This window comes from Coenobita brevimanus, chromosome 85, assembly GCF_032717465.1.
Source record: "Coenobita brevimanus isolate Jiangsu-jjx chromosome 85, ASM3271746v2, whole genome shotgun sequence".
In the NCBI taxonomy this organism is placed as follows: domain Eukaryota; kingdom Metazoa; phylum Arthropoda; class Malacostraca; order Decapoda; family Coenobitidae; genus Coenobita; species Coenobita brevimanus.
The window spans coordinates 14,664,983-15,209,982 of record NC_137038.1 but is presented as its reverse complement, the minus strand read 5'-3'; the positions used below and the strand labels follow the sequence as shown (position 1 = coordinate 15,209,982).

General features: G+C 41.5%; 1 protein-coding gene and 3 non-coding genes across 4 annotated transcripts; 2 read left to right on the top strand and 2 right to left on the bottom strand.

Moving 5' to 3' along the window:
- Window positions 1-157,618: 157,618 nt before the first annotated feature.
- LOC145410498 (5S ribosomal RNA) lies at window positions 157,619-157,737 on the bottom strand. Its single transcript, XR_013899288.1, has one exon. It is a non-coding gene; the product is annotated as a 5S ribosomal RNA (ribosomal RNA).
- Window positions 157,738-174,146: 16,409 nt separating this feature from the next.
- LOC145410347 (uncharacterized) lies at window positions 174,147-541,616 on the top strand. Its single transcript, XM_080280488.1, has 8 exons — window positions 174,147-174,329; window positions 212,054-212,242; window positions 228,157-228,729; window positions 334,132-334,415; window positions 360,217-360,229; window positions 389,806-389,843; window positions 488,030-488,069; window positions 540,876-541,616. Exons 1-8 carry the CDS (start codon window positions 174,147-174,149, stop codon window positions 541,614-541,616), a joined length of 2,061 nt encoding a protein of 686 aa, XP_080136614.1.
- LOC145410485 (5S ribosomal RNA) lies at window positions 300,536-300,654 on the bottom strand. The gene has a single exon (XR_013899277.1). It is a non-coding gene; the product is annotated as a 5S ribosomal RNA (ribosomal RNA).
- Window positions 512,567-512,685, top strand: LOC145410496 (5S ribosomal RNA). Its single transcript, XR_013899286.1, has one exon. It is a non-coding gene; the product is annotated as a 5S ribosomal RNA (ribosomal RNA).
- Window positions 541,617-545,000: the final 3,384 nt, after the last annotated feature.

Genomic DNA, 545,000 nt, shown 5'->3' with positions numbered 1-545,000 from the left:
ATATATAATTCAAATGACCTCGAGCGGAAACTATTGACTGGAAAGACGTAGCGGTACACATCCTTTTTCTTTGTTTGTTTTTTAATGGAAATTAGGAGGTAACCTGATACTGATTCATTGTCTTGTTATTCCACGGCACAGGTTTCATAGCATGGAGCAAAAAATGACTGTAGTTGGTATCTGCAAATGTCACAATTGTTTTATAATTTTAGTGGTTAACTCCGTCATGGTGGGGACAGTTCTGATTTAACATTTGTTCCAACTAACTCTGTATGATGTTGTTCACCTGAGTCATGGGAGCCTGACTGCCTGTACTCTAACACAGAGGTCGGCAACCTGCGGCTCAGGAGCCCCATGCGGCTCTTCTGAGACACTTTCGCGGCTACAGGAGCTTCACAGATAATCACTTATTCTTTCAGGACGAATGGATTTGCTCTTAAAGTTACCAGAATATGATCTTATAATTTTTATGAATCCAAAGTAGCCTATGTTTTGTACTATTTTATGATTGTCCTATTTATCATTCATACTACAGTACTAACATAATATTACTCTGACTTATGAGTATGCTCATAGATACAGTATATATACTGTATATATATATATATATATATATATATATATATATATATATATATATATATATATATATATATATATATATATGTTAAGGCATACTGAATAAATTACAGAACACATTATTATATTTTGGTTGGCTTTGTGAATATAAGTAGAATGAACAATATCACCGTAATGTTTTGTTTAGATTTAGAAGTACTGTAGATTTGTTTATGAGAATTTTTTGTATTCCGGCTCCGAGAGTACTACATTTTTATGAAATTTTAATATAAATGGCTCTTCTAGCTTTAAGGGTTGCTGACCTCTGCTCTAATATTGTCACCATTAGCCTTCTCATAGTCAAGACAACTCTGGTATTGTCTTCAAGCTAATGGCAGATGATTTTTACTGAGAGAGAGAGAGAGAGAGAGAGAGAGAGAGAGAGCGTTGAAGCCTGAGTGTGTAAACGAGGTTAATAGAAAATATGGGTTAATACTTTTCCTTATTTCATGTGTAAGATTAAATTATTGAAAAATATTTATTGATCATTTTAGTTTGGTACATTTTATTCTTTTTCTTGCATTATGGAAAAAAAAAAAAAAAAAAAAAAAGCTGGGGAGTTTATAGGCGGGTAGCAGGGGGTGGAAAGCATGGCGTCTCTCACCATTCTGAAAAATGTAGCCAGTCATTGACGCCCTAGTTTGTCCATCATTCATTCTGCTGGTTGTCATGTATCCCTGGCCACCGCCATACCCTGCGCCAGTGCACCGTACCAAGGACAAGATTAAGGTCATGTAAGCCACCCATTTTTTTATTTTTGGTTCACTGACATCCCACAAATTTATCAGGCAAGATCACAAGCGAAAATCATGCTGCTGGCTCTTTCTTTGTCTTTCTTTCTTTCTCTCTCTTTCTCTCTCTTTTTTTTTTTACATGTTAGAAACTGTGCACACAGATTTTCCCCCCTAGATTTACTGTTATTAATGTAGGTTTTTATCTGGATTTCTCTTTAACCATAAGCTTGAGGCACTGAGACTCAAAGGATAAGAAAAGCGGAAGGACAGGCGGCTGCTTCACCACAACACACCCAACCATGCAACGCTCGTTACCCAGTTTGGTGGATCAAATAATGTCATTAGTCCAACATTCGTCTCATACATCTGGTTTAGCAACATACCTGTCGGCTGTTCCCCACACGGACGCATGTGATGAAAGGACATTGACATTACTGAAGACATCCAGTGTGGGGCACCAAGTGACCTGAAGAGCATCGAGAGTGAAGAGCCTAACGAAGCTTGTACCTGCGGCAAGGACGCTGAGGCAAGGGTGTGGATGCAGGACGGGAGTACTTTAAAGGGGATGACTGAAGTGTCTAATGTTCAATAACACTGAGCTTGCCAGAAGTTTCTCGTTACACATCATGTCCCTGCAGTTTACATGGTAATGAAAAGAAGAGGCTCTCCTGTGCGGTGTGGTGTGGTAACATGTAATGGTACAAATATAGTCCTCACCCCCACCATCACCCCACCACCACACTGACATTCACCCTCACCCTAACCCTGACCTTCCACTGGCCTCTTGTTTCCCAGTAGGCAACGGTTTAACACTTTTGTCTCTCATTTGTGTAAAGCTGTAACGTGCCTTGAAGGGACGCCCTTTGATGAATGCTGTCGTGTATTATTATCATCACACTTAAACAGTATTCACTATTTTTAACACGGTACAGAATGAGATAAAACTTCACTCAATAATTCACATTTCCTGCTTTGCTCTTCCTTCTGGCGGCTAATACTTCTAAGCTGAGGTAGAGTTTGTTACGTGTCTCTGGCAGTCCTGATCAGTGTAATACGTACGGAAGTGATGGTGTCTTTAAGTACACATAGGGGAGTAGCAGGCAAATTTTGACCATGAGTGCGTGCTGGGGTAAATAATTTATCAACAAATGGAAATGAAACTGTGTAGCGTTTAAGTAATAAAAAATTATTCGAATATAACATTTAACATTGACTAGTGTTTGATAGACAAAACTAACATGAATGTAGTGTATTAGTTTCTCTTTCTCGTGAATGTAGTGGATTAAAAAGTCTCTCTCTCTCTCTCTCTCTCTCTCTCTCTCTCTCTCTCTCTCTCTCTCTCTGTATATCTACTATCAATCATCATCCAATCCTACGTTGCCCCATGAGGAGCGTAGGAGCCCGGGGCTAGGCAGTTGGTCTATTCTATCTACCTATTGCCAGACGCCTCAATCCCGTTGGGGTGGCCACAAACAAATCGCCTCCAAGTCGCCCTGTCCCCCTCCATTTCACTGCCCTGCACCCAACTCACACACCCCTCTCTCATATACCTCTCCACCCCATCCTTCCATTCATTCTCTGCCTCCCCCTCCCTCTTCCCCCCTCCACCTCACTCACATACACTCTCTTCGTCAGTCTTTCACCCTCCATTCTCTCCACATGGCCAAACCACCTCAGTGAGTTCCTCATAACGCTTCCTATCACATCCACATCAACACCACAACGCTCCTTTATATCCTCATTCGTCAGCCTGTCTCTCCATGTGACTCCACAGGCTCCTCTTAAATAACTCATTTCCACTGCTCTCACTCTTGACTTGTGTCCTTCCAAAAACGTCCAAGCTTCACTTCCATACGTTAGAGTTGGTATCACAATACTGTCATGTAGTAACTTTTTCACTTCCATGCTCACTTCCCTGTTTCTTATCACTGCTTTCAAAGAACCAGCAACCTTTCTTCCCTGCTGTTCCCTTTCAAGCACTTCACCCTCCAAACCTCCATCCTTACTCATCACACTACCCAAGTACTTAAACGTACTCACATTTTCCAATTCCTCACCATCCAACCTCGCTGTACATTCACTGACTTCACCCCTCTCAAAGACCATCACTTTACTCTTCCCTACATTCACCTTTAGATTCCGTTTCTTACACATTCTCCCAAACTCATCCACCAAGCCTTGCAGCTCCCCTTCGTCTTCACTCAACAACACAGTATCATCTGCAAACAACAGTACAGGGAGTTTCCAAACACTATCCTCTCTCACCAGGGCCACTCCAACATCCACTACCCTACATTGTACCTCTTTTATTACCCCATCCATGTACAGATTGAACAACCATGGAGACATGACACATCCCTGTTTCAACCCAACTTTCAAAGAGAAAAATTCACTTAGTTCACCATCCACACGCACTGCAGCCTTCTCACCATCGTACATACTCTTCACAGCATTCAACAACTTCCCATCTACTCCATATATTCTTAACACTTTCCACAATCCTTGTCTATCCACCCTGTCATATGCTTTCTCCAAATCAATGAAAGCCGCATACAACTTCTTTCCCTTCTCTAGAAACTTTTCCACTAAAGATCTAAGAATGAATATCTGATCTACACAACCTCTTCCCTTCCTAAAGCCTCCCTGTTCTTCTCCAACTAATTTCTCTGTTCTTTCTCTAACTCTGTCAATAAGTATCCTACCATACACTTTTCCTATTATACTAAGAAGACAAATGCCCCTATGATTACCACACACTTCTTTTTCCCCTTTTCCTTTGTACAAGGGAATAATTATACCTGACTTCCAATCCTCCGGGACTCTACCTTCCTCCCAGGCCAATCTGCACATCTTCCACATCCATTCTACTACTATCTCTCCTCCATGCTTCAGCATTTCACCACACATTCCATCAATTCCTGGGGCTTTTCCCGATTTAACTTTCTTCATTGCTTCCACAACTTCTATCCTACTGATTTCTTCCTGTCTTCTCACCTCCCTCCTTCTCCCAGCCATTCCCCAGCCACTTACACTCGCATTACTTCCATCCTCTATGTTCAACAATTCCTTAAAGTGTTCTCTCCATATGCTCACTTTTTCTCCCTTCTCCACTGGTAATCTACCATTTTTATCTTTCACTCCCCTGCTAACTTCACTTCCACCCTGTCTTACTCTTTTCACCTCTTTCCAGAACATTTTCTTACAGTCCCTCCACTTTACACTCAAATTCCTTCCAAATTCCTCATCCACTTTCTTCTTACTCTCTCTTACTAATCTTTTCACCTTTCTCTTTCTTTCTACATATAACTCTCTCTTCCGTCTCTCAACTTCTTCCACGCCCCTATTTCTCATCCATTCATTGTATGCTTTCTTCTTTTGTGCCACAGCCTGTTTCACCTCTTCATTCCACCACGCTGTTCCTTGCACCCCCCTCCGTCTTCTCTTCCTTCCACACACCACATCACTTGCTGCACATATTTCTTCTGTAAATATTCTACACACACCTTCCACGTCTCCCATCTGCTCCAATTCATATTTCCCCAATCGTTCCTCCACTTCTCTCTTATACTCTGCCTTTTTCTCATCCTCTTGTAACCTTTCCACTCTCCTTGCAACTACTGCTTCCTCTTGTCTTTCCCTTCTTCTATTCCTCCATCTTACTTGAATCCTAATTCTGGCCACCACCAAGTAGTGGTCAGAAAGCCCACTCCCCCAGCCTCTATAAGCTCTTGCATCCATTATACATCTTCGCATCCTTTCATCCACACACACATAATCAATCATTGCCTTCCTTTCATTCAGTTCACCACCCACCCTTCTCATCACTCGCCATGTATACCTGTGGATCATTTTATGCCTGACATTTAAGAGGAGAGTGACCAGCCTCACTCATCCCTGAGTGGCATCACATGAGCAATCAACCCCAACCACACCTTGGATATAAACCTTCACCGGCTCAATCCGACTGGAGCGCAATAACTACCCACTAAACCACCAGGCGCCAAAATTTGGTTATGTAGTTACCACCCAGCGTAGTAAATGGTTTCCTGGTATACAGGAAACCATTTGGTTTGTCACTCAGTGTAGAGTCACCCACAGCCAGAAAGAAGGGGAAAGAATGAAGGAAAGAAAGACAGAAGAAGGAGTGTAAAATCACCCGCAGACAGAAGGATGAGGAAAGACTGAAGGAAAGAAAGACAGAAGAGGATGGAAGGAAAGAAGGATAGAGGAGAGGAAAGGACAGACACCCGAGAGCAGCACTACATCGAGTGAGTGGATGGTGAGCTCCCCCACCTACCACGATCTGTATATATATATATATATATATATATATATATATATATATATATATATATATACTGTGAAATCCGTCATTTCATGAAATGCCTAGTCAGTTCGTGAAATAAATCTAAACTGGGCTGCCTTAGGCTAATTTAGGCAAGGTTAAATTAGGGCACGATTAGGTTAGGCTGGGATTATTCAGGTTAAGTTTAGGTTAGCTTAGGCTGGGTTATTTAGGATGAGCTCGGTTAGGTTAATTTAGATGAACGCATAACATAATGTAGCGTTCTTCTAAATTAGCCTAACATAACGTAACCTAACCTGACCTGACCAAACCTAGACTAACCTAACCCAAACTTAACCTAGAATATCCCAGCCTAACCTAATCGTACCCTAATTTAACCTTGCCTAAATTAAGCCAGACAAATTTACATTTATTTCACCATCTGACTAGGCATTTCATGAAATGACTGATTTCACAGTTTGCTTGTAACATATATATATATATATATATATATATATATATATATATATATATATATATATATATATATATATATATATATATATATATCATCATCATCGTCATCATCCGGACCTCCTTTCCCACCCTACGGCAGGGTGAGGAGTAGCAATGTCCAGACAACCCAAATTTGACCAATCCAATGGGCCACTCTTCCATTCAGTCATCATTCAAGCCCCCGGAATCCTGGCTCTATCGGATATGCCAAAAACATTCACCACATTCTGTAGCTTCACATAATCGTATCTGACAGAGTCAATCCAGACGCTGCCATGATAAAAAGGGGTGCCAAAAATCCCTGATCATGCACTTCTCACAAAATTCATCCACCCAGCTCGATCTCCTGTTAGTTCCCTAGCCTCACCGGCTTTCAAACCTCTCTTCCTCACACACATTCATCCACCATATCTCTCCACCTTCTTCTTGGCCTACTTCGCCTCCTCCCTCCTTCGAATTCGCTCAGATATACCTTTTTCACCACTCTATTGTTATCCATTCATTCCACATGACCATACCATCTCAGTATACTCCATTCAATTCTGGTGTCCACCGACTTCCTTACTCCGCATCTCTCACGAAGCACATTATTTCGTATCCTATTCACCCTCTGTATTCCACATACATTCCTCAGCAGTCCCATCTCCACTGCTCTTACTCTTGACTTTTCATTTTCTTTCCACAGCATAGTCTCACATCCATATGTTAAAGTTGGCACTAACACTCCTTCATGTAAGCCTCGTGCAGCTGCAGCACTCAAGCCTCTGTTTCTCATCAAGGCCTTCATTGCACCAGCTACTTTTCTTCCTTGTGCCACTCTACTTTCAACTTCTTTTGCATATTTTCCTCTCTTTTCTATCACTGTACCCAAGTATTTGAACTCTCTCACCAATTCCAGTCTCTCCCTATTCACTGTTACATTGCACTGGGAGTCACCTTCTCTCTCAATAACCATCACTTTACACTTTTCTACTCTTACTCTCAAGGCACGACGCTTACAGATATCCGCAAAACTCTGCACTAGCCTACCAAGTTCTTCTCCGGTAATTGCAAGCAGTACTGCATTATCAGCATACAACAAATTTGAGATATTCCATCCATCACCATTCATTACCAGTGCCATCCCTCTCTCCATTACTCGTGTTTTTACTTCTCTCATCACCCCATCCATATATATATATATTGAACAACCATGGGGACATCACACAACCTTGTCGCACGCCCACACTGATCGTGAACCATTCAGTTAGATGCCCATTAACCCTTACACATGCTTCACTACCATCACAAAAACTCTTGACGGCACCTACCAGCTTACCAGCTACACCATACAGGCGCAAGACTTTCCACAATCCTTCTCTGTCCACTTTGTCATATGCTTTTTCCAGATCTATGAATGCCATAAATACCTTATGGTCCCTCTCACAAGCCTTCTCTACTATCTGTCTCACTGCAAATATTTGGTCCACACATCCTCTGCCACTCCTAAAGCCACCCTGTTCATCACTCAGTAGGACTTCTGATATCTCTCTTACTTTCTGTATAATAATTCTTCCATATATCTTCCCTACAACACTCAGTAAGCTTATGCCACGAAAATTCTTGCACTCACTTCGCTCACCTTTATTTTTGTACAGGGGTACAATCACAGCCTTTTTCCACTCTGCAGGCACAGTTTCACTCATCCATGCCTTCTTACATATCTCCAACAAGTACTTCATTCCATTCTCTCCACTACACTTAACCATCTCTGCATACACCTCATCAACCCCATCTGCTTTCCCATTTTTCAGCCGCTTCACAGCACTCTTCACCTGTGCGAGTGTCACGTCTCCTGGCACTGAATTCCTTCTCTGCACACCCCCAAAACCAATCATGTTTACAGCTGCTCTGCTCTCTCTATCCCCATTCATCAGGCTTTCAAAATATTCTTTCCATCTGGTCCTTACTTCATCTACATGGGTTAATAATCTACCACCTGCATCCTTCACACCATCACATTTCTTTCCGCTTTCACGTCTACATTTTCGCACCTCTTTCCAGAATAACTTCCTATTTTCAGAGTAGTTCGCATTCATTTTTCTTCTTAGATCCTCATTTACCTCCTCCTTTTTTCTCTCCACTGGTTTCTTTACGTGCTACTTGATTTCAACATATTCAGTTCTTATTTCGACTGAACCCCTGTTCTGTAACCACTTTAGCCACTTCTTCCTCTTTTCCTCTCCCGCTCTTTTTACCTCCTCATCCCACCATGCCGTACCTTTCTTCTTAGTTGTTACTCTTGCCACACCACACACCGTTTTAGCATTCCTAACTAAGCAATCCCTATATGCATTCCACAGTCGGTTCAGATCCATTTCATTCCAATTCAGTAATTCTAACTCCTCTACTTTGGTCCTGTAATCATCTGTCATTTCTCTGATCCTCAGCTTCTCAACTTTGTCACTCAGTGTAGAGTCACCCACAGCCAGAAGGAGGAGGAAAGAATGAAGGAAAGACAGAAGAAGGAGTGTAAAGTCACCCGCAGACAGAAGGAAGAGGAAAGACTGAAGGAAAGAAAGACAGAAGAGGATGGAAGGAAAGAAGGATAGAGGAATAGATAGATAGATAGATAGATATAGCACAAATGTAGGTTAATGCATTGACTGGGTGGGGGGGGGTAGCTTTCCGTCAGCTGAATAAACTCGGCGGCATGAGGGCGACTGAAGGTGTCCCCATTACATAATCTGTAATGTAAGGACAGTGACGGAGACCATGTGGTGTGTAACATAAGGTGACAGGACAGTGTTTATTGTTGATGCCACATGTACCAAGTTCTGTGTATGGTGTATGTCCTGGGATCCGACACAGATGTGGTGTTAACAAGTGCAGTGTGGTGTAGTGCAGTGTGGTGTAATGAACTGAAGTGTGTTGTACTTTGGTCTAGTATGGTGTAGTGCAGCATAGTATAGTGTGGCGGAATATAGTGCCGTGTAGTGTGGTTGGGATATGATTGACGTGTGGGTATAGAGGTGCATGTATGGGTGTATGGTGTGCTCCGGCAAAGGGCTAAAAAGTGTAGTAGCGAGAGTGACCGCAAACGCCTTGGCGCCACTCCAGCCAGCCCCACCACACCCCCACCCCACCCTACCCCACCATACACCACCACACCCCACCACACCCTACCCTACCATACACCACCACACCCCCACCACACCCTACCCCACCATACACCACCACAGCCCACCACACCCTACCCTACCATACACCACCACACCCTACCCCACCATACAGCACCACACCCTACCCTACCATACACCACCACACCACACCCTACCCTACCATACTCCACCACACCACACCCTACCCTACCATACACCTCCACACCCCCACCACCTACCCCACCATACACCACCACACCCCCACCACACCCTACCCTACCATACACCACCACACCACCACACCCTGCCCTACCATACACCACCACACCACACCCTACCCTACCATACACCACCACACCACCACACCCTACCCTACCATACACCCCCACACCCCCACTCCACCCCACCCCACCATACACCACCACACCCTATCCTACCATACACCACCACACCACACCCTACCCTACCATACACCACTACACCCCCACCACCTACCCCACCATACACCACCACACCCCCACCACCTACCCCACCATACACCACCACACCTCCACCACACCCTACCCTACCATACACCACCACACCCCACCACACCCAACCCTACCATACACCATCACACCACACCACACCCAACCCTACCATACACCATCACACCACACCACACCCAACCCTACCATACACCATTCACCCGCACCACACCCTACCCTACCATACACCACCACACCCAACCCTACCATACACCATCACATCCCCACCACACCCAACCCTACCACACACCATCACACCACACCACACCCAACCCTACCACACACCATCACACCCTACCCTACCACATACCATCACACCACACCACACCCTTCCCTACCACACACCATCACACCCAACCCTACCACACACCATCACACCACGCCACATCCAACCCTACCACACACCATCACACCACACCCAACCCTATCACACAGCACCACACCACACCACACCCTACCACACACCATCATACCACACCCAACGCACCACATCTGACCTCTCCCAGCCCTCCCACACCCCATCTCACCCTACCCTACCACACACCATCACACCACACTACACCCCACCACATCCTACCCTACCACACACCATCACACCACACCCAACCCACCACATCATCACCACACCACCCTTACCCCATCAAATCCGACCACACACGCCACACCATACCACACCCACCATACCCCACCACACTCCACCATTCCATCCCCTACCACACCCACATCACACCCCCACCCAACCCACCACACTCCAGCAAAACTCACCCTACCACACCCAATCCTACCACCCGCTCTCACATCCCCACCCACCCCCAGCTCTACCACACCTCAGCACACCCTGTCACACCCCACCACACTCCCACTCAACTCACCAAATACCTCCACTCCCTACCACACCCCACCGCACCCTACTGCACCCCCACCACATCCTAACACACCCTACCTCACCCCATCTTACCACGCTTTGCCACACCCACCCTAGCACCACCCCGTCACACCCCACTCTACCATATCTTACCAACCACGCCCTATTACACCCCACCCTACCACGCCCCACCACACCACACTACCACATCACACCCTACCACACCCCACCCTACCACCCCCTACCACACCACACCCTACCACGCCCCACCACACCACACCCTACCACGCCCCACCACACCACACTCTACCACAACACACTCTTCCACACCCCACCCTACCACCACCATCACATCCTTCCACACCTTGTCTTACCACACTTTAAAACACTCAACCACACCACACTACCACACAGTACCACACCACACCGCCACACTCTATCACACCACACCACACTATTACACCCAGTCCTGAAACACACTACCACACCACAGTACCATACCACTTCCACACCCTACAACACCCTACCACACGCCACATCACACCCTCAGCACACCAGACTTCAACACCCAACCCAAGCACACCCAGGCATGGTGCAGTAGTGTAGTGTGGAAAAGTGAGTGTTTGGTAGGGTGTTGTGTGGTCGGGATGTGGAAGGGTGTGGTAGGGTGTGGTGTGGTTGGATTTGGTATGGTAAGGTGTGGTGTGATCTGGTGTGATGTGATAGGACGTGGTATAGTAGGGTGTGGTGTGGTAGGATGTGTGGTCGGGTGTGGTGTAGTAGCGTGGGGTGTGGTAGGGTGTATTGTGGTTGGGTGTTGTGTGATCGGGTGTGTGTGACAGGGTGTGGTGTAGTAGAGTGTGGTGTGGTAGGGTGTGGTGTGGTCGCGTGTGGTGTGGCAGCGTGGGGTGTGGTAGGGTGTTGTTGTGGTTGGGTGTGGTGTGGTTGGATGTAGAGTGGTAGAATGTGGAGTGGTAGTGTGTGGTGTGGCAGGGTGTGGTGTGGTATGGTGTGATGTGTACGATGTGGTGTGTTTGGGAGAAGTGTGATAGAGCGTTGTGTGGAAGGCATGGTGTGGTGGGGAGTGGTAGGGCGTAACCACATTCTACCACACCTACCCCTACCTCTCCCTATTGCACTCTACCACACTACACCTTACCACACCACACCCAACAACACCACACCCAACAACACAACACCCAACGACACCACACCCAACGGCACCACACCCAACAACACCACACCCAACAACACCACACCCCACCACACCACACCTTACCACATCACACCCTACCACACCACACCCAACAACACCACACCCAACAACACCACACCCAACAACACCACACCCAACAACACCACACCCAACAACACCACACCCAACAACAACACCACCCTACCACACCACACCCAACAACACCACACCCTACCACACCACACCCAACAACACCACACCATCCCACACCACACCCTACCACACCACACCCAACAACACCACGCTCAACAACACCACACCATCCCACACCACACCCCACCACACCACACCCAGCAACACCACACCCTAAAACACCACACCCAACAACACCACACCCTACTACACCACACCCTACTACACCACACCTTACCACATCTACCACATCCTACCCCACCACACATCACATCACACCCTACCACACACCCTACCACATCCCACCACACCTCTACCAAAGTCAACCTTCCCGTGCCACACCACACCACATCGCGCGTCATGTCACTTGTTGACTCCCCACCCCACTCCCACCCTCTCACTCCCTCACTTTCACTCCTCGCTCCCCCGCTCCCTCACTGTCACTCCCTCACTTTCACCCCCTCGCTCCCCCGCTCCCTCACTGTCACTCCCTAACTTTCACCCCTCCCTCCCCCGCTCCCTCACTGTCACTCCCTCACTCCCTCAGTCTCATCCGCTCACTCCCTCACCCCCTCCCTCTCAGTCCCTCACTCCTTCCCTCTTTACTATCCATCTTTCCATTGCTCTCTCTCTCTCTCTCTCTCTCTCTCTCTCTCTCTCTCTTTCTCAGTATCTGCCATTATTTTCCTCTTCCTTCTTTCCTCCCCTCCCTCCCTCCCTGCCTCCCTCCCCTGTAATTTTCCCTTCACCCCGCCCATCTCCCTTCCTCCTTCCCACGCCTCCTTTCTCCACCTTCCTCTTTCCTTGCGTCCTTTCCTCCCTCCTTCACTCCCTTTATCCTTTCCTCCTCCTTTCCCTCCTTCCTTCCCTGCCTTGCTCTCTCTCTCTCCTTCCTTCTCTCTTTCCATCCTTCATTCCCTTCCTTCTTTCCTGCCTCTTCCTTTCCCTCCTCCTTTCCCTTCCCCTTCCCGTCTACTCTTTTTCCCTTCATTCGTCTCCCTCCTTCCCTCCCTCCTTCCCTTCTTTCTTCCCTCCCTCCTCCTCTCCCACCTTCCTTCTCCCTCCTTCTGTACGTTTTCTCTCCTTTCTCTCCTTCCTTCCCCCCCTTCCTTTCTTGTTCCCTCCTTCCTTCCTCATTTCCTCCCTCCTCCTTCCATCCTAACTTCTCCCATTCTCTACTTCCTCTCTCTCTCTCTCTCTCTCTCTCTCTCTCTCTCTCTCTCTCTCTCTCTCTCTCTCTCTCTCTCTCTCTCTCTCTCTCTCTCATATCTTTCACCTCTCTATTTGTTCATTCTTGCTTTCATTCTCATTTTATAACTCCTTACTCTTCTCTCCCTTCCTTCCTTCCTTCCTTCCTTCTTTCCTTCCTTCTTGTCTTCCTTCCTTCATTCATTCATTCTTGTCCTCCTTTCTTCCTTCTTTCCTTCCTTCCTTCCTTCCTTCCTTCCTTCTTTCCTTCCTTCCTTCCTTCCTTCCTTCCTTCACAGCCAGTAAAGCAATTATCTTCAGTAGCATTAACCCTGTGCTGCTGTTGTTGTTGTTGTTATCGCTTTTGTTATTGTTGTTGTTGTTGTTATTGTTGTTGTTGTTGCCCTCCTGGTGTCCATCATCCCCGTTCCGAGAGAAAGAAATATAGGTGAGGGCCATCATGAAAACCAGGCCGGGGAGCCGCCTCGTTATATGGGTGTCACCACGTGAAGGCGTCCCTCTCCACCACCAGACAGCATTGGAGGGTTGATCCGACTAGTAACCAAGGAGACTCATCCCTAAGGTCCATCGCAATCATCATGTAACCACCGTTCATGTACTGTAGGTGTTGTTGTTGTTGTTGTGGCCTCAGGCTTACAATGAATCGTGGATGACTGTACTCCCTCTCTCCTGCAGTCCACCATCGTCCTTTCGGGGGATAGGGAGGTAACTGAGGGACATTTGTGTAAAAAGTTAGTTAAGCCGCCTGGTTGTATCGATGCTACTTGAAGGCGTCTCTCTCTCTCTCTCTCTCTCTCTCTCTCTCTCTCTCTCTCTCTCTCTCTCTCTCTCAGCCATCTCAAGACAATTCTCTGCAGGTCAAGACAGACTTTTCAAGGTGGAGGGGTTGAACAAGACCTTCTTTAACTCATTATGGCTAATCTCGCTATTTTATTTTATTCTTGCTAACTTCACACCATTTTGTTTTGTCCTTGCTGTCTTCACGCTACTTTATTTTGTCCTTGTTAACTTCACGCTATTTTGTCCTTGTTAACTTCACGCTATTTTGTCCTTGCTAACTTCTCGGTATTTTATTTTGTCCATGCTAACTTCACGCTATTTTGTCCTCGCTAACTTCACGCTACTTTATCCAACCTGTAAACAGTGTGTAGCAGTGAAGGGGTTGATGAAGGATGTATGCAACGCCTCATGGTCCGTAACTCACTACTCAGATGATCTATTTTGTTATACATGGTCGCTTTAACTCTTCACTCTAACTTGGCCCTAAACTGACATCTGTCCATTTTGAATTCTTAGTTGTAACAGTAGATTAATGCTATACCATGATGCTAGTCACAAAGAAGTGCTATGGAAAAGAAGTCTGCAGTATTGTTTTACCAGTGAGCTAGGCTATGTGAAATAAGCTGCAAAAGGACGAAAACCTTGGCCAGTGAAGGTGAAAGAACTATACATGTAAAATTGCAGTGTTTCCACCTTGAACGCTGAGCCACAGCAAGAGATTAACACTTGCATACGGTGCTAATCACGAAGAAGTGCTATGGGAAGGATACAAGGCTGGTGTTACATTCAACCACTGAGCTACTAGAGGTAACACGTAAAAGGACGAAACGCTACGCCTGGTTAAATTAAATAAAGAATAATAATGACGATAGATAATAGGTCATCGCAGTGAAAAGGTTGGCTCCCTCACTGGTCAAACTTCTTCGAAAAATTATACAGTATTTGGTGGTAACGGGGAGAATAAGAGATGTTGTTGTTGTTGTTGTTACTATTGCTGGCGTTGTTACTATTGTTGCCGTTGTTGTTATTGTTCTTGTTGTTGTTTTTGTTGTTGTCCCAGGCACATCTGAAACGTGTGCCCGGTGGACTGCAGGAATATATTGCCCTTCTGTAGACCACCATCCTGCTCTTGGTGGACACGGAAGTGGCTGAGGGACGTCTGTATTACCAGGCAGTTAAGCCGCCCACTGTGCCAATACCACCACATGAAGGCGTCCCTCTCCACCACAAGTCATCGTGGTGAAGGGGAGAACCACTTCACTCCGATGACTCTGGCATGGCTGGCTCCCTAACACCCTCTTCATTGGCGATTTACTTATTTCTGTATTTATTTTGCATATTACGCCTTAACACTGTCTCGTATGATATTTATATTGCTTTAATACTGAGCTGATTTCATTAATACCATACAAGAGGGCACTGGGGTTCAATATGCAGAATAAATCGCTTAGGAAGAGGTGTTGCCAAGTCTCCTAAGCATCTCACAATACCAGCCTTAATCCCATCATGTATTTTTTCCCTTATTCTTGTTATCACCAGACGATTTTCCTATATTTGGAAAAAAAGGACGTTCACTAAAGGAAAAATTAATCAAAGCATTGTGCAACATGTATGAAGATGTGGGGATGGCAGTGTGACAAAAACCACTGGAACAAGGTGGAGGCAGTACAAGGACACATCCCATCCCTACACAGTTTTGCCGCTGTTATGTTATGCATTATTTAGTAATAGTCATGCCATAACCATGATACTTGTCTTTCTGGGGCGCACTTAGAACATTATTACACCATCGAGGCATTTACTGGAGGAAAAATGTAGTGCTGGGGTTGTGTCGTGTACTGCCTCCACCTTAGTCCACTGATTTTTCTTCATATTCTTATAAGATAAATTTTTCTACTTATTTCATTGTTTTTTATAATCCTGTGTTATGCAGTGATGAATGTTTTTGTAAGTTATTCACCTTAGAAGAGCATCGTAGTAGTGAAGGGGTTAATGAAGGCTATGACTGCTTCCTTCCCATATGTAAAGTCTCGTGACGTTAATAAAATTGTCTTCAGATAGCAACAAGAAGGAGCACTATGAGAGCACAACACCCGTGCCTTGCAATCAGTCTACAACCAAAATATGACCCTGCCTTGTGACCCTGTCCTTTGAACTATTGTTTTCGTACTTAAAATTATTTCATCTTTATCAGACCAAGAACCCATCCACAGAGTCTCTTCCAAACTATATAGAATGTGTTTAAGCTGGTATTGTCCTATGACACTGGCCCATGACCTATTGTTCTGAATATAATCATTTCATCTTTGGCTAACTTGAAACCCGTCTACCAAGTTTGACCTTTACCTTTGATCGATTGGTCTTAAAACAGGGGCACTCCACTCTTGACTGACCCTCAACCTCTCCACCAAGTTTGGTTGAAATCGGATCGAAACTAAGAGTTACCCATTACCGACCCATTACCTATAACCTTTTCCGGACAATACTTAGCTGTTAAGGCTCAGACAAAGTGGATAATGAAACCCAGGAATATAATAAACCAAGTTGCTGTATGAAGCCACTTTAGACCTGGCCTGTTGTAAGAAAGAAGAAGAAGAAGAAGGTGGATGAATCAGGTTTTTAACAAATTGTATTGTAGCGTTTTAGCGTTGGGTTTTTAGGAACGTTAGGAGTTGTTTTGTTTACAGAAAGGCCTGGGGATTACGGCCCGATGTTGATAAATAGGTAGTCCTTTATGTTTGCGAGTTACGAAGGATTTTGTTTATCAGGGCTTATGGGCGAATCAATATCATCCCTACACAGAGAGGTTACCAACGCTGACATATCCCCCCCAGCACCCAAAGCTTCTCCTGTGTCGAATAAAGCAGTGTGGAGGTAGCAGAAATATAATGCAGACACGAAAGCGAAAAAAGTAAGCGAAAACAAGGGGAAGAAGAGAGGAGATAAACAAGGCAAAGAATACAAGGTGCCAGTGGGGTGCACAGACTTTCAGAAGGGCGAGGGGCTCAGTTGAAAAAAAAAAAAAAAAAAAAAGTAATCCCTTAACATTTTTTGCATGAAATCCACAGTGAAATATAGGATATATATATATGTATACACACAAAGAAAAATATTAAAATTGCATATGGTAAATAATCTTTAATTCTATTAAATTCAATGCATTATTTTTATATTTAAGCAGATTAAAGGAAATAAATGAAAAAATATTGTAAAAAAGGCATGTTTTCAATTGGAAAATGTTCAAAAGATATGGGGATACTGAAATATTGAAGTGTGTTTACATTTATTCAGTGTTTTTACTCGCTCATCATAATTATAAGTCACAGTATTTTTGCGATTCATCATTAAAAGGACATAGCAAAAAATTGTACAAAAAGAGAGGCGACAAAGATATGAAAAAGTTTAGTCTCTAACAGAGCAATTGACCATTGGAATGCACTACCACACCAAAATGAAACTGTGTATTAACACCATTCACGAATTTAAAGATACTGTATGTATGATAAATATAGCTTAGGAAACGTGTCACTACGAGCTTGACTCAAGCATGTAAAAACACACACACACACACACACACACACACACACACACACACACACACACACACACACACACATACACACATACACACACTTGTTATGGTATGGTACCTTGCTCTAAAAGAACTGTGAAATGTGGCCAGACGCGGCTTCAGAATACTGTTTATACTTGGCCAGTAAGTGCTGCAGACCGTAGCGTTCCCAGTCCGCAGATAGGAGGTGGGGTGGACAAGGTGGGGACAAGTCCTATTCTGAGGAGGCCCACTGCTCTACAATGTGTACACGTTAAATAATATGAAATTTCAAATGGGGGCTGGGGTCATTGGTCTGACTGGACGGCCCCACATGGTCATGACACTGGCTGAGGAGGGTTGCCTTCCCGTGGTCGCACCGATGTAACTGGCTGGCTTCACTGGCCATTTATACAAACGTAAATCCAGCTCTCTCCCTGTCCATCGAAGAAGGATGATGAAATGCAGGAAAAGAGAAACATCAGCCTGCAGTCCGCCTGGTTCACATTCGTGAGAGCCTGGGCATACAACAATAACAACAAATTGGTCAGCAAATATTCGTGGGACAACTGCTTCTAAAACATTCCACTAGAAATAAGCTGAGCTCACATTCTCCTATGGTTGAGTTCAAAATGTCACTGAAGACTGGAAAGCCCTAACTTACAAGCCATTATAGGTGGGCATAACCAAGAATTTCGTGCCTTACCCACGGACACAAGAATATCCCTCCAAATCCCAGTTTCCTACTGGCTTATAAATCTTCATCATCATCAGCATCATCATGCCAACTCTAATGCCCTCCTGAAAGAGCAAGTCCGTTACGAACAAAAAAGCATATGCTGTAAGTAAACAATCGAAAAATTAACCATGAGTCATTCAAGCCTTCGAAATACTGGTTTGACTTCACAGGCAATACCATTGCACACATTTTTTAGAGATGCACTTCACATCCACCTGTGACATGGTTATTCTGTGGTCGAGGAGTGGTGCTTACTGTTTACCACTTTGTTTTATACACATTTCACCGCAAATAAATACTAATTTCTTGGGCTTACCTCATTTTACAGATCCAGCAATACGAAAAAATGATGTAGTCTAAAGAAGTAGGGACAAAAATTACAATGGAGACACAAAAATATGATTTTCTTACCTGAAAAGTTGGAGCAGCGTCGTGATATCAACCAGTAAAAAGCCTTTGTTGACGAGGCATGAGCAAGGCCATTTAAATCCGAAAACAATGAAACGTCACCTTACACCCCTAGGATGCCTAAAGTATATTGATGGATATCTACCTGCCGGGTTTCATGCCTTTACGACAGACTGTCTGGCCTGTGACCTTTCTTTGAAGATTTTCAACATGCTGCACATAGCGCGTGTCACGTGCACCGCCTGGGTGTGATGAAAACTGTCAAAAACAAATCTTAAAGAATTGGGCTATAATATGGTGTAAACCACGCAGTGATCGGCCCCGTGGCTGCTGAGATATAAGCTTCTGAATAGCCTTACAATCAGGCCGGGCCAGGCTGGGTCAGGCTGCTCACATGTGAGAAAATGCCACTACTTGACAGAAGACTCGCGAGGGCTTCGCCCTGTCTCGTAATTATAGACCTGTGTCCCTGACCAGCATGTTCGCAAAACTGTGCAAGAAAATCTTGAAAGACAGGTGGATAACATATCTGGAGGAGGTGGACATTTTGGCATAAAGTCAGTCTGGATTCAGAAATGGAAGGTCGTGTGTCTCTAATCTGTCGAGTTTCTACTCAAGAACGATCGGCATGCAACAGGAGACAGATAGATTGGTGGATTATGTGTACTTAGATCTGGACAAAGCCCTTGACAAGGTAGTCTGTAAGCGACTAATGTTGAAATTGGAGCACATAGGAAGGCTGAAGGGGAACCTCTTGGAGTGGATGAGAGACTTCTTGAAAGACAGGCAGATGAGGACAGTAATAAGGAACAGGATGTCAGGGTGAAAGGAAGTAGCAAGTCGAGCCCCACAGGGCTCGGTGTTGGCGCCCGTAATGTTCCTGATTTGCTTAAATGATATGGCAGATGGAACTGAACAGTTATGCAAGTCTTCTTGCAGACAATGCAAACATCATGAGGAGAGTAGAAGTTGAAGAGGATTATAAAATGCTACAGGAAGATCTGGACCGGATTTACGATTGGAGTCGGGTATGGGAAATGAAATTCAGTGCTAAAAAATGCAGTTTTGGAAATGTGTAAAAGTACTAAGAGGCCATTACTGAATGACTCGACGGGAAAGGAACCAATCACAAAAGCGAGAGAAAAGAAGGACCTGGGAATGTTGGTCCAGGATAATCTGTCACCCGAAAAACACATTGACGAGATTGTCAGAGTGACGTACAGTGGTCCCTCGCGTTTAGCGTGTTTCAGGTTAGCAATTTTCGCATTTAGCGATAGGTTAGAATGGTACCAATCCCGCGCATTTAGCGATTGTCTTACACATTTAGCAATGTGAGGTGTGAAATGCCTTGCTCGTCCTCCACCAGACTGCCATTGTTATCATTGTTGTGAGCGTCCGGCGACCTTGGGTGCTTTTTTTTCTCTCAGTGCCAAGCATTTGGCGTTTTTCACTGGTGAGTAGATGTATAACCATACAGTACTGTATCTGTATACTGTATTGTTAATACACTGTGTTTCATTTTCAGCATTTTAAGTAGGCAATCGAGGGTCAAAAGGGTGACATGGAGGATGGGCGCAGACTAATTGATATTTTTCCCGTATAAAGTACTCTTTGCATTTAGCTATTTCACATTTAGCAATGGTTTCGCCAGACTAATTAAATCGTTAAATGCGAGGAACCACTGTATAAGCTCTTGACAATCATAAGAGCGGCATTCCAATACCTGAGGAGATGATGAAAAAACTGATAGTGGCTGTGATCCATCCCAGATTGGAATATGCAGCAGTGGTTTGGTCCCCACATAAAAATAAAGATACAAACAAGATAGAGAAAATAGAGAGAGCAGCAAACAAGATGGTCCCCAGCCTGGCAGATCTATCGTACATGGAAAGACTAGAAAATCTGGGTCTGCCTTCCTTAGAAGAAAGAAAAGAGAGGGGTGACATGATTGCAGTGTTCCGGACCATGATGGGAGTCGACAAAATTGACAAAGATCTGTTTGTATGGGATGGGGAAGCAACAATAGGACATGGAAAGAAATTTAAAAAAAAAAAAAAAAAAAAAGTTGCCTGAAGGATATCAAGTAATACAATTTTCCATAAAGATGCATTGACCTGTGGAATAGCCTGGACAAAGAGTTCGTCCGTTCCAAAAACTTAAATGAGTTTAAAGCAAAGTTTGCCTGGTTGAGACACTGAGACGGGACCCCACGAGCCTAGCTCATTTCTTGTATATCACAACTAGGTAAATGCAACTAGGTAAAATTAATACACCCAGCTGGCTTGGACCAGGCCAGCTGACGAGGCAGACCAGTTATCCTTTATACATGTCTTGGGGAGACTAAGCTGGACGGCTAGTATTCGTCATAAAGTGATTTGTACGCTAAAAATTCACCACTCAGTCTGTATCCTTTAAGAGAAAAACACATAATAAACATGAGTTTACGATAAGATAGTTCGAATTAGTGAAAGATTTTAAAATACAGGGTGAACATAAAGTCCCTGATTTTGACAAAAAAGGCACTCTTCGTTCCCTAAGTATGACTAAAAGGGCACTTTTGATATGAAGAAGAAAAAGGGCAGGGGCTGTAGCACCTCGAACACCACTCCAGTGCACGTCCATGCAAGGTGAGAGAGAGAGAGAGAGAGAGAGAGAGAATGGACTCAAGATCCTAAACAAAAGAAAATACTGGACCAGAAAATAACAAACAACAGAGAAAGAAAACGAGGTGAAAATAAATGGAAAATTAAAAGAAGAACGATAAGTGGTGAGGGAAAGCATGAATAAAACTAATAAGAACACTAAGGAGCAATCACAGAACACAACACCCGCCCCCACCAACTGGTCAAAGGGCCACATATCTGACCTCGTTCTGTGACCTTGATCTCTGACAGATTACTCTTAAAATCGAATAACATTACTCTCGCCTAACCCTTTACACACACACACACACACACACACACACACGCTAATCAGTACGTAACATCCGCTATGCAATCGCGGTATTAGGACGTCCACGGGAGTATACCTGTGACGCATTGGGCCGAAACCCTCATAAAACAGATACCGTAGTCAGGCGTAGTTGATAAGGACATCCTAGGAAGGGCAAATACGTCCGTTGCTCATTTGTATTCCTTTGTGCTTCAACCCCCCCCCTTTCTCTCTCTCTCTCTCTCTCTCTCTCCTTTCCTTCTCTCTTCTCTTCTCTTCTGCCTCTTTAATGTCTCCTTCTTCTTCTCTCCTCCCTTCTTCTGTTTTCCCTTCTTCCTTCCCTTCTCTCTTTTTCTCTCCTTTCGTCTCCCCTCTTTCCCAGTCCTTACCTCCCCCCTCCCCTCCCCTTCCCTCCCCTTCCCCCTCCTCTCCTCCCCCCTCTCCCCTTCCCCCTCCTCCTCCCCTTGTCCATCTCTTCTCTCATCATTTTCTTCCTTCACCTCCCCCCCTTGGGTCCTCCCCATCATCTTTTCTTTCCTCCTCTTCTCTCCTCTCCCCCTCATCCATCATCATCATCATCATCCCCTCTTCATCTCTTTATACCTCCTCCTCCATTCTCTCTTTCTCCTCTTCTCTTCCCCTCCCCTCCTCTCCCCTCTCTCCTCCCCACTCATCTCTTCTTTCCTCCTCGTTCCCCCTCCCCTCCCCTCCCCCTGCCCCTCCCGTGACTCATCCTCCAATGCACCTTTTCCCGATCGTCTTTTGTCTCAAGGGCGCAAGAAAAATACAGTTTAAAAAGTCCGCCCTCCTTTCTTCTCTCAATTTCTCTTCCTCTCCATTGGCCTCACTCTCTCTCTCTCTCTCTCTCTCTCTCTCTCTCTCTCTCTCTTTTCCTCACGTTTTCCCTCCTTCATCCTCTTTTCCTCCTCTCTTTTCCTCTCTTCCTCGCTTTTCTTCCTCCCTTCTCCCCTCTTCCTCTCCGTTCCTCTTTTCTTCCCTTTCATCCCGTCTTCTCGTCTTTTCCTCCTCTTTTTCCTCGGTTCTTCCCTCCTTCATCCTCTTTTCCTCCCTTCTTCCTTTTCCTATTTTCCTCTTGTCCTCCATTCCCGCCTGTCTTCTTCTTCCTCCTATCTTCCTCTCTTTCTCTTTTCCTCTCTTCCCTTTCCTCCTCTTTTTTTTCTTCTTTTTTCTTCTTCTTTCCCTCCCTTTTCATCCTCTTTTCTTCCATTTTCTTGTTTTCCTCCTTCCCTTTCCTCACTTTCCCCTACCCTTCATTTCTGTTCATCTTTACCTTCTTTCCCATCCTCCTGTCCTCCCCTACAGCCTCTTCTTTCCTCTTTCTTCCTCTTTTCCTCTTTCTTCTTTGCCTCCTCTCCTCTCCTCCTCTCTTTTTCTCCTCCATCTTCGCCATTCCCTCTCTTCCTCCAATTTATTCAACTCCTTCACCGCGACGACGGTTTATTTTATTTTGTGTATTTTATTTTATTTATTTATTTATTTATTTATTTTCTTCAATTTGTTCTGCTTCGGAGAGATTTTTTCGAATCGGGGGGGAGGGGGGAGGGGTTACATACGGCCTTCCTCAGTCCCTTCACTACGAGAGGCCTTTGGAAATTTGAATGTGTCTCAAAGTAGTAGCAGTAGTAGTAGTAATAATAAAAGTAGTAGTAGTAGTAATAAAAGTAGTAGTAGTAGTAGTAGTAGTAGTAGTAATAAAAGTAGTAGTAGTAGTAGTAGTAGTAGTAATAAAAGTAGTAGTAGTAGTAATAATAAAAGTAGTAGTAGTAGTAGTAATAATAAAAGTAGTAGTAGTAGTAATAATAAAAGTAGTAGTAGTAGTAGTAGTAGTAGTAATAATAAAAGTAGTAGTAGTAGTAGTAGTAGTAGTAGTAGTAATAATAAAAGTAGTAGTAGCAGTAGTAGTAGTAGTAATAAAAGTAGTAGTAGTAGTAGTAGTAATAAAAGTAGTAGTAGTAGTAGTAGTAATAAAAGTAGTAGTAGTAGTAGTAGTAATAAAAGTAGTAGTAGTAGTAGTAGTAATAAAAGTAGTAGTAGTAGTAGTAGTAATAAAAGTAGTAGTAGTAGTAGTAGTAGTAATAAAAGTAGTAGTAGTAGTAGTAATAATAAAAGTAGTAGTAGTAATAAAAGTAGTAGTAGTAGTAGTAATAATAAAAGTAGTAGTAGTAGTAGTAGTAATAAAAGTAGTAGTAGTAGTAGTAGTAGTAGTAGTAGTAGTAATAAAAGTAGTAGTAGTAGTAGTAGTAGTAGTAATAAAAGTAGTAGTAGTAGTAGTAGTAGTAGTAATAAAAGTAGTAGTAGTAGTGGTAATAAAAGTAGTAGTAGTAGTAGTAGTAGTAGTAGTAGTAGTAATAATAAAAGTAGTAGTAGTAGTAGTAATAAAAGTAGTAGTAGTAGTAGTAGTAGTAGTAGTAATAAAAGTAGTAGTAGTAGTAGTAGTAGTAGTAATAAAAGTAGTAGTAGTAGTAGTAGTAGTAGTAATAAAAGTAGTAGTAGTAGTAGTAGTAGTAGTAATAAAAGTAGTAGTAGTAGTAGTAGTAATAAAAGTAGTAGTAGTAGTAATAAAAGTAGTAGTAGTAGTAGTAGTAGTAGTAGTAATAAAAGTAGTAGTAGTAGTAGTAGTAATAAAAGTAGTAGTAGTAGTAGTAGTAGTAGTAATAAAAGTAGTAATAGTAGTAGTAGTAGTAGTAATAAAAGTAGTAGTAGTAGTGGTAGTGGTAGTAGCGGTGGTGGTGGTGGTGGTAGTAGTAGTAGTAGTAGTAGTAGTAATAAAAGTAGTAGTAGTAGTAGTAGTAATAAAAGTAGTAGTAGTAGTAGTAGTAGTAGTAATAAAAGTAGTAATAGTAGTAGTAGTAGTAGTAATAAAAGTAGTAATAGTAGTAGTAGTAGTAGTAATAAAAGTAGTAGTAGTAGTGGTAGTGGTAGTAGCGGTGGTGGTGGTGGTGGTGGTAGTAGTAGTCGTAGTAGTAGTAGTAGTAGTAGTGGTGATGATGGTGGTGGTGGTGGTGTCGTGGTAGTAGTAGTATAAGTAGTAGTAATAGTAATAATGGTAGTAGTAGTCGTAGTAGTAATAGCAGTAGCAGTAGTAGTAATGAGAATAGTAGTAGTAGTAGTAGTAATAGTAGTAGTAGTAGTAGTAGTGGTGTGGTGGTAGTAATAATAGTAATAGTACCGTAATTGTAGTGGTGGTAGACTGTACTCGAGACTGGATGAAGTTCTTTGTGAGATGCATCAGCCTCAGGGATCTGTTATGGCCTGGATGAGATGTCCACTGGCATTACCCCTCGTACGGTGCCAGTAGTAATAGTAGCAGTAGTAGTGGTGGTAGTAGTAATAGTAGCAGTAGTAGTGGTGGTAGTAGTAATAGTGGCAGTAGTAGTGGTGGTAGTAGTAATAGTAGCAGTAGTAGTGGTGGTAGTAGTAATAGTAGCAGTAGTAGTGGTGGTAGTAGTAATAGTGGCAGTAGTAGTGGTGGTAGTAGTAATAGTAGCAGTAGTAGTGGTGGTAGTAGTAATAGTGGCAGTAGTAGTGGTGGTAGTAGTAATAGTAGCAGTAGTAGTGGTGGTAGTAGTAATAGTAGCAGTAGTAGTGGTGGTAGTAGTAATAGTAGCAGTAGTAGTGGTGGTAGTAGTAATAGTAGCAGTAGTAGTGGTGGTAGTAGTAATAGTAGCAGTAGTAGTGGTGGTAGTAGTAATAGTAGCAGTAGTAGTGATGGTAGTAGTAATAGTGGCAGTAGTAGTGGTGGTGGCAGTGGTAATAGTGGTAGTAGTAATAGTAGTAATGGTAATGGTAGTAGTGGTGGTGGTGGTGGTGGTAGTAGTAGTAGTAGAAGTAGTAGTAGTTGTTGTTGTTGTTGTTGTAGCAGTAGTAGTAGTAGTTGTTGTAGTAATGGTAAGAATAATAATAACAATAAAAATAATAATAATAATAATTATTATTATTATTATTATTATTATTATGATTATTATTATTATCTCCACATAATCTAAATAGATGAACGACACGTTAAAAAGAAAAAAAAAGTCAGTTAACCCCGTCAAAACCCAACAGGATTACTTTTCCTAATTAAAATAATAATAATAATAATAATAATAATAATAATAATAATAAGTAATTAAATGGCCTGGAAGTAGCAACAAAAAGTCAGGATGCGTCACCTGACTCACGGGTTCCGTGATTGTGTTTCCCGCCTGTTTTTGTTGTGCCTTCGTTTTCTTTCGCTTTTTTTTTTTTTTTTTTTTTTTTTTAGGTTAGTTTCTACGCTTTTATTGTTCTGTTGGCTTTCCTTCTTTCTTCCTTTCTTGTTTTTCCCTCCTCCTCCTCCTCCTCCTCCTCCTCTTTCTTTTTCTTTTCTTGTCGTCTGTTTCTTCTTCCTGTGCTTTTACACTTAGCGATTTTTCTCCTTTGCAGCATATTCCCGTATCTCAGAGGCAGGGTGACACTACTGCTGCTGTACGTCCTTTCCATAGCACTTCTTCGTGACTAGCACCATATTCTAGTGTTACTCTTGCATGCACGATGGAGAAATGCAAGTTTTACAGCTAGTTACAATGGACAGAGGATACAGTAGGTACCAGGAAAAACGAGAGAGAGAGAGAGACGTCAGTGGATGTAAGCGTAAGTCACCATTTCCGACGTACTTTTTGCCTATGAAGTCAACATATTACATAAATAAATAAATAAATCGCCTAACCCTTGACAAAGGTTGCCAGACGCAGGGAAATTTCCCTTTTTTTTAGGGAAATTATGTCCACAAAAAAGGATAAAGGGAAGAAACTACTAATTCAACTGGAATGAGGGAAATTTTAATGAAGAACAATATTTTCCAGAGAGGACGGGCCTTCAGAACAGATCCTGTCTGAGAGAGAGAGAGAGAGAGAGGGGGGGGGAGAGGGAGAAAAGGCAGGACATGTTCCACTCCGGAGGTCCTTCCTTGTGTTAACAGGCGTACTATGTGATTACTGAGTCTTTGGACCGGAAGCACAAGAGGCCATTTTCCCTGTGGCAGTGGTGTGCTGTGCCTCTGCTGTTTGTTGCTTTCTACTGCGCCCAGACTCATGGCCAGAGTTACCAATAATCTGGTCATTTAAATTAGAGTTGACCCCGTCCCATTGCATTTTTTTTTATATATCCCGCCACTTTTTAGTGATCTATATAATGAAATGCAGATAGAAGAACCAAAGCTTCACGTCCTTCACACAGCAATCAGGTCAGTTTTGTATACCATCATAGAATATTATATCAGCCAGACACCCTGAAATCAACACCAGTATCCAGCGTACATTTCGGAAACCCTTCCAACTTACTCCCGATGAAAAAAGTCTATCGTGGTGGTCGGGTAACAGCTTTCCTTTATGCCTGTCTTGACCCTGACTGCCAGTTAGTTCATAGTTTCAGATTAAGGTGCTTGAATTTCCATATTGAAGAAGTGACGCAGACAATGAAGAGGTATAAATTATCAGATCCAATCGCACAGACTCGTGATGTCATGGACCCTTCCAGCATCCTGAAAAAGGCTGTCTCTTCTGTCATCCCTCGTGTAACTCACTCTTCAAACATGGTTCCAGTGGAGGATTTAAATGGACTTGACACGCGTTTGCTTCACAACATAGAGTTGGAAGTTGAGGAGGAGGTTTTGGATCAATAGCAACCAAACTAAGGACCCAGCAAAGCACATTAGCACTCGGTGGGGTGCTGCCTGCAAAACCAAAATTGATGATAATACCTGCTGTGATTTAAAGATTTTGTCTACCCATCTCAAGAAGACAACAGCTCAATCTACAAAACTGAGGACTGGAATTATTAGACAAAATTTTGTACTGCACTTGCTGTGATTAATGGAACATTTAAGATGCATAATATATTTCATAACCATATACTTTGCAAAATGTGGAGCTATCAATAATTTACCGAGCTTAAATACACAACTGTCGAATCTATGGAAATTTCAAGACAAAAAAGGGAAATTTCAAGAGTGCAGTAAGGAAAATTTGGCCGAGTACACCTGGCAACACTGCGGCCTTGACTCCGAGTGACGTCAAAATCAGTTAACTCCTGCCGCTGCCAGACGATTTTGTTCATCGTAGGAGAGGGCTGAGGTGCGGAGGGGGTTTATTAGCATTTTATCTAACCCCTCCTGTTGGCAGAGTGTGGCCTAAACGGGGAAAAAATCGTCAGGAGATGGCAAGAGTAATGGACAGGACGTGCCTGGTACCACTTCACTTCCATGACGTAGTATTTGTAAGTCTGTCCATCGCCAGACGCCTTAATACTGTAAGGGGTGGCCACAAACAAATCACCCTCATGTCGCCCTGTCCCCCACTATTTCGCTGCCCTCTCCCCAGCTCACACACCCCTCTCTCATATACCTCTCCATCTCTCCATCTTGTCCTCCATCTCCCCCTCCCTGTGCAACCCTCAGGATGAAATAACGTCGTGGGAGTGAAGTGGTTTATGTTGCATTGTTGCCTGTAAAGTGTGTCGTTTGCACTACCCTGCGGTACAGTCGGCGTGCAACCTGTAATGTTTTAGACACTGCTGACTTGTAGCTAAGATTTCTGTAGACTCAACAAAATGGTATGGTGTTGGGCTACAGTAAAACCAAGGTGTACTGTACCAAAAATAATGATAATTATGATGATGATGATGATGATGATAATAATAATAATAATAATGATAATAATAATAATAATAATAATAATAATAATAATAACAATAATAATAATAATAATAATAATAATACCAACAACAACAACAATAACAAAATAATAATAATAATAATAATAATGATAATAAAAATAATAAAAATAAATAAGTAAAGGTCAAATAAGTATTGAGGGCACCACAGTAGGGAGCTTACCTTGGATGATGCCGTGGCCTTGTATCCTAAAGTACTGGATGAACAAACCACAACAGGATCAAAGACCTAAGTTGGGGCATGAGCACCGAGGATAAGCGCCTCATGTAACAGAGAAAAGGTTACTGGAGATGCACGCTGAAGCCTCAGACTGCTAAAATCATCTCACCTAAACAGAGCATACAATGCCATCCCTCCATCCTCAGTACTGAGCTGTACAAGTAAACTGGTAGTAGAGTATTGTGGCAGCCACGATGAAGTGCTATAGAGAGGATGTCTATGTATGTACCTAGGCTGCTTCCCCCAAAGAAAGGGAGGTAGCCGAGACAGGACGACACATTTCCAGTTTACTCATCGACTCACACACATTCATTGGCAACTTAGCCCCAAGGGAAGAAGGGACATATCTTCACTGCACCACACCGCACGAGGGTCAACTGCGCAGTGCAATCAGCAACATCTGCAGTAGGGCCTGACAGGAGAATTGGTTTACCCCTGACACATCATAATGGGCCCATCCCCTTACTCACACCTGACTCTATCAGATGATCAGACCAAATGCGGGAGAATATCCCCTCATGGCTGTGTCATCATTTATTCATCCACAAATTCTACCTAATCATTCCTATCATACGCAGCCACTCTTCCTTGCTCAACAGACATCCCTATCGTATCTAGTACATACTTTCCATTCATCCTATTCGTGGTCTTGTTCTCAGTCTGACACCTCTCACATCCAATCCAGTTTTCTTTTTCACCAATCGCTCATTATCCATTCTCTCCATATACCCAAACCATCGCAACACCCTCTGCTCAACTCAATCAGCCATCTCCGGCACAACTCCAGTTCTCCTTCGCACTTCATAATTTCTCACTCGATCCATACGCATCACTCCATACGTACTCCTCAGACACCTCATCTCCATTATATTCAAAATTCCTGTCTGCTACGCCCATAAGCCACATTTCAGTCCCATATAACGCAGTCGGTACCACACCCTCATCCAGCCTTCTCTTTACATCCATTCTAAGGTAACGACATCTAAACACTTTTATCATTCCTTCCACACCTTTTCTACTTCATTTATTCTAAACTTCTCTTCTGCATCTATTCTTCCATCCACAGCAACATGTGACCATAAATACTGAAAACACTCTACCTCCTCAAGCAACTCACCATTCAAAACCATATTCATCCTCCTACCATCTACCAACCTCGTACTCTTCATCACTTCACTCTTATATTCATTTACTCTCAATTTCCTCCTTTCACACACCCTTCCAGACTCCTCTACCAACTGTCTCAATCTCTCCTCTGAATCAGCCACCAGTGCAGCATCATCCGTAAGCTGCAGCTGGTTCAGATTCCACTCTCTACCATCAGCATTCACCAGAATCAAACCACCTAACACTCTTGCATTCACCTCCCTCACAACACCATCCATATAAATATTAAACAACTAAGGCGACATCACACATCCCTCCCGCAGCCCCACTCTCACGGGAAACCAGTCACTCACAGTATTTCCCACTCTTACACACGCTGTACTATTTACATAAAAATTCGTCACTCCTTTTAGCAACCTACCACCAAGTCCATACAATCTTAAAACAGTCCACAAAGCCTCCCTATCAATTCCATTAAACACTTTCACTAAATCCATGAACTCCCAAAAACATATCCTTACCTTTCGCTAAAATACTTTTTACACACCAGTCTCACAGCAAACACCTGATCCACGAGTCCCCTCCCTCTCCTGAAGCCACGCTGCTCATCACCAATCACTCCTCCTGTACCCTCTCTAACTCTATTAATTAACACTCTACCACACCTTACCTACAACACTCAACAGACTTATACCCCTGAAGCTAGTACATTCATACCTATCACGTTTACCTTTATACAACAGAACCACACAAGCACTTGCCCAGTTAAATGGCACAATACCTCTCACAAAACACGCATTCAACAATCTTACTAACCAGTCAATAATAGTCGCTCTATCACTTTTCAAGCATTCCACAGCACACCCATCCATACCTGCAGCTTTCCATGTTTTCATCTTTACTGCCTCCTGCACTTCCTCCATCGTGATCAAAGAATCATTCAACTCTTTCAACACATTTATTCCTTGCATCCTTCCATCTGCCACAATCTCAGCCTCCCCTTCCTCCTCTACATTTTACAATCTTTCAAAATACTCCATCCATCTCTTCCTTACTGCATCCATCTCAGTTAACATCCTTCCATCCTATACTTTTACTCGCTCTTCCGTCCCAGACTCTCCCTTTCACACCCTTTTCACCTCCTTCCAAAACATTTTCTTATTCTGCTGAAAATTCACAGTCAACCGCCTACCCCACCTCTCATCTGCTGCCACTTTAGCATCACGCACAGTTAATGAAGAGGATGTAGAGTCGTAATATTGTCTTCTTGTCGCACTGATCTCCGTGAAATATGCTGCACACGGACGAAAACCTGTGTCAAGTTTAGGTGAAAGAATTATAGTACTTATCTCAGCATAAATTCATACACATCACATGCAGCCAAACGGTGTACAAATTGTGGAGACATTATGACAAGTGTGGGAAGAAGCCACAGGCGAAACTAGTCGGGAATAAAACACCTCTATTTCACCCGTGTTTCCCTCCACCTCCTTCCCGGTGTACTAATTCATTTCCTTCTTTCTCTCTATAATTCTTCCTCTTTTTCTTTTGTCCTCTTTATATTTCTTCCTTTTTTCTTTTGTTCTTAATTCTTCCTCTTTTTATTTCGTCCTCTTTATATTTCTTCTCTTTTTCTTTCGTCGTCACAATAATTCTTCGTCGCGTTCGTCCTCTGTATTTCTTCTTTCTTTCTTCCTCGCTTTCTTTCTTCCTCTTTATATCTCTTCCTCGTTTTCTTTCTTCATTATATTTCTTCCTCTTCTTCGTCTTCCATCTCTCGGTGTTTTCCTAATCCGTTTACGCTTTTCCACTTAAACCCTATTTCTTTCCCCCTTTTTCCAACTTCCCTCCATTCCTATACACTTTCCCACTTCAGTTTTTCCTTTTTCCTTACAACTTCTTCCTTCATTGACACAGGCCCTTGTTACTTGCTCTGAACTGCACAAAATCGTTTAATATATTGCAAGAGTTGTATCCATCATGAAAGGGTGAATTGGGGATGGTAGTAACCCCTGTAACCCATGACCTCATTTTTTTTCCTCCAAACTCTCTCTCTCTCTCTCTCTCTCTCTCTCTCTCTCTCTCTCTCTCTCTCTCTCTCTCTCTCTCTCTCTCCATTACTCCGTTCACTTTAACTAGGCCTAAAGCTCCCATCTCTCAGTCTTGAATGTTGAGCGTAACAATCGATTAACCCTAGAATATGATGCTAGTCACGAAGAAGTGCTATAGAAAGGATGCGGGGTCGTAGTATTGTCTTATTGAACCACTGAGCTGCGGGAAATACGCTGCAAAAGGAAAATTTACGCCAAGTTGCTGTGGACAAACTATAGGCAAGTCTGAAGGGGTAACGGGATTTGAAAGTGTGCAGTATTTTCCTAAGCGATTTATTTTGTTTACTACACCTTCCTGTCCTCTTCTGTGTATATATAAATCCTTCAAACATCGCCATATTCTGAATAAATAATGCATAAAACTATATTAATCAGCCATACCAAAAATAAATCGCTAAGGAAGATGTGCTGGGAAGAGGTCTGACTGGCCAGACTAAGGACCCAGTTAACCCCTCACCGCCTGATGCCTCGCCCACAGCTGAATAACCGTCTGAAGAGGACGGGGGTAAAATATCAAACAGGTCATCGCACTGAAGGGGTAACACTTCCTGGTTGCTATGACCCTCTCAGCTGAATAAAATCGTCTACTACAACTACTACCACCACCACAACCATCACCACCTGCCCTATTTACTCTCATTTTCCTTGCTGTTCTTTAGCCACCGTCACATTTCTCAACTGTTCCTTCGTTCATTTAGCATTGTGCCACCTTCAAGTCATTCCCTAACCTATTTTCCTTATTTTTCATTTAATTTCATGTATCAGCTCCATTCTTTCGTTCATGTAGTGTATATCCATCTGAGCGTTTATGATTTTCTATTTAAATCGACAAGTGCATTTCTGATCCATTTTCTTTCGTCCATTTCTTTCTGTCTTTTGGTGACTATTATATTTACATTATTATTTATTTTTATTTATTTTCTTTCATTTACTTTATTTTCCACCGATTCCAACCTATTTCATTTCATTCGTTTCGTTCATTCCCCTTCAAGTGCCTTTCAGTGCGTCATTCATTCATTTACTTCCTTCATCTTCAACGGGATTCTCTTATTCTCACAATCTTACGACATAACGTCTCTCTCTCTCTCTCTCGTGTAATTCACCGGGTCGGTCAGGATCACGTGATGGTTGTGATCATCAGCTTTTTACCCTCCCGGAAGAGAGCTGAGAGCTGATATAGTCCGATCTAAGGGCAAAGCCTTGACCTTGACACATGCACACACCCTTGCTCGAGGGGGTCAGTGACCTCCCGCTTCGTCAGTGAAACTTTTCTCATCCCGAGCAAGGCGCTAACCCCCTTCTTAGCAGATGTGTGTGTGTGTGTGTGTGTGTGTGTGTGTGTGTGTGCTGGAGTCCCTCACATACTTCCTTATCCCCAACAGAAGGCTAGGGAGCTGCAGGAGAAGGGCGACCACAGCCTGTAGTCCACTGCGTTCACATTTCGGATGAGCCTGGAGACGACAACAACAACAGCAACTACTACTACTACTACTACTACTACTGCTACCATCACCACCACTACTACTACTGCTGCTACTACTAATACTACCGCTACCATCACCACCACCACCACTACTACTATTACTGCTACTACTACTACTACTACCATCTCCACTACTATTAGTATTGCTACTACTACTACTACTACAGCTAATAATAATAATAATAATAATAATAATCCATCCATCCATCCATCATCCAATCCTACATTGCCCCATGAGGAGCGTAGGAGCCCGGGGCTAGGCAGTTGGTCCCGACATTGAAGATGAGAGTGACCAGCCTCACTCATCCCTGAGTGGCATTACATGAGCAATCAACCCCAACCACCCCTTGGATATAAAGCTTCACCGGCTCAATCCTATTGGAGCTCAATAACTACCCACTAAGCCACCAGGCGCCAAAATTTGGTTATATGGTTACCACCCAGCGTAGTAAATGGTTTCCTGGTGTTCAGGAAACCATTTGGCTTGTCACTCAGTGTAGAGTCACCCACAGGCAGAAGGAAGAGGAAAGAATGAAGGAAAGAAAGACAGAAGAGGGAGTGTAAAGTCACCCGTAGCCAGAAGGACAAGGAAAGAACGAAGGAAAGAAAGACAGAAGAGGATGGAAGGAAAGAAGGATGGAGAGGAAAGGGCAGACACCCAACAGCAGCACTACATCGAGTGAGTGGATGGTGGGCGCCCCGACCCACCACTAATAATAATAATAATAATAATAATAATAATAATAATATATTTTTTCTTACATATCCCCGTCACTCCCTTTTCTCATCCAGTGTTTGTTTTCCTACGTTATTCTCACCGACAAGGAGAGTTGTTTTCACCCCTGTTTGTTTGTTTGTTTGTCTGTTACAGGATTACTCAAACATTAAGAGCAAAACTTGGAGCAGATTTGTTGGGTAGACAGCCCATGTCCCAGTGAACAATGGAACAACTTGACACCGATCCGAATCGTACTACAGATTCTGGATCCGGAAAACATTTTCTTGTGCAACCCTAATCAGTGATGAGAAACCCTGACCCATTATGAAGAGTGGTTTGGAAATTACCTTGCCCCTGTTGGGGAGAGGCGCTCCACTCAGTGCACCTCTGGTTATCATCTCTCTCTCTCTCTCTCTCTCTCTCTCTCTCTCTCTCTCTCTCTCTCTCTCTCTCTCTCTCTCTCTCTCTCTCCAGTTTTTCCTCCATCAATTTGTCTTTCTTTTTCCTCTTTTTTTTTAATTGCTTCACAATTTATCACTTCTTTATTATCTTGTTTTTTCCATTCACATAGTGCCATTTACCATCACAGTTCTTTATTACATTCATATTTGGCTTTTTCCAGTTGTGTCGTCAGCTTATCATTATACATAGTTCATCCAGCCCACTCGATTTACTTATTTATTTAATAGTCGATGGATTGACCGTCGCAGGTAATGTAAAGCAAAAATATCAATTACTAACACATACATCAATCATGTAATCCTATGTCGCCCCATGACGAGTGTGGCAGTCCGGGGCTAGGCAAGTTGGTCCTGGCATTTAAGATGAGAGTGTCCAGCCTCACACATCCCTGAGTGGCATTACATGAGCAATAAACCCCAACCATCCCTTGGATATAAACCTACACAGGCTCAATCCGACTGGAGCGCCTTAATTACCCACTAAACCACCAGACGCCATAAGTTGGTTACATGGTTACCACGCAGTGTAGTAAATCATTTCCTGGTGTACAGGAAACCATTTGGCTTGTCATGCAGTGTAGAGTCACCCACAGGCAGAAGGAAGAGGAAAGAAGGAAGAGAGGAAAGGGCAGCCACCCGAGAGCATCACTACATCCAGTGAGTGGATGGTGAGCGCCCCCACCTACCACTAAATAATAATAATAATAATAATAATAATAATAATAATACAAAATGTTCAGATAGTTAGTGCTGTGAGGTACAGGCAGGATTCCGATGGCTAGAATGACGTATAAGTGTGTGGCCCATTTTCCTGGGTATGCAGCCGATGGTTCCCCCTCTTTAGTCATTTATCTCTGTGTTATGGCAACCACCTCAGCCCAGCCGTATCTCATAGGTGGGAAGACCAGGAGGAGGAGGAGGAGGAGGAGGAGGAGGAATAATAATAATAATAATAATAATAATAATAATACTGATGATGATGATGATCACAGTAGTGGTAGTAGCAGCTGTAGTAGCGGTAATTGTAGTAGCCTTTACTGATCTACCAGAAGGCCCGCCGACATGTAAAAATACCCCCACTAATACCAATACACCAGTCCTGTATGAGACAGTCCTAGCATGTATCCGGTATGGACGGTGGGTGTTAGCGCCGAAGTGGTGACATGTGGAAATGTGCGGTACGTAGGAGGACTACCGGGCCTTGAAAGCAGGCTGTGAAGCCTATGCCCAGAGTCGGTCACAAAAAAAAAGTTGTATCCAACTGTAGTAGTAGTAGTTGTTGTTGTTGTTGCAGCTGTAATAGTAGTAGTAGTAGTAGCAGTAGAAGCAGTAGTGGTAGTAATTGTAGTAGTAGTAGTGGTGGTAGTAGTAATTGTAGTAGTAGTAGTAGTAGTAGAAGCAGTAGTGGTAGTAATTGTAGTAGTTGTAGTAGTAGTAGTAGTTCATCTTAGTACTTGTCTTATCTGCTACTATCTTCCGTCTTATCCGTTTCCACCGTTGTCAGTTGTTTTAGTTTTTTTTTCCCTCCTGTCTCAAGTGCTTTGCTTATCTTTTTTATTTATGGTGTAACGTTTTTATTATGCCTGAGTGTGTGTGTGTGTGTGTGTGTGTGTGTGTGTGTGTGTAATTTATGCTGCTTTTTTCTTGTACCGTTCTCTGTAAATAATCAGACATAGCGCTTTTTTTTTATGTGTAGCGCTCTATGTCACGCGTATGTGCAGCGATTTTTCTGTAGCGCCTCGTGTTTTGTACTAGGAGCATCTTTTTTGTATCATTTTTGCATTATGTGTAGCAGGTTTTTCATTATTAAACTATAATTTTTTCTATAGTGTAACTTTTTCAAATTAAACCTAGCGATTTTTGTGTTATTTTTATTATGCGTGTTATTATACATACCGATACTTTTTTTCATTATGTGCATGGTTTGTGTGTGTGTGTGTGTGTGTGTGTGTAACGTTTTTTCCCGCGCGTCAGAATGTGCTTGGGTGACGGACCAATGAGGACGCGGCACGGGGGAGGCGGAAGTGACGTCACGTGCTCCTGTACCGCCAGACAGACGCGCTTTACCCTGCATTCACATCGCTCTGTGTTTGTCCCAAGGCATTCAACCTTGCCTTCCCTCTCCCCCCCCCCCCGCCATTTCTCTCTCTCTCTCTCTCAAAAAAAAAAAAAAAAAAATGATTTTGTGATGCATTTTGAAACTTGGACGAAAGCAACAGCGTGTCCTATTTTCTCGCCGGCTTGGTAGGTGTGTAACTCAGCGGTTTTATTTTGCTTACTAAGCTATATTCTCTCGTATGATGCACCACGAACTGTACTTGACTCGTATGTGGTGTGTCTTAAATATCGACAGTGTTTTCATAAATAGCACAGAAGAATATATTAAGTGCCGAAATAAGCCTCCTTAACACTTTTAGCCCGGTGACACTTTGGTGGGTAGTTCTTCCTGCCTGCAGACAATTTTTTTTTTTCTCTCTCTCTCTCTCTCACACACACACAGAGGAGAGTACGTTGATTGGGGTGTCAAGCTGATAATCTTTCTACTATAGCTTGGCTCAAAAGTGCCATCTCGCCATCATGAATGCCGAGTTGCAACTGGACATCAGCACTAGGGTAAGGCGCTTGTCACGACGCATTTGCAGGTACTTTGTGATACTTTAACTCTCAGCCTGCTATGCCTCCCTCCTGACTCAATATAATGGTCTGTACTTAGCTGGAATGCAGTGCTAGGTTTGTCCCGGTCATGAGTGTTCGGAATTCTATATAACACCGCCATAATTAAGGTAAAATGCACAAAATTACCGCCAAATTCCGTTACCAATATATATTTTAAACATCAGAGGAGTATATTGTTTTATATTTACAGTTTTAGTTTTTTAGACGTGGGGACATCTCATAGAGTGTACTGCCTGTCCCTCACTAATGATTTCCGGACGCGAGATTTCACTTGCTAGACTAACTACTTCAGCGAAATCCTATCACAACACCACACCAGACAAAACATATACCGACCTCTCACCCCATCACGCCACGCAACACCCTCCCTCACCACACCACATCAAGGGCATCAGTTGAGGGGCCCGGAAGCTCCCGCATCTACTGCTTCACAACTTGCCTGCTATACATCACCATTTTTCTATCTTGTGCACCGCTGTTAATGAGCGTAACTCCTTCACCCTGAAAACGTCATTACACCTTCTGTTGCGATGCGAGTGTGGGGTATTGGTTTGGCTTTGTCTGTGTGTGTGTGTGTGTGTGTGTGTGTGTGTGTGTGTGTGTGTGAACAATATAACTCAGACGGCTTTTTTCCGGTTTTAACTAAAGTTGGTAGAAGGGTTGAGGGGTCAGTCAGAGAAAACCTATTGTTTGTAGAACATTACTGTAGGTCAAAGGTCAGAGCCACAAGTCAGATCAATCTGACAGCAAAAACAACTTAAATAGTTATCAGATTTAGACCAAAATTGGTGGGAGGGTTGAGGGTAAAGCACGAGTGAAAGGAGTCAGTTTGAGACCAATCAGTCAGGTCAAAGTCACACAACAAGGTCAGAGTAAGACTTATGTGTTTGTGTGTGAACAAAATCATTAAGAGTTGAAATGTTTTGGACCAAACTTGGTGGAAGAGTTGAAGGTTAGCAAGAGATCGACCTATAGTTGTTGAGAACACTAGGTCAAAGGTCAGCATCACATAATAAGGTCAACTTAAAATATTTATAATCAGGTACACCTCATGGAACGCCTCAGGGTAATGCAAAAATGAGAATCAGTTATGAAAACAATTAATCGCCAGGGCCACAGAGGCAGGTGACAGACCAACGCCACACGGCAGGTCAACCAGTACCGATCCGATTTACAGCAAACCGTTTGGGAGGGTTTAGGGCAAAACAACAATGAAGCGATTGGGTTTGGAGAGGAGTCTGTAAAGGTCACGGTCAGAAGGAAGGTCAGATGTGCTCTTTTATGACTCAGTTTTTATTTTATTTATACCAAACTTGGTGGAAGGATTGAGGGACAGCCAAGGATGAAGATATTTTTATTTTCAGAACAATGGGTCAAAGATCAAGGTCACAGGACAAGGTCAGTTCAAGCAATTTTGACTTGATTTTGATCAAAGGTGGTGGACGGGTTAAGGGTCAGGTGAGGGTGAGGTCGTCAGAGTTTTAGATCAATGGGTCGACAGTCAGGGTCACAGGGTAAAGTTAATTATTTGTCCCTTGGGGCCTAGACCACCAGTGGGTACGTGTGTTGCACTCTGTCCGCGCCTTCTTGTTAGTGTTTTGTGTTCTCATTTAAATGTTTTTACTCGGCCAAGGAGAGACGGTTCAAACTGGAGTGGTTAGTTAGCCCACGACCTTGACTAACCCTCATCTCCGCAAGGTGTTATCTGTGCTGCCTAACACCGCCCCAGCGGTAGGAAGATGCTGTTGTACCAGACGTCATGCTAGTGAAGCGGCTAACGGTGCTGAACAGGTTTACAGCAGGATGGAAGGCACTACACAACTGCACATGTATTATGTCTAGGTTGCGTCAGGCTCGTATTGTCTACTCGCTTGGCTTAAAACTCCATCTCTCCAACTTGAATGATTGCTGGGCTTTAACAAGAGACTAACATATGACAAGGTGCTAGTCACGAAAAAGTGGTATGGGAAGGATGAAGAGTTTTTGCATTATCTTGTTCTGCCACTGAGAGGTAACAAGAAAGGAACACTAAATTCAATCGACCTCCACTTGCATAACTCAGAATGACACTGCAGGTGAGGGAAACACTGGGCCTGGGGTGTGTGAATCATACCCTACGCAGCATCACTCCCTCGCCACGCATCCTCCACACAGGGACTCCACCTGATTCATTAATTTACTCTGCCCACCACACAACTCCGGACCCCCACACACTCTCTCACCCTGCTTCTCCACCTCTTTTTCGGCCTCCCTCTCCTTCTCCTCCACCTCCCAACCACACCACTCTCGTTCTCGCTCCTAATATATGATTCACTCTTGTAATGGTGTTAGACGCAATCAGATTTCAACAGGGTACTTGCAGTGCCTTTAGATGGGGTTCTGAGATAGGTTAAAAATATATAAGAAAAGGATATTATGTTTAAAGGTAACAAAAAGTAACTCTGTTTGCCGTAATACGTTTTATTTATTCATGCCCCCGCGGTCACCACAAGCCATGACGTCACTCAGCCGGTGGGTACTGCGTTGCTCTAATGTTATCAGTGGCTCCAGTGTGGGAGGGGGACGGGTGGCAGTGGAACCAACAAAATAGTCATAACCGAGCCCACTGCTAACACAGAATCTAGATACATTCTTCTAGTCATTAAAACATCGCATATCTGCTGTGTCAACAACATATTATCGGGCTGAGTTGGTTTAGCGTGTTTGGGCGTCGGCCGCTGAGTGACGTCATCGCTTCCAACTTTCTTTTAGTTTTTTCCACTGGTTATTATCAAATGTTTATGTTATGTTTTATAGTTTGTTTAGCGCGGAAGATGGTCTTTCTCTTGCATGTCACATCGTGAGGTGATTTTTCAAAACTTATACAGTATGTACGTTTTCACAGAATTATTTTTTTTTATCCGATATTCAGAAATAACCTATGATTAAACACAGTCTGTCGTTACTACTATATAGAAATAATACAAAATAAACTGTAGATGTTCAGCCCCGGAAGCAGAACCAAAGTTTATATTCAGAACTGATTATGATGAAATTAAAGCCAAACCCACCACGGAAAGTGAGCAGCAACAGTATGATGTCTGTTATGTCTGCACCTTTTTTACGCCAGTGATAATCACTTTTCTGTAGCTGACATGTGTTTAAGCCAATAAACCTTAAGATCAAAATATCGATGATAAAAACTGGATATACTGAAGACAAGTCTTTAAAGGGAGGGAAACGAACGAGTGCTATGATAAGGATGTAGACTCGCAGCATTGTCTCATTGTAGGCCATGTGCAGAGAATACAGAATGAGAGACTGGCTAGGAGTGTGAGTGAGGTGGAGGGAGGGGGGGGGGAGTGAAAACAGAGGTTGAGATGAAGCGATAGGGTGGAGAGGCGTAATGAGTGTGAGGTTGTGAACTGGAGATCTGGCAGCCTGATGATGGGAAGGAGAATGATGAAGCGATTCGTTTGTGGCCAACCGTTCCGGAGTTATGGCGTCCGGCTATACGTGTACATCAGTACAAGTTGCCGCGCCTCTCCTGGATTGGTTCGCACTCCATGAACGAGGAAGGTGGTAAGATTTTGTACCTTGCCTTTACTGTACTCCCTGGTGAGGAGGAGGGACGCCTTCACTTGGTGGCATCGATATAACTCAGCGGCTCCTCTGCCCAGTGACACAGGCGTCCCTCAACTCCCTCCCTAACCCCAGAAAGGAGGATAGTGTACAGAAACTGGGCAACCACAGCCTTCACACCAGATGAAATTGCAGATACAACAACAACAACAACAACAACTACTACTACTACTACTACTACTACTACTACTACTATCACCACCACCACCACTACTACTACAACCATCCTTCCTGCAGAAACAAGCACTAGTTACGGGAAGACTATTATCGTCAGTACACCCGTGAATCTCAACCCTGGCGTGGCCTCACTGCAGTTGTGCTATCATCAGGTGGAATTGGACAACTCCCATCACCCCAGGAATGAGTCTCCTTGGTTACTAGTCAAATTAACCCCCACTCTGACCACAGCCGTCCGTAAGAGCTGAAAACGAGGCTAAGGATATTTACCAGGGGAGAATAAACACACTATAGGCAACTTAGGATTTATTTTCTTTTTTTATTATAGTTATTTTTATTATAGTTTTTATTATAGTTACGTTGTTATTTGTTTGTTTGCTTGTTTGTCTGGAAGGAGGAAAAGACGATGTTTGTACAGAAACTTCCGGTCTCTTGTGCCTGCTACGATGATGAATGAGGGAGAGGGAGAGAGAGGGAGGGAGGGAAAGAGGGAGAGAGAGAGAGAGAGAGGTCGTAAACTCTATTCGTAAATCAGGATACAGATACGCAAATTCAGACTTACTATTATTTCTCTCTCTCTCTCTCTCTCTCTCTCTCTCTCTCTCTCTCTCTCTCTCTCTCTCTCTCTCTCTCTCCAGCAAGAAAAAGAAGGAATATGTACAAAGCTTCCCATGCATCCTGATCTTGCACAAAAATCAACTTAGTTACGAAAGAAAATTTGTCTTAAGATTGTTTGACGCCTCTCAGCCAAGGACAATAATTCACGGTGTTGTAATTATCCTTTGTTTTATTTATTTATTTATTTACCGGTATTTATTTTTGCAAGTGACAAAGTACCAGAGTGTAAGATGTGGGAGCTTCATGGCACGTCTGTTAATGTCCTTGGTGTGGTGTGGTGTGGTGTGAAAGGGTGATTGATTATGCGTGGTGTGATGTGGGAGGGTGATTTTGTGTGCTGTGGTGTGAGGGAGTGATTTGGTTTGGTGTGGTGTGAGAGGGTGCTGTAGTGTGGTGTGGTGTGGTGTGGTGTGAAAGGGCGATTATGCGTGGTGTGGTGTGGGAGGATAATTTTGTGTGGTGTGGTGTGAGAGGGTGCTGTAGTGTCGTGTGGTGTGGTGTGGTCAGGTGTAAGAGGGCGATATGATGTGTGACGTGGTATGGCGTGGTGTGGTATAGTCTGGTATGGTGTGGTGTGAGAGGGTGCTAAGATGTGCCACGTGGTATGGTGTGGTGTTGTGTTGGTGGGTGCTGTAGTGTGGTGTGGTGTGAGAGGGTGCTGTAGTGTGGTGTAGTGTGATGTGGTGTGCGAGGGTGCTATGGTGTGTGACGTGGTGAGGTGTGGTGTGATGCGGTGTGAGAGGGTGCTATCATGTGTGACGTGCGATGTGGTGGGGTGTGGTGCGGAGTGAGTGAGCGGTAAGACGTGCTGTGTTATGTGGTGAGAGTGTTAAGGAGTGCTGTGTTTTGTGGTGTGGTGTAGGACAGTGGTATTGTGTGTTGTGTTGTATAGTGTGATGTTAGCGTTGTGTGGTGTGGTGTGGTGTGGTGTGGTGTGGTGTGGCTTCGTTTGTCGTTTACGTCTGTGCGAGTGTAGCATCTCACCCCCGAAAATCATTAGTGAAAGACAAACGGACAGGGGCACTCCTTGATATGCTCTCATCTTCAACGAAGAGGGACAAAAGCTTCCTGTCTCTCTTATCGTAAACAAAAACAAAAAGGGGGGGGAGAAGAATTGGTCGCCAGTGTGTCGTCAGATCAGTATTACGATTTGAGATGGGGTTATTCTGTGTGTGTGTGTGTGTGTGTGAATCATTCCAGTTTTTACACCTCACTTGCTCTTCTTGTTGTTGTTGTTACCCTGGGCTCATTTGCACGTGAACTCGGTGGACTGCAGGCTAAAGTTGCCCTTCTGCATTCAGCATTCTCCTGTCGTGGGATAAGGAAGGGGCTAAAAGACGTTTGTATAACTGGGCAGAAGATCCACTTAGTTACATCGGTGCCAACACGTGAAGGCGCCGCTCTCTAGCATCATAAACCTTAGCTGGGACAGGCCATTGTTAAGCGTTTCTTAATTCGACCCTAGATATCTGAACCTATTTACATGACTTGCTTATTTTGAATCTATTATTATTATTATTATTATTATTATTATTATTATTAATTTTTTCAAAGAAGAGCAAGGAAGGGTGTGTTTAGAATCCTGCCATGCCTTTCATTCTTGCTACAAGGAAGATCTGAGTTACGTATGAGAATTCACAGTAAGTCTGTTAGTGAATCTGCCCAGGACGGTGATTTATTCCTAGTCAAAATTACAATAAAAACTGCGAATTAGCTCTCATGCTGTTACTGATGTGTCTCAGTTACGACATTGTATTAGCCGTAAACTGGTTTGTGAATCCTGTGCCAGACGTATCTAGTACTTTGCGCGCGGAATGCCAAGGTTAGGGTGCGCGGCCACCTGGGAACCGCGTCAGTTCTTAATTTCAAGGGCATGACCAACACACCCGCGCCTCAGAACCACAATATTGGGCCCAGCATTCACAACATTTCCTGAGGCTGAGTTGAGTATTACTTCATTTGTATATCCTTTTATCTCCTTCCATACCGGTTCCTAACGCTGCACAACTCAGCATAATGGGACGAAACAAATCGGTGATATGGAGACTTGTTGATCGTAAAGATTAGTTCAGCTTATTTATAAATCAGCTCCGAAGAACACATTTATATGAATCAGTTGTAACGATAGCGTTATAAAGTCAGTTGTTGCCCAAACCACTGTGTACTGTATGTGTTTATTTATTTATCTATCAATACATCTATCTATATACAGCCAGACGCCATAATTCTGGAAGGAGTAGACAGAAGTCACGCCTCCACGACACCCCGTCCTCCGCCCTCAGCTTGCCCTCTCTCCACCTCACACCCCCTTCTCTCACGTACATCACCCTCTTCCTGCATCTCATCCTCTGTATTTATAATTTTGCACTTTATTTTTCTCTCTAGCCAGGTTATGAAGTAAATAACAGCACAGGCAAATCTTTTACCAATTTAACCCCTTCAGCACGAGAACGTCGTATCTTTTAGGTTCGTATTCTCGTCGGGTAAGGAAGCTCCCTAACACAATTTCCTAAGCTATTTATTTGGGATGTGGCTGGTTGATATCCTTTTGTATGTTATTTATGCAGAGTATGGCGATACTGGAAGGAATTATGGAACGGAAGAGAACAGTAGGGAGTAATAAGGAAAATAATTCGCCTAGGAAAAGATGTGACGGAGCTTCCTCAACCGACGGGAATACGGGCCCGTCTTGCTATCTTCATACGATTTTGTTAAGCATAGGAGTGGGAGGGAGGAGGACACCAAGGATGAGATGGAGGAATAGAGTGGAGGGGTATATGAGTCAAAGGGGTGTGAGTTGGTGACAGGGCAGTGTGATGGCGAAGGACAGTGACATGGAGGCGATTTGTTTGTGCCCATCCTTTCCGGAATTAAGGTGCATGGCTGTAGCTAGATTGATTGATAGATAGATAGACTGACAGAGGGACGGGCAGGCAGGTAAGCAGACAGACAGACAGACAGGTGGATAGATAGATAAGTAGACAGACAGGGAGGGCCATTGTAGTGATAGGGTTAGCAGCAGCCTTCATCAACCCCGCCACAGCCCCAGGTCCTTCCTTCAGCTGCGTGAAATCGTCCGTGGCCGCCAGAACACCACCTCTGCCTGGGCGTGTGTCCTGCCCTCATCACTCCACTGCTGGCCCCCCAGGACGATTGGATTCAGTTGGCCAGAGACTTTTACAGTTGGAGGGGTTGTTTTTGTTGTTTTTATATTGTTTTTCTTGTGTCTCTCCAACACCACAGGCTACATCAACACTCATTAACCCCTTCAGTACGAGAGACCTTTACTTGAACAAAATCGTCTGGAAGGGGAATTATAAAAAAAAAAAAAAAAACTCTAGTACGTTCACTCTAACCTGACAGGACCCCAAACCCCCTGAGGCTCGTTTGATGATTGGAAGAGTGACTAGTAACCAAGGAGACTCATTTCAACCACATAACTAAGAGTCGTATTAAACTTGTGGGATTGGCTTGTTCCATCAGGTGAAGACAAAGCCAGTATAATCCAGTGAGTTATTCTTATTCTTATTATTATTATTATTATTATTATTATTATATGGTAGAATACTCATTGACAGGGTTAGGCATATAACAGAGGAGCTAGTTGGAGAAGAACAAGGGGGATTTAGGAAGGGAAAAGGGTGGGTAGATCAGATATTTGTTCTAAGATGTTTAGTGGAGAAGTATCTAGAGAAGGGAAAGAAAGTGTATGCTGCCTTCATGGAATTGGAGAAAGCTTATGACAGAATAGATAGGCAAGGTATGTGGAAGGTATTAAGAATATATGGAGTGGAGGGGAAATTGTTGAATGCTGTGAAGAGTATGTACGAAGGAGCTAGGGCTACGGTGCGAGTGGATGGTGAGCTGAGTGAGTTCTTTGATCTCAGTGTGGGACTGAAATAAGGTTGTGTGATGTCTCCATGCCTGTTTAATATATACATGGATGGGGTTGTAAAGGAGGTGCAAGGTAGGGCAGTGGATGTGGGGGTGGCTCTAATGGATGAGGGTGAGATTTGGAAGATTCCGGTGTTGCTGTTTGCTGATGATACAGTATTGTTGAGTGAAGATGAATGGGAGTTGCAAAGGTTTGGTGAATGAATTTGGGACAGTGTGTAGGAGGAAGCTGAAAGTTAATGTAAACAAAAGTAAAGTTATGGTGTTTGAGAGGAATGAAGTCACAGAGTGTGCAGTGAGGTTGGTTGGTGAGGATATGGAGAATGTGAGTGCATTCAAGTACTTGGGTAGTGTGATGAGTAAGGATGGAACGTTGGGGGATGAAGTGCGTGAAAGGGTGCAGCAGGGAAGGAAGGTTGTTGGTTCACTGAAAGCAGTGATGAGAAATAGGGAGGTGAGTATGGAAGTCAAGAAGTCGCTGCATGATAGTATTGTGATCCCTACCCTGACGTATGGAAGTGAGGCGTGGACCTTGCAAGAAGGGAACAAGTCAAGAGTGAGAGCAGTGGAAATGAGTTACTTGAGAGGAGCATGTGGAGTGTCATGGAGGGACAGGTTGACGAATGAAGAAGTGAAGAAACGTTGTGGGGTAGATGTGGATGTGGTTGAGAAGATTAGGAGAAATACACGGAGGTGGTTTGGATATGTGGAGAGAATGGAGAATGAAAGACTGACTAAGAGAGTGTATGTAGGTGAGGTGGAGGGAGGGGTAGACCGAGAATGAGGTGGAGGGATGGGGTTGAGAGTTATATGAGGGAGTGGGGGTGAGTTGGGGGGAGGGTAGTCAAATGGTGGGTGACAGAGCGACTTGGAGGAGTTTTGTCTGCGGCCACCCTTTGCGGGATTAGGGCGTCGGGCTATAGACAGATAGATATTATTATAATGCTGCCTCATGGTGATTTTTCGTTTTGAATTATTTCTTTATTTTATTTTCTTCTTTTTATCTTTCTGCTTCAGACTGATATTGGAGGCAGGGGGACAGCATGGATAAAAAACAAAAGCAGAGAAAAACAGGGTGAGGCAAAAGTATGGACAGGGTAGCCTCAGTGTGACGCCCATTACTCTCTCTCCCTCTCTCTCTCTCTCTCTCTCTCTCTCTCTCTCTCTCTCTCTCTCTCTCTATGTGTGTGTGTGTGTGTGTGTGTGTGTGAGAGAGAGAGAGAGAGAGAGAGAGAGGGAGGGAGGGAGGGGAGAGAGAGAACGGAAACAAGGCAGCAAGCAAAGCGAGCGGTTCAAGGACTAAGGTCAATAGCCTCTTAGTGGTGGGTGGGGCAGTACTGAGAGAGAGAGAGAAAGAGAGAGAGAGAGAGAGGGTGGGACTGAAGTATATGGCAGCACTTTAGCGTTGCACGTCGTCATTGTGTCTGCTTCTGCCGTCAGTGTGGCGTGTATGCACTGCCCTGGGATGATGTGCCGCTATACACCAAACACAGGTGGGTGGGGGTGGGGCTGGGGTGAGGGGAGGGTCAGGGTGGGATCAGAGTGGGGTGAGGGTAAGGGTCAGGGTGGGGTTGGCGTGAGGGTGAGAGCGAGGGCGAAGGTGGGGGTGAGGATGGGGTAGGGGTGAAGGTGGGCTAGGAGGTGGGGTTTGGGAGTGGCGGAGTGGGAGTGGGCTGGGGTTGGGGTGGGGGTGGTATGGGGTGGGGATGGAGCTGAGGGCTTTGGTGAAGGTGAGGGTGAGGATGAAGGGGAGAATGAGGTTGGGGAGGAGAACGACAATGAGGGTGAGGAGGGGTGATGGCAGGGGTGAGGGCCGAGTCAGAGTCAGGGTGAGGAAAATAGTGTGGGTGGGGGTGTGGGGGTGGGGGTAAGGGTGATGGGATGGGGGTGAAAGTAAGAATATATATATATATATAATATATATATATATATATATATATATATATATATATATATATATATATATATATATATATATAAATATCGCCAGACGCCACAATACCGTAAGGGGTGGCCATTTGACTATGAGTTATTTGTTTTAAGGAAAGGGGCAATAATATCTAGTATATATGTATCCTGAACATACAGTGAAGCAAACAAATATGAACTCTACTAAAAAGAAAAATGGCTCTGGTGTTATTCACCTCTCACCTCGGCTGCCGCTGCTTTGTTTTCCGGTATGCATAGCATTGGTTTATTATTGTGCGAAAATACATATACTTCATTGATACAGTAAAAAATGCATTACTTCTGTAACAAGGAATATACTTTGTAGTAAAACATAATGTTTGCGCTTATTATAGAAAAAATTTTCCTTCCTGTGGAACAAATCTGTTACACTTGATTATTAGTCAGTCCTAACTTGTATTAAAATGTTCTTGTAATCCATTGGATACCCGTATTTCTCTTACTGTAGCAATGTATATATCACATGTATACATTTGATGTCATGGGTGTAGATAAATCGGCTTCACTAATACAGAAGTATCTCGCTATTACAGAATAATCTTATTTCACTAAAATTGGCACATAAGCCTTACCAATAAAAATAAAATCGCATCATTGATACAAAGTCTGTCTGGTAGTTTTGTATTACCGAGATATTTGCCAGTACAGGGACACAGACCAGGTTCTGTGCTGTGTCACCGATATAGAATAATCTGTTCAACTGGCATAGCAGTGTATTGCATTCCTAGTGAAGGATTGTTTTAGTACTATAGATTGAATGTTCGAGTACAGTGGAATGAAGCTGTACCGGTGATATACTATGATCCATTCACTGCCTTAAAATAATTCTTTGGCAGTAACACAGTAACTCACTGCTTTACACAATATAATTCACTGCTGTAGAATGGAACTGTCTCACTATACGGATAACAGTTCTATTATAGAAATTAATGTTTCATTGCTTTTTACTAGAGCAAAAATTTCTCAACTAAAAAAAATGTTTGTTTCACTGGATATATATATATATATATATATATATATATATATATATATATATATATATATATATATATGCAACTGAATCTCGACTGGCTACATTTTCTTCTCAGTACTATACCAAAAGGTTTGTTGCCATAGTAGACAGTGTCATTACATGGAAGCAGTTCAGTGCAGCATAGAAGTGTTGCTGGTATAGCAATGTTTCATAATCATCAGTTTTGTTTCACTGCTTTTGAAATAAACTTTTCACTAATTGGGTATGTAAAAAATCTCATAGGAAAATATATCAGTGAGAGATTACTTCGGTGGGAAAGTCTTTGATTGCCATAAACGTTTCCGTGTTGTGTACGTAAATCAGACCAATAGAAAGAGCTGTCTGCCGTGGGCTAACATATTTGTTTGGCTGCAGTACAACATCCATTAACTTCACTGCTACAGGAAAAATATGTTTTTAATGCATTACCACATTGGCCTCAGTGCTGCAGATATCGATTGCCTTTGTCACTGTCAAAGTATTTTCACTGGATGAGAAAAACTCGCTGCAGTGAAAGCAAAATGATTCACTGCGGTGACAGGTACAACACACTACACACCGCTCCTCAGTAAACAACCCGCCCTTCCTGCAGCCCAGGCTTGTTTTTTTTTTTTTTTTCCCTACCTCCAGACGATTTTATTGAGCTTGAGAAAACACCCTTGCAGTAGTAGTAGTAGTAATAGCAGTAGTAGTAGTAACAGTAGTAATAGTAACAGTAATAGTAATAGTGGTAGCAAGAGCAGTAGTAGTAGTTGTAGTAGTAGTAGTAGTAATAGTAGCAGAGGTGGTACTAGTAGTAATAGCCCCTGGTTCATCTTAAACGTGAACCTGTGAGCTGTAGATTGAAACTGCCCTTTTCCTGTGGTCTACCATCCCTTGAGAGATAGACAGATAGATATAGAGAGGGGGGGGGATGAGGCTGTCCCCTTGTGTTTAAGTTGAAAGGAGCTCTCAGTCTGTCTAAGCAGAAAGGAACCAACATTACATCTAAGTGGAAAGCTGCCTCCATTTGTACCTAAGTAAAAAGGATCTATGTTTGTGACCTATATTTGTGTCTTAAAAAAAAAAAAAAATCTACATAATTTTCCCTTCAACACGATGAGATTAATTTATTTTTATCATTTTATTTTTGTTTTTCCATTTCCAGACGGTTTATTTCAGAATACTTTTTGGACACACACACACACACACACACACACACACACACACACACACACACACACACACACAAAGGAAAAATCTACATTACTGCCGCGTTGAGTGCCTGGACCCGTACGTAGGCCAAGTCCGGACTGGGGTAAGGCGCGAAAACCGTCTCCGTGATGACAAAAATGGCCGATCATAAGCGTGGGAGTGGAGCATTAAGGGCTGGGACAGGCAGTAAAAGCCTTCTTGGTGCTCGCAGATACTTGTGGGACCGGCAGCGTGAAGAGGGAATGGCGGGCGAGCGTAGGAGTGTACATTTACGATTACTCAGGGTCGGATTTTTGATGAATACTGGCGATGATATGTGGGCGGTGGCGTCTGGTACTGAATCGAGGAGTGCACATTTACGGATTACTAAGACGGGATGATTTTGTGCATTCCTAAACTCTAGTATTTTATTCCCTCTGACATTAGGCGATTTTATTCTCTGCGTGAGTCATAAAAGCCAGAGAGTGTTAATACTGTCAGCATTAATTCTCAAGGACAACAACTATTCAATCGAAGCAAACGTTGGACGACTGTATTCATCCGCGGGACACAAAAGCCTGAGAGCGTTCAAATGTCACCATCAACTCTCTTAGATCAGGACAGTTCTGTCATTTTATCACAGCTGACCGTAGACGATTTCCTTTATTTGAAGGTGAATCGTAAGAGACCGAGAGTGTTAATCTTTGGGTTGTAAATTGGTCGAGAATTACTGATGGCGGAGAGGAAGAAAAATAATCTTTCAGTTGAGAGGAGTTTTAGCCATTTCAATACCTCGGTATTTTTATTTATTAATTTATTTATTACTACCTTCAGGCGAGTGCTGGAGTGGGATCCCTTCACGTAGTGGCACCGGGATGATCGGGCGGTGGAGCTGCCTGGTGATACAAACGTTCCTTACTCCCTCCCTAACCACAGAAAGGAGGACGGTAAGCTGTAGGAAAAAGGCACCTTCAACACACAGGTCAACGGGTTCACCTGTAAAATGATCCTGGAGTTGCAGCTACTACTACTGCTGCTGTTACTACTACTACTACTACTGCTACTACTGCTGCTACTACTGCTACTACCACCACACCACCACCACCACTACTACTACTACTAATAATAATAATAATAATAATAATAATACTGCTACTACTACTACTACTAGTACTACTACTACTACTACTACTACTACTACTACGACTACTACTGCTACTACTACTACTACTACTAATAATAATAATAATAATAGTACTCATCATTCATGCATTCATCATCCAATCCTACATTGCCCCATGAGGAGCGTAGGAGCCCGGGGCTAAGCAGTTGGTCCTGACATTTAAGATGAGAGTGACCAGCCTCACTCATCCCTGAGTGGCAGTACGTGAGCAATAAACCCCAACCACCCATTGGATATAAACCTTCACCGGCTCTAATAATAATAATAATAATAATAATAATAATATCCACATCTACGTTGATGATTCCACCGTTCACCTTTCCATCCACTTTCCACGGCGTCCATCTCAGCAGTCACTTCAATAATGACATAACTAATTAATGACTTGGCTTATATCTCTAACTGGGATAAAAGTAATCTTGTTGTTTTTATGCATCAAAAATTCGGTTCTTACACTTTTCGACCCGTCAAAATCATCCGCAAGAGTATCATCTCATTTTTAACACCATCCAACTAAATCCTGCTTCATCTCTGAACATACTTGAGGCTTCATCCTCTTGAGATTTACCTTGGAAGGATCATAATACCTCTCTTGTGAATTCTGCTTCTAAGAGATTAGGTATGCCAAACCGACTCCATGCCTTCTTTACCCCTGCACAGTTGTTGACGTTATACACGGGATTTATTCGTCCCTGTGTCGAGTACAGCTCTCATGTGTGGGGAGGCTCCCCACATACAGCTATTCTAAACAAGCTGGAGTCAAAGACTTTTCATCTCAATGACTCTCCCCTTATTGGCTCCTTTCAGCCTGTGTCTCTTCGCCGCGCAGTTGCATCTTTATCTCTTCTCTATCTCCACTTCGTTGGTCACTGCTCCTCTGAACTGCCTGCTTGCATCCCTCTATCACTACGGCGGGGTGTAACTCTCATACCTTTTCTGTCCGGCTGTTTAATGCATCAGTTAACCGTTACTCCCGGCTCTTCATGTATGCAACAGGTCAACTCTGGAACTGTCTTTCTCTGTTTATATTTACTACTGTCTATGACCTCCAGTCATTTAAATGCAGCGTGTCCATGCATCTCGGAATGAACGGATCTTGAATTTGGCTGTCTGTTATTTTGTGTTTATTATTTTTCTTGGAGGGGACAGTCTTGCGCTCTCCTGGCCTTTCGTTAATTCTTACTTTCATTAAAAAAAAAAAAAAAAAACTTGCAACGAGTTTATTCAGCTTGTGAGTGACTTGGAACTGGAGGCTGGTGGATACAAGCTGCCAATACTGCACTGGCTGCCATAGATCTTGCCTTATAGTGAATACAGTCATGAGGTACACACACACACACACACACACACACACAACCCAATAAAGTACTGATAGTTTATATTTATTTATTTATATTATTAATGATAACAGCGCTGGCGGATCAAGAGCAGGTGTTGCTTTGAGCTGCGTGTGTGCGTGGGGGGGGGGGGCTGTGGCTGGGTGGGTGTGGGTGTCAACAATAACTCACACTGCTGTCATCCAGTTATGATTATATTTGGTGGAAGGGTTGAAGGTCAGCCATTGAGGGAGCCTATTTTTTTTATAACAATAGGTCAAGGTCACACGGTAAGGTCAGACGTTAAACTTGCAGAGTATCTCAGGCAGTTTTATGTCAAACTTCGGGGAGGGGTTGAGGGACAGGCAAGAATGAAGCGAGTCAGCTTTGAAGACAATCAGTCAAAGGTCATGGCCACAGGACAAGGTCAAAATTCAACAGGTGTGTGTGTGTGTGTGTGTGTGTGTGTGTGTGTGTGTGTGTGTGTGTGTGTGTGGTAACAAAATAACTCTTACAGTTTTGATCCAGTTTTAACCAGATTCCGTGAAACTGCTGAGGGTCAGCCAAGGAGTAAACCTACTTTATATACTGTATATATATATATATATATATATATATATATATATATATATATATATATATATATATATATATATATATATATTGTGTGTGTGTATAGATAGATAGATAGATATAGATACTCTATAGATAGATATAGATGGATAGATAAGTAAAAGGGCAAGGTCAGTTTAAACAGTTATGTCTGATTTAGGTCAGTCTTTTTGAAACGGCTGAGGATAAGACAAGAATAAAAGGATTCGATTTTGACAATAATCGACCTCAAAGGGAATGGTCAAAGGCCAAGATAAGAGAGCAAGGTCGATGGAATCAGGTTTGGTGTGGTTTGGGTCAAAGTTACTGGAAGGGTTCAGGATGGGCAAGTGAAGTAATTCGATTTTGAGAATAAACTATTTGAAGATTAAAGCCACAGAGCAAAGAAAAATACTCCGCCTGTACAACACCTGATGGTCGAGGGGGGTGCACTCTTAAAATGATCACTATTTATCTATTGATTCATTTATTTATTTATGTTTCATTTACTTATATTGTTAAGTTATTAGTTTTTGGTTGCGTTATGCTGGAGACGTAGAGGCATTGGCAAGGCATATTCACCTCTTCAGTCTCGTTCCGTCATTTTATACCTTGTTCCTGCTCTCCCCAAATGATTTTATTACGCTGCACGGAGCCTTTCCAACGTGAGGGGTTACGAACGGCCGCCACAACCCCTTCACTACTACAGGCCCCTCCTAACCTGTACAATGGTCAGGAAGGGGCAAGAACAAAATAAAGGAAATATATGTGTGTGACGGGCGTGAAGGTGTTGATGGCAGAGTTAGTAATATTGTCAGGGCAGAAACACCTCTTAGCTCCTTCAGTACGAGGACGTCTCTTGGTACACTATTGTTCAGCATTTTATTCTTGGTACTATTATTGGTACTGTATTCTTCCTGCTGCCACCAGACGATTTTATTCAGCCAAGGAGGGTACCCTGATGATGGAGGGGGTTATGAAGAATATATATCATGCCCAGTGCAGTTGGAAAAGGTCTTCCCGAATCAAACTAGAATGAAATATTAAATACGTGGTGGGAATGGAGGGGTTAAGGCCAGGCAAGTATATCTGGCCGCATTGTAATGGCGTGGGAGGCTTCGTGACACCTCTCCCGCAGCGATTTATTTTACGCTTTACATATTTTTATCCTCGTGTATGTTACTGTGGCAAACCACGTCGATAATGAAAGTGGGTTACATAGAGACTAGGAAGGTGTAATTTTAATTATAAATCGTTAAGGAAACAATGTTACGGAGGCCTGTGCCACCTAGGATACATTTTCCATGGCTTAAGTGATTCCGTAACTCCCTTCCCTTAGCGATTTATTCTCCACACCACACACACGGTACGCTGCTATTCTCCTCTGTGTTACTGATGCCAACTGCCCATACATGAAGGAGCAGTGAGTACCATAGAGGATAATGTTAAGGTGTGATGTAGAAAATGAACTGCACACACAAGAAGGAACACTAAGAGAGTGGAACACCTGCGCTGTGATATCCGTTTGATCATTTGACCCTACCCTGTGTCCTTGACCTTTGATTGCTCTTACACCTGAACTGCTTTACTCTTTCCTGACCCTCAGCTCATCCACAAAGTTATTTTCAAATTGCATCAGAATCATTTAAGGTGACCCTGACGCCTGCCCTGTGACCTTGACCTTTGGCCCAGTGTTGTGAAAATAGAATCAGCTCATCCTTGCATAACCTTAAATCTTTCCACTGAGTTGGGTCTAAACTGAATGAAAATCATACGAGTTGAAGAGCAGACATTTTTATTTTATCCTGAGACCTTGACCTTTGACCGATTATTCTCAGATCTGAGTGACTTCATCCAGTCCTGTCCTTCAAGCTATCCACCAAATTTGGTCAAGATCGGATGAAATTCTTTGCGTTGCCTTTGCCCTTGACTCACGAGCTGTGACCTTTGTCGGCCAAACTTCAATCACCTGTCCCTCAGATGCTCCCTCATCATTAGGCCAGAGTATATGCAGTTCCAGCCAGTAGGTTTCCACAATCTTGTTGAGACAGGGACAAACAAACAAAGCGAATCAGGTACATGACCCACACGTGTTTCCACGCCTGGGTGTAAAAACATTGCTACAAAGTGTGCCTATAACAGTGCCACAAAGTGTGCCTATAACAGTGCCACAAAGTGTGCTTATAGCCCCGGACAAGGCCCTCCTTAACCCCTGCTGTCCTGCCGGCCAACCGTCCCCAGTGCAGGAGGGTACGTTTTAGGGTATTAACGAAGCTATTATTAGTCACCGTGATAGGATGAGCCACGGATACCGGAGCACTGGAGAGATCTGCCTTCCGCCCTTACCCTCACCCTCACCCTCCATTGCCTCCCTCCTCACCTTACCTGTTTTCCCTTCCTTCCTCCCTTACCCTCTCCCCCCCTCTCTCTCTCCCTCTCCTCCCTCCTCACTTCACTTGTTTTTACCTTTTTCCCTCCCTTACCCATCCCCCACACCCTTCCTTTCCTCCCTCCTCACCTCACCAGGTTCATCTGTTTTACCTTCCTTCCTTCCTTACCCTCGTCCTTCACCCTCCTCACTTCACCTGTTTTCCTCCTTTCCTTCCTTACCCTCCCCCCTCACCCTCCATTTCCTCCCACCTCACCTCACCTGTTTTCCCATCTTTCCTCCCTTATCCTCCTCCTCACCCTCCCTTCCTCACTTCACCTGTTTTCCCTTTTTTCCTCCCTTACCCTCACCCCTTCTTCCTCGGCCACCCTTAATCCTCATAGTTGCCTTCTTTCCCCGACCCATCCCTCCTGTTTATCCTTCCCTCGCGCACTAGACACTTTCCCCTTTTCTTTCCCTCCCTTGCACCTTGCCCTTTCCAAGTAGACAGGATATCTTTTTCTCCCTCTCTCTCTCTTCCCTCTTGCCCCCTCACTCCTTCCCCCTCAAAGTAGATAAAGCTCTCCCATCCTCCCTCCCTCACCCACCCTCCACACCCCGCGAAAACCGTCCCTGGCGCAGGAGTGGACGTAAAAGGGCGGGACAAGAGAGAGAGAGAGAGAGAGAGAGAGAGAGAGAGAAGGGGGAGGAGGAGAGAGGGAGAGAGAAGGGGGGGTGGGGATAGAGAGAGTGGGGGGAACGGCAGGGGGAGGGGGGCGCGGGGCGAGGCCAGCTGGGACCGTCTCAGTGAGTGGCTGGTCGCGGGCCCCACCACACGTTCTCCGCCGAACTCTGCCGCCAAAAATCCGCCAAAAAAAGCAGTGTGACCGATTTCGAACTTTTTTTTCCCCCTGACCATGACCCGCGGTAGACTCTATAGCTACTGTTGATGGCCGCCAGCTGCCGTGACACTCCATCCGTTAGGTTTAAAATCCCCGCGCGCGAAATGCCGTAAACTTTGGGAAACTCTTGAAAAATGCATCGGAAGTTTGATCACCGGAATCAGAATCACTTTTGAGAAGGAACTTTGTAATAATTAAGTTCGTTCCTAAAATTTTGTTAAGTTTTTTGTTTTTTGTAAGGATTGATTGGCCGAATCGGACTTTTCTAGAGATTACTGGTAGAGAGTGCGAGGGAGGGAGGGAGGGAGGGAGGGAGAGACTGAGGAGGAGGGAGGGAGGAGGAGGAGGGAGCAAAGATGAACTGGCACTACGTTAAATGAAGTCTCCACGACGCTAACGTAAGGTAAGTCCTAAATTCAAATTGATGTTATTTAGAGTGTGAAGTGATTTAATGTTAGGGTTGGCGTTAATATGTACCTGTAGGTAGATGAGACTAAGCAAATACGTGGATTTTGATAACGAAACTGGAGGTCGTGCTTTAACGTTTGAGTAGACATTTTAGAAGTGATTTTGTATTCAGGTAACGTTAATATCAAGACATTCGTTTATTTTTAGATTTATTAGGAAAGGTAAGTGAACTTCGTATATAGACAGGTCATTTTAGTTTAGGTATAAATGTTAGTTATCTTTGTAATTAAGTGGATATATTTAATGGAGAAAAATGACGTTTATGTGATTTCAAGGTAAGGATATTTTCAAAGTACAGTATAATTACTGAAACTGATATGCTGCCAGGTGGGATTTAGTGGATGATCAGCGTCTTCATAAAATTTTAATTTATGGAATTTTTGTGTCTTATGTATGTACTGTACCTGTGTGTATGTATGTATGCATGTATTATTATTATTATTATTATTATTATTATTATTATTATTATTATTGTTGTTGTTGTTACGGATATGCTAGTAGGTTTATTGGCAATATAGTAGAAAAATTATTGTATGTTTTATTCCTGTTCTTGTTATTACTGATGACAGGAAAACAACTCATTCAGTCGAAGAACCTCGTTGTTTTATTCTGGCTACCCTCAGACGATTTTGTTCAGCTTACAGGAGGAGTGACCTTAGGACGGTACAAGTTTGACACAGCCATAATTAACACTTGCAGTTGGTGAGATGTTTCCTTAGTGATTTAGTCGAATAACATCGTCTAGAGACAGGAGGAACAACCTAACCCAAGACATCATAGTGCAGTAAATTACCCAGTAGCTTTAATTAGTTAGGACACACTAGTGAATTGATTTATATCTATACTTTTTGTGTGGCTAGGCATTTCTGTCAATATATACAGTACCGGTACTCTTTTCACTTTAACTTGGCCCAAAATTGTTCTCTTTCCATCTTGAATGTTGACTGGTACTGTGACAGTAGATTAACACTATAGTATGATGCTGCCTACAAAGAAGTGCTATGGAATGGGCGTTGACCCGCATTTTTTTCCCCTCTCCCTCGACTGAGCTACGTGAAGTAAGTTGCAAAAGGACAAAATTCTAGGCCAAGTTACGGTGAGAACAGTATAGCAAATTTATCTATTGTATCTTTATGCCGTGTACATGTCGGTCTGTGTATGTCACTTTATACTGACTATTTCCTTCCATTCTGTCTCTACTTTGTACCGGTGTCTAGTCACTCCAGTTCACACAATGCTCTCAGCTAAATTGTCCCCATAGCAGTTTATTGTCGTCAGAAGTATTGCGACTGTTTTTTTTTTACTTTATTTGTACTTTAATATTTGGAAAGTATTTGGTAGTTGTATAAGTGAAATAAAAACAGCAAGCAGTTTTATATACAACTTAGGCTAAACAGTATTTACCCTTTCAGCACTTTTTTTTACTCGGTGACATTATTGCTGTTATTATTATTATTATTATTATTATTATTATTATTATTATTATTATTATTGTAGTTGTTGTTGTTGTTGGTGGTGGTGGTGGTGGTGGTGGTCGTCGTCGTGTTATTATTATTATTATTATTATTATTATTATTATTATTATCATTATTATTGAGGACATACATACTGTAGCCTTCAGCCTTCCCTTGAGGTAACAAGAAGAAACAAAAACACGTCCTCGTGCTGAAGGGGTTATATGTACAGTACAGTATGTCTTGGTCATATTTGTATCTAATTGTTTGTACTGGATCCGTATTTGTCTGTTTGGACGTGTCTATAGCTCTCTCTCTCTCTCTCTCTCTCTCTCTCTCTCTCTCTCTCTCTCTCTCTCTCTCTCTCTCTCTCTCTCTCTCTCTGTGCTGTATAAGGATATTTGTCTGTGTCTGTTGTTACTGTTTGTGTATATATTTCTGCTGTATCTCTGTGGATGTGCATGTATATCTGTTCTTCCTTGTGTATAGCTTTGTTCACAGCATATCCACCTTCCCGCCATAGCTCATCACCACTCCATGCATCCCCGCCTCATACACTCCCGCGGCTCTTTTAAAACAGTGTTAGGGTTTTAATTCCTAAGTGTTTTATCTGCCATGCAAATTAAAGGGGAATATGTCAGAGGGGAGTCAAGAAAGTGTGTGTGTGTGTGTGTGTGTGTGTGTGTGTGTGTGTGTGTGTGTGTGTGTGTGTTTTGGATAGGGGAGGAGCGTATGGTCCCCCTCCCTTTCCCTCCATCCTTCCCTTTCCTCCTTCCCTCCCCGTCCAACTCCCCTCCCTCATACTCCTCTCCTCCCACCCTCTGTCCTCCGTTCCCTCCCTCCCCATTTCCCACCCTCCCTTCCCCCCTCCCTTCCTCCTCCCTCCTTTCTTATCCAGTAGATGGAAGTGTGTGGGGAGGAGAGAGGTCAAAGTGGAGTAAAAATGGAAAGAAGAGTGGAAGGAAGGTGGAGAGGGGAGGAAAGGTGGGAGGGAAGAGGCGGAAAGAACAAAGGGAGATGCGATGACGAAAGGAGAGAGAGAGAGAGAGAGAGAGAAAGAGAAACTCAAGAGAAAAGTGGGTGAGGGAGTGGGTACAAAGGAGATAGGGAGGGAGGGGGAGGGGTGCAAGAAAGATGGGAGGAAGGGAGGAGAGGAGGAAAGGGAGGAGAAAACTTAAAAAGGAGAAAGAGAGATCGGGAGGGGGATGAGGGAGGGGAAGAGAGGATGTGGGGGTGAGAGAGGGGAAGAGAGAGTGTGGGGGTGAGGGAGGGGAAGAGAGAGTGTGGGGGTGAGGGAGGGGAAGAGAGAGTGTGGGGGTGAGGGAGGGGAAGAGAGAGTGTGGGGGTGAGGGAGGGGAAGAGGGAGTGTGGGGATGAGGGAGGGGAAGAGAGGATGTGGGGGTGAGGGAGGGGAAGAGAGAGTGTGGGGGTGAGGGAGGGGAAGAGGGAGTGTGGGGGTGAGGGAGGGGAAGAGAGGGTGTGGGGGTGAGGGAGGGGAAGAGGGAGTGTGGGGGTGAGGGAGGGGAAGAGAGTGTGTGGGGGTGAGGGAGGGGAAGAGAGAGTGTGGGGGTGAGGGAGGGGAAGAGAGAGTGTGGGGGTGAGGGAGGGGAAGAGAGAGTGTGGGGGTGAGGGAGGGGAAGAGAGGGGGTGGGGGTGAGGGAGGGGAAGAGAGGGTGTGGGGGTGAGGGAGGGGAAGAGAGAGTGTGTGTGGGGGGAGAGGTACGATGGAGGGAGGGAGAGAGCAGGGAGGAATGAAGAGAAAGACTGGGGGAGATGGAGAGGGAGGGTAGAGAGGGATGGAAAGACAGAGAAAGAGGGAGGGAGGGAGGGAGGGAGAGAAGGAGGGAGGTTGTCATGGTAGCAGCGTGTGTGTGACGAGAAGCAGAGGTAAGACTCCTTCCTTCCTTCTTTCCCTCCTTCCTTCACGTTTTCCTTCCTACATCCTTCCTTCCCTCCTTCCTTCGCCCTCCTTTCATCATTTCTTCCTTCATTCCTTCCTTTGTTTCTTTACCCTTTCCTTGCTTCTCTCCTTCCTTCCTCCTCTCCCTCCTTCCTTCCTTCCCTCCTTACCCTCCTATTCCTTCCTTCCTTCCCTCCTTACCCATCCTTCCTTCCATCCCTCCTTTACACATTCCTTCATTCCTTTCTACTTTCCTTCCATTCATTCAGTCAGTCCTTTCTGCCACCATTCCTTCAATCATTCATTCACACTTTTATTCCTTCCTTTACTTTTCCATCATTCCTTCTTTCACTCCTTGCCTCATTTCTTTCCTTAATTCGTTCCTTCCTTCCTTCCTTCACTCTCCTTCATTCATTCATTGACGCATCCTTTCCTTCCTTCATTCCATTCTTTCATTTATTCATTCACTCCTTCCTTCTTTCACTCCTCCCTTCATTTTGTCCTTCTCTCCTTGCGTTCCTTCCTTCCTGTATTCCATTATTCCTTTCTTCACTTTCATCATTCATTCATTCACTCCTTTCCATCACTCCTTCCTCCACATCTTTCATTCATCCCTTCACTCCTTTACTTTTTACTTCATTCCTTCTTTCTTTCACTTCTTCCTTCCATAATTCCCTCATTCCTTCCATCATTTCATTCATTCATTCACTGTTTCCTTCTTTCAATTCTTCCGTCACTCCTTCCTTCACTCATTCCTTACTTCCTCACTCATTCACTCCTTCCTTCACTCCATACTTCCTCACTCCTTCACTCTTTCCTTCACTCCATACTTCCTCACTTCTTCACTCCTTCCTTCACTCCTTTCACTGTGCGTCAGTAAGTCCTTCCTCTATTCCTTCACTCCTTCCTTCCTTCCATTGTTCATTCCTTTGCTCATTTCCTTCTCCTTCCTTCATTCCTACTTCCATTCCCTCAGTCCCTCCTTTGTTCAGTTTTTTCATTGTTTCCTTTCTTCACTTCTTTCACTTTCATTCCTTCTGTCACTCCTTCATTCCTTCTTTCGTTCACTTTTTTTCTTATTTTCCTTCCTTCAAACTCATCCTCCGTTCACAGACTCACTTTCACTTCATCCTTCCTTCCTTCCTTCCTTCAGTCCTCTTTTTTCCTTCCTTCATTCCATCCTCACCTCCTTCTTTACTATTCCGTCCTTCACTCCTTACTAATTCCTTCTTAGTTGCTCCTTCCTTCACTCCTCTTTCCACTTCCTCTCCTTCCATCTTTCAATCTTTAAGGCTGCATATTCCTCTTTATTCATTTTTCCTTCCTTCCTTCCTTCCTTCACTCCTTGCAGTTTTTAATACTCTCATCCTTCCTTCATTCCTTCCTTCAGTTATTTTTTCCTTTCCTTGAATTTGCTTTCAGTTCCTTTCTTTATTTCTGGTCCTTCCTTCCTTCACTCCTTTCTCTGCTCCTTTGTTCCTTCCTTCACTTCTTTGTTCCTTCCTTCCCTCCTTTCTTATTTCTTCATTCATTGCTTCACTATTTCCTTGTTGCATCATTCCTTCCTTCTGTTTCTTCCTTTATTCCTTCCTTTGTCCTTCACTCCTTGCTCTACTTCTTTCATGTTCCATCATTCCTTGCTTCACTCCTTTCTTCATTCCTTGCTTCATTGTTTCCTTGATCCTTCATTCATTCCTTTACTTCTTCCGTATTCCTTCATTCCTTCCTTCACCCCTTGTTGCTTCTTTCCTTCCTTCACTTCTTCCTTGTTCCTTCCATCCTTCCTTCATTTCTTCCTTGTTGCTTCATTCCTTCCTTCACTTCATCTTTGTTGCTTCATTCCTTCCTTCACTTCATCTTTGTTGCTTCATTCCTTCTTTCACTTCATCTTTGTTGCTTCATTCCTTCCTTCACTTCATCTTTGTTGCTTCATTCCTTCCTTCACTTCATCTTTGTTGCTTCATTCCTTCTTTCACTTCATCTTTGTTGCTTCATTCCTTCCTTCACCCCTTCCTTGTTGCTTCATTCCTTCCTTCTCTCCTGTGTTCCTTCATTCCTTGCTTTCCCCCTTCCTTTCTCCTTCATTCTTTGTTTCCCTCCTTCCTTTTTCCTTCATTCCTTGCTTCCCTCCTTCCTTTCTTCCTTATTCCTTCATTCCTTGCTTCTCTCCTTTATCCTTCATTCTTTGCTTCCCTCCTTACTTTTTCCTTCATTCCTTGCTTCTATCCTTCCTTTCATTCTTATTCCCTCATTCCTTGCTTTCCTCTTTCCTTTCTTCATTTTTCCTTCATTCCTTGCTTCCCTCCTTCCTTTCTTCCTGTTTCCTTCATTCCTTGCTTTCCTCCTTCCTTACTTCTCTTTTCCTTCATTCCTTGCTACGTTCCTTCCTTACTTCTCTTTTCCTTCATTCCTTGTTTCCCTCCTTCCTTTTTTCCTTTTTCCTTCATTCTTTGCTTCTCTCCTTCCTTTCTTCCTTATTCCTTCTGCTTTGTTTTCCTCCTTCCTTTCTTCCTTCTTCCTTCACTCCTTGCTTCCCTCCTTCCCCTGTTCCTGGTTCCTTCATTCTTCGCTTCACTCGTTGTTGCTTCCTTAATTCGCTCATCCCTTCAGCCGTCCAGTCTTTCATTCACTCATCTCTTGATTCATTTATTCACAGATTCATTTATTTATTACACCCGAGCTCGCGATGTTAACTCAGGGGCGCATGCGTGTGTGTGTATGTGTGTGCGTGTATGTATGTATGTGTGTGTGTGTGTGTTTTCACAAAATAACTCAGTTTTTATATGATTTTAGCCAAACTTGGAGGAAGAATTTTTTTTTTTATTACAATAGGTCAAAGGGCAAGATCACAGGACTAGGTCAGACATTGTTAGGGAAATTAACTTATACATTCTTTACCCATTTTTGACCAACCGTGTGGCAAGGGTTGAGGGTAAAAAAAAAAAAATGAAGCAATTCAGTTTTCAGAACAGTCAAAGTCAAGGTCACAGGACAAGATCAACATTGGACCTGTGTGTGTGTGTGTGTGTGTGTGTGTGTGTGTGTGTGTGTGTGTGTGTGTGTGTGTGTGTGTGTGTGTGTACAAAATAACAAACTGTTTCTTTAATTTAATTGTTAGCACACATGGTGGAGGTGTTGAGAGTGTACCAAGTAGTAAGCGTGTTGTTTCCAGAACAGTAGGTTACTTGGCAAGGTCAAGGTAAACAGTTTTAAACCGATTTGGACCAAACTTTGTGGAAGAGTTGAGGGTAAGGCAAATATAACAGAATTCGATTTTCAAAAAAAAAGAATCATAGATCAAGGTACTAGGGAAAGATCAAATGCCAAGATCGCAGGGCAAGATAAACTCAATTTTGATCTGATTTAAACCAAACTGGGTGGACAGGATGAGGGTTAGTTTAGAATGAAGTACTGTAATTCGGTTTTGAGAGCTCTCGGTTCAAACTCAAGGTCACAAACAGTCAAATGAGGAGGTGCGCGGGTGTGGTACTCTCCATGCCCCTTGTTCAGTAACTACTAATGCGTTCATTCACTATTTCATTCATTCATTAATTCACTCCATCCCCACTTCATTCACCCATTCCCTTTTCATTGTCACTTATTTCATTCACTCATTATTTCATTCACTCTTCATTCCTTTCATTCACTGGCTCACTCCTCGTTTCATCCATTTCTCCTTCCACCTTTCATTCATATCCTCATTCTTGTTGTTGTTCCTTTATTTCATTCACTCATTCCTGTCAGTCATTCACTCATGCCTTTTTTCTTTCACTAATATCTTTATTCATTCACTGATGCCATTTTTTTCACCAGTACATTAATTCATTCACTCCTGCCTTCATTCATTCACTCATACAATAGTTCATTCACTCATGCCTTCCTTCCTTCCTTCATTCATTCATTCCATTCAGTCAGTTAGTCAGTCAGCATTTTCATTCAGTCATTCAGTCTTTTTTTCATTCACTCATAACTCACATTCACTAATTCCCTATTCACTCAGTCATTCCTCCATTCATTCACTCATTCATTCATTTATTAATTCTTTCATTTATTCATTCGTTTATTCATTCCTTTCATGTATTCACTTATATCTTATTCCATTCATTCCCTAATTCATTCATTCATTCACTGCTTCATTATTGTTTTTCATTCACTCATCCCTTCCTTTCCTTCATTCATTCATTCTTTATCTCATTTCTTCCCTTCACTGATTAGTCCTTCTGTCATTCATTCCTTTCACCTGTTCATTTCGTGTCATTAATTAATTCATTCATTCATTTTCACTCCATTCATTTGTTCACTCTTTTATTCACCCATTTATCCTTTATTCATTCCCCTCTTCATTCTTTTTTTATTCTGTCATTCATTCAGTCATTCATTCATTCACTAATTCTTTCATTCATTCGCTCCTTCATTCCTTTATATTCTCATTCTTTTTTTTACTCATTCATTCCCTTGTTCATTCACTCCTACCTCTGTTTATTCATTCATCAATTCCTTCTTTCATTAATTTACTGATTCTTCCATTCATTCATTCATTCATTCACTTATCTGTTCACTCATTTTTTTTTTTTCATATTGGCACTGTTCATTTTCACTTTCATTTTTCACCCATTCACTTATTCATTCGATTGTTCAGCTGTATTGTCACTGGGTTATTCACGTTTCCATCCATTAGGTAATTTATTTATTCATACTGTCACTTGTTTACTGACTCCCTTGTTCATTCATTCGTTCATTCATTCATACATTCATATTATCGTTTATTTTGCGTTTTCAGTTTCTCATTCATTCATTCATTCGTTCGTTCGTTCAGCCATTCATTTATTCATTCATATTTCCATAACATTTATTCACATCAGTTCACTCATTCACTTTTTCAGTTATTCATTCACCCATTCGTTTATTCACTCATATTAATCATTTATTCACTTCTGAATCATTTATTCACCCATTCATTCATTTCATTCATCCTTCCATTCATTTATTCATTCATATTTCCATACGTTTATTTTCTTTTTCATTCATTTATTAACCTATTCATTTATTCATTCATTAGTTTCATTCATATAGCCAGTCGTTTATTCATCGTCATTTGCTTATTTGTTTGTTTATTTTATTCACCATTTCCGTCCGTCTTTTCCTCTGTCCTTCCTTCATCCTGTCACTGATTTATTCACCTTTTTGTTTATTCATTACTTACTCATTCAGCCACCCATTCATTCATTCATCTAGTCATCTGTTCTTTCATTGTCACTCGTTTATTCAAATTGTTATACATACGGTATATATATATATATATATATATATATATATATATATATATATATATATATATATATATATATATATATATATATATATATATATATTTATTTATTTATTTATTCACCTCTTGCTTCATTCATTCTTTCACTCATTGAATCATGTGACCATTAATTGGCATTTTCAGGTCATTAAAATATTCTCTTTCCCTTCCTCACTCATTCATTCATTCATTCACTCTGGCCAGGTCTTATTCATTTAGTCATTACCTCTTTCCCTTCCTCATTCATACATTCATTCATTCACTGGGTGTGGCCGGGTCTTATTCATTTAGTCATTACCTATTTCCCTTCCTCGCTCATACATTCACTGGGTGTGACCGGGTCTTATTCATTTAGTCATTACCTCTTTCCCTTCCTCACTCATTCATTCACTGGGTCTGGCCGGGTCTTATTCATTTAGGCTCACCATTCATTGTTCCTCACGTGCAGTGGCGGACAAAAATATCGTTCCACTCTTTGGTCAGACTTGTGAAATTCTTACGTAATATTCCGAAAAGTCCGCTTGGCTCCGGGTATCGCTTCACTGAATTTCAAGTCAATGCTCAAGTTGTTATTATTACAGCCCCATGGTCATCTACAGCAGGGGTGGGAACCTTTCTCCTATTTTTTTTATCATTCACGGGCCATACAAAATTATCAACTTAAAATCAACTGTAACCCAGTACATTATATATATATATATATATATAAATATATATATATAGATACATATATATACATAAATATATAGAGATATATATATATATAAATATCTATCTATCTATCTATCTATCTATCTATATATATATATACTGTATATTCGATCATGAGTTTATGAAATTGCATTTATGAATTGCGTCGCGGGCCTGATCAAATGGTCATGCGGGCCTTATACGGCCCGGAGGCCGGACTTTCCCCACCCCTGATCTACAGCGTGAACACAGTGGACTGCAGGTTGATACTGCCCCTCTTCTGCAACCAAACATCCTCTGTTTGTGGGCTGGGAGTTGAAGGAAGTTTGAATGGCCAGTAGCTCCATCACAGGGTTATATCGGTGCCACCTTGTGAAGGTGTCCTTCTCCAGCTCCAGGTTAAGAGGTAAATACACCATAATGGAGGCGGCTTATGTTAAATGTGTATATCCAGATACATTTACCTGAGAACATTAGGGCAAAGGAGGGAAGGAAGAATAGGAAGGGAAACGGCAGGGAAGAAAGGAGGAAGGGAATGGATGGAGTCAGTGAGAAAAAGAAGGAAAAACAGTAAATGAATGAAAAAAGATGGAATGAAAGAGGTAAAGGAAATATGGAAGGAGTGAAGGAAAGAATGAGTGGAGAAAGCAAGGAGTGAAGGGGAAAAAAAAAAGAATCAGAGAAGGAAAATGAGTAAAAAGGAGAAGGAAAAAAATAAAATGAAAGAAAGACAGAGGAAATGAAGGGAAGAATCAATAGATGAAGGAAGGAAAGTAGAAAGAAATGAAAGAATTTAGATACCATCGATCACCGGAGAAGAAACTTTTTGCCGCAAGTGTACCTTCGTGTTTATGTTTTGCTGTAGTTGCCATCCGTTTACTTCTTCTCTTTTTTTCCTTTTTTTTTTTTTACACTAGGACTCAAGTGTGCTTACTCGTACATACATGTCATCATCATCATTATTATTATCATCAGCATCATCGTCATCATCATTACCGTCATCATCGTTATCATCATCATCATGACCTTTTTCCTCTCTAACCAGTTCCATCCAGTTTCCATACACGAATAGCCTACTTTTTATTGATGAGCACGTCAACACACACACACACACACACACACACACACACACACACACACACACACACACATTTGAACTCGCACACTCACACACTAGTACACACATAAACATTTATACACACACACACACACACACACACACACACACACACACACACACATTTGAACATGCACATTATTTTGAACATGCATACTGACAAACTTTCACACACACATTTATCCACACACACACACACACACACACACACACACACACACACACACACACACACACACACACACACACACACACACACTAATACGGTATAACTGACACATATGAGTAAAGTCATTCAGTCCTGTGACATTTTTCTTCTTTATTCTTGGTACTTCCAGACGATTTTATTCAGCTTAGCACAAACCTCTCGTGATAAAGAGGTTGAAGGAGGCTCTATGTAACGCCTCCAGTTTGATTCTCCCCTGAACTGAATGAAATCGTCTGGGGAGAGATGGAATAAGAGACAAAATACCTCCTTGGAGTGAAGGGGTTGTCCTTTTGATGCCATAGTGTGTTTGTTCTCACCTTCCAAAGATCCCTCGCCCCGTCTCAGCCCAGGTGATGGCTGAGTGTAGAGTGGAGGGTTGATTTGACCAGTAACCAAGGAGACTCATTACTGCCTCATAACTGTCTCATTAAATTTCAGGCAGCCGCAATCTAGTGTTAAGAGTTTTGGTAGTGTCCCTTTTCCGTCAGGTGAAAGCCAGCCGAGCATAGTAACCAGTGACATTAAATATTTCTTGCTCATAACTAGACCTTATCAGATTCATACAGCCACGACATAGTATTCAAGCTGCAATAGTGGCCCAGTTCCATCAGATGAAAACAATGTAGCAGTAGTGTGTGCTGCTTGCTACATGACCTTCAGCATTGGTCTTAATATGTGCATAATTACTCTCATTTTAACTAACTTTCTTACTTACTCCTTCTAGACAGGGAGGAGGCATTACATCTTGCTTTGGCCACATCAGAACACTTAGTACCGTAATGTTATGGTGGGAGAAGAATTTAGTGCTGGTGATCATCATGGTCACATTTTACCTTCAGTTCAGTGAAGAAAATCTGACTGGTAGTTAGGAGCATGCGCCTGACTATAAGCTGGTTGTCAAAAATTAAAGGCATTGTAGGTACTATTGACTGGAATCCCTTTGTTCGAACCACTGATATAAATGATGCATGGGAAGTATTCACAGAAATTCTCAGAAAAGCAGTCACGTTAGCTGTTCCAACGTGCAACAGATGACCTGCTTAAAATTTTAAGCCAAAATAGTAAAACACTGATAGTATGCATTACCTGTTAGGAAAAATATATATATGATGCCACAAAGAATCAAAGTGTCTTAAAATGAATAATTTATTATGCCTTCATCGGAAAGCAAAGCAACTAATAAAACAAAGTAAGAAAAACTTTGAAGCTCACATTGCTAGTATCAGTAAATAAAAGGCAACAGAATATTCAGACATTAAAAACAAGAAGGTAACAGCACCAACTAGAGGAGCACTCAGTGGAGCGCACCTCTTCGACAAGGGCAACATAATTTCCAAACCACTCCTCATAATAGTTTAGGTCTTCTCATATTTGATTAGGATTTCACAAAAAAGGTTTTCTGGATCCAGAGTCTGTAGTACGATCCGGATCGACCCCAAAAGTTAATCAATTGTTCCCTGGGACATGGGCTACCTACCCACCAAATTTGGTCCAAATCTCTCTTTTAGTTTTTGAGTAATCCTGCTAACAAACAAACAAACAAACAAACAGGGGTGAAAACATACTCTCCTTGCCGGAGAGAACAATGGGCTCACTACCGTGGTTACAAACAATTAGCATACTGACGATAAAACTAATATGGTTAACATTCTTAGCTTTTTCTTTGCATCCATATTTACAGTAGAAAATACCGTTCCAAGTACTGAAGCCTCTCCTATTCTTTTGGAAGAGGGTAATATAAATAGCATCATTACCGGTACTATAAGTGAGAAAGAGATACAACCTGCAGTCAGTAAACTTAAAGTGAGTATAGCACCAGAACCAGATAAAATATCTCCATGCATGTTGAAGGAAGTAAAGAATTAAACATCAGAGCCTTTAGCTGAATTATTCAATAATTAAAAAGTCACAAAAGTACTTCATGAGTGAACTTGAGTGGAAACTAGGAAATGTAACCTCAGTATTTTAAAAAGGCAGCCAATCACAACCAGATAATTACCCTCCAGTATGCTAACATCTGTGGTTTGCAGTGAAAGCTGTTTTCAGAGACAAATTTGTAGTCACTTTGAAATTCATAGTCTCAGCTAAAATTCACAACATGGTTATCGATATAATCACTGTTGTCTTACAAATATCTTGTATATTCAGTCATATATGATGAGACCAAATCTGGTGGCATTTTCTGTCTCAGTTTTTAAAGAGCACAAAAGATTTCTTCAGAAGCAATAGGTTCATGGGTTCAGAGGCATCGTGCTTGGGTGCACTCATAACTGGCATACAGGATATAAACATACGGTCAAAATAAATGGAAAAGAATCAGACTGGAAAGATGTTACAAGTGGAGTTCCACTGCGTTTACTGTTGGGTCCCAGTTTGTTTTATTGTATACTACTGTAGCAGGGATACCCGGTGTTGTGAGGCCAAAAAGGCGAACACTCTAATCCTATTTGTTCTAGTTCAATCATTCTTTCTACTCCAGACAGACCATGTACAGTGGCGTTCACGAGTCCCGATACACATGTAGTCGTGTTGTCTACTGTTGTGTCCACCACAGTAAAGATGTTGAACTATTTCACTTGCTACCCAGCCAGATTATGTTCAGTGTATCAGGCTGTAAGCGCAAATGTTCCATATTCAGAAATCAGTGGGCACTACAATAGACAACACACCCACATATGTCAGGACTCATGAATGTGACTGTGCCTCTTATGTTTCTGAAGAGGTATTATAAGAGGTCCAGGAACTTTCTATTTCAGCTTTCACAGACTAACGCACAGTATTTATGCACACATGTTTACTATTACCGGTGACCTCAAATGACCTCGGAGGTCAACCTCACATAGCCTATGTTCGAACTGGAGGTCATGTGAGTCTCCGTGCCAAAAATTGGGCTGCTGAGTCCAGTCGTTTGAACGTGTATTACCGGTGACCTCAAATGACCTCGGAGGTCAATTTCTCGTAGCCTATGTCCAAACTGGAGGTCATGCGAGTCTCCATGCCAAAAATTGGGTTGCAGAGGTACCTGGTGTTGCAGGGCCAAAAAGGCAAACAGTTTACCGGTGACCCCAAATGACCCAGATCTGAATTTTGTCCCCTCTAAAACCATCCTTGGGTCACTCTGATTCAGAATGTATATGGGTCTGGGAGTCTCCGGCAGTTGGTTTGGACGTGACTGAAGGACAAACAATCAAACAAATAAACTAACAATGCGGCTCTTTTATATATATAGATAAGTGACTGTGATGAGTGTTTATTTTGTAGAATATCTAGATTTGCTGATGATACTAAAACTGGTAGCAGAACAAAGACATCTTTATAGAGGCAGGTAATTGTGCATAATTTCGATTGACTCCCTGACTGGACCCAAACACGGCAGATGGACTGTATGAGGAGTGAGCGCACAGTGTTATGCACTGGAGGTAGAAACGAAAAAGTCATTTACAGTGTGAATAATATTTAACTTGATGATGTAAACCAGAAAAGAAATTAGGAACTGTATGTACATATGATCTGAACCAAACAGATTCTGTGCAGAGGCTGTTAAGAAAGCCAGGAAATTAATTGCACTTATTAGTTGAACAGTCGAATGTAGTGTAAACAGGAAAATATCCTTACCATGTATAACTCACTCTACTATTTTTTTCTAATGGGCCTGAAATAGCCATCTCTCCATCTTGAATGCTGAGTTGCCACAATTGACTGACTCTAGAGTATGATACTAGCCACGAGGAAGTGCCCTGGAAAGGATGTGGAGCCGCAGAATTTTTTTTTTTCTGCTAGTAAAATTAGTTATATAGGGACGAAAACCTGGGCTGAATGAAGGTGAAAGAACTATAGTACTTCTACACTTTAAAGTACTGTGTTCAATCATGGTCTGTTTATTACAAAAAAGAAAAAAAAAATGCGTACTAAAAAGAAAAAAAAAATGAGAGTACAGTGAAAGGTGACAAAAATGACGCCGTGAGAAATAAAGCATAGACTATGGATTGCTTGGAAGCGCTGACTCTACCCAAACTAAGTGCATGGTACGAGGAGATTTAATTCAGTTATTCAGAATATTCAAAGGACATGATAATATGGCTCTCAAAAAATACTTGACAATAGATCTGTCGAGATATACCGGTACTACAGTTACAGTAGTGTTCATAAAATCATTAGCAAAAGGTTCCAGTCAGATGCAGCCATGCATTTCATGTTCATAAGTGTGAATGTATGGAACGAAGTGCCCTACATTGTGGTAAACTGTGATTCGGTACTAACCTTTAAAAATCGCTCGGGGAAGTATTTATCCTCTAATCCTCAGCTAAATATGTTCACTCTTGAGCAATATTTTTTTTTTTTTTTTTTTTTTTTTTTACAGCTTAGAGCTTGGAGAACACAACCACAGAACAACGTCGATGCATACTGCACATATCAACTTAATGCTACTTTCCCTCCAGGTTATAATAGTGTAGAATATAAATTCCATTCCATCTTTCTCATGAAACTTCCTTGTAGCTTTTCTGTGCCGCTTGATGGTCCTTCTTACAATTTCCTGCTGGTTCGGCTGTAGGATTTGGTGGGCGGGGGGCCCTTCCTACTCTTCAATCCTTGTTCTTAACTCAGAGAATGGATTTGTTAGTTATAACTTTCCCTACAACAAACAACCACGAAGCCATCCACAGAATTGTCGCTGTTTGCTTTGCTCTGCATTGATACTTTCCCCCTCAGCCAGTACTACTCCCTCTCTCCTTCCCTCATCCCCTATCACTCCCTCCCTCACTCCCTCCCTCACCCCCTATCACTCCCTCCCTCACTCCCTCCCTCACCCCCTATCACTCCCTCCCTCACTCCCTCCCTCACCCCCTATCACTTCCTCACCCCCTATCACTCCCTCCCTCATCCCTTATCACTCCCTCACCCCCTATCACTCCCTCCCTCACCCCCTATCACTCCCTCCCTCACCCCCTATCACTCCCTCACCCCCTATCACTCCCTCCCTCACCCCCTATCACTCCCTCACCCCCTATCACTCCCTCCCTCACCCCCTATCACTCCGACCCCCCATCACTCCCTCCCTCATCCCTATCACTCCCTCACCCCCTATCACTCCCTCCCTCACCCCTATCACTCCCTCACCCTCTATCACTCCCTCCCTCACCCCCTATCACTCCTTTACATCCTCTCCCTCCCTCCCTCACCACTTATCACTTCTTCACCCCCTGTCACACCCTCACATCCTGTCACTTCCCCCTCACCCCATATCACTCCCTCACCCCATATCGCTCCTTCCTTCACTCCCTATCATTCCCTCACCCTCTCTCACTCCCTCACCCCGTCACTCCTTCATCCCTTCTAATCCGTCAGCATTGTACAAATTGACCCTAAGTGACCTTGACCTTTCACCTCTGCCGTAATTTGAGAGAGAGAGAGAGAGAGAGAGAGAGAGAGAGAGAATATTGTTTTCCTTAGAGATATTCATTGTTGCAGTAATAAAGATAATAATAAAAATGTGCCAGTAGGTCAGTAACTTAATAAGAATATATATATATCACTACAACCCTGGCGTGCAGCAAAGTGACACATCAAACGACAGGTTTTGCTGGATTACCCATCGTTGATATAAGGCTAAGATCAGTGTAACTTTCCTGTGTCCATTCACGCCACTGCATGATTCTAAACGATATCTGGTTTGTTCTCTAAGGTGGCCCCAAACTATCATCCCATGCTGCATACCGTAACGAGAGTCTAACGCTGGACTATGGCGCAAGTCACGAAGAAGTGCCGTGGGAAGAATGTAAAGCTGTAGCACTGTTTATTTCGTCCCACGTGGTACGTGAAATAAGCCGCAAGTAGTACAAATCAGGTTCGAGTTAGTATAAAAGAACGATAGTCTGTGGCATGTAATACACCTTGACGCCCATTACCTACTGATATGACTGGATTGTTAGTAGCAGCCCCGTTGCCCCTCCCTCCCCCTAATACTTGTTTTGACTCTGCACTACAAGGAGGCTAGTGATTATGTGACGATGCTAGAAATGTCAATATAATTATAATAATGTTTAGTACATTAATGATAACAATAAGTAATGGTTTATAAGGAAAATATTGGCCTTGACACAAGTTCTGGATCTTTTTTTTTTTTTTTTTTTTTTTCAAGAATCGGCTAAATGAAACTATTTTTTTTTTTAGTCGTTCAGAAATTCAGTTCCTGTCTCTTTCAACTACAGTCTTCCGCATGGCCCCGCCCGCATCCTCCACAACACACATTCATCTTGTCTGTGTGTCTTCGGAGCGTCTTTTCGCGTGACGTAATCAGGAATAATCACGTGACGTTTTCAAAAGCCAGCTTCTCACAGGTTGTGTGTACTGAGCCGACTCCGTGCCGCCTTTGACAGTAGCTACTCAGTTGTCCACTCTGTACAGCTGTCTTTTATCGCCCGTTTTGAGTACAGTTGTCCATTGTGTGTCGGGGGGGGGGGAGGGGGAGCTTCGGTACTTAGTATATTCAGTACATTTAAGCTCCAGTAACTCACACGGCTGAATGAAATCGTTTGGAATTGGTGGAAGTAAAATGCTTGAGCTAAACGTCCGGACCATGAGAGTTAATGTTGACAGTAGTAATTCTCAGGCTGCTGTGACTCAATTTTATTTGAAACTGTCTGAAGCTAGAATGCATCGTGTAATGTAAGTTAGAATGTAACGAGTAATTGTAGAGTTGTCCCTGCCGTGTGAGGGTATACAGCACTTCTAAACAGGGTGGAAATCAAAGGCCCATCGTCTTGTCAGCGTCCCGCCTTCCACTGACTCTCACTCTTTCTCTCATCACCGTAATGCTGCATCTGTCCTGTCGCAATTTCACTGGTCACTGCTCCTCGGAGCCCATTGCTTGCATCCCATTCCCATTTCGGCAGACATGCAGTACCCGTCTAGGCACACACTGTCACGTCTTTCCTCTCCAGGCGGGCTTACTAGTGCAAGAGTTAACTGGTACGGTATTCTGAGCTCTTCATGTCCACTGGTAGTCACCTCAGAGGCACCTTTCACTCTCCCTACGACCTTCAGCCTCTTGAGCGAAGTGTCCAGGCCTCTCAGCATGAATCTGTCTTTATTTTAGTGATATTTTCTTGTTTCCTTACAGAGACACAACTTTCCCTGGATGGCAGCTTCTACTTCTTGATTTATTGATTATTTTTACCATTACGTAAACAAATGCAATACGTTCAGTATAACAGTGCAACTGCCACTACTCCAACAAGTACTCCTGTCTCCTGCTATTACTGCTACCGCGACCATTATTGATTATAATTATAGGAATAAATGATGATAAAATAATAATAATAATAATAATAATGATAATAATAATAATAATTTCTCTTCGTCTTTGTTTTCATTCCCGTTATACTCTATTTGGAAACAGGGAGTGGCCGGGGAAGGGGGAGAGGAGGGCATGATGAGAGAGGGAGGGAGGCAGGGAGGGATTGGGGAGAGAGGGAGGAAGGGGGAGGGAGAGGGGAAAGAAGGAGGAAAGGGGAGAGAGAGGGAAGCAGGAGAGGAAGAGAAAGGGAGGAGGAGAGTGGGGGAGGAAGTTGTGTGTGAGGGAGCAAGGAAGGGGGAGAGGGAGAGAGGTCGTGTGTGTGAGGGAGGATGAGAAGAAGAGGGAGTAACAGGGAGAGGGAGATGAGGGGACAACGGAGAGAGAGAGAGAGAGAGAGAGAGAGAGAGAGAAAGAGAGAGAGAGCCCTGATCGCCTAAACTCAGCTAATCCGACTGTGTATTTTATTGGCTCGCTCCTGCTTCCACTAGAGGGTTTTATTGATTTTAGGGAAGGACTTTTTAAACAGCAGGGGCGACACAGCAGCATCATAACCCTCTCTTACGCCGAATACAATCTTCTGCAGAACACACTACAGAAAGATACACCATCGAAATGTCAACAAAGGCAGGATTGGTCAGATTTACTCACGATCTCGTAGCTCCTGTAAATAGTTTGGTTTTGGTAGGACGAGTAGTAGCAGTAGGGTTGAAGATGGTGAGCAGCTGGTAGTAGTAGTAGTAGTAGTCGCAACCCCAGGCTCATCTGAACGTGAACCCGGTGGTCTGTTGGCTTGAAGTTGCTCTCCTCCTGCAGTTCACCATCCTCGTTTTGAAGGACAGGGAGCTGAGGGACGTCTATAACCGGGCAGTGGAGCAGCTCGTCTATATCGGTGCCAGAACATGTAGGCGTCCCTCTTCAGCACTTTTTTTTTTTTTAGGAAGAGGAAGAGAGATAATTAAGTTTATGCACCGTCTAGTCCTTGTCTATCCTTTAAGACCAAATCATACAGACAACAGAAAACTGATCGAAACTAAGGGTTGTACAGGAGGGACAAGGTTAGCTATTTCTCCTCTCTCTCTTCCTTGTCTCTCTTCCTTGTCCTTCCCGCCCAGACAAATCTTACCAAATGTTTCTCAAGTAGGATTGTTTGTAGCTGGGGTGATCTGGGTAGCCTGTCTTGGAGCCCTAAGCCCGTCATCTTGGGCACTCTTCACCAGCGCCTTATTAACCCTTTCAGTTCGGTGATGTATTTTTAGGTCTCAACAAGGTAGTGAGGAGGCGATGTCCTTGCTCAGTTTCTTTCTTTCTTCCTTCCTCCCTTCAGCTTCCTTCCTCCTTCCTTCCTTCCTTTCCTTCTTTCTTTCTTTCTTTCTTTCTTTCTTTCTTTCTTCCTCCTCCTCCTCCTCCTCCTCCTTTAATTCTTTCTTGCTGACACTTCAGTTTGATGTCTTTCCATTATTTCTCCACCAGATCACTTTCAACTCAGTACAATGATTCCTTGGCCAGTTACCACCAGACACCTTTTCCATTGGTTTTGGTTTTGGTTTGTTTTTTAGGTTTTTATTGGGCTCTGTGGGGTCAAAGGTTAATCCACATCAACGCAAAAGTTGGGATCCCGTGTTCTTGTATGTTCACTAGATCATTATGGCAGTTTGCACAGAGGTATGTGGGTGTGTGGTTGCTGCCTACGTCTGGTAATCTTGTAGGCTTCAGGTGTACTCTGTTCTTGTTATAGCCAGACGTCTTTCTTTAGAGGGGATCTGCTGTAACGACGGGGTTCAGCTAGGCTGTATCCATCCCTTTGTTAGCAAAGACTCTCGCTGTATATATTGGTATGCAAAGAGCAGGAATCTTAATCACGGGATTGAAGGGATGAACGAAAAATATGAACTGTTATTTTCATACGGTATTTTCATTTTCTTATTGGCATAGACTGCATTAAAAACAAAAAAAAATGTGCTAGTAAGGAAGAAGTGCTAGAGGTGAGGAGAAGACGGGCCGTTGAGCCGTATTGTCGTCAGCAAAGAAGGTACCGATATGGCTGCGCTGCTTCACTACCTGGTTATATACACGTCCTTCAACTCCCATCACCCGAGAGGAGGATGGTTGGCTGCAGCAGGAGGGCACCTCAAGTCTGCAGTCCAACAGATTTCACATTCAGAGGAGCTTGGGGTTGCTACAACAACAACAACAACAACTACTACTACTGCTACTACTACTGTTATAATTATTATTACTATTACTTTTACTACTACTAGTACTACTAGTACTACTACTACTACTACTACTACTACTACTACTGCTACTACTACTAATACTAATACTATACTACTACTACGGGGGTTGTAACAGCTCTTCTTACTACTACTACTACTACAACCACCACCACCACCACTACTACGGGGGTTATAACAGCTCTTCTTTACCGTCAAACAAGTTAACATTCTTTGATATGTTCTTTATGCAATGTACGCACGTATTAAAAACATGCACACCATACAGGAGAGTGGTAAGGTATACCAGGCAAAATAAATCACCAAGGAAAAGGTGCAACGAAGCCTAAGCCCGCGAGAATACTGGCCCATATATTTTTTTTAACTGAGGACGCCATTTTGAATTCGTTTTGGTATTGCTCGTCGAACTTTTCTCTAGGATATAGTTTTCGACGGGGGGGGGGGTAGACACGGCCGCCACGTCTCCCTTCATCCTACAGGGCTCTTGTGATTGATTAGCATCGTTTGTTGGCTCCGGGAATAAAATAAGTAATGACGTCATGGGATGCAGGAGGTTGAGCCCTACCTTTGTTTACCTGTTTTACCTGTTTAACCGGTGCTGGAGAGGGACGCCTTCACCTGGTGGCACTGATATGACTGGGCGGCTTCACTGCCAGGTTATACAAACGTCCCTCAGCTCCAGGATGGTAGACTGCAGGACCCACCGGGTGTGTTTCAGATGAACCTGGGTTTGGAACTACTACTACTACTAATACTAATACTACTACTACCACTACTACTACTACTACTTCTACTACTACTTCTACTGCTGCTGCTGCTGCTGCTGCTTTAACCTGTTTAACCGTGGACGTCCTTTAAATATTCTTGCTGCATTCAGACGATTCAATTCATCCCAACCCCTCCAGTACTATAAAGTCTAGATCATAATACTCTTGTTTCCTTCAGACGGTTTCAGTCAGCTGAGAGAATCCGTCCTTCAGTGAACGAAACCCTTTGAAACCGAGTGACGGACTGTTTTGTTTGGGTATATTCCTGCTGCTGCCAGACGATTTTATTCAACTACGAAAAAGCGTCTGGAAGTGGAAGGACAGCGATTTTAATGCCATATCTAACTCTCCCACTGGAAAACGCCTCACTGCAACTGAATAAAATCGTCAGCAGACACCAAGAATGAAGTGAGTAGTATGTGTCCCGTATCACTGTGTTTGCGGTAGTCATGGTGGTAGTCGTAGCCCCAGGCTCATTGACATGTTCACCTGGTGTACTGCAGGCTGAAGTTGCCCCCTCACCCATCCTGCAGCTCACCATCCTCTATCCGGGGATAGGAAGGGGCGAGGGATGTGTGTAAAACCAGGCAGTTTCACCTCCCGGTTGTATTAATGCCACCACGTGAAGGCGTCCTACTCCGATCCTTCAGAGCGTTTGTAAGATATAAAGAACGTGACCTCCAGTTCGAAAAGTGTCGTGTGAACGGACCCCCACTCCCTGCTGTAGTTAGTTCGCCCTAACTCCACCCTGACTTACGTCCGATTGTAACTTATCTCACGTAGCTCAGTGGCAGAAGAAGGTGGTGCTGTAGCAATTCTTCCCAATAGCACTTTTTCGCCACTAGCTTCGTATTCTGCTTTTAATCTCTTGTTACACCCCGGCATTCAAGATGGAGAGACGGCAGTTTTAGGCCAACTTAAAGTGCAAGGAGTATACAAGCAGAAATAATACGAAATGCAGCCATCTACTGTATATTATTTTATTCTTTCAACCTCCATACGGCTTTATTAAGTTTGGAGGAGACACGTGGAAGTGCAGGGGATGGACACAGCTGCATTAACCCTTTCACGACTGTTGCCTGTTTGTTACCACCTGACACTGACTCATCACCCATTGGAGGCTTAGTCTGTGGCGCTGGAGTCGGATGGGAGGGCAAATTTGACCATACTCTTTGTTTTTTTTTTTTTTTTAACTCTAACTTGGCCTAAGATTTCCACGTCCATCCCGAAGGCGAACTTAACACTAGGGTATGATGCTAGTCACGAATCAGTGCTGCAGACATGATGTAGAGTTGTAGCACTGACTTTTTCATGCCACTGAGCCGTATGAAATAAACTATAAGAGGACGAAAATTTGGGCCAGGTCAAGGTGAATCATGCGTAGTAACCAAGCAGACTCATCCATACTTCAAGACCAGAATTTATCAAACATCGTGGCACTGGTCCTTACTGTGTTGGGTTGTGGGAGTGGCTCAGTTGGCTCACACGAAAACCCCTGCTGATGGCTCCCCTGGCCTGAATAATATCGTGTGGGGGAAGCAAGTCTAACCCACACAAGACGCCCTGTGCTTGATGGCCCTAGCTCCTTTGCCCCTAAATGTAGTAGAACTTCAACTTCAGCCTTCAGTACACTGAGTTCACATTCTACATGGACCTACGGCTAAAACTACTACTACTACTACTACTAATTACCTCTTCTTCTTCTTCTTCTGTTTCAACTTTTTCTAATGCTGCCGCTGCTTTAGATGATAATGAAAATGATATTTAATAATAATGATAATGATGATAATAATAACTACTAATATTAATAATAATAATAATAATAATAATAATAATAATAATAATAATAATGATAATAATAATCATCCATCCATCCATCCACCCACCATCCAGTCCTATGTCGCCCCATGAGGAGCGTAGGAACCCGGGGCTAGGAAAGTTGGTCTTGACATTTAAGATGAGAGTGACCAGCCTCACTCATCCCTGAATGGCATTACGTGGGCAATAAACCCCAACCATCCCCTGGATATAAACCTATACGAGCTGAATCCAACTGGAGCACCTTAATTTCCCACTAAACCACCAGGGGCCATAATTTGGTTATATGGTTACCACCCAGCGTAGTAAATGGTTTCCTGGTGTACAGGAAATAATAATAATAATAATAATAATAATAATAACAATAATAATAATAATACTAACAATAATAAGTAGTAGTAGTAGTAGCAGCAGCAGCAGTAGTAGTAGTAGCCATTCATTCATTCATTCATTTCATTTCATTTCGTAATGTAATTACATATTTTGATATCATTCTATAAGGTAACAATCTGTATGTAACAAAGTATATCCTTCACAGCATCCTTTACACCGTCATCATTGTTTCAGTCTACACTTATTATTCATTTCCTTCTCTACAAAGACATGTAACCCATGTACGCACAAGCGGAAGCTGTCTGGCAATTGTTAAAAATATTCAGTAAAAAATAATATCAAAAGAAAAACAACAACAAAAAACAGAAATGCCCAATAAAAAGACAACTATTTTTTTAATCACTCCACACATGATAAAAATAATACCAAAAATGTTTAATTTTAAAAAATGATCCCAAAACCAACATATGCTTTCAAAATATTGTACCCATTTCATTAAAACTTTGCTTAAAAGAAAAAAGAAGAAAGTTTTTTAAAAATAAGTCATGTATTAAAAACCAATAAAATAATAAAAGATAATAAAATTAATAAAAAATAATAAAAACATTATAAAGTTCCATGACAGGTAGAATATATATATAAAAAAATAAATAAACAAAAACATATGGTTAAAATATTTTTAAAATGTCTCTAATAAATAAAAACTTAATTTAAAAAAGATAAATGAATTAAAATCTACATCAATCCCACACCCATATGACAAGTGCACTAAAATCCATAGAATATACAGTGTCCCCTCCTATCCTCATGTCTTTGTACCACATTATGCGAGAGGTTATAGCATCCAAACTTTCTCCAGGAACATCCAGTTCATACTCATTTCTGAACAGGGAAACAACACTGTTAACAAGTACGCCATTCGATCAATGTGGAATGTGAAATCTGATAAGCGGGTTGTGATTTTTCTGTAGTGTCTTGATGTACCTGGCTTGGGTCCGAGCCGTGTGGTGTTTAAGTAGCGTCTGACTGCAGTTATTAGCTGTTATATGGCTACTAGCATGAACAGCAACACCACACCTGTTTTTCACAGCCTTACTGTATGCCAGTTCAAAACATTTAAAAATATTTGTTTTAAAACTTTTTGCATTCCATAGAGGAAGACCATACTGTGGAACACAATATGAATTAAATAAGAATGAAAAGGTATCAATATTTACATGACTAAAATCCCTAAAGATAGTGTTAAAAGAGGCATAAAAGTTATTCAGCCTAAACTCTATATCATTAAAACCACAAAAATTATATAAAATATAATGTCCCAAATATTTATAGCAGTTTACCACTTCGGTGTGGTCACTGTTCAAATTTAAACTATCACTTATAAAAACTGACTTTTGTTTGAAATGAATACATTTAGTTTTTTCTTTATTAATAGTAGTAGTGGTGGTGGTAGTAGTAGTAGTAGTAGTAGTAGTAGTAGTGCTGTTGTTGTTGTTATGGTATCATTATTTAAGCCCAGGGACGCGGTTTTATGATTTTATTCTTGCCTTCGGACGATCTGTTTCATCTAACGATTGACATTTCGAACTGGAAGGGTTAGGTATATTCGTAATGAGCGCCTTCAGTACGAGACGCCTTCCCCAAGCTGACTAAACTCCTCTGGTGTCAACAAGAACATGCTAAAATAAACTTCGCTCGGGCTGAAGGGGTTACTTTCGCCACCACCACACGGTTACATGCAGCTTAACTCTTCACAATCAGGACGCTTTTTTTTTGTTTGTTTGTTTGTTCTTGCTACCATTACATAGTTTTATAAGGAGACCATACTGTATTTGCTCGCTTCCTTCTTTTCCTTCTTTCTTTTCTTTCTTTCTTTCTTTCGTTCATCTTCTCCTCCTCCTCCTTCTTCATCTTCTCTCAGTTCCATTCTTTTGTTCTCTCTGTTTTCTTTCCTTCTTTTTCTTTTTCTTCCTTTATTTCTTTCAAACTTCACTTTGATGCCAGTCCTTCATATCAGCAGTTTGCTTCAGACTTGGTACAATTGTTCAGTGGGCAAATACCCCCAGACGCCTTTTTCATTCTGTGAATTGTGGCTTTTTAAAAGGATTTTATGAGGTCAAAGTTCAACACATATTTAATGAAATGGCAACACGACTCCGTAGAGTTTACCAACTTTTGCGAGAAGTGTTGTACTGTTGCTGTGTGGGGGTCATTCTACATTCCCCTGGCAATGTTGGCAATCTATCCTTCTACTTTACTACTTCACCACGAAGGCGTCTTTTATATAATTTTTGCTATATACAGAAAATTTCATTTAATTTAAGGAACATTTGTCCACCTGGAGGGGTTTGATCAAGCCTTGTACTAGCTTTGTCTGATACTGTACTCCTGTGATGTAAATAAAATCGTCTTGGGATGTGGCAGGAAATTAATACCAAAACACCTCTTTATAGTTATTGTTTAATCCCTTCAGTTCCATGATGTACTGTGTATTTTGTTACTGCTGTTTTGTAGTGGCTGATGCATACCATCCACTCATTGGTTGTATTGCTGCATCTAGATGGTTCTACACTGTAACCCAGATAATCACATATTCCGTTGGGTAGTAACCATATAACCAAATGGACCCATGGTGGTTTAGTGGGTTATGTCGCTCTAAGTGATGGAGCATGTAAAGGTTTACATCCGAGGGACGGGTTAACTGCTCACATAATGCCACTCAGGGATGAACGAGACTGGTCACATACCGCTTTAAATGTCCAGGTCCCTACGCTCCTGATGACAGAAACGGATTGCATGACAGATAGAGAGATAGATAGAAAGAAAGATAGATAGACAAACATAAGAGTACAGTTTCATTTAGCTTATGAGTGTCTTTTGGAGCCACAGGTGCTAGATACGGGCTTCACTACCCCTTGCCTGCCAGCCATTATTCGTGTGAAGGCTGCAAGAATCTAATAACAATAATGTCATGGTAATGTACTTGTTAAAATTCCCTCACTGCCCGTCACGCCTGGCCATGGAATACAAAATAAATATGTGTTGCAATTTATTCCCGTCACCACCAGGTAATTATACGCAGGTTAGGTGAGGCGCCATGTAGCGAAGCGGTAGGTGAAGGCTGTCTAATCCATCCAGCTCAAAAAGTCTTTCCTAAACTGTCAGATCTGCCGGATGCACCAGTAATGAACTAGATTAATACAGGTTGGTCCAAATGTCATGCATCCCAACTGACGTATGTCGCGGGAACGACTCTCACCAAACCAATGTCGACCCTGCATCATTGCCTACCTCCCATGACATTTTTTATACTTTGCAATGTCTGCTTTTTACGTTGAATAATTGCATGATTGATTACTAATTTCACAAGACAGCCACAGTATCTGGGCTTCTCACACCAGCAGACAGCCGTCCCCGCAACACACGAGAATTGAGGTGGTGTATGTCTGACCCCCCTGCCTATCATGGCGGTGGATTCATCAGCCTCTCATCACCAGTCACCCCACCTGTCTCGGTAATACAAAACTAATTAGCGCTGTCTGCTCACCCACCAAAAATGCATTGGTCTGTCAGTTTTAGTATTTTTCCCCCCAACTCTTTTCGCGGAAACTGTGTCCAGTTTTTAGTACCCAGATTAACAGTGAGCTACGTGACTTAAAAGCGATATGGCTATTGCAAGATACGAATGCACTCACCTTCTGATGTATTCATATTTAGACAATGAGCTGTGTGTAGGCTTTCTTCTAGGGAGTTATGTGTGGTGAACTCTTTATGGAGAGAGAGAGAGAGAGAGAGAGAGAGAGAGAGAACATCTCCGTGCATACTTCAGAAACCATCCCTTTCTGCCCTCTGTTAATTCTTTTGTTTCTTGAACCACCATACTTTGCTCACTGACACATTCACATGCATTCTTCATTCAGCTTCGTGGTTTTGCAGGCCTCCTCCTACCCTCAGTCTCAACCGTATAAGCTCCTCTCACCACCCGTCAAACCCCTCCTCTCCATATGACCATACCATCTAAGCACACTTTTTTTTTTTCTGCCATTTGATTAGCTGACTTCTTTACTCCACTTGCGTTACAAATCTATACAATTGTTATCGATGCTGGTGAGGGACGCCTTCTCGTGGTGTCACTGATATGGCCGGGCAACCTCCCTGCCCAGAAATACAGACATCCCTCAGCTCCCTGCCTATGCCCGAAAGTAAGATGATGGACGGCAGGAAAATGGCAACTTCAGCCTACAGTCGAATTGTTCGCGTCCAGTGGGCGGGGGTTGCAGCTACTATTATATCATTGTCTACTGTACCCGGCCATCGCCTCTCTCCTACACACCTTAACAGTGCTATTATCCAGCTGTGGAACAACGAAGTCCAGGTGAAGGATGCTGTCAACTAGCCTAACGATTCCCAAAGGTTGTGTTACCGGTATTTATATCTTGTGGTGTGTTGTAAATGATGGAATTGTAAGGATTATTCGATAAGGGAGTCAGTGGCAGAGATATTTGGAAGGATGAAGGAGTGGTGGGGAGTACAGGAGTCATAGGGAAGGAGCGAGGGAGTGAAGGGGTGAGGGAGTCGTAGGGAATGAGGGAAGGAATCATAAGGAGCGTCGGACGGAGTGATAGGGAGTGAGGGAGGGAGGGTGGGATTGGGGGTGAGGGAGGGAGGGAAGGGGAGTGAGGGAGGGAGTGCGTTGACCGGCCTCTGTAAATGGTGAAGGGTGTGGAGATGTGCCACCCACGCCCCCTCCCCCCATCCCCTCTCCTCTCTTCCTCCCTCCCTCCCTTCTCTTCACTCCCTCCTTCTCCTCCTCCTTCCTTCTCTCCACTCCCTTCCTCTTCCTCTCCCTCCTTCTCTCCACTCCCTCCCTCTCCTTTTCTCCATTCCCTTCCCCTCCCCTTCCCTCCATTCCCTTCCCCTCCCCTTCCCTCCATTCCCTTCCCCTCCCCTTCCCTCCATTCCCTTCTCCTCCCCTTCCCTCCATTCCCTTCTCCTCCCCTTCCCTCCATTCCCTTCTCCTCCCCTTCCCTCCTTCTCTCCATTCCCTCCCTCTCCTCCTCCTTCCTTCTCTCCAATCCCGTCCTCTCCCTTCCCCCCTTCTCTCCACTCCCTCCTTCTCTTTCCTCCTGTCCATGCTTACCTACCTTGCTCTATGAACCTTCTCTCTCTCTCTCTCTCTCTCTCTCTCTCTCTCTCTCTCTGCAGATTAATCACGGTCTTACTTTCCATTATCTCTTATTATTACACCCACCCTTGCAAAGGAAGTCGTATGTTTTGCCCTGGCGTGTGTCTTTCTGACTGTCTACCTGTCTGTGCGTCAATAAAATAACCCAGTTTTTGTCATTTTAATCAAAATTAGTGGAAGACTTGAGGGTCAGCCTAAAGTTAATCTATTTTTTAAAATAACAGGTTAAACGTCAAGGTCACAATTTACATCACAGTTTGGCCTTGCAAGGTCAACTTTCATCGTTTCTCTCTCATTAAGACCGAACTTCGGGGAAGGTGTCAGAGTAAGGCAAGAAGGAAGTGCTCCAATTTAGAGAACTGTTGTGCAAAGGTCAAAGTCACAGACTAAGGCCAAAGTTCGACTCGTATGTCTGTGTGTGAACAAAATATCTAAAACAGTTTTAATCTGATTTGAACCAAACTTGGTGGAAGAGTTGAGGATCACCTGAGATGTTGACTTTATATATATATATATATATATATATATATATATATATATATATATATATATATATATATATATATATATATAGAGAGAGAGAGAGAGAGAGAGAGAGAGAGAGAGAGAGAATGACAGGACAGAGGGCTTGATCAGATGGCAAGATCGTCGTAAACAATTTTAAACGAATTCTAACCAAACTTTGTGGACTGCCTCAGGGTAAGACAAGGATACAGCAATTCGATTTTGAGAACAATCAGTCAAAATTCAAAGTCACAGTGAAAGGTCAACTGTCGAGGGCATGGAGTAAGGTCAGATAAAGCATTTCTTATCCGACATGGATCAAACTTAGTGGAAGGGTTAGGGGTTTCACAAGGATGAAGTAATTCGATTTTGAGAGCAATCGGCCGAAGGTCAAAGACACAGAATAATGTCAAATGTTAGCCCTCAGGCCAACAGGTGGGCGTGGCTGTTGCACTCTTTGAATGCTCTTTCTTGTCTTTATTAATTACATTTGTTTATTTTAGTTTCTCTCTCTCTCTCTCTCTCTCTCTCTCTCTCTCTCTCTCTCTCTCTCTCTCTCTCTCTCTCTCTCTCTCTCTCTCTCCTACTACTTCTACTTGACCTTCCCCCCTTCTCCCCCCCTCCCCACTCCAACTCCCTTCCCTCCCTGTGACTCACAACCTACCCTGTTTCTCTCCCTCCCACTCCTTCAGTGCTTCCTTCCTACCTACTCTTACCTCTCTCTCTCTCTCTCTCTCTCTCTCTCTCTCTCTCTCTCTCTCTCCCACATACACACAGCTTCCGTCCTCGCTCAATCCTTCCTTCCCTTCTTTGCTTTCCGTCCTTCTGCCCTCTTCCTCTTCTCTCCTTCCCTGTTTCTCTCTCTCTCTCTCTCTCTCTCTCTCTCTCTCTCTCTCTCTCTCTCCTCATTCATCATCTTCCTCCCCATGTTTCTTACCTCCCCTTCCCTCCCTCCCTCCCTCCCTTCCTTCCCTCCCACTCCTCCACCCTCCCTCTCCCGTAAAGGTAGTGAAGCTTTGGGTACTACCAGCCACACCTACCACAACTACCAACACAACCACAACTACCAACATTACTACAACTACCCACGTTACCAAACTACCAACATTACCACAGCTGACAACATTGCCACAACTACCAACATTACCACAACTACCAATATTACCACAACTACCAACATTACCACAACTACCAACATTACCATAGCTACCAACATTACCACAGGTACCAACATTACCACAGCTACCAACATTACCACAACTACCAACATTACCACAACTACCAACATTACCACAGCTACCAACATTACCACAGCTACCAACATTACCACAGCTACCAACATTACCACAACTACCAACATTACCACAACTACCAACATTACCACAGCTACCAACATTACCATAACTACCAACATTACCACAACTACCAACATTACCACACCTACCAGAACTTTGACCATCACTACAACTACCAGCGTTAACACAGTTACCTTAAGTACCAATATTACCTCAGTCACCACCGGTACCAACATTACCACAACTACCAACATTACCACAACTACCAACATTACCACAACTACCAGCCAAAACTCCCAAAACTGACAACTGTTAACATAGCCACAGCTACAAGCATTACCACAGCTACCAGAACTTTGACCATCACTACAACTACCAGCGTCAACACAGTTACCTTAAGTACCAATATTACCTCAGTCACCACCGCTACCAACATTACCACAACTACCAACATTACAACTAACGAACAGCATTATTACAGCTATAATACCACCATTACAACAATCAGCATTACTACAGTTACCACAACTACCAGTATTACCACAATAACCAACATTAGCACAGCTACCAACATTAGCACAACTACCAGCATTGCCACCGTTACCAACATTAGCGCAGGTTTTCCAGTACCATTACTATACCTGCCACCATTACTACTACAACCAATGTTACTACAGTTACCAATATTGCCATAGTTACCAACAGTGCCACAACTACCATTGTTATCACATACCAACATTACCACACCTACCAACATTACAACAACCATAAGTACCCACATTACAACAGCCAACATTACCACAACTACCAACAATACCACACCCACCAGCAATACCACACAACCTCCACTACAAAAATAAAAATCATCACAACTAGACACTACCACAATCACCTACATTAACCACGGACTTCATAAAACTACCACTACTGTCACGGCTACAACAGCCACCACAGCTACCACCACTATCACTGCAGCCTGTTTCACTCACGTTGCTCTATGGTCTCAGCCATCCTTTTCAGTATATATATATATATATATATATATATATATATATATATATATATATATATATATATATATATATATATGAATTTTTCCTATTTTTGTTCGACCTGCCACACCTGTCACAGGTACCACATCCACTCTTACCATCAACACCAACCACCGTTACCACCCACACCATCACCACCACCATTACCACATACCAGCTCCACCTACCAAACCACCAACCCCACCATTTACACCAGGCACCACTACCCCTATCCCATCCGCACCACCACCCCCGCTTAACACACAGCAGATAATATACACACGATTCCCGTTGTTTCTCCCATTCCTATAGAAGAGGACAACATAATCACTGGCATTACAATTAGTGATCGCGACGTACTACTTGCAATTAGCAAATTAAGATAATAAAAGACCGGGACCGGACAAAATATCTCCACGTGTTTTGAAGGAACTACAGAATGAAATATCAAAGTCCTTATCTAAACTTTTTATCTTATCACTTAAGAGCAGTAAGGTGCCACATGAATGGAAACTTGCTAACGTAACCCCAATATTAAAAAAAGACAACAGAGCACAGCCAGAAAACTACCGCCCAATTAGTTTAACATCAGTGATTTGCAAAGTGCTTGAAATTATTATCAGAGACAAGTTTGTGAAACACTTAGAACCAAACAGTCTCATCAAAGATTCTCAACATGGTTTTTGTAATAATCACTCTTGCCTCACGAATCTGCTGCACCTTTTCAATGATATACTGAGCATGTATGACGACACTAAATCAGTTGATGTTGTTTACCATGATTTTCAAAGTGCTTTTGACAAAGTTCCACACAAAAGATTCCTTCAAAAGCTACAGGCACATGGTTTCAGCAGCGAGGTCCTTGGATGGGTTGAAGATTGGCTCACCGATCGAAAGCAAATAGTTGTAATAAACAGAAAAGTCAGACTGGATAACTGTTACAAGTGGAGTGCCGCAGGGTTCAGTGTTAGGTCCTATTCTTTTCTTAATATATATCAGTGATACTGATGAAGGATTATGTTGTAAAATTTCAAAATTTGGTAACGATACTAAAATAGGTAACAGAGCAGATACATCACTGCAAGGACAGGCAATTCAGAGAGATCTTGATCAACTGTTTAACTGGGCGCAAGTTTGGCAAATGGATTTCAATATTAATAAATGCAAAGTGCTAAACACTGGCAGTAGAAATGTAAGAGCTAGTTATAGCATGAATAATGTCCAACTTGATAGGGTAAACTATGAAAAAGACTTAGGAGTTATAATAACGAACGATTTGAAACCAAGCAAACAATGCACAGAAGCTGTGAAAAAAGCCAATATTATTGATTGGATTCATAGGTAGGTCATTTGAATATAAATCCAATAATATTGTCCTCACTTTGTATAATTCCTTAGTACGCCCGCACTTGGAGTATTGCGTTCAGTTTTGGTCACCGTATTATAAAAAGGATATGGAAAAGCTTGACAGAGTGCAGCGAAGGATGACAAAGATGATACCTAGATTGAGAAATAAACCGTACGAGGAACGTTTAGAAGCCCTGAATTTATTTACCCTAACAAAACGGAGGTTACAAGGAGCTCTAATTCAAGTGTTCAAAATATTCCAAGGACATGATAACATGGCTGTTGATAAATACTTCACAGCTGATCACTCGAATTATACTAGAGGCAATGGGTATAAAATAACTGTCAAACGATTCCAGTCGCAATAGAGTTGTAAATATATGAAATAAATTGCCCTACAATGTAGTAAATTCTATTACAGTACTGACCTGTAAAGGTCGCCACGATAAGTATTTGTTGACTAACCCCCAGCTTAATATGTTTACTTCTGCATAAAACACTTGTGTATGTACAATTTATTTATTTATTTATTTTATTTTTTTAGAGCCTGGATCAATTTATGAATCCAAATATAGTATATGCACAGACTAGGATATGCACAGATAGCCCTGAGTTAACGGTCACTACTCATACTTTCGACCTGTGATGGGCTGTGGATCACTGAGGGTCCCTGTTAGTTAAGTGACCACCATCGGGATTTTTTTAATGTACTAGGGGTCTCTGCTTCAGGAGGTGACTTGTGTGCGTGTCCCGCGTGGGAAAGCTCCTAGTCTCAGTGGAATGAACGGAGCTGGGTCCTGGTTGATTGCTGCCTACCTTAATAGCGCCAGGCAAGGCTGCCTCACCACCCCTGAACATCCACACTGTGCACTGTGCAATTTCCACACTGTGTCCACAGACGCCCCGTTAACTCAACTTACCCGTACATATTGTCATGTGTTATTTATTATTCGATTATTCATTTTGCTTTACTACTTTTTCTTTCAGTTATTCATACCTGTAGCTTATAGATAAAGTATTATAGAAAGTAACTTTTCCATTGCAGTCTTTCCTATGAAAATTCCATGTCAGATTTCCATGCTGCATGGTGTTTTTCTCACTTTTTCTTACTAATTTTAACTGGAGGGTTTGGAGGTGGGGGGAGCCTTCTTGCTTTACTATCCATATCCTTCGGCATGTAGAGTTAAATCTTGTAGTCATAGTCTACTTTGTAACAAACAGCCTCGAAAGGACCATAAGGTCTGTTGCTGTTTGCTTTCCTTTGTACTCCTTTGTACTTTGTACCACTACTAACCCACACCATCACCAACCACACCTACCACACCACCACCACCACTCGCTCCTACTACACCACCACCACCCTCGCCTACCACACCACCACCACCACCACCAACCCCACCTACCACACCACCACCACTTCCTCCTACCATAGCACCACGACCACCAACCTCACCTACCACACCACCATCACCCCCTCCTACCACATCACCACCAACCTCACCTACCACACCACCACCACCCCCTCCTACCACACCACCACCTCCAACAACCCCACCTACCACACCACCATCACCCCCTCCTACCACACCACCACCAACCTTACTTACCACACCACCACCACCCCTGCCTACCACACCACCACCACCACCCCTACCACCTCACACCACCACCACCACCACTACCACCCCCACCACCACCATCGCCACCACTACCACCCCACACCACCACTATCACCCCCACCACCACCATCACCACCACTACCACCCACACCATCACCATTACCACCCCCACCACCACCATCACCACCACTACCACCCACACCACCCCCACCACCACCGCCACTACCACCCACACCACCACCACTACCACCCACACCACCACCACTACCACCGCCACTACCACCCACACCACCACCACCACCACTACCACCCACACCACCACCACCACCACCGCCACTACCACCCACACCACCACCACCACCACTACCACCCACACTACCACCACCACCACCGCCACTACCACCCACACCACCATCACCACCACTACCACCGCCACTACCACCCACACCACCATCACCACCACTACCACCCAGACCACCACCATCACCATTACCACCCCCAACACCACCGCCACTACCACCCACACCACCATCACCACCACTGCCACCCACACCACCACCACTACCATCCACACCACCACTACCAGCCACATAACCAACACCAACCTCCACTGCCACCCACACCACCATCACTACCACAACAAGAATAACTCTGAAAAACACCACCACTAACTTATCTACCACCACCACCATCAGCACAGTTACCACCACTACTAGAGTCACCACCATCACCACAATTGGAAACGCCACCACCACAAGTACCAAATATCTACCACCTTCGCCTCAACGTACCACCTCCACGATATACAGTATAGTACCACTGTCACCACAATCACCGCATCAAACACACTTGTACCACCATCACCACCACTCATTTACTAGCTTCCCCACCACAACCACCACACATCTACCACCATCACCAGCATCGCCATAGATGTAAGGGTTGACTTGGTGGTAGCACTGGTATAATCAAACGGCGGTGATGTCCGTGTTATACAAAATCCTACAGCTGCTTCCCTGTCTTGTGCAAGGACAATGATGGATTGCAGGAAAAATCAGCTTCAAAGTTCAGTACAACATTCCCATTCAGGTGACTAGAGTTATAACCACCACACACGTACCACCACCACCACTCACCTACTACCATCACAACCACCTATACCCAGACTCTCACCGCCTTAGGACGCAAAGCACCACTTCCTGACCATATTATTTTAGCATTAGACACCTAAATAGTTTCTTATATCTTATTTACGCGCTTGAGTGTATGTGATATTACAAAATCATCACCACCACACAGGAGAGTAGTAAGGTATAGTATGCAAAATAATTGACAAAGGAACAGGAGTTCATAAGATTCCTAACCCTGAGAGAAGACGGGCCTTAGGCTGACCACCACCACCATGAATTACCACACCCACCACCACCACCACCATACATTAACCATACCCACCACCACCACCACCATACATTAACCATACCCACCACCACCACCACCATACATTAACCATACCAACCACCACCACCACCATACATTAACCATACCCACCACCACCACCACCATACATTAACCATACCCACCACCACCACCACCATACATTAACCATACCCACCACCACCACCACCACCACCACCATACATTAACCATACCCACCACCACCACCACCATACATTAACCATACCCACCACCACCACCACCACCATACATTAACCATACCCACCACCACCATACATTAACCATACCCACCACCACCACCACCACACATTAACCATACCCACCACCACCACCACCATACATTAACCATACCCACCACCACCACCACCATACATTAACCATACCCACCACCACCACCACCATGCATTAACCATACCCACCACCACCATACATTAACCATACCCACCACCACCACCACAATACATTAGCCATACCCACCACCACCACCACCACCACCATACATTAACCATACCCACCACCACCACCACCATACATTAACCATACCCACCACCACCATACATTAACCATACCCACCACCACCATACATTAACCATACCCACCACCACCATACATTAACCATACCCACCACCACCACCATACATTAACCATACCCACCACCACCACCATACATTAACCATACCCACCACCACCACCACCATACATTAACCATACCCACCACCACCACCACCATACATTAACCATACCCACCACCACCACCACCATACATTAACCATACCCACCACCACCACCACCACCACCATACATTAACCATACCCACCACCACCATACATTAACCATACCCACCACCACCACCACCACCACCATACATTAACCATACCCACCACCACCATACATTAACCATACCCACCACCACCACCACCACCACCATACATTAACCATACCCACCACCACCATACATTAACCATACCCACCACCACCACCACCACCACCATACATTAACCATACCCACCACCACCATACATTAACCATACCCACCACCACCACCACCACCACCATACATTAACCATACCCACCACCACCACCACCATACATTAACCATACCCACCACCACCACCACCATACATTAACCATACCCACCACCACCACCACCATACATTAACCATACCCACCACCACCACCACCATACATTAACCATACCCACCACCACCACCACCATACATTAACCATACCCACCACCACCATACATTAACCATACCCACCACCACCATACATTAACCATACCCACCACCACCATACATTAACCATACCCACCACCACCATACATTAACCATACCCACCACCACCACCACCATACATTAACCATACCCACCACCACCACCACCATACATTAACCATACCCACCACCACCATACATTAACCATACCCACCACCACCTTACATTAACCATACCCACCACCACCATCACCACCACCACCATACATTAACCATACCCACCACCACCATCACCACCACCACCATACATTAACCACACCCACCACCACCATACATTAACCATACCTACCACCACCACCACCACCACCACCATACATTAACCATACCCACCACCACCACCACCATACATTAACCATACCCACCACCACCATCACCACCATCATACACCAACCACCACCACCATAACCTGAATCACTACCACAGTTACCACCACAACCTCACAGCCACCACCCATCAACTACCACCAACCATCAACCACCACCACCTCCACCATAACCAGAATCACTCACTACCAGTTATTACCACACGTCTACCAAACCCACCACCACCACCACCCATCCACCACACCATCACGGTACCCCTACATACTTAATCTTGGTCTAGTATTGCCATCTCTGTGCCTTGAATCCAGGTCGGGAAGGAGAGATTAACCCTTTCAGTCCAGTGACGCACTATCTTGATTTACTGTTTTTGCCGATAGTCGAAGGTGTTCATCTTAGGACATACCCCTACTAGGACATAACCCTACTAGGACATACCCCTACTAGGACATAACCCTATTAGGACATACCCCTGCTAGGGCATAACCCTACTAGGACATAACCCTACTAGGACATAACCCTACTAGGACATAACCCTGCTAGGCCATAACCCTACTAGGACATAACCCTACTAGGACATAACCCTACCAGGACATACCCCTACTAGGACATAACCCTACTAGGACATAACCCTACTAAGACAACCTTACTAAGACATAACCTTACTAGGACATAACCTTACTAGGATATACCCCTACTAGGACATAACCCTACTAGGACATACCCCTGCTAGGACATACCCCTACTGCTAGGACATGCCTCTGCTGGGATAGATCAATTCCTCCCGTTTCATAAGCAACTTTCAAGTTTAAGAAAATGGTCTCGTGGTAGCAAGTATAAAATGTTATCATCGTCACCGGCCTGTTGGGGTTAATAGAAGAATATTGTGCTCATCACGAAGAAGTGCTGTGGAAAGACTGTAGGGCCATAGTAACGCAATATTCCGCCACTGAGCTTCGTAAAGCAAGCTGCAATAGGCCAGTAATCTGTGCTAGGTTAAGGTAATCAAACAGCTACCATCACCACTACTGCAGATTGTGGCGATGATTAAGTATTCTACGGATAAAGCAATATCTATATAACAATAGTTCAGTCACTTTAACCTGGTCCAGGTTTTCGTCCTTTTACAGCATTTCACGTAGTGCAGATGGTAGAATGATCTAATGCTATGGCTCTTCCATAGCACTTTACCGTGATAATACTCTTCCCTTTAACTTGCCCTAAAACTGCCGTCGCTCCGTCTTCAATACTGAACTGTCACAGTAGATTAATCCTAGACTATGGTGCTAGTCACGAAGAAGTGTTATGGTAACGGTCTACAGCCATAGCATTGCCTTTTTCCGCCATTAAGCCACGTGAAATAAGCTTGGAAAGGATGAAAATCTGGGCCAGGTTAAGGTGAAAGAGGTACAGCATGGTATTTTAGTGCTAATTGATATCTTGTTACATCTCACACTGAGGATGCACAGGTGACAAATTTGTGGCAAGTTTAAGTGAAGAGAGTATAGCAAAATCGGTCCCTTCTGGCCTCGAAAATAGGTTTATTTAATTCTTTCTGCTTTATTTTAGTTCATTATATATTATTTATTAGTCTGTCTGTTTACAAATGAGTTCAAATGATTTTAAAGGGTTTGTGGGAAGGAGGAAAAAGGATGAGGGTAGAAAGGAGGAAATGTATGACGGGAGGGAGGGGAAAATATGATGGAAGGGAAAGTATGGTTTATAGCAGGGAAGGAGGCATAGTATGAAGGAAAGAAGGGAGGGAAAACATAATGAAGGGGAGGGATGGAAGGGAGGGAGGGATAGTATGATGGAAGGGAGGGAGAGGTATGATGGGAGGGAGAGATAGTATGATGGGGAGGGAGAAGTATGATGGGAGGGAGGGATAGTATGATGGGACGGAGGGAGAAGTATGATGGGAGGGAGGGATAGTATGATGGGAGGGAGGGAGAGGTATGATGGGAGGGAGAGATAGTATGATGGGAGGGAGAAGTATGATGGGAGGGAGGGATAGTATGATGGGAGGGAGGGAGAAGTATGATGGGAGGGAGGGATAGTATGATGGGAGGGAGGGAGAAGTATGATGGGAGGGAGGGATAGTATGATGGGAGGGAGAAGTATGATGGGAGGGAGGGATAGTATGATGGGAGGGAGAAGTATGATGGGAGGGAGGGATAGTATGATGGGAGGGAGGGAGAGGTATGATGGGAGGGAGAGATAGTATGATGGGAAGGAGAAGTATGATGGGAGGGAGAGGTATGATGGGAGGGAGAGATAGTATGATGGGGAGGGAGAAGTATGATGGGAGGGAGGGATAGTATGATAGGAGGGAGGGAGAAGTATGATGGGACGGAGGGATAGTATGATGGGAGGGAGGGAGAAGTATGATGGGAGGGAGGGAGATGTAAGATGAGAGAGAGGGAAGAAAAGTATGAATGGAGGGAGGAAGGGAGAAATACCTGTCTACTGAATGGAGGGGGGGGGGATGGGGAAGGCTTAAATTATGGAGAGAGAGAGAGAGAGAGAGAGAGAGAGAGAGAGAGAGAGAGGTGAAACTTAAGAAATGTCAAAGTAATGAGGAGATAATGAAGGAATGGAGAGATGGAAGGAAGTTGAAGGAGAATGAGGGACTGAGGGAAAGAAGTATGAACGTTAAAAGTAACAAAGAACGAACAGACGGAAGGAAGGGATGCCGGAAAGGAAAGTAATACATACAGAATGAATAAGACACCGGGAAAGAAGGAATAAAAAAAAACACTTCAATTACGAGAAACAAGAAGACGAAGAGAAACGAGTGAAGGAGAGAGAATAGAAAGGAATAACGAAGAAAGAGAAAGAAGTGATGAAAAAGTTAGAAATACAGACTGGAAGTTGTAAGAAATACAGACTGGACTGAAAGACGCTAGGGAAAAGGAATGAAAAGCACCGAAAATAGGAAAAATCATATCAAAGTAAGACGAAGACACTGAACGAAAGAGAGAGAAAAGAAACGATGGAAGAAGAGGGAGGGAGGGGAAGAAAAAGGAGGGAGGAGGAAAGTCGCACCCGTTTCCGTGGAGTCCCGCCAGTTTCCATGACAACTCCATGTGCTACACAATCTCGGCTCCTGCGCCTCAGCCCGAGATATATTGTCCGATTAGTTCCTTAACCTTCACTTTGGCTCTAATTCACTCCTGCCTCGTGACACATTCCTAGATATTTTCCTGTGGTTCGGGAAAGTAGGTACCATCAGCATTAAGCCGAATCCATAATGCATCCGATTGTTTTTGTTTATACTTAGGGATCGTGTATTGAACTGGAATGAAATGGGATAAGAAAAAACGCAGATAATTATACACGAACAGAGACAATGACAGCAAACTCTGCCTTGGAAGGCAGAATAAAGATACAGGAAAATTATGGAGAAAGAGGAAGTACATGATTGTTTGGTAACGGGGTTTATGATTAAAGTTGATAGAAGAGAGAGAGAGAGAGAGAGAGAGAGAGAGAGAGAGAGAGAGAGAGAGAGAGAGAGACTAAACTATAAGTCGATAGATGAGCGCAAATGGAAAGAGAGAGAGAGAGAGAGAGAGAGAGAGAGAGAGAGAGAGAGAGAGAGAATTGTACAGCCAGACAACTAGTCAGACGCTCAGACAGAAAAGCACTCAGACAGGTCACCAAGAATGACGCCACATTCAAAAGTTATTCGTGTTCCGAAGCAAAGCATTTAATTGTTTTTGTTTCACCATTATCATTTTAGAAAATGGTATTTATTGGTTAAAGTTTCAATTAAAGTATCGACATATGTATTATTTCTGACTTAGAAGGCTACCGTACTGTTAAAACTAAATTAATAATTAAAAAAATACAATCCATTGATATTCAGAAACTTCTTTATCACGTTAGTTTGTATTTTTTGCGAACTTTCTGTTCGCATTATTTCGAGTCCGTCTTTGCTGCTGTGTTTTTTTAGTGAGTTTTCCTGGTGACGTGGACAGGTACTATGAAGAAGCCAGCTATTCAGTACTATAGAAAATCATGCCTTTGAGTGAGCTCTCAATTTTTCCCCTTTAAATTATCACCATTCCCGTCTCTAAGCAGGCTAGATCAATGGCGATTATGCACAAACTCCCAGTGGCTATAGTCGTCAACGATTTCTGGCTTTGTGCATTGCGCATGCGTTCGTCAGGTGTCTATATTAATGTATATTTTAAAAGTAAGTTAAAGGCAGCTCAATCCTCCCTCCCTCCCAGCATCCCTGTTCGCGTTCGTTTTCCTGCTCTCGACTCTGGCTTCAAGCCTTCTAATCTGCTGTTACCAAATGTCATCAACATCTTATTCCCCTCAGTGATTATTCAGACTAATAGAAAAATATGCCTGGTCTCCCAGCATGATTTCGATTTAGTTCATCAATGTTTGGTAAAAAGTAATTGCAATGATCATTGGAAATGATTGTGTCGGGACGAAATATTTCTGTCTGGAATGATGCTACCAGACTTGAGCCAGACAGTCGAGTTGCCTTTTGATGTATTTCACTTAAATTTTCAACATAAGCGGCGAGGCAGGATTAATGTGCATGTCAGGGCTGGAAGGACACGACTGTAACTAAACGTTATTTTACCGATGACATTACTATCACTGACACCGTTAATCATTCAGTGTATCGCCAGGCAGGGTAATCAAGGATTCGTGCTAAAATGCTAAAATTAGTTTTCGTTTCCTAGAAGTGTATAAGAAAGTGCACGAAAATGCGCACTGCTCAACAATGCATACCAACGATCATTAAAGGGGTAACCCGTGTACTTTTCCCTACCGGTCATAGAAGAAACCATGTGTACAAGATATAAGACTACATGTACTTCGATTACAGCTGGTATGCTATATAGGCGATGCTAAGTTATCAGTTGTCTACTTTTGGGAAGCGGATTTTTATAAATTCAGACACCTAATCCTGACTTACAGGCAATCGCTAAATTTCCATCTGCCTCATTGCCACCTTCACTGTTGTCCTAGCTATCCAGAAATTTACTTATGAAGTCCAGCAATACGTTTTTCGCATTTATTTATGACGGGAAAGTTGGATTCTTGTGCACCTGTCATAATTGCCTCGGGCTTATCCAGGTGAGCACGGAGTCAGGCGTGCCAGTCCTCATGTTTCCCGAGTCACCGCGGAATGACAAATAAACTTGTAATAACGGTTCAACACACGTAATATCTATGTTACAGTTACTGTCAAGTAAAGAAACACAAGTGTCTAATATTTTGATGGAAAGCGATGGGTGTTACGAAGGTGTTTTCTGGGGAGATAGCACGAGATAGGTTGGCAGCCATGGAAACACAGAGTTCCCGGATGTTGGGGTCGGCCAAGGGAGGAGGGAAGAGATGTGTCCGCCCAGTTGAGTCTCTATTTCACCGTCTACACCCTTCTCTTGCACGCGTTATGGGCACACAAACTAAGAGGAGGCAGTGACAGTGAGACTACCAGCCAGGGAGAGGGAGCCGGGCGGAAGAGAACGATATAAAAGTAAGTTTCTCCGTAGCATGTCACAGCACACGTCTCCTGGCCACTTATTGTCAAAACATCCAAGGACAGACGGAGGCTAATGTCAATGTTTCCCCGGCAATTTATCGAGTGTCTGCCCATTTTAAGAGTAGTTTGGGCATCAGATATGGGGTTGAGAGTGTGTGAAAGGGTGGGATAGGGTGCGAGGGGGAGGGTGTGTGTGGGCAAGGGTACAAGTCCTGCCCAACCCACTTTTTATTCACTTTGCTAGTACCGGCCCCTCCTACCTACCCGCCTCCCTCTTTGTAAGCTTCTCCCTCATATTTTCCCTCCGTTCTGTATCCCCCAAACCGCTAAATTCCCCTCGGGTGGTCTGATAAGTTGGTGGAGTGGGAAATTCACATGAGGAAAATTTAGCTATGTGCTAAGTGACAGGTCTGCTTGTGTGGTAATTTGGAATAAATATATATATATATATATATATATATATATATATATATATATATATATATGTATATATATATGTATATATATATATATATATATATATATATATATATATATACAGTATATACAGTATATACTTTCTAAAGAGAGAGGTGCCAAACTAGCTGGATGTTTGTAGTACAGTATGAATCTCCAGTGGGATTTTGTAAACGAGGATGTGTTATTATTGTCCTACTATGTGATAGAAAGTTGTACTAAAGTTATAATCGTTATTATTGGGTCTAAGTGAATAGTACAGTGTATTATTCCCAGATTTTTCTGTTGCTATCTGAGTAGATTAAAACCCTCAGTGAGAAGTAGCTTAATATGACATTTAATGGAGGTAAGTAGAGATTATTAAATGCAGTAACAGTTTGTGATACATATACTGTACATAGTGATGTAAGGAGACACACAGCTTGTAATGTGTGGTGGAATGAAGTAGAAGGTATTGAATGCTATAACAGTTTATGATTCACAGTGGAGATGGAAAAAGGTTAAAAGCTGGTTGAAAAGTGTCAGGCTTATATTTAAGGTTGTCACTCCTTGGCAATTTTCTTTAGAACTTTTCCTTCACAACCACCACCTAAAGGCATGAAGGAAGTGTTACAGATGGAGCAGATCAATCTTTAGTCTCAGATTATTAATAGTAATAATGAAATAAGAATTGTTTGATATGGAATACAGTAACATACGGGAGCTAGTTGATACAGTAGAGCTGATTTTATGTTAGTGACGAGATTACGAGTTGTTAAGGCTGTCAGTCCCGTGGCATATTATTTATTCATTCTTGCTATGATGAAGTGATTTTATTCAGCTTAGGAAGGATTTCTGTTACTGAAGTCTAACAAAGGCTGTGTCAAACCCCAGTAAGTTGACAAGTCTTTTTTAAGGTGAATAAAATTATGATGGCACTAACAAAACAAATTGGAGGTAACAGTGCAGGAATCCAATCAAGGATAAATCAACAAGTCCATGAAGGTGTATTATCATTTTCTAAAGTGGTACATTTTGTGGCTGTAGTAATCCTTGTAGAGGGCATGACTATGATGAATACTGTATTGGGTAAAACACAGTGGCAGTGCAGCAGTGTGTAGATGGGGCGTGAATATTGGGTAACGCATAGTGGTAGTGCAGCAGTGTGTAGATGGGGCTTGAATATTGGGTAAAACACAGTGGCAGTGCAGCAGTGTGTAGATGGGCTTGAATATTGGGTAAAACACAGTGGCAGTGCAGCAGTGTGTAGATGGGGCTTGAATATTGGGTAAAACACAGTGGCAGTGCAGCAGTGTGTAGATGGGGCTTGAATATTGGGTTAAAACACCATGGCAGTGCAGCAGTGTGTAGATGGGGCTTGAATATTGGGTAACGCATAGTGGCAGTGCAGCAGTGTGTAGATGGGGCTTGAATGTTGGGTAAAACAATGTGGCAGTGCAGCAGTGTGTAGATGGAGCTTCAAGGTTATTCTGCTCAGACACAACTGTCATCCTTCAGTCAATAATGTGTGTATACTTAGTACAAACCTACTTTAATGGCTTCCTAATTTAGGATAGGTTAGGGATAGTTTCAGTTGCTGTCCTTCAACAAGGTTGAGAATCTTTAGGCTGAAAGGGTTAAAATTCTATCAATCTGTCTATTGCCAGACGCCTTAATCCTGTAAGGGGTGGCCACGAACAAATCGCCTCCATGTCGCCCTGTCCCCTGCTATTTCACTGCCCTGCTCGCAGCTTGCACCCCCCTCTTTCATGTACCTCTCCACCCCATCTCACCATCTCATCCTTGGCCACCTCCTCCACCTCACTCACATACACACTCCTCATCAGTCTCTCACTCTCTGTCCACTCCACATGGCCAAACCTCCTAATGTTTACTGTCACATCCTCGTCCACACCACAAGGCTTCTTCACTTCCTCATTTGTCAGTCTGTCTCTCCATGTGACTCCATATGCTCATCTCAGATAACTTATTTCTGCTGCTCTCATTCTTAACTTGTGTCCCTCCAACAAGGTTCAAGCTTCACTTCTGTATGTTAGAGTTGGTGTCACAATACTGTCATGTAGTAACTTTTTCACTTCCATGCTCACTTCCCTGTTTCTTATCACTGCTTTCAAAGAACCAGCAACCTTTCTTCTGTGTTGCACTCTTTCAAACACTTCAGCCTCCAAACTTCCATCCTTACTCATCACATTACCCAAGTACTCAAACGTACTCATAGTTTCCTTTCCTCATCCAACCTCACTGTACAGTCAGTGACTTCATTTCTCTCGAAGACCATAACTTTTCTCTTCTCTACATTAACCTGTAGATTCCATTTCTTACACACCCTCCCAGACTTATCCACCAAGCCTTGCAGCTCCCCTTCATCCTCACACAACAACACAGTATCATCTGCAAACAACAATACAGGGAGTTTCCACACACAGCCCTCTCTCATTAGGGCTGCTCCAGCGTCCACTGTCCTACCTTGTACAGGCATGCCCCAGTTTATCAGTGCAATTTGTTAAGTAAAAACCCATCACTAGGCGGGGTATCGTGTCTCTGGGTAGATTTAAATGTGAAGTGTAAGGATGCGTTTTTGTGCCTTGGGTTCCCCCAGCCAAGTCTTGAATCCACCCAAATGATGAGTCCAAAAACAAGTTTAAAGCCAATCTAAATGGCTTAACAGCTGTAAAAGAAGTTGACCTAAGCCTAAAACCAATGCCCGTTTCGCTTGTACCCAGTCAAGGTCAATGGAGAATGCGATCTCTGACTCTTATTCAAACTCAGTAGAGATGAAGCAGCAGCGTTGTATACAGTCCCACCACCAGACAGTCCTGGGCAATTAAAGAAACATCTCTTGTGCTTGATAATGTATGAATGACGCAGAATTGTGCAAGTTGCGATTGTTGTGACGGAGAATCGTTGAAGGTTTGATGAGGAAATCACTTGATGGGGAATGCAATTGATGATGTGATCGGGTTAACCTTTTCAACGACCCCTCTTTATGTCATTTTTGTTACTGTTCTGGTTGCTGAGCTCCTTTATTTTCTTCTTTCTCATTTTTCATCTTTTATTTAGAAATTCCTTTCTAATTTCAAAGCATTTTCCTTTGAACAGCCTGAATGTAAACACATGATGTATCAGTCAATGATACAATCGGGATAGCCTTTTCAACAGTCCCACTTTATGTCGTTCTAGCTACTGTTCCAGTTGCTGAGCTCCGTTATTTTCCTTCTCTTATTTTTCAACATTTGTTTAGAAATTCATTTATATTTTCAAAGCATTTTCCCTTGAACATCCTGAATGTAACGCATGATTTATCGATCGATGATGCGATCTGGATAGCCTTTTCAGTGGTCCCTGTTTGTGTCGTTTGAGCTATTGTTCTGGTTCCTGAGCTCCTGTATTTTCTTCGTCCATATTTTCCAGTATTTGTTTAGAAGCTCCTTTGTATTTTCAAGGTGGTTTCCTTGAACAGCCTGAATGTGAACACATGATTTATCGATGTCACAGTTTTCATCAGAGTTTTCGTCAGTGCATGAAATACTCTCTAAGGATTTTATAATTATTAATATTTATTTAAATTATTGTGATGGTGGTAGAGGGGGGGGGGTGCTCACCAGCCACTTAGTCAAGGTAGTGCTGCTTTGGGTGTCTGCCCTTTCCTCTCTTCCATCATTCCTCTTCTGTCCTTCATTCTTTCCTCTTCCTTCTGCTTATGGGTGACTTTACACTCCCTCTTCTGTCTTTCTTTCCTTCATTCTTTCCTCTTCCTTCTGTCTGTAGGTGACTCTACACTGAGTGACAAGCCAAATGGTTTCCTGCTCACCAGGAAACCATTTACTATGGTGGGTGTTAACCATAACACCAGATTATGGCTCCTGGTGTTTTATTGGGTAACTAAGGCGCTCCAATCAGATTGAACTGATGCAGGTTTATATCCAAAGGGTGGTTCGGATTTACTGCTCACTTAATGCCACTCAGGAATGAGTGAGACTGGTCACGCTCATCTTAAATGTCTGGACCAGTTTGCCTAGTCCTGGGCTCCTACTCTTCTCATGGGGCAGCATAGGATTGGATGATAGATAGATTGATAGATAGATATGTATTCCATGATAGGTTAGGTGACAGTGCAATGGTCAAACATGAAATATTCCTTGTTGAATTGCCTAGTTGTCCACAGTGTTTTGCACCTTGTCTGATGGGCGAGAATCCTCCTATGACTAAAAGTCATTAATCTAAGTCTAAAAACAGTTTATAAATCAACCTAAACACAAAATTTAGTCTAAAATATCATTAAAATCCGTAAAAAAAAATTAGATCCCATTGCAAAACCGGGGGTAGGCCTACGATAGGCGGGGTAGGATTGTATTTCTACCCCCATCACTATTCTTGGGGATCGCACCTAAGGGTATCATAAATTGGGGTTTGCCTATATCCCTTTTATAACCCCATCCATTTACAGATTGAACAACCATGGGGACATGACACATCACTTTATCAATCCAACCTTCAAATAGAAAATTTCACTCTGTTCACTGTCCATACGCATGGCAGCCTTAGCACCCTCATACATACGGTACTCTTCCTGGCATTCAACAACTTCCCATTTATTCCAAATACTGTATTCTTACTAATTTCCACAGTCCTTGTCTATCCACTCTGTTATATGCTTTCTCCAAATCCATGAAGGCCGCATACAACTTCTTTCCCTTCTCTAGAAATTTTTCCACTAAAGACCTAAGAATGAATATGATCTACACAACCTCTTCCCTTCCTAAAACCTCCTGTTCTTCTCCAACCAATTACTCTGTTATTTCTCCAACTCTGTCAATAAGTATCCTACCATGAACTCTTCCTTTTACACTGAGAAGATAGATGCCTCTATGATTACCACACCTTTCTTTTTCCTCTTGTCTTTTCTACAGGGGAATAATTATACCTGACTTCCAATCCTCCAGGACTCCACCTTCCACTGAGGCCAGTCTGCACATCTTCCACATCCTTTCTACAACTATCTCACCCCCATGCTGCAGCATTTCACCACACAGTCCATCAATTCCTTTGGCTTTGCTCATTTTGACTTTCTTCACTGCTTCCTTAACTTCCATCCTACTGATTTCTTCCTCTCTTCTCACATCCCTCCTTCTACCACCCATTCGTCATCCACTTATACTCACATTACTTTCATTCTCTATGTTCAACAGTTCCTTAAAGTGTTCTCTCCATCTGCTCTCTTTTTCTCCCCTCTCCACTATTAATTACCATTTTTATCTATCACTCCCTGCCTAATTTCTTTAACACCCTGTGTAACTCTCTTTACCTCTTTCCAGAACATTTGCCTACATTCCCTCCACTTTACATGCAAATTCCTTCCAAATTCCTCATCCACTCTCTTCTTTCTCTTACTACCCTTATCAGCTATCTCTTTCTCTCTACATATAACTCTCTCTTCCTTCTCAACTTCCTCAACACCCCTGTTTCTCATCCACTCTGTATGCTTTTTTCTTTTGTACCACAGCCTCTCACCTCTTCATTCCATCACTGTTCCTTGCACACCCTTTCGTCTTCTCTTCACCCCACACACCACCTCACATGCTGCATAGATTTTTTTCTGTGAATATATTGCACATACTTTCCACGTCCCCCATCTGCTCCAGATCATATTTACCCATTCCACTTTTCTCATATATTCTGCCATTTTTCCATCCTCTTGTAACCTTTCCACTCTCCTTGTGTGAACTACTTCCTACTGTCCTTCCCTTCATCTATTCCTCCATTTCATTTGAACCTTGACTTTCACCACGACCAAGTGGTGGTCAGAAAGTCCACTCCTCCAACCTCAGTATGCTCTTGCTTCCATTACACACCTTCTCATTGTGTCATCCACACACACGCATAATCAGTCATTGCCTTCCGTTCATTCAGTTCACCACCCATCCTTCTCATCACTTGCCATGTATACCTGTGGATCATTTTGTGTCTTAGGAGGATATTGGCTATAACCATCCCCCTCTTGGCACAAATGTCCACTAGAGCACTGCCTTTCTCATCCACTTCTTCAGGCACTTCCCATTCACCAACCACTCCATCCACCTTCACATTCCCTACTTTTCCATTCATATCTCCTATCAAAAACACCCTCTCATTCCTTTCAAACTTTTCCATGCACACTCCACATTTGTCCAGAACTCTTCTTTCACTCTGCTTGCACAATCTTGTGTTGGCGCGTGCGCACACACACACACACACACACACACACACACACACACACACACACACACACACACACACACACACACACATTTGTTGCCCAACTTTCAGTCTGACCCACAGAATCCTTGAGCCTACTGGTCTATACTCTCTTATAGTCTTCTTCCATCTCTTTCACACACACTTTCGTTCTCACCCACTTCCGTGTTATACCCCATCCATACTCCCATTCACTCACAGTCTCACATCTCCATTGAGTTTCAGTTAATCCACATACATCCACTTTTGCACCCTCAAGCACCTGGACAATCTGTCTTTCGCCTTATCATTTGCACCTCTTATATTCCATGTTGCAATCCATACCATGTCCTTCGTTTGGTTCTTAGTCGTCACCTGTTGGTCAGTCCTGGTCCGAGGCTTCGTGTTCATATTTTTAGCAGCAAATTTCTGAGACAGAGTTTAGGGAAAGAATATCATTAGAAAGAGTAGTTTACAAAGCTTTATGTTGTTTTCCTTGTATCCGGTAAATAGGGTTGCAAAGGGTGAGAAAGTTTCTGGGAAAATGGAAACTTTCCAGGGAATCTTTCCGGGAATTTTCAGGGCCCGGGAATTTTGGGAATTTTCAGGAATATTCACATTTTTCACAAAACTTTCTGTGTATTAATAAGTAAAGCAATTTAGGGTAATATATATATTAATTAGATACAGTCTTCAACTTTTTCCTCTAAGCAAAAACTCATCTCTTAAACTTCCAACTAAAACAAGGTGGGGAGGCATAGTCCTGATGTTGAACAGTCTAACTGAAGGGAAAGAGGTCGTGCAGGAGTTGGTCATCATGGAAAGTCTCAGTGTAGATAAGAACATACGCAAGTTGATTTTAGACAACGAAGTTTTCTGGGTGCATGTAAGTAGCTCACTGGCCATTCTAGAGCCTATTGCCTCTGCTATCCAGGAAGTAGAAAAGATGATGCAGTGCTCTCAGATGTACCACGTCTCTTTGCTGGACTGAAGCAGAAAATAACTGCAGCTCTTCCTTCATCACCTTTACTCCAATCAGAAGAGGCATCTGTGACAACATATATTGAGAACCGAATGCAGTTTTGCATAAAGCCAATACATGCAGCTGCAAACATCCTTGATCCTGTGGCCAAGGACAAGACATTGATGAAGAACAAGTTGGCAGTGCATATTCTGTCATATCATCTATGGCCATTCATATGAATCTTGACGTTGGTGAAGTGATGGGAAGCCTGACAAAATTTCGTGCCAAAGATGGTATTTGGAAATCAGATGGTGTCTGGAAGTCAGCTGTGCATGTTTCAAAAGCAACTTGGTGGAAAGGGCTCTGCAGCTCGGAACCAGTATCATCAATAGCAAGTATTCTTTCACAGATATCGCCGACATCCGCTTCGTGAGAGAGAAACTGGTCTATGTATGGAAATACACACACCAAACTGCGAAACAGATGTACCAATGATCGAGTGGAAAAGTTGGTGGCCATTCGTGCTAATCTCAAACTGTTTGAAGATGACTTGGACGAGAAAAATTTAACCATCTGCACCAGTTAAATGGATTCAGACAATGAAGTGATGGAAGATTCAGTGTCATCTGATTCAGAGGAAACCGAAGTTACCGAACAACAAAGTGAGAAATAAATGTAGTGAAAAATTGAGACAATCTGCTCTATTGTTTTAACTTGCATGGCATAGCCAGTGATAATTAATGATAAGTTTGCTTTCTTATTCTGCTTACATATTACTGTAAGGTACCAGTTTTGAGTAAAATTTTAGTTTACAAACAAGGTTTTCAGCTTACATACTGAATAACGCCACACATTTTGAGATAAAGTTATCTAAAGCTTAGGAAGTTATATTTGGATTGAAATAAACATTTTTCTTTACACATGACTTTTAATTCTCCTCAGACATAAGGGGCCACCTCTTTTCTTTTATAATTTTTAAGGCGTTCAAAACCTTCTGAAAGTTCCCGAATATTCCCAACATTTCCAATAAATTCCCAAAATTCCCCTGGAAAGTTTCCGAGTTCAAAATTCCCGGGAATTTTACAACCCTGGCGGTAAACCATTTTTAAGCCTGGGGATGTCTTTTAGTTTTATTGAGCTTTGAATAGACTTTTTAGTGTAGGAGAGTTAGATATAGCATTAATAGATCCCTTCAAAAAATGTGCTCTTTATAAAGTTGAACATAATTATCTGGAACTCACTTTTTAGCTTAATTCCTCCCCCACTCCCCCTCCAACTTCTACTGACAGTTAGTCTTGCTGTAACAGAATTTTATTAAAGGAGGATGCCTGTAATATGGTATAATAAATATATATACATATATATATATATATATATATATATATATATATATATATATGTATATATATATATTTATATCTATCTGTCTATCTATCTATCTATCTGTCTATATACCCGTATATATATATATATATATATATATATATATATATATATATATATATATATATATATATATATATATATATATATATATATATATATATATATATGGGTCTGGTTAGTACTTGGATGGGTGACCGCCTGGGAACACCAGATGCTGTTGGCATAACGTTCTCCCTACGTGTCAAGTGGGGTTGGTGGAGGATTAGTGCCCCTCCCTGTAAAACAATTAACTCTAAGCCATTGGCCACCCCGTTTGGGATACATGGCGTCTGGCAATGAATGAATGAATATCCTTACTCATCATCTTTGGGGGGGGGGAAAGGCTAAAAAAGCCAACACCTGGATTCAAGGGATTAATTCGTACAGCCTAACAATACTGTATGTTGCCTGAACCCAGTAAAATCATGTGATGTTGGGGAGAATAAATTATGAAAGACATACTCAGGCTGAAGGGGTTATTGATATGGTTTCTTACCCTGCAGTGTGGAGACTTCTTGCCTTTGCTAAGTACTGTATAATTTTTGGGTGTTAGCAAAAACAGAATTTTAAAAGACATTCCTGGCCTGAAGGGTTAATATGTTTTCTTCTGTACTCAAAACCTAGCATTTTTCCCTTGTCTTCACAGGTTTAATCACTGTTACTTTGGTGTGATATACTTTGTAGTTGCACAGTATTGACAAGAATGTGAAAGAGTTCCCAAAATCTGTCTCTCTATTGCCAGAAGCCTTAATCCCATAAGGGATGGCCACAAACAAATCACCTCCATGTCACCCTGTCCCCTGCCATTTCACTGCCCTTGCACCAGCTCACCCCCCCCCATCTCTCATATACCTCTCAACTCCATCCCTCTATCTCATCCTCAGCCTCTCCCCCCCCCTCCACTTCACTCACATACACTCTTCTTGTTAGTCTTTCGCTCTCCATCCTTTCCACATGATCAAACACCTCAGTGCGTTTCTCCTAATGCTTTCTATCATGTCCACATCCACACCACAACACTCCTTCATTTCCTCATTTGCCAGTCTGTCTCTCCATGTACAGTAAATACTTAATTATCCGGCATGATTCAGCCGAGCCCTACAGCAGTTAAAGCAAAACTCCAGATATTGCATGGTACCTCCCATCAGTCAGTATTCACCATCGAGCCGGATATTGCATTGTTGTCTGTCTCGAACCTCAATCATAAACACTTTCCCTTGAGTAAAAGATGAAAATTAAGCATTAGATACAATAAAACGAACATTAGTACAGCACTGGTTGGTTACTGTTTACGAGCCAGTTGACACACCTCAACACAGGATATTGCGTAGAACCACCAGGTATGTCCTGTTTAGGCGCTGGATAATGCATAATTTCATCAGATATTTAATAGAGCCAAGCCAGCAGCTCCGGATATTGTGTTGGACCAGATATTGTGATGATGGATAGGCTGACTGAGAGTTTACTGTAATGTAACATGCTCCTCCCATGTTACTTATTTCCACTGCTCTCACTCCAGGCTTGTGTCCTTCCAGCAGGGTCCAAGCTTTGCATCCATACGTCAGAGTTGGTAACACAATCCTATCATGCAGTGACTTTTTTGCTTCCATGCCCACTTCCCTATTTCTTATCACTGCTTTCAAAGAACCAGCAACCTTTCTTCCTTGTTTTACCCTTTCAAGCACTTGATCCTCCAAGCTTCCATCCTTACTCATCACATTACTCGAGTACATAAATACACTCACATTTTCCATTTCCCCCTCATCCAACTTCACTGTACATTCATTGACTTCATTACTTTCGAAGACTATAACTTTACTCCTCCCTGCATTCACCTTTAGATTCTGTTTCTTACACACTATCCGAAACTCATTCACCAAGCCTTGCAGTTCCCCTTCGTCATCACTTAACAGTACAGTATCATCTGCAAACAATAGCACAGGGAGCTTCCAAATGGAGCCCTCACCTATTAGGGCCACTCCAACATGCACTGCCCTCCCTTGTGTCTTGTTTATAACCTCATCCACATACAGATTGACCAACCATGCGGACATGACACATCCCTGTTTCAGTCCAACATTCTTATAGAAAAATTCACCTGGTTCACCGTCCACACGCACTGCAGCCGTAGCCTCCTTATACATACTCTTCAGTGTTCAACAGCTTCCCGTTTACTCCATATATTCTTAATATTTTCCACATTCCTTGTCTGTCCACTATGTCATATGCTTTCTCCAAATCCATGAAGAACATGTACAACTTCTTCCTTTCACTAGAGACTTTTCTGTTAAAGACCTAAGTATGAATATCTGGTCTACACAACCTCTTCCCTTCCTATATCCTCCTTGTTCTTCTCCAACTAATTCCTCTATTATTTCCCTAACTCTGTCAATAAATATCCTACCATATACTTTTCCCTTTACACTAAGATGACAGATGCCCATATGATTCCCCAAGATAATAATAATTAAAACCTTTTAAATTTATAAAGATGGACTTACAGTATCTTGCAGTTTGATAACTCCTTCAATCCACTGATTTATTTTCATTTCATTCCTGCTGTCCCCACGTACTTTTATTTTAGCTTAGGCAGGACTTCGAGCTGGGGAGGTTATGTATAGCCTTCTTTTTCTCCTTCGCTACTATGGGTTCTTTTAGAGCTGAATAAATCATCAGGGAATAGCAAAAATAAAATAAAAAATTTGTCTTTGGATTGAAGAGTTTGTTGAGTCCCCAAGCTCATCTGGGCATGCACCTGATGGATTGCAGGCTGAATGGGTTAAATACTATTCTGTAGATATATCATGCCTCTAGTACACTTCGTTGAGCATTTGTCTGGAAGTGACAGGCACCTGCCACACAGTGTAGTGAGCAATTTCAGAACCAGTTATGTATCTTATCTGCTGAGCTCTTTCAGATTCTGTGACATTTCCGCGTTTTAATCATATTGCTTCCCAGGTCATTTGCTTCAACTTAAGGAAGGACTCTCACACTGAAAGAGTTTGTTAAGACTGTATCTAACCCCTCCACATATGGAATTCTAAAAATTATTCCTAAGCTGAATAAAATAATTAATGGATGGCAAGAATGATATAATGACATCCCAAGCTTGATGTTTAATTCCATCAGTCCGGATACTGGATGTACTGGTTTATTTTTAGATTAATCTTGCACTCTCCAGATTACTTATTTTCCAAAGAGACTGCAAAAGAAAGGTAACATACATTTCATGGCAATTCCTTCAATTACTAAGTTAAATCATCCATAGTTACATACAAATTTGTTAAAGCCGCTATACAGTATATAAATGGTGTCATGCAAATGAAGCCAGTAACCTTAGCACCACTGTGGAAGTGTTGATCAGCATACCACACATATGTTTCTACCTCCCCCATATCCCAGTGAGGGATGAGTTTTTTTTTGTTTTCCCTCCCTCTGATGTGCCGTAATTTTTCGTCATTAGATTTATATTCCTCTTGTCTTTAAACTACTGTAGGCTGCAGTAATTTGGGTAAAGATGGTGAAGGTGGTAAGACTTAAGAAAATGCAAGCACAAAAGTTGTGGTGTTAATTATAATGTAACAGTTTATTTCCTACCCTGTGTATGAGTCATGGTCCATACATAACGATTTAGGAGTTTACAGTGCATTGCACCCAAACTTTTTTTTTTTTTTTCTTTGTTTAGCTGTAAGATGGTCCATGATAACTATTAAAACATGATACATACACAGTATATTCAAATATAGGTTTTGAAGTGAACTAAAATGCCGAATAAAATCTACAGGGGAAGGGACAAAAGAGAATTAAATTGTATGGTTTTACAGAATATTTGATCAGTGAATTGAGGCAGAAAAAAAAATGAAAAAGAAACATTATCCTGTTAACTGCTCTGTACAGCCTGGGCTGTTCCGAGTGCGACTGCTCAATACAGCCCTGGCTGCGCAGGTGAATTTGGAATATAGTGCCATGGTGACCAAGGCCGACCCATGCAAGCATGTTTGAGCCTTCAAAACCAAAACCAAACCCAAAAAAGAAAACGAAAACCATACATCCCAATGGGGAATCAGACACTTCGATGTTCATCCATGGCTTTACCAAGGTAAATATTGAGCTAATGTTTCGTTACTATATACTTTGGCATGTGTTCTCTCAGTTCCTGTGACAAAATTTGGCCTTTGGGATATTTCATTTTTACCCCTATGTCTGTGCACCAGACACCTCCAAAAAACCGCCCTGAGCAGTTAACGGGGTAAATAATTTTCCGTTTTATTATTATTATTTTTTTTCATCCTGTCTTCTAAGAAATTAGCACAACTACTGTAGGAAACAATTTCCTTAATTTATGGGTCTGTATGCATGTTCAATATTATTTTGGTGATGCCTCAGTGTCATGTGGTAGGTGGAGACGCTCACTAGCTGCTCACTCGATGTCATGCATCTTTGGGTGTCTGCCCTTTCCTTTCTTCCTTTCTTCCTCTTCTGTCTTACTTTCCTTCATTCGTTCCTCATCCTTCTGCCTAAGGGTAGCTTTACACTTCCTCTTCTGTCTTTCTTTCCTTCATTCTTTCCTCCTTTTCCTGCCTATTGGTAACTCTACACTGAGTGACAAGCCAAATGGTTTCCTTTACACCAGGAAACCATTTCTTATGCTGGGCAGTAACCATATAACCAAAGTATGGCGCCTGGTGGTTTAGTGGTTAATTAAGGTGCTCCAATCGGATTGAATGTAGGTCCAAGGGTGGTTGGGGTTTATTGCTCAAGTAATGCCACTCAGGGATGAGTGAGGCTGGTCCCTCTCATCTTAAATGTCAGGACTAGTTTGCCTAGCCCCATGCTTCTGCACTCCTTACAGAACAACATAGGATTGGATGATGGATGGATGGATGGCCTCTGAGTCTACATGAATTATCACTTTTGAGTGATGGTAGCCTACATGCAAAATCCACCCTTTTTTGTTTTTGTCTTTTTCAGTATGTTACAAATATTGCATGTACCACAACTATAGCTCTAAAAGGGGCAATAATTAGTTTCAATGACATTTTTTTAAGAAGTATTTTTCAGAGCATATACAATTATATTTCCACTACTACTGTGGTCTAAGGCATCTCCACCCTATGCACTACTCCTGCTGTGATCTAAATCAACTCCACTCTGTCTCCTAGGGATGGTGGTAGCCATCCACCTAGATACACAAAGCTTTTTTTTAAACCTTTGTCTATGCCCATGTAATTAGTCATACTTCACAGTTACAAAGAGTACTTGCTTATATTTAATGTTACACTCCTTTGTGCCGACAGTGACACCATTGGCTGTGATATTTCATGTAGTGCCTGGTGTTGAGAAACCTTGATGAGGACATGGTTGGATTAGAAGGGTTTAAGCTGCTTCAAAATTACTTCATTGAAACTTAACTATATTTGATACTGCGTCTAAGTAGTTCAGTTATGTCTGATATGCCCCCCCTCAGAGTGATGTTTCAGTTATGTTTGATATACCAGTACAATACAGTATACTGTACAGTATTTGTAGTAGCCTTAGCCCAGGCATCATTTATATTATTTAACTGTTTCTTTCCAGTGGTTTTGTGTGTGTGTGTGTGTGTGTGTGTGTGTGTGTGTGTGTGTGTGTGTGTGTATGCACATGAGTGTGCACATTTATGTATGCATGCTTGTATGCATATCCATCTATCCATCAGTCAGTCTGTCCATTTGTCCATCCTTTTGCCAGGTTTTCCTTCATCATGGAAGTTAAGATCAAAAACATGTTGCGGCAAACAACTAAAGAAAACTCAGTGGATGCATGTGTGAGTCGAGAGTCTGTGCGACTAGACATGGCATGTGCTGGAACAGATTCATTCCAGACAAATCAGTGTTAAATTTACTTGGCCAGGAGGTGTACGCAAATAACGATAATGAAATATACAGTAATATTCCCATTATTCGGCATCTATGGGACCAGGATGATGCCGAGATGTTGGATTTACCGAATAATCAAAAACCTACCCACTCAGTACCTTAAATATATTGGTGAACACTGTCATCACCACTTATGGTATTACAACTGTTTGGAGAGAGTATACTGTACAATACTGCAATCAATACAGTACTGTACCTGAATCTGAAAAATATATATATATACTGTATATATATATATATATATATATAAATTAGTGAACTTATACAAGTGTAATGACACAGTAGGCATACAAGTCAGATAACACTTCCTGGATGGCCGAAATGATACATAATATTACCTACCAGCTCAGTACATCACTTGTATTGGTGAACTCATCACTACTTATGTTATTACAGTACAAATATGTTTGGAGTGAGTGCTGTATACAGTATTTTTTCCAAACACAAAATAAAATAGTCTGAAAATTGCATAAAATAAAGTGAAGGAATATGAATTGGTAAGGTCTTTCTGATGAAAATTAATCGTTCATTTAGCATTCATTCTTTTCTTCGTTTATTTTGTTTACATGTGAAAGGGAGAGTATTGATGGAAACAGTAATGTATTCCATTAACCCCTTAATAACCTCCGGCATTGAACAACCCATTACAGTAAAAAACTGTGAACAGTTATGGGAAGGGAACGAAGGTCACTGGCATGTTTACACGACTCTACGATACTATTCCAAGCAGTCAGAGGGTCAGTTAATCTCAGATGTTTTCGCCCATTTGGTAAATGCACAGTAACTTTGTAACTTCTCCCGTGAATCATAGCATGGGTTTAGGAAACTAAATAACACATTGTTAGGTGCGCCAGATGATTATCTTCACATCTTTAAGAAAATGGAAGAAATTTAATCCCTCTGAGTACGTAGAGTAAGTTTCTTCCATTCTTCTGTCAATTTGTTTTTCTTAAAGACGTGAAGATAATTGTCTGGCTCACCTAGCAATGTTATTTAGCTTTCCAAACCCATGCTATGATTCGCTATGAGTCACGGAAAAACTTATAAAGTTACAGGGCATTTACCAAATGGGCGAAAACATCAGAGATTAATCGACTGCCTGACTGCTTGGAATCCTAGCATAGAGTCGTGTAAACGTACCAGTGACCTTCGTTCCCTCCCCATAATTGTTCAATTTTCTTTATAGCTCACACTGACTTGATATCACTGACATCGGTACTGTAAAGGGTTGTTCAGTGCCGGAGGTTATTAAGGGGTTAATGGGATATATTACTGTTTGCATCAGTACTTTCTTTCACATTAAACACAAAAACGAACAAAAGAATGAGCGCTAAATGTACGTTTAACTTGCATCAGAGAGACCTTAGCAATTCATATTCCTCCAGTTTATTTTTAAGTATTTTTCTGACTTTAGGTTAGGTTAGGTATGGTTAAATTATTAGGTACAGTTAAACTCAGTTAGATTAGGTTTAGTTAAACAGGACAGTCCCTTCCTCCATTATGCTGAGAAATAAAAATACTAGAGCTGTCACAGCCGTACAGCTAAAAACAATGGGGAAACTAATTTAACAAGCACCATTATTTATGGGTAATGCATTACAGTATCAGTGGTTCATGGGCTACGCAATTACCAGTAAATGACACTTTCAGGAATGCGTCAAGAATGAACGAATTTCAAGAATTAGCGAGGGGGCTTGGAACGTAACCCTCGCTAATTTGGAGGGGGTGGTTGCTGTACTGTATGATACTATCCAATATTGTAATCAGTATAATACTATACCTGAGTCTGAAAAAATATAGAAATTAGTGAACATACAGAAGTGTAATGAAACATTAGGCCTACAAGTCACAGATAACACTTCCTTGATTGCTGAGATGATTCCGGACATCTGCCGAACAATCAAAGATTTTCGTAAATGGGACTATTTCTCAAAACTGCCGAAATGTCAGATCTACCGAATAATCAGCTGCTGAATAATGGGACTTTTACTGTAATAGACTTGTAGTGTGTGTTGCATGACAGCTAGTTTTGATCTATCTATCTATCTATTGCCAGATGCCATAATCCCATAAGGGGTGGGCATTTGTCTTTGAGTTATTTGTTTTACGGGGAGGGGCACTAACCCTCCACCAACCCACTTGTTGACACGTAGGGAGCACGTATGGGTTGGTTATATGGTTATCACCCAGCGTTGTAAATGGTTTCTTGGCTTACAGGAAACCATTTGGCTTGTCACTCAGTGTAAAGCTACCTGTAAAGGAAAGAAAAGCAATAAGAAGTGACAGGAAAGATGGGAGAAATAGGAAGAGAGGAGGGCAGGCACAGAAAAAGAATGATAAAGGCTAAGGAAGAAGTAGGCAGCACTACATCAAGTGAGTGGATTATGGTGAGAAATCGGAAGAGAGGGGACAAAAAAAAAAAAAAAAATAGTTTTGATGCCTGTATATATTACAGCTACATTTTATCGTGAAACTTGTATGCATTTTTTTTTTTTTTTTTTTCACACACACACACACACACACAGAGGAGATATTCAAGTGTGACTTTAGGTATCTCCCATGTATATGAGAGGTTAGGAGAGGTTGCAAGTGTTAGGAATCTTCTGAGAGGAATGGGTGGCTGTAGGGTGATTTTATTTTATTTTATTTTCTGTTCTAATATTTATTTTATGTATCCACTCACTTGATGCAGTGCTGCTTTTGGGTGACTGTCCTTTCCTGTTTTCCTTCCTTCCTTTTCTGTCATTCTTTTCTTCATTCTTTCCTCTTCCTTCTGTCTACAGGTGACTCTACACTGAGTGACAAGCCTGTACACCAGGAAACCTTTTACTACTGTGGCTGGTAACCTTATAACGAAATTATGGTGCCTGGTGGTTTAGTGGGTAATTAAGGTGCTCCAGTAGGATTGAGCTGGTGCAGGTTCATATCCAAGGGGTGGTTGGGGTTTATTGCTCCTGTAATGCCACTCAGGGATGGATGAAGTTGGTCACTCTCATCTTAAATGTCAGGACCAGCTTGCCAAGCCCTGGGCCCCTACGCTTCTCATGGGGCAACATTGGATGAGATGATGAATGAAGTTATTTTTTTATTACAGTATTTTATTTTCTGAAGGCTGGAGTCAAGTTTTATGTTATTTTATTTTCTGAAGGCAGGAATCTGTGTTAGATGTAGCAGGTGCGTGGTTACTATTGACCCTGGGAGGTATTTCCATGATATATGTCTACATATTTGGTATTTCTCACTCATAGTCAGAAAACATTTAGCAACAAGCACTGTCACTCAGTGATATTATTTCTGAGTGTCTGTAAAGTCCAGGTCCAAAACTGAAGCACTCACATTTTTACAAATTTTATTACATATCTTAAATTATTTTCCCAACAGCTTTCAGCAACTGATGGGAAGTAATTAGCTAGTTTTGGTACTTGGTTTAGCTTGTGCTTCATAAAAAATATTAGCTAAAACATGAACTGTATCATGGCCAACCCAAATATGGGGATTCCTAAATGGAATGCATCATGTCATTTTTATGGTAATGATTTGGTGCTAACACCTCCGATTGACCTGGCAACATTGATGAATCAGTAGTATTAATGGTGCCACATTCAAACGGGCCACTGAAACAGCCTCTACCTGTCAGGAATAATTTTTATCCCTTACATATCCCATTTTTCCCACGTTTTGTTTTTCGTTTCATTTTTGTTTCATTTCGTTTTTAAAGGCTCCAACATGCTTGCATGTGTCAGCCTTGGTCACCTAATGGCGGTTCTCCACGCTGCACGATCCATTGCAGCCTCCCTGTTCAGTCTCTTAACCCTAAGTTCACACTTAATGACCTCATCCCATGTCTTTCTCGGTCTACCCCTCATAACCCCACCCCCAATATTAACACTTCTCACCTTCCTCACCCAATTATCATGCCCCATCCTCTCCACATGTCTAAACCACCTCATTCTACCTCTCCTCATCACAACACCAATACACTCCAGTCCCATCCTACCTCTCAACTCTTCCATTGTAAACCTAGCCCCTACAGGCCTTGGAAGCAGGGAATCACTGCACATCCACCTAATCATTGTCATTTCTGTATGTCTGAGCCGGCGAATGTATTCCTCCTTCACTGCCCAGGTCTCACTGCCATACAGCATTACACTCCTAACACATGCTGCATACAAAGACCCCTTAGCACGTAGGGAGAGCCCTCTCAATGTCAGGAGAGGCAAGAGCTCCCTGAACTTCTTCCAACCACTTCTCACCCTAGCCACACAGCTAGCTCCAGCCCCACCTCCAGCACACAACATGTCTCCCAAATAACAAAACTTTTCCACACACTCAAGAGATTCACCAGCAAGTTCAATCCTTTCACGTCTGACGATCTCCACCTGCTCACCCTGGCACCCCGTACACATAAAATCAGCATTATCTTGCAGTCTACCTCTGATACCACTACATCTCTTATGCACCCATTTATCACACACACCGCACAAGATGGAATTACTTCCCACGCCCTTGTGGCAAACTGCACATGGCCACTCTCCCTCGTCTTTGACAGTACCGCCACCAACCCTAGATATCATCACTTTTGTTTTATCTGCATTTACCCTTAAACCCTTTTGCTCCATACCATCTCTCCACTTCCTAAACCTTTCCTCCGCCTCCCTTTCATTCTCTGCAATCAACACCAAATCATCAGCATACAACAACTCCCACGGGAGTCCGTTTCTAAAGTCACGTGAAAGGGCTTCAGGTACCATGATAAACAACATGGGACTCAAGACTGACCCCTGATGCACACCAACATTCACGGAAAACTCATCACTCAAATCTCCATTCACTCTCACCTGGGTGTGAGCATCCACATACATGGCCATAACCACCCTAACCAGCCACTCCTCCAAGCCAAGCTTTCTCATTGCCCACTTCACCACCTCTCTAGGGACTCTGTCAAAGGCCTTTTCCAAATCAACAAAAACAAAATAAAGATCCCTTCTCCTACCAATATATTTTTCCTGAAGCTGTCGAACAATGAATATGTCATCAGTGGTCCCCCTACCTGGCATAAACCCAAACTGCATCTCATCAATATTCACTCTTTCTCTAATCATACCTTCTAAAACTCTCTCCATTACCTTCATTATCTGATCTAAAAGCTTTATACCTCTATAATTTCCTCTTTCCAGGGCATCACCCTTCCCTTTATACACATTTACAATTACACTCTTCAGCCAATCATCTGGGACAACACTCTCATAAATAATCCTATTTATCAGGTCAGTGACTAAACTCACCCTTATATCGCCTGAGGCCTTCAACATTTCGGCAGTCAACCCAGACACACCTGCTGCCCTCCCCACCCTCATCCTGCCTATTGCCTCACTCACAGTAGCAATATCAATCAAAGGCCAAGGGCCAGACACTGGATCTGCTGGCTCCAAACCTTCCCTGTCCCAGTCAAACTCCTCATTCAACAACCGGTTATAATGCTCTCTCCATGCATCTTTAATATCCTCGCTGTTCACCACTACCCTTCCTTCATCATTCTTCACACACTGCTCACTTATGATATCCCGATTATCCCTCTTCACCTGACCTGCCACCCTAAATATCATATTTTTCCTTTCCCCATGATTTAGGTTATCAAGTAATTGTCTCTGTGACTCAGACTTTGCCCTGTATACCTCTCTCCTAGCCCTACGCTTGGCAGCCAAATATTCCTCTTTGCTACCACCCTTCTTCCATTCCCGGAAAAGCCTTCTTTTCTCCTAAATTGCAGCTTCTACACCCTCATCCCACCACCAAGTTACTTTATGTCTTGGTGCTCCTCTTGTCCAGCCGCATGTTACATCAGTAACTCTCAAGAAATTGTTCTTGAGGGCTCTGTACTGTTCATTAACGCCTCTGTCTACAGCTCCCTGTTCAGCCACCACTCTCCTCAACTCGCTATAGAAGGCACCCCATACTACTTGGTTTTTCAGCTTCCATATTTTCCTCCTGGGTACATATGTCCTCTTTTTCATCACTTGTTCTTTAAGCACCATATCACAAATCAATAGTTTGTGCTGCTGCACACACTCCTCACTTCCTATAACTTTAACATCCCTCACTAACCTCCTATCGGCCCTCCTAACCAGAAAATAATCTATCTGACTGCTATTTCCCCCAGACTCATTCATCACTATTCTTTTACTCATCTTTCCATGCAGTTTCATATTTTTGAAGGGGATTTACACTCCTTATACTCACAAACCTTTCATGTACTACTTTTGCCACATCCCAAGGGGATGGTCAGATCCAGTGTGTGTCCCTGGCTGTGTAAAGAGTAGGACATAGCACTGGGGGGGTTGTATCTAGGGTATGGCTGATTGTGTATCAAGGACTTGTGGTGTGCATCTAGTTGGCTGTGTACTTGCATCACTGGAATAGCTTTCAATATAACAGAGAGGGGTGGGGCAGGGCAGGGCAAAACATTGAGCACTTTGCTATACAGGGATGGCATAGGAGCCACAATGGTGTCATGCAGTTCCCTAGCTATGGTAGTATATTATTCCATAGTGTACTGCAGGGGTGGTTGTGGCTATCAGAGGTGTCCTTTGTCATGTTTTCATACAATTAGTTCATTCACCTTAACTTGGCCTGGATTTTCATTGTTTTGCAGCTTATTTATGTAGCTCAGTGACACAAAAAGACAATACCTTAGCTCTACATCCTTTCTGTAGTACTGTGCTTGTTCTTGACTAGCATTGTATTCTAGTGTTAATCCGTTGTTATAACTCAACATTCAAGATGGAGTGATGGCAGTTTTAGGCCAAGGTTCAGTGAATAGAGTATAGTACTTTTTTTTTTTTAATGCATATTACTACCAGTTCATCTCCATTTTTTTCATTGAAAATCCTTCCAGCCACTTCTTTATTTTCTTACTCAGACTTTCACTCACATGCAGTAATCACAACACAGCTTTCACAGTCTCTTCAAACTCTGTAGTCCCAAAAAAAAGCCTTCCAAATTATCCCCATTCTTGGAGAATTGGATGGAGGAGGGTCATTTCTTCACAGACAGAAAGTGGTGTCCTTTGACCCTTCACACCAGTTTCCCTTTAGGACCCATAAAACACCAGTTACACATGTACAGTATAGTAAGAGCTGCCTGTCCATATTAGGCCTGTGCTAGCTGGCCACTGTAATGTATATATGCAAATATACATACCTCATCCACTGCTTTTTGTGTCCACATCCCAGCTGACTGTTCCTTGCAACACACACACACACACACACACACACACACACACACACACACACACACACAACCTCTTCAGCTTTACTCATCAGATTTTCATACCCATTTGCTCGTGCTTCATTAACCCTATGCCTCCTCTGTCTTTCGCATCTTTCTCATTATTTTTTTTTAACTTATACAGTATTCTTTTATTCACTGCACAACCTTTCCACCCATTTTCTGACAAACACTCCTTAATTTCACCTTACTCAGTGTACTACGGTACACATTCACATTATTAGATGGTTCTCCACACACACTTTCAACCTTCGCGTTAGTAATACCGTACACCCATATATCCTCCTTTCTCCAGGCACATACCATATTCAGTCTAGCAACTATCAGCTCTCATTTTGGCCTATAGCGTATATGTATTTTAGATACCATGTCATGAATTAGTGTGATTTGTACAGACCTATTTTTTTACTGATACTTTTCCTGAACCCTTTAAATCCAGTGATGTATTTTTAAATATCCTTATGTTATGTCCAGGTGATTTTGTTCAATTTAGGAAAGGCCTTTGTTGAAGGGATTAATGAAGACTGTCTCTAACTCATCCAGTTTAAAATACTAAGCTAGATAAAATCATCTGGAGATTAAAAATAAGTAGTGGCTTATTGCAGTTGGGTGGCTAAGTAGACTTCCTTTATAATTTTCATCTGGCTTACCAAAGTGACGATGTTGTGTTGGGCGGCATATACCCAGCCCTCCATGTCCCCAGGGTGACTCGAGGCATTGTCAGCCAGCAGAAGGAAATGGTTTGCCATGTACACCACTCTGATATTATCCACCCAGTCCTCCATGGCCTCAGGGTGGCTCAGGGCATTGTCAACCAGCAGTTCCCCCCCCCCCCCCAACTCTGGGCATATGCTTCACAGCCTGTTCCCAGTGCGCTGACACCCACCGTCCATATTGAATACATGCTAGGGCTGTCTCATACAGGACTGGTGTATTGGTATTAGCGGGATATTTTTACATGTCGACGGGTCTTCTGGTAGATCAGTAAAGTCTGCTTTTCTGAAATTCAAATCCTTAAACTGTTCCATGCCCTAGCCGGGATTTGAACCTGGGTCCATTAGGACTGCACAGTTAGGACTGCAGGCCTCCTGTCTACTGATTCAGCCACTGCCTCCCCCTTGCCAGATTGCTTTGACTGGCATAGTCATGCAGGTGTGGGGAAGGTATCCTGCCAAGTAAGAGCAGCAGAGTGCGGAGTTCAGTCAAGCCCTGGAGTTGCTTGTCCAAATAACCCCAGAGTTCTTTTTCACATAGCCTGCCAGTGCCCCGGGGTTCTCCCAGTGATGAACAAGGAGGGGTTGAGCTTAAGTTCCCCCTCTGAATTCACACCAGTGAGGAGGGCGAGGTGGTCCTTGGCTGCCATAAACCCTGGCATACATCATTCTTCCTTGTTTATATAAGTCTTCTGAGAGATACATATCCAGAGCAGGCCTGTGTCATCAGATTTAATTATCTGTTTTAGGGAGTAACCCATTTCCTCTGCAGTTGTCTTCAGCTTTACACGGAAGGCCTCAGCTGCCTTATGGTCAGCGCTGTTAGCTTCGCCATGCATGGTCACATGTCGAATAAGGCCAGCACAGGTGTTAAACCGCTCAAACCAACCCATGTTGGCCCCGATCTCCTCGTTGGCCTCTGTTCATTGCTTTTCTCAGAGATTCTGTAACAGATCAAGAGCCTTAGTGCAGATAAAACAACGTTGCAGGGACTGCTTCGCTTGATTAATTTCATTAACTCACAGATCTAGGAGATGCTCCATCTCCTCCATTATTGGCTCTCCTGTTCTGGTTAGCCATTTAGCAGTCAGAGTAGGGACATTCTGTGACACCGTTAGTACAGGATCTGCTTTCCTTGTTACCATACAGACTGTGAAGTGGGACAGCTTTAGGGCCTTGGCAATGTTGCTCACTCATTACCTCGCATTATGGCTCTTAATAATGTCCAGAGTCCTGGGCGGTAAAGGAAGAGGATATTTGTAGGCTCAGATGTACAGAAATGACAGTGATTAGATGACTGTGCTGTGTGTCCGTGTATGTGATGCCCAGGGGGCTAGGATTATAATTGAAGAGTTGAGAGGAGGCATGGGACTGGAATATATTAGTGTAGTGATGAGGAGGGGTAGATTTATAGGTTTAGGCATGTTGAGGGGATGGAAGGTGATAGTTGGGTGCGGAAGGTGAGGGGTGTGAATGTCAGGAGTAGGATTGTGAGAGGGAGATCGAAAAAAGACTTGGGACGAGGTCATAGAGTGTGACCTTAGGGATAAGGGACTGAATAGGGAGGCTGCCAGAGATTGAGCAGCGTGGAGAACCACCATTAGGTGAGCAAGGTCAGTGCATGCCAACATGTTGGAACCATTATAAATGACGAGAAAGCTGCAGTGATTTCAAATCAAGGGAAAGGCTGTGTTTTACCCTTTTAGTCTTATCCTCAGCAGCATCAGTAGCACCACACTTTCCGCTGGGGTAATACCAAACATGATTTCTGAGTTACGAGTTTCAGTTATTTCACACACAGAAAGCCATCTCTCGATTTACTATCACATGCAGCACCTTTCATTGCATACTTGCACTGTTACTTGGTGATTGCAGTAGAGTTTCGATGGCCATACACACGTGAGCAGGTTATGTAACTCAGAGAACACAAGGGAAACGATCACAGGTGTGGGATGTGAGCTGTTGGACAAGCGAGATGGGGTCTTCAGAGTGCCTGAGAAGGGGGTTGTTCACCTGTAGACAGTGGGCAGTCATCATGGGTCAAATATATGACTATTAACTTGCGTGCATCACCATATTCGCATAGCATTGTTGTAAGCAGCCATCACAAGTATCATTCCGACAAATTTCAGTATCGTTATCACGAAACTGGATCTGACTTTTAGTTCATCATTCTATCAGTTTATCACATAACGAGCAAGCATATTACAAGGCCTGACTGTGTTCAGGTCTTCTGTAAACAGTATATACTTGAACACGGTGCAGGCAGGGCCACACCTGTTATATTTACTAAATAAACAAATTTTACATATGTGGCTGTAAGTCTGCCCCAAGTATGAAAGTAGTGTTTTAGACTCAGATGGGGCTGTGTTACAGTGAGGGCATACTGGATTGTTTGTAAGTTGTATTTTGTGTTGCTTTTGAATCAGGGAAGGGTGATGACCACATTGTAGTTTGACAAGGCTAGGTGCTCTTGTAGCTCTTAGAAGCGCAGTTTTTGTGGGAAGGCTGTCATTTTGGGGACATATCAAGATGGTATGGTATTCATGGTACAATGGGAGTAGTGCACTGATGGTAGCATGGGCTCATTAACTATCTTTCCTGCTTAATGCATAACAGGAATTTCAGTATGGGTATCCATAACTGTGTACTCTTTCCACTTTAACTTGTCTTAAAATTATCATTCTCCATCCTCAGTGCTGAGTTTAACAAGGGATTAATGCTAGAATGTGGTGCTGATCATAAGTACTGTGCAAATAGTAAAGAGTCATAGTATTGTCTTATCTGCCATTGAGAGGTAATGAAGAAGTGCTATGGAAAGACTGTAGAGCTGCAGTATTGTCTTCCTATGCCTGTGAACAATGAGAAATGAGTTGCAAATAGGCAAAAGTTTCCTCCATGTTAAGGCGGAGAAACTGTTGCAGTGAAGACCCTACCATCATATGCTAAGTAGGCCTCAACAGTGATAGGTATTAGTGGCTATAATATGGAATGTCAAAGTTTGTTGATAAAATAAAAAAATATCATAGTACTTGCATTTTATTGAGCTATATCATAGTGTTCATCGCTGTGTACTTCTTCCTTTAACCCCTTCAATCTGAATACTTATTATTGCATTTCATTCCTGCTACTACCAGATGATTTCATTCAATTTAGGGGAGACTTGTTGCAGTGAAAGGGTTATTGAAGACCAATGCCTCAAGTTCGAGAAGTCCTTCCTTAGTTAAATAAAAGTGTGTGGAATTAGCAAAAGTAGATTTTAAATATTCATCCCATACTTGAAGAAGGTAATTTAGATGGATGAGGAGAGTTGGCTATTATCCCTTTCAATATAAAACTTCAATAGTGGTAATGAACTGTATACCCAGTGTCTAGATACAGTCGTCCTTCCTGTAATGCGACTGATATAGACTGCCAGCACGCCTCAGTACAGTATGCTGTACTTGTCCATGTTATACGTTCCATATGTTTCCATTATAAAGGGGTAGACTGGACATTTTCCAGAGTCATCCTTTTCACTCAGAATCCCACCCAAATCCTCCAATAGCAACCTACTGACATTCACTCTGGTACTTATATACAGGAAGTTATTAAAAATATGTAAGAAAAGTTCCAGGACATTAATAAAAAAGGTTTAGGTCAATAATCTGACTGGCTTTGCTGGCCACAATGTTGGTAACAATGCTCTGTACCATAGGAGTACTGTAGCCACCTCAGACGCAGGCACGAGGTGGGAGACCACGAAAAAACAATGGAGGACACCCCCAGTGGAGGGTGGGGGTATATATGGATGTGACATCATGCGACCAGTCACAGTGCACCACTTGTCTGACATCATCACGCGCGACATTTGACTTTCAGCAGGCCGTCTGAGCTCTGACGCCCAACAGCTCGCCGTGGTGTATCTGTTTGTGACCGCTGTATGTATTTTTTGGTCACACTATAGGTGACTGCATAAGTACAAAACCGTGGTGTACGATACCACATTATACGAGGGATGACTATACGTACTTTTTTTTTTCTAAATACTTGCCGCCATCAGTACACGAAATTTAACCATAACCTGCCTCAGCTGAATTAGTCTAATTCTCTCTAAAGCATTTTACTGATATTTTTTCCAGGGTGTGAGTAAAGTTTACTAATTCATAATAAAAAGTTTTATTGTTTACTGTGTTTAGGAATTTAGTTGTCCTGCACTCATTCCCCTCCCCCAAAGTTTGTCTCTCTTAACAGCCAGATGCTTCAATCCTATAAGAAGAGGTCACAAACAAATCCCCAAAATGCCACCTTTTCCTATACCATTTGGCTACCCACCCTCCAACTTACTTGTATACCCCCCATCTCTCATATCATTCATATACTCTCACAGTCAGTCTCTCATTTCCCATCCTATCCACATGGCCAAACCATTGTTGAATATTTCTCTCTGTGCTTTGAGTCACATCCACATCAACACCAGAACACTCCTTCATTTCCTCATTTATCTATTTGTGTCTCTCCATGTAGCCCCACATGCTCCTCACCGATAACTCATTTCCACTGCTGTCACTTAACTTTCAACAGGGTCCAAGTTTCATTGCAGTAAGCTGGAGTGGGGGGGTCACTGTTTATTTATTTATTTTTTTTTTATTTATTTATTTTTTTTTTAAGGCTATGTCCCCATTTTTCTATAAGGGTTAAGGTGTTGCCCCTGGGTAGACAACTTTGGTTTTGTAGCATGTAGGACTTCCGACTTTTATGACCGGATGCCCCTCCTGATGTCTACTAGTGACCCTTTGGTGGACGCGAACCTCCGACCCTTTGGTCAGAGCACTCTGACCCACTGAGCCACGGCTGCTACATCGTTTTGTTTCGTTTTCGTTTTTAAAGGCTCCAACATGCTTGCATGTGTCGGCCTTGGTCACCTAATGGCGGCTCTCCACGCTGCATGATCCATTGCAGCCTCCCTGTTCAGTCCCTTAACCCTAAAGTCACACTTAATGACCTGCTACATTTCTGCAACATTCGCGGCCTTTCATCTAACTTTCGCTCTGTTGAGCACCACCTCTCCTCCTCTAAACCTCACCTTCTTTTTCTAACGGAGACTCAGCTGTCTGAGGCAACTGACAGCAAACCCTTTTCTGTATCCTCCTACTTTCTCTATACTCATTTCAAAGCCAAAGGTGGCTGTTGTGTATACATACGCAACGACTTATCTTGCTCTCGTGTTCCTGAACTTGATTCTTCTGAATTCTCCACTCTCTGGCTTCGGCTTTCCTGTCATTCTCTGACTAAATATATCTGTGCTGTTTACTTATCCCCTAATTCTACTGACTATCAAAAATTCTTCGACTATCTTACTTCTACGATGGAACACATTCTGTCCATTTCTCCTTTCTCTGAAATCTCCATTCTTGGAGATTTCAATGTTCATCACCACCTTTGGCTCTCCTCTCCTTTCACGGATCCACCTGGTGAACAAGCCTACATCTTTTCTATCCTTAATGACCTAGAGCAGCTTGTACAGCACCCTACCCGTATCCCTGACCGCCTTGGAGAGAGCTCCAACATACTTGACCTCTTCCTCACAACTAATCCTTCTGCTTACTCTGTTAATCTTTTCTCTCCGTTGGGCTCCTCCGTTCACAACCTTATTACCTTAACCTGTCCTATCGCTCCAGTACGGCCTGCGGACCCTCCAGGGAAACGTTGTCTCTGGCATTTTGGAGCTGCGGACTGGGAGGCCCTCAGGCAGTACTTCTTTGATTTTCCCTGGAATGATTATTGCTTCCATGGCTGTGAGCCATCTGAGTGTGCCTTGCGCATTACGGAGGTTATTCTCTCGGGCATGGAAGCATACATTCCTTTCTCATATCCTTTGACTAACGCAAGAAAGCCTTGGTTTAATCACGCTTGTTCTAATGCTGTTCGCAACAAGGAGAGGGCCTACAAAAGGTACCGGAGCCAACCCACCCCTGAATCACATAATCTTTACGTTTCTGCCCGGAATCGTGCTAAGTCTGTTCTTCGCTCTACTAAAAATAATTTCATCCATACTAAATGCTCTCAACTCTCCAACTCGAATTCTTCTCGCTCCTTCTGGCACCTTGCCAAAAATCTTTCTAACAACTTTACCTCATCATCCTTCCCTCCTCTTTTCTACTCTGATGGTTCTGTAGCTATTTCTTCTACTGACAAAGCAGATCTCTTCGCACAGACTTTCTCCTCCAATTCCACCTTAGACGATTCCGGTGCTGTTCCTCCATCACTTCCCCCCTCTGACTTCCTCATGGCTGACATTAAAATTTCTTCAGTTGATGTATTTTCTGCCATTACTGGCCTCAGTACTAACAAGGCATATGGGCCTGATGGAGTCCCTCCTGTTGTTCTCAAAAACTGTGCTTCTGTGCTTACACCCTGCCTAGGCAAACTGTTTCGCCTTTGTCTGTCAACTTGTACCTTTCCTTCTTGCTGGAAGTTTGCTCTCATTCAGCCAGTCCCAAAGAAGGGTGACCACTCCCAACCCTCCAACTATCGTCCAATTGCTTTAACGTCCTGTATTTCAAAAGTTTTCGAGTCAATTCTTAATAAAAAAATTTTAAGGCATCTTTCCTATCACAACCTTCTTTCCGATCGTCAGTATGGGTTCCGTCAGGGACGCTCCACTGGCGATCTTCTCACCTACCTTTCAGACTCCTGGTCATCCTCCTTTCGGGACTTTGGCGAAAGCTTTGCCACTGCACTTGACATCTCAAAGGCTTTCGATCGAGTCTGGCATAAATCTTTAATTTCCAAACTGCCCTCCTACGGTTTCTATCCTTCTATCTGTGCCTTCATCGCTAGCTTCCTTTCTGGTCGTTCTATAGCCGCTGTCGTAGACGGCCATCGTTCTTCTCCTAGATCTATCAACAGTGGTGTTCCTCAGGGCTCTGTCCTATCACCAACTCTCTTCCTTTTATTCATCAGTGATCTTCTAAGCTGTACATCTAACCCTGTCCACTCATACGCTGATGACTCCACCCTTCATCTTTCCATTCGGTTCCCGCAACGCCCATCTCAACAGTTACTTCAAGAAACAAGGGATGAGGCTATGGCACACCTAATGTCTGACTTGGCTCATATCTCTGACTGGGGTAAAAATAATATGGTTGTCTTTAATGCATCTAAGACTCAGTTCTTACACCTATCAACCCGACAAAATCTTCCACAGGTATACCCACTAATGTTTAATAATATTCAGATTAATCCTGCATCATCCTTGAACATGCTTGGGGTTTCATTTACTCGGGACTTATCTTGGAAAGATCATATTACATCTCTTGTAAAATCTGCTTCCAAGAGATTGGGTGTGCTAAGCCGACTCCGCTCTTTCTTTACCCCTGCACAATTGTTGACTCTATACAGGGGTTTTATCCGCCCCTGTGTGGAGTACAACTCTCATGTGTGGGGAGGCTCCCCACATACAGCTCTTCTCAATAGGGTGGAGTCAAAGGCTTTTCGTCTCATTAACTCTCCTCCTCTTACTGACTCCCTTCAACCTCTGTCTCTTCGCCGCACTGTTGCATCTTCATCTCTTTTCTATCGCTACTTTAATGGTCACTGCTCCTCTGAACTGTCTGCTTGCATTCCTCCACCTCTACGATGGGCGCGTAGCACCCGTCTGGCAGCAAACTCTCATCCCTTTTCTGTCCAACTCTCTAATGCAAGAGTTAACCGTTACTCCCAGTCTTTCATTTATGCAACAGGTCAGCTCTGGAACTGTCTCCCTCTGTCTGTATTTCCTCCTGCCTATGATCTCCAGTCTTTCAAACGTAGTGTGTCCAGGCATCTCAAAATGATCGGATCTTGAATTTGGCTCTCTATTGTATTTTGTTTTTCTCTTGGAGGGAACTGTTACTGCGGGCTCATGGCCTTTGGTTCCTTCTTCCTCGCATTAAAAAAAAAAAAAAAAAAAATGTGGTGACTTTTTTTTTTTTTTTTTACTTCCATGCTCTCTTCCTTGTTCCTAGTCATTGCTTTCAGTGAACCAGCAACCTTCCTTCCCAGCTGTACCCTTGTATGCACTTTATCCTCTAAACCTCCAGCCTTACTCACCACACTGTCTAAACATGTACTGTAAATGCACTCACATGCAGTACTCCATTTCCTGCCCGTCTAGCCTTATTGTACATCAGGGCTATTGAACCGGCTTCCTGTGGACCAAATCCAGCCCTTGAGTGGTTTTTGTTTGGCCCTTTGACTGACTCAGAAGAATGAAAATAAACAAATAAACAAGCATAAAACAAGGTTTTTCATTTTTCTTTTTATTTATGTATTTTAGCAGAAAATGTAAACACGAATAATATATTTCTTGTTTCTGTGTGTCAGTGTTTTAGATAAAAGGAAATAAATACAGGTAAAATAATGTATGGTCCTTTTGTTAATCAGAGCTTCATAATTCGGCCCTACTTCTAGAGGAGCTGAATAGTCCTATTGTACAGTCTGTGACTTCAAACTTTACTTGTAGCTACATTCATTTTAAGATTACATTTCTTACATACACTCACAAACACAATGATCAAGCCTTGCAGCTCTCTTTCATCTTTACTTAGTAATACATTTGTTGTTGTCGATGAACCTCAGTCTGTCTATCTGGTTGAGCAGACCCATCAACCACAAGCAAGCAACCACCCCTACAGGGCTATCCTGTGCAGTGAACCACTGCCTCCTTGTGATTGACCACTATGTGTGGAGGTTTGGTTCCTGGATGGACACTGCATTAACATCTTTCCACCCAGTTAATAGGGACACCATTTTAGGTTCCACTTAATACTGTGTTCTCGTGATATGGTTGCCACTCTGTTGTAAATGATTTCCTGGAGTACAGGAAACCATTAGGTCTGTCACTTAAGTGTAGAGCCACCTGAAGTGGAAAAAAAGAGTAATAAAAGGTTATGGGAAGGGAAAAGATAAGTAGGAAAAGAGAGGGGTCAGACACAGAAATAGAATGATAAAGGTGAAGGAAAAAGTAAGCAGCACTACATGAAATGAATGAATGATGGTTGCCATCTCCTACTTATTTACAGTGTTATCAGCAAACAATAGTTCAGACAGTATATCCAAACCCAAGCCTCTCTCACTAAGAACACTCCAACATGCACTACCTGCCCTGAACCTGTTTCAGGACTCCATCCATATATTTATTGAATAGCCTTGGAGACATGGCACATTCTTGTTTTCGGTCCAACATTCAGATCAGAGAATTCACCTAGTTCACTTTCCAGCTCACGGCATTCCTAGTGCCCTCATATATTATTACAGCAGCATGTAGTGACTTCCCATCAACATATGTTCTCAGTCCCATCCTTATTCCTTGTCATATGTTTTTTCTAAATCCTTGAAGGCACCAGACAGCATCTTTCCATTATCTTGATACTTTTCAGTAAGCATCTTTGAATATCTAATATGATTTCTATACACTTCTTTTTCTCTTCTTCCTTTGAATAGGGTTACTATTATTCTGTATCTGACTGCCAAGCCACTCAGGCCACCCTGCACATCTTCTGTATCCATTCTATCATTAGTGTATTATGGTACTCCCCCACATTTCAACATTTTGCCACACATTCCATCAATTCCTGGGGCTTTCCCCATTTTGATTTTCTTCATTGCTTCAACTACTTCTCTCCTACTGATGCCATCCTCCCTTCTCGTCTCTCTTCTCTCGGCCATTCCCAGCCACTTGTACTTTCATGACTTTTGTTCTGTATATTGAACACATCCTTAAAATGTTCTCTCCTTTTGTTCACTTTCTCTCCCTTTTCCACTAGCATTCTGCCATTTTTATCTTTCATCCATTAACTTCCTTCCATATTACCTTGTCATACTTTCTTGAACCTTTTCCAAAACAGTTTCTTACCATTCTTTATCACCATTTTGCAGTTAGATTTCTTCCAAACTCCTCATTCCACTGTGCTGTTCCATTCTCCCCCTTATGCATTCTCTTTAGAGTAACATGCCTTACATTCATCCAGCATCCCACCCATCCTTCTTATCACTCACTGTGTATGCCCATGGATCAACTTATGCCTAAAGAAGATAGTGTCTATTACCAAGCCCCTCCCCACACAAATGTCCACCAGAGCACTAACATTCCCATCCACTTTAGTGGGGGCACCTTACTAACCAACCACTCCATCAGCACTGACATTCTCCATTTTTCCGTTCATATCTCCATTCAGAAACACTCTCTCACTTCTCACTAACTTCTTTTTTATTTTTTAACTACTGTGTTATTTATTTCACAATTTTGTTGACTTTCTTCAGAAAACTCGGCTTTGACACTTATCACAATTTTTCTTTCCCACCATACTGTATGTTATTTATTTCACAACGTTTGTTGCGTTTCTTCAAGAAACTCGACTTCAATCTCTTTAACCCCATGATTTTTTTTTTTTTTTTTTTTTTTTCCAGGTTTCAGCTTTATGAAATTTTTTAAGCTTGAGAAATTGGATAATGCTTTCATTAACTCATCCAATAAGAGAGGCTTTTCCTTTGAAAAATAAAGTTCTTTGAAGGCAGTAAGAATAAGCAGAAGTAGAAGGCAACATTGGCAAGCAGATGTGTGCGGTTACCCAAAGTTCACATCTAATATCTAATATGTATGAACAGTATGTGTATTTGCTTGCATGTGTAGTTCATGTGAAAAAATATATCAAAGCAGGGTACAGGGTGATGTAGTGCTGCCTACTTCTTCCTTAGCCTTTATCATTCTTTTTCTGTGCCTCCCCTCCTCTCTTCTTATTTCTCGCATCTTTCCTTTCACTTCTTATTGCTTTTCTTTCCTTTACAGGTGGCTTTACATTGAGTGACAAGCCAAATGGTTTCCTGTAAGCCAAGAAACCATTTACAACGCTGGGTGGTAACCATATAGCCAAACCATACGTGCTCCCTACGTGTGAACAAGTGGGTTGGTGGAGGGTTAGTGCCCCTCCCCTTAAAACAAATAACTCAAAGTCAAATGGCCACCCCTTAAGGGATTATGGTGTCTGGCAATAGATAGATAGATAGATAGATAGGTTACAGGGTGCATTCAAATCAAACTTGCCTTATACTGCAACCCTGTTTGAAGCCTTGTAGAACATACAGCCACACCCTGGTATGCTGTGGGTTTACGTCAAGTGAGAACGGATTGCATTCCTAGAGATCGCATATTAAGGTCGACACAGCATGAGATCTTTGGGGATAATTAGCAGCACTGCATCAAGAGCCACATGATCTAAATTCTCAAAATATATTTCTGCCACCCACCTGAAGTACAGTACAGTATGTCCAAGGTTGGTTTGAGTCATCACCAAGGGATCTCCCCAAGGCTGAGGAAAAGTGATGTGGTGTTTTCCAAGTCACGAGTTTGAGTATTTCACACACAGACAAGTTATATCTTCTCATGATAAAACACACTGCACTATTCGTCGTAAAACGGTGATGTTTCAGTTCGTTTTGTTTTGTTTTGTTTCTGAAAGCTCCAGCATGCTTGCATGCGTCGGCTTTGGTCACCTAAAGAAGGCTTTCCATGCTGCTCTATCTCTGACAGCCTCTCTGTTCAGTCCCTTAACCCTGAGACCACACTTAATGACCTCATCCCAGGTTTTTTGTTTTGGTCTGCCCCTCGCAGTCCCACCCCTAATATTAACACATCTCACTTTTTGCACCCATTTATCATCTCCCATCCTCTTCACATGCCCAGACCACCTCAATCTACCTCTACTCATCACAACACCAATACATTCCAGTCCCATCCTACCTCTCAACTTTTCCATCATAAACCTAGCTCCCTCAGGCCTTGCACTCAAGGAAGCAGCACATCCACCTAATCAGTGTCATTTTGTTACGTTTGAGTTTGTGAATATCCTCTTCCTTTGCTGCCCAGGTCTCACTACCATACGACGTTACACTCCTAACACATGCTGCATATAAAGATCCCTTGGCAAGGAAGGAGAACCCTCTCAGTGCCAGGAGAGGCAACATCTCCTTGAACTTCTTACAACCATTCCTCACTCCAGCCACAGAGCTAGCTCCAGCCCCACCTCCAGCACATGACATGTCTCCCAAATAACAAAACTCTTCCATGCACTCAAGAGACTCACCATTAAGTTCAGTCCTTTCCCGCCTGACAATGTCCACCTGCTCTCCCTGACACATCGCACACATAAAATCAGCATTATCTTACAGTCTACCTCTAATACCATTACATCTGTTATGCACCCACTTATCACAAACACTGCATAAGATGGAATTACAGTACTGTACTTCCGACGCCCCTGTGGCAAATCGCACATGACCACTCTCCCTCTTCTTTGACAGTACCACCACCAACCCTAGATATCATCACTTGTTTTATCTGCATTTTCACCTAAGCCCTTGTACCCCATACCATTTCTTCACTTCCTAAATCTTTCCTCCACCTCCTTTTCGTTCTCTGCAATCAACACCAAATCATCAGCATACAACATTTCCCATGGGAGTCCATTTCTGAAGTCACGTGAGAGGACTTCAGGTACCATGATAAACAACAAGGGCCTCAAAACTGACCCCTGATGCACACCATCATTCATGGAAAACTCATCACTCAGATCTCCATTCACTCTTACTTGGGTGCACATACATGGACATCCACCCTAACCAGCCACTCCTTGATCCCAAGCTTTCTTATTGCCCACTTCACTGCCTCTCTAGGGACTTTGCCAAAGGCCTTCTCGAAATCAACAAAATCAAGGTACAGTTCCCTTTCCCCCCCCCTCATATATTTTTCCTGAAGCTGTCGAACAATGAATATGGCATCAGTGGTCCCCCTGCCTGTCATAAACCCAAACTGCATCTCATCAATATTCACTCTTTCTCCAGTCACACCTAGAACTCTCTCCATTACCTTCATTATCTGATCTAAAAGCTTTACACCTCCTTGAGTTCTTCTTTCCTGGGCATGTATAAACACTGGGCAACCATCTTAGCTCAAACAGACGACTGTTGACTTGTGTGGGTGGCATGTGTATGCAAGGGATCATCATTCATTGCCATCAAAAAATTCTTGTCGGTGATTTTTGCTGTCGTCAATGCAAAACTGGATGTAAATTTTTATCAATCATTGTCAGTTGATATCATAGTCAACCATTACACACTGAGGTGCAATATTATGTCTTTCTTGAGATGGTTGTTTTGGCATCTAAGAGGTCCACACCCAAGTTTTGGTAGTCAGGCTTTTTTTTTTTTTTTTTTTTTTTTTTTTTTTTTAAGATCTTAGAAACGTGTCTCAAGATATTAGGGCCCAGATATGGTAGCTCCAAAAAGTATCATGCAGGTGGAAAATGATATCTTCCATCAACATAATAGCTTATGATGTCCCAAGGAGTTTAATCTCCATTCTAGGAGATTTCAATGCTCACCACCACCTTTGGCTCTCCTCTCCTTTTACTGATCCTCCTGGTGAACAAACCTACATCTTTTCTATCCATAATGACCTAGAGCAGCTTGTACAGTACCCTAACCGTACTCCTGACCGCCATGGAGAGAGCTCCAACATAACTGACCTCCTCCTTACAGCAACTCCTTCTGCTTGCACTGTTAATCTTTCCTCTCTGTTAGGCTGCTCCGATCACAACCTTATTACCTAAACCTGTCTTATCGCTCTGGTACGGCCTGTGGACCCTCCCAAAAAATGTCAATTGTGGCACTTCAGAGCTGCAGATTGGGAGGCCCTCAGGTGGTACTTCTTTAATTTTCCCTGGAATGATTATTGCTTCTATGGCCAGGAGCCATCTGAGTGTGTTTGCGCATTACGGAGGTTATTCTCTTGGTCATGGAAGCATACATTCCCTTCCTATATCCCTTGACTAATGCAAGAAAGCCTTGATTTAATCACACTTGTTCTAATGCTGTCCACAACAAAGAGACGGCCTATAAAAGGTAACAGAGCCAAACCACCCCCTGAATCACATCTTATTTATGTTTCTGCCCGGAATTGTGCAGTTTGTTCTTCGCTCTGCTAAAAATAATTACATCTATGCTCTCAGCTCTCCAACTCGAATTCTTCCCACTCCTTCTGGCACCTTGCCAAAAGCTTTTCTAACAACTCTACCTCATCATCCTTCCCTCCTCTTTTCTACTTTGATGGCTTTGTAGCTATTTCTTGTACTGATAAAGCAGATAAAGCAGGGTGTGTAGATCAGATATTTGTTCTAAGATGTTTAGTGGAGAAGTATCTAGAGAAGGGAAGGAAAGTGTACGCTGCCTTCATGGACTTGGAGAAAGCTTATGACAGAATAGATAGGAAAGGTATGTGGAAGGTATTAAGAATATATGGAGTGGAGGGGAAATTGTTGAGTGCTGTGAAGAGTATGTACGAGGGAGCTAGGGCTACGGTGCGAGTGGATGGTGAGCTGAGTGAGTTCTTTGATCTCAATGTGGGACTGAAACAGGGGTGTGTAATGTCTCCTTGGCTGTTTAATATATATATGGATGGGGTCGTAAAGGAGGTACAAGGTAGGGCAGTGGATGTGGGGGTGGCCTTAATGAATGAGGGTGAGATTTGGAAGCTTCCGGTGTTGCTGTTTGCTGATGATACAGTATTGTTGAGTGAAGATGAATGGGAGTTGCAAGGTTTGGTGAATGAATTTGGGACAGTGTGTAGGAGGAGGAAGCTGAAAGTTAATGTAAACAAAAGTAAAGTTATGGTGTTTGAGAGGAATGAAGTTACAGAGTGTGCAGTGAGGTTGGATGGTGAGGATATGGAGAATGTGAGTGCATTCAAGTACTTGGGTAGTGTGATGAGTAAGGATGGAACTTTGGGGGATGAAGTACGTGAAAGGGTACAGCAGGGAAGGAAGGTTGTTGGCACACTGAAAGCAGTGATGAGAAATAGGGAGGTGAGTATGGAAGTTAAGAAGTCACTGCATGATGGTATTGTGATCCCTACCCTGACGTATGGAAGCGAGGCGTGGACCTTGCAAGAGGGGAACAAGTCAAGAGTGAGAGCAGTGGAAATGAGTTACTTGAGAGGAGCATGTGGAGTGACATGGAGGGACAGGTTGACGAATGAAGAAGTGAAGGAACGTTGTGGGGTAGATGTGGATGTGGTTGAAAAGATTAGGAGAAATACACTGAGGTGGTTTGGACATGTGGAGAGGATGGAGAATGAAAGACTGACTAAGAGGGTGTATGTAGGTGAGGTGGAGGGAGGGAGAGGGAGGGGTAGACCAAGGATGAGGTGGAGGGATGGAGTTGAGAGGTATATGAGGGAGGGGGGGGTGAGTTGGGGGGAGGGGAGTCAAATGGTGGGTGACAGAGTGACTTGGAGGCGTTTTGTCTGCGGCCACCCTTTGCGGGATTAGGGCGTCGGGCTATAGATAGATAGATAGATAGATAAAGCAGATCTCTTCACTCAGACTTTCTCTTCCAGTTCTACCTTAGACGATTCCAGTACTGTTCCTCCATCACTTCCCCCCTAGGACTTCCTCATGGCAGACATTAAAATTTCTTCAACTGATGTGTTTTCTGCCATCACTGGCTGCAGTACTAATAAGGCATATGGGCCTGATGGAGTCCCTTATGTTGTCCTCAAGAAGTGTGCTTCTGTGCTTACACCTTGCCTAGGTAAACTCTTTCACCTTTGTATATCAACTTGTACCTCTCCTTCTTGCTGAAAGTTTGCTCTCATTCAGCCAGTCCCAAAGAAGGGTGACCATTCCCAACCTTCTAACTATCCTCCAATTGCTTTAACATCTTGTGTCTCAAAAGTTTTCGAGTCTTAGTTCATAAAAGTAAAATTTTAAAGCATCTTTCCTATCACAAACTTCTTTCCGATTGTCAGTATGGGTTCCGTTAGGGACGCTTCACTGGTGATCTTCTCACCTACCTTTTAGACTCCTGGTCATCTTCCTTTCGGGACTTTGGAGAAAGCTTTGCCATTGCACTTGACATCTCAAAGGCTTTCCATCGAGCCTGGCATAAATCTTTAATTTCCAAACTGCCGTCTTACGGTTTCTATCCTTCTCTCTGTGCCTTCATCTATAGCTTCCTTTCCGGTCATTCTCTAGCTGCTGTTGTAGACGGCCATCATTCTTCTACTAGATCTATCAACAGTGGTGTTCCTCAGGGCTCTGTCCTATCACCAACTCTCTTCCTTTAATTCATCAATGACCTTCTAAGCTCTACATCTAACCCTATCCACTCATACACTGATGATTCCATCCTTCACCTTTCCATTCGGTTCCCACAACGTTCTCGCCGAATGTGCTCGCAATTATACACGGTTAGTGCTGGGATACATATAAGACAACGTAAGATTAAAGAACCATTATGAAAACTATAAATTTACGCAAGAGAGGCCATTGAAAGGCCAAATCCTCGAACATCAGCTGAGCACACACGGTTTGTTTTGATCACGTGATGTGATTCGCTGTACTGCTTTTTCTCAGTGCTGTATTTGTAAGTTAAATATTTACAGTACTGTTCTGGTAAGTTTATGCGCAAGTTAAAGTATTATTAAATAACGTTCAAGCAAGAAATAAAGTCTTATAACCAGTTTTCTGATAGGCGTCAGAATATTACCTTTTTCTATCTATCTATCTATTGCCAGACGCCTCAATCCCGTTTCGGGTGGCCACAAACAAATCGCCTCCAAGTCGCCCTGTCCCCCGCCATTTCACTCCCCTGCTCCCAACTCACACCCCCCTCTCTCATATACCTCTCCACCCCATCTCTCCATCTCATCCTCGGCCTCCCCCTCCCTCTTTCCCCCTCCACCTCACTCACATACACTCTCTTCGTCAGTCTTTCACCCTCCATCCTCTCCACATGGCCAAACCACCTCAGTGTGTTCCTCATAACGCTTCCAATCACATCCACATCAACACCACAACGCTCCTTTATATCCTCATTCGTCAGCCTGTCTCTCCATGTGACTCCACAGGCTCCTCTTAAATAACTCATTTCCACTGCTCTCACTCGACTTGTGTCCTTCCAACAATGTCCAAGCTTCACTTCCGTACGTTAGAGTTGGTATCACAATACTGTCATGTAGTAACTTTTTCACTTCCATGCTCACTTCCCTGTTTCTTATCACTGCTTTCAAAGAACCAGCAACCTTTCTTCCCTGCTGTACTCTTTCAAGCACTTCACCCTCCAAACCTCCATCCTTACTCATCACACTACCCAAGTACTTAAACGTACTCACATTTTCCAATTCCTCACCATCCAACCTCGCTGTACATTCACTGACTTCACCTCTCTCAAAGACCATCACTTTACTCTTCCCTACATTCACCTTTAGATTCCGTTTCTTACACACTCTCTCAAACTCATCCACCAAGCCTTACAGCTCCCCTTCGTCCTCACTCAATAACACAGTATCATCTGCAAACAACAGTACAGGGAGTTTCCAAACACTATCTTCTCTCACCAGGGCCACTCCAACATCCACTACCCTACCTTGTACCTCTTTTATTACCCCATCCATGTACAGATTGAACAACCATGGAGACATGACACATCCCTGTTTCAACCCAACTTTCAAAGAGAAAAATTCACTTAGTTCACCATCCACACGCACTGCAGCCTTCGCACCATCGTACATACTCTTCACAGCATTCAACAACTTCCCATCTACTCCATATATTCTTAACACTTTCCACAATCCTAGTCTATCCACCCTGTCATATGCTTTCTCCAAATCCATGAAAGCTGCATACAACTTCTTTCCCTTCTCTAGAAACTTTTCCACTAAAGATCTGAGAATGAATATCTGATCGACACAACCTCTTCCCTTCCTAAAGCCTCCCTGTTCTTCTCCAACTAATTTCTCTGTTCTTGCTCTAACTCTGTCAATAAGTATCCTACCATACACTTTTCCTATTATACTAAGAAGACAAATGCCCCTATGATTACCACACACTTCTTTTTCCCCTTTTCCTTTGTACAAGGGAATAATTATACCTGACTTCCAATCCTCCGGGACTCTACCTTCCTCCCAGGCCAATCTGCACATCTTCCACATCCATTCTACTACTATCTCTCCCCCATGCTTCAGCATTTCACCACACACTCCGTCAATTCCTGGGGCTTTCCCTGATTTAACTTTCTTCATTGCTTCCACAACTTCTATCCTACTGATTTCTTCCTGTCTTCTCACCTCTCTCCTTCTCCCAGCCATTCCCCAGCCACTTATACTCGCATTACTTCCATCCTCCACGTTCAACAATTCCTTAAAGTGTTCTCTCCATCTGCTCACTTTTTCTCCCTTCTCCACTAATAATCTACCATTTTTATCTTTCACTCCCCTGCTAACTTCACTTCCACCCTGTCTTACTGTTTTCACCTCTTTCCAGAACATTTTCTTACAGTCCCTCCACTTTACACTCAAATTCCTTCCAAATTCCTCATCCACTCTCTTCTTACTCTCTCTTACTAATCTTTTCATCTCTCTCTTTCTTTCTACATATAACTCTCTCTTCCGCCTCTCAACTTCTTCCACACCCCTATTTCTCATCCATTCATTGTATGCTTTCTTCTTTTGTGCCACAGCCCGTTTCACCTCTTCAGTCCACCACACTGTTCCTTGCACCCCCCTCCGTCTTCTCTTCCTTCCACACACCACATCACATGCTGCACATATTTCTTCTGTAAATATTCTACACACACCTTCCACGTCCCCCATCTGCTCCAATTCATATTTGCCCAATCGTTCCTCCACTTCTCTCTTATACTCTGCCTTTTTCTCATCCTCTTGTAACCTTTCCACTCTCCTTGCAACTACTCCTTCCTCTCGTCTTTCCCTTCTTCTATTCTTCCATCTTACTTGAACTTTAATTCTGGCCACCACCAAGTAGTGGTCAGAAAGTCCACTCCCCCAACCTCTATAAACTCTTGCATCCAATATACATCTTCGCATCGTTTCATCCACACACACATAATCAATCATTGCCTTCCTTTCACTCAGTTCACCTCCCACCCTTCTCATCACTCGCCATGTATACCTGTGGATCATTTTATGCCTGAAGAGGGTATTGGCTATCACCAACCCCCTCCCAGCACAAATGTCCACTAACGCACTCCCATTCTCATCTACCTCAGCAGGCACACCCCACTCACCAACTATTCCATCCACCTTCACATTCCCAACTTTACCATTCATATCACCAATCAAAAACACTCTCTCATTCCTTCCAAACTTTTCCATGCACACTTCTACATTTATCCAGAACTCTTCTCTCACTCTTCTAGCACGATCTTGCGTTGGCGCATACACACACACAGTCGCCCACATTTGTATTCCAACTTTCAACTTTACCCACACAATCCTTGATCCAACTGATCCATACTGTCTTATGCTCCTCTTCCATCTTTTACTCACAACTATACATACTCCTTCCTTTGCCCTCTCATTCTCACCTACTCCTGCACATATACCCCATCCATACTCCCATTCTCTCACACTTTCTCCTCTCCATTTTGTTTCAGTTATTCCACATACATCCACTTTCACATCCTCAAGCACCTTTTTCATTTGTGTTAAATATTTGCTGTACTGCTTTTCCACGGTACTGTAATTGTAAGTTAAATATTTACTATTCTGGTATGCACTTGTATGTTAAAGCACTTAAAGAAAGTTAAAGCATTAAATAAAGCCTTGTAACCAGTTAACCTGATTTATAGATTACACACGATCAGTGGGTTCCAAGACAATTCGCCATCATGTCAATTCCCTGTCAGGACAATTCGCACCCTGGATGATTCCCGTCATTCTGTAATTATACTCATATTAATTAATCAGTACTTCAATAAATATACTTTTTATTAATTAATCAATACTTTAATAACTGTATTTCAGGGGGATCCATCGAAGTCTATGTTGTCTTGTTATTGTTGTGACGGCGAACTGGCTTGACAGCGAATAATCCCGAAACCATTTTGCTCCCTAGACTCCCTAAATGTGGTATTTTGCTGTTATCTGCCATTGGTAATCAATATGAAGCACTTTAAGTGGTTAGAAGGTGTATTTAATGTTATAACTTACAAATACAGTACTGCAAAGCAAAACTTCAACATACAAATATGTAAACACAAGGCAACATTCCGACGCCGATTGGTTTCAGCATCGGAATGTTGCCTTGTGTTTACGTATTTGTATGTTGAAGTTTTGCTGTACAGTACTGTATTTGTAAGTTATAACATTAAATAAACCTTCTAACCACTTAAAGTGCTTCATATTGATTACCAATGGCAGATAACAGCAAAAGACCACGTTTAGGAGACCTAGGGAGCAAAATAAGGAGTAGTTGAAACTTACGCGGTTTCGCGCCGAACACGCCACGTTAGGAACGAAACACATGCGTTGGGGGCGAGCTTGCTGTACTGGGAGTTATGAAAGTGAAAGTGAAAGTGACAGATTCGTTCTCAACGCTAGTATACAGGATGAGAAAGTGAATGCTACGTATTTCACTGAAAGAGAAATTGAATGTCTACAGTGACAATAAACTACTATTACTGAAGGAAACTTATGGATAAAGACTGCAGATATATATAAGTGTTATATAGTAATAGAAATATAAAGTGTGAGTGTTTTTATAATAAATGACAGACCACCAGCGGCGAACGAGCGCAAGTGAGAAGGTCATACGCGCTAGTAAATTCATTGCTTTCACGATTTTTTTTTTTTTTTTTTTTTTGGAGTATGGATTCCAAACTATTTGAAAATCATAGAATAGTGTTTCTAGTGATAATATCAGGCTGTGGTAATCATATTACGAGTTGTCGGGAAGTGTAAAGTGGAGACTTTGTTACCCAACTTCAGAGGTCTCCACAAGACCTACGGTACTCGATGAAGGCTCAACAAACATCCCAGGAGAAATAACTGATTTTTGGCAAATATTTTTAGAGAGTCTGTTGGAGTGTGAATATGCCTGCGAGACACGCAAGTCAAGCCAAAACAATCTCGCGGTTTAGGGGTTAATAATATCTAGCTCAGTCCTGCATCACCCTTGAACATGCTTGGGATTTCATTCACTTGGGACTTATCTTGGAAAGATCATATTACAATTCTTGTAAAATCTGCTTCCAAGAGATTAGGTGTGCTAAACCGACTCCATACCTTCTTTACCCCTGCACAGTTGTTGACTTTATACATGGGTTTTATTCATCCCTGTGTAGAGTACAACTCTTGTGTGTGAGGAGGCTCCCCACATACAGCTGTTCTCAATAGGGTGGAATCAAAGGCTTTTTGTCATATTCAGACTCCTCCACATACTGGCTTCCTGCAACATCTGTCTCTTCACCACACTGTTGCATCTTTGTCTCTTTTCTATTGCTACTTCAGTGGTCACTGCTCCTCTGAACTGTCTGCTTACATCCCACCACCTCTATGATGGGCACGTAGCACCCGTCTAGCAGCAAACTCTCATCTCTTTTCTGTCCAGCTCTCTAATGCAAGAGTTAACCTTTACTCCCAGTCCTTCATTTATGCAACAGGTCATCTCTGGAACTGACTTCCTCTGTCTGTATTTCCTACTTTCTGTGATCTGTCTTTCAAACCCAGGCATCTCAAAATGAACGGATCTTGAGTTTGGCCCTCTTTTGTATTGTTGTTGTTCTTTTTTTCTTGGAATGGTTTGTGGGCTTATGGCCTTTGGTTCCTTCTTCTTTGCATTAAGAAAAATATATATATGTATATGAATAGGAAGCATTACCAGCAAGCAGTGTAAGGTATCTGAATTAAAGGTTTATCGATGTGGAGTAGAATAGTCGGGCATTTTGCAATAGCCATCATTCTCACATGAAATGTGCACCAGTAGTTTTAGGAGCAAGGGCACATTCCTAGTATTTATCTGGTAAATCAGACCAAAAATAAAGTTATGAGGCCTGAGCATTGGTAAGAAGAACGAGAACAAGAAACAAAAGAAAGAGCTAAACCTTTTCCCTTTGGGAAATGTAAATCACATAGCTGGATTCAAGGGGTTAATTCATCCATGTACAGCTGCTGCAAATTGACTTAGGACCTCCCCCCACAAGGTATTAAAAAACACAGGTATTATAGTGTATCACAATGATTGTTAATGAAATGCCATTCATTAATATGAAATCATGTTTCCCTTGTTTTTCAGGACCAGTTGGATGCATTTTGGCATGGAATCACTTAGATCTCTCAAGTAATCGAAGGACATTTCTTTGCACCAAACGTTTGTCAGTTTAGTCATGAGGTTGTCCTGATTGGGTGTTTTCTTTTCTGCCATGATTTTCTTCATTTTTGCCCAGCAGTTTTCTATCGGGTTTAGATCCAGACTGTTGCAAGGCCAGTGGAGGAACTCAATCTGATTATCCTGGAGCCATTCTTTCACCTTTCTTGTCTTGTGACATGGAGCTGAATCGTGCATGAAAAGTCACACCCATGAATAGCAAAATAGTTTAACAAATGATCTTTCAGAATTTGAATGTACCAGCCACCATTATCATCAAGTTCTTAGGAAGAAAGTAGAGGCCTCCCCTTCCCATTTCACCTGAGAAACACCTCCATACCATTACTGATTGTGGGTGCTTAACAGTTGGCACTGTGTAAGCAGGGTCATATCAACTACGGGAGGCAGAGCGACGAATCTTGGCAGAATGCACCTGGAACACTTGAAATGTGCTTTCATCGGAAAACATAACTTTTCTCCACTCGTATAATGTCCAATGTGCATACTTCTTGGCAAACTGAATGTGCTGCCTCTTCATGTGGTCAGTGAGAAGCAGTTTCTTGGCTGCGGTGCGGCTTGGCATACCCAACTCCTTCTGCAGGCGGTGTTGGATAGTTCGAATTGAGAGATCTTGTAATAGCTGGGGATGCATTCTCTTCAATTCTGCTGCTGTCATTGGAGGATTCTTGATTACTTTCCTCTTCAGAAGCATATCTGTACCTCTGGAAGTTGTCCTCTTCTTTCCACCACCATACTTGTGCTCTGGTATGACATCAGGTGGCAGGTCGCGTGCTGCAGGAATAATCTTCATGATGGTCGACTTTGTGCGTCCGGTACGTTCACAAATCGTGTTGATACGTACATTATCCTGCCTCCATGCAATGATATGGACCCTCTCATCCCTTGAGCAGTACTTTCCAGGCCTGGCAACTCGACTCTAGGAAAATAACAGGGCAAACAGTAATGAATACGAAAAAAGAGGGAGGTGCAAGCTCGGAGCGATGGGAACATATTTGTACTCCCACTCTCGCTTCTGGGCAAGCACTGACATGCTGAGTGTTTCACCACCTTCTGCCAACACCAGAGGAGTTGCCAGTTACTTCTTGCCCAAAAAATTCACTTAGTAGAGGTGGAAACACAAGCAAAGACAGACAACTCTCCCATAGCAATTCTGTGTGTAGGTCCTAAGTCAGTTTGCGGTGGGTGTACATATCTGGTTTAAGTACTTGGGTAGTGTGATGAGTAAGGATGGAAGTTTAGAGGGTGAAGTGCATGAAAGGGTACAACAAGGAAGAAAGGTTGCTGGCTCCTTGAAAGCAGTGATAAGAAACTGGGAAGTGAGCATGGAAGTGAAAAAGTTACTCTATGACAGTCTTGTGATAACAACTCTAATGTATGGAAGTGAGGCTTGGACCTTGTTGGAGGGACAGAAGTCAAGAGTGAGAGCAGTGGAAATGAATTATTTGAGGGGAGCATGTGGAGTCACATGGAGAGACAGACTGACAAATGAGGAAGTGAAGGAGCATTGTGGTGTGGATGTGGGTGTGATAGGAAACGTTAGGAGAAACTCACTGAGATGGTTTGGCCATGTGGGGACGATGGAGAGCGAGAGACTGACGAGGAGAGTGTATGTGAGTGAGGTGGAGGGGTGGAGAGGGAGGGGGAGGCCAAGGATGAGATGGAGGGATGGAGTGGAGAGGTATATAAGAGAGGGGGATGTGAGCTGGGAGCAGGGCAGTGAAATGGCGGGGGCAGGGCGACATGGAGGTGATTTGTTTGTAGCCACCCCATATGGGATTAAGGAGTTTGGCAATGGATAGATAGATAGACATATCTGGTCTAGCCATTCTGTCTTGCATATCAATATTTTTTAAGTACTCAAGACAGTTTATGCTGACACTTATTTTTTTCTTCGAGTTATTTTTTCCCGTAGGATATTTATCCTGTCCTTTCTCATTTTACTTCACTAGGTGGGGTGTGAACTTTCCATCTTAGATATTAATCCTTCCATCCTGATTTCAGTGTCTTATTCATCCTGAGGTCTTATTCATAAACTTTTTTTAACTTGTGTATAAGAGTGTTAATGCTTTTATCATAACTCACACAGCTACCAAGCACTTCAGAATCAAATGAGTGAATAATGATAATAACAAAAAGCAAAATAAATCAATCACAGCTAATACCTGTACATTATTTAACCCGATGACTAGTAGCAAATCTCCGGATAATATTAGTAGCCAAGTGCAGGAGACTTTTCAAAGTGGAGGGATTTGATAGCCTTCATAATCCTTTCCACTGACAGATGTCCTTAATATCTGGAGGTAGTAGGAGTAGAATAAGATAAAAATGTCATTGGCTTGAAGGGGTTAACTGTTGTGGTGGCTTGTTCATCTTAAATATTGTCGTGGGGCCCTTTATGAATATAACACTGCCTGTCTTATCCTGTGTCATTTAACTAAACACATGTCTTGTTTTTTTCTCTTTTTATCCGATTTTCCCGTCTTTTTCCATTTCGTTGCCCCAGTACCTACAGGAAATTACCAGCTTAGATTTTTTTAACCCCTTCAATATGTTGAACTTTTATTTTTTTTCCTTGCTGTTGCCAGTTGCTTTTATCTGCTAGAGGAAGGACCTACAGTAATGAAGGTTTTAATGCAGCCTATATTTGACTCATCCAGTTTCAAATGGCTGTCCTATGGTGAATAAAATATTCTGACGATAACAAGACAAAATACTCCATGAAACTAGTGGGTTACTTCCATGCAAGTTTTGCCTCCAGTCATGTTATCCCATGTCGTTTTATCCAGCTGTTTACAGTACACAGAAGAGTCTAGCTGCAGTTCCCAGGCCTTGAACTCTGGCATTTCAGAGACGAAGGGTAACATTACAGTGCCTTTTTGTTGACAGACCAAGTTTAGTTATCAACAAGGGCAGTAGGCCAAGGGGCAGTCTGAGGGCAGCCATAATTACTGTATATGTTCAGAGGAATCACTGTCAACATCAAGGTTTGGTTGGGCGCTGCAAGAAGAGAAAAATTATGAATTAGAGGCCAAAGAGAGATTATGGAGTTTTTAGTAAGATGGTGAAGGAAATGAAATACAGCTCAGTAACTCCTTATTGTGTGTGTGTATATATATATATATATATATATATATATATATATATATATATATATATATATATATATATATATACACACACACACACACACACACACACTTAAACCTCGATTTAAGGGACTGAATGGGGAATCAACTTGTCCCTTACTTGAAAATGTCCATTGTTTTACCACATATAAAGACAATCTTATTATGAAATGCAATGATTGTTTCACTTACCTTACTTATTTGTATGATTATGAATATTATTTTACAGGTACTGTATAAAGAAACATATTAATGTTTCAAGCAGTGGACTTTTTGAATGGTCCTGTCTGTTTGTCAGGTAGAATATGGATTCCCTTAAATCCGAAATCCCTTAAATGGAGGTTTGAGTGTATATGTATGGTACTGGTAAACCTAGATATACGATACCCCTAGACGCGATACTTCGGCTTAACGATTCGGGTGGAAATAGCACCATACCCTGCCTAATGATGGCCAAACCCCAGTTTAACGATGGTTTTTTATTATGTTTTACCAATTTTGATGATGTTTTAGACTAAAGTGGTGTGTTTAGGTTTATTTATGAACTTTTTAGACTTAGATGAATGTGTTTTAGCCATAGGTGGGGTGAACATTGTCATTTTGGGATACAATTTACTAAGCTTGATTTTTTCCAGACTTATATTTGATGATTTTCAGATTTTATTTGTTGGTGTTAGTGATTTATGTACAGGTGTTAAACTTAGGTTAGCTTCTTTTACAGCTGTTAGGCCATTTAGATTGACTTTAAACTTGTTTGGGGGCTAATTTGGGTAAACTTGTTTTGAGGCTCATTTGGGTGGGTTTAGGACTTGGTTGGGGGGGGGAACTCAAGCCTGAAAAACGCATCCCATTACTTTACACGTTAAATTTACCCCAATGTACGATATCCCACCTAACGATGGGTTTTTACGTAACCAATTGCATCGTTAAACCGGGGTATGCCTGTGTATATAGATAGATAGATAGACGTAGATATATACAGTAAACCCGTCATAAGCTGAACTATATGGAGCTCTAGGGTAGTTTGACTTAGTGGATTTTTCGACTAGCCGGGAAGTTCACTTGACCCTTGATTTCCTGTACCCCTGTTTCCTGGTTCTCGGATTTCATGGACACAGGCTGAGTCTGGACAGTACAGTATTATCAAATGCCGGACAGATGCCCGTACAAGTCCAGGATTCTCACAAAAGTCCAGCCATTATTCTCTCATATAAAACTATAAGCAATCTGCAGCATAACACAGTGTAATTTTAGCAAGGTTTTGACCTGATGAAGTTCATTTGTAACACACACTAGAAGATATTTTCACACATGAAATGCATCTTGGCCACCAACCTGCATCACCCCACCAGTTCCTTTTAACTCGTGGCAAATCCCATTTGCCTCTTACCTTTCTCAAATGCCACTATATATACTGTAGTTTATTTTTTTAACAGTAAAATTTAAGGAAGGCTTGGACACAGTGAAACTCATAAGTAATAAAAAAAAAATTTCTTACGGACAAAGTCAATGGGATCCATTCCTACTCACATAGCTGACCCGACTTGGTGCTACTGAATACCGAATCAGCACTTTTCATAGGAAAATATTTTAATTTTTTTCACCACAGTGGCTCATACACATGTAATTATCTGAAATCCACTAAAAAAATTGTACTTAGTATAACTTGATTAAAAAATTAGGTGTCAGAGCTAAAATGTGCCAATGTTAGCAGATATTTTCCCTTCAGATCATCAGCACATCATGACAGACTTAAAATTCTTATTTTGAGTACAAAAAAATGTATCTGCATTATAAATCGATATTTATACAAAAGTCCGTCAAGGCAAGTTGTTAGGCTAGAGGCAAAACACTTATGCTAACTTTAAGAAATTTATGCTCTGAATCCTGATTTTCTATTAATAATTAAATCAAGCATAAATTTTTGACTGAATTTCAAACAATTAGGTGTGCAAATCTATATGATGATAAAGATTGAAATATTTTTCAATTAAAATTGCCAATTCGGTCCAAGATCTAGATCATATTTGATGACTGCATGCTTGTATCTCAGTCAGCTGATGATTGTTTGGCTCTCCTTGTGATGTTCCGTTCCTCGTTCATTTTCCTCGGTTTTCTGATCTTCTTCTATCATACCCTCCACATTCTCATCAACAACTGTCTAACCACCCATTCTTAGGGTTGTAGCTAGCAAAATACCACTATTGTGTCAGTTATTATTGTTGTTGTTGTTGTTGTCACTTATTATTTTATGTACTGTGTATGTTAGTTATGTTGGTATAGGTAGCCTACATTCCAGAATGCTCTAGAATATCGGAATTATTGCCGGACAGTATTGGGGAATTCAAACAAAGTATGGTAATAGTCCTGGGAATTGTATGTGCAGTTGGACTTTTGTGATTCCTGGACTTTTGGAGTTCCCGGACTGGTCTCCCCCCCCTTTTTAGTCCGGGAAATTGAGAGTCGACTGTAATTGCAAAAAAACCTACATTACCCCTTACAATAGTCGCAAATTATATGTGATTACTTGTTTATTAACACTAAACTAAAGAAACATAAAGCAATAAAAATAAACAATAAAAACAATTTGGTGCATTCCATAGGCTAGGCTAGGATAGGAGGTTGCATAGCCTAGTCTCGGTTAGGTTAGGCTGGACAGATAGAGTTGGGAAAGTACAGGCAAATCCCAAGTTATGATACACCAAGATGCGATACCCCAGAATAGCGATGGGGGCAGAAATACCACCCAAACCTGCCTGTTGTAGGTCTACACCTGGTTTTGCAATGGGTTTTGATTTTTTTTTTTTTCACTGATTTTGATGATATTTTAGACCTAAGTTTTGTGTTTAGGTTTGATATTTAAACTGTTCTTAGACTTAATGTGTTTTAGTCATAACGTGGAATGAACACTGTCATTTGGGGGTACTGATTCTCGCCCATCAGATGAGGTACAAAACAGTGTGGACAACTAGGCGACTCAACAAAGAATATTTCGTGTTTGACCATTGAAGAGTCATCTGACCTATCATGAAATACATAATAATAATTTTAAATAAATGTTGATAATTATGAAAACCTTAGAGAGTAAATATTTCATGCTTTGTTGTAAACTGACATCGATATATCATGTGTTCACATTTGGGCTGTTCAAGGAAAATTGCTTTGAAAATACAAAGGAATTTCTAAATAAATGTTGGAAAATAAGAGATAAGAAAATATAGGAGCTCAGGAACCAGAACATTAACTAAAGACATATCTAGGGACCTTTGAACAGGCTATCCCAATTGCGTCATCATCATCAATCAATAAATCATGTATTTTACATTCACGTTGTTCAAGGGAAAATGCTTTGAAAATACAAAGGAATTTCTAAATTAATGTTGGAAAATAAGAGAGAGGAAAATAAAGGAGCACAGCAACCAGAACAGTAACTAAAGGCATAAGGAGGGGCCTTTGAACAGGCTGTCCCGATTGCATCATCGATCGATAAATCATGTGTTTACATTCAGGCTGTTTGAGGGAAAACACTTTGGAAGTACAAAGGAATTTCTGAATAAATTTTGGAATCTAAGAGAGAAGAAAATTATGGAACTCAGCAACCAGAACAGTAACAAAAACAACATAAAGAGGGTCCGTTGAAAAGGATATCCCGATCTCATCATCGACCGCATTCCCCGTCAAGGGAATTCCCCATCAAAACATCAGTGATTCTCCGTCACAACAATTCGCACCTTTGATGATTCTGCGTTATTCATGCATTATTATTATTATGCATAGCAGATGCTTATTTAATTGTCCCGGGACCGTCTGATGGTGGGATTGCATACAGTGCTGCTGCTTCTTCTGTACCGAGTTTGAATACAAGTCAGAGATCACATTCTCCATTGACCTTGACTGGGTGCAAGCAAGATGCACACTGGTTTTTAGGCTTAGGTTAGCATCTTGTATGGCTGTTAGATGATTTAGATTGGCCTTAAACTTTTTTTTGGACTCATTTAGGTGGGTTCAGGAGTGGGTTGAGGGGGAAACTCAAGGCTCGGAAATGCATCCCCATACTTTACGTGTTAAATCTACCCCGAGATACGATACCCCGCCTAGCGATGGATTTTTACTTAACCAAGTGCATCATCAAACCGGGGTACACCTGTACTGTATTGTATTGTATGTGAATCTTTGAACACAAACCGAAAGTGTAGGCTATTAGCATGTATGAAGCAATAAAAATAAACAATGGAAAACAATTTATTGCATTTAATTTCTTAAATTGGTGGTTGTCTGTGCAAAGAGCTTTTGTAGGTTGGGCAGCTGGTGTTAGAGATGGAGGTAGAGGGGCTCAGTAATTACGTAAAGCTTTGCACTTCTTTTTTCAGTCAGTTGAACTAAAATGTAACACTAGGAATATAATAACTAAAATGCAAAAGTGAAGCAGTCCAAATAGGTGACAGTGCAAGAGTGGTGCAACGTCACCCGATAATGGTCAGAGGCAGTCTGACTGTGTGTTTGCCTTTGACTGGCTACCATCCCTGAGTGTCGGGGCAGCGTTGCCAGGCATATTTTCACACAAAATTCCCACAAAAGATGAAATATCCACAAAAGTTCCCACATGGGTATAAAATTCCTACAAAAATTTCCCACAGATTTCAAAGCTGAAATGTCCTCTCACAAAAGTTCCTACAAAAGACGAATTCTCCCACAGATTTGTGGGAAATTCCCACAAAGTGGCAAGGCTCGATCTGAGTTCAACTTACTGGAAATTCCACCTTTTGCAGGGTCAACATAACAAGGTTTTACTGTGTGTGTGTGTATATATATATATATATATATATATATATATATATACAGCAAGCTCGCCCCCAACGCATGGGTTTCGTTCCTAACGTGGCGCGTTCAGCTCGAAACCGCGTAAGTTTTAACTACTTATTTTGCTCCCTAGACTCCCTGATTGTGGTATTTTGCTGTTATCTGCCATTGTTAATCAATATGAAGCACTTTAAGTGGTTAGAAGGTTTATTTAATGTTATAACTTACAAATACAGTACTGCACAGCAAAACTTCAACGTACAAATACATAAACACAAGGCAACATTCCGACGCCGAAACCAGTCGGTGTCAGAATGTTGCCTTGTGTTTACGTACAGTAAACCCTCGATAAATGGACTTCAGCAGACTGGAATTCGCTTCTATCGGACTCGAGGAGCTACCGGATTAAATTCCTACATATCGGAGAAAGTCCGATAAAGCCATTGGCAGTCCGGACTGCCTGACCACTTCAGCTATGTTCACCACAATCAGGAAAATAAAAGACATTTTTATCAGTGTACAGTACAGTATTATTATATATATATTATACCATTTGATTAATGTAGTGAAGTTATAACACAGTACAGTACCGCAGTGGTAGTCAAAACACTTTAAAAACCGTTTATGTGATCCGGACTAATGTCTGATATGTCGGAAAAAGTCCGGATTAGCAGGGGGTAGTTCGGGTGTGGCTTTTATCAGAATTTTGCATTTTTCGGAATGGTCTGGGCCCCAAGTAGTCCGTTATAGTGAGGTCTTATTGTATTTGTATGTTGAAGTTTTGCTGTGCAGTACTGTATTTGTAAGTTATAACATTAAATAAACCTTCTAACCACTTAAAGTGCTTTATATTGATTAATTACCGGTGGCAGATAACAGCAAAAGACCACGTTTAGGGAGTCTAGGGAGCAAAATGGTTTCAGGACTATTCGCCGTCAAGTCAGTTCACCGTCACAACAATAACAAGACAATTCACTGTCATTAATGAAGACAGCTATGGGTGATGCTAGGAATTGATGGAGTGTGTGGTGAAATGCTTAGGTATGGGGGTGAGATTGTTGTGGAGTGGATATGGAAGTTGGCTTGGGAAGAGGGAAGGGTTCCAGAGGACTGGAAATCAGGTATAATTGTTACTCTGTACAAAGGAAAAGGGGAGAGCAAAGTATGTGGTAACCATAGGGGTATTTGCCTTCTTAGTGTGACTGGTAAAATATATGGTAGAATACTCATTGATAGGGTTAGGCATATGACAGAGGAGCTAGTTGGAGAAGAACAAGGGGGATTTAGGAAGGGAAAAGGGTGTGTAGATCAGATATTTGTTCTAAGATGTTTAGTGGAGAAGTATCTAGAGAAGGGAAGGAAAGTGTATGCTGCCTTCATGGACTTGGAGAAAGCTTATGACAGAATAGATAGGCAAGGTATGTGGAAGGTATTAAGAATATATGGAGTGGAGGGGAAATTGTTGAGTGCTGTGAAGAGTATGTACGAGGGAGCTAGGGCTACGGTGCGAGTGGATGGTGAGCTGAGTGAGTTCTTTGATCTCAGTGTGGGACTGAAACAGGGGTGTGTGATGTCTCCATGGCTGTTTAATATATATATGGATGGGGTTGTAAAGGAGGTGCAAGGTAGGGCAGTGGATGTGGGGGTGACCCTAATGAATGAGGGTGAGATTTGGAAGCTTCCGGTGTTGCTGTTTGCTGATGATACAGTATTGTTGAGTGAAGATGAATGGGAGTTGCAAGGTTTGGTGAATGAATTTGGGACAGTGTGTAGGAGGAGGAATCTGAAAGTTAATGTAAACAAAAGTAAAGTTATGGTGTTTGAGAGGAATGAAGTCACAGAGTGTGCAGTGAGGTTGGATGGTGAGGATATGGAGAATGTGAGTGCATTCAAGTACTTGGGTAGTGTGATGAGTAAGGATGGAACTTTGGGGGATGAAGTGCGTGAAAGGGTACAGCAGGGAAGAAAGGTTGTTGGTACACTGAAAGCAGTGATGAGAAATAGAGAGGTGAGTATGGAAGTTAAGAAGTCACTGCATGATGGTATTGTGATCCCTACCCTGACGTATGGAAGCGAGGCGTGGACCTTGCAAGAGGGGAACAAGTCAAGAGTGAGAGCAGTGGAAATGAGTTACTTGAGAGGAGCATGTGGAGTGACGTGGAGGGACAGGTTGACGAATGAAGAAGTGAAGGAACGTTGTGGGGTAGATGTGGATGTGGTTGAAAAGATTAGGAGAAATACACTGAGGTGGTTTGGACATGTGGAGAGAATGGAGAATGAAAGACTGACTAAGAGAGTGTATGTAGGTGAGTTGGAGGGAGGGAGAGGGAGGGGTAGACCGAGGATGAGGTGGAGGGATGGAGTTGAGAGGTATATGAGGGAGGGGGGGGTGAGTTGGGGGGAGGGTAGTCAAATGGTGGGTGACAGAGTGACTTGGAGGCGTTTTGTCTGCGGCCACCCTTTGCGGGATTAGGGCGTCGGGCTATAGATAGATAGATAGATAGACTACAGTGAAGAAGAAACAAGTTAATTATTGACCTAAGGTGCAACTAGTAAATAATATCCAAAGGCTACACTATTGAACATAGACTTTGATGGATCCCCATGAAATATAGTTATTAAAGTATTGATTAATTAAAAATAAATATATTTACAAAAGTATTGATTAATTGAAATGAGTACATTTATAGAATGATGGGGAAGCGTCCAGGGTGCGAATTGTCCTGACGGGGAATCGTCCATGTTTTGACGGGGAATTGTCTGGTGAATTGACATGACGGCAAATTGTCTCGGAACCCACCGATCATGGGTAATCATATAAATCAGGTTAACTGGTTACAAGGCATTATTTAATGCTTTAACTTTACTTAATGCTTTAACTTTCTTTAAGTGCTTTAACTTACAAGTGCACACCAGAATAGTAAATATTTAACAAACAAATAAAAAAGGTAATGTTCTGATGCATATCAGATAAACTGGTTATGAGAGTTTATTTCTTGCTTGAACGTTATTTAATAGTACTTTAACTTGCACATAAACTTACCAGAACAGTACTGAAAATACTGTATTTAACATACAAATACAGTACTGTGGAAAAGCAGTACGGCGAATCACATCACGTGATCAAAACAAACTGTGCGTGCTGCGCTGATGTTCAAGAATTTGGCCTTGCAAAGGCCAGTCTTGCGTAAATTTATAGTTTTCATAATACAGTAGTTCTTAATCTTACGTTGTCTTATGTGTATCCCAGCACTTACCGCGTATAATACCGAGTGCATTTGGCTAGAACGTGTTCGGGGCGAGCTTACTGTGTATATATATATATATTTATCTATCTATCTATCTATCTATTCCCAGACGCCTCAATCCCGTTTGGGGTGGCCACAAACAAATCGCCTCCAAGTCGCCCTGTCCCCCGCCATTTCACTGCCCTGCTCCCAACTCATACCCCCCTCTCTAATATACCTCTCCACCCCATCCCTCCATCTCATCCTCGGCCTCCTCCTCCCTCTTCCCCCCTCCACCTCACTCACATACACTCTCTTCGTCAGTCTTTCACCCTCCATCCTCTCCACATGGCTAAACCACCTCAGTGTGTTCCTCATAACACTTCCTATCACATCCACATCCACACCACAACGCTCCTTTATATCCTCATTCGTCAGCCTGTCTCTCCATGTGACTCCACAGGCTCCTCTTAAATAACTCATTTCCACTGCTCTCACTCTTGACTTGTGTCCTTCCAACAACGTCCAAGCTTCACTTCCATACGTTAGAGTTGGTATCACAATACTGTCATGTAGTAACTTTTTCACTTCCATGCTCACTTCCCTGTTTCTTATCACTGCTTTCAAAGAACCAGCAACCTTTCTTCCCTGCTGTACCCTTTCAAGCACTTCACCCTCCAAACCTCCATCCTTACTCATCACACTACCCAAGTACTTACACATACTCACATTTTCCAATTCCTCACCATCCAACCTCGCTGTACATTCACTGACTTCACCTTTCTCAAAGACCATCATTTTACTCTTCCCTACATTCACCTTTAGATTCCGTTTCTTACACTCTCCCAAACTCATTCACCAAGCCTTGCAGCTCCCCTTCGTCTTCACTCAACAACACAGTATCATCTGCAAACAACAGTACAGGGAGTTTCCAAACACTATCTTCTCTCACCAGGGCCACTCCAGCATCCACTACCCTACCTTTTACCTCATGGATTACCCCATCCATGTACAGATTGAACAACCATGGAGACATGACACATCCCTGTTTCAACGCAACTTTCAAAGAGAAAAATTCACTTAGTTCAACATCCACACGCACTGCAGCCTTCGCACCATCGTACATACTCTTCACAGCATTCAACAACTTCCCATCTACTCCATATATTCTTAACACTTTCCACAGTCCTTGTCTATCCACCCTGTCATAGCTTTCCCCAAATCCATGAAAGCCGCATGCAATTTCTTTCCCTTCTCTAGAAACTTTTCCACTAAAGATCTAAGAATGAATGTCTGATCTACACAACCTCTTCCCATCCTAAAGCCTCCCTGTTCTTCTCCAACTAATTTCTCTGTTCTTTCTCTAACTCTGTCAATAAGTATCCTACCATACACTTTTCCTATTATACTAAGAAGACAAATGCCCCTATGATTACCACACTTCTTTTTCCCCTTTTCCTTTGTACAAGGGAATAATTATACCTGACTTCCAATCCTCCGGGACTCTACCTTCCTCCCAGGCCAATCTGCACATCTTCCACATCCATTCTACTACTATCTCTCCCCCATGCTTCAGCATTACACCACACACTCCATCAATTCCTGGGGCTTTCCCCGATTTAACTTTCTTCATTGCTTCCACAACTTCTATCCTACTGATTTCTTCCTGTTTTCTTCCTGTTTTCTCACCTCCCTCCTTCTCCCAGCCATTCCCCAGCCACTTATACTCGCATTACTTCCATCCTCTATGTTCAACAATTCCTTATAGTGTTCTCTCCATCTGCTCACTTTTTCTCCCTTCTCCACTAGTAATCTACCATTTTTATCTTTCACTCCCCAGCTAACTTCACTTCCACCCTGTCTTACTGTTTTCACCTCTTTCCAGAACATTTTCTTACAGTCCCTCCACTTTACACTCAAATTCCTTCCAAATTCCTCATCCACTCTCTTCTTACTCTCTCTTACTAATCTTTTCATCTCTCTCTTTCTTTCTACATATAACTCTCTCTTCCGCCTCTCAACTTCTTCCACGCCCCTATTTCTCATCCATTCATTGCCAGACGCCATGTATCCTAGACGGGGTGGCCAATGGCTTAGAGTTAATTGTTTTACAGGGAGGGGCACTAATCCTCCACCAACCCCACTTGACACGTAGGGATGCCAACAGCATCTGGTGTTCCCAGGCGGTCACCCATCCAAGTACTAACCAGACCCAACGTTGCTTAACTTCGCTGATCGGACGGGAAGCGGTGTACTCAACGTGGTATGGCCGTTATGATGTTTATTTCGTGAATACCAAGTTGTTATACTGCCAATACGTCCATAACAAGATGAGGAATGAAACAAACAAGCAAGAAGAGATGAAGGAAATTGCCGAAAATGTGAGCAGTAGCGAGGAGGAGAGGGAGGATCCTCCCCTCACCACCTCCCCTGACTCGACCCCTGCCGTCCTCCACTGCCCCACCTGACTCACCAGCCGCCTCCCCACCTTCACAGCCCCACCTGACTCACCTGCTTCACCTGGCATACCTGCAACCCCCACCAGAATGACTGTTGCTGCATTCTGGAAGAAATGTAACATTCAACAGGCCATAAATTTCTTCGTCAAAGCCTGGAATAATACAACATTGGTAACTGTTAAACAAGCTGAATGCTTTCTTCTTTTGTGCCACAGCCTGTCTCACCTCTTCAGTCCACCACGCTGTTCCTTGCACCCCCCTCCATCTTCTCTTCCTTCCACACACCACATCACATGCTGCACATATTTCTTCTGTAAATATCCTACACACACCTTCCACGTCTCCCATCTGTTCCAATTCATATTTGCCCAATCGTTCCTCCACTTCTCTCTTATACTCTGCCTTTTTCTCATCCTCTTGTAACCTTTCCACTCTCCTTGCAACTACTCCTTCCTCTCGTCTTTCCCTTCTTCTATTCCTCCATCTTACTTGAATTTTAATTCTGGCCACCAGCAAGTAGTGGTCAGAAAGTCCACTCCCCCAACCTCTATAAGCTCTTGCATCCATTACACATCTTCGCATCGTTTCATCCACACACACATAATCAATCATTGCCTTCCTTTCATTCAGTTCACCACCCACCCTTCTCATCACTCGCCATGTATACCTGTGGATCATTTTATGCCTAAAGAGGGTATTGGCTATCACCAACCCCCTCCCAGCACAAATGTCCACTAATGCACTCCCATTCTCATCTATCTCAGCAGGCACACCCCACTCACCAACTATTCCATCCACCTTCACATTCCCAACTTTACCATTCATATCACCGATCAAAAACACTCTCTCATTCCTTCCAAACTTTTCCATGCACACTTCTACATTTGTCCAGAACTCTTCTCTCACTCTTCTAGCACGATCTTGCGTTGGCGCATACACACACACAATCGCCCACATTTGTATTCCAACTTTCAACTTTACCCACACAATCCTTGACCCAACTGATCCATACTGTCTTATGCTCTTCTTCCATCTTTTACTCACAACTATACATACTCCTTCCTTTGCCCTCTCATTCTCACCTACTCCTGCACATATACCCCATCCATACTCCCATTCTCTCACACTTTCTCCTGTCTATTTTGTTTCAATTAATCCACATACATCCACTTTCACACCCTCAAGCACCTGGACAATCTCTCTCTCGCTTCATCATTCGCTCCTCTTACATTCCATGTACCCATTACCAAGTCCTTTGTCCGGTCCTGGGTCGTCATCGTTTGGTCAGTCCTTGTCCGAGGCTTCTTGTTTTTTTTTTTTAGTTAGTTGTTTTCCGGGGAGGGGCACTAACCCTCTGCCAACCCTTTTAGTCGCCTTTTACGACAAGCAGGGATACTGGGGGAGTAGTTGGTGGCAACCATCATCCACTCACTTGATGTAGTGCTGCCTACTTCTTCCTTAGCCTTTATCATTCTTTTCCTGTGCCTGCCCTCGTCTCTTCCTATTTCTCCCATCTTTCCTGTCACTTCTTTTTGCTTTTCTTTCCTTTACAGGTGGTTTTACATTGAGTGACAAGCCAAATGGAAATGGTTTCCTGTAAGACCAGAAGCCATTTACAGGGCTGGTCGATAACCATATAACCAAACCATACGTGCTTCCTACGTGTCAACAAGTGGGTTGGTAGAGGGTTAGTGCTCCTCCCTGTAAAACAAATAACTCAAAGTCAAATGGCCACCCCTTATGGGATTATGGCGTCTGGCAGTAGATAGATGGATAGATAGATAGATAGATGGATAGATAGGTAGGTAGATATAGATATAAATATAAATGTAAATACAGTAATCCTTCCACTGTCCGATGTAATAGAGCCAAAGGCATGTCCGGAAAGTGGTCCTGTCCGGATAGTGGGCCCTAGCCTCCTGGACTTGTACTTATGGACCCTAACTCAGAAAAACACCTATACAACTCCCTCTGGACATGCATAGCATCTATTTAAGACCCAAATCACACCAATAAGGGACATAAAAGACCGAAATAAATGCAAAAGAACCACAAAATGAGGTTTTAGAGGTGAGTTTATACAATATTAAACATTCTGGGTACTTACAACAAGTCCCTGGCTCCTGGACTGGTACTTATGGACCCTAACCCAGCCTAATATTGAAAGCCACCTAAATAACTCCCTACCGGACATGCATAGCACATACAGTATTTAATCCTATTTAAGACCCTATTCACACCAATAATGGACATAAAGCTCGATATAAATGAAAAGGAACCAAAGAATGAGGAATTAGAAGTGACTACCTCATCCAGGGTAATTACAGCATGTTTGTGGCTGCCTTTTGTAAGGTTTTGGCAGTGGTGAAAATGCTCTTGAAACACATACAGTAATCCAGTGTTGTGCTGCACTTACAGTATTTCTTTGCACTGTGAATTATAATTGTTTAACACTGCACATTGTTAATTGCACCAGGCCACTTCCAACCGCCATTTGCACTCCACAGTTAATCCTTTGCACTCTAAATTCCAATTTCTTAATGCTGCACAACATTGTAAATTCCCGTGTGGTCTAGTGGCGAGGTATTGCGGTTTATTCATTGTTTATTCACAAAAAAATGAGCATGTGTGGCTCCCATTACAACATGCTACCACTCGCGATCGAAGTTAGGCAATAACTGTTTCGGTGTTGGTGTGTGAGGGGGAAACAGAGTTGCCAGAACGCACTGGCCACATTACCTAACTCCTCAATTTCCATTACCAAATTTAACTTTTCATTACCAAATTCGTAATCTATCTATCTATCTATCTATTGCCAGACGCCTCAATCCCGTTTGGGGTGGCCACAAACAAATCGCCTCCAAGTCGCCCTGTCCCCTGCCATTTCACTGCCCTGCTCCCAACTCACACCCCCCTCTCTCATATACCTCTCCACCCCATCCCTCCATCTCATCCTCGGCCTCCCCCTCCCTCTTCCCCCCTCCACCTCACTCACATACACTCTCTTTGTCAGTCTTTCACCCTCCATCCTCTCCACATGGCCAAACCACCTCAGTGTGTTCCTCATAACGCTTCCTATCACATCCACATCCACACCACAGCGCTCCATTATATCCTCATTCGTCAGCCTGTCTCTCCATGTGACTCCACAGGCTCCTCTTAATTAACTCATTTCCACTGCTCTCACTCTTGACTTGTGTCCTTCCAACAATGTCCAAGCTTCACTTCCGTACGTTAGAGTTGGTATCACAATACTGTCATGTAGTAACTTTTTCACTTCCATGCTCACTTCCCTGTTTCTTATCACTGCTTTCAAAGAACCAGCAACCTTTCTTCCCTGCTGTACCCTTTCAGGCACTTCACCCTCCAAACCTCCATCCTTACTCATCACACTACCCAAATACTTAAACGTACTCACATTTTCCAATTCCTCACCATCTAACCTCGCTGTACATTCGCCAACTTCACCTCTCTCAAAGACCATCACTTTACTCTTCCCTACATTCACCTTTAGGTTCCGTTTCTTACACACTCTCTCAAACTCATCCACCAAGCCTTGCAGCTCCCCTTCGTCTTCACTCAACAACACAGTATCATCTGCAAACAACAGTACAGGGAGTTTCCAAACACTATCCTCTCTCACCAGGGCCACTCCAACATCCACTACCCTACCTCGTACCTCTTTTATTACCCCATCCATGTACAGATTGAACAACCATGGAGACATGACACATCCCTGTTTCAACCCAACTTTCAAAGAGAAAAATTCACTTAGTTCACCATCCACACGCACTGCAGCCTTCGCACCATCGTACATACTCTTCACAGCATTCAACAACTTCCCATCTACTCCATATATTCTTAACACTTTCCACAATCCTTGTCTATCCACCCTGTCATATGCTTTCTCCAAATCCATGAAAGCCGCATACAACTTCTTTCCCTTCTCTAGAAACTTTTCCACTAAAGATCTAAGAATGAATATCTGATCTACACAACCTCTTCCCTTCCTAAAGCCTCCCTGTTCTTCTCCAACTAATTTCTCTGTTCTTTCTCTAACTTTGTCTATAAGTATCCTACCATACACTTTTCCTATGATACTAAGAAGACAAATGCCCCTATGATTACCACACACTTCTTTTTCCCCTTTTCCTTTGTACAAGGGAATAATTATACCTGACTTCCAATCCTCTGGGACTCTACCTTCCTCCCAGGCCAATCTGCACATCTTCCACATCCATTCTACTACTATCTCTCCCCCATGCTTCAGCATTTCACCACACACTCCATCAATTCCTGGGGCTTTCCCCAATTTAACTTTCTTCATTGCTTCCACAACTTCTATCCTACTGATTTCTTCCTGTCTTCTCACCTCCCTCCTTCTCCCAGCCATTCCCCAGCCACTTATACTCGCATTACTTCCATCCTCTACGTTCAACAATTCCTTAAAGTGTTCTCTCCATCTGCTCACTTTTTCTCCCTTCTCCACTAGTAATCTACCATTTTTATCTTTCACTCCCCTGCTAACTTCACTTCCACCCTGTCTTACTCTTTTCACTTCTCTCCAGAACATTTTCTTACAGTCCCTCCACTTTACACTCAAATTCCTTCCAAATTCCTCATCCACTCTCTTCTTACTCTCTCTTACTAATCTTTTCACCTCTCTCTTCCTTTCCACATATAACTCTCTCTTCCGCCTCTCAACTTCTTCCACGCCCCTATTTCTCATCCATTCATTGTATGCTTTCTTCTTTTGTGCCACAGCCTGTTTCACCTCTTCAGTCCACCACGCTGTTCCTTGCACCCCCCTGCGTCTTCTCTTCCTTCCACACACCACATCACATGCTGCACATATTTCTTCTGTAAATATCATACACACACCTTCTTCACTAATTATATATACAAGTGGAAATACATGTAATCACTCTTTGTATAATTAACAGCATGTTGGTTATTTTCACGTTATGTACGTTACCGGATTAATCAGAGAGAGCAAACAATCCATCTCCATCCTGTGTATCCTCATACATATGAAAAATCCGTTTGGTAATGCATTACTCTGATTCATTACCAAACGAATTTTTCATGACCAAATTGGCCCACATTTGGTAATGAAAAATACCAAATGGCACACCTGACAGGGAAGGGGGGAGGAAGGAGGGAGTGAGGGTCTGTGGTGTAACAGCTGTTCGGCACCGCGCGGCAATTTCGAATTACGGGTGGGAAAAAATTAGGATTTTGGGGGGATTTTTTTCTTTTTTTTTTTTTTGGCCATTTTTGGGTTCCGAGGGTCCAGGCCCACAATGTCTGGTAAGTGGGGATGTCCAGAAAGTGGGCGTCTGGATAGTACGGGGATTACTGTATATATACATATACAGTGAACCCTCGATATGACGAACTAATTTGCTGGAAGTGTGGGTTGTTATATTCGAAAGTTTGCTATATCCGATGGTTGTTATTCACCTAGGGATTTCCAAGCCAAGATCGCTATATCCGTGGAGTCATTCGGTCCTACGTGTGCAGCCACAATGCACTCTGTGAAGTTTCACATGGAGAATTCAATGGTTTATGTAGTTATACAGTACATGTACAGTAAATACCATCCTGTATGAAGTTGTACATATAAATACGATGCCTATAATGTAGTACTGTTACAGTAAACTTACCATGCCAGGGAGTGATCTTCCATCGAATATAGAAACTTTTGGTTGCTATATCCGGCAGAAGTTCGCTCTGGAAATGGTGGGTCGTTATATCCGAAGTTTGCTGTAAAAGGGTTCGTTTTATCAAGGCTTTACTGTATACACTCAACCCCCTGCTATCGCGCCTAATTGGTCACAGGAAACGTGCATGATAGCTGAATACGCGATAGCTGAAATGAACAATCAATGGGAAAATGTCTAATTGGTTTTTCGGTGGCCCATTTTTCTAACTTTTAACCACTTTATTCCTACAGTTTCCTGCCAGTCTCTCCTCTAACAGGAAATAAAGCATTATTATATTAATAATAACAGTATAATGAATAAATAAACAATATAAAAGGCCATCAAACTTTTATAAGGATTACGGCTTGGGTGGTTTGATGGGTTCCGAGGCTTGGGAGTGGCTTAGTTGCCGCCAGATCTCTTTGGCTGTCTCCATTTCTTTAGTGTCCTCAGCTAAAGGGGGTATCATGTGGTACCTTATATCAGGAATGGCTGAGGAACATTTAAGTGGAACAAAACTTGGACGCTATTACACACATTCCTCACACTGTCGTCAGAGCCCCGTCTCAGTTGTAAACACGTGATTACTTTATCGACATCACAGTTTTTTCGGCATAAGAAATATTAACTCTTTATAAGGGTTTCAAAACGATTGATATTTATTCTAAAATACAATATTAATCCCTAAAGCGCGGCCATCGACAGCCGATCCACCCCCTGTGGCGGGGTTGTATCGCGATCTGAGTACCTGTAGGAAAATATTTGCCAAAAAGATTAACCCTAGAACATTATGATTTTTATGGCAGATAGTACTTACATTCAGCTTTCTCCTGAGACAGGTGTTGAGCCTTCGTGGACTACCCAAGGACTTGTGGAGACTTGCAAAGTTGGGTAACAAAATCTTCACTTTCACACCTCCAGCAACTTGGTTTCCCCTCTATCACAGCCTCAATCTGTCACAGTACACTTTATACTACAACGTACAGGTAGTTTGGAATCCGTATTTGTACAATAAGCACTGAAAATAAGGCTACAATCAACGGAGCGTACGCCCGACATGCAGTGCGGCGGTGGTCTTCCCGTCATTGAACAAACATTTCCCTTTTCACAGCTAAAAACATGTATACTACATTATTTTCCTTCATAGCACTTCCCAAAGGCTCGCATGGCACTATTACGGTCATAAAAATCACTGTCACTGCCAGTATTGTGAAGCGGGAATGAGAAAAACCACCGTGGCGTGATTTTATTCTGCCTTACGCCAGTCACGTTATTCTCACTCCTGTCGGCCGCTCGCACTTCATTTCTATCGCTCACTTTCACTCTCGCTGTCAGTTTAGTGCCTTATTCATCAGTGTCACTGTCATTACTTATAAAGATAATATTTTCTACGCACCAAACTGTCACTGTCATAACATAGAATAGAAAAATGTGCTTTCAACTTCTTACACTGGAGTTACTGTCACTCTCAATACTTATATTATTACTATGTACAATAATTTACACTGAAATCACTGTCACTGTCAGTGCTTTTACAACTACATACACTAATTTACACTCAACAGACTGTCACTGTCAGTATGTACAAGAAAACTAAACACTAGTATCACTGTCACTCTCAGTATTATTTACATATTTTCACCCTTATTTTCAATATCTACTCAGGCTGTGGTAGTCAAAGAAACACGGGTAAGCGCACAGGGGAATCTGACACTCTTTGCACTGCAAGGAGGTGCGTCTAAAAGTTCGTTCTTGCCGGTTTGTATGGCTGCAAACATGGCACCTCCTCAGTGCTTTCCCCCTCTTGGCAGTGCTTGGCAGTGGCTCCAAGCGGTGTCGCTGAAGGTAGTCTTGGCACTGTAGGCGGTCTGGAGGTGTCTGTGAGTGGCGCCTGGGACCTGATGGCAGTACCTGCCCAACATCTGAAGCAGCTGGTAGACACAAGTCTTTGAAAACCGCCTGAGAGAGTAGTTAGCTGGCTTCCTGTTCTTGATCTTATACAGGATGAAGGCGTTCAGCATGCACACATCCAGCAAGTGCAAGAACCTGTACCAGCGACGGTTCCTCCTCAGGCAGTCAATCTCTCCAATCATCATATCGGAGTTGTCCACCAGCCGCATATTGATGTTGTAGTCAATTACAGCATCAGGCTTGATCACAGGATCGCCAGTCCTTCTGTCGACCTTCCCTGTGGCTTGCATTTCCCCCTTGTGGACTGTGGTGAGCATATTGACGATCCTTTTGTCGTGCCACCGTATCGCCAGCATCTTGTCGGATTTCTTCAGGTGCACGTCTCCCCGCTTTGATCTTTCAGCCTCGGGGAAGGCAGGGTAGTGTGCCCTATTGCTCCTGACTGCCACAGGATCCGACGCCGTGCTCTGAAAGGTACTTGGCGAGTTTGGGAGCTGTATAATAATTGTCCGTATACAGGACAATTCCCACCAAAGTACTTTTCCAGAAGCACTTTCACCACAGAGCCAGAGAATCCAAGGGAGTCAGTCTTGTCTAAGTCCACACTGCTGGCGGTGTAGATAACGAAGTCTAGGATGAACCCCGTCTTGCAGTCGCACAGCACGAAAAACTTTATTCCAAAGTGGTGGCATTTGCTTGGAATATACTGCACGAACCAAAGACGGCCCCTGAACAAAACCAAGGACTCGTCGATCGCTACTTTCTTGAAGGACCGAAGGAACGTCATAAACTTGTCCTTGATCATGTCTAGGATTTCCCTCACTTTCCATAGGGGGTCAGTCTGGGAAGTCTTATCGTTGTTGGCAAAGTGAAGGTACGTCATGAGTTGCCTGAAACAATCCTGAGTCATGTACTTGTTGAAGATGGGTGTGGGGCAAAGATCGTCAGCACTCCAGTACTCCTCGAGCTTGTGCTTCCAGTTATGTGGCATCAGAAGCATCAAGCCGATGAATACAAATAGTTCCCGGATCGTCACAGGAACCCATGCTGCCATCCGCGACGTGGATGGCATTGCACCTTCACCTTGACGAACTGCAGCACATTGTCCTTCGTACCTGTTCGTCTCAGTACAAATCTGCTCCATGACTTCGTTATCCAGGAAGACCAACAGGTAGTCCAAGCATTCACCACCCTCGGGGACAGGGAAGTCAGCCTGGATCCCACACCCAGTGGAATCAAAGGGCAGATCCTCTGGCACAAAATCAGAGCCCTCAGACCACACGAAGGTGTCCAGAGTGCCCTGCCTAGGTTGGGAGTGGGTGGGTGCGGCAGGGGGTGGGGCAGGCCGTGTGGCAGTGGGTGAGGCAGGCCATGTGGCAGTGGGTGAGTTAGGTCGGGCCTGTGTGGTGGTGGTGGTGTGGTGAGGAGAGTGGGAGAAGGTTCAAGGTCACTCGCAGTAGGCTGGGTGGTGAGTTGCTTAGTGCGGTAAACCTTACCACTAATTTTAGCACTAGTAGACACTTTCCTACTCATGCCAGCACGAACACGGGGCCTACGGAAACCTCTACGAATACCAGACTGCTTACTTCCCTTCCGAGGTGGTGAAGGAGACTCCGAAGACTCAGGAGAAAGCACAGCAGACGAAGATGACGAGAGAATGGGGCTGGGGGTGCGAGGCGGTATGGCGGCGGCGTGACCTAGGGTTGGGGACAATGGCCGGCCTGAGGAGAACAATGGCTGGGAACCGGGGTCACCACTTCGCTTCCTCTTGGCCCCCTTGCCATATGCCACTCCCTTCTGCACTGGAGCCTTGCCTGACGAGGTGCTAGGCACAGGAATTGTCTCTTCCTGCACCTCAGACTCAGCACTCGATAAAGTGTCTGATTCAGCAAGGCTCGATAACACCGCAACGTCACTACCGTAGTCCATAGAGGCTTTCAGTAATTCTAGGCCTATAGCAGACTCACTCAGGCCCTTTGCACTCCCTAGTGAGGGTTTTGACGGGGTAGAGGTCACAAAGCCCTTTTTCGGAGGGCTTGAAGGCACTGACTCGAAAGGGCTAGAATTGGACATGGTGTCACCTTGAAAGACCGCGGTAAACTGACACTAAACAGGGGCAAACCGCGCGAAAAAAAGCTAGTGCGACAACTGGGGAAACAAGCGTTTCCAATTAGCATAAAGTGCTTGCGAGAGGAAGGCGCAGATTGACATTTCTGAGCAGTCCGCGTGCTGCCATATATCACGGCGAGGGTGGCCGGGCCGCGGTGCGTGGGTGGGTAAAAAAAAAGATACTTGGCAACAATGGAGGTCAGTGGTACAAAGGTCAAGTGTGCTAATAGTAGCTAAAGGGTGGCGGTACTGATAGACAATACCAGCTTGAAGCTGCTTGCCCGCGGTTATTCAAAATTAACTAGAATTGCAAACGCGACGATCCGCCGTTATGTCCTTTTCGGCGAGCGTCGCAAACGCAACGCCCCACATTTAAGGGGTTAATAAGTATTCAGTGTTAGGCTAAATTTCAATGCTGTAGTACAATATATTCTTTCGAGCCGAATGGGTTTTGGTCACTGTTTTGCGCTTCGTGTCCTCGGCAGGAATCCATTCAGATGCATTCCAAATGCCCGTGCTGTAATCGGGAATTTTACCGCGTTACCGTTCTGATTAACCATCGTATCCTCTGGAAACCTCGTATGAAGTGCCATGTGAATAAGTTTTGCTTGGCCTGTCTTCAAACTCGACGCGTGATAGCGGGCTTGGGGTGCGTGATAGCATGTATGGTTGTGCATTTGATGTGTGCGTGACAGCTGAACGCGTGATAGCAGGGGGTTGAGTGTATATATATGTACGGTATATATATATATATATATATATATATATATATATACACACACACATATATATATATATACAGTGGAATCTCAAATTTCGACAGTTTATAATTCAATTAATCAAATTTCGATGCATTTTGGAGTGGTCTGCCTACCATACTTTTCGATGCAAATTCGCGTATTTCGATGCTCTCAGGGCCAGACTCCAACCAAAACAAAGAATGATAATTTTTTTTATGCGAACCAAAATGCTAGAAGTGAAGAAAAATGATAAGAAAAAGTATGAACCTAACCTAATATCGTATGTGACATGTGCTATCAGGGCCAGACTCCAACCAAAACAAGCAAAGATAATATTGTTATGAAGGGGGATTTGCCAGTTAGGTGCTCGAGAAGTTTCTCGGCGTTTCGTGTACGGTAGTTCCCTTATCTGTACGAGTCAGAATTGCCAGTTAGCCTCCTGTTTGTGAGCGTAGTTACTTCTTAAGTTGTGCATTAATTTAATGTGCTTATTCTCAATAATGTTTTATTTAAATGACTGCTTGTTAAATTATGTAGTTTAAGTTCATTTGGTAAATGATTTAGAGAGTTATGTAATGTGAGACAACTCTGCATGTTTTGATGTGTCAGAGTTGGCAACTGTTGCCTGTTGAGAGTATACTCGTAAAATGTAGACGTTTCCAGAGTAATGCAAGCCTATATAAGATGGAGTCGAGATTATTACAAGTTTAGTCGGGTGTCAAGTTAGTCTGTGTGAAGTGCAATCAGTTTGGTACTTTTGATACTTGTAAAAACAGTGGCAAACAGTGACGAGTTTTTGAAGTTTGTATATCATTGGAACTTAAGAAGACAGTGAAGTGTATTAAGTGTAATTACTGTCAGTGAAGATTATTTTTAGTACTTGTGTAATAAGTGAAGTGTTGGTAAGCATTAAGTGTACTAGCAGTGAAGTGTTGTTAAGCATTAAGTATAATAGCAGTTAGTAAAGTGTGTATAGCTCCAATGCTTGTGAGAAGAGTGAAATTGAAAAGCATGAAGTGGAATTACTTGGAAAATAAAGACAGTGAACTTTAAAGAGCCAGTGTTTATTTTCTCCTCAGCTGATCTTGTGTACTGTACACTTAAGGCTGACCATAGGAAGAACAACTCACTGGGCAATATCCTTCCTGTACTGTACTACTGATGTTGCAGCCTGTGGCAGTGTGGGAACAGGGACGTAACAATATTTTTTATGTGAACCAAAATGCTAGAAGTGAAGGAAAATTATAAGAAAAAGTATGAGCCTAACCTAATATTGTATGTGACGTGTGCTCTCAGGGCCAGGCTCCAACCAAAACAAGCAAAGATAATGTTTTTGATGCAAACTGAAATACTAGAAGTGAAGGAAAATTATAAGAAAAAGTATGAGCCTAACCTAATATCATATGTGACGTGTCAAGAAGAGAATGAAAATCAACATCATTTATCCATACAGTACATGAAGCATACGATGATATGGTTTCGAGACAATTCACTGTCAGGTCAATTCGCCCGTCAGATAATTCCCTGTCAAAACATGGACGATTTCCCGTCATGACAATTCACACCCTGGACGATTCCCCGTCATTTTATAAATATACTTATTATTAATTAATCATGACTTTAATAACTCAAAGATATAACAAGAGAAATTAGAGGAAGAGAACCAATAATAGAAATACTAAAACAAAATGAATTACAGGTGGTACCAAATACTGTACAGTAGGCAGAATACTGAAACGAAGAGAAGTACGGTAATTATGAATATAAGGAGCAATATAGAAATGAACAGTAGAGACAGAAAAAAAAAAAAAGTCATGTTGTTTAAGGACAAGAGCTCCCAGATGGGAGTAGGCAACACCACCAGCAAGCCACGTGCAAGGTGATGCTGTATCGTCAGCAGCCATCTTGCGACTGTCCTTCCAGCAGCCAGCCCTCTACAGCCAAGTGCTGCACTTTCAGCCTGTATCTTCCATTTGTGAACATGCATTTCACTGCAGTTTAGTTGTATGTATTTTCTTTGTATTTTCGGTGCAACTTACCTGTTTCAAGATGGCAAGCAAGAGTGGTTCTTCGGATAGCAGTGGTAATGGACGAGAGCAGCTTGGCACCTCTAAATCTTCGCAGCCAAAGGAGAAATGGCAATGCAGGAAAGGGCAGAAATACACCAAGTATACACTTGCTTACAGTATGGCAATACAATGCAGAACTGCAGTTACTTAACTACAATTATAGTTCATAAAGTTTACAGGGGGTGTGGGCAAAAAATCATGATTTTAGGTAGTTAGGTTCGGAGGCCCTGAACCCAAACTAATTTTTCCCATAAGAAGTTCAGTTTAGATATCGATGTTTTCAATTTCGATTCGGTTTTGTGGTACATATCCCCATCTAAATTTGAGAATCCACTGTATATATATACAGTAAAACCTCTCTCATTCGGACTATATGGGGGGAAGGGTTGTCCGAATTAGTAGATTGTCCGGACCATCAGGGTAATCTCCAGTTCATACCAAAAACTATCTGCATATGGTATGTTTGTTAATTATTAACATATGTGGCATATGTCAACCCTACGTAACTGCAAAAGATGAAAGGATACTAAAATAACCAAACTAATCATGTACGATAGTTTTGTATTGCATAATTTACAGCTAAGGCCATGACAAGAAACTAGCCTACATTTTAAATTGTAGTAAGTGACTAAGGCCTGTGTAGGCAAAAAAATAAATTAATTAATTAACTGTATTCATTAATTAACTTAATTCATCATGAATGATGATGAATTAACTGTAATATTTGGAGTAAAAATAAAACTTATGTAGGCAAAAAAGTACATTGTCATCTTTGGCATATTGATAATGCCCATATGGGCAAGAAGCTAATGTTTGTTGTACTGTACATGTAAAGCACATTTAAGTACAAAAAATAACCTACAGTAATCATTAAACACTGCAGAATATTCTGACCCATTTTTGTGTAAGCAAACTCCCCTTTAAACACCTTTATTCATTGCAGAAGCTACACTTGAATTAAGGAGCATGGTAAGGAGGATTAACTTTAGGAATACAGCATAAAAATATAAATGGTTGGTGAACTAGTTGATGGAACGAATGCTAGCATGTGTTTAAACAGGCGCCCATGTTGCTACCTAGCGTGATCCGAGACTAAACGAATGACTATCGCTTTCCGTGCTGATACTGAAAATGACTTTAGAATTACTTTCAACATATTTTTGGAGATTATTATTTTTAAATTTTGTCCGAATTAACAGAAGTCCGGATCAAAGGGGTCCAGACCAAAGAGGTTCTACTGTATATATATATATATATATATATATATATACACATTTGAAGGGAGTGTTTATGGATGAGATGAGTTCTAATCATCTCCCAGGAAATGTAGACTGTACACTGTACTAAGATTTAATTTGTACCTTTATATGGAGTCAGGATGTGGGTTAGGTCAGGAGGCATCCATTGACTCACCTCTTCCTACATCTCACACACTTGTAATAAATGTCTCACTCACAGTAGTTTAGATCCAGTCATCCATGCATTTTTCTCTTGTGTGGGCAGTTCTTGTTGTATATATATCAGGGATGTATTCCAAAATATTACAGCTTTTTGCATTGACAGGTAATAAAAAGAACTTTGACAGACAATTTCCTGTAATTTGCTGTGTACTTTAGTGAGTAGCTAAAGTAACTTAATAAAAATGGCTACGTAAAGCTAAAGCTAATGAGAACTCACTGTTTAAGCCATGTGATTTGTTGTGATTCTGATGTACTTAAATTACAGGTTCAGTGTTAGGCTGAGTATATTTAATAGTATCATGTAAATCTGAGGGCTGTGTTGCTCTTTATCGTAGAGTTCACTCTAATTTATCACTTAGTGTATTGCTGCATCTTGGACATTTTGGGGGTTGTATTTTTTTGTTATTTTTTATTTTTATTTTTATTTTTATTTTTTTTTTTATGTAGTCCAAATCAAAGAATCCACAGATGATGTTCTGTTTTACTTTATGTTTGACAGTCTGCATGTTTCCTCTCATATCTTGCAAGATATATCATAAATCATGTATAAGCAACCTGCATTGAGTTTTAACATATAACAGCATTTTACAAACATCTGCCATTGTAAAGTGGTGGAAACTGGCAAGCAAACGTCATAAGAAGCAGTTGAGTTTTAGTAGGCACCTTTTCGTAAAATGTCTGGATTTTGTTGGGAAAAAAAAAAAAAGTAAGTTAATGTTACTGTACATGGTGAATGAGTTTGATATACTCTACACCAGCCAACTTATCCAGTGCATTACACCTAATTATCACCTGTAACTGGTTAAGGTAGTAATCTTCCCGTTGATCAGATGTTGATGTATCACACAGTATATTCATATTTGTTGTAAATTTCACCCTAACCTTCCATGGGTTTTATATGATGGGTGAGAGGATGTTGCACTGTGAACACGTTGACTGGTGTGTGTAAGAATTGAAAGTGCTTGTAGCAAAGAATAAAGTTATGGTCTTGAGAAGAATGAAGTTATGGAGTGCATAATGTGGCTGATTGGTCTGGAAAAGGAGAATGTGACTGCCTTCAGATATTTTGGTAATACGATGAGGAAGGATAGAATTTTGGAGGAAGTGAAAGAAGGTTTCAGGCACACTAAGGGCAGTGAAAAGGAATAGCGAAGTGAGCATTGCATTACAGTACAATATTGCAATCTAATATAAGAAAATGAGGCTTGGATTCTGTTGGAGGATACAAGTCAGAGTGAGAGGAATGAAAATGAGTTACCTGTATTTGAGAGGGGCACGAGGAGTTACAGGGAGAGAAAAATAAATGAGGAAGTGATGGAGTATTGTAGTGTTAGTGTGGATGTGCTGGAAAGTGTTATAGGTACCTGAGATGGTTTGATCATGTAAAGATAACGTTCAGTAATAGATGACTAGGAAAGTGTATGTGAGTGAGGTGGAGGGGGAACTGAGGATAAGGCGAAGAGGTAAAGGAATAAAGGTGATGTGAGTTTGAGGGAGGGCAGTACACAGCGATGATAGATGACAGATGACATCCAACATGCTTTCCTGCATTGGCTTTAATCACCTAATGGCAGCTCTTCATGCTGCTTGATCGCTGGCAGTCTCCTTAATCAGTTCCATATTCTTGTGACAGTACTCTGGATCCTCATCCCAGGTCTTCTGTGGTCAGCCTTTCACGACCTAACCCACAAATGTTCACACCTCTCACCTCCACACCCAGTTGTCTTCTTCCATCCTTTCAACTGTGCTCCAGCCACCTAAATCTGCCCCTCCTCATCATAACACTGATACTTTCCAGACCCGGCTTTTCATCATAACTTTTCATTTGCAATGCAACTTCCATGGCCTTTCCTTCAAAGATGCACTTCACATTCCTCTAATCATCATTTCAGTACATTTGAGCTTACAAATATCCTTTCCCATTACTACCCAGGTCTCACTACTGTACAACATTATACTCCTAACACATGCTGCATACTGTGAGGTGGAACCAGAGTTCCAGAAATATGAATGTTGTGTAAGGTAGAGTCTGGCTTATTTCACTTAACAGGTTATAGATAGTTCTCCCTCTTTAATGCTTTCTCTTTTCTTGTTTTCTTGACTTGGTCTCACTCCATCCTTAGGAAGAAAAGAAGTAAGGATGATGATAGTGATGACCACATAAGTGGAGCATAGTATGTAACATGAATCACTAGAGCTAGTACAGTACTGACCCTCTATAATATTCTGCCAGATGGTGGAGCAACACTTCTGCCTGCGGTGGAACAACTACCGCACCAACATCACGGCGGAGTTTGAGACACTGCGGGAAGGTGAGCACTTTGTGGATGTGACGCTGGCATGTGATGGCCGCCAGCTCAAGGCTCACAAGGTTGTCCTCTCTGCTTGCAGTCCATACTTCAAGGAGCTTCTGCAGGTAAGGAAACATGTATACTTTAGTCTGTATTAGGTTAGGGTAGGAGAAATCAGGATCTCACTTAACCTCTGTGCTATGATGGCATATTTATCATAATTGATTCCTGCTCTTTTCTCACTGTTTGGCTCAGCTTGTGAGAGACTGTTCAAACAGGTGAGGTTAGATATAGCCTTCAGTTATCCCGTCAGTACAAGAGGTCTACCCAGACTGAGTAGAATCATCTGGAGATAGTAAGAATTAAATTAAATTACATCACTAGATTAAAGGAGTAAGTCTTAGAAGGGTATAGGAAAATTCTGCTTTAAATGAAGCAGTTTTAACCCTGTAAGACTAGGGATGCAGCTTTCATTTACTTCTTGTTTACTTCTTGCCATATCTTGATTTTATTTAGCTTTGAAGGGACTTTTTGAACTGGTAGGGTTAGATAGCCTTGATAAACCACTTCAGTAAGAGAGTCCTTTTGTAAGTTCAATAAAATCATAGGGTAGCAGCAAGAACAAAGTAATAAAGGATGTTGCCTGGATTTAAGCAGTTAAGTGAGACATGCTTGTGGTACATGAGGTAGGAGTTATAAGCACAAAAAACACAATGTACGTAAATCAGTGCCAAAATGATCATGCTGTCACAGTGAGTCAAATGCAGTTTACCATGTCTTAAGGATGTTGAGCTATGATTATACAGTATGTAGGTGACACTGATGGCAGAGAGGAGCTAAAATGTAGTTCACACAGAGGAAGTATACACTGCTATACTCTTTCTCCTTGCAATCTTCACACAGTACATCATCTTTATACAGTATCTTCTTATGTTATCCTGCTAGTATTCTGAAGGGATGTGACTGAATAATAGAGGGAAAAGAGAAGAACATCTCATAGGGAGAGAGTTAGTAGTTATCTGTCGTATTTCCCACAAATAGTTCACTTCACTCTTACCAGTACATTTTAACATCTCTGCATGTACAATCTTTTTCCAAGTTACACAGTTAATGTATTAACCCTGGATACATTGTACAATAATTCACTTAACTCAGACACATGAAACACTGTATAAATGCTAACATGTTTACCTCATCTTAAGCCTGGCCTCCACTTCCCACCCTAAGACCATTGTATAGCCACACATATACTGATATGCTTTCTGAAGGCATACTTCACTGCAGTTAACTCACAATTATTTGTCATCACAATATCCGTCCCAGCGTAGTATCCGGCGCAGTTGTCTTGGCTCTATTAAAGCAATATCTGGTGATTTTTATGCAACATCCAGCACTGAAATGGGACTTAACCGGTGGTCCAGTGCAATATCCAGCGTTGAGGGGTCTCGACTGGTTTATTAGCAGTAGCCAACTGGCACCATGGGAAATCCCGACATTCGAAAGCCAATGAAAACGCCTGCTGCTCACCAGCCAATCAGAATCTGCTGTGGGCGTGGCTTATCCCACGCACCAAGAACACTGCTGCTTTCTCATTCTTGCCCGTGGGTGTCGTAGAGTCAAGACTTGCCTGTGTGCTCCCGCTCTTCTGACCATGCAGTCGGCAAACTGTGGTGCTTTGACTAACTGTGTGGCATCCTGTGTTCAAGCTACTGTACTGTATTGTATTGCAAAGCTAATAGCTTGTCATTGCTCAAGTCCCAGTGCTCTGTTGTGATTGTTAAACTACTCCTGTGCTGAATTGTGTACTGTTCTATTTACAAGTGTAAACCCCTAGTACTGTTTCTTCCCATTGATGCCAGCACTTAGTGAGTATGTACATTGCATACAGTAGTATGATATGTACAGTACTGTATTACTGTACTTGATCGTCACTGTATTGTTTTTATATGCTTAGTTTTCATCATTTACTCATGGTAAAGTTTTCAGGATAGAGGTTCGAGACGGATAGAATCACATTATCCGGCTCAAAGCTGAATGTTGCGCTGGATGTGAATATCCAGCGTTTTGCTTTAACCAGCATAAGCTTGGCTGAATTACAGTGGATAATTTAGAGTTTTCTGTATTCAGAGGCAAAACAGCCATAAAGCAGTGACATTGGAAAAGTCATAAAGCAACAAATTGTGACACTCCCTAACAGATGACAACAGGCATGGTGTTGAGGGGAGAATGTGAGACCGAGAAGTTGAGACTGAGTCTGTTTCTGCAACTTTAATGGGGAGTGGAGGCAGCAGGAAACTCCTTAGATTGTTTTGTTGTTACATTTTGCCCTTCTGATATCACTGCATTTTTATCTGTTTTTTCATGGGTTGAGGCTCATGCACCGTGATGCCATCATTCTCAGATTTGAAGTATCAGGATTTTACCCTAGGCTTAGGCAGCATAACTTCTGAGAATTTGCAGATTGGATTGGAACCATGCTTTTTGTCTCCACATGATTCATATCTGTGATGCACAACCATGTAACTGAGGACAGTTACTGCATTGACACTTGCTGTCTTTCCTTTCTTCATCTTGCTCATAGCATTCTTCAAAGGTACCATTGTGATCTTCTTGGGCATCATACATCTTATTTGTGTACCACCAAATCCAGTCATGTTTACCTTACTCATCTCATTATTCCCATTCATCAGTTTTTCAGAATAGTTTCTCGATCTCCTTCTTGTACACCTTACATTTGAGTTCATCCACTTTCACCTCTTATAACACTTTTTTTCCCACATTCCATAATTTTTGCCTCTCTTCTAAAATCTATCTATCTATCTATTGCCAGACGCCTCAATCCCGTTTGGGGTGGCCACAAACAAATCGCCTCCAAGTCGCCCTGTCCCCCGCCATTTCACTGCCCCAGTCCCAACTCACACCCCCCTCTCTCATATACCTCTCCACCCCATCCCTCCATCTCATCCTCGGCCTCCCCCTCCCTCTTCCCCCTCCACCTCATTCACATACATTCTATTCGTCAGTCTTTCACCCTCCATCCTCTCCACATGGCTGAACCACCTCAATGTGTTCCTCATAACGCTTCCTATCACATCCACATCCACACCACAACGCTCCATTATATCCTCATTCGTCAGCCTGTCTCTCCATGTGACTCCACAGGCTCCTCTTAAATAACTCATTTCCACTGCACTCACTCTTGACTTGTGTCCTTCCAACAATGTCCAAGCTTCACTTCCATACGTTAGAGTTGGTATCACAATACTGTCATGTAGTAACTTTTTCACTTCCATGCTCACTTCCCTGTTTCTTATCACTGCTTTCAAGGAACCAGCAACCTTTCTTCCCTGCTGTACCCTTTCAAGCACTTCTCCCTCCAAACCTCCATCCTTACTCATCACACTACCCAAGTACTTAAACGTACTCACATTTTCCAATTCCTCACCATCCAACCTTGCTGTACATTCACCAACTTCACCTCTCTCAAAGACCATCACTTTACTCTTCCCTACTTTCACCTTTAGGTTCCGTTTCTTACACACTCTCCCAAACTCATCCACCAAGCCTTACAGCTCCCTTCGTCTTTACTCAACAACACAGTATCATCTGCAAACAACAGTACAGGGAGTTTCCAAACACTATCCTCTCTCACCAGGGCCACTCCAACATCCACTACCCTACCTCGTACCTCTTTTATTACCCCATCCATGTACAGATTGAACAACCATGGAGACATGACACATCCCTGTTTCAACCCAACTTTCAAAGAGAAAAATTCACTTAGTTCACCATCCACTTGCACTGCAGCCTTCACACCATCGTACATACTCTTCACAGCATTCAACAACTTCCCATCTACTCCATATATTCTTAACACTTTCCACAATCCTTGTCTATCCACCCTGTCATATGCTTTCTCCAAATCCATGAAAGCCGCATACAACTTCTTTCCCTTCTCTAGAAAGTTTTCCACTAAAGATCTAAGAATGAATATCTGATCTACTCAACCTCTTCCCTTCCTAAAGCCTCCCTGTTCTTCTCCAACTAATTTCTCTTGTTCTTTCTCTAACTCTGTCAATAAGTATCCTACCATATACTTTTCCTATTATACTAAGAAGACAAATGCCCTTATGATTACCACACACTTCTTTTTCCCCTTTTCCTTTGTACAAGGGAATAATTATACCTGACTTCCAATCCTCTGGGACTCTACCTTCCTCCCAGGCCAATCTGCTCATCTTCCACATCCATTCTACTACTATCTCTCCCTCATGCATCAGCATTTCACCACACACTCCATCAATTCCTGGGGCTTTCCCCGATTTAACTTTCTTCATTGCTTCCACAACTTCTATCCTACTGATTTCTTCCTGTCTTCTCACCTCCCTCCTTCTCCCAACCATTCCCCAGTTACTTATACTCGCATTACTTCCATCCTCTATGTTCAACAATTCCTTAAAGTGTTCTCTCCATCTGCTCACTTATTCTCCCTTCTCCACTAGTTATCTACCATTTTTATCTTTCACTCCCCAGCTAACTTCACTTCCACCCTGTCTTACTCTTTTCACCTCTTTCCAGAACATTTTCTTACAGTCCCTCCACTTTACACTCAAATTCCTTCCAAATTCCTCATCCAATCTCTTCTTACTCTCTCTTACTAATCTTTTCACCTCTCTCTTTCTTTCTACATATAACTCTCTCTTCCGCCTCTCAACTTCTTCCACGCCCCTATTTCTCATCCATTCATTGTATGAGAATTCTGCAAGTTAGAAATAACTTGATGTTATGGGGAAAATTACGTATGGGTATGTCATTTCAGAAAAGTTCCCCAAACCAACATCAAATTGATCACCAGTGAACACTAACAATCTTCATGCTTGGCATGGTAGGGAAGCACTGTGATTGGCTTATAGTAAGTACTGTGCCTGAATATGATTGGTTAAGTAATTGTCATGCTTGACTATGAGTGGGTTACGCCCAGCTAGACATGCAGACTCGAGGTAATGGTGGCACATATTACACAAGGCGTCAAAAAAGCGCCCATTTTGATGGCTGCATTCTTGAATTTCATGTACTATCTGAAATTTAGTGATACTGCGAGCCTGCATGATGTTGCCACGTACAGTGAGTCTTCAAAATATGAAAACCCGAAGTACGAATTTTCGATGGTATGAAAGCAATTAATAAAGTACAATCCCTGCTATCCGGTATCCAGACAAATGGAATACTCAGAAAAACGGGAAAATTCAAGGGCTGGTAAAAATGTTAGTAAGTTGTAACTTTGCGCCAATTTGAATGGACCGCCAAACCTCCGTTTTATCGTGTCACGCAAGGCTGGGTGAAGTCGGACTAAGCGAGGTGAAAGCATCTCTGGCTAATGTAAATCCCTAGTAAATCCTCTTAACCAGCCCTCCTCTTCCCTCTTTCCCCTACTTGAATTCAGTCATCCTCCACAATTTCCACAAATCACCAGACTGCTTTTTACCACCAGACAGTAAACAAGCTCTCTTGCTGTTGTGTTGCTCTGATGGACAGTAATTTCAGCACTCCAAAATGCCTAAAAGAGCAAACTAAACGCAAGCGTGTCATGCTTACCTTGAAACAGAAGCTGGACATATGCAATAGATTTGAAAAAGGCGAACATTATAAAACACTGATGACTGAATATAATGTAGGAAATTTAACGATTTATGATATCAAGGCGTAAGCATCCAAGCTCAATGAATTTTTCATGAAAAGCGAGACAAGTAAGTCCATTGAAAAAAGGCATACTCTTCATCGTTCAAGTGGTTTTGCTTAGAAAGATCTAGGGGAGCACCTATTTCTGGTCCTCTTATATAAGAAAAAGCAAGAGAGTTTCGCAGTAAAATGAATATAGAAGTCGAGTGTGATTTCAGTATTGGACGGTTAAATCGTTTCAAAGACAGGCATGGAATTTGTAAACCAGACATCTCGGGAGAGAGCAAATCAACAAACGGCAAACGCCGGTGTTTTTCTTCCTAACGGACCAACTCTAACTTGCACCACATACTGTAAATTCATCTTAGAACGCATGTGTGTTGGCAGAAATGAAAAAAAAAATGGTAATAGGAATGTAGGTTTACTTTGTTGGAAAAAAAAAAATAATAATAATGATAATGTGCTTGCACTTCATATGTAAATCATGTACTGTATTTTATTTTGTACAAAACAGCTGATTGGCGGGTGAGGGGTGGAATGGTGGCGGTCAGTCGGGGCCGGGACCGTAAACAAAGCTTGTGTGGAAGCACAGGGGTTGTGATAATTCTACAGTGCAGTCTTAACATCAGTTCACCAAAATGTTCAGGATTTTATTTCTTTATTTTTCCACTTTTATGAGTATAGTATATACAATGAATACTTCGGTAGTTAACAGAATGGTGCAAAACAGATGAGTGGCGGAATGGTGGCAGTCAGTTGGGGCCGGGACCGTAAACAAAGCTCATGTGGGGACACAGGTGTTGTGATAATTCATCAATAAATATTCAGGATTTTATTTCTTTGGTTTTCCATTTTTATGAGTACAGTACATACAACAAATTATTCGGTAGTTATGAGAATGGACTTGTGCATTTTGCAGTACTGCAAGGCATTGCATGCACGTGCATTATGACCATGGTGTGTATTTACCAGGCAATTTTTTAGGTGGAATCTTTTAGTGTGGCCCCTGATGTGAGTGATGAGTAACTGAATTGTATTTACTGCTGTGATAATTTCGCCTTTGTATAGATTTGAATATCAGAACTACGGGAAAAATCTGTAACCGGGAAGGTAAATTCCCCAAGCCGCCTTGTTAACTGGGATTGTACTGTATAGGACAAATTCCACAATACGAAAATATCTGTCTCAGTGATAGGAAAATCGATATGAAAGGAAATACAGAGATAGCCTTATTATCCAGACTTTATGGTGTGAAGAGGTGCCTGAATAGTCTGAAATCACGATTAATCTGGCGGAAACAAAACACAATTACTGTTCTATCTATCTATCTATCTATCTATTGCCAGACGCCTCAATCCCGTTTGGGGTGGCCACAAACAAATCGCCTCCAAGTCGCCCTGTCCCCCGCCATTTCACTCCCCTGCTCCCAACTCACACCCCCCTCTCTCATATACCTCTCCACCCCATCTCTCCATCTCATCCTCGGCCTCCTCCTCCCTCTTTCCCCCTCCACCTCACTCACATACACTCTCTTCATCAGTCTCCGACCCTCCATCCTCTCCACATGGCCAAACCACCTCAGTGTGTTCCTCATAACGCTTCCTATCACATCCACATCAACACCACAACGCTCCTTTATATCCTCATTCGTCAGCCTGTCTCTCCATGTGACTCCACAGGCTCCTCTTAAATAACTCATTTCCACGGCTCTCACTCTTGACTTGTGTCCTTCCAACAACGTCCAAGCTTCACTTCCGTACGTTAGAGTTGGTATCACAATACTGTCATGTAGTAACTTTTTCACTTCCATGCTCACTTCCCTGTTTCTTATCACTGCTTTCAAAGAACCAGCAACCTTTCTTCCCTGCTGTACCCTTTCAAGCACTTCACCCTCCAAACCTCCATCCTTACTCATCACACTACCCAAGTACTTAAACGTACTCACATTTTCCAATTCCTCACCATCCAACCTCGCTGTACATTCACTGACTTCACCTCTCTCAAAGACCATCACTTTACTCTTCCCTACATTCACCTTTAGATTCCGTTTCTTACACACTCTCTCAAACTCATCCACCAAGCCTTGCAGCTCCCCTTCGTCTTCACTCAACAACACGGTATCATCTGCAAACAACAGTACAGGGAGTTTCCAAACACTATCCTCTCTCACCAGGGCCACTCCAACATCCACTACCCTACCTTGTACCTCTTTTATTACCCCATCCATGTACAGATTGAACAACCATGGAGACATGACACATCCCTGTTTCAACCCAACTTTCAAAGAGAAAAATTCACTTAGTTCACCATCCACACGCACTGCAGCCTTCGCACCATCGTACATACTCTTCACAGCATTCAACAACTTCCCATCTATTCCATATATTCTTAACACTTTCCACAATCCTAGTCTATCCACCCTGTCATATGCTTTCTCCAAATCCATGAAAGCCGCATACAACTTCTTTCCCTTCTCTAGAAACTTTTCCACTAAAGATCTGAGAATGAATATCTGATCTACACAACCTCTTCCCTTCCTAAAGCCTCCCTGTTCTTCTCCAACTAATTTCTCTGTTCTTTCTCTAACTCTGTCAATAAGTATCCTACCATATACTTTTCCTATTATACTAAGAAGACAAATGCCCCTATGATTACCACACACTTCTTTTTCCCCTTTTCCTTTGTACAAGGGAATAATTATACCTGACTTCCAATCCTCCGGGACTCTACCTTCCTCCCAGGCCAATCTGCACATCTTCCACATCCATTCAACTACTATCTCTCCCCCATGCTTCAGCATTTCACCACACACTCCATCAATTCCTGGGGCTTTCCCCGATTTAACTTTCTTCATTGCTTCCACAACTTCTATCCTACTGATTTCTTCCTGTCTTCTCACCTCCCTCCTTCTTCCAGCCATTCCCCAGCCACTTATACTCGCATTACTTCCATCCTCCACGTTCAACAATTCCTTAAAGTGTTCTCTCCATCTGCTCACTTTTACTGTTAAATTGATTTATTTACTGGTAAATGTTCAATGAAAGACACAGCTATCTTCCCAGTTCCATCTGAACAAAATTTACACCAGGCGAAATACAATGAAAACCCTGTTTCTACTAGTGCGTGTTCCAAATGGTTTGATTTTTCCACCCTATTTTTCGTCAGACTTTGGGAAGATACTTGTGTCTTTCATTGTACACTTGAAGCAGCAGAAAGACCTTACCAATTCAATTCATAATCTTCCAGCTTGTTTCTGTAATTTTCTGACAACTTTCAGTCTGGGAAATTACTTTCTTTTGCTGAAAAATTTCCTCCCTGTTATTATCGTCACTTTCCCCTACGATCATTTCCAGCGCAGTGGAAGAAACTCATCGTGTTGAAAGGTGGATATTGTTTCCCAATTTCCCAACTGGAGGTTAGGTTAGGTTAAAATTATTAGGTACAGATAAGCTCGGTTAGGCCAGGTGTAGTTAAACACTTAGGGAAGAACAGTCCTTTCCGTCATTATGTTAACGAAATAAACAAGAGTTGTCGTACTAGAACAGCTAAAAACGACGGGGAAACAGATTTAACAAGAAAAGATTAATGTATTTACCAGCCCAGAAATAATAAAAAAAATATAGCCTAACAGACTATCAGGAAGAACTGATGTGGTTAGGTGCTTTTACTGCTTAAAGTAAAGCGTATGTTTAGCCCCCTCAGTGGCTGTGGGTTCAGAAATTTGCGTGCTCCCGTGGTCGGCCTTGGGACCATTTTTTCAAAATTCTAAAATCAATTTCTTTTTCATACATATGTAAAAAGACTCGTCTGGCGCACCTGGCTTGTTTTTTTTTCTTTTATTATTATTTTTTTCCCCTAAACCCATCCTGTGATTTGCTATGATTCGTGTACGAATTAATAAAATTAGGATGTGTGTTACATTAGCATGTAAACATCGGCGAAAACATCTGGGATGAAGTGAACTGTGCATGCCTTGACTGCTTGGGATGGTGGAGTAGAGTTGTGTAAACACACCAGTGACCTTCGTTCCCTTCCTATAATTGCTCGCAATTTTTTATAGCTCACCCTAACTCAGTGTCGCTGACACCAGTACAGTAAGACGTTGTTCAGGACCAGCAGCTATGAAGGCGATAATGGAATACATTATTGTTTGTATCAGTCCTCTCTCTTTCACACATACACAGAAGAATTTACAAAAGAATGAGCAGTAAATGTACAATACCTTTAAGGAGCAGAAATAACTGTTCTCAGTCAGTCCGAAATATATTGGGAAAAGCAATACTGAACGGAGAATGTGGAACTGAATTCTGATGTACGAGATCATGTGGGACGAAAGAGTTTTATCTGATTAGCAAACATTTTTGTTCCATATCGTCTCTTAAAATTGTAAAACCCATAATCTTTTGTGTAAGCATGCTGCCTAAAGACCTTACCAATTCAATTCATATTCCTCTAGTTTGTCTTCTGTACAGTATATTTCTGACTATTTTGAGGGTGGTAAATTATGTTTTGCTGAGAGAAACTTACTCAAAATTAGGGCACATGTAACATTAGCATGTAAACATCGGCAAATACATCTGAAGTGAAGAGAACACCTGACTGCTTGGGGTAAACACACCAGTGACCTTCGTTCCCTTCCCATAATTGTTTGCAGTTTTTTATAGGACGCTCTAACTCAATGTCACAGACACCGAAACAGTAAAGTGTTGTTCAGGTCTGACAGCTATGAAGGGTTTAATGGAACAAAATGGGCACTGTGCACAGCTCGCTTGCCGAGAGAAAACGAACTAACCCCTCTCTGTTAAACAAATTTTTGCGCGCTTCTCAGTTGAGTCCATGAATCCACGTCCCTCCTCTCCTCGCAGTTTGGCTATACGTGAGGATATTTTCGCAGCTCTTCACCTTTTCGTATTTCACCATGCCTCCCAAGTGCCCTGCTTCATCTCCAGCATTGGGGGAGCCCACTGTAAAGAGGCAACAGCACCGTACTCTGCCTCTGGAAAGGCAATTGGAAACCATAAGACCCCATGAGGAGGGGCAGGGACTCTCGGAGATTGGGCGTGGTTTAGGCCTTGCAGCTTCTGCTGTTGGGACTGTGACAAAGAAGTAGGAGATGTACAAGAATATGGCCACCTCCTTTGCTACAATTGTATACAGATATTGCTTACTTCAAAATGGGGATGGGGGTAAAGTTTAGGTGGGGGGTCTGAGGGGGTCCTAGGATGCATCCCCCCCGTTTATATGTATATTTCAGTGGGGAAAATCGTTCTGATACACGAAATTTCGAATTATGAAAGTTTTTTTTTGGTCCTTATCCCTTTTGTGTATCGAAGACTCACTGTATTATGATCTGCCATGAAGAAACATGCAATTTTGGAGATTCCACTGTACTTCCTACTCCAAATATATATCAGTTTTCATTCATTACGCCACATGGTCTGTTTTCCTTCTGCTGATCTCAACTTCCACATCCCACCAAGCTGTTCCCCTCTTGACTAGTCTACAGGCTTTCACCATCATACATAATTCTAGCATCAACCAAGCACTGTCAGTGTTCAATAGATTTGTAAATCTAATTGTTCCTACTTCATTGAGCCCAACCCTTCCACATTGGTACCTTTCATTCACACCGATCTGCCAGTAACTGGTATGTTAGCTTATCCCACTTTCTGTACAGTAATCCCTCAATTATCCAACGTGATTGAGTTAAAGGCATGTCCGGAAAGTGGATCCGTCCGGATAATAGACTTCTCCCCGGGCCCCCCTTCATACATATCGTTTTTGTTTGTTTTCGTTTTTGAAGGCTCCAACATGCTTGCATGCGTCGGTCTTGGTCACCTAATGGCAGCTCTCCATGCTGCACGATCCATTGCAGCCTCCCTGTTCAGTCCCTTAACCCTGAGGTCACACTTAATGACCTCGGCCCATGTCTTTCTCGGTCTGCCCCTTGTAACCCCACCCTCAATATTAACATTTCTCACCTTCCTAACCCAGTTATCATCCCCCATCCTCTCCTCATATCCAAACCATCTCAATCTACCTCTCTTCATCACAACACTAATACACTCCAGTCCCATCCTACCTCTCAACTCTTCCATCGTGAGCCCAGACCCCCCAGACCTTGGACACAGGGACGCACTACACATCTACCTAATCATTGTCATTTCTGTACGTCTGAGCCGACGAATATCCTCCTCCTTCACTGCCCAGGTCTCACTACCATACAACATTACACTCCTAACACATGCTGCATACAAGGATCCCTTAGCATGTAGGGAGAGTCCTCTCAATGTCAGGAGAGGCAAGAGCTCCCTGAACTTCTTCCAACCACTTCTCATCCTAGTCACAGAGCTAGCTCCAGCCCCACCTCCAGCACACAACATGTCTCCCAAATAACAAAACTCTTCCACACACTCAAGAGATTCACCAGCAAGTTCAATGCTTTCACGTCTGACAATCTCCACCTGCTCTCCCCAACACGCGCACACATAAAATCAGCAATATCTTGCAGTCTACCTCTGATACCACTACATCTCTTATGCACCCATTTATCACAAACACCGCACAAGATGGAATTACTTCCCACGCCCTTGTGGCAGACTGCACATGGCCACTTTCCCTCGTCTTTGACAGTACCGCCACCAACCCTAGATATCATCACTTTTGTTTTATCTGCATTTACCCTTAAGCCCTTGTGCCCAATACCATCTCTCCACTTCCTAAACCTTTCCTTCGCCTCCCTTTTGTTCTCTTCAATCAACACCAAATCATCAGCATACAACAACTCCCATGGGAGTCCGTTTCTAAAGTCACGTGAAAGGGCTTCAAGTACCTTGATAAACAACATGGGACTCAAAACCGACCCCTGATGCACACCAACATTCACAGAAAACCCGTAACTCAAATCTCCATTCACTCTTACCTGGGTGTGAGCACCCACATACATAGCCATAACCACCCTAACCAGCCACTCCTCCAAGCCAAGCTTTCTCATTGCCCACTTCACCACCTCTCTAGGGATTCTGTCAAAGGCCTTTTCCAGATCAACAAAAACAAAATAAAGATCCCTTCTCCTACCAATATATTTTTCCTGAAGCTGTCGAACATGAATATGGCATCAGTGGTCCCCCTACCTGGCATAAACCCAAACTGCATCTCATCAATATTCACTCTTTCTCTAATCATACCTTCTAAAACTATCTCCATTACCTTCATTATCTGATCTAAAAGCTTTATACCTCTATAATTTCCTCTTTCCAAGGCATCACCCTTCCCTTTATACACATTTACAGTTACACTCTTCAGCCAATCATCTGGGACAACACACTCATAAATAATCCTATTTATCAGTACAGTGACTAACTTCACCCCTATATCACCTGAGGCCTTCAACATTTCGGCAGTCAACCCAGACACACCTGCTGCCTTCCCCACCTTCATCCTGCCTATTGTCTCACTCACAGTAGCAGCATCAATCAAAGGCCAAGGGCCAGACACTGGATCTGCTGGCTCCAAACCTTCTCTGTCCCAGTCAAACTCCTTATTCAACAACCGGTTATAATGCTCTCTCCATGCATCTTTAATATCCTCACTGTTCACCGCTACCCTTCCTTCATCATTCTTCATACACTGCTCACCTATAATAACCTGATTATCCCTCTTCACTTGACCTGCCACCCTAAATATTATATTTTTCCTTTCCCCATGATTTAGGTTATCAAGTAAAAGTCTCTGTGACTCAGACTTTGCCCTGTATACCTCTCTTCTAGCCCTACGCTTGGCAGCCAAATATTCCTCTTTGCTACCACCCTTCTTCCACTCCCAGAAAAGCCTTCTTTTCTCCTTAACTGCAGCTTCTACATCCTCATCCCACCACCAAGTTACTTTATGTCTTGGTGGTCCTCTTATCCAACCGCATGTTACATCAGTAACTCTCAAGAGATTGTTCTTGATGGCTGTGTACTGTTCATTAACGCCTCTGTCAACAGCTCCCTGTTCAGCCACCACTCTCCTCAACTCACTATAGAAGGCATCCCTTACTACTTGGTTTTTCAGCTTCCATATTTTCCTCCAAGGTACATAAGTTCTCTTTTTCATCACTCGTTCTTTAAGCACCATATCACAAATCAGTAGTTTGTGCTGCTGCACACACTCCTCATTTCCTATAACTTTAACATCCCTCACTAACCTTCTATCGGCCTTCCTAACCAGAAAATAATCTATCTGACTGCTATTTCCCCCAGACTCATACGTAATTAACCTAGTGTCTCTTTTCCTAAAATATGTGTTGCACACAATCATGTCCGTTGCCTCCCCAAACTCGAGTATCCTTTCCCCTTCTGCATTCCCTATACCATACGCACATCCCCCATGCACTCCTTCATAACCTTGTGCTGCTTCACCTACATGACCATTTAAATCCCCTCCCAAAACCACTATCTCATCATCCCGCATACCACCCACTACATGTATTAAATCATCCCAAAATCTATCTTTCTCTGCGTCATCCAATCCTGCCTGTGGAACATATGCCTATATAATCACAGCAATCCTTCTACCGAACAGAATTTTCGCTACCAATATCCTATCGCTTACTCTCATAACATTCATTACATATTCCACCCATTTCTCCTCAACCATCACACCAACACCTCCATATCCATCTGTCCCCCCTTGCCAAGACAACTTATAGCAACAGTCCTTCCCAACAATCTTTCTGGCTGATCCACCCCTGTACCAGACTTCCTGCAAACACGCCACATCCACCCACCTTCTCCTGTATGCCTCAACGACTTCCCCCGCTCTTCCCCTCAAACTTCCCACATTCCATGAACCCACCCTCATCCCCCTGAGTGATTTACTGTCCTCAGGCTTGCTTTGAAACTTTGAAAGCCAGTGTACAAGGCCACTACAGTACGTCGTCCAACACTTGTCCCTGTTGTTTAGTACCACTCTGTCTAGTCAAGCTGGCCTGTAAACCACAGCCAAGCAATTATCATGGTCAAACAGACAAGCAGACAAGCAATCACCACTGCAGGATCATACCCTGCAGTGATATGAAAAAGCATGATAAAAACAGCTACACAAGAAATATGCAGTGGGCACAAAAAACAGTGGTAAAATGGAATAAAATCATGGTAAAATAGAATACAGTACAGTAATATCATTACTCAGTACAGTAAGCTAGAATAAAATCAACATCAACACTCATGATTCCTCGCAGGGTGTCTTGCTGAATAACCTGCTAGCTCCTTGACTCTCACTGTTGCACTGCAGCTTGTGAAACTGTTGCACTGCACGGTACATCCCGTGTGGTCTAGTGGCATACCCTGATGAGCCTGAAGAAGGTAGGGAACAACCACAAAAGCCACCACATGTGCCGCCATAACTGTCTGAGAGGAGCTGTTCAATACATGGTTGCCAGGCAGGAACTGGGAATGCCTGAGGGAGTCTCTAACAGACACTTGGCTAACTGGCGAGTCAAACAGCTTGGCACCACCGGGCTATTCCTGTCTGGGCAGGCGAAAATGTTCACGCGGCCATAATTTCCACCCAGACACAAGCATTTTGTCTGGCTAAAATTTAAAAATACTGTATACGTATAATGGTCTAGTGCAGTCAGATCACAGCATCTGGGTATTAGATCATTTGGATAATGGACGTCTGGATAATTGAGTGATTGCTGTATTTCACTCAGAACGCTTGTCACACTCATTAACCTTCATGCTTCCATCATTTTCATGTTGTTGCTGTTGCCCTGGAGTCATCTGAATGTGAATCAGGTAGACACCAGGAAGCTGGTCACTGTAGCTGGGTATTCCCAGTGATGTTTTGTAGAAATTATGTTGAAGGATTATGTGTGTTGTAAGAGTGGGGCGTATGATGTCAGTAGGTATGTTGTTCTGTGTGGGGCTGCATTGCATTAACCCATTCCGTGCCGTGTCCGTATATATACGGACAAACCAGTTGTGTCAAAATTGCCGAGTCTGTATATATTGGACTAACTCATAGCACCCTAAAGTGCCGAGTCCATGTATATACGGACACGGTTTTCCTCACATTTGCGTGAAATTATTTGAGTCTGTCCTTACTTTGTGACAGAAAATGGGATGACAGACCCCCCCCACCTCCCTTCCCATGCCATTAAAAAAAAGAAGAAGAATGCGAAACTACAAAAAATTAGCATGGAACTCCAACTTCTCATCACCATAGTTTCAACTGTGTCTGCATTACATACACCAGGTTGCATTTCCGTGCTACAAGTACTCAGTACATCCACCCACTCCACACCAAAATGGACTATCTGTCCACATCAGCCACTGACAATATCTGAAAGTAGCCATCTGACGCAAATCTGGGTTTTGCTGCACTACCAAAGATACTGTGCATACTCCAGACTTCCAGTCAAAGTTGGAGAACTTTCAAGTGTTGAACTAACTGATGCATAAATAGTGTATATAATGAAAGTAATGTAAGTAAATGTAAGCAAAAATCAAGTATTGTAAGGAAAATAACGTAAGAAATGTGTGATTTACCGTAACTAGTGTGACTGTCTGCAGCATGAGTGTTTATTGTTCCTTATGCGAGTGTTTATAGTGCCATATACCAGTATAATTAAAAGAAATGAATATGAAAATACTTAAAATTTGCATGGAACCCCAACTTCCCATCATCATAATTTTGACTGTGGCTCCATTATGTAAACCAGGTTGTGTTTTCATACTACAAGTACAACACGAATCCACCTACTCCACACCAAATTGGACTATCTATCCACATCAGCCGCTGGCGGTACTGTATCTGAAAGTAGCCATATGATGCAAATCTGGGCATGCTGGACCAAAACACCTGTTTTGGGGTGAAAAACAGTCAAAGTGAGCACTTTTACTATCACCAGACTTGACCACTTTCAAGGTCTATTCATGGGGAAAAAAAGGCAAATTGTAAATGGCCGTCCCTGTGTCACTTAGCCTCCCAAACCCTCGGCACTGGGAGCCAAAAAGCCGACAAAGGCTCTGGCACGGAATGGATTAAAGGTGTACTTTACTGTTTGTGAATTGTAGTTTGTGTATGTACTTCAGCAGAGAAGGATGATAATCACATAATATGACTAAGTGAACTTATGTCTCAAGGAAGGGCAGTTTCCATGGGCAGCTTCCTTCTGTTTGACATCGTACACTACTTGCAGAGAGTATTCTTTCTTTCACTTCAACATTACAAGTAGGCTTGGAGGAGGACCACATTTCAAAACGGACAGCATATGTGGCAGTACAGTAGAACTGAGGTTGTATTCTTGTTTAACAGGCTTTTAGCATCTCATCTCTACTGGAGGATTGGAAGTCAGGTATAATTATTCCCTTATACAAAGGAAAAGGGGAAAAAGAAGTGTGTGGTAATCATAGGGGCATTTGTCTTCCTAGTATAATAGGAAAAGTGTATGATAGGATACTTATTGACAGAGTTAGAGAAAGAACAGAAGAATTAGTTGGAGAAGAACAGGGAGGCTTTAGGAAGGGAAGAGGTTGTGTAGATCAGATATTCATTCTTAGATCTTTAGTGGAAAACTTTCTAGAGAAGAGAAAGAAGTTGTATGTGGCTTTCATGGATTTGGAGAAAGCATATGACAGGGTGGATAGACAAGGATTGTGGAAAGTATTAAGAATTTATGGAGTAGATGGGAAGTTGTTGAATGCTGTGAAGAGTATGTATGTTGCTGCTAAGGCTGCAGTGCATGTGGATGTTGAACTAAGTGAATTTTTCTCTTTGAAGGTTGGGTTGAAACAGGGATGTGTCATGTCTCCATGGTTGTTCAATCTGTACATGGATGGGGTAATAAAAGAGGTACAAGGTAGGGTAGTGGATGTTGGAGTGGCCCTGGTGAGAGAGGGAAGTGTTTGGAAATTCCCTGTACTGTTGTTTGCAGATGATGCTGTGTTGTTGAGTGACGACGAAGGGGAGCTGCAAGGCTATGTGGATGAGTTTAGGAGAGTGTGTAAGAAATAGAATCTAAAGGTGAATGTAGGGAAGAGTAAAGTGATGGTCTTTGAGAGAGGTGAAGTCAGTGAATGTACAACGAGGTTGGATGGTGAGGAATTGGAAAATGTGAGTACATTTAAGTGCTTAGGTAGTGTGATGAGTAAGGATGGAGGTTTGGAGGGTGAAGTGCTTGAAAGGGTACAGCAGGGAAGAAAAATTGCTGGTTCCTTGAAAGCAGTGATAAGAAACAGGGAAGTGAGCATGGAAGTGAAAAAGTTACTACATGACAGTATTGTGATACCAACTCTAACGTATGGAAGTGAAGCTTGGACGTTGTTGGAAGGACACAAGTCAAGAGTGAGAGCCGTGGAAATGAGTTATTTAAGAGGAGTCTGTGGAGTCACATGGAGAGACAGACTGACGAATGAGGATTAAAAGGAGCGTTGTGGTGTGGATGTGGATGTGATAGGAAGCGTTATGAGGAACACACTGAGGTGGTTTGGCCATGTGGAGAGGATGGAGGGTGAAAGACTGATGAAAAGAGTGTATGTGAGTGAGATGGAGGGGGGAAGAGGGAGGGGGAGGCCGAGGATGAGATGGAGGGATGGGGTGGAGAGGTATATGAGAGAGGAGAGTGTGAGTTGGGAGCAGGGCAGTGAAATGTCTGGGGACAGGGCGACTTGGAGGCGATTTGTTTGTGGCCACCCCAAACGGGATTGAGGTGTCTGGCAATAGATAGATCGATTGATCTCTACCAGTTTATTTTATGCATCAGGTAATTTATGGCAATATATTCTTTTGATATTTATGTAATATAAGTAATGCCTGTATTAAATATATATAGGTAATGTTCACAAGAAAGCATATAATTATATAGTGAGTGGATGAGAAACAGGCATGGAAGAAGTTGAGAGATGAAAGAGAGAGTTATATGTAGAAAGGAAGAGAGAGGTGAAAAGATTAGTAAGAGGAAGTAAGAAGAGAGTGGATGAAGAATTTGGAAGGAATTTGAGTGTAAAGTGGAGGGAATGTAAGAAAATGTTCTGGAAAGAGGAAAAGAGTGTTAGACAGGGTGGCAAAGAAGTTAGTTGGGGCGTGAATGTTAAAAATGTTAGATTACTAGTGGAGAAGAGAGAAAAAGTGGGCAGATGGAGTGAACACTTTAAGGAATTGTTGAATATACAGAATGATAGTAATCCGAGTGTAAGTGGCTGAGGAATTACTGGAAGACGGAGGAATGTGAGAAGAGAGGAAGAAATCAGTAAGATGGAAGTTGTGAAGCTATAAAGTTAAAATGGGGAAAGGCCCAAGTATTGATGGAGTGTGTGGTGAAATGCTGAAGCATGGGGGAGATAGAGTGATAGAATGGATGTGAAAAATGTACAGATTGGGTTGGGAGGAAACTAGAGTCCCGGGGGATTGGAAGTCAGGTATAATTATTCCCCTGTACAAAGGAAAAAGGGAAAAAGAAGTATGTGGTAATCATAGGGGCACTTGTCTTCTTAGTGTAATAGGAAAAGTATATGGTAGGATACTTATTTGACATAGAGGAATAACAGAGGAATTAGTTGGAGAAGAACAGGGAGGTTTTAGAAAGGGAAGAGGTTGTGTAGATCACATATTCATTCTTAGATCTTTAGTGGAAAAGATTGTAGAGAAGGGAAAGAAGTTGTATGCAGCCTTCATGGATTTGGAGAGAGCATATGACAGGGTGGATAGACAAGGGATGTGGAAAGTATTAAGAATTTATGGAGTAGATGGGAAGGTGCTGATCGTCGTGAAGAGTATGCATGAGGGTGCTAAAGCTGCAGTGCATGTGAATAGTGAACTGAGTGAATTTTTCTATTTGAAGGTTGGATTGAAACAGGTGTGTGTCATGTCTCCATGGTTGGTCAGTCCATAAATGGATAGGGTTATAAAAGAGATACAAGGTAGGGCAGTGGATGTCGGAGCAGCCCTAGTGAGAGAGGGCAGTGTTTGGATACTCCCTGTACTGTTGTTTGCAGATGATATGGTGTTGTTAAGTGAAGATGAAGAGGAGGTGCAAGGCTTGGTGGTTGAGTTTGGGAGTGTGTGTAAGAAACGAAATCTAAAGGTGAATGTAGGGAAGAGTAAAGTCATGGTTTTCGAGAGAAGTGATGTCAGTAAATTTTCAGTGAGGTTGGATGAGGAGGAAATGGAAAATGTAAGTGCGTTTAATTACATGGATAGCATGATGAGTAAGGATGGTAGTTTCAATGATGAAGTGCTTGAAAGGGTACAACAAGGAAGAAAGGATGCAGTGATAAGAAACAGGGAAGTGAGCATGGAAGTGAAAAAGTTACTGCATGACAGTATTGTGATACCAACTCTAATGTATGGAAGTGAAGCTTGGACCATGTTGGTGGGACAGAAGTCAAGAGTGAGAGCAGTGGAAATGAGTTACTTGAGAGAAGCATGTGGAGTCACATGGAGAGACAGACTGACAAATGAGGAGGTGAAGGAGCATTGTGGTGTGGATGTGGATATGACAGGAAGCGTTTGGAGAAACACATTGAGTTTGTTTTTTTTTTTTTTTTTTTTTTTTTTTAATGTGAGGAAGAAGGAACCAAAGGCCATGAGCCCGCAGTAACAGTTCCCTCCAAGAGAAAAACAAAATACAATAGAGAGCCAAATTCAAGATCCGATCATTTTGAGATGCCTGGACACACTACGTTTGAAAGACTGGAGATCATAGGCAGAAGGAAATACAGACAGAGGGAGACAGTTCCAGAGCTGACCTGTTGCATAAATGAAAGACTGGGAGTAACAGTTAACTCTTGCATTAGAGAGTTGGACAGAAAAGGGATGAGAGTTTGCTGCCAGACGGGTGCTACGCGCCCGTCGTAGAGGTGGAGGAATGCAAGCAGACAGTTCAGAGGAGCAGTGACCATTAAAGTAGCGATAGAAAAGAGATAAAGATGCAACAGTGCGGCGAAGAGACAGAGGTTGAAGGGAGTCAGTAAGAGGAGGAGAGTTAATGAGACGAAAAGCCTTTGACTCCACCCTATTGAGAAGAGCTGTATGTGGGGAGCCTCCCCACACATGAGAGTTGTACTCCACACAGGGGCGGATAAAACCCCTGTATAGAGTCAACAATTGTGCAGGGGTAAAGAAAGAGCGGAGTCGGCTTAGCACACCCAATCTCTTGGAAGCAGATTTTACAAGAGATGTAATATGATCTTTCCAAGATAAGTCCCGAGTAAATGAAACCCCAAGCATGTTCAAGGATGATGCAGGATTAATCTGAATATTATTAAACATTAGTGGGTATACCTGTGGAAGATTTTGTCGGGTTGATAGGTGTAAGAACTGAGTCTTAGATGCATTAAAGACAACCATATTATTTTTACCCCAGTCAGAGATATGAGCCAAGTCAGACATTAGGTGTACCATAGCCTCATCCCTTGTTTCTTGAAGTAACTGTTGAGATGGGCGTTGCGGGAACCGAATGGAAAGGTGAAGGGTGGAGTCATCAGCGTATGAGTGGATAGGGTTAGATGTACAGCTTAGAAGATCATTGATGGATAAAAGGAAGAGAGTTGGTGATAGGACAGAGCCCTGAGGAACACCACTGTTGATAGATCTAGGAGAAGAACGATGGCCGTCTACGACAGCAGCTATAGAACGACCAGAAAGGAAGCTAGCAATGAAGGCACAGATAGAAGGATAGAAACCGTAGGAGGGCAGTTTGGAAATTAAAGATTTATGCCAGACTCGATCGAAAGCCTTTGAGATGTCAAGTGCAATGGCAAAGCTTTCGCCAAAGTCCCGAAAGGAGGATGACCAGGAGTCTGAAAGGTAGGTGAGAAGATCGCCAGTGGAGCGTCCCTGACGGAACCCATACTGACGATCGGAAAGAAGGTTGTGATAGGAAAGATGCTTTAAAATTTTTCTATTAAGAATTGACTTGAAAACTTTTGAAATACAGGACGTTAAAGCAATTGGACGATAGTTGGAGGGTTGGGAGTGGTCACCTTTCTTTGGGACTGGCTGAATGAGAGCAAACTTCCAGCAAGAAGGAAAGGTACAAGTTGACAGACAAAGGCGAAATAGTTTGCCTAGGCAGGGTGTAAGCACAGAAGCACAGTTCTTTAGAACAACAGGAGGGACCCCATCAGGCCCATATGCCTTGTTAGTACTGAGGCCAGTAATGGCAGAAAATACATCAACTGAAGAAATTTTAATGTCAGCCATGAGGAAGTCAGAGGGGGGAAGTGATGGAGGAACAGCACCGGAATCGTCTAAGGTGGAATTGGAGGAGAAAGTCTGTGCGAAGAGATCTGCTTTATCAGTAGAAGAAATAGCTACAGAACCATCAGAGTAGAAAAGAGGAGGGAAGGATGATGAGGTAAAGTTGTTAGAAAGATTTTTGGCAAGGTGCCAGAAGGAGCGGGAAGAATTCGAGTTGGAGAGTTGAGAGCATTTAGTATGGATGAAATTATTTTTAGTAGAGCGAAGAACAGACTTAGCACGATTCCGGGCAGAAACGTAAATATGATGTGATTCAGGGGTGGGTTGGCTCCGGTACCTTTTGTAGGCCTTCTCCTTGTTGTGGACAGCATTAGAACAAGCGTGATTAAACCAAGGCTTTCTTGCGTTAGTCAAAGGATATGAGAAAGGAATGTATGCTTCCATGCCCGAGAGAATTACCTCCGTAATTCGCAAGGCACACTCAGATGGCTCACGGCCATGGAAGCAATAATCATTCCAGGGAAAATCAAAGAAGTACTGCCTGAGGGCCTCCCAGTCCGCGGCTCCAAAATGCCAGAGACGACGTTTCCCTGGAGGGTCCGCAGGCCGTACTGGAGCGATAGGACAGGTTAAGGTAATAAGGTTGTGATCGGAGGAGCCCAACGGAGAGAAAAGATTAACAGAGTAAGCAGAAGGATTAGTTGTGAGGAAGAGGTCAAGTATGTTGGAGCTCTCTCCAAGGCGGTCAGGGATACGGGTAGGGTGCTGTACAAGCTGCTTTAGGTCATTAAGGATAGAAAAGATGTAGGCTTGTTCACCAGGTGGATCCGTGAAAGGAGAGGAGAGCCAAAGGTGGTGGTGAACATTGAAATCTCCAAGAATGGAGATTTCAGAGAAAGGAGAAATGGACAGAATGTGTTCCATCGTAGAAGTAAGATAGTTGAAGAATTTTTGATAGTCAGTAGAATTAGGGGATAAGTAAACAGCACAGATATATTTAGTCAGAGAATGACAGGAAAGCCGAAGCCAGAGAGTGGAGAATTCAGAAGAATCAAGTTCAGGAACACGAGAGCAAGATAAGTCGTTGCGTATGTATACACAACAGCCACCTTTGGCTTTGAAATGAGTATAGAGAAAGTAGGAGGATACAGAAAAGGGTTTGCTGTCAGTTGCCTCAGACAGCTGAGTCTCCGTTAGAAAAAGAAGGTGAGGTTTAGAGTAGGAGAGGTGGTGCTCAACAGAGCGAAAGTTAGATGAAAGGCCGCGAATGTTGCAGAAATGAAGAAGAAGAGAGTCAGACAGTGGTTCCAGGCACCTCGAGTCGTCACCGGGAGAGGGGCAGATGGCGGGGGCATTTATGGTCCCCCCCCCCTGGGGACTCCGAGGCTGGGTGAATTGACGCCATTTTGGTGAATTTTGAATAGGAAGTGTAGTGAGTACTGTGCATGTAGTTTGGTGAACATAGATGGAGAAATTTGTACTGGAGAGCATGCTGGCCTACTCTCTGTGTAACTGAGACACTGAAAAAGTTCAGCAAAGGGGGATGGTCAGGAACTAGTCCTGAGGGCTGATGAAACGGGAGCTCCAGCACTCCCTGTCATCAGCTTTCCATCCACCTCGGGAGTACTGCCCTGCTCGACTGGTGCTACAGTCTACTCCTGGTTTGGCCATGTTGAGAGGATGGAGAGTGAGAGACTGATGAAAAGAGTGTATGTGAGTGAGGTGGAGGGGGGGGGAGGGAAGGAGAGGCCAAGGATGAGATGGAGGGATGGAGTGGAGAAGTATATGAGGGAGGGAGGTGTTAGCTGGGAGTAGGGCAGTGAAATGGCAGGGCATAGGGCGACATGGAGGCGATTTGTTTGTGGCCACCCCTCATGGGATTTAGGCATCTGGCAAATGATAGATACACATGAATAATAAGCTGTAATTTGAATAATAAGTTGTTGAAGAAAATGTGGTAGAAAGCCACCTAAGCTGATGAGAATATGGCTTCTGGAATCATTGGTTAAGAAAATGGTGACTGAGGCAGATTCTGACTTGAAATGCATGCCTGGAGGAAATACATAGTACAGTAGTTTTCTTCAGCTAGGTGAAGATAAAATTGCTTGGATAGAATTTTCACATACTCGGGGCAAATACTTCAGAGAGCATAGCCTTGCTCACCTTCTGACTACACCCACTGGAGTGCCCCCATGTAAGCCTCCTTGCAGTGTCTCATCCACCGTTTCTTCTTGAGAAGAAGGGTCGACTTGCTTCAGCCGTGTGTTTTGTGGCCTGCCCCTAAGGCAGTATAATATCACGCTAGTATGTACTTTCCTTGGTGAATCTCATTCCACATAGAAGCTTTCAGAAACTAGGTACAGGCCTTATCACACTACTTTGTTCCTCACTCCTCAAATCCTGACTGTGATGCCTTGTCTTCTGTGCTGAGTGGGCCTTCAGTTACCAACCAACAGACATAACATACTTATGATCCCAAAGACTAGAGAATGGCCTCACTTTTGCTCTCAATGAATATTTTGCCTCTATGTAATCCGAGTACAAGCCATTGTATCTTCACTGCTGTACCAGGTCGCCAGTAATGTAAGGTGAAGGATGCTAGGTGCTTCATCTTATCTGTCTTGTCTGCCCTGAATTTTTGCTTTCCGATGCAAGTAATGATTTGTAAGCATCACAGTTTTCAGTATTTCATAACAGTGCATGAAAAATCCATTTGTTTAAGATGTCATAATTAGTAATATTAACAATATACCGATGTATACTCTTCATTAAAAATGTTATTTTATATAGTTTTGTTACCTGGTTTGATAGATGGGAACACGAGCAGCCCAAGCTCACTCTTGCTGAAGTTGGCCTCGGTGGGACACAAGATAAGCAAGTTACACTTGTTTCTTCTGGAAATCTGATTAATTTAAGGATACACTACTTGTGTGGTAGCCTCTTTAGTCTCCTCAACCTGAGAATGACTTCCAGATATGAAGATCAGCCATTGGGAAACATGTCACTTATAACAGAAGTTGGCATTTAATGCAGGTATTCCTGTAGGCCTTGATTCAGTCTCACTACACACCCAGTCATACTAGTGATACCCCTTGATTGTGCTAAGGCACTTAAACCAAAGAATTCAATTTGCTGCTCCAAAGCATTGTTAAGTGTCCGTATCTCACAGTCGCAAGTAAGATAGAGAGAATGAGTGCCTTGAAGATGCAGATTTTCATCCTGCTACTTAAATATGAACGGCATCAAACACTTGAAATGATTGAGTCCGTGATACGACAGGCTAGGTCAGTGCCAAAAGATCTAACTGCCTAACCAATCATTGTTATGGAGTACACATTTTGATATGCTGATCTCTGTAAGACTTCTGTATCACCCACAAGCCAGAACAGACTGTAGTGCCTCATCCAACAAGTCACCTAATACATGGACCTTGGTCTTGACCCTGGAGACCTTTATTCCCAGTGGTTTTGCCCACTTATGAAGTGCCCAAAGGGCATGCAGGTGTATTTCCATTGGCTCAGCTTAGATAACTGCATCATGAGGAAAGTCAGGGTCATTAATTTGAATCTCAGTAATAATCCAGTAACATGTTTTTAATTCTGTTAATACAGGCTTCAGACAGTTTCATTCAACCAGGTGAAAAGTAATCAGGTTGTGAAGGTTTATTGGAAACTGTTTCAAAAGCCATTGTTACAAATGGATTCTCCAAAACTAACAAAATTCTTTGGAGATAGCAAGAAAAATGTCTTTAAAATGTGTCACTAGAGCAGAAAGATTAAAATTACTAGTGACTTCAATCCACACTCCAGCCCAGTACCCAGTCCCTACATATGTTGAAAGTGGGGGAGACAAGGACACATCCCTATTTCATTCAGCATACTGAAAAGAAAATGAATTTTCTTCCTCCATACTTGACAGCACGCTCAGTGTTTGAGTGCAAGCTCTGAGGCAGGTAGTCCTTACAGCGATCCATGAATGCAAGCTGTGAGCCATATAATTCCTACAGGGATCTTTGAATGCAAACTGTGAGCCAGTTAATTCTTGCAGCAATCCCATTGAGTCCCAGGAGTTTCCATGGTTCCTCCCTCTTGACTGAAGTAGATACTTTCTTGATACCAACATCAGCTGCTCGCAGTCTCTTCAGAGATTCGTGATGGTGCTTCATGAGACCTAAAGTGATAGGATCTGATCAGCTGTAGATTTCTTGGACATGAATCCGGATTGCTCAGGCCTCAGAAACTTCGGCAAATGACCTTCGATATGCATCAGGTGAGCAAGAATCATGCCTGGCACACTGAACACTGTAACACAGTGGTAGCTATTGCAGTCGTGAAGATCTCTCCCTTTTCAGACATTAATGACAAAATTCCTTGTCCAGTCATGGGGAATCATACCAGTCCGCCAAACAGATTCCATGATTGGACGTTATTCTTGGATCATAACTTTACGTCCAGCTTTGATAAGTTCCATAGGGATGCCACTGATACCAGGTACCCTACCATCTTTCAGCCGAACCATTGCCATACTGATTTCATTTAGGGAATGCATAGCATTGTCAGTTGGTGGGATAACTGCCATTGGTTGCACATCAGCCAGCATTCCCTAAGATTTATCAGTATCGGCCTTTCTGTTTAAGTCTCTGGAAAAATTACTGCGCCCTGGAGTTCCAAGGCTTGAAGGACTTGTCAGTCTGTTTGGGTAATTGCAGTTGACTGCATACCAGTAATTGCCCTTGCTGTACAGTGGAGGACAAAGTTCACCAGATATTTCACCCCTTTAATGTGTAACTTTTCTCTGCTTGTTATTGCTGCATTCTTATGCAGAAAGGGGCTTGGTACATGTCTCTTCCTGTGGATGATATTGTCTGATATGATGTGTCAGGGAAGAAGATTGACAGACATACAGTAAGCATGAAGTACCGTAGATGCAATGGAATAGTCAGTCCATTGTACCAGCTTCCAAAACTGCACATGCAGTGGATGACTGGTTTCCACTGTATCATAATTTATTTAGTTTTGTGGGACCTAGTCCCACATTCTACCCAACCACTACTGAAGTTCAAGTTTCAGTCCTCTCAGTTCGTGTTTCCATTGATGGCATGAGGCTGGAAAGAGAAGTATATATTTTCAGGCAAGGAGGTGAGTTGTGGGGCAGTGATGTATACTGGACTGCATACATCCATAACCAAGCACGAGACCTGAAGGGGCTCTGTTCTCTTATCCATATGTATCAGTAAACAGAACACTAATAGGGTCCACTAGTGATATATACTGTATAAATGTGCTGATCAGTGGGGAGTTGCTTATTGATTCCACTCCATATCATATAAAACTTCCTTTAACGTGCTGACCACTTCCAGGTAGTGAAAGTACTGTATAGGGTTGTGCTCAACCAGAACACTGAACCCTAGTGTTTCCTCATGTTTGAAAGTTGTGAAGATGCATTACCTGGCATCCTAACCAGTTGGCAGTGTGGCCCACCTTCCTTTTGCTAACTTCATAAATATGTGAGCACACGTAGCATTTTGTAGTGGGGTTCAGGCAGGGTTGGTTACCAAGCAAGATCATGCAAAGGTGTGAGTAATTTAGGTATGGCTTTCCAACTCATGCTACTGATCTTTGAAACTTCAGGGCGAATTTCAAATATGGTAGCAGGGCAGGCTTTACAGGCACAGTGGAGACAGTGTACAGCACCTGTCTCCTCAACCCTGGCATTGTCAGGCAAAGCCCCTCACTCTCAGTGAATTTCAGTATGATGGAATGACAAAGGGATTGCCCATCTTTCCTGAATCCCTTGACTTCTCAAGTCGGAGTGGTTAGATTTCACTAGCAGGGGATATCATAAGCAGAATAAAAGTCTGTGGTAGCATTAGGAATGAAACAAAATGGCATCCCCTGGCCATTGAGGTTCATGTGTCTCCACAACTGTCTCCTGGTGTAAAAATGTGTCTTTAGCTCTGGGCTAAGCAGAACAGAATCTCAGCAAGGGGGAATTATACTTGGCAGTGAATAACTCGGACAAGACATGAAGGTCACCTGTCTGTTACTTTATTCCCTCTACAGCACATAGTTGTAGTGCTTGGTCACATTTCTGTATAATGTTAAATCTTTCCTTAAGTGAGCAGTGGGAATGGTTTTGGTTGAGGCAGTGATATGTAAGGTGTTGCTGTGCATGGTGCACAAGATGTTGTAGTGGGTGTTAGATAGGCTGGGGAGGCATAGAACATAACCATTTGTGGAGCAGGGAGAGTGTTTCCTTTTGTTGACCATAGTCTGTCCTTGTAAGTGCCCTGAGTGGGTTGGATGTGGGGTGCACTTCCTCTTGATGTCTTGTATTTGGTCCTTGAAGATGATTTCAGTGTCATATGTCACTCCAGAGTTCTTAGTGGAAGGTGTGTGTGGCATAGGCACATTGTTAAGTCAGATGTCAGGGAGTACCTGTGCTCTTGCATGCTGCTAGCAATTATTGTCATGGTGGATTTGGTTAGCACAATCATCAGCCTGTTGTCCTCAATCTCTGTGTGAAGTATGTTGAGGTAGTCTTGTTGCAGTGTGCAGGCTGTGCCTATGATGTGACATTTGTTATGGAAATATCATCTGCTTTTGAGGCAATGTTTGTGGATGGTTGGGGTGTTGGATTGTCATGCATGTATAGGTTAAAAAGTGTAGATAAAAGAATGGGACCCTGTGGAACTGATAAGAAAGTTGCATGTTCTTGACAGCTTCCTCAGAAGCATAACAGATAAGTAGTTGGCAGTCAACATTAGGTTTATTCCTCCATGTTTGTGTTGTAGTTTGTAGTGACTTTTTCTGTTGGAGGATGGCATCAAAAGGCTTTATTAATATGTATTATTGTGAGAGGTGGATGGTATGTGTGTGTGTGTGTCTGTGTGTGTGTGTTTTTTTTATGTGTCCGACTCTGGGCAAAGGCTTCAGGGCCTATTCCCAAGTCCCAGTAGTCCTCCTACATCGCCACATGTCACCATTTCAGTGCTGACACCCACCATCCATGTTGAATACATGGTAGGGCTGTCTCATACGGGACTGGTGGACTAGTATTAGCAGGGGCACTTTTATGACATGTCGGTGGGTCATCTGGTAGATCAGAAAAGTCTGCTTTTATGAAATTCATATCCTTAAACTGTTGCCTGCCCCAGCCAGGATATGAACCTGGGTCCATTAGGACTGCAGGTCGCCTCTCTACTGATTCTGCTCTGTCTCCCTCAGATGCCCATTGTGTGAGGTGTGTTATTAAGGTGTTTCCAGAGCGTAGTATTTAGTTATGTTGTGAGGGAGCGAGGGTGACATTAGGCACTTGGTTATAAGGATCGCATTCAGAGTATTGGTATACAGGAAGGAGGGTGTGTTGGGTCTTTGTTTCATTTAAGGATAGTGATGATATTTCCCTGTTTCCAGATGTTAGGAATACACTTCAGTTTGTGTATGAGTACAGTAGTTACTCATGTTTGCAAGGACTTGATGCTATTTGGTCCTGCGTGTTTCAGGTGTTGGTTGCCGATTCCATCCGACTGTGTGCTTATCGAGTTCTTTATTTCTTTGATAATGTTAGATGTCTGATTTGGAGTAAAAGAAGCTGTGTTGTGGTCAGGTAAAAAGGACTTTTTGTCTTTATTTTCTTGACAGTGCAAAGTGTGTGATCTGGAGTTGAGGGGGGCTGTGATGTTCAGTGGAAAGGACTTCTTGTTTTTCCCACTCACTGCATGTTGATGTAAGATGACATGTTTGCAAAGTGGTTTATGAGTATGTCTGCCTATTCCTTTTAAGAAGGGATGTACTGGATGTTGGTAGTGATGGTGGTGAGGGCCATGGAGATGCTTGTTTGTAATTTAGTACTGCAGGTAAAAGGATTGTAGATCCGAGACAGTCTGAGGAGTGGTTGAATGTTGTTAGTGGTGCCCTTCCCCCCTTTTTTTATTTTTATTTTTTGTTTTATTTATTATTTATCTGATTATTATTATTATTATTATTATTATTGCTGGAGCCTTGTAATGGTGTCATGTGTGTGAGAGAGAGAAAAGTTGTTTGTGGAATATGGTGCATGTCAGCATTAAATATAACCCTGCTAACTCTCATAATATGCCTGTTAGTGTTGGTGATGGGTGTGTTGTTTATTGTGCAGGTGGTCCCCTACTTACCATCAGGTTACATTCCGAGAAACTGATTGTAAGCGGAATTTTTCGTAAGTCAAAAATGCGTTTAATACATCAAACCCACCAAACATCATACCCTAGCCAAGCCCACCTTAAACATGCTTAGAACACATACATTAGCCTACAGTTGGGCAAAGTCAGCAGCACAAAGCCTATTTTATAATAAAGTGTTGAATATCTCATGGAATTTATTGAATACTGTACTGAGATCGTCAGCTGCAAAAGTCCAAGTTCACGTGTGATGGTCATCACGGGCTCGGTCCTGGTCGTTTCGGCCATAAGTCATTTACAGTGCTCGTCAGAAATATCGAGCGCCCATGGCCGGGCGCACAATACTTATGGCCAAAAAAGAATCATCCATTTTTGTGGGTAAAAATTGAGCCACACGTTTGCGGCGCTAGCATGACGTCACAGTAGCCTGAGGCCTTCCGACGCGCTGGTTGGTTCCCGCCTCAGTTGCCCACGGTCTGCCTGAGAGAGAGGAACTCCGCCGCATCTCCCTCTCTTTTTGCGCCCTTTTTTACCGAGTGTCCCGCAGTGTTTTGGCTTTCGCCACTTTGTTATGGCACCTACCTGTGAACTATCGAGTCAGATCATATCCCAGATCATTGCTCTAAAGGGGGCAGGCCACCAGACAAAGGAAATTAGTGAATTGGTTGGTGTGGCTCGATCGACAGTGCGTCGGTGGTGCGCGCGGTTTCGAGTGAAAAACAGAGGTGCAGTTCCCACAAAGAAACCGTGGTCTGGTAGGGCTAGGAAAACTTCCCCAAGGTCTGTTAATGTTTTAAAACATGCAGTGGAGTCTAATCTTCGTGTGGGTGCAAGGAAAATAAAGGAGAGCAACCCGGAAGTGTTTGGTGAGGTGTCTGTGAGAACAGTGTCTCGTAGGGTCCATGAACTTGGTTACACAAGTCACAGGCCTATGGGAAAGCCTCTTCTCACAAAAAAACAGCGACTTCGTAGGCTTGCCTTTGCTAACAAATATCTTAACTGGGGTGAGGAGCAATGGTTGTCAGTGTTGTGGTCTGATGAGACAACGTTTAGTGTCACCTGTAACATAGGAGCACGTGTGTACCGACACAAAGGTAGTGACCCACTTGACCCACGGTATGTAGAAAGCACAGTTAAACATCCTGATTCACTCATGGTATGGGGTTGTTTCTCAGGGAAGGGTTTGGGGAAGCTTGTTGTACTTCCCAAGAACCTTAGAGTGAATCAGGATGTTTACCTGGAGCTTCTGTGTGATCATTTACCAGACTCCTTCGAGCTAACAGGTGCATGAGTGTTTCAGCAGGACGGTGCACCTGCTCACAAGGCCAGATCAGTCACCAATTCGCTTCATGACTGTGAGGTATCATTCATGAAAGACTGGCCAGGAAATAGCCCAGACCTCAACCCGATTGAAAACCTCTGGTACCTCGTAAAGAAGAGTCTCCAAGGGAAGGACATGAGCTCTCTGCCTAAGCTGGAAGCCGCCATTCGTGACTCCTGGGACAAATACCCCTCCAGCACCTCAGGAGCCTCACCCTTTTACTTCCAAGACATCTCAGGTCCGTGAAGAAGCGTAAAGGATACCCTACGAAGCACTAAAGGCAAATAAAATGCATTATTTATATGTTTTTTCAATGTTGAAAGGTTTGTTTCATAGGAGGGACGCAGGGCGCTCGATACTTCTGACGAGCACTGTAGGCCATAATGTCTAGATAGGTTAGGTTAGGTTACTTAAGCCATTAGGAAATTTGGCCATTTACCAGATTGGACGTTATGGCCTGAATGAATTACGGCCAAAATGATCAGGACTCTGTGCGCTTGCAGCCATCATGCTGGGCATTATCTTGAGTTTCACCACAAGAATAATTGCCTTCCTCTTCCTCTCATCAGCTGCAGGAGAGACAGATGGGCATATCATAGACATGATGGATGCACAAAACACAACACAGGTGCAGGGGGGTATCCAAAAAAATAATGCTGGCAACACAGAACACTGTGGAACATTGGAGCATCAATTGTTTACACTAATGACAACCCAGGCTGACTGGGACTCTGCTTACTGCTGCTGCCCAGTATCACGAAAGGGTATCGTATTGCATATTGCCAGCCCAGGAAAAGATCAAAATTCAGATTTTGAAATACGGTTTCTACCGTCATAAAGTCGAAAATTCTTAAGTCGACTGTTCGTAAAACGGTGACTTCCTGTGCTGGAGTGATGTTTAGTTTCATTGATAAATTTCATCCCGTCTGCTTTCATGTGTTTTGTGTAAATAATGTGTGTTAACTGTGGTTTAGAGAGTATTCTTGTGGTGATGATGTTGTGGAGGTGATCTAAAGAGATTTTACGTTCCTTCCACTCTGTGGTGATGTGTGAAAGTGTGAGAAACAGAATACGATGTCTGTGGAGGAGGGAGAGCAGAGTGTTTGATGAGGTATGTAGGTGTATTGTGAGGTGTGTTGAGAATATACAGTCAGCATCAGAAGTTCTGTTAACTCTCCTGTTTTTCTTTCGTTGAACTTTAAGAATCTTTGTGGTGAATCCACAGCAGTGGACACTGATGACACAGATCTGTGGCAGAATTAAGTCCTCAGTGTCAGTTGGTGTGGATTCACCACACCGATTTTGAAAGTCCTCGGAGAGAAAAGGAGGAGAAATAGCATAACCTTTGATGCCGACTGTACATGTTGTTGAACTGTGTTGCAGTGTCGAGGCCTTGGTAGTTGTCTTACATTCTTAAAAGGCAGTGTTTATAACATTAAAGTCCCCAACAATGACAGAATTAGGTGTCTGTGTTAGGAGGAGGAGCGGAGAGTTATTTTGCACTAGTACAGTGTATAGGTGTCAGAGGGAATGTTAAAAATTTTTATTTCTGTTTGTGACCAGAGTTGATACATAGTGACAGTATTTATAATCTAGTGTTATTTTGAAAGAGCAATTGTGTTGTCTGTGTTGTGTTGGGTTGAGAATGGATGTGTAAATGCAAATGATGAGACATTCTCCATGGCCATCAGGTTAGTCAGTGCAGCATCTGATGTTTGGAGTCGTGTGCGTGTGTGTGGTGTGTGTGTGAGCTTTGTTTCTCGTAGGAGTGCAGTGTGTATGTTGTGTTTGTGAAGAAAAACTTCAGTTTGTGGTACTTTGAAGTGGAGGTTGACATTGAATTCTGGTATGTTTAAGTCACATGCTTGAAGTGTTGCACATCTAGTTTGGGTCTGTGCTGTAGTAGTGTTTGTTCACAGGGCTGAGTTATAACAGCAGTGGTTGTGTGAGTAGGGGGGTTGCTAGAGGAGGTGGGGAGAATTAAGATTGGTTTCACAGGAGAGTGTTTTTGGAGGTGTTGAACCTGTCACATACCAATGTGCTGTGGTGTTGTCTGGCATGTTAGTGTAGTGCATATGTTGTGGATTCATTCTATGCAAGAGATACACCAAATAGATCCATGCATTCATCTGTTGCTTGTGATGTGTAGGAGTAAGCTGGGCAGATTTATTGCATTTGAGGCCCAGGATTTCTCAGTGAATGGCTATTGTGAGGAGCAGGAAAGTCACCCCACCGGGCTGGGCCAGGGTCCTGAGCAGAGGGCATACTGCAGGATGAGGAAGTTCTATTCCCAGGAAAGGTTGCATCTGCATATCACAGTGCAGGGAAAAGGCAGCACTATTTGAAGGTTCCTATCCATCGCCACCATTGCTACCCATAAAACTGATTTGCCAGTTTTCAGAATTTACAGTAACATTTATACAGAAATTTTATATATTGGAACACTTCACAGACGTATGCAGTAATGAGAACTTCGTGTACTCTCATTTGCAGCCTTCTCCTTCCTGTATAACTGGAGCTTTCATCAAGATTTTGGTTAGTGGGTTGCCATATTCTAATACCAATACAAGGAGGGATGATGAAAGCTCTGCTCTCACCTATTTCAGTTGCCATTTATGATGTATATATACAAGACATGTAGGTAGAGTTCTTTCCCTTTCCCAAATCATAGAATTTATTATGTCTTTATGTCTAACAGAAGGCTGTACAGGTCTGTATTTTGTTGTCCCTTTAAGTCAGCTATCCATGTTCATATGGAATTAGAAGATCTAGAGCACTCTAATATCTCAGGACATGAATCAGAAGGAAGGAATTTCCACCTCAGGGAGAAAAGTTCACCTACTACTTTACATGTAGGGCATGTCTGTCACATCCTTCTTGACCCATCACAGAAGCATACTAGGTTCTCCTTGATGAGGAATATTAGCCAGCAGAGGAAGGTGAGAAGCAGAATAGATAAAGTATTAGATGAATTTTTGTTCCTAATTGTAGTCTCCCCACCCCTTCCTATGTTATAGAAGCTGTGAGGTGCCTCCAACATAGGTGCTGAGCAATAGAATTACTTAATTTCTAAGCTAGTTATGAAAAGTCATTTCACAACTTTTTTTTTTTTTTTTTTTTCCCACATGAGTACATTGTACCGATATTTTGTGCAGTATTTTGCCTTCTTGAATCCCTACCAGACATTTGTCCTACAGATTTTACTCTTCAGAGAAAAAGCAGCCAGACCCACTGTGGCTATGACCCTTCCCAGATTCAGTACCAGCACAAAATAAACTTGGAATCTACCAACCATTATGCCTTTGCTGTAATGTAGCCCCTTACACCACAGCACACACTCACCACATACATCTCACTTTTATAACACATACAGTTCTTCAACATTTGCACAACAGATCTCTGGGAGTACCTATCTGAAGTCATTGGTTTTTTGCAGTCAGCTAGATTCTTGTCCAGATAAACAGGGACCACAGCAAAAACACAACTGTTGTTTTAAACCATACAGTGCTCGTCAGAAGTATGGGGCGCCCTGCGTCCCTCCTGAGAAACAAACCTTTCAACATTGAAAAAACATATAAATAATGCATTTTATTTACGTTTAGTGCTTCGTAGGGTAGCCTTTACGTTTCTTCACGGACCTGAGACATCTTGGAAATGAAAGGACGAGGCTCCTGAGGTGCTGGAGGGGTATTTTGTCCCAGGAGTCACGAATGGCGGCTTCCAGCTTAGGCAGAGAGCTCACGTCCTTCCCTTGGAGACTCTTCTTTACGACGTACCAAAGGTTTTCAATCGGGTTGAGGTCTGGGCTATTTCCTGGGCAGTCTGTCATGAATGATACCTCGCAGTCACGAAGTCAATTGGTGACCGATTTGGCCTTGTGAGCAGGTGCACTGTCCTGCTGAAACACTCGTGCACCTGTTAGCTCGAAGGAGTCTGGTAAATGATCACACAGAAGCTCCAGGTAAACATCCTGATTCACTCTGAGGTTCTTGGGAAGTACAACAAGCTTCCCCAAACCCTTCCCTGAGAAACAACCCCATACCATGAGTGAATCAGGATGTTTAACTGTGCTTTCTACATACCGTGGGTCAAGTGGGTCACTACCTTTGCATGCTCCTCTGTTACAGGTAACACTAAATGTTGCCTCATCAGACCACAACACTGACAACCATTGCTCCTCACCTCAATTTAGATATTTATTAGCAAAGGCAAGCCTACGAATTCTCTGGCTGCTAGAGAGAAGAGGCTTTTTCACAGGCCTGTGACTTGTGTAACCAAGCTCATGCACCCTACGAGACACTGTTCTCACTGACACCTCACCAAACACTTCCGGGTTGCTCTCCTTAATTTTCCTTGCACTCACACAAGGATTAAACTCCACTGCACGTTTTAAAACATTAACAGACCTTGGGGAAGTTTTCCAAGGCCTACCAGACCTCGGTTTCTTTGTGGGAACTTCGCCACTGTTTTCCTCCCAAAACCGCGCACACCAACGACGCACTGTCGATCGTGCCACACCAACCAATTCACTAATTTCCTTTGTGTGGTGGCCTGCCTCCTTTAGAGCAATGATCTGGGATATGATTTCACTCGATAGTTCACGGGTAGGTGCCATAACAAAGTTTTGAAGGCCAAAACACTGCGGGACACTCGGTAAAAAATGGCGCAATTTGAGAGGGACACTCTGCGGAGTTCCTCTCTCTCAGGCAGCCCGTGGGCGACTGAGGCGGGAACCAACCAGCGCGTCAGAAGGCCTCAGGCTACCGTGACGTCATGCTCGGAGCTCAAACTTATGGCTCAATTCTTACCCCCAAAAATGGGTGATTCTTTTTGGGCCATAAGTATTGCGCGCCCGGCGGACAACGCTGAATACTTCTGACGAGCACTGTACTTAGTCTTTCTCTCTACCAAACAGCCATAAAAGGACAAGTAGTTCTGTTGCTATTTCCTTCCTTTGTACTGGAAGTTCATATGATATGTCACCTCTTTTGTGATTTTTTTTGTCATCAATTCTTTTGTAAATTACAGAAATACAGCAGACCTGCATTATGCAATGAATTGCTCATACAATGGCGAAAAAGTTAGGACCTTTTTTTGATGTATGATAGAGTTTTTGCTTATACAATACAGTGATTATTATCCTATATGAAGCCATGCTGGTTAATGTACGATCACTGTTTTCACTTATACAGCTGCCGCCACGCAAGTCTGCTCATTTTTTTATTCAAAGATATCCTGTGCACATGTCACTATTGTCACAGTTGGGTGTATTAGTAAGTGATAGAAGTGTGGTGGTTAAGTGAAGTAACTACCAGTTTAGGTGAGTTGGAAGCTTGTTTTTGGACTTTTGGTAATAAGCAGGAAGTGAAGTGCAGTGAAGAGAAATAGCAACCACTTTAGGTGAGTTGGAAGCTTGTTTTTAGACTTATTTTTGGTAGTAAGCAGGAAGGGAAGTGCAGTGAAGTAGAAATAGCAAACACTAGGTGAACTGGTAGCTTGTTTGTAGACTTTATTGGGTGGGTGACTTTTGGCCAAAAATGTATCCCCATTGAACCCATGTTGTAAATGACATGATATCTATCTATCTATCTATTGCCAGACGCCTCAATCCCGTTTGGGGTGGCCACAAACAAATCGCCTCCAAGTCGCCCTGTCCCCCGCCATTTCACTACCCTGCTCCTAACTCACACCCCCCTCTCTCATATACCTCTCCACCCCATCCCTCCATCTCATCCTCGGTCTCCCCCTCCCTCTTCCACCCTCCACCTCGCTCACATACACTCTCTTCGTCAGTCTTTCACCCTCCATCCTCTCCACATGGCCAAACCACCTCAGTGTGTTCCTCACAACGCTTCCTATCACATCCACATCAACACCACAACGCTCCTTTATATCCTCATTCGTCAGCCTGTCTCTCCACGTGACTCCACAAGCTCCTCTTAAATAACTCATTTCCACTGCTCTCACTCTTGACTTGTGTCCTTCCAACAACGTCCAAGCTTCACTTCCGTACGTTAGAGTTGGTATCACAATACTGTCATGTAGTAACTTTTTTACTTCCATGCTCACTTCCCTGTTTCTTATCACTGCTTTCAAGGAACCAGCAACCTTTCTTCCCTGCTGTACCCTTTCAAGCACTTCACCCTCCAAACCTCCATCCTTACTCATCACACTACCCAAATACTTAAACGTACTCACATTTTCCAATTCCTCACCATCCAACCTCGCTATACATTCACTGACTTCACCTCTCTCAAATGATATAATATGTTAAATTGCCATGCAAAGTCCTCCCCCCTCACTCCCAAATGCATGTTCATCATCAAACAAGGGTGTGCTTTATTGCCACTTATAGCTGTCACTTCCCCTAATTTACAACACCAAATATATGATAAAGTTCTGATATTTTGGAACACACCCCTGAATTATAACGATGACCCACCTGTACCTCCTCGAACTCCCCTGCGTACACATATTGATGGTCTATTTTTCCCCCACAGGGCAACCCTTGCAGCCACCCCATCATCATCCTGCGGGACGTGGCATACACTCATATGCGCAGCCTCCTGGAGTTCATGTATGCAGGGGAGGTCAATATCTCACAAGTGCAACTGGCAAACTTCCTCCACACAGCTGAGGCGCTCAAGATCCGTGGCCTTGCTGAGTCCTCAGACGAACGCAAGGACCAGGTGTGTTTTTATGTAGTGTGTGTGTGTGTGTGTGTGTGTGTGTGTGTGTTCTTACCTAATTGTATCTTTACAGGGATGAGTCAGGCTCATACACTCCCGTGTATTAAACCATTTTTATCATACATATCCTTAAATTTATTAATAGTTTTGGCACACACTATTTCATTCGGTTGTGCATTCCACTGATCAGTTGCCCTATTTGGGAAACTGAACTTCCGTACATCCTCCTGCTGATGCTTCCTCATAGGTTATATACTGTATTCATTTATGTCTATTTTCTCCTTCCCCGAGATGCATTTATATAGCATAATCATGTGTCTTTTCTTTCTCTCCTGTAGTGTTGGTAGATTCAGTTTTTTTAGTTATTGTTTGTAGCTTAGATCCCATAAGCATGGTACTCATCTTGTAGCAGCCCTTTGTACTTTTTCAGTCTTATCTATGTGTTTTTTGAGATGAGGATTCCAGACTGCTGATGCATACTCCAGGGTTGGTCTGGTGGATGATATTGTCTTTCTCAGCATGTCTTTATTTATATATGTAAATGCTGTTCTCATATTAGCAAGCAGCGTATACATGTTACGTATCTTCTCACTGATGTGGTCAGCTGGAGACAGTCTGTTATTGATAATCACTCCTAGGTCCATCTCCCTTTCTGATATGTATAGGGCTGATCTTCCGAACTTATAATCCCAATCTGGTCTTTTCTCACTTTTACCTATCTATCTATCTATAGCCCGACGCCCTAATCCTGCAAAGGGTGGCCGTAGACAAAACGCCTCCAAGTCGCTCTGTCACCCACCATTTGACTACCCTCCCCCCAACTCACCCCCCCCTCCCTCATATACCTCTCAACTCCATCCCTCCACCTATCCTCGGTCTACCTCTCCCTCTCCCTCCTTTCACCTCACCTACATACACCCTCTTTGTCAGTCTTTCATTTTCCATTCTCCTCACATGTCCAGACCACCTCAGTGTATTTCTCCTAATCTTCTCAACCACATCCACATCCACCCCACAGGGTTCCTTCACTTCTTCATTCGTCAACCTGTCCCTCCACATCACTCCACATGCTCCTCTCAAGTAACTCATTTCCACTGCTCTCACTCTTGACTTGTTCCCCTCTTGCAAGGTCCATGCCTCGCTTCCATACGTCAGGGTAGGGATCACAATACTATCATGCAGTGACTTCTTAACTTCCATACTCACCTCCCTATTTCTCATCACTGCTTTCAGTGTACCAACAACCTTCCTTCCCTGCTGTACCCTTTCACACACTTCATCCCCCAAAGTTCCATCCCTACTCATCACATTACACAAGTACTTGAATGCACTCACATTCTCCATATCCTCACCATCCAACCTCACTGCACACTCTGTGACTTCATTCCTCTCAAACACCATAACTTTACTTTTGTTTACATTAACTTTCAGATTCCTCCTCCTACACACTGTCCCAAATTCATTCACCAAACCTTGCAACTCCCATTCATCTTCACTCAACAGTACTGTATCATCAGCAAACAGCAACACCGGAAGCTTCCAAATCTCACCCTCATTCATTAGAGCCACCCCCACATCCACTGCCCTACCCTGCGCCTCCTTTACAACCCCATCCATGTATATATTAAACAGCCATGGAGACATCACACAACCCTGTTTCAGTCCCACATTGAGATCAAAGAACTCACTCAGCTCACCATCCACTCGCACCGCAGCCCTAGCTCCCTCATACATACTCTTCACAGCACTCAACAATTTCCCCTCCACTCCATATATTCTTAATATCTTCCACATACCTTGCCTATCTATTCTGCCATAAGCTTTCTCCAAGTCCATGAAGGCAGCATACACTTTCCTTCCCTTCTCTAGATACTTCTCCACTAAACATCTTAGAACAAATATCTGATCTACACACCCTTTTCCCTTCCTAAATCCCCCTTGTTCTTCTCCAACTAGCTCCTCTGTCATATGCCTAACCCTATCAGTGAGTATTCTACCATATATTTTACCAGTCACAGTAAGTAGGCAAATACCCCTATGGTTACCACATACTTCTCTCTCCCCTTTTCCTTTTTACAGAGGAACAATGATACCTGATTTCCAGTCCTCTGGAACCCTTCCCTCTTCCCAAGCCAATCTACACAACTTCCATATCCACTCCACAACAATCTCACCCCCATACCTAAGCATTTCACCACACACTTCATCAATTCCTGGGGCCTTTCCCAACTTAATCTTCTTCATCGCTTCCACTACTTCCGCCCTACTGATCTCTTCCTCCCTCCTCTCATCTCTTCTTCTCCCAGCCATTCCCCAACCACTTATACTCACACTGCTCTCACTCTCTACATTCAACAAATCCTGAAAGTGCTCCTTCCATCTCCTCAGTTTCTCTCTCTTCTCCACCAACAATCTATTATTCCTATCTTTCACTCCCCTACTATTTCCCCTTTCACACTGCCTTACTTTCTTTACCTCCTTCCAAAACAATTTCTTACTCTCCCTCCATTTCACACTCAGATTCCTCCCAAACTCTTCATCCACTTTCTTTTTACTCTCCTTCACCTGTCTCTTAACCTCCCTTCTCCTGCTCACATATACCTCTCTCTTCCCTCTCTCATCTTCTCCCCTACCTCTACTCGCTAACCATTCACTATATGCCTTCTTCTTTTGTTCCACAGCTCGTTTCACCTCATCATTCCACCATGCTGTCCCTTGCACACCCTTGCATCGCCTCCTCACTCCACAAACCGCCTCACATGCTGTGCCTATCTCTTCCGTGAATATCTTACATACGTCTTCCACCCCTTCCATCTGCTCTAGCTCATACCTTCCCAATCTTTCTTCCACTATGCTCTTATACTCTGTCATTTTCTCACTATCTCTTCTCACAGGAGTTGCTTCCTTCTGTCTTCCCCTTCGTCTCCTCAGCCACTTTCTTTGCATCTTTACCTTGGCCATCACTAAGTGATGGTCCGAGACTCCATTCCCCCACCCTCTCCACACTCTTGCATCCAATACTTGTCTTCTCATTCGTTCATCCACACACATGTGGTCTATCATTGCCTTTCGTTCAACAAGTTCACCATCCATCCTACTCATTACTCTCCATGTGTACAGGTGGATCATCTTATGCCGAAAGTAGGTGTTGGCTATTGCCAACCCCTTTCCAGCACAGATGTCCACCAAAGCACTTCCATTCCCATCTACGTCAGTTGGCACGCCCCACTGACCAACCACTCCATCCACTCGTACATTCCCAACTTTGCCATTCATGTCTCCAATCAACAGCACTCTCTCGCTCCTCTCAAACTTGTCCATACACGCTTCTACACTCGCCCAAAACTCATCTTTCACTGTTGCCACTCGGTCCTCTATCGGGGCATACACACATACAGTCGCCCACGCTTGTATACCTACTTTCATCCTCACCCATACAATCCTTGCACCCACTGTTCCATACTCTCTTATATTCTCCTTCCACTTCTTGCTTATCATCAGACATACTCCCTCTCTTGCCCTCTCATTTTCATTAACTCCCGCACATTTTCCTAAACCATATTCCCATTCTCTCACCCTTTCACCTTTCCATTTAGTTTCAGTCAATCCACATATATCCACTTTTGCATCCTCAAGCACCTGAACAATCTCTCTCTCTTTCACTTCATCATTCACTCCTCTCACATTCCACGTTCCCACCCTAAGTTTTACCAAACTTAATTATTTGACACTTGTCCACATTTGCCATTTGTTGCTCCATTCATGAAGCTTGTTTAATTCTAGTTGCAGCGGTTTGCAAGAGTCTCTGTTAGTAATTTTCCTCTGTATTTTTGCATCATCCACAAACATATTTAGATAGCTTCCATTTCCAGTGTTACTGTCTGTGTCATTTATGTATGCTAAAAACATAATTGGTGCCAGCACTGAACCCTGTGGAACTCCGCTAGTCACTTCCCTCCATGATGAGCTATTTCCCCTTAATACTGTTTTCATTTCCCTTTATCTGAGAAAATCCTGCATCCAACACTACAGATTGCCTTGGATACCTCGTTGATGGTACAGTTTCCTTAAAAGTATTTGGTGTAGTATTCTGTCAAATGTGTTCTTGAAATCTAAATAGATACCGGTACTGTCCGTCCATCCTTCTCTTTTCTGTAATTCTATCATAGTAGCTTAATAGAGTAGTAACACATGATTTTCCCTTTCTAAAATCAAACTGCCTTTATGTTATCATACTGTGTTCTTGTAGATGGTTTACCCAAACTTTTTTTTATCGGCTTTTCTAGTATCTTATTACAACACTGGTCAGTGATACTGGTCGGTAGTTGAGTGGATTCTATCAATTCCCTTTATTGAATAGGGGAACAATGCTTTCTTCCAAATATCAGGTAGTCTACCATGGCGTGAGGATTCCTTGAATACTAAATACAATGGTCTGTTTAACTCTTATGCACATTCCTGTAGCACCCAACCTGAAATTTCGTCAGGACCATTTTGCTTTTCCTTTGTCTGATTTACTTAACTCTTCCTGTACTTTTTCTGATATTTGTATATTTGATAGTATGTATGGGCATGTATGTTCCATATTGTCTCCTTCAAAATTATTTTCGTTTGTAGAAACTGATTGGAAGTTTTTATTTAGTACTTCACAAATATCTTTCTCTTGTTTGTAGATGATCCCCTCATCTGTATTTGACTATATTTTATCTTTAGTTTTGTTCCAGATGTAGCTGTAAAATAGCATTGGTTGATCACTACTTTTATTTATATTGTCTTCTTCAAACTGTCTGTGAGCCTCCCTCCTTATCTTTTTATAATCATTTTTTGTCTGTTTATAGTTGTTATATGGCCTCTCACTATTGTGTCATCTGTATCTAATCCACAGGAAGTCTCTTTTTTCCATTGAATTTTTACATTCTGTATTAACCATTTCTTTATTTTCATTTCTGTTTCTTTGTGCTGAGGGATGTAATTTTGGACTCCTATTTCATAAAAATCACAGAAGTTTCTATATGTAATATTTACATCTTGTCCTCTAAGCTCCTTTTCCAAATCTGTTGCTAAGAAAAAATTCTTCAGGTAATGATATTTACCTTTTTTATAGTTTAGACTCTTTTTGTAACTCTCATTACTGCATGGTCGCTTTTGCCAAATGAAGGGTGATACTTTATATTGTCAGTTTCATTTTCTTACCTAGTAAATATAAGATTTAGTACTGATGGATCATCAAGTCCACTTTTTGTGGTGTTTTCCATTAAATGCTGTGTTGGGAAAAACTCCTGCACGAGATCTAGGAGTTTTGATCCCAACAGCTTTCATGGCATTTTACATCTGGAGTATTCCAATTTATATTTGTATTAAAATCTCCAGTTATTGTAATTCTTTCAGATTTCTCTTCCATTGTATGTAGTAGTAGTCTTAATCTCATATTTGGCTCTTTCCCAGTGTTTGTTTTGGGTGGCATGTATAAATTTGCCACAATTAATTTCCCTTCAGATGTGTTAATCTCCAATGCAATCAGTTCTACTTGTGAGGGTATATCTAGTTTTATTTCGTAGACTATTAGACTTTTGTTTGTTAATATTGTTATTCCTCCTCCCTTTCTTAAATTTCTGTCTCGTCTCCATATATTTTATTCCTCTGAGTTTAGGATATTATTTAATATCTTTCGGGTTAATTTTGTTTCAGTCAGGCAAATAATATGTGGTTCCTCTTCTTTGGTATAGTCTTCTATCTCTAATAATTTAGAAACCGTTCCATCTGCATTTGAGTACATCAACTTAATCATTTTGTTTACATACTTTTCATAACTTGAGTCTACTACCTTCCTCATTTTTATTCCCTGTTGGTTATGTACCACTTTCGTACCTGCTGTCCAATTACTTTTGTAAAAGAATGTACTCTTCCATTCCTCTGATCTTCCGTCGTCTTTTTTTTTTTTTTGCTCCCTCTTCTCTTTTAGTATTCCCAATTCCTTGTGAGTTAGACATCTTTTTATCTCTTCCATTCCTCTGATCTTCCGTCGTCTTTTTTTTTTTTTGCTCCCTCTTCTCTTTTAGTATTCCCAATTCCTTGTGAGTTAGACATCTTTTTATCCATACTTTTTTAAATTCTTCTTTTTCCATGAGTTTGTTTGCTATACTTTTTTAAATGCCTCTTTTTCCATGAGTTTGTTTGCTTTTGTTAGTATTTCCTCCACAGTGTTGACACTCTGGAAGGTTACTTTCAGAGGCCTTGACTTATTTTGCTCATATTTCCCCAGCCTTTTGTGTTCCTCTATGTCTTTATTACAGATTTCGCCTGATACGTCTCTCAGTATGCTCATTATATTTGCCATCTTCTTTTTGTCTCTTGAAATTTTATTTTTTATTTCTTCCTCATCTATACCAGTGATTACTATAGATTTGTTGATATCTGCTGAATCTTTGACCAGTTTGGATTGTTTTTGCACTGTTTTGGATTAATTTTTTTTTTTACTTCTGGGGGTAGGAGTTTTTTTCAAGAATACTCCCCCAGTATCCCTGCTTGTCGTAAAAGGCGACTAAAAGGGTTGGCGGAGGGTTAGTGCCCCTCCCCGGAAAACAACTAACTAAAAAAACAAACAAGAGAGATAGACTAATGCTTTTTTCTTCGACTCTTGTTTCTAAGTCTTTCTTTACTTTCACCATTTCAGCATTTGTAGTTTCCACATCATCTTTGTACTATGTACTTGATAACCTAAATCATGGGGAAAGGAAAAATATGATATTCAGGGTGGCAAGTCAAGTGAAGAGGGATAATCAGGATATTATAGGTGAGCAGTGTGTGAAGAATGATGAAGGAAGGATAGTGGTGAACAGTGAGGATATTGAAGATGCATGGAGAGAGCATTATAACCGGTTGTTGAATGAGGAGTTTAAATGGTACAGGGAAGGTTTGGAGCCAGCAGATCCAGTGTCTGGCCCTTGGCCTTTGATTGATGCTGCTACTGTGAGTGAGGCAATAGGCAGGATGAAGGTGGGGAAGGCAGCAGGTGTGTCTGGGTTGACTGCTGAAATGTTGAAGGGCTCAGGCAATATAGGGGTGAGGTTAGTCACTGACCTGATAAATAGGATTATTTATGAATGTGTTGTCCCAGATGATTGGCTGAAGAGTGTAATTGTAAATGTGTATAAAGGGAAGGGTGATGCCTTGGAAAGAGGAAATTATAGAGGTATAAAGCTTTTAGATCAGATAATGAAGGTAATGGAGAGAGTTTTAGAAGGTATGATTAGAGAAAGAGTGAATACTGATGAGATGCAGTTTGGGTTTATGTAAGGTAACCAGAGCCCCCCTTTTAGGCGGGACAGTCCCGCTTTTTGGACGTCTGTCCTGCTTTTTAAATTGTGACTAAAATGTACCACTTTTTAAACAAAATATCTTAAATGTCCCGCTTTTAGAAAATTACTATTACATTAGATTTATAATGACCTTCTTTTATGAAATTATGATGAATCTGTAGAATTATGCCTAATCCAAACCAAATGAAATACCGAATTGTTAATATATGTGATACTCACTAACCGGTAACTTTGGTCGGCCCATTCATGTTCGCATTGTTCGTTTGAGACGTTAGTGTTTGATTATATATAAAATATATATATATATATATATATATATATATATATATACGGTATATATACCCCCTGGGGGTAGGGGGGTTTCAAGAATACTCCCCCAGTATCCCTGCTTGTCGTACGAGGCGACTAAAAGGGTTGGTGGTGGGTTAGTGCCCCACCCCGTAAAAAGAACTAACTAAAAAAGCAAATAAAGCGCCTCGGACCCGGACGGACCATACGTTGATGACTAAGGAACGGACAAAGGACATTCTGAGAGTAGGAACGTGGAATGTGAGAGGAGTGAATGATGAAGTGAAAGAGAGAGAGATTGTCCAGGTGCTTGAGGATGCAAAAGTGGATATATGTGGATTGACTGAAACTAAATGGAAAGGTGAAAGGATGAGAGAATGGGAATACGGTGTAGGTATATGTGCGGGAGTCAGTGAGAATGAGAGGGCAAGAGAGGGAGTATGTCTGATGATAAGCAAGAAGTGGAAGGAGAATATAAGAGAGTATGGAACAGTGGGTGCAAGGATTGTATGGGTGAGGATGAAAGTAGGTATACAAGCATGGGCGATTGTATGTGTATATGCTCCAACAGAGGATAGAGTGGCAAGAGTGAAAGATGAGTTTTGGGCGAGAGTAGAAGCATGTATGGACAAGTTTGAGAGGAGCGAGAGAGTGCTGTTGATTGGAGACATGAATGGCAAAGTCGGGAATGTACGAGTGGATGGAGTGGTTGGTCAGTGGGGTGTGCCAGCTGAAGTAGATGAAAATGTAGTGCTTTGGTGGACATCTGTGCTGGTAAGGGGTTGGCAATAGCCAACACCTACTTTCGTCATAAGATGATCCACCGGTATACATGGAGAGTAATGAGGAGGATGGATGGTGAACTTGTTGAACGAAAGGCAATGATAGACTACGTGTGTGTGGATGAGCGAATGAGAAGACAAGTGTTGGATGCAAGGGTGTGGAGAGGGTGGGGGAATGGAGTCTCGGACCATCACTTAGTGATGGCCAAGGTAGAGCTGCAAAGAAAGTGGTTGAGGAGGCGAAGGGGAAGACAGGAGGAAGCAGCTCCTGTGAGAAGAGTGGAGAAATTGCAAGATAGTGAGAAGAGGACAGAGTATAAGAGCATAGTGGAAGAAAGATTGGGAAGGTATGAGCTAGAGCAGATGGAAGGGGTGGAAGACGTATGTAAGATATTCACGGAAGAGATAAGCACAGCGTGTGAGGCGGTTTGTGGAGTGAGGAGGAGATGCAAGGGTGTGCAAGGGACAGCATGGTGGAATGATGAGGTGAAACGAGCTGTGGAACAAAAGAAGAAGGCATATGGTGAATGGTTGGCGAGTAGAGGTAGGGGAGAAGATGAGAGAGGGAAGAGAGAAGTATATGTGAGCAGGAGAAGGGAGGTTAAGAGACTGGTGAAGGAGAGTAAGAAGAAAGTGGATGAAGAGTTTGGGAGGAATCTGAGTGTGAAATGGAGGGAGAGTAAGAAATTGTTTTGGAAGGAGGTAAAGAAAGTAAGGCAGTGTGAAAGGGGAAATAGTAGGGGAGTGAAAGATAGGAATAATAGATTGTTGGTGGAGAAGAGAGAGAAATTGAGGAGATGGAAGGAGCACTTTGAGGATTTGTTGAATGTGGAGAGTGAGAGCAGTGTGAGTATAAGTGGTTGGGGAATGGCTGGGAGAAGAAGAGATGAGAGGAGGGAGGAAGAGATCAGTAGGTCGGAAGTAGTGGAAGCGATGAAGAAGATTAAGCTGGGAAAGGCCCCAGGAATTGATGGAGTGTGTGGTGAAATGCTTAGGTATGGGGGTGAGATTGTTGTGGAGTGGATATGGAAGTTGTGTAGATTGGCTTGGGAAGAGGGAAGGGTTCCAGAGGACTGGAAATCAGGTATAATTGTTCCTCTGTACAAAGGAAAAGGGGAGAGAGAAGTATGTGGTAACCATAGGGGTATTTGCCTTCTTAGTGTGACTGGTAAAATATATGGTAGAATACTCATTGATAGGGTTAGGCATATGACAGAGGAGCTAGTTGGAGAAGAACAAGGGGGATTTAGGAAGGGAAAAGGGTGTGTAGATCAGATATTTGTTCTAAGATGTTTAGTGGAGAAGTATCTAGAGAAGGGAAGGAAAGTGTACGCTGCCTTCATGGACTTGGAGAAAGCTTATGACAGAATAGATAGGAAAGGTATGTGGAAGGTATTAAGAATATATGGAGTGGAGGGGAAATTGTTGAGTGCTGTGAAGAGTATGTACGAGGGAGCTAGGGCTACGGTGCGAGTGGATGGTGAGCTGAGTGAGTTCTTTGATCTCAATGTGGGACTGAAACAGGGGTGTGTAATGTCTCCTTGGCTGTTTAATATATATATGGATGGGGTCGTAAAGGAGGTACAAGGTAGGGCAGTGGATGTGGGGGTGGCCTTAATGAATGAGGGTGAGATTTGGAAGCTTCCGGTGTTGCTGTTTGCTGATGATACAGTATTGTTGAGTGAAGATGAATGGGAGTTGCAAGGTTTGGTGAATGAATTTGGGACAGTGTGTAGGAGGAGGAAGCTGAAAGTTAATGTAAACAAAAGTAAAGTTATGGTGTTTGAGAGGAATGAAGTCACAGAGTGTGCAGTGAGGTTGGATGGTGAGGATATGGAGAATGTGAGTGCATTCAAGTACTTGGGTAGTGTGATGAGTAAGGATGGAACTTTGGGGGATGAAGTACGTGAAAGGGTACAGCAGGGAAGGAAGGTTGTTGGCACACTGAAAGCAGTGATGAGAAATAGGGAGGTGAGTATGGAAGTTAAGAAGTCACTGCATGATGGTATTGTGATCCCTACCCTGACGTATGGAAGCGAGGCGTGGACCTTGCAAGAGGGGAACAAGTCAAGAGTGAGAGCAGTGGAAATGAGTTACTTGAGAGGAGCATGTGGAGTGACATGGAGGGACAGGTTGACGAATGAAGAAGTGAAGGAACGTTGTGGGGTAGATGTGGATGTGGTTGAAAAGATTAGGAGAAATACACTGAGGTGGTTTGGACATGTGGAGAGGATGGAGAATGAAAGACTGACTAAGAGGGTGTATGTAGGTGAGGTGGAGGGAGGGAGAGGGAGGGGTAGACCGAGGATGAGGTGGAGGGATGGAGTTGAGAGGTATATGAGGGAGGGGGGGGTGAGTTGGGGGGAGGGGAGTCAAATGGTGGGTGACAGAGTGACTTGGAGGCGTTTTGTCTGCGGCCACCCTTTGCGGGATTAGGGCGTCGGACTATAGATAGATAGATAGATATATACATTTACACGCATGATAATGTCCCGCTTTTAGCTCCAGTAAACCTGGTCACCGTAGGTTTATGCCAGGTAGGGGGACCACTGATGCCATATTCATTGTTCGACAGCTTCAGGAAAAATATATTGGTAGGAGAAGGGATCTTTATTTTGTTTTTGTTGATTTGGAAAAGGCCTTTGACAGAGTCCCTAGAGTGGTGGTGAGTGGGCAATGAGAAAGCTTGGCTTGGAGGAGTACCTGGTTAGGGTGGTTATGGCTATGTATGTGGGTGCTCACACCCAGGTAAAAGTGAATGGAGATTCGAGTGATGAGTTTTACATGAATGTTGGTGTGCATCAGGGGTCAGTTTTGAGTTCCATGTTGTTTATCATAGTACTTGAAGCCCTTTCATGTGACTTTAGAAACGAACTCCCATGGGAATTGTTGTATGCTGATGATTTAGTGTTGATTGCAGTGAGCAAAAGGGAGGCAGAGGAAAGGTTTAGGAAGTGGAGAGATGGTATGGGGCATAAAGACTTAAGGGTAAATGCAGATAAAACAAAAGTGATGATATCTAGGGTTGGTGGTGATACTGTCAAAGACGAGGGAGAGTGGCCATGTGCAGTTTGCCACAAGGGCATGGGAAGTAATTCCATCTTGTGTGGTGTTTGTGATAAATGGGTGCATAAGAGATGTAGTGGTATCAGAGGTAGACTGTGAGATAATGCTGATTTTATGTGTACAGCATGTCGGGGAGAGCAGGTGGAGATTGTCAGACGTGAAAGGATTGAACTTGCTGGTGAATCTCTTGAGTGTTTGGAAGAGTTTTGTTATTTGGGAGACATGTTGTGTGCTGGAGGTGGGGCTGGAGCTAGCTCTGTGGCTAGGATGAGAAGTGGTTTGAAGAATTTCAGGGAGCTCTTGCCTTTCCTGACATTGAGAGGACTCTCCCTATGTGCTAAGGGGTCTTTGTATGCAGCATGTGTTAGGAGTGTAATGCTGTATGGTAGTGAGACCTGGGCAGTGAAGGAGGAGGATATTCGTTGGCTCAGACGTACAGAAATGACAGTGATTAGGTGGATGTGTAGTGCGTCCCTGCATCCAAGGTCTGGAGGGGCTGGGTTTATGATGGAAGAGTTGAGAGGTAGGATGGGACTGGAGTGTATTGGTTTTGTGATGAGGAGAGGTAGATTGAGATGGTTTGGACATGTGGAGAGGATGGGGGATGATAATTGGGTGAGGAAGGTGAGAAGTGTTAATATTGGGGGTCGGATTATGAGGGGTAGACCGAGAAAGACATGGGACGAGGTCATTAAGTGTGACCTCAGGGTTAAGGGACTGAATAGGGAGGCTGCAATGGATCGTGCACCATGGAGAGCTGCCATTAGGTGACCAAGGCCAACGCATGCAAGCATGTTGGAGCCTTTAAAAATGAAACGAAACAAACTTTGCATCACTTCATTCACTGGGATTATCTTTTCTTCAGTACCACTGCTTTGGTCTGTCAGACTGCTTGCTTGCCTAATTGTCTCTGTATCATTTCTGGACCCCTCCTTAGTACTCTCATGGTTGACAACTGTACTTGCCATTTCGCTAATCTTCCTTCTAAGTGAACCCACCTCAACTGACAGCTTATCTATTGTTGTGTCCTTCTTGTTTAATTCTTTTACTAATTTTTAATTTTTTTTCCTTCTGCATGCTCAGTTGCTTCTTAATTTCATCCATTTCACTCTGAAATGCCTTCTCCAATTTGTACATCCTCTCTGCTTGTTTGTTATGTGTTTCCATTTCAACTAGTTCATGGTAGAAATCATCATCCTGTTTTCTACCTTTATCCCTTTTCTGAACTCCTTCCATATTCGCTTTGCTAAAGATAGTGGTCATCTTGTGGTATTACTGAGAAAAAAATTCTACTTACAAGTATGCATCACCTTGTTACTCGCCTGAGGTAGACGAAACAGCATGAAGCTTGATCAGCGCATTCCTGCGCTGATTGGCTGTATTCTGTTATTTGGGCAACATTTTTTTATTATACTTGTCCTATTATATTAGAACACCATTTAGTTTAACCTAGTATAGAGCTTGACTCATATGAAGATACTATTTAGGTATGGCCAGTTGTAGCCAAGGGTGGCCAGCACAGAGCGAGGTGATATTGTGTGTTCTCTCTCTGACCCCTCAACTGTGTGTGTGTGTGTGTGTGTACAGTATATATATATATATATATAGCACACACACAGACACACTGTGTGTCTGTCCCTCCAATAAGGTCCAAGCTTCACTTCCATATGTTAGAGTTGGTATCACACTACTGTACTGTCATGCAGTGACTTTTTTTACTTCCATGCCTTCTTCCCTGTTTCTTATCAACCTTTCAAAGAACCAGCAACCTTTTTTCCCTCTTTTAAACTTTCAAGCACTTCATCCTCCAAACTTCCATCCTCATTCATCATACTACCCAAGTACTTAAATGCAATCACATTTTCCATTTCCTTATCATCCAACCTTACTGTGCAACCAGTGACTTCATTTCTTTCAAAGATGATAACTGTACTCTTCCATACATTCACCTTAAGATTCTGTTTTTTACATTCTTCCAAACTCATTCACCAAGCCTTGCAATTTTCCTCCATCTTCACTTAACAATACAGTATAATCTTCAAATAGCAGTACAGGGAGTTTCCAGAAGCTGCCCTCACTCATTAGTGATGCTTCAACATCCACTACCCTACCTTGTATCTCTTTTGTAACCCCATCCATATACCGATTGAACAGGCAATGTGTCATGGAGACAGAACACATCACTGTTTCAGTCCAACATTCAGATTCAAAAATTCACTCAATTCATTATCCACATGCACTGGAGCCTTAGCCCCCTCATAGATACACTTCACAGCATTCAACAGCTTCCCATTTACTCCATAAATTAACAGTATTTTCCTCCTTGATTATCCACCGAATCTTATGCTTTCTCCAAATCCATGAAGGCCTATACAACTTCTTTCCCTTCTCTAGAAACTTTTCCACTAGAGACCTAAGAATGAATATCTGATCTATGTAACGTCTTTCTTCCTAAAACCTCCCTGTTCTTCACCAATTAATTCCTCTGTTATTTCCCTAACTCTGTTAGTAAGTATCCTACCTTACACTTTTCCTGTTACACTAAGAAGACCAATGCCTCAATGAATACCTCACACCTCTTTTTCCCCTCTTCCTTTGTACAGGGGAATAATTATACATGACTTCTAATCCTCTGGGATTCTACTGTCCTCCTAGGCCAATCTGTACATCTTCCATATCCATTCCACTACAATCTCTCCCCCATGCTTCAACATTTCACCACACACTCCATCTATTCCTCAGGCTTTCCCCATTTTGACAACAAGTCATTAGATGTAAATACTGCTGATATATCTGGTTTCTTTATTACAGTAATGTTTGTGAAAGATGTGGAGTAAGGAAGTTTGACGATGCTAGAGAAAAAGAAGAGTTGCTTACATGTAATATGGAGAAAGATCTAGATAGGACAGTGAGAAGAGAATATGTGAGTGGGGTAAAGGTTGGAACAGGCATGGTAGCCCATGAAGTTGGATGGATATAGTAAATGAATCTTTAAGAAAGCAAGGTCTGGATGGTGATGTGGCTAGGGAATAGAATGAGGAAAGAATTTGTTGGATGAGTTACATACAAATTACATACAGAGGAGCATTTGATGAGTTGTACATAGTAGACCCTCGCTGTAATGGACTGATGGAGGGGAGGCCAGGTTTGTTAAATCCAAAAGTTTGTTAAATTTGAGGGTCCCCCCCTCAGGTGGGAATTCAAGCACATGTTTAAAAATAAATGAGTACAGTATCATATTCTAGTGCTAAAAATGAAATGTATACCCATTTTACACCAACTTCTCTCATAATTTTGCCCTTTTGCATCTTATTTCACATCCTTGTCATAGCACTAAATTCATGACTATACTGAAATCTCTTCTTACAACCCGGTAATCAGGATGGGGGAGAGTAATTTCAGACCAGATTGGAGTAAAAAAGTGTGGGAAACATGTTTTGCTACCCATTGCCCCTCATTGAATGACCATTGTTTGTTATAGTCAACAAACGTTCGGTGGGCTCTGAAATCCAAAATCTGGTATATCGAGGTTCATTATAGTCGGAGTCTACTTGTGTGTGTGTGTGTGTGTGTGTGTGTGTGTGTGTGTGTGTGTGTGTTTACTACTATAACTACCAAAGAATATTTTTAACTCATAGACCCCTTGTCTTAAAGTAGTGAAGTGTAATTACAGTATACTAAATTATTGTTACATGTCACGGATATGTTTCAGAATATTCAAAATTTCGTTTTCTGTATTCGGTACTGCCTAGTGGGTGATTTTCCTATAAGTACAGCTACACCAGATGCAATGAGCAGGGAGACTTGAGCGGGGAGGGACAAGGCGACATGATAAAACTTACGAAACCCAATGTGGGTGGCCACACTGATTGAGTGGGGAGGTTTGTCGTTCCGCTTACCCTCCATGTGTGTTGCTACGCAATGCAGCATGTTCCAAAATGTTGTGCACTTCTTAGCAACATCCCCAGACATGTCTGTACTGATAAACAGCTTCTGACTATCTGTTGCTCGTGAGGTTGCCGCTTCCTCTTTGGACAGGCATCACGTCTGATGTGGCCGTACCCTAAGTCAGTAGCAATGGCACTTTAATAAGGAGTCTGTTTGCAATGTACTGTGAATTTGATAGCAAAAGAACATAAAAAAGTGACACCTGGTGCTTTAGTAGGTAATTGAGGCACTTCAGTTGGATTGAGCCCTTGTAGGTTTATATCCAAGGGATGGTTGGGGTTCATTACTCATGTAATGCCACTCAGGGATGAGTGAGGCTGGTCACTCTGATCTTAAATGTCAGGACCAACTCGCGTAGCCTTGGTTCCTACACTCCTTATGGGGCAACACAGGATTAGATGATGATGATATGGATTATATTTGTGTGATCTTTAATAGTACTGTATATAAATTATATTTGTGTGAGTTTTAATAGTACTGTATATGAAATATATTTGTGTGATCATTGCAGGGTGGAGTGAACAGCATGTCTCCACTCTCGGCTCTCAAGTCCTCACTGGGTGGCCTGGGTACACTGGGCCTTGGGGGTCTGGCGGGCCCGTCCATACTGGAGCGCCCCCTTGTGCCCCAGCTGCTGCCTCACCACCCTAACCCTGACAAACCCGGGGTGACACCACTGACTCCCCAGCATCACCTGCCCCCCCACATGGTGCCCCCACCTCTCACCACTCTGCCTGCTCCACCCCCTGGCCCACCCAGTACCAGCAGTAGTGGCAGCACCAGTTCCCTCACCCTGGCCACACCCCCACTGCCACTTGGAGTGGTGGTCGGGGCGGGGGAACAGCGCACTCCCCGCCCCGATCCCCCACCAGACCGTACGCCCTCCCCAACTCCACCCCTCCCACCTTCCAAACGGCTGCGTAAGAGTCTGGCCGAGCAGCCCCCTCCCCCATCCCACCCACCGCTGGAAAGCCACGGGGATGGAAATGATGCCCCGGCCCCGCCCACCTCAACACCCTTGCCCACCACCACTGCCACAATTACCATCCTGCCACCAGAGGACCTCACAAACCCTGTCCTCAAGGTCAGTAGATACTCATAGACCACATTTTATATATGTACAATACACTAAGTCCTTGTTATATGTCAGTAATGTGCCCCAAAGTATCATGACTTTTTCAGTGCAACTGACACTGTCAGTTTGGTGGAACTAGCAGATCAGATTTATAGGTAGCAGTTGAACTTTAACAGGCAGTTTTTCTGTAAATTATTGTAGACTTCTTTACAGAAAACAAAGTGTCTCATATGAGGATTTTTTGCATATTGTACAGTTGCAGGCATAACAGTTCAGCCAGACTGGAACTGCTATTGATCTGTTTCATTATAAATATTGAGATACAATTATAATCAGTGACTTAATACTCTGTGATGCGGTCTTTGAACTTGAATCGATGTTTTAGTTTGACTTCATAATTATTCAGGTAACAAGTGGAGAGATGTTGACAGCTCCATATTTACATCCAAATGTAGCAAGTTGGATGACTGCATTGCTGTGCTAGAACAAAGCCAGGGATTAAGTTGCCGGACTAACCCTTGTTTATAAGCTGCCCTGCTGAATCTACAGCATACTGAAATATGCCTTTGCCCTATGTAACAAGTTTGGTGACTGCATTGTTGTGGTAGGACAATGCCAGGGATTAAGTTGCTGGAATAAGCTTTGTTTTTTTATGCCGTTCTGCTGAATCTACAGCATGCTGAAATATATCATCATCATCATCATCATCAACCAGACCTCCTTTCCCACCCTAGGGCAGGGTGAGGAATGGCAATGTCCAGACAGCCCAGATTTGCCCAGTCCAGTGGGCCATGCTTCCATTCACTCATCATTCAAGCCCCTGGAATCCTGGCTCTATTGGATATGCCAAAAATGTTCATCACATTCTGTAGCTTCATATAAACATATCTGATAGAGTCAGTCAGGATGTTGTCACGTTAAAAGGGGTGCCAAATCCCTGATCATGGACTTCTCCTCACAACATTCATCCAGCCAGCTCGATCTCTTCTCAATTTCTTAGCCACACCTACTACCAAATCTCTTTTCCTCACACATTCATCCACCATATCTCTTCATCATCTCCTTGGTCTACCTCGCCTCCTGCCTTCTTCAAATTTGCTCAGATATACCTTTTTCAACACTATTTTTATCTATTCTCTCCTCATGACCATGCCATCTCAGTACGCTCTCTTAGATTCTGGGGTCAACAGACTTCCTCACTCCACAACTTTCATGAATCACATTGTTTTGTATCCTATCCACTCGCTTTATTCCACATACATTCCTCAGCAGTCCCATCTCCACTGCTTTCACTCTTGACTTTTCATTTTCATGTCACACCATAGTCTCGCATCCATATGTTAAAGTTGCACTAACACTCCTTCATATAAGCCTCTTGCAGCTGCAGCACTCAAGCCTCTGTTTCTTATGAAGGCCTTCATTGCATCAGCTACATTCCTTCCTTGTGTCACTCTACTTTCAACTTCTATTCCACATTTTCCTCTCTCTTCTGTCACTGTACCCATCTGTCACTGCACTCAGGTATTTGAACTCTCAGCAATTCCAGTCTCTCTCCATTCAGTGTAACATCGTGCTGGGAGTCACCTTCTCTCTCAAAACCCATCACTTTACTCTTTTCTACATTTACTCTCAAGGCACGATGCTCACAGACATCAGCAAAACTCTGCACTACCGCCATTGTGGTAGTTGGGGGCACTCACCTCCTACTTACTCGATGTAGTGCTACTTCGGATGTCTGCCCTTTCCTCTCTTCTTTCCCTCCTCCTCTGTCTTTCTTTCCTTCATTCTTTCCTCTTCCTTCTGCTTACAGATGACTTTGCACTCCCTCTTCTGTCATTCTTTCCTTCACTCTTTCCTCATCCTTATGCCTATTGGTGACTCTACACTGAGTGACAAGCCAAATGGTTTCCTGTACACCAGGAAACCAGTTAATACACTTGGTGGTAACCATATAACCAAATTATGGCACCTGGTGATTTAGTGTGTAATTACGGCACTCTAGTTGGATTGAACTGGTGCAGGTTTATATCCAAGGGGTGGTTGGGATTTATTGCTCACATAATGCCACTCAGGGATGAGTGAGGCTGATTGCTCTCATCTTAAATGTCAAGACCAACTTGCCTAGCCCTGGGCTCCTACACTCCTCATGGGGTGGCATAGGATTAGATGATGGATGGATGAAAAGTTGCCATCCAAAGCTGTTCTTGAGTGCTGATAAATATTAACTAATCTATTTAATATTGAAGTAAATTTTCATGAAATTTGAGGTGTTATGTATTTTGGAGCCAAAGTGCCCCCATTTTCTAGGACTGTAAAACAAATTACATCCATGGACCTTTAGGCATTAACCTTTTCCATATGGTGATGTATTTTTCATTATAATCAAACTACCACCAGATTGTTGTATTCAGCTTCAGAAAAAACTAATATTTCAATGGTTACGGGAGGCAGAATGTAATCCCTCTTGTTGGAAGTGTCTTTTTTTTCTCGGGTTAACAAGGTTACTATAAAAGAGAAGCCAACAAAGTGAAGCAGTTAAGTCCATGACCCTGGAATGTTTTTTCTACAGTGGTTGGATTGTGATCGTATGCCAGTTGTTACAGAAAAATATTCATTGTCATGGGGAGGCAGTTTGCTGATAGAGCTTCTGGGGATTCCCCCCCCCCCTCTTTTTCTTTCTCTCTCTCTCTCTTTCTCTCTCTTACAGAGGGGAAGTTAAGATGGAAAAACTTGACTGTAGTCTATTCAGTCTTATTTGAGAAGAGAAGAGCCTTAAGCTTTTGAAAGCTGGCAGTTGATTGGTTGTTGGAGTGCATTCACTATTAGTGACATATTTAAAAGTATTTTTATTATAAGGGTTACCATGACCATTTGATGATAAGGTCACCCAAATGAATTATTATATATAGTTATTTGTGTAGATTACTTTAAAAATAGGGCCTTACACAGTTTATGAGATGGCCAAGATATATGTGAAATTTTGAATTCTCAGGACAAATCAAAACTTGTCCAGGTAAAGTTTTTCAGGTACAGGCAAACCCCATTTAACAATGTAATTGGTTTAGTAAAACCCATAGCTAGGTGGGGTATTGTAAATCAGTTTTTTTTTTTTTTTTTTTTTTTTTTTTTTTTTTTTTTAATGCAAGGAAGAAGGAGCCAAAGGCCAGGGGCCTGTAAACTGCTCCCTCCAAGGGAAAAAAAAAAAAAATGACTACAGAGAGCCAAATTCAAGATCACTTCATTTCGAGATGCCTAGACACTGCATTTGAAAGACTGGAGATCGTAGGCAGTAGGAAAAACAGACAGAGGGAAACTGTTCCAGAGTTGACCTGTAAAGTATAGGGATGCATTTTTGAGCCTTTGGTTCCCCCCCATCTAAGTCCTAAACCCACCCAAATGAGTCCAAAAAAAGAGTTTAAAGCCAGTCTAAATAGCCTGGCAGCTGTAAAAGAAGCTAACCTAAGCCTAACACCTGTAAATAACCCACTAAAACCAACAAGTAAAATCATAAAATCATAAAAAATAGGTCAAAATATCAGACACCTCTCTTCATTTCCTGTAAGTCCATGTCCGGTCCTGGTCGTCATCCTTGCTATCTCCCCTAAGGCGAAGGGACATGGTGGCCGCTTGACACCCCGACTAGGGTCACCACTAACACCACTACTTTCATCACGTGCAGCACCCTTATCAGACATGATCACACTTATTTAGGTCAACATTCACACAAAATATCACTCCACACATGATTAGTATCACTGCCCTACTCACAACACTGCTGGGAGATGCACCCAATAGTGGCTTGCGTAATGTTGGTGATGCAACATGATGCTGAGTAGGCAAGCTTAAGAGAGTTCCTTACTCAGAGACGGCCAGTGCGAGAAGAACAATATGGGTGCACACGGGGTGAGTGATGGGTCCGGGGGCTGCGCGAGCATTTCTGCGCATCCTGGCAGGCGGATGGGCTCAGCTGGCCGTGGAAACTGTGATTCAGACTTTTGGCCCATCATTCCTGGACTAAACATCAGAGGGCTTATCATTAAACCCGGGCTTAACCATTGTTAGGCTGGGTAGGGTGGTATTTCTACCCCTATCACTAATCCGGGTTTTGCCTGTACTGTACTGTGATTTTTCTCACATATTCAGGGAAATTAAGGTAAATTATGCCATTACAGTCACATCATGTAAAATCAAACCTAGTATAACATCGGAATTGCAGTGAAATTTAACTTATTCCTTGAATTTTGATGAAGGGAGTAAGAGGGGGGTGGGGGGCATTGCTCGTGGAATATCCCATTTGACTAAGTAGATGAATATTCTAATTTACTTGAGAGAATATAAGAGAGAAGTGGAGGAATGATTAGATGAATATGAATTTGAGCAGATGGGGGACGTGGAAGGTGTGTGTGTGCAGGATATTCACAGAAGAAATATGTGCAGCATGTGATGTGGTGTGTAGGGTGAAGACGGAGGGGGGTGCAAGGAACAGCGTGGTGGAATGAAGAGGTGAGATAGGCTGTGGCACAAAAGAAGAAAGCATACAATGAATGGATGAGAAATAGGGGTGTGGAGGAAGTTGAGAGGCAGAAGAGAGAGTTATATGTAGAAAGGAAGAGAGGGGTGAAAAGATTAGTAAGAGAGAGTAAGAAGAGAGTGGATGAAGAATTTGGAAGGAATTTGAGTGTAAACTGGAGGGACTGTAAGAAAATGTTCTGGAAGGAGGTGAAGAGAGTAAGACAGGGTGGCAGTGAAGTTAGCAGGGGAGTGAAAGATAAAAATGTTAGATTACTAATGGAGAAGGGAGAAAATGTGAGCAGGTGGAGAGAACACTTTGAGGAATTGTTGAACGTAAGAGGATGGAAGTAATGCGAGTACAAGTTGCTGGGCAATGGCTGGGAGAAGGAGGGAGGTAAGAAGACAGGAAGAAATTATTGGGATAGAAGTTGTGGAAGCAATGAAGAAAGTTAAATTGGGGAAAACCCCAGGAATTGATGGAGTGTGTGGTGAAATGCTGAAGCATGGGGGAGTGATAGTAGTGGAATGGATGTGGAAGATGTGCAGACTGGCCTGGGAGGAAGATAGGGTCCCGGAGGATTGGAAGTCAGGTATAATTATTCCCTTGTACAAAGGAAAAGGGGAAAAAGAAGTGTGTGGTAATCATAGGGGCATTTGTCTTCTTAGTGTAATAGGAAAAGTGTATGGTAGGATACTTATTGACAAGAGTTAGGGAAAAAACAGAGGAATTAGTTGGAGAAGAACAGGGAGGCTTTAGGAAGGGAATAGGTTGTGTAGATCAGATATTCATTCTTAGATCTTTAGTGGAAAAGTTTCTAGAGAAGGGAAAGAAGTTGTATGCGGCTTTCATGGATTTGGAGAAAGCATATGACAGGGTGGATAGACAAGGATTGTGGAAAGTATTAAGAATATATGGAGTAGATGGGAAGTTGAATGCTGTGAAGAGTATGTATGATGGTGCTAAAGCTGCAGTGTGTGTGGATGGTGAACTGAGTGAATTTTTCTCTTTGAAGGTTGGGTTGAAACAGGAATGTGTCATGTCTACATGGTTGTTCAATCTGTACATGGATAGGGGTAATAAAAGAGGTACAAGGTATGGCAGTGGATGTTGGATTGGCCCTGGTGAGAGAGGGAAGTGTTTGGAAACTCCCTGTACTGTTGTTTGCAGATGATACTGTGTTGTTGAGTGAAGACGAAGGAGAGCTGCAAGGCTTGGTGGATGAGTTTGGGAGAGTGTGTAAGAAACGGAATCTAAAGGTGAATGTAGGGAAGAGTAAAGCGATGGTCTTTTCGAGGGGTGAAGTCAGTGAATGTACAGTGAGGTTTGGATGGTGAGGAAATGGAAGATGTGAGTACATTTAAGTACTTGGGTAGTGTGATGAGTGAGGATGGAAGTTTGGAGGATGAAGTGCTTGAAAGGGTAAAACAAGGAAGAAAGGTTGCTGGTTCCTTGAAAGCAGTGATAAGAAACAGGGAAGTGAGCATGGAAGTGAAAAAGTTACTACATGACAGTATTGTGATACCAACTCTAACGTATGGAAGTGAAGCTTGGACGTTGTTGGAGGGACACAAGTCAAGAGTGAGAGCAGTGGAAATGAGTTATTTAAGAGGAGCCTGTGGAGTCACATGGAGAGACAGCCTGACAAATGAGGATATAAAAGAGCGTTGTGGTGTGGATGTGGATGTGATAGGAAGCGTTAGGAGGAACACACTGAGGTGGTTTGGCCATGTGGAGAGGATGGAGGGTGAGAGACTGACAAGGGAAGTGTATGTGAGTGACGTGGAGGGGGGGAGATGGAGGGGGAGACCAAGGATGAGATGGAGGGATGGAGTGGATAGGTATTTGAGAGAGGGGGGTGTGAGTTTGGAACAGGGCAGTGAAATGGCATGGGACAGGGCGACATGGAGGCGATTTGTTTGTGGCCACCCTGTACGGGATTGAGGCGTCTGGCAATAGATAGATAGACTTCAGAGTGTTTTGCTGCCACATCAGTTTGCATTATGCTTTCTGCTTTTGCATCATCAGTAAGTTTTCAGTCTTTTTAGCATCAAATATCTAATTTTAACTTAGAGCTGTAACAAGGTAAGGGCTGCGAGATGTTTAACCCCTTATGGGCAGGCAACTTATCTAGTATACTCCCATGTAGGACGTTATATTTTCAGATAAATATTGTATCAAGGTATAAATAGATGGAAATGGATGAAAAACGAAGGTAAGAGGTGTTACATAAACAACATGACGGCTGGCTATGCAAGCTGGAGCAGAGTAGTTCTTGTGGCTACTTGTCACCAGAGACGAGGCTGGTGGACTTCCCACACACTCAGTTTCTTCACCACTTAACACTGACTTTATCGTTTATGCATTATTTGCAGTATTGTGTTCATTGTCTTCATTTTGTATTTTGCACACTGCACATTGTATATAGGTGTACAGTTTTTCTAATCTTACATACGTGTTTTCCATTTTACTATCTATTGCCAGATGCCTCAATCCTGTTTGGGGTGGCCACAAACAAATCACCTCCACGTCACCCTGTCCCCCACCATTTCACTGCCCCACTCCCAACTCACACTCTCCTCTTATATACCTCTCCACCCCATCCCTCCATCTCATCCTCGGCCTCCCCCTCCCTCTTCCCCCCTCCACCTCACTCACATACACTTTCTTCATCAGTCTTTCACCCTCCATCCTCTCCACATAGCCAAACCACCTCAGTGTATTCCTCCTAACGCTTCCTATCACATCCACATCCACACCATAACGCTCCTTTATATCCTCATTTGTTAGCCTCTCTCTCCATGTGAATCTACAGGCTCCTCGTAAATAACTCATTTCCACTGCTCTCACTCTTGACTTGTGTCCTTCCAACAACGTCCAAGCTTCACTTCCATACGTTAGAGTTGGTATCACAATACTGTCATGTAGTAACTTTTTCACTTCCATGCTCACTTCCTTATTTCTTATCATTGCTTTCAAGGAACCAGCAACCTTTCTTCCCTGCTGTACCCTTTCAAGCACTTCACCCTCCAAACCTGCATCTTTACTCATCACACTACCCAAGTACTTAAATGTACTCACATTTTCCAATTCCTCACCATCCAACCTCGCTGTACATTCACTAACTTCACCCCTGTCAAAGACCATCGCTTTACTCTTCCCTACATTCACCTTTAGATTCCGTTTCTTACACACTCTCCCAAACTCATCCACCAAGCCTTGCAGCTCTCCTTCGTCTTCACTCAACAACACAGTATCATCTGCAAACAACAGTACAGGGAGTTTCCAAACACTACCCTCTCTCACCAGGGCCACTCCAACATCCACTACCCTACCTTGTACCTCTTTTATTACCCCATCCATGTACAGATTGAACAACCATGGAGACATGACAGATTCCTGTTTCAACCCAACATTAAAAGAGAAAAATTCACTCAGTTCACCATCCACATGCACTGCAGCCTTAGCACCATCATACATACGCTTCGCAGCATTCAACAACTTCCCATCTACTCCATATATTCTTAATACTTTCCACAATCCTTGTCTATCCATCTTGTCATATGCTTTCTCCAAATCCATGAAAGCCACATACAACCTCTTTCCCTTCTCTAGAAACTTTTCCACTAAAGATCTAAGAATGAATATCTGATCTACACAGTCTCTTCCCTTCCTAAAGCCTCCCCGTTCTTCTCCAACTAATTCCTCTGTTCTTTCCCTAACTCTGTCAATAAGTATCCTACCATACACTTTTCCTGTTATACTAAGAAGACAAGTGCCCCTATGATTACCACACACTTCTTTTTCCCCTTTTCCTTTGTATAAGGGAATAATTATACCTGACTTCCAGTCCTCCTGGACTCTACTTTCCTCCCAGGCCAATCTGCACATTTTCCACATCCATTCTACTCCTATCTCTCCCCCATGCTTCAGCATTTCACCACACACTCCATCAATTCCTGGGGCTTTCCCCAATTTAACTTTCTTCATTGCTTCCACAACTTCTCTACTACTGATTTCTTCCTGTCTTCTCACCTCCCTCCTTCTCCCATCCATTCCCCAGCCACTTATACTCGCATTACTTCCATCCTCTATGTTCAACAATTCCTTAAAGTGTTCGCTCCATTTTACTTGAACTTTTATCACTGAAACATACATTTATTTACAACTGTTTGCTTATTATTTACTTAATATTTCATGAGTGTGTGATAGTCTCAGAAGCATATTGCCCAATTTAACCAATGAATTATGACAAAAAATGGCCAAACATCATGTAACATTGCCAGCCTTCTCATGTACGAACGTTGCGTAACGGTATTTGCCTTCTAGGGGTTAAAGGTGACAGTAACATACAGTCATTTCCCAATATTCACTATGATGGCCTTGATGACAAACAGAGGCTTGTGTTGCATCTTCACAAGGCCTACAGGAAGGAGTGTTAGTGTCAGCTTTGACATTCGTATGTGAGTCTATGGTGTGGCATAAGAATGAAAAATCAGGAGTAAGAGCAGTGGAGATTGGATTGCTGAGGAATGTATGTGGAATACAGAGAGTGGATAGGATACAGATTAATGTGATGTGTGAAACATGTGGAGTGAGGAAGTCTGTGGTGTCAAGAATTGAAGAGAGAGTACTAAGAAGGTTTGGTCTGATGAAGAGAATGGTTAACAATAGAGTGGTGAAAAAGGTATATCTGAGTGAATTTGAAGGAGGGAGGAGGGGAGGTAGGCCAAGAAGAAGGTGGAGGGATATGGTGGATGAGTGTGTGTGAGGAAGGGAGGTATGGAAGTGGTGAGGCTAAGGGACTGACAAGAGACCAAGCTGGATAGATGAAATTTGTCCAGAGAAGCACATAACTAGGGATTTGGCACCCCTTTCTAATGTGACATCGTTCGGATTGGCAGTATCAGATAGGTATATGTGAAGCTACAGAACATGGTGAAATTTTTTTGGCCTATTTGATGGAGCCAGGATTTTGAAGGCTTGAATGATAAAGGAATGGAAGCGTGGCCCATTGAACTGGGCAAACTTTGGCTGTCTAGACATTACTGCTACTCATCCTGTCCTAGGGTGGGAAAGGAGGTCCGGATGATGATGATGATGATGATGTTATGTACCAGAATACCCTGTGAATATTAAATTCCAAAAATATCCCAAACATACTGCAGAAGTCACTGATTTTAATGTTTTACCTATTGCTGTTTCCTACAAACCCACTATAACACCTGTAAAGACATTTTAAGGCACATTAATACATCCTAATAAGACATTGCATGATTATACACAAGCTATCTGGGTACAGCACAGTATGGTGTACTGTATTGTATGGGGTACTCACCCGTGATGACGATGATGACTTTGAGAGTTTGCCATGCAGTATGTGAATGATGACAAATGATGAATGTTCTGTCCTACATGGCAGGATGAGCTCTAGTTGAGCTCTGGAGAAGCACTGGGTGAGAGAGCAGCATGCCCAGGACCCATATTTTCACAGGGTTAGTGGATAGAGTAGTAGTATTACAGTAAACACAGCCACCAAACACACACACTGAATGCACATGATTGCTCAACCCATGAGAGGAACTGAGGGAATGAGTGCAGCAGAATATGCCTAGGTCCCTCCATTGTCCAACCAATAGGATATGGAGAAAGGTCATACTAGGCAGATGCTTTCCCTAGGAGCCAATCATAAGCAAGCTCTCACTGTGAGAGTAGAGTTGGAGATCTGTACTACAGCATGATTCAGTACCTAGAGAGGAGGGGGGGAGATCTGAATGAAGAAATACCGAATGCGTCTGTTGCCGTGTGCTGAATAGCACATACCTATAGTAACTGTACAGTATGTACAGTACAACTGTATAGGACTATATTTGTCACTGAAAACATGCAGAAAATCACATATGAACCTCTAGGAGAGAAGAGCGGGAGATTTGTGCTGCTGATGCCCTGTGCTGATCAGCACATGTCTATACACAAGTAAACGCACAACTGTATAGGACAGTATTTCTCATGGAAAACATGCAAAACGCTCAGTTATGAACTGTTAGGAACAGCTGATGCTGTGGGAAGAACAGGAAATATCTTCCTATGCATTTTCAAAATAATTCCCCAGAAATCCACAAATATTTGAACCTGCAAGTAGCGATCCCACAGATAGTGGGGGCAGACTGCATAGCTTTTTCACTTGTATCTGCCAGTCATTCATTGGAATTCCGATGTTATGCTAGGCTAAATTTCCAAAATGTTGCAGTAATATCATAATTTACCATGATTTGCCTGGACAGGGGGGGGAAAAATCAAGGCACTGGTAAAACTCTACCTGGATGTGTTTTGATTTGTCCCGAGAAATTGGAATTTAACACATGCCTAGGCCATCTAATAAACTGTGTAAGGCCCCATTTTGAAACTAACTTATGTAAATAATTATATATAATACGGTACTCATCATCCACTCACTGAGTGTATTGCAGCTCTCGGGTAACTGTCCTTTTCTCTCTCCCTTCTTTCCTTCCTTCTTCTTCTGTCTTTTATTCCTTCATTTTTTCCTCTTCCTTCTGCCTGTGGGTGATTCTACACAACATAACAAGCCAATGGTTTCCTGTACGCCAGGAAACCATTTACTGCACTTGGTGGTAACCATATAACCAAATTATGGCACCTGGTAGTTTAGTGGGTAATTAAGGCGCTCCAACCGGATTGGGCTGGTGCAGGTTTATATCCAAGAGGTTGTTGGGGTTTATTGCTCATGTATTGTCACTCGGGGATGAATGAGGCTGGTCATTCTGATTTTAAATGTCAGGACCAACTTGCCTAGCCCCAGGCATCTGCGCTCCTCATGATTAGATGATGATGATGATGATGATGATGATTTTATTTGGGCAAGCACATCGTCAAACCATGCTTCTGGGAGGAAAAGAGGTACAGCTGATGATGACAGATACATAGATGTTTGAAATGAAGGTAACATCAAATAAATTAGCAATGTAGGAAAGACATACATTATTAGTGGGATGGAGCAAGGTTGTAATTGTGCCCTTCTACAAATATAAAAGTAATGAAAGCAAGTGCAAAGACTTTCGATATAAGTCTGTTGAGTGCTGTAGGAAAAGAGTATGGAAGAATGTATCTTATAGAAAATACAGAATATATCAGAAGGCCAGATGAATATCAAGCAGAATAGCTTTAGGATTGACAGTGGTGGTGTGAATCAGGTATGTAGTGAGACACACAATGAAGAAAGCTTTTGGAAAGAACTGTAAGGTGTTTATGACATTTATGGATCTGGAGAAAGTGTGGGACAGGTAAACAGGCATAGTGGAAGCTTTTGTGTATGATGCGGATGGAAAGCTGTTGAACTACAAGTTTCATGATGGTAGTGAAGTCTGTGAAAGGATAAGTGTGTGTTTAAGTGACTGGTTTCATATCAGTGTTGGAATGAGACTAGGATGTGTGATGTTCCCATGGCTATTCAGAGTACAGGCCTACCCTGATATCCGGCAGTGTTGCATACCAGTGGGAGTGTTTGGTCTGCAAGTATGTTGGATGTCAAAGTAGTTTTCCCCATAATATGCTGAAGAAAGCCAGAGATGCATTCCAGGCCCAAATCCAGAGTCTCATATACCTTACTCAATCAGTAGAGACTGACACAGAAACACCATAGGTAATGTTATTATCCTCATAAATAATGCTGTTGCTAAAAATTGAGACATCAAACATTACACGCAGGAAAGTAAAGTGGATGGGATGTGTTGTATGAGATGCTTCAGGGTGACTGGTAAGCAGGCAGCTGGCAGCGCGCCAAGTGGGGGTGGGGAAGGGTGGGGGAATGAGGAGGTAGACAAGCAGGGGTTGGGGAGGGCAGGGCAACTGGAGGGAGATTAGCTGGGGTGAGGGAGAGTGGGGGGACAGGGAGGGAGACAAGCAGGGATGGAGGAGGGAGGGGGGGAGGGGGAGGGAAACAAGCAGAGGTGGGGGAGGGAGAGAAGTGGGGGTGGGGGGAGGGGGAGACAAGCAGGGATAGGAGACAGTGAGGGGACCAGGAGGGAGACAAGAAAGTCAAACTGCCCTACTCCCTCCCCCCCCTTCAGTATCACACACACACACACACACACACACACACACACACACACACGGAAGACACATATGGGAGACAAGCGAGTGTGAGGGAGGGTGGAGGGATGGAGAGGGAGACATATCTGCTAGTGCTGAGTGTAGCAGGGATGGAAGAGGGACTGGGGGTGGGGAGAGAAGAAAGAGGATGGAGGGAGGACCATGAGAGTCTCATGCACCACCACATACTCGTTCAGACACACTTGTTTCAAACTTAGGGAGGGGTCGGGTGTTTGGACTAGGGACAGTTATTCAGATTGTGGGAATGTGCCCCCACTTCTTTTGTTCAGCCCAGCGAATCATTGGTTAACGATGTGCCGGATCTCAGCGTATGCCTGTATGGATGAAGCTCAGAGATGTATGGAAAGAAGGATGAAGATATAGTCACCGCAAATAATCCCAGGACTACCACTTTTAGCAAAAAATCTTAAGACTGATTCAATAAAAAGAATTGAAAAGATTGAAATAAAACACCCAATTTACACAGATAAACTGTTTATTCAGTACTCTACTTTGATATTCTTTCTTTATTGTTCAATACATTTTGATTGTGCTTCAGCTTAGAATAAGCCAAATCAATAAACTATTGCTTGTCCAACTCGACACACCAAAGTTGCTTGATGGCCCTTCCTCACAGACCCACATGGACGTCTAACCTTCTTGCTGGCACACTTTCTTATATAGAAGCATGATTCATTGCTGAAAACTACAGAGTCCCTGTCCTCTTCTGTCCACAGTTTGTATTTCTTGCATAATTCAAGCTGCTGCTTTTTCATGGCAAAGGTAAGGAGCGACTTCTTGGCCACAGTGTGGCAGTGAAGTCCAAGCGTCGTTTGTAGCCGATGTTGGATCATCCTTGTAGACATGTTGGCAAGCACATCTGGGTTTTCAGCTTTCAGTTGCTTACTTGTTATTGATGGCTGATTCATTTCCATCCTTTTGAGCAGGTTATCCAACTTTTCAGTTGTTTTCCTTGGTCGTCCAGATCCTTTCTTTTCCACCAATGCTGTTTTGAGATCCCCGTGTTGGGCATGATTTCACCAGACTGAAACGATGTTTTTAGAAACTACTAGCTTCATCACTATATGAGTTATAGACTTCTATCTATCTATCTGTCTATTGCCAGATGCCATAATCCTGTAAGGGGTGGCCATTTGACTCTTGAGTTATTTGTTTTACAGGGAGGGGCACTAACCCTCCACCAACCCACTTGTTGACATGTAGGGAGCACGTATGGCTCGGTTATATTGTTACCACCCAGCGTTGTAAATGTTTTTTTGGCTTACAGGAAACCATTTGGCCTGTCACTCAATGTAAAGCCACCTGTAATGGAAAGAAAAGCAATAAGAAGTGACAGGAAAGATGGGAGAAATAGGAAGAGGAGGGCAGGCACAGAAAAAGAATGATAAAGGCTAAGGAAGAAGTAGGCAGCACTACATCAAGTGAGTGGATGATGGTCACCACCACCCACCACAATTTGCCTCCTTTATATATGGTGACAATCTGGGTCTTCTTGACAGTGGATAATGATTTACCTGACATAATGCTCCTGAGTCACATGGAAGGGCATATAGCTACGTGGGTAAAAGTGCAGTAATGAGCAGGGGCGAACAAAACACAGCACCTCTCCCTTGCATGGCTACATTAACAAAGTGAGTTGAGTGAGTCTGTGGTCTCATTCAGGTAGCCACTGAGTTACCAAATGTACGAGAACCTTGGAAAAATTCATTCGGTCTTACTTAGAATAGCAAAATCTGTTATGACGTGCTTTCTGGGGGTAGGGGGTTTCAAGAATACTCCCCCAGTATCCCTGCTTGTCATACAAGGCAACTAAAAGGGTTGGTGGTGGATTAGTGCCCCACCCCGTAAAAAGAACTAGCTAAACAAGCGAATAAAGCGTCTCGGACCATACGTTGACGATTAAGGAACGGACAAAGGACATTCTGAGGGTGGAAACATGGAGTGTGAGAGGAGTGAATGATGAAGTGAAAGAGAGAGAGATTGTTCAGGTGCTTGAGGATGCAAGAGTGGATATATGTGGATTGACTGAAACTAAATGGAAAGGTGAAAGGGTGAGAGAATGGGAATATGGTGTAGGTATATGTGCGGGAGTTAATGAGAACGAGAGGACAAGAGAGGGAGTATGTCTGATGATAAGCAAGAAGTGGAAGGAGAATATAAGAGAGTATGGAATAGTGAGTGCAAGGATTGTATGGGTGAGGATGAAAGTAGGTATACAGGCGTAGGCGATTGTATGTGTGTATGCTCCAACAGAGGACCGAGTGGCAAGAGTGAAAGATGAGTTTTGGGTGAGAGTAGAAGCATGTATGGACAAATTTGAGAGGAGCGAGAGAGTGCTTTTGATTGGAGACATGAATGGCAAAATTGGAAATGTACGAGTAGATGGAGTGGTTGGTCAGTGGGGTGTGCCAGCTGAAGTAGATGAAAATGTAGTGCTTTGGTGGACATCTGTGCTGGTAAGGGGTTGGCAATAGCCAACACCTACTTTCGGCATAAGATGATCCACTGGTATTCATGGAGAGTAATGAGGAGGATGGATGCTGAACTTGTTGAACGAAAGGCAATGATAGACTACGTGTTTGTGGATGAGCGAATGAGAAGACAAGTGTTGGATGCAAGAGTGTGGGGAGGGTGGGGGAATGGAGTTTTGGACCATCACTTAGTGATGGCCAAGGTAAAGCTGCAAAGAAAATGGTTGAGGAGATGAAGGGGAAAACAGGAGGAAACAGCTCCTGTGAGAAGAGTGGAGAATTTGCAAGATAGTGAGAAAATGGCAGAGTATAAGAGTATAGTGGAAAAAAGATTGGGAAGGTATGAGCTAGAGCAGATGGAAGGGGTGGAAGGCGTATGTAAGGTATTCATGGAAGAGATAGGCGCAACATGTGAGGTGGTTTGTGGAGTGAGGAGGAGATGCAAGGGTGTGCAAGGGACAGCATGGTGGAATGATGAGGTGAAACGAGCTGTGGAACAAAAGAAGAAGGCATATAGTGAATGGTTAGCAAGTAGAGGTAGGGGAGAAGAGAGAGGTATATGTGAGCAGGAGAAGGGAGGTGAAGAGACTGGTGAAGGAGAGTAAGAAGAAAGTGGATGAAGAGTTTGGGAGGAATCTGAGTGTGAAATGGAGGGAGAGTAAGAAATTGTTTTGGAAGGCGGTAAAGAAAGTAAGGCAGCGTGAAAGGGGAAATAGTAGGGGAGCGAAAGATCGGAATAATAGATTGTTGGTGGAGAAGAGAGAGAAACTGAGGAGATGGAAGGAGCACGTCAAGGATTTGTTGAATGTAGAGAGTGAGAGCAGTGCGAGTATAAGTGGTTGGGGAATGGCTGGGAGAAGAAGAGATGAGAGGAGGGAGGAAGAGATCAGTAGGGCGGAAGTAGTGGAAGCAGTGAAGATAACTAAGTAGGGAAAGGCCCCAGGAATTGATGGAGTGTGTGGTGAAATGCTGAGGTATTGGGGTGAGATTGTTATGGAGTGGATATGGAAGTTGTGTAGATTGGCTTGGGAAGAGGGAAGGGTTCCAGAGGACTGGAAATCAGGTATAATTGTTCCTTTATACAAAGGAAAAGGGGAGAGAGAAGTATGTGGTAACCATAGGGGTATTTGCCTTCTTAGTGTGACTGGTAAAATATATGGTAGAATACTCATTGATAGGGTTAGGCATATGACAGAGAAGCTAGTTGGAGAACAAGGGGGATTTAGGAAGGGAAAAGGATGTGTAGATCAGATATTTGTTCTAAGATGTTTAGTGTAGAAGTATCTAGAGAAGGGAAGGAAAGTGAATGCTGCCTTCATAGTCTTGGAGAAAGCTAATGACAGAATAGATAGGCAGGGTATCTGGAGGGTATTAAGAATATATGGAGTGGAGGGGAAATTGTTGAGTGCTGTGAAGAGTATGTACAAAGGAGCTAGGGCTATGGTGCAAGTGGATGGTGAGTTGCGTGAGTTCTTTGATCTCAATGTGGGACTGAAACAGGGTTGTGTGATGTCTCCATGGCTGTTTGATATATACATGGATGGGGTTGTAAAGGAGGTGCAAGGCAGGGCAGTGGATGTGGGGGTGGCTCTAATGGATGAGGGTGAGATTTGGAAGATTCCGGTGTTGCTGGTTGCTGATGATACAGTATTGTTGAGTGAAGATGAATGGGAGTTACAAAGGTTTGGTGAATGAATTTGGGACAGTGTGTAGGAGGAAGCTGAAAGTTAATGTAAACAAAAGTAAAGTTATGGTGTTAGAGAGGAATGAAGTCACAGAATGTACAGTGAGGTTGGATGGTGAGGATATGGAGAATGTGAGTGCATTGAAGTACTGTACTTGGGTAGTGTGATGAGTAAGGATGGATCTTTGGGGGATGAAGTGCATGAAAGGGTACAACAGGGAAGGAAGGTTGTTGGTTCACTGAAAGCAGTGATGAGAAATGGGGAGGTGAGTATGGAAGTTAAGAAGTCACTGCATGATGGTATTGTGATCCCTACCCTGACGTATGGAAGCGAGGCGTGGACCTTGCAAGAGGGGAACAAGTCAAGCGTGAGAGCAGTGGAAATGAGTTACTTGAGAGGAACATGTGGAGTGACGTGGAGGGACAGGTTGACAAATGAAGAAGTGAAGGAACGTTGTGAGGTGGATGTGGATGTGGTTGAGAAGATTAGGAGAAATACACTGAGGTGGTTTGGACATGTGGAGAGAATGGAGAATGAAAGACTGACTAAGCGGGTGTATGTAGGTGAGGTGGAGGGAGGGAGAGGGAGGGGTAGATCGAGGACGAGGTGGAAGGATGAAGTTGAGAGGTATATGAGGGAGGGGGGGATGAGTTGGTGGGACGGTAGTCAAATGGTGGGTGACAGAGCGACTTGGAGGCGTTTTGTCTGCAGCCACCCTTTGCGGGATTAGGACGTCGGGCTATAGATAGATAGATAGATATTTATTTATTTTTTGCATCCTAGTTTGTGTGTGTGTGTGTGTGTGACTAGTAATGAATGGTGATGGGTAGAGTATCTCATATCAGTTATATACAGATGATACAGTGTTAATGTACTTGCTGATAGTGAACAAGAGCTTTGCAGACAGGTGCAAAGTTCTGTTGATGTCTGTGAGCATTGTGCTCAGAAAGTGAGTGTGGATAAGAGTAGACTGATATACTTTGTCCAAGCTGGTTTGAAGGTAAGTCCTCCGCCTCTGGGATTTGACGGAAAAATCGCTTCACCTACAGTCCACTATGATTGGCTGATGGGGTGACAGGCACACACACACACACACACACACACACACACACACACACACACACACACACACTGGAGAGAATGTTAAGAGAGATATGGCGGTAGTGTATGTTCTCCCAAAGACGAGAGCATGGAAGGATGACGAATACCATGAGATGTTGTCAGATATGGCTATCTATTTTGCAAAAAATAATTGAGAAAAGCAATAATATACTTTTGGTGGGTGACTTTAACTGTAAAGAGGTGAACTGGGAGGAATGGTACTCGGGAGGCGGCGAGGATTCGTGGGGCACTATGTTATTAAATATAATAATGAATAATGTGATGACGCAATGGGTCAAAAAAGAGACACGGTTTCGAGGTGAGGACACACCAGCAAGGTTAGATTTACTGTTCACCAAAGAACCCGATGTAATAGAATCATTGGAATATCTCTGTCCATTGGGAAAAAGTGATCATGTGGTCATTGAGTTCCAGATGTTAATAGGGAATGTCGAGCCAAGAGACGAGCTTCATAGACAGGGAAGATACAACTTTGGGAAAGCAAATTTTACAGGATTGAGGAAATTTTTTGAAAATGCGGATTGGAGAAAATTCAGAGGAACAAGAAAGATACAGAGGAAGTGGGATATCTTTCTAGACATCTATAATTTGGGAGTGGAAAAATTTGTACCAAGAGTAAGAGAGAAAGAAAACAGGAAAAAGGAGTGGTTTAATAGAAGGTGTATGATAGCAAAAAAAGAGAGATATAAGGCATGGAACAATTGGAGAAAGAGAGGTAACAACAGAACAAAGGAAGAATATAAAAGAACAAGAAGTGAATACACAAGAATACGTAGAGAAGAAGAAAGGAATTTTGAAAAAGGTATAATAGACAAATGCAAGGATGAACCCAAACTGTTTTATAGATTTGTTAATGGCAAACTGAAACAAAAGGAAGGAATCACCAAACTGTAAGTAGAAGGAGAGGTCTTTAAGGATGCGGCAATGCAAGCAGAAATAATGAACAAACGTTTCCAGTCAGTTTTCACTAAAGAAAAGGAGCTTGTGGAAGGGGAGGGAGTGATTAGAAATGTTCCAGTGATGAAAGATATAAAAGTGGAGGTACAGGAAGTGTATAAATTACTGGAAACTCAAGATTTAAGGAAAGCCCCAGGACCTGATGGAATTTCTAATTGGGTACTGAAGGAATGCAGAGAACAAGTGGCGGATAAAATCCACAGTTTAATCGTATGCTCACTGGAAGAGGGGAAAGTGCCACAAGAATGGAAGAGGGCAAGTGTGGTGCCAGTTTACAAGGGAGGAAACAGGGATGAACCCCTGAATTATAGACCATTGTCTCTAACCAGCATGGTCGCAAAATTGTGTGAGAGAATCCTGAAAGACAGATGGATAGAATATTTGGAAGAGATGAATATTTTGGCTGAATGTCAGTTTGGATTCAGAAGTGGAAGGTCATGTGTTTCTAACTTGTTGAGTTTTTACTCAAGAGCGATTGATGTGGTACAGGAGAGAGATGGTTGGGTGGATTGTGTGTACTTAGAGAAGGCCTTTGACAAGGTACCTCATAAGAGACTAATGTGGAAACTAGAATATATAGGAGGACTGAAGGGGAAACATCTGGAATGGATGAGTACATTTGAGCCTACGAATATCCTCTTCCTCAACTGCCCAGGTCTCAGTACCATACAGCATTATACTCTTAACGCATGCCACATACAAAGATCCCTTAGCACGAAGGGAGAGCCCTCTCAGTGTCAGGAAAGGCAACAGCTCCCAGAACTTCTTCCAACCACCCCTCACTCTAGCTCCAGCCTCCCAAGTTTCCACACACTCAAGAGACTCACCAGCAAGATCAGTCCTTTCACACAAATTATGTTGTTGTGCTGGCCATCAGTAAGTGAGATATCTGATAACAGGTTCCAATATTTATAAATACTGTATGTGACTGATCAATTGTGGAAGTAAATTTAGATAAAAGTAAACTTGGTTGTTAAGAGAGGGTGACTCACAGTGTGATGTGCTGGTGAATGTAGAGAGACTTAAGATTTTACAGTAGACCCTCACTATACCGAATGAAATGGGGGGAAGCACAATTTGAAAAGCCAATAATCCAATATAGCTGATGGTCCACCCCCGATGAAGTTGGATTTCAAGCACTTAATGGAAAATAAATGAGTAAAATAGCATATTCCAGTACTAAAAATGAAAACCATATCCATTTTACACTAATTTGACCTGTAACCATTATTTCACACCCTTGTCATAACGCTTCTTCATGACCTGTATAGTATTGCTATAATCTTTTATAACAACTCACCATCTCAGCAGTTACTTCAACAAACAAGGGATGAGGCTGTGGCACACCTAATGTCTGACTTGGCTCGTATCTCTGACTGGGGTAAAAATAATCTTGTTGTTTTTAATGCATCTAAGACTCAGTTCTTACACCTATCAACCCAACAAAATCTTCCACAGGTATACCAGTAATGTTTAATAATTTTCAGCTTAATCCTGCATCATCCTTGAACATGCTTGGGGTTTCATTAGCCGGGACTTATCTTGGAAAGATCACATGACATCTCTTGTAAAATCTGCTTCCAAGAGATTAGGTATGCTAAGCCGACTCCATTCTTTCTTTACCCCTGCACAATTGTTGACTCTATATAGGGGTTTTATGCGCCCCTGTGTGGAGTACAACTCTCATGTGTGGGCTCCCCACCTACAGCTCTTCTCATTAGGGTGGAGTCAAAGGCTTTTCGTCTCATTAACTCTCCTCCTCTTACTGACTCCCTTCGACCTCTGTCTCTTCGCCGCACTGTTGCATCTATATCTCTTTTCTATCGCTACTTCAATGGTCACTGCTCCTCTGAACTGTCTGCTTGCATTCCTCCACCTCTACGACAGACGCGTAGCACCCGTCTAGCAACAAACTCTCATCCCTTTTCTGTCCAACTTTCTAATGCAAGAGTTAACCGTTACTCCCAGTCCATCATTCATGCAACAGGTCAACTCTGGAACTGTCTCCCTCTGTCTGTATTTCCTGCTTCCTATGATCTCCAGTCTTTCAAACGCAGTGTGTCCAGGCATCTCGAAATGATCAGATCTTGAATTTGGCTCTCTCTTGTATTTTGTTTTTCTCCTGGAGGGAACTGTTATTGTGGGCTCATGGCCTTTGGTTCCTTCTTCCACACATTAAAAAAAAAAAAAAGTTAGGAGGGGGGGAGGGCCAGGTTTGGGTAAAACGTGTTGGAAATTTATGTATTGTACACTGTACCTATGTAGATAGATGGAGACTGCTTACATTCCCACTCTGCACATATACTGTAGACTGAGTTAACTGTCATCCATTGTCACAGTTGGCAAAGTGGTCTGTTAGCAAACTGTTGTTTAGGTGATGGGCTGGTCTTTTCTCCATGAGGAGTGACAAAATTTTGAGTGTGTGAAGGTTGGTTTGAATGGATGTATGGTAAATTTTCCTGGTCCTCTTTTCATTGTCTCTCACTTTATTGCTTTCCTTTTTCTTCTCTTTTTGTGTTGTACCACCCAGTTTAGTATTAGAAAATAGGAATGGATGATGACAATGGTTATAGTGATAATTTTTCCAAATACTAAAGATACTGGTTTATTTTAATGCCAGTGGTGTTTGTGTATGGGGATAACAGACAGAATTTTTAAGTGCAGAGTTGTTTGTACTGTTGCCACACTTAACAGTTTTTTGTTCTTTTCAGGTATGTTACAGGATTAGAGGTAAGCTCAAGTTAATTCAAGCCATTGATTATTGGGATAGTTCATGCCAATATTTCCATTATTAATGAACAGATTTATGTGAAATTTGGGGCTTACATTCCTAACTTTGTAACAGTTTATTCAGGCTAGGATCAAATATTGAAAGTGGTCTTCAGTGTTCAGACTTAAAACTCAATTTTCACTATTAGTGAATGTTTACTGTAGTGCAACATATTAGGCCAGGAGCATTAGCTCAGATTCAAAGGGAATCTGGGGAAAAAAATGAGAATGCTGTTTTTTTTTTCTCCCAGAAAAGCTACTTGGAAGCATGCTAATTCGAAATCCACAAACATTCTAAACATTCCACATGAGCTAACTGTGAGGGACAGAAATCCAAGATGGCCACCAAGGGCATGGGCCACTTATATAGCTTTAGAACCAAAAATCACAGATTGTCATGTAATACCTCTTTTTATGGGTTTTTGAATATGAGAAACCCATTTTTACCATTATTTCAATGACTTATTGATGTGTATTGAAGATGTGATCAAAGTAGTGTGTTATTTAAACAAGATGGTAAATTCATCACAAAATCAACAACCTGCACTAACTTTTGCCAGCAGCAGTTGTTGAACTACTTCTCAATAAAACATTTTTTAGTATCATAACTAGTTACGGTCACAGTTATAACATGGGAATCTGTATCTTCTCCATTAGTTGGGCATGAATTTGCACGAGATTGGCCAATACACGAGGAACACGTGGGTGTACAATAGAGTCCTGCTTTCCGACATTTACATCTCTTGCCACGCATTTGTTTACACCCACATGTCATAGTGAGAAGAACATGCTCTGTTGCTACTGGTCTGTCAGTCAAAATGGGATTGAGCATTCCACCTTGAAGCTCCCAGCCTCGGTCAGTAGGATTTAGATCTTGAAGATTGCCTAACCACTCCTGAACTGCGAAGTAGGCTGAATATAGGGGTACAGTACTTTGCAGCTCAGGATGTGGGAGGTAGGCTCTGAGGTTGGGAGCTGCTGGATGCTTTGCTCATCCTCTGCCTGTATAGCACAAATCTCAGCTTATCAAGTGTTGCACATGTTGGATTGGCATGATATAACTTCAGTAAGAATATTTCCCCCACTATGGCTACTTCTTCATGGCTGGCATCACTCTTTTTAAACACAGCCAACATCCTTCAATCCTTGTTTTCCGAGACTGTCATGGCCTTCTTTTTGCTAATGCCATATAAGGCAAAGACTGTGTCACATCCAGTGATAGCATGTGCAATCATTATGTGTTGTTGGGTGTGTGGAAGCACAGCCTGCTGGATGCTGTGTATGCTATAAAAAAAGTCTCCTACATACTGCATGTAGATACTGTCTGTTGTGGCCCTATCAACCAACATGACAAGCAGATCTGTATCCTTTGCCTTCAAATGTAATCCGGTCCTTCAGCCTACTGATTAATCGTGACTTGTTGTAATGATCTGCTAAAATGTAGTGTTGATTACCCATGACTGATGTGCTGAACTTAAACAGTATGTCAGCAGGGACATCTGGATCAATGCGGCAGTTCTGTTTAGCTACCTTGGACACAGGGTAAGATTTGTGTAGCCATCAAAGCAGACTGTGTATTCTTTGCCATAGTTATTGATAATGTGATTCACATAGCTGTCACACACATCGCCACATGTGCAGTCCATAGGCCATGTAACATTTTGCATTAAATGTCCTCCATCCACCACATACTATGGATTCTTAAGAGTTTCAGTGGATATTGGAACTACTGGAGTTTTCAGCACCTTGGCAAGACCACTTTTGTTGATTTTGTAGATTGTACCCATGCCAAATAGTGCTGGTGGCTGTTTGCCTAACTCATGTTTAAGGTGATTCTCTATATCTGATTGGTTCTTTATCACACATGTGACCTGCATGAAGAGTACTGTGGGGTCGACCTCAGTGTCTTTTGCCATGGACAGGGGCAGTACAGATTGCATCACCAATAGATATAACCTTGTCGCATCTATTGAGATTAACATCAGCATAGTTCAGGCCAGTGATACGTGCAGCTGCCTCCTCACCTGATTTGACTGCACAATCTGCATTAGCACAAATAGATGCCACGGCTCCAGTATCAATGCAGACCAGTCTGTCGTTGTATTCACCTATGTAGGCAAATGGCTAATGATGTTATAGGTAATTCTGAAAGGTGAGAAGGTGTCTGCTGTCATACGCAGTTGTGGATTCCTGGAGGTCTGTGTGTTTTCTGTTGTTGACTGACCCTGAAGGCCTCCTCCTGGGTTTCCCCTGAAGCCCTCGCCCATCATGAAAATGGATTTGACAGTCATGGTGGTACTTGGGCCTCAGTTGCCATAAGATCACCAGCATTTTGAATGCGTGTATATACAGACTCTCCCTGACTCTCAACTAGCTCCATTGCCTTGGCTGCAACAGATGATAATAGTTCAGTTGTTGCTGCTTTATGAGTTGTCTCACATTGGTCCTTTGGTTGTTTGGGCAGTGTTACTGTAGTCCACATATTTCCCACAGTACAGACAGTCTTGTTGCATATTAACCCTCTCAAACTCTTTTGATATAACCTGCATCCAAGCACTTCTGAGTACTTCATGACCCCATGGGCAGACCCAGACCATACACACCACACACCCCTCACTCAGCAATGTGCACAACTTCGGAAAATGTTTCCATTCAACTTTTTCCCTGGCCCTTATTTACAACTGTATTGTTATGAAATTGCTGCATGTTATAAATGAATAAATGATCTTCAAAAAAAAAAAAAAAAAAAAAGTTTATCGGTCACTGATTTATTCATCTGTGATTTGTCACATATACATTTTGTCAGTGCTTATTAAAAGCTGTAAAGCAATTATTTGTGATGATTTTCATTTAAAAATGACACCTCTAGCTCTATTAGAAAGATTTTTATGACATACGGAACAGAAATATCGTACAGTCTTTGGCCATACCTGTCTGCTCTAGTAGTGGCTGGCTCAGCGTCGTAAAATGTTTCCAGTCATTTCCTTCCCCTGCCCTTATTTGTAACTGCATTGTTACGAAATAACTACATGTTATAAGTGAATAAGTGATCTTCCAAATGAAAGAAGAAGATAGAAAAAATAATTTTCTCGTTTCACTCAGTTATTCACTGCTGATTTTTTAGAGATATCTAACATTTCATCAGTTCTTGCTGAATGCTCTACAACTTTTCTCAACAAGCATTGACAAAATGTTTATAGATCTGTGAGAAATCAGCATTGAATAAATGGGTGAATGATAAAATATGGTAATTCATTTATTTCTATTTTTATTTTTTTCTTTCATTTGAAGGATCATTTACTCATTTATAACATATAGCAGTTTCATAACAATACAGTTATAAATAAGAGCAGGGGAGTAAGTTGTATGATGCAGCTGAAAATTGTGGCGAAAAAATACCACAATGTATATGGTTGGACGCAACCGGAATTGAAAAAGTGTGAACGGTTGGATTTCACTTGGCTGCAACCTGCATCAAAAAAGTGCGAGTGGTTGGATTATTTACTGAGCCCTTGTGTATGAGAGGGTTAAAGACAGCGGCCTGTGAATGGCACTTGTCACCCCGATTCTTTTGACTCCCTTTTCGTGTATTTATGCACAATGGCATGATGTTATGTTTTTTGCACCATTTATGAGCCAGGACTGGCTCTTTAGATAATAGCTTTTCATCAAGTCCATCCCTCAGATCAGCACTAATGTTCAGTATGCTTGGTGGCCTGTTTCTGTGACAGGACTTCAGTCAGAGGTGATTGGCGTATCACAAGTATCACACTGTTCTTTTGCTGCCATCTTGTTCCAGTCACACTGTCTTCTGTCCATTTATGTACTTCTGCCTCTGCACTTCAATCTGTATCCAACCTGAAAAATAAAAACATCTGATGAAGTATACTCTAGTTTTTAAATTCTTAGCAAAATTATCAGTACAGATTTCCAATGTTTTGCATTTGGCTTGCATTTTCAGTGTATATCATTGACATAGAATTCTTATAATAATAGCAGAAATGGATTTATCACTCTGCAAAACCCATAAAAGTTGGTATTGCATGACCAAGTATGAATTTTAGTCATCAAGCTATACTGAATACACACCCCATGCTGATGGTGGCCATCTTGATTTTTCATCCCGTACAGTTAACTTATGTGGAATGTTTGGAATGTTTGTTGATTTTGACGTAGGAGGCTACCATGTAGCCTTCCTGAAAAAAATCATCTTTCTTGAATTTTATACCAGGTGTATCCTTAATGCTCCTGGGCTATATCCTCTGGACTGGGGGCAGCCCCTTTAAAAATGTTTTCTATTAGCACATAGAATGTGTCTGGTGTCTTTTGCAGTATTTTTTCTATACATTGGCCCTAGAGAGTAAAAATTTGGAATTGATGAGGGAAATCAAGAATATGAACACATTTACCGAGTATTACATTGTCACTGGATGTGTGCAGTAGGCCAGCTGTTGTGGAGAGCCACTCAGCAATGTGGTGCTGGGAGTGCAGCAGTTTCTTTCATTGGGATGTATTTAAATTCTCAGGCATTTTCAAATACACTGCAGTATGTGATTGACAGAATTAAGTGGGTAAGAAATGTAAGAATAGATTTTCATTTAATATGTTCTTTAATAATGGAGATACAGTATTGGCATTGTTCTGGGGCCTCAGAGTAGCAAATCATACTGTATTATGTGATGTTGTTTCCTGTCTTATTTATCCTGTCCCACTCTTGTGTTTTAAGCTTATTTTGCCTACCATTGTCCATTGTTTATACTGTTTCTCCTTGTCACATGATCATCACTGTGGCTACCTACAATGTACTTCGCACAGTTGAGGACAAAATTCGCCAAACACTTCACCATTTCTATTGCATATTTTTTTTCTTGCTAATGCTCCCAGGATGAGAGAGTTTTGTTATGTTTCTTTGCTCATAGATGATTCTTTTTAAGGTGATGCGTCATGGAGGAAAGTGATGGGCAATCTGTTAGTGTTAAGTAGACGCAGTAGAATACAGTAGTAGGGAAACTTAGATCCTTGATTGCATTGTTCATCATATCCATTTTAACCATTTATTGTTTACTTGGAACATGTTTATCAAGGAGCTTTGCTTTGCAATGTTGTTACAGGCCACCACTCTATATGTGGTGATTTGAAGGGAATGGAAAAATATTTTTGTACAGTACGGTAGAGTTACCGTACAACACGAGATAGTTTATGTAAATGGCCGTACTGAGTTGTGAGTTAAAGATGTCAAACTTTGAAAATGGGTGTTTAAGTGTGAATGAACTGTGGAGTGTTGAGCCAATCGCATATTAGTGGATGGGATTATGAGTGACAGATGAGAGATTATTAATGTGAATTAGGAATAGGGTTGGAGCCAAAACTGGTCCTTGTGGCATGCTGGCATTAATTGGGTGTAAATTGGAATACACATCATCTGCAGTACTTTCATCTTTCTGTAACTGAGGTTTGAGGAAATCAGAGGAACAAAAGACATTAGTCCATAGCAAGGGAATTTGGATAGCAGGGAATGTTGCCATACAGTACTCTGTCAAATGCTTTAAAAATATCAAAGGCTACTGCATGAGTTTCTCAACGTTGGTCATTTGATTGATGGATGGTATGAGTCAGGAGATTGAATATATCAGTGGTAGATCTTTCGTGCAGAAAGTCATTCTGTCTGACACTAATTAATTTGAAGGATTCAAGATGTTTAACTGCAATAATCCCTAATTTATCCAGACATGCAGTGTCTGGACTTGTTCATTATCCAGATACTGGACCTTTGCTGTATTAAACCATTATCAGAATTTACTTGCTATTATCCAGAGGTAAAAGTCCCCGACAACTTCTGCCGGCCAGCCGACATGTTCAGACATTTGGTATCGTGGCCATTGGACTCGAGCTGAGAGCAGGAAATAGGCCATAACCCACAACCAGAGCTAAAATTTCTGTGTCCCCTTGTACTGAATGGTCAAAGTCGCATGCTGGTCTGATCATTCCTAGTGAACCTCCAGCACCCAAGTAATACGACTGTAACACACAAGTGGTGTCAAAATGTACAGTAGACATCCTCACCGAATGTCCATAGTTGCACAGCCACTGGGCTGAGTTTTTCCCACCTGCCACCACGCGTCGAAAACAGACCACTAGCCACGAGTACGTGTTTGGTGGCAGCAGTTGTCTGCCTCTCTACCGAATGTCCAAAGTCGCCCAATCATCAGAGTTATGTTTCTGAATGGCCACCGACCGGGCTAATATATGGCCCGAGCCTCCCAAAAGGCGAGGCAATCTATAACAACAAACAACAACCACGCGTCTTAACAGACCACAAGCCACAAGCAAATGTATGGTAAGGGAGCCCGTGTGCCTTGTGGCAGAATGGTGAAAATCTAGCCCACAGCCTCACTTCTCCCCCCATCCTGTCCCTCCTCCATACCCTCCTGGCTCCCCCTTCACATCCTCACTCCTTCCCCTCCTTTGTGCTGATAGCACTGACTTGTGAATTTTTTATTTATTATTATTATTAATATTTTTTTTGTGATTTATTCGAATACTATTTCGTATCAAAATTTCGAAGTGACCACGAGATAGCTCATGGAATTCTGCATCTAGACATATGTTTACTCTTGGAAGGTGCTGGCAAAATTTTACACTAGGATGGTGGAAAGTTATATGAAAAGTTTCTAGAGAAGGGAAAGAAGTTGTATGCGGCTTTCATGGATTTGGAGAAAGCATATGACATGGTGGATAGACAAGGATTGTGGAAAGTGTTAAGAATATATGGAGTAGATGGGAAGTTGTTGAATGCTGTGAAGAGTATGTACAATGGTGCGAAGGCTGCAGTGCGTGTGGATGGTGAACTAAGTGAATATTTCTCTTTGAAAGTTGGGTTGAAACAGGGATGTGTCATGTCTCCATGGTTGTTCAATCTGCACATGGATGGGGTAATAAAAGAGGTACAAGGTAGGGTAGTGGATGTTGGAGTGGCCCTGGTGAGAGAGGATAATGTTTGGGAACTCCCTGTACTGTTGTTTGCAGATGATACTGTGTTGTTGAGTGAAGACGAAGGGGAGCTGCAAGGCTTGGTGGATGAGTTTGGGAGAGTGTGTAAGAAACGAAATCTAAAGGTGAATGTAGGGAAGAGTAAAGTGATGGTCTTTGAGAGAGGTGAAGTCAGTGAATGTACAGCGAGGTTGGATGGTGAGGAATTGGAAAATGTGTGTACGTTTAAGTACTTGGATAGTGTGATGAGTAAGGATGGAGGTTTGGAGGGTGAAGTGCTTGAAAGGGTACAGCAGGGAAGAAAGGTTGCTGGTTCTTTGAAAGCAGTGATAAGAAACAGGGAAGTGAACATGAAAGTGAAAAAGTTACTACATGACAGTATTGTGATACCAACTCTAACGTATGGAAGTGAAGCTTGGACGTTGTTGGAAGGACACAAGTCAAGAGTGAGAGCAGTGGAAATGAGTTATTTAAGAGGAGCCTGTGGAGTCACATGGAGAGACAGGCTGACGAATGAGGATATAAAGGAGCGTTGTGGTGTGGATGTGGATGTAATAGGAAGCGTTATGAGGAGCACACTGAGGTGGTTTGGCCATGTGGAGAGGATGAAGGGTGAAAGACTGACGAAGAGAGTGTATGTGAGTGAGGTGGAGAGGGGAAGAGGGAGGGGGAGGCCGATGATGAGATGGAGGGATGGGGTGGAGAGGTATATGAGAGAGGGGTGTGTGAGTTGGGAGCAGGTCAGTGAAATGGCGGAGGACAGGGTGACTTGGAGGCGATTTGTTTGTGGCCACCCCAAACGGGATTGAGGCGTCTGGCAATAGATAGATAGATAGAAGTGTTACTCTTGAACACTATATATCTCACTGCATTTCTGTACTTTTACTCATCAGTTTTCTGTGTTTTTATTAGCTTATCTTTTAGTGTAAACACCAGCGAAGATGGTGGTGTACCATTTATACCAATTTAACCAATTTCTGGTGGCATATTTGGCCGTGGAATATTTTTGTGGCCCTGGAGTAGCTATCACTGGTGTCAGATAACTGATTTTCTAACCGTCCTGAGGCTTTTTGTGGGTGTTTGTTGTTTATGCAATGTTTCCTTCATGTTTAGCTTTAATATAGATTATCCATGTGTGTTTTGATATCTCAATATGCCAGATTGACCTGAAACCAGTACCAAAATTAGGAGGGGTACTGCACATACAGTGGTGCATAGGTAGGGTGTTTTTTGGTTTTCATTGTTTTTTTCTTCATGGTTTTCTTGGTGTTTACATTACTATGTATATTCCTGTGTGTTTTGATGTCTAAGTATGGGAGATTGACCTGAAAACAGTGCCAAAATTAGGAGGGGTACTGTAAATACAGTAGTGTATAATTAGTGTTTTTTTTTTTTTTTTTTTTTTTTTTTTTTTTTTTTTAAATGGTTCCCTTGGTGTTAAAAATTGATTTTGATATTCCTGTGTGTGTTTTGATATCTACATATGCCTGAATGACTGGAAAACAGTGCCAAAGTAAGCAGAGGTACTGTACAAACAGGTTAGATATAGGTTGGAGGTTGGGTACAGTATAGGTAGGGTCTGGATATAGTAGGGGGGATATTGTTCATTGTCCAGACATTTCCACTACCCGGACATGCCTTTGGCTCTATTACATTGAATAATTCAGGGACTATTGTATGTGCTCATTAATTACAATCTCATATACTGTACTTCATCAAGATATGATGTGATAGTTATTGATCTGTAATCATAGGGGTCACAGAAACGTCCTTTCTTCAGAATTGGGCGGATATTGGGATTTTTCCAAGAATTAGGGAATGAAGAAGTACAGTTACCTCCACTTCTAACGAGCACAGCTGGTTGTGTGTTTGGTGAAATGTGGCACCATTGTGTTTGTTTAAAGCACAGTAATAGTAAGTGAATGGGCAGACCCGGCAGGGCTTCCCCTCTGCTGCGGTATCTAGTACCAACAGAAACAATGTTCTATCAATTCATACTCTGTCTGCAAATACTAGCGTAATAGTGTTTGCCACGTACGTATAGTGGAAGGTAGAGAGAAAAATAGTAATGCCATTGGATCCCATTGTTTCTCTGACAGGAGATAACTGTGAGGCGAGGTGGAATGGAGTGGGGGGAGGGGGGGAAGGTGGTGGGGATGCATATATCGAAACCTTGTCGTGTTTCGTTTAGAAAGATGAATTGTGTGATTATACAGATGTTCTGAGGTGATCTGTAACTCCGTATGCAATAACATGTATTGGATCAATGTTGGAGTCTTGATGTTCGTCATACAATGTGGTGAACAACTGTAGTTGAGCATAAATGTTAGAACGTGTGATGTCTGGTGTCTCGTAACATGGTTCACCTGAATCAAGTAAGTGTGCGACACAACTGCTGTAACATTTTTGCAGTGGTGGGCATTAACGCGTTAATTGTTAATCCGTTATTAACGAAGCTAATGTTTTTGTTAACGAGCAAAGCGTTAGTTTATTTTTTAACTTAACGGATTAGTGGTAACTTCCATTAACATTTCCGTTGACCCGTTAATCCATTAATCATATCCTAAAACAGGTCACTTTAGGTCAGAAACGCTTCAAATCGATATTTAATTCATCAAATTGATAGTGTCAGAGTTAGTGGTGAGTGATACCGTGACTCAGAAATCGATATGAATTTGTGTGTGTGTCAGATTTAAGTTCATAGAAGTTATATGAACTTAGATCTGAAGTTGTGAACCATCTGTTATATGATAAAACAGATGGTTCACAACTTCACACAGGTTTCATAAAGGCATACTTAAATCATGTTGCTGGAGAAAGACAAAATTAGCAGCAGCTCATGGGATGGTGAAAAATCAAATAAATTCCCATACTGAATATTTCTGCTACTGTCATATCACTCACTATCCGAAAATTCCATGCGTACCGTACATGTACTGACACTGTACTCATTAACCCCTTAAACGCAGCCGTGAACAGTCGACCCCCCCCCCCCCCTCCCCGAGTGGCAGGGTTGTATCGCGTTCTGAGTACCTGTAGGAAAATATTAGCCAAAAATCAGAGATTAACCCTAGAACATTATACTTGGTATGGCAGATAGTACTTACATTCAGCTTTCTCCAGAGACAGGTGTTGAGCCTTCGTGGACTACCCAAGGACTTGTGGAGACTTGCAAAGTTGGGTAACCAAATCTTCACTTTCACACCTCCAGCAACCCGGTTTCCCCTCTACCACAGCCTCATTCTGTCACAGTGAACTTTATACTACAACGTAAAGGTAGTTTGGAATCCGTATTTGTACAATAAGCACTGAAAATAAGGCTAAAATCAACGGAGCGTACGTCCAACATGCACCGTGGCGGCGGTCTTCCCGTCACTCAACAAACATTTCCATTTTCACAGCTAAAAACATGTATACTACATTATTTTCAATCATATTACTTCCCAAAAGATCACCACGGCGCGCCTTTTATTCTGCCTTACGCCCGCCACTTTATTCTCGTTCCTGTCGGCCGCTTGCACTGACTGGGAAGAGCTAGAACTCGCCATAATGTCACTTTGAAAGCTTGCAGTAAACTGACGCTAAACAGGGGCAAACCGTGAGAAAAAAAGCTAGTGTTACAACTGGGGAAACAAGCGTTTCCTATTAGCATAAACTGCTTGTGAGAGGAGAGCGCAGATTTACAGTTCTGAGCGCTCAGAGCGCTGCCATGTATCACAGCCAGGCTGGCCGGGCCGTGGTGGGGGGGGGACGGGGGAAAAACGTGATACTTGGCAACAACTGAGGTCAGTAGTACAAAGGTAAAGTATGCTAGTTGTAGCTAAAGGGTGGTGGTGCTGATAGACAATACCAGCTGGAGCCTGCTTGCCCGCGGTTATTCAAAATTTACTAGAATCGCAAATGCGACGATCCGCCGTTATGTCCTTTTTGCCGAGCGTCGCAAACGAGACGATCCGCGTTTAAGGGGTTAACACTCGATACTCAAACATGGTATTGATACTGCGGGATTTAAGCATGGTGTTGGTAGTATTGACTCTAAGCCAACAGAAATTTGGAGTTTGGACTGTGGAGGGATCATACTCATAGATTCAGTTTCATAGTTGTGGCGTCTCAGTCCAGCATGAGTGCCTTTTATTGAGGAAAATCGAGTTTCATATGTAAAACTAGCAGATTAACAGTTAACTTCCATTAACTTTTGGTAGAATTAACCGATTAACTTTAACGAAGCAAATTATCTGATTAACGGATTAACAGTTAACAAAGCTCACGTTTTTCATTAACTTGCCCACCTCTGCATTTTTGTGGCTGAACCAGGGTGGCCATGAATGATTCATGGCTATGCATGTCACAGTACAGTCATGCAGTGTTGTGCATCATCCAGTCTGTTTTATTGCTAGGAAAAACAATCATTATATTCGCAAACCATGGTATAAGTAGATGTCCTGTTGCATAGATCATAGCTACTTCGAGTGTTGGACAGCTCTTGGCTTGTTGTGCGAAAATGCCATCATATTGATGTCATCTTGCTAATGGATCACATGGAGGTAATGAGATACCGTAATTGCATATTGAATGCACATCATGTATTATAATAATTGGAATAACGGTGTTATGTGTGTCCAGTCCACATGTGATGTCGCTTTCTTCGAGGTGCTATTTCATTAGTCTAGATAATTGTGACACAATATCCACAAACATTGATCATCATTTACTCTGTTCTCTTGTCTAGCAACAAACTTTCATCCCTTTTCTGTCCAACTCTTTAATGCAAAAGTTAACCTTTACTCCCAGTCCTTCATTTATGCAACAGGTCAACTCTGGAACTGTCTCCCTTTGTCTGTATTTTTTTACTTCCTATGATCTCCAGTCTTTCAAACGCAGTGTGTCCTGGCATCTCGAAATGAAAGGATATTGAATTTGGCTCTCTTTTGTATTTTTTTTCTGTTGGAATGAACGGTTTGAGGGCTCCTGTCCTTTGGTTCCTTCTTCATTGCATGAAACACATTCATACATTAGTTTTCATACAAGTATTACACATTCAGGCCCTTCTTACCTCCAGACGCATTATACTATTCAATCGTGTGTCTACACTCACACAATGTTCATCTAGAGGGAGCAATATTTCCTTTACAATGCTTGTCTGCCATTGTAGCACAAGGTTTTAGTATGTGGCCACAGCTACACAAAATGTATCGGGCCCCAGTCATACTGCAGGTATGACTTATCGTAAACCACCCACGACCTGCAAGTCGTGGGTGGTTTTGATGAGGTTTACGACTAGTCTTCATATGTCTCGGTCTAGCCGAAGGCCACCATGGCGACCAAAAAATCGTCGCGAGGTTTTTCGTGCTGCACGAAAAACCTCCCTGCGACCACCGATGTCGTGGCATGGAAGCCGCCCAGGGGGCGGCTGGACTGCGTCTGGCCAGCTTACGGACTGCGACTGGTCAGCGACACCTGATTTTTAAGTGGTGGTTGCCATCCGGACGGAGGTCGGTCACCGCCCGCTCTGTGCAGTGGCCGTCCGCACTCCGTCAAGACGACGACTGGACTGTGGTGGCCTCTGTCCACAAACCTCTTGTCCGGGGTGGTGGTTGAAGTCCGTCCACCGTCCAGCCGGCTACTGGTCGAGCGATAGGTGGTGCTCTGGACCAAGACCAGCCACCGGCCAATCTGTGGCTGATGTCGGTCTAGTGGTCGCGGTCTAAACTGCAACAGGACACATACTGGCCAGCCACCCATCGGTGTCTTGACCTGTGTGTACCTGGCCATGGTTGCCATTCTGCCGCCCACTGGACGGCCACCGGTAGCCGATTGGTGGCACGACTGCTCGGAGACCTTATGGTCGGGGACTGGTGTCATGATATTCAGGTTTGCGACAAGTCGTACCTGCAATGTGACTGGGGCTTCGGTGGCGTGGTGCTGCTGGGAGAGTGTAAAATTGGGCATAGTCTACATGTATGTGTGCAGGGAGTCTGGTAATACACTTCACCGACTTATTCTCACTTATGCCAAGATAGCAGCCAAATTCGCGGTTTTGGTGACTGTACTGACTGACCACTGAACACACTTTCACCTCCCAGCAGTCTGAAAGAGGTCCTGTTTTCAACGAAAAGCTACATTAAGTAATAAAATTAACAGTGTGGTTTTATATGTGAAGTATGGAGTGCTTTATGCACCGTGTCATCATACAGGCATATGCAGTATAACACAGCCAAGGATAAGCTGGACCTACAGTAGGATAAAGGTTGAGTGCTGCTGGAGCATTGAAGTAAACGTTAGCAACATTGGTGCACCAGCACCTGGATGGCAAAACTCAACCGTCACACTTTAGGCAAAATGCCCACGCGTTCTGCAGCATCCCCACGTCATCCAGTAGATTTACACATGATTGTGTTGTAGCAACATGTAACATCACCATGAATGCATAAGTCTGTCTGAGTGTCTCTCTCTCTCTCTCACACACACACACACACACACACACGGGACAGTACGAGCTTGACTCATTCCTGTAAAGATACAATTAGGTAAGAACACACACACAAAATTCCGGCCCTTCCTCGTATAATGGGTATCGAGACCTGATTTTGACATCCTCATCATATCGCGTCACTACGACGAGATTGCAACCTTATAAGTGACCTTGTGTAAATCTACTGGATGAGGTGGGGCAGCTTAAGAACCCGGGGTATTTTGCCTAAAGCACAGTGGTTGGGTTTTGCCATCCAGGTACTGGTGCACCAATGTTGCTTAGGTTTGCTTAGACGCTCCAACAGCACTCAACCTTTATCCTACCGTAGGTCCAGCTTATCCTTGGCTGCATTATACTGTAGAAGCCTGTATGGTGACATGGTGCATAAAACACTCCTTACTTTACATGTAAAACTGCATTGTTCACTGTATCACAAATGTTTCTATTGGTTGAAAACAGGATCTCATTGTGACGGCTGGAAGGTGAACGATTGTTCAATGGTCAGTCAGTATTGTCACCAAAACCGAGACTAAAGCTGCTATTTTGGCAGGAATGTGAATAAGTCGGTGAAGTGTATTACCAGACTCCTTGCACAAGCACATGTAGACTATACCCAATTTTACACTCCCAGCAGCATCACACCACCGATATATTTTGTGTAGCCGTGGCCACATACTAAAACTTTGTTATAATGGGAGACAGTGGACTGACATGCATGGTAAAGGAAATATTGCTCCCCCTGGATGAACCGTGTGTGAGGGTAGACACACAATTAAATAGTACAGTATTATTCGTTTGGAGCTAAAGAGGGCCTGAATGTGTAATACTTGTATGAAAACTAATGTATGAATGTTTTAAAAGAGTATAATATATGATGATCAATGTTTGTGGATGTTGTGTCACAGACGAAGCAGGAGAAAACGGCCCCTCCCTATGACCAAAACGCCCCCACCCTATGACCAAACGGCCCCACCCTGTGACCTAAATTTACAACTCATTTACCGCAGATTTTCATATATATGCCCCGTCATTGACAAGTTCAGACCACAGGGCCAATTTGATCTCACAGATATGATCTGCTATTATTAGGTTAGGTTAGGTTAGGTTTTGGTTTAAGTGGCAACACTGCAGTACGCACAAAATACGAATACAAGGAGAGGTCATAGGTTGGGGCGTTTTGGACACAGGGTGGGGTCGTTTTGGTTTAAGTGGGGCCGTTTTGGTGAAGGCTGTTTTCAACTGGGGCCGTCATCTCTCGATACCGTCACAACTATCCATGCTAATGAAACAGCACCTCGAAAAAAGACATCATTTGTGGACTGAACACACATAACACCGTTATTTCAATTATTATAATACATTATATGCATTCATTATGCAAATGGAGTATATCATTACCTCTATGTGATCCATCAGCATGATGACTGCACAACATTTTCACACAACAAGCCAATAGCTGTCCAACACTCAAAGTAGTTCTAATGCTATGAAACAGGACATCTACTTATACCATGGTTTGCTAATATAATGACTGTTTTTCCTCACAATAAAACAGACTGGATGATGCACAACATTGCATGATCATTGTGTGATATGCATATTTTCACAGCCCTTCACCTTTTCGTATTGTTTCGCCATGCCTTCCAAGCCCCCTGCATCATCTCCAGCATTGAGGGAGCCCACTGCAAAGAAGCAGCAGCACCGTACTCTAATTCTGAAAAGGAAATTGGAAATTATAAGATCCCATGAGGAGGGGCAGGGAGTCTTAGAGATCGGGCATGCTTTAGGCCTTGCTGTTTCCACCATTGGAACTGTGACAAAGAAAAAGGAGATGTACAAGAATATGGCCACCTTCTCTACAATTGTATACAGGTATTACTTACTTCTTAATAGCGGGGGGTGAAGTTTAGGTGTTTAGGTGGGGGTCCGAGGGGGTCCTGGGACGCATCCTTCCATTGATATGTGTATTTCAGTGGGGAAAATCATTCCGATTTACGAAATTTTGAATTACGAAAGTTTTTTTTGGTCCCTATCCCTTTTGTATATCAAGGACTCACTTCATATATATATATATATATATATATATATATATATATATATATATATATAACAAAATTCAAAATTTAATAGCACAGGGCTTCCAAAAGTAGCCCAGTTCGCTACTTGAAGCACAATCTGGCTACTTCAAGAGGTATGAGAAGATGAGACTTGAATTTCACAATACATACTTAATTTTGTTAAAATTAATTCGGAATAAAAAAAAAACTTGAAATTACTTGGCATAAAATATATTTTTACTATATTTTCATTATAAACAACTCGCCGAGTGTGAGATTTCTGTCGCCAAATTAGAGTATTCTGTACAATCCCATCCCATTGCCAAAAGTGAATTCGCCAAATAAAAACTCGCCAAATGTGAGATTTCACTGTATATATATATAGTATATATACATGCAGTATACATATATACGGTATATATACACCCTGGTTCCAATTAGCGTGTGATCAAATTGCACGATTCCCAAATAGTGCGAGTTGTATCTTAATATCCACAGCGTCTTAAGTTAACAATGCTGGTGAAGCATCCACAACGGAAGATGTGATTACTGCAGCATCTATCGAGGACACATTACAGGAGGTGAGACAGGAGGAGGTTACACCGATGCTAACAACACCAGAAACTCCAGGAGAGCTCTCCATGATGCAGATCAGCCGAATCTTGGCTGCTGGAGATGCCTTAACCCTTTGACTGTGGCAGTAATGACGACAACCTACTGAAAGTGCTGAGTGTGGAGAAATAAGGAAAAATGGTGTGTTTTCAACTTGAGTTTTAACCCACTTATCCTTAATCTTAAGAGTTAAAGTTTTTGTCGGACAGAGTTCAATCTTTCTACTATCATTTGCAACAAACTGCATGTCTGTAGGCACTCCCAGCCCAGAGGACGATTTGAGAGAATATAAGGTGTGTTTTCACCATCTGATGCGGGAAATTGCCCAGCAAGGCGGTAATTTCCACCAAACCACAAGATTTTTTCCATACAAAATAGGGTTACTGCCATGTTACCTCATCACAATAATTACAATAATAATGAAAATTAAAAAATAACACACTCATTTCTAGCCAGCCTCGTATGATTTTATTACGTTATTCCACAGTGTTTACGCTAGACTTTAGCAAAACAGTAGCGATGTGAGGAAAATCATTACAAACTTTTTTAAACTTCATGAATTTATTACCACTTACTTTTTTAAAACTTACTAATATTATGTAATGACTCATTTCGTAGCATAGCTGCATAGTTTGCAACCGCAAAAATGTTCACTAGCTGCTGTGCATAGCATATGACTTCACTGATTATTGCAAAAATATCACTGAATCACCTGTTTTTTATCACAGTAATTCACAATGTAATATAAAATAACATTTTCAGACACTCTTGTATGATTTCATTACGATTTGAGTGAGTACGTGTATTACTTTGTATTATTTACGAGAGAGAGAAAGAAAGAGAGAGAGAGCAAACTGGTTTAGAACACAGCTCATGGAGGGTATGTGTACATGTGTGCATGTATGTACATATACTGTTATTAAGTACAAGGGTAATTATCAGTGTTTAAAAGTTTAACTTCTAAAGTTGGAGTCACTCATCCACCAAATGAATTTTTCCCATGAGTTATGTGTATCAGTATGATATCAAATAACCGCACGCTCGTGCATCCACCATATAGGTGCGTTACTTGGGACCAAGGTGTGTGTATATATTATATATATATATATATATATATATATATATATATATATGTATATATATATATATATATTACAGTAATCCCCCCAATATCCGATGTAATAGAGCCAAAGGCACGTCCAGAAAGTGGTCCTGTCTGGATAGTGGGCCCCAGTCTCCTGGACTTGTACTTACGGACCACACCTATACAACTCCCTCTGGACATGCACTGCACCTATTTAAGACCCAAATCACACCAATAAGGGACATAAAAGACTGAAATAAATGCAAAAGAACCATAAAATGAGGTTTCAGAGGTGAGTTTATTCAATATTAAACATTCTGGGTACTTACAAGAAGTCCCTGGCTCCTGGACTGGTAGTTATGGACCCTAACCCAGCCTAACTCAGAAAAACACCTCCTTACTGCACATGCATAGCACCTGAGACCTTATTCACACCAATAAGGGACATAAAAGAGTGAAATGAGGTGTTAGAGGTAAGTACAGTATGGAAAATACAGTACAATATGAAACAGTCTGGGTACTTGCAGCAAGTCCCTGGCCATCTCAGTGAATAACCCGCCTCCTTTCAGACTCTGACAGTAAGAAGGAGTTCCTGAAGCACTTGCAGTACACTGTTCATGAAGTCTTGCACTGAACTTAGTCATTTGCACTCAGAATTCCATTCTCTTAACACTGCGCACTCTTGTCTTACTTGCGCTCCATTGTACCTTAATGAAATAAGTGCTGCACTCTGCACTTAAAGTGTTTCCACTCATAAAACCATTTTCTAAACATAACACACTTTAGTTAATTTATGTTACATTGAAAATCAATTAAATCTTTTTCTTTTCACTCAGAATTCTAATTTCTTAACACTATGCACTGTTTTTTTTCACTGCACAACACTGGGCGTGGAAGAAGTTGAGAGGCGGAAGAGAGAGTTATATGTGGAAAGAAAGAGAGAGGTGAAAAGATTAGTAAGAGAGAGTAAGAAGAGAGTGGATGAGGAATTTGGAAGGAATTTGAGTGTAAAGTGGAGGGACTGTAACAGAAAATGTTCTGGAGAGAAGTGAAAAGAGTAAGACAGGGTGGAAGTGAAGTTAGCAGGGGAGTGAAAGATAAAAATGGTAGATTACTAGTGGAGAAGGGAGAAAAAGTGAACAGATGGAGAGAACACTTTAAGGAATTGTTGAACGTGGAGGATGGAAGTAATACGAGTATAAGTGGCTGGGGAATGGCTGGGAGAAGGAGGGAGGTGAGAAGACAGGAAGAAATCAGTAGGATAGAAGTTGTGGAAGCAGTGAAGAAAGTTAAATCGGGGAAAGCCCCAGGAATTGATGGAGTGTGTGGTGAAATGCTGAAGCATGGGGGAGAGATAGTAGTAGAATGGATGTGGAAGATGTGCAGATTGGCCTGGGAGGAAGGTAGAGTCCCGGAGGATTGGAAGTCAGGTATAAGTATCCCCTTGTACAAAGGAAAAGGGGAAAAAGAAGTGTGTGGTAATCATAGGGGCATTTGTCTTCTTAGTATAATAGGAAAAGTGTATGGTAGGATACTTATAGACAGAGTTAGAGAAAGAACAGAGAAATTAGTTGGAGAAGAACAGGGAGGCTTTAGGAAGGGACGAGGTTGTGTACATCAGATATTCATTCTTAGATCTTTAGTGGAAAAGGTTCTAGAGAAGGGAAAGAAGTTGTATGCGTCTTTCATGGATTTGGAGAAAGCATATGACAGGGTGGATAGACAAGGATTGTGGAAAGTGTTAAGAATATATGGAGTAGATGGGAAGTTGTTGAATGCTGTGAAGAGTATGTACGATGGTGCGAAGGCTGCAGTGCGTGTAGATGGTGAACTAAGTGAATTTTTCTCTTTGAAAGTTGGTTTGAAACAGGGATGTGTCATGTCTCCTTAGTTGTGCAATCTGTACATGGATGGGGTAATAAAAGAGGTACAAGGTAGGGTAATGGATGTTGGAGTGGCCCTGATGAGAGAGGATAGTGTTTGGAAACTCCCTGTACTGTTGTTTGCAGATGATACTGTGTTGTTGAGTGAAGATGAAGGGGAGCTGCAAGGCTTGGTGGATGAGTTTGAGAGAGTCTGTAAGAAACGGAATCTAAAGGTGAATGTAGGGAAGAGTAAAGTGATGGTCTTTGAGAGAGGTGAAGTTAGTGAATGTACAGTGAGGTTGGATGGTGTGGAATTGGAAAATGTGAGTACGTTTAAGTATTTGGGTAGTGTGATGAGTAAGGATGGAGGTTTGGAGGGTGAAGTGCTTTAAAGGGTACAGCAGGGAAGAAAGGTTGCTGGTTCTTTGAAAGCAGTGATAAGAAACAGGGAAGTGAGCATGGAAGTGAAAAAGTTACTACATGACAGTATTGTGATACCAACTCCAACGTACGGAAGTGAAGCTTGGACATTGTTGGAAGGACACAAGTCAAGAGTGAGAGCAGTGGAAATGAGTTATTTAAGAGGAGCCTGTGGAGTCAAGTGGAGAGACAGGTTGATGAATGAGGATATAAAGGAGCGTTGTGGTGTGGATGTGGATATAATAGGAAGCGTCATGAGGAACACACTGAGGTGGTTTGGCCATGTGGAGAGGATGGAGGGTGAAAGACTGACGAAGAGAGTGTATGTGAGTGAGGTGGAGGGGGGAAGAGGGAGGGGGAGGCCGAGGATGAGATGGAGGGATGGGGTGGAGAGGTATATGAGAGAGGGGTGTGTGAGTTGGGAGCAGGGGAGTGAAATAGCGGGGGACAGGGCGACTTGGAGGCGATTCGTTTGTGGCCGCCCCAAATGGGATTGAGGCGTCTGGCAATAGATAGATAGATAGACAACACTGTAAATTCCCATATGGTCTAGTGGAGAAGTTCTTGCCATTTAATCACTGTCAGAGTCTGAGAGTAACTCTTGCAGGTGACCTAGGGGTGCAACCCTGGGTCGTGGTGATGGAGTACCCATTGCAGACGACTCTGAAGAGAGGCGCAAACTCACTTCGAGTGGTGATGCCACCATGCCTGATGTGCTGGGCTGTGGCTCGGAGCATGAGGGCCTGTCTTGGGGAGGCATTGGAGTGGAGCCAGGGCTGGGCACAGTGGGGGTCACGGGCCTGAAAAAGCTGTCAATCGTTGATTGACGCAAGGAACGATGATTCTGACAATTAATGATGCGCTGCCTGAAAGCGCACACTTCCTCCACAATTCCCAAGGGCCCCATCTCCCTGTCATAGTCCGGGTGCTCCAGGTAGTCCAGAATGAACTCTAGGTGTTCCCGGAGTGCGCTCAGCTTGGGGCTGGCTGGAGTAGTGTCACGCTGAGAGGAGTCTGTATCATCGTCGCCGTCCTCGTCGGAATCTTCAAGCTGGGTACTGACACCTGCAACTGAAGATGCGATCTCGATATCAGACATGGTCTGATACCCAGGATCACCCTCGTCGTCATCCAACCACTCATGCACTTCGTCCACATCAACATCGTCCCCATGCGCACGTAGACGTGCATGGAAGTCATCCACATCAAAACCTAGGAAATCGTGCTCCACATCCGTTCCGAGAAGCAGACGAGACCAGCCATTTTCTAGAGTCTTGACAGGGACTTCCTTCCATGCACTGGCCCAGTTGTAGATGGTAGACTTGATGTTGTAGCGGCGAAGGTTTTCCAAAGTCCGCTGGCCTCGCGTGTCCTGTCCCTCCCTGTGCTCATCCTCGTCCTCGAGAACAACCTTCACCTCATCCAGGAACTTCCTTCGGTACAGCCCCTTTGTTGCCACAATCACTCCTTGGTCCATTGGTTGGATGAGAGCAGTAGTATTAGGTGGCAGAAACATGCACATAATGCGGCCATTCTTAGCCACGAAGTCCTTGTTGCACGGGTGAGCAGGTGCATTATCGAGGAGAAGGAGGGCCTTTACCTGGTTGTGTGGGATTCCTGGTTTCTCCATCTGGTAATGGATGACCTCTTTGACGAAATGGCGGTGGAACCAGTCTTTGAAGATGTGGGCAGTGAACCATGCCTTCAAGGAATGGTACCAGACGACAGGGAGGACATCCATCACCCCACGAAGACACCGAGGCTGCTTTGCACGGCCAACAATAACGGGCTTAAGCCGGAGCATGCCATTAGCATTGGCACAACACAAAGCAGATATCCATTGCTTGGAGATCTTGCAGCCAGGTACATGCTTCTCTGTCTCCTCAGCTAGAGTGTTCATAGGCAAAGAGCGGTAGAATAAACCAGTTTCGTCAGCGTTGTAGACTTGACCGAGAGTGAGGCCCTCCGTGTTGAACAAGTGCGTCACCTTGTGCTGAAACTCCTCTACTCCATCCTTATTGGCGTCCAAAGCTTCGCCATGAGACACGGTTGGTAAGGCCATATCATAACTTGAACACGAAGAGCCAACCCTCGGATGCCTTGAAGTCTAGGGCGTCATGAAGCCTTGCGAACTTCTCAGCAGCAGCCTTCAGCTTCGTGGCTTGCACCAGCACACCAGGAGCACATTGTTATTGATACCAAATGAACGTGGAGCAGTCGACTTCAGCATACTTGGGAGTAAACATCATCTTCCTCTCCACGTTTGCTTTTGCTTTTCGACGAGAAGTCTGCCGTGTACTGCATGAGTTTGTCTCGAGATCTCTTAATATCGAACAAAGTAGATCGGGCCAGGTTGAACTCACGAAGGATGCGTGAGGAAGACCATCCCGCAGCCACCTTCTCCAATATCTCCCTCTTCTTCTCCAGAGTCAAAACCACTCTCTTCCTCTTCTCAGGCAGCAGGGTCATCATCACACACACGAAGAAGAAGCGTGAGAACAGCAGGAGAGCTTGCAGCAGGTAAGGCACTACCACAAAAACAAGCACATGGGCAGCCATGATCACGAGCGTGCACTTACAACAAGAGATGGGCGGTAAGTGATGAGGATGCAGGGGCGCTCTAGCGGAGGCGGCAAAACGACACACCAAAACACAGCTGGCCCGCGCCGTGCACGCCAGGTTCAAATTACGGGCAGAAAAAAGTCAGATTTTTTTCAAATTTTTTGCGGTTCTTGGCCCATTTTGGGAATATTGGATCCCAGGACCAAAATATCCAGTAAGTGGGGATGTCCGGAAAGTGGGCTTCCAGATAGTACCTGGATTACTGTATATATATATATATATATATATATATATATATATATATATATATATATATATATATATTGACAGTAATCCCTCTAATTTCCGGACGCCCACTTTCCGGACATCCCCACTCACCGGACATAATCGTCCCGGGATCCAATTTTCCCAAAATGGTCCGAAAACCGCCAAAAAATTGAAAAAAAAATCGATTTTTTCCCGCCCGTAACTTGAACCTGGTGCGCGCGGCGCGGGACAGCTTTGCTGTGGTGCGTCATGCCTCTGACATCTGCTAGAGCGCCTCTGCATCCTGCCCACTTTCCACCTGTCTCTTGTGAGTGAACGCTCATCGTCATGGCTGCCCACATGCTCGCTTTTGTGGTGGTGCCTTACCAGCTGCAGGCACTCCTGCTGCTCTCGTGCCTCTCCTTCGTGTGTATGATGATGGCCCCGCCACCTGAGAAGAGGAAGAGGGTGGTTCTGATTCTGGAGAAGAAGCGGGAGATATTGGAGAAAGTAGATGCGGGATGGTCTTCGTCACGCATCTCCGTGAGTTCAACCTGGCCCGATCTACTTAGTTTGATATTAAGAGATCCCAAGACAAACTCATGCAGTACACGGCTGACTTCTCGTCGAAAAGCAAAAGCAAACGTGGAGAGGAAGATGATGTTTACTCCCAAGTTTGCTGAAGTCGACTGCTCCACGTTGATTTGGTATCGACAGCAACATGCTGCTGGTGTGATGGTACTTGGTACGGAACTGAAGGCTGCTGCTGAGAAGTTCGCAAGGCTTCACAACGCCCTAGACTTCAAGGCATCTGAAGGTTGGCTCTTCGTGTTCAAGTTATGACATGGCCTTACCAACTGTAAGTCTCATGGCGAAGCTTTGGACGCCAATGAGGATGGAGTAGAGGAGTTTTGGCACAAGGTGAAGGGCTTGATCGATAGGGAGGGCCTCACTCTCGGTCAAGTCTACAATGCTGACGAAACTGGTTTATTCTATCGCTCTTTGCCTACGAACACTCTAGCTGAGGAGACGGAGAAGCGTGTACCTGGCCGCAAGATCTCCAAGCAACGGATATCTGCTTTGTGTTGCGCTAATGCTAACGGCATGCACCAGCTTAAGCCCATTATTGTTGGCCATGCAAAGCAGCCTCAGTGTCTTCGTGGGGTGATGGATGTCCTCCCTGTCGTCTTGTACCATTGCTTGAAGGCATGGTTCACAGCCCACATCTTCAAAGACTGGTTCCACTGCCATTTCGTCAAGGAGGTCATACATTACCAGCCGGAGAAACTGGGAACCCCTTGCGACCAGGTAAAGGCCCTCCTCCTCGACAATGCACCTGCCCACCCGTGCGACAAGGACTTGGTGGCTGAGAATGGCTGCATTAGGTGCATGTTTCTGCCACCTAATACTACTGTTCTCATCCAACCAATGGACCAAGGAGTGATCGTGGCAACGAAACGGCTATACCGACGGAAGTTCCTGGACGAGGTGATGGTTGTTCTCAAGGACGAGGACGAGCGCAGGGAGGGACGGGACACGCGAGGCCAGCAGACTTTGGAAAACCTTCGCCACTACAACATCAAGTCTGCCATTTACAACCGGGCCAGTGCATGGAAGGAAATCCCTGTCAAGACTTTAGAAAATGGTTGGTCTCGTCTGCTTCTCGGAACGGATGTGGAGTACGATTTCCTAGATTTCGACGTGGATGACTTCCGTGCACATCTACATGCGCTCGGCGACGATGTTGATGTGGACAAAGTGCGTGAGTGGTTGGATAATGACGAGGGCAATCCTGGGTATCAGACCCTGTCTGATATCGAGATCACATCTTCAGTTGCAGGTGTCAGTACCCAGCTTGAAGGTTCCGACGAGGACAGCAACAATGATGTGGACTCCTCTCAGCATGACACTACTCCAGCCATCCCCAAGCTGAGCGCACTCCGGGAACACCTAGAGTTCGTTCTAGACTACCTGGAACACCCTGACTGCGACAGGGAGATGGGGCCCTTGGGACTCGTTGAGGAAGTGCGTTCTTTCAGGCAGTGCATCATTAATCATCAGAATCGTCGTTCCTTGCGTCAACCAACGATTGACAGCTTTTTCAGGCCCGTGACCCCTGCTGTGCCCAGCCCTGGCTCCACTCCGTTGCCTCCCCAAGACAGGCCCTCATGCTCCGAGCCACAGCCCAGCACATCAGCCACAGTGGAGTCACCGCTTGACGTGAGTTTGCGTCTATCTTCAGAGTCGTCTCCAGTGGGTACGCCATCACCACGATCCAGCGACACACCCCTAGGTCACCTCCCAGCGATACTCTCAGACTCTGACAGTGATTAAGCGGCAAGAACTTCTCCACTGGACCACACGGGAATTCAGTGTTGTGCAGTGAAAGAAAAACTGCATTCAGTATTGTTAAGAAATTAGAAATTTGAGTGAAAAAACAAACAATTTTTGGACAAAATTTAACGTAAATAAACTTGTGATTTGTTTTGAAAGTGGCTTTTTGAGTGGAAAGACTTAAAGTGCAGAGTGCAACACTTATTAAGTTACAATGGAGCATAAGTAAGACAAGAGTGCGCAGTGTAAAGAGAATGGACTTCTGAGTGCGAATGACCAAGTTCAGTGCAAGACTTCATGAACAGTGTACTGCAAGTGCTTCAGGAAATCCTTCTTACTGTCAGAGTCTGAGAGGAGGCGGTTATTCATTGAGATGGCCATGGACTTGCTGTAAGTAGGCAGAATGTTTCATACTGTATTGTACTGTATTTTCCATACTATACTTACCTCAAACACCTCATTTCACTTTTTTATGTCCCTTATTGGTGTGAATATGTAGTGTCTTAAGTGCTATGCATGTGCAGTAGGGAGGTGTTTTTCTGAGTTAGGCTAGATTAGGGTCCATAACTACCAGTCCAGGAGCCAGGGACTTGTAAGTACCCAGAATGTTTAATATTGTATAAACCTACCTCAAAAACCTCATTTTATGGTTCTTTTGCATTTATTTCAGTCTTTTATGTCCCTTATTGATGTGATTTGGGTCTTAAATATGTGCTATGCATGTCTAGAGGGAGTTGTATAGGTGTTTTTCTGAGTTAGGGTCCATAAGTACACGTCCAGGAGGCTATTGCCCACTATCCGGACAGGATCACTTTCCGGACATGCCTTTGGCTCTATTATGTCAGATAGTGGAGGGACTACTGTATATACATATATATATATATATATATATATATATATATATATATATACACAGTCAAGTCGCCTAAGGTGCGGGTAATTGGTTCTGGAACAATCTCCCGCCATAGAGGACGGTGCCATAGAAATAACAAAACTTATGGGATAAATGGAATTTGGTTCTGGACATTCACCCAAAGTCCCCCTTCTTACCCCACTTTTCCCCATTTGCCCCCACTTTACACAGGCAAACAATCAAGCAATCAGTCAATGCATGTATTACACATAAGAACAGGCACAGAAAACCGGAGGGTGATCAGCCTTGTGTCTGCTTGGGCATAATACAACCGTTTGTAAAACTGGTATGAACTGGTTCATGACAAAGCACCTATCTCTGAGCTAAGATTAAGTATATTGGCTCCCGTCATCATCATCACATACTGTATACTTTAAAAGAATGATTATTTTTTGTTCAGCTGACTGACCAAAACATTAAAGATGGCAGAGGCTTCCTGGTCCAGCACTGATTGAGGAAGTTTACTTGATGAAGTTTGTATGCTCAAGTGTCAACAAAACTCATATTTAGCACATTAATAATCATTCTTATACAGTACGTGATGATGATGATGGGAGGCATTACACTTTGTATTAGCTCAGAGATTGGTGTTTCGTCACTAACCCATTCATAGCGGTTTTACCAACAAACCTATAAACTAGTCACAGTATCCAAAGAATCTTTAATGTTTCATTACTTAGCACAATGAATTTGGTGAAGTTTAACCTCCTCATAGGAGAGAAAAAAGTCCACAGTTGGAGCACTTGTAGTATGGAGCTGAAGTGGTCGTCAACTTCTTTATTTACAAACAGGGGAGTGCGCCGACCACCAGGGGAATTTGCCCGGGCTTTTCAAACCTTGCTGTGCCCCCGCACCATAAGTATTTTATGCGCACTTTTTTTTTTTTTTTTTTTTTTTTTTTTTTTTTTTTTTTTAAATAGAAAACTGCAGCATGGAAGTCCGTGCCATGGGCGACTTGACTGTACATATATATATATATATATATATATATATATATACACACAGTCGGAGCAATGGAAGTCTGGACCCTCTATTCCTCACCATATATTTGGTAGGGTCCAAGAAATATTGTAGGAAAATTTTTTTAGTCGGTGGATTTTTTTTCTGGTGGCTTCTAGCAACTTTACAGGCTTAACACCACATGCTGTGAGTTTATGAGCTCAGTGCCTGCCTGACTTTGGATGGAAAAGCACGTCAGATTTTCATGTCCTGCCTGGCCCTTGTTAATTTCAAAGCTTTTGTTTTCACACTCTCCTTTAGTGAATCATTGGAGATGGGTCCCAAGCCACTAACTGATGTAGAAAAAGCCCGAATTTTAACTATGAGAGAGGAAAATGTAAAAATTAAGGAGAGGCTTCAGTGCAGCAGTACGACTGGGGATCTTGAAGTCTTTCTGATGTTGATGCTGTATGGTTCTTTCAGACACATCTTTCAGCAATTCTGGGTACATATCTTTCAGTTGTCTAGCAGTCAAATGTGGGTCTTTTAACACAGCTTGCTTCAGTAACCTGTCTGTAGTTGGTGATGTCTTTCTTTTAGGTCCTAGCCTGTCTTTATGTTGGGGAATTGTGTTTTTTGGCAGATGGCGGGCAGCAGTGAGGAGTGCCATAACGGTAGATTTTCCTCGCCCAGTTCGAATACAAATAACCTTAATTTTTACATTTTCCTCTCTCATAGTTAAAATTCGGGCTTTTTCTACATCAGTTAGTGGCTTGGGAGTGGCTTGGGACCCATCTCCAATGATTCACTAAGGCAGAGGTGGGTGTGAAAACGAGAGCTTTGAAATTAACAAGGGCCAGGCAGGACAAGAAAATATGATGTGCTTTCCCATCCAAAGTCAGGCAGGCACTGATCTCATAAACTCACAGCATGTGGTGTGAAGTCTGTAAACTTGCTAGAAGCCACCAGAAAAAAAAATCCGCCGACTACAGGAATTTTCCTACAATATTTCTTGGACCCTATCAAATATATGGTGCGAATTAGAGGGTCCAGACTTCCGTTGCGCCGACTATATATAGTGTAATGCTGTATGGCAGTGAAGGAGGAGGATATTCGTTGGCTCAGACGTACAGAAATGACAGTGATTAGGTGGATGTGTAGTGCGTCCCTGCGTCCAAGGTCTGGAGGGGCTGGGTTTATGATGGAAGAGTTGAGAGGTAGGATGGGGCTGGAGTGTATTGGTGTTGTGATGAGGAGAGGTAGATTGAGATGGTTTGGACATGTGGAGAGGATGGGGGATGATAATTGGGTGAGGAAGGTGAAAAGTGTTAATATTGGGGGTGGGGTTATGAGGGGTAGACCGAGAAAGACATGGGACGAGGTCATTAAGTGTCCTCAGGGTTAAGGGACTGAACAGGGAGGCTGCAATGGATTGCGCAGCACGGAGAGCCACCATTAGGTGACCAAGGCCGACGCATGCAAGCATGTTGGAACCTTTAAAAAAAAAAAAAAAAGTGTTTTACATCTGAAGTTCAATATAGCGAGGCTGTTTGGGAACAGGGTATGCAGCAGTGTCGACTCTTTCTCACTAAATCGCTTCCTCACTCTTACCTATGCATGCCTTACAAAACCAGCAATTAACCCTTCAATGGCCGCCGACGTCAAATGACGTTTAGCTGATAAATGGCCGCAGGCGTCATTTGAGCGCGGCCTATAAAAAACTGCAAAAATTTTTGGGAAGTGAAATGAATGTTCTGAACGTCTTCAGACTGACTTACACTACACTCCCATACACCTCATCAAGCAGTTCAGAATTCAGAGCCTGCTGCTGTGATGAGTGGATTTTCAATTTTTTCGCTCCTGGCCATGCCTACACAAGCACAGCTACAGCCATTATCTCGACCCAGGCAGAAAATATCATCCTTGTCCTCTGCAAAACACACACGACCACCTGTTTACGATTTTGAATTAATACAGGCACAAACAAAAAAGACATAGTAATAAGTGAAAAATGCATTTTTGTCTTGGTATCTTTATCAGTTTGCTCAGGTTTGTTGTACTGGTTTGGATCTTTCGATGCAGTGTGACTTGTAGAAAACTGTGAAAACTTTCAGGAAGTGAACGACATCTGGGACATGAGGCTGACTTTCACACTCTCACACATCTGTCACTGTCAGTTCGCCACCTGCTGCTGTGACAAGTGGATGTACAATATTTTTGCTCGTGGCCATGCCTAACCACACATAGTTACACCCATTATCTCGACCCAGACAGAAGATATCATATTTTTCCTCCCTTGCAAAACACACACAACCACCCAGTTTACGATTATAAATAAACGTAGGCATAAACAAAAAGGACATGAAAATAAAATAAAAGTTCATTTTTTCTTAGTATCTTTACCAATTTACTCAGGTTTGTTGCACTGTTTTGGATCATTTTACATATTCTTTGCCTTTTACAAGCATAACAGGATAGTTTTCTGTGTTCATGTGTTGCTTTCGTGGGTTAAAAGAACTTCCTTCCCTTCCCGCTAATCAGCTCGTGTGAGGTGCAAATGGCAGGTTGACTCGCAATTCTGACGGTGTAAAGTGTTGGAAACATCCAGCTGTACCCTTTTTTCTTACCCAGGCAGAAAATATCATACTTTCCCACACTCACAACAGACAGGCAGCAACATATATTGCGAAAATATCAAGGTAAAATGATAGAGAAAAGTGAACATGATATTATGGAAAAAACACTTTTACCCCCATCTGTAAATGTATTTATTTCTGCTTTGTCTCTATATTCGTAATAATTAGACATTCGTAGTTTTGAAACTACATTACGATTCTATTTTTAGCCATGCACGTGGTGTGGGAGCGGCAAGTTGTGCCTCAACTTCCTATTGCTAATCGGATCTGACTCTCTACGTTCATCACCCTTGGGAGAGCCTAGCCTTGAGGGACGGGCAATTTTCTCATTTACGACTGAAAATTCAACCCTTTTCCTCTCCTTTCCAGGCATGGGTGCAATGATAACATAAAAAATAACTCAACACTACCATAAACATATTTTATATCAAAAAGGTGAAAAAATATTCATAATTTTTTTTTTTCAAACCAATCCTAACATGTACTTCACATTCCATATCATCATATCTAATATATGCGCAACATTTCAGCACCATTCACATTGTTTTGGGGGATAAAAAAAAATAACAACACGTGCGATGCTGCAGTGCGGCAGCACCTCTCGGCGGCAAGTATCGGTTGCTGATATTTCTGCAACTTTCGCACTTCATTGCAAGCCACAGAATGGGTCTAGGAAGCTGGGATTTGCACTGTTAGGTGCATCTGAACTTTCTCTTCAATATGGCAAGAAAACAAAAAAAATTCAAAACCTCAGAAAATGGCCCTGGCATTGGCCTGGGGTGCACATAAAATTCTGGACCCACGGCCATGGAGGGGTTAAAAAAACATACTTAAGTGTTCAGAATTTACTAAAAACTGTCATTCACCTCAAAGCATATTGAGTATAGTGAAAACATCCACTGTTATGCCATAGTAACACTGCTGCCTCCCAGGTGCTACACACACACACACACACACACACACACACATTTGGAACTACTTAGACGAAGAGGTGTGCATGAGAAAAACATTCATGTGTGTAAAGGTAGACTTGATAAATGTGGATTTGGAGACAGGACAACATGAGCATTGCTCAATTCCTGTATACTACAAATAGATAAATACAAATAGGTAAATACAGACAAGAATGGGCCTAGAAGTTAGGAAGTTCACCCCTACACACATCAGTAAAGGAAAAGGATTTAGGAGTGATTGTCAATAACAGACTTATCACTAGCTGACCACAAATGAAAAGGTGAGGAACATGTACACACTGCATGCTATTATGAGGGTAGTATTCACATACATAAATGAAGACATGATGAGAAAGAAATAACATCATTCATTAGACCAACTTTGGAATATGCATCAGTAGTATGGAAACCACATCTCAAAAAACACAGAGATAAGAATGAAATTATACAAAGGGCCACTACAAGATGGGCACCAAGCTTATGGGATCAAAGCTATGAAGAAAGACACAAAATTTTAACCTACCAACATTACAGGAGAGAAGGAAAAGGGGAGACATGATTATGTTATATAAATGTATCACAGGAAAAGAGAAAATAGACATAAATGAGTATATAATTTATGAGGAAGCAACATCAAGAGAACACTGCAAAAAAAAAAATGGACAAAGAGAGGTGATAAAGACCAAAGAAAATTCAGTTTCCCAAATAGAGCCAATGATCAGTGGAATGCACTACCAAATGTAATAGTGTGCGCCAAAACTGTTCATGAATTTAAAGTTACGTATGATCAAAATGTTTCAAAACATGGGACAATACGAGCTTGACTCATTCCTGTAAAGATTCAGTTAGGTAAGAACACACACACAAACACACACACAGGTCGTTGACAGAGACAGAGCTCTTCCTAGATCGTGGGGAAATAATCGCTTAATCAGCAATGAAAAGAAGACCAACCTTTTTGCGATTATGTAAATGAATGCATGAGTGGTGGTCCCATTAGACAGTAGTTAAAAAATCGCAGTTTCATTCATAAAAACAAGATATAGTGAAAATAGATAGTCTCCATATGGTTGATTCATGGCAGAAAGGGACGGTGCAATGTTTACAAGTGGCAAGAGAGAGTCCGAGGGCTTCTCTGAAGAGGACGTGGGAAATGGAAGTATTAAATTGAACCAAACAAGAATAGCAGGTGTAGAGAAAACAGCGGAGAGGAATGTCCAGGAGATAAAAAAGGTATGGGCAGAAATTAAAGAGTTACAGGAATGGACCATACTGCAGGAAAACGCGATCAGAAGTCTGCGAAATGAACTGGAAAATATTTGTACACGTAGTGGCGAACAAGAAAGAGAAGTTACTGAATTAAAAGTGAGCAATGAATCAGCCTCAAATGAAATAAAACACCTTAAGAGGGAGAATAAGAGGTTGGAAAAAGAAAGAGACAGGATGAAAATCAAACTAGATGATTATGAATCCAAATCAAGAATACAGGACGAGCACATTAAAGAAATCAAGGAGCAACATAAGGGGTGGAAGAAAATTCAGGAAGAGGGAAATGTAAATTTGAAAGAGATTGTAGAACAACAAAGCAAAGAAAAGGTGGAGAGAGACGTGGTTAGGTGCTGAGAAGTAGAGAATCTTTAGTTAGGGATGTAGCAGATAAGAAAAAATGTGGAATAATTTCAGGAGTTGAAGAAAAATGAGTTATTTAAGAGGAGCCTGTGGAGTCACATGGAGAGACAGGCTGACGAATGAGGATATAAAGGAACATTGTGGTGTTGATGTGGATGTGATAGGAAGCATTATGAGGAACACACTGAGGTGGTTTGGCCATGTGGAGAGGATGGAGGGTCAAAGACTGACGAAGAGAGTGTATGTGAGTGAGGTGGAGGGGGGAAGAGGGAGGGGGAGGCCGAGGATGAGATGGAGGGATGGGGTGGAGAGGTATATGAGAGAGGGGGGTGTGAGTTGGGAGCAGGGCAGTGAAATGGCGGAGGACAGGGCGACTTGGAGGCGATTTGTTTGTGGCTACCCCAAACGGGATTGAGGCGTCTGGCAATAGATAGATAGATAGATAGAATAAAAATGTATGACAATAAGATCAGAAAGAGAAAGAGAAGAACTGAGTAAGGTTAACCCTTTAGCCGCAGGCTTGTTTTGCTTTTTCTTGCGGCCCCCGCGGGGATATTCGCGCTCCGACAAACTCCCTAAAAATATTTGCCAAAAATCAGTTATTAGTCCTAGAATATTAAAATCACAAATGCTTATGGCACATATATATACTCGTATTCTTTTAATACTACTCATTTACATTTCTATTTACGCTCTCTATTTTATTTACATTATTTACATTTCTATTTTATTTACACTGTTATGCACTGTCACTTGAAGTAACTTATAAAACTATTTTCCACTGTTCACGTATATTTACATTCATTGCTTTCACTTGCTGTTTACACATTATTTACACATCATTTACAATTCCACTTGCACTGTTTTACTCGATAGAAAGATAGTAGTCACTCTTTATCAATTGTCAGCCTTTTACCTCTTTCCACACGAGGTTTAGTAGGGGGTAAAGGTCACAGGGCCCTTTGCATGGGGCTAAAAAGCGGCGGAAGTTAGCAGGAGCGAATCAGATGTACTTTCACCTTGAAAGACGACAGTGAACTGATAGTGGTGGCCTCCTGCCGCCTGGCTAGGGTGAGTGCAATACTACCAACTTCAGCCTTGTGAGACCAGCTAATATATAGCAATGAAATGATTGGCAGGAAACCAAGACAATACATAATAAATTAGGTAGTTCCAGGTGAATGTAAATATCACTTAGGCTTCTCCCTTCCCTCCTTTTATGTATATTTATTACGAAAATAGATTATACGGCATATTTCAAGGGGAAATAAACAGCGAAAATTAGTGAACAAGTGCACGTGAGGTGTTGTCAGGTGATAATCAGCCAATTCTAGGTGTATGGCACTATCACTTATTACTTTTTTGTATATATTATTTGGTATAAGAATAGGACATAGGGCTTATTTCAATGGATGAAATCAGTGGAAAATTCCAGGGAAGATTTACTTAGCATAGAATACAGTGTGGTGGCCTGCAATAATTAGGTAGTTCCAGGTGAATGTAAATATCACTTAGGCTTCTCCCTTCCTTTCTTATATTTTTATTACGAAAATATATTATACGGCATATTTCAAGGGGAAATAAGCAGCGAAAATTAGCAAACGAATGCACGTGAGGTGTTGTCAGGTGATAATTAGCCAATTCTAGGTGTATGGCACTCTCACTTACCTTATTTCTTTCTTGTATATATTATTTCATGGATTTGGAGAAAGCATATGACAGGGTGGATAGACAAGGATTGTGGAAAGTGTTAAGAATGTATGGAGTAGATGGGAAGTTGTTGAATGCTGTGAAGAGTATGTACCATGGTGCGAAGGCTGCAGTGCGTGTGGATGGTGAACTAAGTGAATTTTTCTCTTTGTAAGTTGGGTTGAAACAGGGATGTGTCATGTCTCCATGGTTGTTCAGTCTGTACATGGATGGGGTAATGAAAGAGTACAAGGTAGGGTAGTGGATGTTGGAGTGGCCCTGGTGAGAGAGGATAGTGTTTGGAAACTCCCTGTACTGTTGTTTGCAGATGATACTGTGTTGTTGAGTGAAGACGAAGGGGAGCTGCAAGGCTTGGTGGATGAGTTTGGGAGAGTGTGTAAGAAACGGAATCTAAAGATGAATGTAGGGAAGAGTAAAGTGATGGTCTTTGAGAGAGGTGAAGTCAGTGAATGTACAGCGAGGTTGGATGGTGAGGAATTGGAAAATGTGAGTACGTGTAAGTACTTGGGTAGTGTGATGAGTAAGGATGGAGGTTTGGAGGGTGAAGTGCTTGAAAGGGTACAGCAGGGAAGAAAGGTTGCTGGTTCTTTGAAAGCAGTGATAAGAAACAGGGAAGTGAGCATGGAAGTGAAAAAGTTACTACATGACAGTATTGTGATACCAACTCTAACGTACGGAAGTGAAGCTTGGACGTTGTTGGAAGGACACAAGTCAAGAGTGAGAGCAGTGGAAATGAGTTATTTAAGTGAAGCCTGTGGAGTCACATGGAGAGACAGCCTGACAAATGAGGATATAAAAGAGCGTTGTGGTGTGGGTGTGGATGTGATAGGAAGTGTTATGAGGAACACACTGAGGTGGTTTGGCCATGTGGAGAGGATGGAGGGTGAACGACTGATGAAGAGAGTGTATGTGAGTGAGGTGGAGGGGGGTAGAGGGAGGGGGAGGCTGAGGATGAGATGGAGGGATGGGGTGGAGAGGTATATGAGAGAGGGTGGTGTGAGTTGGGAGTGGGGCAGTGAAATGTCTGGGGACAGGGCGACTTGGAGGCGATTTGTTTGTGGCCACCCCAAACGGGATTGAGGCGTCTGGCTATAGATAGATAGATATATTATTTGGTATAAGAATAGGGCATAGGGCTTATTTCAATGGATGAAATCAGTGAAAAATTCCAGGGAAGATTTACTTAGCGTAGCACGGCCGGTTAGGCGAGAGGATAGGGTAATGGAGGGGAGTTAGGGAGGGGAGTCAAGAATGGGGAGAACTGGCTTTAATTGTCAACAATGGATGGGAGTACAGATGAGATTAGGAGTGCTGACTAGTGTTGGACATTGGCAGTACTGATAGATGATATAAGTCACCACTTGAAGCCCGGGCGAATTCAAAATAACACAGAATCACAAAACTGACGCTCCGCAGTATGATACCTTGCTCCCAAGCGTCACGAAAGTGACGCCCCGCGGTTAAGAGGTAAAAGAAATAATATCAGTAGTCATGGAGGAAAACAACGAAGCTCAAGAAGAGACTGAAAAGGTATTTAGGTTAGGAAAGTACGAGGAAGGAGGGGCAAGGCCATTAAAGATAAAGTTTAAGTCTCAGGCAACAGTAAACAAAATTATCAGTAGAACATGGAAATTATCAGACAAGGAAGGGTTCAAAAATATTTGGATAAGGAGAGATGCAAATGAGGAGGAAAGAGCTAAAATAAAGGAGTTAGTAAAGGAAGCAAAGGTTAAAAATGAGCAGAGAACGGAGGAAGAGAAGACAGTGTTTAATTGGAGAGTCATGGATCAGAAATTAAGGAAGTGGTACCAGCAGAGAGAAGAAGAAAAGAGGGTATAAAAAACATCAAAAATAATGTGAAGGTGGCATATTCTAATGTTGATGGTTTAATATCGGCAAGGCTAGAAATCAACGATTTTTTGAGGGTACATGAACTTGATGAGATGGTAAATACAAACTGTGGAGAAGAGACAGAAAAGAAAAAGCGGGAGGAGGAGTGATGATAGCAGTGAAGAATAACATGAATGTAGATACCATGGAAATGGGAGAAGGCAGGGCCAAAGTGATCAATATGAAATTTGGAACTGGAGAGAATAGCAAGAGAGATACGGCTGTAGTGTATGTTCCCCCTAAGACAGGAGAATGGAGTGATGATGAATACCAGGAAATGTTGTCAGACATGGCTAGTTATTTACAGAAAATGATTGAGAAGAGTAACAACATAATTTTAATGGGTGACTTCAATTGTAAAGAGGTGAACTGGGAGGATTAGGACTCAGGAGGCAGTGAAGATTCGTGGGGCACTACATTATTAAATATAGCAATGAACAATGTAATGACACAATGGGGTCAAAGACAAGACACGGTTCCGAGATGAGGACACACCAGCAAGACTAGACTTACTGTTTACCAAAGAACCCAATGTAATAGAATCATTGGAATATCTGTGTCCTATTGGAAAAAGTGATCATATGGTCGTTGAGTTCCAGATGACAACAGGGAACGTGGAGCCAAGAGACGAGCTTTATAGGCAGGGAAAATACAACTTTGGGAAAGCAGACCACAGGTTTGAGAAAATTTTTCGAAAATGCAGATTGGAGAAAATTCAGAGAATCAAGAGAGATACAGAAGTGGGATATTTGTCTAGACCTCTATAATTCAGGTGTGGAAAAATTAGTGCCAAGAGTAAGAGGGAAAGAAAACAGGAAAAAGGAGTGGTTTAATAGAAGGTGTGTGATAGCAAAGAAAGAGAGAGACACGGCGTGGAACAATTGGAGAAAGAGAGGTAACAACAGAACAAAGGAAGAATATAAAAGAACTAGAAATGAATACACAAGAATACGTAGAGAAGAAGAAAGGAATTTTGAAAAAGATATAATAGACAAATGTAAGGATGAACCCAAACTGTTTTATAGATATGTCAATGGCAAATTGAAACAAAAGGAAGGAATCACCAAACTGAAAGTAGAAGGAGAGGCCTATAAAGATTCAGCAATGCAAGCAGAAATAATGAACAAATGTTTCCTATCAGTTTTCACAAATGAAAAGGAGTTTGTGGAAGGGGCGGGAGTGACTAGAAATGTAATGATAAAAGATATAAAAGTGGAAGTACAGGAAGTGTATAAATTACTGGAAACCCAAGATGTAAGGAAAGACCCAGGACCAGATGGAATCTCTAATTGGGTACTGAAGGAATGCAGAAATCAACTGGCGGATAAAATTCACAGCTTAATTGTGTGTTCTCTGGAAGAGGGGAAAGTGCCACAGGAATGGAAGAGTGCAAATGTGGTACCAATTTATAAGGGAGGAAACAGGGAAGAACCCCTGAATTATAGACCAGTGTCCCTAACCAGCATGGTCACAAAATTGTGCGAAAGAATTCTGAAAGATAGATGGATAAAATATCTGGAAGAGATGAATATCTTTGCTGATAGTCAGTTTGGATTTAGAAGTGGAAGGTCATGTGTTTGCAACTTGTTGAGTTTTTACTTAAGAGCGATTGACGTGCTACAGGAGAGAGATGGTTGGATGAATTGTTTGTATTAAGATTTGGAGAAGGCCTTCGACGAGGTACCTCATAGGAGACTAATGTGGAAACTAGAGCATATAGGAGGACTGAAGGGGAACCTCCTGGAATGGATGAGAGACTTTTTGCGAGACAGACAAATGAGGACAGTAATAAAGGATAGGATGTCTGGATGGAGGGAAGTAACAAATGGAGTCCCACAGGGCTCGGTTTTGGCACCAGTACGGTAATGTTCCTGATTTACGTAAATGATATGGTAGATGGAGTGAACAGTTATGCAAGTCTGTTTGCTGATGATGCAAAGATCTTGAGGAAGGTAGAAGTCGAGGAGGATTGTAAAATGCTGCTGCAAGATCTGAATAGGATACACGATTGGAGCCGTATGTGGAAAATGAAATTTAATGCGAAGAAGTGTAAAATATTGGAAATGGGTAAAAGTACCAAGAGGCCATCATTGAAATATTTGATGGGTAATGAACCAATCACAAAAGTGAAAGAAGAGAAAGATATGGGAGTGCTGGTCCAGGACAGTCTGTCACCTGAAAAACACATTAACAAGGTAGTTAGAGAGACATATAAACTCCTGACTAATATAAGAGCAGCTTTTCATTATATGGATGAGGAGGTGATGAAAAAATTGATAGTGGCCATGATTCGCCTCAGGTTAGAATATGCATGAGTAGTGTGGTCCCCACACAGAAAGATATATAAACGAGATTGAGAGAATACAAGGAACAGCAACCAAAATGGTCCCCAGTCTTGCACATTTGTCGTACAGAGAGAGGCTGGAAAAGCTGGATTTGCCTTCCTTAGAGGAAAGGAGAAGGAGGGGAGACATGATTGCAGTGTTCAGGACCATGGTGGGAGTTGATAAAATTGACGAAGAAGATCTGTTTTTATGGGGTACGAAAGTAACAAGAGGACACGGAATGAAACTGAGGAAACCAAGCTGCTTGAAGGATTCCAACAAATATAGTTTTCCTTATAGATGTATAGACCTGTGGAATTGCCTTGACAATGAGATCGTCCAGTCAAAAAACTTAAACGAGTTTAAAGCTAAATTTGACATACTGAGAAACAGAAACGGGACCCCACGAGCTTAGCTCATTTCCTGTATATCACAATTAGGTAAACACACACACACACACACACACACACACACACACACACACACACAGATCGCCAACAGAGACGGAGCTCTTTGTGGATCGTGGGGAAACTATTTCCCAGTCACCGTTGAAAAGGAGGCCAGCCTGTTGTGGTTACGTGAATGAATATGTGAGTGGTGGTCCCATCGGGTATTAGCGAAAATCCACAGATTTCGGTCATAAGAAGAGTACAAGACACAGTGGAATTACAAATTTTCTGTATGGTTGCATTATGGCGGAAAGGGATAGTTCATTGTTTACATCTGGTGGTGATTAATTTGCGGGCTTCTCCAATGAAGGTAAGGATAAAGGAAGTACTAAACTGAACCAAACAAGAGTAGCAGGAATGGAGAAAATGGCGGAGAGGAATGTCCAGGAGTTAGAGAAGGAATGGTCAATAATTAGAGAGTCGCAGGAACGGACCTTAGAACAGGAGAAAAAGATCAAAGTAATGTAGAGTAAGTTGGGAAAAGTATGCACATGCAGTGCTGAACAAGAAAGAGAAGCTACAGAATTAAAAATAAGTAATGAATGTGCCTCAAATGAAATAAAACAGCTCAAGAAGGAAAATAAGAGATTGGAAGAAAAAGAGATAGGATGAAAAGTAAACTAGATGAGCATGAATCAAAATCAAGGATGCAAGATGAACACATTAAGGAAATCAAGGAGCAACACAAGGGGTGGAAGAAAATTCAAGAGGAAGGAAATATAAATTTGAAAGTGATTATAGTATAACAAAGCAAGGAAAAGGTGGAGAAGGAAGTGGTTTGGGTACTATGAATTAGAGAATCCTTAGTCAGGGATGTAGCAGACAAGAAAAAGTGCATGAAATTTCAGGAGTAACTAAAAGAAAAATTTATGACAGTAGGATCAGAAAGAGAAAGAGACAAACTGAGTAAGGTTAAAGAGATACTATCAGTAGTTATGGAGGGTAATAACAAAGATTGAAGAAGTGTTTAAGTTAGGAAAGTACGAGGAAGGAGGGGTGAGGCCACTAAAAGTATAAGTCTCAGGTAATGGCAAATGAAGTCATCAACAGAACATGGAAATTATCAGACAAAGAGGGGTTCAAGAATGTTTGGATAAGGAGAGATGCAAATGAGGAAGGAAGAGCTAAAATAAAGGAGTTAGTAAAGGAAGCAAGGGCAAAAAACAAACAGTGAACAGAGTAAGAGGAGACAGTGTTCTATTGGAGAGTTATGGATCAGATATTGAGGAAATGGTGCCGACAGAGACAGGGAGAGAAGAGGGAATAAAAAACAACGAAAAAAGTTGAAAGTGGCATATACAGTAATCCCTCTAAGATCCGACATAATAGAGCCAAAGACATGTCTGGGACTTGGGAAATATGCCCCAGGACAGGTACTTATAGACCCGAACCCAACCTAACTTTGAAAGCCACCTAAATAACTCCCTACTGGACCTGCACAGCACCTATTTAAGACCCTGTGCACACAGACAGGGGACAAAAACCGTGAAATAGATGAAAAGAAACCAGAGAATTAGAAATTAAAAGTGAGTATGGAAAATAATTAACAGTGTGCAGGGTACTTATGACACGTCTGTGGCCGTTGCAAAGATTAACCCGCCTTCTCTATGGCTCTGACAGTGGTAAAGGTGCACTTGAAGCACGTACAGTAATCCAGTATTGTGCTGCACTGAATCCTTTGCACTGTGAATCATAATTTTTTGACACTGCACATTCAGTTCTTACTTGTCCCATGCCAGATGCAGCATGCCAGTGTTGCACTCTGCACTTAATCCTTTGCACTTTGAATTCTAATTTCTTAGCACTGCACAACACTGTAAAATCCCATGTGGTCTAGTGGCGAGTTTTTGCAGTTTATTCACTGTTTATTTACAAGAGTGAGCATGCAGGCAGTAGGATGTTTAGCACTTACAGGGGAGAAAAAAAAAAATTTGGATATGTAAGTGGGCAAAGTATGCAATCGATTCCATTTTATAAACAAAGCATTCAAGCAAAAATTTGTGTTTTTTTATCAAAGCAAAGTCGTACCTCACTATGCCTGTATTCTGTAAATCTAACAGATCTGAGTATGTGAAGGGTATGGTGAAGCAAGGTAAAAAGAACAATATGGTAAAAAAAAAAAAAAAAAAAAAAAAAAAAAATTTTGAGCTATGCAACAAGCATAATCAGTTTATTACATGTGGGATTTTTTGGTCGAGTCATAGAGGGCTCTGTGGTGCTGCACAACGTGGAAGATCAGCTGTCGTTCTTCTTCATTCTTCATCGACCACTGTTGTAGTCCATTACCAGTTTGACTGCCTGCTCAGCAGCGTCATTGACCACTTTGAAGTGGGCCATGACATCAGGAATGGGGCAGAGGTCATTGATGCTTGTCGGAGTATCCAGCTTCAAACTCTGGAAGAAGTTTTTCGACTTGTGGGTGACAAACTTAGAGATTTTCAGATCTGATGCCATATCAATTGTCTTCATGTTCAAACGGCGCAGACCCTTCCTCGGCAGTGCTGTGGTCATACTTTTCAGCATTTCCTGCTTTTCCTCAACAGAGACTGTCAGAATACATGGCTAGTGGAGCCAGGTACTCACTGAGGTACCAGAGGTGGCTGTTGACTTTGTCCAGTGCCATCTTTGCTACAACGGGATCCACCTCTTTTAATTCTTCAGTCTTCTTCAGGAGATTGAGGTCATTGATTGGAACGTCGACAGCTTTTGAGGCTTCAAACCAGTGCATCACACAGATGGTGACGAGGAAGACACAGATGCGTTTGATGGTCTCCTTTTGATGCCATGTGAAGGGGAAGGAGGCTGCATCCTTCAGTTGATTTTTGAAAAGGAAGATCTTGAGGCAATAAAGGCCCTTGGCCATCCAATGTGCATTCTGATAGGCACCTGGACGACAAAACCATCCATCCTGGCTTGTTACCAAGGAAAGCCAAAGACAGCTGGAGGAGCTCAAGGTAGTCATCACAGGGTTGCCCACAATCCATGCGACTGAGTATGAAGTGTTCGTTGTCCTCAGCTCTGTTGGCAATCCACGACTGAGATTTTTCATCTAGGTCATCATCATAGGGATGGAAGGAATCTATGTCAATTTGGTCAAGAACTCTGAATTGACCGAAGAGAAGAATTTCAGGACCAGAAGAAGAGAAAAAGGTCAAAGATCCCTGCCACTATGAGTTCACACATGTGGTGCCTGCATGCCAAGAACAACAGTGGGACTTGGAGACCTCTTTCAGTGACAAAGCAAACTCTGCTGTGAACCCTGGAGTTAGACGCTGTAGTATCAAAACAGAGCCCTGCAATCCAGGGTGTCACTTCTGGCCGTTCATCTAGAGTCCATAGCACTGCTGCTCTCATTGCTTCGCCCGTTCCAGCAGGGATCTTAGGGATCTCCAGGATCTTCTCCATACCAATCCCCGTAACAACAATTGCCAGGCGATCGCTGCGGCCGCTACCATCGATGTTGGGCAAGATCTTTCCATCAAAATGGAGAATCAAGAGTGTTTGTGGCTGGAATTCTTTTTTTGATCTTTTCTGTGATCTCAGTCCTTGATTCCCTTCGAACAGAGTGGAGAGATCCAACAGACAACATGAGTTCCCCCCACATCAAGCCCTGCTGCAGTCAAGGCGGGAGTTACCTTTTGCAATGCAACTTGCGTTGAAATGAGGCATGGGTTTGAGAAGGCCAAAGAAAAATTGCAAAGTATGGTGTAGTTACCACGAGTAGTGGAACTGAATAAGCCCTTCAAGTTCCTGAAGGTTCGATTTTTCTGGACACCCTAGACTAGGCTGCCATGGGGACAAGTGTGCAGTGACGACGGTAGGTAGGCGGGAAGTGGGGAGGTTGCAGGGGGCTCTAGCAGACGTCGCTGGAACTACGCACCAAAATACAGTGTTCGTCACCGTGTGGCAAATTTATTTTTATATATTTATACATATATATATATATATATATATATATATGTATATGTATATGTACACACATACAGTAATCCCTATACTATCTGGATACCCCACTTACCGGGCATTGTGGGCTTGGACCTTCAGAACCTAAAAATGGCCAAGAAGAGAAAAAAATCCCCCCAAAATCTAATTTTTTTCCCCTCCCATAATTTGAAATTGCCGTGCAGCGCCAAACAGCTGCTTACACCACGGCCTCTTCACCCATTCCTTCCTCCCCCCTCTCCTCTCCCCTGTCAGGGTTGCCATTTGGTATTTTTCATTACCAAATGTGGACCAATTTGGCAATGAAAAATTCGTTTGGTAATGAATCAGAATAATGCATTACCAATCGGATTTTTCACATGTATGAGGATACACAGGATGAAGATGATGGATTGTCTGCTCTCTCTGATTAATCTGCTAGCCTACATAGCGTGAAAATAATCAACGTGCTGTTCATTATAAGGAGAGTGATTACGTGTATTTCCACTTGTATGTATAATTAGTGATGAATAAATGCTAGCTTTACAAATTTGATAATGAAAAGTTAAATTTGATAATGAAAATAGAGGAGTTTGGTAATGTGGCCATCTGATCTGGCAACTCTGTTTCCCTGTCACCAGCAGTCACTGCCTAACTTCGATCACGAGTAGATGCTTATCACAGTGGATGCCACATGTGCTTGTTTTTTGTGAATAAACAGTGAATAAACTGCAATACCTCGCCAGTAGACCACACGGGACTTTACAGTGTTGTTAAGAAATTAGAATTTAGAGTGTAAAGGATTAACTGTGGAGTGCAAACTGGCAGTTGAGACTGGTGTGGTACAGTTAACAATGTGCAGTGTTAAACAATTATAACTCACAGTGCAAAGAATTGCTGCAAGTGCAGCACAACACTGGATTACTGTATGTGCCTCAAGAGGATTTTCACCATTGCCAAAGCCGAAGAGAAGGCAGCCACAGATGAGCTGTAAGTACCCTGGCTGAGGTACAGTCACTTCTAATTCCTCGTTCTTTGGTTCCTTTTCTTTTATTTCATGCATTATGTCCATTATTGGTGTGAATAGGGTCTTAAATATGTGCTATGCATGTCCGGCAGGGAGTTATTTAGGTGGCTTTCAAAGTTAGGCTGGGTTAGGGTCCTTAAGTACCAGTCCAGGAGCGAGGGACTTGTTGTAAGTACCCAGAATGTTTAATACTGTATAAACTCACCTCTAAAACCTCATTCTCTTGTTCTTTTGCATTTATTTCAGTCTTTTATGTCCCTTATTGGTGTGATTTGGGTCTTAAATAGATGCTATGCATGTCCAGTAGGGAGTTGTATAGGTGTTTTTCTGAATCGGGGTAAGTTAGGGTCCATAAGTACAAGTCCAGGAGGCTGGGGCCCACTTTCCAGACGGGACCACTTTCTGGACATGCTTTTGGCACTATGACATCGGAAAGTGGAGGGATTACTGTACATATATATATATATATATATATATATATATATATATATATATATACAGTATATATAATTTATATATATATATATATATATATATATATATACTGTATACATATATACTGTATATATATACAGTGGGCTCGCATAGTGTGTGAGAGATTGGGCGGTGCACGAGCTCACGCACTGGGAATTCGCGTACTAGGAATACATAATCTTATGGGAATAATTACATATGGGCGGTACCCCCTCATACCTGGACATTTTTTGGCCCTTAGAGACATAATGAAGGTCATATGTTTCAGACATTGTACTAAAGCTATAGCTACAATAACAAAAATATGGGTAGTCACCTTAACAACAGTAGACAACAGGCCTGATGACCTTAACCCCTAAAACACGGATCGTCGCGTTTGCGATGCTTGGCCACAAGGACAGGACGGCAGGTCGTTGCGTTTGCGATTTTAGTAAATTTTGAATAACCGCGGGCAAGCAGGCTCCAGCTGGTATTGTCTATCAGTACCACCACCCTCTAGCTACAACTAGCATACTATACCTTTGTACTACTGACCTCAGTTGTTGCCAAATATCGCGTTTCCCCCCCCCCCCCACCATGGCCCGGCCAGCCTGGCTGTGATACATAGCAGCGCTCTGAGCGCTCAGAACTGTAAATCTGCGATCTCCTCTCACAAGCAGTTTATGCTACTAGGAAACGCTTGTTTCCCCAGTTGTAACACTAGCTTTTTTTCTCACGGTTTGCCTCTGTTTAGCGTCAGTTTACTGCAGGCTTTCAAAGTGACATTATGGCGAGTTCTAGCTCTTCCCAGTCAGTGCAAACGGCCGACAGGAACGAGAATAAAGTGGTGGACGTAAGGCAGAATAAAAAGCGCGCCGTGGTGATCTTTTGGGAAGTAATATGATTGAAAATAATGTAGTATACATGTTTTTAGCTGTGAAAATGGAAATGTTTGTTGAGTGACGGGAAGACCGCCGCCACAGTGCATGTCGGCCGTACGCTCCGTTGATTTTAGCCTTATTTTCAGTGCTTATTGTACAAATACGGATTCGTAACTAACTTTACGTTGTAGTATAAAGTTTACTGTGACAGAATGAGGCTGTGGTAGAGGGAAAACCGGGTTGCTGGAGGTGTGAAAGTGAAGATTTGGTTACCCAACTTTGCAAGTCTCCACAAGTCCTTGGGTAGTCCACGAAGGCTCAACACCTGTCTCTGGAGAAAGCTGAATGTAAGTACTATCTGCCATACCAAGTATAATGTTCTAGGGTTAATCTCTGATTTTTGGCGAATATTTTCCTACAGGTACTCAGACCGCGATACAACCCCGCCACTCGGGGGGGAACGACTGTACACAGCCGCGTTTTAGGGGTTAAATAACAGGGGTTCTGAGGCACGGCAACACTTACAGCGCCGCACTCCCCACTGCACCTCCCACCGCACCAACACTTCCCTCCGCAGACTCCTCTTGATCACCTTCCCCAGGAGCATCCAAGTCACTCACTTCGGCCATAAACCCTTCAAAGTCCAATGCTGACATTCTGACATTGCATCCTCTTCATCCTCAACAGGATCAGGAGCAGACGATGTTGATGGTTCCGCTATTTCACCAACTTGAGCCCGCTATGTGTAGCTTGTTATGAGTGTCTGTCTTCTGTTTATTTCTTCCCTGTGCCTGTCTGTGTAGAAACGGAAGAGTTTGTTGATACCAACCAGAAGTTCCTCCGTTCTTAGGCTGCTCACTTCCTGTGCCTTCACCTCTTCCTTGAGCTTATCCACGGCAGCAAGGATCTTGCTAATGTTTGACATACACAGCTCAGTCCTGCCTTCCATCACACTAGGCTGCTCAACTTGACTCTGTCTGGCATTGGGCTTTGCTTCAGCCTCGTCCATCTGTTGCAACACTTCCTCGGGAGGCTGTTCCTCAGTAGCAGTGTGCACTTCTTGTATGTACGCCAATGTAATGTCCTCGAAACCTGGTACAGCTTGTGCTGCTGTCAGTGTTGCTGCCTCAGCATCGGCCAGTGGTTGAATGGCCGTCTTCTGGGTGATGCACAGGTGAGGCACGAGCATTCGCCACGCATGGTTCACCGTTGCAGGTGTAATCTGGTGCCAGGCTTTTAGGAGAAATTCAACTGCGTCCTTCACTGTAAAGTTATGCCAAAATGCCTCAACAGTCATGGCATCTGTGGTAGGTCGGGATAGAGGTGCTGGTGGAGATGGAACAGGAGCAGATGCCTCATCAAGGTCTTCGTCGTGATCTTGTAGGGCATGAAGCTCCTCTTGTGTGTCGGTCTTCCTGCGTAGGTAGTCGTACACTTCTTTATGGTAGAAATGCTTCACTGTGGCGATTAGTTCTTGATCGAGTGGCTGTATTAGTGACGTTGTGCTGGGCGGCAGAAACACAACATGACAATCCTTGTGAAGATCTTCCAGGTATGGAGGATGACATGGTGCGTTATCAAGCACAAGGAGCATCTTAAATGGAATCCCCAGTTCCCGACACTTGCCTCTCGCATCAGGGACACACCGCCTCGTTAACCAATCTGCCATAATGTTCCTGGTCATCCAACCATTTGCGGACTTATACCAATACACGCCACTTGCATCCATGTTCGTGAGGTTTTTGTAGCACCTTGGATGTGAAGCTGTGTGTACAACAACTGGCCTCATCTTGTGGCTCCCAGACAGGTTTACAGCGAACATTACCGTCATCTTACACTTCTGGAGCTTGCGACCAGGGGATTGTTTCTGTCTTTTAGCAATGTAAGTTGATTTTGGCATGGCCCTGTAATATAAGGACGTTTCATCGATGTTGTAGATCTGGTCCTTGGTGTACTGTCCCTCTTCAATAATTGTTTTAAATATTGCAGGATAGTCTCTCGTGCCAGCTCATCGGCAGAGGCACGTTCACCAGACAGTTTCACGTAATGGAGTTCCTTGCGCTTGAGAAAACGGTCCAGCCATCCAACCGATGCCCTGAACGGTTTTTCCACTTTTAACCTTCGAGATGCAGCCTTGTAAAAGGGCTGGGCTTGGTTCTGAATAAATCTTCCATTCAGTGGAACACCTTCCTTTTCTTTCCGCATTATGAAGGTGGCAAGATAGCGCTCCATTAATATCATAGCACGATTTCCCACCCGCAAACGGCCGTCTAGGTCAGAGGCACCGTACGTCTTCACTACAGCCTTTATGGCTTCACGGTTCTTCCACACAGTTCTCACTGTAGATTCATCCAGTCCCAGGGTTCTGCCGATAGCCGTGTTTCCTTGACCCTCCTCCTTCATCTTGATTATCTTTAACTTGGTGGCGTGCGTCAGAAGTTTCTTTACACTTGGGGTTGGAGCCATGGTGCAGCAAAGTACAGGCAGCACAAAAAACACCACACGTTGTACACGACAGGTTAGCTGTAGAGAGCGGATTCGCACAGTGCACGAGCCAGGACTGTTATGGCGCCCCAGCTCCCTTGTACCCCAAGCTGCGCAGTAGAATGCCCAGGAATTTCTGTGCATCAACATGACGACACGTGACACGCTGTGTGAGGGGTGGTCGCGCACTAGTAGAAAATGGCATTTTTGAGCCACTCCTTGCCTCTGCCTCGCATTCTGTGTGGTAAACTCGCGCATTAAAGGGTTTTTGGTTATGATATTTGGTCACTCGTGCACAAGGTGAATCGCGCACTGCGGTGACGCGCACTGTGCAAGCCCACTGTATATATATATATATATATATATATATATATATATTTTTAACCCAAGCCCAAAATGCCAGGGACTTGGGTGTCCAGGACTTGGCCGTCGAGGTCTTAAGGGCTTACTGTACTAATATTGATGGTTTAATATCGGCAAAGTTAGAAACTAACGATTTCTTCAGGGTACATGAACCTGGTGTTATGTGCTTTGTAGAGACCAAGTTAAGAGAAGATATTGATATCCATATGGAAGATGGAAATACAAACTGTGGAGAAGAGATAGAAAAATAACAGGAGGAGGAGTGATGATAGCAGTGAAGAATAACATAAATGTGGATACTGTGGAAATGGGAGAGGATAGGGCTAAAGTGATCAATATGTAATTAGAAACTGGAGAGAAAGGCAAGAGAGACATGGCAGTAGTATATGTTCCCCCAAAGACAAGGGCATGGAATGGTGATGAATACCAGGAGATGTCAGACATGGTTAATTATCTACAGAAAGTGATTGAGTAAAGCAGCAACATAATTCTGATGGGTGATTTTCATTGTAAAGAGGTGAACTAGGAGGAATGGGACTCAGGAAGCAGTGAAGATTCGTGGGGCTTTATATTGTTAAATATAGTAGTGAATAATGTAATGACCCATTGGGTCAAAGAAGAAACAAGATTTAGTGGTGATAACACACCAGCAAGACTAGATTTACTGCTAACCAAAGAACCTGACATAATTGAATCTTTGAAATATCTGTGTCCCATAGGGAAAATTGATCATGTGGTCATTGAGTTCCAAATGATAACAGAGATCGTGGTGACAAGATATGAGCTTTATAGGCAGGGCAGATACAACTTTTGGAAAGCAAACTTTACAGGATTGAGAAAATTTTTTGAACATGCAGATTGGAGAAAATTCAGAGAAACAAGAGAGATACAGAGGAAGTGGGATGCCTTTCTAGATTATTCAGGAGTGGAAAATTTATGCCAAGAGTAGGTGGGAAAGAAACCAGGGAAAAAAAAAGATTGATTTAATAGAAAGTGTACGATACCAAAAAAGAGAGGGACTTGACATGGAACAACCGGAGAAAGAGAAGTAATTATAGAACAAAGGGAGATATAGAAGAACTAAAAATGAATATACAAGAATATGTAGAGAGGAAGAAAGGAACTTTGAAAAGGTATAATTGACAGATGGAAGGAAGAGCCCAGATTGTTTTATAGATTTGGCAATGGCAGATTGAAACAAATGGAAGGAATCACCAAACTGAAAGTAGGAGCCGTCTATAAGGATCAGCATTGCAAGCAGAAATAATGAACAAATGTTTCCAATCAGTTTTCACTAAAGAAGGGGATTTTGTGGAGGGGGAGGGAGTGACGAAAAACGTAGTGATAAACAATATAAAAGTGGAAGTGCAGGAAGTGTATAAATTACTGGAAACTCAAGATGTAAGGAAAGCCCCAGGACCAGATGGAATCTCTAATTGGATACTGAAGGAATGCAGAGAACAACTGGCAGATAAGATTCACAGTTTAATTGTGTGTTCTCTGGAAGAGGGGAGAGTGCCTCAGGTATGGAAGAGGACAAATGTGATACCACTTTATAAGGGAGGAAACAAGGAAGAACCCCTGAATTATAGACTAGTGTCCCTGACCAGCATGGTCGCAAAATTGTGCAAGAGAATCCTGAAAGACAGATGGATAAAATATCTGGAGGAGATGAACATTTTGGCTGAAAGTCAGTTTGAATTCAGAAGTGGAATGTCGTGTGTTTCCAACTTGTTGAGCTTTTTCTCAAGAGCGATTGACATGCTACAGGAGAGAGACGGTTGGGTGGATTGTGTGTACTGTAGTTAGATTTGGAGAAACCTTTGACAAGGTACCCCACAAGCTATTAATCTGGAAATTGGATCACATAGGAGGACTGAAGGGAAACCACTTGGAGTCGATGAGAGCTTTTTTGAGATACAGACAAATCAGGACAGTAATAAAGGACAGAATGTCTGGATGGAGGGAAGTAACAAGTGGAGTCCCACAGGGCTCGGTGTTAGCGCCAGTAATGTTCCTGATTTACGTAAACGATATGGTAGATGGAATGAACAGTTACGCAAGTCTGTTTGCTGATGATGCAAAGATCTTGAGGAAAGTAGATGTTGAGGAAGACTGTAAAATGAGGACCGTAGCATATATGATTGGAGCCAGATGTGGGAAATGAAATTCAATGCAAAAAAATTTAAAATATTGGAAATGGGTAAAAGTACCATGAGGCCATCACTGAATTATTTGATGGGTAAGGAACCAATCTCAAAAGCAAGAGGAGAGAAAGGTTTGGGAGTTCTGGTCCTGGATAGTTTGTCACCTGAAAAACACATTAACCAGACAGTTAGAGAGACATATAAACTCTTGACTAACATAAGAGTAGCATTTCATTACATGGATAAGGAGATGATGAAAAAATTGATAGTGGCCATGATCTGACCCAGGTTAGAATATGCAGCATTATTGTGGTCCCCACACAAAAAGAAAGATATAAACAAGATCAAGAGAATACAAAGAACAGCAACCAAGATGGTCCCAGTCTGGCAGATCTGTCGTACAGAGAGAAGCTGGAAAAGCTGGATCTGTCTTCCTTAGAGGAAAGGAGAGAAAGGGGCGACATGATTGCAGTGTTCAAGGCCGTGATAGGAGTAGACAAAATTGACAGAGAAGATTTGTTTGTATGGGATAGGAGAGAAACAAGGGGACATAGAATGAAACTGAAAAAGCCAAGCTGCTTGAAGGATATCAAGAAATAAAGTTTTCCTTATAGATATATAGACCTCTGGAATAGCATGGGGAAAGAGATCGTCCAGTGTAAAAATTTAAACAAGTTCAAAGGAAAATTTCCATCCATCCATCCATTGCCAGACGACATGTATCCCAAATGGGGTGGCCAAGGGCTTAGAGTTAACTGTTTTACAGGGAGGGGCACTAATCCTCCACCAACCCCACTTGACACGTAGGGATGCCAACAGCATCTGGTGTTCCCAGGCGGTCACCCATCCAGGTACTAACCAGACCCAACGTTGCTTAACTTCGCTGATCGGACGAGAAGCGGTGTACTCAACGTGGTATGGCCGTTGGCGAGGAAAATTGACTTACTGAAAAACAGAGATGGGACCCCGCGAGCGGACCCCACGAGCATAGCTCATTCCCTGTATATCATAACTAGGTAAATATATACACACACACACACACTCAATTCTGATGGGTGATTCTGATTGTAAAGAGGTACACACACAATTCTGATGGGTGATTCTAATTGTAAAGAGGTGAACTGGGAGGAATGTGACTCAGGAAGCAGTGAAGATTTGTGGGGCACTGTATCGTTAAATATAGCAATGAATAATGTAATGACCCAGTGGGTCAAAGAAGAGACAAGATTCAGAGGTGATGACACATCACCAAGACTAGATTTACTGCTAGCCAAAGAACCTGACATAATTGAATCTTTGAAATATTTGTGTCCAATACAAAAAAGTGATCATGTGGTCATTGAGTTCCAGATGATTAAAGGGAACGTGGTGCCAAGAGATTTAGCTTTATAGGCAGGAAAGATACAACTTTGGGAAAGCAAGCTTTACAGGATTAAGGAATTTTTTCGAATATGCGGATTGGAGAAAATGCACAGAAACAAGAGAGATACAGAGGAAAAGGGATATCATTCTAAACCTCTATAATTCGGGAGTGGAAAATTTTGTGTCAAGAGTGAGTGGGAAAAAAAACAGGAAAAAGAATTTTTTTAACAGAAGATGTATGAAGGCAAAAAAAAAGAGAAGGACATTTCATGGAACAACTGGAGAAAGAGGAATAATAATAGAGCAAAGGAAGAACATAGAAGAACTAGAAATGAATATACAAGAATACGTAGAGAGGAAGAAAGGAACTTTGAAAAAGGTATAAATGTAAGGAAGAACCCAAATTGTTTTATAAATTTGTCAATGGCAAATTGAAACAAAAGGAAGGAATCACCAAACTGAAAGTAGGAGAGGTCTCTAAGGATGTGGTAATGCAAGCTGAAGTAATGAATGAATATAAAGAACGAATGTTTCCAGTCAGTTTTCACTTAAGAAAGGGATTTTGTGGAGGGGGAGGGAGTGACTAGAAATGTAGTGATAAAATATATAAAAGTGGAAGTGCAAGAAGTGTATAAATTACTGGAAACTCAAGATGTAAGGAAAGCCCCAGGACCAGAGGGAATCTCTAATTCCCGATGTCACTAACCAAGAGAAAACTGCCACTCTTCACCAGATTATTTAATTTTCGACATCAAAGTCGGTCAACTAAACCCCGTTCATTTTATGTGCCCTCTTTGTCACTAAAGGGAAGGGAGAAATCATAACAACATTATTTTACTCACTGCTACAAGGAAGAGAGGCTGTAATATAGTCAAATAGAATAAAAAATTGGTGGGCTGAGTCTACCATCTCTGAAATGAGATTGTTATTATTATTCTCTTCCATAAATATCGATAAGCATTATTTTATTTTATGTATTTGTCCATCAAAACAAAAATAGATAGTGTTACGAGAAACATGTAACGATTCTTCTTTAAGAAATAGTAGCATGACACGACTGATGATCATACGTTACGGATCATAAACAATAACAAACTCACGTGTGTCTACTTCCCCGCAGGACCTGCTGTATAAAGATCATGGAAAACCTTTGCATAAAAAAAATGGACAGTGTCTAGACTGAAGTTTTTCCTCAAGTCTACAGGAATACCCTGTTCGGGGTACACAAAACCCCAGTTGGTTAGACTTTTTGTAAGGTATTTTGGAGCCCTCAGCATCGTCGGATATCAGCTGGCGGTCTCGTCTCTGCAAGATTTCGGCTTTAAACATTGTACAGTTTTCGTATGAAAAACTTGACAGATTTTCTTCAGCATTTTGGAGATAAAGTATTGTTCTTTTAGAAAAGTAAATTATATGGTCTTCAAACCAAACATGCAGCTAGAGACTTGTAAATATGTGATGAATGCTGACACTCCCAGTGTTCTTTCACGGCTTCTATAGTAACGTTTTCCTGCATTTATCGCATCAAAGCATATCAAGGAAATTAGTGCAACTGCTAAAGAATAATATCATGAAGAGCTTACGTACGGTATATCAATAACCAAGGCCTAAAGATTACCAGGTTGAACTGCGCGCAGGTGGCGCGACGTCATGTGGCCTACCTGTCCCTCTCCCCCTCTCTTTGCTACTCTTACTTCTCCTGTCTTCTCCATTTTCTGTGGTGTACACACTCCCAAGCCTTCACTGACAGCTCCATTTTCTCTCTCTCTCTCTCTCTCTCTCTTAGTGAATATTTATATAATATGTTGCTACATGTGGATATACAATATATTTCTTGCAATAAATTTTCTATAGAAGCCTATGTATGTATTTCTCTATTTTTCTCTCTGATATACTGAATTTGCTGTATATTCTATATTCTTATATACAGTGCTCGTCAGAAGCATCGAGCGCCTATGGCAGGGCGCGCAATACTTTTGGCAAAAAAAAGAATCCCCCTTTTTTCCTAAAAAATGAGCCAGATGTTTGGGGCACTAGCATGACGTCACGGGAGCTTGAGGCCTTACTGCACACTGGTTGGCTCCCGCCTCAGTTGCCTACGGGCTGCATGAGAGAGAGGAACTCCGCCGCATCTCCTCTTCTTGCGCCATTTTTTACCTAGTGTCCCGCAGTGTTTTGGCTTTCGCCACTTTGTTATGGCCCCTACCCGTGAACTTTCGAGTGAAATCATATCCCAGATCATTGCTCTAAAGGAGGCAGGCCACCCCATGAAGGAAATTAGTGAATTGGTTGGTGTGGCTCAATCGACAGTGCATAGGTGGTGCACCCGTTTTCATGTGGAAAATAGTGGTGACGTTCCCACAAACAAACTGTGGTGTGGTAGGCCCAGGAAAACTTGCCCGAGGTCTGTTAATGTTTTAAAACATGCGGTGGAGTCTAATCCTCGTGAGTACAAGGAAAATTAAGGAGAGCAACCCGGAAGTGTTTGGTGAGGTTTCTGAGCGCACGGTCTCGAAGAGTCCATGAACTTGGTTACACAAGTCACAGGCCTGTGAGAATGCCTCTTCTTACACGTTACGAGCGACTTCGTAGGCTTGCCTTTGCTAACAAGTACCTTAACTGGGGTGAGGAGCAATGGTTGTCAGTGTTGTGGTCTGATGAGGCAACGTTTAGTGTTACCTGTAATTGAGGAGCATGGGTGTACCGGCACAAAGGTAGTGACCCGCTTGACCCCCGTTACGTGGAGAGCACAGTTAAACACCCAGATTCACTCATGGTATGGGGTTGTTTTTCTGATAAAGGTTTGGGGAAGCTTGTTGTGCTTCCCAAGAACTGCAGAGTGAATCAGGACGTTTATCTTGAGCTTCTTTGTGATCATTTACCTGAGTCCTTCAAGCTCACAGGTGCACGAGTGTTTCAGCAGGACGGTGCACCTGCTCATAAAGCCAAATCGATCACCAATTGGCTTCGTGACTGCGAGGTATCATTCATGAAAGACTGGCCAGGCAATAGCCCAGACCTCTACCTGATAGAAAACTTCTGGTACCTCGTAAAGAAGAATCTCCAAGGGAAGGACGTGAGCTCTCTGCCTAAGCTGGAAGCAGCCATTCGTGACTCCTGGGAGAAGATACCACTCCAGCACCTCAGGAACCTCATCCTTTCACTTCCACGACGTCTCAGGTCCGTGAAGAAGCGTAAAGGATACCCTACCAAGCATTAAAGGTAAATAAAATGCATTATTCATATGTTTTTTCAATGTTGAAAGGTTTGTTTCGTAGGAGGGACGCAGGGCGCTCGATACTTCTGACGAGCACTGTATATATGTACAGGTAACTCGCACGGAACACGATCTCACGGAACGCGCTCGCAATTATACACGGTAAGGGCTGGGATACATATAAGACAGCGTAAGATTAAAAAACCATTATGAAAACTACAAATTAACGCAGGAGAGGCCTTTGAAAGATCAAATCCTCGAACGTCACCACAGCACGCGGTTTGTTTTGATTACGTGACGATCTAGGCGGGAAATTATTCAGTGAGTGAGACATTCCCGAGTACAGTAGCACAGTATTTGTAAGTTAAATATTTACAGTACTGTACTGTTCTGGTAAGTTTATGTGCAACTTAAAGTACTATTAAATAACGTTAAAGCAAGAAATAAAGTCTTATAATCAGTTTACCTGATAGGTGTCAGAATATTGCCTTTTTTACTTGTTCGTTTTTTCCACAGTGCTGTTCAGTATTTGTAAGTTAAATATTTACTGTTCTCGTATGTACTGTACTTGTAAGCACTTAAATAAAGTTAAATCATTAAATAAAGCCTTGTAACCAGTTAACCCGAATTATATGATTACCCATGATCGGCGTCGGAATATTGCCTTTTTTGTTTCTTCATTAAACTCTTACTGTACTCCTTTTCTACAGTACTGTATTTGTAAGTTAAATATTTACTGTTCTGGTATGTACTTGTAAGCAATTAAAGCATTAAATAAAGCCTTGTAACCAGTCAGCCTGATTTATATGATTACCCATGATCGACGTCGGAATATTGCCTTTTTTTTGTTTGTTCGTTAAAGACTTATAATAAGAGAAAAATACATTTTTGTCTTGGTATCTTTACCTATTTGCTCAGGTTTGCTGTAATGGTTTGCAACTTGTAGAAAACTGTGAAAACTTTCGAGAAGTGAACGAAAATCTGGGACATGACCTTGACTTCACCGTCTCATGTATCATCTGTCAGTTCACCACCGGCTATCGTGACGGGTGGATGTACGATTTTTTCGCTCGTGGCCATGCCTAACCACACATAGTTGCACCCATTATCTCGACCCAGACAGAAAATACAACCTTTTTCCTCCCTTGCAAAACACAAACAACCACCCTGTTTACGAGACAGCAATATATATATTGCGAAAATAACAAGGTAAAATGATAAAGATGAACGTAAAATGATAGAGAAAGATGAACATGTTATGACGGAAGAAATACGTTTTCCCTGTCTGTAAACGTATTTATTTCTGCTTTGTATCTGTATTCGTAATAATTAGACTTATTGTTAGTTCTGAAACTGCATTACAATTCTATCTTTAGCCATTCTCGTGGTGTGGGAGCTGGAAGTTGTGACACAACTTCCTTATTGCTAATCGGACTGACCCTCCACTTTATTCTCCCGTGGCAGAGTCTAGCCTTGGAGGACGTGCAGTTTTCTCATTTAGGACTGAAAATTCAACTCTTTCGCTCCCTTTTCCAAGCATGGGCACAACGATAACTTAAAAAATAACTCGAAACTACCCCCTGGGGGTAGGGGGGTTTGTCAAGAATACTCCCCCAGTATCCCTGCTTGTCGTAAAAGGCGACTAAAAGGGTTGGCGGAGGGTTGGTGCCCCTCCCCGGAAAACAACTAACTAAAAAAACAAACAATAAGCCTTGGACAAGGACTGACCAAACGTTGACGACCAAGGACCGGACAAAGGACATTGCAATTGGAACGTGGAATGTAAGGGGAGCAAATGATGAGGTGAAAGAGAGAGAGATTGTCCAGGTGCTTGAGGATGCGAAAGTGGATGTATGCGGAATAACTGAAACAAAATGGAGAGGAGAAAGTGTGAGAGAATGGGAGTATGGATGGGGTATATGTGCAGGAGTAGGTGAGAATGAGAGGGCAAAGGAAGGAGTATGTATAGTTGTGAGTAAAAGATGGAAGAGGAGCATAAGACAGTATGGATCAGTTGGATCAAGGATTGTGTGGGTAAAGTTGAAAGTTGGAATACAAATGTGGGCGATTGTGTGTGTGTATGCGCCAACGCAAGATCGTGCTAGAAGAGTGAGAGAAGAGTTCTGGACAAATGTAGAACTGTGCATGGAAAAGTTTGGAAGGAATGATAGTGTTTTTGATTGGTGATATGAATGGTAAAGTTGGGAATGTGAAGGTGGATGGAATAGTTGGTGAGTGGGGTGTGCCTGCTGAGATAGATGAGAATGGGAGTGCGTTAGTGGACATTTGTGCTGGGAGGGGGTTGGTGATAGCCAATACCCTCTTCAGGCATAAAATGATCCACAGGTATACATGGCGAGTGATGAGAAGGGTGGGTGGTGAATTGAGTGAAAGGAAGGCAATGATTGATTATGTGTGTGTGGATGAAAGGATGCGAAGATGTATATTGGATGCAAGAGTTTATAGAGGTTGGGGGAGTGGACTTTCTGACCACTACTTGGTGGTGGCCAGAGTTAAAGTTCAAGTAAGATGGAAGAATAGAAGAAGGGAAAGACGAGAGGAAGGAGTAGTTGCAAGGAGAGTGGAAAGGTTACAAGAGGATGAGAAAAAGGCAGAGTATAAGAGAGAAGTGGAGGAACGATTGGGCAAATATGAGTTGGAGCAGATGGGGGATGTGGAAGGTGTGTGTAGAATATTTACAGAAGAAATATGTGCAGCATGTGATGTGGTGTGTGGAAGGAAGAGAAGACGGAGGGGGGTGCAAGGAACAGCGTGGTGGACTGAAGAGGTGAAACGGGCTGTGGCACAAAAGAAGAAAGCATACAATGAATGGATGAGAAATAGGGGCGTGGAAGAAGTTGAGAGGCGGAAGAGAGAGTTATATGTAGAAAGAAAGAGAGAGGTGAAAAGATTAGTAAGAGAGAGTAAGAAGAGAGTGGATGAGGAATTTGGAAGGAATTTGAGTGTAAAGTGGAGGGACTGTAAGAAAATGTTCTGGAAAGAGGTGAAAAGAGTAAGACAGGGTGGAAGTGAAGTTAGCAGGGGAGTGAAAGAGAAAAATGGTAAATTACTAGTGGAGAAAGGAGAAAAAGTGAGCAGATGGAGAGAACACTTTAAGGAATTGTTGAACGTGGAGGATGGAAGTAATGCGAGTATAAGTGGCTGGGGAATGGCTGGAAGAAGGAGGGAGGTGAGAAGACAGGAAGAAATCAGTAGGATAGAAGTTGTGCAAGCAATGAAGAAAGTTAAATCAGGGAAAGCCCCAGGAATTGATGGAGTGTGTGGTGAAATGCTGAAGCATGGGGGAGAGATAGTAGTAGAATGGATGTGGAAGATGTGCAGATTGGCCTGGGAGGAAGGTAGAGTCCCGGGGGATTGGAAGTCAGGTATAATTATTCCCTTGTACAAAGGAAAAGGGGAAAAAGAAGTGTGTGGTAATCATAGGGGCATTTGTCTTCTTAGTATAATAGGAGAAGTATATGGTAGGATACTTATCGACAGAGTCAGAGAAAGAACAGAGAAATTAGTTGGAGAAGAACAGGGAGGCTTTAGGAAGGGAAGAGGTTGTGTAGATCAGATATTCATTCTCAGATCTTTAGTGGAAAAGGTTCTAGAGAAGGGAAAGAAGTTGTATGCGTCTTTCATGGATTTGGAGAAAGCATATGACAGGGTGGATAGACTAGGATTGTGGAAAGTGTTAAGAATATATGGAATAGATGGGAAGTTGTTGAATGCTGTGAAGAGTATGTACGATGGTGCGAAGGCTGCAGTGCGTGTGGATGGTGAACTAAGTGAATTTTTCTCTTTGAAAGTTGGGTTGAAACAGGGATGTGTCATGTCTCCATGGTTGTTCAATCTGTACATGGATGGGGTAATAAAAGAGGTACAAGGTAGGGTAGTGGATGTTGGAGTGGCCCTGGTGAGAGAGGATAGTGTTTGGAAACTCCCTGTACTGTTGTTTGCAGATGATACCGTGTTGTTGAGTGAAGACGAAGGGGAGCTGCAAGGCTTGGTGGATGAGTTTGAGAGAGTGTGTAAGAAACGGAATCTAAAGGTGAATGTAGGGAAGAGTAAAGTGATGGTCTTTGAGAGAGGTGAAGTCAGTGAATGTACAGCGAGGTTGGATGGTGAAGAATTGGAAAATGTGAGTACGTTTAAGTACTTGGGTAGTGTGATGAGTAAGGATGGAGGTTTGGAGGGTGAAGTGCTTGAAAGGGTACAGCAGGGCAGAAAGGTTGCTGGTTCTTTGAAAGCAGTGATAAGAAACAGGGAAGTGGGCATGGAAGTGAAAAAGTTACTACATGACAGTATTGTGATACCAACTCTAACGTACGGAAGTGAAGCTTGGACGTTGTTGGAAGGACACAAGTCAAGAGTGAGAGCCGTGGAAATGAGTTATTTAAGAGGAGCCTGTGGAGTCACATGGAGAGACAGGCTGACGAATGAGGATATAAAGGAGCGTTGTGGTGTTGATGTGGATGTGATAGGAAGCGTTATGAGGAACACACTGAGGTGGTTTGGCCATGTGGAGAGGATGGAGGGTCAAAGACTGACGAAGAGAGTGTATGTGAGTGAGGTGGAGGGGGAAAGAGGGAGGGGGAGGCTGAGGATGAGATGGAGAGATGGGGTGGAGAGGTATATGAGAGAGGGGGGTGTGAGTTGGGAGCAGGGGAGTGAAATGGCGGGGACTGGGCGACTTGGAGGCGATTTGTTTGTGGCCACCCCAAACGGGATTGAGGCGTCTGGCAATAGATAGATAGATAGAAAAAGGTGAAAATGTATTCATAACATTATTTTTTTTTTCCAGCCATTCCTAACAGATTATGTACTGAAATCATTCGATATCACAGTACTGCATTTCTAAGTTAAATATGTACTGTTCTGGTATGTACTTGTAAGTTAAAGCACTGGTACCAGTTAACCTGATTTATATGATTACCTATGATCGGCGTCGGAATGTTTCCTTGTGTTTACGTACAGTATTTGTGTGTTGAAGTTTTGCTCAGAAGTACTGTATTTGTGAGTTATAACATTAAATAAACCTTCTAACCACTTAAAGTGCTTTCTAGTGACAGATAACAGCAAAACAACACATTTGGGGGGTCTAGGGAGCAAAATACGGAGTAGTTTAAATATACGCGATTTCGCACCTAACACGGCACGGTAGGAACGAAACCCACGTGTTCCGTGCAAGTTACCTGTACATATATATAGAGAGAGAGAGAGAGAGCAATCCCTCTAATATCCGAATGCTCAATATCCAAACATCTCCACTAACCGGACATAATCATCCTGGGATCCAATATTCCCAAAACGGGCCAAAAAACGCAAAAAATTCGAAAAAAATCTGACTTTTTTCCCACCCGTAATTTGAAATTGCCGCCTGGCGCCGAACAGCTGTTACACCATGGTCCCTTCACCCCTTCCTTCCTCCCCCCTCCCCTCTCCCTTGTCAGGGTTGCCATTTGGTATTTTTCATTACCAAGTGTGGGCCAATTTGGTAATGAAAAATTCGTTTGGTAATGAATCAGAATAATGCATTACCAAATGGATTTCTCACATGTATGAGGATACACAGGATGGAGATGGTGGATTGTTTGCTCTCTCTGATTAATCTGCTAGCCTACATAGCGTGAAAATAATCAACATGGTGTTAATTATAAGGAGAGTGATTACATGTATTTCCACTTGTATATATAATTAGTGAAGAATAAATGCTAGCTTTATGAATTTGGTAATGAAAAGTTAAATTTGGTAATGAAAGTTGAGGAGATTGATAATGTGGCCGTTGCGATCTGGCAACTCTGTTACCTCGCCATCATCAACAGTCACAGCTTAACTCCAATTGAGAGCAGATGCTCATAGCAGTGCAAGCCACAGGTGCTTGTTTTTTATGAATAAACAGTGAATAAACTGCAATACCTCGCCACTAAAACACACAAGAATGTACAGTGTTGTGCAGTGTTAAGAAATTAGAATTTAGAGTGCAGAGGATTAACTGTGGACTGCAAACTGGTGGTTCAAACCAGTCCAGGAGCAAGGGACTTGTAAGTACCCAGAATGTTTAATATTGTATAAACTCACCTCTAAAACCTCATTTTATGGATCTTTTGCATTTATTTCAGTCTTTTATGTCTCTTATTGGTGTGATTTGGGTCTTAAATAGGTGCTATGCATGTCCAGAGGGAGTTGTATAGGTGTTTCTCGGAGTTAGGGTCCATAAGTACAAGTCCATAAGCTGGGGCCCAATATCCGGACAGGACCACTATCCGGACCTGCCTATGGCCCTCTTACGTCGGATATTGGAGGGATTACTATACAGTAAGGTCCCGGGTTACGTCAGAGTTCCGTTCCTGAGACATGACGTAAGCCGATTTTGAACGTAACTCGAGTTTTATACAGTACGTCGTATGATTATGCTTACCGCAATGCATCTTACAGATTTTTCAACCATACATTGCATACTATACATGTAATAATCTTATAACAGGTATGTATAAGAAACATAGTCTTTTGAACTGATGATATTTATTGAATAAAATATAAGTTGTACTAGCTAAGAGTCTTCGTCACAGTACCGCACTCGCTGCGGTAACAGCACTTCTCATCGTCATGGCAGCAGAGTTACGCCACCACTGCCTCACCCACAACTGAGTCTGGCTGCCGCTCCCTCACTCTCCCGTCCTTACACACGTGCACACTGCCAACACACATTTTATTCCTATATTCAAGCACTTTTCATACTTCATCATACAATAAAGTTTACTGTAAATTACTGCCGTAAAATATGAAATAACATCATTACCAGCACGATAATGTAAGCATTTCTAACATCAAGTTTGATGGCTTTTTTTTTTTTTCTCACTCGGACAGCAAAATTATTTCAGTGATAAAATGACCGATTACTGTATGGTACTGTAATAAAAGATGCATACTATGTGTCACTACATACCTTCTGACATCAACTTGACTCGTTACTGGGGTTGCGATGTGGAAGGCACTGCATCAGGGGAGTCAGGGACCGGAGCAGGGGAGTCCAGGGCTGAAGCAGGGGAGTCCGGGGCTGAAGCAGGGGAGTCAGGGGCTGAAGATAGGGAGTCAGGGGTTGACGATGAGGATGAGGTAGCAACTGGTGGTGAAGTTGTGGCTCGGTGTTCAGTTCGCTTGAAACACTGGAGAATTGAAGACTGCTTGGCGGCATATTTCTTTTCGTCATAGATTTGACGATAACAGGACACTGCATCCTCAATTCCCCTGTACACTTTGGCAAACCTCTCTGCATTTGGGTCCTGATCTTCAAATGCAGCCATTGCTTTTTCTAGGAAGTCGAAAGCATTTGCCATTTCCTTAATCTTAAACTGTCTTAGCGGTTCTGCCTCATCACTTTTTTCATCATTTTCCATTTGCTTTCCTAGGTATAGCAAGTCTTCATTACTCAGCTCTTGATCATGTGAATCAACAAGTTCATGTACATCACTCTCGTCTATGTCCAGATTTAAATCGTTTCCAATTTTCACACAGTTGCGCTTGACTTCGTTTATACTGTCTTCATCAAATCCTTTAAAGTCATTTACGAGGTTAGGGCACACTTTTTTCCACACTCCGTGCATATTTGTCTCAGTCACTTCAGCCCAACATTCTCCAATATTTTTAACTGCCTTATAGATGTTGAAATCTTTCCAGAATTCTTTGAGTGTTACTTTACCATTTTCTGTTGCTCGTATTGCCTGTCTGAATGTTTTTCTCAGGTAGTAAGCCTTGAAAGCTCTTATTACACCTTGGTCCATGGGTTGTAGGATTGATGTTGTGTTTGGTGGCATAAACACAACTTTTACATTAGGGTGCAACTCTGTCAGGCTCGAAGGATGACCAGAAGCATTATCAATAATGAGAAGAGCTTTGAATGGCAGATTCTTCATAGCACAATACCGTTCAACCTCTGGCACGAAACACTTTGAAAACCAGTCAATGAAAATTGCACTAGTCACCCAAGCCTTTAAATTACTTTTCCAATGAACTGGTAGGCTAGCTTTAAGGATCCCCTTAAGAGCTCTTGGATTTTCAGAGTGGTACACGAGTAGCGGTTTGAGCTTGAAATCGCCTGCACAGTTTCCCCCCAAAAGTAGCGTTAGGCGCTCTTTGGATGCTTTGTGACCTGGCATGGTTTTTTCTTCTTTAGCAATATAGGTTCTGTTAGGCATTCGTTTCCAGTTTAGTCCCGTTTCATCAACATTAAATATAAGTTCTGGAATGTAGCCTTCCTTCTCAATCAACTCCTCCAACTCTTTAACGAATGTTTTTGCTGCATCGTCATCTGCACTGGCTGCTTCTCCGAAAATTCTTTTGCTGGTTAGGTTTGCTCGAGCCCTGAAACGAGTAAATGAACCTTTTGATGCCACAAATGTCTCGTTGGTCTCACTTTCCTCACTTTTTTCTTTCTTAAGGTCTTGGTAGAGTGTGCGTGCTTTTTCACAGATTAACTGTTCACTCAGAGGCATGCACCGTTGATTATTGTCCTCAATCCACAGCATTAGCATCCGTTCCATCTCAATCAACAGTCCCGATCTTTGCTTGGTAATCACAGTTGATTGCATGGGAGTTGCACCTTTAACGTGAGTCAAGATACGTTCCTTGTCTTTGAGGATGGTAGCTACGGTAGTACGGCTCATCCCAAGCGCACGCCCGATTGCTGATGCCTTTTCTCCTTTCTCATTACGCTTAATAATATCGACTTTTTCACGTAATGTGATGGTCTTGCGTTTCTTGGAGTCGTTATGGTCACCAGGAAGCTGTCTCTTAGGCATCTTGGAATCAGGATGGCGAAAAACACAAGAAAATGACGGTATCACTGTATCAGGCGGTGGTAGCAGTGAGACAGAGCGATTGTTGGTAGTCAAGAGTGAGGCGGGAAAACGCCAGAGACATCTCGCGGTACTTAGCAACACTTCAAAACCCACTCTTTACGTATTTTTTCTTTATTTTCTTATATTTTAAAATTTCCACTCACGGACCGACTGTCGTAACCTTGAATTGACGTAAGTCGATACTGACGTAACCCGGGACCTTACTGTATATATATATATATATATATATATATATATATACACCTAAATACAGTAATCCCCGAACTATCCAGACGCCCACTTTCCGGACATCCCTACTTACCGGACAATATCGTCCCAGGATCCAATACAGTATTCCCAAAATGGTCCGAAAACCGCAAAAAATTAGAAAAAAATCCGACTTTTTCTCGCCCGTAATTTGAACTTCGCGTTCGTGGCACGGGACAGCTTTGTTTTGGTTCGTCATTCCTCTGACGTCCACTAGAGCGCCCCTGCATCCTCCCCACTTGCTACCTGTCTCTTGTCATGAGTGCACGCTCGTTGTCATGGCTGTCCACATGCTCGCTTTTGTGGTGGTGCCTTACATGCTGCAGGCTCTCCTGCTGCTCTTGTGCCTCTTCTTCGTGTGTGTGATGATGGCCCCGCCGCCTGAGAAGAGGAAGAGAGTGGTTTTGACTTTGAAGAAGAAGCGGGAGATATTAGAGAAAGTGGATGCAGGATGGTCTTCATCACACATCCTTTGTGAGTTCAACCTGGCCCGATCTACTTTGTTTGATATTAAGAGATCCCGAGACAAACTCATGCAGTACACGGCTGACTTCTCGTCGAAAAGCAAACTCAACATGGAAAGGAAGATGATGTTTACTCCCAAGTATGCTGAAGTCGACCGCTCCACGTTGAATTGGTATCAACAGCAACATGCTGCTGGTGTGATGGTGCGTGGCACGGAGCTGAAGGCTGCTGCTAAGTTCGCAAGGCTTTACGACACCCTAGACTTCAAGGCATCCGAAGGTTGGCTCTTTGCGTTCAAGTTACCACTTGGCCTTACCAACTGTAAGTCTCATGGCGAAGCTTTGAACGCTAACGAGGATGGAGTAGAGGAGTTTCGGCACAAGGTGAAGGGCTTGATCGACAGGGAGAGCCTCACTCTCGGTCAAGTCTACAACGCTGACGAAACTGGTTTATTCTATCGCTCTTTGCCTACGAACACTCTAGCCGTGGAGACGGAGAAGCGTGTACCTGGCTGCAAGCTCTCCAAGCAAAGGATATCTGCTTTGTGTTGTGCTAATGCTAACAGCATGCACCAGCTTAAGCCTGTTATTGTTGACCATGCAAAGCAGCCTCGGTGTCTTCGTGGGGTGATGGATGTCCTTCCTATCGTTTGGTACCATTCCTTGAAGGCATGGTTCACAGCCCACATCTTCAGACTGGTTCCACCGCCATTTCGTCAAGGAGGTCATACATTACCAGACAGAGAAACTGGGAATCCCACGCGACCAGGTAAAGGTCCTCCTCCTTGACAATGCACCTGCCCACCCGTGTGACAAGGACTTGGTGGCTGAGAATGGCTGCATTATGTGCATGTTTCTGCCACCTAATACTACTGCTCTCAACCAACCAATGGACCAAGGAGTGATCGTGGCAACGAAGCGGCTATACCGACGGAAGTTCCTGGACGAGGTGATGGTTGTTCTCGAGGATGAGGACGAGTGCAGGGAGGGACAGGACACGCGAGGCCACCGGACTTTGGAAAACCTTCACCGTTACAACATCAAGTCTGCCATTTATAACAGGGTCAGTGCATGGAAGGAAGTCCCTGTCGAGACTCTAGAAAATGGTTGGTCTTCTCTGCTTCTTGGAACGGATGTGGAGCACGATTTCCTAGGTTTCAACGTGGATGACTTCCAGGCACATCTACCCAGCTTGAAGATTCCGACGAGGATGGCGACGACGATGCAGACTCCTCTCAGCATGACACTACTCCAGCCATCCCCGAGCTGAGCGCACTCTGGGAACACCTAGAGTTCGTTCTGGACTACCTGGAACACCCGGACTGTGACAGGGAGATGGGGCCCTTGGGACTTGTGGAGGAAGTGCATGCTTTTAGGCAGCGCATCATTAATTGTCAGAATCATAGTTCCTTGTGTCAGTCAACGATTGACAGCTTTTTCAGGCCCGTGACCCCTACTGTGCCCAGCCCTGGCTCCACTCCGTTTCCTCCCCAAGACAGGCCCTCATGCTCCGAGTCACAGGCCAGCACATCAGCCACGTTGGAGTCACCGCTCAACGTGAGTTTGCGCCTATCTCCAGAGTCGTCTGCAGTGGGTAAGCCATCACCACAACCCAGCGACGCACCCCTAGGTCACCTCCATGTGCTACTCTCAGACTCTGACAGTGATTAAACGGCAAGAACTTCTCCAGTGGACCACATGGGAATTTAGTGTTGTGCAGTGAAAGAAAAACTGTGCATATCGTTAAGAAATTAGAATGCTGAGTGAATAGAGACTGATTTAATAGACTTTCAATGTAGCTAAGATTAACTAGTGTGTGTTATGTTAAGAAAATGGATTTATGAGTGCAAAGACTTTAAGTGCAGAGTGCAGCACTTATTTCATAAAGTTACAATGGAGCATAATTATGTAAGACAAGAGTGCGCAGTGTAAAGAGAATGGACTTCTGAGCGCAAATGACTAAGTTCAGTGCAAGACTTCATGAACAGTGTACTGCAAGTGCTTCAGGAAATCCTTCTTACTGTCAGAGTCTGAGAGGAGGCGGTTATTCATCAAGATGGCCAGGGACTTGCTGTAAGTACCCAGAATGTTTCATATTGTACTGTACTGTATTTTCCATACTGTACTTACCACTAACACCTCATTTCCCTCTTTTATGTCCCTTATTGGTGTGAATAGGGTATTAGGTGCTATGCATGTGCAGTAGGGAGGTATTTCTCTGAGTTAGGGTCCATAAGTACCAGTCCAGGAGCCAGGGACTTGTTGTAAGTACCCAGAATGTTTAATATTGTACAAACTCACCTCTAAAACCTAATTTTATGGTTCTTTTGCATTTATTTCAGTCTTTTATGTCCCTTATTGGTTTGATTTGGGTCTTAACCCCTTTAACGCGGATCGTCGCATTTGCGACGGTCGGCCCAAAGGACATAACGGCGGATCGTCGCGTTTGCGATTTGAGTAAATTTTGAATAACCGCAGGCAAGCAGGCTCCAGCTGGTATTGTCTATCAGTACCACCACCCTCTAGCTACAACTAGCATACTTTACCTTTGTACTACTGACCTCAGTTGTTGCCAAATATCGCGTTTTCCCCCCGTCCCCCCCCCACCACGGCCCGGCCAGCCTGGTTGTGATACATGGCAGCGCTCTGAGCATTCAGAACTGTAAATCTGCTCTCTCCTCTCACAAGCAGTTTATGCTACTAGGAAACGCTTGTTTCCCCAGTTGTAACGCTAGCTTTTTTTCTCACGGTTTGCCCCTGTTTAGCGTCAGTTTACTGCAGGCTTTCAAAGTGAGATTATGGCGAGTTCTAGCTCTTCCCAGTCAGTGCAAGCGGCCGACAGGAACGAGAATAAAGTGGCAGACGTAAGGCAGAATAAAAAGCGCGCCGTGGTGATCTTTTGGGAAGTAATATGATTGAAAATAATGTAGTATACATGTTTTTAGCTGTGAAAATGGAAATGTTTGTTGAGTGACGGGAAGACCGCCGTCACAGTGCATGTCGGCCGTACGCTCCGTTGATTTTAGCCTTATTTTCAGTGCTTATTGTACAAATACGGAATCCTAACTACCTTTACGTTGTAGTATAAAGTTTACTGTGACAGAATGAGGCTGTGGTAGAGGGGAAACCGGGTTGCTGGAGGTGTGAAAGTGAAGATTTGGTTACCCAACTTTGCAAGTCTCCACAAGTCCTTGGGTAGTCCACGAAGGCTCAACACCTGTCTCTGGAGAAAGCTGAATGTAAGTACTATCTGCCATACCAAGTATAATGTTCTAGGGTTAATCTCTGATTTTTGGCGAATATTTTCCTACAGGTACTCAGACCGCGATTCAACCTCGCCACTCGGGGGGGAACGACTGTACACAGCCGCGTTTAAGGGGTTAAATAGGTGCTATGCATGTCCAGAGGGAGTTGTATAGGTGTTTTTCTGAGTTAGGGTCCATAAGTACAAGACCAGGAGGCTGGTGCCCACTATCCGGACAGGACCACTTTCCGGACATGCCTTTGGCTCTGTTACGTTGGATAGTGGAGGGATTACTGTATATATACATATATATATATATATATATATATATATATATATAAATATATATATATGAGGCCCTCCGTATAAGAAGGGCGAAACACGCCACCCCCCTCAAAGTGCGTTTTATGTGGTATAGCACTGTACTGAGGTGTCTACTTTTACGTGGAAGTGGACAAAAGTCCATTCTCCCAGTGGAAATATGGTAGAAAATCACATAAAACCAAGTGATACTCTCGACCATCAGTGCAGCAGGCACTCCGTGCTGAGTGAGAAAATCCCAATAAGAGAGGCTTTTCGTACCGTCAGAATAGTGGCGCCAGCCACGCCGAGTCGCCTATCTTATTGGGGACTTCCCTGGGGCAACCACCCGGATTACAATGGCGGGGTATCCTGTGTGCGTTCGTCCTGTGGCGCGGGGGCTGTATCAGCCAATGAGAACCTCCGCTTACCATCACGTGACTGCCTGCAGCCAATGGGAGCCCAGTATGCGGGCGGCCATGACAGTCCCTTTTGTTTTGTTCCCGGCTGCGGAGCTAGCACGGACGCTCTTAGCTTTTTTGTTTTTTTCCCTTGACATACTAGTGCAACTTCATTCAAACTGTGCCAAAAATGTCAGGAAAGCAGCTGGATCATGAGGAAAGTGTTCAAGGGCCATCACGTCCTCGGGAAGAAAGTGATACGAGTGGTGATGAAGGTCATACCCTAAGCAAGCACTCGTTCTATGGGATAGTGGATTATGGAATGGATTAATGGAATGCCTCTTCTGTTGATGACCTGGAACTGTTTATGCATCATGCATAACACAATCATGAACTTCAGCCTTCACCCATTACTGGTGAGTGTTAAATTGTTATAATAATAATAATCGTAATAGCAGTACTTATTATTACTGTATTATTAATAATACTTACTGTTATTATTATTATTATTGTTATTATTATTATTATTATTACTATCATTAGTATTATCACAGCCATAACATTTTACTAGTATTACTGTACAATACAGGTAATGATATTCAAGCCCTAGTAAGAGTAATAATAATAAGAATAAGAATAATACAGGTAATAATAGTTATGATGCTGTTATTATTATTGTTACTGATGCCTTCTGTAAGACTGGTTTACTCATGCAGTACTAAAGTGTATTCCGTGTTATTACTCGTGGGTAGGTTCAGTCAGCTACAACACTATTAATAATAGTATTTCTGGATTAGTATCATTAATAATATTGGTGTATTACGACAGGCAGTAGTACTTTGGAACAGTAACCAGTGGGTTCTTAACACATGCGGATTGTCTTGCCTCTTGGCGTCATTATTATTATTAGTAGTAGTAGTAGTAGTAGTAATAGTACTCGTAGTGTCATTATTAGTACTATTATTACTTAAGTTTTTACCCAAATTATTAGTATTACTATTAGAAAGAAGGAAACGTAAGTGAAGTGACGTTGAGAATGAATATTGGCGGGAAGCACGTATTATTATTATTAGTAGTAGTAGTAATAGTACTAGTAGTGTCATTATTAGTAATTATTATTATTATGACTTGAGTTTTGGCCATACTTTTAAAAGTATTACAATAAGAAAGAAGGAAACTTTAGTGACATTGAGAATGATGTTCTGGCAGCGCGTACTCAGCGCGTATTTATAGCGATCGCTCTCGGAGCGTTTGTGACGTGAGTCGGCCCAAATGTCCCTTCTTATTTCATCATCATTATTCACTATTGTGGGAAGTCTATTGAGGTTATGCTTACTTTTTTTTTTGGTTTTTATCATTAATAGTGATGGAACATCAATACTTTATACATTACAAGCAGAAAATGCAGTTAAACTTCCCTCTAACTTCCAAAACCATAACAGATGATGCTAACAAAACGTAATATTTCTCTTTCCTGTTCTTAATAGTTACATTCAACCGAAACAAAAATACCAGTGTCATGATCGGCAATGATTCACGCTCATTTTAAGACTAAAAGCAATGTTCTATCTTAGTATATAACGAAGTTATGGTTATTGGAAGTTGAGCGAAGTTTGACTGCGTTTTCTGACGTTTTTTATTTTGGCGCGTTTCACCCTTCTTATTCGGAGCGCCTCATATACACACACACACACACACACACACACACACACACACACACTCAATCCTCGTAAATCGTGGTAATTTGGGTCTGAACCACAGCCGTGATTTATGATTAATAACTCTTATGCGAAAAATTAATTTGGGTCTGGACTTCATCCAACTTGCCTCCAGAGCACCCTACCTACGCATATCTAGGCACCATCAAGCACAAACATACAAATTTAGGAATATTCATTGCATGTATTAAATAGAAATAAGCGATGTTAAGGGATCTCACCCTAATCCTATAACAAAATTGCGTAAGTGAATGGAGTGGGGTGGTGTTGGGAAGAACTTGGAACCTCTAAGCACTTGTTCTTCCCAAACTCTTTCGCCAGCTTTGAAAACTTCTCTCCCTTCTCAACATGACGAATGAGTCCAAACGTTGACTGTATGTCAACGGTTGCAGCTTCTTGTTGCCATACTGCTTAGAGCGCTTCATCGGGGGGTCAGGAGGGACCATGACAGGTAGGAGGCAGGGGGAAGTTGCACAAAAAAGGCAGGTAACTCTCGTACTCCACGGTGACGGTCTGTAGTGTGCGGACCCTGTAAATACAGTACAGGGTTCAGTCTCTCTCTCTCTCTCTCTCTCATTACAGAATTTGTATACAGTATAAAATCAGTACGGTGAGTCCTTGATATACGAAAGGGATAGGGAGCAAAAAAAACTTTCGTAATTCGAAATTTCGTATATTGGAACGATTTTCCCCATTGAAATACACATATAAGTGGGGGGATGTGTCCCAGGACCCCCTCGGACCCCCACCTAAACTTCACCCCCCGCTATTAAGAAGTAAGCAATACCTGTATACAATTGTAGAGAAGGTGGCTATATTCTTGTACATCTCCTTTTTCTTCGTCACAGTTCCAGTGGTGGAAACAGTAAGGCCTAAAGCACACCCAATCTCCGAGACTCCCTGCCCCTCCTCATGGGGTCTTATAATTTCCAATTTCCTTTTCAGAATTAGAGTACGGTGCTGCTGCTCCTTTGCAGTGGGCCACCCCAATGCTGGAGATGATGCAGGGCACTTGGGAGGCATGGCGAAACAATACGAAAAGGTGAAGGGCTGCAAAAATATCCTCACCTACAATGAGGCTTGAGGGGGACGTGGACTACACTGAGAAGCGCGTGAAAAAATGTTTACCAGAGAGGGGTTAGTTCGTTTTCTCTCGGCAAGCGAGTGAGGCGCTATGCACCGCGCCCATTTTGAATTTTTCATACAGTATTTCATGAACTCCCTCGTAGTTGCTGGCCTTGAGCATCACTTCACTGTTTCGGTGTGAATGACGTTGAGTTAGGGCATTATAAAAAACTGCGAACAATTACAGGAAGGGAACAAAGGTCACTGGTGTGTGTACATGACCCTACTCTACCATCCCATCAGTCAGGCGTTCTCTCCACTCCACGCCGATGTTTACATGCTTATGTTACATGCGCCCTAATTTTGAGTAAGTTTCTTTCGGCAAGAGAACATAATTTACCTCCCTTAAAATAGTCAGAAAAATATAGAAGACAAACTAGAGGAATATGAACTGAATTGGTATGGTCTTTAGGCTGTATGCTTACACGAAAGATTATGGGTTTTACAATTTTAAGAGACAATATGGAACAAAAGTATTTGCCAATCAGAAAAAATTACTCTTTCGTCCCACATGTTCTCGTAGGTTAGCATTCAGTTCCACATTCTTCGTTCGGTATCACTCTTCCCAATATATTTCGGACCGACTGAGCAGTTATTTCTGCTCCTTAGAGTTAGTGTACATTTACTTCTCATTCTTTTGTTTGTTCTTTTGTGTATGAGTGAAAGAGAGAGGACTGATACAAACAATAATGTATTCCATTATCGCTTTCATAGCTGCTGGCCCTGAACAACGTCCTACTGTACTGGTCCCACATGTTTTCGTAGGTTAGCATTCAGTTCCACATTCTTCATTCGGTATCATTCTTCCCAATATATTTCGGACCGACTGAGCACAGTTATTTCTGCTCCTTTTGTTAGTGTACATTTACTGCTCATTCTTTTGTTTGTTCTTATGTGTATGAGTGAAAGAGAGAGGACTGATACAAACAATAATGTATTCCATTATCGCTTTCATAGCTGCTGGCCCTGAGCAACGTCTTACTGTACTGGTGTCAGTGACGCTGAGTTAGGGTGAGCTAAAAAACACTGCGAGCAATTATTGGAAGGGAATGAGGCTCACTTGTGTGTTTACACGACCCTACTCCACCACCTCAAGCAGTCTGGCGTTCACAGTTCACTTCGTCCCAGATGTTTTCGGCCGATGTATACATGCTGATGGAACACGCATCCTAATTTTATTAATTCTTACACGAATCATAGCAAATCACAGGATGGGTTTAGGGGAAAAAAAATAAAAATAAAAAAATAAGCCAGGTGTGCCAGACGAGTCTTTTCACATATGTAAGAAAAAGAAATTTATTTCAGAACTTTGAAAAAATGGTCCTAAGGCCGACCATGGGAGCACGCAAATATCTGAACCCACAGCCACTGAGGGGGTAAACATACATTTTTCTTTAAGCAGTAAAAGCACCTTACCAAATCAGTTCTCCTGATAGTCTGTTATATTTTTCAGATTATTACTGGGTTGGTAAATACAGTAAACGTTTCTTATTAAATGTTTCCCCGTTATTTTTAGCTGTTCTGGTGTGACAACTCTTGTTTATTTCGTTAACATAATGACGGAAAGGACTGTTCTTCCCTAAGTGTTTAACTAAACCTGGCCTAACCGAGCTTATCTGTACCTAATAATTTTAACCCAACCTAACCTCCAGTTGGGAAATTGGGAAACGATATCCACCTTTGAGCACGTTGAGTTTCTTCCACTGCGCTGGAAATGATCGTTGGGGAAAGTGACGATAATAACGAGGAGGTAATTTTTCAGCAAGAAAAAGTAATTTACCAAACTGAAAGTTGTCAGAAAATTACAGAAACATGCTGTAGGATTATGCATTGAATTGGTAAGGTCTTTCTGCTGCTTCAAGTGTACAATGAAAGACACAAGTATCTTCCCAAAGTCTGACAAATATAGTGTGGAAAAATTGAACCATTTGAAACGCGCTAGTAGAAACAGGGTTTTCACTGTATTTTGCCAGGTGTAAATTTTCTTCAGACTGAACTGGGAAGATAGTTGTGTCTTTCATTGTACATTTACCAGTAAATAAATAAATTTAACTACTGCATTTCCAATTTCCTCTCAAGAATGACAGTACAATGGTGTTTCTTCTTTGCACCTGGATCCCTGGATGTTGGAGATGATGCAGGGCGCTGGGGAGGCATGGTGAAAATATGAAAAGGTGAAGAACATCGAAAAACAGCGTAACTTACAGCGAAGCTGAGAGGAGAGGACAGACGTGACTCGACTGGAAAGCACGAAAAATTGTGTTTACCAGAGAGGGGTTAGTTCATTTTCTTGCTGCTAGCGAGCGCGGTGCTGTGCAGTGCGCCCATTTTGAATTTTTCGTATTTCCTCTCGTATCGTTTTTCGTACCATCGAGACAGATACTTTCGTATTGTGGAATTTGTCCTACATTTATCGTTGTTGTACCATCGGAAATTCGTACTTCGAGTTTTCGTATTTCAGGGACTTACTGTATGAATTTCATAGATAGATAGATAGACAGACAAAAAGGCTTGTATGGAGTAGTTATTGCAAGAAAAATGTAGTGAATATTTATTAACCCCCTTTATATATACGATTTCCTATATTGTACAGTAGGATATCACCAATAACGATTTTGACAGTAACGTTTTCGGCAATAACAGTAAGTTAGAATAGATACCCAGTTTCTATAATAACGTTTGGATTCACTTGAATAACGGTTATTTCGTGAATGCCAAGTTGTTATAGTGCATATATGTCCATATAAAGATGAGGAATGAAACAGACAAACAAGGAAAGATGAAGGAAATCGCCAAAAATGTGAGCAGTAGCGAGGAGGAGATGGAGGATCCTCCCCTCACCACCTCCCCTGACTCGCCCACTGCCATCCCCTCCACCTCCACTGCCCTACCTGACTCACAATCTGCCTCCCCCTCCACCTCCACAGCCCCACATGACTCACCTGCTCCACCTGGCATACCTGCAACCCCTAACATAATGACTGTTGCTGCATTCTGGAAGAAATATAACATTCAACAGGCCGTAAATTTCTTCGTCAATGCCTGGAATAATCCAACATTGGCAACCATTAAACATGCCTGGTCGGCACTCCAGCCACAACTCAAGTCTGCTGAGACAGAGAGAACAGCCATCAGAATTAATGACTAATGATTGGACTTGTAAATCAGATTTCAAGAAAATACCGGAAACAGTATCACGATCAAGTGAATGCCTGCCATCAGTCACTCATCACTCACTTTCATTCACAAAGCTAGCCAGCCAAGGAAGAACAACAGAGAAGGGTTGAGTAGATGATGACACTGGGGACTTTTCTGAAGATTTTGACTTTATGGGGTTTGATGAAGTGTTGGTGGAAGTGGGTGACCCTGGTGTGAGAGGCAGGAGTGGCGACGAGGCCAGCAAGAGGTCAGGGGGTACGATGCAGTAGCATCCATTCACAATCCTCGAAACAATCATCATACCAAACACCTCATAACTCCATTAAGTGAGTTTTATATTACTCATGGTGCTTTAATAACTAATCTTATTATTTCAGCTAAAAAAAAATAGTGATAGGAGGACTTCAGGTGGGAAAAGTGGATAAAAGTCCTGGAGTGGTTTATACATGTATTTTAATGTCACGCAAATAACATTTTCGCTAATAACGGCATTTTTGTGGCACCAATTAGGCGTTATTGGTGAGATCCTACTATCTATCTATCTATTGCCAGACGCCTCAATCCCATTTGAGGTGGCCACAAACAAATCGCCTCCAAGTCGCCCTGTCCCCCGCCAGTTCACTGCCCTGCTCCCAACTCACACCCCCCTCTCTCATATACCTCTCCACCCCATCCCTCCATCTCATCCTCGGCCTCCCCCTCCCTCTTCCCCCCTCCACCTCACTCAGATACACTCTCTTCGTCAGTCTTTCACCCTCCATCCTCTCCACATGGCCAAACCACCTCAGTGTGTTCCTCATAACGCTTCCTATCACATCCACATCCACACTACAACGCTCCTTTATATCCTCATTCGTCAGCCTGTCTCTCCATGTGACTCCACAGGCTCCTCTTAAATAACTCATTTCCACTGCTCTCATTCTTGACTTGTGTCCTTCCAACAACGTCCAAGCTTCACTTCCGTACGTTAGAGTTGGTATCACAATACTGTCATGTAGTAACTGTTTCACTTCCATGCTCACTTCCCTGTTTCTTATCACTGCTTTCAAAGAACCAGCAACCTTTCTTCCCTGCTGTACCCTTTCAAGCACTTCACCCTCCAAACCTCCATCCTTACTCATCACACTACCCAAGTACTTAAACGTACTCACATTTTCCAATTCCTCACCATCCAACCTCGCTGTACATTCACTGACTTCACCTCTCTCAAAGACCATCACTTTACTCTTCCCTACATTCACCTTTAGATTTCGTTTCTTACACACTCTCCATCCCTTTTCCTTTGTACAAGGGAATAATTATACCTGACTTCCAATCCTCCTGGACTCTACCTTCCTCCCAGGCCAATCTGCACATCTTCCACATCCATTCTATTACTATCTCTCCCCCATGCTTCAGCATTTCACCACACACTCCATCAATTCCTGGGGCTTTCCCCGATTTAACTTTCTTCATTGCTTCCACAACTTCTATCCTACTGATTTTTTCCTGTCTTCTCACCTCCCTCCTTCTCCCAGCCATTCCCCAGCTACTTATACTCGCATTACTTCCATCCTCTATATTCAACAATTCCTTAAAGTGTTCTCTCCATCTGCTCACTTTTTCTCTCTTCTCCACTAGTAATCTACCATTTCTATCTTTCACTTTCCTGCTAACTTCACTTCCACCCTGTCTTACTCTTTTCACCTCTTTCCAGAACATTTTCTTACAGTCCCTCCACTTTACACTCAAATTCCTTCCAAATTCCTCATCCACTCTATTCTTACTCTCTTACTAATCTTTTCACCTCTCTTTCTCTCTACATATAACTCTCTCTTCCGCCTCTCAACTTCTTCCACGCCCCTATTTCTCATCCATTCATTGTATGCTTTCTTCTTTTGTGCCACAGCCTGCCTCACCTTTTCAGTCCACCACGCTGTTCCTTGCACCCCCCTTCATCTTCTCTTCCTTCCACACACCACATCACATGCTGCACATATTTCTTCTGTAAATATCCTACACACACCTTCCACGTCTCCCATCTGCTCCAATTCATATTTTCCCAATCGTTCCTCCACTTCTCTCTTATACTCTGCCTTTTTCTCATCCTCTTGTAACCTTTCCACTCTCCTTGCAACTACTCCTTCCTCTCGTCTTTCCCTTCTTCTATTCCTCCATCTTACTTGCATTCTAATTCTGGCCACCACCAAGTAGTGGTCAGAAAGTCCACTCCCCCAACCTCTATAAACTCTTGCATCCATTACACATCTTCACACTCTTTCATCCACACACACATAATCAGTCATTGCCTTCCTTTCATTCAGTTCACCACCCACCCTTCTCATCACTCGCCATGTATACCTGTGGATCATTTTATGCCTGAAGAGGGTATTTGCTATCACCAACCCTCTCCCAGCACAAATGTCCACTAACGCACTCCCATTCTCATCTATCTCAACAGGCACACCCCACTCACCAACTATTCCATCCACCTTCACATTCCCAACTTATCATTCATATCACCAATCAAAAACACTCTCTCATTCCTTCCAAACTTTTCCATGCACACTTCTACATTTGTCCAGAACTCTTCTCTCACTCTTCTAGCACGATCTTGCGTTGGCGCATACACACGCACAATCACCCACATTTGTATTCCAACTTTCAACTTTACCCACACAGTCCTTGACCCAACTGATCCATACTGTCTTATGCTCTTCTTCCATCTTTTACTCACAACTATACATACTCCTTCCTTTGCCCTCTCATTCTCACCTACTCCTGCACATATACCCCATCCATACTCCCATTCTCTCAGACTTTCTCCTCTCCATTTTGTTTCAGTTATTCCACATACATCTACTTTCGCACCCTCAAGCACCTGGACAATCTCTCTCTCTTTCACCTCATCATTCGCTCCCCTTACATTCCACGTTCCGATAACCATGTCCTTTGTCCGGTCTTTGGTCGTCATCGTCTGATCAGTCCTTGTCCGAGGCTTATTGTTTGTTTTTTAGTTAGTTGTTTTCCGGGGAGGGGCACTAACCCTCTACCAACCCTTTTAGTCGCCTTTTACGACAAGCAGGGATACCGGGGGAGTATTCTTGAAAAAAAAACCCTACCCCCAGGGGGTACTGTATATCCATATATATGTCTACATAACATTGTATACATGTTGATATATAATAGAGAGAGAGAGAGAGAGGTGGTGTAATTGAGGTGTTCCTCCGAACCTCATTCAGTATAAATTCAGTATATATTAGACAGAGGGATAGGTAGATAAATAGATAGATAGATTTGTATAGAAGAGTTATTGCAAGAGGAACGTAGTGAATATGTCCCCTCATGTGATATTTTCATGGGTAATGTTGAAAAGTATCTTTGAAAAATATCCCTTTGTGTTTCTTTTTTTTTAGTTGTGAGTCACATTCTTGGCTTTAGAATTTGGTAAAATCAGTGTTGGAAGTGCATCATCCTCTAGTCTTCTTTGACTTGGAGGTATTGGTATGTCCAGCAGTTCATATCTGAGTGACCTTTTAAACACTATTTGCTCAAAATGACGACTGCATACTCACGCTATGTCTGGATTAAAAATGTCTTTTCTTTTACCCAAATGTATCCACTTTTGAAGAACTTCTTCATTTCTTGGTAATCTAAAGAAGCTGACACCCTTAACCTTCTTTCCAGAGTCTTCATAACACCCGAATACTGCACAATTAGTACGCATTAAATAGTTGTGAACAGCACGGTGACCTTGAGAGAACTGAGCAGCTCACACCACTGCTGGCCATGTAGTGTCATGTGCAAAGATAGGTGCGTTTTCGTCCGGCCGAGGTTTGACCTGTTGTATTCTTTAGGCCTTGTCAATACCCATCACGGGAGAGATTTTTAAAGATACGCGACTTCAGTAGTCTTTATATGAGTAGTCCGACTTCCATATTGACCTAGCTGGCGATCAGTGGGAACTCATGAGTTAGTGACGGTGGGAATTGGGTAGCTACTGAAGGATTACAGAGAACAACTGGCAGATAAGATTCACTGTATAATTGTATATTCTCTGAAAGAAGGAAAAGTACCTCGGGAATGGAAGAGGGCCAATATAATGCCAGTTTACAAGGGAAGACACAAGGAAGAACCCCTGAATTAAAGACCTTTGTCCCTGACCAGCATGGTCGCAAAATTGTGCAAGAGAATCCTGATAGACATATGGATAAAATATCTGGACAAGATGAACATTTTGGCTGAAAGTCAGTTTGGATTCAGAAATGGAAGGTCATGTGTTTCCAACTTGTTGAACTTTTACTCAAAAGTGATTGACATGCTACAGGAGAGAGATGGTTGGGTGGATTGTGTGTATTTAGATTTGGAGAAAGCCTTTGACAAGACACCCCACAAGCTACTAAGGTGGAAATTGGAGCACATAGGAGGACTGAAGGGCAACCTCCTGAAGTGGATGAGAGACTTTTTGAGAGACAGACAAATGAGGACAGTAATAAAGGACAGGATGTCTGGATGGAGGGAAGTAACAAATGGCGTCCCACAAGGCTCGGTGTTAGCGCCAGTAATGTTCCTGATTTACGAAAACATTATGGTAGATGGAATGAACAGCTATGCAAATCCGTTTGCCGATGATGCAAAGATCTTGAGGAGAGCAGAAGTTGGGGAACATTGTAAAATGCTGCATGATGACCTGGATAGGATTCATGATTGGAGCCTGATGTGGGAAATGAAATTCAATGCAAAAAAATATAAAATCTTGGAAATGGGTAAAAGTACCAAGAGGCCATAACTGAATTATTTGATGGGTAATGAACCAATCACAAAAGCGAGAAGAGAGAAAGATTTGGGAGTGCTGGTCCAGGATAATTTGTCACCTGAAAAACACTTTACCATAACAAGACAGCTAGAGAGATGTATACTGTCTTGACTAACATAAGAGTAGCACGTGGATGAGATGATGAAAAAATTGATAGTGGCCATGATCTGCCCCAGGTTGGAATATGCAGCATTATTGTGGCCCCCACAAAAAGAAAGATATAAAGAAGATCGAGAGAATACAAAGAACAGCAACCAAGATGGTCCCTAGTCTGGCAGATGTATTGTATGGAGAGAGGCTGGAAAAGCTGGATCTTCCTTCCTTAGCAGAAAGGAGAGAGAGGGGGGCGACATGATTGCAGTGTTCAGGACCAGGGTGGGAGTAGATAAAATTGACAGAAAATATCTGTTTGTGTTGGATGGAAGAGTAACAAGAGGATACGGAATGAAACTGACAACGCCAAGTTCGTCGAAGGATATCAAGAAATATACAGCTACAGCAAATTGACTTAGGACCTCCCCCCACAAGGTATTAAAAAACACAGAAATCGTAGTATATATCAATGTTTGTTCATGAAATGCCATTCATTAATATGAAATCACGTTTCCCTTGTTTTTCAGGACCAGTTGGATGAGTTTTGGCATAGAATTACTTAGATCTCTAAAGTAATCTAAGGACATTTCTTTGCACCAAACAATTGTCATTTTAGTCTTGAGGTTGTCCTGATTGGGTGTCTTCTTCTCTGCCATGATTTTCTTCATCTTTGCCCAGCAGTTTTCTGTCGGATTTAGATCCGGAGTGTTGCCAGGCCAGTTGAGGACCTCAGCCCGATTATCCTGAAGCCATTTTGTAACCTTCATTACTTGTGACATGGAGCTGAATCGTGCATGAAAAAGTCGCACCCATGAATAACAAAAAAGTTTAACAAATGATCTTTCAGAACTTCAGTGTACCAGCCACCATTCATATCAAGTTCTTACGAAGAAAGTAGAGGCCTCCCCTTCCCATTTCACCTGAGAAACACCCCCATACCATTACTGATTGTGGGTGCTTAAGAGTCGGCACCGTGTAAGCAGGGTCATATGCTGTAAAATAAGGTACAGTACCCTTGCGTCCAACACGGTAATATTGTCATGCATGAGTCCCGTGTTGGACCAAAAACGTGTTGGACAAGCAACAGAGCTTATGGGGAAAAATGAATTATGTCAGCAACCTTAGGAAAAGTCAACCTGAATACCTACCATATACCTATACATATATTGGTGCTACTATAATTATAATAAATGATACTGTACTATGAATGATAACAAACCTTTTAGGATAGTGTTGGTGGGCTGCTGGGAATGGAAGGTGATATCCGAGGCTGTAGGTAGTCCTACTGAGTCCCTGGAGGATGGCTGCTGGCATCACTAGCGGATAATAGCTGCTGCTCCTCCTCAACCTCCCTCATAAATCCTTTGAAATTCCAGTCCCCTTTCTTCTGCCTCTCGATGAATTCTAGCTTGGTGGCCTGAGGGAGGTGCCACCGCTTCTTGGGCTTCTCATAAGGCTTCCAAGGCATCGTGAGCAGGGTAAAATGCAGTAGCAAGGGCAGAAAATGCAGCAAGAAAAAAGCACCGTCCAATGTGAATTATGTGACTGAGTGGCGCTGTGGCAGGAGAAATTTAAACAAAACATCACGTGAGAGCAGAAGCGTTTTTCATTGGGTGACATCACAATTACGTCACGATAGCGGGCGGGGGAGGCTATTTGTTCAGAAGTTTTGATTGGCTGTCAGCGTCACAGGAACATCCAGTATGACCGTGTTGGACCAGGGGTGATCGTGCTAGAGGCGAACTCTGCGGATTTTGCCCACTTCTCGGAGCTCCGTCAGTGTTATGCTTACGCACCCGTTTTACAGTACTGTACTTAAATCGTACTAATTTTTTGCTCTCTGTGCTGGACGCGAATCGTGCTGGACAAACGCGTGTTGAACGCGAGGGTACTGTATATGTAATCTTATTACCAGCAAATGGTTTTATTCGCCTTCAAAAAGAGAGGCCATTTCTTAAGTTCAAAAAAAGTTATCTGGAGGTAGCAAGAATAGATCATTGAAACGTATTCTTGGTGGGCTTAATGCATTGATTGCTGTATGACATAATAAGAGGGGGGGGGGAGAATAATGATATGATGATGATGTACAGATAGTCCATATTGCCACATTTATGTTGATTTTTTGCTCTTCAAGTTTATGAGAAATCACAAAAAGATTACCTTGTAAAGTTTCTTTGCTGCCCATAAAGTTGATTTGCCAGTTCTTCCAGGCTACAGTACCATTTATAAGAAAAAGTTGTGATGACTTGGAAAGCTCTTCTGACGGATCTCAAGGACTTTCTGCACTTGATTCGGTGGAAGAGGTTAAGAGTGGCTGACTCTACATTTCCTTGGTTGCTGCATGACTGTTTATGAGAGTTTTTGTTGTTGTTTTTGTAGCATCAGGTTCATCTAGACTTAAGCCAAGTAGAATTGAAAGAAGTACTGTATGAGGAACTTTAATCAGGCATTCTCTGAGATATTTTGTTGTGGGCATGTTAAAGGATTGTTAAACCCTTAAGTCCTAATCGCATCAATTGACGCGATTTGAGTTTTATGCCAAAATGCCTAATCGTATCAATTTAACATGGCCTGTAAAAAACTGCGGAGCGCTTGCTCCACCGCGATTATGACGTACTTGGCTTCAGGCCAATGAAAACTCGCCCCTGATGTTGTGTGAAGGGGGATCGGACCAACCCGGGCGGTGGGGGGACACCCCCCTCTCGGCCACCTCCATGCCACCCTCTACTCCACTCCCTCACACCCTCCTTGTCCCCCATCACTCTCCCACCTGTCCACGCAACTGCATTTCTCTTCCCACAGCAAGCTGCGTCCCTTCCCACCCTCTCTTGCTCCTCCTCCCTTCCAGCTAGCCTCATCCCCCCCCCCAAACCCCACCCCATCTCTCCCTTCTTGTCCCTCACTACCCTTCCAACTGCCAACAGGCCCCCAAGTGTTTGGCCTGATGAACATACCTGTTTGATGTTATTTCTACTTCTTACCAAATTTTTACACCTCACTCTGTTCATTTCTCACTTCGTACCTACCAGTTTGAGAATGCTGCATGTTGTACTACATACGACGCATCCCATTATTATTTTTTTCATTCTCCCTGCCTGCCCAGATTAGCACCTCAGAGTAGTCTGTCTGTATTAGTTTTCGAAAGACTATGAGGCCTTGTAGGGCCGCTCCCTTCGCCTGTTTCATCTCCCCACACATACAAACACACCTGTTTTCATGGCTGGTGTGATAAATTCCAATGAAATGGAGAGTTTCCACAAGAGAATTTGGTTGTTGCCGAAAGTGTATTAATAAGTGTGATGAAGTGTGATGATAATGTGATAATTGTAATGGTGTGATAAATGTGTAACGAGAAGTTGGCAGCGTAAAAAGAGAAATCGGAAACAAATTATTGCTTTTTTCCCCCTTTCTTATGCATGCATTTATAGCATAATTCAACGTTATTTTGATATCCTTGATGGTTATAAATATTTATATGCATCTGTGTTAATTTTGGAATGCCTCTGAGGCCTTGTAGGGCTTCTCCTCCCACCTGTTTTTATCTCCCCACACCTACCTACACACCTGTTTTTATGGCTGGTATGACAAATCCCATTGAAATGGAGGGTTTCCACAAGAGAATTTGGTTGTTGCCAAAATTATTCTCCCCAAGTACCACCAAGGCCTTGTTGGCCTGCTGCCCACACTAATTATCTCCTCACACCTACATACACACCTGTTTTCATGGTAGATGTTACAAACACACTGAAGTGCTTTCATTTCATGTGAAATGCTGGTTATTTCCAACCCCTGTACCTATAGGCCTACTCTCCACAGCCTACTTTATCTCCCCATGGGCTAGTAATCTCCCCACACCTACATACACCTGTTTTCATGGTCAGTGTGACAAAACAATTTGAAATAACCTGTTTCAATAAGAAAAATAGGTAGTTACCAGAATTGTCATGTTTTCGATTGTTTTGGAGGGGTAACTATCATAAACTTTTTTTTAACTTTGACGCGCAATTGTGTGGTAACCATTAGGCCAACGGGGGTACATATTGAGTTGTCAGGTGTGTAAATTCTTTCTCTTTAGCCAGAACACGGTCATTTTGCTCTTGGTGAAAGTCGCCAAGACACCCCCGAATTCCGGTTGTGGGAGGTACCCTGCCTGAAACAATTGCAGTCTTAAGGGGTTAAGAGATACATGAGATATGTGTTGTGTAGAAGGCTGCATGACAGTGAGGGTATATTGGATGGTTTGTGTGTTTTTTTTTTTTTTTTCCTTTTTTTAAATGAAGTAATAAAAGAGGTACATGGTAGGGTAGTGGATGTTGGAGTGGCCATGGTGAGAGAGGATAGTGTTTGGAAACTCTCTGTACTGTTGTTTGCAGATGATACTGTGTTGTTGAGTGAAGACGAAGGGGAGCTGCAAGGCTTGGTGGATGAGTTTGAGAGTGTGTGTAAGAAACGGAATCTAAAGGTGAATGTAGGGAAGAGTAAAGTGATGGTCTTTGAGAGAGGTGAAGTCAGTGAATGTACAGCAAGGTTGGATGGTGAGGAATTGGAAAATGTGAGTACGTTTAAGTACTTGGGTAGTGTGATGAGTAAGGATGGAGGTTTGGAGGGTGAAGTGCTTGAGAGGGTACAGCAGGGAAGAAAGGTTGCTGGTTCCTTGAAAGCAGTGATAAGAAACAGGGAAGTGAGTATGGAAGTGAAAAAGTTACTACATGACAGTATTGTGATACCAACTCTAATGTACGGAAGTGAAGCTTGGACGTTGTTGGAAGGACACAAGAGTGAGAGCAGTGGAAATGAGTTATTTAAGAGGAGCCTGTGGAGTCACATGGAGAGACAGGCTGACGAATGAGGATATAAAGGAGCGTTGTGGTGTTGATGTGGATGTGATAGGAAGCGTTATGAGGAACACACTGAGGTGGTTTGGCCATGTGGAGAGGATGGAGGGTGAAAGACTGACGAAGAGAGTGTATGTGAGTGAGGTGGAGGGGGAAAGAGGGAGGGGGAGGCCGAGGATGAGATGGAGGGATGGGGTGGAGAGGTATATGAGAGAGGGGGGTGTGAGCTGGGAGCAGGGGAGTGAAATGGCAGGGGACAGGGCGACTTGGAGGCGATTTGTTTGTGGCCACCCCAAACAGGATTGAGGCGTCTGGCAATAGATAGATAGATAGATGAAGTTCACAGTAAATTACCAAAAGATTGCCTATTTAATTTTCATTACTGCCTTTACAGTTGATTTCCCAGTTTCCCCTGTTGTACAGTACCCAGTGTATGATAAAATTTTGTAATGGTTTAGGATACATCACTAATATATAGCAAGAATTTACTGTATTTTGTGTTGGTAATGAGTGAAAAGCCAGTAAGCTATGATGATGTAGTTATTAGTGTTGACTAATGTTGTTTTGTTTTGGGGGTATTCAGACTGAACCAGTTGAGAGCGGTGGGTCTGACATGGAGGGTGGCGGGTCTTGGTGCTCCCCTGATGATGGAGGAGAGCCCGGTGGTGGTGGTGGCGGCGGTGGTGGAGGTGGCGGGGGTGGTGGTGGCGGTGGTAGTGGTGGTGGGAGTCTAGAGCCGACAGCAACCCGCACTCCCCCTGGCCCCACACCCCCGGGAGACACCCCCCCACCCCAGCATCCAGCCACCACGGACAACACTAGTCACCTCCTACAGGCACTTAGCTCGGAATCTCACCTACAGGGTAAGTACCATGATCTCACTCCACCTCCCGACAACCCAGTGATTACCATTTTATTATATTGGTTGTGATTTTTGGACCCATTGCTGACCGTTCTACACTCTCACCTTCCCACCTGCCTACCTTACATACCTCTCTCTACCCCATATAGCCCTTATCTATTCCTGTAATTCCATTCCTCATCTCCTCATCCAGTTCTTCTGTACCTAACGGGAAGCTGTCCTTCAGTCTGTGACCTTTATCCTAGTTACCTCTTCAGCTGTATGTGTTCTTAACCTCTTCAGCTTGATGATGTGTTTTAGATATTATGCTTCCTACCCCCAGACAGATTTATTCAACCTTTTGTAGGACCTCTAAAGTAAAGGTGTTGAGAATCTCTTTATCAAATCCCTCCATTTCAGAAAGTCTCTATTAAAGCTGCATATAATTGTGTGGAGGTAGCAAGATGCCAATAATATAGGTCATCTGATTCTAGTGGTTAATGTGTCATCAATTTCTATCCATGACAGTCTGTATTTATAACTGTACCACTCTCCATGCCCCTAGCCTCATACTCCACCCATCATTAATTTGTCCCTCTGCTGTAAACTCTCCCTGGCATATCAGTATCTTTGTTTCCTGCTGTCCATCATCTGTCTTTACTTTTATGATTTATCTCTCAGTCCCTGCCCCTGATTTGTTGCTGTCTTTCCTACTGACCAGTCACCCTTTTCATGCTCATACCCTATCACCCTTCCCATGCATGTCCCTACCCCCTACCCTGCCACCTTTCCCCTGTCCTTGCGCTGTCACCCATCCCTTGTCCCTACACGGTCACCTTTCCCATGTCCATACCCTGTTACTCTATCTTTCTCCCTATACCTTGTCACCCAACCATCTCCCTGTCCAATTATCCTACCCATATTCCTATCCTTTCACCCTGTCCTTGTCAACCCTGCCACCCTACCCAAGTCCCTACCCATTCTTCCTGTCCATGTCCGTCACCAATCACCTTACGTGTGACCATATCATCATTCAGCTCACATCTCCACCCACATCCCTCACCTTTCACACTTCCCACAGTACGATGATGTATTTTTCAATTTATTCCTGCTGCCACCAAATGATTTTATTCAGCTTTGGGTAATCCTTCCAAAGCAAAATGGGTAACTGGACTTTGATGTGTATCCCATTCATTACCAGTTGTATCTCATGAACTGAATCAAATTGTTGGTAGCAAGCAGAAATGGTAAAAGACATCATTATGTTGAAAAGGTTAACCTTCCATGCTTTTCAAATACATTCCATTCTGCTCTTCCCAGATTCTTGTTTTCTTGATTTATTTTCCTCCTCCTCCTCCTCCTTTTCCTCCTCCTCCTCCTCCTCCTTTTCCTCCTCCTCCTCCTTCTCCTCCTCCTCCTCCTCCTCCTCCTCCTCCGAGATTTTTTTTTTTTTTTTTTTTTTTTTTTTTTTTAGGAGGAGGAGGAGGAGGAGGAAAAAAAAATCCCAATCCTTTCCTTGTCTTTTCCATTCTTTTGATGCTATTCCCAAAAGGTTTATGCAATACAGTATATAATTTAAAACAATAATTAGTGCCAGCACTTTATGCATGGACATTACCAAATTCCCCCTTCCTCCAAACATCCCAACATTCCTTCCTCCCCCCTTCCTGATTGATTGGTTGAACCCTTGGTTGTGGGATTCTGGTGAAGATGAAACAGGTGGTTAATCATTATTTGTTTTTGAACTAATCCAGCGTGGATCCATAAAATATAAAATTTTACATGTAAGCTGGTTGTGTGGTGGTGGCCAGAGGAATTATATATTTATTGTATATCTGTTTTTATTTGGGAACCAGTCAGAAATCAGGAATCATGCATGAATTTAATTGTACACCACGTATTTATCCAGTACCTGTATATATATATATATATATATATATATATATATATATATATATATATATATATACATATACATATATATATATATATATATATATATATATATATATATATTTATGTGCCATAGAAAGTATTTTATGTAGCATTCCTCAAAGATATTACTTAGTCTGCATTTTCTCCTCAGAAGTGGAGATCTGTGGAAAGTTAAAGGAAAGATACAGGATGGTGTATGCCTTCTTGTAGGTGATAAGCATTCGTTTACTGTCTTGGGGTTACTCAGTGTCGTTAACAAAAACAAAATAAGTATCTTCACCTGATTCGAGTGCAAACACTTTTATGTCAGCCTCCCATGGTTGCCTGCCAAGGATGTCTTTGCCTGGTATTGAGTTATTCCCACTTATATATCTTGGTCTGGTCTGAATCATGGTACAGGTACCTGTTTAGTCATGGCCAGTGCATAGAATGTAGGGTAGATATCTTGGCAAAATTTGATACACCTATGATGCATTTTGGTGGTTTTGTATATGGAATGCATTAATGTTTTTTGCAGTCATTATTTCACATCCAAAATTAGGATTTTTTTTTTTTTTTTTCCCAGCATATGTTGTGTTAAACTTTTTTTTTTTTCTTTTCCGTTAGACATGATGCAGTTTCAGGTAGGAATTCTTGTATAGCTCTTAGTAACACCTTTTACTTTTTTATTTTTAATAGTTTTATTATGTAGGCCTACACCTAATACTCAACTGCTGCTAGGTACAGAACAGAATGTGAAAGTAACTTTTCTATTATTTTCCAAGACATTCTTCTTTAGCGTGCAAATCTAATCCAGTGTCCTTGCACAGTACTGTATCATTTACCATATGCATACAATTCAGCATATATATATATATATAAATATATATTCACTCAATCCTCGTAAATCGCGTGTTCATAAATCACGGGTTTGTAAATCACGGCTAAGTGGCCGTCAGACTGCCGGCAACCTTAAATCACTGTTAAGTCACGAAAATCGCAGACCTAGGCACCCAAGTGGGCCTTTTCCGAGGAGAACTGTAAGCCGCGGCATTCAAACTGAAAATCGTGACCCAACAACCAATCACAGCACATCCCTTGTGGCAAGTGTGCATACTAATGCTGCCATGTTGTTGTTGTTCTTGTCCTGCCAGTCCACACACTACAGACCATCGCCGTGGAGTACGAGAGCTACCTGCCTTATTTGTGCAACTTCCCCCCGCCTCGTACCGGCCATGGCCCCTCCCGACCCCCCGATGATGCGCTTTAAGCAGTATGGCATCAAGAAGCTTCCGCTGTTGTCGTACAGTCAACATTTGGGCTCATTCATTGTGTTGAGAAGGGAGAGAAGTTTTCAAGGCTTGTGAAAGAGTTTGGGAAGAACGAGTGAGAGGTTCTAAGTTCTTTCCAACATCACCCCACTCCATTCACTTAAGCAGTTTCCTGATAGGATTAAGGTGAGATCCCTTAACATTGCTTATTTCTATTTAATACATACATGCAATGAATATTCCTAAATTTGTATGTTTGTGTTTGATGGTGCCTAGATAGGCGTAGGTAGGGTGCTGTGGGGGCGGGTTGGCCAAAGTCCAGACCCAAATTAATTTTTCACATAAGAGTTATTATTCATAAATCACGGAATTTGTAAATCACGGCAGTGGTCCAGACCCAAATTGCCGCAATTTACGAGGATTGAGTGTCTATATATATATATATATATATATATATATATATAGTGGTAGGTGGTGCTGACTATCATCCACACACATGTGTAGTGCTGCCTACTTCTTCCATTACCTTTATCATCCATTGCTGTCTGCCCTCCTTTCCTACTTTTCCTCCCATCATTCCTCGCACATTTTATTGCTCTTCCTTCCACTTCAGGCAGCACTACATTGAGTGTAACCCAGGAAACCTTTCACAATGCTGCATGGTAACAGTGTACCCAAATAATGGGGTGATGTGGACCCTAGTATAGCATCCCTGTTAACTGGATGGAGAGAGACAAGTGTGGCATTCATCCAGGAGCCAAACCTCCACACTCTTTCCCATGCCTCGCTGTGGCGAGGTGCTATTCACTACAAGGGAACATCGATTTACTGCATGGGATGGCCCTGCTGAGGTGGTTGCTTGCTTGTGGTTGATGGGTCTGCCCAGCCAGACACCACGGTTACTCAATAACAACAGCAACATTCTTGTTTAAGTCATTAAACCTGAGATATTTAGGTTAATGTTGTGACTGTTTTACTTGTGGTGGAAGATACTAAAGTAGGTGCTCCATGGGAATATATATGTTTTTTTAATACATACTGTGTGATTCTTCCTGCAGTCTGTTACAAGTTTTCTTGCTGCTGCTGTTATTCTGCAGTGGCAGTGTACCTGAACTATTCTTGTATTCTTTGCATCTTTTCCCTATTTGCTTAACTGAGATATCGACAGTATAGTGAACCAAACACACAGATAGGGTGAATGAGTGGTGGGCATGTGGAATTGACAGATATCCTTTTAATCAACTTCATTTTTATTTGAGATCAACACCTTTTTGAAGGTCATTGTATTTATGCTTCTGCAAGAGTTGTAAATTCAAACTGGCTGCTCATTTTGCTAACTGTTTCTGTTTGTCAGATGATACAATGAATAGCTGTAATCTGATAAATTGGCTTTCCATACCACTTAGAATGTCAGCCAGTCAGCAACTTCATTAGAATTGCTTCCAGATGGTAGAGAAAGTATCTGTAAAGGGTCCAGTCCAGTATACAGGATAAACAAGTCTCCATAACAGTTAACTGTTATCACAAATTTTTTTCATTTTCATATGTTGTCACTTTAATATTTACCCTGATTAGTGAAATGTTGGATAGCAGTGTGAATGATGACAAACATACAGTCAGTCTTTTATACATCATATAAGCTTAGAAGTTTATAGATATGGCTGTATATATTTAAGTAATTAACCCTCATGGTACCATTTGATGCATTTTTTTTTTTTTTTTTTTTTTTTTTTTTTTTAGACAGTGAATGGAGGAAGGAAAAACAAAGGAAATTAAAAAAAAAAAAAAGTCCATGTGCTTAAAGGCATCCCCCATTCATAAAATATTTGTGACAACTGGATTTAAATAAAAGTGGATTAAATGTTTGTGGGAAGCAACTCCCAGGAAGTGAATTCTAGAGAGCAGTATTTTGGGGATAAAAGGATTTCGATAAGCAGAGGTTCTGCATTGCGGGGGAGAGAGTGAGAGTTCATGGGCGATCCCGGCTGCCCGAGCATTTTGGGAGAAAATGTGAAGGGTAGGCACAATTGAAGCAAGTTCGCCAGAGCGCATACAGTAAAAATATCGGTAAAATACTGTAATGCTAAAGAAGCAACATCTCTACGTACTGATAATGGAGGAAGGTCTTGTGTAATGGCAGGATTATTGATTAATCTAATGGCTTTATTTTAAATTTTTCCAACTGCCTCAGTGCAACTGCTCCACATCCACTCCACAGTGGCGAACAGTATTCAAACTGAAAATGCGCATGACTTTTGTTTATTGTGGCCAACTGCTCGTCAGTGAAGAATTCACGAACTCTGTACATGTCCCAGTTTTTTAGAAGCATATTTAGCAAGGGATTTAACATCAGCTTTTCAGCTTAGGTTGGTGTTTAGTGTGACTCCTAGGATATCAGTTATAGTGGATATGGGAATATTGACATCATTTAAAATTGTGGGAGTCTGAGAGATTCTTTCTGTTGGAGAAATTAATGTACAGTCATCCCTTAACATCCGTGTTCTTTACAGACGGTTTTAAATATCTGCAGGTGGATATAACATGAACGGTTTTAAATATCCGCAGGTGAATACAGTACCGGGTCCGGATTCAGTAAAGCATTTTATCTCGTTGAACTCGGCTGACACTGTTCACTGCAAATGTAACATTATCCCAGGCACAGTTCATGGCTGTTTTAGTGATGGCATTTTCCAGTGAATCAAATATATCACACTTCCTTTTGGTCACTTCGTTTATTAATGCCACTAATTCATCAGGGGAAAAGTTAGGATGGGCTGGGAGTATTTCTTTTCTTCCACGTACCCTTGATGAGCTGGTCTAAACTGTTTTGCTGCCTTCCCCACTCTCTCTCTCTCTCTCTCTCTCTCATACCCCTCGATGAGCTGGTCTAATCCGGTTTGCCCCCCCCGGTCATAAATAATACAAAGCAATACGCACCCAAATCGCACTGAAATCATACGAGCGTGGTTGAAAGTGTTATTTTATATTATATTGTGCATTACTGTGATAAAATACAAGTGATATAATGATAAAATACAAGTGATATAATGATGTTTTTGTGATAATCAGAGAAGTCATGATGCCATGCACATTAGCAAGCGAACATTTTTCCAATTGCAGACTGTGCAGCAATGCTATGAAATGACTCATGACATTATATCAATAAGCTTTATAAAAGTACTGTAAGTGGTAAAAGTCATTCATGAAGCTTGATAAAGTTTGTAATGAGTTTCCTCACATCATTAGTTTTGCTAAAGTCCAACGTAAACACTGGAATATCTTAACAAAATCTTAGGAGACTGACTAGAAGTGTTTTATTTTTATTATTATTGCAATTACTGTGATCAGGTAATGTGGCTGTAACCTTGTTTTCTGTGGAAAAAATATTGTGGTTTGGTGGAAATTTCCACCTTCGTGGGCTATTTCTTGCGGCAGATAATCAAAACACACCTTGTATTCTCTCAAATCGTTCTCCATGCTTGGAGTGCCGACGGACATGCAGTTTTTGCAAACGATAGTAGGAAGATTGACATTTGTCTGACAACAGTTTTAGCTCTCAAGATTATCAATAAGTGGGTTAAAACACGAGTTGAAAACAATTTTTTTCCCATTTCTCCGCAGTCAGCACAGTTAGTGTAATGATAAGAATTTTTATCCCACCGGTATTCACCAGTGTAAAGCTGTAAATGTTTATCCCACCGGTTGTCACCCAGTGTGATGCTATAAGTGGTTTAGTAATCTTACTTGTTGTTGGCACTGATCAACTCATCCATGGATAATATAAGTGGTACTCGACTTAGTATAGTAGAAGGTAAATATTTATGAAAAGAAAGAATTGTGGTAGCGTTTGTAGTTTTTGGCCGAGCTTAGATTTAGTCAGTACCACAGGTGGTCGTCGTTCCCTCAGCGAAGGAATCTTGAATTGGAAGGGGAGTGAATTTGGCTTGAGGACATAATTTCCTTGATTAGGTATACTAATAAAGAAAAGGAAATAATATATACTGTACTCTAATAACTTGAAGCTAGTTACCACAAAACATTTTATAATTACATAACCCTTTTTTAGTATGAGAGAAGATTGTACATGTTACCAAGGTTTTGGATGACCATTCCTCTAACATTATTACCAGACGAAACAATTTGATACATTCAAGCGATGTATGAAGTCATTGTATCACATTTTCTTTTGTCAGTTACTCTTGGGCTCGACAATAGCCTCAAGACAGGGACCTTTTACGAGCATGGGTTATCTATTCGGGCTGACATAGCCTCGAACCAATAAGAATGATTACTTGTGTTCATTTTTCATCCATATTATATATTCTCATGTAATTTTCTAGAATCCAGTATCAATTCAGTACTATTTACAGTTCATAATCATCATTGCTATATAGTCACTAGAAATATATAATCACTCGGGCTTGTCTAGCCTCGAGGAATAATTAAGAAAAGAAATATAATCACTAAGAATACGTAATCACTCGGGCTTATCTAGCCTCGAGGCACTACTCAAACATTGTACAATCACCAAGAATACACAATCACTCGGGCTTGTTTAGCCTCGAGGTTCATTTCAAAATTACATCATTGTTCACAGTCACTAAGTTCCCTTCCACGCTCCTAACTTCCTTAGTTACAAGAAAGAAAACGGTTAATGGTTTGAATTACGCTCTTCCGTTACCAGATTACATCACTTTCAAATTTCTATTTCTTATTTACAAAAAAATAATATTCACTTGATAGATCAGTAATACTAATACATTTGGTTGTATAATAATAATTCATGGATAGTGTAATGTGTGTATGCTCAAGTCCTTGGGGCAATACTATGGGAAAAACATCGTGCTCACACGGACGTCGCCAGTGTCTGGGGGACTGAACAAACGTCCATTAGATACGACGTCTGGGGCTCGAGTGACTACGTTAAACTCTCAACAATATTACTTCATATAGTCCAAAGCAAGTAAGGATTAAACAAAGAAAAAGGGGGGGAGGAAGAAGAAATGTGGACGGCTCACCTGAACAAACGTCCATTAGATACGACGTCTGGGGCTCGAGTGACTACGTTGGGCAGCCACTGCTTAGTCAAATGAGATGGTGTTTTTGAAATATGGTGGGTTTCAATTCTCTTTACAATTTATTTAGCAGTGTACCCATGACGCCAAGACTTTTGATTGAATTGGGGAAAATTTGGGATTTATTCCTTACTTAATTTAGATACTGATTCTGTCACTATCTCAATTTGAATCTGAGAGCAGCTCATGCCATCTAGTGACGGCCAAGATAAACGGGACTTTAAATCCTCACAAATGACATTATTTAGGCCTTTTGGACTGCTAATCTTACATATTTGGGTTCTAACAGCTTCATTAGTAACATTTCACAACTAGGTTACGGAAAGAATTGTATATTCATTATTCTGTTTAAGGTTTAAACTTGGCGCCCAACAACGACGCACAAAGGAAGGGGACAAGCTGCGCGCATATGTCTTTCATTACTCGGCCAGATGGGGAATTCCCATAGCTCAACATCCACAATTACATCACCCACTGCATAGATACAGAGATACATACATGTAAAAAATAAAGTTAACCCTACATTAATCATTAACATATGAATTACTACTTAGGGTAGGAACTTATAAACTAATATTCAGGTTACACCCTATCTAACTTAAAAAATACAGTACTACTAAACACATACATGAATATCAAATATGTGGCACTACATTAGTACGTTGTCATTGCATCCGCTGCAACCAAAGGGTTAAGGGGGGTCCAGGGGTGTTTTTAAGGGAGGCAGCAGATATCTGCGGATTTTTAACATGGGTGTATATGTTACTTAACCCCCGTGGATGTTAAGGGAGCACTGTATTTAGTTTTCTGAGCATTAAATGAGACCAAATTTGTTTGTCCCCATTGATTAATTTTAGAAAGGTCCTGGTGCAGAGAAATTGCTGTGTTTATTTGGGAATTTATAATAACAGATTGTGTAAAGGAGGTACTAAATATGAAAGAACTATGAAATGTTGAGCCATCAGCATAAGAGAGTGTTGGGTTGTGAGTGACAGATAGGAGGTCATGTATGTGAATGAGAAAGAGGGTTGGGGGCCAAAACTGATCACTGAGGTATGCCATCATTTATGGGATGAAATTGGGAATAAATTCCATCTACCATGACCCATAGTTTTATATTATGAAGGTAAGAAGAAATTAGAGGAACGAGTGATGCAAGGCCATAGTGTGAAATCTTAGACAATATGGGCCAGTGCCATACTTTGCCAAATGCTTTTGAAATATCAAGTGCTATTGTGTGTGTTTCACCATGTTGGTCTATTGTTTTGTTAATCTGATGGGTAAGAAGGCAAAGAATGTTTACAGATGAACGTTCTTGTCTAAATCCATACTGCCGATCATTGATTAATTTATTGATTTCTAGGTGCTTGACTATGTGTGTGTTTATTAGTGTCTCAAAAATTTTACCGAGAATGGAAGTTATAGCGATTGGTCTGTAGTTTGATGAAACAGAAATGGTCCCCATTTTAGGAACAGAATGGATATTTGTGTCTTTCCAAGAGGCTGCGTCCTACCACGAATGAGTACTCAGGAGGCGGGCTTGGGACCCCACGGCCATACACTGAGAAAGAGACCACCCCCCCTTTGTCACAGCACAATTCCCGTGCATTCAGTAGTTCATAAACAATTTATCCTCACACCCTTACTTATGCTTTGATAATCATAATTTTTTTTTTTTTTCTCCCCATCATAATCCCCTGTGCAAACTTACACATGGTGCTAGGCAAAGACGGGCAGAAAGAGATTATTTTCTTTTCACCAGATGATGCTCTGGATGTTTATGTTGAAGTTTATAATAAACAAAAACAAAACAACAAAATTTTTTGTTTCATTTTTTCACTACTCCTGTACATAAACTTACACATGGTCCTATGCAAAGACAGAGAGAGAAATTTTTTTTTTCGTTTCACCAGATGATGCCTTGGATGTTTATCTTCGAGTTTATAATAATCTATCTATCTATCTATCTATAGCCCGACGCCCTAATCCCGCAAAGGGTGGCCACAGACAAAACGCCTCCAAGTCACTCTGTCACCCACCATTTGACTCCCCTCCCCCCAACTCACCCCCCCCCCCTCCCTCATATACCTCTCAACTCCATCCCTCCACCTCATCCTCGGTCTACCCCTCCCTCTCCCTCCCTCCACCTCACCTACATACACCCTCTTAGTCAGTCTTTCATTCTCCATTCCTTTGTTTTTTATGTACCACGGGGTGGGATAAGAAAAGGTAATTGTGCAATCCATGGGTTAAACCAGGGTGCGGCCAGTGTCAGACAGTGTATGGTGGTATTTCTTCCCCCATCGCTAAACCAAAGTATCGCATCTAGGGGTATCGTACTTCAGGGTATACCTGTATACAGCTTTACTCGGACTTCTCAGCCAGTCATAATATAGTTGGTAAATGTCTTAAAGAGCACAATACCAACAACAGAAATCATATAATGTGAAGTAACACTAAAGTAATAACTGGATATATGACCTAAATATTGGCCATCATTGCCACCACCACAGAATGCCATAGCATTGGCAGCTTAGCATTTAGTAGCAATCACTTCAATTTAGCAAACATGGGTGTCTGGAGGGGGGGCAAAGGGGGGCAGTTGCCCCCTTTGGAATTCCAAAGTGTGTTTGGAACTTTCCCGGTCCCCCCCTCCGGACGCCCATTTCCGCACATATATGTATAATTTCTTTTATTTTGCCCCCCCCTTACCAAAAAATCCTGCGGATGCCCCTGTTAGCAAAAATATTTCACACCTGTTAGCAAGAAATCTATTGCTGGTATGGAGATTTTTACAAAATGGCAAGAAATCTAGCGGTATTATGGAGATAGTGTTGGAAATTTATTGAGATCTTGTACGGTCACGACTTGCTGTACAATAGGGTTACTTCGAGTGAAAACCTATTGCTGAATGACTTATCATAGGAGGTAGATATAACATGAGTTCAGTGGGGATAAGGAGGGTGCCCTTGACCACGATATCTTTAAAAAAAAAAAAAAAAAAAAAAAAAGAAGCCTTGCCCTCATTGCCCCTCTGAAGTACAATGGTTTCCACTAGGGGCAGCATTTTTGCAAGACATGATTTCCAAGTCACAAGTTTTAGTATTTCACACACAAAATTGTTACCACTTCCCTTAATATCACACACTGCACTATCTGTTGTGCACCACTCTATTTGGCAATAGCAGTAGTGTTTCGGTGACCTTTCATGGACAGAATGGAATGAATGGCAGATGATCACAGTGAATGTACACATAAACACCAGACGGCCATCCAGGCTCAGTCAGCTTACTGGGAGACACCATTAAGCAGTGAACATTCGGTAGATATGATGTCCAGGTCACAAGTTTCCGCTTTTCACACAAAAAAACTCACTAATTATCGCACACTGCACTGTTTGTTAAGCAGTTGCACTGTAATTTGGTGATAGCCATGGTTTTCAATGGCCTTTCATGCACAAAATGGAATGAAGGGCTGACGATCATGGCAAAGGTAAACACTAAGAGGCCATGTTAGCTCAGACAGCTGACTGTTGGCTTGCATGCATCACTGCATCCTCACAAGATTCTGTGAGGCGCCCATGACAATGACAACAATATTTTATCATTTATTCCAAAAGAAGATTCAGCCTCTAAATTATCGTCGTAGTGATTCATCAGATAAACTGATGCACACTGTACTGTTTTCAGGTTAGGAAACATTTTTCTTAGCAGTGTTCAGGAGAGTTATGTATTTTGCTACATTCTGATGGTTTTTGAAAGCGTGTTTAGTGGTATTTGTAGCTTGATACTGGCAGCCTGCTCTGCCGTAAGGGTCAGTTGCATATGAAACTTCATATTGGGAACTTGGGTAGTTGGGAATACTTTCTCATATAACAAAATATGGTGCAAGAAATAATTAGGATAAACAAGAATTTGGATATTGGCAGTTCAGAAGCTGGAGTTTTCTATACTGAATTGCTTACCATGTGTATGTAAGTTCAGTCCTTTGCTCATTTGTTTTTCAAGGCTCCAACTTGCTTGCATGCGTCGCCCTTGGTCACCTAATGGCAGCCCTCCATACTGCTTGATTTCCGGCATCTTCCCTATTCAGTCCCTTATCTCTGAGGTCACATTCATTGATCTCGTCCCAGGTCTTTTTCTGTTTACATCTCGCAACCCTACCCCTAGCATCAACACTTCTTACTTTTTGCACCCAGTTACCATCCCCCATCCTCTCCACATGCCCAAACCACCTCAATCTACCTCTCCTCATCACAACACCAATACACTCCAGTCCCATCCTACCCCTCAACTCTTTCACCATAAACCTAGCCCCCCCAGGCCTCACACTCAGGGATACACCTCACATCCACCTAGTCATTGTCATGTCTGTATGTTTGAGCCTGCAAATATCCTCTTCGTTTACTGCCCAAGTCTCACCATCATACAGCATTACATTCATTACTCATGCTGCATACGAAGATCCCATAACATAGAGGGAGAGCCCTCTCAGTGTCAGGAGAGGCAACAGCTCTGAACTTCTTCAAACCACTCCACACTCTAGCCACAGAGCTAGCTCCAGCCCTACCTCCAGCACATAACATGTCTCTCAAATAACAAAACTGTCCTGCACACTTAAGAGACTCACCAGCAATTCAATCCTTTCACGCCTGACAATCTCCACCTGCTCTCCCTGACACACCGCACACATGAAATCAGCATTATCTTGCAGTTTGCCTCTAACACCACTACATCTCGTATGCACCCACTTACCACAGACACTGCACAAGATGGAATTACTTCCCAAGCTCTTGTGGCAAATCGCACATGGCCACTCTTCCTCTTCCTCAACAGTACTGCTTCTAACCCTAGATCCCATCACATTTGCTTTATCTGCATTTACTCTTAAGCCCTTATGTCCCATACCATCTCTCCACTTCCTAGATCTTTCCTCTGCCTTCCTTTCATTCTCTGCAATCAACACCAAATCCTCAGCATACAAAATCTCCCACGGGAGTCCATTTCTTAAGTCATGTGAGAGGGCTTCAGGTACCATGATGAACAAGAAGGGGCTCAATACTAACCCCTGATACACACCAGCATTCATGAAAAACTCATCACTCAAATCTTCATTCACCCTTACCTGGGTGCGAGCACCCACATACATGGTCATAACCACTCTAACCAGCCACTCCTTGATCCCAAGCTTTCTCTTTGTCCACTCCACCACCTCTCTAGGGACTCTGTCAAACGCCTTCTCCAAGTCAATAAAAACAAAGTACAGTTCCCCTTTCCTTCCTCTATATTTTTCCTGAAGCTGTTGAACAGTGAATATAACATCAGTTAGTTATGATTTTGGTCACACACACAATGTGATTCGCGCATTCTGAGCTCGCGCAGTAGGTGAGCCCACTGTATATATATATATATATATATATATATATATATTTATATATATACATACATATATATACATACATATATATATACATACATATATAGAGCCTCTGTGGTACAATGGTAGAGTGTGCGTTTCGCACGCTGGTGAACGAGGGTTCGCCTCCCGCCAGAGTTGTAAAAACTTTGGGAATCGTTCACTGAGCCACTTGCTACTTTGGCAGACATACGGGGTGCTGTGGTTAAACCAGTGTCGCATACTAGTATGCTTGCACTCAGTCGGCTTAAGGCGGGCCAATTACACTTGGTTCACAGACTACACACACATCTAAAGCCACTACAACACTACAGTTACACTTACAAGCACTTCTTACCCTACATACGGTCTCTACCAGACAGCCTAAGCCACTGGGCAGAGATACATTGGCTTGTATCGTCCCTGCTTCGGTAGGGATAGGCCAGTCCTGCAGTGGACCTCAACGAATGATGATGATGATGATATATATATATATATATATTTATAAGTACGAAAACTTAAGTAAAAAAATGAAGTAAAACACCATGTCTGTGATAAAAATACAAATGAAGAATTATTGTGATATGATGAGGAAATAAATCATTCATAGCTAACATTGGTGGGATGCTCCTAAGTATAAGGGGAAAAAAAAACATGTAATAAGACGATACATAAGTCAAACCTTAAAAACAGAAAAGGGGCGTGGAGCAGTCGTGTGTGCCCACCGTGGGCTGTAGTTGGTGAGTGAGGAGTGATTCAGCCAGGAGGTGTGTTACCTCGTCACGACAAGCATGAACAACAGTAAAATCGGATTTGCTTTTGGGGTGGCCTAAGGCTTCACAGCAATTTCGGATGGCAGAGAAAAGTGGCTTAGCCATAGGTAGACCGGTTCTATATGACCATCCGTGATGTTCTGCAACTCTCACTCGTAATTGCCTTTTAGTCTGTCCAATATAAGACACATTACAGCGACTACATTTATAATTATAGACAACAGAGGATTGCAGAGCGTCAGGGATTCGGTCTTTATGTTTGAACCATTGTCCGATGGTGTTGCTGGGTTTTAAAATTGTTCTAAGACATATTTGAGGATAAAATTCCCTTACTAAACTAAATACCTGTATATTATTACGTATGGAAAAACTTTTTGGACCTAAAAATGGCAAGATACAATACACAGGTGATATGTTTGCTGTGAGTTTAGGAGTAGGTGGGTTACGGATCTTAGTTAGTTGTCTTCCCATATGGGTTTGTGTGAAAGAAATTGGGAAACCATTAGAGAACAATGTTTTCGTAAGAAAACTCAGTTCTGAATGTAAGCGGAATAGGATGAACAAATATTATAAGCTTTGGTCAGCAGGGTTGACACCAAATTGCGTTTAACCGGAATTGAGATTGCTGAGTTGAATTTCGTGGTTAATCCTGTGAAATGGGTTTACGGTATAGAGTGGTGAAAGAATTAGTAGTTTTTTGAACTAGTGTATCAAGAAAGGGAAGTTTGTTGTTTTCTTCAATATCAGAAGTGAAATGAATGTTAGGATGCCTCGAGTTTAAATAGTTTAGAAAGGGGGGGATGTGGTCTGGAGAAGTAAACCATAAAAGTGTATCATCAATATATCTACGGTAAAGGAGAGGTTTGAAATGGGAGGGACATTGCTGTAGCCAGTTTGTCTCATGGTGACACTAAAATGCGTGTGCTAAGCAGGGACCTAGGGGATTTCCCATCGCTACTCCATCAATTTGCTTATGAGTTTTTCTGTTGAAAAGGAAAAGACAATCTTTAGAAGCGAGAGACAGCAGTTTACGGAACTGGTTCATATTAAATCCATCTATTATTTTCTCATGTTAAAACACTTCATCAGTGCAAATGTCTATAGTTTCATAAAGAGGAATGTTAGTGAACGGGGACTTTATATTGAAAGAGGCCATAGTACAGCGGTCAACATCGTAGTTACAAATCTCCATAGCGAAAGTAAATGAATCTTTAACCGTATAGCAATTTTTAGTAATGGGGTAATCATAGGTACAAGAAATTTACTTAGCCATGGTTAAATATGAGGAAAAGCGGGAAGAATGTGGAGAAGTACTGAGAATCAGCTGAGCGGTGTTTACATTTGTGATCCAACAGCAGCAGGTTGGAAGGGGGCAACACTGCTCCCGACCATTGTTGAGACGAAGTCAACCTGAAGGGTCCCAGTTGGAATTTGATGATGTCACAATGTCGGATTTTGTCCTCGCCTGGACAAGAAAATGGCGCCAAGTCAACATGATGACGTAACAAGTCAACAGAAGTAAATTTTGGTTGACTTTTAATTCTCGTGAAATCACGGCATAGGTTAGGTTCATACTTTTTCTTATAATTTTCCTTCACTTCTAGCATTTTGTTTCACATCAGAAATATTATCTTTGCTTGTTTTGGTTTGAGTCTGGCCCTGAAAGCATCAAAATACGTGACTTTGCATCAAAAAGTAAGGTTGGCAGACCACTCCAAAATGCATCGAAATTTGATTCATCGAATTCTAAACTGTCAAAATTTGAGATTTCACTGTATATATATATATATATATATATATATATATACACTCATACAGTATGTACATAGTGATCCCATGGTAATAGCAGTTTTTGTTATTATTGCAAGATGAAAATAGAAGAAGTGAAGGACGGGAAGAAGGAGTATTTGTAAGGAGAGTGGAAAGGTTACAAGAGGATGAGAAAAAGGCAGAGTATAAGAGAGAAGTGGAGGAATGATTGGGCAAATATGAATTGGAGCAGATGGGGGATGTGGAAGGTGTGTGCAGGATATTCACAGAAGAAATATGTGCAGCATGTGATGTGGTGTGTGGGATGAAGAGAAGACGGAGGGGTGTGCAAGGAACAGCGTGGTGGAATGAAGAGGTGAGACAGGCTGTGGCACAAAAGAAGAAAGCATACAATGAATGGATGAGAAATAGGGGCGTGGAAGAAGTTGAGAGGCGGATGAGAGAGTTATATGTAGAAAGAAAAAGTGAGGTGACAAGATTAGTAAGAGAGAGTAAGAAGAGAGCGGATGAGGAATTTGGAAGGAACTTGAGTGCAAAGTGAAGGGAATGTAAGATAATGTTCTGGAAAGAGGTGAAAAGAGTAAGACAGGGTGGAAGTGAAGTTAGCAGGGGAGTGAAAGATAAAAATGGTAGATTACTAGTGGAGAAGGGAGAAAAAGTGAGCAGATGGAGAGAACACTTTAAGGAATTGTTGAACATAGAGGATGGAAGTAATGCGAGTATAAGCGGCTGGGGAATGGTTGGGAGAAGGAGGGAGGTGAGAAGACAGGAAGAAATCAGTAGGATAGAAGTTGTGGAAGCAAAGAAGAAAGTTAAATTGGGGAAAGCCCAGGAATTGATGGAGTGTGTGGTGAAATGCTGAAGCATGGGGGAGAGATAGTAGTGGAATGGATGTGGAAGATGTGCAAACTGGCCTGGGAGGAAGGTAGAGTCCAGGAGGATTGGAAGTCAGGTATAATTATTCCCTTGTACAAAGAAAAAGGGGGAAAAAGAAGTGTGTGGTAATCATAGGGGCATTAGTCTTCTTAGTATAATGGGAAAAGTGTATTGTAGGATACTTATTGACAGAGTTAGAGAAAGAACAGAGGAATTAGTTGGAGAAGAAGAGGGAGGCTTTAGGAAGGGAAGAGGTTGTGTAGATCAGATATTCATTCTTAGATCTTTAGTGGAAAAGTTTCTAGAGAAGGGAAAGAAGTTGTATGCAGCCTTCATGGATTTGGAGAAAGCATCTGACAAGGTGGATAGACAAAGATTGTGGAAAGTATGAAGAATATATGGAGTAGATGGGAAGTTGTTGAATGCTGTGAAGAGTATGCATGATGGTGCTAAGGCTGCAGTGCGTATGGATGGTGAACTGAGTGTATTTTTCTCTTTGAAGGTTGGGTTGAAACAGGGATGTGTCATGTCTCCATGGTTGTTCAGTCTGTACATGGATGGGGTAATAAAAGAGGTACAAGGTAGGGTAGTGGATGTTGGAGTGGCCCTGGTGAGAGAGGATAGTGTTTGGAAACTTCCTGTAATGTTGTTTGCAGATGATACTGTGTTGTTGAGTGATGACGAAGGAGAGCTGCAAGGCTTGGTGGATGAGTTTGGGAGAGTGTGTAAGAAACGGAATCTAAAGGTGAATGTAGGGAAGAGTAAAGTGATGGTCTTTGAGAGAGGTGAAGTCAGTGAATGTACAGCGAGGTTGGATGGTGAGGAATTGGAAAATGTGAGTATGTTTATGTACTTGGGTAGTGTGATGAGTAAGGATGGAGGTTTGGAGGGTGAAGTGCTTGAGAGGGTACAGCAGGGAAGAAAGGTTGCTGGTTCCTTGAATGCAGTGATAAGAAACAAGGAAGTGAGCATGGAAGTGAAAAAGTTACTACATGACAGTATTGTGATACCAACTCTAACTTATGGAAGTGAGGCTTGGACGTTGCTGGAAGGACACAAGTCAAGAGTGAGAGCCGTGGAAATGAGTTATTTAAGAGGAGCCTGTGAAGTCACATGGAGAGACAGATTGACAAATGAGGATATAAAGGAGCGTTGTGGTGTGGATGTGGATGTGATAGGAAGCGTTAGGAGGAATACACTGAGGTGGTTTGGCCATGTGGAGAGGATGGAGGGTGAAAGACTGACAAAGAGAGTGTATGTGAGTGAGATGGAGGGGGGAAGAGGGAGGGGGAGGCCGAGGATGAGATGGAGGGATGGGGTGGAGAAGTATATGAGAGAGGGGGGTGTGAGTTGGGAGTGGGGCAGTGAAATGGCGGGGGACAGGGCAGCGTGGAGGCGATTTGTTTGTGGCCACCCCGAACGGGATTGAGGCATCTGACAATAGATAGATAGATAGAAAATCTGTACTCCTGCTGTTATCACACATTTTTCTACTTAAAAAAAAAAAAAAACTCTAGAAGCCATCTCATGATGGGATCTCACCACCCGCACAGCCGGAAAGTTTTTCCTCGGCATATAATGTTGCACCTCCATTTCTGATTTAATGCAAATTCAGGATGTAAAACACACACAAACAAAGCCAGCCAGCCAACCTCGCAACTGAAAATGTTACCTCCCCTCTTTGCTTCACAACACAGGTGGTAAGTGAGTGGAATGGTAATGTTTTCAGTTGTGAGGTTGGCTGGCTGGCTTTGTGTGTGGGTAAACAGGATACAGTATCTCATGAGCGGTCTGAGCTCTCACCATGAAACTTTCATGGTATCAAGGTATGGCCTTGGATGAGTTCAAAAATGGGCTCTCAGGATCAAGGCAAAGGTCATCAAAGGTCAACTAATTTAATCTTTGAGAGCCATTTTGGTGACCTTGACCCTGAGTGCCCATTTTTGAACTTCAAGATTTTGGCTATACCTTGATACCCTGAAAGTTTCTTGTTGATAGCTCAAGCCGTTAATGAGATATCTTGTTCACCCACACACAAACAAAGCCAGCTGGCCAACCACACAACTGACAACATTACCACTCCTCTCGCTTTGCAACATGAGTGATAAAAATAATTTTTGCCCATCTGAGCTGGCTTCTGCTGACACTGATGGTGCATTACAGGCATATCCAGATACCTGATGGGTATGCCTACCTATGACAGTTGTCAGATATCAGGTTTGTCAGATTTCTAGCAGTTTTCTATGTAGGTTTCTTAAGAAATAGTGAAAATGCATTTCAGCCCCCACTCAAAATTCATAAATTTGTAATCTTCCATAAAAAGGACATATAATAAAACTACTGATGTTCATAACAAGCACAATAAGTGTCTAAATGATTTATTTATTCTAGAAATACTTTACTTTTGCATTCATACAAGAACCAGTTTGGGCAGTTGTTTGTTAACCAGTACACAGCCAGTCCTGCGGACTTAGGGATATATATATTTTTTTCCATTGTAAAACCTCACATTGAAAGACCACAGTTTTTCCATCTCTCCTCACCCTGTCTTTATTTTTCTCCCACTATTCCTCTTCACTCCTTTCTAAATCCCATTCCTCTTTCTGTTACTTCTGTCCCTCTCTCTTATTAGTTTTTGAGTCACATCTAAAGGTTAGAAAAGAAAAAAATAAAAGAAAAATCAGTAAAAGAGAAAGTGCACAAGACATCTGCATTTCTTATCCTCTTATCTCTTTCCTAGACAGTGCTGACACAAGCCCACGCTGGCAGTTACTCCCCCCCCCCTCTCTCTCTCTCTCTCTCTCTCTCTCTTTCTCTCGTATGTGTTTCTTCCTTATTGTGCCCTTTTCATCACTTTCTTTTAACCTTGCCATGGCAGTGTATGTTTCTGATGCTTACATTAGCAGTATGTATGTACTGGTATGTATTTAGTGGGTATAAATTAAAGTAAAAGGGAAAATTTGGGTTTGTTAGCGGGATGCCCATTAGCAATTATGGTAAATCTCATAGGCCGTGTGCGTTCATTACCGCACAATTTTGTTATCATGCACTAGGCTTGGTACCAATTATTTATGATAACCAAGGGTTCACTGGATATATACAGTAACCTCTCAAATAATGCGAAGGTTAGGTTCCTGGAGAGGTTGCGTTAGTTAAACATAATTTTCCCATAAGAAAGAACGGTAATATTGGGGGTTACGTTCCAGGACTCTGGGAAAGTCTACCCATTTGGGGAGTTATGCTACTCAGAACTTAAAAGCAACAATATTAATTTGAAAGAAAATCCACATAAAAAACAAAAGGAGTATATCTGGGGAGAATACACAACATTTGAGCCCTAGTTGCGCCAAAGCGCTGCTTACATCTCCCCAAATACATATACTGTTTTCTTTTTTTGTGGATTTTCTTTCAATTCTGCTTCATTCATGGCATTGTGAAAGTTCCTCAACATTATTAATGTATTAATAGGTCATAAAAACACTACAGTAAAAGCAATATTATCATTATAGTAAGTAGGTCACAAACAATAACAACACACAGCCTCACTTCATCTATGCATCACTCGTCGTCTGCTGCTGTCCCTCCTCACCCCACTACCCACCTCCCACTGCTCCCCACCCTAAATTTGTTGTCCCTCCTCGATCTCACTCTGCTGTCCTTCCTCTTCCTCTGACTTCCATGCTACTGGTGATGAAGATAACTCCCTTAAGTTTTCTGTCTTCTTCATAAAGAACTGCTCTATCTTGGTCTGAGTGGTTTTCTTCTTTCCGTTCTGCAGCATCAAGTTGTAACAATTTAGATGTGCCATCACTTTCCTGGCCAAATTTTGTCCAAAAATGAGCCAAATTGCTCAGAATGCAGCCAAACATCATTGTCGAATATTATAGTTCGAATAAAACCAGTTTAAGCAACAGGCAAATCAAAAATTGTATTTATGCATAAACTGTCACACACGCTCTATCAGCTCAGGGCTATCCAAGGTGTGCGCGGCTAATTTGAAACCATCACATATGTGTAAGGTCGCGTTAAATCGAGAAACCCTTGTTAGTTAAACATATCTCCTTAAATATTTGCTCATGTTAAGATGAAAATGCGTTTTTTAAACTCGCGTTAGTTGAGAGGTTACTGTATATACATATATATATATATATATATATGTATATATGGAGGGGGGGGAGTGAGAGAGGGAGGAAGAGATATTTCAAGCAACCATGGAGAAGACACATTTCAATCCAGTATTAAAAAAAAAAAAAAAAAAAAAAAAAAAACTTTCCACACACACTGTTGTCGTTATGCCCTCTTAGATACTTCTGACACCATTCAACACACTTTCATCAACTTATATTTTCAGTACCATTCACATTCCTTTTTTATCAATTCTGTTAAACAGCATGTGCTCCCCAGAACTATGAAGGCAGCATACTTCTCTCCCTTCTCAGAATACTTTTCCATTCAACATCTGTGAGCAAATTTGTGCCTTGAGCGTCCTCAGCCCTTCTTATAACCATATTGTTTCTCTTTAACTAATTACATGTTTTCTCCCTAATCCTGTCATTATGTGTCCTACCATGTAATTCCAATTACATAGGAGTCAGTTACCTCTGTGGTTTCCACACATTTCTCTTTCCATCTTCCATGATACATAGGAAATATAATACTGTACCAGACTTCCATTTCTCTGGAACTCTTCCTTCTTTCTAAGCCAGTCTGCATATCTACCATACCATTTCAGCCATAATCTCCCTTGTATTTCATCATTTAACTACACAGTCCGACACTTCCTGGCATTCCCCATTTTCACCTTCTTCATTACCTCACACACTTCCATCCTTTTGATCTCATCCTACTTTTTTTTTTTTTTTTTTTTTTTTTTTTTTTTTTTTTTTAAAGCCATTTCCGAGCTGCTTATACTTGCACTACATTTTTTCTTTTTATTCAACAGCACCTTCAGATATTCTCTCATATGATCACTTCACCACCAGAATTCTACCCTTTTTATCTTTCACACCTCTACTAGTTCACTTACCACCCTATCTTACTCTCTTGACCTTTCACTGACAACCAGACGAAGCACATCATTAACAACCTCAAGCACTCATCTGCCTGTGGACCAGACAACATAAGCAACATTCACCTTAAACACCTAGGACCACAAGGCATACAAGCACTCACCAACATATCAAACTACAGCTACTCACACGACATAATACCCAACATCTGGAATCATGGCAATATCATCACTATCCCTAAACCCAACAAGGACCCCACGTTACCCTCCTCACATCGCCCCATCACACTCCTCTGCACCCCCTCTGAAGTCACTGAATGACTGGTACTACAACTAGTCACACCTCACATTCCCCTAGCCCAGTCACAACATAGGCTTTAGGCCACTACACTCCACAAACACCCTTCTTACAGACCTTACGCAGAGAGTTTTCGATGGCATGAATTCAGCTAGGCCACCACACAGAACAATCCTAATCACACTAGACATTAGCAAAGCTTTTGATGCTATCCCCCGCCACAACCTCACAAACAAAATACTCAACACAAACATGCACAATAACACAAAAAGATGGCTGGCAAACTACTTAGCAGGCAGATGTGCACATGTAACATTTGCCGGTCAGTCTTCTAACATCAGAAACTTCACAAACGGCGTCCCCCATGGATCTGTTTTGTCCCCTGCACTCTTTAACCTATACATGCACTGCGTACCCACACCCCACACACCACAGATACACTTAGCTTCCTATGCAGATGATATAACACTTACATGTACGCACCAAAACACAAACACAGCTGCACACATCATTCAACCTTACCTCAACACACTATACGAATGGTTCACCGCAAACAGGCTCAAAATAGCCCCACCCAAATCTACAGTGACTCTTCTCACAAACTGGACAGCAGAACACAGTCACATCCCACACTTCACCATAAACAACACTCCCCTACCACACACACACACACCCAAAATCCTTGGTGTAACATACAATACATCAATGTCATTTAAACAACACATCACAGACATTAAAGATAAAATAACACCAAGACTTAATGCTTTGAGGTCACTTGCCCATACAACATTCGGACACAACAAAGAAACCACCACCACAGTATACAAACGATACATACGTTCAGTGATGAATTATGCAAGCCCTGCCTGGGCTTCTAACCTGACCAAAACACATTACAACACACTACAGACCATACAGAACAAGGCCCTAAAAATAATCACAGGCTGCACAGCTACTACACCCACAGACCACCTACATCAAGAAACCAAAGTCCTCAAAGTCAAGGATCACCTAGACATGAGAGGCACCCAGTTTCTTGCTGCAGCCTCCACAAACCCACAACATCCACTACAGTACATGGCAGCAAATCCACCCACACCAAGGAACATCAAAACAACACCCAGCACACGATACCATACACAAATACTGTCATCTGTCCTCCCTCTCCCACCTCAGACCAGCTTCCAGAAGCATACCCACACTCAGATCACTCGCCGCTCCATTCAGTCACTTAAAGACAACACACAGCTGCATGCACTTCCTCCTGACATCCACGCTTCTGGATCCTATCTTCCTCGTGAGGACAGGGTCCACCTGGCTAGGCTGAGATGTGGGCACCATCCAGCCCTCTTAAGCTACCAGGAGGGGTGGATGACTCCGTCACTGATGCCTGTCCAGGATGCAACACAGCACCCCATACTATTAAGCACATTATGGAAGACTGCATTGCACACAATCAGCTACGCCAGCAACACAACATACACTCTTTGAGAGGTCTGTGGGAAAGCCCGGTCTCGGCCATGGCCTTCCTAAGGGGCTCGGGGCTGTTCGGCCAGACTGCCTAGGGAACAACTACTACTACTACTACTACTCTCTTGACCTCCTTCCAAAACAGTTTCTCACATTCCCTCCAGTTTACGCACACATTTATTCCAAACTCCTCATCCACTCTTATATTTCACCCCCTTACACCATGTCCTCACAGTGCACACTGCATTACATGCTGCACAGATTTATTCTATGAACACCATACACATATCTTTTGCTTTCTCCATCTTCTCCAGATCATATGTACTCTCTTATTACACTTCTTTCTTTACTCCACCTTTTTTTCTTCTCCTCCAGCCTGTCTGCTGTCTTTGTAGCAAGTATTGCCTCCACCTCTGATCGACCAATGCTTTTGTACCACAGTCTTTGATACGACTGTGTAGTGATGAGACAGTCCATGCCTCAAACCTCTGTACATGTTACTGCCAAGCACCAATCTTCTCATTTGATCATACACGTGTCCATAGTCAGTCATTGCCTTACATTCATCCAGTTCACTTCCCATCATCCTTATCACTTGCCATGTACACCTGTGGATCATCTTATGCCTGAAAAAGGTACTTACTATTGTGAACACTTTCCCCACATAAATGTCTACCAGGGCACTTGCATTTCTACCAGCGTCATTGGGTACACTCCATTGTTCAATCATTACATCTATTCTAGCATTACCCACTTTCTGTTTATATCCTGAATCAGAAGCACTCTCATGCCGCACAGACTGCTCCATGCATGCTTCTACATTCACTCACAACTCATCATTCACTCTTGCCATTTGGTCCTTTGTTGGAACATGCATTCATACAGTCACCCATGCTTGTATTTCAGCTTTTAATGTTACCCATACAATTCCTCTTACCAGTACAATCCTTATTAATAATATAATGCAGTATGTAAACACTTAAGGTATTGTAGTGTAGCCAACAAAGTAAAGTGGCAAAGTATTGTATGTGGACGAAATTGACAACAGAACATCGAATTTAACAAGCTGTTGGCCTGAACGACTCACTGTTCTCCACAGTTACTTATAATTTATGGGAGGGTTTCATAATTGTTAGTTTACTGGCTTGTCATATGCTGGTACATTTAGTAAGTTCTCATTTGAAGTTGATTACAGAAATATTGCCACCTGTACAGTTGATTGGCCAGTTCCCTAAAGTTGCAGTAACAATTGTAGAGAGATTGGTTGAGATTATGGAGCACATCTCATACTTCTAAAGAGGATTGCCTGTACAAAGAAGTTGAAAAACAATATTTGCAGCAGTCTGTCAAGCATTGATTTAAGGAATGCAGTCTTTCAGTCTTGCCATGAATGTTTTTAACTCTCAGTAACTACATTGATCCCATGGTTGTAACAGATTTCATTACCACTGTGAGATGAAAATTCATACTTCAGCAATTATAATGCATTTTTCAGCTGAAAAAGCACTGTTATCGTGCACTTGAGCAGTGTCAGGCCTTTTTCTTCTTCTGGGTATATAGGGCCACGGCCGAGGACACGACCAACTGCCCCTCCTCAGCCGACAGTGCTGAGTCTTAGATCAGAGACGGATAAACTGCCCTGATGATTACAGGAATCCATACAGCAGGCACATACTTCTAGATGGGTATCAGGGTCACCAGCGCCACTACCAAGTAGGAGAGGGAGGATATCCGAGGATAACCCAGTGGTTTCAGAGGACCATCCAGTGGGAATGAAATCTGGGACACCACAAGAGAAGTGCTGAATGGTCTCTTCAGTAAGGGGACACCAGGGACACGACAGGGATTGTATAATACCTAGTCGATGTAAACAGCCATTCAGATCAGTGTGGCCAATGTGCAGGTGAGTGAGGGCAACATCCAATTGGCGGCAGGGATGACGGGCCCAGTGGTGAGCTGCTGCATTAACACAGACAAGGCCTAGAGAGGTTGCAACTAGATCAAGGGAGAGGGATGGCTCCCAAAGAGATCTGCAGGCCTGGCAGATTTGGAAGCAGAGAACAGCAGAATTGGGATCTAGATGAACGAAATGTTGGGAGTGGAGGGCATGCTGAGCTGCACAGTCCTTGATTTCGTTGCCACGAATGCCAGTATGTGAAGGGACCTACTGAAGGTGCACAACCCACTGGTTGGGGGGGGGGATAAAAAAAAAGATGAGGAGGGAGTGAACCGCATGGACTGGTTGCACATGGGAGGATGGCCACCCAGAGAGGAGGAGGTGCAGTGATGATTGGGAGTCAGTGTACAGCACCACTGGTTGGGGGGGGCAGGGAGCATTTTACAAGTCAGTGCATGGAGGATGGCGTAGAGTTCTGTGGTGAGAACAGAGTGGGATCCAGATAGGGTCCAGGTCTGGCAAAGGGAGAGGTCTTCAAAGTGCACTGCTGAGGCAAAGGAAGCAGGAGGGGAGTATGAACCATTGGTGAAGACCTGAAAAAAGCCACCGTAGGGAGAAGTATCCATAAGGTGGAATAACTGTTGGGCCATCAAAGCATCAGAGGACTTCCAAATTGGGACAGAGGTCTTGGGAAACCATGGGAGAAAGATCAACCCATGGAGGGACAGGGGAGATAGAGGATATGGGAACAGAAGACAGAGGAGGAATAGATAAAGTATGGCAGGCCTGTAGGCCGCAAAAAATGAAGGATGGGTTTGCCCGGGGCCACCGAGGGGGATGACTGACTAGAGGGACACGGGAATATAGGGCAGAGAGCAGGTGTTGTGGGGGGTGTCCAAGACGGTGTAGGAGGTGACAGTCAAGACCGACACGCAGCATAGAAAGGGAGAGCATTTCTGATTCTGTGTGAAGGGATACAATTGGGGATTACTTGAAGGCCCCTAGGGTTATATGGAGGGCAGTATTCTGGATTACGTCCAGCCCCTGCAGATGTGTACAGGAGGCAGAGCCATATACTGTTGATCCATAGGAGAGTCAGCTCAGGATGAATGCAGAATAAAGGTGGAGCAGCATCTCCCTGGTAGCACCCCAGTGCACTCAGGCGATGCTACGCATGATGTGTAGTCGTTGGAGGCAGGAGGACTGCAGGTAGTCAGTGTGACATTTCCTAGACAGTCTGGGGCCATCCAATCACAGTCCATGAAAGGTGTGCCTGGATTGTAGTGGTACAGGAGAGTCATTGATTCGAATTTGCGGAAGGGCTGGAAGTCTGCGGCGAGTGAAGCACATCTGAGAGCTTTTGCTGGCTCTCACTGACAATCCCTGTGCCACAGCCCAGGCAGCGAAGACATTTACTGCCTGCTTTAGGCTAGACTGAGCATCATCTAGTTTATCAGCGCTACAGAGTAAAGAGACATCGTTTGCATTGACAAGGAGGGAGACTCCTGGGACTCGGGGGATGTCTGACAGCAAGACATTAAAAGTAGGGGCTAAGAACAGAGCCCTGTGGCACACCTTTGTGGATCACAGAGCAAGAGGACTGTATACTCCGTAGGGATACTGCAAATGTGCGGCCAGTAAGGAAACTGTACCCAGGCCAGGGCTGAACCTCTCACTCCCATGGTGCTGGGTTTATAAAGTATCCCAGCATGACGGGCTGAGTCAAACACTCTGTGGATGTCAACACAAGTTGCCAGGAGGTAATGGCGGAGGCAGTATTTGGTGCGAATGTGATGTTCAATCTGGAGAAGGGTGTCCACAGTGCTCCGACCTGGTCTGAAGCCACATCGGTCCTCCCGAAGGAGACCATGGTGTTCCAGCCACCACATAAGTCGCTTGTAAACAATGCGTTCAAGCATCTTGCCGACGTTGGACAACAGGGCAGTAGGTCAATGGGAAGAAGGCAGGGAGGAGTCCTGTCCAGGTTTGAGGAAGGGAAGAAGAAGGGACTCCTTCCATGAGGAAGGGTAAGTGCCCAAGAGACAGCTGTGATTGAACAGGCAAAGGGAAGAGGCAAGGAGGGGAGGTGGGAGGAAATTCATTTGGGACCAAGTCAGGGCCACAAGCTTTTCCATTCCTGATGGAACGCAGTGCGTGATGGAGTTCTAGAGGGGAGATTGGAGAGGAAAGGCCCTCCTGCGAGGGGGATGAGATCCCATCCTGGATGACCAGCTGGAGGCGGTCAGAAATTGCCATAGGGGCGGGGACGCCAAGCTGTGACTGGAAGAATTGGGCCAGGAGCTCCGCTTTGTAATGGAGGGTGAGGAGATTGGCACCATCCTGGACCAGGGGGTATGAGTGTGAAATGGGGACAAATTTCATGTTCTGGATGTGGAGCTAGAAAAAGACAGAAAGAAGCAGAAGGTTGACCAGGCTGTGCGTTGTGCTAATGATGTGGTGTGTTTGCATTCTGCCTCCTGGCAGCAATGTTGAATCTTGAGACTGGAACAGGGGTTGCATCTCCAGGCATTCCAGGCAGAGCGTCGAGCACAAACAGAGTGGGTGCAGTCATCAGACCACCATGACACTGTCGGGCGGGTCGTACCCCGATGTGACGAGAGTAGGAAAACAATGCAACCAGCTTCCATGAGGGACTAGAAGGCAGCCGCCTGGTCTTCAAGGGACGAATCTGGCTGGGAAGGAGGGATATCAAGGGCTGCACTGAAATGTGACCACCGATCTGGGCCAGCTGCCAACGGGTGCTTAGGGCATATTCAGCTGAGGGCGGTAGGTCTGTGATGTTTAAGAGAGCAGGGAGGTGGTCACTCCTGAGAAAAGGGCCAGTTGTCACAGATGCATTTTGAAAGAGTGGGCCACCCACTCACGCACACACAGATCTAGGGTGGACAGGCAACCAGTCCGTGGGGCAAAGCGAATCTGGAGGCCCATAGGAGTGAGGAGGGTGAAGCGGGAACTCTCAAGGAGGAGACTAATAATAGATCTGCCTGATCAATTCAAAGAGCCATGGAGTACAGCCAGGTTCCAGTGAGGATGATGGGCACTAACGTCCGCCTTGAGGAGGCATGGGGGTTGGAGATGGTCTTGGTAATACCAGAGCTCTTCCAGGGTCACGTCCTGACAGGGGTTATATGCTACAGCCATCACGATGCAGCCCATAGAGAGACAAAGACGGATGGCAAGAAGTTCCATGACACCTTGGGGAAGTCTGGGAAAGGCAAACTCTGAGCAGGGGATGGAGTCCCAGACCAAAATCACAACGCCACCTCCAACCCCTTGGCGATCTGTGCAGAAGACATGATATCCCCGGGTGGACAGATGGAGGTTAGGGGAAAGCCAGGTCTCGTAATTGCCATCGACCTCAGGGGAAAGGGTCGTTGCTGTTTGTTTCAGTTCATGTGTCTTACGCAGGAGGTAATGGGCATTCCAAAAGAGGAAATGGCTGAGGTGTAGGGGTGCCATTATTGTTGTGTGAGGAGGGAGAGCTAAGCAGAAGAAGCCTGGTACAGGTATACCCTGGTTTAGTGATGCAATTGGTTAGGTAAAAACACATCATTAGGTGGGGTATCTTATATCGGGGTAGTTTTATCATGTAAAGTAATGGGATGCATTTTTCACCCTTGGGTTCCCCCCCCCCCCAGCCAAGCCCTAAACCCACCCAAATGAGGCCAAAAACAAGTTTAAAGCCAATCTAAATGGCCTAACAGCTGCAAAAGAAGCTTACCTAAGCCTAAGACCTGTAAATAACTCACTAAAACCAACAAATAAAGTCTGAAACTCATCAAATACAAGTCTGGAAAAATCAAACTTAGTAAACTGTACCCCAGAATGACAATGTTCACTCCACCAGTGGCTAAAACACATTAATCTAAGTCTAAAACCTGTCTGTAAATGAACCTAAACACACAGTTTCAATTTATCATCAAAATCATTAAAAAAATCAAAACCCATCTTTAAACCTGTGTTTGGCCATTGTTAGGCGGGGTATGGTGGTATTTCTACCCCCATCATTAAGCTGGGGTATCGTGTATAGGGGTATTACTGTATAAATATCCAGGAACGGCAGACCACCTTGGTATAAAGAGATTGCATCTGTCAGGATGCAGAGAAAAGAATCAGTCACTGGTGCTTGTTGGGAGTTAGAGGGTGACAAAGAGTCATCTAGATGAGGAAGCAATGCAGATGGGCGAGTGGCAGGACGAGGAACTGAGGGGGATGGTCACTGTGAGGGTCATCTGGATCAACAAACTGAGGATTGGGTGGATCAGAGACTGGCCTAACGCTGGGAGTGGGTTGAGGACATTTACGATGAGGCTTTGGAGCTGTAGTGGGATGGGTCACTATCTTGGGGGGTGAGGAAAGGTGGATGGTCGTGTCTACTTTCCTGATGGTGATGTCTTCCTCTGGTAGTCGCAGATCCTGTAGGGCAGAGAAACGATTGGGGGTGACCGCAGCAAAACCAAGACCCTGTTGCACTGGGCAGCTAGGTGGGCAAGAGGAGATGAATGGCATTGAATGATTGGGGTGATTGGGTGTGGGAGTGCATGGTTCCGGGTTGAGGGAACGGAGCTTGGTGTTCATGGACTGCAGGGAGGATGGGTCATCACTAGCTGTCGCATGTATGGCAAGGGCTTGTCAATATACTGGGGGAGATTGCTATGTGATAGTGTGGTCATCACCACAGAAAAAGCAGTAAGGGTCCTCTGCAAGGCACCTCGGTGGTGGAGCAGCAGGGATGAAAGTGGCTACAGCGTGCACATCAGACCTTTTGCAACGGGAGAGGGATCCGTGTCCGAACTGGTGGCAAGTAAAGCAGTGTAACAGTGGGAAGGTGTTGGCACCTACCGTGTAACAGGAATATCCCAGTAAAACCTTCTCTGGCAGGGGGCCCTCGAACTTGAGACGGATGACTCGAGACTGGACCTGTTGCCCGTCCCGTCCTCATCAGGAAGTGAGGCATGAGACCTCCACAGGGTGGCTGCCTCCTGACCTGAGACAGGGAAGCTGAAAGAGAATATCTTCAGTGGACAGGTCAAACGACACAGGGCTGATTTTCACGAAGGTGTAAACACTATCATCGGGTGAGGTGGCCTTCCAGCACTTTACCTTCCATTCTCCCAGGGAAGTGAGGGATTCAGGAGGGGTAGGCAGCTTGTCGAGACTCGCACCTGCTATGCAGAAGCGAAAGTCAGCCCCTCGTCCCAATACTCGAAGTTTGGTCTCCACATTATATTTGCACCAGGAGCAAGCATTGATGGCCTTGGTCAGTGCCTTGGGGTTTGAAAAAGCCACACTACCATCCAAAATACGTACTAAGAAGGTAATCAAGTGCTCACCTGTGGTGTTGTTAGTAGGTGTTGTTGGCTTGAAAGTCTTCCCTGAGTGGGCCATGTTGTCTTGTCCACCACCCTCCTCTTCATCTTGGGGTGGCTGTCACCCTTGCTTGCCATGGCTAGGCCCGGCTTGCAGCATACCCTTGTCATCCATGGGCACAACTGGAACCGGCCAGGTGGCCAGTGGCGCCGCCACCGTGGCGTCATGCACCTCGACCATGCATAGACACAGCAGAAGAGCAGTAGCAGCAACACCGAAGGTAACCACAAAAAAACACATGATAAGGGAAAACATAAAGAGCACTGGGTGGGAAGGGGAATGAGAAAGACACAGGAAGGGATGGGAGGAAGGCAGGAAAGAGAGCCATCCTACCCTAACTAAGTGTGCGAAGAAAGTCCTTGTGTTGTACCTGAGACTCACAAACATTGGCCCAACACATCAGTCCCTGACATCATCACATGAGTGAGCTGGTTTCATTGGCCAAGGCATTTTAGTCATGAATACTTACTTTTCAATGGCCCACATTTTCACAGGTGGGGTAGAAGGTGAGTTTCACGTAGCAATAATTAGGATCAAATGCATGTTAATATTTTCATTTATACAAATAACAGTTCTCATTTTTGTGCTGGTAAACTCATAACATTTTAAAAGCATTACAGATAAAATAATCAGATAATATTTAAAGCATAGGAGTAACATAAAATGGGTGTTGGTTTGACTCACTTTTGTTTACAACCAAACCCTGTTCTCAAGGTCACAGACTTCCTCATGTTGGTGTAAGCAGCAGAAATACCCAACTGATTCACTGCTTGTCCCAGGTTTATATTTTTCTAATAATTTTTACAGAGGTAAATGATTGTTTACTAGTGATTTGTTTTCCCAGTTATTTTTATCAGTGTTCATCCCGATCACTCGTGTTTCTCAACCATAATAGCAGACTTCTAAAACCTACTCAAATCTACTGAAATTTATTATTACAAGTCTGGCCCTGCATAAGCCTTACCGGACCTAAACTGTCTAACCTACCAAACAAAACAATACAACCTAACCCAACCAAAAATAACCTAACCTAACCACACTCAGCCAGACCAAACCTAACCACACCTAACCTAACCAGACCATACCTAACCCAGTCTAAACTAACTTTTCTTAACCATAACCCAACCCAGTCTAACCTAACCTAGGTTAGGAGAATAATAAATTATTTATAATTTTGCTTTAATTTATTTAATGTGGAAATGAATGTACAAATATTTACCATCATCTTACATTCGGTAGCAGGCGATGCGCTGACTGTTTGCAATATATCAATGCTCTTAGCATAGTGCAGTCACTCAGAGTTCCATGTCTGTTCATATCTAACCGACAGAATGCTTAGTTTACTGTTTATTTATGATGCATTTTTTGATAATATGCGCTCATCTAAGTCTGCATTATTGAAATTTTAATTACTGTAATAATTATTAAGACCATTGAGTGATTTGCTCTTGGCGGATTGTGACCTTCCTACCAGTTACCACAACTCATAAATCTATCCCAAACCATGACCCTCATGATACAATGCAGAGGGTGATTTATGAGGCAAAAATTTTTTAGAGGAAAGTGTGCATTATGTGGTGAGAAATACGATAGGCTGGGTTAAGTTACGAAAATTTAGGATAGGTTTGGATAAATCAGCACTGGGGTAGTTATGTGCCAATAATAGTGTTTTAAGATGGTAACTGTCTGCCTTTGGCGCACCACAAGATGGCGGCCATGTGTCTTCAGTACTGTTGGGAATTGTAAACATCGTTTTGTAATCTTTTACCACCATGAAAATAATAAGAAAAATGTGGAAAAGAAAACTCCAAGAAGTGAACTGGTAAGGTTTTGCTGCAGATTAAACTAAACTGTACACTTACCTCAAAAAGTTTGCAATTAGCTGCAAGGTGAGAGGCTGGTCAAGGGTTTGAGGAGGTATGTGAACTGAATAACAAATGAAATACTCTCCCCTATTGTGCCCTTGTCATAATTTTCTGTTCACCTAACCATGCCTGTGTTTGTTTATGGTACTTAACATAAAGCACTAGGTTTATCTACCTATCTATCTGTTGCCAGACACCCTAATCCCGTAAGGGGTGGCTACAAACAAATCACTTCCATGTCGCCTTTCCCCCATCATTTCACTGCCCTGCTTCCAGCTCACACCTTCCTCTCTCATATACGTCTCCACTCCATCCTTCCATCTGATCCTTGGCCTCCCCTTTCGTCTCTCCCCTCCACTTCACTCTCCTCGTCAGTCTCTTGCTCTCCATCATCTCCACATGGCCAGACCACCTCAGTGTGTTTCTCCTAACGCTTCCTATCACATCCACATCCACACCACAACGCTCCATCACTAAATTTAGTGAGTCCAAATTGTTGGAAAAGGGAAAACTGGGGTTTTGTGCTTGAGGTACCTTGGACCAATTAAGATAGATTTTCTATGCATTTGTTGTTGTACAGTTCCATTATCATGTGCCATGTTTGGTACCACTTATGCATGATGACCAAGAGATCACTGTATATAACAGAACCAGAACCTGTATTTGAGTTTACTTGTCCAAGAACTGTATTCATGCTTGTTTATATGATTGAAGGGAGGTATATGAGGAAGAAGTAGGCTTTAGGCAGTTCTTTCATGGCCATCTCCTCTTGGGTATTTGGGATGTTCATAATGAAGAAAAAGAAAATGTAGTTACCACTATATCATTTTCACACACATGTCATTGCTTTTAAGTCAGTTTCTTTTACTTTGCAGTTTAAAATATTTATTACCCTTGTGAGAGAGAAGGAGTTTCTGTTAACCAAATTAAATTAATAACCAAAATGCAACACTGTACTCATTAAGTCTTGAGGCCACTGCCCCCAGAGAACATGTACTTCTTGCACATAACCTGTACTCTACAATACATTGAAGGATCCTAAGGCAGTTTTATCATATTAGTGCAGACATTGATGCACTTAATCCTCTTGCAACAGTTTATGTAATATTCATAAGATTTTTAAGTACAGATATCAAGAACATTTGAGGAAAGCTCTGGATTATACACTCTCCTGCCAGTTCAGACCTTTAAATGTGAGACGAAAGCAAATGAAGCACTAACCAGAAACTTGACTAGGCCTGTCTGGTAACTGTGTATGAGAGGGATGAGGTTTTGGGTCTCCTCTCACACACAACCATGAGAGTACTGGTTGCTGCATCACAAGCACAAGTCTCATGTTCAGTGGTTTGAAGTGGTCGGTAAGTGTATAACAAGGAACTTTCTTAAAGGGTGTCTGTAACTGTACAGGTGTAAAGTGTCCTCATTAACAACCACATTCATATGAATCACCCAGTTGAATGAAGCCTTCGAGCTTTAGCTGGAATAGAATACAGTACATTTATGTATGTCAGTAGTGTGTTCCAAAATATGGATTTTCCCTACAACTGGTACCATTAATTGAAGGAAACTCACAAATCAGTTTAATTAGTAACAGTTTAGGTTTGATGGGTAATGCTGTATAATATCTGAATTTACTACAGATTCAGTAACAGAGATACTGAATAAAAAGCAACATATAACAAGGACTTGGTGCACTGTAACTGCTTCTGTTATAAAAGGATTAATGATAACAGTTTACACATAGTTTTGTGGCTCTTTTGGCTGAATGAAATCATCTGGTTTTAACCCCAGTGACTTGGGAAGGTAAACTATCTTACAGAGACTCAGTGCAGCAGAGGTTAAGTGGAATTCAGTACCTGTACAAAAAATATTTTTTGCCATGAGTCTTTTCCATTTCATCTGACACCTCAAAGATTTCTGTCATTCCGGTTGTGCCCTGTTTTTTATTTAAGATTATTTTTTGGTCTTTGTATAGCTGCTGTTGTAGGCCACTGTTCATTTGAAGCCATCAGTATTGATGTTCCTCGGGGTTCAGTCCTTTCACCAACTCTCTTCCTCCTATTCATCAGTGGTCTGAACTGCACAGTTAACCTTATCCATTCATAAACTGATGACTCCACCCTTTCATTTTCAACCCTCTTCTCACAATATACATCACAGTAATTAATTCAGCAGTTACAGGATGAGGCTTTGACACAGCATGCATCAGACATGTCTGTTATTTGTCATTGGGGTGACAGAAACATTGTTATTTCCTCGTGCATCAGAAACTCAGTTCGCCCATCTTTGAGCCTGCCAAACTCTTCCACAAGAATGTCAATAACATTCAGCAGTACACAACTCAGTTTTTCATCATCTGTCAGTGTCTTTGGGGTGTCTTTCTGTCAGGGCCAGGCATTGAAAATGCACATTACTTCTCTCACAATATCTGCATTCCAGAGATTGGGTGTACTGTACAAACTGTACTTTCTTTACATCTGCACAATTCTTGACTTTGTACAGAGGCTGTATATACTCATATTGTATCGAGTACAGTACAGTACAGCTCTTATGAACGAAGGGAGTCACAGCTCTTCTAAACAGGCTGGAAGTAAAAGAATTTTGTCTCATCTACCCCCTTTTTATGGATTCCCCTCAACCTCTCTTTTCTTTGGTGTTGCATCTGTATCCTTCTGTCTGTTTCAGTAATCACTGCTTTTCTGAACTGTCTGCTTGTATCCCACCACTGTTACAGAGGGCATGCACCACCTGTTTAACAACTCACTTTTACCCCTCTTCTGTCAAATATTCTGTGTCAAGACTTAACTGATACTCTCAGTCCTTCATGTATGCAACTGGAACTGTCATCCTCATTGTTTATTTACCTATGTCTATGACCTACAGTCATTTAAATGCTATGTGTCCAGGTATCTAAAAGTGAATGGATAATGACTGGTTCTGGTTTCTTTAATTTTTCATTGAAAGGTTTTTGTTAATGAGAGAGTTAATTTTTCACTCAGTTAAGAATTGAGTTCTAAGACAGTAAGACTTATTTCATATGGTTTTCCCTCTAATTCATGCAGTGTTGTAGAGCTTCCATAATGGAGGATATCCAAAGAACCTCCATTTAAATGAAAGGCTAACTGTAGTACTTTTAAAGGATTTTTATTTATTTGTTTATTTTTTTACCGTGTATTGTCAGTTTTTTTTTTTTTTAAATGTGCATGATATGCGAGTATTTTACATGGATTCATTCAAAGCATCATTAAGAATTTTTCCCTTAATAATTATGGGAGAAATGGTTCTAGTTCTGCCTCATGAAATTTTCCATGTGTCCACTTCGTTATTCCCTCCATTATTTTTTTGTTATGCTTTATGTAGCATAGATTTTAGCCTTGCAGATATTGGAAACAAAACTGCCTACATACTACTTGTCTGTTGCAAAGAGACCTTGAAAGAGAGAGAGGGAGAGAGCGTTACTAGGAAAAGTTAATATCTCAAAGACCATACAGCTCATACTAAGGAGTTACTTCATTGCTTGGGAATACATTTTCAGTTTGCAATCATTCTAGTGTATGTAAGATCCAATAGAGGTTTCTTTTAAACTGCTCCACTGTAGTGGTGTTAACAACATTCTTGGGGAATCTGTTCCCGTGGAGCAGATCTTGTACGTGAATAAGTTTTCACATATGCTGGTGTTAAGCTTTTCAGTTTCAGCTTCCAACCATGGTTTTGTGTTGAGTTCCTCTTAATACTAAACAACTTCCTGTGGCCATAATTGTCAAACTTAGTCAGGATTTTATATACTAAAATGAATTGACCGCGTAGTCTGCAAGTTTTTAACAAAACCAGTCCTTGAGTCTTCAGGTGATCCTGATAATTCAGTCACTTGATGGATGAAGACATAAGTTTTGTTGCTCTAACTTGAACTCCTTCAAGTAGATCTAGGTCTTTCCTAAGTGCAGATGACCAGAATTACACAGTGTACTCCAGAAGTGGTTGTATTAAGGAGTTATAGAGTGTAAGAACGGTCCCTCTTAATATTATAACAAAACTTCCTGTGTACATAGCCTAGCAATGTCTGGGCTTTTCCTCTACTTCAGTGCACTGTTTGGAAAACTTTAGGTTACACCTAAATTTTTTTTCCAAGTCAAGCATCCTTAGAGTTCTCCAGAATGAATAGTCTTACCCAGGATTTGCATGGCCAGTATGCGTCATTTTGTTTCCTCATGTTAAATGGCATTTGCCACGACTCAGACCATTCCCCTAACCTACACAAGTCTGCCTGGAGTTTTTCAGGCTCTTCAGGGCTGCTCACATTTTCTCCAAGTTTGATGTCATCCGCAAGTTTTGAGATCACACTTAACAAGCCAACATCTATATCATTGATATGAATGATGAACAGGAGTGCACCAATGATTGACCCCAGCAGAACTCCAGAAATGACTGAAACCCAGTCAGAGGAAAGTTCATTGATCACTTCTGTGTTTCCTATCCATTAACCAGTTTTCTATCCAGAGTGTAACCTCCCTATTAATGCCAAGTGCACACAGTTTTGACATTGATCTGAGGTGAGGCACTTTTTAACCCATCGCGTCTGGGTGACATGTATACTTGACACACTGGGGATGTCCAGATGACACATACACATGATCTAGTGTTTCACGGCATTGTTTGAATATTCCGCAGGTTATTTTCACCACTCGCAGCCACTGGCAACCATCCTGCATGCATCTGAGTCATGCTTCAGTTACCTGCGTACTTCTGTAATGGATAGACCTACGCAAAAAGTTTTCCCCGTGTCCAGATCCTTGGTTGAGGGCCCGCAGATGTTGACTTAACACCAATGAAGTCCGAAGGCCAGAAAAGAAAAGGCCTTAGTGATACTGCGATAGGGAGAGAACTCAAAGTGACATTATCGCCAGTTGTGAGTGGAGAAAGTGACTCTTCCCCTCAGGAAAGCAACTGCCATAATGAGTGTCAATAATTATGCATCGTGTGAGGAGGGTGGAGGACGTGAGTCCTCCACTGTGCACCCATTGTTTCCCCCTGTACATTCATCGGCTGTTTCCGATAATGGGAATGGTTCAGAGGATATTATCGATCCTGGAGAGGGGGATACTGGCATGGATGAGGAGATGAAAGAGTAGGTAGGGAGTGGAGAAAGGGAGGGAGGAGGAAACGCGGTGCGTCAAGCCTCACACCACCTCTCTCTCTATTTATGTGAATACAATAATCCCTCCACTATCCGATGTAATATAGCCAAAGGCATGTCTGGAAAGTGGTCCTCTCCGGATAGTGGGCACCAGCCTCCTGGACTTGTACTTATGGACCCTAACTCAGAAAAACACCTATACAACTCCCTCTGGACATGCATAGCACCTATTTAAGACCCAAATCACACCAATAAGGGACATAAAAGACTGAAGTAAATGCAAAAGAACCATAAAATGAGGTTTTTGAGGTAGGTTTATACAATATTAAACATTCTGGGTACTTACAAGTCCCTGGCTCCTGGACTGGTAGTTATGGACCCTAACCTAGTCTAACCCAGAAAAACACCTCCCTACTGCACATGCATAGCAACTAAGACACTACATATTCACACCAATAAGGGACATAAAAGGGTGAAATGAGGTGTTAGAGGTTAGTACAGTAAGGAAAATACAGTACAGTACAGTATGAAACATTCTGCGTACTTACAGCAAGTCCCTGGCCATCTTGATGAATAACTGCCTCCTCTCAGACTCTGACAGTAAGAAGGATTTCCTGAAGCACTTGCAGTACACTGTTCATGAAGTCTTGCACTTAACTTAGTCATTCGCACTCAGAAGTCCATTCTCTTTACACTGCGCACTCTTGTCTTACTTATGCTCCATTGTAACTTAATAAGTGTTGCACTCTGCACTTTTAAGTCTTTCCACTCATAAAACCATTTTCTAAACAAAACACACTCAAGTTAATTTATGTTAAATTTACAGTCCAAAAATTATTTGTCTTTTCACTCAGATTTCTAATTTCTTAACAATACTGTATGCACTGTTTTTCTTTCACTGCACAACACTAACTTCCCGTGTGGTCTAGTGGAGAAGTTCTTGCCATTTAATCACTGTCAGAGTCTGAGAGTAGCACAGGGAGATGACCTAGGGGTGCGTCGCTGGGTCGTGGTGATGGCGTACCGACTGCAGACGACTCTGAAGATAGGCGCAAACTCACATCGAGCGGTGACTCCACCGTGGCTGATGTGCTGGGCTGTGACTCAGAGCATGAGGGCCTGTCTTGGGGAGGCAACGGACTGGAGCCAGGGCTGGGCACAGCGGGGGTCACGGGCCTGAAAAAGCTGTCAATCGTTGATTGACACAAGGAACGACGATTCTGACGATAAATGATGCGCTGCCTGAAAGCATGCACTTCCTCCACAAGTCCCAAGGGCCCCATCTCCCTGTCACAGTCCGGGTGTTCCAGGAAGTTGAGAACGAACTCTAGGTGTTCCCGGAGTGCGCTCAGCTTGGGGATGGCTGGAGTAGTGTCATGCTGAGAGGAGTCCGCATCATCGTTGCCGTCCGTGTCGGAATCTTCAAGCTGGGTACTGACACCTGCAACTGAAGATGCGATCTCGATATCAGACAGGGTCTGATACCCAGGATCGCCCTCGTCGTCATCCAACCACTCATGCACTTCGTCCACATCAACATCATCCCCATGCACACGTAGACATGCATGGAAGTCATCCACATCGAAACCTAGAAAATCGTTCTCCACATCCGTTCCGAGAAGCAGACGAGACCAACCATTTTCTAGAGTCTTGACAGGGTCTTCCTTCCATGCACTGGCCCAGTTGTAAATGGCAGACTTGATGTTGTAGCATCGAAGGTTTTCCAAAGTCCGCTGGCCTCGCGTGTCCCGTCCCTCCCTGCGCTTGTCCTCGTCCTCGAGAACAACCATCACCTCGTCCAGGAACTTCCGTCGGTATAGCCGCTTCGTTGCCACGATCACTCCTTGGTCCATTGGTTGGATGAGAGCAGTAGTATTAGGTGGCAGAAACATGCACCTAATCCGGCCATTCTCAGCCACCAAGTCCTTGGCGCACGGGTGGGCAGGTGCGTTGTCGAGGAGAAGGAGGGCCTTTACCTGGTCGCGTGGGATTCCCAGTTTCTCCATCTGGTAATGTATGACCTCCTTGACGAAATGGCGGTGGAACCAGTCTTTGAAGATGTGGCCTGTGAACCATGCCTTCAAGGAATGGTACTAGACAACAAGAAGGACATCCATCACCCCATGAAGACACCGAGGCTGCTTTGCACAGCCAACAATAACGGGCTTAAGCCGGTGCATGCCGTTAGCATTAGCACAACACAAAGCAGGTATCCTTTGCTTGGAGAGCTTGCGACCAGGTACACGCTTCTCCATCTCCTCGGCTAGAGTGTTCATAGGCAAAGAGCGAGAGAATAAACCAGTTTCATCAGCGTTGTAGACTTGACCGAGAGTGGGGCTCTCCCTGTCGATCAAGCCCTTCACCTTGTGCCGAAACTCCTCTACTCCATCCTCGTTAGCGTCCAAAGCTTTGCCATGAGACTTACGGTTGGTAAGGCCATGTCGTAACTTGAACGCGAAGAGCCAACCCTCGGATGCCTTGAAGTCTAGGGCGTTGTGAAGCCTTGTGAACTTCTCAGCAGCAGCCTTCAGCTCCGTACCATGTACCATCACACCAGCAGCACATTGCTGTCGATACCAAATCAACGTGGAGCAGTCGACTTCAGCAAACTTGGGAGTAAACATCATCTTCCTCTCCACGTTGAGTTTGCTTTTCGACGAGAAGTCAGCCGTATACTGCATGAGTTTGTCTCGGGATCTCTTGATATCAAACAAAGTAGATCAGGCCAGGTTGAACTCATGAAGGATGCGTGACGAAGACCATCCCGCATCTACTTTCTCCAATATCTCCCTCTTCTTCTCCAGAGTCAAAACCACTCTCTTCCTCTTCTCAGGCAGCAGGGCCATCATCACACACATGAAGGAGAGGCACAAGAGCAGCAGGAGAGCCTGCAGCAGGTAAGGCACCACCATAAAAGCGAGCATGTGGGCAGCCATGACGATGAGCGTACACTCATGACAAGAGACAGGCGGAAAGTGGGGAGGATGCAGGGGTGCTCTAGCGGACGTCGGAGGAATGACACACCAAAACAAAGTTGTCCCTCGCTGCGTGCGCCAAGTTCAAATTATGGGCGGGAAAAAGTCGGATTTTTCTCTAATTTTTTGCGGTTTTCGGTCCATTTTGGGAATATTGGATCCCGGGACGATTATGTCCGGTAAGTGGGCGTCCAGATAGTACAGGGATTACTGTAATGGAAGCAGAAAGTTTGTTTCATGATGAAATCAGTGCCTTATTTTTTGTTGAAAGTTTTCACGTGTCTGTGTTAGGATGAAAAAGTACAAATCACAGGAAAGAATTGTTATAGTGCAAAATATAGTGGAATGGAGAAAGAGAGGAGGGAGGAGGAAATGCGGTGCCTCACTCCACCGCTCTGTTTACGTGAATAATGGAAGCAGAAAGTTTGTTTCATGATGAAATCAGTGCCTTATTTTTTATTGAAAGTTTTTGTGTGTGTATATTTATCATGTTGAAAAAGTCTAAATCACAGGAAGAAAATTCAGTTATAGTGGAAATTACTATACAGTATTTTCGATTATGGACAGTACGTGAATAACTATTTTCTTCACAATATTTTCTTTTAGGTTTTATGTAGTAGTAGTGGTAGTAGTACTGTAATATTAATTGTAGTAGTGGTACTTGTAGTAGTAGTAGTTGTAGTAGTGGCAGTTGTAGAATTAGTAGTAATTGTAGTAGTGGTAGTTGTAGTATTAGTAGTAGTTGTAGTTGTGGTAGTTGTAGTAGCAGTAGTAGTAGTAATAATAATAGCATTTGTATCAGTTGTCAGACCCAGACTTCTAGTTGCACAGCGGTGCCAGAATCGAGCGACAATGCAATCCAAACATACCTCTTCGTGTGTGTATTTATCTAATTGTGATATACGGGAAATGAGCTACGCTCGTGGGGTCCCGTCTCTGTTTCTCAATAAGTCAAATTTAGCTTTAAACTCGTTTAAGTTTTTAGACTGGACGATCTCTTTGTCCAGGTTATTCCACAGGTCTGTACATCTATAAGGAAAACTATACTTCTTGATATCTTTCAAACAGCTTGGCTTCTTCAGTTTCATTCCGTGTCCTCCTGTTACTCTCTTATCCCATAAAAACAGATCTTTGTCAGTTTTATCTACTCCCACCATGGTCCCGAACACTGCAATCATGTCGCCTCTCTTTCTCCTTTCTGCTAAGGAAGGCAAATCCATCTTTTCCAGCCTCTCTCTGTACGACTGATCTGCCAGACTGGGGACCATTTTGGTTGCTGTTCTTTGTATTCTGTCAGTCTTGTTTATATATTACTTTTTGTGTGGGGACCACACTACTGCTGCATACTCTAACCTGGGGCGAATCTTGGCCACTATCAATTTCTTCATCATCTCATCCATATAATGAAATGCTGCTCTTATATTAGTCAGGAGTTTATATGTCTCTCTAAGTGTCTTGTTAATGTGCTATTCAGGTGACAAACACTCCTGGACCAGCACTCCCAAATCTTTCTTTTCTCTCACTTTTGTGATTGGTTCATTACCCATCAAGTAATTCAGTGATGGCCTGTTGGTACTTTTTCCCATTTCCAAAATTTTACATTTTCTTGCATTGAATTTCATTTCCCAAATCCGGCTCCATTTGTGTATCCTATCCAGATCCTCCTGCAGCATATTACAATCTCCCTCAACCTCTACCTTCCTCAAGATCTTTGCATCATCAGCAAACAGACTTGCATAACTGTTCACTCCATCTACCATATCATTTATGTAAATCAGGAACATTACTGGCGCCAACACTGAGCCTTGAGGGACTCCATTTGTTACTTCCCTCTATCCAGACATCCTATTCTTTATTATTGTCCTCATTTGTCTGTCTCTCAAAAAGTCTCTCATCCCCTTCAGTCCTCCTATATATTCTAGTTTCCACATTAGTCTCTTATGAGGTACCTTGTCAAAGGCCTTCTCTAAGTACACAATCCACCCAACCATCTCTCTCCTGTACCACGTCAATCGCTCTTGAGTAAAAGCTCAACAAGTTAGAAACACATGACCTTCCACTTCTGAATCCAAACTGACATTCAGCCAAAATATTCATCTCTTCTAGATATTTTATCCATCTGTCTTTCAGGATTCTCTCGCACAATTTTGCGACCATGCTGGTTAGAGACACTGGTCTATAATTCAGGGGTTCTTCCCTGTTTCCTCCCTTATAAATTGGTACCACATTTGCCCTCTTCCATTCTTGTGGCACTTTCCCTTCTTCCAGAGAACACACGATTAAACTGTGAATTTTATCCGCCAGTTTTTGTCTGCATTCCTTCAGTAACCAATTAGAAATTCCATCAGGTCCTGGGGCTTTCCTTACATCTTGGGTTTCCAGTAATTTATACACTTCCTTTATCTCCACTTTTATATCTTTTATCACCGGTACATTTCTAATCACTCCCTTCCCTTCCACAAACTCTTTTTCATTGGTGAAAACCGATTGGAAACATTTGTTCATTATTTCAGCTTGCATTGCTGCATCTTTATAGACCTCTCCTTTTACTTAGTTTGGTGATTCCTTCCTTTTGTTTCAGTTTGCCATTAACAAATCTATAAAACAGTTTGGGTTCATCCTTTCATTTGTCTATTATACCTTTTTCAAAATTCCTTTCTTCTTCTCTACGTATTCTTGTGTATTCATTTCTAGTTCTTTTATATTCTTCCTTTGTTCTGTTGTTACCTCTCTTTCTCCATTTGTTCCACGCCTTATCTCTCTCTTTTTTTGCTGACATACACCTTCTATTAAAGCACTCCATTTTCCTGTTTTCTTTCCCTCTTACTCTTGGTACAAATTTTTCCACTCCCAAATTATAGAGGTCTAGAAAGATATCCCACTTCCTTTGTATCTCTCTTGTTTCTCTGAATTTTCTCCAGTCTGTGTTTTCAAAAAATTTTCTCAATCCTGTGAAATTTGCTTTCCCAAAGTTGTATCTTCCATGCCTATAAAGCTCGTCTCTTGGCTCGACTTTCCCTATTATCATCTGGAACACAGTGACCACATGATCACTTTTTTCTATAGGATAGAAATATTTCAATGATTCTATTACATCGGGGTCTTTGGTAAACGGTAAATCTAACCTTGCTGGTGTGTCCTTACCTCGGAACCGTGCCTCTTCTGTGACCCATTGCTTCATCACATTATTCATTATTATATTTAATAATATAGTGCCCCACGAATCCTTGCTGCCTCCTGTGTGTGTGTGTGTGTGTGTGTGTGTGTGTGTGTGTGTGTGTCTGTCTGTCTGTCTGTCTGTCTGTCTGTCTGTAAGGCAGTGTGGTGGTGAGGCGAGAAGGTAGCCTGCCTCAAAGTCGTTGTTATGGTTACCAGCCTCCCAGCAGCAAGTAAGCCCAATTATGGAAAATTTTTCTTGTAAATAGTGTTTGTGGTGGATTGTGGTCTTCTGGAAGTGTTAATGAAATGTTATTTTTGTGGAGGGCTAGTCTAAGCCTTAGTTGTGTCACTGAACCTCTGCCATGCGTACAGACTCCGGCAAGAAAACAACAAAAATTGCCCCCTTTCCCCACTCACTCACTCTCCCTACATGCACTTCACAGACCATCTGATGCAATCAGCTTGAATTCGAAGGATTGGTGAGTATTATGACACTTTATTTAGTTAAATATTAACAGAGATATGAAGGTTTAAAAATATACGATTTTCTCAGGAGTGCCTGGCTGTGGGAAGGGTTCATGGGAATATGTGCTGGATGCGATGGTTTAACCTTCCGCATGCCAGTGCCGTTTTAAAACGGATTAAAATTAAAACATTCACTGTGACCACATTTTTCAAGATTTGCAGGTAAAAATTGGCAGGCACGTATGTTAACTGTTCCTCTATCATGCCCCAGGTGGTCAAGGCCATACACCTACTCACTTTCCCCCTCACACTCGCTCTGCTGACTCTGCCTGTGTGCCTCATCTGGTGCTGTACATAGTGAAGGCATGTTGTAAATATTTTCACATAAGTGAAGGGACTACACATAGTGAAATCAAGTTGTAAATATTTTCTTGTAAGTGTAAGAACTGTACATAGTGATTTCAAGCAGTAAATATCTTCTTGTAAGTCCCAGGACTGTTCATAGTGAAGTCAGGATGTACCTATCTTCAAGCAAGTGAAAGACAATGCATTCACAGTGAGAGACACAGATTGTGACAGATGTTGAAGTAATAAGTAATCAGAAAAGTGTACTGAACATTGCTATACCTTCCCAACATAAATACTTGAGTTTACCTTACGTAGAAAATGGCTTTCTCTCACCTACATCACAAGCATGAGAGAACAGAAATATCTGTATACGAGTATGCGGGAGTCAATAAAACCCATTTCTGAGCTTTGGCAAGTATTTTAATGGTGAAATTCATTGTTTTCACATCAAAATTTATCATTTTAGCCAATAAAAAAAAGGTAAAAAAATGGCCGGCACGGGGGTGACCAATAGGGCTAAAAATAGTTGGCACGCGACGGGCTAAAGTCTAAGTGAAGGGTGCATACTGTTTTGTTTGTATCCTCAACTCAACATTTTGTGGAAAAATTCAAACAAGTTGGTTAGGCATGATCTGTCTGAACCCATGCTGAGAGTCCAAAATCAGGTTGTGATTTTTCCAGGTGTTCAACTATCCTGTCTGTAATCATTCCCTCAGACATTTTATGATGATATTGATCCCCTCACTTAAAGATTGCAGTCACATCTGCTAGTGTCCAGTCTTCTGGTACTTCCCCTGTTTCCTGGGACTTATTGAAGATTTCAGCAGTAAAACAGCTACTTGGTCACACACCTTTTTAAGAACTCTTGGAAGAATTTTATGTGGACCAGGTGACTTTTAAAGTTGTGGTAGATGGTGGCAGCCATCATCCATTCACTTGATGTAGTGCTGCCTACTTCTTCCTTAGCTTTTATCATTCTTTTTCTGTGCCTCCCCTCCTCTTTTCCTATTTCTTCCATCTTTCCTGTCACTTCTTATTGTTTTTCTTTCCTTTACGGGTGGCTTTACATTGAGTGACAAGCCAAATGGTTTCCTGTAAGCCAAGTAACATTTACAACGCTGGGTGGTAACCATATAACCAAACCATACATGCTCCCTACGTGTCAACAAGTGGGTTGGTGTTGGGTTAGAGCCCCTCCCCGTAAAACAACTAACTGAATGTCAAATGGCCACCCCTTACGGGATTATGGCGTCTGGCAATAGATAGATAGATTCTTCTTGCCACCTCTTCAGGTGTACATCTGAGAATGATAAAATCTTCACTTTCAAGGGCCAGTACTGGTCTTGCCGTCATGAGTAGCTTCTAATGTAAAGAGTGAAAGAAAGTAGTTATTTAGAATGTTGGCCATATATAAGTCTGAGATTTGCATTACACTTGACTGATCCTTAAGTTGTCCAGTACTACCTTTGAAAGGTTTCCTGCTATACATGGCTGAACTCTTTGGGGCTGTCTGTGCATTGTGATGCCCTCCTGATTTCTTCATTTCTTTCAGCCAGCTAACAGAAATTTCACTCTCCTTCATACAGTCTTAAAGGAACCCAAATCATTCTACTCCTGGCTGCTTTTTGCCCACTTATATGCTTCCTCTCTTTCTTTTATTGATGTGGCTATTTTATTACTATACCAGTTTGATCTAGAAGGTATGAATGCAGCCTATCATATTGAAAATTATTCTTTAAATGAGTGATACATTGCATTTGCATACAGGCAAACCCTGAATTACAATATCCATGGATGCGATACTCCGGAATAGTGATGGAGTAGAAATACCACCCTACCCTGCCTATCAAATATTATAGGCCTACCCCCAGTTTTGCGATGGGTTTTGCTTTTTAAAACCGATTTTGATGATCTTTTAGACCTAAATTTTGTGTTTAGGTTGATTTATAAACTGTTTTTAGAATTAGATTAATGTGTTTTAGTCATAGGTGGAGTGAACATTGTCATTTGGGGTACAGATTCTTGCCCATCAGGCAAGGTACAAAACAGTATGGACAGCTAGGTGATTCAACAAAGAATTTTTTGGGTTTGACCATTGAACTGTCACCTAACCCATTATGGAATACATAATTGTACTTTTAAGTATCTGTCTATCTATCTATTGCCAGACGCCATAATCCTGCAAGGGGTGGCCATTTGACTTTGAGTTATTTGTTTTACAGGGAGGGGCACTAACCCTCCACCAACCCACTTGTTGACACGTAGGGAGCTATTAATAATTATGAAAGCCTTAGAGAGTAAATATTTCATGCATTGATGAAAACTGTGACATCGATAAATCATGTGTTTACATTCCGGCTGTTTAAGGAAAAACTCTTTGAAAATACAAAGGAATTTTAAATAAAATGTTGGAAAATAAGAGAACCAGAACAGTAGGTAAAACAACATAAAGAGGGGCCATTGAAAAAACTATCCCGATCACATCACTGATCAATAAATCATGTTTACATTCGGGTTGTTCAAGGGAAAACGCTTTGAAAATACAAAGGAATTTCTAAATAAATGGTGGAAATTAAGAGAGAAGAAAATAAAGGAGCTCAGCAACCAGAATAATAGCTAAAATGGCGTTAAGAGGGACCATTGAATAGGCTATCCCGATCACATCATTGATTGCATTACCCATCAAGAGAATTCCCCGTCAAAACATCAGTGATTCTCTGTCACAACAGTTCTCACCTTGGACAATTCTACGTCATTCATACATTATTATTATGCACAACAAATGTTTAGTTAATTGTCTGAGGATTGTCTGATGGTGGGGTTGTATACAGTGCTGCTGCTGCTTCTCTACAGAGTTTGAATACGAGTCAGAGATTGCATTCTCCAGTGACCTTGACTAAGTACAAGCGAGAAACTTAGGTTATCTTCTTTTACAGCTGTTAGGCTATTTAGATTGGCTTTAAACTTGTTTTTTTTTTCCCTCATTTGAGTGGGTTTAGGACATGGGGGGGGAGGAGCAAACCCAAAGCTCAAAAACGCATCCCTATACTTTGCATGTTAAATCTACTCCGAGATACGATGCTCCGCCAAGCAATGGGCTTTTACCTAACCAACTGCATATTAAACTGGGGTATGTCTGTATTGCCTTTAAGTCCAACCCTCATAAGACTATCTAAAGTCTGCAGAGTCAGCTTGAAGAAGGTCTGCGTTTTCTTTTATGAGGTCCAGTTGATCTTTCACAACAAATACAGTATGTAGGGAGAACCAGATTAGGTTGTGACCACGACCTCCCAGTTATCCACCAACAGTCAGATTTTTTTTGCCACTAATGGTGTTGCTCAAACTTCTGTACACATATTCATCATTGTCAGTGAGCTGATGTGGTGGCCTGTTAACAAGAACTAGCTTATATACAGTTTTGAGTAGATTAAGGTCTGACCTAATTTTACAGTTGACAGGATTTAAGTTGTTACTGACATTTCAAAATCCTATCCCCTTTTCGTGTAGTATGTTCTTTATGAAACCTTTTGTAACCCGAACCAGGAATTTTGAATTCTCCAACAAAATCTCTGCAATAGCTATTAATCCATGACTGTAATGGCCACAATATTGAAATGTTTTGTAGCCATGAATGCCATTAGTTCAGGCAATTTGTTTCTAGCTGACATAGTATTGGACTATCAAAAAGGGCTGCAGCCTTTTCCTGGAACCCCTTAGCTGTCCCCATTTCCCAGAGGCATTGGTGTATCTGGAGGTTGTTCTTTCTCACTTGGGCCAGATTACTGCTTGCCATCAGAGGAAGCTTTCACCAACTGTAGTTCTCCCACCTGAGGAGCACATTTGCTTTTGTGGGGTTGAGAGTCTGCTTGGAGTCCTCCTGTGACAGTCACTTTTCTTTCCAGGGAGGGGGGAGGGTTCTACTAACTGTGGTGGAGAGCCTCCAGGACATTCTGAGAAAGGAATTATCTTTCTGAGGCTGTGTTTTTGTTTGTATGTTTTTTTAAGGGGAATCTGTTGATGTCTGGTGTGTCTCTGCGGGACTGCTTGCCATCACATCATGGCTTGACCTTAGCAGGCTGAAGAGATGCTGATTGAGAATGTCACCAAAGTAAGCCTTCCCGTTGTCACTTAACCAGTTAACTGTGAAGTGCTCCCACAGCTGTTCTAAGGTGCATTGCAACATACAACTCCAGTTACATTGTTGCTTTAAGAGCACCTTCAAATCAAAGAAAATATTCAGGCTTTTTATGGCTAAAGCACAGTAGACATTGGCCTGCAAATTTGCACAGACATTCTGCAACATGCTGTCTGTAATATTGTTCACCATAAAAGTGGTCTGGAAAAAATGTTAATTTCTTTTGTGGCCCAAGATTACCAAATTTCAAAACACTGTAGGGGCTAAACTGTGGTATATCAGCCTGAAAATTGGTATATACTTTATCACATCCTCTCTCATTCAGAAAGACAAGAAATCAGTTATGAGAAACTTTAATATTTTGTCTTTTTTTTGCACATGGGGTGCACTGCAGATTTCTGCTTCCGCAGTTTATGGGTTAAATGTACACCGTCACAAAGGTCAAATTTTTGTCGCACATTGGACTTGTTGAATAGGTCAACAAGCTTCACTCCTTCCCAGGTGCACAAGTTAGCTGACCTGGAAAATATGCCTATTGCTTTATCGATGGGATAAGAGAGAGAGATAGAGAGGTCAAAGATTGGAATTTCTTTTATCTCCCCCCTCCTCCACTTTGTATTGACAACTCCACTGTCTAGCACTTTGTTGCATAATCAGGTCTCACTATACATTTGTTCTCTATGTGATAAGTTGCAAAAGTGATGAACCAAAAGTTATATCCAGTTTTGCTATAATAGTGGCAAAATGATCCCAAATTCGTTAGAATGATGCCAACCAATCACTTGTTTGATCCAAGATGGCCACCCAGTGTTTACATTCACTGTTCGTCTTCCCTTTGTTCCATTTTGTCAGTGAAAGGCCATTGAAACAACATGTCTATCACCAAATAGCAGTGCAAGTGCATAACAAATTGTGCAGTTTGTGACATTAAGTGTTACGGTAATTTTTTTTTCTGTGTAATGAAGAAACGTGTAACTTGGAAGTCGTGTCTTCTGTGTGTACATAGTGCCTCCCAGTCACCTGTTTGAGCGATGATGGCCATCCAGTGTTTACGTTCACCGTGATCATCTCTCTTTTGTTCCATTATGTGCACAAAATGTCATTGAAACCATTGTTATTACCAAATACCAATGCAGGTGCATAACAAATAGTGCAGTGTGCAATATTAAGTGAAGTGATAGCTTTTTATGTGTACGATATTGAAATTTGTGACTCCTAACATGTTGCGTTCGGCGCGAAACCGCATAAGTTTTAACTACTCCTTATTTTGCTCCCTAGATCTCCCAAATGTGGTCCCCCGCTGCCATCTGCCACTGGTAATCAATATGAAGCACCCCAAGTGGTCAGAAGGCCCATCCAATGTCACAACCCACAAACACAGCACTGCACAGCAAAACTCCGACACACAAACACAAGGCAACATTCCGATGCCGAAACCAGTCGGCGTCGGAATGTTGCCCTGTGCCCATGCACCTGCACGTCGAAGCCTTGCTGTGCAGCACTGTACTTGCAAGTCACAACACCAAATGAACCCTCCAACCACCCAAAGTGCCTCATATTGATCACCAATGGCAGACAACAGGAAAACACCACGCCTAGGGAGTCTAGGGAGCAAAATGGTTTCTGGACCATTCGCTGTCAAGCCAGTTCGCCATCACAACAATAACAAGACAACATAGACTTTGATGGATCCCCCTGAAATGTAGTTATTAAAGTATTGATTAATTAATAATAAGTATATTTATAAAAGTATTGATTAATAAATATATTTATAGAATGACGGGGAATCATACAGGGTGCGAATTGTCCTGATGGGGAATCATTCATGTTTTGACGGGGAATTGACATGATGGCGAATTGTCTTGGAACCCACCGATCGTGTGTAATCTATAACTGGTTACAAGGCTTTATTTAATGCTTTAACTTTCTTTAAGTGCTTTAACTTACAGGTGCATACCAGAATAGTAAATATTTAACTTACAAATACAGTACTGTGGAAAAGCAGTTCAGCAAATATTTAACAAACAAATAAAAAAGGTAATATTCTGATGCCTATCAGAAAACTGGTTATAAGACTTTATTTCTTGCTTGAATGTTATTTAATAATACTTTAACTTGCACATAAACTCACCAGAACAGTACTGTAAATATTTAACTTACAAATACAGCACTGAGGAAAAGCAGTACAGCGAATCACATCACGTGATCAAAACAAACCATGCGTGCTGAGCTGATGTTCGAGGATTTGGCCTGGCAAGGCCTCTCTTGCGTAAATATATAGTTTTCGTAATGGTTCTTTAATCTTACGTTATCTTATACATATCCCAGCACTAATCGTGTATAATTGCGAGCTCGTTCGGCAAGAACGTGTTCCGGGCGAGTTTGCTGTATATATATATATATATATATATATATATATATATATATATATTGTATATATATACAGTGTATATATATATATATATATATATATATATGTATGTATGTATATATGCACTGTATATATATATATATATATATATATATATATATATATATATATATATATATATAATATTTTTTTTTTGGTAATGCCTTTTTGTGCAATAGGGAGATTTCATGGTTAAATAATTGTCCCAGTGAATTTAGACCAATTTATTATAGAAGATATGTAGATGACTTATTTCTAATTTTCAATAATGAAGAGGCTCATCAAAAGTTTTTATATTATATTAACAAACAACATAAAAATATAAGGTTCACATGTGAATTAGAAAACAATGGGAGTATATCATTTTTAGATATAAATATTGCTAAAAGTAATGAACGACTAGTAACAGGGGTACATAGAAAACCAACTTCTACAGGTCAAGGCTTAAATTGGTACAGTTTTTGTCCGATGATATACAAAATTAATTCAATTAGAACTTTACTAAATCGAGCATACAATGTTTGTTCGAATTATATAACTTTGCATGAAGAATTTCTTAACCCACGCCGTCCCGGCGACGTGAATTAACGCGGCAACAGTTCAAGGTCCCTAATTTGCACAATTTTCAATTTTCACGAGTGATTTCGCGAGTGATTTTTTGGCACATATACATGGGACACCTTCCTCTATTCCTCTACATGATGCCAAGCAGGAACAATGCCTTACACCGCATAACCTCCCCCCCCCCCTGCACGCCATTGTCTCAGCAATTCACCTGTTACCAGTGACCTGGCCAATAAAGACATTCAGGGCCAGAGTGATTCCCCAATCGATGACAATGTGGAGGACAATGTTTACATAGCATTAGAGGAAGAAACAGTCAGAAATGATGATCAGGTAATGTGGGAAAAAAAAGGTCATGAATGGTGATGAGTTAGTGAGTGAAACAATGCTTATAATGCCTATATTACTGTTTGAAAACCAATATACTCTTGTACTACATATAAATTCGTACCAAGTAAATAAATAAATACTGTTTATGAGTGGATTAAATAGTTACCCTCCCATAGAACTCATTTTCTTTGGTGCCAGCCTGTTAGAAAACCCAGTCAGGTAAGGAAGGACTTGTACCTAAATCGGGTATTTTAAACCTCAGGTGAGCGATTTCTCTATGAATTTTCGATGTTTCTCACCAAAAGCGGATGTTTGAGCCAAAAAAAAAAAAAAGGTCCAAAAACGTCGGGATGGGGCGGGTTAAACTTAAGGATTATTTTCTGAACAATAATTATCAGATACACATATATGATAAGTATTTGAAGTCTTTCCTCTATACTAAACTAACAAGTAAATCTGTATGTTTTGAGGTGAAAAAATTAGTTAAATATGTTAAAATGCCTTTTTATGGAAAAATCAGTTATCAGTTTCACAATCTGGTACTTAAAGAATTAAAAAACAGTTTTCCTTCTGTAAATTTTAGGATTATATTTACTAATGACTTTAAGATAAAGAATTTTTTCAGTCACAAAGATAGAGTGCCTACTTCTCTGTGTTCAGATGTTGTTTACAAATTTACATGTCCTGGTTGTAAGGCTGGGTTCATTCAAAATAAGAATATCTGAACATACGGGAAAGAGCTACAGGACAGGGCAATATTTACATCAGATGGCTTTTTCAGCTATTAGAAAGCATTCATTAACCCATGACCACCCTTTCTCTTACAATGATTTTCAGATAGTAGCTAAATTCAGTAATTCGGCTGATGCTTTACTAGGAGAAAAATTACTAATAGAAAAGTATAGACCTGAAATCAATGTAGCTAATAGTACTTAATGGTCTGTTCGAATCTATAGGTGGGTTTGGTTTGTTTGCTTCAGTTTGGGAGGGGTTTGAGTTTAGTGTTCGAACAGACGAATGATGTTTCAGTTCTTGGTTTGAGTAGTTTTCTTTGTGGTCTTCTCTGAGTGATTCTTGGCATTTCTGTTTGAGCTTTTATACTGGGAGGAGGGTTGATTTTACTTGCTTTTTTACTTGTTTATTACTTGTTTTTTAGTTTTATGGTTCAATAAAATTCTGTTATTTTCATCAAGTCTGAGCTGACTGTATAGAACAATTGTAATACCTGATGATGGCCTGAGGTGGGCCGAAAATTCAAATTATGTTCAGTGTTTACTGCATTAATTTTACTACTGTTCTGGAAGTTTGCAATGTCCAAGATCGCCTGCAGATATCTTACTTGGGTATATATATATACAGTATATATATATATATATATATATATATATATATATATATATATACACACACACACTCAAACCTCAAGTACCGCGGGCAATAGGGACTGGACAAGGACCGTGGTACTCAAATCCGCGTCACTCAGGCAATATGTTTATGTGTATTATTGTACAATGTGTTCTGGCGACTTTTCATAACTCACTTTTACCCCTTTTTACAACCTAATCCCATGTATATTACCCTCACTTGTACCCACCATCAGGTAAAACAGTGAGATATAACTATTGTAATTTAAAGAATCAGTGGTATTAAAAATAGCATTAACAAAAACAGAAGTTGGGCTGGGTACCCTTTAATTGATACGTATCACCACGGTATTTTCCTCCCACCCCCCAACCCCAATGTTGTTGTCAAAGTTTCGCCTTGTATCGTGGCATCATGTGGCCTTCAGGAGAGACCTTAGGCCGTATGGTTAAACAAAAATTTATGGGTTTGATGGTTGTAGGGGACGAAACAGAACGAAAATTTGTGCTAATCAAAAAAAATTATGTTCATCCTTGTGTTCCCGTGAGGTAGCGTTCTGTTTCACATTCTTCGTTTGATATCGCGCTTCCTTACACATTTCAGACAGACTGAGCATATGGCTAAACTGCTCAGTCAGTCCGAAATGTGTTGGGAAAAGCGATAACGAACGAAGAACGTGAAACGGAATGCTAACTCACAAGAGCACATGGATGAAAGTACTTTCTTCTTTTTTTTTTTTTTTTCAAACATTTTCATTCCATTTCGTCCCCTAGAACTGCCAGACCTATAAATTTTAGTCTAACCATACAGTCTAACGTCTCTCCCGAAGGCCACATGATATGAGCAGGCGAAACTTTGACAACATTATTGGTGGGGGGTGGAGGATGAGTGCCAGGAAGCTATGTATCAACATGAGGGTACCCAGCCCGACTTTTTTGTTAATGCTATTTTTAATATCACTGGTGCTCTTAATTACAATGATTATATCTCACTGTTTTACCTGATAGTGCGTATAAGTGGGGGTAATTTACGTAGGGTAAGGTGGTAAGGAGTAAAAATGAGAATTTCTCTGACACTCCACATAACGCCCTATAGGCCTAAGCTTCTCAGTCAGCTTCAGGACAAATATAAACTTTCAGTGCTACGAGGTTCGCATCACTTCCTTCGCACGATCTTTATCTTCTGGTCCTTCCAAATCGTTATGATGGTGCTTTCATTTACTCCACACTTTTTTGCCATTTCGGTAAACGTACGCTTTACTTAGTAGTAGAAGGGCCTTACCAATTCAATTCATATTCCTCCAGTTTGTTTTTGGTGTTTTTCTGACAATTTTAAGGGTGATAAATTACAACTTCCTGCAGAAAAACTTCCCACTTTTTATTATCACGTTCCTTAAGCCTTTCCTATGATTGTCTTGACATATTCAAAGGTGGTTCTCGTCTCCCAATTTCCCAACTGGATGCTAGGTTAGATTAGGTTAAATTATTAGGTATAGTTAGGCTAGGTTAGGTCAATTGTGGTTAAACATTTAGGACAGGCCCTTTCGCTGTAACCCTGACGAGTCAAACGAGTTGACACAGTGGAACACAGCTAAAAACAACGGGGAAACAGATTTAGTATGAAACATTCATTTACCTCCCATAAGTAATCCAAAAAATATAAGACTATCAGGAAGATGATCAAAGAATGTGGAACTGAACGCTAACTTGTGAGAGAACATGGATAGAAGAAATTTTTTTTTCTGGTTAGAATACATTTTCGTTCAGTTTCGTCCCCTAAAACTGCGAAACCCATATGACTGTGAGGTCAAGTCGGTGAGATGCGAGAAGGGACTTTATAGCCGTATGCTCAGTCGGTTCAAAATGTGTAGGGAAGCACGAATTCGAACGAAAATGTGGAACTGAACACTAACTTACGAGAACACATGGATGAAAGCATTTTTTTTTTTATTAGGAAACATTTTCGTTCCATTTCGTCCCCTATAACTGTGAAACCCATTATGAGTGTGGGGTAGAATTAAGCGCGGCACGAGAAAGGACTGATAACCGTATGCTGAGTTAGTTGGAAATGTGTTGGGAATCACTAAATCAAATGAAGAATGTAGAACTGAACGCAAATTTACAAGAACACATGGATAAAAGAGTAACTTTTTGTCTAATCAGCAAACATTTTCATTCCATTTCATTCCTTAAAACTGCAAAACCCATCATGAGTGGGTAAGAACTAGTGAGGCATGAGAAAGGACTGATAACCATGTGCCCAGTTGTCCAAAATGTGTTGGGAAGCATGAAATTGAACGAAGAATATGGAACTGACCCTAACTCACGAGAACACATGGATTTTTTTTTTTCCTGATTAGCATATATTTTCATCCCATTTTGTCCCCTGAAATTGTGAAACCCATAAATTTCATCTAACCATTTGGCCTTCAGTGTGCCCATGAAGCATATTTCCATTCTGTATGCGTGTTCATCTCACCACCGTGAACCCTCAGCCAGGAACGATGCTTGCCCAGCCGTTTCAAAACTAACCATAGGTTTTTCTCGAAAATATGCTCAGTGTGTTTCCCAGGCAAAATTTTCTCAATCTAACACCTAACCTGGTGTGGTATTGAGATAAATACCCATAAAGAATGGAACTATGTGCCCAGGAAAGGTACCCTGAGTTTAGAGGGTGACGTCATTGTGCTCGACTTTCAAATTTAGTCGCCAGGCCAGCAGACTTCCCGCGTGAGCTCGAGTTTTTCCGCGTATTGACATGACTTGTCTCATTATGCTGATCGCGTTAGAACAAAAATGTGTTACTCAACCATATGTTACTCAAGGATTGAGTGTGTATATATATATATATATATATATCATCATCAGCCATTTGAGTGTCCGCTGCGGGACCGGCCCATCCTGACCAAAGTGGGGACGATACAGCCGATGTATCTACTAAGTGGAATGGGCATCTGATAGAGATTCTATGTAGGGTGAGAAGTGGTTGTAAGTGTGATTGTAGTGTTAGAGTGGCTTTGGATGTGTGTGTAGTCTGTGAACCAAGTGTAATCGGCCTGCGCAAGTCGACTGGATGCAAGCATTCTTTATAATATGCGACACTGGTTCAACCATAGCACCCCTTATGTCCGCCAAAGCAGTATGTGCCAGGAGAACTCTCCAAAAGTTTCTTACCCTGGCGGGGCACAAACCCTGGTTCTCCTGTGTACAAAAACGCACACTTTACCACTGTACCACAAAGTCTTAGAGAGAGAGAGATACATATACGTATATAAATATATATATAGATAGATTGATACAGATATAGATATCTATATATCTATCTATATCCATCTATCTATCTATCTGTATAGATAGATAGATTGATATACAGTATATATATATATATATATATATATATATATATATATATATATATATATATATATATATATATATATATGTATTATATATATATACAGTATATATATATATATAGATAGATAGGTATATGTATACAGTATATCTATATCTATCTATCTATCTATCTATATATATATATATATATATATATATACATACTGAGCATTGGAATAACTGAGTATTTGTGGACATTCAGAATATAGGTTTAACTGACAGCTCTAAGTTTATGAAATGCTATACCACTATCAAGGTTTGGGTGAAAAGGAAACTTTGAAACAATAAAAAAGGTAAACTGCTTCAAAATCGTGTGTTTTTTAATTGGTCAAGTGGTTGCAGTTTTGTATAGCAGTTGAATATACTGTACTTTTGTGAGATTGGTAAGTACAGTATAACATTGCATCCTTGCAAACCACTTTCATAGTCCCCAACAACTACTATATAATATTAATCAAAGGCGTTAAGTTTTAAGAAATTTGCAAATGGTGATTAACCCCTTCACTCTGCAGATATATTTATTCTGATATTCATGTTACCACTTGATGATTTTATATCATTGTAGGGAATATGTCTTGCAGTGAAGGGGTAGTGGAGGCCACATCTAACCCCTTTAGTTTGAAAAGTCTGTTCTAAGGTGATGATATCATTTGGAGATAGCAAGAAGAAATTGAATATTGTGTTTTTGGTTTGAAAAGGCTAAATATGAGTTTTGGAGGTATACTTAGGTTGCATCTTTTTTTCTCTCAAATTATTGTGAAACAGTTACAGAATATGTTACACTTTTTTGTGTACAAAACATTGTGTAAGCTTTGAGTTAGTGTTCTTTTATATTTCACTCTGACCCTTGTAAACTGTCATTCTAACCTCTTACTCACTTTTATAGCCAGGTCTCATTATATTTTGCATCCCATTTGGGTTATATATCTGACCATGTAGGATATCCTTCAAAGAAAAATCATATTTTGATTTTTTTTTTTTTTTTTTTTTTTTTTTTCCACATTGTTTGTGTGAAGCTTTGTCTGTTCTATCAAACATTGTCTGTCTCACTTACACTTTATGCCTGTGCAGATTTATACACTTTTTGTAGCTTCTTCATAATTTTTTCATCATACAGTATATACATATATACAGTATATATATTTTTAACCAGTTTATTATATATACATACTTATTTATTGCCATTATTATTATTATTATTATTATTATTATTATTATTATTAATAGTACTGTATTATTGTTGTTGTTATTACTGATGCAACTGAGTTACTTGCATGGGTTGGGGCCAGTCCGGTGCACCTGCCAACAGCATTTACTGTATTGTCTGTTGTTACTATTATTATTTTTATTATTATTATTATTATTATTATTATTATTATTATTACTCTTGTGTATGTTAATGAGCACCATCTTACCTGGCTGCCACACCTGTAACCTTGTGCTGGTGGGGCGGGATTGCCTGCACTGCACAACTCACACACAAAGGGTAGAGGATAGATGCAGAGTTTGTTCCTGTTCTGTAATGTGAGAGTCTTTTCTTTGTTGGTTCCAGAAAATATGACTGCCTTCTCAGACTTGTTCCAAAAAAATGCATATGCACTCCTATAGCCTAGCCTTGGGCCCCTATGCTCTGAAGGGGGTAATATGGGAGTGATTGTTACCATCTTACCTCCCCAGTTACCCCATTACTGTAAATGTTTCCCACTGTTATATGTGTGCGCCCATGATTATTCCAGTAAATGGAAAATCCTATGTGGATGATAATTATCATTTATATATACAATATATGAATTTCAGCTCCCCATTTTTACCTAGTAATACTATACGCACTTGCCCACACTTTTTGTTATGGTGTTTTGTGTTCTGTTATTGGGAGGTTGTTAAAATGACAGTGATAGTGGATGTCAGTGAAGTGTTTCAACTACATTTATAAATCTCAAATCATATCTAGCTGTCATATTATTTATTTGGAACCTTTGTACATGGAGCCATACTTTTGTCCTCACAGTTTGCATGTTGATAAGTAGCAAGTTTCTTTTTCCAATTGGAGATTAAGTGTATATTTGCAGTAATTAATTTCCATAAATTTATTTCCTGGAAAGTTCTGAGAACATTGCAAAGAAGAATGGAGTTTAGTAAGAAGACCATCAGATGGTAATGTAAGAAACTTTAGAAGACAATATTTTAAGTTGGTGTTTGACCTATTAATAATGATTTAGTGTCTCTGGTAATGACAGTGTGGCACAAAGGACAATTGAAACCTCAAGGAAATCCAGGTAGGATCATTTTTGCTGCAGTTTTTGAGTGATGGATGGTGAATGTTGCGTTTAGAAAATGTAAACACTGAAAAGGCAGAGGAAGCACCGAAGTGAAGATTGAAAGCAAACTCTTAACTCAAAATGCAGTTGAAAGTGAACTAACTTGTACCACAAAGGTGACCCCCTAACTTCCTGTCCTATAACTATTGCAACGATAAAAGTACAGTAGTTGTTTACTGGTGGCAGGTATCCACCATTTTGTATTCTCACCCCACCTCCTCCCTGTGTGTCTGTATGTTGGTTTCAGAGTGGTAATGGGATGACAGTTACTCCCTCCCAATACATCCCCTCCACTGTGACCTTTCTTGAAGATTCAGGTCCCTCTCAAGTTCACACAAGATCTAGCCAGATAACTCAAGATTAAACAAGGTCATACAAGGCCAGACAAGGTCGTCTGGCCAAAGTTACTCTTTGACCCAAGGGCACATGAGGTCATTCAAGGTGTGAAGCAAGGTCCAGGCGAGGTCAGGAATATGGCAAATGAGGTCACTGAAGGTGGCATACACACACCCCTCACCCCCCCTCCTAGTTCCGTGTAGGTACGTAGGGCACACCAGCCTCACCTTGTCGTTACTTGCCTCTGCTCAGTAGTTCAGCCCTATAGATTGTTTGTACATGTTCATTTGGTTTACATAGGAATTGACCTGCCTTTTTTTTTTTTTTTTTTTTTTTTTTTTTTTAATCGGTAAGTTGTACTGTCTGAGTCAAAAGTTCGTCTAATATTTCCTTTGTTTTGCTTCTCACTGCACTCTGCAGGTTGATGTTAAGCTGGGATAGGCTTGGTTTGTTTCTCTGCACATAGATGACTCTTTGATATGATGCATCAGGGAGGAAGGTGAAGTAGAAGCAGTGGAGTATATGGAGAACTTATGTCTCTGACAGTATCTAGAAGCTATTTATTTATTTATTTATTTATTTTTGTTAAAGCGGGTTAGAACTAGAGACCTTACTTGTAACAAAAGTTTGATAACTCAACCACCTTGACTCTGAATCCATCAACCTTGCACCCAGTTATGAAAATTAATATGACCTTAGGTAGTAACACAGAGTATGTGGATCTAGAGTCTGATTGGAGAGTTATCTTGTCTCTATTACACTAGTACAGGTTCTGGTAATAACTGTATGTTGTCTTATTAATGAAACAGCAAAGGTTGGAATTTCTTTTTTGTTTTACAATGGCTAAAGCAGAATGTTTAAACATTCTCCTTTTTATGTAGGGTAGTAAATTTTGTTCTGTAGGTAGGATTGCCTATATGCTTCCATGAATGTTCGCAAGGACAGGACCACCTTGGTTTTTTGTCAAGCAGTACTGGCCCATTTTAGTTTTCATTGTTCATGTTATAGTACATTATGCCGTCATTGTTTTTTGCATCATAGTTGTTGTCATTAATTGGTTGTTCTTGTGTTAGGAGACAATGCAGTCAGTGTTACTAAAAGTGCATGAATTCTTTCTGTTTTCTTGTAGGCTAGATTTATATGTTTTTTTATAACTTTCATCTAGCTCTATTAGACAGTGGTTTCACTGAGTAATTTATTTTATTTATTTTTATTTATTTGCCTTATATATATATATATATATATATATATATATATATATATATATATATATATTAGCTCTAGCATATGTAAAAGGTGGTATGTTGATAAAAACAAAGGACAAAGATGGATATGAAGAGGAGAATTTTACGGGAATCCCTTTGCAAGTTGCCATTTATTCTGGAAATGTTTTATTTATTTTTTTTTTTCCATCCCCCTCATACCCATAGTTTGACATAACACATTATCATTTAACTTAACGTTTATGTTGCTTGTTGCATGATATCCCTCACCAGTGCATCTTTCCTGCATGTAAAGTTTGAGTGTGATTGGTGGTGGTGGTGGTGGTGGCAGTGGTGGTGGTGATGGTGGTGGTGGTAATGGTGTGGGAACTAAATGCATGATCTGTTATTATAATTACTCCTTTAAGCTTCCTACTGCTTAAGGCCGGGTCAATTAATAATGTCTTATAATTTTGTGACTTGAATTGTAGTGCTGAAGAATCAGTTACAATTTCTCTGAGCAGGAAGATGACAAGATGGTGCAAAGCAAGGCTGAAAATTTGCATAGTTGCTCAAAATTGTAGCTTATCTTTTTGCATACAAAGTCAAGTTACATAACTCCTAAGCTGATCAAAGTCCTTCACTGTGCATTGGTAATTGGGTGTTATTTTTAATCATTGTTTTGATTATAGCTTATATTGTTTTAATGCTCCATTGTTCTCCTCTGTCTAGTATTCAAAGAAAATTCCTTTCACTTAATTTTGTTTGCTTAAAGTTACCAGGCTTCATTGTTGATTTTTAAGATCAGACCAAAAGTAAAACCTAATGGTTAATATTACATTATGAGTTAAGTTTGAAAGATTAAGATATAGTCAAGAGCTATAACACTAGTCTCTGCCATATTAGTCATAACAGAGCTTTTTTTAATTATCATAGAATAGATTAAGCTTTACTCTTTTTCATATTGAGCTGTAAGTTGTGCACCTGCCATCAAGAAGTCCTATAAAATGAAAACAGTCCTATAAAAGCAGACGAATGTTACCATTCTCAGATGATTTCAGTATACATTATTGTTAATGTTCAAGGATTGCTTGGAATTTGAATTGTTGTAATGTAGATTTCAATTGGGCTAATTTCAGTGAGAAACATTCTTGATATTTGGTAATTACTTGATATGGGCTAAGATATTACTTGATATGGACTAAGATAATGACACAGTGACTAGTACTTGAGGTGCACAAATTAGAGCTCGGTTTCCTACCAGCAGCACATACCAACAGCAGTACAAGGGTCGTAGAGTCAGACTGGCAGTACCAAATTGGCTGTGCTCAACCAAACACTAATGTTATGCAACAATTGGAAGATAAACATGAGAGTATAAAGATTTCCCCCAATGAACTCTGCAATTAATTTTGTAAATGCTTTTATCCAAATTTGGTTCAAATCATCTTAAAAGAATCACAGATTTAGTTTTTTATGATTTACTATAGTATGTTTTAGATCATTCCCTTTTTCAAAATCAGAAAGGGTATAATCCCCCCACCTGCTTATGAAGGTCATTCCTGAGAGGTGGCATGGGTGTTGCCAGTTTGTGCGGAGACCCAGCCAGGGAGGCTTCAATTGCTTGTGAGGTGGCCCGCTCTCACCCCCGTCCACCCTGCCACCACACTTCACCCTCACTCTAGTCTCACTCTCACACTCTCCCTTGGGGCAAAAAAAAGAGATGCAGTTCATTAAGAAACAGACCTCATTGTTATGAAAACAAATGCTTTTTTAAATAATGATTTGTGTCCCCATGAACGTACATTTGTGGGAAGACCGAAAAAAGTAAATGTTGTGTCTAAGTTATGGAGAGAGAGAAAAAAAGAAGCCCAGTGAACCAAAACTGCTGTTGGTGTGTGCTGCATGGGGGAGAGGGTAAGCCTCCCCCACTCCACCTGCCGCTGCTGCTGCCGCTGCTGCAACACCAGGGCTGACGGCTCTTTTTTTCTCTTCTCTCCACCCCAGGGATCATGCGCAGCTTTGAGCCTCTGCCGTGCCCCATCTGCCAGCGCACCTATAGCTCCCCCGGCAACTTGAAGCAACACCTGGAAAATATTCACATGTCCAGCAACGAGCTCAACTTTGAGTGTCGCATCTGTGGAAATAAATTCAAGAGCAAGTGGTACCTCCACAAACATCTCCACCGTGCCCACCACATACGAGGCCGCAAGGAGACTTAGGTTAACTGTAGTTGTGTAGGCCCTTCAGAAAATGTCCCTGAAGTGGTATAGGATGGAATGGGGAACAGGTGATGTCTTAGTTATTTAGGCCTCACATGAAATTGGAGGAGGAAAGAGAAGTTGAATGAGGCCCTGTTTAGCTGTTTAGGTCTTTGGAGATTATTTTGCAAGTGTTGTAGGGAGTCACGAAGAGTAAAACGTAATACCCCTTGTTGACTAGTGTTCACTTAGAAATAACCGAAGGTGGTGCAGGGAGTGAGGGAAACTTACGCGACCTCTCCTAGTTGTCTAATTTCTCCAGGAGAAAAGAAGATAATGAGAAATGGCACTTGAGGGGGTAGATAGAGGGGAAGAGTAGGTTGGTGTTTTATGAGCTCTTCACGTAGAAACTGCGAGGCACTTTCACTGTGCCTCCACTTGCACAGCCTCAGGCAAACAGTAGCCCATATTTTGGGTGTCAAATTCTGCTCATGGTTTATTATATTTCTTTGCCGTTTTAGTCCTACTGGTCGTTATAGTACATTTGTTAGAGAAACTATTGGCCTGCGCTGATGTTGGTTCTGTGTTTCTTACAAATGAAGCATCATGAAATTGGAGAGAGTAGGTGAAATAAAAAACTCAGTTTTTCAATTGTACTGTCTGAATCAAAGTCATCAGGAGATAGTTAAGGTCTTAATGTATTTGCTTGTTGAGAAGTTCTTTATTTATTGGGAGGTATAATAATATCTTCCAGAATTTTTGGCTCCAGTGCTCAGTATCTTCAGAATTCTCCAGATTTTCTCCCAAAGATATGATTAAGTTGCAGTTTTAGTTTTTCTCCTAAACTGGTCATTTTCTGGAACGAATGGGTTTGATTGGTCAGAGTAAGGATTATGCAAAACTTTTTGAAAGGTGTCATACTTTCCTTTTACGTATTATTTTTATTTTATTTTATTATTGTTATTTTATATTTATTTGTTAATTTTAGCTTCAAGGACCATTACTCAGCATATCTACCATGCTTTAACTGCTGTGAACGAAGTATTATGTTGGTTGGTCACTCTTGGTTATTCAGCGATTAGTATAGTTAAGTTTATAATGAAGACAATTGTTATACTGTACAGTACTGTACAATATTAAACAAGTTATTTCAGGTATTAAATACATCACTCATTTGTTAGCTGTTGCATTTCCAGCAAGCTGAAATCACTGACTGGATAGTAATAGGTGGAGCAAGCTGGAGTAATGTACTTCTTTGTATTTGTTAATTGTTATTTTCCAGGAAGTGTTTTAAATATTTGACTGGCTGATGTACTTTGCTTCATCTGTGAACTATTTTGCAGTGCCTCTCATGCTTACAGTCTTGATGCTTCATGCGATTTTCTCTCTCTCTCTCTCTCGCTCTCTCTCTCTCTCTCGCTCTCTTTTTCTATATCTGTCTATCTATCTATCTATCTGTCTCATTTTTCAAGCTTCATGGCTTCTGCAAAGTTATATAAGTTGGATTCCTTTCCTTGTGCTGCAGTTTTGTCTCTTATATTGTTATCTTTTCACGTCTCCTATTTGTTTACCATCTGCAAAGAATAGAGTGCAGTTTTATGTAGTGCAATTTGTTGTTCTTTTTGCACAGGGTATTGCAAATAGAATATGATAATTAGAATATATTAACAGGTTACAGTTCAAGGCATTTCAGAAATCCTGAGTCAGAATAAAAAGGAGCAAGTCACTGGTTGGGAGCTGGGGGGGAATGGAAAGTAAGCAGCAAGTAAACAAGTAATCACAAAGAAAGAGTGATTGTTAAAAAGCAGATTACAGTGCTGTAGTGCTCAACTTATTTTTTAACACTTTGTGGGTAGTTTTGAGGAGTTGACAAAAATTGTTCATTATAAGCTGGAGTAAAATATGGCATGATTTATTCCCATGCAGAATGTTACCTGTGATAGTTTTGAACATTTATGGCATGCTTAGATATCTCTTGAACTTACTTGTCATTCTTGTCCAGAAATAACATGCAGAGTAGTTATTTTGCTATTTGACAAGTCTTGCTCTGTCTTTCTGACCCCACACTGTCCCTGTTTTCCTTGTGTATAAGAGGGAATTCATTCATTCATTCATTCATCATCCACTCCTACATTGCCCCCTGAGAAATGTAGGAGCCCTGGACTAGGCAGGTTGGTCCTGACATTGAAGATGAGTGACCAGACTCACTCATCCCTGAGTGGCATTATGTGAGCAATAAACCCCAACCATCTCTCGGATATAAACCTTCACCGACTCAATCCAATTGGAGTGCGGTAATTACTCGCTAAACCACCAGGCACCAAAATTTAGTTATATGGTTACCACCCAGTGTAGTAAATGGTTTCCTGGTGTACAGGAAACCATTTGGCTTGTCACTCAGTGTAGAGTCACCCACAGGCAGAAGGAAGAGGAAAGAATGAAGGAATGAAAAACAGAAGAGGGAGTGTAAAGTCGCCCGTAGGCAGAAGGACGATGAAAGAATGAAGGAAAGACAGAAGAGGATGGAAGAAGAGAAGGATGGAGTTCCCTGTGTGTCAAAAAAGAAGACTGAGGAGTAGCAGCTGTGGGCTACCTGCAGGGTACCAGTAGCAACCAGTTGACAGTAATGATAGACCATAGTTCTTACAAAGTTATTCAGGTTGAGAGTGTGGGCAGTGGATACAGATTGGGCTAAGTTTTAGTGTCATGTCTATGAGAGGGTGGATAGGTGAATGGGTTACTGAGGATTTAAGCATGGACATTAATCATGATGATGATGGTTGCTCTTAACAGGATCGGACATGGAGCAATATGTTGATTGGTGAATAGGGTAGGGAAGTACAGATAGAAGGGAAATGACAGGATAAGTGGTGCAGAGAAGTATGAAAGAGTAAAGTAAGAAAGTCATGAATTATGAAGGAATGCCACAGTGAAAGAAATATGTTAACGGAAAATGAATAATTTTGTTTTATAATGGAGAAGAAAATATTAGAAAAAAGGGAGATATAACCAAAGAAAAAAGTACATGGTAAGATGTTAGGAGAAGAAGAAGTAAGAAACAATATTGATGAGAAGGCTTGGGGAAAGGAAGTTAATAATTGTTTACTGTATGAAGAAGAGCTGTGAAAGGATAAGAAGGAATTTATTGTGAGATGTGACAGTGAAATCAGATGATGAACTTTCAGTGGTATAGATAAGGAAATGAGCCTTATGCTGTGGTTTCTTGAATTAGTCATTTTATTAAATTGAAAACCAATCACCTAATAGAAACCGTGTCAGTCAGGTCAAAATAATTGTCTTGAGCAATTCATTTCCTTCAGTTTGATATTTTGTATAGTATGAAGAGATCCTAACAGTCAGAAGATTGTTGTTGCTGTGGCCCTAGGGTCTTGGACACAAAACCTGGTGGCCTGCAGAAAAGTAGCCACTTCATGTAGGTGCTTCCAGAAACCTTTTGTTGAGGTCTGCACAGTGTTGTAAAAAGTCAGAGGTTACATACACACACACACACACACACACACACACACACACACACACACACACACACACACACACACACACACACACACATTTGTGTCCTATTGGAAAAAGTGATCATGTGGTCATTGTGTTCCAGATGATAATAGGGAAAGTCGAGCCAAGAGATAAGCTTCATAGGCAGGGAAGATATAATTTTGGGAAAGCAAATTTCACAGGATTGAGAAAATTTTTTGAAAATGCGGACTGGAGAAAATTAAGGGAAACAAGAGAGATACAAAGGAAGTGGGATATCTTTCTAGACGTCTATAATTTGGGAGTGGAAAAATTTGTACCAAGAGTAAGTGGGAAAGAAAACAGGAAAAAGGAGTGGTTTAATAGAAGGTGTATGATAGCAAAAAAAGAGAGAGATAAGGCGTGGAACAACTGGAGAAAGAGAGGTAACAACAGAACAAAGGAAGAATATAAAAGAACTAGAAATGAATACACAAGAATACGTAGAGAAGAAGAAAGGAATTTTGAAAAAAGGTATAATAGACAAATGCAATGATGAACCCAAGCTGTTTTATAGCTTTGTTAATGGCAAACTGAAACAAAAGGAAGGAATCACCAAACTGAAAGTAAAAGGAGAGGTCTATAAAGATGCAGCAATGCAAGCTGAAATAATGAACAAATGTTTTCAATTGGTTTTCACTAATGAAAAAGAGTTTGTGGAAGGGGAAGGAGTGATCAGAAATGTTCCATTGATAAAAGATATAAAAGTGGAGGTACAGGAAGTGTATAAATTACTGGAAACCCAAGATGTAAGGAAAGCCCCAGGACCTGATGGAATTTCTGATTGGGTACTGAAGGAATGCAGAGAACAACTGGCGGATAAAATTCACAGTTTAATCGTGTGTTCTCTGGAAGAGGGAAAGTGCCACAAGAATGGAAGAGGGCAAATGTGGTACCAATTTATAAGAGAGGAAACAAGGAAGAACCCCTGAATTATAGACCAGTGTCTCTAACCAGCATGGTCACAAAATTGTGTGAGAGAATCCTGAAAGACAGATGGATAAAATATCTAGAAAAGATGAATATTTTGGTTGAATATCAGTTTGGATTCAGAAGTGGAAGGTCATGTGTTTCTAACTTGTTGAGCTATTACTCAAGAGCGATTGACGTGGTACGGGAGAGAGATGGTTGGGTGGATTGTGTGTACTTAGACTTAGAGAAGGCCTTTTACAAGTTACCTCGTAAGAGACTAATGTGGAAACTAGAATATATAGGAGGACTGAAGGGGAAACTCCTGGAATGGATGAGAGACATTTTGAGAGACAGACAAATGAGGACAGTAATAAAGGATAGGATGTCTGGATGGAGGGAAGTAACAAGTGGAGTCCCTCAGGGCTCAGTGTTGGCGCCAGTAATGTTCCCGATTTACGTAAATGATATGGTAGATGGAGTGAACAGTTATGCAAGTCTGTTTGCTGATGATGTAAAGATCTTGAGGAAGGTAGAGGTTGAGGAGGATTGTAAAATGCTGCAGGAGGATCTGGATAGGATACATGATTGGAGCCGGACGTGGGAAATGAAATTTAATGTAAAGAAATGTAAAATATTGGAAATGGGTAAAAGTACCAGGAGGCCATCACTGAATTATTTGTTGGGTAATGGTTTAATTACAAAAATGAGAGAAGAGAGAGATTTGGGAGTGCTGGTCCAAGATAGTTTGTCACCTGAAAAGCACATTAACAAGTTAGTTAGAGAGACTTATAAACTCTTGACTAACATAAGAGTAACATTTCATTATATGGATGAGGAGATGATGAAAAAATTGATAGTGGCCATGATCTGCCCCAGGTTAGAATATGCAGCGGTAGTGTGGTTCCCACACAAAAAGAAAGATATAAACAAGATTGAGAGAATACAAAGAAAGCAACCAAGATGGTCCCCAGTCTGGCAGATCTGTCGTACAGAGAGAGGCTGGAAAAGCTGGATTTGCCTTCCTTAGAGGAAAGGAGAAAGAGGGGAGACATGATTGCAGTGTTCAGGACCATGGTGGGAGTAGATAAAATTGACCGAGAAGATCTGTTTTTATGGGATAAGAGAACAACAAGAGGACATGGAATGAAATTGAAAAAGTCAAGCTGCTTGAAGGGTATAAAGAAATATAGCTTTCCTTACAGAAGTATAGACTTATGGAATAGCCTGGACAAAGAGATCGTCCAGTCTAATAACTTAAACGAGTTTAAAGCTAACTTTGACTTACTGAGATACAGCGATGGGAACCCACGAGCATAGCATATTTTGTGTGTATCACAATTAGGTATATTAGGTAAATACATAAGTATTTGGAACGACTTAGACGAAAAGGTGGTGCAGGAGAAAAACATTCATGTGTGTAAAGGTAGACTAGATAAATGTGGATATGGAGACAGGACAACACGAGCATCGCTCAATTCCTGTATAGTACAAATAGGTAAATACACACACACACACAGACACACACACGAAAGAGAAGAGGAAATGTGTAACATAATGAATGCAGTCATTATTTGCAACAGAGGAGGAATTCCTAGAACCTGTAACAGAGATGCAGCCCTTGAAATTTGAAACAGTAGTAGTTGAGAGAAATGAGTTACTTCAGTTGATGTTGGATACAGATGTGAGAAAGGCAGTGGGACTGGATGAAGTAGCTGGTTGGATCTTGAAAAAATGTGCAGGCCAGTTAGTGAGGCCTATCTATGATATTATAAGGTTTTCCATGGAAAGTAGGGAGCTACCTACTGAATGGGAAAAAGCAAATATTCTGTAGTTCCAATTTATGAAGGTGGTGACAGGGAGGACCCGCTTAACCCATGGGTAGCGCAATTACCTTTTTTTATCCCATCCCTTGGTTTGCAAAAAAATGAAATTTATTTATTTATTTTTTTTAGTTTTTTATTATAGACTTGAAGATAAACATCCAGGGCATCATCTGGTGGGAAAACAAATCTCTCTCCATCTTTGCGTAGGCCATGCATAAGTTTGCGTAGGGGAGTAGTGATTTTTTTTTCATTATTATTATAAACTTGAAGACAAACATCCAGGGCATCATCTGGTTTATAAAAAAAAAAAAAAAAAAAAAAAAATTGCACAGTTCCATGCGGAAGTTTGCATAGGGGTGGAGTAGTTAGCAGTGATGCAGCCAGCACAGCCTGAACTGTGGCTCGCAGTCCACGGGTTAACTGTAGACTGGTCTCCCTCACTATTGTAGTCTGCAAACTATATGAAAATGGCATCAGAAAAAGATGGATAAAATTCCGTGAATGGCGTATGGTAATAATGCTCAAGCAATTTGGATTTAGAGAAGGGTTGTCATGTATTTACCTATTTGTATTTACGTATTTGTAGTATACAGGAATTGAGCAATGCTCGTGTTGTCCTGTCTCCATATCCACATTTATCCAGTCTGCCTTTACACACATGAATATTTTTCTTCTACCCCACCTTTTCGTCTAAGTCGTTCCAAATACTAATGTATTTACCCAATATACCTATTTTGTGATACACACAGAATGTGCTATGCTCTCGGGTTCCCATCGCTGTTTCTCAGTGAGTCAAATTTAGCTTTAAACTCATTTAAGTTTTTAGACTGGACGATCTCTTTGTCCAGGCTATTCCATAAGTCTATACTTCTGTAAGGAAATGTTCCCGACTTGTTGAGCTTCTGTAGTAGAGTGATAGACATTGTTTAAGAAAGGGAAGGATGGGTAGACTGTATTTACCTGGATTTAAAGATGGCTTTCGATAAAGTGCCACACACAAGATTATTATGGGAATTGGAAACCTTTGGAGGTGTACATGGGAATTTGTTGAAATGGATGGAAATTATTTAATAGAAAGACAAATGAGAACTGTAATAAGAGACTAGTTTTCTCAGTTTGAAAAGGTGACTAGTGGAGTGCCTCAGGGTTATGTATTGGCCCCAGTTATGATTTTGATATATATAAATGACGTACCTGAAGGGTTGAATACTTATATGAGTTTATTTGCTGATGATTCAAAGATCATGAAATGTATTAAAAGAGTAAATTGTTGTAAGGAATTGCAAAAAGATCTAGATAAACTCTACAAGTGGAGTCACTTGTGGAAAATGGAATACAGCACTAATAAGTGTCATATATTGGAAATGGGAGTCATTGATAAAGAGACCAAGGTATGTGTACAAGATGGGAGATGAAATACATTAATAGGGAAGGCAGAAGAAGAAAAGGACTTTGGTGTGACTAATAAGGATTACCTATCACCAGAAAAACATATAAACAGGATTACTTGAGGAACTTACGGGCTGTTGACTAACATGAGAGTAGCATTTAATTTTATGGATGAAGAAGTGCTGAAAGAGTTAATAGTGACTATGATAAGACTGATACTGGAATATGCAGCAGTGATATTGTCACCACACTTGAAAGTGCATACAGTAAACTAGAAAGAATACAAAGGAGAGCCACAAAATTGACACCAAACTGGAGGGAGTTGTCCTATGAGGAGAGATTGGAAAAGATGAAATTGCCAACCCTGAGAGAGAGAAGAGAGAGGGGAGATTTGATTGCAGTGTTCAGAGGAGTAAAAGCAATAGAATGTGTGGACAGAGAGGACCTCTTTGTGAAAGATGATGGAAGAACAAGAGGACATTAATTCAGTCCGAAGAGTTGATGCCTCATTGATGTAAAAAAAATTTAGTTTTCCAAACAGAACTAAAGACGATTGGAATAATTTAGCAGGAGAGGCAGTGCAAGCAGAGAGCATCCAAGAGTTTAAATCTAAATTAGATAATAAATATTTGTAGAAAAGAGACAGGACAACATAAGCTTAGCTTAGATCCTGTATAATGTAATTAGGTAAAGACTTTGATAACACACACACACACACACACACACACACACACACACACACACACACACACACACACACACACACACACACACACACACACACACACACACACACACACACCGCTTACTAGCTCAGTGGTAACGCTCTTGCTTGCCATCTGGTAGACAAGGGTTCGTGCCTCGCTTGGGTTGCGAAAAGTTTCACTGACAGAGTGGGTGGTTACTGTCCCCCTTGAGCAAGAGGGTGTATGTGTGTGTGTGTGTGTGTGTGTGTGTGTGTGTGTGTGAAGGTCACAAGCCTTGCCCTTGGATTGGACTATATGAGCTGGCAGCACTCTTCCGGGAGGGTAAAAGCTGATGATCACGCCCCCATCCAGTGATCCTGACCAACCCGGTGAATTACACACACACACACACACACACACACACACACACACACACACACACACATGGAAAAATGGACTTGTGGAGCAAATGTGTGGTACGCGGAAGTGAATGGTTTGGTGTGACTGGAGGCAGTAGCAGTGGGTTGTGATTATCTTGGGGGGGGGGGGGGACTTTTTTCATAGCCATGCTGACTGAACTTTGTTGCTAGATGTGTTAACTTAGATACGGTGATAGAAAGGGATGCCTGCAGAGTCTAGTGGGTCAAGGCACTGCAACTGGATGTGGCCTTTCTGAGTTTACAGCAGAAGGCTATTTGGGGTTGATTGTGTACATAATGCCATTCAGGTTAACAAGTCATTTCTGTCACCTTAAATGAGTAACCTCATCCAGGTCCTGTGGTCCAGCAAACAAGGAACAGTAAAAGATTGAGGGATGGATGGATGGACGGATAAAAGAGGAAAAGCAAGGATATGGTCAAATAAAGCTAGTCAGAGCTTACTGTACAGAGGAGCAGTTTATTAGGCCATAAGATCTGGAAGAGTATAGATTAGGAGAAATAGAGGAAAGGGACACAGAGCAATGAATGCTTCAGTTTGGGTCAATTTCAAGTACATATAGATTTGAGTATGACCTTAATTAACTTCTGCTGAACTTAATTCATGCATAATATTGAGATTGAAGAGGCTGTTTTGAAGTCATCCATTCAGCAATACATTTTGTTGCTGTGCCTGTTTATCTGGTGTATTCAGTTTGGTTTACAATCATTAATTCCATTAATCTGGTGATATAATTTTTATTATATTTTTGCTACCACCAGATGATTTTTTCAAATTAGAACATATCTCTAATAGTGATGGGGTCAGTAAAAACTGTATCTAATGACTTCATGTTTTTCTCTAGAGCTGAATAAAATTGTCTTGTGGTAGCAGTAATAGAATAGAATACAGTAATCCCTCAATTATCCAATGTGATAGAGCCAAAGGCATGTTTGGACAGTGGATCTGTCTGGAAAATGGACTTCTACCCTGGTCTCCCTTCATACATACCCTAACTTTGAAAGCCATTGTGAAAGGCCACCACAGTACATTGTACAACACTTATTCCTGGTGTTTTACATTACTCCATCTGGTCAAGCAGACATATAAACCACAGCCAAGCAGTTACCATGGTCAAGGGCCCATCAACCACAGACAAACAGTCACCATTGCAGGGCCATACACTGCAGTGACATTAAAAAAAGAGAGAGAGAGAGAGAGAGTCTTGCCAGGGCAAAAATGTTTGCCTGGCCATAATTTCCACACGGACTCAAGCATTTTGTCTGGATAAAATGGAGAACTGTATGAGTAATGGTTTTGAAGACCCAGATCACAGCGTCTGGATAATGGATTGTTCAGATAATGGTCATCCAGATAATTGAGGGATTATTTAAATTCAACATCAGATTGATGGAGTTGAAATGTCTAGTGAGGGCTGAACTGCCATTTTGTCATTATAACAAATCCAGGGCATTCCATTTCACAAGTTACCATTATTTGCATGTTTCCAATGTGCCATAAGATGAACAAGGTGTGTTGCCTTGATGATGGTGATGTAATTTCCAGTGTGTAAATTATCTCGTTCTTCGGCCCTCCAGTGTGTAACTTATCTCATTCTTCTGCCCTCCTGGTTACCCATTTTTTCATTTTCTTTCTTCCCTCAAGTCTCAACCCACAGCCATGACTCAGAACACCCTATTGCCCAAATGTGTTCAGTTATCCCAGTGATATGCTTGCCATCTGTTATTATTATTTTTATCTCTATCAAAACATCATTTTTGTTTTTTACTGTTTTATCAATATTTTCTTTATTTATATCTTCATAGGTATGAAATTATTTTATGCTGCAGTAAGTTTTTATCATATTATGGCTCCTTAAGGTTTTATGTATGTTTTGAAAATATTTCAGAGATAGGATCATATCAGACATCAGACTTTCTGGGTTTGGCAGCATTGCTGATGCCTTGCCACATTTACTGCATTGTTGCGTTGTCTTAAGGTCACATACTTTAGCCTTAAATTGCCAAGTGGACTGCAAACTCCCAGTGTGTGTCATTAATTTTGAAGCATGTGACAAAACTGGTACATATTTGGCCTCCCTATATTGTTGCTGACTTCACACTGTAATGCTGGATGCAGGCTGACCATACCTATTTACCACAGACATTCCATAAGTGACTATAAAAAATTAGGGGATTGCTTTCCACTTCATGTATGCATTACTGTCATGCTGGCATCCCAGAGAAGCAACACATCAGGGCTATAACTTCTCCTTGGACTGCGTAACATATCAAGAAATCTGCATATCTCCTGTTGTTTGTCGTCTTTTGCCATGGTGGCCCCTTTTTTTTTTTTTTTTTTTTTTTTTTTTTTTTTTTTAAATAAATCTTGATGTACAAATTTGTGGCCATGTACAGTTGTATCTTTTAGGTGATTATGTGATCTGTTACAGACACTAACACAGTTATTATTTATATTTTTAAGCACCAGATATATAATTATTAATGTTTGTATCAGGAACAAATGTTTGAGTATTATATTAGCTGTATTTTTTTTTACCACTAGGTTAACCAGATTTGCTTGTGTGTGGTGCTTGATTGTACTGCATTCCATTTAAAAGCTTTTATATTACAGAAATGAAATTATTATTATATTATGTGTACTCACAACTAATACCTTATATATTTGATGTATTAACCTCATGTTTTGCTTTAATAGGACATTCCAGTTTTGTGTTTCCATGGTGTGTTAGGTTGTAAGTGCTAAGTTTAGCGGTAACACCAGTTTGCCGCTGCAGCCACTCTAAATTTGCCCTAGTGTACATAATCGTGTACCTTGGTAACAACTGATAACAAGCTAAAGGTTGTTCTTGAACTCCATATCAAAAGATATTCATTGTCCATGTATGTACACGCTTGTACAGAGTTGTCCACATAATATTGTTTTATACATGCCTATAGTTTATACTGGTATATTGATGTGTACTTTGCATATTTATGCCTTGCTACTCTTTGGAGCAGTGGCTTTTATTTTGTCTCATTTTTGTTTATGATCTTTGACCCATACCTCATTTGTGGAATGTTCTGAAATGTTTCATGGTGTTGAGCATTCAAGAAGGAGGCACATCACAGTTGTACCATACTTTAATAGCTGCCCAGGAGCATGCAGTGTCTTATTTCCATCTTGAACTGTAGCAATCCCAACAAATTCTTGTTGTCTAATAGTGGTACATTTCAGTCCACTTTAGTTTTGGGAAGGTTATATTTCATGTATGAGCATATCCTACCATCCTGAATCATCCAAAACTGGAATCTGGTGAGTGTGCATTGGAAAACCTATAATTTTAGGATAAATAGTTACCAAATATGAACTGTATTTATTGTTCATTGAGCATACAGTCAGAGCTCAGCTTTCATTAATTTGGATGTGTAAGTCCAAGTCTGTTCCCTCAGTACAACTCACAGTAATTGCTGTTATGTCCAGCTAGATGTGGTAACCCAGGCATCACCTGCACATTTGCAATACTGAAATGCAGATGAGTTTAATCCAATTGTTTTACTTGTGTGGAAAGTGTGCACTGTATACCATTTCTTACATTCAAATGTGGCAGGGAAAATTACTGTACTGAATCCAATATGTTTTTTACTTTTTTTTACTCTTTACATTAAATAATATGCTATGATGCATATCTCAATGATGAACATCGTATAAGTGAAGTAATTTTGATAGTGCAAAAATTTATGATTAATATTGGTTGAAGCAATTGATAAAGGAAAGGTTATCTCTTATCTTAATTTCTTGTGATGTATAGATGCCATATATATATGGAGATTCATAGCAAAGGGGTTTCATCTTCTTTTTAACTTGTTATTGATAGATAACACTGAATGCTGTTCAGAAGTTGTATGAAGGTGCAAGAGTTTGTGTGTGTGTGTGTGTATTTACATAGTTGTGATATACAGGAAATGAGTTACGCTCGTGGGGTCCCGTCTCCATTTCTCAGTAAGTCAAATTTTGCTTTTAACTCATTTAAAGACTGGATAATATCTTTGTCTATGCTATTCCACAAGACTATGCATCTATATGGAAAACTATATTTCTTGCTATCCTTCAAGCAGCTTGGCTTTTTAAGTTTCATTCTGTGTCCTCTTATTAATGTCCTATCCCATACAGACAGGTCTCTTTCAGTTTTTTCTACTCCCATCCTGGCCCTGAACACTGCAATCATGTCATCCCTCTCTCTTCTTTCTTCTGTGGTAGGCAGATGTAGCTTTTCCAGCCTTTCTATCTATGACAGATCTGCCAGGCTAAGGACCATCTTGGTTGCTGTTCTTTGTATTCTCTCGATCTTGTTTGTATCTTTCTTTTTATGTGGGGACCACACTATTGCCACATATTCCAACCTGGAGCAGATCATGGCCACTATCAATTTTTTCATCATCTCCTCATCCATGTAATGAAATAAAACTGTTATGTTAGTCAAGAGATTATATGTCTCTATCTATCTTGTTAATATGTTTTTCTTGTGACAAATTATCCAGGACCAACACTCCTAAGTCCTTCTCTTATCTTGCTTTTGTGATTGGTTCATTTGCCCATCAAATAATTCAGTGGCGGTCTTTTGGTACTTTTACTGATTTCCAGTATTGTACATTTTTTTTGCTTTCAATTTCGTTTCCTACATCTGGCTCCATTCATGAATCCTATCCAGTCCTCCTGCAGCATTTTACAGTCTTTTCAACTTATACTTTCCTCATGATCTTTGCATCATCAGCAAACAGACTTGCATAACTGTTAACTCCATCTACCATATCGTTTACATAAATCAGGAATATTACAAGCACTAACACCAATCCCTGTGGGACTCCACTTATCACTTCCCTCCATCCAGATATCCTGTCCCTTATTACTGTCCTCATTTGTCTGTCTCTCAAGAAGTCTCTCATCCACTCCAAGCAGTCCTCCTATGTGTTCCAGTTTTCACATTAGTCACTTATGGGGCCCCATGTCTCCAGATCTAAAAAACACAATCCACCCAACTATCTCCCCCTTGCATCAAGTTAATTGCCCTTGAGTAGAAGCTCAGCAAGTTGGAAGCACATGACCTTCCACTTCAGAATCCAACTGACTTTCTTCCAAAGTGTCCATCTCCTCCAGATATGTCATCCATCCGCCTTTCAGGATTCTCTTGCACAATTTTGCAACCATGCTGGTCTGTAATTCAGCGGTTCTTCCTTGTTCCTTCCTTTATGAATTGGTACCACATTGGCCCTCTTCCATTCCTGAGGCACTTTCCCTTCTTCCAGGGGACATACAATAAAACCATGAATCTTATCTGCAAGTTGTTCTCTGCATTCCTTTAGTATCCAAGTAGAGATCCTGTCAGGTCCTGGGGCCTTCTTCACATATTGAGTTGCCAGTAATTTGTACACTTCTTTCACATCAACTTTTACATCTCTTAACATTACATTTCTAGTCCCTCTTTCCTCCACAAAATCACTTTCTCTAGTGAAGACTGATTGGAAGCATTTGTTCATTATTTTGGCTTGCATAACAGCATCTTTATAGACATTTTGTACTACTTTCAGCTTGATTCCATCCTTTTGTTTCAGCTTGCCATTAACAAACCTGTAAAACAGTTTAGGTTTTTCCTTACATTTGTCAATTATACTTTTTTTGAAGTTTCTTTCTTCCTCTTTATGTATTTTTGTACAGTACCCTTGCATCCAAGATGGGTTTGTCCAAGATGTTTCGCATCCAAGACAGAGACCATAAATAATAATACAATATATTGCTGTTATACGGTTGCATACATCCAATATGGAACCAACAGTTCAAAACAGCCCAAATCCATGGAGAATACAGCTATGACGGTCTCACCCAGTCCAACACGGTTCCTGCGCCCGGGAGAATGATGTGGTTGTGATGTTTTCCAATAAAATACACTACTGTACTGTACAGTCTCCGTACAACACAAGGTTATGCAGAACCTCATGCAAAATCAATTTCTCACTAAAACATGACATATATTTACATGTAAAACAAGGGGTTAGGTTCTAGGAGCCCCATATTGTTTATTAAAAATATATTGAAAGATAGGTTATTAAAAAAATGTCTGCCTTAAGACACCCAAGACAGTGTGTTTACATACAATCTCGTCAACTGGACACATCAATGCATACTAACCTAACCTAACTAACTAATTTTGCCCCCTAAGGATCCCTATAGAAATTTTAACCACCAAGGATTGCCACTAAGCCTCTGGAAAGTTCTCATTACTAATCAAGCAAAAAGCTTCTGACCTAATCAAATGTGAAAATTGGCCGCTCACCACCACGCTTATTTTGCCAGGAATCACTTTCAGCACTCTTATTAAAGAAAAAAAATTTTGAAACTGTTTTGGAAAGTCAGTGGTCATCAACAATAAAGGAAAAAAAAACTTCTGAAGCCGTCAGCATGGAGTGATTGCGTACTTTTCACTGCTCAGATACACACAAATGCAGTAATTGTGAATAATAAACAAGTTAGCCAGGCAGCATAATTTGTGTGACAGTATAATTCACAAGAACTGAACTCCCATAATTATCTTACCTAACTATTTACGTCAGGACGTCGTGCCTTCATGTACCGTAAGAGCCGAATTTTCTCGACCAAAGACGATCAGTTCATAACAAAGATTGGGCACAGTCTCCCCCCCCCCCCCCACATTGCGCTTAAGGTGAAAACATGAATTTTACTGTTCCTTCATCATTAATGTTTTTTTTTCCAACAAAGCAACCATCAATATTGTAAACACATCCAACTCATTTTAACTGTGTGATTGTTTGCATTTGAACTCCCACACTACATGCTACTTCGTCCAAGAATTTTACATTTTCCTTTGGAATAAATGCTTTTCTTGTGTTCATAGCACTTTCAGGGTGCTTAGGCATAACTAAAGTTAGTTTGGAACCATGTCCTAAGAGTTCTGAGAGGAAATGAGGAGCGAAGCAATAAGCAAATAAATGCTTTTAATCACAGCGATTGTCCACACAACACTGAGGCAGGCAGTGGCAGGTGGTATGGCACATGGGTCATGTGGGTCAGGTCAGGGAAGCCAATCAGCAACCGACAAAAGCATAACACATGAGTTGTAAACAAACGCAGTCATCTGGAAAGCCAATACCTAAATGCACCCTCTTGCCACACAGTTTCTCGTGTAGTTGATTGATATCACCACTCTATTAAGTAATTATTGGAGAAATTAAATGCCCGTGTTATTGTAAGATTGTTGTTTCTTTTTGTCTTAAATTGCTACTTTACTGTATTGGCATCTGGGCACATGATGAGCAGGTGGGGTTTGCTTTTGTCTCCCACACCAGAGCATCATGGACACACTTACCGCATGTTGCACTCAGCGTTTGCTCCTAGGTTAATGCCTGTCCCTATGTAACCAAGCCTGGGAAACTGCTAACCCCCTGAAGCACAGAAACACTTTGAAGGTGAAGAAATTTGTTTTGGTGCCAAAATAGGTCCTGGTTGAAGTTTTTAGGGACACTTTTTGAAAATTTTGTGACAATATTTTTTCCATAAGGTCATGTGTTGGTCCAAGACGTTTCTCGTCCAAGACAGGACCCTCAGGCGACAATATTACCGTCTTGGACGCCAGGGTACTGTATATTCGTTCCTAGTTCTTATATATTCTTCCTTTGCTCTATCATTACCCTTCTTTCTCCTTTGTTCCATGCCATATCCCTTTCTTCTTTTGCTATCATACACTTTTTGTTGAACCAGTCATTTCTCCATTACTCTTTCCCACTAACTTTTGGCACATACTTTTCCTCACTCCTATTATAAAAGTCTAGAAAGATATCTCACTTCTTCTGTATCTCTCTTGCTTCCCTGAATTCTCGCCAGTCCCCTTCTTCGAAAAATTTTCTCCATCCTGTAAAGTTTGCTTTCCTAAAGTTGTATCTTCGATGCCTGTATAGCTCATCTCTTGTCTCCCTATTTCCTTCTATCGTTTGGAGCTCTGTCACTACATGATCACTTTTTTCTACAGGACACAGATATTTCAGAGATTCAGTTACATCTGGTTCTTTGGTTAGAATTAAATCTACTAGTAGTCGTGCTGGTGTGTCATCACAACTAAATCATGTCTTGTGGTTTGACCCACTGGGTCTTTACATTATCCATTGCTACATTTAACAGTATACTGCTCCACAAATCTTCACTACTTCCTGGGTCCCACTCCTCACAGTTTATCTCTTTACAAATAAAGTCACCCATCAGGATTATGTTGTTACTTTTCTCGATCACATTCTTTAGATATTTAGCCATGTCTGAAAACATCTCCTGTTATTCCTCTTCATTCCATGCCCTTGTCTTGGGGGGAACATATGCTACTGCAATGTCCGTCTTGCCTTTCCCTCTGGTTCTAATATCATATTTATCACTTCAACCCTACCCACTCCCATTTTCACATTATCCATATTTATGTTCTTCACTGCTATCATCACTCCTCCCAATTTTTCTTTTTTATCTCTTCTCCATAGTTTGTATTTCCTATCTCCCATGTGTGTGTGTGTGTGTGTGTGTGTGTGTGTGTGTGTGTGTGTGTGTGTGTGTGTGTGTGTGTGTGTGTTCTTCCCTAATTGTTCTTATCTGATTGTATCTTTACTGGAATGAGTGAAGCTCGTACTCTCCCGTGTATTAATCCATTTTTATCATACACATCCTTAAATTTATGAATAGCTTTGGCACACACTATTTCATTTGGTAGTGCATTCCACTGATCAGTTGCTCTATTTGGGAAATGAATTTTCTTACGTCTTTATCACGTCTCGTTTTATGTTTTTTTTTTTTTTTTTTTTTTTTTTTTTTTTTTTCTCTCCCCTCCAGTGTCCTGTTGTTGATGCTTGCCCATAGGTTACATACTCATTTATGTCTATTTTCTCTTTCCCAGAGATGCATTTATATAGCATAATCGTGTGTCTTCTTTTCCTTCTTTCCTGTAGTGTTGGTAGATTCAGTTTTTATAGTCTGTCTTTGTAGCTTTGATCCCTTAAACTTTCTCTGTCTTATCTATGGATTTTTTTAGATGAGGATTCCAGACTACTGATGGATACTCCAGGGTTGATCTGATGAATTATGTTATTATCTTTCTCAGCATATCTTCATTTATATATGTGAATGCTATTCTCATATTAGCAAGCAGTGTATACATGTTCTGTACCTTCTTATAGATGTGGTCAGCTGGAGATAGTCTGTTATTGATAATCACTCCTTGGTCCTTCTGATATGTGTAGGGTTGAACTTCCTAACTTATAATCCCAGTCTGATCTTTTTCCACTTTTACCAAACTTAATTATGTGACACTTGTCCACATTGAATTCCATTTGCCATCAGTTGCTTCATTCATGAAGCTTATTTTCTTCTTCTTGTAGCTCTGTGCAAGAGTCTTTATTAATAATTCTCCTTTGTATGTTTGCATCATCAGCAAACATATTTAGATAACTTTCATCTTCACTGTTACTGTCTGTGTCATTTATATATACTGTGGAACTCCGCTAGTCACTTCCCTCCATGATGAGTAATTACCCCTTAGTACTGTTCTCATTTCCCTTCTCTGAGAAAATCTTGCATCCAACACTACAGGTTGCCTTGGATTCCTCCTTGATGGTACAGTTTCCATAAAAGTCTTTGGTGCAGTACTCTGTCAAATGCTTTCTTGAAATCTAGATAGATACTGTTCACCCATCCTTATTTTGTCTGTAATGTTTCAGCAACTCTATCTTAGTAGCTTAATAGATAAGTAGCACATGATTTTCCCTTTCTAGAACCGAACTGCCTTTCTGTTATCATACTGTGTTCTTCTAGATAGTTTACCCAAACTTTTCTTATCAGCTTTTCTAGTGTCTTACAACAATGGTCAGTGATACTGGTCAGTAGTAGAGTGGATCCTGTCTATTCCCTTTCTTGAAATGGGGAACAATATTTGCTTTCTTCCAAATATCAGGTAGCTTACCTTGACCTAAGGATTTGTTGAATGTTAAATATAATGGTCTACTTAACTCTTTTGCACAGTCATGTAGCACCCAACCTGAAATTTCATCAGGACCATTTGCTTTTCCTTTGACTAATTTACTTAACTCTTCCTGTACTTCTTTTTCTGATATTTGTATATCTGGCATTATGTGCGGGCATGCGTGTTTCATATAATCTCCCTCAGAATTATTTTCTTCTGTAAAAACTGATTGGAAATTTTATTTAGTGCTTCACAAATATCTTTCTCTTGTGTATAGATGATTCCCTCTACCGCAGTGGACTGTATTTTATCTTTAACTTTGGTTTTGCTTTGGATATAGCTGTAAAACAGCTTAGGTTGATCGCTACTTTTATTTATAGTGTCGTCCTCAAACTGTCTTTGAGCGTCTCTCCTTATCCTTGTATAATTGTTCCTTTCCTGTTTATAGTTGTTATAATTATGCCCTCTAACTGTTGTGTCTTCTGTATCAATTCCACAGCAAATTTTTTTTTTTTTTTTTTTTTTTTTTTTTTTTTAACATTCTGTGTTGAATAATTTCTTTATTTTCACTTCTGTTTCTTTGTGCTGTGGGATGTAATTTTGGACTCCTGTTTCATAAAATTCACAGAATTTTTTGTATATAACATTTAAATCTTATCTTTTTCCCAATCTAGTTCTAAGAAGTATTTCTTAAGGTCATGGTAGTTGCCCTTTTTGTAGTTTAGACCCTTTTTGTAACTCATTACTGTTAACTATGTCATGTGCAATCCTGAAGATGCAATTTGATACTGCATGGTCACTTTTGCCGAATGGAAGGTGATACATTATATTGTCAGTATCATATTCTTGCTTAGTAGATATAAGGTTTAGTACTGATGGACCATCAAGTCCTCTTTAACTGGTGTTTTTCTTTACATGGTTTGTTAGGAAAAACTCCTGCACAAGCTCCATGAGCTTTTGATCCCAACAGCTTTCATGGCTTCTTACATCTAGAGTATTCCAATTTATATCTGAATTGAAATCTCCAGTTAATATGATTCTTTTAGATTCCTCTTCCATTCTATGTAGTAATGTTCTTAAACTCTGAATTGTTCTTTCTGCCAGGTCTTCATATTTGCCTCTTTCTCAACTGTTTGTTTTGAGTGGCATGTATAATTTTGCCACAGTTAATATCCCTTCAGATGTGTTAATCTCCAGTGCAATCAGTTCTACTTGTGAGGGTATATCTAGTTCTATTTCTTTGGCTTGTAGATTTTTCTTTGTTAATATTATAATTCCTCCTCCCTTTCTTAAATTTATGTCTCTTCTCCATATATTGTATTCCTCTAAGTTCATGGTATCGTTTAAATCTTTGGGGTTAATTTTGTTTCAGTTATGCAAATAATATGTGGTTCCTTTTCTTTGGTATAGTTTCATCTCTAATAATTTAGATACCATTCCATCTACATTTGAGTACATCACCTTAATCATCTTGTTTGCATACTTGCCGTAGCTTGAGTCTGCTACTTCCTTCTTTTTATTCCCTGTTGGTTATGTACCACTTTCGTACATGCAATCCAATTACTTTGTAAAAAAATTTTCTCTTCCTCTGATCTTTCGTCGTTCTTTGTTTTCGCTTCCTCCCCTTCTCCTTTAGTACAGGTCTCCCTCGTTTTATGATTGGTATGCCTTTCTAGAAAGGCAATCGTAAACCGAAAAATCGTAAAGCGAAATTAAGGTTTAATGGGATAAATAGGGATGTGTTCCTGGACTCGTGTATAAGGAACCCAAGACCCATACAAGTGATCTGATATGCAATAATAATGATGATGTTTTATGTATTGTAGAGTCATCCTTGTCTCCCCAGCTTTCTTGATGTTGACAGCATGCTTGATAACAGTCGATACAGTCGACTGTGCAAGACTCATGGAACGAGCAATGGAGTTTGCCCCCTCACCTGCTTCGTGCTGCTTCACAATATTAAGCTTAGACTCCAGGGTTAAGGACGTTCTTGGTTTCTTTGGCTTCATATCACCAGCACCAGATGTTGCAGGGCGTTTACAAGAAATCACGGTGTGGGCACTAAGGGTGCAAAATAGGAAGAACAGGAGAAATAGTAATATCATGGGCACTGATGCACACAGATGCACAGAGGTTGTATGCTGAACAGCACGCGGGTGAGACTGGCAGAAGCGCGGGAAACTGTGTGGGTGGGGCGGGTATGCCACGCATCTCTCAGCTGATCTGCCTGTGAGTGCAGGATTTCCACATGCCCAATCGTAAATGCGAGGGGGCTAAATCGTTAAATGAACACTTGGTACTAAAGAAGAAGGATCGTAAATGTGAAATATCGTAAAACGATACAACGTAAAACGAGGGAGGCCTGTATTCCTAATTCCTCTTTAGTTAGGCATCTTTTTATCCCTACTTTTTTCAGTTCTTATTTTTCCATGAGTTTGTTGGTATTTTTTAGTATTTCCTGAACAGTGTTTGCACTCTGGAAGGTTACTTTCAGGGGCATTGACTTACTTCCCTCATATTTCCCAAGTCATTTATGTTCTTCTATATCTTTATCACAGATATCCTCTGATACTTCAGTATGTTCATTTTATTTTCCATCTCCTTTTTGTCCCGAGAGATTTAGTGTTGTATTTCATCTTCACGTATGCCAATGGTTACTATAGATTTGTTAATCTCTACAGCTTCCTTGACTAGTTTGGGGTGTGTTTTATGATTTCTTTCACTTCCTTTCGTACACTTTTTTCTTCGACCTTTGTATCTAAATCATTCTTTACTTTAACCATTTCAGCATATGTAGTTTGTACCTCATCTTTGTAATTTCTAACCATTTCATTTAACTATGTTATTTTCTCTTCAGTATTACTGCTTTGGTCTATCAGAGTGCTTGCTTGCCAGATTTTCTCCGTATCATTTCTGAAATCATCCCTAATTCTCTCATGGTTGACAACTGTACATCTCATTTCACTAGCCTTCGTTCTCAGTGAATTTACCTCAGCAGATAGTTCATCTATTGTTATGGCTTTTCTGTTTTTTCCTTTATTAATTCTTCATCTTTCTGTTTGCATAGCTCATTCTTGATTTCATTGATTTCCATTTGAAAAGTTCTCTCTAGTATATTTACTTTTTCAACAAACTTATTGTAAGTTTCCTTTTCAAACAGTTCTGGGTAGAAGTCATCATCCTGTTTTTTACCTTTGTCCCTTCTCATAGCACCGTCTAAAGGCATCTATCCAAAATATGAAGCTATCGTAAAGAAAAGATAATCTCTATTTACAGTAGTTGCATCACAGCACTTGCCTTGGTGTTGTCTAGCTGATGTAAGGAAACTCAGCACATTCCTAGACACTAATTTATAGATGTTTACATACTTTAGGCTGCACTTTCTTTGCTGTTACTTGTTGTACTATGTTGGATCATCACATAAATTAGCCTAAATGAGCTTCATCCATAAATAGACACAACTTATGTATCCCCTGAGTGGAGCTCAGTGATATACATCCAACTTGTGTTTGTGTGTGTGTATGTATATGTGTGTGTGTGTGTGTGTGTGTGTGTGTGTGTGTGTGTGTGTGTGTGTGTGTGTGTGTGTATTTACCTAGTTTTACCTAGTTGTGATAAACAGGCAATGAGTTATTCTCGTGGGGTCCCATCTCCGTTTCTCAAGAAGTCAAATTTTGCTTTGGACTTGTTTAAGTTTTTAGACTGAACAATCTCTGTCCAGGCTATTCTACAGATCAATGCACCTATATGGAAAACTATATTTCTTGGTATTCTTCAAGCAACTTGGCTATTTCAGTTTCATTCCATGTCCTCGTGTTACTCTCCCATCCCATATACACAGATCTTCTCTGTCAATTTTTTCTACTCCCATCCTGGCCCAAAACACTGCAATCATGTCGTCCCTCTCTCTCCTCTCTTCTAAGGAAGGCAGGTCTAGTTTTTCTAGTCTTTCCCTGCACGACAGATCTGCCAGGCTAGGGACCATCATGGTTGCTGTTCTTTGTATTCTCTATATCTTGTTTATATCTTTCTTTTTATGTGGGGACCATTCTGCTTCCACATATTCCAACCTGGGGCAGATCATAGTCACTGTCAGTTTTTTCATCATCTCCCCATCCATGTAATGAAATGCAGCTCTTATGTTAGTCAAGAGATTGTACATCTCTTCAACTATCTTGTTAATGTGTTTTTCCATGTGACAAATTATCCTGGACCAGCACTCCCAAGTCCTTCTCATCTCTTGCTTTTGTGATTGGTTCATTGCCTATCAAATGATTCAGTGATGGTCATTGGTACTTTTACTCATTTTCAATATATTGCATATTTTTTTGTTGAATATCATTTCCCACATCCGGCTCCACTCATGAACCCTATCCAGGTCCTCTTGCATCATTTTACTGTCTTCTTCAACTTCTACATTCCTCATGATATTTGCATTGTCAGCAGACATGCATAACCATTCATTCCATCTACCATGTCGTTTACGTAAATCAGGAACATTCCAGGCTCTAACACTGATCCCTGTGGGACTCCACTTGCTATTTCCCTCCATTCAGACATCCTACCATTTATTACTGTCCTCATTTGTCTGTCTCTCAAGAAGTCTCTCATCCTCTCTAAGAGGTTCCTCTTCAGTCCTCCTATGTGTTCCAGTTTCCACATTAGTCGCTTGTGGAGTACCTTGTCAAAGGCTTTCTTCAAATCTAAATACATATAATCCACCCCACTATCTCTCTCCTGTAGCATGTCTGTTGCCCTTGAGTAGAAGCTCAACAAGTTGGAAACACATGACCTTCCACTTCTGAATCCAAACTGACTTTCTGCCAAAATGTCCATCTCCTCCAGAAGATATATCCCGGTTTAACGATGCAATTGGTTAGGTAAAAACCCATCGCTCAGGGTATCACATGTCAGGGTACATGTAAAGTATATGGATGTGCTTTTCAGCCTTGGGTTTCCCCCCCAACCAAGTCGTAAACCCACCCAAATAAGTCCAGAAACAAGTTTAAAGCTAATCTAAATGGTCTAACAGCTGTAAAAGAAGCTAACCTAAGCTTAACACCTGTAAATAACTCACTAAAACCATCAAATAAAATCTGAAAATCATCAAATATAAGTCTGAAAAAAATCAACTTAGTAAACTACCTCAAAATGACAATGTTCATCTCATCTATGACTAAAACACATTAATCTAAGTCTAAAAACAGCTTATAAATCAACCTAAACACACAGTTTTTGCCTAGAATATCATCAAAATTGGTAAAAAAAAAATAATTGTTAAATTGGGGTTTTGCCATCGTTAGGTGGGGTATGGTGGTATTTCTACCCCCATTGCAGAGCCGGGGTATCGCATCTAGGGGTATCGTATATCGAGGTATACCTGTATTTTATCCACCTGTCTTTTAGGATTCTTTCGCACAATTTTGCGACCAAGCTGGTCAGGGACATTGGTTTAAAATTCAGGGATTCCTCCGTGTTCTCTCCCTTATAAACTGGTACACAAGATAAAAAAAAGTAGCGGTGCACATTTAGCCTGCAACAATTTGACGCCATGGATGATGGACTCTAGAAATGTTTTATGCTTTTTCCCCCTTGTTGTCAAACATGCTTGCATAAATATGTCATAGAGGGGTTTCTTATCACAATTTATGGTTGATATTGTTACTAGATGCATGTTCAGATGATAATCAATCAATTTCCCAAGCACTACACAAGCAATATTGATCATTTCGGATATCATCGAACCCCTCCCGCACGATACTTTTTTTTACCTTGTGTACCACATTGGCCTTCTTCCATTCCTGAGGCGCTTTCCCTTCTTCCACGGAACACACGATTAGACCATGAATCTTACCCACCAGTTGTCTTTTGCATTCCTTTAGTATCCAAGTAGAGATCCTGTCAGGTCCTGGGTCCTTCCTCACATCTTGAGTTTCCAGTAATTTGTATACTTCTTACACTTCAGCTTTTACATCTTTTAACACTACATTTTTTGTCACTCCCTCTTCCTCCACAAAATCACTTTCTCTAGGGAAGATTGATTGGAAGCATTTGTTCATTATTTTGGCATGCATTACCACATCTTTATAGACATTTCCTTCTACTTTCAACATGTTGATTCCTTCCTTTTGTTTCAATTTGCCATTAACAAACCTGTGAAACAATTTAGGTTCTTCTGTACATTTGTCATTTATATCTTTTTCAAAGTTTCTTTCTTCCACTCTACATATTCGGTTAATACTGTATATTTGAAGAGGAAGATCACTTTATAGTGCTACTTGCAAAACGGGATGAATGCTGAAGATAGCTCCAGCTCTGTGAATTTAATCCTTGTGACAGCATTATAGGAATTCCTCTTTTAACATATTTTCACTTAACAAACATGTTTTTCACCAAAAGGCTGCAAATTATTATAGGAACACTTTCCACAGTACACATTGTTTACTGTTAAGCAGCCAAGTTATGCTGTGAAAGTTTGAGTTGTTACAGTTCATACAAGCATTTGACTTGATGTATCTCATAATTTCTAAATTGCCTACAGTAGGGCATCAGTTTTCGTGGCATCCAGTTTGATGAAATGTACTTTCACGGCAGCCATCTGGTATTTGCTTGATTGAGCATTCACGACAAAAAATGCATTTTTGTGCCTTCTGGCACCACAAGTTTCAAATTCTCCCCACAGTAACGTCAGCACCAATACTTACTTTTGGCCGTCCCTCATGTGTTCGGTTTGTCCAAAAGTTGAGTGTTACACCCTCGCGTTCTTGATTAGCATTTGACAGAAATATGTCATCATGTGCCTCAAGTGGAGCCGGAGGTGGACCGTGTGATAGTGGAAGTGGTGTAAGAAGGCATGAGCCTGGAACAACAGGCAGTAAAAGGAAAGCCAAGCAACTACCACTGCAGTGGGGTGAAAAAATACAAGTATGGTGAGTTAAAAACAGAAAGTGTGGCAGAAATGGAGAAAGGTGCTTGTATCTCTGAAATATGCAAAATGTATTATGTGCCAAGGTCAACTGTGGGTAGTTTGAGAACACAGCAGAGTGAACTTAAAGCCAATCAGTATTCAGATATCCTGTACTTTGATCTGCTAATTTAAATGTATTTTTACTGAATTTGTGTTGGTCCAGTGATCAAGAAAAAACATTATTTTGTTGTGCAATTTATATTTTTTATATTTATACCGAATTCTATTTCTTGTCAAAATTTGCTGGGTGGTAGTCACTGAGTGCGATGATTTCCCTATGGCTGCCCCCCCAAAATGTTTAGGTTAGGTTAGGTTAATGTAATTTCTAACCTAACCTGACCTGACCTAATCATTTTTTTCAGTGGCCATAGGGTAAAGGTCGCACTCCATGACCTCCACCCTGAAAAGTTCGACAAGAAATAGAATTCGTTGTAAAAATAAAAAATATAAATTGCACAACAAAATTTTATTGTTTTCTTATTCACTGGACCAATATAACTTTAGGAAAAGTAACGTTCTCCCTACGTGTCAAGTGGGGTTGGTGGAGGATTAGTGCCCCTCCCTGTAAAACAATTAACTCTAAGCCCTTGGCCACCCCGTCTGGGATACATGGCGTCTGGCAGTGAATGAATGAATGAACATTAAACTGGCAGATCGGTACAGGACATCCAAATATTAACCGCCAATCTAGCCCTTGCAAAGAAGTATTTTGAACCAGGTGCTGGTTGAATAGGAGGACTTGGGAAGACGTTAGTGTGTCAGAGCCTGAAATTCAAGACTAGGCCCGCCTGTTTTATGATGCATTTGCAAAGGAACGTAATATTGTGTCAACCCCAGAGGTCACTGCTCCATGGGAATGGCTACTCGTACAGAGGTTCAAAGACAGGTTAATAGCAACATTTCAGGTAACTTTACAGTGTATTTAAAGTAGGAAATACACTAGGGGGGATGAGTTTTCTTATGGACCTACTCTCTATTAGCTTATTTCCCATAAGGTCAGTGCCCCAACTTTTGCGGAATCAACACTGGCGGCACTTCACAGTCCCTGTTAGGCGCAAAGCCTGGTGCCCTGCTGTATTGATTTTAACAGTTGGAACACTCAGTCCATTTTTGTACCTATTTGCAACCTTGAATGCAGTATGCCCCCCACCCCCACCCCAGAACATAACCCTCACTAAAGCAATGTTCACATTAACACAGTAGTTTTGAGGAACACATTCATTGTTAGGTAAGGAATTACTGTACAGTGACCCCACATCCAATATGATAATTTAGACAACACTGCCATATTGGACTAATTCTGGACTGGACAAATGATAATTCGTATGGAAAATTATATAGATCAGACAAGACTATTTTAAGAATTCCTTGAATATCGTAAACAATGATAGGAAAACATGCCAGTCTGCACTTAGGCGAGGTGAATAAGGGCAGGTAGCAAAAAAAAATAATTGTTACTGCTCAACACCTTATTATGGTGTTAACATGCTGCCTAGCACAAGGAGACTGACACTGAGTGACATCACCCAATGTTTGTTCTCATTGTTCTGTGGCTCCTTTCAACTTCCTAGAATAATGCCTCCTCTTCCCTCCCCCTAACTCTTCAGATTTTATGCAAATTTGTGGAAGCATAGTGTACTTAGGTAAGTTTTCCGTACTAAACTACCGGTAATTTCTCTTTTTACTGAAACTTTTGAGCGTCTGCTGTACTAAAGGCGACTCATAGAAAGAAACGTGTGTTGGATGTGAGGCCACTGGACTTGCTTTGTATTTTTATTAGTGTGAGGTCCATGCCTAACCATTTTTGCAGTATCAAAAATGTAAAGTTTGATTACTGGAATTTGCAGTGACCTTAAATAATTATGTTGCACTTCATGAATCAGTAAGGTTAATTTTTTATTTTCAGTTGCTAGGATTAATAAATTCCATTAATATGACCAACTTAGGCTTGTAAAAGGCTTGTTGGTTATAATTTATGTTTAATATTAATTACAGTAATAGTTAAAAAAAAATGAATCCTTTAAATAAGTTGCTTGAGATGGAAAGTGCTTCAGAATATTGTATCTAAGTCATGCCTGGTGTAGGTTAGGTGATATTTTCATTGCTTACTGGAGAAGATATTTAATGTATAGAAGTCCAAGGGTCGGTTGAGGTTTATTGCTCATAGAGTGCTGCTCAGGGGCATGTACTTTGTCACCCACACCTTAAATATCTGGAGAATTAGCAAATGGCCCTTGATTGGGCAATACAGGATAAGATGATGGATGGATGGATTGAAAAGATACATGCATGTCACTTATGCTTTGAGGTCCTGTGGTGGGCTGCAGGGACAGGAAGGAAATGGACACTGTGCTTTTGTTTGTAAGTTTTGCACCACGGATTGTCAGCTGGAAATTTAAATGTTAAGGTTTCCTGTTTTGTCATATATTAAGTGAAGATTTATATGTAGCTCATAGTTTGTAGAGAAGTAAGAGTTTGTTTTGTATGTAAGCCAAGATTTATGAACCATTAATTTCAGTTAGGGTTATTTTGTTTGATGAATGGTTATAGATTATATAAGCTTATACATTTTAATAGCAAGAGCTTGCTCTATATTTATATATATGTAATGTATATTTGAAATTATGCAAGATTTTTAGACAAGTCATATATCTGAAAAAATTTTACAATGTGGTACCAGTAACATTGTTTATATATAATATAATGAAAGATTTTATAAAACTAATTTTCAAAAATATAAACATGTACTATGTAAAGAATTTTTAAATTGGCTAAGTTAGGTCTCAAGATATATAATTAATGACTTCACTGTCTTGGGTCTGGTTGATGTTTTAGCTGAAAGCTGGTCAGTGAGTGTGCCCACTGAGAATGTGTTGGTATTGGGAACAGCACTTATGCAAGATCTTGCTCACTTTTCCCCTCATTTTTGTTGTACAGTATTGTACTGTACTGTCTTGTAGGTATAGACCCATCATCTTGTAGTGCTTCCTGCAGGTAGTATGGTGGCCACTCAACACTGGCTATTCTTCAGCTGTAACTGAGGAGAGTAGTGTTTGTAGCAGCACATGTGTGCCTTTTGGTTTGGGAAGTCAACAAACACCTTTAGCTGTATGACAGCGTGGTGTGCAGATATTTGTGACTATCAAAGGTTTCAGTCAGATACTGAAAATTGAAAAGGGTATTAGGTTTTGCTGTATTTTGTTCATAAAGTGTGTATAATTTTATGATAGTAATGTTTTTGTGAAGAAGTTATCATTAAATTCTGCTGCTGTCCGTACTTTGACTTTTTTTATGAGTAACTTACTGTAACTATTTACAGTAGATTTTGAACACATTAACCTGTTAAGTTTAGTTATGCTTTTGCAGTAATGATATCAGGGCCTAGGATAGTCACAAAGCTGCTTCATTGTCCGTAATGTAGTGCATGGTAAGTGGCCATGTGGAAAAATTGTATCTGGAGATGAGTATGTTTTTACATAGTGTTGCCATAAGTTACCAAGTTGCCATTTATGTTCAGTGCCAAGTATTCTTTCTGATGTAGGATATAGTTTGTATATTTATTTTATTTTCATACCTCCTAAGGCAGAAATTTATATATACTGTATATGGTTCTTTGTTTATTTCATGTTTAAGTGAACTTTACATCAGGTGTCTTGTGTCACAACAGTGTGTTTGTGTTTGTTTGTGTGTTTGTGATGTCAGATGCTAGCCACTTTGGCAGTTGATTGGATTTGTTAAATGAGTATGTTTTGTTTTATTGTTTTTACAACAAAGAGTATATGGAAAAGCAAGAAACATCTGTGCCTTTGGCAAGTTAGGAGAGTATAAAAAATATATCTATATATTTCATAACATGAAAATATGGTACAGAAGTGAGTGAATGACAGTCATAATTTGACCCAGTTTCTTGTTTCCTTAGCTTTTGAAGTAACACTTTTCCTGGCACAAGAAAACTTCCCCAAACATTTTCCAGGAAAGTGACATGATAGTTTACCAGTGTTAATGCTCAGTTACATGCTGAAAACTATATAAGGCACCACAACCTCTGTTAAGTGTACAGTACCATATGAAGGCTTATAGAAGACAGTGTTTCTTGAACCTTGCACAAGTCTTCATTAGGTTAGCAGTTAGAAAGGCAAAACTTTGTATTAAAGGCTTGTGGTTGAATTATGAATACAGAAGTTTGTAAAGAAAGGTGATATTAAGGATAGTTGCATGGAAAGAGCAGTGGTGATAGCTAACATGAGTACAATGGATTGTGTGTGCAGTCGTATATGCAGATTATGAGTTATGGTGGTGTAAACTATTGCTTATAGGATTGTTAAATATTTACATGTGGTTGAGTTTTGCTGTTTCCCTCAGGCTAAACAGAAGCATTATATATATATATATATATATATATATATATATATGAACAACAAAAGAGATTTCCCATTTATAGCTTAAAAAAGCTACAGTTGTGCACAGAATTAGGCAATAGATAAATAATAAGTTCAAATTATTAAAATACCGGGCAATTAGGATGCATATCTTCAAGGAATACTGTAGGCTTATAAAATCGTCATTGAGGTTGCGTTTATATTATTAGTTATTGATTCAGTAAATCAGTTTAAATTTAGATAAGTAGAATAAAAAATGTTACTCTTGATGAAGATTAAAGCATTAGTACTGATAGCAGTAGGTGGCTTTTCTGAATGTAAACCTAACTGTTGGTATGGTTACAAATTTATCGCAGTGCTTCATTTAACAATACAGGAATTTTTTTATTTAGATCCGGTAACTTGTATAGCCATGACCATACAAGATGAAAATGTTTACCTGTGTTTGCTCAGATGTATACATTGGTAATCATGACAGAGTTTAGCATAACTATATATTGATAATGTGACCTTCAAGGGACCAGCAGGCAAGCTATTGATATAAACATATCACCTTCTCTTTGTCTCTTGCATGCCATGGAAATATCCATCTCACATGTACATTCCATAATGTTGAACTCTCATCGTTTATTCATTTAGTTGGACTTGATGTTGTATAGGTGATTGTTGTTGTTATTCTTGGTGTCACTAATTGTTTTATGAGAAATTCAAACCATAGGTAACCATTTCCAAGCCATTCCTCTGTACATTTTCCATGGCTCGAGAAAAGTAAGAAATAATTAGATTGAGAGTTCACCTAGTAGTTGTAGATCTCTGAGGGCCATTCCTCCTGCATCTCAGATATACAGTACTGCAGTTTCTGTCAAGTAAAAGATATTGAACATAAAGTGGGAAGGGAACAGATATACACCTTTTAGCTGTAATTATTACTGCCCCTCTTGCCCCTCTTTCTCAGGCTGCCCAGGTGATACATTCTTATAATTCTCCATGTGATACTAAGATATTAAAAAGCCAGTCTTCTTGAAAGTAAAGGTTTCAAACTTGTTATTTTAAAACCTTCTTGATTAAGCAGGAAAATACAGTCCAAGAGCTTAATTGATTGATTCTTTGTTGAAGAATAAAGAAAATCTGCTCCTTTACTTTAAAAGGGTAAGTTTTACTATTTAAATATGGCAAATGTATATTGTGAGGGCCAGTTTGTAGAAGTCTCCAATCACAGACAACTGTGAATAACCTTAATGTACTTTGGTTTGAATCCAAGAGGTAGTTCATCTATCATGTAGGTACATTTAGGGTTATAGGTTGGTCTGTCATAACTAAAATAATCTAGACTAGAGTAATCTAGCTCCAAAAGGGGAAGAACAGAATTTTATGTATTGTGTAAAATACAGTACAAACTTCCAAATCTAATAGTTCAGTTTTAAAAAATCACCACTTTCTAAAGTATTTTTCGTTCAAATTCCCATACAACATTATCTGTTAGAATCATCACTAAACTTCCGAGGTAACCACTACATTTTTGTGGCACTACAGTCAGTCACCTATAATGACCAGCTGTATGGTGAAGGCATTGCTCATCATTTCTAAACCTCAGGTCTCATTCAGTTGATCCCTTCTTGTCTGTAGTTGATATTATTTTTCCATCAAAATATCTTTAGATACAAAAGTTAGGTGTAACAGAGTGCATCAGTACCAAGAAATATATATATATATATATATATATATATATATATAAGACAGTATGGATCAGTTGGGTCAAGGATTGTGTGGATAAAGTTGAAAGTCGGAATACAAATGTGGGCGATTGTGTGTGTGTGTATGCGTCAACGCAAGATCGTTCTAGCAGAGTGAGAGAAGAGTTCTGGACAAATGTGGAAGTGTACATGGAAAAGTTTGGAAGGAGTGAGAGAGTGTTTTTGATCGGTGATATGAATGGTAAAGTAGGGAATGTGAAGGTGGATGGAATAGTTGGTGAGTGGGGTGTGCCTGCTGAGATAGATGAGAATGGCAGTGCGTTAGTGGACATTTGTGCTGGAAGGGGGTTGGTGATAGCCAATACCCTCTTCAGGCATAAAATGATCCACAGATATATATGGCGAATGATGAGAAGGGTGGGTGGTGAACTGAATGAAAGGAAGGCAATGATTGATTATGTGTGTGTGGATGAATAGATGCGAAGATGTGTAATGGATGCAAGAGCTTATAGAGGCTGGGGGAGTGGACTTTCTGACCACTACTTGGTGGTGGCCGGAATTAGGATCCAAGTAAGATGGAGCAATAGAAGAAGGGAAAGACGAGAGGAAGGAGTAGTTGCAAGGAGAGTGGAAAGGTTACAAGAGGATGAGAAAAAGGCAGAGTATAAGAGAGAAGTTGAGCAAGTATTGGGCAAATATGAATTGGGGCAGATGGGAGACGTGGAAGGTGTGTGCAGGATATATACAGAAGAAATATGTGCAGCATGTGATCTGGTGTGTGGAAGGAAGAGAAGACGGAGGGGGGTGCAAGGAACAGCGTGGTGGAATGAAGAGGTGAGACAGGCTGTGGCACAGAAGAAGAAAGCTTACAGTGAATGGATGAGAAATAGGGGCGCGGAAGAAGTTGAGAGGTGGAAGAGAGAGTTATATGTAGAAAGAAAGAGAGAGGTGAAAAAATTAGTAAGAGAGAATAAGAAGAGAGTGGATGAGGAATTTGGAAGGAATTTGAGTGTAAAGTGGAGGGACTGTAAGAAAATGTTCTGGAAAGAGGTGAAGAGAGTAAGACAGGGTGGAAGTGAGGTTAGCAGAGGAGTGAAAGATAAAAATGGTAGATTACTAGTTGAGAAGGGAGAAAAAGTGAGCAGATGGAGAGAACACTTTAAGGAATTGTTGAACATAGAGGATGGAAGTAATGCGAGTATAAGTGGCTGAGAGAAGGAGGGAGGTGAGAAGACAGGAAGAAATCAGTAGGATAGAAGTTGTGGAAGCAATGAAGAAAGTTAAAATGGGGAAAGCCCCAGGAATTGATGGAGAGTGTGGTGAAATGCTGAAGCATGAGGGAGAGATAGTAGTAGAATGGATGTGGAAGATGTGTAGATTGGCCTGGGAGGAGGGTGGAGTCCCGGAGGATTGGAAGTCGGGTATAATTATTCCCTTGTACAAAGGAAAACGGGAAAAAGAAGTGTGTGGTAATCATAGGGGCATTTGTCTTCTTAGTATAATAGGAAAAGTTTATGGTAGGATACTTATTGACAGAGTTAGAGAAAGAACAGAGGAATTAGTTGGAAAAGAACAGGGAGGCTTTAGGAAGGGAAGAGGTTGTGTAGATCAAATATTCATTCTTAGATCTTTAGTGGAAAACTTTCTAGAGAACGGAAAGAACTTGTATGCGGCTTTCATGGATTTGGAGAAAGCATACGACAAGGTGGATAGACAAGGATTGTGGAAAGTATTAAGAATTTATGGAGTAGATGGGAAGTTGTTGAATGCTGTGAAGAGTATGTATGATGGTGCTAAGGCTGCAGTGCATGTGGGTGGTGAACTAAGTGAATTTTTCTCTTTGAAAGTTGGGTTGAAACAGGGATGTGTCATGTCTCCATGGCTGTTCAATCTGTACATGGATGGGGTAATAAAAGAGGTACAATGTAGGGTAGTGGATGTTGGAGTGGCCCTGGTGAGAGAGGATAGTGTTTGGAAACTCCCTGTACAGTTGTTTGCAGATGATACTGTGTTGTTGAGTGAAGATGATGGGGAGCTGCAAGGTTTGGTGGATGGGTTTGGGAGAGTGTGTAAGAAACAGAATCTAAAGGTGAATGTAGGGAAGAGTAAAGTGATGGTATTTGAGTGAGGTGAAGTCTGTGAATGTACAGCGAGGTTGGATGGTGAGGAAGTGGAAAATGTGAGTACGTTTATAGTACTTGGGTAGTGTGATGAGTAAGGATGGAGGTTTGGAGGGTGAAGTGCTTGAAAGGGTACAGCAGGGAAGAAAGGTTGCTGGTTCTTTGAAAGCAGTGATAAGAAACAGGGAAGTGAGCATGGAAGTGAAAAACTTACTACATGACAGTATTGTGATACCAACTCTTAACGTATGGAAGTGAAGCTTGGACGTTGTTGGAAGGACGCAAGTCAAGAGTGAGAGCAGTGGAAATGAATTATTTAAGAGGAGCCTGTGGAGTCACATGTAGAGACAGGCTGACGAATGAGGATATAAAAGAGCGTTGTGGTGTGGATGTGGATGTGATAAGAAGCGTTATGAGGAACACACTGAGGTGGTTTGGCCATGTGGAGAGGATGGAGGGTGAGAGACTGACGAAGAGAGAGTATGTGAGTGAGGTGGAGGGGGGAAGAGGGAGGGGGAGGCCGAGGATGAGGTGGAGGGATGGGGTGGAGAGGTATATGAGAGAGGGGGGTGTGAGTTGGGAGCAGGGCAGTGAAATGGTGGTGGACAGGGCGACGTGGAGGCGATTTGTTTGTGGCCACCCCAAACGGGATTGAGGCGTCTGGCAATAGATATATATATATATATATATATATATATATATATATATATATATATACACACACACACACACACACACACACACACACACAATTAGGTAAGAACAAACCTTGATTTAAGGGACTATTTGGGGAATCAACTTGTTCCTTACTTGAAAATGTCCATTGTTTTACTACATATAAAGACAATCTTTTTATGAAATACAATATATAAAATATATATTTATGTACAATATATAAAATATATATTTGTATATATATATATATATATATATATATATATATATATATATATATATATATATATATATACACACACACACACACACACACACACACACACACACTGTATACACTCGACCCTCGTTTTGCCAGACTAAAAAGGGGGTAGACCAGTCCGGGAATGGCAAAAGTCCGGCCCCACATACCATTCCCCGGACTATTACCATACCTTGTCCGAATTCTCCACTATTGTCCAGCAATTATTCCAATAATCTAGAGCATTCCGGAATGTAGGCTGCCTATACCAACTTAGGTAACATACACAATACATAAAATAATAACGCTAATGCAATAACAGTAATAATAACTGACACAATAGCTGTATTTTGCTAGCTATAACCCTAAGAATGGTTGTTTAGACAGTTGTTGACGTGAATGTGGAGGGTATGATAGAAGAAGATCAGAAAGCTGCGGAAAAAGAGGAAACTGAGTAAGGAATGGAGCACCACAAGATCAGCCAACCACTAATCAGCTGACCGAGATACAAACATGCAATCTTGGACCAAATCAGCAGTTTTAATTGGAAAATATTTTAATATTTATCACCATGTGGGTTCACACACCTAATTATTTGAAATTTGGTCAAAAATTTGGGCTTAATTTAATTATTAATAGAAAATCAGGATTCAGAGCGAAACGTAAGTGTTTTGCCTCTAGCCCAACAACTTGCGTTGACGGACTTTTATTTTGTAATAAATTTCAATTTACAATGCAGATACCTTTTTTGTACTCAAAATAAATATGCAAAACAGAAGTCTGTCAAGGCATCCTGATGATCTGAAGGGGAAATATGTGCTAACATTGGCCAACCACTAATCAGCTGATCGAGATGCAGTCATCGAATGTGATCTCGATCTTGGACAGAATCGGCAATTTCGATTGGAAAATATTTTAATCTTTATCACCGTATAGGTTTGCACACCTAATTATTTGAAATTCAGTCAAAAGTTTGTGCTTAATTTGATTATTAATAGAAAATCAGGATTCAGAGTGAAAATTTCTTAAAGATAGCAGAAGTGTTTTGATTCTAACCTAACAGCTCACCCTGATGGACTTTTGTTTTGGATAAATACCGATTTACAATGGAGATACATTTTTTTTGTACTCAGAATCAATATTTATGCAAAACAGAAGTCTGTCAAGGTATGCTGACGATCTGAAGGGGAAATATCTGTTAACATTGGCCAACCACTCATCAGCTGACAGAGATATACACTGACTATCTGAGGGGGAAATATCTGCTAACATTCGTTCATTTTAGCTCTGAAACCTAATTTTTTTTATAAAGTTATATTAAGTAAAATTTTTAAAGTAGATTTCAGATAATTAGGTGTGTATGAGCCACTGTGGCAAAAAAAATTTAAATATTTTCCAGTGAAAAGTGCTGATTCAGTATTTAGTCACACCGAGTCAGGTGAGCTAAGTGAGTAGGAATGGATCCCATTGGCTTTGTCCGTAAGAAAATATTTTTCTATGAATAGTATTGTGTCCAAGCCTTCCTTAAACTTTACTGTGTTATGCAATAAACTAATTATAGTGGCATTTGAGAAGGGTAAGAACCAAATGGAATATTGCCACGTGTTAGGAACTGGTTGCGTGAAGCAGGTTGGTGGCCAAGATGTGTTTCATGTATGAAAATAACTTCTTGTATGTGTTACAAATGGCCTTTGTCAAGTCAAAACCTTGCTAAATTTATTCTGTGTTGTGCAGCAGACTGCTTGTAGTTTTATATGAGAATAATGGCTGGACTTTTGTTGAGAATCCTGGACTTGTACAGGCATTTGTCTGGCATTTGATAATATTGTCTGGCCTCAGCCCGTGTCCAGGAAATCCGAAATCCAGGAAATTGGGGTCCGCCAAATCGAGGGTCGAGTGTATATATACAGTACATATATATATATATATATATATATATATATATACACTACTACTGCCAGACGCTATAAACCCGTAAGGGGTGGCCATTTGACTTTGAGTTAGTTGTTTTACGAGGAGGGACACTAACCCTCCACCAACCCACTTGTTGACATGTAGGGAGCACGTATGGTTTGGTTATATGGTTACCACCCAGCGTTGTAAATGGTTTCTCGGCTTACAGGAAACCATTAGGCTTGTCACTCAATGTAAAGCCACCTGTAAAGAAAAGAAAAGCAATAAGAAGTGACAGGAAAGATGGGAGAAATAGGAAGAGAGGAGGACAGGCACAGAAAAAGAATGATACAGGCTACAGAAGAAGTAGGCAGCACTACATCAAGTGAGTGGATGATGGTCGCCACCACCTACCACAATATATACACACAGTATATATATACATATACAGGGTGAGTCAAAGTAGTGCCTGATTTCTGTTTTTATGGCTGTCAGTTGATTGTTTGTTTCCCATTTGTATTACAGTGTACAGGAAGATAGAAATCAGTGAAAGTCATGTTTATCTAACCATTTATTCGAGGGAAAATTATTAAGGAACTGTACCAAGCTGTTTTTAATAATCTACAGGACAAATATTAACAACATGGCTTCCCAGAGTCTGGGCACTACTTGTGTATATATATATATATATATATATATATATATATATATATATAGTATAAAACAAAGTGGCAGTGTTCCAAATATTTGATAAAAAATCCAAGTGTTACCAAGATATGATAAGTATGGTATAGGAATGATGACCACTCTGTATGACAAGAGAAGCAACATGAGAAGTTACTAAGGTTAACAGCCTGGACAAATTTTTTGTCAAAATTTTCAAAGCAGCCTAAGGTAGATTTGAAAGTGCATGTGTATGTGGACCACTAATCTGTGAAGAGCCAAACATTTCCACATTAATCTGAAAATTTCTTCCGTTATGGCAGTTTTATAATGGCTGGATTCAGAAATTTAAAGGTGTGGCACAACATCTATTGTTTTACTCCGAATATGGTTTGGTGACGTATTTTTTTTTTCATTTTTGCCAGCTTCAGACAATTTTCATAAGTGTAGAACAGACCTTCCAAACCGAAGGTGTTAGACAAAGCTTTCACTAGCCCCAGCCTCTCACAGATATTCTTACTAACTCCAGATTATTTTATTATGTTTAGGGCAGACTTTTTGTACTGAAGGTGTTAGACATAAAGTATGCTTCATTGGCCACAGATTTTCTTAAGTTGAATAAAATGTCTTTAGGTTGCAACATGAAAATACATTGGAAAAGATTAATAATTGCAGTGGTCTGCTAGTGATATTAGCATCCTTCATAAACCATCAGCTGATTCCTACTGAATATTACTTAACATATTTCACTTCCCTATCTCTCTTCAAATTAGCAGCTAAAGAAAGTAAAAAAAGAACACTCAGTAGCATCATCATTATTTTGTACTACATATTAAATATGGAAATATGTAAGCATTAGATTTTGGTAACCACAGGTGTTATGGCAATCAGCCAGTGAGACTCAGAAAGAGAGATAGGACACTTTTGTCATTCTTAGTCTTGAAGCATCAGTTTATTGCAGCTTGTGATATCTGTCCAAATGGTTTGAAGCTGGATTTTGCCATTGGTTTACCCAAAGTGGATAGATACTCAGTTTTCTCTTGACAAAATCTCAGACCAGGATTCCAGTTCCCACCCAGCATTAGTAACTCCCCATACTCTTGCATAATCTTCTTCATATGGTTGACTACGGATAAAATAAGGAATTACAGTGAACTGAATCTGTCCATATTTTTCATAGTTATTACTGCATCAAAGTCAGTAAATAGCACTTAACATAGTGGCTTTGTCAGTATTGACAGTACAAGTCGCTCATATGTGAGTAGAAAGTTTTATGCAGTGGGATGGACATGGGAATGTTGATACCACATCTCAAAAGAACCAGTGATACATGATGTTACAAGGTACATCATTATGCCTACTGTTGATGGTACAGTATTTATTATAGTATTTTCTTACATACATTGTGTCTACATTCCAAAATTTTCCATTTTCCAAATGATCCTTGGATCCAAACATTTAGGATTTGGGAGTTTGTACTGTACAGCACTATAGTTGTGTGTTATGTGGACCTGATGAGTTTACCCAGTCACTGATTCCTTGGAAAGGTAGTCCACATCACTGATGAATAGCAATAGATAACACACTGGGAAAGAAAAAAAGTTTTTGCATGAAATTCCTTGTGATAATTAGAAAAAAGTGGCAGGAGATGCATTTCTTTACTCACTTGTATATAACAGTCAAGTTACTTTTGGATATTTTGTGATAGAGGGAGAGAGGGGTGGTTATTAGTGATTGTAAACAAGCCCTCCAAATTGAGTGCCTGGTAGCTTAGCCTCACCTCACAGCCTTATAGATGTAGGACACAGTTGGCCTTAGAAGAGAGTTGTGTCAGTGTGTGCTTGTATATACTGACTTTGTGTGTTCATTTGGGTGTGTGCCTATTTGTTGTGTGTGTGTGTGTGTGTGTGTGTGCAAGCATTTGTATGGGGTTGATGTTTTGGGTAGTGTACAACATTATGAACATGTGCATTTGTGTATTTTGCATATTTCATGCTGTTATAGTTTTTTTTTTTTTTTTTTTTTTTTTTTTTTTTTTTTGCTCCAGTGTATGTGTGTTTAGATTCTTTGAATATACAGTGTATTATTTGTACTTTCCTGTCACCATAAGTTGTTCAGTCAATCTTTATTGTCAATCTCTCATTGTGAATGCCAGTCACAAAACACTGCACTGACTGTAAATAGGAAAGCTGCACACCATCACATTTTCTTCTTGTGTATAGAAAATGTACACTTGAAGGTTAATTGTATTTTATGTACAGAATGAATGTGTACAATGTGTGTATATATGTATGTAGCCTTGCAGTGCACTGCCATATATTCACCCCCCCCCCCCACCCAAAATTTCTTCACCTCATCTCTCCACTCCTTCAGTATGTCACAGTCTGTTGCCAAAATTGGAAATGTGAGGAAGGCACTGCTCAACAGATACAGCATCCCCAAATTGTGTTGATGCTTGTGTTTGCATGTACCATCCAACTTTTTATTTTCTTTCAAATTGATCTTGAAATTGTAAGTGCACAGGTAGTGTGCTTACAGCTAAGTATATACTACACATATATGTACATACATATTTAAGAGAAAACATGAACTAAATAGGATGTAATAATATGAAGTACCCGGTAATTGAAAACTTGGAGCATTTTAGTTTGGTTAGAATCAGTTATGCTTTCCTAATGTTTATAAAACATGGCCCAGTGTTAGTTCTCTCACAGCAAGAAATTTTAATCTGAAATTAGTGTAAATACTGAGGAGATATATTCTGTAGAGGTATGTAACTACTTAAGCTTCTGCATATTTGGGAGTGCTACAGAATTTGACATCATGAAGAAAGAAGCACAGTGGTGAGTCTTAGTTTCTGCATACCCTGCAATCCTATCTCTGACCGGAGGAAAGTCATCACCAGGGTTTCACACTGAACAAAGACCTGTTGTTCATTATTAAAACAGAGTTCAAACAACAGTTAGACTGCACAAGCAATAGTTCATGGTAATGGTTTTACTCATTCACCTGAGAAAATCTTCCAGCAGTTGGCAGCTGGTCTTTGTTGAGTGTGAAACCTTGTCTGTGACTTCCTTTCTGCCAATGGTAGAGGCAGACAGTGCTCAGAAACTATGGCTTGTGTCTACACTTAATCCATTAATTGCAATAGGCAGCCATAGTGATTCTGAGGTTCACTGCGACATACAGTTCCAGCTACATTTTTGCTTAAGTCTCACCTTCAAAATAAAGACATTATCCAAACTCTATGGCCAAACTATGGTAGCCATTGACCTGAAAATTTGCTCACCATTGTGCAACGTGTTCTCTTCAGTATAATACGTATAAAACTGGCCTTTGGAAAAAGTAAAATGTATGCGTATTTTTTTTGGTGGTCCCATTTTAATGGACTTCAAAACACAGTAGCAGCTAAACTATGGCATATACTGAGCCAAAAAGTGATATACCTATACTTTATCACATCCTCTATCAATCAGAAGGACAAGAAAACATACGAGAAAAAAAAAATTGCATGGAAGCACTTCGGATATCCAGTCTATACCCACAGTATTTGGGTTAAATTGTTGATATGTTACCAAAATTCATAGTAGGCTATAGTAGAAATTGTCAATAAGCTCTTTAATTTGAGAATATCATTTAATTTCATTCTTGCTGCTACCAGACATTTGTATTAATGTTAGGGGTGACATAAAGCAGGAGGCATTAGAAATAGCCATCTTTTATCCCTTTAGTATGAGTAGGCTTTCATAAGTTAAATAAAAGAGTCAAGGTAGCAAGAAAAAGGGGGTTAAACCTGGTATTGGCACATAATGTTTTCACCATGTATGAATGTTTCCAGTTATACTGTGTGGCTTCCATTAAGTACATGAAACTTATGCATGCATGAGTTTTTTTTTTTTTTTTTTTTTTTTTTTTTTTTTTTACATTCTTCTGTTTTGTTGATTTTTCTATAGTCTGTCTGTACTGTATATACCAGTCAAGTGGAATTTGGCTGTAAGCAGTTTCATTTTCCTCAGAATTTATAGGCCATAATTTCTCATATATGTATTTTTGTTTTGTTGCTTGCCAGAAATGAGTTATTGAGGCTCTACTGTACAGTTTATAGTTTTAAAACAAAGTGTCATTGAAGTCTTAACATGTTATCCTGGAAAACAGTGAATAGTTTATCACCAATAATGCAGAAGCTTTTTCAGTAGCATGTCTTTTCAGAATCATTATTGGAGTAAATGGATAGTGTGATGAACCTGTTATTGAGTGATATTGGGTAATTTCTTTATGTAATATCTCAGGTCTGATATTTTACAAGTATCTTTGGTTGATTTTGTAGTACAGTATTTGAAATATTCAGTGATCGCATTGTACTGGCATTTACTGAATAATTGCCTTTGGAAGATGTCCACGTAATACATCAGTATACTGTCATCTCCCAGGTTAAGCAGTTAATATGTCAGCATAGGGGATCATGTAACAGAATCATGTATATTGGGACATTGAAATCAATTTTATAATGGCTAATGTGTTGGCTACATTTTGAGCCTAATCCCCATGTCCCTCCTAACACCCTTATATGACTCAACCTGCATACTCATACATTCTAAAGATACACCTAAATATTCGGAGGTTAAACAGGCATGAACAGTAAGAGAAAAGACATGAAGCAAAATATTTGGGCAGTCAGCTTGACAGCCAATGATGGCTAGCTTAATACTGAGGGAGGAGTTGAGACCATTGCTGGCTTCCAAGTCCTCTGCATCTCCATTACTTGGTGGAGATTTTATGTCTGTTACTAAGTTGAGACTCGCTTGTCATGACCACTGTGCACCAAATTTTAAGTGTTTGGGGGGAGGGGGACTTTTCCACTGGTCCCAGCTCATGTAACTTAATTTAAAGCCATGCAACTTAGTTTGCGGTCATGATTTTGGTCACCGTGTAACTTGGATCTCTGTCTTGGAACCAAGTAACCTGGGGGATGACTGTGCATTTTCTTGTTTGTGTTGATAAACCAGAGTTCTAGAAAATTGTTGCCCTAATATTGGTTTATGGATGTTGGTATTTGTTTCCGTAGCCACAAGGATGGTAGGAACAGCAGTTTATCAGTTTATCCTAAGTTATGACAAATATATACTGGTAGTTACAGCATATGGAAAAAAATAAATAAATAAATAACCCTTACTTTCTTATTGGGTGGGGGGGTATAGATTTTGATGTATTATACTGGCAAGGTAATGTCAGTTTTTGGTGAGATGGTACCTCTATGAAATGCTTTTTCTGAAGGTGAAAGCCCATCATATTTTATACAGTGAAACTGTATATGCGGTCACTCAACGGGTATTTCTTATACTGGTTTATCAGGTGGATGTGTTTATTGCTGTTTTATATTTAATTTGTTGTTTGTCGTTGTGGTTTGTGTATGTTTGCACATCAGGGAAGGTTTCAACACTAAGCAGTATGTTTTGAATGTACTGTTTTGCATGTCTCAGGATTTGTGTGGGTTAATATATATTAGACAGCGACCTTTTGTAGCTTAATAATGTATCATGTTTTCATTGCCATACAGTTTCAGCTTCAGTGCCACTTTGTGTAAGCATGATTTAAGTGCCATATTTGCAGACACTCAAGTTGTAACCAAAGCAGCTATTTACATATACAACAGATGCTTACCTCACTTTAGGAAACCTTATTGTATTAAACCTTGCTAAAATACTTTAACTTTTTGAGTCCAGTGGCATATTTTTTTAGCTTCCTTCTGCAGCCTCTAGACAATTTTATTCAGTTTAAGAGAGAGTTTTGTCTGGTGGGGTGTGATATATTTTTTGGTAACCCCTTCACTACAGGAGGCATATCCTAAACTGATAAAAATTGTTTGAAGACAGCAAGAGTAAAATGAAAAGAAGAGTTTACCAACTCCCTTTGTTTATACCTCACTTTTCTGTCTGATTAAACTATCTTACTGTGCCCAGCAACTTGTGACAATTGTTTAGCTCACTTAATCTTGCAGTATAGAAGTTGATCATACCTAGCTGTACTTACTGCAGTCTTAACTGGCCCACTAACAGCTTGCTACCTTGCCCAGCCTGATCCTGTCTGGCAGAACATTAACTGTTTCATACCACAGCTGCTCAAGCCTTTGCCAAAAGCATTGGTGGTATAATAAGTTAGGCAGTTCAAGTTTTAGTAACCCTTTGGCCTTGCATTTAGTTATTTTACTCTGGCTACCACAAGACTTTTATTCAGTTTATCGGAATGTAGTAGTGAGAGGCTTGAAACTATTTTGAGTAGTCTTTGAACTACTATAAATTCCTCTAAGTGAATAAAAGTAATTTAGTCTGGATGTAGACTGAATAAAATACTCAAGTGCTTCATGACAGCAAAAGATTTAATACCATCACGTTACAGTACGGTACTTTTATTTTACAAAGCACACTTGTCCTGTATGGACGTGGGCCAATGACATAAAACATGGAGTAACCTCATTTTAAAATAAACATAGCTCTCGAAGTTGTGCAAATACTGTAGCATTTGAACTGTTCTTATCAACAGGTTGGCTTTGTGCTTAGCCAGTGGGCTGCCTGATGGCAAGTGAAAGTAAATTCCAGCAATAAATGTTCAGTGCATTTCCCGCATTACTGTCCAGAGAACATATATTTTGGCTTGAGTAATATATATGTTTATACTATACTGTGTTATGTCTAATACACAGCTTGTTATGACGATTGCCAGAGAGTGTGAAAGAGTAGGAACATGATGACTGCAGACAGACAGATGGAGTGAGTGTTATAGTAGCTACTCAGTAAGCCAATATTTATAGCTTTTAAATAGGATTGAGTCAGGGATAATGATATATGATCTTTGTTAATTTTTAAGTCATGACAGTGCATGTTGGGTGGAGCTGCTCTGAATTATTTTTTGTATTTTGTGGGAGAAACTTTGTTCATCATCAAAATTCAAAATTTTTGCCTGCAAAATTCTTTGGTGTACACACCCACTGGAAGTGCAGGTGTGTATGTCTTAGAGGCTTATTGATATTTGTAATATTAGGGGTGCTGTTATGTCTATTAAATAGAATGGTGCAAAACCATGATTGTGTTTAGTTAATTTTATACAAAAAAGGCATTATGTAATACCTATTTAGTCTGCCATTTACTTTATGCAAATATATAGTTTTTTTTTTTTCTCTCTCTCTCACATTCTCTTTCTTACCTCCATCAGAGCAGCATAAAAAAAAAAAAAAAATGTTACAGTCACATATAATTTCAGGGACAAGAAGTTTGTCAACATGGAAATGGGAATTTTTTTTATTTTATTCCCACATCTATGTTGCTCTCACCAGATAAATATATAAATTTACATAAATATAGTTATATATATATATATATATATATATATATATATATATATATATATATATATATATATATACAGTATATATATATTATATGAATACATGTTTGGAGAACTGAAGAGTGCACGAATGAAGCGGATATATTGGGTTGTGTGAATGGCCAAGTAGTGAAGCAAATATTAGATTACAGATATTAAGTGTTTTCTGAGCCTCATTTAGAAAACATTGGGAATTCACTATAATACCTCTTGATCAGATTTTGTGAATGTGCATGGATGTGTATGTTGGCATTGCAGATTTAATAGAATTTCACAGTCCACCATGTATACAGTTGTTGTAGGCGACTAGCAGAGCAAACGTTCAAAATACAGTGTACAAATTGTTATGCAAATGTAGAAAACTGTCTATGGTATTTAGATTACTATTCGTTGTGTCAAAAAATATACTTTAAAATCAATATTCGCTTGTTTGATTTTAGTCCTCATGTGGTTAAAGTCTGGAAAATATGTTTGCTTGATATTCAGTACAATAATTTGCAGTACAATACATTCACTCTGGTGACAGATTTCTTATTTTATTCTTGCAATCCCCATATGCTAGTGAGGGATACCTTCATGTAGTGGCATCATATAGCCGGGCAGCTCTGCTGCTCAGTTAACCAATGTTCCTCAGTTCCTTCTCCCCAAAAAGGGGGATAGTGGACTCCCAGAGAAGAGCAGCTTTAGTCTGCAGCCCATTTTGTTCACTTTTCAGATGAACTATGACTACTAATAATCCTCAGATGATTTTACTTGCATTAGGAGTTTGATATAGCCTGTATTAGCCTCTCTCAGTGTTCTGATTCGCCTCTGCTTATCTTCCAACCTCCTGCCTTCTAGTTCTTTGCATCCAGGAAGGGCTGTTCCATATATCTATTCACTAAATTAGTACAGTTTTGTTGGGTGCCCAAGCATATTGATATATAACAAGCAGGTTGATCTAGCTTGCTCTGCTGTTATAGTGAGTGTGCTTCCCATTCTCTTCCAGCCTCCAATATCATACCCTCTTTGTCTTCCTTTCTTGTGCATAGATGGCAGTCATGTTGGTCTTCCAGCACTGCAGTAGACAGCACTGGCTCATTTTCAAATTAGCCACTCCAGACTTACCAACTCAAATTTGATTTTGGGTGGGCTGCCCCCTCTTTGTTCCCATTGTAGCACAAAGATATCCAACTGTCTTCTTTTCTTTTGAGTGTCCATTGTATGGTGTTCAGTGGTACCATGCCTTTCCTTTCTTGTCCCTCAATAATAATCCTTGTGTTTGTGAACTTCTCGTGAATCCTCTCGTACTCCAGTGGTCCATATCTTATGGTGTTCTTGCCTCTGTTATTTGCCTTCCCCCCCAAAAGAAGAAAAACAATATATAAGTCCTCTTTTTAGTAATCTCATTTATATGTCAAAGTATTTCTTTTTCTGCCATTTTATACTCGTGTTTCTTTTTATGATGTAGCCCCATATGGCCTCTGTTGCCTGCTAGGAGTTTATTGTTCAGCCCAATTCAGCTCAGTTCCTTCATTGTCAAAGGTATATCTGCAATTGAATAAAACAATCAGCAGATAGCAGGAATTAAACAAAATGTATGTTGTTGAACTAAAGAGGTTAGCATGACATATATCCCTTTTGTAGCTGTGACATTTTTATTGTATTCTTGCAGATGATGGGTGATTTAAATGAGTTATGGAGGCTTCCCTAGTATTTAAGGATATACTGAAGGTTGTTTGTAACCCCTACAATTAGAAAAGTCCCACCAAAGCTGTATAAAATAATCAGGAGAGCACAAGAATAAAATAGACATGACCGTATTGAAGAGGTTTAATCCCTAAAGTCAGTCCCTGTTCTGGAACGTGTGTCATGGGGATGTCGGTCCCTGTTCCAAAACAGTTAGGTACTCTAACGTTCTCAGCCACTGCTCCACAATATATAATCGTAGGACATTGGAACATCATTCATTTTAAAGCTAATGAGTTGTACTTTGCTAGGTGAAAAGATTTTTATGATAGGTTTAATAATTTTCATAGGAGAGATTTTTGAAAAATCACCTTTTTGTGTGTGTGTGTGTGTGTGTGTGTGTGTGTGAAAAATGCCTGCTCCTGACGGTTGGTTTTAAAAACAATGCCCGACCCCAAGGGGTTAAGCTGAGAAGAATGGCTGTTGGTACTGACAGTTTTACATCATCTTTTCAGTTCAATAATGTAGAGTTTGATAATGTTGTTTACATGGTGCTCTTTTCCTGTAGATGTAGATAATATGTAGTATTGTATATGTAGAGAGTTCAGTGTTTTGCGTGTGTAATCATTAGTTTATTGAGACATGGGCAGGAAAAGGGGTCAGGAAGAGGAAGGTGATGATGATGCAAATAGCTGATATGTGTTGAGGATACTTTATGATGTTCATATGAACACATGCTTATGTATCAAGAATTAGGATGAGAATACCAGGTTATGATGGTGCTTTCCAGGCGTTATATAGTTACAGTTACATTACGTAATACCTTAATCCGTTGAATCTGGGGATGTTCATTTCATTTTCATTCATTGCCAGATGCCATGTATCCCAAATGGGGTGGCCAAGGGCTTAGAGTTAATTGTTTTACAGGGAGGGGCACTAATCCTCCACCAACCCCACTTGACACGTAGGGATGCCAACAGCATCTGGTGTTCCCCGGCGGTCACCCATCCAAGTACTAACCAGACCCAACGTTTATTCATTTTAATCTTGTTATATCCTGAGAGTATTGTTTTTTAATTGGAGGTTTAGATATAGCCATCATTAACACAGTCGCTACGTAACATCCTCTCAAAAGCTGAATATAATATTCTGGTTATGAACCTGTTGGATTGCAGTTTGAGGTTACCCTTTTCCTACAGTTCATCACCACCTTTCAGTGGATGGCAAGGGAGCTGAGGGATATTTGTATAGCTGGGCTGTGGAGGTGTTCAGTTGTATCAGAGCCACTATTGGAAGGCCTCCCTCTCCAACACCAGTTTGGCTGAAAAAAGAATAAACACACATGCACACACACACACACATACACACACACAAATGAACAAGTAAGAAATGGAAGAAAATGTAGTGAAAATACTGAAGAAAAAAGAGAAAATAGTGAGAGAAACTGTAGAAAGGAACAGATGTGTGGTAGTATTTGGAAACAGGGAAGAGGAAGAAAAGGTTAGGTTCGCAAGACTCGAGAAAGACACGAACATGGTGAGAGGAATATTAGGCAAGATTGACCCCGAAGGAGACAAGTGGGTAAAAGAAATTGAGGAAGTAAGGAGGATAGGGCCTTATAAGAAAGGGGAAACAAGACCAATGAGAGTCAAGTTTACATCAGAAAGTGTAATAAATGAGATACTTAAAGTGACCTGGAAATTAAGCAAAGAGGCGGGGATGGAAAATATTATAATAAGAAAAGATCTGAATGAAGAAGAAAGAGAAGTTTTAAAATCATTAAAGGAAGAAGTAAAGGAAAAAAATGATAAGAGGACAGAGGAAGAACGTAATACTTTTTTTTGGAGAGTATTGGATATGAAAGTAAGGAAATGGTATTTAAGGAAATAGAAGTGAAGGAAACTAGGGGGGATGGTTGTGAAAGATCAGAAGTTGAAGAAGTGATACGGACAGAGAGTAGGAGAGAAGAGGGTATTAATAATTTCAAAAATAATTTGAAGGTGATATATACTAATGTTGATGATTTCATATCGACAAGGATCGAAATTAATGATTTCTTGAGAGAACATAAACCTGATGTCATGTGCCTTGTAGAGACCAAATTAAGAGAAGATATTGATGTTCATTTGGGAGATGGTAAATACAAACTGTGGAGAAAAGACAGGAAAGAAAAAAAGGGAGGAGGAGTGATGATAGCAGTGAAGAACAACATAAATGTAGATACTGTGGAAATGGGAGAAGGCAGGGCTGAAGTGATATATATGAAATTAGAAACTGGAGAGAATGTTAAGAGAGATATGGCGGTAGTGTATGTTCCCTCAAAGACGAGAGCATGGAAGGATGACGAATACCATGAGATGTTGTCAGATATGGCTAGCTACTTGCAAAAAATAATTGAGAAAAGCAATAATATAATTTTGGTGGGTGACTTTAATTGTAAAGAGGTGAACTGGGAGGAATGGTACTCGGGAGGCGGCGAGGATTCGTGGGGTACTATGTTATTAAATATAATAATGAATAATGTGATGACGCAGTGGGTCAAAGAAGAGACACGGTTTCGAGGTGAGGACACACCAGCAAGGTTAGATTTACTGTTCACCAAAGAACCCGATGTAATAGAATCATTGGAATATCTCTGTCCTTTAGGAAAAAGTGATCACGTGGTCATTGAGTTCCAGATGTTAATAGGAAACGTCGAGCCAAGAGACGAGCTTCATAGACAGGGAAGATACAACTTTGGCAAAGCAAATTTTACAGGATTGAGAAACTTTTTTGAAAACGCGGATTGGAGAAAATTCAGAGAAACAAGAGAGATACAGAGGAAGTGGGATATCTTTCTAGACCTCTATAATTTGGGAGTGGAAAAATTTGTACCAAGAGTAAGAGGGAAAGAAAACAGGAAAAAGGAGTGGTTTAATAGAAGGTGTATGATAGCCAAAAAAGAGAGAGATAAGGCATGGAACAATTGGAGAAAGAGAGGTAACGACAGAACAAAGGAAGAATATAAAAGAACAAGAAACGAATACACAAGAATACGTAGGGAAGAAGAAAGGAATTTTGAAAAAGGTATAATTGACAAATGCAAGGATGAACCCAAACTGTTTTATAGATTTGTTAATGGCAAACTGAAACAAAAGGAAGGAATCACCAAGCTGAAAGTAGATGGAGAGGTCTTTAAGGATGCGGCAATGCAAGCAGAAATAATGAACAAACGTTTCCAGTCAGTTTTCACTAAAGAAAAGGAGCTTGTGGAAGGGGAGGGAGTGATTAGAAATGTTCCGGTGATGAAAGATATAAAAGTGGAGGTGCAGGAAGTGTATAAATTACTGGAAACTCAAGATGTAAGGAAAGCCCCAGGACCTGATGGAATTTCTAATTGGGTACTGAAGGAATGCAGAGAACAACTGGCGGATAAAATTCACAGCTTAATTGTATGCTCACTGGAAGAGGGGAAAGTGCCAAAAGAATGGAAGAGGGCAAATGTGGTACCAATTTATAAGGGAGGAAACAGGGAAGAACCCCTGAATTATAGACCAGTGTCTCTAACCAGCATGGTCGCAAAATTGTGTGAGAGAATCCTGAAAGACAGATGGATAAAATATCTGGAAGAGATGAATATTTTGGCTGAATGTCAGTTTGGATTCAGAAGTGGAAGGTCATGTGTTTCAAACTTGTTGAGCTTTTACTCAAGAGCGATTGATGTGGTACAGGAGAGAGATGGTTGGGTGGATTGTGTGTACTTAGACTTAGAGAAGGCCTTTGACAAGGTACCTCATAAGAGACTAATGTGGAAACTAGAATATATAGGAGGACTAAAGGGGAAACTTCTGGAATGGATGAGAGACTTTTTGAGAGACAGACAAATGAGGACAGTAATAAAGGAAAAGATGTCTGGATGGAGGGAAGTAACAAGTGGAGTCCCTCAAGGCTCAGTGTTGGCACCAGTAATGTTCCTGATTTACGTAAATGATATGGTAGATGGAGTGAACAGTTATGCGAGTCTGTTTGCTGATGATGTAAAGATCTTGAGGAAGATAGAGGTTGAGGAGGATTGTAAAATACTGCAGGAGGATTTGGATAGGATACACAATTGGAGCCGGACGTGGGAAATGAAATTTAATGTAAAGAAATGTAAAATATTGGAAATGGGTAAAAGTACCAGGAGACCATCACTGAATTATTTTTTGGGTAATGAATTAATCACAAAAAGGAGAGAAGAGAAAGATTTGGGAGTGCTGGTCCAAGATAGTTTGTCACCAGAAAAGCACATTAACAAGATAGTTGGAGAGACTTATAAGCTCTTGACTAACATAAGAGTAGCATTTCATTATATGAATTGATAGTGGCCATGATCCGCCCCAGGTTAGAATATGCAGCGGTAGTGTGGTCCCCACACAAAAAGAAAGATATAAACAAGATTGAGAGAATACAAAGAACAGCAACCAAGATGGTCCCCAGTCTGACAGACCTGTCATACAGAGAGAGGCTAGAAAAACTGGATTTGCCTTCGTTAGAGGAAAGGAGAAAGAGGGGAGACATGATTGCAGTGTTCAGGACCATGGTGGGAGTAGATAAAATTGACAAAGAAGATCTGTTTGTATGGGATAAGAGAGCAACAAGAGGACATGGAATGAAATTGAAAAAGTCAAGCTGCTTGAAGGATATCAAGAAATATAGCTTTCCTTGCAGAAGTATAGACTTATGGAATAGCCTGGACAAAGAGATCTTCCAGTCTAAAAACTTAAACGAGTTTAAAGTTAAATTCGACTTATTGAGAAACAGCGACGGAAACCCACGAGCATAGTACATTCCGTGTATATCACAATTAGGTATATTCTTAAATATTTGAAACGACTTAGACAAAGAGGTGGTGCATGAGAAAAACATTCATGTGTGTAAAGGTAGACTTGATAAATGTGGATATGGAGACAGGACAACACGAGCATTGCTCAATTCCTGTATACTACAAATAGGTAAATACAAATAGGTAAATACACACACACACACACACACACACACACACGCACACACACAAACACACACACGGAGAAACAGCCGGAGAGAGCAGACATCCCAGCCATCGCTGCTAACCTTAAGTAGTTTCAGGAATTTTGTCTGTCCTGTCTCCTAAGGTCTTGTTTTAAAATTGAAATAATGAAAGTTAATAGACAACCAAAAATGTAAAGATTTATTGGCTGGAGTATACATGAATTTTTGTAGTTTTTTTTCGGTAACAGCTGTTTTGGTACTTAACCAACATCAAACATGGCCAAAAATGCAAACAATGAGAGACTCGAATTCCAAGGATTTGATACAAATGCCAATGTCATGGACCTGGTTAAAACATTAATTATGAGGACTAGTGAACTTGAAAAGAAAGTAGAGAATCAAGTGATAAAGGATGTGTCTGAAAATACGGATACTACCATACAGAGTCTGATCCAATCCAATGAAACAGCGAATGAAGAGATTAGAAATTTGAAGCGTGAAAATGTTGAATTGGGGAGGAAACTAGAAGAGAGTACTAATAAAACGGAGAAGGTGAGTAGTGTATTAGAAGAGCATAAGGCAAAGTGGGCACACATAGAAGAAGAACAGAAAGAAGTGGTCAGCTTAAGAGAGATCATCCAGGAAGAAAGGGAAATGAACAAGGAAAAAATGGAAGAAAATGTAGTGAAAATACTGAAGAAAAAAGAGAAAATAGTGAAAGAAACTGTAGAAAGGAACAGATGTGTGGTAGTATTTGGAAACAGGGAAGAGGAAGAAAAGGTTAGGTTCGTAAGACTTGAGAGAGACACGAACCTGATGAGAGGAATATTAGGCAAGATTGACCCCGAAGGGGACAAGTGGGTAAAAGAAATTGAGGAAGTAAGGAGGATAGGGCCTTGTAAGAAAGGGGAAACAAGACCAATGAGAGTCGAGTTTACATCAGAAAGTGTAATAAATGAGATACTTAAAGTGACCTGGAAATTAAGCAAAGAGGCAGGGATGGAAAATATTATAATAAGAAAAGATCTGAATGAAGAAGAAAGAGAAGTTGTAAAATCACTAAAGGAAGAAGTAAAGGAAAAAAATTATAAGAGGACAGAGGAAGAATGTAATACTTTTTTTTGGAGAGTATTGGATATGAAAGCAGGGAAGTGGTATTTAAGGAAGTAGAAGTGAAGGAAACTAAGGGGGATGGCTGTGAAAGATCAGAAGTTGAGGAAGTGGTACGGACAGAGAGTAGGAGAGAAGAGGGTATTAAAAACGTCAAAAATAATTTGAAGGTGATATATACTAATGTTGATGGTTTCATGTCGACAAGGATCGAAATTAACGATTTCTTGATAGAACATGAACCTGATGTCATGTGCTTTGTAGAGACCAAATTAAGAGAAGATATTGATGTTCATTTGGGAGATGGTAAATACAAACTGTGGAGAAAAGACAGAAAAGAAAAAAAAGGGAGGAGGAGTGATGATAGCAGTGAAGAACAACATAAACATAGATACTGTGGAAATGGGAGAAGGCAGAGCTGAAGTGATATACAGTATATGGAATTAGAAACTAGAGAGAATGTTAAGAGAAATATGGCGGTAGTGTATGTTCCCTCAAAGATGAGAACATGGAATGATGACGAATACAATGAGATGTTGGCAGATATGGCTAGCTATTTGCAAAAAATAATTGAGAAAAGCAATAATATAATTTTGGTGGTTCACTTTATCTGTAAAGAGGTGAACTGGGAGGAATGGTACTTGGGAGGCGGCGAGGATTCGTGGGGCACTATGTTATTAAATATAATAATGAATAATGTGATGACACAATGGGTCAAAGAAGAGACACGGTTTCGAGGTGAGGACACACCAGCAAGGTTAGATTTACTGTTCACCAAAGAACCCGATGTAATAGAATCATTGAAATATCTCTGTCCTTTAGGAAAAAGTGATCTTGTGGTCATTGAGTTCCAGATGTTATTAGGGAACGTCGAGCCAAGAGACGAGCTTCATAGACAGGGAAGATACAACTTTGGGAAAGCAAATTTTACAGGATTGAGAAACTTTTTTCAAAATGTGGATTGGAGAAAATTCAGAGAAACAGGAGAGATACAGAGGAAGTGGGATATCTTTCTAGACCTCTATAATATGGGAGTGGAAAAATTTGTACCAAGAGTAAGAGGGAAAGAAAACAGGAAAAGGAGTGGTTTAATAGAAGGTGTATGATAGCAAAAAAGAGAGAGATAAGGCGTGGAACACTTGCGGAAAGAGAGGTAACAACAGAACAAAAGAAGAATATAAAAGAACAAGAAGTGAATACACAAGAATATGTAGAGAAGAAGAAAGGAATTTTGAAAAAGGTATAATAGACAAATGCAAGGATGAACCCAAACTGTTTTATAGATTTGTTAATGGCAAACTGAAACAAAAGGAAGGAATCACCAAATTGAAAGTAGAAGGAGAGGTCTTTAAGGATGCGGCAATGCAAACAGAAATAACGAACAAACGTTTCCAGTCAGTTTTCACTAAAGAAAAGGAGCTTGTGGATAGGGAGGGAGTGATTAGAAATGTTCCAGTGATAAAAGATATAAAAGTGGAGGTACAGGAAGTGTATAAATTACTGGAAACTCAAGATGTAAGGAAAGCCCCAGGACCTGATGGAATTTCTAATTGGGTACTGAAGGAATGCAGAGAACAACTGGCGGATAAAATTCACAGTTTAATCGTATGCTCACTGGAAGAGGGGAAAGTGCCACAAGAATGGAAGAGGGCAAATGTGGTACCAATTTATAAGGGAGGAAACAGGGAAGAACCCCTGAATTATAGACCAGTGTCCCTAACCAGCATGGTCGCAAAATTGTGTGAGAGAATCCTGAAAGACAGATGGATAAAATATCTGGAAGAGATGAATATTTTGGCTGAATGTCAGTTTGGATTCAGAAGTGGAAGGTCATGTGTTTCTAACTTGTTGAGCTTTTACTCAAGAGCGATTGACGTGGTACAGGAGAGAGATGGTTGGGTGGATTGTGTGTACTTAGAGAAGGCCTTTGACAAGGTACCTCATAAGACACTAATGTGGAAACTAGAATATATAGGAGGACTGAAGGGGAAACTTCTGGAATGGATGAGAGACTTTTTGAGAGACAGACAAATGAGGACAGTAATAAAGGATAGGATGTCTGGATGGAGGGAAGTAACAAGTGGAATCCCTCAAGGCTTGGTGTTGGCGCCAGCAATGTTCCTGATTTACGTAAATGATATGGTAGATAGAGTGAACAGTTATGCAAGTCTGTTTGCTGATGATGTAAAGATCTTGAGGAAGGTAGAGGTTGAGGAGGATTGTAAAATACTGCAAGAGGATTTGGATAGGATACACAATTGGAGCCGGACGTGGGAAATGAAATTTAATGTAAAGAAATGTAAAATATTGGAAATGGGTACAAGCATCAGGAGGCCATCACTGAATTATTTGTTGGGTAATGAATTAATCACAAAAAGGAGAGAAGAGAAAGATTTAGGAGTGCTGGTCCAAGATAGTTTGTCATCAGAAAAGCACATTAACAAGATAGTTGGAGAGACTTATAAACTCTTGACTAACATAAGAGTAGCATTTCATTATATGGATGAGGAGATGATGAAAAAATTGATAGTGGCCATGATCCGCCCCAGGTTAGAATATGCAGCGGTAGTGTGGTCCCCACACAAAAAGAAAGATATAAACAAGATTGAGAGAATACAAAGAACAGCAACCAAGATGGTCCCCAGTCTGACAGACCTGTCATACAGAGAGTGGCTGGAAAAACTGGATTTGCCTTCCTTAGAGGAAAGAAGAAAAAGGGGAGACATGATTGCAGTGTTCAGGACCATGGTGGGAGTAGATAAAATTGACAAAGAAGATCTGTTTGTATGGGATAACAGTGCAACAAGAGGACACGGAATGAAATTGAAAAAGCCAAGCTGCTTGAAGGATTTCAAGAAATATAGCTTTCCTTACAGAAGTATAGACTTATGGAATAGCCCGGACAAAGAGATCGTCCAATCTAAAAACTTAAACGAGTTTAAAGCTAAATTTGACTTACTGAGAAACAGCGACGGAAACCCACGAGCGTAGTACATTCCATGTATATCATAATTAGGTATATTAGGTAAATACTTAAATATTTGGAACGACTTAGACAAAGAGGTGGTGCATGAGAAAAACATTCATGTGTGTAAAGGTAGACTTGATAAATGTGGATATGGAGACAGGACAACACGAGCATTGCTCAATTCCTGTATACTACAAATAGGTAAATACACACACACACACACACAAGACCAATGAGAGTCAAGTTGTCATCAGAAAGTGCAATAAATGATATACTTAGTGTGACCTGGAAACTAAGCAAAGTGGCAGGGATGGAAAATATTATAATAAGAAAAGATTTGAATGAAGAAGAAAGAGAAGTTGTAAAATCATTGAAGGTAGAAGTAAAGGAAAAAAATAATAAGAGGACAGAGGAAGAATGTAAAACCTTTTTTTGGAGAGTCATGGATATGAAAGTAAGGAAGTGGTATGTGAGGAAATAGAAGTGAAGGAAACTAAGGTGGATGGCTATGAAAGATCAGAAATTGAGGAAGTGGTACCGATGTAGAGAAGAGGGTGTAAAAAACATAAAAAATAATTTGAAGGTGGTATATACTAATGATGATGGTTTAATATCGGCAAGGCTTGAAATTAACGATTTCTTGAGGGAACATGAACCTGATGTCATGTGCTTTGTAGAGACCAAGTTAAGAGAAGATATTGATGTTCATTTGGGAGATGGTGAATACAAACTGTGGAGAAGAGACAGAAATGAAAAAACGGGAGGAGGAGTGATCATAGCAGTGAAGAACAACATAAATTTAGATACCGTGGAAATGGTAGAAGGCAGGGCTGAATTGATATATATGAAATTAGAAACTGGAGAGAATGGCAAGAGAGATACGGTGGTAGTGTAATTCACCGGGTCGGTCAGGATCACTTGATGGTCGTGATCGTCAGCTTTTTACCCTCCCGGAAGGGAGCTGAGAGCTCATATAGTCTGATCTAAGGGCAAGGCTGTGACCTTCACACGCGCACACACCCGTCCCCTTGCTCCAGGGGGACAGTAACCACCCACTTCGTCAGTGAAACTTTTCGCAACCTGAGCGAGGCGCGAACTCCCGTCCACCAGTTGGCAAGCAAGAGCGTTACCACTGCACCAGCGAGCGGTGTTGTGTGTGTGTGTGTGTGTGTGTGTGTGTGTGTGTGTGTCATTCCCCCTAAGATGAGAGCATGGAAGGATGATGAATACCAGGAGATGTTGTCAGATATGGCTAGTTATTTACAAAAAATAATTGAGAAAAGCAACAATATAATTTTAATGGGTGATTTTAACTGTAAAGAGGTGAACTGGGAGGAATGGGACTCAGGACGCAGCGAAGATTCGTGGGGCACTATATTATTAAATATAATAATGAATAATGTGATGACGCAATGGGTCAAAGAAGAGACACGGTTCCGTGGTGGGGACGCATCAGCAAGGTTAGACTTACTGTTCACCAAAGAACCCGATGTAATAGAATCATTGAAATATTTCTGTCCTATAGGAAAAAGTGATCATGTGGTCGAGTTCCAGATGATAATAGGAAACGTCGAGCCAAGACATGAGCTTTACAGGCAAGGAAGATACAACCTTGGGAAAGCAAATTTTACAGGATTAAGAAAATTTTTCAAAAATGCGGATTGAAGAAAATTCAGAGAAACGAGAGATACAAAGGAAGTGGAATATCTTTCTAGACCTCCATAATGTGGGAGTGGAAAAATTTGTACCAAGAGTAAGGAGGATAGAAAACATGAAAAAGGAGTGGCTTAATAGAAGGTGTATGATAGCAAAAAAAAAAGAGAGATAAGGCATGGAGCAACTGGAGAAAGAGAGGTAACAAGAGAACAAAGGAAGAATATAAAAGAACTAGAAATGAATACACAAGAATACGTAGAGAAGAAGAAAGGAATTTTGAAAAAGTATAATTGTCAAATGCAATGATGAACCCAAACTGTTTTATAGATTTGTTAATGGCAAACTGAAACAAAAGGAAGGAATCACCAAATTGAAAGTAGAAGGAGAGATCTATAAAGATGCAGCAGTGCAAGCTGAAATAATGAACAAATGTTTCCAATTGGTTTTCACTAGTGAAAAGGAGTTTGTGGAAGGGGAGGGAATTATTAAAAATATACTGGTGATAAAAAATGTAGAAGTGTAGGTACAGGAGGTGTATAAATTACTGGAAACTCAAGATTTAAGGAAAGCTCCAGGACCTGACAGAATTTCTAATTGGTTACTGAAGGAATGCAGAAAACAACTGGCGGATAAAATTCACAGTTTAATTGTGTGTTTTCTGAAAGAGGGGAAAGTGCCACAAGGATGGAAGAGGGCAAATGTGGTACCAATTTATAAGGGAGGAAACAGGGAAGAATCCTTGAATTATGGACCAGTGTCTTTAACCAGCATGGTCGCAAAATTGTGTGAGAGAATCCTGAAAGATAGATGGATGAAATATCTAGAAGAGATGAATATTTTGGGTGAATGTCAGTTTGGATTCAGAAGTGGAAGGTCATGTGTTTCCAACCTGATGAGTTTTTACTCGAGCGATTGACTCGGTACAGGAGAGAGATGGTTTGGTGGATTGTGTGTACTTAGATTTAGAGAAGGCCTTCGACAAGGTACCTCATAAGAGACTAATGTGGAAACTAGAGTATATAGGAGAACTGAAGGGGAAACCCTGGGATGGATGAGAGACTTTTTGAGAGACAGACAAATGAGGACAATAATAAAGGATAGGATGTCTGGATGGAGGGAAGTAACAAGTGGAGTCCCTTAAGGCTCGGTGTTGGCACCAGTAATGTTCCTGATTTACGTAAATGATATGGTAGATGGAGTGAACAGTTATGCAAGTCTGTTTGCTGATGATGCAAGGATCTTGAGGAAGGTAGAGGTTGAAGAGGACTGTAAAATGCTGCAGGAGAATCTGGATAGGATACATGATTGGAGCTGGATGTGGGAAAGGAAATTTAACGTAAAGAAATGTAAAATACTGGAAATGGGTAAAAGTACCAGGAGGCCATCACTGAATTATTTGTTGGGTAATGATTTAATTATAAAAATGAGAGAAGAGAAAGATTTGGGAGTGCTGGTCCAGGATAGTTTGTCTCCTGAAAAACATATTAACAAGATAGTTAGAGAGACGTATAAACTCTTGACTAACGTAAGAGTAACATTTCATTATATGGATGAGAGGATGATGAAAAAATTGATATATAATGGCCATGATCCACCCCAGATTAGAATATGCAGCGGTAGTGTGGTCTGCATTAACAAGATTGAGAGAATACAAAGAACAGCAACCATGGTGGTCCAAAGTCTGGCAGATCTGTCATACAGAGAGAGGCTGGAAAAGCTGGATTTGCCTTCCTTAGAGGAAAGGAGAAAGAGGGGCGACATGATTGCAGTGTTCAGGATCATGATAGGAATAGATAAAATTGACCAAGAAGATCTTTTTATATGGGATAAGAGAGTAACAAGAAGACACAGAATGAAATTGAAGAAGTCAAGCTGGTTGAAGGATATCAAGAAATATAGCTTTCCTTATAGAAGTATAGACCTGTGGAATAGCCTGGACAAAGAGATCGTCCAGTCTAAAAACTTAAACAAGTTTAAAACTAAATTTGACTTACTGAGAAACAGCGATGGGAATCCATGAGCATAGCACATTTCGTGTATATCACAATTAGGTATATTAGGTAAATACAAAAATATTTGGAATGACTAGACAAAGAGGTGGTGCAGGCGAAAAACATTCATGTGTGTAAAAGTAGGCCAGATAAATGTGGATATGGAGACAGGACAACACGAGCATTGCTCAATTCGTGTATACTACAAATAGGTAAATACACACACACACACACACACACACATACTTCATGCACTTCAAAACCTTTACATCTTTTAACATTAGAGATGTAGTGTTAAAAGATGTAAACGTTGAAGTGGAAGAAGTATATTAATTACTGGAAACTCAAGATGTGAGGAAGGTCCCAGGACCAGATGGGATCTCTAATTGGATACTCAAGGAATATTAAGAACAATTGGTGGATAAGATTCACAGTTTAATTGTGTGTTCTGTGGAAGAAGGGAAAGTGCCTCGGGAATGGAAGAGGGCTAATGTGGTACCAGTTTATAAGGGAGGGAGCAAGGAAGTACCCCTGAATTACAGACCAGTGTCCCTGACCAGCATGGTTGCAAAATTGTGCGAGAGATTCCTGAAAGACAGATGGATAAAATAACTGGAGGAGATGGAGATTTTGGCAGAAAGTCAGTTTGAATTAAAAAATGGAAGGTCATGTGTTTCTAACTTGTTGAGCTTCTACTCAAGGGCAATAGATGTGCTACAGGAGAGAGATAGTTGGATGGATTGTGTGTACTGTATTTAGATTTGGAGAAAGCCTTTTACAAGGTACCCCACAAGCAACTAATGTGGAACTTGGAACACATAGGAGGACTGAAGGGGAACCCCTTTGTGTGAATGACAGACATCTTGAGAGACAGACAAATGAGGACAGTAATAAAAGACAGGATGTCTTGATGAAGGGAAGTAACAAGTAGAGTCCCACAGGGCTCAGTGTTAGTGTCCGTAATGTTCCAGATTTACTTAAACGATATGGTAGGTGGAATGAACAGTTATGCAAGTCTGTTTGCTGACGATGCAAAGATCATGAGGAGAGTAGAAGTTGAAGAAGACTGTAAAATGGTGTAGGAAGACCTGGATAGGATTCATGATTGGAGCCAGATGTGGGAAATGAAAATCAATGCAAAGGAATGTGAAATGTTTGAAATAGGTAAATGTACTGAAAAACCACCACTGAATTATTTGATGGGTAATGAACCAGTCACAAAAGCGGGAGAAGAGGACGTGGGAGTGCTGGTCCAGGATATTTGTCACCTGAAAAACACATTAACAAGATAGTTAGAGAGACGTATAATCTCTTGACTAACATAAGGGTAACATTTCATTACATGGACAAGGAGATGTTGAAGAAATTAATAATGGCCATGATCTGCCTCAGGCTGTAGTAGCAGTTGTTCCCTAGGCAGTCTGCCTCAGGTTGGAATATGCGGCAGTAGTGTGGTTCCCACATAAAAAGAAAGATATAAACAAGATCGAGAGAATATAAAGAACAGCAACCAAGATGGTCCCTTGCCTGGCAGATCTGTTGTACAGGGAAATGCTGGAAAAACTAGACCTGCCTTCCTTAGAAGAAGGGAGAGAGAGGGGTGACATGATTGCTGTGTTCAGGGCCAGGATGGGAGTAGAAAAAAATTAAGAGAACATCTGTTTGTATGGGATGGGAGAGTAATTAGAGGACACAGAATGAAACTAAAAAAGCCAAGTTGCTAGAAGGGTGTCAAAAATTTGGTTTTCCATATAGATGCATAGGCCTGTGGAATAGCCTGGACAAAGAGATCATCCAGTCCAAAAACTTAAACAAGTTCAAAGCAAAATTTGACTTATTGAGAAACAGAGACGGCACCCCAGAAGTGTAGCTCATTTTCTGTATATCACAACTAGGTTAATACACACACACACACAGTCCTTGCAGTGAAGGTGTTAGTGATTAAATACAAGTAGCTTACATTTTGTGCCTGATGAAACAGCACACGTTTTCATGACCGCTGTTATGGATACTAAATTGCTAAATTGCAGGATTAGGTAGTTAATAAGTTTACATGGTGCCTACTTGTTCTTTGATAAGCTGACATGTTTTTTTTTTATTCTTGCCACCCGCAGACAGCTTTATGCAGCTCAGGGAAAACTTGTCAAAGTGAAGGGGTTAGTCAGACTCTTGATTAAACCTTTCACTACTAGCATCCTCTTAGGATGAGTATGTATGTGTAAACATCTAGTTGTAGCAAGAAAAGATCTGCCACTTGAGCCCTATGTTCGTTATGTTATGACTGTTGTGTCACTTGTTGCCTAGTGAGAAGGGATGTATTTTTTATATTAAGTGGAGAATGCAGGATTTTTTCTTAGTGTGGTGAAAAGTTATGGACATGTGGTTGTATTCTTGTCAGTAAACCCCATGAATCTGAGTGATGATATTTTAATTAATTGTTGCTGCGACAAGACAATGTTGTTCAACTTCCGAAAGCTTTTGTTGAAGGGGTATATTACCTTGTACTGCTGTATCGAACCCCTCCACTTTAAGAATTCTGTTCAAAGATGAGTATAGTTGTTAGAGATGGCAAAAACATAATTTAAAAGACATCCTATGATAGTAGGTTAAGATGTCTTCCTAGACCTTCTTCCTTGCCAGTTTCTTTCTGTATGTGGTATGTTAATCTACTGTGTTTTTGTATGTTACTTATGTAAGCAGTGTTAGTATAATAAAGATATACAGCAAATAACATACCAAGGGAATAAAAAGTGTAATATGCGGAATAAATTGTAAGTCCCTTCACTCTGATGACATTTATTTTATTATTATTGCTTTTTTTTTTTCTCTCTCCCTGGGTTGTACACTACCCTTATCAGCCTTTTCACTTTAAACAACTATTCTGAATTGGAGATAGCAAGAGTATAAAGTAAAATGCATCATCAGATTCAAAGAGTTTAGGAACAGGTGCTTGAAAGGTTCCAGGGCTGATGAGAGTATGAGCTGAATTTTGAATGGTGTGTGTGGCTTCATGGCACCTCTTCCATACCTGTTAGTTTTTCACATTGCACAGTAAAATTCTCCAGCATATTATATAATATACAGTATGTCCTTTTATAATAGATATAGTTTTCATTAGCAGCATACAGAAGGAATATTGAGGAGTATATAATGTGCAAAGAAAATATTTCAGGAAGAGGTATAATATCTCCAAAACTACATAGAATATGTCTCACTGATCCAGGGTATAGCTAAGAAGGATAGATACAGTCAGTATATACAGTAGATTATGCAAATGGACTGAATTATTTCTGGCTTCTACAGCAGTGCATGTGTATAGAGTACAAAGAAATGTGAACTAGACCAAGGGCAGTTGCATGTCCTTGCCTTGATGTTGAGATTTTTGTACCTGTTTGTGACACACACACACACACACACACACACACACACACACACACACACACACACACATACACACACCGCTCGCTGGTGCAGTGGTAACGTTCTCGCTTGCCATCTGGTAGACGGGAGTTCGCGCCTCGCTCAGGTTGCGAAAAGTTTCACTGACGAAGTGGGTGGTTACTGTCCCCCTGGAGCAAGGGGACGGGTGTGTACGTGTGTGAAGGTCACAGCCTTGCCCTTAGATCGGACTATATGAGCTCTCAGCTCCCTTCAGGGAGGGTAAAAGCTGACAATCACAACCATCAGGTGATCCTGACCGACCCGGTGAATTACACACACACACACACGCACACATAAATGGCAAGTTTTATAATACTGTACTGTACTGACAGTTCTCATTTTATGTCAGGGGTGTATTCTGAAATACAAGATTTTTTCATGCAGTTAGTACTATAACTTGTGGGAACTGGCAGATCAGCTTAGTGGGTAAAAGTGAAATATCAGGGGAATTTTTTTATTTATTTATTTACTCTGGACCTAATTCTCTTGATACCATTCAGTGCAGTATTTATCCAGTCATCTCTGAGTGCTGGGTGACCCCCTACCCTCTCATTTGGACTTCACAGCAGGCATTTTTCCAACTCCCCAGGCCTCATCAATCCCTAAACCCCCAATCCCCAACTACTCCTAGTTGTCTAACCCCCACTCCCCACCAACAATGATCCCCACCCTCCCAAACACCAAGTGCTTCTTTGGACTCATATTGTATTGGATGGTAATGAGCGGGTGACATGGAAACTACAGTTTGGCTCACAAGTGTACCTCTTACTTATACTATAGTGTACGATTTAAGTAATATGTGACTCCATAATGTGTCACAACTACATGGTTTTACGGTACTCCAGTCTTTTCATTACCAGTTACTATTAAGCCTAATGCATGAACTTGAAATTTTTGCATAGTACCTTAGTTAATTTTACCCATTTGCTTGGTAGCTTGGTTGTATTAGTTTTACATGGATTTAGAACTTTGATTTTTTTTTTTTTTTTTTTTCAAACAGTTTTTGAAAATAATGGACCAAAAACTGTTATTTAAATAATTAACATTTATAGTTTCTGTGCTGATTTTATTTTTTTTTTATTAAGAATATTTCACTTCATTATAATAGTGCTTATAATATGCAATACCTGTACTTAAATTCCTGTTTTGCCATTGTGTAACATTTACTTGTTTCAAGTATTAGACAGTGAATTCAGTGTGTAATAATGACTGGTTCCTAAAATATATAAAAATTAACAAATTATGTTGGGGATGTGATGGAAAAATAACAGTGATACATTCTTTTCTCTTTTTATTAAGATTCCTCATATATAGTATGCTTGGCAAGTGAAAGGTGAATATAAAACTTGGTTGCAATCACTAATGTTCAAGTACAGTAGTTTTTATGAGTGGTGATTGATGGTAGAAGAGAGTTAATAGGGCATATCTTTCCATCACTGATCCCCAGTGCTGTTATTGTCCTGCTCAAACTAACGCTTCCATAGCTTATGCTTGGCTTCCTAGGATACCTTCATGTGTGACGTGGGATTTATGGTGCCCAGGTCAGTCTTGCCAGATAGGGAGAGAGTACCACTTTGTATACTGTTTGTGAGTGGTGTGCTAGATATTATGTCATTAGTTAACATTGCAAAGTTACAAGTTTTTACCCAATACTTGAAGTTTCAATTTTTTTGCTCAATATTGAAGTGTAGTTTGAAATGACAGAACCATTGTTTTATCTTATTGTGTACTTCACTTCATATTTGATGTGATAATGTAATATGCAACATACAGTAGGCATAAATTATTGATGATATATGAATTATATATATATATATATATATATATATATATATATATATATATATATATATATATATATATATATACATATATATATATAAGAGGCTGAAGTTCAAGTTCAGCTGTTAAAAGTGTTTAGAGTAATATGCAGTACTCTTAAATGGATATGTTTGGCCGAGGTGAGACTCTCCTAGTTGCTAGTGCATTGCAAGAGCCAGGACTGTGTTGTAAGGTGATGGTGTGGTGATGGTCAAGGAAATATGTGCTTCTTGCTTTTGTGTCTGTGGTGATGGCTAGGATCTGTGGTAGTGTGTGTAGCGAGGCTAGTGGTGGTGGTGGTGGTGGTGGTGGTGGTGGAGGTGGTGGTGATGATGTGGGGGAGGTACCACACTGGCATTGTCTTGGTACAGGGTGCTGATGCTGGTTATATACCTGGCTGCTGTGGTTGTCATGGTCATCCCTGTCATAATATGTATTTGAGGTGTCATGGCAGGAGATCTGTGGTGCAGGTGCTGGATGGCTTAAAAGTTGGTGGAGGGTAAATAGTTATTTTGTTGTGTTACACATACCAGTGTGTGTTTTGATTCACAGTAATCTGTGTGCATTACACACATGAAAACATGTGTGCAAGACAGCAACAGGGAGAGATGTTGTGTGTGGGTGTGTAGGGCAGAGTGGGTCAGCGTGGCAGTAACATGTGTGTGTGTTGCAGGTGAGGGGTTGGTGTGTGTCGGGTCAGTTGCCTCGCGGGAGGTGCCTCAGTCGTGTCCGTTCTGCCGCAAGCTGATCAGTAACTTTTATAACCTGAAGAAGCACATCACCACCATGCACCAGGCGCCCCAGCACTACCATGCCTGCGCCCACTGCACGGCCGCCTTCAGGACGCCAGAGTACCTGCGCAAACACTTGGTCAATGTCCACAAGTATCCTGTTAAGAAAAAGAAGTAGCGCTTACCTTCCCTCCCTTCTTGCCATGGCCATCATGTGTGAAACTTCCACCTGAAAAAATACTCCACAGCCAAATCCTTGGGATATATTTTGCGATAATGTGAATCACAGCTCGAATGTTAAATCTTATTTTCAAGAGGACAGATGGCCTTATTCAGCTTTGATCTGAAGTGGATATTTCATGTAACCAAGGACCTTTAATCAGTTATGAGAGTTAGATTGTTACCCCCTTTAAGATGTTCATCTCAAATTCCTTACTGAAAAATGAAGTGATAGAGAATATGTGAATCCTTAAAACTTACTTGCAACTTGTGGTGTTTGATCTCAATTATATTATTATTAGCCTATTTGAGGTTTATCAGACTAATGTATCCTATTTTAGGCGAGGTATATAGTATCTAATATATAACACAGACTGTATTCTTATCATGTATCTCATGTATGATATGTATTTTGGATGACATTCCATTAATTTTATGGTAGCATTATTGATTTTTGAGTTAGGCTGTGCTGTTCCATAGTCATAGATGAAGGTATCCTAGCTAGGGTTGCATTCTTAGTGCTTCTCATCACCTTGCTTCAATATAAGTTTTAGAGTATTGCTTCCATTATTTTTACTTGCATTTTATTCATTGACTTATATGTCAGCTGTGTATATGTTCATTTTATCCATTCTTCTGCAGTATTTTGTTATCTACAGATTTAGTTGCCCTTGTAATCAACATAATCTATGATGTTTTCACCTATACTGATCTTTATAACAGCAGGAGAGCAAGACAGTTCCTATTTTTCCGTCTGGTCCTCTCTTTACTGTACTAGGGTTTGTTTTGATCAAGTTGTACCCACCCTGAGCATTCAAGTACCGTAAGATAATGAAGTTGATCATGATAGTCGGGAAAGTTTCAGTCAACTAAACCAGTTTTCTTTTGCTCATAAAGGTTGAAATGATTGATTCTCCTGTGATTATCACTTTGATTCTTATCAATGATATTCCTGAATGTTCCTTCTAAGTATTTCTCAATGGTTATTTTTATAAACATGTAGATACTTATATAGCCTGTGATAGTAAACACTTGCCTCATGATACGAAATGGAAAATACTGATCAGCATAGTGTAAACATTCAGCAGTTAAAATCATGAGTATAAGATATATCATCCATTTGTGATGATTCAGCAGAAGGAAACACATACCACTAAGTTCAGGTACCATGCTTATTTCTATTCAACCTGGCATACCTGGAAAGATCAATAATAATTTTTAACATTGCTTGAAGTGCATGCTATTGATTATGTTTCATCTTTAAAAGTACATTAACACAGTAGTTGTGTATGTGTGTATGACAGTCAAGAATTTATTAACATACAGTATACTGAAGCCCAAAGAGTGACAAAGGAAAATACTCCCAAATTTCTTTTTTTCTTAATTTTGTAGTAAAATATAAGTATGGCATTAGTCAAGGAAATATTTTAGAGGCCAAATACATGGATATTATACTGTAGAATGAAATATAATATGCTTCTATGGAAGTGTGCATTTTATAAGAAGAAATGATTCATATCTATCTATCTATCTATCTATCTATGTTATATATATATATATATATATATATATATATATATATATATATATATATATACTGTATGTGTGTGTGTGCACACACACACACACATATATATATATATATATATATATATATATATATATATATATATATATATGTAAAGTATACTAGGGTACCAAGTGGATGTCTGTGGGTAAATTGAATATGGTAACCAAATTAGAAAACCTGCAGTTATCATACATTATGTAATGCCACAGTGAAAAGTGTTCTCACTCTTTGATATTGATAGTTTGCCTTGATACATTATTCTTAATCTCATTACATTATTTTTAATATTATTACTCTCATCGTAAATGTCAGGACCAACTTGCATAGCCCTAGGCTCCTACGCTCCTCATGGCGCAACGTAGGATTGGCTGATGGATGGATGGATGGATGATCATTATTATTATTATTGTTGTTGTTGTTGTTGTTGTTGTTATTATTTTTATTATTATTATTATTATTATTATTATTATTATTATTACAGTAATTCCTCATTTAACATGTAGGGTTTTCACTTAATGTGTTTTTCACACCGAAACTAGTAATCATCAAGGAAACATTTTCCATATGACATCCCATCATTCATTATTAAGCAGTTATTTTGTATTGTGAAGGCTCAAGGCTGAAAAACTCAGATTGGATATTTATCTAAATAAATCAGCTGTGTTTTAATTGGACTTGGTAAAAAAAGATGCAAGTCAAGAATGAGGGCATTGGAAATGTGTTACGTGAGGGGAGCATGGGGAGTTACATGGAGTGACAAGCAGACAAATGAGGAGCAGGAGAACTGTGGCATTGATACAGATAAGTTGGAAAGTGTCATGAGAAGTATCCTGGGATGGTTTGGCGATGTAAAGTGAATGGAAAGTGATAGGTTGTCTGGGAAAGTGCTGGGGAGGGAGGGAGGAGAGGGAGATTGAGAATGAGTTGGAGTGGAGAGGTACTATGAATGAGAGGGGTGTGAGATGGAGGGAAGGCTACCATTTAACTTTTAATACACATATAGTAAATAGAAATATACCACCACAACAGGTATATTGTGATAAATTACTGCAACAAAAAGTATGATTATTTAGAATATGAAACGATAACCTTAAATGCTGGTATATATCTCAAAGCTGTTTTTGCTTAACGTGGTAATTTTTAGGAAAACATATGCAGTGTTAAGTGAAGAATTACTGGATATACTATACAGGGTATTTTTTTTATCATCCTCTTGGTACTCTATGATTGATGTAGGCCAAATACTAGCAAGACAGTAGGATATAGCTTAACCCCTGTTCATATTCTGTATATGTGTGTACATTAGAATCCATATCTTGATCCAGCCAAGTTGTCTGATTGCATGACAGAACTACTTTATTGACAAAATTTGTTTCAGAGTCTTAAGAGACCTCTATGCAGATTTATTATGAGCATAACAGTGGAGTGCAGCTTTGGTTATCCAGATACTGTACCATATATTTGCAAGTCATAGATTTTGCTCAATTTTTGCCTCACCCCTGGCTGGAGGGAAGTTGTAGTCAGGGTTTCACACCAAAGGAAGACCTGTTGTTCAGTACAGTAATGCAAAGCTTTCATACATTGTACGAGGAACATCTCATGACAACACTATTACTCGTACAATCTTCATTCACTGTGAAACCCTGGCTGCAACTTTCCTCATCAGTCTTAGGATTAGTGAGTTGGCAGAAGCCATGGCATATGAGTGTACCTGGTTATCCAGATTGTGATGAGCCAGATGGTCCAAAGCCACTGATTTCTGTATATTTGCTGCTACTCTCCTGGTATATTCAGATTTATTTTGCATTCAGCATGCTTGGCTCACCAATAATCCTTGCTTCATATTATCTTTCATACATGAAATGTTATTAGAGTATTATTTCAGGTTTAAGTACATTATTAAGAAAGTCATGAAAGACATTGAGAGTGACAGTGTCAGAATTCATGTATTCCAGAAGATCTTGGAAACATTTTGGTTGTACATGGATATGGCTAAACAATATTCTGGTATACCAGATTATTTCTAGAGGGAAATATTTTGTAAAAATTATTTTTAGTCTGTCAAGTTGGGAATGTTGATAAATTGTAAAGTATTCATGCAAACTAAGTCAAAGTAAGTCATGTAGTTCAAGACAAAAAAGGCAGAGCTACCAGAACTAAATGTGCCACATTTGTAAAGATGCTGACCAATACAGTTGTCTCCCTTTAACACTTTACAAAATATTAACCACATTACTGGATGACAGTGAGTCGTTGTGGAGTTCTTAGGTGTGATTTTTTTTTTTTTACTCTATGCACAATATGAAAACTTAAAGCACAAATGAATTTTTGGCTTTAGCTTTAACAAATTTACAATTCAATCATGCAGCTGAGTTAGAAAGCCTTCTTCCATTTTTGTGTGTAAGGCTGCATGGGTTAAGATAATTGTGTTCAAGGAATTAACCTGTCTAATTCCAACGTAGACTGGTTGTTATGTCATGAAACAGTACTTCAAAAATATTGCAAACAGATTCATCTCTTTTACAGGTACTGGAAATTATTGTACATACTGGCACCATTGGTGACAGTCATAATATTCACTGTATAAAAGAAATATTAGTACAATATACAGCCACACAGAGGTGTCATAAACCTTGTGATAAAGCTAATTTTTCAATACAGTACCACATTCATAACTGTAAAAATGTACAGAAGGCACCAATTATTGAAGATCTCTTTAGGGTAGAATATTGTATACCATACTGTGTTGTATTATTAATTGGTAAGTATATGAAAGTGGAATGTACTGATAGTAAGAAATATTTAATTAGATTATGCATTACTTTGACTGTGATCCTGATTTATATAGTAGCTACATGTAGTTTGTACTTGGATAAGTTTTTGAAGTTATTAGGCCCACATTGTAAGCGTTATTTGGCTGTGATTCATTCTGCACTAAGGTTGTGATAGTAAGTGATCAAGACTTACATTGTAATGTAGTGAACTGCAGTTGCAAAGTTGGCATTATATTGTACTGGCAGCAAAGTCCAAGTACTTTTTGATGTGATATTGCACACCTTAGATGTATTTGTATAAATACCTGATAAAATCATTAATACTAGTACCTCTGAGTACAGTGGAAACATATCCAGTATCACATTAGACATTTAAACTCTAGGCTGTAACATGTCTATCAGATGGATCGTTTATTATGGGGGAGGTTTGGGGTAGACTGACTTTTTTTCACCTAAAAATTTTCCAGTAAATAGAGAAAATCCACACATAATCAAAATTTATGTGCAAGTATATCAGTCTTTCTACTTACAAATGAAACAGACTGGATGATTCTAGGTGACACCATTCATGCATATTGATGAGTTGAAGACACCTTGTATTTAGTTGTCAAGGCATGCTTTGGTCAACTAATGCAGGCAGGCTGGAAGTGGCCACCTCTAACCACTGCCTATGACGGGTTATGCCACCCTGTGTCTGTCCTTAACCACAAGCTTCACACCACAAGGAAATGGAAAAAATTTGAGAAAACATACAAAATTCTGGGAGACATGTCGCAGGCTACCAGATATATTCCCTGAAAGGCAAGTTACAACTGAGGAGTTAATTGACCCATGTTATTATTGTAATGAAGCTGTGATTAATCAGTAAATATACACTCTGGCTTTTCCCAGAATTGAAATACAGTAGATCCTCAATTTGTATGGTTAATAATATATCCAGGAATTTTACCGTGCTAATCAAAAATTGCAAATTGTGCAGTTCAGATCCATGTTTTATGGCTAATTGGTATAGTGAAATCCCAAAATTTCTAAAGTCCTGCTTTGGCCTTCCTTAAAAATATTCACTTCCTCTTGATTATACCTAACATTCACTGAAGTGCACTTACAACCTCTAGGAACAACACTGGGCATAAAAAAGGGTTAATTAAAGCATACAAAATGGAAAACTAGTGGTGATCACTTACCATGACAGGGGACAGAAGCATTGTTTGGATGTCAGGGAAGGGGGTATCTTCAGGTGATAATTTATCTACCTAGAGTAGGGAAACAACTTCTTCGGTAAAGTAACAAAAAATTTGATTGTAGAAAGAAAAATACATAGTGAGTGATGACAATAAGGTAAGAGAGATGAGAGACAGGCGGGCAGCAAGCGATGCGTGTGTATGTAGTCACTTAGTTGGATTTTACAGGATTTGAGTACTGTACTCATACTGTCCTGTTTCCAGTGTTGCAACTATCCAAATTTTTCCTTGAAAGTATGGATATTCTTAGCTTCCATTTAGTTCTTCATAGCTCTACTTTTATTTGGAAAACTGTATTTTCGTACGTCACCCAAGCTCCCTGGCAGCTTAAATTTATAACTATATCCTCTTGTTCTTCATCCATACCATATGATTGAATCATCTCTCTCGGTTTTTTCAGTACCATGTATACTGCTCTCTTGCATCGTAGGTAATTTCAGCGTTTGTATCCTCTCATCATACTGCAATTCTCTCAAGTTAGGTATCATCATAGTAGTCACTCTTTGCACCCTGATTTATTGGTGTATGTGTGTGTGTGTGTGTGTGTGTGTGTGTGTGTGTGTGTGTCTTTACCTAGTTGTATCTACCTGGTTGTATTTACCTAGTTGTGATATATAGGATATGAGCTATGCTTGCGGGGTCCCATCTCTGTTTCCCAACAAGTCAAATTTTGCTTTAAACTCATTTAAGTTTTTAGACTGGATGATCTCTTTATCCAGGTTATTCCACAGCTCTATACATCTATAAAGAAAACTATATTTCTTGATATCCTTCAAGCAGCTTGGTTTCTTCAGTTTCATTTCGTGTCCTCTTGTTACTCTCTTATCCCTTACAAACAGATCTTCTCTGTCAATTTTATCTACTCCCATCATAGCCCTGAACACTGCAATCATGTCGCTCCTCTCTCTCCTTTCCTCTGAGGAAGGGAAATTAGCTTTTCCAGCCTCTCTCTGTACGACAGATCTGCCATACTGGGGACCATCTTAGTTGCTGTTCTTTGTATTCTCTCAATCTTGTTTATATCTTTCTTTTTGTGTGGGGACCACACTACTGTTGGATATTCTGACCTGGGGCGGATCATGGCCACTATCAATTTTTTCATCATCTCATCTATGTAATGAAATGCTACTCTTATGTTAGTCAAGAGTTTATACATCTCTCTAACTGTCTTGTTAATATGTTTTTCAGGAGACAAACTATCCTGGACCAGCACTCCCAAATCTTTCTCTTCTCTCGCTTTTGTGATTGGTTCGTTGCCCATCGAATAATTCAGTGATGGCCTCTTGTTATTTTACTCATTTCCCATATTTTACATTTCTTTGCAATGAATTTCATTTCCCACTTCTGGCTCCAATCATGTATCCTATCCAGATCCTCTTGCAGCATTTTACAGTCCTCCTTTGCCTCTACCTTCCTCAGGATCTTTGCATCATCAGTAAACAGTTGCATAACTGTTCACTCCCTCTACCATATCATTAACGAAAATCAGGAACATTACTGGAGCCAACACCGAGCCTTGAGGGACTCCACTTGTTACTTCTCTCCATCCAGACATCCTGTCCTTTATTACTCTCCTCATTTGTCTGTCTCTCAGAAAGTCTCTCATCCATTCCAGGAGGTTTCCCTTCAGTCCTCCTATATGCTCTAGTTTCCACAATAGTCTCTTATGGGGTACCTTGTCGAAGGCCTTTTCCAAATCTAAATACACACAATCCACCCAACCATCTCTCTCCTGTAGCACGTCAATTGCTCTTGAGTAAAAGCTCAACAAGTTGGAAACACATGACCTTCCACTTCTGAATCTAAACTGACTTTCAGCCAAAATATTCATCTCTTCCAGATATTTCATCCATCTATCTTTCAGGATTCTCTCACACACTTTTGCAACCATGCTGGTTAGGGACACTGGTGTATAATTCAGGGGTTCTTCCCTGTTTCCTCCCTTATAAATTGATACCACATTTGCCCTTTTCCATTCTTGAGGCATTTTCCCCTCTTCCAGAGAACACACAATTAAACCGTGATTCTTATCCACCAGTTGTTCTCTGCATTCCTTCAGTACCCAATTAGAGATTCTATCTGGTCCTGGAGCTTTCCTTACATCTTGAGTTTCCAGTAATTTATACACTTCCTGTACTTCCACTTTTTTATCTTTCATCACTACATTTCTTGTCACTCCCTCCCCTTTCACAAACTCACGTTCATTAGTGAAAACTGACTGGAAACATTTGTTCATTATTTCAGCTTGCGTTGCTGCATCTTTATAGACCTCTCCATCTACTTTCAGTTTGGTGATTCCTTCCTTTTGTTTCAATTTGCCATTGACAAATCTTTAAAACAGTTTGGGTTCATCCTTATATTTGTCTAGTATACCTTTTTCAAAGTTCCTTTCTTCCTCTCTACGTATCCTTGTATATTCATTTCTAGTTTTTTTATATTCCTCCTTTGCTCTGTTATTACCTCTCTTCCTCCAGTTGTTCCATGCCTTGTCCCTCTTTTTTTTGCTATCATACACCTTCTACTAAACCACTTCTTTTTCATGTTTTCTTTCCCCCTTACTCTTGGCACATATTTTTCCACTCCCAAATTATAGAGGTCTAGAAAGATTTCCCACTTCCTCTGTATCTCTCCCGTTTCGCTGAATTTTCTCCAGTCCGCATTTTTGAAGAACATTCACAGTCCTGTAAAGTTTTCTTTCCCAAAGTTGTATCTTCCCGGCCTATAAAACTCGTCACTTGGCACCATGTTCCCTATTATCATCTGGAACTCAATGACCACATGATCACTTCTTCCTATAGGACAAAGATACAGTATTTCAAAGATTCTATTACATCGGGTTCTTTGGTTAGCAGTAACTCTAATCTTGCTGGTGTATCCTCACCTCGAAGTCTTGTCTCTTCTTTAACCCATTGTGTCATCACATTGTTCATTGTTATACTTAACAATATAGTGCCCCACAAATCTTCGCTGCCTCCCGAGTCCCACTCCTCCCAGTTCACCTCTTTACAATTAAAGTCCCCCATTAAAATTATACTGTTGCCTTTCTCAATCACTTTCTCTAAATAATTAGCCATATCTGACAACATCTTCTGGTATTCATCATCATTCCACTCTTTTGTCGTAGGGAGAACATATACTACTGCCATATCTTTCCCATCATTCTCTCCAGTTTCTAGTTTCATATTTATCACTTCAGCCCTACCCTCTCCCATTTCCACAGTATCTACATTTATGTTGTTCTTCACTGCTATCATCACTCCTCCCATTTTTTCTTTTCTGTCTCTTCTCCAAAGTTTGTATTTATCATCTCCCATATGAACATCAACATCCTCTCTTAACTTAGTCTCTACAAAGCACATAACATCAGGTTCATGAACCCTCAAGAAGTCATTGATTTCCTACCTAGGTGATATTAAGCCATCAACATTAGTATATGCCACTTTCAAATTTTTATTGTTGTTTTTTATACCCTCTTCTCTCCTTCTGTCCTTCGGTACCACTTCCTTAATTTCTGATCCATAATTCTCCAATAAAATACTGTCTTCTCTTCCTCTATTCTCTGTTTGTTTTTTGCCTTTGCTTCCTTTACTAACTCCTTTATTTTAGCTCTTTCTTCCTCATTTGCATCTCTCCTTATCCAAACATTTTTTAACCTCTCTGTCTAATAATTTCCAAGTTCTATTGATGATTTCATTTACCATTACCTAGGACTTAAACTTTACCTTCAATGGCCTTGTCCCTCCTTCCTCGTACTTTCCTAACATAAACACCTCTTCAATCTCTTCTTGAGCTTCATTGTTTATTTGTTTGTGCATGTATGTCTGTGTATATACATGTGCGCTCAAACATGCTTGTGCATCCATGTGTGTGTGTGTGTGTGTGTGTTTGTGTGTGTGGGGAGGGGGAGGATCATGTGTGTGTATGGGGAGGGGGGGGGGCAATGTGTGTGTTTAGCCATCTGATCGAGAGTAAACAGACATTTTCATGTCCCATAATTTTAGCGGTATTGAACTATAATCTTTTGCTTTTCCAAGGTCATACAAAAAGGCAATGTTTTGTTTGTTCTAGGCAGGGTGAACATGCATCTTCATGGTCTGATAGTGGAACTTGGGGGGGGGGGGGGAGATGGTATGGACAGTAGCCAACTTCCAGGATTTTCTGCGCAAATATTTTTTTCTGGGCCAAGTCAGGGTTCATCTTTTCAAACAAAATGTGTTTAGAGCAAATCAGGCCCACATAAATTGAGAGTCTACTGTATGGTTGTGGATGAACAGGTGTGCAGAATTTTAGATGATACATATCAGCTCTCCATATACTGTACTGTATTCAGTTATTAAATTAACAAGTAGTGTAGTGTTTGAGAACAGTTAAGATGTGTCTGAATTAGTAGAGTTACTAGCAGTATGCATTGTGTATGCTTGCTGATTATATTATCCAGAATATTAATAGTATGTCATCACTGGAGTCAGTTGTTGATATAAGTTTCTTCTCATGAAACTTTCCTAATGATTTACTGGCTGTGTGTCTTGTCAGATTCTGCCAAGGAAGAGGAGCTGTGAGAATGTTTGAACATAGGCTAAGCTATTAAGTACCTTGTATTGTCACGTAGATATAGAAATTGATTAATTTACTATAACACTATAGTAACGTACCTGAGGTACTGAATCTACTAAAAGTTAGCAGCTGTTACAATAATTGACACAGAGAATACTGTACTAATATTGTGATGTGATTTGTGCCAGATCATGATATAAGCATTTGGTCAGTTTCTCATTCAAATGTACTGCACCTTTTATATATATATATATATATATATATATATATATATATATATATATATATATATATATATATAATCTAATGTACGTTATATACAGTAGCAGTCATAATGTGTCTTACTGACTTTGAATTTGTGGTTTTGTCTTTAGAGTAGAGGTGTTCCCCTAGTCCACTGTGATATGTGTGGATTTTTTAATAGAGTTAATAGTTTAGGTTAGAAGTTATGATAAAAGAACATTATACCCTATGTCCTACAGTGAATGTTAGGCTGCATTATATCCTTTAGTGTGTGGTAGGCCAGGGAATGCAGTAGGTTAAATGTAAATAAGTGTCTGCCATACTTTGCTTATAAGGTGCTTCATGTTTCTCAAATTAACTCCTTCACTACTAAGGGTCTCTCCTTAGCTGAATTAAAGTTTTTGGCTGTATCCAGAAAAAGAATAAAAAGACTTTGGCATACAGATATATGATGATAGATTCTGACCCTTTCACCATGAGAGGTCTCTCAAGCAGAATAAAATCATCTGGTGGTAGCCAAAAATAAAATATAAAAAGACATATCTGTACTGGAGGGGTTAATTATCAATTCATGTGTGAAGATCATAAATGCTTTCATGTACTGTGTACTTTTAGCACTTTCCAGATCAGTATAGGTGACTGAGTGTTAGAGTATTGTTGTACTTTTCATTACTTTCTTTAGGCTCTTAACAGTCTTTCTTATGTCAAACAAACAGCCATAAATTTAATTCTGTTGCTCATATGAAGAATAGCAAAAGTGGAAGACATTAATAATGCCATAGCTTGCTTAGTGTTTGGCAGGTACAAAGCCCACACTTTTCAGGTGCAATAGATGTGTGACAGTGTAAGATATTTTTCCAATTGATATTCAGCAATAGTACAGTACTGAAAAAGATTAATTGTACCTGTATTCCAGTTACTTAAATAAATATCCGTTACAAAAAAGCAGTCTGAAGAAGTGTTGGAATTAAATCAGTTAAATTATTTTTTTTTTTTTTTTTTTTTTTTTTTTTTTTTTTTAAATGTTGGCTTTGTACATCCTTACATTTAGAAACATGGCCGGTGTCTTTACCAGAAGTTATACATTATTAAAAGACATGTATAGTTATATTACTCATATCTAGTTGTTTGTTAGAGATGTACTCGCACACAATACTTGTATTATTTTTGTTCCGATGCACAAGAACATTTCAGACGCTTGAAAAAGTGGTGGTTCTTGATGAATGTTCTGTAAGATTAAGGTAATGCAAAAATGGCCCAGTCCATTTTTCATGCAGTGATAATAGTTCATATTATCTCCCTAGGTATGGGAAACTTGAAACATTTAGCATATGGCAACAAAAACATTTTAAGCATAATTTTTACCAGTTTGTGTACACAGATCTCACAGTAAAGACACATTCTGTCGAGTTCCTGCGTAGCCTAATATAGTTGCCTTGTACTGTCATAGAAACACTAGTTGCATAGAACTGTACAGTATAGTGTCTCCCTTTGCCTTAATTCCAGGAGTGAAAGAATTACTATACTGTAGACTTACATAAATTTTTATATGACATGAAACTGCACCCAGCAAAATTTTCATATACTTTTGAAAGCATAAGACAGGAATTAAATGAGTTTTGGAGTGAAATACATTAAAGCTTAAATAGCAAAGAATTTAATATGTTTGCTGTGTGGAAAGTGTATGTATCAGTCAGTATAATAGTTAGGGGTGTTAAGCCGGAGATATGGCAAGGGCATGATTGTGTTAAAGTGAACCATTTTTTGTTCATGGTTGGTTATCTTATTTGCAAATGCAAAGCTGTATAAGACCATCAGTTAAATTACACCTTTGACAGATAATGTGATCCAGTTCAGCACTAGACCTTTCCTTCCCACATTCAAAATTACACTACACCTTTGTTGGTTGTACAGTCTGCCAGGCATGTACATTGAAGGTGTCTTCCAACTTATCCATACAACTGGCAGTATAAATTAAGGAATAAACACTCAACCACACAGGTAACAGTGCAACTCATATACAACAGACACTCTGTATGAGTGGGTTAAGTGTTCAGTTAGGGTATTGCACATCCTGAGCTGCACACATAAAGAACCATATCCTTATATAAAAATCAAATGTGTTACCCAGCCCTCTGTCCTGACCCCAACTTGCCTACTGGAGACCCTCTATATGCCTCTGAAGGGCACAGCCTATTGTACAAGAGGTAAAGCAGACAAAAGAGTGTGACATTAACCCTTATCTGGCAGCAGCAGTTATTGAGAAGCACCTAAAAATTGTCTTTATATAGATGCACTTGACCACAGGATTTAACATAAATATAGTTACACTGCATAGTAAGGTTTTAACATAATATATATATAGACTTTACTGCAATTATGGAACAGTTGCTGTATTTCATCAAGATAGCAAAAAGGGTGTTGCAAGCATCTGCTTGTTGGAGTAGTATGAGTAAATTGTAGGCTTCTTTACCATGCCTTGCAAAATGACCAAACGTAAAATGATATACATCTCTCCAACATTAGTTTCCTTCCACATAGATCTCTACTCTTTCTCATCATTTTCCGCTTCCTTCTCTTTTCTTCACAGACCTTGGCAGCATATTTGTTTGTTTCTCTCACTACATGTTCAATTATATCCCTGTCTACAAAAGACTTAAAAATCTCCAGTGGGTCCTGGGGATTTTGCAAAACTGCTTTGATCCCTGTGTCTCCAGTAAATAGCAGTCATTCTCTATTAACTGGAGAATGACTCAACCACCCAACTGGAGCATTGTCATCATTGCCATCAACTTCCGCACATGACAGATTATCATCTGGCACCTCTGCAATCTCAAGTTGTGATTCATCACTACTATCAGTGCCATCACCAGTACAATCTGATGTAGAATATTATCATCAGTGAAATCATCATCCAAATCCTGGTCTAGAATAAGTTGTCTCTCATCATCACTAATGTTCCTTCTGGTGTGGGACATGATTATGCCTACAACATCCAAATATCATAAGAAAATTAGAAATTGAGGTCTACAGGAGAAACAGTGGAGTGTTGTGTCCCACTTAAGAGCTGGAAACAGACTGATTGAGTCACTGAGTGATCAGCCGTATATGAGCCACCTGCAACCCATATGTTAGCAGTTAGGGATATTTGAGGCTCCAGGCAGATACACATTGCCGACTATATATATATATATATAGTCTCTGCTAGGATTTACGGGGGACAGTTTTTAGGGAAGCATCTGTATATAGTCGTCCTGCAATTTTTCAGAAGATTTTGCACAATTCATGTATAGTTCTGCTGCTGGCGAAGGATTAAAGAAGTTAAATATATTAAAAAATAAATGAATAAATAAAATAACCACAAGGGCCATTTTCTCCATCAGGGATGTTGCATGAAAAGCATGCCACATAATCACTGTGCTTTTTCCATGCATAGAACATCTTTGGTACTGCCTTTTTTTTTTTTTTTTTTTTTTTTTTTTTTTTTTTTTTGCACACATAACCCACACATTTAGAGGGTCTGCTGTGGGCAGTTTTTGGTAAATTACCGTAGAGTTAGTAGCAAACAAAAAAAGAACATTGAAAAAGGGACCTAATATTGAGGACTGTATTGACTGGATTGCTAAAAGTTGTTGGACATTACTAGTGACCTGATATTCTTACCTGACTCTTAGCTCCTCTCCACATGGGATTTCAGTGGAATCTGCTTTTACACAAAATTTGTCAAAGCTGTTTGGAATTCTAGCAAAAATTCTTCAAACCTAGTTACCCTCTTATTTATTTTGTTTACAAAGGTTCCAACATGCCTGCATGTGTCAGCTTTGGTCACTTAATGGCAGCTGTCCACACTGCTCAGTCTCTAGCAGCCTTGCTGCTCAATAAATTTTCCCTTAGGTCACAGTCTTTGACACTGTCACAGGTCTTCTTTGGTCTGCTCTTGCAACTCTACCCTCAACGCTCACACCTTTCATCCTCTGCACCCAGCTGTCATCTGCCATGCTGAAACCATCTCATTCTACCCCTTGTCATCACAGCTGAAACCATCTCATTCTACCCCTTGTCATCACAGCACTAATACATTCACGTTCTATCCTTCCTCTCAACTCTTCATTTGGAATCCTAACCCCCAGACCTGTGATTCAAGGACACATCACACATCCATCTAATCATTATCATCTCTATACATTTGACTGTACAGATATCCTTTTCGTTTACTGCCAAAATCTCACCACTGGACAGCATTACACTAATAACATTGGCTGTATACAGGAACCCTTTAGCCCAGAGGGAGAGCCCTCTCAATGCCAGGAAAGACAATGGCTCCCAGAACTTCGTTCAACGACTCCTCACTCCAGCCCCCTCCTCCAGCACATATCATGTCTTCAATATGACAAAGCTCCTTCACACTCAAGAGACTCTCCAGCAAGGTCAATCCTTTCCTGCCTGTCTGGCTCTGCATGCTCTCCCCTACACACCACACACACAAAATCAACATTATTTTGCTGCCTACCTCTAATTCCGCTACACCTCTGCACGAGATGGAATTACTTTCCACACCCTTATGGCAAACTGCACATGGCCACACTCTTTCTGGTTTGACAGTACCATCACCAGCCCTAGGTATCATCTCCATTTACTCTCAAACCTTTGTACAGTACCCCATTCCATCTCTCCGCTTCCTAAAACCTTCCTTTGCCACCCTCTCATTCTCTGCAGTCAACCCCAATCACCAGCATACAATACCTCCCTTGGGATTCCAGTTCTGAAGTCATGCAAGTGAGTTTCAAGCACCATGATAAACAATAAGTGACCTAAAACTGACCTCTGATGCACACCATCATTCATGGAAAAGTTATCACTCAGACATCTGTTCCTTTTCACCTGGATGTGAGCATTGCCAAACCACTGTAACAAGCCACTCCTTAATCTCAGTCTTTCTCACTGCTCACTTCACCACTTCCTTAGGAACTCTGTCAAAGGCCTTCTCCAAATCAACAACAACAAAATACAAGTCTCTTCCTTCCCCTATATTTCTCCTGAAGCTGATGGGTAATGAATATAGTATCATTGGTCCCTTGGCCTAGCATAAACCCAAACATCTCTTCAGTATTCTCTTTCTCTTCTCATATCGTCCCAATCTCTGTTACCTTTATTATCTGGTCCAGAAGTTTTATCAACGTTTACTCAGCAGTATACTATTACCCTTATGGCTTTACAGTAGTGTTTATGATTAATTCCTTCATTACCATGACCTATTTTTCATATTATTTAGGCTGTCATTGGACTGTCTTACATAGTTTAGGAAGAGCCTCCAGTTGCATAAGATTAAATAAAGATTGTCTAACACCACCAGGTACAAAGTCTTTCCTAAGGTGTGATTGGTAGTAGTAGTAGTAGTTGTTCCCTAGGCAGTCTAGCTGAACACCCCCAAGTCCCTACGGAAGGCTACGACTGAGACCGGGTTTGCTCACAGAGCTCTCAAGGAGTGTATGTTGTGTTGTTGATGCGGACGATTGTGTACAGTGCAGTCTTCCATTATGTCCTTATTAGTATGGGGTGCTGTGTTGCATCCTGGACAGGCATCAGTGTCAGAATCATCCAGTCTCTTTTCATAACTCAAGAGGGCTGGATGATGCCAATATCTCAGCTTGGCCAGGTGGACCCTGTCCTCACGAGGGAGGTTTGTGTTGAATATTGTTTGTGTGGTTGTGGTGGGGGATGGCAAAAAAAGCTTTGCTGATGTCTAGTGTGACTAGGAGTGTTCTGTGTGGTGGCCCAGCTGAATTGATGCCATCAAAAACTCTTTGTGTAAGGTCTGTAAGAAGAGTGTTTTTGGAGTGTAGCAGCCTAAAACCATGTTGTGATGGGGACAGGGGGATGTGAGGTGTTACAAAACCTTTCATGTTTATGGGTGCAGTGCATATTTCAATTGCTTATTACCAAATGATGCAGGCTGTGTCTGTGCACATTTCAACCGCTCGTTCCCAGCTGACGCCGGTTTCGTCGAACAAAATGGCCTTTGTTTTTTGGTTATGGAACAATTTCTGGGTGAGAACAAAGCACTACTTGCATCCCTGTGTATCCCTCGCTGTGCTTAACCCACTCCGCACCCAGCGTTGCCCCACTGCCCCAGTCAGTGTGCTTCGATCCTTGCTCGAGTGTAAGATAATTTCTTTTCTTGTTCCATAAAATTGGCCCTAATTGACCTACAGTAATTTTTTATACACCAAAATGTAGCCAAATAAAATCCCTATAACTTTTTGTCAGTAACATTTACCATAAAAATTATATTTCTGTGAGAAAAAAATGAAAAAATATGAAGTAAAAAAATAAATTAAGGCATAATTTGCATTTGGCTGATCCTTTTTTACACCATAAGTAATAATATTTATTCAGGATTATGGTGAAAAAGAAAATTACGATTATCGAAGCATAAATAAGGGTATGAGGGTAAATTGTTTATGAACTATCAAGTGCGCGGGATTAGCACAGTGATGGGGAGGGGGGTCTCTCAGTGTGTGGTCTTGGGTGCCAAGAACTGTGTCCCAAGTACTCGCTCGCAGTAAGTCGCCTGCATCAAATGGTAATAAGAGGGCTAATTGTGATACCAGTTGTTGAGTGACTTTGGAGGAGGTGCAGAGGAGTGTGATGGGGTGGTGTGAGGAAGGTAACATGGGGTCTTTGTTGGGTTTGGGGATAGGATAGTGATGATAACACCATGCTTCCAGATGTTGGGTATTGTGTGAGTAGCTGTAGTTTGATATGTTGGTGAGTGCTTGTATGCCATGTCCTCCAAGATGTTTAAGGTGTATGTTGTTTACATTGTCTGGGCCACAGGCAGATGAGTGCTTAAGGTTGCTAATGATGTGCTTCATCTGGTTGTAAGTGAAGGGTGTGAAGTCTGTGATTGGTATAGCACCCTGGTCACAATGCACTGTGGCCTAGGTGCTGTAGTTCGAATCCAAGAGATGGTTGGTGATCTTTCTGTCATGTAGATGTTTCTGGAGGCTTTAGGTGGTCTCCTACCATTGAGTGTTCTGGACTAATCGTAATCTAGCCTTAGGCTCCTACTCTTGGAGGAAAGCAAAATGGAATGTGGAAGTTTTTTAAGAATGTGAAAAATAATATGCCATCAAAGTGAGGAGTTATGTTTTTGTTGTCATGACCCCTGCCTCCTCTCTTCACAAACTTGTTGGACCACAGGCTGAAGTTGCCCTGCTACTGCAGTCCACCATCCTTCTTTTGGAGGATACAGAGGGGGTTGAGGTGTCAAAGTTGGCCAATGTTCATATGCTGTTGGTAGTGGTATTCCTTGAGATTATTTGTATTATATGTTTCAGTTAATCTTGCTTATTTCAGTGGATTTGTAAGAATTGGTTAGTGCCCATCCAAATTAGGTGCAGACTACTGTGCTCAACACTTGATAACAGCCATTTCAACATAATTTCCACATGAAAGTCTCCATACGGTCCCCATCCTGCATTTTCCATGGTCTTTTTCTGGGCACTCCTCCTTTTACATTCATATCTGTGACCCTTCTCAGTCAGTCCTTCTCCTCCTTCCTCTCAGGATGTCCAGACCATCTCAGGCTACCAGTCTGCATCAACTCTGATTTTTCTCATACCAGCTCTCTCTTTCAGCACAGTACAGTACTTTCATTTGTGCCATGTAGTGGGACTTCACTTATTCATCCTGACATTCTAATTTCAACACTCCAAAATCCTTCCATACCTGTATCCATGCTTGAGTCACTTCTCCAGTGACGGCAATTGGTGTTGTGTTCCTTAGCCTTCAACACCTGTAAAATATGACCTAAACATATTTATAGCAGTACTGACCACCCAAGTCAGACAGTTGCAAGTCAGCTGGTACATTGCATTGCAGTACATTTGGTCTGCATTATAAGTCACTATTTTGACATTCTTGCTTTTAAATCCACAGTAAGTTACAGCATATTAATGTTTAATTTCTGTCATCAAAGCTGATTTTGTGGTTTATCCCAGTTTGGAGTATTGTACCAATTATTTGAAAAAAGTACTGATGTTTTAGATCACATCCCAGACTTATATCGAGACTTTACTGTATAGCAAGCCATCTTCACTGTATTCGCTCTCTGTAATACTTGATAGTGCTGTGTCACTGGAATGGTGTTCTTTGTTGTCATTTTGTTTTTGGTGATGCACCTTTATTGCCCCATTAGAAGTGTAGAGACCTGGGACCAGGCTTCTTAGTTCAGACATTAAAAGAAAAAACTGACCAGTGGCATTCCTCTGTGTGACATCATTTGAACATCAAGCCCCAACTGTAGATATAAGCCCTTTTGGGACCACATTCAGCAGAAGTCCCATAACCCACTACATGTGCAGGCATCTTAAGGTTATTTATATGTTCTCTACCCAAAAGAAAATTATGTTTATTGCACATCAACACGTGTTCTTCAGTTTTTTTTTTCCCAACAATCCTTCAACCCACTTTCACTATCTATTTATCTATAGCGCGACACCCTAATCTCGCAAAGGGTGGTCGCAGACAAAACACCTCCAAGTCGCTCTGTCACCCACCATTTGACTACCCTCCCCCCAACTTACCCTCCCCCTCCCTCATATACCTCTCAACTCCATCCCTCCACCTCATCCTCGGTCTACCCCTCTCTCTCCCTCCCTCCACCTCACCTACATATGCCCTCTTAGTCAGTCTTTCATTCTCCATTCTCTCCATATGTCCAAACCACCTCAGTGTATTTCTCCCAGTCTTCTCAACCACATCCACATCTACCCCACAACGTTCCTTCTCTTCTTCATTCGTCAACCTGTCCCTCCACATCACTCCACATGCTCCTCTCAAGTAACTCATTTCCATTGCTCTCACTCTTGACTTGTTCCTCTCTTGCAAGGTCCATGCCTCGCTTCCATACGTCAGGGTAGGGATCACAATACTATCGTGCAGTGACTTCTTAACTTCCATACTCATTAACTTCTATACTCACCTCTCTATTTCTCATCACTGCTTTCAGTGTACCAACAACCTTCCTTCCCTGCTGTACCCTTTCACGCACTTCATCCCCCAAAGTTCCATCCTTACTCATCACACTACCCAAGTACTTGAATGCACTCACATTCTCCATATCCTCACCATCCAACCTCACCGCACACTCTGTGACTTCATTCCTCTCAAACACCATAACTTTACTTTTGTTTACATTAACTTTCAGATTCCTCCTCCTACACACTGTCCCAAATTCATTCACCAAACCTTGCAACTCCCATCCATCTTTACTCAACAATACTGTATCATCAGCAAACAGCAACACCGGAAGCTTCCAAATCTCACCCTCATTCATTAAGGCCAGCCCCACATCCACTGCCCTACCTTGCACCTCCTTTACAACCCCATCCATGTATATATTAAACAGCCATGGAGACATCACACAACCCTGTTTCAGTCCCACATTGAGATCAAAGAACTCACTCAGCTCACCATCCACTCGCACCGTAGCCCTAGCTCCCTCGTACATACTCTTCACAGCACTCAACAATTTCCCCTCCACTCCATATATTCTTAATACCTTCCACATACCTTGCCTATCTATTCTGTCATAAGCTTTCTCCAAGTCCATGAAGGCAGCATACTTTCCTTCCCTTCTCTAGATACTTCTCCACTAAACATCTTAGAACAAATATCTGATCTACACACCCTTTTCCCTTCCTAAATCCCCCTTGTTCTTCTCCAACTAGCTCCTCTGTCATATGCCTAACCCTATCAATGAGTATTCTACCATATATTTTACCATCACACTAAGAAGGCAAATACCCCTATGGTTACCACGTACTTCTCTCTCCCCTTTTCCTTTGTATAAAGGGACAATTATACCTGATTTCCAGTCCTTTGGAACCCTTCCCTCTTCCCAAGCCAATCTACACAACTTCCATATCCACTCCACAACAATCTCACCCCCATACCTAAGCATTTCACCACACACTCCATCAATTCCTGGGGCCTTTCCCAACTTAATCTTCTTCATCGCTTCCACTACTTCCGCCCTACTGATCTCTTCCTCCCTCCTCTCATCTCTTCTTCTCTCAGCCATTCGCAACCACTTATACTCACACTAGTTTATAATAATTCTCACTTGAGGTTAAACCTATTTGGTCATAATACAAGCATTCTCAGTCCTTTTGTTTTGGTTTAGTGTTATATTTAAGCCTTAAAATTTTTACTATTACTGTACCAGCTGCTTCTATTCATCTTAGGAGATTCTCATCATATTGCAGGAATGAAGGAAGGCTGTATTTAACCTTCCAATTTGAGAAGTCTGCTCTAGGCAAACAGTAAAATATTTAATTGTCAGGGATAGCAAGAATAAAAAAAAAAAAAAAGTCATTAGATGGAAGGTTTAAGAAATAGAAAGACCACATAAAAGTAACTTCATTGGCTTGGGAAGAGTCTGAACATTCTTTTAAGCTAATCATGAAGAGATGGAAACAATAGATGGTCGTACAGTAATTCCCTGTTGTGTCAGTGATGCATTCCAAAACATCACCATTTTTGCCATATAACCAGTACTATAAATTTGGGAAAACTGACAGATCAGCTTTATAGCTATCAGTAGAGCTTTGGGAGTTATTCTGTTATTCATTGTGGACTTAACACCAAAACAGAACATCAAAAAAGTGGCATGTAACAGGGACTTACTGAATTGTACTTATGCTGTGAGAGGACAAAACTTTATTTTTCACATAGAGCTAACTCATTGCAGTCTTTCACATACTTGTCATCCGGGGAGGACATACCATTTTGGCATCAAAATATATTTTTATGAGCTGGCTTTTCAGGGGTAATTTTGGTATTTTTTTAAACCCAATAATGTAGCAGGTGGGAAACTAATTAAAAAAAAAAAAATGGGATGTGCACATTACTAGCTTATTGGCTAGAGCTTTTTGGTGGTGGTATTGGGTTCTGATATGTCATAAAATATTTGAGATAACAGAGAAAAACTCCAACACTGAAAGAAAATCACACATTCATTTCCCGTATTTTGCATGTTCATTTCCTATATTGTATTTTGCATCTTTGAATAACATGCATCGTTATTATAATACATACAGCAGTATGCTAGTTGAACAAGAGATTTTAGTATTTTGATTATCATTGCCATTTTGGTCATTTCTATATTGCAAAGAAGTACAAAGCACTGTGAAGTTAACATAAAAATGTAGCCTACCCATTTGTATCTTCTTAATCTTAAGATGCTCTTTTCTTAATTTTTGCTTTCCCAGTGATTTTATGCAAATTAGGAAAGGCCTCTGCTATTGAAAATGTTTAATGAATGCTGTAGGTAGCCCCTGTTATTCCACAAGTCTCTACTGACTTGAATAATTTCATTTGGAGGTAGCAGGAATAAAAGATGAAATACATCATTGAAGGGGTTATTGGTGTTGGATGTAAGTTGTGGTGTAGCTGTAGCAGAGGTGGTGATAGGCAGGATGGTGACCTTAACCCCATCAGTTAGATGATTTGTTTTCAGTTGAATCAGCTACCAGTAAACAACATTATTCACCTTCAGAAGGTCGTCTAGTAGTGAAGAGATTTAATAAAAGTTGTATCTAACCTTCAGATTTGAAATATCTGTCTGAAGCCAGATAAAACCAAGATAGGGAAATATAGGTACAACAGGGAAATGCTTACCATAATCATTGTGAAGGGGTTAATCAAATATATTAGGATGCAAAATTTGTCCCATTGTGAAGTTCAGATTATAATTAGGAAAAAAAGGCATTGTTTCACTGGGCTACATTTTGTACAAGCCATTTCTCATTGTCACATACAGTTGCATCCATAAAAACTTGGGCCACCTGAGGTGTATGGTATAGTTCCAATTCCATCTTTACTGGACAGTGAGTACCCTGTACTAGCACCATATTGTTTTACAGTATAGTAAGACCTCACTATAACCAACTAATTAAGGCCCAAACCATTCCGAAAAAAGCGAAATTCTGATAAAAGCGACATCCGGACTTCCCCTTGCTATCCCAGACTTTTTCCAATTTATCAGACATTAGTCCGGATTGCACCAATGGTTTTTAAACTGTTTTCACTACCATTGCAGTACTGTACTGTATTATACATTCACTACAATAAGCAATATACATAATAATACTGTACTGTACACTGATAAACATGTCTTTTATTTACCTTATTGTGGTGAACATAGCTGAAGTGGTCAGGCAGTCCGGACTGCTTCTGACTTTATCGGACTTTTTCTGATATATAGGAATGTAGTTCGGTAGCTCCTTGATTCCGATAAAAGCGAATTCTGGTCTATTGAAGTCCGTTATGTCGAAATTTTACTTTATATATTGGTTTTACAGCAATTTCAGCCTAATAAACAACAAAGAAAATATAATAATATATCTGTTGGGGTGGTGATTTATTTCGGAAACAAATATTAACACTGATGTGAGATGCAAATTTTTATTTTTATTCTGTGATTCAGCAGAGATTTGAAAATTCTCAACTTGATGGTGACGACACTTCAGTTGGTTGTGTTTTACATAGTTTGTTTCATAGCAGTTTTATAGCCTTTGAACCCAAATAAAAAGTCTGAAGAAATGTAACTATTGCTGTTTAGGGAGGGGTTTAGTGATTCATATTGAAAACTAAATATGTAAACTCTGACTTTTCCTCACCTGATCAGGAAGGTTGTACTTTAGCTAAGATGGCATCATTTGATAGAATGTGTAAATGGCTACTTTTTAAGAAGAGCCAGTCAGTTACTATACTGTAGTTTCATTCATACACATCACAGTGACTGAGTGGTTAGCATCACTGACTGTGAAACTGTTAGTCCATTAGCACCAGGGTTCGAATCTGGGTTTGAGCAGCTACTGTTACACAACCCAGGTGTCCATCCACCCATTTTGGGTTGGTAGGTAACACCTCAGGGAGGTAACTGTGGTAAGCAGGATGATGCAGTGTCCTTGTATCTCAAGATATTGGGTGAATAATCCACTACAGGCTTAAAGGCCTATGTTATAGAGATTAACACTGCAGCTAAGTGCCTTATGATTTCTACTGCCATCTCTATCTTTACCTTTAATAAGGTGAAAAATATTTATATCATAGGTGATAGATTACTGTGTCATACTGTAGCACTGTATCTTACATTGGCCATTTCTGTACAGATTATTATCATTTCACACACTGGTATGAATTTCTGTTCCATGTAGCATACAGCAGACCCTAATTTACAATGAGGATACATTAGGCAAAATCCGTCATATAACATTGTATCGTATATTGAGTCAGTTATAACATGGTTTCAATGGGAATATATTTTTGGTCAAAGGTTATTTTCCCAACAAAATCTAAAAACAAGTTCCCAACTCACCCAAACTGGTAATTATTTTGCTTCACTTCACTTCACTTGCTGCTTACCACCAAAAATAAGCTTGAAAACAGGTTTCCATCACCGAAGTTGGTAGTTGTTTCACTTCATTGCACTTGCTGCTTGAGCTCCAACACCTCACAATTGTTCAATCACTGACATTAATGCACCCAACAGTGATGAGTTCAAAGGCTATATTTGAACTAACAAATTACTGTATGCCAGCATATAAAGAAAAATAGCTATCATACAACAACCAGTGAGGCTTCATACAGGATTGTAATAATACAGTATTATAAGCGAAAATGCTGTTGTATTTTGAAGGAAAAAGAAGTAAACTTTTTCATCATCATATTAATGATTCATTGCATGCTGGTTTATTGTATAACATGGGGCTGCTGTACTAATGTTGCTTTAATGGGACAAATATAAGATTATCACTGAAAATTTTTGTTGGTAGTCATGCACCTTTCAGATTAATCAATACTAAAACCCTCCCAACACCCCCCCACACTTACTCATGTATGGAATGGAGAATGAAAGACTGACTAGAGGGTGTATGTAGGTGAGGTGGAGGGAGGGAGAGGGAGGGGTAGACCGAGGATGAGGTGGAGGGATGGAGTTGAGAGGTATATGAGGGAGGGGGGGGTGAGTTGGGGGGAGGGGAGTCAAATGGTGGGTGACAGAGTGACTTGGAGGCGTTTTGTCTGTGGCCACCCTTTGCGGGATTAGGGCGTCGGGCTATAGATAGATAGATAGATAGTGTGTGAGATTTTGTATGTGTGTGTGTTTGTGCAATTTTGTATCTGTGTATCTTTGTGTAATTTAGTTTAGATTAATGGAAAGAGTGTTTAAAATGTTCATTGGACCAGCAAACTTGGCATCAACAGAAAAAAAATTCTTACTCAAACAGTGTCGTCACCACTATAGTCATAAGTGGTTAAACCTTCACTGAACCACTGAATCACAGAAGTGAAAATTTGCTCCTCAGAGATAACATTAATATTTTTTATAGTACTCTGTTAAACTTATCCCAAGCAAAATTGTTATTTTCTTCAGCTTGTTTATTGGGATTAATCTGGTATAAATTAGTGTCTACTGTGAAATACATGAGTGCATTAGTTTACAAGTTATAAGTCATCATGACAGTGACTTGTGGTTCAGTAAGAGTTAGACAGACTCCATACCCTCCACCTCAGGTGTCCCAGGTTTTTATGGAAGCAATTGTGTATTATGTTTATCACTGAAAAACAGCTTGTCGAGAATGTTCCTTGTGAAATGAGGTGTTCTTTCAGATTATCGATATATTCCAAACAACATGATCAGACAATTAGTATCTGAATATGTCCTATCCCGATATCATAGTGATGAGGCAGTTAGACTGGCCCCTGGATAAAGTAAGAAGCCTCACCAACCTTATCTCTTTCTTCATTTTTTGAGTCACATTCTCATCAGCTTAGGAAGCTCTCAAACATCCCCTCCTTACAATGGGCTTATATACTTTCATGTTAGAGCTTCACAAGGTCATCTAAGTACCACATGCCTCCCGCTGGTGTGTGTGCTGTAAAAATTGGGTTACCAAGATACAGTAACACTTGTGAGTGAATACCATAATATTAAAACTAAGAGCATGAAGATGTGGACAAAGCCTCAGTTTTTGATGATAAATTTATGAAGCATGTGATGATGATGATAGACTATATCTGACTTTTCTGTATCACTGCTGACTACACTTTGTAATGTGGAATGGAGGCTGACCATATTTAGCAGCTACATGTGTTCCATAAATAACCTTGATAAGTTAGGGTCATATTTAATCCATCACACACACAGTTTTACCATCCATCCATCCATCATCTAATCCAGTGTTGCCCCATGAGGATTGTAGGGACGCGGGGCTAGGCAAGTTGGTCCTGACTGGCATTACATGAGCAATAAACCCTAACCATCCCTTGGATATACCGTAAACCTTCACCGCTCAATCCAACTGGAGCGCCTTAATAACCCACTAGAGCACCAGGGACCATGATTTGGTTATATGGTTACCATCTAGGGTAGTAAATGGTTGCCTGGTGTACTGGAAACCATTTAGCATGTCACTCAGTGTAGAGTCATCCATAGACAGAAGGAAGAGGAAAGAATGAAGGAAAGAAATACAAAAGAGGAAGGAAGGAAAGAAAAAATGAAGAGAGGAAAGGGCAGGCATCCGAGAGCAGCACTGCATTGAGTGAGTGGATGGTGATCACCCCCACCACAAATACAGTAAACTCTCAATTATCCAGTGTAATTCAACCATGCCTTATGCCGGTTAAAGCAAAACATCGGATATTGCATAGTACAGTACCCTCGCGTCCAACATGCGTTAGTCCAGCTCAATTCGGGTCCAGCACGGAGAGCAATTAATTAGTATTATTTAATACGATTTAATTACTGCAACACGAGTGTGTTAGCATGACACGCACAGAGCTCTGAGAAGTGGGCGAAATCCACAGAGTTCACTCTAGCACGATCACCCCCGGTCCAACACGGTCATACTGGACATTCCCATGATGATGATAGCCAATGAAAAACTTCTGATCAAGTAGCCTTCCCCGCCCGCTATCGTGACGTGATGGTGATGCTGCCCAATTAAAAATGCTTCTGGTGTCATGTGATGTTTTGTTTACATTTCTCCCGCCACAGCGCCACTCAGTCACATAATTGCATTGGAAGGTGCTTTTTTCTTGCTGCATTTTCTGCCCTTGTTACTGCATTTTACCCTGCTCACGATGCCTAGGAAGCCTTCTGAGAACCCCAAGAAGCGTCGGCACCTCCCTCAGGCCACCAAGCTAGAAAGCAGTGAGAGGAAGAAGAAAGGGGAGAGGAAAGTTGACATTGCCAAGGCCTACGACATGAATGAAGCCAACGTGATCATAATGAAAAACTTAAGACAAGATCCTGGCAGCCGAAGGCTATCACACGGCACTTCATACCAGGTTTGCCGAGGATACGATGGTAAATCAGAACGGTAACGTGGTAAAATTGCCGATGATACCACGGGCATTTGGAATTCATCTGGATGGCTTCCTGCCGAGCATACGACGGGGAAAACAGTGTGACCAAAACCCAGGCGACTCGACAGAGAATGTATCGTACTACAGCATTGAACATTTAGCCTGACACTGAATACATATTAATATTTTAGAATAAATATCAAAAGTTTTGAAACCCTTCTCATCGGCGTGCGTACCAGTTTATAAACAAAGTTGCTTCTCCTTATTCTCTACCGAGTCAGCGACAGCGATCACTTTCCACAGTCACGAGACGGGGCTTTGGCAACAGTGTGAGAAGCATGCACTTTGCCGAGGATTACAGTGCTAGGACAGGCAGAAGCAGGACCTTCCATGGCTGTGGACGAAGATAGTGATTCTGAGTGTGATTTCGAAGGATTTATGAGGGAGGTTTGATTTCAAAGGATTTATGAGGGAGGTTGAGGAGGAGCAACAGCCATTACCCGCTAGTGACGCCAGCAGCCATCCTCCGGGGACCCAGTAGGACTAACTACAGCCTTGGATACCACCTTCCATTCCCAGCAAGCCCACCAACACTATCCTAAAAGGTTAGTTATCATTCATAGCACAGTACCATTTATTATAATTACAATAGTACCAATACAGTATATGTATAGGTATATGGTAGGTATTTAGGGTGACTTTTCCGAGGGTTGCTGACATAATTCATTTTTCCCCATAAGTTCTGTTGTTAGTCCAACACGTTTTTGGTCCAACACGTGACCCATGCATGACAATATTACCGTGCTGGACGCGAGGGTACTGTACCCCCTATTGTCTCAATACTTGGGGTCAGGCCAGATATTGTGCTCCTATCCATCTCAAATCTCTATCCTAAAAATTTTCCCATGAGTAAAAGATGAAATTAAACATGAAATACTATAAAATAATGATACAGTATAGTAATATAGTAATACTGTGCCGGTTGACTACCGTTTATGAGCCAGTTGATACACCTCAACGCCGGATATTGCATAGAACCGTTGGTTACATCCAGTTTCAGCACTGGATATTACATAATTTTGCTGGATATTGCTTTAATAGAGCCACGCCAGCAGCACCGGATATTGCGACAACAGATAATTGAGAGTGTACTGTACACCTGTAACACTCAAACACCATGCCACAGTGTGCTAGGTAAAGGACTTCCATGTTCACCATCATATGTACAGTATATTCAGTTCTTCATATTTGAACATTCTCATTATCTTTCTCACTTGATCTGTCGGGGAATGATGACACTTGGGTTACTGACAGTAATCTGTAAAAGGGTAGCCGTCCCACTCATTTGTTTACTGTATCCTGTCTCCATATGTTTTTTTTAACTTTTGAAAACAAAATTTAACCACCAAACCACCAGGCACCTGGTGTTTAGTGGTTAATATGCACCATTCAGAGTGATGGTCTTCCATAGGTTTTGTCCCTAAGGTGGCAGGAGGCTTTCAATCATATAATGTCACCAAGGGGAGTAAACTGGTCATCTACCCTTCTATGTACTGGACTATGATAGCCTAGCCTCAGACCTATCCACCTTAAAGGGGATGTTATGGGATTTGCTTTTCTCATTTTGGCAGTTTCTTTTGAACTTTATGTAGAAGATAAATCACGTGTATGAGATCGGCTTTCCATATCAGTATGGAACTAACCTCTCCATTTTACAGGTGTTTATTCTACCAGACCTGTTTAGGCTTTCAGATTTCATTTATTTTGCACTGCATTTTTTTTTATACACTTAATCCTTGTTATATGTTGCCTTTTTTTATGTTCTTTTTTGCTCTCATCCATACAATAATCATAGAAAAGTTCCCTGTTCAAGACCCATTGACACCTATTAACCCATAACTGCAGTGAGATTTATTTTTCATTCTTACTACCACCTGCTGATTTTATTTGGTTGAAGCTAAGCCTCTCACACTGAAGGTGTTGTTGAAGACATGCTAAACTCTTGTATCCAGCATAAAGCTGCCAAAGGGATGACGTTAGGTGACATACTGACAGATAATGATCTGATACCCCCCCCCCAATTTCCCCAAAGGGGGTCAGACCTCCCTTTAAAATCCTGTAGCTATGCTGTATAACTGTTTAGACAAAGAAAAACGTCCTTGAATACCGCAATAAGCATGATAAAATGTCAGTATACAGTACTGCGCAGTGTAAAGTGAACTCTTGGTTATCACACTTTTGGCTGTAAAAAAAAAAAAAAAAAGTACCTGTGCTGGTTTCTGCCAACAATAATGGTGCAGTATCTGTGGTTTCTGATGGCTTTGAGGGATTCAAAGATGAGGCCCTTCTCAAAGAGTTAATCCCAGGTGGTGGAGACCATTGTCACTCCACCCTCTAGTCTCAGAACCCCGTACTCTACTTCATGCCAACATCAGGTCTCTCTGTTATACGTGTTTCTTCCTTAGTGTGCTTTTTCCATCACTTTCTGTTAACCTAACAATACCTGTGTGTGTTTCTGATGCATACCATAACAGTATGTACTGGTATGTACTAAGTGTACAGAAATTGTTGTAAAAGGGAAAATTTGTATTTACCATTGGGGTGCCTGGCACCCATTCAGATAAATCCCATAGGTTCTGTGTTTTTGTTATCATGTAATTTTGTTTTCGCACACTATGGGTGGTACCAGTTAATGTGCGATAACTAAGAGATCACTGTACTGTAAACACACTGTACACCTGATGCATGGAGGCAGAGTTAGGCAGAGCGAGGCAGGTTAGCAAGGCAGACAAAGAGGATAGGCAGACCTAACCAAGCATGAAGAGAGAGATGTAACAGAAATAAAACTGAAGATGTTAGGGGGAATAAACTCACCAGAGAGTAGCTGGAGGATTTCTTGATAGAGTAAATCCCATGTGGTCCAGTGGTATGGGAAATGATATTGCTCTACATCTTGTTCTCTGTCATTGACACAAGGTCAGTAACAAGCACGGGCCTTCCTCTAGGCAATGGCTGTACCACTTCAACACTGCCTGGTCAAAATCGTTTTTCTTGAGTTTGGCAATTATTTACCATTCAAAACATCATGATATCTGTCTATATTCAGTTCCATACTGCATAATTTGTTGTTTTGCCTTCTTGGGGTCCTGCAGAGTCATGCAGGGGACATAAAAAACCTCAGCCGCCCAACTCACTCGCTCCAGTGCTCATCAAGTTTTCCAATAATTCTGTGTGTGTGTGGGGGGGGGGGGGCAAGTGGAGGTGCCATAGTGACACACACATGTAGAGGGACAGGGATGATGAAACAATGAATGGAGGACATGATGGGCTTGGGAGAGGTGGTGGGGACTGATGTCACATATTTTGGGATGAGACATATGAGGAAATATGAGTATGAGCTATATCGAATGGGAGGGATGTTCTGTCTGTCTATAGCCAAAAGCCATAATCCCATAAGGGGTGGCCATTTGTCTTTTGAGTTAGTTTTACAAAAAGGGACACTAACTCTCTGCCAATCCACTTGTTGACACATAGGGAACACATATGGATTGGTTATATGGTTACTACCCAACAATGTAAATGGTTTCCTGGCTTACAAGAAACCATTAGACATATCAAGCAATGTAAATACACCTGAAAAGGAAAAAAAGAGTAATCAGAATTAACAGGAAAGATGGGGAAAAATAGGAAGAGAGGAGGGCAGGCACAGAAAAAGAATAATAAAGGTGAAGGAAGAAGTTGGCAGCACTACATCAAGTGATTGAAAAGAAAACTAAAGATAAGGACATGGAGGTAACAAATTAGAAAGAAAATTAGCCAGATTTTGCTTCATTTATGAAGGCTTCAACAGGCTTGCATGCATCGGCCTTGGTCACCTAATGGTGGCCCTCCATGCTGCTCGATCTCTGGTGACCTCGCTTTTCAGTCCCTTATCCCTGAGGTCACCCGGTATGACTTTGTTCCAGGTCTTTTTCAGTCTGTCTCTCGCCAGGGTTGGCTTTAAGCCAATTGGACCAATTACCCCCAGTTGGACCCCGCGCCCAAGGGGGCCCTGCATCAGGGAGCTAGGGTAGGCCTAATCTACTCTATAGTTGTGGCGCATGACTCTGAGGTTGTCATTATCATACCCTGGCAACCTACCATGCAAAAGTGCGTCCGATTTTGTATCATACACGAATCATATTATTATGCACGAATATATTATACATGAACATATTATACATGAATCACATGTGTCTCATATTATACATGAAATCAGATGCACTTTTGAATGGTAGGTTGCCAGGGCATGATAATAACAACCTCAGAGTCATGTGCTGCCACTATAGTCTTGTCAAGTACACACAACAACACATTGCAACATACACCTAACACCATATTGCAGATTTTACAGAGAACTATGTACTTTTCAAAGATGATCTACAAATTTTGTTTGTTTACTTGTAGGCTTACATGTGTGCAATTTTATTTTTAAATGTAGCTTAGATCTATTTGGTTCATTAACTCACATGCACTTTTTAAGCACACATTTTAATTGCTTTCCATTCTTTCTACCACAGAGATACAAAGTCGACAATAGAGTTTGTTCATATCTCTGATTCTACAGACCTTGGCTGTGAACCTGGGGGCCCCACCACAAACGTTCTCAATTGGGCCCTGTTGCTCCTAAGGTCGGCCCTGCCTCTCGCAGCCCAACCCCCAACCATAACACTTTTAACTTTCTGCATCCAATTGTCATCCCCCATCCTCTCCACATGTCCAAACCATCTTAATCTACCTCTCATCATCACAACACCAGTAGACTTCAATCCCATCCAGCCACTTAACTCTTCCATCGTAAACCTAACCCCCAGGCCTCGCATTCAAGGACACACTGCACATCCCCCTAATCATTGTCATTTCTGTATGTTTGAGCCCGCAGATATCCTCTTCCATTACTGCCCAGCTCTCACCACTGTCAAAAGCAACGTTTTTTGACGACAACACTTTCTGCAGTGTTTGGGTGGCATGACTCCTGTTGAATGGCATAGGTTTTGATTTTGGGGCTTTCTGTGGATTTCCTGCAAATTTTATAAGCTGGACCCCCATTTGCTGTGTCGGTTAGTGATGTATGCCAGGTTTTGCGCCAACAGATACAAGAGTTTACTGTGTACAGAATATAAACCCTCAGACTCAGGAACTGTCATAAAGTTAATAAATTTATCTGGAGGCAGCAAAATGAAATATGAAAATATGTCACCAGGCTGAGAAGGTCATGCAGACCATCTAATTTCCCATATTTACATTATGACCATTATAGAAAAAAAATGCATTTTGAAGCACATAATGACATAAAGCAAGTACATGCACATGTACTTTGCTGCTCTCAAACGTATTATAATTTGTCTTTTCTCTTGATAGCATACTCTCAGACTTTTTGTTTATTTCAACTTGTTCATCTATCCGGTGCTTTCTTCTGAACTAGCATTTACAGTACTTTACTGATATTGCTGGTCTGTATATATTTACACACAACTCTGGCTCAGTTAATCTTGTTTCCTCCTTTCTTTAACCAGTTTCATACAGTACCTTGTCTCAAAGTCTCCACATAGATGTCTTTTATACTTCTGCATTGCATGGTCATATACTTTTTTTTTTTTTTTTTTTTTTTTTTTTTTTTTTAAAGAACCAGCAAGTTGAGTGTTGGTGAAGCCAAGTGATAGAGTTATCCAGTATTTTGTTTTGTAGTCTCTCTTGAGAAATGGGATGTGCAGCTGGACAGTACGTGATGTAAATTTACCAAAACATTAATCATCAATGGAATTTCAAATGCATTTCACACACCTACTCATCCAAAAAAGGCAAATTAGGGATGATTACCATAGAAAGACATAGTATTAGGAGTGAGTTATTGCAGGTATACCATACTTGGGACTTGCTTTCTGTAATATATCAGCTGGGGTAGTTTGATGAGAGGGTGGAACCTATGAAAGTAATGGCATACATGAATTGATTACTGTGAACATTTCACAGTTCAACAGTACCTAACAACAGAAAACTCTGTAATGATGAGATCCTCTATATAATTGTCAGTACACACATTGTGACAGCTTTACATTCTGCACATAGATCAGTTTCCTGGAAGTTATAAGGCATTATGCTGAACTATAAATAATTAAGTACTGTATAGGAAATAGTGACCCACTTCATTTATGTCATTGTAAACTTGTTTCTTGAAATTAAAAAATATCATTCCCCTGCTCAGTACTCTCAGTCTTGCTGATCTGCAATACTGACACACACACACACACACACACACACACACACACACACACACACACACACACACACACACACACACACTACTTATTACAGAATAGACAGTCCATAATATACTTGTTTCTGGATAATGCATTACATAATGCAGCGGCACTTTCTTGAATTTTATGGACAATCAGTTACAAACATTTGATGTAATCACAAGCTTAGGGTTGTTAGATAATTGATAGTGCTTATTTTCTGGGATTCATGCTTTCATTCACTAATTTCTTTACATTGTAACTGTTTTGACCTGTCTCTGCAGAGACCATAGTAACTGAAGACAATCACTTGTAGTAGCAGCTGTTAGCAACAAGTCACACTGTACATGGTGTCATGGTTGATATAGAAATTGGATAATAGTATTAATTAGAGGATGGCTCATCAGTGGGAGCAGAGTAGCTATAAGGAAAAGAATTATAAAAAAAAAAAAAAAAATCATAGATTAAGCTATGGCAGTCCATCAGATGAGCTGAAATGAAGAGAGAAATTTTAAATCTTCTGGTAAGGTACTTTACAAAATTTGATTTTCTTACTCCATAGTCTCGGATCAGAGATGTGTAGTTGTGTTATGAAGGTGATGATCATTATATTAACTGATGAATGCAGCATCAATGTTTAACTCATAATCACCACCAACTTTTGAGATTTGATGACCACCAGTGTACAAGATTTCTCTCCTAATTGGCTCATATGTACTGCACTTCTGAATGTGATATTTGGTGTGATTTGCTGTGCTGATCAAGATTGTGATATACTTTTATTAAGAAGTCATTGGTAACTGATGAAGACAATTTTGTACTGTTACAATTAAACAGGCTGAAGGATTTGATTGCTGTTTGCTTGACTTTGATTAGAGTTAAGGTTGGGATATAACAGTGTTCTGTAATTTCACCTTTGATATTAGAAATGATGCCTTGAATCTGATGATTTACATAAAGCTATACTTTAGAGTTTCTTTTTAAGGTAGTAAACAAAAGTAAAGTTATGGTGTTTGAGAGGAATGAAGTCACAGAGTGTGCAGTGAGGTTGGATGGTGAGGATATGGAGAATGTGAGTGCATTCAAGTACTTGGGTAGGATGGTGAGGATATGGAGAATGTGAGTGCATTCAAGTACTTGGGTAGTGTGATGAATAGGGATGGAACTTTGGGGGATGAAGTGCGTGAAAGGGTACAGCAGGGAAGGAAGGTTGTCGGTACACTGAAAGCAGTGATGAGAAATAGGGAGGTGAGTATGGAAGTTAAGAAGTCACTGCATGATAGTATTGTGATCCCTACCCTGACGTAGGGAAGCGAGGCATGGACCTTGCAAGAGGGGAACAAGTCAAGAGTGAGAGCAGGGGAAATGAGTTACTTGAGAGGAGCATGTGGAGTGACGTGGAGGGACAGGTTGACGAATGAAGAAGTGAAGGAACGCTGTGGGGTGGATGTGGATGTGGTTGAGAAGATTAGGAGAAATACACTGAGGTGGTTTGGACATGTGAAGAGAATGGAGAATGAAAGACTGACTAAGAGGGTGTATGTAGGTGAGGTGGAGGGAGGGAGAGGGAGAGGTAGACTGAGGATGAGGTGGAGGGATGGAGTTGAGAGGTATATGAGGGAGGGGGGGGGTGAGTTGGGGGGAGGATAGTCAAATGGTGGGTGACAGAGCGACTTGGAGGCGTTTTGTCTGCGGCCACCCTTTGCGGGATTAGGGCGTCGGGCTATAGATAGATAGATAGAATAGATTTAATTCAGCAATTGAGAATGTTTTTTAATAAATTTGTGTAGCAGTTTTTAAGGATGCAGAAAGTGTCAAAATGTTTCAGATTTTGTGCTGACATGTAGTGTAGCTTTGTTTTTTGTATGTACAGGCAGTTCTCACTTAACCTCTTTAACCCAAGGATATGTTTTATATTGTGTTATCACCACAAGCAGTCAGTTTAGCTCAGACTAAGTGAGATTTTTTAACCTTGGAATAGTAGCGTTGTCAGCATCACATGCCTACTAGCGATGTCCGGAATCCCGGACAAACTTTGGGGGTAGAAATATACATATAGGAATAGTACAGTCTATTTCAAAAAATTTTCACTTAAATTAGGTGCTAATCTTAACTTTAGGAACTAGGAACTAAATGTATTTAACTAAAACAACATTATAAAAAAAATAAAACAAAAAATGTGTAAAAATGACAAACAATGCTACATCCTTGTAATCTTTTCACCACTGCCAGCCACAGTGTTGCCTGATGGTGATGACTTGTGCCACACATGAAGTCCAGACGTCCCCTGATATGCTCCAGCCTCCCTAGACAAAATTTGACTTTTTACAATATATGTTTCATAGGCACACTCACAAGGTCCTATTTTAATAGCGTTGTACGGAATACCGGACAATTGGCTACAGCAGTTGAGAAAAAAACGGGAGCAACACGAACACACCTCACACACACAGGACAGAGTACAAAATGAAATGTCATGGCAGCTGAGCGCCGTAGGCCTTGGAGCGTCTCCTCCACAACGCAAAGTAGGCCTAAATTCGGAATCCCGGACAGCGCCACTGAACTAGGGTTAACTGTAGGACCCCATTGTTGAAGGTGTGTCCTAAGTTGAATAAAGCATTTGATGGCAGAAGGAATTAAAGAAAAAAAAAGTAATTGAATTGAAGGGGTTAATGTATATGACATGTACTGTACAGGCAAAATACTAGCTATATGTGTTACATACACTTCTGGCTCATGGTTATGGATCTCTAATATGTTACTTTTGTGAGTCTTGAGCAACTTAATTGGAAAGTTGGAGTTGATATACTAGCCATTTGGTAACAACACATAAAGTAATAATACATTAAATGAAAACACCTTGTAAATGTAAGAGAACACAAGGGTGTGGGAAGTAACTTCATGTTGTGCTGTGTTTGTGATAAATGGGTACATAAGTGCTGTTGTAGTATTAGAGGCAGGTTGAATATTATTAGAGGCAGGCTGCAAAATATTGCTGATTTTGTGTGTGGAGTGTGAAGGGGAAAGCATGCAGAAGTAGAGAGACAAAGGATAACCTTGGTGGAGAATCCCTTGAGTGTGTGGAGTTTTGTTATTTAAGGGACATGATATGTGCTGTTGTATTGTTGTGTGCAAGAGATGGAAGGAGAATCTAAGAGAGTATGGATTCGTTGGCTCAAGGATTGTGTGGGTAAAACTGAAGGTTGGACAACAAACGTGGGCAATTGTGTGTGTGTATGCACCAATGCAAGATTGTGCAAGCAGAGTGAAAGAAGAGTTCTGGACAAATGTGGAAGCATGCATGGAAAAATTTGAAAGGAATGAGAGAGTGTTTTTGATTGGAGATATGAATAGAAAATTAGGGAATGTGAAGGTGGATGGAGTAGCTGGAGAAGGGTGTGTACCTGCAGAAATGATCCATAGGTGTACATGATGAGTGATGAGACGAGTGGGTGGTGAACTGAATGAACGGAAGGCAGTGATTGATTATGTGTGTGTGGATGATAGAATGAGAAGGTGTGTAATGGATGTAAGAGCATACAGAGGTTGGGGGAGTGGACTTTCTAACTACCACATGGTGGTGGTGAAAGTCAAAGTTCAAATGAAATGGAGGAATAGGAGAAGGGAAGGACAGGAGGAAGTAGTCCATACAAGGAGGGTTGAAAGGTTGCAAGAGGATGGAAAAAGGCAGAATATAAGAGAGAAGTGGAGGGGCAATTGGGTAAATATGATTTGGAGCAGATGGGGGACGAAGAAGGTGTGTGGAAGATATTTACAGAAGAAATCTGTGCAGCACGTGAGGTTGTGTGTGGAGTGAAGAGAAGATGAAAGGGGGTGCAGGAACAGCATGGTGGAATGAAGAGGTGAGACTGGCTGTGGTGCAAAAGAAGAAAGCATATAGTGAGTAGATGAGAAATAGGGACGTGGAGGAAGTTGAGAGATGGAAGAGACAGTTATATGTAGAGAGGAAGAGAGAAGTGAAATGATTAGTAGGAGCAAGTAAGATGAGAGTGAATAAGGAATTTGGAAGGAATTTGAGTGTAAAGTGGAGGGAATGTAAGAAAATGATCTGGAAGGAGGTAAAGAGAGTTAGACATAGTGATAAAAAAGTAATTTGGAGAGAGAAAGATAAAATTGCTTGTGGAGAAGGAAGAAAAAGTGAGCAGATGGAGAGAGCATTTTAAGGAATTGTGGAACATAGAGAATGAAAGTAATGCAATTATACAGTAAGTGGCTGGGGAATGTCTAGGAGAAGGAAGGAGATGAGAAGAGAGGAAGAAATCAGTTGGATGGAAGTTGTGGAAGCAATGAAGAAAGTTAAAATGGGGAAAGCCCCAGGTATTGATAGAATGTGTGGTGAAATGCTGAAGCATGGGGAAGAGATGGTAGTAGAATGGATATGGAAGATTTGCAGATTGGCCTGGGAGGAAGGTAGAGTCCCGAAGGAAGGGAAGTCAGGTATAATTATTTCCCTGTACAAAGGAAAAGGGGAAAAAGAAGTGTGTGTAATCATAGGGGCATTTATCTTCATAGTGTAATAGGAAAAGGATATGGTAGGATACTTATTGACAGAGTTAGGGGAAATAACAGAGGAATTAGTTGGAGAAGAACAGGGAGGTTTTAGGAAGGGAAGAGTATGTGTAGATCAGATATTCATCCTTAGGTCTTTAGTGTAAAAGTTTCTAGAGAAGGGAAAGGACTTGTATGCTGCCTTCGTGGATCTGGAGAAAGCATGTGACTGGGAGTAGACAAGGAATGTGGAAAGTATTAAGAAATATATGGAGTAAATGAGAAAGTTGTTGAATGCCTTGAAGAGTATGTATGAGGGTGCTTAGGCTGCAATGCATGTACAGTAGATAGTGAACTGAGTGAATTATTCTATTTGAATGTTGGATTGAAACAGGGATGTGTCGTGTCCCCATGGTTGTTCAATCTGTGTATGGATGGGGTTATAAAAGAGGTACAAGGTAGGGCAATGGAAGTTGGAGCGACCTTAATGATAGTGGGCATTGTTTGACAACTCCCTGTACTGTTGTTTACAGATGATACTGTATTGTTAAGTGAAGACAAAGGGGAACTGGAAGGCTTGGTGAATGAGAGCATGTAAGAAACAGAATCTAAAGGTGAATGTAGGGATGAGTAAAGTTATGGTCTTTGCGAGAAGTGAAGCCACTGAATAAGCAGTGAAGTTGGATGAGGAGGAAATGAAAAATGTGAGTGCATTTAAGTACTTGGGTAGTGTGATGAGTAAGGATGGAAATTTAGAGGGAGAAGTGCTTGATAGGGTACAACAAGGAAGAAAGGTTGTTGGTTCTTTGAAAGCAGTGATAAGGAACAGGGAAGTGAGCATGGAAATAAAAAGTCGTTACATGACAGTATTGTGATACCAATCCTAATGTATGGAACTGAAGCTTGGACTTTGTTGGAAGAGCGCAAATCGAGTGAGAGCAGTGGAAATGAGTTATTTGAAAGGAGCATGTGGAGTCACATGGAGAGACAGGCTGACAAATTAGGAAGTGAAGGAGCATTATGGTGTGGATAGGGATGTGATAGAAAGCATTGGGAGAAATGCATTGAGGTGGTTCGGCCATGTGGAGAGGACGGCGAGTGAAAGATTGACGAGGAGAGTGTATGTGAGTGAGGTTGAAGCCGAGGATGAGAGAGAGGGATGGAGTGGAGAGGTGTATAAGAGAGGGGGTATGAGCCGGAAGCAGGGCAGTGAAATGGTGTTGGATAGGGTGACATGGAGGCAATTTGTTTGACAGGATGACATGGAGGCGATTTGTTTGTGGCCACCCCTTACGGGATTGAGGCATTTGGGAATAGATAGATAGATATGTGCTAGAGGTAGGGACGGAGGTAGTTCATTGGCAAGGGTGATGAATGGTTGGAAGAAGTTCAGGGAGTTTTTTACCCTCCTAATTGGGCTCTCCCTCTGAGCTGAAGGGTCTTTGCATGCAGCTTGTATTGGGACTGGAATGCTATTCATTAGTGTGACTTAGTAAAGGAGGAGGATATTTGTAGGCTCTGAAGTACAGAGGAATTAATGACTGGCCTGAAGGAGTTAGGATTTCAAATGAAGAACTGAGAGGAAGGTTGGGACTTGAATGTATTAGTTTTGTGATTGGAAGGGGTATATTGAGATGGTTTGGGCATGTGGTGATATTATTCACTTTAGGACAGGCATTTCAGAGTGAAAGAGTACTGGAAAATATGATGTAACTGTCCTGAAGGGATAAAGTTTGGCATGAAATGCACTTAGTTTTCTTCATAAATTAAGCTTGTTATTAGCGGACATTAGATAGCTTCAGCACATTATTGCTATACATTATGTTGAATGGCTTAACATTTTGTTCATTTTCACTTTCTACCATGTTCACCCTATCCACTTGCATTTTCTTCAGAGATTACCATCTTCTCGATCTGTCTGGTCTTGAGAAACTTTGCACCTCATTAATTTGTATTTCCCTTTCATGTCTAATATGGACCTTCAGAGCTGTAGTGTGAAATTATATAATCATTTATTTTACTTAACTTACAAGAGGGTGAATATCCTGGGAAAATCATGGAACTTTATTGTATAGTGTACAATCCCAGCATCTCCCATACCTAAGGGAAAAGAGTCAGTTGCTGCAGCAGGAAACTCTCACATGTAACAAAGTCGGCTTATAATTCTTTCGTATCCATTGAGTTTGGTATGATCCATTAATTTGGTTCTGGCTTTTACTGTCATACCTATATAGAGGTCATTTCTTGTGTAGTGAATCTCATTTTTGATGACAGAATGCATACTACACCAGGCATTGTCATGATAATTATAATTCTGGATATCAATGCTGAAAGCAGTTTAAGCAGTTTGTACTGATAATGCATCTCTTTATTACAGTACAGTATGTACAGTCGCCCTAAGAAGTGACATCTTGGTTAACTGAAAATGCAGATTTCGAAGTTTTGAACTCATTGAATTTGCTTATGAACCTCTACATCTGATTACTCTTGCCAACAGTAAAATGCACTGAGGATGCTAGGCTATGACACAAGTTGACATTCTCCAAGGAACTCCGATTCGCAGCAGATTTTCTAGGTTTTGTATATATTTTATTCAGTGGCACATATTAATTCTTCCAGAGACTTTTCTTAATGGAAAACTGGCCAAATGCAGCGTAATAACTGCATGTCGTTGAGTAAAAGTTATCTCTTCGTGCTTGTTGATCGAACCATTTAAAATAGTCCCGCTAACTTAGGCCACTTTCCCACTTTCTGTCGTTGACCATGGAGAAAACAGAAATGGAAAGAAATTATTTTAAATAATCCCCAAGTATTGTAAGTCTATCTATTCGTTTTCGTTTTTAAAGGCTCCAACATGCTTGCATGTGTCGGCCTTGGTCACCTAATGGCGGCTCTCCATGCTGCACGATCCATTGCAGCCTCCCTGTTCAGTCCCTTAACCCTAAGGTCACACTTAATGACCTCGTCCCATGTCTTTCTCGGTCTACCCCTCATAACCCCACCCCCAATATTAACACTTCTCACCTTCCTCACCCAACTATCATCCCCCATCCTCTCCACATGTCCAAACCACCTCAATCTACCTCTCCTCATCACAACACCAATACACTCCAGTCCCATCCTACCTCTCAACTCTTCCATTGTAAACCCAGCCCCTCCAGGCCTTGGACGCAGGGACGCACTGCACATCCACCTAATCATTGTCATTTCTGTACGTCTGAGCCGGCGAATGTCTTCCTCCTTCACTGCCCAGGTCTCACTGCCATACAGCATTACACTCCTAACACACGCTGCATACAAAGACCCCTTAGCACGTCGGAGAGCCCCCTCAATGTCAGGAGAGGCAAGAGCTCCCTGAACTTCTTCCAACCACTTCTCACCCTAGCCACAGAGCTAGCTCCAGCCCCCACCTCCAGCACACAACATGTCTCCTAAATAACAAAACTCTTCCACACACTCAAGAGATTCACCAGCAAGTTCAATTCTTTCACGTCTGACGATCTCCACCTGCTCACCCCGGCACGCCGTACACATAAAATCAGCATTATCTCGCAGTCTACCTCTGATACCACTACATCTCTTATGCACCCATTTATCACACACACCGCACAAGATGGAATTACTTCCCACGCCCTTGTGGCAAACTGCACATGGCCACTCTCCCTCGTCTTTGACAGTACCGCCACCAACCCTAGATATCATCACTTTTGTTTTATCTGCATTTACCCTTAAACCCTTTTGCCCCATACCATCTCTCCACCTCCTAAACCTTTCCTCCGCCTCCCTTTCATTCTCTGCAATCAACACCAAATCATCAGCATACAACAACTCCCACGGGAGTCCGTTTCTAAAGTCACGTGAAAGGGCTTCAAGTACCATGATAAACAACATGGGACTCAAGACTGACCCCTGATGCACACCAACATTCACGGAAAACTCATCACTCAAATCTCCATTCACTCTCACCTGGGTGTGAGCACCCACATACATGGCCATAACCACCCTAACCAGCCACTCCTCCAAGCCAAGCTTTCTCATTGCCCACTTCACCACCTCTCTAGGGACTCTGTCAAAGGCCTTTTCCAAATCAACAAAAACAAAATAAAGATCCCTTCTCCTACCAATATATTTTTCCTGAAGCTGTCGAACAATGAATATGGCATCAGTGGTCCCCCTACCTGGCATAAACCCAAACTGCATCTCATCAATATTCACTCTTTCTCTAACCATACCTTCTAAAACTCTCTCCATTACCTTCATTATCTGATCTAAAAGCTTTATACCTCTATAATTCCCTCTTTCCAGGGCATCACCCTTCCCTTTATACACATTTACAATTACACTCTTCAGCCAATCATCTGGGACAACACACTCATATATAATCCTATTTATCAGGTCAGTGACTAAACTCACCCCTATATCGCCTGAGGCCTTCAACATTTCGGCAGTCAACCCAGACACACCTGCTGCCTTCCCCACCCTCATCCTGCCTATTGCCTCACTCACAGTAGCAGTATCAATCAAAGGCCAAGGGCCAGACACTGGATCTGCTGGCTCCAAACCTTCCCTGTCCCAGTCAAACTCCTCATTCAACAATCTATTGCCAGACGCCTCAATCCCGTTTGGGGTGGCCACAAACAAAACGCCTCCACATCACCCTGTCCCCTGCCATTTCACTGCCCTGCTCCCAACTCACACCCCCCTCTCTCATATACCTCTCCACCCCATCCCTTCATCTCATCCTCGGCCTCCGCCTCCCTCTTCCCCCCTCCACCTCACTCACATACACTCTCTTCGTCAGTCTTTCATCTTCCATCCTCTCCAAATGGCCAAACCACCTCAGTGTGTTCCTCATAACGCTTCCTATCACATCCACATCCACACCACAACACTCCTTTATATCCTCATTTGTCAGCCTGTCTCTCCATGTGACTCCACAGGCTCCTCTTAAATAACTCATTTCCACTGCTCTCACTCTTGACTTGTGTCCTTCCAACAACGTCCAAGCTTCACTTCCATACGTTAGAGTTGGTATCACAATACTGTCATGTAGTAACTTTTTCACTTCCATGCTCACTTCCCTATTTCTTATCACTGCTTTCAAAGAACCAGCAACCTTTCTTCCTTACTGTACCCTTTCAAGCACTAATGATGGCAAATTTTATCTTTATTGCATCTCCCTTCTTTTCAGTCTTATGCTGCAAAAAATTATTGCGTGTTACCATACCCTTGATATGAACTCTGCAAGGTATTCCTGACTGTTCCTGAGCGAGAGTTCTGAAATTTCAATTAGTTCCGTTTAGTATTTCCTGTTACCATAACAAACGCACTGCTTCCTAAAATTTTGAAATATACTGGTATTTTGACGTTTATTTATTGTTTTCTGTAACATTTTTACATAATAGGTTTCACCTTGTAAAGGTATAAGCAGCAGTACATGCATCATCATTGACCGATAACTTCTGGATAATCTGCCGTCACTTCTTAGGGTGACTGTACATTACCATTTTATATTATCATTTTCTTATTAGCTGTTTGGGCATTCTTCATAGAAATGATAGAATCATAGCTGAGAAAAACTGGTTAGCTATATACCCATACTGTACAATACAGAACCGAACATGAAATGGACTTTCTTTTCATTTTAAAAGTCTATCTATTCTATCTATCTATTGCCAGACGCCTCAATCCCGTTTGGGGTGGCCACAAACAAATCGCCTCCAAGTCGCCCTGTCCCCCGCCATTTCACTCCCCTGCTCCCAACTCACACCCCCCTCTCTCATATACCTCTCCACCCCATCTCTCCATCTCATCCTCGGCCTCCCCCTCCCTCTTTCCCCCTCCACCTCACTCACATACACTCTCTTCGTCAGTCTTTCACCCTCCATCCTCTCCACATGGCCAAACCACCTCAGTGTGTTCCTCATAACGCTTCCTATCACATCCACATCAACACCACAACGCTCCTTTATATCCTCATTCGTCAGCCTGTCTCTCCATGTGACTCCACAGGCTCCTCTTAAATAACTCATTTCCACGGCTCTCACTCTTGACTTGTGTCCTTCCAACAACGTCCAAGCTTCACTTCTGTACGTTAGAGTTGGTATCACAATACTGTCATGTAGTAACTTTTTCACTTCCATGCTCACTTCCCTGTTTCTTTATCACTGCTTTCAAAGAACCAGCAACCTTTCTTCCCTGCTGTACCCTTTCAAGCACTTCACCCTCCAAACCTCCATCCTTACTCATCACACTACCCAAGTACTTAAACATACTCACATTTTCCAATTCCTCACCATCCAACCTCGCTGTACATTCACTGACTTCACCTCTCTCAAAGACCATCACTTTATTCTTCCCTACATTCACCTTGAGATTCCGTTTCTTACACACTCTCTCAAACTCATCCACAAAGCCTTGCAGCTCCCCTTCGTCTTCACTCAACAACACGGTATCATCTGCAAACAACTGTACAGGGAGTTTCCAAACACTATCCTCTCTCACCAGGGCCACTCCAACATCCACTACCCTACCTTGTACCTCTTTTATTACCCCATCCATGTACAGATTGAACAGCCATGGAGACATGACACATCCCTGTTTCAACCCAACTTTCAAAGAGAAAAATTCACTTAGTTCACCATCCACACGCACTGCAGCCTTTGCACCATCGTACATACTCTTCACAGCATTCAACAACTTCCCATCTATTCCATATATTCTTAACACTTTCCACAATCCTAGTCTATCCACCCTGTCATATGCTTTCTCCAAATCCATGAAAGCCGCATACAACTTCTTTCCCTTCTCTAGAAACTTTTCCACTAAAGATCTGAGAATGAATATCTGATCTACACAACCTCCTCCCTTCCTAAAGCCTCCCTGTTCTTCTCCAACTAATTTCTCTGTTCTTTCTCTAACTCTGTCAATAAGTATCCTACCATATACTTTTCCTATTATACTAAGAAGACAAATGCCCCTATGATTACCACACACTTCTTTTTCCCCTTTTCCTTTGTACAAGGGAATAATTATACCTGACTTCCAATCCTCCGGGACTCTACCTTCCTCCCAGGCCAATCTGCACATCTTCCACATCCATTCTACTACTATCTCTCCCCCATGCTTCAGCATTTCACCACACACTCCATCAATTCCTGGGGCTTTCCCTGATTTAACTTTCTTCATTGCTTCCACAACTTCTATCCTACTGATTTCTTCCTGTCTTCTCACCTCCCTCCTTCTCCCAGCCATTCCCCAGCCACTTATACTCGCATTACTTCCATCCTCCACGTTCAACAATTCCTTAAAGTGTTCTCTCCATCTGCTCACTTTTTCTCCCTTCTCCACTAGTAATCTACCATTTTTATCTTTCACTCCCCTGCTAACTTCACTTCCACCCTGTCTTACTCTTTTCACCTCTTTCCAGAACATTTTCTTACAGTCCCTCCACTTTACACTCAAATTCCTTCCAAATTCCTCATCCACTCTCTTCTTACTCTCTCTTACTAATCTTTTCACCTCTCTCTTTCTTTCTACATATAACTCTCTCTTCCGCCTCTCAACTTCTTCCACGCCCCTATTTCTCATCCATTCATTGTATGCTTTCTTCTTTTGTGTCACAGCCCGTTTCACCTCTTCAGTCCACCACGCTGTTCCTTGCACCCCCCTCCGTCTTCTCTTCCTTCCACACACCACATCACATGCTGCACATATTTCTTCTATAAATATTCTACACACACCTTCCACGTCCCCCATCTGCTCCAACTCATATTTGCCCAATCGTTCCTCCACTTCTCTCTTATACTCTGCCTTTTTCTCATCCTCTTGTAACCTTTCCACTCTCCTTGCAACTACTCCTTCCTCTCGTCCTTCCCTTCTTCTATTCCTCCATCTTACTTGAACTTTAACTCTGGCCACCACCAAGTAGTGGTCAGAAAGTCCACTCCCCCAACCTCTATAAACTCTTGCATCCAATATACATCTTCGCATCCTTTCATCCACACACACATAATCATTCATTGCCTTCCTTTCACTCAATTCACCACCCACCCTTCTCATCACTCGCCATGTATACCTGTGGATCATTTTATGCCTGAAGAGGGTATTGGCTATCACCAACCCCCTCCCAGCACAAATGTCCACTAATGCACTCCTATTCTCATCTATCTCAGCAGGCACACCCCACTCACCAACTATTCCATCCACCTTCACATTCCCAACTTTACCATTCATATCACCAATCAAAAACACTCTATCATTCTTTCCAAACTTTTCCATGCATACTTCTACATTTGTCCAGAACTCTTCTCTCACTCTTCTAGCACAAACTTGCGTTGGCGCATACACACACACAATCGCCCACATTTGTATTCCAACTTTCAACTTTACCCACACAATCCTTGATCCAACTGATCCATACTGTCTTATGCTCCTCTTCCATCTTTTACTCACAACTATACATACTCCTTCCTTTGCCCTCTCATTAATAAAGTGATATAAATATGTAGTGATGGTGGTAATTATTATACAAACAGTGCAAAGCATCATGGAAACCATACCAATAACAATACAACTGCGATATCAACAGCCTATTTCCTAAAATGGGAGTTTATCAATATTTGGCTGTAGTTTGTCAACTCCGTTTCAAACTATTAAATGTAGCTGAGTGGCAGAAAAGACAGTACAGTGGCCCCATGTCCTTTCCATAAAACTTCTTGGTAATCATCATATTCTAGAGTTCAGGTATGTGAGATGGAGAAATGACAGTTTTAGGTTAAACTGTGGAGAAATCCTGGTCTATCTTGTCAGCCAGACCCATCAACCACAGGCAAACAACTCCTCCTGCAGAGCAACCATGCAGTGAACTAGAGTTCACTTGCTGTGGACAGTGACTCGCTGCAGGAAGGCATGAGAAAGGTGTGGTGGTTTGGTTCGTGGAGGACGGCTACATTTAAGGCTCTCCACCCATTTAACAGGGGTACCACAATAGGCTCCACATCACTCCATTATTTGGTTTTATTGTTACCACCCAGTGTTTTAAATAGTTTCCTGGGCTACAGGGAACCATTAAGCTTGTAACTCAGCATAGAGTCCATTTCAGGTGACTTTACGCTAAGTGACAACCTGCTGATTCCCAGTAACCCACGAAACCATTTACAGTGGTGGGTGGAAATCAGCAGAGTAGATTATTACCATAACCCCAACTTTTGGACTTATTATTATGTAGGTCTCATTCTGCATTGAACCTAAAGTCAAATATGTAGGTACATAAGTTCTCTATGTAAGTCACCCAATAGGCTTGACTCATTTACTATTAACCCTTCAGTCTGAGGGTGAATTTTTTTCCTTGCAACCTCCAGATGATTTTATTCATATTAGGAGGGACCTTTTGAACTGGATGGGTTATTTGTGACAAATTAACCCTTTGCTATACCTCATACCAATTAATCTGGCCAGGCATGTATGGCAACACTGTTCCTACCGAGATTCTGATTGGCTAGAGGTGTTTGTTCGATTTCTTTGTTCCTTAAACCAATACTTTCTTCATAATCAGATGTGATACTGAGTTTGTTGACGATACAATCATGAAAAGCAATAAGAAATCTGTTATATACTTAACAACAATGAAATTTTCACAGGAAGATAGAGATATGAGTCAGCAAAGTATTATAGTACAGTAGTCCAAGTCAAGGTCAGCATTCGAACAATTCCTTTAAATCCCCAACACTCCATCATATAACAGAAAGTTAAGGAAACCTGCTTAATATAAGCATTGGTATAACACACTTTTAAATTATAAGATCAGTCCGCACCCTTAAATCGTGCCACAACTCTGAATAGCTGAAAATTCTAATGAAAAGACAAGGTCTGCGGGGAGGGAGGTTTGAAAAAATTGCGAAAATCAAAGTAGGCTAAAGGAAAACTATTTCATTATATCTCCTCTATTATCTCAATACGGACTGATCTTAAAATTTAAATGTGTTATATCAACACTTAGATTAAGTAGGCTTCCTTAATTTTCTGTTATACTACGGAGTGTCGGAGATTTAAAGGAATTGTTCGAATGCTAACCTTGACTTGGACTATCATAATACTTTGTTGACTCATATCTCTAACTTCCTGCGAAAATTTCATTGTTGTTAAGTATATAACGGATTTCTTATTGCTATTGACGATTGTGTTGTTGACAAACTTAGTATCACATCTGATAATAAAGAGAGTATCAGTTTAGGCAACAACAAAATTGAACAAACACCTCCAGCCAATCAGAATCTCGGCAGGAACAGTGTTGCCATACATGCCTGCCCAGATTAATTGGTATGAGGTATAGTAGAGCTCCTCACTAAGTTGAGTAAAATTGTTTGGTGTCAGAAGAAATAAAATACAAAAATTCCATTGTCAGATTGAAAGGGTTCACATCTGAGTAAAGTGAAATTGCCTTATAAAGATTCATTGTCACCCATGAAGCTGATTTGCCAGTTTCTCCCATATTATTGTACAAAAATTTATATAGTATATCAGAACACACTGTTTGCTCAAAACAATGACTGCCTGTACTGCATAAAAGTCACCAGCATTTTTAGTTATAATGGAGAAGCTTGGAAGTGTTCTTAGTTAACGTCACCATAGATGAAATCTGGGGTTGTTTGGGCAGTATCATAGACTGATAGATAGATCACAGGATAAACAGATACTGGTACTGAGTCACCAGCATTTTTAGTTATAATGGAGAAGCTTGGAAATGTTCTTAGTTAAGGTCACCATAGATGAAATCTGGGGTTGTTTGGGCAGTATCATAGACTGATAGATAGATCACAAGATAAACAGATACTGGTACTGAGTGGTACCTTTTGTTGGTATAGTCATTTTGTTTTAACCTGTCAGGATTGGACCACTCTCACAGCATGAGTTTTAAATCATGGTAGAATTAAATTTGTTCAGTGTTAGTTGTGATGCAGGAATGAGACTCCTTGAATACTAGTCCCAATGACCCTCTAGTCTGACTTCACTTAGCCATCAACTAAGCTGAAGAAGGGTAGGGAGCTTCAGTAGGTAAGAAAATGTACAGTTATTGCTTTATGGTTATCTCATTGAATTTGGCAGTGTACTACAAAAGATTAATTTGTCATGTTCTTAGTTATATAGAGGTGAATATGGTGTTCAGTGATTGCCATTTGTTTCCAGCTGACTCTCAAGAGCACAGTTTTCTCAAGTGTTTTAGCCTTCATCACCAGCAGTTTTATTGAGATGTTAACCTCAAGAATAAGAGGGTGTATTTTTATATTCTAGCTACCTTTTGGTTATTTTATATGGAGCTTAGGAAAGAGTTTTTTTTTTAACCAAAGAAATAAATGAGGTCTACACTTAAAATCATCATTGTGAGAAATCTCTCCTAAGCTGAAAAAACTTAACTGATGATCAGAAAACACACACACACACACACACACACACACACACACACACACACACACACACACCGCTCGCTGGCTCAGTGGTAGCGTTCTCGCTTGCCATCTGGTAGACGGGAGTTTCGCACCTCGCTCAGGTTGCGAAAAGCTTCACTGACGAAGTGGGTGGTTACTGTCCCCCTTGAGCAAGGGGATGGGTGTGTGCATGTGTGAAGGTCACAGCCTTGCCCTTAGATCGGACTATATGAGCTCTCAGCTCCCTTCCAGGAGGGTAAAAGCTGACGATCACGACCATCAAGTGATCCTGACTGACCCAGTGAATTACACACACACACACACACACACACAAACACATCAGATATGGCTAGTTATTTACATAAATAATTGAGAAAAGCAACAAGATAATTTTGGTGGGTGACTTTAACTATAATGAGGTGAACTGGGAGAAATGGGACTCGGGAGGCAGTGAAGATTCGTAGGGCTTTATATTATTAAATATAATAATGAATAATGGGCCAACGGCCATACCACGTTGAGTACACCGCTTCCCGTCCGATCAGCGAAGTTAAGCAACGTTGGGTCTGGTTAGTACTTGGATGGGTGACCGCCTGGGAACACCAGATGCTGTTGGCATCCCTACGTGTCAAGTGGGGTTGGTGGAGGATTAGTGCCCCTCCCTGTAAAACAATTAACTCTAAGCCCTTGGCCACCCCGTCTGGGATACATGGCGTCTGGCAATGAATGAATGAATGAATAATGTGATGACGCAATGGGTCAAGGAAGAGACACGGTTCCGAGGTGAGGACACACCAGCAAGGTTAGACTTACTGTTTACCAAAGAACCCAATGTAATAGAATCATTGAAATATTTCTCTCCTACAGGAAAAAGTGATCATGTGGACATTGAGTTCCAGATGATAATAGGGAACGTCGAGCCAAGAGACAAGCTTTATAGGCAGGGAAGATACAACTTTAGGAAAGCAAACTTTACAGGATTGAGAAAATTTTTCGAAAATTCGGATTGGAGAAAATTCAGAGAAACAAGAGAGATACAGAGGAAGTGGGATATCTTTCTAGACCTCTATAACTTGGGAGTGGAAAAATTTGTGCCACGAGTAAGGGGGAAAGAAAACAGGAAAATGGAGTGGTTTAGTAGAAGGTGTATGATAGCAAAAAAGAGAGATATAAGGCATGGAACAACTGGAGAAAGAGAGGTAACAACAGAACAAAGGAAGAATTTAAAAGAACTAGAAATGAATACACAAGAATACATAGAGAAGAAGAAAGGAATTTTGAAAAAGGTATAATAGACAAATGCAAGGATGAACCCAAACTGTTTTATAGATTTGTTAATGACAAACTGAAACAAAAGTAAGGAATCACCAAACTGAAAGTAGAAGGAGAGGTCTATAAAGATACAACAATGCAAGCTGAAATAATGAACAAATGTTTCCAATCGGTTTTCACTAATGAAATGGAGTTTGTGGAAGGGGAGGGAGTGATTAGAAATGTACTGGTGATAAAAGATACAGAAGTGGAGGTACAGGAAGTGTATAAATTACTGGAAACTCAAGATGAAAGCCCCAGGACCTGATGGAATTTCTAATTGGGTATTGAAGGAATGCAGAGAACAACTGGCAGATAAAATCCACAGTTTAATTGTGTGTTTTCTGGAAGAGGGGAAAGTGCCACAAGAATGGAAGAGGGCAAATGTGGTACCAATTTATAAGGGAGGAAACAGGGAAGAACCCCTGAATTATAGACCAGTGTCTCTAACCAGCATGGTCACAAAATTGTGTGAGAGAATCCTGAAAGACAGATGGATAAAATATCTAGAAGAGATGAATATTTTGGCTGAATGTCAGTTTGGATTCAGAAGTGGAAGGTCATGTGTTTCCAATTTGTTGGGCTTTTACTCAAGAGCGATTGACGTGGTACAAGAGAGAGATGGTTTGGTGGATTGTGTGTAATTAGACTTAAAGAAGACCTTCGACAAGGTATCTCATAAGAGACTAATGTGGAAACTAGGTATATAGGAGGACTGAAGGGGAAACTCCTGGAATGGATGAGAGACTTTTTGAGAGACAGACAAATGAGGACAGAAATAAAGGATAGGATGTCTGGATGGAGGGAAGTAACAAGTGGAGTCCCTCAAGGCTCGGTGTTGGCTCCAGTAATGTTTCTGATTTACGTAAATGATATGGTAGATGGAGTGAACAGTTATGCAAATCTGTTTGCTGATGATGTAAAGATCTTGAGGAAGGTAGAGGTTGAGGTGGATTGTAAAATGCTGCAGGAGGATCTGGATAGGATACATGATTGGAGCCGGATGTGGGAAATGAAATTTAACGTAAAGAAATATAAAATATTGGAAATGGGTAAAAGTACCAGGAGGCCATCACAGAATTATTTGTTGGGTAATGAATTAATCACAAAAACTTGAGAAGAGAAAGATTTGGGAGTGCTGGTCCAAGATAGTTTGTCACTTGAAAAACATTATAAGATAGTTAGAGTGACATATAAACTCTTGACTAACATAATAGTAGCATTTCATTATATGGATGAGGAGATGATGAAAAATTGATAGTGGCCATGATCCGCCCCAGGTTAGAATATGCAGCGATAGTGTGGTTCCCACGCAAAAAGAAAGATATAAACAAGATTGAGAGAATACAAAGAACAACAACCAAGATGGTCCTCAGTCTAGCAGATCTGTCATACAGAGAGAGGCTGGAAAAGCTGGATTTGCCTTCCTTAGAGGAAAGGAGAAAGAGGGGAGACATGATTGCAGTGTTCAGGACCATGATAGGAGTAGATAAAATTGACCGAGAAGATCTATTTGTATGGGATAAGAGAGCAACAAGGGGACACGGAATGAAATTGAAGAAGCCAAGCTTCTTGAAGGATATCAAGAAATATAGCTTTCCTTATAGAAGTATAGACCTGTGGAACAGCCTGAACAAAGAGATCGTCCAGTCTAAAAACCTAAACGAGTTTAAAGCTAAATTTGACTTCCTGAGAAACAGCGACGGGAACCCACGAGCATAGCACACTTCATGTATATCACAATTAGGTATATTATGTAAATACATGAATACTGTATTTGGAACGACTTAGACGAAGAGGTGATGCAGGCGAAAAACATTCATGTGTGTAAAAGTAGACTAGAGAAATGTGGATATGGAGACAGGACAACACGAGCATTACTCAATTCCTGTATACTACAAATAGGTAAATACAAATACATAAATACACACACATGAGTAAATTGGAAGAGAGTAGACGTGTCACTGTGACCTGCCCTGCGCTGCTGCACCCAATACCTGTCTATCTATCTATATGTTGCCAGACACCACAGTCTAATTGTATTAAAAAAAAATGAATCAAGCTCTGTACTAAGCTAAATTATAAATTATCTAATATTGCACAGCAAGTAAAAGTGAAAAAGTGAAGTCCAAAGAAAGTATTTATCAAATAATCAGAGGAGGGGAAACAGTAGAAAACATATTGATAACTACACAGACTTGGTGGAACTGGATACATTTGATAAATTAGCAGAGAAAGTGAATAAACTGGAGGAAACTTGCAAACTGGAATCATATGTAATAAGGAGGGAGCTGTATCAACAAAAATGAGGAATTAGTACAGTAAAGGAATTAAACAGAAAAGATGCAATGGTAGGTGAGCTATGAGCTGAGGTAGATATTCTGAAGAAGAAAATGAGTGAAATGGGGAATACAGTAGTCACCCCTGAGAGAGTTTTGATGGAGAACAATAATGATAAAGATATAATTTGACAAGCAGGTAGTCTGATAGAACAAAATGGAGATGTTGATGAGAACATAACTCAGGCAAATGATATCATGAAAAGTTACACAGAGGAGGTACAAAATACTTGGGCAGAAGTAGCCAAAACAAGTCAAGATCTAAAACAACAAGGCCGAAGCAAAAGACATGACAAGGGAAGTGAAAGAAATCATTAGAAACAACCCAAGGCTGATAAAGGAAACAGCTGGGATTGACAAGTCTGTAGTCATCGCTTGTAAAGATGAAGAAGAAATAAGTAGCAGAATCACTAGACAAAAAGAAAATGGTAAATGTAATGAACATATTGAAAGAAGTATCAGAGGAAATCTGTGAGAAAGATATAGAGGAATTTGAAAGCCTAGGGAAATGTGAGAGAAATAAGTCAGGGCCGCTGGAAGTAACCTTTCAAAGTGTGAACACTGTAGAAGTAATAAAAAATGCTAATAAACTTAAGGAATCTAAGGAATATAAAGATGTTTGGATAAAAAGGTGCCTAACTCAAAAGGAATGGTGATTACTAAAGGAAAAGAGGGAAGAAGCAAAAAGAAAGAATGATGATAGATCAGATGGGGAGAGAAGTAAATTTTTTTTACCAAGTAGTAGGGTTACAAATAAGAAAATGTTACATAAACAGCAGGGACTAAATAGAAGTAAGATAGTAGACTCAACTAATGTCAAATATGTGAACAGTATGACTAAGTTGATGTATTGAAATGTAGATGGAATGGTATCCACATTATCAGAGATAAAAGACTATACCAAAGAAAATATGCCACATATTATTTGTCTAACAGAAAAAAAAAAAAAATTAACTCCAAGGATATCCAATGACTCCTTAAATTTTGATAAATACGGTATTTGATGCAGAGAAAAGAGAGGGGGGGTTATGATAATATCAAAGAAAAGACTCCATGTCAAAACGATAGAACTAGATGCGCCCCCACAAGTAGAATTAATTGCAGTAGAGATTAGTACATCAGAAAGGGAAATCCATCCATCCTTCCATCCATCATCCAATCCTACATTGTCCCATGAGGAGCATAGGAGCCCAGAGCTAGGCAGTTGGTCCCGACATTTAAGATGAGAGTGACCAGCCTCACTCATCCCTGAGTGGCATTACATGAGCATTGGCTCAATCAGTAGAGAGGTGGCCTGCAGTCCTACCAGACCCAGGTTCAAATCTCCGGTGGGGCAGGGAACAGTTTAAGGATTTGAATTTCATGAAGTCAGACTTCACTGATCTACCAGAAGACCCGCCGACATGTAAAAATACCCCTGCTAATACCAATACACTAGTCCTGTATGAGACAGCCCTAGCATGTATTCATTATGGAAGATGGGTGTTAGCGCCGAAGTGGTGACATGTAGAGGTGTGCGGTACATAGGAGGACAACTGGGCCTTGAGAGCAGGCTGTGAAGCCTATGCCCAGAGTCGGTAAAAAAAAAAAAAAAAAAAAATGGATATAAACCTTCTCCAGCTCAATCCGATTGGAGTGCAATAATTACCCACTAAACCACCAGGTGCCAAAATTTGGTTATATGGTTACCATCCAGCGTAGTAAATGGTTTCCTGGTGTACAGGAAACCATTTGGCTTGTCACTCAGTGCAGAGTTACCCACAGGCAGAAGAAAGAGGAAAGAATGAAGGAAAGAAAGACAAGAGGGAGTGTAAAGTTACCTGTAGGCAGAAGGACAAGGAAAGAATGAAGGAAAGGAAGACAGAAGAGGATGGAAGGAAAGAAGGATGGAGGAGAGGAAAGGGCAGACACCCGAGAGCAGCACTACATCGAATGAGTGGATGGTGAGTGCCCCCACCTACCACAATGAAAGGGAAATAATAGTGACAAATTTTCATATGCCACCCATGACAAACACATGGGATAGAGGTGAATATGAAGACCTGACAGAAAAGACAAATCAGATTTTAAGAACCCTACTATATAGAATGGAAGAAAAATGTGAAAGAACCATACTAATGGGAGATTTCAACACAAATATAAATTGGAATACTCTAGATGTAAGATGCTATGAAAGCTGTTGGGATCAAAAGCTTGTGGATCTTGTATAGGGGTTTTTCCAAACACAACATGTAAAGGAAAACACCAGGAAAAGAGGACCCGAAGATCCCTCATTATTAGATCTCATATTTACTAGGGAAGAAAATGAAATTGACAATATAATCTTTCACCCACCATTTGGCTAAAGCAATCATGTGGTATTAGACGATATAGTTAGAGGTACACCCATACTCCAATTTCCGACAGTGTTGTGTAACAGTGGGAGTGTTCAGTCAGTGAGTATGTCAGATATTGAAGCAACTTTTCCCCATAAGATACTGAAGAAAAGCCAGAGATGCATTCCAAGCCTAAACCCAAGGTCACATATACCTTACTCGGTCAGTAGAGACTGACACAGAGACACCATAGGTAAAGTTATTATCCCCATAAACAATACTATAGCAAAAAAAAAGAGATCAAACATCACATGCAAAAAGATAAGGTGGGTGGGATGTGCAGTTTGAGATGCTTTAGGGCAACTGACAAATGACAGGTAGGCCGCTGGCAGTGCACCAAGCAGGGGGGGGGGGGGCAGGGGGATGGGGAGGGAGACAAGTAGGGGTAGGAGAGGGTGGGGAGACTGGAGGGAGACAAGCTGGAGTTGGGGAGGGAGACAAGTGGGGGTGGAGGAGGGTGGGGGGACAGGGAGGAAGACAGGAAAGCCAAACTGCCCTTCTACGCACTCTCCACCCAGTCTCACTCACTCACTCACTCACACTGACTCACCACCTCACCCACTCTCTCTGACTCACTCTCTCACTCACTGACTTACTCACTCTCACTGACACACTCTCACTCATTCACTGAGGGGGGACAGGAAAGCCAAACTGCCCTTCTACGCACTCTCCACCCAGTCTCACTCACTCACTCACTCACACTGACTCACCACCTCACCCACTCTCTCTGACTCACTCTCTCACTCACTGACTTACTCACTCTCTCTCTCTCTCTCTCTCTCTCTCTCTCTCTCTCTCTCTCTCTCTCTCTCTCTCTCACACAAAAACAATCCAAAGTTAGTCAGAGATTCAGTAGAGATAAACAAATCTATAGTAATCACTGGTATAGAAGAGGAAGAAGTAAAAAACAAGATCACAAGAGACAAAAAGGAGATGGCAAATGTAAAGAGCTTACTGAAAGAAGTATCAGAGGAAATCTGTAGTAAAGACATAAAGGAACACAAAAGGTTAGGGAAATATGAGAAAAGCAAGACAAGACCTCTAAAGGTGACTTTCCAGAGTGTAAACACTGTGGAAGAGATACTAAAAAATGCAAAGAATCTTATGGAAAAAGAGTAGTTCAAAAATGTATGGATAAAAAGATGCCTAACACAAGAGGAACTGGAATTACTGAAAGAGAAAAGGGAGGAAGCAAAAACAAAAAATGAGGGAAGATCAGAAGAGGAGAAGAAGAAATTTTTTTACAAAGTAATAGGATTGCAGGTACGAAAGTGGTACACAAACAGGATGGAAGAAAAAGGAGGAAAGTAGTAGAACCATGTCATGACAAGTATATAAACAAAATGGTAAAGTTGATGAACTCAAATGTGGATGGAATGGTATCAAAATTACTAGAGATGAATGATTATGTCAGAGAAAATGAACCACAAATAATATCCCTAACTGAAACAAAATTATCACCAAGGATATCCAATGACATACTAAACTTAGAGGAATACAATATATGGAGAAGAGACAGAAATTTAAAACAAGGAGGAGGAATTATAATATTAACTAAGAAAAATCTAAAAGTCAAGGAAATAAACCTAGACATACCATCACAAGTAGAACTGATTGCAGTAGAGATCAACACATCTGAAGGTAAAGTAATTGTAGCCAATTTGTACCTGCCACCCAGATCAAACACATGGGAAAGAGACGAATATGAGGACCTGGCAGAGAGTACAATTCAAAGTATAAGATCATTACTACATAAAATGGAAGAGAAATCGGAAAGAATTATACTAACTGGGGATTTCAATACAAATATAAATTGGAATACTCTAGATATAATTAGCCAAGAAAGCTGTTGGGACCAAAAGCTCCTGGATCTAGTACAAGAGTTTTTCCTAACGCAACATGTGAGGGAAACCACCAGAAAAAGAGGACTTGATGTACCTTCAGTGCTAGATCTAATATTTACTAGGCAAGCAAATGATATTGACAATTTAATATATCACCCTCCACTCAGCAAAAGCGATCATGCAGTACTAAATTATAACTTCAGGATAGCATATGACATAGTAAACAGCAATGACAGTTACAAAAAGAGCCTAAACTATAAAAAGGGAAATTATCAAGACCTAAAGAAGTATTTCTTAAAAGTTGATTGGGAAAATGAGCTTAGAGGACAAGATTTAAATGCTGTATATAAAAAATTCTGTGAATTTTATGAAAGAGGAGTCCAGAAGTACATCCCACAGCACAAAGAAGCAGATAAGAAAATACAGAAATGGTTCAATACAGAATGTAAAAAATCAAAAGAAAGAAGAGATTTGTTGTGGAATAGATACAGAAGACACAATAGTGAAAGGGCGTATAATAATTACAAACAGGCAAAAAACGACTATACAAGAATAAGGAGGGAAGCCCAAAAACAGTTTGAGGAGGATATAATAAATAAAACTAGTGATCAACCAAAGCTGTTTTACAGCTATATCAGAAGCAAAACCAAAGTAAAAGATATAATACAATCCATTATGGACAAGGGAATCACTTATACACAAGAGAAAGATATTTGTGAAGCACTAAATAAGAATTTCCAATTAGTTTTTACAGAAGAAAAAAATTTTGAGAGGGACTATGTGGAACACGCATGTTCACACATATTACCAGATATACAAATAGCAGAAAAAGTAATACAGGAGGAGTTAAGTAGATTAGACAGAGGAAAAGCAAGTGGTCCTGATTAAATTTCATGTTGGGTATTACGAGAATGTGCAAAGGAGTTAAGTAAACCATTATTTTTAATTTTCAAGAAATCCTTGAGTCAAGGTAAACTACCTGATATTTGGATAAAAACAAATATTGTCCCCTTATTCAAGAAAGGAAATAGACAAAATCCACTCAACTACCGACCAGTATCACTGACCAGTGTTGTAAGCAAGGTATTAGAAAAGCTTATAAGAAAAGCTTGGGTAAATCATCTAGAAGAACACAGTATGATAACAGAAAGACAGTATGGTTTCAGAAAAGGAAAATCATGTGTTACTAATCTGTTGAGCTACTATGACAGAGTAACAAACATAATACAGGAAAGGGAAGGATGGGTGGACAGTATCTATTTAGATTTCAAGAAAGCTTTTGACACAGTACCACACCAAAGACTTTTATGGAAACTGTACCATCAAGGAGGAATTCGAAGCAAACTGTTTTGTTGGATGCAAGATTTTCTCATAAAAAGAGAAATGAGGACAGTACGAAGAGGAAACTACTCATCATGGAAAGAAGTGACTAGTGGAGTACCACAGGGTTCAGTGCTGGCACCAATCATGTTTTTAGTGTATATAAATGATATAAACAGTAACACTGGAAATGAGAGCTATCTGAATATGTTTGCAGATGATGCAAAAATACAAAGGAGAATTACTAGCACAGACTCTTGTAAAGAGCTACAAGAAGAATTAAATAAACTTCATGAATGGAGTAGTACATGGCAAATGGAATTCAATGTGGACAAGTGTCATGTAATCAAGTTTGGTAAATGTGGAAAAAGACCTGATTGGGATTATAAGTTAGGAAATAAAACCCTATACACATCGGAAAGAGAGAAAGACCTAGTTTGATTATCAATAACAGACTATCTCCGGCTGACCACATCAGCGAGAAGGTACGGAACATGTATACACTGCTTGCAAATATGAGAATAGCATTCACATACATAAATTAAGACATGCTAAGAAGGATAATAACATCATCCATTAGACCAACCCTGGAATATGCATCAGTAGTCTGGAGTCCTCATCTCAAAAAGCATGTAGACAAGATTGAAAAAGTTCAAAGGGCCGCTACAAGATGGATACCAAGCTTAAGGGGCCTAAGCTACGAAGAAAGACTAAATAAACTGAATCTACCAACACTACAGGAGAGAAGGAAAAGAGGTGACATGATAATGCTATATAAGTGCATATCAGGGAAGGAGAAAATAGACATAAATGATTACTTAACATATGGAGAAACATCAGCAAGAGGACACTGCAAAAAACTGCATAAGAAGAGAGGTGATAAAGACGTAAGGAAATTCAGTTTCCCAAACAGAGCAATTGATCAATGGAATGCACTACCGAATGAAATAGTGTGTGCCAAAACAATTCACAAATTTAAGGATATGTACGATAAATATGGTTTAAGACACGGGACAGTACGAGCTTGACTCATTCCTGTAAAGATACAATTAGGTAAGAACAATTAGGTAAGAACACACACACACACACACACACACACATACCAGGTAGGGTGGCCTGTTTATGTCATCATCAAGACCTCGTTGGAAAATGGACAGTTACCTAAATATTGGAAAAGAGGAAGTATTGTGCCAATCATCAAGGGAGGAGATAGGGAAGATCCACTCAATTATAGACCTGTATCACGTACTAGTATTGTTTGTAAAATCTGTGAGAAAATTATTAGAGAAAGATGGATAAAGCATTTAGAAAAAAATGAAGTGATAACACCAAGACAATTTGGTTTTAGGGAAAGAAGATCATGTGTTACTAACCTATTAAGTTTCTACAGTAGGGTAATAGATGTCATACAAGAGAGAGAGGGATGAGCAGATTGCTTCTATTTTGATCTCAAAAAGCATTTGACAGGGTGCCCTATAGGAGACTGCTGTGGAAGTTGAAGACCTATGGAGGGGTGCATGGGAAACTATTAATGTGGATGGGAGATTATTTGGAAGGCAGATGAGAACATTTATAAGAGACAAGGTTTCACAATGGAGAAACATGACTAGTGGAGTACCCCAGGGCTCTGTCTTAGTCCCAGTAATGTTTCTGATATATGTAAATTATTGGCCAGAGGGTTTGAATAGTTACATGAGTATGATCACAGATGATGCTAAAATCATGAAACATATTTAATGTATTGATAGTTGAACGAAACTGCAAAAGGACTTGGACAACAGCTGGAGCCAGGCTTGGAAAATGGATTTTAATCCCAAGAAGTGTCATGTATTAGAAATGGGAATGAGTGAAAAAACACTGCGCTGGATATATAAAATGGGTAATGAGATAATTAGTAAAAGAAAAGATTAGAAAGACTTGCCAGTTATTATTCAGGATGACTTGTCACCAGAAAAGCATAAAAACTAAATCAGTGGAGGAACTTATGGATTACTGACCAATATGAGAATGACTTTTAACTCTTAAACTGCGGGCTTGTTTTGCTTTGACTTGCGGCTCCCGCGGGCATATTCACGCTCCGACAGACTCTCTAAAAATAATTGCCAAAAATCAGTTATTAGTCCTAGAATATTAAAATCACATATATTTAAGGCACATACCTTCAGCTTTCTCCTTGGGTGTTTGTTGAGCCTTCATTGAGTACCGTAGGACTTGTGGAGACCTCTGAAGTTGGGTAACGAAGTCTCCACTTTACACTTCCCGACATCTCGTAATATGATTACCACAGCCAGATATTATGACCAGAAACACTATTCTATGATTCTCAAATAGTTTGGAATCCATACTCAAAAAAAAAAAACACTGTGAAAGCAATGAAAATTACGAGGGCGTATGACCATCCCACTTCCGATCGTTCGCCGCTAGTATTGTCTATTGTTCATAAAAACACTCAGTTTATATTTCTGTTACCATATAACACTTATATATATCTACAGTCTTTATCCATAAGTTTCCTTCAGTAATAGTAGTTTATTGTCACTGTAGGGATTCAATTTCTTTCAGTAAAATACATAGCATTCACTTTCTCGTCCTGTATACTAGCATTGAGAGTGAATGTCACTTTCACCTTCACTCTCATAACTCATAGTATTCATACATGCTAGAGTGAAACTTTCACTTTCATTACTCCCAGTATATATACTCGTATTCTTATAATACTACTCATTTACGTTTCTATTTACATTCTCTATTTTATTTACATTATTTACATTTCTGTTTTATTTACACTTATGCACCGTCACTTGGAGTAACTTATAAAACTATTTTCCACTGTTCACTTATATTTACATTCATTGCTTTCACTTGCTGTTTACACATTATTTACAATTCCACTTGAACTGTTTTACCTCTTTCCACACGAGGTTTAGTAGGGGATAAAGGTCACAGGGCCCTTTGCATGGGGCTAAAAAGTGGCAGAAGTTAGCAGGAGCTAATGAGACATACTTTCACCTTCAAAGACGACAGTGAACTGATAGTAGTGGCCTCCTGCCGCCTGGCTAGGGTGAGTGCAATACTACCAACTTCAGCCCTGTGAGACCTGCTAATATATAGCAATGAAATGATTGGCAGGAAACCAAGACAATACATAATAAATTAGGTAGTTCCAGGTGAATGTAAATATCACATAGGCTTCTCCCTTCCCTCCTTATATGTATATTTATTACGAAAATAGATTATACGGCATATTTCAAGGGGAAATAAACAGCAAAAATTAGCGAACGAGTGCACATGAGGTGTTGTCAGGTGATAATTAGCCAATTCCAGGTGTATGGCACTATCACTTACCTTATTTCTTTTTTGTATATATTATTTGGTATAAGAATAGGGCATAGGGCTTATTTCAATGGATGAAATCAGTGGAAAATTCCAGGGAAGATTTACTTAGCGTAGAATACAGTGTGGTGGCCTGCAATAGTATTTCCAGGTGAATGTAAATATCACTTAGGCTTCTCCCTTCCTTTCTTATATATATTTTTATTACGAAAATAGATTATACGGCATATTTCAAGGGGAAATAAACAGCAAAAATTAGCGAATGAGTGCACGTGAGGTGTTGTCAAGTGATAATTAGCCAATTCTAGGTGTATGGCACTCTCACTTACCTTATTTTTTTCTTGTATATATTATTTGGTATAAGAATAGGGCATAGGGCTTATTTCAATGGATGAAATCAGTGAAAAATTCCAGGGAAGATTTACTTAGCATAGCATGGCCGGGCAAGCAAGAGGATAGGGTAATGGAGGGGAGGTAGGGAGGGGAGTCAAGAACGGGGAGAAATGGCTAAATTGTCAACAATGGATGGGAGTACAGATGAGATTAGGAGTGCTGACTATTGTTGGACATTGGCTGTACTGATAGATGATACAAGCCACCACTTGAAAGCCCAGACGAATTCAAAATAACACAGAATCACAAAAGTGTCGCCCCGCGTTATGATCCCTTGCTCCCAAGCGTCACGAGAGTGACGCCCCGCGGTTAAGGGGTAATTATATGGACAAGGAAATGCTGAGGGAGTTGATAGTGACCATGATAAGACCAAGACTAGAGTATGCAGCTGTGGTATGGTCATCTCATTTGAAGAAGCATATTGATGAACTAGAGAGGGTTCAACGAATGGCAACGAGGATGATACTGTGCTTAAGGGAACTCACCTACGTGGAGAGATTGGAAAAACTGAAGTTACCAACACTGCGTGTGAGAAGAGAAAGAGGTGACTTGATCACGATATTTAGAAATGTAAGAGAATTGGAAAGAGTTGATAGAGAGGATCTTTTTGTGTTGGATGATGGAAGAACAAAAGGTCATGACTTCAAGTTGAGGAAAAGTAGATGTCTTAATAATCTTAAAAGGTTCATTTTCCCGAATAGAAAAGTAATCCCTCTAATATCCGAACGCCCAATATCTGAACAACCCCACTAACCGGACATAATCGTCCCGGGATCCAACATTCCCAAAATGGTCCGAAAACTGAAAAAAAAAAAAAAAAACGAATTTTTCCGCCCGTAATTTGAACTTGCCGCATGCGGTGCGGGACAGCTTTGTTGTGGCGCATCATTCCTCCGACGTCCGCTAGAGTGACCCTGCATCCTCCCCACTTTCCGCCTGTCTCTCGCCGCGAGTGCATGCTCGTCATTATGGCTGCCCACGTGCTCGCTTTTGTGGTGGTGCCTTACCTGCTGCAGGCACTCCCGCTGCTCTCGGATCTCCTATTAGTGTGTGTGATGATGGCCCCGCCGCCTGAGAAGAGGAAGAGAGTGGTGTTGACTCTGGAGAAGAAACGGGAGATATTGGAGAAAGTAGATGCGGGGTGGTCTTCTTCCCGCATCCTCCGCGAGTTCAACCTGGCCCGATCTACTTTGTTCGATATCAAGAGATCCCGAGACAAACTCATGCAGTACACGGCTGACTTCTCGTCGAGAAGCAAACGCAACATGGAGAGGAAGGTGATGTTTACTCCCAAGTTTGCTGAAATCGACCGCTCCACATTGATTTGGTATCGACAGCAACATGCTGCTGGTGTGATGGTACGTGGAACGGAGCTGAAGGCTGCTGCTGAGAAGTTCGCCAGGCTTGACGACGCCCTAGACTTCAAGGCATCCGAGGATTGGCTCTTCGCGTTCAAGTTACGGCATGGCCTTACCAACCGTAAAGCTCATGGCGAAGCTTTGGATGCAACGAGGATGGAGTTGACGAGTTTCGGCACCTTGATCAACAGGGAGGGCCTCACTCTCGGTCAAATGTACAATGCTGACAAAACTGGTTTATTCTATCGCTCTTTGCCAACGAACACTCTAGCCGAGTAGACGGAGAAGCGTGTACCTGGCCGCAAGCTCTCCAAGGAACGGATATCTGCTTTGTGTTGTGCCAATGCTAACGGCATGCACCGGCTTAAGCCCATTATTGTTGGCCGTGCAAAGCAGCCTCGGTGTCTTCGTGGGGTGATGGATGTCCTTCCTGTTGTCTGGTACCATTCTTTGAAGGCATGGTTTACAGCCCAGATCTTTAAAGACTGGTTCCACCACCACTTCGTCAAGGAGGTCATCAGTTACCAGACGAATACACTGGGAATCCCGCACAACCAGGTAAAGGCCTTCCTTCCCCTCAACAATGCACCTGCCCACCTAATACGACTGCTCTCATCCAACCAATGGACCAAGGAGTGATCGTGGCAACAAAGCGCCCATACCGCCAGAAGTTCCTGGACGAGGTGATGGTTGTTCTCAAGGACGAGGATGAGCGCAGGGAGGGATGGGACACACGAGGCCAGCGGACTTTGGAAAACCTTCGCTGCTACAACATCAAGTCTGCACTCTATAACTGGGCCAGTGCATGGAGGGAAGTCCCTGTCAAGACTCTAGAAAGTGGTTGGTCTCGTCTGCTTCTCAGAACGGATGTGGAGTACGATTTTCTAGGGTTTGACGTGGATGACTTCCATGCACGGCTACGTACGCATGGCAACGATGTTGATGTGGACGATGTGCGTGAGTGGTTGGATGATGATGAGGGCGATCCTGGGTATCAGACATTGTCTGATATCGAGATCGCGTCTCCAGTTGCAGGTGTCAATACCGAGCTTGAAGATTCTGACGAGGAAGGCGACGATGATGCGGACTCCTCTCAGCAGGACACTACTCCAACCATCCCCAAGCTGAGCGCACTCCGGGAACACCTAGAGTTCGTCCTTGACTACCTGGAACACCCGGACTGCGACAGGGAGATGGGGCCCTTGGGACTTGTGGAGGAAGTGCGTGCTCAGGCTGCGCATCATCAATCATCAGAATCGTCGGTCCTTGCGTCAATCAACGATTGACAGTTTTTTCAGGCCCGTGACCCCCGCTGTGCCCAGCCCTGTCTCCACTCCGTTGCCTCCCCAAGACAGGCCCTCATGCTCCGAGCCACAGCCCAGCACATCAGCCACGGTGGAGTCACCGCTCGACGTGAGTTTGTGTCTGTCTTCAGAATCGTCTGCAGTGGGTACGCCATCACCACAACCCAGCGACGCACCCCTAGGTCACCTGCCAGTGATACTCTCAGACTCTGACAGTGATTAAACAGCAAGAACTTCTCCACTAGACCACATGGGAATTTACAGTGTTGTGCAGTGAAAAAAAGTGTGTTGTGTTAAGGATTTACAGTTGTGAGTGAAAAGACTAATTTGGAACAAGATTTAACATAAATAGACTTGTTTGTTTTTGCTTTAGAAAATTATTAGAAGAATGGGAAAAGTTAAAGTGCAGAGTGCAACACTTAGTAAGTTACAATGGAGCATTAGTTAGACAAGCGTGCGCACTGTGAAGAGAACGGACTTCTGAGTGCGATTGACTAAGTTCAGTGCAAGATTTCATGAACAGTGTACTGGAAGTGCTTCAGGAAATCCTTTTTTACTGTCAGAGTCTGAGAGGAGGCGGTTATTCATCGAGATGACCATGGACTTGCTGTAAGTAGGCAGAATGTTTCATACTGTACTTTTTTCCATACTATACTTACCTCAAACACCTCATTTCACTCTTTAATGTCCTTTATTGGTGTGAATAGGGTGTTAGGAGCTACGCATGTGCAGTAGGAAGGTGTTTTTCTGAGTTAGGCTAGGTTAGGGTCCATAAGTACCAGTCCAGGAGCCAGTAACCAGAATGTTTAATATTGTATGAACCTACCTCTAAACCCTCATTTTATGCTTCTTTTGCGTTTATTTCAGTCATTTATGTGCCTTATTGGTGTGGTGTGATTTGGGTCTTAAATAGGTGCTATGCATGTCCAGAGGGAGTTGTATAGGTGTTTCTCTGAGTTAGGGTCCATAAGTACAAGTCCATAAGCTGGGGCCCAATATTCGGACAGGACCAGTATCCGGACCTGCCTATGGCCCTATTACGTTGGATATTGGAGGGATTACTGTATAAGTATTTGGAATGGCTTAGATGAGGAGGTGATGCAGGCAAAGAGCACTCATGTGTTTAAAACTAGACTAGATAAATGTAGTTATGGAGACAGGACAACAAAGGCTTAGCTCAATTCCTGTATACTACAAATAGGTAAATACACACACACACACACACACACACACACACACACACACAGACAAAGTTGGAAAGCGGCATATACTAATGTTGATAGTTTAATATCAGCAAGGTTAGAAATCAATGATTTCTTGAGGGTACTTGAACCAGACATTATGTGCTTTGTAGAGACCAAGTGAAGAGAGGATATTGATATCCATATGGGAGATGGTAAATGCAAACTGTGGAGAAGAGACAGAAAAGAAAAATGGGAGGAGGAATGATGATAGCAGTGAAAAACAACATAAATGTGGATAATGTGGAACTGGGAGAGTGTAGGGCTAAAGTGATAAATATGAAATTAGAAACTGGAGAGAATGGCAAGAGACATCTCAGTAGTGTATGTTCTATCTGAGACAAGGGCCTGGAATGACAGTGAATACCAGGAGATGTTGTCAGACATGGTTAGATATCTACAGAAAGTGATTGAGAAAAGCAACAACATAATTCTGATGGGTCATTAATTGTAAAGAGGTGAACTGGGAGGAATGGGACTCAGGAGGCAGTGAAGATTTTTGGGGCACTATATTGTTAAATATAGCAATGAATAATGTAATGACTCAGTGGGTCAAAGAAGAGACAAGATTCAGAGGTGATGACACACCAGCAAGACTAGATTTACTGCTGACCAAAGAACCTGATGTAATTGAATCTTTCAAGTATCTGTGTCCTATAGGAAAAAGTGATCATGTGGACATTGAGTTTCAGGTGATAAAAGGGAGCATGGTGCCAAGAGATGAGCTTTATACACAGGGAAAGTACAACTTTGAGAAAGCAAACTTTACGGGATTAAGGAAATTTTTTGAAAATGTAGACTGGAGAAAATTCAGAGAAACAAGAGATACAGAGCAAGTGGGATATCTTTCTAGACCTCTATAATTTGAGAGTGGAAAAATATGTGCCAAGAGTAAGTGGGAAAGGAAACAGGAAAAAGGGGTGGTTTAACGGAAGGTGTATGATAGCAAAAAAAGAGAGAGACATGGCATGGAACAACTGGAGAAAGAGAGGTGATAACAGAACAAAGGAAGAATACTGAAGAACTAGAAATGAATATACAAGAATACGTAGAGAGGAAAAAAGGAACTTTGAAAAAGGTATAATTGACAAATGCAAGGAAGAACCTAAATTGTTTTATAGATTCATTAATGGCAAATTGAAACAAAAGGAAGGAATCACCAAACTGAAAGTTGAAGGAGAGCTCCTTTATAAATGCAAACAGTGCAAGCAGAAATAATGAACAGATGTTTCCAATTGGTTTTCACTAAAGAAAGAGATTTTGTGAAGGGGAAGGGAGTGACTAGAAATGTAGTGATAAAAGATATAAAAGTGGAAGAACAGGAAGTGTATAAATTACTGGAACTCAAGATGGAAGGAAAGCCCCAGGACCGAATGGAATCGCAAATTGGGTACTGAAGGAATGCAGAGAACAACCGGTGGATAAGATTCACAGTTTAGTTGTGTGTTCTGTGGAAGAAGGGAAAGTGCCTCGGGAATGGAAAAGGGCCAATGTGGTACCAATTTATAAGGGAGGAAACAAGGAAGCATCCCTGAATTATAGACCAGTGTCCCTGACCAGCATAGTTGTAAAATTGTGTGAGAGAATCCTGAAAGACAGGTGAATAAAATATCTGGAAGAGATGAACGTTTTGGCTGAGAGTCAGTTTGGATTCAGAAGTGGAAAGTCGTGTGACTCCAACATGTTGAGCTTTTACTCAAGAGCGATTGACATGCTACAGGAGAGAGACAGTTGGGTGGATTGTGTGTACAGTAATCTCTCCAATATCCGATGTAGTACAGCCAAAAGCATGTCCGGGAAGTGGGATCATCCGGATACTGGGACCTTGCCTCCTGGACTGGTACTTATGGACCCTAACCCAGCCTAACTCAGAAAACCACCTACATGACTCCCAGCTGAACATGCATAGCACCTATTTAAGACCCTCTTCACACAAATAAAGGACAGAAGGCATGAAATAAATGAAAAGGAACCAGAGAATGAGAAATTATAAGTGAGTATTCAAAATATTTAGCAGTGTACAGGGTACTTACAACATGTCTGTGGCCGTTATGAAGATTAACCCGCCCCCTCTAAGGCTCTGGCAGTGGTGAAAATGCTCTTGAAGCACATACAGTAATCCAGTGTTGTGCTGCACTTAATCCTTTGCACTGTGAATTGTAATTGTTTAATACAGCACATTCTGTTCTTACTTGTGCCATGCCAGTTACAACTACCAGTATGCACTTTACACTTAATCCTTTGCACTCTGAATTCTAATTTCTTAACACTGCACAACATCGTAAGTTCCCATGTGGCCTAGTGGTTAGGTATTGCAGTTTATTCACTGTTTATTCACAAAAACAAGCACGTGCGGCATCCAATGCGATGAGTGTTTAGTCACGATGGTAGTTAGGCGGTAACTGAGGAGGGGAGGAAACAAGGGGTATAGGGACCGCGCATAATCACAGTTGGTCGGCGCCACGTACCAAGTTCAAATTATAGTTGAAAAAAAATCAGATTTCCCCCCCCCCCAAAGGCCCGGGCCCAAAATGTATGGACACTGGGGTGTCTGGTTACTGGGCGTCAGGATATTAAAGAGATTACTACACTCAAACCTCAATTTAAGGTACTAAATGGGGAATCAACTTGTCCAATACTTGAAAATGTCCCTTACTTGAAAATGCCCACTGTTTTACCACATATAAAGACAATCTTATTATGAAATGCATTGATTGTTTCACTTATCTTTCTAATTTATATGATTATGAATATTATTTTACAGGTACTGTATAAAGAAACATATTAATATTTCAAGCAGCGGACCTTTTGAGTGGTCCTGTTTGTTTGTCAGGTAGAACATGGAGTCCCTTAAATCCAAAATCCATTAAATGGAGGTCCCTTAAATCAAAATTTGAGTGTATCGTGTTTAGATTTGGAGAAAGCCTTTGACAAGGTACCCCACAAGTGACTAATGTAGAAATTGGAACACAGGACAACTGAAGGGAAACCTGGACTGGATGAGAGACTTCTTGAGAGACAGACAAATGAGGGCAGTAATAAAGGACAGGATGTCTGGATGGAGGGAATTAATAAGTGGAGTCCCACAGGGATCGACGATAGCACCAATAATGTTCCTGATTTACGTAAACAATATGGTAGTTTGCTTATGATGCGAAGATCTTGAGGAGAGTAGAAGTTGAAGAAAACTGTAAAATGCTGCAGGGGGACCTGCATAAGGTTCACGATTGGAGCCGGATGTGAGAAATGAAATTCAGTGCAAAAAAATATTAACCCGCCCCATCCCAACGTTTTCTGGGCAGTGGTACGCCCCAGTCCCAACATTTTTGGACCTTTTTTTTTTTTTGGCTCAAACATCCGCTTTTGGTGAGAAACATCGAAAATTCATTGAGAAATCGCTCACCTGAGGTTTAAAATACTCGATCTAGGTACGAGTACTTCCTTACCTGACTGGGTTTTCTAACAGGCTGGCACCAAAGAAAACGAGTTCTATGGGAGGGTAACTATTGTATCCACTCATAAACAGTATTTATTTATTTACTTGGTACGAATTTATATGTAGTACAAGAGTATATTGGTTTTCAAACAGTAATATAGGCATTATAAACATTGTTTCACTCACTGACTCATCACCATTCATGACCTTTTTTTTCCTACATTACCTGATCATCATTTTTGACTGTTTTTTCCTCTAATGCTATGTAAATTTTGTCCTCCACATTGTCATCGATTGGGGAATCACTCTGGCCCTGAATGTCTTTATTGGCCAGGTCACTGGTAACAGGTGAATTGCCGAGACAATGGCGTGCAGGGGGGGGGAGAGGTTATGCGGTGTAAGGTATTGTTCCTGCTTGGCATCTTGTAGAGGAATAGAGGAAGGTGTCCCGTGTATACATGCCAAAAATCACTCGCAAAATCACTTGCGAAAATTGAAAATTGTGCAAATTAGGGACCTTGCAATGTTGCCGCGTTAATTCACGTCTCCGGGATATGAGTGCACATCATGTGAGGACGTGAATTCACGTCTCCGGGACGCGGTGGGTTAAAGATTGAAAATGGGATAAAGTAATAAGAGGCCATCACTGAACTATTTGATGGGTAACAAACCAATCACAAAAGTGAGAGAAGAGAAAGATTTGGGAGTGCTGGTCCAGGATAATTTGTCACCTGAAAACACATTAACAAGATAGTTAGAGAGACATCTAATCTCTTGACTAACATAAAAGTAGCATTTCATTACATGGATGAGGAGGTGATGAAAAAATTGATAGTGGCCATGATCCACCCCAGGTTGGAATATGCAACAGTAGTGTGGTCCCCACACAAAAAGAAAGATATAAACAAGATTTAGAGAATACAGTAACCAAGATGGTCCCTAGCCTGGCAGGTCTGTTGTACAGAGAGAGGCTAGAAAAGCTAGATCTGCCTTCCTTAGAGGAAAGGAGAGAGAGGGGGGCAACATGACTGCAGTGTTCATGGCCGTGATGGGAGTAGATAAAATTGACAGAATAGATCTGTTTGTATGGGATGGGAGAGTACCAAGAGGACAAAGAATGAAACTGAAAAAGCTAAGTTGCTTGAAGGATATCAAGAAATATAGTTTTCCATGCAGATGCATAGACCTGTGGAATAGCCCAGACAAAGAGATCATCCAGTCTAAAAACTTAAATGAGTTCAAAGCAATATTTGACTTATTGAGAAAGAGAGACGTGACCCTATGAGCATAGCTTATTTCCTGTATATCACAACTAGGTATATACAACTAGGAAAATAAACACACACACACATACACACACACACACACACACACACACACACACACACACACACACATAAATCTATAGTCATCACTGGTAAAGATGAAGAAGAAATAAGGAACAGAATCACCAGAGATAACAAGGAGATGGTAAATACAATGATCATATTGAAAGTAGTATCAGAGGAAATCTGTGGGAAAGATGTAGAGGAATTTAAGAGATTAGAGAAATATGAGAGAAACAAGGCAAGGCCACTGAAAGTAACCTTCCAAAGTGTGAACACTGTAGAAGAGGTATTAAACAATGCTAACAAACTTAAGGAATCAGAGGAGTACAAAGAAGTGTGGATAAGAGGAATGAGGATCACTAGAGGAAAAGAGGGAAGAAGTAAAAAAGGAAGAATGATGCAAGATCAGATGAAGAGAGAAGGAAATTTTTTTTCAAAGTAGTAGGATTGCAAGAAAAAAAATGACACATAAACAGCAGGGACTAAATAAAAGCAAGATACTTGACTCAACCAATGTCAAGTATGTGAACAATATGGCTAAGTTGATCTACTCAAATGTAGATAAGAATGGTATCCAAAGGAGATAAAAGACTATATCATAGAAAATGACCTACCTGCCTACCTACCTATTGTCAGACGCCATAATCCTGTAAGGGGTGGCCATTTGACTTTGAGTTATTTGTTTTACAGGGAGGGGCACTAACCCTCTATCAACCCACTTGTTGACACTTAGGGAGCACATATGGTTTGGTTATATGGGTACCACCCAGCGTTGTAAATGGTTTCTTGGCTTACAGGAAACCATTTGGCTTGTCACTCAATGTAAAGCCACTTGTAAAGGAAAGAAAAGCAATAAGAAGTGACAGGAAAGATGGAAGAAAGAGGAAGAGAGGAGGGCAGGCACAGCAAAAGAATGATAAAGGTTAAGGAAGAATTAGGCAGCACTACATCAAGTGAGTGGATGATGGTCAACACCACCTATGACAAATAGAAAATGAGCCTCATATTATTCGTCTAACAGAAACAAAATTATCCCCAGGGATATCAAACGACACTATAAATTTGGATGGGTACAATATTTGGCGAGGAGACAGAAATTTAGAAAAAGGAGGAGGAGTTATGATACTAACAGAGAAAAGACTCCAAGTAAAAGAGATAGAAATAGACATACCCTCTATCTATCTATCACCAGACGCCTCAATCCCATTCAGGGTGGCCACAAACAAATCGCCTCCACGTCGCCCTGTTCCCTGCCATTTCACTGCCCTGCTCCCAACTCACAACCCCCTCTCTCATACACCTCTCCACCCCATCCCTTCTTCTCATCCTCGGCCTCCCCCTCCCTCTCCCCCCCTCCACCTCACTCACATACACTCTCTTCGTCAGTCATTCACCCCCCATCCTCTCCACATGGCCAAACCACCTCAGTGTATTCCTCCTAACGCTTCCCATCACATCCACATCCACACCACAACGCTCCTTTATATCCTCATTTGTCAGTCTGTCTCTCCATGTGACTCCACAGGCTCTTCTTAAATAACTCATTCCCACTGCTCTCACTCTTGACTTGTGCCCTTCCAACAACGTCCAAGCTTCACTTCCATACGTTAGAGTTGGTATCACAATACTGTCATGTAGTAACTTTTTCACTTCCATGCTCACTTCTCTGTTTCTTATCACTGCTTTCAAGTAGAATTAATTGCAATTAGAGATTAGTACTTCAGAAGGGATAATAATTGTGGCAAGTTTATATATGCCACCCAGACAAACACATGCGATAGAGGTGAATATGATGAACTCGCAGAAAAAACAGTTCAGAGTTTAAGAACCCTACCATACAAAATGGAACAAAAATCTGAAAGAATTATACTAACGGGAGATTTTAATACAAATATAAACTGGAATACTCTAGATGTAAAAAGCCATGAAAGTTGTTGGAATCAAAAGCTCTTGGATATTTTACAGGAATTTTTTCTAACACAACATGTAAAGGAGAGCAGAAAAAGAGAACCAGTAGACCCCTCATTATTGGATCTCATATTTACTAGGCAAGAAAATGAAATTGACAATATAATCTATCAACCTCCATTCGGCAAAAGCAACCATGCAATATAGATTACAATTTCAAGATAGCATATGATATAATTAGAGGTAATGGAAATTACAAAAAGAGGCTAAACTATAAAAAGGGGAACTACCATGACCTAAAGAAATATTGTACTTTAAGGATATAGATTTGGAAAAGGAGCTAAGATGACAAGATATAAAGGTTATATATAAAAAATCCTTTGAATTTTACAAAACAGGAGTCCATAATTGTGTCCCTTAGCACAAAGAAATGGAAATAGGGATAAAGAACTGGTTTAATACTGACTGTAAAAATGCAAAAGAGAAAAGAGATTTGCTGTGGATCAGATACAGATAAAAGTAAGAGAGCATACAATAACCACAAGCAGGCAAGAAATTATTAAATAAGGATAAGGAGAGAAGCTCAAAAAGCAGTTTGAGAAAGAAATTATAAGTAAAAGTACTGATCAGCCAAAGTTGTTTTATCACCGGCTGACCACATAAATGAAAAAGTAAGGAACATGTATGCACTGCTAGCTAATATATGGGTAGCATTTACATATATAAATGAGGACATGCTGAGAATGATTATAACATCATTCATCAGACTAACTCTGGAGTGTGCATCAATTGTCTGGAATCTACATCTCAAAAAACACATAGATAAGATTGAAAAGGTACAAAGGGCTGCTACAAGATGGGCACCAAGTTTCAGGGACTTAAGCTATGAAGAAAGACTTGAAAAATTAAACATACCAACATTACAGGAGAGAAGGAAAAATGGAGACATGATTATGTCATATAAATGCATCACAGGTAAAGAGAAAAAAGATGAAAATGAGTATATAACCTATGGGGAAGCAACAGTAAGAAGACACTGGGGAAAACTGTACAAAAAGAGAGGTGAAAAAGATGTAAGGAAATTCAGTTTCCCAAATAGAGCAGTTGATCAATGCAATGCACTACCAAATGAAATAGTGTGTGCCAAAACAATTCATAAATTTAAAGACATATGATAAAAATGGCTCAAAACATGGGACAGTACGAGTTTGACTCATTGCTGTTAGGTAAGAACAATTAGGTAAGAACACACAGAGGTTTAGGGGTTTAGCTACAATATGCCAGTTAAGGTACTGAGACTGTTTATTATTTTTAAGCAGAGACTGTTTGTCCATGAAAATTGTCATTGTTTTCTTTAAGTATATTTCAGTGTTAACCACTTTTGTCCATTGACACCTTTTTCTTAATATTCTTGCTGCTACATGATTATTTTATCCAGTTTAATAGCATTTCACAGTAGAGAACTTAATTAAGATGATATCAAACACGTTTAATTTCAGAATTTACCTAACGGTAAGTAAATAAAATCATCAAGAGACAACAAGACTAAAAGAAAGTGTCATCAGATTGAAGAGTTTAAGTATACCATAAAATTATTAATGGTGGACATATGTAAGTCTTCATCTTGTACTATAGATCTGTACAGATACTGCACCCTATAAGCATTCATATTGTACTAGATACTGTCACACAAGCAAAAGTTTGCCAACAAACCCCTACCAGCACTGTGTCCTACCTTCCATATTTCCCATCCTCCTTAAACATCGGTGTACCCTTCCTTCTCATACTCTTTTATTGTGTACTTTGTATTGCTGTCACAGAGAAATATTTCTTGTAGCACCTTTCATTGCCGCAGGTGGCTGGAATGTGTGGGCAAACTTTTGATCTTGACAGAACTCAAATCTGCAATCGGTAGAAAGGTGGCCTGCAGTCCTACTGGGCCCAGGTTCAAATCCCTGCTGGGACAGGGAACAGTTTAAGGATTTGAATTTCATTAAAGCAGACTTTACTGATCTACCAGAAGACCTGCCAAAATGTCATAAAAATATCCCCGCTAATACCAATACACTCCTGTATGAGATGGCCCTAGCATGTACTGTATTCAATATAGATGGTGGGTGTTAGTGCCATAGAGGACATGTAGAGGTGTATGGTATGTAGGAGAACTACTTGGCTTTAGGAGCAGGTTGTAAAGCCTATGCCCAGAGTTGGGGGGGGGGAAAAAAAAAAAAAAAAAAAAAAAAAAAAAAAAAAAAAGGTACTGTATTGCATAGAGTTAGTTCCCATCAAGAGCAGAGCCTGAGCATTGTCTGTGATTGGCATAGGAGACTCTGTATTGGCCCTTCCTTAGTGATCTATTTTCCATCAGTCACCTTAAATTCTCTTGTATATTATGCATATCATTAATTTCAGTGGAGTTTGCATCAGTACTATACTGTACAAGAGTATTATTATGGTGTAAGGAGCAAAGTGTTTCTCTGAGGAAGCCAACTAGAAATATGGGCCTATAAAGTATGCAGTACTTAAGATTTATATTTCAGTTATATGCATTTGAAAACACTTGTGTTCTCATTTAATGTACATTACACTCTTCAGCAGTACTAACTGTCAGAATATTTCTTGTCATCCAGAGAACGAGAGGGCACTTGCAGCCAATCCCTTTTTTCATATACCTCTGACAGCATGGGGGAGAGATAGTAGTAGAATGGATGTGGAAGATGTGCAGATTGGCCTGGGAGGAAGGTAGAGTCCCGGAGGATTGGAAGTCAGGTATAATTATTCCCTTGTACAAAGGAAAACGGGAAAAAGAAGTGTGTGGTAATCATAGGGGCATTTGTCTTCTTAGTGTAATAGGAAAGTGTATTGTAGGATACTTATTGACAGAGTTAGGGAAATAACAGAGGAATTAGCTGGAGAATAACAAGGAGGCTTTAGGAAGGGAAGAGGTTGTGTAGATCAGATATTCATTCTTAGATCTTTAGTGGAAGAGTTTCTAGAGAAGGGAAAGAAGTTGTATGCGGCCTTCATGGATTTGGAGAAAGCATATGACAGGATGGATAGACAAGGATTGTGGAAAGTATTAAGAATATATGGAGTAGATGGGAGGTTGTAGAATGCTGTGAAGAGTATGTATGATGGTGCTAAGGCTGCAGTGCTTGTGGATGGTGAACTGAGTGAATTTTTCTCTTTGAGTTGGATTGAAACAGGGATGTGTTATGTCTCCATAGTTGTTCAATCTGTACATGGATAGGGGTAATAAAAGAGATACAAGGTAGGGCAGTGGATGTTGGAGTGGCCCTAGTGAGAGAGGGTAGTGTTTGGAAACTCCCTGTACTGTTGTTTGCAGATGATACTGTGTTGTTAAGTGAAGGCGAAGGGGAGCTGCAAGGCTTGGTGGATGAGTTTGGGAGAGTGTGTAAGAAACGGAATCTAAAGGTGAATGTAGGGAAGAGTAAAGTGATTGTCTTTGAGAGAGATGATGCCAGTGAATGTACAGCGAGGTTGGATGGTGAGGAGATGAAAAAATGTGAGTACGTTTAAGTACTTGGGGGTGTGATGAGTAAGGATGGAAGTTTGGAGGGTGAAGTGCTTGAAAGGGTACAACAAGGAAGAAAGGTTGCTGGTTCCTTGAAAGCAGTGATAAGAAACAGGGAAGTGAGCATGAAAGTGAAAAAGTTACTGCATGACAGTATTGTGATACCAACCCTGACGTATGGAAGTGAAGCTTGGACGTTGTTGGAAGGACACAAGTCAAGAATGAGAGCAGTGGAAATGAGTTATTTATGAGGAGCCTGTGGAGTCACATGGAGAGATGGGCTGACAAATGAGGATATGAAGGAGCGTTGTGGTGTGGATGTGGATGTGATAGGAAGCATTAGGAGGAACACACTGAGGTGGTTTGGCCAAGAGGAGAGGATGGAGGGTGAGAGACTGACAAGGAGAGTGTATGTGAGTGAGGTGGAGGGGGGGAGAGGAAGGGGGAGGCTGAGGATGAGATGGAGGGATGTGGTGGAGAGGTATATGAGAGAGGGGGGTGTGAGTTGGGATCAGGGCAGTGAAATGGCGGGGGACAGGGCGACGTGGAGGCGATTTGTTTGTGGCCACCCCATATGGGATTAAGGCGTCTGGCAATAGATAGAGAGATAGACCTCAGACAGTGGCATCAGGTCATGACGATACTTTTTTTTTTTTCTTAAGGTTTTTAGATCCATATTATTAAAACTGAGTCTGCAAAGATGTGGACAATCCTCCAGATTTTTGCAATAATTTCCAAGGCATGTGATGATGATTGAAAATGTCGGACCATTCAGCACTGTTTCCAGCTACAATCTATAATGCAAGATAAAGGCTGAATTGTGGTAGGTGGGGGCGCTCACCATCCACTCACTCAATGTAGTGCTGCTCTCGGGTGTCTGCCCTTTCATCTTCTCCATCCTTCTTTCCTTCCATCCTCTTCTGTCTTTCTTCCTTCATTCTTTCCTCATCCTTCTGCCTACAGGTGACTTTACAATCTCTCTTCTGTCTTTCTTTCCCTCATTCTTTCCTCTCCCTTCTGCTTGTGAGTGACTCTACACTGAGTGACAAGCCAAATGGTTTCCTGTACATCAGGGAACCGTTTACTATGCTGGGTGGTAATCATATAACCAAACTTTGGTGCCTGGTGGTTTAGTGGGTACTTACGGTGCTCCAGTCGGATTAAGCCGGTGAAGGTTCATATCCAAGGGGTAGTTGGGGTTTATTGCTCATATAATGCCACTCAGGGATGAGTGAGGCTGGTCGCTCTCATCTTAAATGTCAGGACCAACTTCCCTAGCCCTGAGCTCGTATGCTTCTCATGGGGCAACATTGGATTGGATGATGAATGAATAAAGGCTTAAGCATACTTAGCTGTTACAGGCACACCATTAATTCCATAAAAAATAGGATTTTGCATACCCAGTTTTGCTCACAGTTTTAATCCATTGAATCCAGAATGTCTTATTTTATTTTTGCCATGTCCTGATAATTTTTTTCAGCTTCGGATAGATTTTTTGAGCTAGAAGGGTCAGATATAGACTTAATAAACCCTTTCAATACAAAAGGCTTTTAAGCTGAATAAAATAATTTGCTTGCTGCATGAGTAAACCAAAAAGGATATCACCTGAATTTAAAGGGTCAACAGTACAGCAGTAAATATTTTCTTGTGCTTTAAAATGATGGTGATGGGCAAAGAACAGTGTGTGGTGTGTGGTGTGACTAATTGACTATGTGTTGCAGGGGAGGATGTGGGACCCGGACCTGGTGCGGGTTGTGGGGTGCCACCACCACCCCAGGAGCAGCGTCACCCACCACAAATGGACCTTCGACCTGGGGATGCGGTGATGGTACGGGGACGGATGGAGGAGCCCAGGATGGAGGAACGTAGGATAGAGGAGCGTAGGATGGAGGAGCGTGCGGCTGCGGCATCCCCCCCTCTCCCGCCCTCTTCACTACCACACTCCTGCCAGCTGTGTGGGAAGCTGATCTCATGCCGCCGCAACTTGTGGAAGCACATGGAGCGTGTTCATTTCAACAACCCAGCAGTGCGTTGCTCACTCTGTTCAAAGATGTTCAAGAACAAGTATGCTCTCAAGGACCACCAACGCATCTACCACGGTGGGATGAGTGAGCCACCACCTCCTCCACCAACTCAACAGCCGCCCTCCTCCCTGCTGTCCCGCATCCTGCAGGATCCACGGCAGCAGCAGCATGCAGACCCCCGCCCGCCACCACCTCCACCACCCTTAGAGATGCCACAGCCTATGTTGCCACGAGATACCCACCTCCGCCACCACTTGGAGCCACCTCGTCGTCGCCATCATGACGAAGATGAGATTCCTGGTGGTGGTGGTGGTTACCCTGGCATGGGCATGGGCGGCATGATTCCACAGACCCTGGGTCCTCCCACATTGGTGAGTGGTGGTCCCGCCCCACTGGGTGCCCCCCGCCCAGACTGGCCCACCCAAGACAACCCTTTGGCGCTGGTGAATCGGGCAGCGCTATTGTCTGAGCTGCATCACTTGGTCACCAAGGCAGACTGAACCACTGCTGCCCTGCCCCACCCCGCCCCCTGCCCCGCTAGTCTGCCTGCCCCGACCCGCCTCCCCGGGGACCTGAAGCTTTAAACCTCCTGGCGGGCGGGGTTGAGGGCCATGTTACCAAGCGGTGGTGGCCCACCAGGCACTGCTGCCGCCACCACCGCCACCCCACCTCAGCTGCCACGGTGGTGTTCATTCCAGCAGTCAGCAACCTGTGATTGTGAGCAGTGATATGAGTGACTTCTTCACAAAAGATGTTTGCATAAAATTTATAATTTATTGGACTGTAAGTTTTCTCAGATATACCCTTCCTAAAGTAACGTATTGGCTGTGATAGAAATAATTATGAATACTGTATGGGTGTGAGTGGGAAACCAAACTGACAGACCTACATCCTGTTGCCGCCGGTGAGGGAGGTGAGACAGTAACTCTCGTGTCCTAATGTGACTGCCTGACGCAAGCCTTGGTGTCCCGGGAAGCGGTCCTGCTATCCCAGTGCTAGTACCCCAACAGGCCACCTCCTGTGCCCTGCCTCTCTCTCAGCACCATATGACTAGTCACTAACTACTTCACATAACTGCTACTTCACCAAACTCTTTGTAATATCATAGTCAAGTTGGCAAAGGTCTCTGTTGAATCATCCATTTAAATGTTCACAAGCTCCAGAATTTGCTCATGTAGATGATGTTTATAAATACCAAGAATTCTGTTTCATGTGGTCTCGCGTGTCAGTCGGGCCTCCTTGTCCTCACAAGAAGCTAGTTTGCGTGTTGTTGCACTAACCTGTAATGTCCCCCTGCACCACAATCCAGGGTGTTCTTGTAGATGTGGCACCATTGTAGTCCAGTATATACACATGCTAAGCATCATCAAGTGTTCAGTTTTGCCGTCGTATTACCAGAGGACAGTGCCCGTGTTCTCTCCCAGCAAGGCTCAGCTCTGTTTACTTTCTGTACGCTAGGACACTATTTTCCACCGTGCCACAGATAATAATACAAACTTGTTGTTAGTTAGCTTCTGCCATCGCGCTGCTTTGTAGACCAAGAGCCTCTGGCTAAATATACAGACCCGTGCCTTGTTGCTGCCACTGTTAGATACTCCACTTTTTATTGTCGTTTGTAGTTTTTGCTGTGTTGCCACAAGACAGAGCCGTGCCTTGTGTGTTCACCACTCTGCCACTGTTTACTTGATAATAAATAATGATAGTCCTGACCAACTAAGCCTTAAAGTTTGACAACACTGTATAAGACGTCCGAGGATCGGATTTTAAATGTGCGGGCCATTATTATTCTGTGAAGGATAACCTCGAGCTGAGTTAAAACAGATTTTTATGAAGTTAGACAATAGTTCTGTATAACATCTATAGAGGATTAGATTTCATAATTCACAAGAATGAAAAAAAAAAAAAGAGAGATGCAGGGTTGAGAGTAAAGTCAGAGGAGGTGTGGCTAAACTCTTTGAGAGACTTTGTCCATGGGCTTCAGTGAGGCATTTATAGTAGATGTGATGTAGTCCTACCTGCTGATGAGGTTGAAGCAAGATTCACATGCACCTGTGATGTATCATTATTACCATCAAACTTTATATGACTGCTGGTAAAGTGTATTTTTCCTTAGAGTAATGCACAATGATCTGACACAAAACCTGTAGGTGAAATGGTCATTTAGTAAATATACTGGTGAAGAAGCAAGTATTTTGACAGTATATCCGCCCACTGTGCTCATTTCCATTAACCCAAAATCTCTCAAAATTAAAGGGGAGAGGTTTGCCAGATTATGGGCAGTATTTTAAGTGGCTTTGGATATATGTAACACTTCTTCCTTCACAGTTTATTTTGCACATTTACCCTCATTATCATCTAATATTGTTATTGGTGCAGACGATATCAATATTAAATGATATAAATACAGTAGTGTACTATAGAAGAGAATTGTTAAAGTGTAGTATGCAAATTTAAACACTAAGGAAGAGGTGCCACAAGCTTCCTATGCCACTTAGAATGCAGCACTTAATACCAACCCAGACCCGCTTCCCTGGACCGTACAACAAGGTGGCCATGTTCATTATCATACTCTCTACTTTCGCGAAGGCTGTGTCTCCGTTTCTGTGATGTATTGAAAGTGTGCTGTTGTAAAACGGTTATGCAGAGCTCTTTATATTTTTGATACTGTAGAGTATTTTGCGCAAGGTTCCTAGGTATAAATGATAATTTTTGCAAGCCAGGAATCTAAGTGCAATTTGTGAGTGAGTGAAATATAATTTATGTATCATGATGATAAATAACATCACAATTGGCTTATTTATTATAATGAAGAACAGAATATATGTCAGAGTACTATTGTAACAAATTCTTTTTGAAGATGAGCTTGTTTTGTAGTTTGTAAGGAATGAGGGTTAAATACTGCATATTGCACTTAGATTTTTGGTGATGATGCCAGTTGATGCGTCCAGAGCAATATGGAGTCGGTATGGGATTCACGCAACCAACCCAAACACTTCTTTTATTTTCCATGAGCAGAGTGTCTATAACTAAATCATAAGGATATATATAATAATAATGATTTTAAAAAATAATAATTCAGATAAAATAGGCTTAGGGAATTGAGCGTTTTCCTGTATATGGCTGTGGAAAGGTTTATAACTTTAGTGATGCTTGGTCAGCTATACCAGTGATAACTAGTAACAGAATGTTTGTAAAACTTTACTATATTTATGAATGACCAATTGGTGATATTCTCTTTTTAATATTTATGGATTGTGATAAGGTGACTGAGCTTTAATACTTTGTGGATGGTGTGAAAAAATTACTAAAAAAAATATGAGGATAATCATACTGCTGTAAATTAGGATTAAAGAAACTTGTGTACATAACTCGTCCGTGTGTACTTGAGGAAGGGTGAAGTGTGCGAGAAGGTGTCAGAACAGGTCTTTCATATAAGGTGTCTTGTGCAACTTTTTTCTTGATGTAATTTGTATTGGAGGGAAGCCTAATCATGTAACACAAACGCCTAATGTAAAGGGGCCTTTTTTTCTTTTTTTTTCCATATCTAGCAGACCCCAAGGTTGTGTTGTGTTTCTTCAGCATATATTTTAAAAAAGAAAATCATCAATATGGCATACTTACTTGAGTCCCTGAGTTCAAAGTGGTTGAAATTGTTACACTGAAAAACTGCTCAACTTACAAAGAAGCTGTGGTCACCTTAGTATGATTCTGTATTTATCTGAGTACTTGTATACTTAACACAGAATCATACTCTGCTGATCAGAAAGTGTTGAGTTGAACATAATATTGTTTTCTTGAACAGCATTGGGACAGAATTATGTCCTTGCTAGTCTGGGATGCAGCTGCTTGATTTTCTTGTGATAGAAGAATGTGGACTGTATATT

Coding starts and splice junctions, on each gene's coding strand:
- LOC145410347 (XM_080280488.1), top strand. CDS start 174,147: ATGGTGGAGCAACACTTCTGCCTGCGGTGGAACAACTACCGCACCAAC. Junction 212,243..228,156: donor CAGACGAACGCAAGGACCAG/GTGTGTTTTTAT, acceptor TGATCATTGCAG/GGTGGAGTGAACAGCATGTC. Junction 389,844..488,029: donor AACCCTGACGAGTCAAACGA/GTTGACACAGTG, acceptor TGGTTCAGTAAG/AGTTAGACAGACTCCATACC.